General features: G+C 35.8%; 3 protein-coding genes and 1 non-coding gene across 9 annotated transcripts; 1 reads left to right on the top strand and 3 right to left on the bottom strand.

Moving 5' to 3' along the window:
- Positions 1 to 148,259: 148,259 nt before the first annotated feature.
- Positions 148,260 to 171,018, bottom strand: ALX1 (ALX homeobox 1). The gene is made up of 4 exons (XM_066257805.1): positions 170,771 to 171,018; positions 167,684 to 167,988; positions 164,658 to 164,786; positions 148,260 to 148,955 (listed from the first exon to the last, which is right to left on the bottom strand). Exons 1-4 carry the CDS (start codon positions 170,994 to 170,996, stop codon positions 148,635 to 148,637), a joined length of 981 nt encoding a protein of 326 aa, XP_066113902.1. The 5' UTR covers positions 170,997 to 171,018; the 3' UTR covers positions 148,260 to 148,634.
- Positions 167,912 to 427,852, bottom strand: LRRIQ1 (leucine rich repeats and IQ motif containing 1). 6 transcript variants are annotated; one of them, XM_066257791.1, is made up of 28 exons: positions 427,664 to 427,805; positions 420,125 to 420,266; positions 419,150 to 419,261; positions 414,835 to 414,926; positions 413,179 to 413,293; positions 411,813 to 412,036; positions 407,943 to 408,017; positions 404,734 to 406,371; positions 397,903 to 398,055; positions 396,416 to 396,566; positions 352,337 to 352,530; positions 351,653 to 351,780; positions 346,794 to 346,867; positions 344,340 to 344,433; positions 337,097 to 337,276; positions 334,235 to 334,675; positions 327,350 to 327,563; positions 319,846 to 319,965; positions 305,047 to 305,136; positions 304,274 to 304,395; positions 303,647 to 303,742; positions 303,303 to 303,385; positions 295,269 to 295,370; positions 236,665 to 236,797; positions 233,592 to 233,652; positions 222,517 to 222,637; positions 199,090 to 199,253; positions 167,912 to 167,988 (listed from the first exon to the last, which is right to left on the bottom strand). In XM_066257791.1, exons 2-27 carry the CDS (start codon positions 420,263 to 420,265, stop codon positions 199,111 to 199,113), a joined length of 5,097 nt encoding a protein of 1,698 aa, XP_066113888.1. In that variant the 5' UTR covers position 420,266; positions 427,664 to 427,805; the 3' UTR covers positions 167,912 to 167,988; positions 199,090 to 199,110. The 6 variants fall into 6 exon arrangements, with proteins under 6 accessions (XP_066113888.1, XP_066113891.1, XP_066113890.1 ...); XM_066257794.1 differs by lacking the exons at positions 167,912 to 167,988; positions 427,664 to 427,805 and adding an exon at positions 427,817 to 427,852 and having other exon boundaries at positions 198,799 to 199,253; XM_066257793.1 differs by lacking the exons at positions 167,912 to 167,988; positions 427,664 to 427,805 and adding an exon at positions 427,817 to 427,851 and having other exon boundaries at positions 198,799 to 199,253; positions 420,125 to 420,286.
- Positions 427,853 to 427,968: 116 nt separating this feature from the next.
- On the top strand, positions 427,969 to 462,347 carry TSPAN19 (tetraspanin 19). Its single transcript, XM_066254801.1, has 10 exons — positions 427,969 to 428,002; positions 430,021 to 430,066; positions 435,802 to 435,894; positions 435,982 to 436,054; positions 451,834 to 451,958; positions 453,420 to 453,494; positions 457,041 to 457,151; positions 459,450 to 459,593; positions 460,486 to 460,569; positions 462,063 to 462,347. Exons 3-10 carry the CDS (start codon positions 435,829 to 435,831, stop codon positions 462,129 to 462,131), a joined length of 747 nt encoding a protein of 248 aa, XP_066110898.1. The 5' UTR covers positions 427,969 to 428,002; positions 430,021 to 430,066; positions 435,802 to 435,828; the 3' UTR covers positions 462,132 to 462,347.
- Positions 461,634 to 461,709, bottom strand: TRNAT-CGU (transfer RNA threonine (anticodon CGU)). Its single transcript has one exon. It is a non-coding gene; the product is annotated as a tRNA-Thr (tRNA).
- Positions 462,348 to 563,522: the final 101,175 nt, after the last annotated feature.

The raw sequence follows: 563,522 nt of genomic DNA on the forward strand, positions 1-563,522 counted from the left end.
GACCACTCAGCAGGCATTTTAAGCTATAAACTTGTAATCTTATTAGAAATGTAGTTCTAAGTTAATCCACCCTTAAAATATTTTAGAAACTAGATTTTCTTTTTCCCCCAACTATGTTACTTTCAATATTATGGCCTTTTGCGCCACCTAGTGGAGAAACACATAGTCTGTAAAACTTTAAAATGGTAATTTTCCAAGTCCAAGACTCATTATTTAAATATATAACCTCATGAGCATCTGGATGAAATCTCATAATGGGAGAATTCAGACTTTTTATTTTCTTCTGCAGCCCGGGACGCCAGTAGGACACTGTGTGGCACCCTGGAGGAAACTCCTCAATGCACTTCTGCACGCAGCCATATGGTTGGAATCAGCGGGTTCGCCTAGTGCCAGTTTAAAACAATGGGCGTGTATGTGAATAACATGCAAGCAATCAGACTAGCTCTGGGTTTCATAGTCTCCCTTTGTATAGGGTGCATTTTACACCTCATGGAAAAGGTAAGTTGGACAAGAGCTAATATTTTTCTCCCCAGTTAAGACAGCGGGACTACAGCTAAAATGATGTCAGAGTTTCCATTTCAGCTCCTTATTTTCAATGCTTCAGCCCTCTGCCGTAAACATTAACTTGATGAAAAAAAAAATACATAGTTATATTGCATCTCAGGCCAGGAGAACATTCTTCTTCTTAAAGAAATGGTCTTAAAAGAAATTACATTGCATATCATAAAATTCTATATTTAGAGGAGGTGCAACAAACAGAAAGGAGGATAAATTAAAAAAAAAAAAAGATTTTTTTTTTTTTCAAATGTCTTGAAGAGAACAGCAGGAAGACTCAGAATATAGAGTTGGTCCAGCCCTCCTGGACCTGATTCCCTGACCATGAGAGCATATCTAGTTACTCAGATAATTGTAACACTACGTAAGGACTTGACTCTGTGAGAGTCAACTCAGAGCAGCATTCTACAGTTCCTCCTTCCTAATTGACACTAACAAGAAATTTCAAAACTATGTGTGAACAGGCAAGGGCCGCCCTCTGCCCGCCCGGCGTACTCCTCGTCTCACAGTCAGGGCCCAAAACACTGAGGTTTCCCTGGTGGTTAGACCTCTCTCCTCGTGCAGTACCTGTTACCATGATGTAAATAAATAAGCAAATAAACAAATAAGGCATGTCAGGCTTCCTTGCAGTCAGAAAGGTTCCAGATCTATGTTTTCAATTCATTTGGGGACATTTTTATTTTAAAGATGGAAAAATCTGAGCTATCAGATTGCCATAGTTCTCTTTTGCGTGATTTGAAACTTGCTGTATAAAAGGTGTGAGGGATGGACCTCAGATCTCTGACTCTGGAGGTAAAAAAGAAAAAGAAAAAAGAAAACTCATGAATTTAGTGTCAGGCTAAAAAAAAATGTGTTTTTGGCATGAAAACTGTTCTTTACCTTGTGAATTTTTTTTTTACTAGTTTTGAAAAGAAATAAAGCAGTTAGTTTTTTTTTTGTTGTTTTCTTTTTTTTTTTTTTTTTTTGATGAAAGGATTTATAGAGAGGGCTTGCTTGATGTTCTGAGTGGATTCATTTCAGCTTTCATTTAAACAGAGGGAATATTTGTCATATATTTAACTTGTTTTATAGTATTAGGGCCGTGCCGCAAGCTGACAAAAATGATTACATTCTAAGAATCATGTCTAACTTACTACTCAACCCCACCTCAACCTCAGGAATACCAACATACCCAACATAAATCTACATTTCCTGACTCGCGAAGAAGGATGTTAGTCCGAGAGTCATCTGTACTTTTTCCTCATGTCTCTGAATTTCTTTGCACCCTCCAATACGGCTTATAGATTCTTTAAATTTCTTAAAATTTATTTTGTATTTTCGTATCATTTACTTTTTTAAAATCTGCCTAAGAAATGAAGACTTTAACTCACTTTCCTTGGAATCATGAGACTGGGGGCTGTCCAGGAAGACTGATTCAGAAACTTCAGATGTAGGGCAGAGTCAGGACACAATATTTTTATCATCTCCCTGAACCTCAGACGTTATCAGTCTGCAAACGAAACTTAATCCTGAACATAAATTGCATTTCCTAAAAAAACATAATCTTGCCTTAAGATACCAACCTCCCTGATTACAGGGAATGTCTGTGTTTACACATTTGTACAGAGCATGCTGACTGTATTAGTGTCCTAGGAAACAAACTGTGTGCCTCTAGCTCCCAGACCTGCTGCAAGCACTGAGGAGAGAGAAAAAGAAATTTTGAAATCAGACCCCCGATCTCTAACTTCTCTCAAATTCCTGAAGCACATTAGCTTTACTACTGCATGATGTGCACGGTAGTATTTCTTCTAATGAAATCTGACTAAAAGTTTAAATGAGTTTAATGCATGAAATGTATAAATAAAATGTGGCCTTAATTAAATTTAGATTTGATACATAACTTAAATGGGTAGCACAAGAACAGCTTTGGTATCATGTGTCCAGACTATTTGGGGCTTTGCAAAAGTAGTTTGGATTTTATCAGTTAGTGCAGAGTGCTTTCTATCAGGAGCACAATATGTGTGCAGGGCTGAAATATGAAAAAGAACTGTGGATAAAACACAATGTAACCAAAAAGAGGTAAGAGTGAGAAAATAAGATATTAGAAGGAGATCACAGAACGGAATTCTAAAGTGTTGACTTACAAAGAGCAATTTACACAAGTAGAAGATTTGACTTGAAATATCTCTGGATGTCCCTTACTTTCATGACTTTGGAAAAATTGCTTAATTTGATGGAGACTCAGTTTTCCTCATTCATGGAAGTGGATCAGGAAACCTATGTGTCTACCTCCTGGTTTGTTGGAAGGATTAGAATAGGATAACAAACACAAAAGTTCTTTGTATAGAGTACATTGCTGTACAAATCCCAGACAGTATCATTATAACAGACTTTTTAAAAAAATTTATTTCAGAGAAAAAGAAGGGAGAGAGAGGAAAACATCAGTTTGTTGCTCCCCTTACTTATGCATTCGTTGGCTGATTCTTGTATGTGCCCTGACTAGGGATCAAACCTTGGCATATCAGGATGATGCTCTAACCAACTGACCTATCTGGCCAAGACCTCTAACAGACTTTATTAACTATAGAAATTTTCTATTCACATTTAAGAGGTACAACAGAAGTATTCTTTCCATGTGGTGTATGTGTGTGTGTGTGTGTGTAGTATATATATATGTGTGTGTGTGTGTGTGTATAAAAATACACACTATATATAATAGCTAGAGTTAAAGTCATTAGTAATGAATAAATTAATTAAAAAAAACTTGGGACAACCTCAACAACTATGCAGGAAGCTTCATAAAACATCTGAAATAACACATCCTCAGCTTCAAGCTCTCCTCTCCTACTTATATAATAAGTAATATAACTATACTATCAGGCAAGTGACCATACTTTTATAAACTGCTTTTTTTATCACTTGTAAAGTGGAGATGATAACACCTGTATAATGGTTTTGCTCTGACAAATAAATAATATGTGTAAAAGTTTTAATTTTTATACCTGGTACTTAATAAGTATACCAAAAAATTATTTTTTATGTTATAGACACTATGCAAATACCATAATATGTACTTCAAAGAGATCATACCCATAAATGAATGGAAATTATTTTACTTCAAAGGAAGGTCAAGGAGTTAGCTTTCATTAATAGCATAAAACTAGGAGAACAATACACAAGTCTCCTAAACTAAAAATAAAGAAATAAATTGATGAGAAGTTACTGAAAAATGAGGACTGAGAAGGACAGATGGACAGAAAGTTGCCTTACACCTCCTCAGCAGGAATGTTTGATGACTCTAGGCTAAACCACAGCCAAACTCTTTTTTTTTCTTTTTTTTAAATATTGCACAATGCCACTCAGTTTCAAGCATTTAATAGAATGAAACCAGGTGAGTTTGAGCCAATTTTGCCTTTCATTTTTCAAGTTTGTTTATTACTTTAGTTAAACCACAACATTCTGAGATCTCCCAAGAAAATCTGTTTCTGTGAAATTTTCAGCCTGATTTCCAAACCAGAGAAGAGGTTCAAATAAACTTGGGCCCATTTCAAAAAAGCATCTGAGATTCTGGATGTTTATTTGAAGCAATCTGGACTCCTGACCTTCGGAGGTTCCCCCACCACCAATAAAGAGAGTACAATGAATTTACTGTGCAAGGGACTGGTGCTTCAGCGTCTGAATGGATAAAAATCCCATTGGTCTCAAGGAAAGTTGTTTCCACAACATAAGCAGTGGAATCAAGCCTTAAGCAGATATATTGATACCCTCCTTTTAGGAAAGTGTACCAACCAATCAGTATCCTGCTTCAGAAAATCTGTAAATAGGTTATTTATTCAATATGTTTTATGAGTTTAAAAAATATTCCTAGGTTGATGCCATTAAGAAGAGACTCTTGTTGGAGTAGGCAAAGGGTTTAGTATTTCCCGGAGCACTATAGAAAAATTCAGAGCAAACTGCTCTCTCCCGTACAGAGCTGCCTTTAACATGAGTGTGGGGCTTTAGAAAGGATGCCAATCCTCTCCAAGTTCTTGAACCTTTTCAAAAACTGAATTCTACCACTTTTGAAACGATGAACACTGAGAAATTGGATTTGAAACCACAGCATTAAATGCTTAAAATCCGATCCTTCTGTCAGGACCTGGGATAAATTAAACTGATGTACATTATTTTTAAAGAAAGGAAAAAAATATGGGAAGTGGATTTTGAAGCCTGGAGGCATAGAACAAAACAAGTTATGCAGGTGATACAAACCATCTTAGTTCATTCCTATAATGGCTTTCTACTTCCATATGGTGGCCCACACTGGAAATAATTCTTAGGAAAACACATTTGTATGTGATAAATAAAACATTATTTTAGAGGTTTCTGTTTTTATTTTCAGAGTATCCTATTTTTTTATTCGGTATTCGGACTGCCTTTTTTTTTTTTACTTTGGTTTTGAGTTTATTATTTCAAGGAATAATAAGTAGAGAGTGTTAGAGAAAGTGTATGGATGATGAAGGTATAAGGTGAATAATTACCAAGTGTTTTCATCAAACAACTTCGGTGCAGCTGGGTAACATCTATTAGGATAAAATCAAAGCTTTAGGAATTTAAACACAAAATGAGTCAGGTTTCACTTTAGCATATTTTAAACTTGTTAGTTACTTTACTAATATTGGTAAATTGTTATTAATTTCTGACTCTCAAATAATGGCATTAGTCTAAAGATAAGTACACTGTTAAGAGCAAAAACCTTTACCTTTTTCTTTGGGATTATATCAATGGAATAATTATAAAATTATTAATTTTATAATAAGAGCAAAACTGATAAAAAGCTTCCCAATTTAGACATTTTTTAAAAAAGGCATTTTCTGATAATGATTCAGGCAGTAATGATAAAGCAAGTTTACACCTCAGAAGAGCCTGAGCTATAGATAATTATCATTCAAACATTTAAAAAATCGAACAGTTTACACCTACTGCATGTTATTTCTGCCAAAGAGTATGGCTTTTTTCTCTGATGCAGATGCATTGTGATACAAACTTGTTTTCAGGTCCTGGACATCTGCAAAGTGGGAAGTAGAGGAAAAATAGATGTCTATTTATTTTCAGTTTGGAAAAGATGCATATATACAGATACAGCAACATTATTACCGTAGGCCGTAATTTGTCAATGAAAGCGTAATTATTTAAATACACGTCAAGATTTAATGTGGGTTTTTAAAAATGTTTTCATTAATTTCACTTAAAAGCCTTACTGTATTGTTAAATAAATAATTAAATCACGAAACTGTACATTATAGACAAAATAAATAATAAGGCATTGCAGAATACAGACCTAAATGTCCCCTGCAGGCTACAGAATATTTAGGACTAGAGACAGACAAACTGAAGTGAAGAAATTAGAAGGTAACTTGGGAAAAATTGGGTGAAATAGAATTGATGAATTATATAGATATCTGAGACAGTAAAATCTTCAAAAGTTAACAGAGTACATTTTCTTATTCACACGGTCCTTTTTACATTTTCTCAGAGATACTCCTAGAACAAAGCCCAACTATCTGAGGTGGAACAAATGATTGCTAACTGACACTGAAAGCCAGCTCAGGCTGTGAGGTCGCCACACCTATGTAACCTCTTGCTTCAATTTGCATTGCAAACTGTTGCATTTCATTTTCTAACATCAAAAGCGAGCAGAAAACACACGCCTGAATTAATTAACGCAACATGCAACTCTTTTCTACCTCTGATCTTAAACAGTGCCTGTGAACTGAAGCAAAAGTAAGGTAGTTTTCTGGTAAATCTGTCCTCTGAATACAGTCACCAATTAGTCCTAATCATTCAAGATATCATATCCTCAGTTTTATGACTTGGAGCATACAATGTTTAAGTGTTTTACTTCAATGACTTCCTTTAGTTGGACCTGAGATGCAGAGGACAGCTAAGGAATGCTGCAAATCTGAGGACTGTAAACACTAGTGTAAGAACCGGTCGTTTTTAGCAGGGGATGTTTTCTTGGATTTTTTTGAGTCAACTGTACTTTCTATTCTCATATATCTTGAATCTTAGTTCAAAGGGCACACTCCTTTAAAAGAGGCTTACTTATCAATATATCTTTCTTTTTTCCCCATAAGTGACTGATAGAGTATTTTAAATAAATCTTTCTTAATTTATTTACTTTTTGCTAATCTATTTTTGTTATTTCATTTTACACTATATTATATATTAATATTATTTAATTTGATTTTTTTTTAAAGAGAGAACAGAGACAGAGAGAGAAACATCAATTTGTTGTTTCATTCATTTATGTCGTCATTGGTTGATTCTTGTATGTGCCCTGACCAGGGATTAAACCCACAACCTAGGCAGGGCAGGACGATCCTCTAACAACTGAGCTACTTGGCCAGGGACCATATTGAAATTTTTAATTAAATTTATTGTAGTGACATTCATTGGTTAATAAGATTATATAGGTTTCAAGTGTAATTTCTATGATTCATGGTCTGTCTTACACTGTGTTTTAAAAGAAACATGGTAAATTGAAAATAAATGGGCTCTCAAAATTTTTCCTACATATATGATATTAAAATAGAGTTTATATACTAGAGGAGACAAGAAATTTCTGAGTAACTTACTATATGAGAGGCTATGTTTCAATCTAGTGTATATCTAAAATCATGTGGTAACAATTTTATTATTTAAATAGTTTATGAGAAAAATGGCATACCAATGACATTTTTATACACTCTTCTCCACAAAAACAATTCTTAAAAATTTGTTTCTGTGGAATCATTTAAATAATCAAGTCTTTATATAAAATTATCTTTTGTCCATCGAATTTAATGTGAAAATAAGGCAAGTAAATTATCACAACAGAATACTTTGGTTTTACACAGATAGAAATTTACCTCGTGAATTCTCAAAGGGCTACTTCATAATATGGTAACACAATGGATGCTGCTGACGCTCAGCAGAGAAAAGAACTATTTTTGTACTAACTTTCACCCAAAAGGGACTCAAAGTACTTTTGAAAATAAGCACTAGCATTAAGTTGAAATGAAGCCACCCTGGACAGATTGCATGGTCTGTCAATCATTGTGGAGCCACTACACAGTTGATGGGGAAACAGCATTTTTGGCAACCATGGTAAAACCCTTTTTATACCAAAATACAGTGGTGTCTTTGATCTCATAGAGGGGAGGAAAGACTTGTTGGCTTTTTCCTCAAGATTCATCCAAAAATCTATGAGACCAAATCCATTACTCATACAAAACTAACTGTAGTTGACCACGACACAGAAAAGAGACCTGTTTAGAAACATTCAATAGGGAATTTTCCTCTCGTTCTAAAGTTTGCAAATTCTCACCAAAATTTATATTCATCAGGTGAACAAAATGCTACCTTCCAATTGAAACTCTGCTTTGTTCTTTAGATAACAGTGCTCATTTAACTGTTGTATGTATTTTTGTTTTCTGTGTGTGTCCATTTATGTATATTCCTAAAAAGTTAGAAATTTCTAAAAAGTTAAGAATGTACTTTGACAAGCCAGGTTTTAATTTGATAATTCTTTATTGAGGGTTACATAAAAGGACTAAGATTTTTCTAACTTACTGTGATTTTTTTTAAATATTACTTTAATTCTTCTTTTTATATTTTTTATTTCAATTTATTTATTTATTTATTTATTTTTTAGAGAGGAGAGAGTGTGTGTGAGAGAGAAAAAGAGAGACAGAGAGAGAGAAAGAGAGAGAAAGAGGGGAGGAGCAGAAAGCATCAACTCCCATATGTACCTTGACCAGGCAAGCCCAAGGTTCCAAACCAGTGACCTCAGTGTTCCAGGTCAATGCTTTATCCACTGCACCACCACAGGTCAGGCTAATTCTTCTTTTAATTACCAGTCTCTAATGAGAAAATAGTAATTACTCAATTATTTAAAAGAGAATCATAGACAAAATGGACACTGGAAAACTGTTATGTACAATTACAATACTTCATCAGTCTGGGCTTTGTTTAGCTTGACCTAAGATCTCAAACAGGAAATGACAGTGAAAAAATTCCTAGAGCACATACTATGTGCCTGGTACTCAGCTAGGAAGTTCACTTTTCATCTTATTGCATCATTACAACAATCCTGTGGGCATGGTGGCGGACTTTGAATCCTTCCTAATTATTCACTGTCCTTGCCAGTGTGATGATGCTATTTTTCTACCCCACACATAGAAAGATTGGGTATCTGATTTCCTCTGGGCTATACCAAGGTTAGTGAAAGTGATGGAAGAAGTATTCATGAGGACCCTGAGAGCCATATACCGTGGTTCTTGAATCTCCCTTTTTTCTCTCCCATGAGACAAACACATGCCAGAGGGGCAGCTTTTTTCTATCAGAAGAAAGAAAACAGGAAGCAGAGCTGTAGCTGACCTGAACAGGAGCTACAATCCAAGCAAAAAAAAATGAACCTTTGTTGTTGTGAATCATTCTGATTTGGGCAATATGTGTCATCATGGTATAATTTAAGAGAATGCAGGTAAGCAATGCCGGTACTTATTTTGCTGTGTAGTGATTAAAGGATCAGCAGAATGAAGGAAAGTTGCCCATACAGGTAGTAACATGGGTAGCAAACAAAACAGCTTCAAGATACCTGACTCCGTGTCCCATATTCTTTCTTCTTCATAGTATTATAGGTAAAAAATGCAGGCCAACTCTTTATCCAGGAGATCCTAGCTCAACTATCTAACCAAAAATAATCTGATATCCAATTGCATCGTACAAATCTTCCTGGATAGGTTCTTACAACTGCTAGACTACCAATTTGAAAAACTCCTTTGTTCACTTTTCTTTGCTTTTCTATTCTCTGTAACTTATCATCTGCTTACATTTCTTCCAAGAATATATATATTCTTCAATATTTCCAGTATTCAAATCTCAACTTTATAACTGGGTTATAAATCCCTACTTTGCTGCTATGTTGCCTTAAACATGTCATTTTATCTCTGTGAGCTTCCATTGTTGGTGTACTTAATTCAATAATAACTTTCACAGGCTTTCTGTGAAAATTAATAATCCATGAAAAATACAGATATAGCACATACCTAACAAATATTAAAATCCTGTTTTTAATATTCTGTCTTTTCTTCAGCTGAGGCAACATCTGTCTAGAGTCAATGGCAAAGGGTCATTGATAGCTGGATCATAAAATGCTCAAATGACATTCTTGAAACAAATTCAGTGAATAAAATAATTTGTTTGACCTTGATTTTCCTTAGTTTATACTGTTTAGCCTTCAGTTTCCTCCAAAAATACAATCTAGTTTTATTTTGCTTTATTTTTCTTATGAACTCTCTAAATTGTTTTATAACAGTGGTACATATGGTAATATTTTGTTTGCTTCTGTTAAATCAAAAATACCAGATATTCAATATTATATTCATTGGGCATTATTATGTCTTTATTCCAACACATCATATAGCAAGAAGTAGAAAATACTATAAAATTCTTAGCTATAGCCTTCTTTTGATCTAATTATCAACCAGAATTTGAGAGGTAATTTCTGTGTGTACTTCTCGCATTGTTAAAGTATAACATCAGGGCGACAGGTCTATCTTCCATTTAATGACAAATTGTTTATCTTTACATTAAATTTTGGCATTGGTCATTATGTCTTGGGTCACTTAACAAAACTAATTTTATGGAAATCATAAAAAGAAAAGGTAGTAGTCTTTTCAAGTTCAAAACAGAATTAAAATTAGAATTCCATCCATTAGTAGAACATTCTTGAATTTCAATTTTCTTTTCTGTTAGATGAGATTAACATATCTAAATTCATAATACACAATGTGATTTTGAGTTTCAAAGAGGAGAGTGTGAGAAAAACATTACTGTAAATTACAGAATGGTACTAAATATTAGAAATTTTTTCTATTGTACCTAAGATAATAAAAAACTCAGCATTTTCTTCCTAGGCTCTATGTCATTTTGGCAGTTCAGGAAACCTCAGTTTAATATTTTAAAAATATATGTGTAAACAATAATGAAAATCTACTTACACGTATTTATATATGCATAAATTATATGTATTTTAATTTGCAAGAAAGTGAATTTTTCTGCATTTAATTAAATCATGTTATTAATAGATTGGCAGAAAAATTACTTAAATATTTTTATTCACATGGACAGATAAAAAGAGCTATTTATGAATTAAGGATATCTTAAAATATAATTGAGTAAGGCAATAGTATATTACAACTTTTAGTTATAAATCTACAAAAAAAAGCAGCTTGGTTGACATTTACCTGGTAGTTCAATTTTACCTTTTCTTTCTCAGATGTACATATTATGTTCAATTTCCTTTTCTATCTGCTATCAAATTTAGTGTCCTGGTTATTTTAATTTCTGCAACTCATCAGTATGCATCAGGTATTATTAATGTTAGTTTTCTGATCAAATAAATGTGAAACAAGTTTAAAAACCAAAGGAGTTGATTTTGAAGTAATCTTAGAAGAAAACATGGTTTTCAAATTCTCCACAGCCTGCACAATAAATTAGGCTGAGGACAGAGAGACTTTTTACAGAGAAACTCAACGGTGTATGTAGAAAACATATTTTTGCCTGTGTGCTCACGTTCCACCTCTTTACATATTACCAGATATAATCTCTGCATTACCTTTTCACATACCTGTAATAATGCATAATCACATCTCTTTAATGTCTGATTTTAAGTATAAACTCACCAGCAAAAAAAAAAAAAAATGTACTTTTGTTAGTATTTGTTAGCGTCTACCAGGTTGGAATTCACCCTTTAATTACCACAGAACCTTGCCTTTGTGGTTGTTCAAAATGAAAGCAGAGGAGTTCACAATCTTGGCTCACCATGCTATCTGTCCATGGCCTTTGAAAGATGGCATATTTTCAAATATCCCAGACTGGTTCAAAATGCTGTCATATGTCACATTGGATTACCTTAGCCGGCTTGTGTTATGTTACATCAAGGATGTGACTAACATCAACCACATGTAATGCAGCAGAGCAGTGCTTTCCGCCAGAGAAATTTCTAAATGGTACGGTTTTTAGAAACCAGGATTTAGAAATTTCTGGTCATTAAGGAAGAAAAAGAGATCTTTAAATTATTTTGGAAGAGATTTCTACTTTTTTCACTCTAACTTTCAAAGGAGTTGGCAGTTACAGGCATGTTACAGTTTGCCATACTGAATATTCCAAATCAAAGTTAAGCAGCAAAGCGCTCTGAAATTTATAATATCAAGAGCACATACTACAGTACAAATAATCAGGTGAAAGTTAGAGGCAAGTCCTTTAGAAAACACTCATCAGCTGATTATTTGTAAATAAAGTAACTAATGAAGAGAAGCAGATGTTGTACCATTTAGCTGAAGTTCAGGCTCCATTAGTTTCATTTTGTAAAATAATTATATACGTAATTGTATATCTGTCAGGAAATAAAAGAGATACCAACAAAATAATCAGAATAATAATAGAAATATTTCTAACATACAGAATCTAAATTTATGTAAGTCAATTAGCAAAGGTGGAATAAAGGCTGTTGAGGCCTTGGGTGCAGAAGAAAATATTGGGCCCCTTAAAAAAAAACAGAGACAGGGAAAATAAAAATACATGTTAACCATATTTTTAAATTTTTAAATAAATAAAAATATTATGTATTATTAATGTTAAAATTGCACATATGAAACCAAACTTGGTGTCATTCGAAACAAAGTGTAAAGTTGGCGTTTTGTGGGACCCTTCAGAAGTCGAGGCCCAGGGTGCGCACCCAGTGTGCCCGCCGTTAAATCCACCTCTGTCAATTAGTAAAAATTGTACATTGGAAATACTGTTAATAATGTCATATCACTAATGTTACTTTATGGGGTTCAACAAAGTCCTAATATTCTATTAACCCTCAAAGATACTCAGACTCTCCATGGTGTCATTAAAGTTCATTGTCAATAATAGGACCAAAAACTCAAGTAAGAAAGATTCTGGCCTGACCTGTGGTGGCGCAGAGGATAAAGCGTCGACCTGGAAACGCTGAGGTCGCTGGTTCAAAACCCTGGACTTGCCTGGTCAAGGCACATATGGGAGCTGATGCTTCCAGCTCCTCCCCCCTTCTCTCTCTCTGTCTCTCCTCTCTCTCTCTCTCTCTCTCTCTCTCATCTCTAAAAAATGAATAAATAAAATTTTTAAAAAAAGAAATTAAAAAAGAAAAGAAAGATTCTGATCTGATCTGTGTTCACCTTAGTACAGGAGGTACAATCCAATCCTGCTTTTACTGAAAATGGAGAAAGCAAGAACACTGTCTCTCTCTTAAGCATCTCCATGGACATGAAGAATTAACTAGCTTTAAAAAGAGGATGTATCAATTTCAAATTAAAATTTATAAATATATCATACCTTTTTAAAAATTTTCTTATCTGTGGTATAAACCACTTTGAAACATTTAATCTTTCTGACTTCATTCCTTCATCTACCCTGGATTCTACTTGAATTAGTCTTACAACACCACATGCAAATATAATGTTTCTGTTCTTCTTATTTACTCTTATATCATGATAATTACTTCAATTAAAGGAAAATTGCCTAATCCATATATTTTGGACCCAAATTACTAGTCTCAGTAGGCTTGTATGGTTTTCTTATTACTCTATACTCTCTTCTGAGTTACTATCATGCCAGTCAGTGTTTCTGAATGGGGCAATTTTTTCATTCATGAGATATTTGCCATGTCTAGAGATACTTTTGGTTGTCATAACTAGATGGCTCCTACCAGTATCTGGTGGGTAGAGGCTAAGATTCTCTAAACACCTCATAACACACAGCACACACAGAGCAACAAAGAATCATTGGCCTAAAGTGTATATGACTTTGCATTAATATTTCACTACAAGGAGCTTCTTTGATACTCTGATCAATACACTCAAATGTCTATATAACCTCTCCACTTGCATGTCCCAAAGTCACTCAAACTCAGATTCAGTCCTCAATCCCCGTCTAAGTGATTGGCATCACTACCCAACACAAGCCTTAGACACCCAGTCCAAAGTCACCACTCACTTCATCCTGCCTTATCCACATGCACAATCCATCTAAGTTCTACTATTTCTACAGCTAATTAATCTTAAATGCATCAATTTTTCTCTACCGTACTGCCAAACAACCAGTGTGAGCTACCCACATTCCTCACCTAAACAACATACACAGCCTACAAACTGGACTCATGACAACCACTCATAGATTTTACCAGTCCATTCACAAAAATGGATCTAGAGTGACTTTCTAAAAACTTGGATCTTATCTTGTATTCCTCCTTTCTAACGTCTGTGTAATGCCAGCAGCCGAGGCCAGGCAGGTTCACACTGGATTCTGGCAGATGGTAGAAAAACTGCAGAGCCGGAAAGGGTTGGGCCATTCCGTTTAATAAAGTCTCACAATGCAGAAAAGCACACAGGCAGAGGAAACTGCCTCTCAGGCAAACAAACAGCAAAATGACCCCTCACAGTAGTGGGCAGGCAACCCACCATTCCTAATCCCCCTGAGCACAAGCACCCATAACCTTATCTCGGCCATATACTCATGGCACTGCTACTTGCTCATGCACTAATCAGGCGAAGGACTTGCAGCCGGTAAACCAGCGAGCAAACCTAACACAGCTGCCCCACAATATGCATGCTTAAAAACTCAGTATCCTGCCTCATATACTGAGAAAGGCTCTCCTGTTTGGGTCCCTGCTTGTCCCCTTCACCTTCTGCCCTGCCACACTACCCCTAGCGGTCTCAGCAGAGCAGCCTTCATTGTCTCTTCCTTCAAGATTCTTCTTTGTTTATCAGTGGTAGTCAACCTGGTCCCTACCGCCCACTAGTGGGCATTCCAGCTTTCATGGTGGGTGGTAGCGGAGCAACCAAAGTATAAATAAAAAGATAGATTTAACTATAGTAAGTTGTTCTATAAAGATTTATTCTGCCAAACTTAGCGAAACTCCGACATATAGTACTTGGTAAGTAATTATTATTATATGCTTTAACTTGCTATAACTCTGCTTTATAAATTTTATAAAGTAAAGTTACTTCCCTACTTTATAAATCACCATTATTGTGGAACTGGTGGGCGGTTAGAAAATTTTACTGCTAACAGAGATACAAAAGTGGGTGGTAGGTATATAAAGGTTGACTACCCCTGGTTTAAATAATCTCCTGCTTTGAATTTACTTCCTTAATTTCACAACACATATTATCTTTCAATAGATTCTCTTAATCTTTAAGGTATTCTGGATTAATATTTTTAATAATTCTCTAACTTAGAAAGTTAGAATTTATCACCATCCTTTTAATCCAATGTCATCTTCATTCTTCAGTTCAGCTTTTTAGAATGTATTCTATGTGTTTTTCTAAATGAAGCATGAATATACATATTTTCCATGGCACTACTTATATAAGTATGTCTTACTATTGCCTTATACATTAGTCCAGTCATAAAATTGTTAGCCACATTTTTTAATCTCATTTGTAATTATTTAGTACTACAGAGAGGTCTGAGAACAGATTTTTTTTTATAGATAACTTTTTTACTGTTTCTAGGAATTCTTTTAAGAATTATTAAATGTAATTACATGTAATTAAAAATATTTTTAATATATGTATAGAATGTCTTTTTTAATACTAAAAATGGCAACTATGATGTATGGTTATTAATTAAGCCCTTGGTATGAGTCAGAAGCCAAGCTTAGTGCTTTATATATAGTATTCAAACTTCACAATTACCATGTGTATTGATTACTATCGTTATCCCCATTTTACAAATGGAAAATCTAAAATTTAGAAAGATTAAACAATTTTCCCAAGGTTGTACAAATCAGGCTTAGTTAAATCCATCTAACTAGTTCTTGCTAACAAAATGGTGGTAAAAGTTGTTTGGAGACAAAACCAAAAAGAGTATGTGTCCTTCACACTCTTTACTTCAACTTAACAATGAGATATTTATATCCACGGTGGCCATGGGTGCTGTAATGCTGGTGGCTGAGGTGAGGCAGGTTCTCACTGAATTCGGGCAGACAGTAGAGAAACTATGGAGCTGAAAAGCATCAGGCCATACCCCTTTATTGGGGGCTCTCAAAGACAGGCGAGCAAGTAAACAACAAAAGGAAAAGAGCTAATAAACAAAGGAAAACCTGCTTTTCACAGTGAAGGGCAAGGGATCAGGAAAACTGCACGTCGTAGTGGCAGGAGAGCAATCTGGGAGAATCGCCCCAGGGAAAAGCACCAAGCACCCATAGCTTTATGTAGACTATAAGCACGTGGCACCACCACGCACCAATCAGGGAAAGTGCTTGCAGCCGGAAAACCAGTGAGCAAGCCTAACACAGCTGTTTTCCTCACTGGTGCTGTTATCAGAGTTAGCAAAGCCTCTACCAACCTGGGACCCTGAATGTATATACGTGGTGGGGCAAAAGTAGGTTTACAGTTATGAGTATGCAAAACAATTCACTCTTGTATTATTTATTAATTATTGCATTATTTTCCATACAAATGACTGTAATCCTATTTTCACCTCAATCTATATCTGCTCTGAATGAGTTTTCTCATGATATAGTATATATTTATCAACACAATGTCTCTAACTATAAAGATTACAAATGTAAAATACTTATATTATTAACAAGCATGTTCATAGCTAATTACCTTAAAGCCAAAATGTATTGAAGGATTTATTGGATCAAATATTTCTGTATACAGTAAGTCCTTCACCACATTTAAAAGTGTACTATGTTTTATTAAAAACTGAAAAGCTTAAATTCTCTGACATCAATTTCAATTTTAGTGATCTACCTAAAACAAATAAGGTTAATGTGGGTTAGCTGTGTTAGACTTACTCACTGGTTTACAGACTGCGAGCCCTTTGCCTGATTAGTGTGTGAGCCAGGGGTCCCCAAACTATGGCCCATGGGCCACATGCGGCCCCCAAGGCCATTTATTCGGTCCCCGCCGCACTTCCGGAAGGGGCACCTCTTTCATTGGTGGTCAGTGAGAGGAGCACATTGACCATCTCATTAGCCAAAAGCAGGCCCATAGTTCCCATTGAAATACTGGTCAGTTTGTTGATTTAAATTTACTTGTTTTTTATTTTAAATATTGTATTTGTTCCCGTTTTGTTTTTTTACTTTAAAATAAGATATACGCAGTGTGCATAGGGATTTGTTCATAGTTTTTTTTATAGTCCGGCCCTCCAATGGTCTGAGGGACAGTGAACTGGCCCCCTGTGTAAAAAGTTTGGGGACCCCTGGTGTGAGCACATGGCAGCACCACATGTGTATGGGCTACATAAGGCTACCGGTGCTCCCGCTCAGGGGGATCGCAGATGCGTGGATTGCCTGCCCACCGCTGTGAGGGGCTATTTTGCTATTTGTTTGCCTGACAGGCAGTTTCCCCTGCCTGTTGCATGTCCACCATTGTGAGACTTTATTAAACGGAATGGCCCTAACGCTTCCCGGACTGTCTGCCCGAATCCAACGGGAACCTGCCTGGCTTCAGCCACCGGGATTACAGTTAAACATATAAAAAATTATGTCCCCAAATATTTATGCTATAAGATTAGTTCATGTAAAAATTAAACTACATATCTAGAAAAAGTCATGCATTAGAAACATTGTTGCCCAATTTTGTGTAAATATTGGGCAATTTTATTTATTGTTTAAAATTATATTTAGTATAATACAAAGATAACAAATTACAGGGACAGTGTAAGTAGTGTGTACAAAACTGAAGGTTTGGTAAAATTATGCTAGAACTATTACTTTAGTGTGTGTGTGTGTGTGTGTATATATATATATATATATACACACACACACACACTATATCCAGGTATATATTTATATTTATATACAAACATATACTTTTGCAGGTTTTTTTTTATCTTCCTTCTGTCTACTAAAATATTTATAATTACGTTATTCTTTCAAAGCTTATGTGAAATAGTTACATAAAATCTATCACAGTATTTATTTTAAGGAGAGTATTGAGAATATATTTTTATTATATCATAAAATGTCCTCATTAGTAGGACTCATGGAAAAAAAATTTCTAATTCTGGGCATAACTGAAACTACTCCTAGGCAAGAATTTAATTTTCATTTTGGGCTATGATTCAAGTAATTGATGGGTTTCACTTTGGCAACTATGAAGCTAAGAGCCAAAATTTGGTCTTTCTTTTGGTATGTGTACAGTATTTCGTGGCATGTATTTTATGTTCTAACATCCACCTGGTACCTTCTCATTTTTAATCCTTATTTTACTCTCTCCAGTTTTCGTTGTTTATTTTCAAGTAATTTTATGTAACTCTATTGTTGCACCTCAGTAGTACCTGAAGCCCATTATTATATGCCAGAACTGTGATAAGCAGTTAAAATATAAATTACTGAATCTTCTTAATTACTTTAAGAAGTATATATGATTGTGGTAAGATCTACATTGTACAAATAAAAAAACTGAGACAGGAAGAAGTGAAGTCACTTGACCAAGTTCACACAGCTAATAAGACTGCAGATCCAGGCAGCATAGATTCAGGTTTAAAGCTCTCAAATCCTATGCTTGTGTCTTAAATACATCACTTTAAATCATTTTTGGAGCAAGCTAAAATAAACGTTGTCAGTGAAATATATTTTTAAGTGGAGAATTTATCTTAGTAACTAGAAAATAGCCATATTTAAAATGAGAATTTGCAGCAAAGAAACTACCAACAAAATGAAAAGGCAACCGACTGAATGGTAGAAAATATTTGCAAGTCATATACCTGATCAGAGGTTAATATCCAAACCATATAATTTATACAATTCAATAGCAAAAAAAAAAAAAAATCTGATTAAAAAATTTGCAGAGAATCTGAATAGACATTTTTACAAAAACATACAGATGGTCAACATCACTACTTGCCAGAGAAATGCAAATACAAACCACAATGAGATAACACCTCACACCTGTTAGAATGGCTATTATCAAAAAGACAAAAAAAAACAAACAAACAAGTGTTGGTGAGGATGTGGAGAATAGGGAGCCCTTGTGCATTGTCACTAGGCATATATTTTAATTGTACAATCCTTATGGAAAACAGTAGGGAAGTACCTCAAAAAAATTTTAAGAGAACTATTTATTATATAATTCATCAATTTTACTTCTGGGTATTTACCCAAAGAAGACAAAAATGGTAAATAAAATATATATATGCATTTCATGTTCAATGAGACTTTTTTTTACCAAGCCATTAGCCAAGACATGAAAACAACATAAGTGTTCATTGATGGATGAAAGAATTAAAAAAAACGTGGTTTTTATATTAAATGGAATATTATTCAGGCAGTTAAAAAGCAGAAATCCTGCCATTTGCAACAAAATGGATGGACCTTCAGGGAATTATGCTAAGCAAAATAAGTGACAGACAAATATTGAAAAACTCACTTCTATGTGAAATCTAAAAACAAGCAAACAAAAACAAGCTTAGGGATACAGAGAATAGATTGGTGGTTGTAGGGGAGAGGGAAATATGAGCAGAAGGGGTCAAAGGTACAAAATTTCAAGGTTAAGTAAGCCTCGGGGATGTAATACACAGCATGGTAACTATAGTTAGTCATACTGTACTGCACAGTTAAAAGTTGCTAAGAAAGTGTATATTCAAAGTTCTCATCACAAGAAAATAAATTTGTAATTATGTAGTGATGCATATTAGACCTAATGTGATGATCATTTCACATATATTCAACTATCACATCATTATGTCATACACCTGAAACTAATATGTTATGTATTAGCTACATCTCAATTTTTAAGGAAATAAAGAATGAACTTGAATGTCTCACACATACCTGAAAAGTCCACAGGATAAATTCAAAGCTGTGACTGGATCCGACTAACGTCACTAAGGATCTGTGTCTCTAGGGGTCTGCTCTTTACTCTGCTGTTTTCCTCTTCAGGTAGGGTGCCCCCACTCATAGAGTGGCAACGACGGTTTACAGAAGCTCCAAGCTTCCTGGTCCTCAGTGCCCGCCAGTGCGCAGCATCTCAGCAAGAAAGAGCAGCCTTTTGCTGAACAGTGCAGGGCAAGGCACTGGGAAAAGCTGTCATTGGTCAATGTGGGGTCATGTGCCAAGCGGCCCAATCATAATGAACAATTAGTGGCTGAATCAGTGTCTAAAACCCACCCTTTTCCTGAGGGGGAGAAGTGAGATTGGTCTGAACCACAAGGACTAGAAATGGGAAAGGAGTGGGTTTTAGGGAAGGAAAAGAATACTGAAAAAGTTAAAAACCACGGATATACATAGTTAACACCCCAACTTTATACATCCTACTCCCATTTATATTTCTGGAAAAAAAGAATATTTTTGGTTAATCTAAGTGCCAATGATATATTTATTTTCTGTTTAGATTTACTTTTTTCTTTAATACAAGCAGTAGAGAGATGAGAATACATCCAATTCTTAAGAACTTACCTTGTGAGAATCAAAACCAGTTTTATTTCCTCTTTAAATAGTGATTTGAATTACTTCTTTTCAAGCTGTATATGCATATAAATCACCTGGGTGATCATATTAAAGTGTAGATTCTGGCCTGGCCAGGTGGTGGCACAGTGGATAGAGCACCAGACTGGATGCTGAAGACCCAGGTTTGAAATCCTAAGGTTGCTGACTTGAGTGCGGGCTCAAGAGCTTGAATGTAGGGTCCCTGGCTTGGGTGTGGGATCATAGACATGACCTCATGGTCGCTGGCTTGAGCCCAAAAGTCTCTTGCTTGAAGCCCAAGGTTGCTGGCTTGAGCAAGGGGTCACTTGCTCTGCTGTAGCCCCACGGTCAAGGCACATACGAGAAACAATCAATGAACAACTAAGGAGCCGCAACAAAGAATTGATGCTTCTCATCTCTGTCCCTTCCTGTCTGTTTCCTCTCTGTTCCTCTCTCTGACTTTCTCTCTGTCTCTGTAAAAAAAAAAAAAAAAAAAAAGTGTAGATTCTGATACAATAGGTTTGCGTTTTGCAGCCTAAGATTTAGCATCTCTAGCAAGCTCCCAGGCAGTGTTGATGCTGGTTGATAACCACTTGAGAGGAACAAGGATAAACAAACAGGCTAGGCTTTGAGTAAAATTGTGGCAATTTTTAAATGATTATACCAGTATATACCTAAAAGAATTAATGGAGCTTTCAAAAGTTCTTAATTTTTGGTCCAAGATTACGTCAGCAAAGAGGAGAGTCTAGCATGTTAAAGAGGAGAACATGTTAAAAACTACACTGAGAAATAGATAGAAGGAAAAGTTATATTCCTGTGTGGTGTAAGAAAAATGTTCTCTGAGATGAAATAAAGCACATATTTATTTTGAGTTAGCACCATTTTTGCTGTCAGCAGATGTGCTCCAGTTAATTGTCTAAAATGAGATAGTAGCTCATTTTTATTTATTTACATCTTTATTTTTAGTGGAGAAGGCGAGGCTCTGACCCTAGACACAGACTGCCTAGATTCAAATGTCACCCTCATGGCTTAGTAGTTGTGGTTCTTAGGGTAAGCTACTACATTGCCTCCATTTCATCATCTGTAAATTAGAACTGATAGTAATATCGACCACAAATGTATTTTGTGAAGATTAAGTTAGCTAATGTATATAAAAATGCTTAAGACAGAGTCTGGCAAGTAAACAAAAGTGAAGTGGTTTCCAGAGGGGTTGTGGGGAGAGGGGAGTAGAGGGACAAACATACAGTGATGGACAATGATTGACTTTGGGTGACGGGTGCACAACTCAATGAACAGTTTAAATGCTATAGAGATGTTTGCCTGAAATCTAGGTCTTCTTGTTGACCAATGTCATCCCATTAATTTTAATTGCTAAAAATAAAAAATTAAAAATAAATAAATAAATAAGTAAAAAATAATTTTAAGATGCTTGATACTAGCTGATAATTAGGAAATCATTGAATGGTTGTAGGCTCAGATTTAAAGACACATAGCAACATTAACTGAATAGAGAGAATTAACTCTTATCTTTTGCCAATTATAAACTGTAGCTGAGGCTACCGCTTAAACACTAGACACCAACTAGTATTCACAGCAGGGAAAAATAGTTAGCAAAATCTCCAATTAGGGTTTTGTTTATACTTCCACTGGGAGGGATGATTTGTTAGTTTGAAAGAGACTTTTTGTGTTGATTACAGGTGTCAGCGCATCCAAGTTTTGGCTGTGCTTAAACACCTGCTGTGTGTGAGATGCAAGACACAAGAAAATGGAGCCTAATTGTTTTAATTCAAACATATTTTTATTTAGAACAGTGCTGATTGCTTTAACTCAGGCTAAGTAACTTATGTGAAACAAAACTTTAAAATTGCTGTTTTTAACATGAATAGTTGGACCTAGAACAGGCAACTTACTTTTTTTTCTTCCTTTGCTACTAAATAAATACATGATCTTCAGTAACTAAACACTGACAGATGTATTACCTTCCTTTTATGTAAATTGAGTATGAGATATGAGTTTAATTTTATCTTTGGAAGGGACTAAAATGTATAGGTGCTTGTGCGACTGTTAAGAACGCTTTTGAAGTCAAAGAATTCAGGAATGAATAAGACCCAGGTAGAGATACATAAAAAAACATTGCCAAGAATGTATTGATAAAAATTGATGCCACCCTGAATTGCCCCACACCTATTCTTCATTCTTGGATGTGAATGTGGGGAAGGGTTTGAGGGGAAGATGGATGAGTACCTATGGAAAGAAAGCTAGATTGTGATACTTTCAGGTGTCCTGATGGCTATGAAATCCTGCAAAAGTCATTATAGGGATATGAATATCCTTAAAGTGACCTTACAGCTCTATACACAGTTATGTCCTCTTTATAGTATCATAATACACTTAAGATATTGAGTGTATTAGGGGATTTTTGGGGGGTAGCTGGCTTTTCAGAATTTAACTTCAGATAACAAAATCACCAAAATATTTTGGACTTTATGACACTGATACAAGCTATTATTTACTGCTACTATTTTACTGAATGGCTACAAATGGGAAACATTAGATTAAGTGGAAGAAAAATTGAATAATGATCAAAAAAATTGTCTGTTTTATCAGCTTTAACTTTGGATTTTCAGCTCAGGCTATAATAAAATAAACAACCGAGGATTGTCTTCCCTGTTAAAGTTAATTTAAATCAGAACAGAGTATTTACCTTTTCTTCCAGTTGTGTGATTCAAGGTTGGTCTATTTTGGAAGACCAACTAAGGCAAACCTAATCCTTTTCTGAAGCTCGTTAAATGGAAGCAGGACCACACTGCAATTAGCCTTTTCTAAACTGAAGGGACTAATTAAGAATTTAAATGAGGTGAAAACTCTAAAACAAGACTCTCCTAGTGGCTTCTCTGTTTACATAGTTATACAGTAAATATAAAGCTGACACCATTCGTGTTAAATTTCACTAGTTAACTGATAAGCTAGAGCAGAGAGTACATTAGCATTCTGGGTAGTCTTGTCAGTCACTCAGAGAACTCATAAATAATGTTTGAGAATTTCCACTTTATTGGCAAATCCCCTTCTTTGTGAAGCAGTGTATGAATGGATAGATAAATAAATACATGGGTTAACTATTTTATTTAATCACTCCTACCAGTATTACTATCAGATCTTGAAGATTAACTATTATTTAAGCTTTTCAAGAGAATGAATATAGAGCACTGACACTTTGTACTGTTTCTTCAAAGATCTGGAACATATAACATTCCTTGTAATTGTGCTATTGACCACAATGTCACAATCTTGCACTATTTCAGCTGTCTCTGCAATGAAAACCAAATTGAAGATTAAAGTGAGTTGCATAATGGAGTAAAACTTTTCTATTAGTATGTTAAGCCTCATCTAAATTTTTAAGCTCTCACTTAACATTAAATATCTTTTCATCTGTTACAACTAACCATCAAATTTCTCAAACCCATGAGTTAGTTACAAAATGACTTTTTGGCATGTTTCAGGATTATAAAAAAAAAAAGTGCAAAGCACTGTCTGTCATTTATATTCAATATATTTATATACTGCTCACAAAAATTCAGGGATCAGGGAACGTACAGATGTTCCAGTACTTTCAGCCTTTTGTATAGTGCATTTTCACCAATAAATAAAAGTTGGTTTTGCATCTCATTTGCATAATTGAACAACTTTCTTTGACTTGTCATTTGCTTTTCTGATGTTCTTGTTTAATAAAAAAATAAAATGCTTTTTTAAATCACTTCATATTCATTTTTAAATATCCCCTAATTTTTGTGAGCAGTATATTTTGATGCTAAAAAACACCAATATCTTGTATGCTGACTCACTTCGAGAACAGCTCAGAAGCACATATAGACAACCAAGTTTTTTTCTGAAGAGGTAGCAGCATCTGGTTGAAGAAGTAGCATGCACCTTGAGTCTTGACATGTGAAATTTAGACCTGTTCTGCTAGCCAACTGGGTACATGGGCAAACGATTTTAACACATCATGTCCCTCCACAGTTTCAAGTGCAAATGAAGGTGTTAGATAATCTTTTGTTACTTCTACCTTGACTCTATGAGTCCATGATATTTGAATGACTTAGGCATACCAGAGAAGTCAGGTCATAGCCTTTACATCTGGAGGGCCACTTGACATCCCTTTACACTTACTCTCAAATTTTCTAAAAGGCTAGTCTGCACAAACTATTTCCATATTTACCCTTCTCACCCATCTTTTGTTCCTTTCAGCTAGAGCATAAAGTAGTGTCTATAACTCACATGCACTGTTAGACAAGAATGTGGTATATGCTTATATGTACTCTGGAAGTGGGGGCCAAAGAGTTACACTTGATTTTCAAAGGAAACCATTACCTGAAAAAGAATGAGTTCCTACCATAGTGTTTATCTCTAGTTCATCTATATAATATAGCATATATATATATATATATATATATATAATCTTACCTCTTTCTGGAGTTTCAAATATTCCTGTTTGAGAAATGTAAAGCCAGTAACCTTGGCTGCCATCACAGCCACCTGGCCCGTGCACGTTGCATTTGATCCAGACAGACTGTAGAGAAACAATTGAGCCAAAAACTGGTGGTCCATTTTCCTTTATTCTAGACTCGCACTAGGCAAGCAAGTAAACAACAAACACACTGGGCTCCAAAACTCACTCATTCAGTGCTCACAAAACTACTGACTCATCCGAGTTTTCCTAGAATCAAAGGTTTCCACCTCACCAGACTTATTTACCTCTATTCCCCTTCTCCTTCTCTACGAACTGGCTTCTCCTTCCCCCATTCTGCCATTATTGGCTACCTCCTTCATGTGGCCTCCCTGCCCTGTTCCTGCATGGGCTCCTCTTCCCTACAAGAACCACTCTCTTCCAAAATGCCTTCCTAGCTCCCCTTTTAAAACCTTTCCGCATGAAAGCCCTCTCCCAACACCTATTAGCATAACCACTCCCCTTCCCAAGCAAGAAGGCAATCAGCTGCCCCATGTGGGCAGCGGCCATCTTTAACAGGGTGAGCAAAATATATCTTATCTGCCCAACAAGAAAGATTTCTAACTCTACATTGGGATTTATATCTCCATAAAATAACTGAACTTTTGGAGTCAGAAAGAGTTGGATTGAAATTCTAGCTCTCTAACACAGATATGAAGCTTTGGGAAATTTATTTAAGCCATAGCATACTCGTTTTCAATATGCAGACTGCTCTTTGAAATACTGAATATTCATTCAAATGTTTTTGTACACCTACTCTATGTCAGTACTAGTTTCAAGAGCTTGAGTTTCTTGGGTTTTTTTTTAATTTGTTTATTTGTTTTTATAGCATGGTTAAGCAAAGACTATTTGATCAGGTGATATTTAAGCAGAGACTTAGAGGCAGAGAAAGGGTGGACTTTGAAAATATAAGAGAGAGAAGCATTCCATGCAGGAGAAACATCAGATGTGAAGGCCAGGAGGGTGAAACTGCTCAACAAGTCCCAGGAATAGCAAGGAATTCATCCTTGTCTTCTTTTGTTTTGTTTGCTTCAGTAGCTGGATGGGTGGAGTTGCTATTTTCTGAGGTAAGAGAGAGCAGAAGAAAATGTGGGTGAGAAAAGTAAAATCAAGACTGTTCTTGGCTCTGTTAGGTCCAAAAGAGTTATTGGGTATGCAGAGTTCAGAAAAAGTCTAGCCAGTACATTTTGCCAGTGTCTTCAACCTAAAGGATGTGCTTTAAGACAAGACAGGATGCAAGAACACTTATGGAATGAATGCAGGTAGAAAGAAAAAGTGGGTCAAAAACTGAGCCTTAGAGCCCTGGCCGGTTGTCTCAGTGGTAGAGCATCGGCCTGGCGTGCGGAAGTCTCGGGTTCGATTCCCGGCCAGGGCACACAGGAGAGGCGCCCGTCTGCCTCTCCACCTCTCCCCCTCTCCTTTCTCTCTGTCTCTCTCTTCCCCTCCCACAGCCAAGGCTCCATTGGAGCAAAGATGGCCCGGGCACTGGGGATGGCTCCTTGGCCTCTGCCCCAGGCACTAGAGTGGCTCTGGTCGCGGCAGAGCGATGCCCCGAAGGGGCAGAGCATCACCCCCTGGTGGGCAGAGCGTCGCCCCCTGGTGGGCGTGCCGGGTGGATCCTGGTCGGGTGCATGCAGGAGTCTGTCTGACTGTCTCTCCCCGTTTCCAGCTTCAGAAAAATACAAAAAATAATAATAATAATAAAAAAACTGAGCCTTAGAGTATTCTAACATTTAGAGATCAAGGATATGAGGTAAAACTGACCACAGAGACTAAAGAGTGCCCAGTAGGATACTGTAAAAATTTATGTGAGGTAATGAGTATATACATTTGTTGGTTTGTTTGTTTGTTTTTTAACAATGCCTGTATATCATAAACCACCAATAAATAAAACTTATTGCATTTATAGTAACCTCACTAGCTTCAGGCTTAGTCTAAAATTTTAATATCAAGTGCCCAATGGACATTAGTATCTGATATTCTGCTAGCAACTAACATTCAGCATTCCTAACAATGAGATTAATTACCTTCCCCATAAACCAAATGATCCAGTTGTGTGCTTTCCCTTGGTCTAGAGTTATCATTGGTCTCTAGACTAGGCAGAGTAAAATTAATTAAAAAATATTTTTTATGTTTACTCTGTGGTTTTGCTGAAGTGCAGAGTTTCATGAACTTGCTTTCTGAGACATGATTCTATAACAAAAATCTAAATTTCTTAATGATGGCATTTCCAGCCCTCAGTGATTTATACCAGACCTTTTTCAAACCATCTCATATTTCTATTTGTTTTTAAGAATAGCTTGGTCCAAGGCCCTGGCCAGTTGGCTTAGTGGTGGAGAGTTGGCCTGTGTGTGAATGTCCTGGGTTTGATGCCTGGTGAGGGCACACAGGAGAAGCACTCATCTGCTTCTCCACCCCTCCCTTATCACTTCTCTCTCTCTTTCTTCCCCTCCTATAACCATGGCTCAATTGGAGTGAGTTGGCTCTAAGTGCTGAGGATGGCTCCATCACTTCCACCTCAGGTGCTAAGAATAGCTCTACTGCTAAGCAACAAAGCAATGGCCCCTTACGGGTAGAGCATCACCCCCTGGTGGGTTTGCCGGTTGGATCCTGGTTGGGGTGTATGCGGGAGTCTGTCTCTACCTCCCCTCCTCTCACTGAACAACAACAAAAAAGAAGAATAGCTTGCTCTAGTCACCATCAGTAAGTCCCTTTAATCAAACCCATTCTGTATACTGTTGTCAAGTCACTTTTTAAAATTATTTTTCTTCTCATCTCTGTTTGGTCCAATAATGTTTAGACTCTGCATTGCTACACTAGTACAACTTCACCTTATTGGAAGTTTACCCATCCTTGAAGGGTCTCTCCAGTGAGATGTTCTTCCATCTTTATGGTCGCCAATCAAGAGGGCCCTTACTGTCCTCTCAGAGCGTTTGGCTTCCACCTTGCTCATAGCAGATCCAACTTGTATCTAGCACTTCTTTAAAAACTATTAGTGCATGACCTCATTTCTCTTCTAGATTTTAAATTGCTTGAGAGTTTGCAAACATTATTGACTGTTAAACTAATAAAACAAGGAAGCCATTAGACGAAGGTGGCTATGTATGCAAAATGAAACCTGAACTAGAGCCAATTCCTATACATGCACTTGTCTGGGAGAAAACAAAATTTGAGAACAACCAATCACAAACAGCTTACTAGAGTTTCCTCATAAAGGCAAGCACTTAAACTTTGGCCAATCAAATACTTTTCTTGTTTTGCTTCTGCAACTGCTTTTTGAAGGAGGTCATGGAGAGGATGCAATCTTAGGGTGACCTGCGAGCTGGACCCAGGCAATGGAAGGCACCTCACCCCTCCTCAGTCTTTGGAATGTACACCTCACCCACTTTTCCCACAGCTGGAACTTTTTTCAAGGACATATCCTTGAAAGAACAACCTGTTAGGACCATCGGGGTGGTATAAATGACTGAACCCCCTTAAGACCCATACATAAACTTTTCAAATTCTTGTGAGCAGGTGCGGAGATCTACTTGTCTTGTAGCCATCCCAAACAAGCCTCCTATGTATAAGTTCCCTTGCTTATTACAATTGCCACCTACCAATCTGGAGGGGTCTGCTCTTTTCTTCAGTCTTCCTTGCCCTCCAGCATAGGGTCCAGCATCAGATTGCACCTGGGATGCTCAGAGGGTAGGACCAGCACCGAGCTGCTAAAACCTTTCCCCAGCTTTGTCAGGAGCATGCCCTTAACCACTTTTGAGTTTGAAGCTACCTGATTTGAATTGTTTGCTCAAATAAACTTTTGAAAACTACAATGGACCTTAATTAATCCTTTAACACTTCCACCAAAACATCTCTCTAAAGCGTTTTTGTAAAAAATTTCTGCAGCATGTGTTGAATTGTATTCAACTCTAAATGACCAAGTGCTGATGTCGCACAATTTTAGATTACCTGCTCGGGGACCACAAAATGACCTTGATAGAATTAGGTGACTTATGCTAAATTCAATTTTTCTTCCAATCACACCTTAGTATATACAGATTTTGACACAGTAGAAGTGCCTGCCTTTATAATATTTTAAATCAATAATTCTGGCAGTCTTAAAAAAGAAAAAAATGTACTGTTAAATACGTCAATAAATATATACACTTATCCAATTATGTACTGAGAAAACCAGTAGCATCTACACTATAAATACTAACAAATATCTTTTTATCATTATTTTGCCTTCTATATTTTCTTTTTATAAAAGCTTTATTGAGATATAATTGATTCAGAAAAAATCTGCACATATTTAAAATATACTAGTTGATGCTTTTACATATGTTTATGTACATGAAACCATCACCAGAATCATCCCCTCCTGTTTCTTCCTTCAATTCCCTAGTACTTGCCCCACCTGACTCCACCCCAGCAACCACAAAGCTACTGTCCATCATTATAGAAGAGTTTGCATTTTCAGAGTGTGTTATAATATCAAATTAAAAATTAATCCATAAAGCATGTACTTGTTTTAGTCTGGTTTCTTTCACTTAGCAAAATTATTTTGAGATTCATTATATTATTGCATCTTCCATAGTTCACTCTATGTATTGATGTAAGTAGTATTCCACTATGGGGATATATCACAGTTTCTTTATCCATTCACCTGCTGATAGAAATTAGGGTTCTTTCCAGTTTGGAGCTATTAAAATAACATTGTATGTGAATGCTATGAACATTCACATACAAGTGTTTATATGAACCTATGCTTCAGTGACTGGGAGTGTGGAATGGCTTGATCATTCAGAAGTATTTGTTTAACTATTTAGGAAGTTGCTAACCCTGGCTGGATAGCTTGGTTGGTTGGAGCTTTGTCATGAAGCAGAGAAGTTATTGGTTCGATCCCAGGTCAGGGCACACACAAGAAAAACTCCATGTTCCTGTCTCTCTCTCCCTGCCTCTCAAAAAAAATAGGAAAGAAAAGAAATTGCCAGTCTATTTTCCAGAGCGGTTGTACTGTTTTCCATTTCCACTCACTGAGTAGGGACTTCCAGTTCTTCCACAGCCTGGTTTCAAATGACTTGACTTGACTAGTCTTTTTTATTTTAGCCATTCAAAACACTTTGAAATGCAATACAATGTTGTAAATCCCTTAATTTAAGTCAGTTGAACTTCCTTTAGATACAAAAGAAAGTGAAGTCAAAGAGAGCTTAGGGAAGACTTTTAAAGATTTATCATTTGAAAAATACTTGAGCCTGACCTGTGGTCGTGCAGTGGATAAAGCATCGACCTGGAACGCTGAGGTCGCTGGTTCAAAACCCTGGGCTTGCCTGGTCAAGGCACATATGGGAGTTGATGCTTCCTGCTCCTCCCTTTTCTATCTCTCTCTCTCTCTCTCTCCTCTCTAAAATGAATAAATAAATAAAGTTTAAAAAAAAAAGAAAAGAAAAATACTTGACATTACCCAGCTAGAAAAGAAGAAGAAAAGAAGAAGAAGAAGGAGGAGGAGGAGGAGGAGGAGGAGGAGGAGGAGGAAGAGGATGAGGAAGAGGAGGAGGAAGGGGAAGGAGGAAAAGGAGAAGGAGAAGAAGAAAAGGGAAAAGGTAAGGTGGAGGAGGAAGAAGAGGAAAGAGAAAGGGAAGGGGAAGAAGAAGAGGAAAGAGAAACAGAAGGGGAAGATAAAGAAGGAGAAGAAAAGATATAAAAGTATAAAACATCCTGGCATTTTTGGAGATAGAAAAAAATGTGTGTGGCTAGTGCATGAGTGGTGGGCACACAGTTGGAAAGAAGGGTAGAGGGCAGATTTTAAAAGAATTTTTCTGCCACATTCAGGAGTCAAGTATCTTGAGTCTGAGGACAGGCATCTCTGTAGCTGTGCTTTTGAAAGTAAAAAACAGACGAAGCTCTGAAAAATGGGCTAGATGGAGAAAAGACTGTGAGTAGAGACAATTAGGGAGCAAATCAAAAGAAAATGATGAAGTTCTAAATTTATCTTTTAGTTTTTAATAAGAAAAATTAAACATGATATATTTTTGAAAAATATAATTTAAAAATTCTCATTCTCTCTCTCCTCTCTCTCAGAAAGACACTGATTCCCTAAGGTCCAAATCTTTTATTACAAACTTATGATGAAATTCCCAGAGAAACAAAGCTTTTGAATGCTTAGCACCCTTCTTTTCTTAGGGATCTCAACTGCTATTTAGTTTTTAATAAGAAAAAACCCACAAAACTCAGAACTCCTAGCACAAGCCTTTAGAGAGTTTAGAGAGGCTTTTCATTAGATTACATATGTCTTACCATCCAGTGCCACATTCTCTTTGGTAACTCCATTAAGTAGGAATAATTATTCTTGCAGTATATTTGAGAGTTCCATAGGGTAAAAGCCACAGCATATGGTTTTGACTCTGATCACTCCCCTTAATAATAATAATAAAAAAGTTTAAGTTCAAGTGGTGTATGGTATAAATTTATAAGCAATATTATGTCTGGGTTATATAAAAATTTTATTATTTATGGCTAAAAATTGCAAAAAAGCCCTTTCTACAAATTTTATTTTTCAATAAGAAAGAGAAGTAATTTTACAGTATAATAAAATGTCTACATTATGTTTTTCCAAATCTATCTAAATATGTCTTGTAGTAGAACAAGCTGAAACATATTTCAACTCTTCATTTACATTCATTCCGAAGTATGTCATAAACATATCCTAAAAATTCTTCCCGTACTTTACATAGGATATATTGCCCTACAGCAATGATTGCTAAGTTGTTTTGGTATAGAAAAGAATAATTATTTGTGTCCTTCTACAGACAAAAAATTGTGTAAGTCTTCAAGGAACAATTGTTTGTATTTTACCTATTTATTTATATATTTATTCAACAACTATTTAGAGTTTCTACAATGTACAAGGCATAGTTGTTAGCCAGACAGACCCAGCCTCTAACTTCATAATGCTTATATTCTTATTATTAAATTTTAAATGCATTTTGTAATAGTAAGTTTCTTTAATACATCTCTACTCAGGGTTTTTCAAACTTGGCACCATTGGTAACAATCAAAAATGTTTCCACACATTAACAAAGGGCCCCTTGGGAACAAATTCAGTTACTTAGAGAGCATTTCCGCTCTATCTAAACAAGAAGAGAATGCTGCCCTCTTCGCTCTAAATAATGCTGTTTTAAATATACTACTCTAATTTTACCCCTAGTTTTGTGAGAAGTATATATATACATATAGACATATGACTATTTCCAAATGATGCCCAACATCACTAATCATCAGAGAAATGCAAATTAAAACCTAGTGAGCCTGACCTATGGTGGCACAGTGGATAAAGCATCAACATGAAATGATCATTTCACAGGTTCAAAACCCCAGGCTTGCCCAGTCAAGGCACATGCAAGAGGCAGCTATGGGTTGATGCTTTCTGCTCCTCTTCCCTTCTCTCTTTCTCTCCTGTCTCAAACATCAATAAATAAAATCTTTAAAAAAACTTTCATGTCTCTTAGTCTTGTTTTTATGTCCCACCTATGTATGGAATCATGCAGTTCTTAGTTTTTTCTGATTTACATGGACAAGAGTGTGGTGGTTGGAGGAGGGGGAGGAAAGGGAGGGAGAGGAGGAGGAGGAGGGGGAGGGGCACAAAGAAAACCAGATAGAAGGTGAGGGAAGACAATCTGACTTTGGGTGATGGGTATGCAACATAATTGAATGACAAGATAACCTGGAGATGTTTTCTTTGAACATATGTACCCTGATTTATTGATATCACCCCATTAAAATTAATAAAAATTTATATTAAAAAACTTTCAAAAAACCCACAGTGAGATACCACCTCGTATCTGTCAGAATGGCTATCATCAACAAAAAATAAGTGTTGGCAAAATGTAGTGAACCCTCCTGTACTGTTGATAAGATTGTAAATTGGAATAGCTGTGATAGAAAACAGTAAAGAGGGTCCTCAACAAATTAAAAATAAAGCTGCCTTATAATTCAGCAGTTCTACTTCTGGGCATTTATCTGAAGAATCCAAAATACTAATTGGAAAAGATATGTGCCTCCCTATGTTCATTACAGTGTTATTAACAATAACAAAGATATGGAAGCAACCTCATTGTTCATTGATAGATAAATGAATAAGAAGATGTGGTAATTATATATAATGCAATATTACTCAGACACACACACACACACAAATAAAATCTTGCCATCTGTGACAACATGGATGGACCTAGAGGGTATTATGCTAAGTGAAGTAAATCAGCCAGAGAAAGGCAAATACCACATGATTTCAAACAAACAAAGAAACAAAACAGAAACAGACTCATACATACAAAGAACAAATTAATGGTTGACAGAAGGTAAGGATGGGTAAAAAATATGAAAGAATTGGAAGGATGGATAAAAAATATGAAAGAATTGAAAAGTACAAATTGGCAGTTACAAAATAATCATGGGAATGTAAAGTACAGCATATGGAATATAATCAATGGCATTTTAATATCTATTTCTGGTGCCAGTAGGTACTAGACTTAATAGGGAGATGACTTCATAGCTTACATATATGTCTAACCACTATGCTGTACACCTGAAATAAATATAATACTGAATATCAACTATAATTGAATTTAGAAACAGAAAATAAGATAGTAACTAAAAATATATAGTCATAAAGTCACAAACTCTTTTTTAAATATAAACTTGACCTAAAACTAATAAATTTCAATAGAAAAGAAAACATAACAAATAAATACAAACAGGGAAATATTTTTAGAATCCCATTGCATACACAAAATGCAAACCCTTGTTCAGTCCATGTTGTCTCACTGCCTATAGCAGAATGATTAGATAAACTGCCTCAACTTACCACTCTCCTATAATCTATTCTTTATACAGTAAATGAAGAGATCTTTTTAAAAACATAAATGAAATTATATTATGACTCTCCTAAAATCTTCTAATGGATTTTCCATCACAGCTAAAGTAAAGTCAACCTTCTTGCACTAGCCTGTGAGATAGCATGTGATCTGGCCTGGCTTTCTCTCTGATCCATTCTCACACCCTGTCAGTCCCTCCCACTCACTCCTAGCCATGGGTACCTTTATCTCAGTTCCTTGAACACACCAAGCTTATTTCTTTAGGACTTCTGCATCCTTTGCCTGGAATTTTCTAGTCACATAACTGATGTCATGCTATCAATCAGACCTCAGCTAAAAGGTCACCTTCATACGGAAAGCTTATCATTTCCTAATATATATTTAAATGTACTTATTTGTGGTCGATTTCAAATCACTGAACACTCAGCTTCATGAGAACAGGTTCATGGTTCCCTTGTTTACTGCTATAGACTCAGGACCTAGTATAATGCTTCATCATGATTGGTACTCAGTAAATATTTATTGTAGGAAAGAGTGAATGAATGAAAGCCATGAATGCATAGGAATTTTTTTAAAACCAAATTCCTTCATGAGGGGAAAGGTACAAAGTATGTTTCTAATTCACTCGTGTCTCTTGAGGATTTTTGAAACACAACATGATACTTTACATATTTTTTATTTGTTTTTGATTGATTTGACCCACAAAATATTTAAAAAAATAAATACAAAAATCTTTTTGAGCCAATTATTTTTATTTTTCAATGACTGCAGCTTAACCAAAAGTTTTAGGAATCCATACCTATACCATTGGATCTATTTATAATGAATAGTATTTTTTAAATGACTGATCAAATACTGAATGCATGGATGCAGAAACTGGTCAAGTAAAATAAACAACCACTGAAAACCCATAAGTTAAGGTCTAGTTTTTCATTGGTAGAAAGCAACACCATAACTCTTATTACTTTAAAAGTGTCTTATTGCAAAAGCTATAACTCACTTCTTTTGTGATATCAACTGCAAAGAGCTTTATTTCAGCACAGGTGTACAATACTCCTTAATTCAGAAATACTATTTAATTTAATAGAAAAGAAAGTTTTAACCTGCAAAGTTATGAATGGGTGCTCTTTCTTCAGATTTCTCTTGTTTGATTATGTTAAGTTGGGGTTACTGTAAGGACTGAAAATGCAACACGGTAATCTCTCTGTTCTCCAGGGCCAGGACTGTTTAATTTAATGACAGAGTTTTGACATATTATTTCACTGCTTTGAACCAAGGAGGAAAAGTAGAGCCCTTAAAAAGAAAAAGAAAAAAGAAAACTAGATGGTAACTAATAGTAATAAAGTAAGAAAGACATTTTTTGGATTATTTTGTTCGTTAGACCTGTCTATCCTCACGTCATCACATTTTCAGGAAGAAGGATTGGCTGAAAGTTGGCTCCAACTAAATCCTTTTTAGTACTATTTCACTGAAGGACTGAAAAGTGACAATTCCTATCAAGCAGCTGGTTTTTTCTTCCCTTGCCAGACTCCAGGTCAATCATATTAAATTGAGAAAAACCACAACTCAATCGTGAGTCTTCCACTTAATTTTTCATACAAATTTAAGGTCAGACTGTAGCCTAACACCTAGTGAGGTACTTGCAGCACAGAAAAAGTTACATACTGTGAGGCTACTGTGAATATTCTTGCCATGTTACCTCACAAGAGAATACTTTAAAATGGTAGAGATGAAATTTAGTTCAATGGTGCATTTTGAAGGCTGTACTTATCTTATAAAAAGTTAGTTTTTATTATCTGTGGATTGTAAACTTTTGTCAGTAAGCAGAGTTAAAGAGTTTAAATTAATTTTTGTAAAAGCATACATTTGTTTTAGAAACATCAACAATTACAATTAAAGAATCTATTACAGATAAAGTACTTACCTATAGGTATACAATATTTATAGGTAAATAAGAAAATAACAGAACGAGAACTATATGTGTTCTTGGGTCTGGAATTTCCATTTAAAAGCAAACTACTATGTTGTTCTTTTTTATTTTTTCATTAGCTGAAGCATGTGATTATTACTTTTAGGTAACTGAATAAAAATGGTCCTTATATAATTTTTTTAAGGAATCGTTCAGTGCTTGCTAATGAATTTTTAATAGAATCTTAAATACTTTGATTTTTTAAAAAAACTTAATAACTCTTTTTTTAATTACCCATCTGGAGGTAAATGCAAATATTAAAGTTAAGCTCTTCTTAAGTCTTTTGGTTGACATCTTCTATGAATTGACTGTGTGATGCCTGATAGAGTCCTGAACTCTATGTTTTTCTGATGACTAGATTGGCCTTTTAGTAACATTTGCTCATCATCAATATTCTATGAATGAGGTGATGTTTCATTGGAAGAAACAGATGAAAAACTTGTGTCTCCAATTTTGTCACATCTGGGTGAAGCTCTCAATGCAATTGTTTTTACTTTGTTTTACTCTTACAAAGAAATGTTAAAACTGAAGGACTGACCCTGTGGTTAAAGTCATTGTCAGAAACAGTGAAGTCATAGGCTTCTGTTTTTAATAATCTTTCACAAAACACAGAGTATCATTAATCATAAATGACTGCAGATTTCCTAGATTCTGGCATTGCTATGGGGCCTAAGAATTTTTAAAGGTCTTATAAATATGAACAAACAACAACCTCATGATATTGCATAAAAATTTGGCTGTGATGAAAAGATAAAAAAATAGTTGAAAGCATTAAACTTAGAAACTGAAGATAGTTTTATTGCATTCCAATAAAATATAAGTCTAATTTTCAACTACTTTCAGTTTTTATGTTTCACTCACGTGTCAATCAATCAACAACTATTTATTAAGTGACAATGTGTTCAGCACCATTAAGCACTATAACAAAAACAGAGACTTATGAAAAATGTATTCATTTGTGAAACATTATATTCAGCATCTGAGTGCAATGCACTATTCTGAGTGCTTTGGAAATACTCTGTGCTTTGTGAAGATGAGAAAGAAATAATTCCTTTCTTCAAGAAACCTATATCCACTTAAGAAGGTACAATTTTTACGCATAAATTTTGGAAAACATACAGTATAAGTAACATATGCTAATGGTCAGACAAAAAACTCTCCTTTGACTCATTTTCAGGAAATATTTTTCTTTTTGAGATAGGAACTAATATTGGTCTTCAACTTGGGATACAGATAAGAAGAGAGAAATAGATAATGCTATAATCTGAATGTTTGTGTCTCCCCCAAATTTTTGTGTTAAAATACTAATCCACAGGTGATAGAGGCCTCTGGGAGCTGATTAGGTAAGGAGGACTACAGCTTTATGAATGAGATTAATGTTCTTATAAAAGATACTTCAGAGAGCTTGCTAGCCCTTTCCACTATGTTAGGACAAGGTGGAAAGTCATTGCTGTGAATGAAAAAGAGAACCCTCATCAATATGAGACTATGTTGGTGCCTTGATCTTGGACTTTCCATCCTCCAGAACTGTAAAAGATAAATTTCTGTTGCTTATAACTGTCCAGTTTATGGTATTTTGTGATAGCAGCCTGAAGAAATTAAGACAAAAGATTTTTAGTTAGAGAAATAACATGGGCAAGGTACACACATGAAGATGCATACATGTAAAAGATATATGTAAAAGTTGTATACATGTATGTTTCAAGAGAAAGTGAAAAGATCAGTATTAATAAGTGGAGTTTATATGAAAGAAATAAGGTTCACAAAAATATTCTAGCAATTTTATTTGGGTGGTTCTTTTAGCTAGATTCATTAAATACATTAAACGTATAAGAATAATGGCTAGATTTCATAAGTAAAAAATGGAAGAGTTAAGCATGTGTCCTTAAAGAACTTTGAATTGAGCATTGGGGAAATATATAAAGTACTTTGACTAATTTTGGAATTTAAAAACTATAGACATGTAGGACAGAAACTTAATAAAGTCAATATGAGCTAAATCTTGGACAGTGTCAAGGGTAACAATAAACAGAAGTAGACTGTGAAGTCATTCCACGTTCAAAAAGTAACTTGGACACACGGAGTTGAGATAAATGAAAGGTCCACTCATTGAAGAGAATATATTTACTTTAATTTGAATGTGTGTACATGCAAGGGAGAAGCTACAAACAGAGCTTCATAAAATGGTGTGCTGGCAAATATTTAACAACCAGCTCTCTAAAAAGTATATGCATACACACACACAACTATTTTGTTTAATATTTTGAAAGAGAGAAAGTCAGAGAGAGGGACAGACAGACAGACAGACAGGTAAGGAGATAAGAAGCGTCAGTTCTTTGTTGCAGCATCTTAGTTGTTCATCGATTGTGCTCTCATATGTTCCTTGACTGGGGAGCTACAGCACAGTGAGTGACCCCTTGCTCAAGCCAACAACCTGGGCTTCAAGTCAGCAACCTTTGGGCTCAAACTAACAACCGTGAGATCATGTCTATGATCCCATACTCAAGCCAGCAACCCCGTGTGCAATCTGGTGAGCCCGTGATCAAACTGGATGAGCATGTGCTCAAACCTGTGACCTCGAGGTTTCGAACCTGGGTCCTCTGTGTTCCAGTCCAACACTCTATTCACTGTGCCACCGCCTGGTCAGGCAAAACTATTAATTTAAATTTATTTGTAATAAATTTTATTAATGTAAAGAATGTGCAACTCACTATTTTATAAAGAATAATAAAATATAAAATATTTTTATTAATTTTCCATATAGCCAAATGGTTCTTACAGAGTGCTTTCATCAGTTTTGACAGCACTTTTGCATCCAAAATCAGACTACAGTTGTATTGACAGTCCAGTGTATTTCCAAGATGAATATTCATTGATATTTTTGTTTATATTAATTAGTAAGATACTAGTAAAACAATGTAGATGTATATTGAACTTTCATTCATTCATCAGTGACATGAGCAACTTCTTTGTTAAATCAGATAATAGTTTTTGAACACTGCGAGAATATTCCTCAATTTGTTATAGTATTCAGGAATTGAGGGCTACAGACATGACACATGTTAAAGTTTGAATTGTATTATAAACATTGTTTTATCACTTTCTTAAGTCTAACCAGGGGTTGACAAATTATAGTCTATAGGTCAAATATTTATTTTGTGCTATCTGTATTTTGTTTTGGAATCAAGATAGTATTAACATCAGAAAATGAACATGCAGATTTTTTAAAAATGTTTCTGGTCTCTAAAAAAAGCTTGTATTATATAAGAAAATATTTTCTGTTTTTTGGAATTTAATAAAATACTATTTGCTGCTGAAACAATTTTTAATGGTTAATGTTTTTTAATTTTTAATACTTTCAGAATTCTATTTCACATTTTAAAATTTTTAGTGAAAGGTTTATCATATTTGTTCATTTAAAATTTATAATTTATCATTTTTAAACATGCATTGTGTCTAGTTATTTATATTTTTATTCTGTATTTTAATTAATTACAATTTCTTTTTTTCATGAGCATTGACAAATGCCTATATTGTTAACTTTTAAAAAAACCAGGTTTTGGTTTATTATGTGTGTTTTTTTAGAATTCTTTTTATTATACAGGTATTATATACACAACAATTAATTTGCAAAAATTTGCTGGTATAGAGTTAAATTCCAAATCTCTATGGCACCCCCATACCCTGTGCTGCACACTCCTGTTTGGGATCAGCTTATCAGGAACGAGACACAGTTATTGTTTTATTGTTTTGTGAGCAATTAAATAGAATCTTTGGCATCAAGAACAGAGCCAGGGTCCTAATTCCTAATACTCTGCATGCATATGAATAAAACTTAAGGATGTGTATTAGATGATCTTTAAAAGTTATTAAAGTAGAAGCCTATGCCTTAAAATGTCATTAAGTGCATCTTTATTTACAGACCCAATTTAATTATACATAATAAAGTCTGTACACTCAATACACTGTTTCTCAAAATAACAACACCTCCTCTGGGACTGAGGGATGACAGGCAGCACAAATGCTTCGTGCCTACTGTTTTCAAGTTTACTTGAATCACCAAGATGTGGACTAAATGTGCAAATAAAGCTTCAGTACTTTAGAGGAACATGTCATTTCAAAGAATCTTTCATTTGAAGAGTTAATTTTCAAAGTTTATAAAGAGAAAAACATAAACTCATCAGTAGGCTTTGTTTCTACAAGTTTTGTAAACCCTGAAGGCCCTTTTGTTTTTTATTTTTTAATTGAATTTATTGGGGTGGCATTGGTTCACAAAATCATACAGGTTTCAAGTACACAACTCAACAAAGCATCATCTGTACACTGCATTATGTACTCATCACCCAGGGCAATGTCCCCACTTACTGCCCTTTAACCCGCTCAACCTAGTCCCCACCCCCTTCTCCCTCTGACTAAAACCACATTGTTGTCTGTGTCTATATATATATATATATATAAAATATATATATATAAAATATGTTATATATTTGTATATTAGAAATGTAATATATACACCATGTAATACAATATTTAAATGTAATATACTGATATATATATGTGCAATGTATGTGATTATATATATACGATATAATATATATTACGTAATACCTTCACCTTTTTTTTTTTTTTTAATAAATTTTTATTAATGGTAATGGGATGACATTAATAAATCCGGGTACATATATTCAAAGAAAACATGTCTAGGTTATTTTGTCATTAAATTATGTTGCATACCCCTCGCCCAAAGTCAGATTGTCTTCCGCCACCCTCTATCTAGTTCTCTGTGCCCCTCCCCCTCCCCCTAACTCTCTCCCTCCCTCCCTCCCATGTCCTCTCTCCCCCCACCCCTGGTAACCACCACACTCTTGTCCATGTCTCTTAGTCTCGTTTTTATGTTCCACCAATGTATGGAATCATGTAGTTCTTGTTTTTTTCTGATTTACTTATTTCACTCCTTATAATGTTATCAAGATCCCACCATTTTGCTGTAAATGATCTGATGTCATCATTTCTTATGGCTGAGTAGTATTCCATAGTGTATATGTGCCACATCTTCTTTATCCAGTCTTCTATTGAAGGGCTTTTTGGTTGTTTCCATGTCTTGGCCACTGTGAACAGTGCTGCAATGAACATGGGGCTACATGTGTCTTCACGTATCAATATTTCTGAGGTTTTGGGGTATATACCCAGTAGAGGGATTGCTGGGTCATAAGGTAGTTCTATTTGCAGTTTTTTTAAGGAACCACCATACTTTCCTCCATAATGGTTGTACTACTTTACAGTCCCACCAACAGTGAATGAGGGTTCCTTTTTCTCCACAGCCTCTCCAACATTTGCTATTACCCGTCTTGTTGATAATAGCTAATCTAACAGGGGTGAGGTGGTATCTCATTGTAGTTTTGATTTGCATTTCTCTAATAACTAATGAAGCTGAGCATCTTTTCATATATCTGTTGGCCATTTGTATCTCTTCCTGGGAGAAGTGTCTGTTCATATCCTCTTCCCATTTTTTTATTGGATTGTTTGTTTGTTTGTTGTTGAGTTTTATGAGTTCTTTGTAAATTTTGGATATTAGGCCCTTATCTGAGCTGTTGTTTGAAAATATCATTTCCCATTTAGTTGGCTGTCTGTTTATTTTGATATCAGTTTCTCTTGCTGAGCAAAAACTTTTAATTCTGATGTAGTCCCATTCATTTATCTTTGCCTTCACTTCTCTTGCCATTGGAGTCAAGTTCATAAAATGTTCTTTAAAACCCAGGTCCATGATTTTAGTACCTATGTCTTCTTCTATGTACTTTATTGTTTCAGGTCTTATATTTAGGTCTTTGATCCATTTTGAATTAATTTTAGTACACGGGGACAGGCTGTAGTCGAGTTTCATTCTTGTGCATGTGGCTTTCCAGTTTTCCCAACACCATTTGTTGAAGAGGCTTTCTTTTCTCCATTGTGTGTTGTTGGCCCCTTTATCAAAGATTATTTGACCATATATATGTGGTTTTATTTCTGGGCTTTCTATTCTGTTCCATTGGTCTGAGTGTCTATTTTTCTGCCAATACCATGCTGTTTTGATTATCGTGGCCCTATAATATAGTTTAAAGTCACGTATTGTAATGCCCCCAGCTTCATTCTTTTTCCTTAGGATTGTTTTGGCTATTCGGGGTTTTTTATAGTTCCATATAAATCTGATGATTTTTTGTTCCATTTCTTTAAAGAATCTCATAGGAATTTTGATGGGAATTGCATTAAATTTGTATATTGTTTTGGGTAATATGGCCATTTTGATTATATTTATTCTTCCTATCCACGAACAAGGAATATTTTTCCATCTCATTGTATCTTTTTCGATTTCCCTTAATAAGGCTTTGTAATTTTCATTATAAAGGTCCTTTACATTCTTTCTTATGTTTATTCCTAGGTATTTTATTTTTTTTGTTGCAATCGTGAAGGGGATTATTTTTTTGAGTTCGTTTTCTAATATTTCATTGTTGGCATATAGAAAGGCTATGGACTTTTGTATGTTAATTTTGTATCCTGCAACCTTACTGTATTGGTTTATTGTTTCTAATAATCTTTTTGTGGAGTCCTTCGGGTTTTCGATGTATAGGATCATATCATCAGCAAAAAGTGATAGCTTTACTTCTTCTTTTCCGATATGAATGCCTTTTATTTCTTTGTCTTGTCTGATTGCTCTGGCCAGAACTTCTAGCACCACGTTGAATAAGAGTGGAGAGAGTGGACAACCCTGTCTTGTTCCTGATTTAAGGTAGAAAGTCCTCAGTTTTATGCCATTTAATATGATGTTGGCTGATGGTTTATCATATATGGCCTTTATCATGTTGAGATATTTTCCTTCTATACCCATTTTGTTGAGAGTCTTAAACATAAAATTGTGTTGTATTTTATCAAAAGCCTTTTCTGCATCTATTGATAAGATCATGTGGTTTTTGTTCTTTGTTTTGTTGATATGGTATATTACGTTAACCGTTTTGCGTATGTTGAACCATCCTTGAGATTCTGGGATGAATCCCACTTGATCATGATGTATTATTTTTTTAATATGTTGTTGTATTTGGTTTGCCAGTATTTTGTTTAGTATTTTAGCATCTGTATTCATTAGAGATATTGGTCTGTAGTTTTCTTTCTTTGTGCCATCCTTCCAAGGTTTTGGTATGAGGGTTATGTTAGCCTCATAAAATGTGTTTGGAAGTATTGCTTCTTCTTCAATTTTTTGGAAGACTTTGAGTAGAATAGCAACCAAGTCTTCTTTGAATGTTTGATAGAATTCACTAGTATAACCATCTGGGCCTGGACTTTTATTTTTGGGGAGGTTTTTAATAGTTTTTTCTATTTCCTCCCTGCTGATTGGTCTGTTTAGGCTTTCTGCTTCTTCATGACTCAGTCTAGGAAGGTTGTATTGTTCTAGGAATTTATCCATTTCTTCTAGATTGTTGTATTTGGTGGCATATAATTTTTCATAGTATTCTACAATAATTCTTTGTATATCTATGATGTCTGTGGTGATCTCTCCTCTTTCATTTTGGATTTTATTTATTTGAGTCCTGTGCCTTTTTTCCTTGGTGAGTCTTGCCAAGGGTTTGTCAATTTTGTTGATCTTTTCAAAGAACCAGCTCCTTGTTTTATTTATTTATTCTATAGTTTTTCTGTTCTCTATTTCATTTATTTCTGCTCTGATTTTTATTATCTCCTTTCTTCGGCTGGTTTTGGGTTGTCTTTGTTCTTCTTTTTCTAGTTCCTTAAGGTGGGAAGTTAAGTGGTTTACTTGGGCTCTCTCTTGTTTGTTCATATAGGCCTGAAGTGATATGAACTTTCCTCTTATTACTGCTTTTGCTGCATCCCAGAGATTCTGATATGTCGTATTTTCATTTTCATTTGTCTGTATATATCTTTTGATCTCTGTGCTTATTTCTTCTTTGACCTATTCATTTTTTAGAAGTATGTTGTTTAGTTTCCACATTTTTGTGGGTTTTTCCCCCTCTTTTTTGCAGTTGAATTCTAGTTTCAAGGCTTTATGATCAGAAAATATGTTTGGTACAATTTCAATTTTTCTAAATTTGCTGATATTGTCTTTGTGGCCCAACATATGGTCAATTCTTGAGAATGTTCCATGTACACTAGAGAAAAATGTATACTCTGTCGCTTTGGGATGAAATGTCCTGTAGATGTCTATCATATCCAGGTGTTCTAGTATTTCGTTTAAGGCCACTATATCTTTATTGATTCTCTGTTTGGATGACCGATCTAGAGCCATCAGCGGTGTATTGAGGTCTCCAAGTATGATTGTATTTTTGTCAGTTTTTGTTTTAAGGTCAATAAGTAGCTGTCTTATATATTTTGGTGCTCCTTGGTTTGGTGCATATATATTAAGAATTGTTATGTCTTCTTGATTCAACTTCCCCTTAATCATTATGAAATGACCATTTTTGTCTCTGAGTACTTTTTCTGTCTTGTAGTCAGCATTATTAGATATGAGTATTGCTACACCTGCTTTTTTTTGGGTGTTGTTTGCTTGGAGTATTGTTTTCCAGCCTTTCACTTTGAATTTGTTTTTATCCTTGTTGCTTAGATGTGTTTCTTGTAGGCAGCATACAGTTGGATTTTCTTTTTTAATCCATTCTGCTACTCTGTGTCTTTTTATTGGTAAGTTTAATCCATTTACATTTAGTGTAATTATTGACACTTGTGGGTTCCCTACTGCCATTTTATAAATTGCTTTCTGTTAGTTTTGTATCTTGTTTGATTCTTCTCTTTTGTTTTTCTATCATTTGTTTTTGTTTGTTTGTGTTCCATACTTCTTTCCTCTGTTGCTACCTTTTTTTTTTTTTTTTTGTATTTTTCTGAAGCTGGAAACGGGGAGAGACAGTCAGACAGACTCCCACATGCGCCCGACCGGGATCCACCCAGCACGCCCACCAGGGGCGCCGCTCTGCCCACCAGGGGGCGATGCTCTGCTCCTCCATGGCGTCGCTCTGCCGTGACCAGAGCCACTCTAGCGCCTGGGGCAGAGGGCAAGGAGCCATCACCACCGCCCGGGCCATCTTTGCTCCAATGGAGCCTTGGCTGCGAGAGGGGAAGAGAGAGACAGAGAGGAAGGGGGGGTGGGGGTGGAGAAGCAAATGGGCGCTTCTCCTATGTGCCCTGGCCGGGATTCGAACCCAGGGCCCCCGCACGCCAGGCCGACGCTCTACCGCTGAGCCAACCGGCCAGGGCCTGCTACCTTTTTTAAGTCAAGTGTTTTTGTGGTGGTTTTTTCAAGGGTGGTTACCATTAAGTAATGAAAAGGGTACCTACCACATTCATTGTAGTACCCTATCTTATGAGTATTTCTGCACTTCATCGTCCTTTGCTACTGTTAATCTCCATCCTCTCCCCCCTTTTTTTCCTTTGTTGTCACAGTTTAAGTTTGGTTTTATTGTGTTCTTGGTGGAGCTGTTACTTGTGGTGTTGTTTTCTTTTGTTCTTTGAATCTGGTTGGAAAACCCCCTTTAGTATTTCCTGGAGTGGGGGCTTTCTGCTGATAAATTCTCTCATCTTTTCTGTATTTGTGAATGTTTTTATATCTCCTTCATACTTGAAGGATAGCTTTGATGGGTATAGTATTCTTGGCTGAAAGTTCCTCTCTTTCAGGGCTTTAAATATTGGGGTCCACTCTCTTCTAGCTTGTAGAGTTTCTGCTGAGAAATCTGATGATAATCTAATAGGCCTTCCTTTATATATTGTACTCTTCTTTTCCCTGGCTTCCTTGAGAATTTTTTCTTTGTCATTGGTTTGTGTCATCTTTATTATGATGTGCCTTGGAGTGGGTTTGTTGGGGTTAAGAAAACTCGGTGTTCTGTTTGCTTCTTGAATTTGAGGCTTTAGTTCTTTCCACAGGCTTGGGAAGTTCTCTTCTATTATTTGTTTGAGTATATTCTCCATTCCATTTTCTTTCTCTTCTCCCTCTGATATACCTATTATTCTTATGTTATTCTTTCTGATGGAGTCAGACAATTCCTGTAGGGCTTTCTCGTTTTTTATTATTTTTAAGTCTCTTTCTTCTTCTCTCTGTTGTGCCTCAAGTTGTTTGTCTTCTATTTCACTAATCCTATCTTCAATCTGGGCTGTTCTGTTAGCGAAGCTTGTTACCTCGTTTTTCAGCTCGTGAATTGAGTTTTTCATTTCTGTTTGATTTGTTTTTATAGTTTCAATTTTTTTGGTAATATATTCTTTGTGTTCATTGAGTTGTTTTCTGATCTCCCTATATTGCCTTTCTGTGTTTTCTTGTATATCTCTGAGTATTTTTAAGATTTCTATTTTAAATTCTCTGTCATTTAGCTCCAAGGCTTCCAATATGTTAAGTCTTTTCTCCATAGATTTTTCCACATCTATTTGTGTTACCTCTCTTTCTTTTGTATCCATAATATTCAATTTCCTCTTTCTTATTGGCATCTGAGGGTGGTCTTGTTGATAGCACTAATTAGAATTAATAAATAGTAAAAAGTAAAAAAAAAAAAAAGTAAAACACCCCACAAAAAAAAAACAGTAATAATTTATTATTTCCCCCTTTTTTCTTTCTTCTCTTTCCCTCCTCTCCCCTCCTCAGGGAAATATCATGATGACCTGTGAATTATATTATGCTAAATGGAACAAAAACTGCCTATAATGGAGGGCCTGATTTGGGGTGAAGAGTTCAAGGGGCAAAAAAAGGGAGTAGGGACCTACTAAATGCAAAAAAAAAAAAAAAAAAAAAGGAAGAAAATCTTAGACAAGCATAAGATGATTTGCTTGTAAGTGATGGTTGACTAAGAGATATAATGAGAGGGATAAGAGGGAACCAGAAAAAAGGAGGGAAAAAAAAGAATAATAAAGAAGAAAAAAATAAAAATAATAAGTAAAAATCTGTTGTATTAAGTGGAGCGAAGACTAAATACAATGGAGACCTTGGGTTGGGAGGAATGCTAGTGAGTTAAAAAGCAACGTAAAAAGTACCCAAAATGCCACAAAAATAAACAAACAAGAAAAAAACAAAAACAAAAGCGAAAAAGAAAAATAAAGCTAAAAAAAAAACCTTGAGTCCCAAATTAACTAATTTGTTCGTGATTGAGGATTAAATGGGAGGAAAGTAAAATGAGAAAACAAAAAACGAATAGAAAGGAAAAAATAAGAAAAAGAAAAACGAAGGAAGAATAAAAAGGAAGAGAAAAAAACAAAATAAAGCAAAACAAAAAAAAAACAAAAGAGGAGAGTGAGAGTTAAGGGTTTTGGAGTATAACCTTAAAGGAGGGTGAGGATGAAGAGGAGAAATAAAATGTAACACTCATGGGTAGTGTAGTTCAAGAAAAGGGAAGCATAAGATGGGCAGAGAATAGAAGGACTGAGGTGGAGGAAATAGAAATAATAATAATAAAGGCAATAAGATAGAAGAAACAAACAACAAAAAAAAAATTAGTGGAACAAGTTGTAAAGTCTGTGGATTTTTCTTGATTTTGAGAGGTTAACTTCTTCCTTTTTCTTTTCTCTCCCTCTTCCTGGTCAGTGACTCTGTACCCCAGGCTCTGCCCCTGTGTCACACTTAGGTAGGGATTTGCAGTTGATGGGATTCTATGGCAATGTCATATAATTGGCTTTAGTCTTGCTGGTAGTCAAGGCTTGTTGGCGTTTGCAGGGTCCAACGATGAGAGAGTTTGCTTTCCTGGAGTCTCTCTCCTAGTCCCCCCTTTCTGAATTAGCAGCCTGGTGATCCAGCTATAAGGCTGCAACTGCTTCTGCCTGGGGAGTAAGAGGCTCAAAGAGCTGGGAAATCCCCACTCTATCCCCACTCAGCACAAGGCTTTGGGAAAGGCTCTGGCAGTCAGAGCCTCCAGTGTAATCAGGCAGGGGTGGGAGTCAATTGTTGTCAAGGTGACTGTTTAGCGCCTAGCATTCAGTTGGACCACTCAACCCAGGCTTTCCACACTTTGTAGCCTGTTTTGACTGGGAAGAAGAGGCACTAGTCTCTGCTTGCGACTAGTGTAGTATAGATCTTATTATCTGCCAAGTCCTTCTTGTTAACGTTTATCCCTGAATATGGAGGCTCTATCAATCAGAAGTTGCCCCCGCCCCTTTAGCGAGAGGCACTAAAAAATATCACGCCTCTTGTCTTGGATCGCTGAACTGAGAGAGATCTTATCAATTAGAACTCGTGGGTGCGCAGATTTCATGGGTTAAGCTAATTTCAGTGATTGGGTCCGCAGCTGTGCTCCCGAAGGTATTTCAGGCTGCCTGAGCGCCCCTCCCCCAACGCTTGATTGTTAGCTTGAATGGCTGGGTGAGGTGCCCCGCCCACGGAGAGAATCTCCCAAGTAGGGAAGACCGCCCTGGCGCCTCTCCCACTCGCCCCGCTGCTGGCGGCTGGGGCGCACTGGGTGCAGGATAATGGGGCACCCTGGGTGTGCAGGCCAGTAGGGCGCTCTGGGCGTGTGGAATGCCCAGGGCACGCGCACGAATGGGGTGCTCCGGGCACCAGTGTCTGGGGACTCTCACTCGCAGTGCGCGGGCCGCTGGGAACGTTAGCGGTGCTCGCTCTGCAACCAGACCGGGCGTGTGCCAGCGGCTGCTCACTGCTCCCGAGTGTGGGCTGACTCACCACAGGCGCACTCCCTCCGCGGCTTGAATGAACGTCCCTGCGGTAGCTTCCTCTACACTCTCGTTTCTCAGATTCAAGTGATAACAGTCCTTTCGCTTTCAGTTTCTGTGGAACTCCGGAATGCTCCAAGGATAAATTTTTCTGTTTCTAGTTGATAAATTTGTTGTGATTTGGGGGAGATCTGTCAGATGCGCTGCTCACGGCGCCATTTCCGTGACGTCACCCCCCCTTCACCTTCTTTTGAACAAGGGGTTTTTAAGTATGTCCAATACTACCTATTAATTAGTTGCTGAGCAGATAGAATCTGCCTCCTACTGTATGTAGGATATGGTATCTGAAGCTGTTAGATAAATATATCTATTTTTAAGATAAACATTTAGTGGGACAAAAACATTCCCGTTACCTTCACACGGGAAGTTATTGTTGATTTGAATCACATCAATTTCACATTTCAACAGCCTAGTGTGTGATTTTTTTTTTTTATCCCAAGAAATGGATTTAAATGGTTCCAAAGTTTATAGCACCACTTTCAGAGACAGGAAGAATGAGATTCAAAACAATAAAACATAATCTTAATAAGTAAACAACCAGTACTGTCACCTTCGAATAATTTGTCCAGAGTTTTGGAGACACTTCAGGGCCAAAGAAATATGAAAGATTCCAAAGGGACAGGTCAAGATCTGAATATGAACAGAGTCCTTTTCAATGGGGACAAGCTCAGTGTGCCCCAGGCAAGAGGAATGTCTCCGTTGGTGCCAGTGAGATTGAGTTTGGAGATCTTTTTTTCCTTGCAAATTCTTCAATCCTTTGTCCCCACCCATTTTATTTCAGGTGCTTCTCCATTTTCTCCAGGTCCTGCTGGAATCCGCTGGACTCTGGTTTCCAGGACTCCTGTAGGATTTGTCTGGATGACCAAAGCATCTTTCATGTATTGTAGTTCTGCACAGCTGACACAGCGCAGTGATGCCTGCCTTTCAAACCCATGGGGAATCAGGCTGACGTGCAACAAGCAGCTCTGCATAGTTGCCACCAAGACCCAGCGGACAGGTTGTTCCCGTTTTGTTCGGACATAAGGTCTGTGAACTTTTTGTGCACTTGCTGTGTAGCCGGCAGCATGTTCTTCCTCACTGCCATCTAATTCCATCCTCTGAGATGAGGTCTGATTAAATACTCAGCCACCAGTTTACTAGGAAACTTTGCTTCTCAGACATCCGCAAAGTCCTGACCGAATGAAGGCTCGCCATTCTCCACGCTGACAGCTGGTCCCCAAAAGGCAGTAACGGGCAGTTCCTTGCCCTGACCTCCAGAGAAGCTCGTGAAAAGGTGTAGCAGCGCTCTGCCAAGTCTCTTCTTCTTCTTTTAAATTTATACTCATAATTACGTTTCATTCCTATCTTTATAATTTGTTTTTTCCTTGTTTCCTTAGTTTGTTACTTTTATTCTAGCTTTTTCAGTTAAATTTTTATTTTTTTAATTTTTTTTAATTTTTTTTAATTTTTTTCTGAAGGTGGAAACGGGGAGAGACAGTCAGACAGACTCCCGCATGCGCCCCACCGGGATCCACCTGGCACGCCCACCAGGGGCGATGCTCTGCCCCTCTGGGGCATCGCTCTGCCGCAACCAGAGCCACTCTAGCGCCTGGGGCAGAGGCCAAGGAGCCATCCCCAGCACCCGGGCCATCTTTGCTCCAATGGAGCCTCGGCTGCGGGAGGGGAAGAGAGAGACAGAGTGGAAGGAGGTGGGGGTGGAGAAGCAAATGGGCGCCTCTCCTATGTGCCCTGGCCGGAATCGAACCCGGGTCCCTCGCACGCCAGGCCGACGCTCTACCACTGAGCCAACCGGCCAGGGCCTCAGTTAAATTTTTAATCCAGTTGTTTTAAAATATTTTTCTTAGCAGTGTTTCTCAAATTCTGGTGTGTTGTGGCTTTTGTTTGTTTTTTACAGTGTTTCAGTTCTAAGCATTTCACCATTGCCCTTGTCTTTTTTAACCCAAAGTTAACTTAAGAATGTGTTTTGGACTTTCCAATACATGGAGTTTTCTTAAGCAGTACATTTTTGTTTGTTATGGTTAGAAAAAAAAAAAATCTGTAGAATGTTAATTCCTTGGAATCTATTTAATATTTATTTGTGACTTAGAATATAATAAATTTTTGTAAATGTCTCATATATTCTTTAAAGAAATGTATATTTGTTCTTTGTTGGGTATTGAGGTTTTTTGCATTGGTTTGAATTTATAAGTTATATAGATCTTTCATACATCTATTTAAGTTTTACAACTTCTGAGATGTATATGTAAATATTTCAAACTATAATTATTGACATACATATTTCTCCTTGCAGTTGTTAGTAATATATAAAGAAAATAGCAAGGGTATCTGTAGAGAGAATTATTTACTACTTATTATTAATATATGTAAAAACATGTAGTGAGATTTGGAAGCAACCTACAATTCCTTGTTAAAGAAGTAGTATCTAGCTTGGGAAATAATCTGTTCTTTTTTTTTTTTTTTGTCCTATGGTATAGTTTGCAGCTTTGACCTTCTCCTTTAGAATAGAGGTACTTATTTCTTAGATGCTGAAGATATTGTAGCTGACAGCTACTAACTCAAGACCTTCTCTGAGGAGGACTAAAAAGAACCACACACAAAGTTCAGCCTCCCAGTCAAATGACTGATCAATATGGATACTTTTCCCTAATCTCAGAGGGGCCATGCCAGCTCCTATACTCTGTGACATTTGTTACAGCTCCCTTTCAGTGCAATTCCTCCCTTTGCCCAGACCTGCCTCCCTCATTCCCTCACAGGGGCTGGTTCTGAGAGCACTCTCCAGCAGATTACCTGCACAAAAGTCTTCATTCCAGAGTCTTGTTTCCTGAGGCAATACAATGAACTTGTACTTGTGAGACTGAGTTTAGAAACAAATTTATACTTCCACAAGAAGCCTACACATTGCCACCAGTGATCCCTGAGAAGTTCCAGCACATAATGCGAGTACTCAATGCCAATACTGATGAGTAGCAGAAAATAGTCTTTGTCATCACAGCAATTGAGGGTGTGGGGTGAAGATATGCTCATATGATGTAGGGGAAAGCAGACATTGACCTCACCAAGAGGACAGGAGAGCTCACTAAGGATGAGGCGAAATGTGTGATCACCATTTTGAAAAATCCACACCAGTACAAGATCCTAGACTGACTCTTAAACAGACAGGGGATGTGAAGGATGGAAAATACAGCCAGACCCTGGCCAATAGTTTGGACAACAAACCCTGAGAGGAACCTGGACTGACTGAAAAAAATTTGGGCTTACAGAGGGTTGCATTACTTCTGGGGTCTTCATGTTTGAGGCCAGAACACCAAAACCACCAAGAAAAAATAAATCTATAGACCTTGTTTGTTAACAAATAGTTTATACACTTAAAAATATAAATAAATTCATTAAAAATGACTGGCAAGGTAGTCCCTGTAATGCACAGCTCAACATATCCTCTTAGGGTGGTGTCAGCTCCTAAAAACACCATCTTGACACAGAAAAGAAAGAGAAAGAGCAATGCAACAGAACTAAAGGAGACTATTAAAAATGAAAAGATTTAGAGTCTGTGTTGTAGAGAGCTCATAAGAGATTTAAAGCCTGCTGGAGAAGTTTGAAAGGAAAGCCAACTTTGAAATGAGAATTTGTTCCTAATAATGTTAGTAAGTTTTATTAACAAAACATAACAGTGATGGAAAAGGTGAAGAAAAGACATTTCAGAAGCATGAAAAATTAAGAATCAGTGAAGAGAGCTACATAGTAACAGGAGAGAATCTGTATGACAATAACACAGATTTTTTTCAATAATGTGCTACATAGTTTCAGCTTTGTGCAATAAGATTTGAAAATAGAATATTTTTAAATGCTTTGTATTAGACTTGGAAGCTAAAATCTTCTAAGTGTTACAGGTCACCATCTTCTATTGAATTCACAGATAACCACTAATGTATATTGTGTGACTGACCCACATCAAGAATTGATATAAAAAAAAGAATTATACGTTGTTAAGAACTTATATGTTGTTGGATAAAGAGATAGACTAATAGAAAACAAAATAAAAACATAAAAATCATGTGAGATAAGAAATGACATTCATTTAACAGGTTGCTTTTTTTGTTTTTTTGCTTTTGTAGTGATTTTAATTTATTGTGTTTACATAGATTCTAGTGTTGCCCCAAATGCATCCCCCCAAACCTGTATTCCCCTCAACATCTCCCTTGGCCCCCTCCCTATGACACCCTCTCCCCATCCCTTCAGGTTTATCCCATCCTATCATCCCCTTTCCCTCTGTCCTCTTTTCCTCTGGTCCCTTTGATCTCTCCTCTGTCTCGATTCCATTCTTCAGTTCACATTGTTCATTGGACTCCTCAAATGAGTGAGTCATATGATATTTTTCTTTTTCTGCCTGGCTTATTTCACTTAACATAATAGTTTCCAGATCCATCCATGTTGTTGCAAAAGGTAAGATTACATTCTTTTTCATGGCCCCATAGTATTCCATTGTATATATGTACCACTGCTTTTTAATCCACTCATCCACTCACGGACTTGGACTGTTTCCAGATCTTCGCTATTGTGAACAATACTGCCATAAACATGGGGGTGCATTTCTCCTTTTGAATCAGTGATATGGTGTTCTTGGGATATATTCCTAAAAGTGGGATGGCTGGGTCAAAAGGCAGTTCAATTTTTAATTTCTTGAGGAATCTCCATACTGTTTTCCACAGTGGCTGCACCATTCTGCATTCCCACCAGCAGTGCAGGAGGGTTCCCTTTTCTCCACATCCTTGCCAGCACTTATTCTGTGTTGTTTTGTTGATGAGCACCATTCTGACTAGTGTGAGGTGGTATCTTATTGTGGTTTTAACTTGCATTTCTCTAATGATTAGTGATGTTGAGCATTTTTCATACAGCTACCTAAAAAAAAAATGAAACTAGACCACCAACTTACACCATTCACAAAAATAAACTCAAAATGGATAAAAGACTAAATAGAAGCCATGAAACCATAAGCATCTTAGAAGAAAACATAGGCAGTAAGCTCTCCGATATTTCTCACAGCAATATATTTACTGATTTATCTCCACAGGCAAGTGAAATAAAAGACAGGATAAACAAATGGGACTATATCAAACTAAAAAGCTTTTGCACAGCTAAAGACAATAAGAGCAGAATAAAAAGACAAACTACACAACGGGAGAACATATTCAACAATATGTCTGATAAGGGGTTAATAACCAAAATTTATAATGAACTTGTAAAACTCAACACCAGGAAGATAAACAATCCAATCAAAAAATGGGTAAAATAAATGAATAGGCACTTCTCCAAAGAGGACATTCAACAGTTTTTGAGGTGAACTGAAGTGTCAAAACTTAAGAGCAACGGCTCATCATTTCAACTCAGTGAATACATTGAAAGGTGAGGAATGACAAGTTCCCAGGTTGCATTAGTTTGGTTTGGCTCTGAAACACAAATTCTGTACTCTTAAAGGAAAAATAATATTTCAACATTTTTGTTCCCATAAGAAAAAAATGAAGAATTGTAAATCTTTGAAGAGGAAGTTGAATTTCACCAAGCTTTCAGCCTCAGTTTCAAAGGGCAAAGATAAATCCATTTCTATTTAGATAACACTTGTGAATATTTCAATTTCCAGCAAATCATAATAAATTTATATTTTTCAATGTTTCTCTTAAGTTTTATTCCTTGAAAAGTTATTTAATGAAATAGTTATTTCTTAAGCAAGTTACTGAAATACAGTAGCCTTAGCACATAAATTTTACTGCTCAATCTTTTTCGAGCTGCCAAGTTCAGTTTTATAAATTATCCAAATTTTTTATTTTATTTTATTTTATTTTTTGTATTTTTCTGAAGCTGGAAACGGGGAGAGACAGTCAGACAGACTCCCACATGCGCCCGACTGGGATCCACCCGGCACGCCCACCAGGGGCGACGCTCTGCACACCAGGGGATGATGCTCTGCCCCTCCGGGGTGTCGCTCTGCCGCGACCAGAGCCACTCTAGAGCCTGGGGCAGAGGCCAAGGAGCCATCCCCAACGCCCGGGCCATCTTTGCTCCAATGGAGCCTTGGCTGCGGGAGGGGAAGAGAGAGACAGAGGGGAAGGAGGGGAGGGGGGTGGAGAAGCAAATGGGCGCTTCTCCTATGTGCCCTCGCCGGGAATCGAACCCAGGTCCCCCGCACACCAGGCCGACGCTCTACCGCTGAGCCAACCGGCCAGGGCCAAATTATCCAAATTTTTTAACATACACACTGGAAGATATTTCCTAAAAATTTCTGGTGTATATATATTATTATTAAATTTTATCAATAAATGTCTTGTTTCCTAATGAATCAAGATGATATAATTCTCTATGAAGAAGTACACAGGTACATAAAATAATTTCACATATTTATACACTAGACTAAGTTTAATTAGAGACATTTTAAAATTTAAAAATTTATTTTTAATAAAAGATACATAATAATTTTTCAACTGCAGTATACATGCTAATTTTATCTTTACATAAATTTTAAAGATTTAGACAGATTTAATTTATATTTTTCTTTTTAATTAAAAAGATACAGTTGAATGATTATCGCATACAACAGTTAAAAACTTATATCTTTAATTTCATGATAACTGTACTAATATTTTCCACTGAAATGTCATAGAAAAATGCAACATATGATCAATAAGTATGTCCTGAAAGGCACTGAAAGTCCAAAGAATCTTTCTCTACTTAAAGCCAAGTGTCTTGTTTGTGCTATCTGTGACGAAGATTGATAATTTTCAGATGATATTCATCTATCCTTCTTGCAGCATCTGTAGTTTCCACTCACTAAGATGATTAACAAGTATCAGAGTCTCCTTATGGAACAAGCCAAAGCTAGTATCTGCTTTCTGTCCAAGACAATGAGGTTAATGCAAAGAAAAAAAAAGTAAACAATAATCAAGGCAATGTTTTGGCTACTCAAACTTCAACATGTACTTGCTTTTTATGCTTAAATGTATGCTACAGTAGAAGCCAACCATTTTTTACCTATTATAGCACAGTCAAATTAGGTAAGAGAAAAGCTAGAACAAGAATTTTCATACACTCCATGTTCATTATATAACCAGAACCATGCTTAATGTTTTCCTCACCGGAAACCAGGGACATAAGCACAATTATACAAAGACCAGAGAACTTCAATAAGTTGCAGAATCCTACAACCTAGAAGGACAAGGAATCAGGGTTATAAATTTGGAAGCTATTCTTGCCCATTTCCTCCCAACTTCACCCCCTAACACACACACACATAGAAATCATTTGCTAATAATTTGTCCAGATAAACTCATATCTCTTAAATGTAAATATTTTTATTTAAATTTTTAAAAATTTATACATGGTTACAAAAAACAAAGAGTTAAAATAAAACTACCAGAAGGAAAACCTCACTAGAACAAAATTCACTGAAGAAAAGTTGTCACAAAGCATTTGTAATATAATTCAGCATTACAGCATGAACTACCACTAACAGTAAGAAATAATTTAATGTAGCAATTATTATTTTAGTGGAAGACCAAAGATACCGAAACTAAGAATGTTCGTATAGGCTACAGTAGGTGACAAGCATACAACAGGAGAAAGAAACAAGAGAAACTAAAAGACAGAAAATAAAAGTTAAATAGTAAAACAATTTCAGAAAAAAAGCCTTAAATTACAGACAAAAAGGACAGCAGATTATAAGGAAACCATATATACATCTATAGGAAGTAGACCATGTGATAAACATAAAAGACACAAAGAGATAATTCACTGTATATATAATTGAAATCCCTGAAGTAGAAAATAAAACTATAAAACAAAAAAATGTAATTAAAGAAAACATTCTGACATAGAAAAACCATGACCTTTTCATATATTGAAAAATTACATTGTGTGCTAAAAAAATTTATTCAGAACAATGAGACACCTCTTTGTAAAAGTATTGAACTTTTACAAAGTTGAAAAGCCCAGCCAAAACAGCCAAAACGGTATGTCACACAAATGAAAATGAAGATAAAGTTGGCATCAAACTTCAACACAACATCCCACATAAACCTTATTCACATTTCCTCAAACTCTTTTTCAGCTATAAAGACTAAATACAAATGTTTTCGAAACTAAAAATATTCAGAGTAGTTTTCAAATAAGCCCTTCTTCAAGAACTTACTAGAGGAATAATTCCATTCAAACTTTAGCAAAAAGATTGTCTGGGCACTGACTGTATTTTACTGCTGATCTAACAAAAAAAGAGGACATTAGTGTGACCTAAAGGAATTGAATGCTAGATAATTTAACAATATAGAAATTGTACAACACACAAAATTTGACTTTTATATTTATGTCAGTCCAAAGCCAATGTCAGAGTTAATAGAGAAATTACACTGAAAACATTTTTTATTAAAGTTAGTAAAAAGATAAGGATGCAACCAGTATAGCTATATATAATATTTTACATTTTTGGAGGTAGTCAATGAAAATAAATTAGGGAAAAGTAGAGGCAAATAAAATAAAATAAAAGGAGATCAAAGCTTTTATTATTTGCAAATGCAATTATTTAGCTGGATTACTTAAAATATTCAACTTAAAATAAGATTATTCAGTATGGTAGTAATTTTAAAATAGTATAGAGCAATACAGTCTTCATAAATGGCAAGAACTAATTAAAAGATATGATGCAAGAGAAGACTCTGTGTACCACACAAATAAGAGAGCTCAAATTAACATGCAATATAATTATAATGAAGATTCCAACTGGCTTTATTTTATTTTCTACTCTAGAAAAATTAGGTGTGTTTATTCTAAAGTTCAATAGGAAAACTAAACAAGCAATAATATCCAATATAACTTAAATAAAACAGTGGAAAGGGACTAGTCCTACCTGATACTAAAATAACAAAATAACAAAGTAACAACAACAATAATAAAGCTATGATCATTAAAACAGTGTGGTGTTAGAGCACGAACTCTAAGATAGGCCAAAAGAACAAAATTGCAGATCAAAAAGTGACCCAACTGCATTCAGTAATTACATTTATTGTATAAGGAAAGACTACATCTAGAATTATAGGCAAACATGAACTTTTTAATTTAGAGTGTTAGGACAACTAAGTAGTCATCTGAAGAAAAGATAAATTTTGATCAGTGCCACATACACACTATGTGGCAGGGAAAATTCCGAAGGAGTTTTAATCTTCAAAAGACAAAAATGAAACAAGAATATTGGAAGAAATTGTAGGTGAACTTATTCATGGTCTTGGAGTGGGAAAGTACTTTTAAATTATGGTCAATGCTCCACTTATTAGGGCTGTGCAACAATTACTCAAAAGTTAGGGGTGTAAAACAATCATTTATTATATTCATGGCCTTTATGGGTTCTTACAGAGCGCAAAGAATGTTTTATGATGTTTATAGCCATGGCAAAGACTTGAAATCTGGGATGATCCAAAGGCTTCTTTAATCTTCTGTCAGAGTTGATGTTATTGTCTAGGACTCAGTTCCTCAAAAGAGATCTCTTCATGTGATGATTTGGGCTTTCTCGAACATGTTGACCAGTTTCTGTAGAGATAGCATCCCAAAAAGTCTGGTTCATGTGGGAGCTATATATTTTTTAGGACCAAGCCTTGGAAGTCATATAGTTCTAGTGATTGAAGCAGTTAAAATACTTGTCAGATTTAAAAGGAAGAAATAGATTCTACTTCTCAGAAGCAAAAATGTCAAAATTACTGTCATGGATTGAACTGTGTTTCCCCAAAATTCACCAATTCTTCAATACTGTGGAATATGACTGTTTTTAGATATAGGTTTTTTAAGAAGGTAATTAGGTTTAAATGATATTGTTAAGGTGGGCCATAACCCAATATAAATGCTCTTGTAAAAGAGGAGATTAGACAAAGACATGTGAAGACAGAGCAAGAAGACAGCCATCCACAAGCCATAAAGAGATCCCTTAGTCAGCCCTCCCAACACCATCATCTAGTTCAGGGGTCCCCAAACTTTTTACACAGGGGGCCAGTTCACTGTCCCTCAGACTGTTGGAGGGCCGGACTATAAAAAAAAAAAACTATGAACAAATCCCTATTCACACTGCACATATCTTATTTTAAAGTAAAAAAACAAAATGGGAACAAATACAATATCTAAAATAAAGAACAAGTAAATTTAAGTCAATAAACTGACCAATATTTCAATGGGAACTATGGGCCTGCTCTTGGCTAATGAGATGGTCAATGTGCTCCTCTCACTGACCACCAATGAAAGAGGTGCCCCTTCCGGAAGTGCGGCGGGGGCCGGATAAATGGCCTTAGGGGGCCGCATGCAGCCCACGGGCCGTAGTTTGGGGACCCTTGATCTAGTTACTTTACCTCCATAATTGTGAGACAGTAAACCTCTGACGTTTATTCTACCTAGCATGTGGTAATTGGTTATGGTATCCCTACCAAATTATTTCAGTCATGTTTTAAGAATGTGTAGGATGGAAACTCATTTAAGAACATACAATCTTCCATAACTAAAATGTAGACACAATGACAAAAAAAAGCTAAACATTTTTGAGTACAAAAATAGAAAAAAAATTATTTTGCATGGTGAAAATAATTATTAGAAGCAAAATCAGGAGATTAATGGCAAGTAAGAAGAATGATTGGAACTTACATCACACACAAAGGGTACATGATTAATAAATAAATCTCTGAAAGAATATAGACAAAGAATATTCACATCAAAGGATGTGAATTCATTTTCCCCAGATAAATAAATACAAAAGATTTTTGATCATATTAAAAGTTACTCCACTTCAAATACATTAAGAGAAAATATTGATATGTATTAAACTATCATTTTCTAACTATAATGTTAGCAAAATTCAAAGTTTGAAAACTGTCATCCAAGCTACAATGAAACAGGCTGTGGAAGTGAAGAATATGATTTGCAGAAAGAGTAAATTGCTAAATTTAAAACAATTGTAAATTTATTCACTCTTTGACATGTGAATCTGGGAATTTTTTCTATAGCTTTGTTGGCACACCTATGAAATGACACCATACAATTTATTCATTGTGGCTTTTTTATTTTATAATAGCAAGAGTTTAAAATAAATATATCCATCCAAATTTAAGGAACTGATGACATAGAGACAGCATATTTACTAAATGGAACATTATGCAGCTGTAAAAGAAATAGTAATGAAGTTCCTTGCATATAGGGGTCCCCAAACTTTTTACACAGGGGGCCAGTTCACTGTCCCTCAGACCGTTGGGGGGCTGCCACATACAGTGCTCCTACTGACCACCAGTGAAAGAGGTGCCCCTTTCCGTAACTGCAGCGGGAGCTGTATAAATGGTTTCAGGGGGTCTCATGCGGCCCGCGGGCCGTAGTTCGGGGATGCTTACAAAATCCAAAATATATATAGTAAAAACAATAAGTGTATAAATAAATATATATGTATAGTATTATTTTGGAATAAAAAAGGGATAGATAAAATATATATGTGTATTTTAATTTTCTTGTGTTTAAAGAAACCACTGGAAGCATATATGAGAAACCAAAAAAGACCAGGCGGTGACACGATGGATAGAACATCAGACTAGGACACTAAGGACCCAGGTTCAAAACCTCGGGGTCAACTGCTTAAGCTAGGGCTCAACTGGTTTGAGCAAGGCTCATCAGTTTGAGCCCAAGGTCACAGGTTAGAGCAAGGGGTCATTCAGTCTGCTGTAGCTCCCCCCCGCCCCCTGTCAAGGCACATATGAGAAAGCAGTCAATGAACAACTAAGGAGCCACAACAAAAAACTGATGCTTCTCTTCTCTCTCCCTTCCTGTCTGACTGTCCCTATATCTGTCCCTCTCTCTGTCTCTCTCTGTCACAATAAAAAAAGTGGCTAATCATGAGAGTAGTGGACAAGGACAAGATAAAAGAGAAATATCTAAATGTAACATTTTTGATTAGTCTGATTTTTTAACCATGTGAATTATTTATAGAAAAATTTAAATTTTAAGATTGAAAAAGATTACAATAAAAAATTTTTAGTGCACAATGCTATAGAATTTAAGAATTTTGTAAGAAAAATGTACAAATAGGTATAAAACAGATGAATCTAAACAAATTTAACAATTCTTTATTCCCAGGTTTGTCAGAGAATTTTATATGCTTATCATTGTTAGTAGCCAAAAAGTAGTTTATATTTGACAGCACTTGCCAAATATGTTTAAATTTACTTTCTTTATTCCGTTATTTCTAAAAGCACCTAATAATATCTTAAGGAACAAAATTTGAGAAATTCTATCTACATATTAAAATGTTATGTTAATAAAATGTCTAACCAAGCAGCAACCTTGAAATGATAAATTTATTGTGGTCATTTGCTTAAATTGAAGGTTAAATATTGTGGTATTACTAAACATATCCTTAGTTGAACTTTATAATCTGTCCAACAAAAACAAGGGGTCATTTTAAAGTCCTGGTTTAGGAATAAGTTGTTTTCCACATTGTGTCTGGATTTTTCTCCTTGGCAACCTGTTATTACTTCCTAGAAATAAAGCACCATACTAAACCTTCTACAGCAGTTCTGTTCTTCTAAAGAATATGTAAGTAAGTGTCACAAAAGTACAGAGAAAATAGGGTCCACTTTTGGTTAAGTTGATCAGGGAAACATTATTGGAGAAAATGTACATCAGCCCATAAAGTAATATAATGAATAAAGGTTTCAAAAATGTCATTTCAAGCAAAACTGTAGGGATTCTGAGAAACAGGGTCTGACTTAGCTTAGAGGAACAGCCACAAAAATGATTTTGTTTGTTTGGTTTATTTTCTGAGATCTATTAAAAAATTCTGTTGGTTATTTTATTTCTTTCCTTAGTCATTGTCACACTGTCACATTTACTACAGCGTCATAGTAAGTTCTGATACTGGCTATGGCGAGTCCTCATTTCCTGGTCCTCCTAGAAGTCTCCCAGCTGCTCTTAGACATTTACCACATAAATATTATCAAGTTCCATATTTTTTTAAATAATTAATCTAGGTAACTTTTCACCAAAATTTTTCTGGGGTTTACATATTATTTTTTAAGGATTTGCTTTAGTAATAAATTAATGTAGTATGGCATGGTGAAAAGACGGACTTTCTAGCCTCTGCACTTTCTACCCTGGTGAAATTGGGTGAGGGGTTCCTTAAACTCTCTGAAACTCTGATTTTCATTTAAAAAAGATGTGTAGTAGTACTTACCCATAGGTTCTCTGAGGGTTATAAGTATATAAAAATTACATTTAACATAAATATAATATTTACTATAAATGTAGTATTTATATGCTAAGTGGAAATTTTGGTAATTTTTTTATGTATACAGTATGTTAAGAGCACTCTGGATGGATAATGCAAAAATGTACTAAAGGCCTTTTCATACTTCGGAAGCATATACCTGGGTAAAGAACCAAAGCATAAATCAGAACATACCTAAATTCTAATGCAGAAACTAAATGATTACACATATTTCATAATTTTAGAAGACACCACAGTTATTTCCCATCTAAGTAACATACAGAAGTAGTACTACGATCTCAGATCAGTGTTTATAATTAAGGTAGTGATGGATAAATCCTTATGCATTTATAAATAAATGTCCCTGGCATTTAAATCCACAAAGAATTGACTTTCCAACCTCAGACAGTAAATAACTACCCAAAAAAGTACATAGTTCTGTTGTCAGAAAGCCCTGATTCATTGTGCAGCCCGGTCAAACCCGTCAATTAGTCAATTTTTAGGACTGTGGCTCTGACTGTCATTTCATGGACATGTCCAAATTTAAAGTGAAATAAATTTTCATGGAATAAACTGACTTTTTTTTCCCCCAGAATGATTTGGATTTGATGTTTACATTGATTAAATTAATGATTTCCTGGGAAACAACCAACAAAATTAGTATTCTTGAATCCAGTCTGTTCCAAAGAGCTAGTTTTCGTCATAAAGGTTTTACTACATTTTGTTTTTTCAAAAGATTAAGTCAATTAGATGCTGACTAACTAGCAAAAAATGTGGATTGTAGGTTCTAACTTATACCTTCTCTAGTGGGAGAGCCTGCTGTGTTGTCCTAGGCACTCGGCAATGGGAGGTGTCAACTATTTATCTGTCACTTGAATGCTGGGATTAACAATCACTAAATTCTTCTAAGCACGGTTAGTTAGAGAGGGCCTATCATGAGTTCTTAATTCTCTAAGAAAACATTATAAAGTAGCTTTTAATTGGCCTCATGCAATGGTAAAAGATTAACCAGAGGGGAGTCTATTTAGAGAGAAAAGCATTATGTTAAACCTGGAAATGCTCTGAAACAATCTGTGTGAGAGAGATTCTTCCAAATGAAATATAAACTCTAAAGTTAATGGACATAATTTTAGGTAGTAGCAATCACCTTTGCTCACCCCTGTCCCTGTTCACCCATGTTTATGAAAGTTTTACTAATTATATGTTTTAAATACACAGAGCAAGAGCACCGTTTTTTTTTGTTTGTTTGTTTATTTGTTTGTTTTGCTTTGCTTTTGTCTGATCAGGACTCTGTTCAGTTATATAATTTGCCTCTAAGCCTTGCATTATATCATAGTTCTAAATAAACTAACATTTATTATTTTGTTTAACAAAGATTTAAGTTATAGCTCTATGTCAAACCCTAGAAATATAAAGATGTATAAAATAGCCCTGGCCAGATAGCTAGGTTGGTTAGAGCATCATCTTGAAGCACAGAGGTTGCTGGGTTCGATCTCTAGTCAGGGCACATACAGGAACAGCTCAATGTTCCTGACTCTCTTTCTATCTCTAAAATCAATAAAATGAAACCATTTTATAAAAATGGTGTATAACCTAATACAGTGGTACCTTGAGATATGAATAGACCAACATGCGATTTTTTTTTTAAGATATGAGCTGCGACTTGGTTTGTATTTTTGTTTGAGATCCGAGCAAAATTCCGAGATACGAGCCATGATTCAGTGATTTGGGACGCTGCCACTAGTTGGTGCGTTGGCGCAGGAGTCCAGTATCGGCGGTTTGATATACGAGTTGACTGACTCACGAGCTCAGTTACAGAATGAATTAAATTCGTATCTCAAGGTACCACTGTATTATCCCCCTTACAAACATAGGTTAAGTAGAGAAACATACAAACAATGTAAGTAGTTTATAGGGTAGATACTTTTTAAGTTCTTAGGATCTCTAGAGCAGTAGAGCAAAGGGTAAATTGAAGTGGGATGATGAAGTTGGGAGAACAATGAGGCATCTATAATTCAACAGTACAAGGTAGAGTTCAAGAAGTCCCAGAAGAAGGCAACAGCTGTGAATCAGGAGATAACACCTGAAAGTAATAATAATAGTGATAATAATGACAATAAGAGCGAAACTTATGCAGTACTCACTTGTTTCCAAGTAATATTCTAAGAACTCTCCACTTTCCACATAATAACATTTAATGTTCAGAACAACATCAAGGCCTCATTCAATTATTATTCCCATTTTACAGATGAGGAAACTAAGGCACTCAGCCATCAAGCATCTTCTCCAAGATCACCCCAATAATAAGTGAAGAACTTATCGAGCTGTAATTCAAACTCAAAGAAGGACTCCAGAATCTGCTTCTATAACTAGGAAACATAAAAAAGTAAAGAATAAGATGAATCCAGATTTCTCTCTTAGATGACTACATGAGTAGCTGGTAATATTAAAAATACTGTAAACATTAGATTGGGAAGAACATTGGGAATAGGGGAGAGAATTAATTTTATTACTTCTCTTTAGGTTGAATTTGAGACTCTTGTAAGAGATCTAAATAGAATAACTTACTGTTAAAAATAGAAATGTGGACCCAGGAGTTGAAAATTCAAGATAGGTGGCCCTGGCAGGGTAGCTCAGTTGATTAGTGTTGTCTGGATACCCCAAGGTTGCAGGTTTGATCCCCTGTCAGGGCACATACATATAAGAATAAATCAATAAATGCATAAATAAGTATAACAACAAATTTCTCTCTCCTCTCTCTCTCTCACTCTCTTAAATCAATAAATAAAAATTTACAAAGAGAATTAGAGATAGATCTTTGGAGGATCTTCTACTGAAGTCATTTACTCATCCAAGAAGGAGTACAGTCAGAAAAGACCCCACAATGAAGCTATGGAGTAGGATGTATAGGCAAAGAAAGATGAGCCTGAAAAAATTTCTGAACCTAAGTGGCCAAAGAAAGAAAAGAGACTTCAAATGTTCAGGGCTAGAGGTGGGGAGGTGAGATTCAAGGAAGTGTAAGTGTCCAGCATAGGTTAATTATAATAAGGAAAGAAAAGTGATGACTCCATGTGTTATTTAACAGTCCTTTTCCTTTTTAGGGAGAGAGAAAGAGAAAGGAAGGAGAGAGATAAGAAATATCAACTTGTAGTTACTTCACTTTAGTTGTTTAATGATTGCTTCTCATACATGCCTTGACCCTAGGGCTTATGCTGAGCTAATGACCCCTTACTCAAGCCAGCGACCTTAGGTTTAAGCCAGCAACCTTGGGATCATGTCGAGGATACAGTGCTCTTACCGGCAACCCCATACTTAAGCTGGCGACCTTGCGCTCAGTCAAGTCCACAAGTCTGCACTCAAATTGGCAACCTTGGGGTTTTAAACCAGAGGCCTCAGCATTCTGGTTCAAGGCTCTATTCACTGCACCACTACCAGTCAGGCTAACAAGTCTTAATAAGTGCAACTTTGGGGAAAACATAAGGAGAAAATTCAGATTTTAGTTGGTTAATAGCAATTCTAAATACCTGAATAAGTAACTGAATGCTTAAAATGGTACAAGTAACAGGCTCATTGTTTTACATGGTGATGGAAAGGTAAAAAAAAATAGACTGGATAGAGGGTGACGGAGGACGATCTCTCTTTGGGTGATGGGTATGCAACAGAACTAAATGACAAGATAACCTGGAAATGTTTTCTTTGAATATATGTACCCAGATTTATTGATGTCACCCCATTAAAATAAAAATTTATTTATAAAAAAAATAGACATAGCAAGTTAAATTATCTTTACTTCAAGTACAAAATTCTTCTCATGGATTTCTATGCTCATATTTGTTACTTCTATCAGGATTTTGTATCTGTTCTGAATCAAAATTTGTTATGTAAGCCAGCATCTATGTAGAATTAGAGAAAGCAGTTTAACAATCAGAAAAAATGATGCTATAAAAAAGAGGAGAAAAAAACAAGAACAAAAACATGCTAAACACATGAAAGGAAATACAAGGATAAGCTAGTAAGACAATCGTTCAAAAAGACTGAATTCATTCAAACCAAATCATTTGTTTCTATTTAGGCTCTCAGCCACAAGGAATCACTGAATGTTAGAAATGGGTTGGTACTGAAGAGATAAGAAAACCATTTTATTTTAGAGCTAAAATAATCTGCCAGAAGTCAGACAGCTAGTAGTGGTAGAATATAAACCAGAACATGTTTCCTGATTGCAATCTATGTTTTTAAGACTATCCTACAGTCTGTCCTTATAAACTTTGCTATCAAACTTGAACTTGCACAGGAAAACTTTGATATACTTAAATGAGTCAATTATATTAAGTATCCATACAAAGACTGATGACTAAATTGTTATGTTTGACTGTGTAGATGACTGAATACATTACTACACACTATTATTATTCTTGCATCTAGTAGGCAAAACATTCGTTAATTAATGAAAAGAATAGCTTTCAAAGAAGATGTGCATTTCCAAGAATTGTGCAAAAAGATAAATCATCATTACTTATTACCATTAATTTCTTGACATTCTGCCACAGTGATTATCTTCTGTAAGGAGCTGAAGAAAACCTGCATAAGAAAAATGGTCACAGGGATGGTGAGTTTTCCTCCTTGCCAATGTGAACAAGTCTATGTCCTAACTACACTGCATACAGTCCAAGTGTGATTTTAAAAGTCTCTTTAAAACAGTGCCTCAATCTTAGAAAAATAACATTTGCTTCCAAAGAAAGAAAACCAGGTAAAAGTATATAAAACTTAAAACCTTTAGATTTTTGGAAATGTGATATTGCTTTACATATAGATGGGTCAAACGTAGGCTTACAGTTGTGAGTGCACAAAACAGGGTGTGTTTTTGTATTATTTGTTATTTATTGTATTATTTTCCATACGAACAACAGTAAACCTACCTTTGCCACACCTTTTATATAATGCAGCCTATGGCTGATTATCACTTATTAGTCCACAGAAATTAGCAGGTATTTTTGTTCTGTGCATTTGTATGTATGTATGCTCTATTTCAGCTAAACAATTCCTTTTTAAAACAAGAATAAGCAGAAACTGTTATTGCTGCAACCAGAATCTGTATTTTAAGCTTCTTTATAATGAGTTATAAACTAAAACTGGAACATTTTTCATTCCTCAAACACAGGAAAATATTGAAATAATGAAAAAGCCAAGTTTTCATACTAGCAATTTTATCATTGAAACAGAAGTGTTTTAATTAGGTAAAGACAACAGAAATGTTTTAGCTGAGAATATATTCACTGTTGCTCCTATAAAATCTCTTAGACTGACAGTGAGTTTAGAGCATGTTGACACAAATCACACCAAGGATTAGGTTCAGCATTTAGTAAAATTAATTGTCAGGAGTGACAAGAAAGGGTTTGAAAAATAAGAAAACCTGCATTAAGATCAATTATAAAAATGCCAAAATAAGTAAAACTTACAAAGGTCAGGACTCAGGCTTATCATAAACAAGAATCTATATTGAAACTTAAGAGCTAGACTTTCTCAGTGAACACATAATTTCAAACTGTCAAATTAAAACTTTTTATTACAAAATAAGCTCTTCTAGAGAAAATAAACTATGAATTATGTCTTTTTTTATTGTTACTTTCACCTATTTCTATATAGTAAGTATTCAATGAGTGTTTGCTGACTAAATAATTAGGCAGGTCTCTCTTTGGCAAAACTTAGCCTAGAAATGTTTTCCCTTTAGAAAGTCTAATGAGATATTTCCCAGAGGCTTTGGTATTCCTGATAAACTTACTTAAATAATGATGGGGACCACAAGTTACTTGAGAAATAAAGGTCAGCCTCATTTATCATACCCAACTGAGTTTTGGGGAAATACTCCAGGATGTTTCTTTTTATCCACATTGTTTTTGCTGTTTTATCTTTCAAGATCAACCAAGAGAAATGAAAATGTCAGTGTGCAGAGGTATATATGTGTGTTATATGTAAATAACTAAGCAAATTCCATCAGACCTGGGTAACAACCTAGCAGTAGTGTTACCTAGAATAAGGTCCTACACTTTTTTCCAGATTTTTCTCTGGAGTCCTCAAAGTTTCTCTTATACTCTTTTTTTTTCAAACTGCCCACTTCCCCTTTCATAATTTCTATTCACTTTGCCTTACCAACCTCCCCCCCCCCCCCTCAGAGAATAACCAGTATTTTCCACTGGGAAATAGTATCAGCTAAAAATTCTCTGAGGTAATTTGAAACCAAAGTCAAATTTGGCTGAAGTGCAGAAGATCTAGTTTTCTTTAACCTAAAAATATGTAGTAGTTGGATTCCACAGAAGGATTTGGCAATGCAGTAATATGTTTCTAACCAGGGCCTAATCTCTCGCTATTACCAGTGGTTTATGGTCAAAGTATTACAGTCAGCACATTGTAAAAGACATTTGGAAGGGTGCTTACGGCCAAAATGGAATTGAAATTTTATTCCTGGTAACCTATCTGCACACATCCCAAAGGCATCCTAGATCTGGTTCTGAGATAAACACAAACAAAGGAGGAACCAGAGTAGAAAAGCAATCTATACTGGTGGTTTGTTTTCAAACTGGCTTTTTCCTTCACTTGAGCTGACAAACTAACATACAATCAAGATGAGTGCTGCCCAAAGAAGCCAGTAAAATTGAAGATATCTTACGTTGCAGTAAACTCAAAAATGTAACATTTGCAAACCACTTTTAAAGCCTATAATTTGTGCTAGAATGATTCAGAGTGATGGGCTTTTCAGACAGCTGAGTCTTAGTGTTAAACCAGGATTTAGTCTTTCCATCTAGTTTCTCAAGGCCTCCAAAGTCTAACCCGGTTGCTACACTGTGGCTAGGAGTGAGTACTCATTCATTTCTTTTTATAGAACATATGGCCCAGGAGCCTATTAGAAGCCAGGCATTGATTTAGACTATCGGAATGTAAAGATTAATAAATCATCGTTTTTGACCCTCATACATTTATTACCAGTTTAGGAGGGAAATGATAGGAAGACTCTTCGAGTGTGATAAGTGATGTGATACAAAGAAAACCAGGGAACTATGAGAAGTAAGGAACAAAAATCCATGCAATCACCGAAGGCTTCCTGGACAAAATGAGTATGGAAGAATAAGGCAGAATCTCACACAGAAAATATTCAATAATTAGTACCTATTATTACTATTATTATTAATCTTATCATTATTACCATTCTTATGTATAACAAATAAATATTTGTAGTTTCAATTGATAGTTCATTGCACATGAAAGGTAAATACTGGGTACACATTATTTTTTGGAAGTTAGTTAACAGAACATGCAGAGAAGCAGGTAAGTAAACCTTATCATGACAATTAGCAGTCTGTGCAGCTGCCAGTATTACAGTAAAGCACACTTTCACTATGTCAGGGTTCGGGAAACTTTTTTGGCTAAGAGAGCCATGAACGCCACATATTTTAAAATGTAATTCCATGAGAGCCATACAACGACCGTGTACCTTATGCATTATCCAATAAAAATTTGGTGTTGTCCCAGAGGACAGCTGTGATTGGCTCCAGCCACCCACAACCATGAACATGAGCGGTAGAAAATGAATAGATTGTAATACATGAGAATTGTTAACGTTATTATTATTTTTATTAGAGATTTGTCTGTGAGCCAGATGCAGCCATCAAAAGAGCCACATCTGGCTCGCAAGTCATAGGTTCCCAATCCCTGCACTATGTGATTCATACCAACTGTCCTAGAAAACTAACTAGATTATGATCATGTTGCAAAGAAACAATGTTCTTGGCTGTTTCAGTTTAGAGTTGTCCCTAGCATGTGGACCTCATGCTTCCTAAAATAGAATCCCCTGATACAAAATTGTGTCAATCACAGATGAGAAAGGAAGTTAGGATATAATTGAAAGTATTAGACCAGGGGTTAGCAATCTATGGCTCGTGCACCAAATCCGACCTGTGGCTTGTAAATAGTTTTATTGAAGCAGAGACTCCCATTGGCTAAGGCAGGGGTCAGGAACCTATGGCTCGCGAGCCAGATGTGGCTCTTTTGATGGCTGCATCTGGCTCACAGACAAATCTTTAATTAGAAAATTAATAACATTAAAAATATAAAACATTCTCATGTATTACAATCTATTCATCTCCTACCGCTCATGTTCATGGTTGCGGGTGGTTGGAGGCAATCACAGCTGTCCTCAGAAACATCAAACTTTTATTGGATAATGCGTAACGTACACGGGTCGTTGTATGGCTCTCATGGAATTACATTTTAAAATATGTGGCGTTCATGGCTCTCTCAGCCAAAAAAGTTCCCAACCCCTGGGCTAAGGGCTGCTTTTACATTACAAAGGCAGAGTTGAGTAGTTGGAACAAAAACTTTCTGACTCCCGAAGTCTTCACTATCTGACTTCCTACTCTTTTAGGTATCCAAGTATAAGGAGCTAATTTCAAATAATTATTAATTTGAGTCATTGTATATTCTCACTGTTTTGAGTTGTTTAGATATTATAATAATTCTTTACCTATTCTGATGAATTTTGTCAATTGATCATTCATGAACTTACCTCCCAGAAAGTATAATAAAATTTTAAAGCTTATTTTTTTAAATGTTATAACCTCTCTTTTGCCCTATTAAATTTAATTTTACCTTAAACATGATTTCTATTGACACGTGAGAGAAGAGTGCTTAGTAAAATACTTGTAACCAATTCTAGCTCATATGAACCCAGACCACTTAAGTATAATGAAACAAGAAAACAATTAACTGATTTGTAATTTACAGTCCTGGTCCAGAGTTCTTATAGTAGTAATAGATTTGAGTTGATGGTTACTAACTGCTTAAGTATCTTCACAGTACCTCGTCCAGATAGGAGGAAGTATAGAAGTTGAGGGCGTGGAATCTGTGTGTTAGAATTTTTTTGTGTGTGTGTGATAGAAACAGAAAAAGAGAGAGAGGGACAGATAGGAAAGGAGAGAGATGAGAAGCATCAATTCTTCTTTTCGGCTTCTTAGTCTCCTTAGTTGTTCATTGATTGCTTTCTCAAATGTGTTTTGATGGGGGGGGTACTGCAGCAGAGCGAATGACCCCTTGTTCAAGCCAGCAACCTTGGGCTTCAAGCCAAAGATCTTTGGGCTCAAGCCAGCGACCATGGGGTCATGTCTATGATCTTACACTCAAGCCAGGAACCCCATGCTCAAGCTGGTGAGACTGCACTCAAGCCAGATAAGCCCAGCTGGAGACCTTGGGGTTTTGAACCTGGGTCCTCGGAGTCCCAGTTTGATACTTTATCCACTGTGCCACTGCCTGGTCAGGCTCTGTGTGTAAGATTTAAAGATTCTCTTCTTCATCTCAATAAATCTCATACCCATCTGGCACCACACATAGTTATTACAGTATTATTGACTATATTCTCGGGCTATACTTTACATCCTCATGACTATTCTGTACCTATGAAGATTATTGGATTGATCACTTAGTAAGATATATAATGTCTAATCACTGGGGTGTATTTCTGAAACTAATATAACATTGTATGACAACTGCAATTGAAATATTTTAAAAAATGATTTTAAAAAAGATTCTTTTGATGGTGGGACACAACACAATGACAGTGGGATAGATAAAAGGCAGGGTTCTTTGTTACTTACAGATCCAAAGCGCAGTTGGGGCCACACACAGCGTTGCACCTGCACATGAACTGAGGACCAGCGATTTGTAGCAAGGCAGCGTATGCATGGCAACTACCATGGGATAAGTTTGTCCAGCTTCCTGTGGGATGGTTAATTTGAATAATTTCACCTGCTCCCAAAAGCACTGGCCCAGTACTTGGCCCTGGAACGATAAGGGTTGGTACATTCAGACCTGGAGTATGAGGGCCCAAAAAGTAAAGTGTTGGGAGTGTGTATCCAATCCCCTTCTTAAAAACAGGAACTAACCAGCCTCTAGTCAGGGCTTCAAAACTGGGTCAAGGTAACTTTTTTAATATATATCTATGTAACACTCTGGATTCAGACTGCTTGGATTCAAATCTGGCTACAATAGTTGCTAATGATTTGACCCAGAGTGATTCAAGCACTTTAAGACTTAGTTCTCATATCTGTTTTGTTTTTCCTTTTTGAGAGGGAGGCAGGAAGAGAGAAACAGAGAGACAGGAACATGGAGCTGCTCCCGTATAGATGTGCCCTGACCAGAGAATCAAACAGGCAACCTCACACTCTGACACAACACTCCAACCAACTGAGCTACCTGGCCAGGGCTTAATTAATTAATTAATTTGATTGAGACAGAATGAGGAAAGGAAAGAGAGGGGAGGGGGAAAGGAAACATCATTTGTTGTTCCACTCAGTTGTGCATTCGCTGGCTGCTTCCCGTGTGTGCCCTGATGAGGGATTGAACCTGCAACCTTGTCATTTCAGGATGATGCTCTTAAGCAACTGAGCTAACCAGCCAGGACCCCCAGATACTGGGGGTGTTTAGGTTATGACAGTCTCAGCATATGAGGTTTTAGTTTAAGATGCTCATTCCCATAAAAACTTAAAATATTGAGATATGAGTGTTTCGGCTTATGCAGTTAGTGTCATACTTACAAACTACATGGCCAAACTAGTTTGGTTGTGTGCAGCGGAAGAATACACAGTACAGTGTACATATAGTATATTTATGTCCTTTTCCTTTTTCTGTGGCTTAGTTGTGTTTTTATGTTCTAGATTATGATTTTACAACTGTGTTAGGATAGGTAAGTGACTCAGGCTAGAGTGTGTTTCGACTTACACCAAAATTCAGGTTACATCACTGTCGTAGGAACAGAACTGTATCCTAACTCGAGGAACCCCTGTATTTAGAACAAAAATAAAAAGAATACTTACCTTTCAGGGGCTGTTGCATAATAAAATTAAAGATCTATATCAAGTATTTGGCATAGCATGCTTTATTATTGGGACTAATCTATCTTGACACACAATGCTATGGATAGAAAACTATTACACAAAATGGGCTACAGTGGAGATTTTTTAATTATTATTTTTACTTATACCACTTTAAATATAGAAAACCAAACGTAGGCTATCTTTGATGTCTAAATTCATTTTTATTTTAACAGCTTTGTCTGTTGAAGATAGTCTAATGATCATATTCTGCTCATCACTAAATTGGTTGTACAATCAATCTAAACCAGTAGGTTATAATTTTGAGAAAATAACAAATAAAATTGTTTTATATTGATCTTTCAAAAAGAAAAGAACATCATATAATTTTAATTTTCTTCAATAGCCATAGTAGCCTAGAGCTTAACAATGGCCTCTGCTCTCTTTTTAAACTTAAAGACCTATTGATTTTTTCACTTCTTTTTTACTTTAAGAAAATAAAGACTCTAACGGAAAATAAGTTTCATCTAAAGATTCTGAACAAGACATTTAGCTAAAAACATGCATATATGATCAATTTTTGCTGTATTTTCTAAATAAATAATGTTTTAAGTACCATACTACCAGTATTTAGTCATATTAAAACATAATTTATCATTATTATAGAACATTATTTTCAGAGAAATAAAATTTAGAGTTATAAGTGTTATAGAAAATTTTAAAAATTATGGAATTATATGGAATTTTTGTATTTGTTTTTCCTTTGTGAACATAAATGACAAAATTATTAATTAAAGACTCAAATGATATTTTTATGTTGTTCTATCAATCTAAGATCATTGAGCCTATAATTTAATATCTATAGTAAAATATTGAAAGTATGCAGTATATTTATGTATAAAACACATAAATCATACAACACAAAAGCAAAGAGCCCAAAAATCACCCCACACTGAACACAGTAATAGTTATCACTGTTTATAAATCTAGATCACTCAGAGTCAACATAGAGATTTGAGGCATTCTATAATTCAGAGAGGGATGAGCTGACACTGATTCTATAGGACCAAGGAAACATAAATCTGCCCTTAGAAATGATTTGCCTAAAAAGTTAGGATCTAGACAACCATCCCATTTCCATATCTCTTTGAGACTAGATCCTGGGTTTTTGTCAAAATGAATCTGATTAAGTGTCTAAAAAATTTTATGAAAGCTTTTTACTTTCTCTTAAAATTTCTTCAGAGAATTAACATGGATAGGAAGGAGATTTGCAGAAGAATTTATTTTAAGCATCATACTAGTAGGGGGTTTGGGGGGAATGGTAAAGCCAGCTCCACCCTCAATATCTGGATAAACATTCCTTAGAGGCTAGCCAAAATCAACAATGTGTTTCTGGATTGCTAAAATCGTTTCATGACCCATCAATTGACCTTGCATCTGGGTTGGCTGCTAATATACCTATTTATTCATTCTCAGAAAAGAAAGGCTTTTGATTTTGACATAACCTTTATTTTGATTTGGAAAGTATGAACAAGTAGTGTAATGAAACTAGATTTTGTTTGCAATAGTTACTTTCATCAGGCAAGACATATTTTAGTACATTATATAAAATATATTGAGCTGACAATAATAATCCCAACAAATAAAAAGAATATCCATTTTCTGTAAGCAATAAGCAATCATCAGAAGAAGCCATCTTGCGGTTGCCATGAGACTCAGTTTTCATCCTCAAGTCATCATTTATACTTTTCCAGGTCAATTTTTGTACTGATGCAATTTGGTTCATTATTTATGCTCATGTTACAACACAAAGGTGTCATTTTAACCTTCACGGTACTCTAGAAGAACTATACCTATAACATATCAAAATGAAGGGCCAAAATCAGAAAATGATCTGGAAACTTGATTCCTTGAACAGAGTATAGAATAATGGAGAAAGTATAAAGCATTTATTTATATAATGTGCTCTGAATTTTGTATAACTCTAATAGGTTACTTTTGAGAATAACACTTTATTTTCTCATCAAAAAAGAAAAAAAATGGAGAGCAGGTGAGGGAAGAAAGGCAAGAAGGAAGGAAGGAAAGAAAGAAAGAAGGAAAAGAAGGAAAAAGGGAAGGAAGGAAGGAAGGAAGGAAGGAAGGAAGGAAGGAAGGAAGGAAGGAAGGAAGGAAGGAAGGAAAAAAGGAAGGAAGGAAGGAAAAAAGGAAGGAAGGAAGGAAAAAAGGAAGGAAGGAAGGAAAAAAGGAAGGAAGAGAAAGGAAATTTCAAATAGTATATGTCTTTTTCAGAACTCCAGAAATCCTCTATGTTGTCTGCCTGACTTTTCCTTATTTTTTTATGTTAGTTAAGCTTCAAAGAGCTTTAGATGGCCTCTTTTGATCAGTGAAGAAAATTGAATACTTTTACCCTATGCTATACAAAAAAATAAATAAATAAAGCTTCATAAATCATCTGCCAAGTGCTATATAAATTTCACTTTTGGCTCATTTTCCCATTGTGTACTTGTGAGAATTCATTCTAAATATGCACTTTCTGGCACACAGAAGGCTGAAATTTTTGTACCTGTTGGTTAAAAACAATTTGAAGTGATCATAGTTCTTGCAAAAAGCCACCTATTACAGCTTCTCTATTAGCAAAACCTTGCCACTCTACAATGTATCAGGGCCAACTCCTGAGAGTCCTTTTGAAGAAATGCATAAGAAACGGAATTGGTAATAACAGCACATTCAACATATCATATAGATGTTTGTTTTTAATGTTGTTAGTACACTGGGCACACTGTCAAAGTTAATAGATAAGTTATTTGAAGTTTGGAACTTTCAGCAGACAGTAAAAGAGGTTAATTGATTTATACCAACACAGATAAAGGGGCTTTTGTATAGCTGAAAATTGGTTAAAGCAAATTTGTCTAGCATGATTCTAACTAGGAAAGACGTTAAGATGAATGCTTCTTATTTCAACATTATATAGAATTTACTGTAAAAAAAAAAAGGAGCATTAGAATAAGAGTCAGGAGGAGATTTCCACTTTGTAATTGAATTAATCATGTGACTTTGAAAAGGTTATTTTAAATACTTTCAGCCTCAGTTTCTTCAACAGGAGAATGGGGTACTTTTATTCAATCTGTTTAGTTAATAAGTATCTAATGTAGCTAAATGAGATAATGACAAAGACCATACTTTGAAAATTATTCACAGACATGATCAGGTATTTTTTTAAAAAATGAACTCATTAAAATGAGCTCTTAGAGACCATATAGCTACTAATCTACTGCAAGCAAAAATAAGTCAAAGTATTTTGGACATAAGTGGGGCACAAAGGTCACTGAAATATTTCCATGGATGTCTAAGAAGGTAAGAGGAGACAGAGGTATATAAATCATCGCTACCTACACCGTCACTGTTTCTTCTCATGCTGACGTCAAGTTGGAAAGGTTGCCCATCTCCGAGTTAAGCTTCGCTCTCAGACATAAGACAGATGAAGCAGGTTATCAGCAACTGGTGTGGGGCGGCCAGCTTATAACTTTTTAGTTTACAACAGGATCCTTTCCAAATTCCACTATAAATCTAGACACTTGTAGTTTGTATAACTGTTTTTTTTTTTTTTTAAATATAACTTCTATTTACAAGCATATGTCTGGAGTGGGGAGGTGAGGATAAAAAACAATTTATATTGGGCCTCTTTGTATCCCATTTGTGGCAAAGAGCAGAATTGATGACCAAACCAAACCTATAAAAATCAGGAGTTTGGGCCAGAAGCTAAACAGCATCTTACAAATAATACTCACAAATCTTTCCTGAGGTGACCTGGGTTATAAAAAAAAATAAAAAACCCTTCTTCTTAAAAGACCATAAGAACTAAAGTGTTATCTTTTCTGCTGAGGTTAGAATTGTCCGTGACCTTAGAGCTGGCAGGGATGGAAAAACCATGTCGAGCTTTAATATGCTCCTCACAGGGCAGTTCTTTCAAAGGAATAAGTGCACATGTGATTCTGATGACCTCAGATGAGATAGAAAGGTGTTACATTAGAGGGGAAGACAAAGCCTTTACTGAAACCTTTTGCATGCAGAGTGCTAAAGATACTGCCTACACACTATATAAATTATACAGGGTTTTCCAAACTTATAGCTGCCGGTTTTAAGTAAGCTAACGCCAGCATGGCTATAGGATTTTGTTGTTTTGACCTCCAGTGGCAAAAATAACAAGGCATGAATTTTGAATTCAGGGTGACGGGAGTAGGAAGTATTTTCCAGCAACATTCTCCTCAAGGGATATGAAATAGTAAACAGCAACATATATATTTAAGCTGTGTCTGTAAATAAAAAGTTTTTCTGGGACAAAAGTAGATAATTAAGTGTTTGAAAAGCATAAAGTAGAGACATGTAACAGCATCATTAAATACAAAGAAAATTAGGCAGACTGGAATAACAATATGCTGAGATAGGCTGGTCTAGCCTAGATTCAAACAGTAGCGAAAGTCTGGAAGCATTTTGCCTTCCTTTGATTTAACTTTTATATATCAGCACATTTTTTAAATGACCCTTCTAAAGCCACTTCTTGAGACAAAAGGTAGAATCCTGGAACTCATATTTCAGCGTCAGAAAAATTAGCTTTCCCCAAAAGACTAAGCATTTAAAAGAATTTAAAAATAGTTTTGAAAAACAATATATATATATATATTTAAGTATATATTAGATATAAATTTATAATATATATTCAGAATGTTATATACACATATATGTATATGTGTGTATATGCACACATATATACACAAATTTTTGTCAAAAAATAAAAAGTCATCATTCACATTTCACAAGCAGTTGATTAATTGACAGAGTCATTTCAGTGAACTCAAGTAGTTGTTATGGACACATATCAAATGTTTAAATTTTCTCAACTTGTTATTATGTTGGAAATACTCATGTGGTGGTAAATATATAGCTATCTTAACCATTGTTGTAATAAAAACAATAATAAAAGAAAAAAATAATATTCAACTACACACATACCCTTTTGAAGAATATAGCTCTGTTACTAAAAAACAAAAACAAAAACAAAAATAAAACTCAGTTTAACTATCTTAATGCTTATGGAAAGTGGAGAATAGTTTCAAGAGATATTTTTCTAGGGATAACTCCAGAGAACAGCTTTCAAGTGTTTACACTGTTCTCATGAACTTAACTCACACTTTTTTTCCTATTAATTTAGTGGGTGGCAAAAACTACAAAGCATACACATTTTCACTGTATTTAAAACATCGTTTGTTTTAAATTATGAAAGAATAATGTACTCACTTTTACATTACACTACTACTGTTTTGTTTTTACCTTTTTTCTTTTTGTTTTTCCCAGTTTTAACCAGTGGGAGAAATGCAAGGCAGTGTAACGGGAAGACTCTTATAGTTCACTTCGCCCGATTTAGCCTTGCAATCGCTGTTCTGCTGATGACGTTGAGCTTCTTCTATTTTCCCCTCTCACATTGAACTCATATTTTCTCCCTTCCTTTGGGAACTTGTACCATTAAGTATGGAGTTTTACACTTTTATCTTCAGAATATTTCTCTCTACTGGTTTCCACCCATGTATTCTCATAAATATACATATGTTTATGTTTCCTTCGCTCAAATCATACAATAGACACACAAACTTACAAACTTTTCCTTGATCTTTTCTCCTTTAACCTACTATCCTGTTTCATTTTTTTTTTAATTGAGAGGAGGGGACATAGAGAGAGACACACTCTCGCATGTACCTGGACGGGAATCCGCCTTGCAACCCCTGTCTGGGGCTGATGCTCAATCAACCGAGATATCCTCAGTGCCTGGGGCCAACACTCAAAACAACCAAGCCACTGGCTGCTGGAGGAGAAGAGAAAGATGGAGAAGGGGGAGAGTGAGGAGGAGAGAAGTAGATGGTTGCTTCTCACGTGTGCCCTGACTGGGGATCGAACCCAGGATGTCTGTACACTGGGACACACTGTATCCACTGAGCCAACCGGCCAGGGCCTCTTTATTTTAATAATCTCATATTCTTTCAGGTCCTCAAAAACTCTATGGCATTCAAAAATGCTTTGGCATTCCATGGTAATGATAAGCATGTTTAGATCCAGTGACACAGAGTTCTACCTCCAGGTAAATACCCCAGAAATATTTTTTACACTTGGACAACAGGTAATATGCAAAAATTCTTAGAGCTGTCTTGTTAATAAAGCAAAATTCTGGAAACAAACCAAATATCTAATAAAAGTATAAAGAAATTTTTATATCTATTATATTGGAAAACTATACAATAATGAAAATTTACTTCAACCACAAGAATGAGTATGGATGACTCTCAAAACATGTTGAATAAAAATGTCATAAAATAATATACATAATAATTTTGGATTCAAATAAATTCATAACCTAACAAAACTTAATATATAAACTAGTATATATATATATATGTCAATAACATTAAGTAAAATAAGTAAATAACACAAAATTCATAATAGTAGTTATTTATTAAATATATAAAGAGCATATTATATATGTGGTGTGTGTATGACATTTTTAACAATTCTATAGTGTTATTTATATATATAAAAGAAAAAAATAACAGATACATAAAGTCTTTTGAAAGTATCAGTAATGTTATATTTCCAATAGAAAGTGAGGTGGTAAGTACAAGAAGTTTATATCTAAACTTTTATGGTATGATACATATTACAGTTTAAAAACTCTAGATCTCTCTTGTTTCTATTCCTTTATATAGTACTCAGCTAATAGCATTTTTTTTTAATATTCTTGTACCCCCACCTATGTTTACTGGCTAACTCCAATTCAAATTCCCAGTTTAAGGATAGGATCTCTTCTCTAGGGAGTTCTTCCACCTGACTGGTGGTGGCACAATGGATAAAGCCTCTATCCCTGACACTCTGGTTTGAAACCCCAAAATCACTGGCTTGAGCACAAAATCATCAACATGATCCCAAGGTTGCTGGCTTAAGCACAAAGTCACTGGGGTCACTGGCTCAGCTTGAGCCTCCCCCCTCCAACAAGGCGTGTATGAGCAACTCATCTCTCTCCTCCTCCCTTCTATCTTAAAAAAATAGGTCTTCTCCTTTGTTATATTAGCACGTATTATCTTGTGCTTAATCTCCTTTGGTATTTGCTCACTTGTTAAATGGCTGTTCACCAGGTTCTAAACTCCATGACAAAACATAGTACTTAGCACAGAAACTGAAACAAAATAAAGATCAGGCCTTGGCTGGTTTGCTCAGTGGATAGAATGTTGGTCCACTGTATGGATATCCTGGGTTTGATTCCTAGTCAGGGCACACTAGAGAAGCAATCATCTGCTTCTCCCTCACCGCTTCTCCCCTTCTCTCTTTCTTACCCTCCTGGGGCAGGTAGCTGGATTGGTTCAAGGGTTAGCATAGGCTTTAGGTCAGGGGTTGGGAACCTGTGGCTTGTGAGCCAAATGTGGCTATTTTGATGGCTGCATCTAGCTCGCAGACAAATCTTTAATAAAAAAAATAATAACGTTAAAAATATAAAACATTCTCATGTATCCATTCATTTCCTACCGCTCATGTTCATGGTTGCTGGTGGCTGGAGCCAATCACAGCTGTCTTCCAGGACAACACCAACTGTTTATTGGATAATGTGTAATGTACATGGGTTGTTGTGAGGTCAGGAAGTAAACTTCCCTCCTTTTAATCAAGTAGTCAGCTAGCTAATTGCAGAAACCCTTTTGATGAAGAAGATGGTTAAAAGAAATAAAGATGAGGAGTATCATACTTTTCACAGGAATGGACAGAGGAATTCGCCTTTGTGGAGAGAGCAGGTTCTGCAGTGTGTCTAATATGCAGTGATAAAATTGCATCGATGAAACAGTCAAATATAAAGCGGCACTTCAACACATGCCATACTACATTTGCATTGAAATATCCAGCAGGGGACAGCAGGAAGAAAGCATGTCGAGAGCTACTGTGCAGAGTGCAAGCTAGTCAGCAGCAACTCCGTGTTTGGACCCAACAAGGTGACTGGAATTTGGCTAGCTTTGCTGGTGCTTTAGCAATTGTGAGAAATGGAAAGCCATTCACAGATGGGGAGAATGCCAAAACATTCATGCTTGATGTTGCCAATGAACTCTTTGACGACTTTTCAGATAAAGACAAGATAATCAAATGAATAAAAGACATGCCTCTGTCGGCAAGAACTGTTCAGCAAGTGACCCTGCTCAACATCTTGATCTCCAGCAGCTAGCAGGCTTCACATCTAATCTCCTGTAGTCATTCAAAGCGCGCTTTGAAGAATTTTGTGAGCGCACTCATCTTTTTAAGTTCATCACCCATCCACACAAGTGTACAGTGGACAGCGCCAACCTGAGTTACATCTTTGGTGTCTCCATCAGGGATTTTGAGCTACAAGCTGCTGACCTGAAGGCCTCAGACATGTGGGTTCAAGTCACTGCATGAAGATTTGGAAAGACTTGCACGACAGCAAGCAGAGTTGGCGAGCAAACACAAGTGGGGAGAAATGAAAAACTTCAACCCATGGACCAGCTGATTATCAAAACTTGGAACGTGCTTCCCATCACATACTACACACTGCAGCATGTGAGTATTGCTATACTGACAATGTTTGACTCTACGTATGCATGTGAGCAGTCTTTCTCACATCTAAAGAACATTAAGACCAACCTACAATCACGTTTAATGGATGGAAGTCTCAACACCTGCATGAAGCTTAATCTCACCACATATCAATCAGACTACAAAGCCATCAGCAAAACCATGCAGCACCAGAAGTCGCATTAATGATAAGAAGTACTTTATTCCTCATTGGTTAGCAACAGCATAACAACATTTTTAAAATGAATTCAGAGACTTATTGTACTTTAAAAGTGTTGGTCTTATATAAAATGCACACATTACTTTTATTTAGTGTTAAACATATTGTATGACTCTCACAGAATTACATTTTAAAATATGTGGTGTTCATGGCTGTCTCAGCCAAAAAGGTTCCTGACCCCTGCTTTAGGTACTAAAAATAGCTTGGTTGATTTGAGTATCAGTCCCAGACGGGGGTTACCAGGTGAATCCCAGTCGTGGAGCATGCGGGAGTCTTTCTCCACTATCTCCCCTTCTCTCACTTAAAGCAAGCAAGCAAACAAACAAACAATAAATGATCAAGAAGTATTTTTTGAATTGAATTATTTTTTTTTGGTCAAACTTTTATGAGCAGTTTATGATCAACATAAAAGCTCCTCAGGTCAAATCAACTCTTCATTGTTCTAGAACATGACTGCTGTTTTCACAAATCTGTTATGTATGCTTTTCAGAGAGGTTACCAGTGACCTCATTTTTGTTAGTGTGAATTCTTAACCATTTGACCTTCTAATATTTGATACTCCTAGTGAAAACATTCAGTAGTTTGCTTAACCTTTACTGAATGTCTTGTATGTGTCAGAAAGGTGAAAACTCTTTCTTTAGATACTATAACATATTTTTCGCATAGTTGCAAATACTTTGACTACTCCAACTTTTCTTCTCTGAGTTCCATGTGCTCTCTTGTTTTTGCCAAGGGTTATTCCCAGCCCTTGACTCTTCCTATTCTATACACTGCTCTCACTGGTGATTTTCCTTAGTTACACTGGTTATCATCACTTATACTTTCACAATGTCCTTCTTACTGCCCCGTCTTGAATCACTTCTGTGCTAAGGCACCACACTTACCTTTCTTTAAAAAAAATCATGTTATTCCTGCTTTAAAATGTGTCATTTTCTCATATTGGTTATAGGATGCAACATAAATTCATTAGTCCAAACCATAAGGTTTTTCAAAATCTCTCATAAACTTCTGCAGCCTCATTTTCAGGTATTTCCCATTGTCTTCTATGCCCAAACCACCTCAAATTATGTGACTTTCCCCCCCCAAGTGAGAAGCAGGAGGAGGCAAACAGACTCCCGCATGCGCCCAATCAAGATACACCTGCATACCCACCAGGAGGCGATGCTCAGCCCCTCTGGGGCATTGCTCCACTGTAACCGGAGCCATTCTAGTGCCTGAGGGGAGGCCATGGAACCATACTCAGCTCCCGGGCCAACTTTACTCCAATGGAGCCTTGACTGTGGGAGCAGAAGAGAAAGATAGAAAGAAAAGGGTGGAGAAGCAAATGGGTGCTTTTCCTGTGTGCCCTGGCCAGGAATCGAACCCAGGACTTTCCCATGCCGGGCCAACGCTCTACTGCTGAGCCAACATGCCAGGGCATGACATTTTTTTGTAATATTCTATAATTACTTATATACATATCTCTGTTCACATCCCACCTTATGCTAAAAGTTTATTTTACTTTGCTTCTTTGTTTATATAATTACAAAATCAAAGATACTAACTTGGAGAAGAAGAGTTGTCAGAAAACCACTTACAAATCTGACAAATAATATATTGAACCCTTGGTCAGGTAAATTTGTTCTACATGCATAATTTTACATAGAATTTAAAGGAATCTGCTTTGCCTTATTTATTTCTCAAGAATAAAAATGTGTTGAATTATTTAAATATGCATTAAAGTAGATCCGAATCTACTTTAACTGGTATTTTTATGGAAAAGAGAAATTTAGACACAGAGACATGCACGCAAGGAGAACATCTCCTGAAGATGAAGACAAAGATAGGTGCGATATTTCTAGGCCAACAATTGCCAGCAGACCACCAGAAGCTAGAGGAGAGGGGCATGAGACAGCTACTTCCTCACAGTTCTCAGAAGAAACCAACCCAGTATCTTGATTTGTGACTTCTAATCTCCAGAACTGTGAGATGATAGATTTCTGTTAGTGAAACCAGTGTGTGGTACTTGGTTATAGCAACTTTACAAATTAACACTAACTCTTTGCGGAGAAGAAAAGCAGATATTGTGTAAAAGTGATGAACTCTTCTTCCTTCCACTGAAATAGAAAAATCTTGCTGTGTGCTTCCTTGTCTTTATAGAGAACCCAAGTGAAATGGTTTCAGAAAAATGTTGAATAAATTGATAATGTTATTAATTTTCTCATGCTTTAAAAACAGATGATACCGTCTCTATCCAGGTGTTAAGCAGTTGGGCATTCCACAAAATGATACAAACATTCCCTAAAGTCAAATTAGAGAACATTAGAAGTAGCAAAGTTCAGAAGATAATTACACGAGAAAAACAGTAACATGTGAGATTATGAAAAGCTAGCAGGTTAAAACCACACAGTTGTTATGAATCATCATTTCTCAACAACTCTTTAGTCTCTTTTTCAACCTTAACCATTCTACAAACATGCATTATGCATTACTCCAGGTTAGGCATTATACTAGAAACTAAAATACATGGAATAATAAAAATGGTCTCTGACCTTGAGTTTCATTATCTCAAACATTATATTATTTTTTATATTTATTTCCCCATGAGAGGCATAAGTGAATAATTTATTCCTTACTTCTCTACATACACGCTAAATGTAAATTTAAAGGAAACAAGCTAGCGGTATGTAGAGTCTAAGCTTGAGCATCAATATTATCAACTAATACCTTGATGAGTTTAAAATACAAAAAGGCCTGACTAGGTGGTGGTACAGTGGATAGGGCATTGGCCTGGGACAATGAGAACCCAGGTTTGAAACCCCAAGGTCTCCAGTTTAAGCATGGACTCATCTGGCTTGAGCACAGGGTCGCTGGCTTGAGCAGGGGTTCATAGACATGATCCCATGGTTGCTGGCTTGAGCCCAAAGGTTGTTGGCTTGAGCCCAAGGTCACTTGCTTGAGCAAAGGATCACTGGCTCCGCACTTATGAGAAAGCAATCAATAAACAACTAAAGTGCCACAACTACGAGTTGATCCTTCTCATCTCTCTCTTCCTTCGTGTCTGTCTCTGTCTCTCTCTCTCTCTCACTAAAAAAATAATAATAATAAATAATAATATAAAAAACAAAAAGGATAACATAAAATGTTACTATGGGCATTAGAAACCTGATAAAAATACATTTTTTAATAAAAGTGTTGCATGAAATAATCATTGTTACTTCTATAAGCTACTAAATTATGATTTTGTTGCAGTGTATTGAATGTCATAAGGTTTGTAAAATCCAATTGGATAGGAAAAAGAAAACCTTGGCTGATATCTAGTGAAGTATAAATCTGAGCTGTTCAGGTAGTCCCTACTTTCTAATGTATTCTTCATTTTCTCTTTCTATCTTTCTTTCTTTTTTTTTTTTTTTGAAAGAGAGGGAGAGAAGCATCAATTCATTGTTCCACTCAGTTGTGCCATTGATTGCTTCTCATATATGCCCTTTTGAACTGATTGAGCCCTGACTGGAGCTAGAACTGGCAACCTTGGAATTGAGCCCTAACCGGGCCTAGAGCCCTAATCGAACCTTGAATCCACAACCTTGTGTGTGTGTGTGTGTGTGTGTGTGTGTGTGTGTGTGTGTGTGTGTGTGTGTGACAGAGATATATATAGAGAGAGACAGAGAGAAGTACAGAAAGGAACAGACAGGCAGGAAGGGAGAGAGATGAGAAGCATCAATTCTGCCTTGTGGCTTATTAATCTACCTAGTTATTCATTGATTGCTTTCTCCTATGTGCCTTGACAGGGGTGGAGGGAGGGCTATAGCAGAATGAGTGACCCTTTGCTCAAGCCAGCGACTTTGGGCTTCAGGCCAGCAACCTTGTGCTCAAGCCAGCAATCTTGGGGTCATGTCTATGATCCCACACTCAAGTCAGCAACACTGCACTCAAGCTGGTGAGCCTGTGCTTAAGCCAGCAACCTTGGGGTTTCGAACATGCGTCCTCTGTGTCCCAGTTCAATGCTCTATCCACTGTGCCACCACTTGGTCAGGCGAACCTGCAACCCTTGAACAAGCTAGCAACCTCAGCACTCTGGAATAACACTCGATATCCACTGCACCACTGGCCAGGGCTCTAATGTATCTACAGCAGAAGTTCAATGGATGTATAGCCATGCCTAAAATGCTGAACACAATTTGAAAGGAATGTGCTCACCACTGAGCAACTGGCTCATGGAACTTTTTAGTCTACCTGAGAAGAAAAATGTGTTCTGTGAAACTAATGTTTGAAATATAGAGATTTTAAAGCTAATTTTACATTGTTATTGATATATATGCGTAATAAAACAAAGCACTTACATGTCCACAAACATTTTAAAAAGTGGTATTTACAAAAGGAATAAGAGAGCTTTTAAATAACAGTTATTTTAAAACATGGTATTCTTGTTAAGAATTTTTAGATATCTATTTGCTTTACATTAAATATAACTTTCTAAAGTTTTTTGTTTTACATTTTCTAAAAGTCACAGACAACAACCAGCTTCATACAAATCCTCTATAGCATACTGAATATGCTCATAACAGGAAAAAATTATGTTTTCCTTCATTATCAGACACACTCATCACCACAGAGGAAATGCTTTGAGTGGGTATGAGTGAATGTATGAGCCATAAAATCCAAAAACCTAATTTCTCAGAGTAATTATTAATTTTATTTTTGGAATCACAGAAAATATCCTTCAGACAATATTACATGTAAGTTTTATTGAAGAAAATATAACTATAATCAAGTTTCAGTTGTATTACATGTATCAACAATAAGTGGGTAAAGGGAAAAAAACAAGTAAAACTTATAGTTGAGTATTTTCAACAATTATGAAGTCTTTAAATTTATAAAATATGTACAGCAATGTTTATTCATTAAACTTTAACATTTTATGTATTATGAATTACTAGATTTTAATCTCAATTTTACAAGTGAGGAAATAAGATAAACCTCAAGGGAATGCAACAAGTAGCTCAAGGTCAGATACCTTGTGTCAGAGCTGAGGTCTTATTGTATCAAGTCCAGGACTCTTCATCCGTTTAACACAGTGACTGAAAATATCATCAAGTATGGAAAAAATATCAGTCCTTCCAGGAGAACAAATCACCTAAAGTAATTTGCAAGAACTGGAAAGAACATGATACATTATGTGTTATCCTCTAAATTCCCAGTAGGCATGATATTACTCTCAATAGATCTCAACAAATACACATTAATAAATAAAGAACAGATCTTTTTAGCCAACATTTCCTATAGAATGTAAATTAAGAATGGGAAAGCTAAATTTAGCAAGATCTTGTCATCCCCTTGAGTAACATTACCCCAAAGATAATGACTCTGAGTTTGCTCTTTTAACAAGTAGTTGTCTTACCTAAGAGACACATGGTCTAAATCAGTAACTCTTCATACACATGGCAGAGGAAACCCATGAGACCTTTCAACCTGCCATGTTATCCCACAGCTACTACACAGCCATTCCTACCTGGTTCATTACTGCAGGAACCTAAATTTCCCCTACACATAGGCAGTTAACACACCCCACAGCCAAGTATTTGAGAAAGAAACCAAGAGTTCACCCATCAGTGATGTTTAATCAGACATTCTGCCCCCTTCCTTTCCTAAAGCCATCATCAAAGCACCAGGGTAAAGAAAGCTAGTTGTGAACTTTCAGTCTAAATTATGATAGAGAGCTTAAAATGGTCATAATTGATTTTTCTGATAAATTCTGAAAAAACAAATATTTTAAAAAGATGCATAAGTTAGATACTAAGTTTGCAGATAGAAAAATTTATTATTAGGTAGAGAATAAGGAACTCAATGTGTTTTTTAGTTTAGAAGGAAGATTAGTCCACCTCTGCATAAAGAGTGCTACACAGTGCAGAGATTAATATGAGTAAGCGTGGATTTTATAATCCAGTTTTCCTTAAAATGCTCTATGGACTCTAATGCCAGTGGCTGTCATCACAGCCATGCAGATGCAGGTTCTTATTGGATTCAGGCAGATGGTAAAGGAACTGTGGAGCCAAAAAAAGGTGGGCCATTCTGTTTATTAAAGTCTCCTCCCGGCAGACAAGCAAACAGGCAGGGAAGACCATTTCCCTCTCACTCAGGGCTCCCAAGCCCCAACTCATTCTCCGGACTCTTCTGGACTCACAGGCTGCCACCAGCCTCAGCATCCTCTCCTTCTGCTCCCTCTCTCTCTCTCTCTCTTAGTAGAACAGGCTGGGGAAAAAAATCCCTTCTCCAGCAAACAATAGCAAAAAATCTCCCCTTCCAAGCAGGAAGGCAATCCACAATTTGCAATCTGCTGCCCTGAGGGCAAGTGTCATAGCCTTCCATAGACTATACACACAGGACATTGCCCCACGTCAATGCAAAGGACAAGCGAGCGAACTTAACTCGTTTGTTTCACACTTGAAACACATTGGTTTGCCCAACAGACTTATAAGGAGTAAATATGGAGGCTAAACCATAAGTAAGCAGAAAGTGAAACAAATTTTGAAGACATTTAGTAAAACAGAATTCAGCAACAAATAAAGTGGTTCACATAGAGATTTTAGATTTCTTTGTTGAATGATCTGGGAAAACAATTTTGCTCTAGTTTGAACAGTTATAACAATGCTGATGAACTTTTTCAATTTAGTCCATCATACATTTTATTGAATGTCAGAGAGGTATAAGTCCATCAACATATAGTTTGCTATTGAAAATTAAAAGTTAGATTAAAAATAGCATATTTTCCAAAGAAATTGAATTCTGATGTTTTTCTTTCTTTGTTATGGGGTAGGTTTCAGTCACAACTGCAAGAAAATAGTAGCAGACAGCAAGAAGAAATTTCTGATATTCTGAGACTTACATAGAGAAAGAGGTAAATAGATAAATTGGAGTAACTGTTTTTGAAAATGTATACATATTATATATTATACAGTATGTTATAACGTAATATGTAAAATAATTTTAAATTATTAAGCATGTAATACTTGAAAGTGATGTTTGCAAATTATTTTTGCTGTCAGATGAACATTGGCATTTTAAACAAAATTATAACAGAGTAGTTACTATTTGAATAATAATACACATTTTAGATAAAATAGCATGTTAGATTAATATAACATATGAAACTCTGTATTTTTTATTTTTGTAATGATTTTTACAGAAAATGACCATTTTATATTTCTGATTACAACTATTATTCTCCATGAGACCCCCCTGAAATGTTTCTACATGTAAGATGTGTTAAAACTCTATTAAAGAAGTCAGTCAATTATAGATAATCCATTGGCTAAATGAGGTTTCTACCAACAGCTTGAAATAAGATTTTAGATTGAATCTATTCATGAAAATGTGTTTGCTATTGATTGGTACTTAGAGATCTTGATCATTTCATTTTAATTTTAAAACTATAGTTAGTATCCCAAACCTCTACTTGAAACTACTTTGATTAATCTTTTTCCCATGGGAACCAAATTGTTACTTCCTTATAACCACTTTTTAATTTTCAGGGTTAACTTTAAAGTGTGAGTTGTCAAGTACTCATTCCTGCTGCCTCCTGTCAGGCTGTATGTAATCCCACACTGAGCCTTGTCAGAGGTCACTGAGCGCCCGACTAACGCCCTTCATTACAGGGGAAAGCAGAATGTCTCCAGCACACCAAAGTCAGGAGACACACAGCAGAACCAGGCAATACTTTTACAAAATCAAACTGTAAATCTATGAAATCTTAAAAGTTGCTTTCCATGTATTTCCAATTATTCAGAATACGAGTTACCATATTTGTACTCACTTGGCATTATTTTTCAGTACCTAGTCAATTTTGGAATTAAAAATTTCAAGCTATGAATAATAGTGGATGACTTACTGATATGAAAAAGTACTTATACCAGTAGACCTGTTTCTTTCTCACAGTTGTTTCCTTAAATTAATATTTGAGGTCTATAAATTTTTTTTCTTGATATTTAATGTATTGTTATAAGAAAGCAATCAGTGAACAACTAAGCTGCCACAATGAAGAAGTGACAGCTTCTCTCTCTTCCTGTCTGTCCTGGTCTATCTCTCTCTCTGTATTTTGCTAAAAACTATATACAGTCACATTTATTCAAATACCTAAAATTCTTCATATTGAAATTTACTTTAATATGAAATATAGAAAGTGTTTAAATTTCAAAAACGTTATCTGTGGAATCCTTTGATACATGAACATTTGGTTGTCTCAATAAGATATGATTGAGCAAAAATATTTGCCTACCATTGTGTAATAGACTTTTCAGAATCGTTCTTTAAGCAAACCCCCAAGTATTTGTTCTCTGGTCTTGGTGATGATGTTTCTGTTATTGTTATGGCTAAGCCTTGAACAATCTTGAAAGACTATTTTTTTAGTTAGAAAGATACTAATGTTTATTGTGAAACATGCTAAGAAATATTTTCTTGTCACTTCCATTGACAGATCTGAATAATCTTAACAGAAGCTAGGAGTAAATATGAGTTTATGAAACCATTTTGTTTTAAATAAACTAAAAGAAGTATTGCTCCTTCATTAGTTTCAGTTATTTTTAGAAAAGTATCAATATTCTTAATTACATTTATCAAATTACATAATATATAATATATATAATATGTAACTACATAAAATAATATAACATATAATTAAGCTACCATACTCTCTATTGAAAAGTAAGTTATCACTTTGAGAAAAACGTCTTTTCTTTAGAAAATGGCTTTATAAATGTTACCTGAAAATGTAATTTTTAAAAAAATTTTTTTTACAGGAACAGAGAGAGAGTCAGAGAGAGGGATAGATAGGGACAGACAGGAATGGAGAGAGATGAGAAGCATCAATCATCAGTTTTTTGTTGTAGCACCTTAGTTGTTCATTGAGGTATTTTCTATCTTCTTAGTAGATTAATAATATACTTTTATGGTTTAAGCAAATGAAAGATCAAGAAAATATGTACTATGAAGAGTGAGAAAATTGCACATATTTCACCAAGAACAACAAAAACTTGAAGGTCAGCAAGGCAGGCATCCAAGGTTTCTTGAGCATTTTACTGGCTGTTCTGTAAAAAAGGTATATATTCTTTCTGTCTTACACCAGCATGTAAAACTAGTACTAATGGGTAGAAGTTAGAGAAATGAATATTTTGATTCAGTTGGAAAGATCTGAGTAATCTAAAATGGAAAAAGTTAATATCAAAGAATAAAGAATTTATCTCTGGAATGGTTTAAGAAAACTGGGTGACAATAAAAAATCAACAGAAATTTCTGCAGTAGGAGAGGTTTGAGGTTATACAGCCAGTAGGACCTCTTTTAACCCTAGAATTCTTAGCTTTTATGTTAAGCTACAATATTAAATAATGCAAACAAATTATGAACTTTGAGATAAAAAAATAAATCTCTATAAACTGACTCTATGACTATTATTTGCTACAAGCTTTAACTAGAAATCTGAAGTATATAAGAATAAAGAAAAGCCTTTCATAAGATCTTTTAAAATAATAAATTGGCAATGAGTATATATATTTTGACTTTTAAAAATACTACTTGCTGGTTTATTTCTTTGCTACATTTTGTTTATCCAGGCCAGAGCAGGGAAAATAGACTATAAGACTAGAACATTTTTATAACCTGAAAGAAGGAGGGGCTTCAATAAATAATGAGGAAACATCAAAAGGATAAAAAAGCCAATATGAAAGGGGCTACCAGTGACCCAATTTGTGACCATTTGAGTATCAAAATAATTGATAGAAACGGATTATAAGGCATTTTTAAAAATTGGAAATGCTGAGACTATTTGTTACAAATACACTTCTTGTAAAAATTAGGGAATATTTTATTGCTTCATATTCATTTTGAAATGTCCCGGTGACATCACGGAAATGGCGCCATGAGCAGCGAGTCCAACAGCTCTCCCCTAAATCACAACAAATTTATCAACTAGAAACAGAAAAATTTATCCTCGGAGCATTCCGGAGTTCCACACAAACTGATAGCGAAAGGACTGTTATCACTTGAATCTGAGAGACGAGGGTGTGGAGGAATCTACCACAGGGACGTTCTTTCAAACCGCAAGGAAGTGCGCCTGTGGTGAGTCAGCCCATATACTTGGGAACCGCGAGCCCCCGCGAGCTGCCGCCGCGAGCGGCCGCGCGCACGCCCGGTCCGGTTGAGCACCGCTGACGTTCCCAGCGGCCCGCACACTGCGAGTGGGGGTCGCCGGCCACCGGTGCCCGGAGCGCCCCATTCGCGCGCGTGCCTTGGGCATTCCACGCGCCCAGGGCGCCCTGCTGGCCCGCACACCCAGGGGGCTCCATTATCCTGCGCCTGGTGCGGTCCAGCCGCCAGCGGCGGGGCGAGCGGGAGAGGCTTGGGAGATTCTCTCCATGGGCGGGGCACCTCACCCAGCCATTCAAGCTAACAATCAAGCGTTGGGGGAGGGGCGTGCGCAGGCAGCCTAAAATACCTTCGGAAGCACAGCTGCGACCCAATCACTGAAATTAGCTTAACCCATAAAATCTGCGCACCCTCGGTTCTAATTGATAAGATCTCTCTCAGTTCAGCGATCCAAGACAAGAGGCGTGATATTTTTTAGTGCCTCTCGCTAAAGGGGCGGGGGCAACTTCTGATTGATAGAGCCTCCATATTCAGGGATAAACGCTAACAAGAAGGACTTGGCAGATAATAAGGTCTATACTACACTAGTCGTAAGCAGAGACTAGTGCCTCTTCTTCCCTGCAAAAACAGGCTACAAAGTGTGGAAAGCCTGGGTTGAGAGGTCCAACTAAATGCTAGGCGCTGAACAGTCACCTTGACAACAATTGACTCCCACCCCCGCCTGATTACACTGGAGGCCCTGACTCTCAGAGCCTTTCCCAAAGCCTTGCACTGAGTGGGGATAGAGTGGGGATTTCCCAGCTCTTTGAGCCTCTTACTCCCCAGGCAGAAGCAGTTGCAGCCTTATAGCTGGATCACCAGGCTGCTAATTCAGAAAGGGGGGACTAGGAGAGAGAATCCAGGAAAGCAAACTCTCTCATCGTTGGACCCTGCAAACGCCAACAAGCCTTTACTTCCAGCAAGACTAAAGCCAATTATATGACATTGCCATAGAATCCCATCAACTGCAAATCCCTACCTAAGAGTGACACAGGGGCAGAGCCTGGGGTACAGAGTCACCAACTAGGAAGAGGGAGAGAAAAGAAAAAGGAAGAAGTTAAAGTCTCAAAATCTAGAAAAATCCACAGACTTTACAACTTGATCCACTAATTTTTTGTTGTTGTTGTTGTTGTTTGTTTCTTCTATCTTTTTGCCTTTATTTCCTCCACCTCGGTCCTTCTATTCTCTGCCCATCTTATGCTTCCCCTTTCTTGAACTACACTACCCATGAGTGTTGCATTTTATTTTTCTTCTTCATCCTCACCCTCCTTTAAGGTTATACTCCAAAACACTTAACTCTCACTCTCTCCTCTTTTGTTTTGTTTTTTTTTGTCTTGCTTTATTTTGTTTTTTTCTCTTCCTATTTTATTTCTTCCTTCGTTTTTCTCTTTTTCTTATTTTTTCCTTTCTATTTGTTTTTTCTTTTCTCATTTTACTTTCCTCCCATATAATCCTCAATCACGAACAAATTAGTTAATTTGGGACTCAAGGCTTTTTTTTTGGCTTTATTTCTCTTTTTTGCTTTTGTTTTTATTTTTTTTTCTTGTTTGTTTATTTTTGTGGCATTTTGGGTCCTCCCAAACCAAGGTCTCCATTGTATTTAGTCTTCGCTCCACTTAATACAACAGATTTTTACTTATTATTTTTATTTTTTCTTCTTTATTATTCTTTTTTGGTCCTTTTTTCTGGTTCCCTCTTATCCCTCTCATTATATCTCTTAGTTGACCATCACTTACAAGCAAATCATCTTATGCTTGTCTAAGATTTTCTTCCTTTTTTTTTTTTTGCATTTAGTAGGTCCCTACTCCCTTTTTTTTGCCCCTTGAACTCTTCACCCCAAATCAGGCCCTCCATTATAAGCACGATATTTCCCTGAGGAGGGGAGAGGAGGGAAAGAGAAGAGAGAAAAAAAGGGGGAAATAATAAATTATTACTCTTTTTTTTTTGTGGGGTGTTTTACCTTTTTTTTTTTCTTTTTTTTTTCTTTTTATTCTCTTTATTAATTCTAATTAGTGCTATCAATAAGACCACCCTCAGATGCCAATAAGAAAGAGGAAATCGAATATTATGGATACAAAAGAAAGAGAGGTAACACAAATAGATGTGGAAAAATCTATGGAGAAAAGACTTAACATATTGGAAGCCTTGGAGCTAAATGACAGAGAATTTAAAATAGAAATGTTAAAAATACTCAGAGAGATACAAGAAAACACAGAAAGGCAATATAGGGAGATCAGAAAACAACTCAATGAACACAAAGAATATATTACCAAGGAAATTGAAACTATAAAAACAAATCAAACAGAAATGAAAAACTCAATTCACGAGCTGAAAAACGAGGTAACAAGCTTAGCTAAGAACAGCCCAGATTGAAGATAGGATTAGTGAAATAGAAGACAAACAACTTGAGGCACAACAGAGAGAAGAAGAAAGAGACTCAAAAATAATAAAAAATGAGAAAGCCCTACAGGAATTGTCTGACTCCATCAGAAAGAATAACATAAGAATAATAGGTATATCAGAGGGAGAAGAGAAAGAAAATGGAATGGAGAATAAACTCAAACAAATAATAGACGAGAACTTCCCAAGCCTGTGGAAGGAACTAAAGCCTCAAATTCAAGAAGCAAACAGAACACCAAGTTTTCTTAACCCCAACAAACCCACTCCAAGGCACATCATAATAAAGATGACACAAACCAATGACAAAGAAAAAATTCTCAAGGCAGCCAGGGAAAAGAAGAGTACAACATATAAAGGAAGGCCTATTAGATTATCATCAGATTTCTCAGCAGAAACTCTACAAGCTAGAAGAGAGTGGACCCCAATATTTAAAGCCCTGAAAGAGAGGAACTTTCAGCCAAGAATACTATACCCATCAAAGCTATCCTTCAAGTATGAAGGAGATATAAAAACATTCACAAATACAGAAAAGATGAGAGAATTTATCAACAGAAAGCCCCCATTCCAGGAAATACTAAAGGGGGTTTTCCAACCAGATTCAAAGAACAAAAGAAAACAACACCACAAGTAACAGCTCCACCAAGAACACAATAAAACCAAACTTAAACTGTGATAACAAAGGAAAAAAAGGGGGGAGAGGATGGAGATTAACAGTAGCAAAGGATGATGAAGTGCAGAAATACTTATAAGATAGGGTACTACAATGAATATGGTAGGTACCCTTTTCATTACTTAATGGTAACCACCCTTAAAAAAATCACCACAAAAACACTTGACTTAAAAAAGGTAGCAACAGAGGAAAGAAGTATGGAACACAAACAAACAAAAACAAATGATAGAAAAACAAAAGAGAAGAATCAAACTAGATACAAAACTAACAGAAAGCAATTTATAAAATGGCAGTAGGGAACCCACAAGTGTCAATAAGTACACTAAATGTAAATGGATTAAACTTACCAATAAAAAGACACAGAGTAGCAGAATGGATTAAAAAAGAAAATCCAACTATATGCTGCCTACAAGAAACACATCTAAGCAACAAGGATAAAAACAAATTCAAAGTGAAAGGCTGGAAAACAATACTCCAAGCAAACAACACCCAAAAAAAAGCAGGCGTAGCAATACTCATATCTAATAATGCTGACTACAAGACAGAAAAAGTACTCAGAGACAAAAATGGTCATTTCATAATGATTAAGGGGAAGTTGAATCAAGAAGACATAACAATCCTTAATATATATGCACCAAACCAAGGAGCACCAAAATATATAAGACAGCTACTTATTGACCTTAAAACAAAAACTAACAAAAATACAATCATACTTGGAGACCTCAATACACCGCTGACGGCTCTAGATCGGTCATCCAAACAGAGAATCAATAAAGATATAGTGGCCTTAAACGAAATACTAGAACACCTACAGGACACTTCATCCCAAAGCGACAGAGTATACATTTTTCTCTAGTGTACATGGAACATTCTCAAGAATTGACCATATGTTGGGCCACAAAGACAATATCAGCAAATTTAGAAAAATTGAAATTGTACCAAGCATATTTTCTGATCATAAAGCCTTGAAAGTAGAATTCAACTGCAAAAAAGAGGGGGAAAAACCCACAAAAATGTGGAAACTAAACAACATACTTCTAAAAAATGAATGGGTCAAAGAAGAAATAAGCGCAGAAATCAAAAGATATATACAGACAAATGAAAATGAAAATATGACATATCAGAATCTCTGGGATGCAGCAAAAGCAGTAATAAGAGGAAAGTTCATATCACTTCAGGCCTATATGAACAAACAAGAGAGAGCCGAAGTAAACCACTTAACTTCACACCTTAAGGAACTAGAAAAAGAAGAACAAAGACAACCCAAAACCAGCCGAAGAAAGGAGATAATAAAAATCAGAGCAAGCGTGCAGAGGACCCGGGTTCGATTCCCGGCCAGGGCACACAGGAGAAGCGCCCATTTGCTTCTCCACCCCTCCGCCGCGCTTTCCTCTCTGTCTCTCTCCTCCCCTCCCGCAGCCAAGGCTCCATTGGAGCAAAGATGGCCCGGGCGCTGGGGATGGCTCTGTGGCCTCTGCCTCAGGCGCTAGAGTGGCTCTGGTCGCAACATGGCGACGCCCAGGATGGGCAGAGCATCGCCCCCTGGTGGGCGTGCCGGGTGGATCCTGGTCGGGCGCATGCGGGAGTCTGTCTGACTGTCTCTCCCTGTTTCCAGCTTCAGAAAAATGGAAAAGAAAAAAAAAAAAGAAAAAAAAAATCAGAGCAGAAATAAATGAAATAGAGAACAGAAAAACTATAGAAAAAATCAATAAAACAAGGAGCTGGTTCTTTGAAAAGATCAACAAAATTGACAAACCCTTGGCAAGACTCACCAAGGAAAAAAGACACAGGACTCAAATAAATAAAATCCAAAATGAAAGAGGAGAGATCACCACAGACATCATAGATATACAAAGAATTATTGTAGAATACTATGAAAAATTATATGCCACCAAATACAACAATCTAGAAGAAATGGATAAATTCCTAGAACAATACAACCTTCCTAGACTGAGTCATGAAGAAGCAGAAAGCCTAAACAGACCAATCAGCAGGGAGGAAATAGAAAAAACTATTAAAAATCTCCCCAAAAATAAAAGTCCAGGCCCAGACTGTTATACTAGTGAATTCTATCAAACATTCAAAGAAGAATTGGTTCCTATTCTACTCAAAGTCTTCCAAAAAATTGAAGAAGAAGCAATACTTCCAAACACATTTTATGAGGCCAACATAACCCTCATACCAAAACCTGGCAAGGATGGCACAAAGAAAGAAAACTACAGACCAATATCTCTAATGAATACAGATGCTAAAATACTAAACAAAATACTGGCAAACCGAATACAACAACATATTAAAAAAATAATACATCATGATCAAGTGGGATTCATCCCAGAATCTCAAGGATGGTTCAACATACGCAAAACGGTTAACATAATACACCATATCGACAAAACAAAGAACAAAAACCACATGATCTTATCAATAGATGCAGAAAAGGCTTTTGATAAAATACAACACAATTTTATGTTTAAGACTCTCAACAAAATGGGTATAGAAGGAAAATATCTCAACATGATAAAGGCCATATATGATAAACCATCAGCCAACATCCTATTAAACGGCATAAAACTGAGGACTTTCTACCTTAAATCAGGAACAAGACAGGGTTGTCCACTCTCTCCACTCTTATTTAACGTGGTGCTAGAAGTTCTGGCCAGAGCAATCAGACAAGACAAAGAAATAAAAGGCATCCATATCGGAAAAGAAGAAGTAAAGCTATCACTTTTTGCTGATGATATGATCCTATACATCGAAAACCCGAAGGACTCCACAAAAAGATTATTAGAAACAATAAACCAATACAGTAAGGTCACAGGATACAAAATTAACATACAAAAGTCCATAGCCTTTCTATATGCCAACAATGAAATGTTAGAAAACGAACTCAAAAAAATAATCCCCTTCACGATTGCAACAAAAAAAATAAAATACCTAGGAATAAACATAACAAAGAACGTAAAGGACCTATATAATGAAAATTACGAAGCATTGTTAAGGGAAATCGAAAAAGATACAATGAGATGGAAAAATATTCCTTGTTCTTGGATAGGAAGAATAAATATAATCAAAATGGCCATATTACCCAAAGCAATATACAAATTTAATGCAATTCCCATCAAAATCCCTATGAGATTTTTTAAAGAAATGGAACAAAAAATCATCAGATTTATATGGAACTATAAAAAACCCCAAATAGCCAAAACAATCCTAAGGAAAAAGAATGAAGCTGGGGGCATTACAATACCTGACTTTAAACTATATTATAGGGCCACAATAATCAAAACAGCATGGTATTGGCAAAAAAATAGACACTCAGACCAATGGAACAGAATAGAAAGCCCAGAAATAAAACCACATATATATGGTCAAATAATCTTTGATAAAGGAGCCAACAACTCACAATGGAGAAAAGAAAGCCTCTTCAACAAATGGTGTTGGGAAAACTGGAAAGCCACATGCAAAAGAATGAAACTCGACTACAGCCTGTCCCCGTGTACTAAAATTAATTCCAAATGGATCAAAGACCTAAATATAAGACCTGAAACAATAAAGTACATAGAAGAAGACATAGGTACTAAAATCATGGACCTGGGTTTTAAAGAACATTTTATGAACTTGACTCCAATGGCAAGAGAAGTGAAGGCAAAGATAAATGAATGGGACTACATCAGAATTAAAAGTTTTTGCTCAGCAAGAGAAACTGATATCAAAATAAACAGACAGCCAACTATATGGGAACTGATATTTTCAAACGACAGCTCAGATAAGGGCCTAATATCCAAAATTTACAAAGAACTCATAAAACTCAACAACAAACAAACAAACAATCCAATAAAAAAATGGGAAGAGGACATGAACAGACACTTCTCCCAGGAAGAGATACAAATGGCCAACAGATATATGAAAAGATGCTCAGCTTCATTAGTTATTAGAGAAATGCAAATCAAAACTACAATGAGATACCACCTCACCCCTGTTAGAGTAGCTATTATCAACAAGACGGGTAATAGCAAATGTTGGAGAGGCTGTGGAGAAAAAGGAACCCTCATTCACTGTTGGTGGGACTGTAAAGTAGTACAACCATTATGGAGGAAAGTATGGTGGTTCCTCAAAAAACTGCAAATAGAACTACCTTATGACCCAGCAATCCCTCTACTGGGTATATACCCCAAAACCTCAGAAACATTGATACGTGAAGACACATGTAGCCCCATGTTCACTGCAGCACTCTTCACAGTGGCCAAGACATGGAAACAACCAAAAAGCCCTTCAATAGAAGACTGGATAAAGAAGATGTGGCACATATACACTATGGAATACTACTCAGCCATAAGAAATGATGACATCAGATCATTTACAGCAAAATGGTGGGATCTTGATAACATTATAAGGAGTGAAATAAGTAAATCAGAAAAAAACAAGAACTACATGATTCCATACATTGGTGGAACATAAAAATGAGACTAAGAGACATGGACAAGAGTGTGGTGGTTACCAAGGGTGGGGGGGAAGGGAGGACATGGGAGGGAGGGAGGGAGGGAGAGAGTTAGGGGGAGGGGGAGGGGCACAGAGAACTAGATAGAGGGTGACGGAGGACAATCTGACTTTGGGCGAGGGGTTTGCAACATAATTTGATGACAAAATAACCTAGACATGTTTTCTTTGAATATATGTACCCTGATTTATTAATGTCATCCCATTACCATTAATAAAAATTTATTAAAAAAAAAAAAAAAAAGAAATGTCCCTTAATTTTTTTGAGCAGTTATAGATGAATTAATTGAAAATTTGTAGAAGAATGGAACATTAATGTAATATATGCAAAATATTTATTAATTATAAAGGGCAAAATATTAATTTTGCAGTGAAGTCTATCGTAATCAAGATAAATATTATTAGTATGGGACTAATTGAAATCATATACTACCTAATAGGATGCAAGGAGAAAAATACAGTGATACATCAGTGACACATAGTCGGAACCTAATCATTGTGGAACATCACACAAACACAATTTGAGAGACACTTCAATAAAGTAAACGGACTGTAATCTTCCAAAGTGTTATAATCATACAAGTTGAGGAACTGTTCCATATTGAAGAAGACTAAAGTGAAATAATAAAATGTAACACATGATTCTGAACTAGATTCTTGTGCTGCAATAGACATTGTGGAGACAACTAGTAAAATTTGAATGGGATCTGAAGATCAAATGATAATTGTGTTAATTTCTTGATTCTGATGTTAATGTTGTGGTTATGTAAGACAACATTGATAATTAATAGAGACTAAAGTGTTTGAGGGTGATAGGGTACCATGTACTTTCAAGTTTTAGGTAGGTTTGTGATTGTTATATTTATGTATGTATGTACATATATATATATATACGTATCACCAATTTATTAGAATTTATCTTCCTTTGACTCAATATATGTTAAGGACCAATATTGATTAAGGTTATCTAATAATAGCATAATCTTTCATAAATATTAAAAAAGAAACATGTATTGGCAAGAAACTTTTGGATAAAAAAGGGAACATGTGGGCCTTAGTGTGTTCCTGTGTTATAATACACACACAGTAACTAATTAGGTTGTTAATTTCAAGTATATCAATTCTGTGTATAAATTTTCCATCCTTTAAATGGAGCTAATAATACTAATGTAGCGAGACTCTATAGAGATTAAATGAGTCAGTGTATCTATTTCCTTAATTCACCAAATATTTACTGAGTTGTATTAGGATTTCTGGCCTAAATTATGATCTGGGATGACAAAGATAAATAAGATATTGAATCCCCAAGATTTTCCAAAGCTAGTGTATAAGACACATGTACAAATTATGATATATTAAGATAAATGAAATGAGAGATGTATGCTACAGTCTATCATGGAAGGATACAATAAACACTGAACAGATACCACTTCTCTTTGGAAGAAAGGTCAAAATAAATAAAATCATTGTTCAATTCCAATTTCAATATTAAATAGCTATTATTTTCTTTTATTTTAAGACACTACTATAGAAAAATATGCTTGAGAGATGATCACATGTGAGATGCATGTGTGTCAAATAATACAGTCTTCATTTAACAATAAATTTTGAGTTCATAGTATCTGTGTCTGTCTCATTCCATTGTGTTTAAAATAAAAGTCACATTTAATATTCACTGGGAACTTACTATGTACCAGACAATGCCCTAAGCCAGACATGCATAACATTTAATCTACACAACAAAGCACTGAGGTAGGTCCCATCACTGCATACACATTACAGGTTCTGTATTTTTCTACCTGAACATTCTCACATACTCATTTCACCTAATTTCTTTAAATACAGTCCTTATCTGTATGCTAAACTGACTTCCTTACTTATCTGTCCAATTTATATCTTTCCTTCTAAACTTAACATTCATGTGACTCTCTTCCTTCCTTGGATGAATAATGGGCTATTCAAACATAGCACACTGAGCTAGCTTTTATGCTTATTTAACAAAATTTTCTCAACAGCATGTCTCCTATCAGTTAATACTGACTCCATCCTTCTGCTTTATCAGACCAAATATATTTGAGTTGTCCAAGACCATATTGTCTTATTCCCCGTGAGCAATCCATTCACAAACCTCACTAGCTTTATTTTCAAAAATATATTCTCAGATTTGACGTCTTCTTTTTATCACCCCTACTGCCATCTAATAAAAAGCTCTTTTTTACTTCCTGGCTGAATTTTTACACTATCCTCCTAAGTGGCCTCATGTGTCTGTCTTCACCCATTTCAGTCTAATCTTCACACAGCAACCAGTGTGATCCTGTGAAGACGTAAGCCATATCAGGCCACAACTCTGCTCAAAACACTTTCATTGCTTCCCAGATCACTCATATAAAACAAAAGTCTCAGAAACGGCCTATGGGGCCCATATATTCTGTACCATCTTCTCTGTTGCTCAGAGCTTTTGCACTTTTTATTCCTTTTTAGAAATCTCTTTCCCCTATACCTGTAGAACCATCTTATTCTCCTCTTAAAGTTTTCTCTCAAATACTATAACTTTAGTGGGCTCTTCTCTGATGTTCCTGTTAAAAATTCATATCCACTTATCCCTGAGCTTCTGATTTGCCTTCCTTATTTCTCTTCAGAGCACTCCAATAACATTCTATGTACTTTTTAATTATTGTCTATTGGCAGCCTCCTCCCACTAGAATGAAGCTCCACACGGCGGGAATTTCTGTCTGTTATTCGCTGCTCATTCCTGCAGACCTAATACAGTGCCCAGCATATATTAGGCACTTCACAAATACTTCTCAAATGCTTGAACAAACCTGGAAAAATGTGCCTCATTTCCCAAGGGCCAGTAGCAAAACTGAAACCCAGCAGTCTGATTTCAGATTCTGTGCTCTTATCCCTTCCACTGTAATTTTGAGATTATCTTAAACTCATCAACATCTCAAACCTGAATACCATTCTTTTTACTACTCTCAGTAAACTGGGTCACTTCCCAGAACTCTTCTGATGTTGCAACCCTGACAATATGTATAAAAATGAACTGATGAACGCAGAATATTTTTATTGCAGAAGAATGGGTTTTAAATGGAGGTGCTTATAATATGTCAAATAGGGAGATACTCAACTCTATGTCAAGGCACAGCAAGACTTGATTTTATATGGGTCCAGAGTCAGTGCATATGTATCTGTGCCCTTGAAGTACAGCTAGCAAATCCAGTAAATGGCTTCCAAGCACCAAAAAGTATTATGTTTTATAGATTATCTATAACACACATTCACAAACACACATACACATTTCTCACCCCCTTCCACAATTGGCACTGATATTCTGTAATATTCTACTCCCTAGACACACCTGCATAGGTGAGTATAAAAGTCAATTTGACAGCATATTTTATGCACTGGCTTATTTCTTGGCCAAAGATTTGTTTTCTGTCATGGAGACCAGGCTCTGGAGCTGTTTTTAATGCAACATAATAGAACACATATAGAGAGATTTCAGCCAACTCAAAATGTGTATATTGAACACCTCCTCTGTTCAATGTGTAATGAAGCTAGAGAAAAGGATAAAATGTTGTTGTGTCCAGAAGGTGTTTCAGTCCGGATGAGGATATTATATTAATACATACATAAAATAATTATCAAATAAGTAAGAGGCAAATTGTAAACCTGACCGGAGAGAGTCAAGATAAAAAGATGAAACAATAAGCCAGCATAGTTAAGGAAGATTCCGTGAAGGAATGAAAAAGAACACTTAGTAAGCACCTGCTATGTGCCAGGTGCTTTGCATATATTGCCTCACTTAATCATCATAGTAACCATATGGGGTCTGAATTATGTGACTTTTATAGGTGAGGAAATTGAGTTGAGGTCAGTCCAGCAAGAATTTATTGCAACCTTATTGCAATCATTTTGTATCTTCAACCAGGGACACAATGCCAAACTTGAACTGAAATTCCAATCTTGGTTGAAGAGGTGGGTAACTAGATAGATGAACAAAATTTTAATTTAATGTTAAGTCATACTAATAGGACTAAGCTTACATTCTGTGGAAACAAGAAGCTTCTATCCAAAAACGTGGGCGACAACAAAGTTTCTTTGTAAGAGGTAATGCCGTTGTCGAATCTTGAATGATGACCTCTCTGTGATTTTTCCAGACAGAGAGACCTGCAAGAACAAAGTTATCGAGTCCTGATACTGTAGAGCATGTGTATTCATCAAAGTCATTCTAACTGTTATAACAAACAACCTCAAAATTTATATTAGTTCCAACTTGATGGAAGTTAATTTTTCTCATGCTTGTACTTATCAAAGTGAGTCCTGACATCAGTGAACCTCTTGTTAAAGTGATGATTCAGGAACCCGGGACTTTTCCATCTTAAATCTCTACCATTGCCAATATGTGGCTTTCAAGGTCTGCAAGCATTCTGGCATCAGGTTGAAAGAAAGGCAAGAGAACCAGTGGGAGGTTTCCAGTTCCGGAAGTGCTCGACCTTACTTTCATTTGTCTAGAACACAGTGGCATGGCCAGTCTTATCTGCAAGGGAGGATGGGAAATTAGTCTACCTTATTGCACAGGGAAGGAAGAAATTGTTTCCATGAATACATAGTAATATTTGCCATGGTGTATAAATTCTGTTATTGCTGTGGAATATGGGTTAGCAGAAAAGAAAAAGTTTATCATAGAGAACCTTTCATATCATCATGAACTTCAGCCCAAATTAACAAATATATATTGAGCATAGCCAGGTACTATACTAAGCAGTAGGAGGCAAAGAATAAATCCTAAGCTTTTTCTTCAAGGTGGTTATATTTTAGTAGGATACACTAAAAAAAAAATACATGATAAGAGAAGCTTTGATTTTTATTTGGTAGGTGATGGAGACATGGGGAGAAAGGGCATCAAAGTAAGGGGAAGGCAAAATGATTTTTTGCTTTTATGTGTATTATTTAGATGACAGCAAGCATGATGCTTTTATTTAGAGAGAGAGAGAAAGAGGAAGGGAAAAAGAGAGAGAAGCATCAACTCATTACTCCATTTATTTGTGCATTGATTGCTTCTCATACATGCTTTGACAGGGGGTCCAACTGGTGACCTTGGGCTCAAGATAGGGAACCTAGGCTCGAGCTGGTGACCTTGGGTTTCAAACCAGTAACCTAAGCATTTCATGTCCATACTCTATCCACTGTGCCAGCATTGGTCAGGCAAGCATGATGCATTTGACAGTGAAAGACTAAAGGAAAATGTTACTTAAAGTAGGTCAGTGTTAGTGGGATGGAAAGTAAAAATGAAAAGTAGAAGGTCACAATTTATTATATAAAGAGAGTAGAAGAAAATTCATAGATGAATGCTAAGTTTCTGACTTAGATAAATGAGAGGACAACTTTACCAACAACTAAGCTGTGAAATACAAAAGGAGAATTTGGCCTACGATACAGAATAATCGAGTAATTTTAATTTTGATGAATTGAGTTTGAAATGCCTGTGCAACATTTAGTTGAAGATGTTCATCTGAGTTTTTAATAAGGTACTGTGGTGGACTGTAAAATGTACTTCCTGCCCCACCAAAAATAGTCCACATCTTAATCCCAAGAACTTTACATGGTAAAAGAAACTTTACAAATGGAATTAAGTTAAGAATCTTGAAGTTAGCCTGACCAGATGGTAGTGCAGTGGATAGAGTGTCGGACTGGGATGTGGAGGACCCAGGTTCAAGACCCTGAGGTCGCCAGCTTAGGCGCAGGCTCATCTGGTTTGAGCAAAGCTCACCAGCTTGAGCCCAAGATTGCTGGCTCGAGCAAGGGGTCACTTGATCTGCTGAAGGCCCACAGTCAAGGCACATATGAGAAAGCAATCAATGAACAACTAAGGTGTCGCAACGAAAAACTGATGTTTCTCATCTCTCTGCATTCCTGTCTGTCTACTCCTATCTATCCCTCTCTCTGACTCTCTGTCTCTGTAAAAAAAAAAAAGAATCTTGAGGTTATCCTGGGTTATCCAGGTGGGCCTAATGTAATCACAAGAGTCTTTTTAAGAGGATTCAGAAGGATCAGACTCAGTGAGAAGAGAATAAAATCAGAGGTCAAAAGGAGAGAAAATGCTACTTTGCTGACTTTGAATGTGAAGGAGGGGCTATGATCCAACAAAGGGACATTTGAAAAGTAAAGATGATAAAAGGTCAGCAAACAGATTCTTGCAGAGAACCTACAAAAAGAACCAGCCCTTCTGACATCTCAATTATAGCCCCTTCAACTGAATTTAGATTTCTTATGCCCAGAACAATAAGAGAATAACTTTGTGTTGTTTTAAGCCATTAAATTTGTAGCTGTAATTGCAGCAATAGAAAAATAATACAGGTACAAATATTAAACTTCAGGGAATAAGCATATAGGTAAATGATAGTTAAAAACATGAAACTAGATGCATATCTAGACAGTGTGAGGAAATATAGTGGATAGCATCCTGGGAGCAATCAGAAGAAAGTAACTAAAAGGATTGACCGAGAATAGATGAGCAGGGCAGTATTGGGAGAACCAGGAATCTAGGGCATCACAGACTTATAAACAGAATTAGGAGGGAAAGAAGATATCAGCCATTTAAAGGCAGGACACATTATTATCTAAGTTGCTGGAAAGGGAAAGTATGGAGTGTTAGACTGGCCCTGGCTGGTGGCACAGTGGATAGAGCTTCGGCCAGCATATGAATGCCCTGGGTTTGATTCCCGGCCAGGGCACATAGGATAAGTGACTACCTGCTTCTCCCCCTGCTTCCTCTCCCCTTCCACAACCAGTGACCTAATTGGTTTGAGTATGGCCCTGGGCACTGAGGATAGCTTGTGGGCATGACAGCTTCAGATGCTAGAAATAGCTTGGTACTCAAGCATCAGCCCCAGATGGGGTTGCCAGGTAAATGTGGCAGTTTACCTCACTATATCTCTCCTCCTTTCACCTGAAAAAAAATGGGGTATTAACCTGGAAAAGTAATTGGAAGAGTGTATTGCCCAACATTCCACTTCTTTTGCTCATTTACAAGCTACACCATGGGTATTCCTATAGAAGGAATGAGGCACACTACATAGACAAACTAGAGTAACAGCACAGGTTATACAATTTCAACTATTATCTAGGTGACCATTACAGTGTCTCTCTGAGCACTCTGCCCAAGCCCAAGGTGCATAGTTCCTTGGACTTCTCTCCAACCAGATGAAAAGCTTCCCGGTGCAGGAGGGCCTCCACCAGACCCGCTCTCCCCTCATCAGGGTCTCTCATGATACTGTCCATGAGCAACATGTCCATCCATCAAGGGAGCCAGTGCCCCCCCTCTGGTCACAGTGCAAGAGTCAGTCCACACACATGGGCCTCAGGCCACCCCCCTCATCCCTGCCATCATGACAGCTCTAAAGACGCTGCCCCAAGGCAGAGCATATGGCAATGGTGGCCAGCATTTCCACCTTTGCTCCAGAGATTATGATGCCATTCACACCATGTCCCACAATTGCAGCAAACCTACCAGGCGCTTAGCAGATACTCTCTGCCTCTGGACTTTTACCTTCTGGAATCTGTGGACAGCAACTTCAGAAACACCTGCTCTCCCCAACTCAGAGCCACTTCACTGGCACGGCTCCATCTTAGGCTCTTGCAGCTGCCGGCTTTAGGCCTGAACCTGAACCTACAGTTGTTCCTCCAACAACTGCTCCTGCCAACTTTCAACTTCCAGGGCAAACCGTAATTCACAAACCCATGTGGTCTCCTTCTCCAGTTCCAGGATCTGCATCTCTTTCTCCTGTGGCCATTCCAACTACTTCTGTTGCTGCTGCTCGGTTTGCAGCCCTCGGGCAGCCCCTTGCTCAGAGCTCTTGGTTTCCTCTCACAGGGTTGTAAAAAACAGCCAGCCCAGGGTCCCTGAAAGGACAGCCATGGGGAACCATAACAACATCCAGTCCTCTAACCCAGTGGTCCCCAACCTTTTTTGGGCCACGGACCAGTTTAATGTCAGAAAATATTTTCACAGACCGGCCTTTAGGGTGGGATGGATAAATGTATCACGTGACCAAGACAAGCGTCAAGAGTGAGTCTTAGACAGATGTAACAGAGGGAATCTGGTCATTTTTTAAAAATAAAACATCGTCCAGACTTAAATATAAGTAAAACAAAAATAATGTAAGTTATTTATTCTTTCTCTGCAGACCGGTACCGGTCCGCAGCCCGGGGGTTGGGGATCACTGCTCTAACCCACCCCTCAAAGGTGGCTGTGCCTCCATACCAATCTGATACGAACACTACTGACTACATCAAATGTATGGCCAGGGTTACTTTCATCGTGGCCGTGCAGATTCACACTGGATTAGGGCAGATGATAAAGAAACAGTGGAGCCAAAAAATGGTGAGCCATTCCTTTATTAAAGTCTCGCACAGGGCTGATGAGCAAACAGGCAAGGAAAACACTTCCCTTTCATTCAGGGTTCGCAAAGCCCTGAGGAGGCACTCTCCAGTTCCACACACAGGAGAATCTTTTCCAGTTCCTCATAAAATCAAAGGCCCCACCAGTCTCAGTTGAGCTTGCAAAGCCCCTCAGCTCTGGTTCCCCAAATGCACACCTTCTCTCTCTCTGCACAAACTGCTTCTTCTTCAGCACTCTGTGTTGTCTCTGCCCTTCATGTAAAACTGGCTGGGGCCCACAAAGACCCCCTCCTCCAGCAAACATTGGCAAACAATGGCCCCTCTCAAGCAGGAATGCAATCTGCAATTTACAATCAACTCCCCTGCTCTGAGGGCAAGCACACATGTGGCTGCCCAGTGCCATTTTTTAACAATAAAAGTGAACGAACTAAAAAAATACAAGTTTCACAAACTCATTTGCCCAACAAAGAGGAAGAGAGAATATTGTATTGCAGTGTATATATTTTGAAACACTAATGATGTTAAGTTTTGATGTAAAGTTTTAATATTCAGTTGGATTCTGGACCCAATTTCACTATGGACAGTGAGGGAGGTGATTTCCCATAACTCCAACAATGCTCTGCTCCCTTCCCGACACCAACTTGTTTGATACAATTCAACCCAATTCTGAATTCTGACACTATCTGCTCTGAGATAGCATCAAATTACTCAGGTGAAGGGTTCAGTCTTACAAGACTACCTCAACTTCACTACACATGTCAAGCAAGTCCAATTTGTTACTTGTACTTGTACCAACTGGCTGTAATTCAGAAGTTCCCAAGACCTCCTTCTCAAGTTAGACTAGTTTGCTAGAATGCTCGCTGTTGGACAAATAAGTTTGTAGAATATGATTTTTATGTTTGCTCACTTATAGTTTGCATTGGGGGCTGGGCAGTGCCAGGTATATATGGGTCTGTGATATTGCAAATTACCTTCCTGCTTGGGAAGGGCCATTGTCTTGCTAATGTTTGCTGGAGGAGAGGTTTTCATGCCAGAAAGTTTTGAAAAGAAGAAAAGAAGGAGAAGAGGCATAGAGAGAAGCCACGTTTGCAGAGTGAGAACAGGGAGAATGCAGGGTGCTGTGGAAGAAGCCATGTTGGAAGGGAAAGAGAAGGGGGGCAGATGGGGAACCAGAGGTGAGGGGCTTTGCGAGCTTTGCTGAGACTGGTGAGGCTTTTGATTCTAGGTGGAACAGAAGATTCTCCTGGTTGTGGAACTGGAGGGAAGTGTTTTTCCTGTGTGTTTGCTCGTCAGGAGGTGCTTTAATAGAGTCAGGAGACTTTTAATAAAGGTTGGCCCACCATTTTTTAGCTCCACGGTTTCTTCACTGTGTGTCTGAACTAAATGGGAACTTACATGTGCATGGCCATGAAGGCTACAACTGCTGGCCATACACTCCTCACAGAACTCAGAGAAACATTTACCTCTACGAGATTATTAGTTTATTAACAGCCAGCTGGACAGGATGCATAGGGCAAGTCATGAGGAAAAGGCAGTTTCTATGTCCTCTCTAGGCCCACTACTCTCTCCAAATCCCCAGTGTCCAACAGCTGGGGAGCTCTCTGAACCCTATCTTTTGGAGGTCTTATGGAGGTTTTATTACATTTCCAGGATTGATTAAGTTATAGGCCATTGGTAATTGATCAACCTCTCCAGATACTCTCTTCTTTCCAGAAGTTGGGAGGATCAGTACAGATGCTTTCAGCCTTCTAATCACCAGATTGGTTTCCTCCAACCAGCCCCCATCCTTGGGTTACCTAAGGACTTTCCAAAAGTCACATCAACATAACAAAAATATCTTATTGTTTTTATCACAGAAAAGCCCATAGATTTTAAGAACTCTGTGCCAAGAACTAGGATGGAGACCAAATAGATATTTCTTATTATAAATCACAATATCATAGATATCAAGTTCAGACTAAATTTTTTTGTAATGCTGAGAAAAATAGAAGGCAGCAGGGAAAGAGGAAGACCAAATAAGAAAATGGATTGACTCCACAAAAAATAAAATCCATAGGCATGAGTTTACAAGAGCTGAGCACAGCCTGAAGATAGGACGTTGTGAACATCACTCATTTATAGAGTCACCAGGAGTTAAAACCAACTCAGAGGCAGGTAACATACCTCCTGCCTCATTCCCACAGCACTCTGTTGTTTTCAGTTGATATCTCAGCTTTTTCTTTGTAGTACAGTTCATTCCATGGATATATCAACTGACTCTTCTTATTAAAATAATACAGTGTGACACCTCACTTTGGGATTATTTTAGTCCAAATTTCTTGGAAGACAGTAAGGTTATGTTCTATTTAAAAGATGACAAACATCAGGGTGGGATGTTGTGGGAGAAAGTGGCAGGCCAGGATCAGTGTAATCGGAGTACTACGACAGCCAGTTCTCTACATCCATCACCGGCTCTCCTTCAGTGAACTGACGTTGCATCATTTCTTTCACATACTCAACTTTTTTTTTAATTGAATTTATTAGAGTGACATTGTTTCACAAAACCATACAGGTTTCAAGTGTACAACTCAGCAAAACATCACCTGCACAGTGCATGGTGTGCCCATCAACCCAAGCAAAGTCTCCTTCCATCCCTATTCCCCTCCTTTTGCCCGCCTTCACCTCCCCTTCGCCTCCTTCCCTCTGGCTAACACCACACTGTTGCCTTTTTTTTTTTTGCTTAATCCCTTCCCCTTATTTTATCAAGTCCCCCAATCTTCCTCTCCTCTGACAGCCTGTCCCATGTGTCCATGCCTCTGTTTCCATTTTGTTTGTCAATTATTTTTGTTCATTAGACTCTGCATTTAAGTGAGATCATATGGTATTTGTTTTTCTCTGACTGGCTTATTTTACTTAGCATAATAATCTCCAGGTACATTAATGATAACCAAAAGGTAAAATTTCCTTCAGTTTTATGGCCTAGTACTATTCCACCATGTAAATGTAGCACAGCTTTTTATCCACTCACCTACTGATGAGCACTTGGGCTTTCAGATCTTGACTATTGTAAATAATTCTGCAATGGACACAATGGTGCATATTGTTTTTCTAATTAGTGTTTCAGGTTTCCTCAGATATATTCCCAGAAGTAGTATAGCTGGGTCAAAAGGCAGTTCAATTTTTAATTTTTTGAGAAAACTCCATACTGTTTCCCACAGTGGCTGCATTCCAAGCAACCGTTCTCAAGGGTTCCCTTTCTAACATCCTCTGGTAGTACTCATTGTGTGTTGATTTTTCTTTTGTGTGTGTGTGTGTGTGTATTTTTCTGAAGTGAAAAGCAAGGAGCAGAGAGACAGACTCCCACATGTGCCTGACCGGGATCCACCGGGCATGCCCACCAGCGGGTGATGCTCTGCCCACCTAGGGCTTTGCTCCATTGCAACTGGAGCCATTTTAGCACCTGAGGTGGAGGCTACAGAGCCGTCCTCAGTGCCCAGAACAACTTTGCTCCAGTGGAACCTTGGCTGTGGGAGGGGAAGAGAGAGACAGGAAAAAAAGAGAGGGGGAAGGGTGGAGAAGCAGATGGGCGCTTCTCTGTGTGCCCTGACCAGGAATCAAACCCAGGACTTCCACACACCTGGCTGACGCTCTACCGCCAAGCCAACCGGCCAGGGCTCATTATGTGTTGATTTATTGATGAGAGCCATTCTGACAAGTATAAGGTGATATCTCATTTTTATTTTAATTTGTATTTCTCCGATGATTACTGACATTGAGCTTGACATTGACATTTTCATATGTCTACTGTATGCTAGATATTGAGCTCCTTAGTTTATATGTGCAAATAAGCAGACTTGGGAGCTTAACCAACTTGTCAAGGTCATAGTTAATAAATAGCAAAACTAGATTTTAATCCATATATCTTTATTTTTTTCCAAGTAAGAGGTGGGAAGATAGATAGACTTCCTCATGCACCGCAGCCGGGATTTACTCAGTAACCTCTATCTCGAGCCGATACCCTGTCCATCTGGGGCCATACCAGCAACCAAGCTATTTTTTGCACCTGAGGCAGAGGTTCTACAGAGCCATCCTCAGTGCCCAGGTCAATGTGCTTGAACCAATTAATCCATGGCTGCAGGAGGGGAAAGGAGAGAGGAAAGAGAGGGGAAGGGGTGGAGAAGCAGATGGTCACTTCTGTGTGCCCTGACCAGGAATGGAACCCCGGACATCTACACAGAGAGCCGACACTCTACCACTGAGTCAATTGGGCAGGACCTCATGTCTCTTTCAATAAAAATTTCAGTTCATCCTATTATTCCATTCTATATTGATCTATTGGCTAAATAAATAAAAACTAAATTGTATTTTACAGACACTAAGTTTTTTTTGTTTTGTTTTGTTTTGTTTGTATTTTTCTGAAGCTGGAAACGGGGAGAAACAGTCAGACAGATTCCCGCATGAGCCGGACCGGGATCCACCCGGCACGCCCACCAGGGGCGAAGCTCTGCCCACCAGGGGGTGATGCTCTGCCTCTTCGGAGCCTCGCTCTGCCACTACCAGAGCCACTCTAGTGCCTGGGGCAGCGACCAAGGAGCCATCCCCAGCGCCCGGGCTATCTCTGCTCCTATGGAGCCTTGGCTGCAGGAGGGGAAGAGAGAGACAGAGAGGAAGGAGGGGGGATGGAGAAGCAAATGGGCGCTTCTCCTATGTGCCCTGGCCGGGAATCGAACCCGGGCCCCCGCACACCAGTCCAACACTCTACCGCTGAGCCAACCTGCCAGGGTCCAGACACTAAGTTTTAATAACTCTCCTCAAAAGCTTTTTTTAAATCCTTATAATAAAAATTTATGTCATAATGTTTTTAATACTGGCTAGTTTTATTTATTTGGTTAAGTGTAATATGCTTCTCAACTGATGTCTGCTCAATGAAGATACAATATAATCTTCACTTCAATATCTTTAGCATTTGGTAACAATTTATAGAAAAATATTTTAAACTTTATATACTATTAAAAATACATAAACTAGTTCATACTTTGAAACATTCTTCATAAGTTAATAACACATGATTTTATGGGACTATAGATTATATAAACCCTATAATTATATAAAATGTGAAAAAATATAACCATAAATTCTGACTTTAATATTTTTCAAATAATGCATCTTTTTCTAATGAAGTGTTTCCTCTATAAATGTAAACTGTTCCTTTATTTCATGTTTTCCTCATTTTCAGAGATTTTCCTGCAATTTCACTTCAAGAATTGATGCAAGTGCAGCTGTGCTTTTTAAGGAGGTGTTTACACCACTTTTTGTGCAGAGTTTTTCCATTATATTCTACTCACATATTTCAAGAATTAAAATATAGAATAACAGTGGTGAATGCATTGACACCAGACAAGGATCCAGAAATGCAACATGCATAAGGAAAAGCTGATGTCAAACGAATCTAAACATAAATATGAGGGATACCTCTGTATGACCATTTGCTCAAATGAGTGTAAAGATACTTAAGATTTTACTTTCCAGTTAGATTTACTATCGAATATAAACTCTATATTGAAAATACATTATTTAGAAGGACTGAAATATGAAGACAGAAGACTTACTTCAATGATTGGAAAATCATTGTTCCCAATGAATTTGATATTTCTATATCACATGCCTTAGGAAGATCTTTTCAAAAAATAACATTTCATGTTCCCTTTCAAAAAATTTGGTTGACTCTCTTTGCTGCCCACAGATTACATTTAAATGGCTTTACTATACCATCTAAAGGCTCTCATAATCAGACATGAAGTTTTATCTTTTGCTCATGGTGGAACCATCATTATATTTATTTGCTATACCCTAACCTTTTACAATCAAGTTATGTATATACTATGTACCAGCAAAATGTAAAGCCTAACAACAACAAAAACATTTTTATTAAAATCTGTCAGAATTCCTTGTCATTGCCTTCAATGCTTACCTACCTATTGATCAGGCTTTAAACTCCAGCTTAAATACAACCTCTATTTGAATTCATTCTATTTAGTCTAGGTCTGGTTACTCCCACCCTCCGCTGTGCTGCAATCACACTGTCATCAAATCTCTAATGTAATGCATTCTGCATTGCACTGAAAGCGTGTGGCTATACATTTGTCTCCCTACTTGAACGGTGGGCTTTATGACAATAAAGGCCATGCTTATCTTTCATCCACTCCCTAGAGCTTAATATAGCACTAATTCTTAATTCCATATCTGAAACTTTTTTGGTGCAATATAAAAAATCTTCTGGGTTTTATAAAAAATATTATGCTATATATGATATGGAATTTATAAGACCACAGCAGATATAAGGCACTGTACCTTATAATCACCGTAATGTTTCTGCAGTGAAATGTAATGCAGTATTCATTAGTGCTGTTTACCAAATATCTCCAGTTTTGTTTTCTACCAGGTGCACAGTAGGTACTTGAGGTTGGGAAAACCCATGTCATCAGTTCTGCTTTTTGAATAAGTGATGTTTGCATTTCTAAGTTAAAGTATTAATATATTTATTTATATATTTAGCAAGAGAGAGACAGAGATAGACAGGACAGACTGAAAGAAAAGAAGAGAGATGAGAATATCAACTCATAGTTGCAGCACATCAGTTGTTCATTGATTGCTCTCATATGTGCCTTGATGGGGGGGGGCACAATTGAGCCAGTCACTCCTTGCTCAAGCCAGTGACCTTGAGTTCAAGCCAATGATCTTGGGATGATGTCTATGATTCCATGCTCAAGCCTGATGGGCCTGTGCTCAAGCTAGTGAGCCTGCATTCAAGCCAGCAACATTGGGGTCTCAAACATGGGTCCTCAGCATCCCAGGTTGATGCTCTATCCACTGTCCACTACCTGGTCAGGTGAAGTCTTAATTTTTAATACAAGATCCTCCACTGTTCTCTACTCCTCTGGCATAATAACCAGCAGTAGTGTTTGAGGTAGAAGATGATATCAGCCCAAGTTCTTGCCAAACCATTGTGGATATGTTATTTTAAGCCACTACATTTAAAGATTGTTTAATGCTACACAACATAACTTAATTCATCCTGACTGATAACAAACATAAGCATTCATACTAAGTGGGAAAAAATAATCATAAATGTCATGTTATTTCAGATCATGTTTTGTAATCACATGCAATATAATTATTTATTTGGTCACAATGGGATTTTCTACCAAATATGTTACAAACAAAATTTCAATTCTTATAATTTTGAAGTTATAAAAAAGGCACTGTGAGCCAGTATCTGTCAACCTTATAACAGGCAATATAGCAGAAAGCAATAGACACCAAAAGAAAAAAAAGAACCTCCTAGAATAAAGGGGTATAAACTTTTTTATTTTATTTACTGGTTTTATAAAACTTATAGGTGTAAATGGTAAGAAAAATTAAATAGTGTAGGCACCCTAATATTAATTTTTATTTTATTTTCTACTGATCTTCACTGAGAAGTAATGTAAAGAAAAAATAAATCAGATTCATATTTGATGTGCTAATATTCTTTACACGAGGAAAACTCCCTACAATCTAATCACAGGATTAGTAAATTGTCCACACCCAGGCAGCCTGGCCCCAGAAGCTGCCTTTTAACCAGTATGCTATGGGAACTGCACAGCAACTTTCCACCTAAGGAAATAAACAACACCTACTAATATATATGTATTTTTTATTCTGTTTATCCTGGGTTGTATATTTCACTGCTTCAGTCACTTTTTTCTTATTCTCCACTGAAATTTTCTTCACATTCTTTGACCTTGAGTGGTTGGTTGCAACACCTACCAAAGAATCAGAATCAGAGATAAATTACTTACATGTTATAACATTACATTAATATTGCCTTTTAAAATACCACTTCTATGTTCTTGATTCATATTTTGCTTGTCAGTCATTAAAAACAAAGTATATATTTTCAGAAAATGTGCCATAATGTTATTTTTATTTCAAAATATCCTTTAGATACACTCATTATTATTGAATGTATAATAAAATAATTCTAGCTACCATTTATTGAACACATACTATCTGCCAGATGTTATATTAAGCATTTCGTATTCATTACATCACTTAGTCTGTATAACATTTCAAGTTCTGCATTCTTAATTTTTTTATTTTATGTATTTATTTATTTATTTTAGAGAGGTAGGGGGAGAGACAGACATACAGAGAGAAAGAGAGAATGACAGAGAGAGAAGCAGCAAGCATCAACTCCCATATATGCCTTGGCCAGGCAAGCCTGGGTTCTCTAACTGGAGACCTCAGCATTCCAGGTAGACTCTTTATCCACTTCACCACCCCAGGTCAGGCTCTTAATTTTTTTTAAATGAGGAAATAGACTCAGCATACATTGTGTAGTGTACTGAGAAGCAGAAATAGAATTCCAAATGAGATTAGCCCAGCCTCAAAATCTGCTTTGTACTCTGTGGAAATAAGGAATTTGGGTGGGTATTAGAAATAAGCTAAAAACAATTATACATAAGGATAAAAAGGTTTTGCTTCATCTTCTTCTTCTTCTTTTTCTTTTTTAATCTCAAGACAAATACTATAATAGTTGATATAAAAAGAATGTGCATTCTACTCCAGTCTATATTTCAGAAATGAATAAATTAATAAATATTTTTCTCTTGGAAAGGAAAACTCTAACAAGCCAAGGCAATTTGTATGGTATAGTGGCACATAAATATGGACACTGTAATTTTGTTTATTTTATACAATTTAAATTTATAAAAAGCCATCCTAAGGAGGTATAATGATTTCTTCAGCTACAAATGAAGTACTTTTCATTTCAAAATGCAGCACATATCAATATTCTCTGTGCAAAAAAACATGGCCTCCCTAGTTCTTTGGGTGGGGAATATGTTTCAATGGTGTTCTCTGAGTTGACTAGCATCAACCAGCCCCAGGACTTAAGACATTTAAAGAGCTTTGATGAACTTTGGTTTAAAAAGTGCATTTTTTTTTTTAGAAAACTATACAGCACACAATTCAAATACCAATATAGTTTGGTAAGGATTATAATAATACCTATAACCAAGAAACCTATTTCTAATAAATTTTGTGGTTATTTATTACATGGTACTGTCTAGTTTTCCTTAAAAATAACTCCTCCTAAGCAACCAACTTCAGAAACACTCATGCCTAAGAGAACACCAGAAGCAGGATGCATAAATCCTCTAAAGGAGCAATAAAATACCTTTCCAAAAAAACCAAATCCAGATTCCATACCATAATTCAGGCAGCACAGCCCATCATAAACAAAAATTCATTATGCCTGCCGTGTGGAAAAATGTTAAGCAAGAAGAAATAAACAGAGAATGTTTTAACAAATCATATTAGTCAAATGAAAAAAAAAAGAAGAAAAAAAGAGGATAAAGCCACAGTTCTGAATGAGTCTGCCAATAAAGCTTAAAACCGAGCCAAAATTTAGAAGAAATCTAAACATAGCCAGACCAAGCCTGAGTCATTCTAAGATATAATATTCTGGGTGTTTTCTTTCAACTATTTCCTTTAGGTTTAAGGGGAAACCTTGACCAGATCTAGAGAGGTGATGTTAAACGCACACAAACTGCATCCAAACCTAAATTGAGGATGCAATCGAGTGAAATTCAGAGACATGAAACAGAGCATCATTCCCACATGAGAATTACAAATACATCAGGAGAAGATAAAAATGTTTGTAGTTCTAGAATGTTGCCTTTAAAAAAAAGAAACCTAAAAACTGTTTGTTTATGACCCAGTCCTCCATCAGTGTGCAAAGTCCTAAGTAGATGCAGTACGTACATTCCTCAGTTTAGCAGCATGTTGAACTGTGTTATGAACATGTAATAAAATGACTAGCCTGTGTAGCCAGATATAATCAAAATACTTTCTCACTTGACATTCACACAATGACAACTCGTTGCCTGAGAAAATCCAAGGAAAATGGAAAAGCCCCATCATGAAATAAAATCTGTCTTGTAGAACAAGGCAATCGCTTGGATCTTTTCCACTCTGTTACTTTAGACTGGCACTCTCTGCGTAATAAACAGGGCAGATAGAAGTTGGTGTCTCGCAGTATGGATGAGAAGAGCTTCTTCGTGTGCTGCTCAGAGTTCCTCACTGTGATTTTGGAAGAGGGAGAAGGAATAAAAATGAAGTCAGAAGGAGAGAGAAAAGAGGAGAAAGAAAAGGAAAATAGCTTATAAGAGCCAGAAGCATCTAACTGACTCAGCTATGCTGGTGGGATTGTGTAGTTATGCACAACTTTTTTTCTTATATGAGTGTGTCCAGGAACAACCAAGGTTGCAGAGTTAGGCTAAATGTGTCTGTGAATTATCCTGAGATCTTAACCACTATGTTTAACATTTTCTACTATTAGAAAAAAGAAAAGGTCTATTAAATTCCAATATGTCAAATAATAAAGATATTTTTAGAACACAAAGCCTTTGGAAGATGTAATGTATTGATATAGTGGAAAATCTTGAACTAAACTATATCAATGCACCAACCACAACCATTGAAACAGACCACACAATATTCATAAATGAGACATCTAAAAGAAACAAAATAGGTAAATCATCTGAAAATTATAGTTGATTAGATGATTTGTAAAAGTAGTGGGATTATTTTTAAAAATAATATTCCAAACACTGAATTTTCTTTTTTTGGACAAATTTCTGAACTAAATGTGTGTTTTGAGACAATCTGTGTTCCTTCCAATTGTTCATACCTTTGAGTTCTTCAGTGATCTTAAAGAGAGGAAGAGATGACAGAGAAAAATGAAAGAAGAATGTGTAGCACATCTTGCCCTGCACACCTGCCTTTTCATTCAGTAACCATACAATCATCTCTCTCTGACTATCTTTTCTCCTCACTCTTTCTTTTATACTATGTACCTCACCCATTTTATCTAAATCATCATTATCAAATCTTTGCCCCTGAAGAAAGAAAGAGGATGCAGGTAAATAGAGAGAGTATATAAAAGGAAGAAGCTCAATAAAGATCACAAGTCAGTGAGAGAAGGCAGTTCTCAGATTAAGAATTAGAATAATACACACGTGTAATTCATGCAGATAAAAGCTTACTATATCCATATGCTCATTGTGGTCTTTATTTATTTATTTATTCATTTTAGAGATGAGAGAGAGAGAGAGAGGAGTAGCAGGAAGCATCAACTCCCATATGTGCCTTAACCGGACAAGCGCAGGGTTTTGAACTGGCGACCTCAGCATTCCAGGTTGATGCTTTATCCACTGCGCCACCACAGGCCAGGCTGGTCTTAATTCTAAAATGGTGTGTGGGGGTGATTGGTCAATTTTTTAAGAAAGTAAAATTTTTTTAAATCTTTAAATCTTATTTTAATTAATGCATAATTTAATTATTTAAAAGTGTCCTTTTCTCATCCAAAACACTAATAAATAAAAATAAAAATCTGAGTTTCCTCTCCTTTGTTCCTAGAATAAAATAAGTGTGTGTGTGTGTGCATGTGTGTTCATGCATGTAAATCGTGAAGAAACAGTTGAGTCTATAGTGAACAATTACAATGAAAAAAATACACTCAGAAAAGTCGATATCTGGTTAATACATAAATAGTACAGGACATAGCTTGTGGACAAGTTTTTTCTTGCAATCAAAGTATTCTGACACACAGAAAGTTTTTAGGATTATTGAATTCTGGGAAAGAAAAAGAAAGAAAGAGAAAGAAAGAAAGAAGAAAGAAAGAAAGAAAGAAAGAAAGAAAGAAAGAAAGAAAGAAAGAAAGAAAGAGAAAGAAGAAAGAAAAGAAAGAAAAATAAAACTAGTTAGTAACCTTGTTTATTACCTTATTGTTATAAAATACTTATATATTTGCCTAAACATTATATATATATATATTAATAAAGCTAAACAAAATACATTCATCAGATAAAGCTAAGACTAAAATTTCCTTCTCAGAGCTTAAGAAAAATCCCAGCAAACACATACATGATTATTTATTTTCATGACATTTACTATTTTACATCCTTTAAATCCTATCAGAATAAAAATTATAGCAATGACTCCATTTCAGGCTAATAACTAAATATTCCAGTTTAAATAGACATTCTTTCTTCTATGTGCTTTTCAACAAAAGCTCTCCTTATACTGTATTCAAGGCTGATGGGTAGTTAATTTACTAAAACTGAAATGTCCATATTTATATTATCAATAAATCATTTATGCTTCCATAGGCATGGAAACAAATACATTGCTGTTTGATTATATATATTTAGAAATCACAACTTTTAATTCAGCCAGATTACACTAGATTTAAGTGAGCTTCTATAAAGGCAAATACATGAAACTACTGAGAAAAGAAAAGACATTTAGAATTAACAATTAAAAAAATTAAAATCATTTCTCAAATGAGCTACTTTACTAAATAATCTATATGGTTTTTAATTTTTAGGTATTCTGGAATAACATGTTTGGTTTTTAGGCTTTACTAATCATATACAAGGCTGTTTTTACATGTAATGTGTTATCAGATTACTGAAAGTAATGAAAAAATTACATTATTATAACTGTAAATAAATGTTTTATATAATAAAAATTTATACATTTTTTTTTTACTTTTTCACTTTAAGTTACACAGACATATTGCACAATCTGTAGTAAGAATAAAAACTTGATTGGTCAAATGAATCATATATTTATTCCGATTTGATATCTTACTCTGTGTTTTAGAAAACAAGAACATTATGATTTTTAAATTCACTAACAATAGGAAAAGCTCCTTGTAGTTTCATTTTAATTAAATACCCACATTAGGAATACTAAAACTCAAACTTGCATTATTTGTGTAAGCAGTAGCCTGGTTAGCACTCTAATTCTTAATAATGGTTATCTTTGGTAACATAAAATAAGTTAATTTTTAAAATTAGAAAATATAAATAAGCAAAAAGGATATTGTTAGTTATCAGGTGATTTGGATATGCATACTGAGAGACTGTAAAGATACAGGCATGGTTATTCATATATTTTAGTCTTCATGGATCACTTGACAGAGACACAAACATAAACATGCTACCCACAAATACATTCCTCCTTTTCTCTTCTTTCTTCTTATTCTATCCTCTGCCTGCAAATGTATACATGTGATATAGAAAGACTGAGGCATAAATATAGTTTTAGATATTTTTTATTTGTCAAAGTACTATAGTACTTAGATTTAGTTAATTTTAGAGGTTGTAAAGCCCAAACAAACAGATAAGGAGGATTTGTATCATTTCTTGATATCTATATCTGTAAGTATACTCTATACACATTCATATACACAGACATCCACAGAGCACATGTTACCAATTAAAAGTTGCATAAACTTTAAGTAAAAAACCTTCAAAGCATTTTGGCCTATGAAAAATGTACATTGCCTTTAATTCAATATAAAACACACAAAAATACTTTCCTAAGTAAGCACAAGAATTCTTCTGTATTTAATATTTTTTCCTGTAAATGTATAAAGTCATGAAAGAGAATAGGTAAAGATAAACTACTCTGGATTTTAGCTAAGTATGATATAAGAACTAAGGGTTAGTATGGTGCTTTTTTTTTTTTAAATCAGGTATCATATTTCTTGCTTCCACTTCTTTATAATCTCTTTTTTTCTTGGTTCGTGTTAACTCAAATTTAAAATTTGGAAAATTAGAGTAGGAGCGTTCACTAATTTATAGAATGTGTGCCTGGAGCCAACTAAATAATATGAAGTCTATGAAATACTAAAAGTATAAAATATACTCTCTAAAGAATGTATATTCTAGCAGAGGAAACATTAGCACGTTCAGCTCTTGTGCATGAAGTAATGGCAATGGGATCAAAGCATCATGAAAGCAGTCAGAAGAAAGTGATGAGTTACAACTGGGAGGTTGAAAAGCTGGACACTTCACAGATATCTGTCTTAGGAAACAGTAGCAGCAGATTTCAACGAAAATGTCATAACTTAAATTTTTTTTAAGAAGTCAGGGAACCATGACATGTCATAACAAACAAGACACAGAGTGATACTGTCTAGTCATATACACCAGTTTGATGTTTTGACTGACTTAATCAGTCAGGTCAGGAGGAAAAACGAAGGGTGTACTCATGATTGACGTGACTGGTACAGACAAAACAATCGCACTTGTTTGTGTCTGTAAAGAACCAGTGTGCATATGTGTATACACTTAATAAGCAAAGAAAAACACATAGGTGATAAAAGTCACTGGGTTAGTGTATTAGATAATTACATTGTTCTTTTAATCTGCAATAAGACTGAAGAGAAGAGAAAAGCAAAAGGAGAAACAAATGTAAGTGCTAAGGAAATACAGATAGGAATTACATGGAATTAGTAGTAGAGAGTTAAGGGGCAAAGGCATCTAGAAGATCAAGATTTGACAAAATGAAAGGAAGGAAGGAGCAAAGGAAGGCTGGGGAGTGAGGGAGAAATAAAACGTGTATCGTTCAACTGAGAAAAATAGAAACTGTTGAAGAAAGATGAAGGTGAAGCATCTGTAAGTCCTATGTGTTTGAAAGAGAAATGGATAGTCAAGCTTAAACCCACAGACAGCATCACACAAGCTAAAATGCTTTCTTTGATTGTGTGTATCCAGGAAATTTATTTATGTTTGAATAGTAAGCCTTTGTTAACACAGGTTCTGTGTTTTCAGCATCATAACATTCCTGTTGCAATTATTCACTGAAAATGCACATGTATACCTTGAATAAAAATGAACCAGGCAAAACTATCTATTGAAAGAATTTGAAGGCAGCTAGTTTGTCTTAAGTTTGTTTTCTTTTGACTTAGGATGATAAACAATGATAGATAACTGTCATTTTAAGAAGCCAATGAATAGCATTTGCCAAACCTATTTCAGTCCCATTGAGCTTCTATGTAACTCCTTTTGTTCAGCACAATACCCAAAGTATTTTACCCTTATCCATAACTGAGCTTTAGAAACTTTTCCATATTTTCCTAATGATTTTGATAAAAAAATATTGGATATGTCATTAAATTACATCATGTCATTATTTTCAAGACAAATTTTTTAGTTTGTGAGCTAATCTATTACATAACCAGGTAAAATGTCAAGCTTTAAACTTTTGAAGCACCCTTCAAAGGACAATATTTATGTCACTTTAGGTAGATTCAGTAGACACACACTAATTCATTAAGTAGCACAGTGACATGTTAAGGTTCATGTCAGCCCATAGAACTCCCAATTGAGCAGTTTCAATGTGAAATACTAACTGCTTTTTACTTTTTAATTATTTTTAAAATGTGAAAAACTCACTTCATTATGAAGAAAATATGAAATTACTATGAAGATATATTTTAGAGTTAAACATTATATAATACATATATATATGTACATATATATATGTATATATATATATATACTTAAACCTTTTTATAGAATTCCAAGTAATAAATACAGGAAAAAAATGAGAAAAATAGAATATCACCATTGGAACATCACAGAAATAGTTACTGCAGACAAGATCTACTAGTGAATACTATAATTAGCAGGGGAAACTTCAAGGGAAAACAGAATATTTGCATAGCTCCAATATATCTCCCCAAATATTTATTTATGTCTGTGGCGGTTTTAATGTATGTTCACAATTTCTTTGATTTTTATTCCCTCCAAACAGTGTAGAGTGTGGAATAGAAAAACATAGTAATTTTATGGTGGATAAAATAGGTAGTGTCAAATATTACCTTAACCAAGTGATCAAAGCTCACATCAGAAATGGTGAGCCATGTTGGCATCATGTACCCAGATATGACATAAAAAGAATGGCATTTCACCCCCTTAAAAATTCCTTCTAAAAACCCATTCTGTCTGTTTAGTTTACTGCTATATACCAAGCCCTTGGAACAGTTCCTAGCGTTAAGGAATAGATGTTTGCTGAATGAATTAATTAGTAAATTCTATAAATATTGCATTTCTACTACGTTTCAGATACAATAACTAGAACTTAGGAGGTCATTATCCCTGTGTTCGTGGAATGTTACAGTGCCTTAAAGAGATAGATAAAAGATCAGCTATAACAAAGTATGATAATTGTTATAACCAGGGAAATAGAAAGTGTAGGGAGACATTGAACAGAACCACCTAAGTCAATTGTTAGCAAAGAGTCAGCAAAGACCTCCTGATATAAGTGATTTTTAAGTTAGAACTCAAAGCGTTGAGAAGGATAATAAGACAAAGAAGAGAGAAAGGAAACATTTTTTCCCTAAGCAAAGGTGATATACACAAAAATCTAAATATCAAAAAGAACATAGATGCCCTGGTCAGTTGGCTCAGTGGTAGAGCCTCAGCCTGGCATGTGGATGTCCCAGGTAAATTCTCAGTCAAGGCATACAGGAGAAGCATCCATCTGGTTCTCTAGCTCTCTCCTTCTCACTTCTCTCTCTCTCTCTTTCCCCCTCCTGCAGCCATGTCTCAATTAAAACGAGTTGGCCCTGGGCACTGAGGATGGCTACATGGCCTCTATCTCAGGTGCTAAGAAGAGCTCAGCTGCTGAGCAACAGAGCAACAACCCAGATGGACAGAGCATTGCTCCCAGTGGGCTTGAATGGTGGATCCCAGGTTGGGAGCATCTGGGAGCCAGTCTCTGCCTCCCCTCCTCTCACTGGGAAGAAAAAAAGAACATAGACTGCAACCAGTATTTACATAACAATTGGCCTTGGACTGGAGCATCAGGTGAAAAAGACTAGAGATGTCAACAGATGCCTGCTCATAGAAGCCCTTGTCAACCATGTTACAGGATGTTGACTTTAACCTAAGATACTTGAAAACATGGGAAGTAGAGAAGTGATTTGGTCAGATGTGCATTTTACACTTCATTGTAGTAGGGAAATGGGCTATGTATTGTAATAGATAAGATTAGAGGCAGAGATGCAATATACCAGGTAGAAATAATGAATAGATTAAATTTTTATTCCAACATGAAGAAATTTTGTTTTTTATCTCATTTTATGTAGAATATTTAGTAACAACTTTTTTTCAAAACTAATATTAGTCACTAACTCCTGTTATTAACTCATGAAAGATAGGTTTAACATGGTCTTAGAACATCTCCCCTTCTCTCTCACTCTCCTTCTCTCATTTGTTTGTTTATTATTATTATTAAATAAGAGGCAGGAGGCAGACCCCCACATATACCTGGACCAGGATTCACTCCTGCAAGCCCCTATCTGGGGGATGCTCTGCCCATCCAGGGCCGCTGTGCCATTGCTTGGCAACAAAGCTATTTTAGAATCTGAGACAAGACCATGGAGCTATCCTAAGTGCCTGGGGCCAACTTGCTCAAACCAATCAAGCCATGACTGCAGGAGGGGAAAATCCAGAGAGAGAGAGAGAGAGAGAGAGAGAGAGGAAGAGAGAGAGAAAAAGAAAGACAAGGGGGAGGGCAAGGGGTTGAGAAGTAGATGACCGCTTCTCCTTTGTGCCCTGACCGTGAATCAAACCCAGGACTTCCACACACTGGGCCAATACAATACCACTGAGCAAACTGGCCAGGGCCTTTTCCATAAATTCTTAATCTGCACACATACCATCACACACCTCCACACATTCAACTACACACATGCACACATGTCACATTGAGATCTATTTTTAAATAGCTGCTCTTATAATAAAGGGATTGGGGTTGTTATATGAGATAATTCTTTTACATGATATTGACAAATATACATTTACTTAATAATAAAACCTTAGTTTCTTCATAGCTACATGAGCTTTTTAAAAAGCTACAGTTTATCTCTTCCAACTGAAGGTTCAATACCAAATACTTGTAAAGTGATAGAGCATCGTTTTTTTCTTCAGTCACCTCAAGGTCAATTTAACACAACTTACTTTATATAAAACTAACTTTTAAATTTGTATTATGATCATAGCTAAATTACAAACCTGTTGATGACATAATCTATATCAAGAATAAATTTCTGTACTCACCATGGTACTTAATGCACTGCTTGAAACAAAGAATATGTTCAGATTTGATCAACAGCTATATGATCCATACATAACATCTAATCTAAATTACTGGAACAAAATTTCATTGAGCACTTACTATGTGCCATCCATTGTGTCATGTTTTGCTGTCCAGTAAAAACTCACCAAAAAGAAAAGGAATACACACGTTGTGTAGCACTGCGTTGGTAAGTTCTATCATCTTACTTAATTAACATGATTCTACTGATTATTTCATTAGAAATTAGTATCCAGATGTCAATGCACAGGAGATGCTTTTGGGTGGCACATAGATTTAAAGCTAACACCATGAATATCACAAATAAAAGATGTTCTTTTTCTTCCATTTTTCTCTTTCTATACTCCTACTTTCATTAAATTCTCCATGATCTCCCCATCCTCCAGGGCTCTCCAGTCACTCTGCCTCTAAAGCTCTGTAATGAGGTGTCTGAGCCAGCGATAATCCCCAGAGGGTCTCCATATTCTGAAATCCCCTCTCTCCCTTCCCTCTCGACAATGAAAAGTTGAGACCAGTATTTTGGAAAAGCATTTCTGGAAGGCTGCCAGCTCTGCCCTGGACATTAGTGAGACTTGATTTTCATTCCATTCATGTGACCTTACTTCTTCTAAAAAAGAAAAATGTGGTAAATTTTTTTAGAAGTGGGGAAATTGGTAGCAAAAACAATAGAAAAAGAATTAAAGTTATTTAACAGGAGCTAACAGAGAAAATAAAAGAATTATATGTGTTTAGCAATTGTTCTTTACTTTGAGGAGCATATTATGTGTGGATATGATGAATTGCACATTGACACTTTCAGACTACTCCACAGGAAAGAGCTTTTGCCAAAATCAAACCCTTGCTAGTTTGCTTTCATTTTTGTTACGTCAAGTCCCCTATCACATGAATTATATTTATTCTTTCATCTCTCGCTCTTCATGGCATTGAAAAACAGAAATATCAGCACACAATAGCTTGATTCACATGACTATACCCTGGAAAATGCCCCAGAAAAAAAGTAGGCTTTGTTGTGGCTGCATCACAAAGAACAGGATATCGTGTGCATTTCATGATTAAATCACAACTTTGGTACTGTGTGCACAATAAGTGTACATTGCACTGCTCGCTTCGCATCCCAACTAGTAAGACCTTGTAGCTAGGCTGCTGAAAAAGGGACTACTTAACACACCTTGGGGGAAGATTTTTTTAGTCAATGCCAGTCAACCAGTCTTCTATGAGCCTTAAGAGCATCTTAAATGCTTATATTAGAAGTTCAAAAAAGTGATTCAAGACTTGGGGGCAGTAGGTTTCTCTGAAACTTGTACCCAAATAGCCATAGAAATCAACATGGCTGGCACTTCAAAACACATGTGAAAAGTGAAAGGTTAGCTGAAGGTCAAGGAGGGGGTGGTGACAAGTTACCTTATGTCCTCTCAAAATGCTTCATAGTCAAAAGTATCTGGTTTTCAAGTTTACCTAATTTTCTCTCTCTATCAATGGAATCAAAAGTCATAATACAGAGGCGATCTCTTCTTCCTCAAGGCAGGAAGCTTCCACACTATGCCACGCATGTATTCCTTGCAATTGATTAAGATTGCCTTAGATGTGGGAAGCTGTTTCTGATCCCCTTATCACAGTATAAAGTAAAACATGCTTGACTGGTTAATAAAAATGGAAGATGGAGTTACAAAGAGGAAAAGTTCACTTGAAAATCCAAACAAAGAACAAAGTCCTTTGGTCACACCCAAGAAAGTCAGACAAGCATATTTTAGATATAAAGGGTTAAAGATTCCCTGGCAAAATTTTTCTAATTTACCATTAATTACAAATATAACTCTGAAAAGGGACACTCCATATTAGCTGTTTGAATCCAAATGCATAAAACAAAACAAAACAAAAAATGTTTTCCAGGTTTAAGTTCCCCAGTCTAGGTATGCAGTTGCCTAAGGCATCTGTAAAAGCAATTTTTTCCGATGTACCGGGAATACTAAATGAGTTCACTGTACTTTATAAGTTATTAATATGTATGATTTTAACTTCCCCTTTCATAAATCACTATTCATTTTCTCTAGTGTTTCCATTTATAATTTATTTTTGACATTGCACAAGTGGTCATTTCTCTAAAGTTTTGCTAGAACAATTAGAGAAAAATCATAGAACATGAGACCTTCAGTGGATCTGAAGGTTCAGGTAACTGGACCCTCATTTTATAGCTGGAGAATCCAAGATACATAAATTAAGGTCAGAGCTATGTCAGGACTGGTTCCCAACAATGCCCTTTGCATGGGAGACCATGTATACTATAATAGCTACAGATGTTGGCTGTAGAGTCAAGTTGTTAGAGTTTGAATCCTGGATCCACCACTGACTAGCTGTGTTAGCTTTGGATAAATTACTAAATATTTAAATCTCAGTTTCCTCATCTATGAATTGGAGATAATACCATTAGCTGCCTCACAGAGTCGTTTTGATAATTGTTGATGAAGGGCTTAGCAGAATAATAATTTGCTATATTAACCTTTGTAATATAACAACTGTTATTCACTTTCTTACCCACATTTGGGCTGTGAGATCTGGAACCAACATTTTCTCCAGGGGATATTTGCTTGAAAGGAAAGGTTGTTTGAAATTAAACAACAACCATGACAAATTCTTAATTTCTATATTCCAAAGCCTCTTGGTAGAGTGTCTGATATTATTAAATGTCCCTTTACATTAATAAATCTATATCACCCATTCAGTATGATGTTGCCTAAAGAGTCATGAGATCTTTAATGAGATAGTACATGTATGGAAAATGATAGAAGAAATTAAAAACTGGTAATAAAATATAAAGCACATTAAACACATACATTTAATTATGGCTTTCAGAAACTTAATTTCTGAAGCTTGAACTATTTTGATTTTCAACAGGAAGAGTATATTTTGTTGACACTTGTTCTTAAGTAAGAAGACTCACCAGAGTCTATATCTAGAACTTGTTATAACACTCTGAATATATTTTTCTTAAAGCACACTCCTTCCTCTCTGTGGTTGAAAAGTTCATAAGAGGCCCCTTCGCTTCTCAAGCTCCACATAAATGGAGTCGTTTCAGGTCGTTGCTAAGCACTTAGAAAGAGTTTGCAATGTGGTTCGTTTTAGTGCTGGGAAATTCTTCTTGGTGTTACCCTGACCTCAAGTGGTCTATTTCCTAATGCTTTTAGCAGCAAAGAACATTATGTTACATTCAAACCTCTTTTTTATTTATGCAGTGTCTAAATTCCATGGAAAACACCATCAAGTTTAAATAGCCAGAGTTTTTTCTTCAAGTTAGACAGAATTGTTAGAGACCAAATTACTCTTTGGGGCTCATCCTACTACATATTTTGTTCTCTTCTTCCTCACCTTCTCTCTACAAAGCCAAATCCTGCATGTTCTTACTGTCCTGGACCTCACATTTGGTACTTCTGCTTACTTTGGTAGTTTCACATAATTTATTCCTTTATTTTTCCATGATGAAACCTAGGTGCCTATTACTTCAAGACCCTGGATAATGTAGATATATTTTCTCAGCCTCAGTTTCTTCTATGGTGATAAGAATACCTACATCAGTGATCTGTCCAACCTGGGGCACTGTAATAGCATAGTGCTTAAGAATGCAGGTTTCAGCCCCGGTGTGATAGCTCAGTTGATTAGAGTGTTGTCCTGATGCACAGAGATTGCTGGTTCAATCCCCGGTCAGGGCACCTACAGAAACAAATTGTCCATCATTCTCTCTCTCTCCCTTCCCCATCTCTAAAAATCAATAAATAAGTTTAGAAAAAAAAAGAAGAATGCAGGATTCAGGTCAGATGTAGATCGTGTTAAAGCCCATCTCGGCTACATACCATAGGTCTTGAATAAGTTGCTTGAGTTTTCATTATCTGAAAAAATAGATGTAAGTAGTAAGCTTGACCAAGGAGTTGTTGAAAAAATTACATGAAATACTGCAAAGTAGAAAACAGCATTGTGTGCAACATGTTCAATGCTCAAAAATACTAGCTATTGTCACTATCATGTAAACTAACCAGCATAATCCATGGTATTTGTGGTTTAATAAATAGAAATCACTATTCTTAAATATTAGAGCTATGGCATTTGACAAAAACAGGGACAAAGTCATACTCATTTCTGGGTTAATCTGTGATGTGCCAACTTTCAGATGCAACATGACATACATTAACCCTCTGGTGACACTCGACCCCATTCAAATGGTGGAAATAAGTATGATTTGGAAGGCATATCCGTGATCCAGGCCCCACGCTGCAGCTCACAGGTGGCCAGCCATGTACTCTGATCACACACCCGGCCTGACCTGACTGTTGCCTGTGGGGACTTCAGCTCTATCACATGTGCTTTCTATTAGTGAGAATTGTATTTTACCTTTGAAGTTCTTGTTTTAAAATCCAATAATACTAAATATTCAGCAATCCACAAATTATATGTAACTGGTCTAGGATTTTACATAGCTCTTTCTCTTTAAGAGCTTACCAATTTCTGTGTCAAATACAACCTTTATTTTATACACATTAAATCCTAAAGACATTTATTTTGGAAACTTTTTGACACTCTAGTTCAAAACAGATGAACATGACCCAATAAAGTGAGGTCTATAATATAAATGATATAATCATACCTCTGAGTCAGGCATTCCAAAGAACTGTATTTAACAATAAAAATCTGGTTGATGTACTCACTTACCCTGAGGAGAGCACCAACATTTATATTCTTATTCCCCAAGTTGGTGTTAACTAACAAAAATACTCTGGGATTAATCAGACTAGAAATCTCCCTTATACTATAGATCTTGTCCTGAAATTCAGTATGTACATTAACATGTTAAAAGTTCTTAAAATTCACAGAATAGAAATCTGTTCAAACTTGTTTTTCCTGGCTGAAACATTAATTTACAGTATTTTTTTATTTAAATAATGCTTTTTATCAGGAATAAATGGTGATGGAAGGAGACTTGACTTTGGGTGGTGAACACACAATACAATATACAGATGATGCATTATAAAATTGTACACTTGAAACCTATATAATTTTATTATTCAATATAACCTCAATAAAGTCAACAATAATAAAAAAGATAAATAGGAAACTTTTATTATCAACTTGAGAAATTAGTGATCCTTGACACATGTTGGGCAGAATATCAATTTAAATGACTAATATAGAAAAATAATATTTTCTCCACCCTTATCTTGGCTAAGTGAGCAATATTACTCCCATCACTTCCAGTTTCTGAAAGGAGAAAAAACCCAGTTTCTTGCTGTAGTCTAGCTAAGTTACATACTTAGCAGCCTTCCACTGAATTTTACATACCTTTTTCTTTGTGGTTTGAGGTGCTGAGTCTGGCCAGGAATTAACTGAGGATAATTTATATAGTTTCACAAAGTTCTAAACTAAGAACTTCAAAATTAAATACAAAAAGAAATTCTTACTAAATTCATCAAAATTAAATGCAAAATACATCTTAATAGTACAGCTAATAGTAATCTACAATGGCAAAGTGTTACAATTAAAGGTGTTGAGTTCATTCATTTAAAAATAGTTAAATTTTTTGTTGAGCACCAAGCATTTGATGTTTAGATGCTTGAAACATGTTGCTGGCAAAGATGCAATTTATGTCCTTAAGGATAGTGGCAGAGATAGATGCATTACATGAAAAACAGATAGGACGTAAGTTCTGTAATGTGGTGAACACAGGCTGCTATAGGAGCTGATCAAAAGGGCACTTGGCCCAACCTTAGGGGATGGGGTTTTCAGACAAGTCTTCCCTAGAACATAGGTTTGCCAGATAAAATAGAGGATGTTCCGTTACATTTGAATTTCTGATAAACAATGAATAATTCCTTAATATTTATTAGTATGTTCCATGCACTATTCATAACTGGGTATAAATATTTTACTTATATTCTCTATTTTTATTTGATAAACCTGGCAAATCTACTGGGATATGATGTTTAAGTTGCAAACTGAAGGAGAGAGTCAGATAGAGAAACAGAAAAGGCCAACAGAGACAAATGGATCCACATTTACAAAGATTCAGATTTAACCCTGTGCCCAGTCAGTGCGGATAGAGGGTACAAACAGGTCAGTGTAGCAGAATTAAAAATTTGGATGAAGGGAAAAGTTGTATACATATTTTTGAGTGTCTGCTTTTTTTAACGGTGATGGCGAGCCATGAGATGGCTTTATGTTTAGTGTTACCAGATTTGTGTGTTAGAAGTGTTCACCTGGATTAGGGCCAGACTGTATGCAAGAAACCCATTGAAAGAGTTCTGTTAGTAAACTTACTGATATATGATGGATCTTGAATTAATATGGCGGTAATGAGGATGAAGAGATATTGACTCCAAAATATATTTAGAAAGTAGTGTAACAGTTGAAGATTTTTTCTTAAAGTCTAATTGCTCTTCCACTTATGAGCTGTGTATGCTAATATACCATAAGGGTTAAGAAAAAATGTGTTTTAGTCGATTTATATTAGTAGAGTTTGCTCTGAGCATAAGCTTTCACTATTAATATGGGTCTAATAATAGCCTAGGATTATTGTAGTATTATGTGTAAAGTGCTTAGCACAGGACTTGGTGTCTGACTGGATATGAAAAAGAAGAGATAGGAGTAAAGAATGACAGTTTTCTGTGGGGGAAGTTAAAGTAACAGAGTATGAAAATCAGATATAAAGCCCAGAAATAGCCTCACACAAATATAGTCAACTGATATTTGACAAAGAAACAAAGGTGATTCAAGGGGAGAAAAAAATAGTCTTTCTAACAAATAGTGCTCAGACAAGTGGACATCAACATGCAAAAAAGTGAATCTAGACACAGATCTAACACTTACTATAAAAATTAACTCAAAATGGACCAAATATGACTCAAAATGGACCAAATACATAACGGGAGAAAAAGAACTTAAAACTCCCTGGAGAAAATCTAGGTGGCCTTGAGTTTGGCAATGGCATTTTAGATATAACACCAAAAGCATAATTCATGAATGAAAAAAAATGTTAAATTAGGAAACATTAAAATTAAAAATTCTTGTACTAGGAAAAAACTGAAAAGACAAGCCATAGAATGGGGGGGGGGGATCTTCATAAAATACCTATCTGATAGAGGACTTGTATCTGAAATATACAAGAACACTTTTTTTGTAAAATTTAATATTCTCTTTTTAATTTTTTTTATTGATTTAACTGAGAGATGAAGAAAGAGAGAGAGAGAGAGACAGACAAACAGGAACATCTGTTCCTGTATATGCCCTGACTGGGATTGAACCTGACCGGGGATCAAACTGGCAATCTCTGCATTTTGAGATGATGCTCTAACCAGCCTAGCTATCTAGTCGAGGCACAAAGAACTCTAAAAACTCAACAATAAGAAAACAAACTGAGCTTTAAAAATTGGAAGACAAACACCTCATCAAAGAAAATACAGATGGCAAATAAGTACATGAAAAGATGATTAAGATCATATGTCATCAGTGGATTGCAAATTAAAACAATGATATACTACTACACACCTATTACAATGGGCAAAATCTAGAATGCTGACAATTCCAAATTCTGTGACAATGTGGAACAATAGTAACTCTCACTCACTGCTGGTGGGAATACAAAGTGGCACAGTGATTTTGAAAGACAGTTTTGTAATTTCTTGCCAAACTAAGTATCCTCTTATCATACAATCCAGCAATTATGCTCCTTGGTATTTACTCAAATGAGTTGAATACTTATGTCCACACAAATATCTCCACATGAATGCTTATAGAAGCTTTATTCATAATTACTAAAACAAGCAGTTGAGATGCTCTTTAACAGGTAAATGTATCAACAAACTATGGTATATCCACTCATATAATAAAATATTATTCAAGTGAACTCTCAAACACAAAAAAGACATGGAAGGAACTCAGATGCGCATTGCTAAGTGAAAGAAACCAATGTGAAAAGGCTACAGACTGTATAATTCCTCATGTAACATTCAAAAAAAGTCAAAACTATGAATATAGTAAACTATGAATATAGTAACCCTTGGTGATTGCCAAGGGTTTAGGTAGAAGGAGGGATGAATAGGCAGAGCACAAAGGACTTTTAGAGCAGCAAAACTATTCTTTATACTACTGTAATTATGGATATATTTGCCAAGACTCATAGAATATACAACACAGGGAGTGATATAACTTTGGATCTTAGTTACTAATAATATATTTAAATTGGATCCTCAATTGTAACATATGTATCATACTAATGAAAGATTTATTTACTTTTTTTATTTAATGAGAGGAGGGGAAGCAGAGACAGACTCCTGCATGTATCATAACCAGAATCCACCTGGTAAGGCTAATAGGGGGCGATGCTCTGCCCATCTGGGGCATTGCTCCATTGCTCAGCAACAGAGCTCTTCTTATCACCTGAGGCAGAGGCCATGGAGCCATCCTCAGTGTCCGGGACCAACTTGCTCCAATTGAGCCATGGCTGCAAGAGAGGAAGAGAAATGAGAGGAGAAGGGTTGGAGAAGCAGATGGGCATTTCTCCTGTGTGCCCTGTTAGGGAATTGAATAGGGACTTCCACACACTGGATGAAGGCTCTATCACTTAGCAAGAGGCCTGGGCCAAAAGATGTTAATAATAGGAGAGGTTATAGCCTAAAACTGCTCTAAAAATTAAGTTTTATATATAATAAATGATATTTATGTATTTACATATTTTTAAAGTAAAAATAGGTTGGAATTTTTTTAGCGAGCGAAAGACAGAGACAGAGAGAAGGACAGACAGGAACAGACAGACAGGAAGGGAGAGAGATAAGAAGCATCAGCTCATAGTTGTGGCACTTTAGTTGTTCATTGATTGCTTTGGGGGGCGGGAGGCTCCAGCTGACCCAGTGATCCTCCCTTGCTCAACCCAGCAACCTTGCACTTAAGCCAGTGTCCTTCAGCTTCAAGCCAGCAACCTGTAGCTCAAGCCAACAAGCATGGGGTCATGTCTATAATACCATGCTCAAGCCAGCGACTCCAAGCTCAAGCTGCTGAGCCTGCACTCAAGCTGGATAAACCCATGCTTAAGTCAGCAACCTTGCGGTTTCAAACCTGGGTCCTCAGCATTCCAGGCCAATGCTCTATCCACTGCGCCACTGCCTGGTTAGGCGAAATGAGTTGGAATTTTAAGTTGAGTTTGAACTTCCTCTGTCTGTTGTGCCTGGAGCACACCAGCAATAATCTCTAATTCTGCTCCTAAGAAGGAAGATCTGGGATATGGTCAAGGGTATATTTATTGCTATAAAAAAATCTTCAAAAAAATATTGATAGAGATAAAGAAGAGGACAGAGTAGAACACCCATGCATAAAGAGTAGACTGAGGAGCAGAGGAAGAAGGAAGAGGAGGACTAGATTTGTGTGGTTCCATAGAAGCCAACATGAAAAACTCCTAGGACAGGAGGGAGTAGTCAGAAGTGCCAAATAACTCTGAGAATGTGTATGCATTTCCTCAGGTTACTATAACAATCTGGGTGGCTTAAAACAACTGGAATCTATTGAGTCTGAAATTAAGATGTTGTTAGACATTGCACTTCTGGAGGCTCGAGGGAGAATTTGCCCTATATCTCTCCTAGATTTTGTTTGTTGTCTGTCAGCAGTCCTTGGCATTCCTTGGCTTGCAGATGTACCACTACAGTCTTTGTCTTCGTTATCATGTAATAATCTCTTTCTGTCTGTCTCTGTCCAAATTTCTCTCCTCTTCTAAGAAAACAGTCATTGGAATTAGGATCTATCTTAACCCAGTATGGCCTTATTATCTTCACTTGATTCTATCTATTAAAACCTTATTTCCAAATAAGGTCACATTCATGACACTGAGGGTTAGAACTTTTAGAAAACACAATTCAACCCACACAGAACTGATCAAAAGAACTAAAAAGAGACCATTGGATTGAGGCTGGTTATCTTGAAAAAAGTAATTTCTATGGATTGACAGAACTCAATATCGAATTGTAAAGGTTTGAATAGTGAGTGGCAAGTACGAAAGTGAGGCTATTGAGTGCAGATATACTTTCATAAAGTTTTGGGGCAAATCTGGACGTGGTAAAAGGGCATGAAGATTTTTTCCCCACTGTTACTATTTTCTTAAATCAGCAGAAAATATAAATTTAAACATACAGGAGATGACATAAAAACTCTAACAAGATGGGAAGGGATGAAATATATTAGAATTAAAAAGAGAATCTCTCTTTCCCTAAATATAAACTGGAAGAAGAAGAAAACACAGATATGTCTTTTTAGATGTAGTGACAGGAAATTGATACAGATTTCTTTGGATGACTTTGTGTGTGTGTGTGTTGAAAAGATGTCGTGTGATGGGGCAGCACTCAGGTACAGGACTTGAAGAGTGGATAGCTTCAAAACGTTTATGGTGAAGAAGAGGAAGGTAGGAATAACTGTGCTCTGGCATGTGCGGGGTCCCTTCTGGAGACAAAGATCTACCTTTCCACTGGAGTTAATAGGCATTCATTTAGTGGAACTAATCGGCACACAGTCCTGATGTGTTTTAGGTGACATTGATTAGCCCAGGTGGAGGCAGGTGTGATAAAAGGAAAACAGCAGGCTTTTGAAGGAATTGACCAAAGAGTAGTTTTAAAAAATGGGCTGTGATGTTTAAGCTGGATAGCTAAAGGAAGTAGATATGGAAGAGAGTGTCAAGAGAAAGTGTGCTGAGGCAGAGGCCTAAAGGATTTGATGGGGTCATGGAACAGGCAGATTGAAGAACTAAGCTAAAATTTTTCAGTGGCGTAGGACAATATCAGGAAGTTGTTATTTTAGATTTCCAAGGTGGCACATTCTAAGTCATCTAAAGCTCTGGGTGTCGCCGGGAAGATAGATGTCTGCAATAAGGGAGAGGCACGAGTTACTGGAATTGATGCTGCAAGATATAAACAAGTTATAACCTGCTTATTAAAGTTTTTAAAGTATATATTTTCTTTCTTTCCTTTTTTTTTTTCTTTATTAAGTGAGAAGCAGGAGTCAGGGAAAGCAGAGATAGACTGCTGCATGTGCTTCAACCGGGATCTACCAGGCAAGCCCACAAGGAGGCAATGCTCTGCCCACTGGGGCCGCTGCTATCTTGTTTGCAACTGAGCTATTTCAGCCCCTGAGATGAGCCCATGGAGCCATCCTCAGTGCCTGGAGCCAAAGCTAAATTCCTCAAACCATTAGAGCCATGGCTCTGGGAGGGGAGGGGAGAGGGAGAGAGAGAGAAAGGGGGGAGGTGTGGAGAAGCAGATAGTCATTTCTCCTGTATGTCCTGACTGAGAATCGAACCTGGGACTTCCACATGCGAGGCCGATGCCCTACTGCTGAGCCAACAGGCCAGATGCCCTTTTAAACTATTTTCTACATCAGCCAGAACGTAAAATAGAGTTGAACAATATTATAGGGAAAACAGCTGTGTTAGGCTTGCTCACTTGTACTTTGTATGATTAGTGCATGATCACGTGGCAGGGCAAAGTGTGTACAGCCTATGTAAGTCTATGGGTTCAAGAACTTGGCACCCATTTCTGATTGCTTGCCCACCTCTCTGAGGGGCCATTTTGCTGTTTCTCACCGCCTGCTGTGAGAAGCAGTTCCCCCTGCCTGTGTGCTCACCTGCCATTGGGAGATTCCAATAAATGGAAATAGCCCAGTGCTTTCTGGCTCTGCAGCTCCTCTACCGTCTGCCTGAGTCCAGTGTGAACCTGACAGCCCTTAGCCACTGGCATTACAAGTATGAAGAATCTATTTGTTAGCCTGACTAGGTGGTGGTGCAGTGGATGGAGTATCAGCCTTGGATTCAAATGACCCCGGTTTGAAACCCCGAGGTCACCAGCTTGAGTGTGGGCTCATCCAGTTTGAGCCCACATGACCCCATGGTCACTGGCTTGAAGCTCAAGGTCGCTGGCTCAAGCAAGTGGTCACTCGCTCTGTTGTAGCCCCCTGGTCAAGACATGTATGAGAAAGCAATCAATGGACAACTAAGGTGCCACAACAAAAAATTGATACTTCTCATCTCTCTCCCTTCCTTTCTCTCTGTCCCTATCTCTCTGACTCTCTCTCTGTCTCTGTCACAAAAAATAAAAAAACTACATTATTTGTTTTAAACAAATACAGCATCCTGACTCTAAGCATAGTTATAAATTGGTGAATTTTATATATGGTATCCTCTCCTCCTCTAGTGTTTCTTATTACTGATAGCTGTTCTATCGTCCACCATAACAAACCCACACATCCTCCCACCCCCCGTAAGGACCCACCCCTTCTCTTTTCTCAACATTACCCCTATGCTCCTAAAACTTCTCTGGTTTTCTAATTAAAATCTATCTGTTTGAATACTTTAGTTTTTCAAGTCACCTTCTTAAAAATTGTTGAATAGCTGAATGAGTGATTTATGTTAATGAATTGAAAGGGAACAAAGCATAGAAAGCACATCCTACATCAAATATCTGGTCCAAATCCTGGTTCCACCGCTTATTAGCTCAGTGACATTAGAGCACATTAACCTCTCTGTGCTTCAGGGTTTCTTTTTCTTATTTTCTTTTTATTTACTTATTTTAGAGAGAGAGAGAGGGAGAACAAAACAGGAACACTGATCTGTTCCTGTATGTGCCCTGACCAGGGATCAAACTGGCAACCTCTGTGCTTACAGGCAACGCTCTAACCAACTGAGCTATCCAGCAGGGCTGGGTTTCTGGTTTTTTAACTAAAAAGGAAAATGAGAGGATCTACTTATCTGTCACATAGTAAGCACTGTTAAATAAATAAAATTAGTGTTAGTAAATTTATGTTCTTCTTTCATATATAAGTGTTGGGACTCCTAGGCACGATATTTTATGAGAGAGAACTCTAATGGAGAACAGTTTACACCAGTCAGCACAGTTGATGATCCTCTCTTTCCCCAAGTCACATTGATGTAGACATCTCTTACACCTGTGCAGTGCCATCTACTGGTAAAAATAATAGTATGCGGATTCAATATTTCCCTTAATAATAATATTTTTTAAGTTCTGAATTTGATAAAATGTGTTGAGATCTGAGATCTTTTTGAGATCTTTTGCTAGTCTTATATCCTTCCCTTTACCTACCTTTGTTTTTCAGAAGATAGATTTGTCAAGTAAAAAAAAAAAGTACAATATATGCACAAAAACTTTAGAAGAAAGAATGCCTTTCATTTAATTTTTTTGTTTGTTTGTTTGTTTGTTTTTAGGTGAGAGGAGGGGAGATAGTGAGGAAGACTCCTGCATGCACCATGACCTGGATCCACCCAGCAACCCCATCTTGCTCGAGTACCCAAGCTATTTTTTAGTGCCTGAGGCTGAACTGCTTCAACAGGAGCTATGCTTAGTACCAGGGGCCATGCTTGAACCAATTGAGCCACTGGCTGCAGGAAGGGAAGAAGAAGAGAAAGGGGAGGAGGTAGAGAAGCAGATGGTCACTTCTCTTGTGCGCCCTGACCAGAATTGAACCCAAGACATCCGTAAAGAGTGGATAGGACCCACGTTCTACCACGTTCTATCAGCCAGGGCCAGGAATGCGTTTCTACAAAGGGCTTGAGTGGACTAAATTATTTCCAGGGTAAAACAAAAACTTTTCATCTGTATCTAAGTGTCCAAATTACTGAGTGATTTACAAAGTTGGTCAGAAAGACAAATGAAATAGTGAGAAGTGTTGCAGGTCTATGGTAGAGGAGCAGCCACCATGTGGTTTATCAGCTGGGTTTACTCAAGATTATGTCACTCCCTTAAATAGCATCAGTTGAACATGCACTCTAGGGGGAAAGTAAGGAAGTTGTTTTCTTTTGCTGTTACCCCTGGGATTGGTAGTTGCTCTTTCCCTAAATGTCACCTAAGACTTTAGTCTTGAAGAATGGGTTTTAGCAAGAAATGGGCTCCAGGAAAGGGGAGAGTAGATAAAAGGAGAATAAGGGATAGATAAGGAGTGAGGGAGGGGAAGAAGCTATTGAAAAGAGATTATGAATGAGGAGATAGATTGAAGAAACCAATACTGTGGATTGGGGAGAGATGCAAAGTGCAATCAATCTTTTTCTCAGCTATTATAATTGTCCTCAAGTTGAGTTTTTCATCATTTTACAATAAGCTTTAATGCTGATCTCCAATTTTGTTTTATATGCTGCCATTAAACAAGTTTTATGGATCTCTTTAATGATTTCTGATCAACTTGACTTATTGATAATTGACTAATGACAGCTGAAGATAAACCCCTATGATTTTTTTTAAGTTTTCATAAAATTTTCTTTGTACAGAAAGGCTTAAATTGGAGATGATTTCTTATCTCACATTTGAAATTCTTTTCAGGTGATCAGTTGCAACATAGCTGTGACCACATCCCCCCCCCAAAAAAAAAGATGAAAAAGAAAGAAAGAAAAGAAAGAAAAACGAAGAAAAGAAATGCTTCTGGTAGAGGACTAGGATAAAGGCAATCTGCCTCTGAAGGGGTTTGTTTGTTAATTGCTTTGGTCCACTTTACAAGGTCAAATCCATTCTCCTAATGACGAATCTCATCTGTTCTGGCAGAGAAAGAAATGTTTTCTTTCACTTCTACGTGTGGCAAGAGCTCATTCATCTCAGTAAGTTCTGAAGAGAAATCTAGCTACATCAGAGAGAGGAGTATTCAAAGGGCAACTGATGGCCAGGAAGATATATGGAATTCACTTTCCTGAGACAGACATTCAAATGGTAACAAGTGATAGAAAACAGCTCTATATTTCAGCGTGATGTGTGTTCGCTCCTGATGATTAAACCCCCTGTGAGCCATCTGTGTTTAATGGGTTAGAACTACTTTGTAGCTGCAGTTTTTTCCTTCCACTGCTCTCTTATTTATTTGAGAGGAGACCGAACTCCACTCTTTAAAAGTTAAGCATGTAAGAAACCCTGCCAAGAGAATCAGAAAGAAAAGGCAAATTTATAGCCTAGTGTTGTTTTAAGCATTTAGTAGTATAAATAAGAAGTGTAGATAAATGTGTACAAGTAGACGCATAAGTGACCTTCTGTTTATCTCAGTTACATTATTTGCCTAAATTCCAGAGCAGAATTAACCCAATTAGTTTATATAATGGCTAATGCTGTCCCTCAGCTGAGCTATTAGGGATGTGCACAACTGATGCTAGACAGAGGATGGTGTTATTTTACTTATAAGTCAAGCCTTGGGGACTGTGGTTTGTGTCCCATGATTGTTGAAGATAAAAAATTAGAATCCAGTGTGGAAATCATTGTATTTCGGAGCAATGTACACTAGTGGTGTTATTAATGCAATTAAATTTAACTCTGGTTTCAAATGCCAATGGTGATAATGGCTTTTCATATGTCACACTGTCTTACCCAAGACATGTCACATTTTGCTAACATCTCATTATTTTTCTCTGACTTAGGAAAGTCAGCAGCCATAAGCACTCAATAAATATTTGCTGAATTGAATTGAACTCTGAGAACCGAGAGGTGAGGTGGCACTGATCATCAGTGACACGTCTGGGATCAGAATCTTGACTATGTTCTGCCAAATAGTTAGTGTTCTCGGCCAAAGCCTAAGGAAATATTATATGTAGCAGTTTAAATTGGAAAAAAAAAATTCACACAGCTACGAATGTTAATCTAAGACATATATAACTACAGGAGCTTAGCAAGTTCACTCTTGCCATTTATTTTCACTCTTAATACATTGAATAATTTCAAGGTTTTCCCTCTTCATAGCATCTAGCTATATAGCTCTCTTAAATTTTTTCTAAGGTAATTTCCCTAAAAAATTTTCCCCTGCCTTCTTTTCTCCTTTGAACCATAAAACATATCTACAAGGGGAGGCTTCTTAGGACTTTAAAAGCATCAATCAATTTCACAGCTGGGGATAGAAGGATCCCGATAAGAGAGAGCAAGTCTTCCATTAAACCTCTGCTTATAAAATTTAGGGAAAAAAAACTTGTATAAAGTGAGACAAACTTTGGCCTGGTTTAGGCAGACAAAGAGTTAAATTAAAGACACAAAAGCAACACCCAGCTGCTGCTGCCTTTTCTTTTCCCTTTCATGGAGTAGGGAGTATTTTTTCTGTAATGACCTCAGAATCTTCTGTCTTTTTCTTGGTCAGAGATCAAGGGGTATACCAGGGTGAAACTTTCCTCTTATTGAACTTTTCTATCAACTTTCTGCAGATGTGTATTTGAAGCTGCACTTACAGTTTTTCCATTTTTGTTACACATTTATATAAAGTTCATATTAAAGTATGTATGCTATCTTTTCATATTAAGCAAGTTTCAGAAAATGTCATTCATCCAACTAAACTTAATATTCTTTGAAGACAAAGACCATGTCTTGCATTTATTCAGAACCTCCATGGCCAGCATAGCACATTGTAATATTATGAGCTAAGCACATATTCATTGCATTATTTGAGAGCAGAAAAGTTGAAAAAATATTATGGAATAAAACCTTTTTTTTTTTTCCTGAACCTGAGAGCTTTGGTCCAGTTACTAAAAAAGGAAAAGAAATATTTACAATTAGAGAAAAGTTGTGATATGATATAAAGAAGGAGAGGATTGAATCAAATCTTGTTTGGGTTCTCTTTCAGAGACCAAGAGATAAAATGCTATAGTTTTATAAGTTCCTACACGTCTTTTAATGTCTGGCTCACATATCACCTTTTATCTTTGGTTTTACATGACTTATAAAGGGTTTAATTACTTGTTTTCTTACCTGTTTTTCAAAAGTATTTTGCTGGAGCAAATTCTGTGTCATGTTTTGATTATTTATTGTACTCTTTTATCATCCCAACCAGCACATTATCATCTCTCAGGTCTTGGTAAAAAGAGGGTTCTCAATAAATTTTTGATAAACTAAATAAAACTGGATTTAAAGATTAAAAATATAAAGAAAAAGCAAGAAAAAAATCTAACATTGCCTCAATAGAAGAAAAAATTAGAGTCTGTTAAAAAGGTATTTCATGCCCTGGTCAGGTGGTTCAGTGGATGAAGTGTTGACCTGGTGCACCAGAGGTCACGGGTTTGACACTCAGTCAGGGCTCATACAAGAAGCAATCAAAGAGTACACAACTAAATGGAACAACTAAGTAAAACAATTAGATGATGCTTCTCTCTCCCTCTCTCTCAAATGAATGGAAAATATTTATAATTTTAATGTATCTATAATAACTGACAAATGTAATATGAAAATTCTATTTATGTTTTATTGGTGACAAAATCACAGGTACTGGTAATGTTACTGAGATTTTCTGTCCATGTCCATATTTTTAAATGCTACAATTCATTCTATGGGTAAGTGAAAATAAATATTCAATTATTTTATCATCTCAGTTTCTGAACTCTTTGAACTCTATTCAGAGATACCCCTTCCCTATCTACTGTCCACTCAATTACAAACCCTACTCTAGTGATATGGGGAGATTTTGAGCATTTTAATCTCTTCGTGACTACCAGTTGGAGTGTGTAAGTAACCTGTAGGGGGCTCCTTTTGCCTTCTACTGAAACCCTGTCATGTTTTGACAATGCTGGCAATTGTTCTGGATTACAGTAGTACTCCCTTATCTGTGGGGACACATTCCAAGACCCCCAGTGCATGCATGAACTGCAGATAGTACCAAATCCTATGTGTATTGTGCTTTTTCTATACCTATATTGAAGTTTAATTTATAGATTAGGAACATTTACAATAGTTAATAATAAAATAGAAAAATTATAAAATTATATTGCAATAATTAAATGAATGTGATCTCTCTCTCTCTCTCCCTCTCCCTCTCTCTCTCTCTGATAACTGGTCTAATAACTAAGGTGGTTACTGACTAACAGGCAATATTGTACACAGTGTGAATACACTGGGCAAAAGGACAATTTACATTCCAGGCAGGACATAGTGGGATGGCATGAAATTTTGTCACACTACTCCAAATGGTATTTAAAACTCAGAATGGTATTTACATTGTTTATTTCTGGAATTTCCCATTTAAGATTTTTAGAGAAAGGTTAACTGTGGGTAACTAAAACCTCAGAAAGTGAAACCATGGATAAGGGTGACTACTGCATTAAAATCTTTAATGCATAAGTTAAAGTAACTAGATAAGAGGAAATGTTGCTAGTTTACATTATGTGAAAATGCGCGAAAAACTTCAGTATGTAATGTCTTTTATTCTAAAGTAAGACATGCTATAAAATAGTGTCATGATGAAATACTCAAGTGAAATAATTTATCTGCCCCATGGTCTTTAAAAAAATGTATGGCAATATATAATTCTAAGACTAAGAAGAAAAAAAAAGCTTCCTTTAATTTCCTACTATTTATTCAGCACACTGAAAAATTAGCTAGACCCTGTCTTAAAGCCTTGCTCACCATTCTTTGTAATATATTTGCAGGATAAATGATGGCAATATGTTTATTTTAAAAGGAGAGTTATTAAAATAAATAATATAGCCTGTTTTAGCATTAACTATACCCTGTAAGACTAATATTGCATTTAATCTTTGGGGGAGGTTTTGTGCCATAAATGTTAACTCTAGTGCTAAACATTTCACTTCTGATTTTTTCCTTTGGCTCATCAGTGACTTTTCTTTCTGATTTGTATAAAATATATATGATAAGACTTACAGGCTAAGAACAAAAGTACTATCTAATATATTGTTTTATTAAATAGATTCTTAATAAAAAGCCATATTTATATTCAATGCAAAATATAAATAGCTATAAGGAAATAATGTATACAAGAATTCTGAATGCCAAGCTTCTTTATTTTTATTAAATAAGAAGCAGGGAGGCAGAGACAGACTCCTGCATGCACACTGACTAGGATCACACCCAGCAAGTCCCTACCAGGAGATACTCTGTCAGTCTGGGGCACTGCTCCATTGTTTGGCAACTGAGCTATTTTAGCACCTTAACCAAGGCCCCAGAGCCATCATCAGCACCCTAGGCCAACTTGCTCAAATCACTTGAGCCATGGCTGTGGGAGGAGAACAGAGAGAGGGTGCAGAGAGAGAGAGAAGAGGGAAAGGTGGAGAAGCAGATGATTGCTTTTCCTTTGTTCCCTGATTGGGAATTGAACCCAGGACTTACACATGCCGGGCCAATGTTCTGTCAGTAAGCCAACCAGCCAGGGCCCTAAACTTTTTAAAGTAGAGATGGCTTAAAGTTAGCAATTATACTTTAAATGATGAACATACATCTTTATATTCTAGTCAGGGAAAAGAGAAGCCAGAACTAATAAAATTTTAAAAATAAGATCATTTCCATATTTTTGATAAAATATTTGGCAACAGAAGTGGTAATTTTTAAATAAAAGTTATATGTAACATAATCACTCATCGTTTATAATACTATTTGAGTTAAATGTCAAAAGACAAAAGTCAGGGTCAGTGGTAAGGTTAGAAAATTATTTTTAGGGTTTTTTTTAACAGCTTATGAAAATTCTATAGTGGATCTCCTCACTTCTTTAGCCAAGGCATTGTTTAGTTGCTTATAAACTAAAATCAGCATTATATATATATAAAAAGCTCTACAGCAAACACAAGGAACTGATGATGTATACTATAGAAGTCAAGTGTTTGAGAAAAGAAAGTAAAGATACTAAAAGGAAACAACAACATATCATCTGGTAGAACTTTTATTAAGTGCATTGGTCTTCCCCTTCCCACTACCTAAAAAAAGGTTAACAGTCAATTGAAACGATGAAACTAATGCACTCCCGTAATTTATACACATAATTTCACGAGTTTCCTCAAGGTTATATAGGTTAAGTAACTCTGTTATTCTTTTGAGATATGTTGTCAAGACTGAGGGCAAAGATTACAGTAGCTCTCTCTCTTTATTTATTTTGCTTCCATAAGAAGTCGCATAAAAATAAAATGATCTCTTCTAATATCCCTAGGAAATAAATGATATTAACTCAGAAATCCACGAACTGTTACCTGAAATTTCATTTTATGTTTATGTTAGAAACTTCAAACCTTATCTAATTCTCCAATTAAATGTATCTCTTATCATAAGTTCCAAACTTTAACCAAATTATTTGGGAAAAAGAAATCAAGAGTGCCTCTTCCACCCTCTGTGCCAGAACAATGCATGGAAGACGCAGATGAAGGTCGGGATGTGCACAAATGTCCAAGGGCGTCAGCTACTCAACGGAGCAAAACTCTCAGTTATCAATACTGTCGATGACGATCCCAAATTAAAAGTAAACGAAACACCCTTAGTGTTTCCTCTCTTAAGTACTGAAGTCCAACATTGTTGTGAATCAGTATATGAAACTTTGTTTAACCTAAGTTCATAAAGAGCAAGAGAAAATACAGGTAGTCCATTTTATTTACTTTGTAAAAATATTTATCTTAGGCTATTACATCAAAAGTTCCTTTGATTATATTTTAGCATATGTCATAACACTTTCATCTGATAAAAAAGTGAAAACGGAAAATGTTAACTCCAAAACTTCCATTCAACTCTTGCTGCCCTCATAAAATGTGAGGCATGGTTAAAGATGCTCTATTCATGTGTCTGTCCAGGAAGATTGTGAATTCATTAAGGACAAGAATCATGGTTCCATTATTTATTTAATTATCCCAAATAGTACTTTACACACAGTAGGCGGTTTTTATTTTATTTTATTTTAAATTTTTTATTTTTATTTTATTTATTCATTTTTAGAGAGGACAGAGAGAGACAGGGAGAGAGACAGGGAGGGAGAGAGGGGAGAGGAGCTGGAAGCATCACCTCCCATATGTGCCTTGACCAGGCAAGCCCAGGGTTTCGAACCGGCAACCTCAGCATTTCCAGGTCGACGCTTTATCCACTGCGCCACCACAGGTCAGGCAGTAGGCGGTTTTTAAAAGGCACTGATTGATTTAAATTTATACAAAGCATTATGGATGTAAAACCTCAGTTAAAAGATGTTTTTGAGAGTGCCTGAATTGTGGTGGTGCAGTGGATAAAGCGCTGATCTGGAACGCTGAGGTCGCTGGTTTGAAACCCTGGGCTTGCCTGGTCAAGGCACATATGGGAGTTGATGCTTCCTGCTCCTCCCCACCCTTACCCCTCTCTCCTCTCCTCTCCTCTCCTCTCCTCTCCTCTCCTCTCCTCTCCTCTCCTCTCCTCTCCTCTCCTCTCCTCGTCTTTTCTCCTCTCTAAAATGAATAAATAAAATCTTTTAAAAAAAGATGTTATATAAATTGAAAAAAAATCAGTTATAGAAGCTCCAGCTAATTGTTAGAATATAATGAGAAGAAAACTTAGAATAGGAAAACTAAGAAATAAATTGAAATTTAAACTGGTCTCTGTGAGTTTTGTCTCTCATTTAAAAACTCTAAGGTATAGTATTAGCCAAGGAACACTAAAATTTCAATAAAGTAAGCAAAAGAAAATGAACATACATACAACTAATTTGGGAAAATTTTTAAAAATCTTGCACTTTAGTTCTACATTTTAGTTTACAAATTCTTATTAAGCACATATATGAATATGTTAAAAGAAGTCATTCTTTTTAAAACATGAAAGATATTTAACAGCTGCCTAAACAATCTTTTAACAAAAGCTCCTGCATGTAAGCATAATTCTCAGGGCCAAAGTTGAACAAGTTTGTCTTGGGAACAAAACTAAAAAGAGAGAACACAAAAGTAATAAAGAACAGTTATTTTGAAGTCAAGGAATGTTTGTTTAGGACATCACTCATCTCCATCATCTGCTTGATTTAAAATTTTATTACAAAGATGTCTAACTGCTGTAAATATTTTCCCACTAGGAAGAGATGCTTACTGGATTCAAGTACTTTTTCTTAAATTTAATTTTTAAAATCATGTACTCTTGTCCTTTAGCCTTTAGAACTCCCAAGCATACCCCTACAGGCTGTAGGAACCACAGGGAAGATTCTAAGAGAGTACAAAGAGCAGATCTTGCTCTGATCCAAGCCAGGAAAGTCATCTTCATTTCAATTAATTTACTTTGCCTTTATGAACTTAAGAGTCTTTCAAGGAGGTTGACATTTCACTCATCTGAAAAAGCTTGGAATGTGACAGGGTAAAGGGAGGAGAAGTAAATCAACGGGGTTAGCAATTTTCCAGATGCAATGTATTTTTCTTCTTTTCCACCAGAAATTTTAGAGAGCCTTCTGACATTTTAATTCCCTATGCAAAACCACAGTAGCGATAAATGCTTACAGATTATATGTCAAAAAACAAATATGCACTCACACACACAAGTGCACTTATATATGAAGTAATCAGATTCACTGCTCCTTTTACAAAATAGATTCCTTTTAGTGCATTTATTAGATGTTTGTGAGCACAGTTGAATCGACACAATCGTAATTTAAAAGCAAGAGCAGGCTTTGTAACTCCCTTTTTTTTTTTTTTTTTTTTTTTTTTTGTGAGAGAGAGGGACAGACAGACAGGAAGGGAGATGAGAAACATCAATTCTTCGCTGCAGCACCTTACTTTTTTCATTGATTGCTTTCTCATGTGTGCCTTGACCAGGGGACTACAGCTGAGCCAGTGACCCCTTGCTAAAACCAGCAACCTTGGACTTCAAGTCAGTGGCCATGGTCTATGACCTTAGGCTTCAAGTCAGCGACCATAATCTATAATCCCACGCTCAAGCCAGCAACCCTGTGCTCAAGCTGGTGAGTCCATGTTCAAGCCAGATGAGCCCAGGCTCAAGCCAGCCATCTCAGGTTTTGAACCTGGGTCCTCTGCATCCCAGGCCTACACTCGATCCACTGTGTCCCTGCCTGGTCAGGCTCTTTTCTTTTTTTCTTTTTTCTTTTTCTTGTGGGTGATAACTAAGCCACTAAGTCCACGCTGGCTTTTTCACTAAAAAGATGGCATTTATAAAAAACTGTTCTCATGACTATATTTTAAATCACACCGGAATATTTCAGTTATCACCTTTAGCCACATGGTTTCAGGAAACTATGCCCAAATATTTCATGCAAATGCTGGTCATTTTAGAAGAGCTCTTGTTGCATGGAATGGAAGCTCACTAAAACAACTAGGGATAAAAAAAAAAAAAAAGGTTTTTGAGATCTGAAGATAAATTCTCAGCAACAGGGAATATGTCCATTGTGTCTTGGAGCCAGAGAGGGAGAAATGGCCTTTAACTCCCCGAAACAGCCTGCTTCAATATTTACCTGACAGCTTTGGTATCTTGACATTTTCCCCAGTGCATTTCTTCCTTTATCGGGTATTATTTTACAAGGGATTTCTTGTTATACAGGAGTAACATAAATCAATCTATAACAGAGGAATTTGTTTAATACATTTATTCTTTTAAGAAGTTGCATGATCATATTTCATCGACTCATACAATAGAAAAAAATTACTACTAAAACAGAGTTTGTGGAGACTGGTGGATGGTAAACCTATTTAGTCTTCAGAGGTTCATTCTTAGATTTTAATGTTAAATAATAACAACTATTCATTTAAGCTGGCCTTACTGTATACCTTGACCGTTAGCAATTCCACACACAGCAGCTTATTGTGGTATCCTTTAAATATGAGAAATAAGAATGCTTTACTTTTCCATTTAAAGAAAAAAAAGAGTACTGTATGTTACATGGCCCACGAAATATTGGCAGTGTGCTCCTTGGCTTTCATTCGAAGGACTGCGATACTGGAAGATCTCCTTTCAAACTCTGGCTTCGTTTCAAACGCATGTCCATTGGAAGCCCCCGTCAGAAGAGAGTCAGTGAAAAAATTGTTGAGAGGCACATGGCTGAACTGGTTCTGGTGGTTTGAAAACCCTGTGTAACTTGAATCTGTCCGAGGCGAGTGAGAATAAGGTGTCATACAGGAGGAAGTGTCACGTGCTACCATACATGAAGTGACCACAGAACCACCACTTGCATTTCCTGCCCACAAATTGTTCTGAATCTGGAATATACAAAACAACAAATATTACATTTATGCATTCTCACTTTTGTTCACTTGTTTTTGTCTCCCTGTATTTACTAAATTTTGTTAACTATTCATTGTTTGCTTTCCTCGGGTGGTCTGTAATTACGTACTGAGTATGTAAAAGTAGTTACTGAAAAATAATTATTTAAAAGGTTCTTCGTTTGCTTTACTGTAACAGATCACCAAAACCCGCATACTTAATCACATAAAATACTCTCAAAACATGTCAATCTCTTGGGTATTCTTTTTATAGTCATAATTTTAAAAATGAAATCTGGAAGGTTTAGTCATGATTCATGACCAATTCATGTGCTTAAAAAAGTGGTTTGAAAGATGGTTTTAAGTTTAAATATAGTTTTCATATTTCTAAACAAATGACACAATTTCGTTTTTTTAAAGTTCCATAGTCAGACTTAGTGTGGCCGTTTTTGTTGGAAATGATGTGCTGACATTAGGCTGTTTGCTCCATAGATACATTTGATCAAACTCATTTAGGAAACTGTTAACCCTTTCATTGTTTTTATTTCCTATCATCTTGAATATATAGCTCTGTAAATATGAGAAATATGTACATTTTAAAAAATTTTTATTGAATTTATTGGGGTAACATTGGTTAATTAAGTTATACAGGTTTTAAGTGCACAATTCTAGAATACATCATCTGCATACTGCATTGTGCATTCATCCCCCAAGTCAAGTCTGCCTCCATCACCACCCATCCCCCCATCCTCCTCCGCCTTCCCCACCCCCTTTTCATTTTGCAATCCTCACACTGTTACCTGTGTCTGTAAGGGGGTTTTTTTGTTTAATTCCTTCACTTTTTTCACTCCTTTCCCTATCCACTCTGACAGCTGTCAGAGAATATAAAGATATTTTATTCTATGATTTATATGTGATATGTGATGTTATTTTTTATTTTTATTTTTTTCATTTTTCTGAAGCTGGAAACAGGGAGAGACAGTCAGACAGACTCCCGCATGCGCCGGACCGGGATCCACCCGGCACGCCCACCAGGGGCGATGCTCTGCCCACCAGGGGGCGATGCTCTGCCCATCCTGGGCGTCGCCATATTGCGACCAGAGCCACTCTAGCGCCTGAGGCAGAGGCCACAGAGCCATGCCCAGCGCCCGGGCCATCTTTGCTCCAATGGAGCCTTGGCTGCGGGAGGGGAAGAGAGAGACAGAGAGGAAAGCGCGGCGGAGGGGTGGAGAAGCAAATGGGCGTTTCTCCTATGTGCCCTGGCGGGGAATCGATCCCCGGTCCTCCGCACGCTAGGCCGACGCTCTACCGCTGAGCCAACCGGCCAGGGCGATATGTGATGTTATAATAGAAGTATAATATGTAAAATAAATTTAGAATTCTAATACAAGACCATTACCTAATAATGGAAGCACCTGAGACAAATATTCAAGTATCAGCAAAAATATATGAGTGTAATGTAAGGACTACATAACAAACATCAAATATGAGATCGAAAACTGGCCTATCATTGGTGCCCCAAAACCTCACATTTTGTATCATTAAATTTTTACACAAAACCAGTTAGTGCAATGTTACTAACAAACACAAATTTGTCTAAAGTTACTAGCATGTAAAAAAAAAAAAGAAAAACCCTAAAAAGAATTTGTATAATATTGTATATGAATTTTAAATAGAAAGTACCTTAGACCCTATATTTAAACAAGAATAGAAACACAATGATTACATGCATTACTGAGAAGCACAGAGAAAAGTATAACTAACAGTAAGAGCTGAGGAAAAAGAAAAGGAATATATTGCATGGTACAAGACAGCGAGACATGCAACATTAGGAGGTGAAATTTAAAAATTGTATGCCTCCTGTAAGGTTATTACAATAGATCTGAAGTAGAACACAGCAGCAATATTCATTTTTTGTCATCTGACTTGTTACTAAAATCATGATAATTAGAATAGAATTATCAATTCTTTTCAACACTTACACAAATCACGTTTTCTTATATTTATTTTTACACAGATTCCAGTCTACTACATATGGCTTTTGGTGTGCCTTACAACACCCAAGCATAAATTATACTCTTTAGAACTACTTATTTCCAATCAAAAGCAAAAAGTGTGTTAGTGACTCTTCTAAATCACACTGGTAGTGTTGTTACTCTGTCACTCAAGAAAGAACCACTTACCCACTCTTTCAAAATGTAAGAGACAATCTGAACATAGAATTCATTTCTTAGGTAGAGCTTCAGTGATTGGTAAGTTGTTTATTTTAGCATTATTTTAATAATAGGTCTTTACACGAATATTTTGTAAGCTGCTTTCAGTATGTTAAATCTGTGAGATATATCCATAAAAAATATATATATAATGGTATGCATATTTTATTAATCCTTAAATCGTCATGGTCTATGATGTTTTAATTTTAAGTCATTCTACTACATGTATTCCATCTTAGCCAAAATATATAATGATGACTGCCAGTGATTGCTGAGCTATGGTTCGCAAGCCAACAGGAGGGGCTGTTGATGTCATTACTCTGTCAGACTAGCTCTTCTAACTTGATCTGGTGGTTTTCCTCTGACATTCAATCAAACATTGTGCTACATTGAAAACACCCCAGTCACATGTCTGACAAAAGGGCTTTCAGGAAATGAAAGTGAACTTGCTTGCTTATTTTTGAAAAAAATAAATGAAAGGCAAAGTAGTGGTGGAAAAAGATTATTTATAGTATATGTTTGTTAAAAGGATTCCTCAATTTATACACAGTGTTTAGAATTTATTATTAAAATCATCTACTCAAATACTAAATGCATAGAAAGGCAAACAGTTAAAAAAAATAAGAAGAAAATAAGGAAGGTAATTTATGCATATAAATTAAGAAGTATTTTCTCCCTAAAAGAATTAGTGTTAAGCTACTTATAAGTTGAAAAGGAATTCTCTAGTTTTCAAGAAATGGGAAAATGTTTTAATTTTGATCAAAACTTCTTATCTGGACCTGATTAGGCAAGTTAAAAGTATTACTTTTGGTGAAAGAATTTCTAACATACAGAAATGTTTTCTGAACAGAACAGGTTGGTAAAGCCAGCTACCACAACAACGCTTTCGTTAGACTTGGAAAGATACCCATGCATTCACACTGGTAGCAATATCGTCACATTTTAATTGATATGTTCTGTTTCCATTTTTCCCCCTCACATCCCCCATGTGTTGCTTTCATTTTCAAAATTCTGGCATATCTTCCTTCAACTTTAGAGATCTAGTTGTTGTTTTTTGTTTTCTTTGTATTGAAAGTTATATGTAAATCACAAAAGATAATATTCTTAGTGAATTGAGGCTTCTCTTCTTCTAAATTATTTATTTCCTCCAGACGTTTAAACATTCAGATGACAATCAAAATGAGGCTCATGACAGCTTATGAATATCAATTAATTACCATGTGTCAGGCATTATATTAAATATTTTATGAAGACTTCTAATCACTTTAATAGAATAAAAGATGTGAGCTTTTAATATGCTCATTTTTTAGAAGGAAAAACTATAGAACAAAAAACAAGAAACTCACCCAAGATTGCATCTGAACCCAGAAAATCCTAAGAAATGCTATAATGATATAAAATTTTTTCTTACAAGTTAAAATTGTTTACGGGGGATCCTTGTGTTACAACAGTCTCAATATGTGACGTTTCGAGTTTACAATACTTACTCCCACAAAAACTTAGAAAAATGTAGACGTGTTTTGGCTTACGCCATTAACTTTGTACTTACAGACTACATGGGTGAACTAGTTTGGTTACACACGGTGGAAGAATACGCACTACAGTGTATACCAGGGGTCCCCAAACTTTTTACACAGAGGGCCAGTTCACTGTCCCTCAGACAATTGGAGGGCCAGACTATAAAAAAAACTATGAACAAATCCCTATGCACACTGCACATATTTTATTTTAAAATAAAAAAACAAAACAGGAACAAATACAATATTTAAAATAAAGACCAAGTAAATTTAAATCAACAAACTGACCAGTATTTCAATGGGAACTATGGGCCTGCTTTTGGCCAAGGGGATGGTCAATGTCCAGTTCCACGTTTGTCACTGCTAGCTGTAACAAGTGATATGACGTGCTTCCGGAGCCATGACACATGCATCCTGTGTCACCGGAAGTAGTACTGTACGTGAGAGACACCGCACAGCGCCGCCACATACAGTACTCCAGGATCACAGAATGCGGATACATCCTGTGGTCCTGTCACTGACCACCAATGAAAAAGGTGCCCCTTCCGGAAGTGCAGCGGGGGCCCGGATAAATGGCCTCAGGGGGCTGCATGTGGCCCACCGGCTGTAGTTTAGGGACCCCTGTTATATAGTATTTCTATGTCCTTTTCCTTTTTCTGTGGCTTACTTGTGTTTTTATGTTCTAGATTATGATTTTATAACTGTTAGGATAGGTAAGTGACTTAGAGTAGGGTGTGCTTCGAATTACACTAAAGTTCGGGTTCTGTCACTATTGAAGGAATGGAACTGTGTCATAAGTCAAGGACTCCCTGTATTTACTTATTCATAATCCTAAATTTTGGGGATTCTGAGGCTCTACCCTCTGAAACCAAAATCTTTAATGATTGCTCAAACTGTTTCTTTATCCTTAGGCCTAACACAACACATAACATAAGCCCTCAGTACAAATTTAAGTGATTAAAAAATCTCTTAAGAATTTTAAATTTGAATTAATCCTATTTAGGAGGTAATCAAAATTTTATGGACAATGTATGCCAATGTATCTAAATTTTGTTTCATAATTGAACTGTAGAATCACAGAGCATATTTATTACCTTCACAAAAATCATGAAAATTACATATCTAGAACTTGCTGACTATATTTTTCTGGATGATTTTTTTCTCTATTAAATACTTATTCTGCCTGGCCTGTGGTGGCGCAATGGATAAAGCGTCGACCTGGAATGCTGAGGAAGCCCTGGGCTTGCCTGGTCAAGGCACATATGGGAGTTGATACTTCCTGCTCTCCCCCCCCACACACACACACACACTTCTCTCCATCTCTCTCCTAAAATGAATAGTCTTAAAAAAATTATTCTCCATCACAGATCCATCTTCTTGGAGAGTCTGGTTCATTAAGCATAGAGTATGGCTCAGGGGATCTATATTAAAAATAATGGCCACGATAACAACACACATAGGCAATTCTGAAATCATCAAGGATTAGAAAGCACTTTTAAAGCCCAGCTTGTTTGCACATGCAAAAGCCCCTCCTACATTTTCAATTACATTCATTTCCGCTTACAAGAAGCTCACTTGCTTAAAAACAGTCCATTCCCTTTTGGAGAGCTGTGTAAAAAAGTGAGCTGTTATCATCCTCTCACTATTGCATCTATTTCTGTTCCTTAAAATGGATACAGAATAAGCACTGTCTCACATCTGAAAATCTTCAAATATTGTAGCCAATTATTACATGATTGCAAATCTCTCTTCTTTAAGCATTCCTCATATGCATGGTTTCCAGACTGCTCATTCCAGTCACATTCCTCAGATATGCTGGAGGCTTTCAACAACTTTCACCCTTATCAACATCCGGCACTGACAACACAATATCATATTCTAGATGTCATCTGCACACCGTGGGGGAAACCTGGCAGGTATCATCATTGCTCCAGATTATCTACCTTTGTTAATATTTAAAGGCAACATTTGACTTAACAAAGTTGTTTGAACTTGTGGTTTACTAAATCTGTTCTCAAGGTATGCTAATTCTACAGTCCTTCCATGCAGAATCCCAATTATATCCTTCTTCTTTTTTTTTAATGAGAGGAGGAAAGATAGTGAAACAGACTCCCACATGCGTCCTGCTTGGATCCACCCAACAACCCCATCTGAGGCTGATTCTCAATCAGTCAAGCTATCCTCAACACCTGGGCCAACACTGGAACCAATCTACCTATCTCCAGCACACAGTGCCACACTCCAACCAATTGCTCAAACCAATCAAGCCACTGGTTGTAGGAGGGGAAGAGGAAGAGAATGGGGAGAGAGAGGAGGAGAGGGTGGGAAGGGAAAGAGGGAGGGGGAGAAAGGGGGAGAGAAAAGCAGATGGTTGCTTCTACTGTGTTCCTTAAATGGAAATTGAATCCAGGATGTCCAAACCCCCAGCTGATGCTCTATCCACTGCGCAAGCCGACCAGGGCCCAATTGTATTCTTACATAAGTGATCCTTCTAAAACTGTGTACTAGGTCTTCAAATCATATTGTCTAAAATTTTGCATATATACTTGTCAACAGAGAAGCCATACAAAAATCTCACTCTCTGACTCATTATAAGAAATATTATATATTGTTAAATTTTGGAATAAGAGAATGCATATTTTTTATATAGGATTGCTACTATTTTGGACTATTTCACAGACACCTACAATGGCAATGCCCAGCACCAAATAAATTTTGGGGTGTTTCTATTGACCTCTAACTGTATAATAGTCAAGGGCTTTACCACCAGAAACAATGTTATTAAATATCTTTCTTTCATGTGTACTGAAAAAAAAAAAGACGGCCTGCCTTTACACTTTTTCTTCTTTGTGTTTAAAAGGAGTGGCAAATCTAAAAACATTCCATGTCTTAATGTGCTTCACAACAGTTTTAAAAGTTCTAGGGGTGGTATGTTCAAAGCACTGTCCAAGGAACGTAGCCAACTGCCTCCCATTAGCATTAATGGAAGTGCCGTTGACTTCTAAACGCCACTTTGAACATTTATTTGCCCCTTAATGTTTTCCTAATCAAATAAAAAGTTAACACTTAATTATCCCATGACTTTGAATTTGGGAAGAAAGTCATTTTTTTTTTGTCTGATTCTTTCCAAGCTGAAATCAAATGTATTTAGCTTTCCTTCTCCTTCTAAGAAATTAAAAGCTATAGTAGAAAGGAGAGGGTTAATATACGATACATACGTGCATGATATAAAATACATACACACTAAGAGTTCTTCCTGTGGCTATGTATTTGTCATGAATTGTAGTACTAAGGTAAATCATAGACATGGATATCAGCTTCACCTAGAAACTTGATATAGATATAGTCTTTGTATAACCAAAACTACAAAGAAAATTTTAGCATGTTAGTGGATCAGGGAATGTGCAGATACTCCAGTACTTTCAGCCTTTTGTATCGTGCATTTTCACCAATGAGAAAAAAAAATGGTTTTGCATATCACTTGCATAATTAAACAACTTTCTTTGACTTGTTTGCTTTTCTGATGTTCTTGTTTAACAAAAAAAATCAAGTGTTTCCTCTTTTATTGCTACATATTCATTTTGAAATATTCTCTAATTTTTGTGAGCAATATACTTCAGATATATTTACTGATTTTACTGAAGTGAGTAGCTTTTCACACTTTCAAAAACCTTTTAAAAGAAACATAAGTTTGTTAGTCTTTGAGTTAGTTAAAATTAGCATGAAGTATAAAAAATAAAAGTTTCATGATAGCATTATATATTCTATATACTAATGTTAGTGCTTTATAGAAGACACTAACCTATTTTAATCCAGATTAAATTAAATTAAATGAAAATACGTGTATAACAACCACTCCTTAGTTCTAAAGCATCTCTAAAACCAACTAATAATATTTATCTATTAAAATAATTTTGTTTATGTACACGCACACACCAGATACACATGTCATGCTACTACACACACACTACCCTCGCATTACATATTCACATGCTTCCTTGTTAAAGGTTGATCTAAAAAGACAGAAATCAGGGTTTCACAAAGAGGTGTTTGTGATTAATCTATAGCAATAGCTTATTTGCATTGAAATCCAAAAGTTGACTTTGATTTTCCATCTTTGACAAAATGTTTACATTTATTGCCTACTATGCATGTTAATCAACACTTACTATATAGATTTATTACCACATTATCACTATATAATTTACCAGATTTTTTATATGGTCTTTTAAAAAATGTAAACACTTTTTACAAAAGCAGTTCAATTTTTTAAGAGACCATTATACTCTTTACTAGTCTACCCCTTCCTTTAAAATGTAGGGTGGTAAAATATTAATAAGAATCATATGCTTAGTAACTTGCAGATATTTTTAGCTGTTGACTAACTGTAGGGTCCCATTAACTTTTCTAGTAACTACATCAGCAGGTTGCTGGCAGGGAGAAAGAACTGTGTTTTTCTAAGTAGGGAATTTGCTCCCAATGAATAACACACACTGAGGCTTTGTCTGTCTGGGGGAAAAAAAAATCCACCTGGAATAATTCACAGTAAAAAGATCAATTGAGTGTGTTTAGGTGCTACCTGAAACAGAAATGAGGGTGTATTTCCATCAGTGCCTACTAATCAAGTGTTATTTGACCAAAGAAAATTAAAGATAATATATAAAAATTTTTCAAAATCATTTAATTGCAAACATCTAAAAGTATATCTTTTCAGATATAGTATTATTAAGCTAAAGTGTTTCTAAATTAATTCATTAGAAAAGGATCACATATTAAATATTGATTGCTACTTTTATTTTTAAAATAAAACTTTATCTTATAAATATATACAGAGATTTGAAGCAAGGAAGAATGCCTCTTTCATTAAAAAGTCACTGTCTGAGGAGCAAAATGCTTTCCAGAAAATGAAAGCATATATCTCTTCCTAGTACAAAAATAAAGACACTAAGTTTCATAAGAATTGTTAAAATCTGGAAAGTTTCAAAATGACATCATATAAACGTGCTTAAATTTTGTATTATTCAAATAATATTAGAAATACCAAGTTAAAGATATAATAAACATTAAGAACATTTTTCTTTTCCTTTAGTGTTGAATGTGTTTGTAAATTGTATAGTAACTATCATTAAAAACTTTTATAGGAAATCGTGCCCTATATTCCTTAAAATAAAACTTTTTAGATCAACTCACTTAAGAAGGGCATAAAATCATAGCACTTAGTATTTGCTATTTTATTTATTATATAACAATTATTATATAATATACAATATTTTAAATTATTTTTCACATTGCTTTCATGTATTTTTACAAGCATGAGAGCTATTGCCAACTTTTCAGTGCTTGATTCACTTTTAATAATGCATTTCCCCTATTAAAACTAAGTTCACAATAATAAGAAACAAAGATTAAAATACAAAATAAGTTTTCCCTGTGAAAACATATTACGAATTATACATCAAATATGTAAATATTTTTATTTGCACAGAATATTTTTAATCTTAGAAATGTCCATTTGGTGTCAAACATAAACTTTGAATTTATTCTTAAAATCTTGAGTAAAACTTCAAATTATAGTCATCTTGTATTTGTGTTAACCACAAAGTTGGAATTTTTTTTGTGTGATATTTAATTCAACTGTGTTTGTGTAAATTTTTCTATTTTAATGCTCCATAATTTAGAATGAAAAAGAAAACCTATAGAATTATGAGGCTTAATAAATATGGCACAGAAAAAGTTCTGGATTAAAGTTTTTCATAAGGTTCATTAACCTTATTGTTTTTCACTAACAATAATGTAATGAACTACAAGTTTTAACCCACAGGTCTCTTCTCATAGACTTCCCAGGCTTCATGGCTTAATTCCCCCTGATTCTTCTCTATTACCCTGTAAGGTAGTTTTCATATGTATAAGAAACATTGGAATTCTTCAATTATTTATTTTTACATTTTTTCTTATTATTTGTTTTAGGTAATATACTCAGTTTTTAGATTTACACTGTCTTCTTAGACTATAAAATACTAATACTGCATACTGTACACCTGAAACAAATACAAAATAATATTGAATCTAAAGTGTAATTGAAAAAAATTTAAAAATTAAAAAATATATAAAAAATACTTATGACCAATTCTTAAAGTCAATGTTTTAACCATGATCACATAGTAAAAGCAAATATATATATGTATATATATATTTACATATATATACACACTGACACACATATATATGTATATATGTATATGTATATATATTAACTAAGTTATAATAATGTGTAAAGTGATTAAATCACAGTAAATTGGAATATTGCAATTTTTGAAAAATAAGTCTATCTTCATAATCTAAAACATTCCCTTCTCTGGGAGGTTACTCTTTATCTCTTTAATGTGTATATATTTTCAACAGAATAAAAATCACTCACCATTTGTGTCTAGTTGCACTTTCAGCTAATTGGTATTGACAAAATCTTCTTCATGCCACACATAACTTACTTTTAATAGATATACATGCATATACAAAGTGTTATTTACAAATTTATGTAAAACTTGCATATATTTTATACATTAAATCAACAACTGTACAACTGTACATTTATAGAAACCATATTTACTTGAGTAATAATAGACTACCATATCATATTCCTTGTAGGATTTTAAATATTTTTGCTTTCGATAGAGGAGAAATTGTATAATACCAATATGATTTGTGGACTTAATGATGTTAACATTTTTGTCCCTCCATTCGTCCTAAGAGGAGTTTCACTGTATAATTACATGACCACCACATTGGTTGTTTCACAGATATGAGAATATTCATTACATAATACATCAGGCATAGCTATATCTTTTTCAAAGATTTTTGGGTTATATGTTTACTTTAAATATTTGGGAAAAAATAGAAATAACAGTGATAAGATTGTGAGATTTTCTCCAAAAGTAAAACCTGCTCCAGATGCCAAATTGCTACACCAGTTATTCAAGAAGACAAGTTTCTTATTTCTTATTTAAGTGAATGTAAATTCTACAATTAGTACAGCCCTGGCTGGGTAGCTCAGTTGGTTACAGTGTAGTCCCAATACACCACGGTTGTGGGTTCAATCAATAGGACACATACAAGAATCAATTAATGAATGCATAAATAAGTGGAACAACAAATCAGTGTTTCCCCCCTCTCTCTCTTTCCTCTCTCCCCCTTCCTTTCTCGACCTCTCTTTAAAATCAATTAATTGAAAAATATTTTTTAAAGATTAGTACAGAAACCAGAGATAAGAGGGATAGAGTGAACAATAAATATATTCACATTGCCATCTCATTGCTTTATTATTTCCTTTTAAGATCGCATTATTTACAATGTTTGAATTAGAATCTGTTATACTAGAAATGTTATATAACCTTAATTGGTGTTTTAAACTACCATAATGATTACAAATTGTCTATAATTTGAACCCAACTCCAAATGACATATATTTATAAAGTCATCAATTAAACATCAAGCAAGAAAGCTGTGCAGGCCCATCTATAATTTGGTAAACACAGATTTAGTTGTGGTTCTCACTATGTCCTACGTAAAACCTCATTAAAAGTTTTGATGGGATAAACTTCAACCCCTTTTTTGAAATTTTTGATGAAAATATTTTTTTCATGAGAAAATAATTTTGGTGGGTAAAGAATATACTCAACCTTTCCTAAAGTTTCCATACTTAATTACATTAATTTGAAGAAAAAAGAATAACTGAGTTTGGTCTTTCCCTAAATAGTAAATTTACTCTCAGATTGAATTCGTTTAAATCTACAAAATAAAAGAACATTCAAACCATTTAAGATACCTCTGTGTTGTAGAAAAAAAATAATAATGACTAATGCTATTATAGAATGGTTGCTGTTTATTGAGCACCATCATGTACTCAGCAACATCTAAGTAATCTGTATGCATTATTTTGTTTAATCCTCACTAACATCATATGAACTTTTATCCCAGTTTTATGAATGAGGAGAAGCATTCCTAGAAATTAATTCATTTGCAAAAGGTCTAAAACCTATTAAGTGGCACAGTCAGGATTTGAACCGCCTACTTCCTGACTGTGAGGATCAGTCATACATTAATACTTGGCCCTCCTCAAGTCTCAGGATTTAGCTCAGTGGGCTGTTTGGAATTAAATAAAAAGCTTTATGATAATAATGCTCATTATCATCTACACCACCACCACCACAACCAACATTAGCATTAACAGTACCTCCATTCTCCATATAAAGAACCTGAAGATTAAGGAAGTAGAGACACTTATAAGAAGTTACCGAATTAGTAAATGATCAAGTTAATGCATATGTAATCCAAACCAAATTGAAAGTCATAAAATTAGGGTTCCTTGTAAGAATAGAGCCTGGTTATAATCTTTCAGAAATATTTATAACTTAACAAAATATTGTATTCACCAAAATAATTATTTTTAAAAGGCTTGGGTTTTGTTAAATTAGAAATAAATTAGAATCTAAGGTTGAGAGATGCTGACCTGCTTTTTCAACTCAAGGAAAAAGGTCTTTTGGTTTGCTGGGTCTAAGATTACCTCAAAAAGTGTTTGCAAAATTGGTACAAATAATCACCCTACTTCTTAGTCTGTCCATAAAACAGGAGATTTTGTCTGGATCATTCGTGTAACCCACACACATAAAATAGTACCAAACATACTATATATGTTGGATAAAATACAAATAAATTTGGGAAAATATATAATTGAACTGGAAGTGTTCTGCAAAATATTTCTAGTTTATTCCTTTTAGCAGAGGAGAAAATGGAGAATCAAAAAGGAAAAGCTAATTGCCTAGGACCACAGAGAAAATTGATTAATTTTAGGTTTATATTGTACTCCTGATTTAATATGAAAGTGAATCAGTACCTTTTTTTTTTACATCTATTCAGTGTATAAACAGAAGTTGGCTAAAGTAGGTTTACATTTATAAATATGCAAGAGTTTTGTATTATAATTTATTAATTATTATATTATTAATTTGTATTACAACTGTAAGCCTACTTTTGTCCACTCCAGTCTAATTTACTTAATGTTGCGGTGATACAAAGATAAGAATGGAGTCAACTTTTTAAATAGTTTAAACAGGGTGCAGACATTGTACACAGCCCACCACAGTGACAGTGGAGAAAGTGGTGTGCTGGTTAAAGGATTGAGAAGAGGTTTCATGGAGGAAAAAAGGGGTTAGGTGAGGGGAAGGAAATTCAAAATAGAGGGGAGCAGATATAGCACAAGCATTGAGACAGCTTTTAAAAATATCTTGTATTGGAGAATATCAAGTAGTTTAATTTACCTATATCATAGTGTTGTTAAATGGCAACTGATATTGTGAGCTAAAATAAAAAGCTTTTAAAAATATACTGTTTTTCAGTACTGCTTAAAGGGTTTTTCTACTGACATCACACCACTCATTTCCTTATTATTTGCTTGCTAACAAGGATAAGTAAGCCAAAGAAAAAAAACATGAAAACAGTCTAAAAGTGTCTATATTTCTTAGTCTATTATTATTTTATAAAATTATAGATAAAAGTGTTTTTGCTTTCCAAAGTCATTTGATGTTTTACAGTCCATATTTATCTATCTCATTGTTTGATGATACATACAGAGACAATGTTACAGAACGTACCCTGGACTCCTGAACTCAGAAATCCTGAGCTTAAATTCAACGAGTTAATGGCTATAAGAAGAGAGCCTGGCTTAAGATAAACCCTCAACTGGTTGTTATTATTTTTACTATATTGGCTGCTGTTATTATAGTGAAATCAAGACCAGTGAAAATAAAGTATTTAGAACATTTTATAAAATATTAACTATTATTCATAAGTAAACATATTACATGTTATAGAGATACCTCTAAGATTATTTACCATGCTGAGCAGACTTGAAGGGATCATTTTCTAAACCATCTCTGCTTTTCATGTATCTCTGGGTATGCTAATGCTTTCCTGCTATCGGTAACTTCTTTTCTATCTATCCTACCTACAACATTATTTAGTTTCCAACTGTTTTTGTAACTAATGACTTTTTTCCTATAATTAGTAAAGTGGCCAAATTCAAAGTAATATTGCACTGAGCTGTTGGAGTCTATTTTGGTTTTTATTTTTCCCATCATGCATTTCTATTTTCAAGCCACATAATAATAAAACAAGTTCCCTTTAGGCTGAAGCTTGGAGACATAATCTTGTCATAATTATTTTTTCAAACAAACTAAAATAATAAACCACATACTTTTAAGTTTAAACAAAATTGCCCCTGGCTTTTTTCAATACTGACAGTGGGATGTACAACACATTTGACTTCAGAACTTTTGACAACCAATCATTAAATGATTTACCAGTATAGAAAAGCATTATAGATTTTATAAAATTGATTTTTTTTTATTGTTGACCAGTTGCACTGTCAAAATAACCAACGTATGACTTCTGTGCTTCCATACTTAAATTATAAGGTGGTATAACCAATGTACATAAATTACGGAGAAACCACAGGGAGAATTAGTGCAAAATTCCCATGATTTGTGAGGAGAAATTTTAAATTAGTTCTTTGCTGAAGTGAAAAGACTGTCAAGTGTATAATTTGTACCATTTCTTTTTCTTCTTGAGCTGAGAAGTTGCCTCATCCTGCTAATTGATCATAACTAAAGCTATGCAACATAGTAACACAATGGCAAGATAATCCTAGAAAAAAGACAACTACTCAGTATATTAAGTTATATTAAGCCATTATAAAGAAGTTAATTGGTGCCAGGCACTGTAGTGGCAAGGCTGAGCCATAGCAGCCCTTTGTGGACTGTCCTGTAAAGCACCAATTGTGTGATTACAGAGCAATTCCTTAACTCACCTGGGCTTGGTTTCCTAACTTCTAAAATGAGGAACTAGAACAGGGTGATTGCTAAGGTTCTTGTTTACATGTAATATTACATGAATAAGTTTGGTGAATTTATCTGGAAGCATGAGGTCTCAAGATAAGTTTTTTAAAGTAAAAAAAAAAGGCATCAGAACACAAGGATAGTACAAAAATAAAGGATTGAATTCAGACTAACAGGGTATAAATTTATAGTTGAAAGAAATGACTACCTTAAGGTTGGAGCTGTGATGATTTGGTCACTGGATTGTCATATATGCTAATATTTGTCATACAAGTGGTCTCTTACAATGCCTATGGCTTGTTCCTTATAATATGTGTCCCTAATCATTTACCAAATGCATTTCTGAAGAATTCAGTATTATTCATTTAGAAAGACAAAAATACATTTTATTTACATGCATTACAAAGTATGAAAAAAAAACCTCTCTAAATTAAAAGGAAAAATTAGAAAGAATATAAAATAACTTCTACTCTTTGAAATGAGAGCTCCTATTATAAAGGGAAGTGTTTTTTTAACACAATAAAAAATTTAAATTATACCCAGTACTAATTCTATATACATTTAAGAAACAATAGGCTAAATGTTTCCTTCAAACAATGAGCAACCTCAAAGCTGAAAAGACAACATAAGAAATTATTTTTAAGTGGACTGAAGGTTTCATATACCACTTTTGACACCAGGTTATGTATGAATGATTCATAAAACATTAGCCACAGAGATAACGTACCAAACAATATTTAATTATTTTAAAAAGTTAACAAGAGAAATAATTCTGAACAATTAAAATGAAGAGTAAATTAACAGACATATACTATTGAATGATGCTACTTTCGTTGTTTCAGTGTATAACAAGAAAAAGACTCTAAAATAATTTTAAATGAATGACTCTGAAATAAAATAATAACAAAATAAATATTTTAGTAAAATTAAAATCTAGCAAACATAAAAAGAAAAATCCTTTGGAGTTTAAATTTTTCATTCCTAACTACTATATTACATAAAAAGTCTATACTAGCCCTCTTGAGAATATACACACCATATCTATTTTTCTTGATCAGTACTCCATGCAGTTTACCATACCTGTGGATAGCTGTCAGTCCTTGGCAAAACTGATATATCATAGGTGGCAGCAAAGTGGCTTTTAGCTTGTTGTATTTGGCCATAACGTTCTCTTTTCCTCCACTTGGCCCTTCGATTTTGAAACCAAACCTAATTTTTTAAAGAAGTAGAATTTTAGTTAAAGAATACTTGATAATACAACTGTGATGTGGAAAGGTAAATCAGAAAGATACATCAGGTCAATAAAATTACCAATAAAAGCAATTTCTTTACCAGAAAAGGATCCATAAATTCTACTTTCTATTTTATCTCGATGTAAGTGGTATGTCCAGGAGACAATGTATATTCATATAAAGTGACAAGATATTTTCAAAATACTTATTTAATATGTCTGAACTTTTTGTTTTATTCATGAAAAATGAAAAGGAATTAGATTATATGATCTTGAAGACTTAGTATATTTCCAAAAATATTATAGATAGTCTTCCTCTCATAGACTGTTGCAAGTCTGAAAGATATTCATGAATTTTCAGTTTGGGGTTATGCACATAACATTAATCCAGCAAATCTGTAACTAAATGAATATCTGAATCTGTTAAAACTATGATCTTTAAAGTACGTCACAAAGTGAATATTCTTAGTTGCACCCTATACTTAGATACTCTTAGAAAACTTTAAACATAAAGATTATATCTAAATCATATGGCATCGTCAGATAGCATGATTAGTTGAAAACAAAATATTAAGATTACATATAATGCTGATCATGATAAAGACAAAAAGTAAAATGAAATAATCTGAAGTTAAATTATTGTTGTTTTCAAATATATAAATGTGCTTATTACATAAATTATACCACTTACAACATTTATCATCCCTTTTAGAAAATGCTCAGCAATCTTCAGAACAATTTCTCCAATTTAAGACTTACAGGTAATATAACTGCTAAAAGAAATAGAGCAGATATAACCAAGTGTGAAGAAAGCCTTGTTAGTGGGGCCTCCAAGGGTCACTACACTTTCATTCTAATTCCTCTAATTACATACTAATATTTATCAGAACAAATGTCTTCCACAGAGGGTTAATTATTCACTAATTCATACTTCTAGCTCTCCAGAATCTTCATTATAATATTTTATACTAAAGAGAGATATAGATAATTAACTTCAACAGGTACAAATTGATATTTTTGAGTAGACATTGCATAAGCAGCTTCCAGGAACCTCTTCAATCTTTACAGAACTAGGTTCAGAATATAAAATATTTAGGAAAGAAGCTGGAAATCAAATATAAATAGTAAAAAACCTTTCATTAAAAATACTCAGAAATTTTACCTTTTCAAGTTCAATTAAAAACACCCTTATGAAAACATTGTAATACTCAGTTTAATATGTAAGCACATACTACAAATTGGGATGGCATTTCGAAGAGTTTTCAGCAATTAAAACCAGGCAAAGAGAACTACCTGTTCAGTATGGTTTCTTAGAACACTGCTGGCAATGTGTATTATCCATTATGCCCAGGCTCAAAACAACATGAACAACCAAACCAAACCAAACATATATCTTTGCTGTCTCCACAGATAGGCATCAAGATCATATTAAGGGAGTTTTTTCTTTTTCACCAAGAAAAAGAGCTTAACAATCATCTTAAAATGGATGCCAATGACCACTATGACGTGAAAAGCAGGAAAGAGAACAACCTGAGTAAATTAGGTTCAGGTTGCCTCTCTGAGCATGATCTTAGACAAAAATTAATCGGGACTTGATGAAATGTCGAGGGGAAAACATGTATTGTGCACAGCTGATCACTCTGTACACAAACATATTTTTCTATAGTTACAAGTATAACTAATTTAATTAGTATATGAACACAAGACAAAAAATAGGTGTGGTTAACACTTGACAATTCTAAAAATTTTTTGTTAGCATCAACTTTCTATATATTTAACTTCCTGGACTAAGACAAAGTAACCATTTACTTCCATAACTAAAGAAAAAACCTGCAGCTTTGTTATTTCTGCACCACCAGATGTTGTGTTTAATGATGTAAAGACCTTAGGATGGCTTGCTCTTCAGAAGTACTATTACTCCACTAAGAACAAAGTTTTGCACTCATTAATTTTTCTATTCTAGAGGTTTATGGGAACTGCAAAATTCAATAATTTCCTATTTAGAGCAATAAAAACATGCCAAAGGAAAAGTCCATTCTCCTGAGTTACTGTTATTTACAATCTAATAAAATGTAGTGTAAGAATATCAACTCTAATAAAAATAAAATATACCTAAAAGGTAGAATTTTTTCCAGCATAAGTTTTCCAAGAGATTGAAAATTTATTAGATTAAACCCTTCAATTTGATAATTTGAATAAAAGTTATAAATATAATTGAGTATATATTTTTAAATTATTTTAAGATCATTATTCCTGTCATCTCTGCAAAATCCATATAAGTTGTCAAACTTTAAAATATTAAAATAGAATGACACCACTGGCAATTACTAAGGTTAGAAAATTGCAAATGTGTTATATGCTCTTTAATTGTACATAGTAAAAATATATTTAGTATATATAACAATTAGGAATTTGTAAAATTGTTTCATTTTGTTCTACTACCTTAACTTCAGTAACATTGTAGATTTATGGGCCATTATACAAATAACTTACCAATACCTAGTATATAACCTTTAAAAAAAACCTCCATACTGCATAAAATAGGGAAACAAAATAAAACATATGCGTTAGTAAGTAACTATGATTTGGGGTTTTGCCCTTTAGAATTAATTTTTGAAATCAGAGATATGTAAAGACATTCTGTTCTTTCTAAATAATCAGTGGTTTTTATGTCCATAGATTATCTCAGGAATTCTTCTGTTTCATATGAGTGGCTGAATTCTTTGCAAGTAAAAAGAAATTTTAGTAGAACTACATGCATCGTTCCACATCTTCAAATAGTTCCTTTTTGACAAAATGCAGCTATTAAATTATTCTAACACTAGCTTCCCACCCACACACCCTCAGCCACCAAAGATCTTCCTGTGGCTCCTACCTGGACCCTGGCCTCAGTGAGCTCTGTCCTCAGAGCAAGCTGTTCTCTGACATATACATCTGGGTAATGGGTTTTCTGAAAGACCTTCTCCAGCTCCTCCAGCTGCAAGCTGGTGAAGGTGGTTCGGTGTCTCCGCTTCTTACTGCTGGATACATTGCTGTCACATTTATCCCCAAGTTCATCCAGTTCTCCCTTCTCTGGCATCCCTTTCACGGGAGACATCCGGAGACTGTTACAGCTGTCCATAGCTCTATTTAGTTCGGTGTGAAGTGGCTGTCCTTCTACTTTAGTGATTCCATAGTTCACTGTACCCAAGGGGAAAACAACAGGTTTCAGCATTGCGAAGTGTTTTGATGAAAGAATTAAGTTGCAGTACTTTCGAACTGCAGGAAAGCAGTTGCTAATGATTCACTGGGCAAGTATTAATGCAATCATTGCTTTATGTACAATTATTGATCCACTGTGGGCAGGTTTAAAGCCATTCAAAAATGTGTACATGGAACTCTATAATTCCCCCAAATTCACAGTTCTAGAAGGCTAATGCAATGTTGATGCACATAACTTATAATCAAATTAAGGCAATCAAATTAAAAGATGCTCTAGATTAAAAAACCTAAATGAGCATAATTTCTGAAAACTGAACCAAACAATGTAAGTTATATATTTATCCACAGCAAACAAAATTAAGCTATTTACATGGCCTGAGAGATATTTCCATTTTAAATATCTGTAAATCAAAACCCAACTCTTCCCAAAAGTTATCTTCCTCCTCCATACAAAACCTATAGATTTCTGATATAGTATTGTTTCTACAATATTTTGATTATTTCAACTATATATTCATGTCCACATTTAAATTTTTTTCAAAAAGTGATCTAAATAAAAAAATGAATTTCATATCAATTTCTGAAAGTGTTTCCATAGCAAAGAAGACTTGAGTAGACTTCTTCCGCTTGAAAACTCATTGACATTTTTTTCTTTATATGCCAGTTTTATTTTTAACTCCAGAAATACGTTTAAAGCAAGAAAGATTTCTTTTTCTTTCTAGTAAAACACGGAAATTAAAACACCTATTAAAAATTACAAAGAATATCATCTGGCATTGTGTTTAAGGATGTTTTAATCTCAGTGATTTCCTCCAGATCTGATGGCACACTTGGGATATGCTATAAAACAAAAATATATCATGTGGTGCCCCCCACATGCAATCAATGCATATAATAAAATAAAAAGCATTTTATTTTTTAAAAAACAAAGTCAACCCAGACAGAACAATAATTTCCAGGGAACTGTCATACTTTTTTCGTTTTTGTCTGTATTTAAATGATCTCAGAATGTATTTTTACAACTGCTTTAATTAGTATAGAGATATATTGAACTTAAACATCTATATAACTGAAATGCCAAATAGCTTTTGTGCCACAGAAGATGTGATGTAAAACTAACCATAAAGAAGGGCCATGACTGATTAACAATACGGTTTTGTCTCCGTGGGCATAGTTAAATGGGGAACTGCGGTGATTAGGAATAGGGGGAGGGGAAGCGGTCGTGAAACTAAGGGCATCTCAGGAGACAGGAATTTTCCAAAATTTAGCGGACTGATGCCTACGTTCATTATACTTCTTTCATATTAAAATTATTCTGGTAGTGCGGTGTTCATTTAAAAGTTAATAAAGTATCAAAAATCACCAATTTTTTTTCTTATTTTTAATACCTGACAATTTAAAATATTATGATTGAATTCCATCCAGCAGTCAACACAAGTCATAATAGAATCATCTTTCTTAAATCCTGTCCATTCAAATAACTTTACCTATGTATCTAAGAATTCCAAAAATCTGAAGATACTGCAGTCTGAAAATACATCCAGAAAGCCAAACATCTAGTGTATTAAAAATAAAAATTAATTCGTTCTTTCTAAATAAATGACTGAAACGATTTAAATGATTTTTCTCTATCGTTTTCGCCTTTATTTTTGGTGTAACTTTTCAAGTCAAAAGTACCTTGTAACGTTGAATAAAATATGAGAGATTTTTAAAGCTTACTGTGTACAAACTATATAGAAAATGAGCTACTATGAGCCAGTGCCTTGCCAGATTTTCAACCTCCATTAAAATAGAGGGCAGAAGGCTTGTTGTAAATATTTCACACTTAATTCGTTTGTTATTTTAAAGCAACCCTCTCCTTACAGCTTAACTGTGGAATATATACAATGATAAGGAAAAGTCCTCTTGGAACTGTAAACTTGCTTTAGCTGTCGCGATCTGAAAAAAAAATAGGTTTGTATTGGGTTACAAGATAGAAAAGATGGTTTGTTTTGATAACATTTTGACTTTGAGATACTTGGCCATTCAAAGTTGAAGATTTCACCCAGAAGCATTCCGAAAGTCATCTGAGGTGACTTTTAATGTGGAGTCAGAAAAATAGACAATGCAGAATTCCCGAGTGAGTGATTATACTGGGGATTCTTTGCCCGAAGCTATTTAAAGGGACTCGTATTCAAAATTTATGTGTTGTATTGGAAATCCAAAAAAAGTAGAAATCACAAATTCACACAAGCTAGTCTAGCAACCCTCCAACTGCACAAAGAAACATATCGCTAAGTCTTGGAAAAAATTTTAAATTTTAAAATTAAAAAAGTGTTTCATGTACAGAAATTCAGAGCTTTCTTATCCGTGACGACAGCGACGTCCTCTAACGAGCTGTGATCGGTTTCGGCTCCCGCTGCCAGGGCAGCGCCGCGGGCTCGCAGAGGAAGCGCGCTGTCTTGACTCAATTACGCTTTATTTACCGCCCTATCAGTTTACGCCGGGATTCGGGCTGAAGGGACTCTTGGACCCGTAGGGGACGGGACTGGACAGCCAAGGAGAAGGGCGCGGAGGCACGCGGGTGCCGAGTCCTCCCTCTTCCCTCTAAGGTCGCCGGGAGCCCAACACCGCTTCCTAAAGCGGGCGCTGCCCCTCGCCTTCCTCCGCCCGCCGGCGCCTTCCTCCCTTCCTCTCGGGCCGCCTGCCCGACGGGTCCGCGCACTTGGGGTCCGCAGAGCCGCCGCCGCGCCGGGGGCCGGGGCCGGGGCCGGGGACTCACCGCCGCTGTCCTGACAGGGCGAGGTCCTCTCCAGGCGCACGTGATGCTCCGCGCGGGGCAGCGGCCCGAAGGCCTGCACGCATTTGCCCGCCGAGGCTTTGCTGTAAAAGGACTCATTGTCCAGCGTCTCCATAACGTGCTCCAACGCGCCTCCTGCGCCCATGTAAAAGTCACTGTTTTTACTCGGCGGGCTCTTGAGGGCAAACTTCTCGCTCAGAAACTCCATAATCCCAGTAGCTGTCGCGGAGCTCGCGGGGCGCGGAGGCTGGAGAGCGCTGGGGGAGGGAGGGATGGGCGGGAGGAGGGAGGGCCGAGAGGAGGGAAAGGGAAGCGAGCGCGGCGGCGCCGGGAGCTGCCCGGCTCCCAGCCCTTTAATACGTCCCGGCTGGAAAGGGGGCACCCGATGTTGCTTTTATATCTTGAAACTCAGCTGGGCTCCTCGGGCATCCTCCCAGTTCTAATGAATATGAAAATAGGCAGGCAGCTAACTCCACCCAGGGCCCCCCTCCGCCCCCACCCCACCCCCAGCTTCTCCCACTTCCCCCGCTTCCCCGGGCAGGGCGCGTCCGGGCCTAGGTTAGACAGACAGCTCCAGTTCAGACAAATGCCAGGAGGGACGAGGCCTCGACATCCAGAAACATTGTCGCAGCGACAGTGGACTGGCATTTTGGAAGACCTTGGTGAGAACGCAGAGCAGTTAACCCTCCACTCCCCGCTCTCTGCCCCCTGCGGGCCGCCCGCCCCGGCCCCCTCCCCACCCCCACGCTGGCCACTTACTACCAGAAAGATTTAGAGGCTTCTTAAGAACCTGAAGTATTGCTCTAAGGGGCTTTTATTTCATCCGTAAATCGTTTATGTGGAAGATCCACATTAATCCGAAGCCGGAGAAGCCAGATATATTGGCAGCTATTAACGGATGGCGTGCAAGAGGGGCCGCGTCTGCTTCTAGCCCAGAGGAGTTCAGCGACCCGCGGTCCTGGCGCTTGCGAGCCCACGGCCTGGCCTTTCTTGCCGGAATGCGGCGGCGTGTGGACTTGGGGGCGTTCGGTGGGAGAGGGAAGCCGGGCAAGAGGCATGGAAAACGTTGTACCAATACCATCCTATTTCTCCACCTTCCCAGCCTCCCCTTGGTACACGATTTTATCATTAGATCACGATTATTTTAAGAAATCTCGATAGGAAAAAGTGCCTCCAATCGGTCCTTAATATAGGCCAGTGGGGAACATGTTACACAAAGGGGTTTATGAACGAGGACGGCCTTCAGCGCTGTGTTTTAAAACACTATTATTTTTACTCGTAAACGCGGTGGAGTTACTTTGAAAAACGCGTGCAGGGAGCGAGGGGCGCGCGCGGAGCTGGGCGCAGGCGAGAGGTGGCGGCCGGGTGCGGGCAGGGCCCGGCCTCGGTTCCCGCCCGAAGGGGTGGTGAGGCGGCCGGGCGCTGGCCACTCCCTGAGGGCAGGGCAGTTCTGCGGGGTTTAAAGACCCTCGTGTGGCTCGGGGCTGATTTAGACTTCCGAGGACCCCGCGGCGCCGGAGGGGAATGCGTACAGGCCCTTGGGCACAAAAAGGCAGCCATTTGCAACAGGCTTCTCAAACTGGCAAATTTGGTGAAAAGCTTCTGCAAGTTGGGGATTTTGGCTTGCGCCTTCGCAAGGAAGCCTCGGCTCCGGGATTTCACGCGCAGGCTCCGCAGCGCCAGTCGCATTTCCCCAGGCCAGCCTGACAACCGTGTTGCCCGGACCCCGGGGGTGGCGAGGCTAAGCCCAACTCTGGCGAGCAGCCGGACACCCGGATGCATTCGGGAATGTCCATCCTCTTCGGGGTCTTGGCTGACCCAAGACTCGCTGGCAGGCCCTCTTCAAGGTCAGGACAGACCGCAGCCAGGGAGGAACCGTCATGGGACGCTGCGCTCCTCAGAGCTGTTCTTGGCACTGTCCCAGAAGCCGTGCCGGCCCGAAACACCCAGGTCGGTCTGCTAGGAGCGGATCCGGCGGCCCGAAGCAGCGGTCTGGCTTCTGCCGAGTCGCTTCTCCTGAGCAGGGCACAAGCTCAGTTCGTGGCGTCACGCTCAGAGTGGCCTCGAGCGCGCATCCAGGTTCTGGCGAGCTGACACTATTATACTTACGTAGCTTTTGCTGTGTTATTATTACCCTCTCCCGAAGCCTGCAACGGCACCAACAACAAACTGTTAAATCTCAAAGGGGGCGCGGTCAAAGAAAAGCTTTCCCGGACAGCGCTCCAGGAGAAAGCTAAATTGTATCAAAGCGCGGGGACTTCAAGCCTGGCATCCTGGGCTGGGGCACTACCCAAAAGTCGAGCAAAGGATGAGGCGCCCCGACCTTGATTAAGGACCAGCAGCAGTTCGCTTTCTGGTCATTTTCTAGCCGCTTCCTGGGCCACCCCTACGGGAAAGTTGAGTGTAGAGTTATCCATTTACTCCTGTGTGGATTGATGTTTTTTTTCCATTTTCTATCCCCCTCTCTCTACCTTACCATCAGATATTCTTAAAGCCTGCAACTTTTTTTTTTAATAAACATAAGAAGGATAAGAGAAATGACCGTTTAGTATTTTTTCCCTTAAAAATTCCCAGCAGCAAGATCGCCTTGCAGACTTGAGGACATATACAAACAACTCCTAGCTATAAACTTAGTTATGTCGTAGAGCTCTGTCAGCTTGTTTATAAATATGCGTCTTAAGAGCCCTAAATTCCCTGAAAAACATTCGGTGTCCTTTAAATGAAAGACATATGATACGAGCCCTAGAGTACTTGTATACCAATAAAGTTTCAGCTCCTAGAAGAAACTACAGGGAGGCCAAGGAGGACAGCTGCCTAGTAGGGCCTTCCCACCCCTTACCTCAGACCCAAGTTTGATGGTGGTGGTTGAAGGAATGGGTGCAAGGTGTCATTAACCCCACATAACATCCCTGGAACCTCCTGGAAATGAAAATCTATTACACAGAATCCTGTGCGTTTGGGGACATGTAACCACATGTGCATATAACAGAAGGAACAGCTAATGGCAAACTCCCATAAGGAATGCTTAATCTGCAGTTTTTGGCAAGAAGCTGGGTCTCTGGTTGCCAAGAGCTTCATTAAACTCTTCATTTGAGAGGTTGAGATGGAGTTTATGGTAGTGACTTAGTTCTAGCAAATGGAGCATTTATAATAAATTTTAAATGATGCTAATTAAAACAATGATAATTAAATTATTTCTGGAGGTCACAAGGAGGGAGCAGAAATCAGATGGGAGGAGTCTCACCTTTCCTTAGACATACCTGAGCTTCCTCTGCCTAATGCTTTGAGAATAACCTTCATGGAAAATGACCATAGCACTTTGATGAATGCTTTTAGCTACTTTATCCAGACCAATATAGCTCTTTCCGCCCAAGCAGGCTTTTAAAACCTGCTCCTAATCTTTATTCCTTACCTCAACCCTACCCAGTTCAAAACAGTCCTCATGGCCAGGGCTCCAGGGACCAGTGTTCTAAGGAGCCATCAGCTGGCACGTAAAACTCATTTTATCAAGTGAGGTTCTAATTGGGAATTTATCTGAGCAGATTCAGCCTATCACCCTCTACCACTCCTGTCTTAGTACCACCTTTATTTCACCTCTGAGAATACTGTTTTTCTAATCCCAGGATTCTGCTACCCATCTTTCATGTCAATCAAAAAATGTACTGGGAATAAAGCTGCTGCCTCCTTTTCTCCTTTGCTTTACCAATGGGCAACACTTGTAGGAGATAGTGGGTGAGAGTGGGAGTAGGGGAGGGATGGAGTCGGGGAGCCATCAATTTCTTTGAAAGCCTAACAAAATATTGGGCGCCAGAGGATTCTAGCACTTTCAGATCTCTGCATGCCATGTAGCTATTGATGCTTCTTCGCATCTCTTGATGGGAATAAGGCACAGTGAAGGGATGTGCAGAGTCAGGAAGAAAAAGGATAAGGATAAGGATTAACAAGACCTATTGCAGGTTCTAGTCTCGGCCTCTTTGAAACACTGTTTTCTCTTCATCCCCCGAGTCTGGCACCATCAGATGCTAACACAGTGGAAAGGTTCTTTTGTGAAGTGACTCTAATGCTCTGATTTGAAGTAACATCCAACATCCCTGCAACCAGTTTGTGGTTGTTGCTGTTAATAAGTGCCAACTCCCCAAACACAGATTTGGAGTGTTTTAATAAAGTTTTCTTTATTAAGTTCCCTTTAGAGTATAGAACTAGTTGAAATGTCCTCTTAAAGGACTATATATGGCTCCCCCCACATACACACACACAAAGGTAAGTTCAAACACGTCAAGTTCAGATAAAAAATTTCCTGTCTGTCAGCTTAACTTATTATATTTTGAAAAATTTTTTCTCAAGGTCTAAAAGCTTCTTTTAAATCCCTCCTCCCCCATGAGAACATATTTTGGGAAATGAAAAATATTTGGAATACATACATCAAAGCAGCAGTTGAAGCAATGTGTAGACTACCCTAGTTCCTTTCTTTCTCATTTATTGAGAGAAACGTCACACATATATAGTAATAGTGGGAATGTCAAGATAGGATTGCAAGAATTTTAATCTAAGCACTTTCTTTTTGCGGGTGAGTTTGAGGCATATTGTAAGTAAAGCTAGGAAGAATGCGTGCTGAATCAGATGAACTATGCCAAATGTAGAAAAGCAAGGATCTGGAGAAGGGAGGGGAGGCTGGGTGAAGGGAAAACTCTCATGAAAAAGCACTAAAATAATTGAATGTCATGTATGTTGGCCAGAAGCCAGGTGGCCTCATGTTTGTGTGTGCTCCGCTGCTGTTTTCTTTCCCTGGCTTCATCTTCAGCCTTCCCACAGCTCTAGAGACTGAACAGATACAGAAACATATTTCGCATCGAAGCAGCTCACGAGGTTTTCATCAAGATAAATATATATATATAAAGAAATATTTAAGCTTTTCTTCAAAATAGATGTCCCAATCTGTCATCGTCTACTCTAGAAAATATACCCACAGACGAATATATAACTTAGTCACATTTTTGAAGCTTCTGAATTTTAATTTTAAAAAATTACCCGAATTTCAACCAATCCTGTCGTCTTTCAAGTGTACTGTTAAAAAGCTCTCAAATATAAGAGATTGTATTTATCTGTGATTTCAGTAATAATATTAAGTATTTTAGCATTTCAAAATCTCATAGGATTTTTCTAAAGCTATGCTGGTTGTTGAATTTCAACTTATTTCAGTAACAATTTTTCACATAGTTGACTTTTTCTGAGAGAGAGAAATGGATTTGACTTCTGTTATCCTAAAGGATCCAATAGAAATGTAAAAATATAACACGATTATCCCCCCCCCCCGTGCAAATATTTTGAATGATTTAACATGTCATTAATTACATTTACTACAGACGTTTACATTTAGTATAGAGATGTAATTTACTACAAATATTAAAATTTATAATTCAATCATGATCATCTAATCACCTTTTATTTCCTGCTAATGGATATTGTCATTGCTCCAGAAAGTTCTGATTGTCATAAAATCAAAGACCGTTAAAGTTATATTTCTTTTATGACATATACCTTTAAAGTATACATAATTAAGCTAAACTGTATTAAATTCATAAACCCAGACTGTACCAGAAAATCATTCCTCTTACCTATTACACATTTTTCGCTATTTTGAGATCTGAATTGGTTCAAGTTCTATCCAATATATTTTAGATACATTTTCCTTCTGATTTACCAGATATGTCTTAAAGACAGCTTATTTTCAAGAAAGATGTTGTGCATACACATTCACGCATTGATTTTTCACCTTCCTTAAAGAGGATCTCAGTATAGAAAGAGTCAAAATGACATGACGTATGTTTCTCATTTGTCCTGGACGTCTGCGGTCGTTAAGCAAACCCACCAAGGTATGGCCAGTAGACATGATCAAGGAGGGTCCAGTAGAGATAATCAGAACACCCTCCGGGCCGACCTCCACCCATTGTGCCCCACCCTCGCCCACGGACCTCCCTTACCTCGGGGGAACAGGATAGGGTTTGGACTCCGAGGTGGTGCGCTTAGAATGCAATTCATTCTAAGTAGTTGACAACCGTTCTTAATCTAACTTAACCTCTTTGCCATGGTGCTTTATGAATTCAACAGAAAGACACAAACACTTTTATTATATCAAGTATTATTCGGGGGGAAAGAAGTGGCGGTGGAGAGTGCCAATTTTTTTACTAGAAAAATCATTAAAGAACTTTAGAGAAAGGTAAAGATTAATGTTCTCACTTCTCCTTTCCAACTTGTCCTGCCCACCCCCAGCACTATGGATTCCTGATGTGAATTGATAAGTGAGTTTTAACTTGCAACGTGTCGTAGGTAGGGTTTCGGAACTCAAAGCTCTCTGTGGCTCCGAGAAGGAAAGCCCAGCTCGCGGGACGCCCCTCCTCGGGCTGCAGACAGGACCCGGTGCTGCCAGCGGCGCCCCCGACGCGCGGCCTTGCACCCCAGAGCTGGCGCCCGTGCACAAAGGCAGCTGCCGTTGGATCTCAAGCCCGAGCTTTCTGCGGCGAACTCATGCAAAGGCCGTGAGCGGAGCTAACTTCCGGCGGCCGTCCGAGCGCAGCGTGGCCGCGGCCGGCACCTGGTGCGCACCGCGGACAGGGACCACCTCCCGGCGGGGCTGCGGGGGCCTTGCTGCGGGGCCTCGGGGGGCGCAGGCGGAGTCTCGCAATGACACCTGATTTGACCTGAAGGCGGGAAGCGAAGTGACCGACGACCTGGGGCGCCGCTGTGGTTAAGGGCGCCTCCGTGGGGGAGTCTCTATTCTGAGCAAAGATAGTGGAGCCTCGTTTCTCCTGTAAACTTAAAAGACCCTCGACGACTCCAGAAAGAAGTTAGTGGTTAACCCATTGGCTGCTAATATTTCGTCAGCACTGCTTTCCCTCCTTTAAAGTCTAACTCTTGGGAAAGCAACGCATTTTAAGCTTTCCATCCAAATATTGATATTGGCAGATAGATCATCCAGCCACCCCCCCGGTAAGGACAGTGCCCTGTTTGTATTACAGGTCGGCCATCAGAGTTAATCCGCATCACAGACTGCTGCAGATTTAGCGGACTTGTAACTCTTTTTGACAGTAGCGTGCGTGCGTGTGTGTGTGTGTGTGTGTGAGAGAGAGAGAGAGAGAGAGAGAGAGAGAGAGAGAGAGCACGAGCGCCTAGCGCACACCTCACTCTCCGACTTGTCCTTCAGAGTTCAGGAGCAGCTCTCCTCTGGGGACAGCCAGGTTTCGGTCTGACTGCAGGGTTTCCTAACGGGCACCTTAAGTGCCAGGAAGCCGGCCAGTCTCTTCTTAAGATTTTGTTTTACAGTGAAAATTTCTTATCTTTTACCGGATTTTTTATGTCCTTTCTGTTAAACAAAGCTGGCGGGAGCCACCTCTAGCAGGGTGGCGCCGGCCACGTTCGAAGACGTCTGCTGACAAGGGGTCCTCGGGACCTCAGCGGACTACGTCACTTTCAGCTCCCCACAGATGCCCCGAACGGACCTCAGTTACAAAGTCAGAACCATTCAACATTTTCTACCTTCATAGTTTGTTCTCTGAGATCATGAGACCTCATAAACCCACAATTTATTGAGTTCAAATATAACAAGCAATTAAAATATTTACTGCTATTTTATCAAATACTTCAGCAAGTAATTTTTTTCAAGTTACCAGAAAGAAAAAATTGACTTCAAATACTTCATTTATTTAATTTTTTGAGATTTCAATCACTTATGCAATATAAAAATTATAATAAACTCAGTTCTTAAGAGAACTTTCATTTTTAAAGGAACTAGTTTTAGGAAAAAAAATCTCTTTAATGCAGTTATTTATAGGGAATCGAAATATTTCCAATACAGTTAATTTCTAATTAGCGTTAATAACATTATTTTTCATTACATTGTATTTGATTCACATGCTGGGGAGAGGGGTTTGCTGTCATTCCTTTACTACATAAAGAATTGTCAATAATTGAATTGTATTAAATGAAATCTAGTAACTGAGTATTCTCTTTGGAGGAGAATGCCCTTTGATCTGGCACTCTTTCTAATGTTACTATAACTGGATACTGTCTTAGAGTTTAAAAAGAAATTTAAACCTTGGCAAAATGAACGAAGAAAAAAACTTTATTAATGTAATTTTTATTAAAATAGATCTATGGACAATGTCTCATTTGAGCTATATAAGCTTCTTTGGGCATCTCTAACTGCTGGATCACAGCAGTCAGTCTGTTACAATTTTAAAAGATTTTTGTGACTTGGGAGACTGGGGTCCTACTCCTAGCTCTGTTGTTAACACATCAGTCTGTATAACCTAAAACAAACAGTTTCCTATTAGGATCTCATCTTTTCAAAAAATATTCTCATTGTAAGCAATGTGTTGAAAAAGATTAGATTGAGGCAAACTGTATAGGATATAAAGGCTTTCATACAAATCTTTTTACTCTAGAAGTGAACATTGTGGAATGCTGTAAAAAAAATTTTTTAAATTTCTTCAAGTATTATCCATTAAAAGTGGACCTTAATTCTATTTGATATTTTCACCAAATACTTAAGTATGAAACTGTACTTACAACGTTTTACAAAGTATGCATTCTTAGGGGAGCTAAATAAAGCTTAAAATAGAAGAAAAAATTGAGAGGCAACTATTTCTGGAGAAGGTAGTATGATAGAATGAAACCAGTGGAGACAAACATTAAAAGGAAGCAGTCACACATCAAGAAAGATCAGATCCTCTACATACTGTATTGTAGCAGAAATCAAGGGAACGGAGGAGTGCTCTGGAAACAATGTTCACTGAGAGAAATTAATAACTTAGAAGTTTTCCAGTGTACCGTGGGTGAGTCAAAAAAGATTTGGAAACCATGTCATGCAAACAATGGTTTAAAAAATTAGTAATTATTTGCTAAGAAAAGATATGCAGGAGAGTGATTAAACTTAGCCTTAGTGGTGGAAATAGATGTATTGGCTTAAAGTAGAATACAGTTTTATTATTTTTTTAAATGTAAAAAGTAAGCTCTCTAACAATCAAAGTGGGCTGATTCACAAAGCTGCATGGTATCAGCCAAGAGATGTTATAGAATTAAATGTGGTGTGCAACTCTCTCCCAAATCAAAAGCTTGCAAATGATGTCCTTAATGCTTACAGTAACATTATATCTCTGAAGCTTCCTTTACACACAAAAAGATTTGCTGTACTATTAATTTCCAAACTAGGATTAATTTTCTCAACATAGAAAAAAATGACCTTTTATCATATTTCACCTCAATTATAATACCTGAAATTAAAGACTACATTTAGAAAGCAAGCATTTTCTGTCAAATAACCATAGCATCATTTTGATCTGCTCATATTTTTATTATCTAGATGACCCTTTTTATTACATATAAATGGCAAGTTTGGCTAACTGGTTACACACAAATGTTTTGAAAATGTACATTTGTGCACATCTTTTTCATCTAAAACATCAAAAGTGTAGTAATTACATTAGATTCAGGCTCACAAGGTTTGAGCTCATCTCTGCCTACCACCTGCTGGCTGTATGATGCTGAGAAAGTTCTGTGACCATTCTATAGTTTAGTATCATCTGTAAAACGGGGCTCCAAATACTACATATATCAAAGGATGGGGGTAAATATAAGGAGAGTTCATGTGTCTAAAGCATTGAGAGACAGTGCCTGGACATATGATAAGCACTATTTATTAACTGTTATTATGAATTTTAAAACTTAGAAAGGCAAAGGATTTTAATAAAGATTATGGACATAGTAAAAAGAAACTACCGTAATAGCACTATGAAACAAAAATTCACTTTAAAATTTAAAAAACAAACAATTTAAGAAAATGTAGAATTATAATTATTTAAGAATAAAAAGGGAGAAAAGATAACATATGAGGAACAATCTCCATGCAGATTCTATGTCTTGAGGTATATGTACTAGTTTAAGGTAAGTGTGCTCACCTCAAACCACTATTGTGAGGCTCTTATATATTACCCCTAACACTTTAAAATAATTTAAAATTTTTTTGACTATTTTTGTAACTTGGGACATTGGGGTCCAACTCCCAGCTCTGTTATTAATACATAAATCTTTATAACCTAAAACAAATACAGTTCTCTGTTAAACTCTCAACATCTCATTAGAATATTCTAATTTTAAGCAATGTATTGAAAAAGACTATATTGGAGTTATTAGAAATATAATTCTTATCAATTAAACTATGCAGTCTCTAAGAGGCTGCTATGGACTAACTATTGGAGTTCCCTCAAATTTATATGCTGGACTAGTCCCTGGTGTGATGTCCTTTGGAGGTGGGGTCTTCAGGAAGTAATCAGGGTGACATACCATCATGGGGGCAGGGCCCTCCTGGTGAGATGAATGCTCCCATAAATGGGAGAAGCAACATAATGCCTCTCTCTACCATGTGAGGACAAGGCAAGAAGATTGCCACCTGTAACCAGAAAGAGGGCCCTCACTAAAATCCTGACCATTGCTGGACCTTGATCTTGGAATTCAAGCCTCCAGAACTGTGAGAAATTGTCTTTAAGTCACCTTGTTTTGGTATTTTGTTAGAACAGCTTAAGCAGACAAAGAATGAGGCCTTCCAATTTTTCTATTCTGATATACTCAAGTACATAATATTAGATGTGTGCTTTTTACAGTCATTACTAGACTTAGAGGACTCAGCATTGTGCCCCTGAAGGCCTCATGGAACTTATTCCCAGTGAAGTTGAACAGCTTGTTCTGAAAATCAATGTCAGTATCAATAGTCTTTTGAAGAAAGCATTTACAAAGAAATCAGCCAATGTCTATACTTGGAAATAGTTTCCCTCAGATTTAAGAAGCATCAGCATGTATAAATCAATTTTCAACAGACTGCAAGGCTAATGGCTCTGTCATTTCAACTTTTCACACATCTAACATTATTTCAAATTTGAATTAAATCAATATTTTCCCCTAATCTTGTGGGGGTTTTTATTTTGACATTATCCCCATAATTATTGGTAATAATGTTATCTGAGAATCCTATCACCTTTTTATTTTTGAAACCATCATGTAGCAATTTTCAACCCAGAGAACACACATGTAATGTAAAATCTATAGGCTGGTTAGATAGATCTCAGTGTGTTTTATCCAATCCTACTTGCCAATCACATTTCCCACTAATTCCTGGTCTCTTCAGACATGCTTTCTTAGGTCTGTCCAATAATCAAGTCCCTGGATTGTTCTATTCTCCACTCCCTGGCCGTGTCACTGTTATCTGTCTCTAGGTACTGACCCAGGCTGTGGTCTTGGCCTAATATGCTTTTCTTAACACCACCTCATCTTTCAAGATCAGTGAAGTAGAATATGAAAACATCCTTTCCCTGTCCATTCCCATTTGAAATTAATCCTTTTCATGCCCCAAACAGTTTTTAAATCCCCTTTAGGAAACTAAAGTAAGAGTTTTTGTGGGGGTTTTTTTTTTGTATTTTTCCGAAGTTGGAAACGGGGAGGCAGTCAGACAGACTCCCGCATGCGCCTGACTGGGATCCACCTGGCACGCCCACCAGGGGGCAATGCTCTGCCCATCTGGGGTGTCACTCTGCCACAATCAGAGCCATTCTAGTGCCTGAGGCAGAGGCCACAGAGCCATCCTCAGCACCCGGGCCAACTTTGCTCTAATGGAGCCTTGGCTGCAGGAGGGGAAGAGAGAGACAGAGAGGAAGGAGGGGGGGAGGGGTGGAGAAGCAGATGGGCGCTTCTCCTGTGTGCCCTGGCCGGGAATCGAACCCGGGACTCCTGCACGCCAGGCCGACACTCTACCACTGAGCCAACTGCCAGGGCCAAGTAAGAGTTTCTTACAGTGTTGTTTACTAGGTCTAAGTTAATACTCACCTTTTAAAATGAGCTTACAGTTATTTAGGTAATAAATTCTTTGTTCTCAAAAAAGATAGAATAAACATAAAGAAATCAAATCAAGAAATGGATATCCTTTTGTCTCTCTGGAGAAAAACCAAGCCAATATTTTCCTTTGAAGGAGAAGGATGAGAAAGAAACAGAGATTGTGAGTCAGTCTAGTCAATTGCCTGGCATCCGCTTTGGGACCTGGTCTGTGGAATTTTATTTATTTTTTAACAGAGAAGCAGGGAGAGACAAACAGATGGGAACACTGAGCTGCTCCTGTATGTGCCCTTACTAGGGATCAAACCAACCTCCGCACCTTCGGACAACGGTCCAACCAACTGAGCTATTGGCTGGCGCTTGATTATTTATTTATTAATTGATTTTTAGAGAGCTAGAGAGAAGAAGGGAGAGAAAGGGGAGGGCAAAGAGACACATTCATTTGTTATTCCACTTAATTGTGCATTAATTAGTTGCTTTCACTGTGTGCTCTGACTGGGGATCAAAACCACAACCTTGTCATTTCTGGAGGACGCTCTAACATACTGAGCTAATATTTGTGGGTCTATTTTGGAGTATAAAGAAATGCCCACAGAGTTCTGGTGCTGAATTTTAGTCTGTTTTTTCTAGAAATATATCTTTTCCTTGTCCATGTGGAAAATTAAGTGAATATCTTATTAGAAATGTATGTTTTTTATAATTCCGAAGTATTCACAGTTTCAGTGAAGTATGCTCAATATGTATGTATTTGAAGCACTGAATTCCACTGCCATTTCAAGGCAACTCTAGAGAATCTATTTTAAAGATCTTTTAAAAACACTTTTCTATCCTCTCATGGAAGTGCTTCCTAAATAAGGTTTGCAGAATTGATTCAATTTTCGGTTTAATTTTGGAAAATTGTTTTGGAAAGGGTTCTTATTAAGTGCTTATGATACCCAAGGTACCGAGCCAAGGGCTTTACATATACTTTCTTGATCTCCTAGCATTCTATGGTTACAAGTTTAATTTAATGATAAGCAAACAGGCTCATAGAATTTGCTACTTGTCAATAAGGGCATGTCAGTGAAGGTTAGAACACAGAATAATTAGATTACAGAAAGCATGATTTTTTCACTTTCTTCCATATGCATCATATCAAAATATGTGCTGAGCAGAACGAAATTCTTTGCTGATTTCTTATTTCCTTCTATGTGTTATATTGACTTATTCTAAGCACTGGTTTAATTCTAAAGTTAATAGAAAGTACATGGTTAGACCAAACCTAAATAAGCCAGAGCAAGATGAAGAACAACAGAACCACCCTTACTATGTCTTTCTTCTTGTAATTTTCTGTTGATATGAACTTTGGATAGATTTCTTGAAGCCAATCATGTGGGAGAAAACCTCAAATCCACATCAAAGAGCAAAGCAGTAGAGTTAGTATCTATTTATTTGATTTAGAAAATGTATAAAAATTACTAATAGTTAAACATTTATAGATATCAATCAGAAATCATCTTATTTTTATACCTTTTTTATTTTTCTCTAAAACATGTTTTAAAGGATAGTGTAGCTAAAATTTTCTCTTATAAGATAATGTCTTTATAATTTCATTGAATAAAAAAAGCTTCGAATATATTGGGTTAAATAAAATATAGAAATTTAATCAATTACTTTTTATATTTGCAATGTGGTTACTAAAAAATTTAAAATTACATATATGGTTCACATTATATTTATATTGTACAATGCTGATCTAGACCAATTCTATGAGGATCTTAAACCAAGTTTAAAAGTTTCTGTTACAGCATTTGCAGGTAAAAATACTTTTCAAAAATTTCAAGGGCATATTAAAAAGATTTTTTTATATTTACGCACCTGGGTAACACTGGTAATGTATGCAGTCCTCCATAAGGAAAGCTTGGGTTTGAAGTGTGTTCTTGTCTTTGCTCCTGCAATTTAAAAGTGGTTATAACACCACCTCCAAAACCAGAGGTATGCTATAAAGATTACATTCAGTCATGGTAAAAAATAAGCCTTGAAATAAGAGGAAAACTTTACCTGTTGTAATGTTAATTGAATTGATTCACTTTTCTAAGAAGCTTCATAGAAAGGCTTTGTCTTTTTGCAGCCTCTTGGCTAGTTATTTTCCAAAAGTAAAAATGACAAGTACCAGAGAAGCCCTCTCTCTAACCTCCCGGTGTTAAAGCAAACATCACCAGCTGTGGTACTCTCTCATGCTACTTTATTCATTCTTCCTTACTGAACTCTAGAGAATCTTCATGATCCCCTTCCTACAGGTGGCCATTCCAGATCTACTACAGAGGGCTCTTACTCTAAAGTGTGAGCAGGGAAGTAAGTTATAAATAAAAAGCCACTTTAAAAGTTTTCAGTTTTTGATTTGTGTAAAATTCCAATTCCTAGGAATAATAGATGATTTATATGACACTTGGAGGAAAGGAAAAATTGTGGTCATGTAGTACCGTGTAAAAAGTGTGTTGATTACATATTTTTAGACTTTAGAAACACACGTGTTATCTTCAAATGAATTATGTTCATTTATGTAACTGTTACTAGTTTTGATGCTTTATATCTTAGATTAAAACTGGGTTAATAGGCCCTGGCCGGAAGGCTCAGTGGTAGAGCGTTGGCCTAGCATGCAGGAGTCCCGGGTTCGATTTCCGGCCAGGGAACACAGGAGAAGTGCCCATCTGCTTCTCCACCCCTCCCCCTCTCCTTCCTCTCTGTCTCTTTCTTCCCCTCCCGCAGCCAAGGCTCCATTGGAACAAAGTTGGCCCCGGCGCTGAGGATGGCGCTGTGGCCTCTGCCTCAGGTGCTAGAATGGCTCTGGTTGCAACAGAGCAAGGCCCCAGATGGGCAGAGCATCGCCCCCTTGTGGGCATGCCGGGTGGATCCCGGTTGGGCGCATGTGGGAGTCTGTGAGTGCCTCTCCGTTTCCAACTTCAGAAAAGTACCAAAAAACCCAAAAACAAACAAACAAAAAACTGGGTTTATAATAAAATAGGATGCCAAATATATGGATCCCATCAAAAGACCCCATACATGGTATAATTCAAATCATGCCATTTGACAAATTAACAACTATCTGTGTGTAAAGCCTGATATAACACAGACTATAAGATGGGTGCTAAGTCTATTTCTTACCACCAGCAGTATAAAAGATTTCAACCTAACTTTATAAGATTGCCTGTTATTAAAGCGAAATTTTAATATATATTATATATCTATAAATTTTATGAATGCAGAGGTAAACTCAACTATGCCATTTTAAATCTAGAACTAAACCATGATGGAGGTGCCCCTTCTTTTTTTATCTCATAATATTCACCATGTTTAGCAGAATAAAAATTCTCTTATGAGTAAAATCTTGTGCCCTGTTTTCTGTTGTTACTATCTATTTTTATTTTACCAATTATTTTCCGCATCAATTCATCCTACTTAAGTTATCTCACAGAATAGCAACCAGATCAGTGCCATTAAATAGAAATGAAAGATTAAATACATGTAATCTAAACTTTTCTAGCAGTCATATTAAAAAAATAAAACATAAGTAGATGAAATTATTTTATAATACATTTTATTTAAGCCAAAATACTATTTTTTTAAAACAATCAATATACAATTATTAGAAAATTTGGCATTCTTTTGCCAAACTAGGTTTGGAAATTTGCTGTTTTATACTTCATATCTCAGTTCAGACAAACTTTCTTAAAGTTTGTCTACATGTGGCTAGGGGCTAATGTTTTGGACAGCACTGTTCTAGATCACAGTTCTTTATCTGCTGGGAGGAAGCGTTCTCTGAATTTCACAATCATAGATGACAAAAAAAAATGCTTTTCCTAGGTAAGCAAAAATATGATGCTATGGTAGATTTCATTCTATACTGAAATGGACAGTAGAATTAGGTCTCCTATTAGTGATTAGTCAAAAATTAGTCAACCATTTTTTAATAGAATGCTTAGGGGTCTTCTTCCTTTATATTAAAGTATATTCTATATTCACTAGATAACTCACTTTCCCCCTGTACAGAAATAAATATCATAAGTCCAGATGATGAATATATTTTTTACCCTTCAAAGATAATGGAAACTGCATTTGGTAGAAAATATAATAATAAGAGGAGACCTTGTCCACTTATTTAATCTCTATTAAGTAAATGACAGATGATATTTCTTTTCAAAATGTTTTTTACTAAGAAACTTATTATAGATACTTTGATTATAGAATACTACCAGTTAAATATTACCAAAATATATCCTATATTTTTAATTTTACTGTTCTAACCTTTATATCAATGCTACTCATATTTAGAGAAAAATGAGAAAAAATATGAGTAAATTATAAAATCAGAGAAAATTATGGCTATGACCAACTCAAAAACTAAAAAACATAATCAAAAAATATAAGAACCAAAGCTTATTATGCTGATGATGTGAGGATTTGAAATTTGGCAAGCTCTTTTAAAACACTTATTTATTTTTCATTTGCAAATTTAATCTCAAAAATCTTTAATTCCTGTTTGTTCCTTCCATCATAATTTTTCTAATTAAAATGCATTCTCTCTTTTTTCTCAAAAAAGAAAAAATAACTCAAAAAAACCCCAAACAAAAACAGCTAATTTCTAAAAATCCTAGTGTATTCTCTTTTGCCTCTAAGACAGAGCAGTGTCTATAGCAGTAGTTTGGCTCCTGTTACATTACTTTGCCATTTTCTTTAATGTTAGTGCTGTCCTCCAAATAATGTATGGGCACAATAAGAAATTGTTTGGAATGTTTCTCAAGACACATACTAAGATCTCTTATAATAAACTATGTGTGATGACATCAGAGTAATGGCAGCATGAGAGATACTCTTGATTTCTCCCCTTGAAATTTCAGCAAATTGAACAACTATCATATAGTGAAAGAATTCCAGCTGGATTCGCAGGTGTGCCTAAGAGATACATGCACTGAATGGACTAAAGGAAGGATGGGTTGAAAAGGGGGCAGAAGATAAAATGCATTCACAGGTAGCTTTGGAGAAGAGACAAACTTGGAGTGACTGGGTTCTTTTCCTGCTGGACTATGGAAAGGAGGGAAGCACAGGCTGTCTGGGTTTTGTTTGAGGGGTACAGGGAGGGAATTTCAAAGTGATTGGGTCTCCTACTGATGGGAGGAGCAGTGAGATAAAAGGACAGAGGGGGAGATAAACCAAAGTGGTCAGAGCACAGGGTCATGGCCAGTGTTCCTGCAATCTCCCTGCAGCCCTCCCTCGGCAGAGACAGAGAAAGCTAAAGTGCGACCCCAAGCCTCCCAGATTCTGCCTCCATCACCTAACAGTACAGAGAGTGGCAGAGACAAACCCCACAGTTACCTTTCCAGAGCTGCTCTCTCCTCTGAAGAACAGAGGTACTCCACATCCAGTCCCCAGGTCTGTTGAAACATGGGAAGGAGTGTTTGGAAGCCTGAGATTGACATTGCTAAAGCCATAAAGCCAGAAAGCTGAAACCATAAAGTCCATACAACACGCCCCACCACCAACATGACTGCAGCCTACATCATTGTCACAGCAACATCTTGGTACAGGACAGCCCAAGAACTTCACAGAGCAACACCTACTGTAAAAAACATCTCAAAACCAAAATTTATCCTTTTTTCTTATTATTCTTTTATTTCTCTTTTGAATTTCATTTTTTAAAATATATTTTTATTCTGACTTTTTGGTGGATGTTGGGGTTTTTTTGTTAGTTTTCAATCATTTTTTCCTCTGGTTTTTCTTTACTTGACATAATATTTTTTTAATTTTCATAGTGTTTATTGTACTTTTTTCATTTTAATTTTTGTTTTTTATGTTAAGGTTCTTAACAATACCACTCTCAAGTGCCATCAAGGAAGAAGAAATCAAATACCATGACTACACAAAAAAGAGAGTTGTTCAGAAAGAAAATAAAAAATCTTCAGAAAAAAATCTCAATCACATGAAAACCTTGGAGTTAAATGATACAGAATTCAAAATTGAAGTTCTAAAAATACTTAATGGCATGTGAGAAAACACCAATAGGCAACTTAATGAGCTCAGAAAACAAATTAATGAACAAAACATATACCTCACCAAGGAGACTGAAACTTTAAAAACAGAGGTGAAGAACTCAATACATGAATTGAAGACTAAGGTAGCAAGTGTAGCTAATAGAACAAGCCAGATAGAGGAAATAATCAGTGACATTGAAGACAGGCAACTAGAGATATTACAAAGAGAAAAGGAGAGAAACTCATAAATTAAAAAAAAAAAAGCTGAAAGAGCTCTAAAAGAATTGTCTGACTCCACCATACAGAGCAATATAAGAATAATAAGAATAATGGGTATATCAAAATAAAAATAGAGGGAGAAGGAAATGAAGAGCCTATTCAAACAAATAATTGATGAGAATTTCTCTAGCCTATGGAAAGAATTAGAGTCTCAAATCCAAGAAGCAAACAGAACGCCGAGTTACTGCAACCCAAACAGACCTACTCCAAGGCACATTGTAATAAAATTATCAAAAATCAATGACAAAGAAAGAATCCTCATGGCAGCTAGGGAAAAGAAGAACATAACATGTAAAGGAAAGCCCATTATGTTATCATCAGAATTCTCATTAGAAACTCTACAAGCCAGAAGAGAGTGGATCCAAATATTCAAGGTATTGAAAGAGAAGAATTACCAACCAAGAATACTACATATACCCATCAAAGTTATCCTTCAAATATGAAGAAGAAATAAAAATTTTTACAGACATACAGAAGCTGGGGGGATTTATCACCAGAAAACACCCACTGCAGGAAATACTCAAGGGGGGGGGGTATTTGACCAGACACAAAGAACAGAATAAATCAAAAATAAAAAAGTTCCAACAAGGTCACAATAAAAACAAGGATAATCTGTGAGAACCATAACATAAAAAAGGGAGAGAATCTGCAGTAGCAAAGGAGGATGTAGTGCAGAAGCACTCATAAGACAAAGGACTCTTGTAGATATGAACATTTTTCTCTTAATAACCTAATGGTAACTGTTCACAAAAAAGCCACTACTGAACCACACAGCTTAAAAAAAAGAAGAAACCAAGGAAAGAAGTATGGAATACTACCAAACAAAACAACTGACAGAAACAAAAAAGAGAAGAACTAAACAAGACACAGCTACCAGGGAAAAAAATAAAATGTCTAGAGGAAATCCTCAAGTGTCAATAATTACTCTAAATGTTAATAGACTGAACTCACCCTTAAAGAGGCATAGAATAGCAGATAGGCTCAAAAAGCAAAACACAACCATACAGCAGTGTCTTCAAGATACACATCTAAGCTAAAAGGACAAAAGTAGATTCAAAGTGAAAGGTTAGAAAACAATTCTCTAAGCAAATAATATCCAAAGAAAAGCAGGTGTAGCCATATCCATATCTGATAATGCTGATTTCAAGACAACAAAGTATCCAGAGACAAAGATGGACATTTCATAATGATAAAGGGACATTGTATCAAGAAGACATAACACTTAATATATATTCATTGAACCAGGGAGCACCAAAATATAAAAGACATCTACCAACTGATCTAAAAATAGAAACAGACAAAAACACAATCATACTTGGAGACTTCAACACATCATTGATGGTTTTAGATAGATCATCCAAACAGAAAATCAATAAAAAAATATCAGTCTTGCCTGACCAGGCTATAGTGCAGTGGATAGAGCATCAGATTGGGATGCAGAGGACACAGGTTCAAAACCCCAAGGTTACCAGCTTGAGTGTGGGCTCATCCAGCTTGACCACAAGCTAACCAGCTTGAGTTCAGGGTTGCTAGCTTGAGTGTGGGATCATAGACATGACCCCATGTTCGCTGGCTTGAGCCCAAAGGTCACTGTCTTGAGTCCAAGGTCGCTGGCTTCAGCAAAGGGTCGCTTGCTCTCCTGTAGCCTGCTGGTCAAGGCACATATGAGAAAGTAATCAATGAATAACTAAGGTGCTACAACAAAGAATTGATGCTTCTCATCTCTCTTTTTCTTCCCTGTCCCTATCTGTCCCTCTCTCTGTCTCTATCTCACACAAAAAGGAAGAAAAGAAAGGAAATATTGGCCTTAAATAGACCAAATGGACATAATAGACATTGACAGGACATTTCATTCCAAAATGTCAGATTATACATTCTTCTTCACTGTGCATGGAACATTCTAAAGGACAGATCATATGTTGGGCCACAAAACAGACATCAGCAAATTCAGGAAGACTAAAATGATACCAAGCATATTTTCTGACCATAAGGCTTTGAAATTAGAATTCAACTGTAAAAAGGAAGTAAAGAAACCCATAGAAAAATAGAAGTTAAATAACATACTTCTAAAAAATGACTGGGATAAAGAAGAAATAAATAAAAGATCAAAAGATATATAAAATGATAACATGACATCAAAATTTCTGGGATGCAGCAAAAGCAGTAATAAGAGGAAAGTTTATATTATTACAGGCTTATATCAAGGAACAAGAGAAATCCCAAGTAAACAACCTAACATCACACCTTAAGGAACTAGAAAAAGAAGAACAAAGACAACCCATAGTCAGCAGAAGAAAGGAAAGAGCATAACTAAATGAAATAGAGAACAAAATATTTAGCATTACTAAATGAAATAGAGAACAAAAAAAAGTTTAGAAAAAATTAATACAACAAAGAGATAGTTCTTTGAAAAGATCAATAAAAGCAACAAAACACTAGCTAGACTCACTAAGAAAAAAAGAGGAAGGACTCATATAGAGAAAATCCATAATGAAAGAGGAGAAATTACCACAGACATTGTATATATACAAAGGACCATAGTAAAATATTATGAAAGAAGATATGGTACTAAATTCAACAACCTAGAGGAAATGGATAAATTTGTAGAACTACATAATCTTTCTAGACTGAGTCATGAAGAAACAGAAAACCTAAATAGACCTATAAGCAGGGAGGAAATGGAAATAACTATCAAAAAGCTCTTCAAAAACAAAAGTCTAGGACCAGATGGCTACACTAGTGAATTCCACTGAACATTCATAGATTTGGTAGCTATCCTTCTTAAAGCTTTCCAAAAAACAGAAGAAAAAGCAATATTCTCCAACACATCTTATGAGGCCAACATAACTCTCATACTAAAACCTGGCAAGGACAACACAAAAAAAGAAAACTACAGACAAATATCTCTAATGAATACAGATGCAAAATCCTAAACAAAACACTAGCAAATCAAATACAACAACACATTTAAAAAATAATGCATCACGATCAAGTGGGGCTCATTCCAGGAGCACAAAGATGGTTCAACATATGGAAATCTGTCGACGCAATACACCTATCATATGATGTGTATCTTTTGATGTGTATCATATGATCCTATCAATAGATGCAGAAAAGGCATTTGATAAGATTCAGCATTCATTTATGTTTAAAAATACTCAATAAAATTGGAATAGAAGGAAAATACCTCAACATAAAAAGGCCAAATATAACAAACCATTATCTAATATCCTACTAAATGGAAAAAAATGAAGACTTTTTCTCCAAAATCAGGAACAAGACAAGGCTGCCCCCTACTCCACTCTTATTCAAAATAGTTCTGAAAGTTTTAGTCAGAGCAATCAGGCAAGAGAAAGAAATAAAAGACATTCATATCTGGAAAGAATTAAAGGCATCACTTTTTGCAGATGACATAATCTTGTATATAGAAAATCTCAAAGACTCCACCAAAAACTATTAGAATAAACCAATAAAAAAAGTTCTAGGATACAAAATCAATATACAGAAGTCTATTGCTTTTCTATGTGACAAAAATGAAACATTGGAAAATGAACTAAAAAAACCCCCAATTCTTTTAACAATTGCAACAACAAAAAATACCTAGGAATAAATTTAGCAAAGGATATGAAGGACCTACCATCAGGGGTCCCCAAACTTTTTACACAGGGGGACAGTTCACTGTCCCTCAGACCATTGGAGGGCCGGACTATAAAAAAAAACAACAACTATGAACAAATCCCTATGCACACTGCACATATCTTATTTTAAAGTAAAAAAACAAAACGGGAACAAATACAATATTTAAAATAAAGAACAAGTAAATTTAAATCAACAAACTGACCAGTATTTCCATGGGAACTAGGCTCCTCTCACTGACCACCAATGAAAGAGGTGCCCCTTCCAGAAGTGCTGTGGGGGCTGGATAAATGGCCTCAGGGGGCCGCATGTGGCCCACGGGTCGTAGTTTGGGGACCCCTGACCTACCATATTTCCCCATGTATAAGACTTATCTTAATTTGAGGACCAAAATTTTGGAAAAAAGAAAAGTTTTACATAAAGTTATTGAACTCAATTTTTATTCATCATAAAATTCATACAACTTCTCATCACTGTCAAAACTCCCATCCATTACCTTGCTCATCTGTGTCTGATGACGAATCACTGTCTTCAACAATGTGCTCAAAAACAAGCACAAAAAAGTGGAAGATGCAAGTTAAAAATCTATAACCACTGTATAAGGTGCTCCCAGTTTTTAGACTCCAAATTTTTTGAAAAAAGAATGTGCATCTTATACATAGGAAAATATGATATATACTAAAAACTACAAAATGTATAGTATTAAAAGAAATTAAAAAGGACAAAATAAATTGGAAAAATATTCCATGTTCATGGATTGGAAGAATCAATATAGTTAAATGGCTATATTATCCAAATCAATATACAAATTTAATGCAATCCCTATCAAAATTCCAATGTCATTTTTTGAATAAGTAGAACAAAAAATTACCAGATTTGTATGGAACCATAAAAAATCCTGAATAGCCAAAGCAATCCTGAGGAAAAAGAATTAAGCTGGAGGTATCATACTACCTGACTTCAAATTATAATATAGACCAGTGGTTCTCAAACTTTTTGAAGTCAGAGTGCATTTAAAATCCTACAAATAATTGTAGGTGCACTACATACAAATTTCTGAAAAACATGTTATAATAATTATGTCAAATATTAAAAAATATATAAAGTTTAAGCATGCCTTTATGGTAATTAAAAATAAATATGACAAAATTAAATTTATTCTGACATTAAAAAACATTTTATGTTACATTTTTTGAGGTATGCTTTTTAGAATTCATATAAAAGTGGGGTTAAAAAATTTCAAAAAGACAAACGTTATCTTTTTATATGTATAGATACATTCTTACTAAGATTTAGTAAATTCGGCAGGTCCCAGTGCAAATATGTTAAGTTTTTTCATTCTTGTGTTTATGAGAAACATGAGCCTGATTTGTCCTAGCAATTTCTTTAATGTTTGGGCATATATTTGAAAGGCAAACTCTCATTTCCTCATCAGTTCTTTAATACATTGAAGAATTCCTCTCTTTTTGCTCTTAATTGTGTTGAATGTTGAAAATTCCCATTATACATATCATCTTAACTTTACACTAAATGCAGGATAGAAGAAACTTGCCTCCAGTTTTTCTGGGGAACATGGGGGGTAGTGTAAACAATCCAGCACCACAGCTTAACAGCCTTTTGCAACCTAATCAGGCAAGTGAGGTGGGCGGTTGGGCAGACTGTCAGCTTACAGCCAATTCCCCATACCTCTGTCCCCCAAAAATCTAAACTCCAAAAACCCTGTTGGTATTTTGGTCCCTAACAGGCACATATTTCTCTGGAATACCATAGGGCGCACCTGGAAATCTTCTGGCACACACTTTGAGAACCACTGATATAGATCCATGATAATCAAAACAACATGGCATTGGCAGAAAAACAGACACGCAGACCAATGGAACAGAATTGAGAGCCCAGAAATAAAACCACATATATATGGAGAAATCATCTTTGACAAAGGAGCCTAAAACACACAAGGGAAAAAAGAAAGCCTCTTTAATAAATGGTGCAGGGAAAATTAGGAAGCCACATGCAAAAAAAAAAAATGAAACTTGACTACAGCTTGTCCCAATGCACAAAATTTAATTCAAAATGTATCAAAGACCTAAATATAAGATCTGAAACAATAAATGACATAAAAGAAGACATAGGTACTAAGCTTATGAATCTTTGCTGTAGAGAACAATTTATGAATTTGACCCCAAAGGGAAGGGAACTAAAGGCAAAAATAAATGAATGGGACTATATCAAACTAAAAAGCTTCTGCACAGCAAAAGAAACTGACAACAAAACAAATAAGCAGCCAACTAAATGGAAGATGGTATTTGAAAACAAGAGCCCTGGCATGGGTTTAATATCCAAAATATATAAAGTAATCATCAAGCTCAGTAATAAACAAGCAAACAATTCAATTAAAAAATGGGGAGAGGACCTGAACAGACACTTCTCCCAAGAGGACATACAATGGCCAACAGATATATGAAAAGATGTGCATCTTCACTAGCTATTTGAGAAATGCAAATAAAAACTACAGTGATATATCACCTCACACCTGTTAGATTAGCTATTATCAACAAGACAGGTAATAACAAGTGTTGAAGATGCTGTAAGAAAAAGTAACCCTCATTCACTGCTGGTGGGAATGTAAATTAGTACAACCATTATGGAAGAAAGTATAGTGGTTCCTCAAAAAATTAAGAATAAAATTACCACATGACCCAACAATCCCTCTACAGGGTATCTACCCCCAAAACTAGAAAACATTGGTCCATAAAGACACATGCACCTCCATGTTCATCACAGTATTGTTCACAGTAGCCAAGACATGAAAACAATCAAAGTGTCTCTCAATAGAGGATTGGATAAAGAAGATGTGGTACATATATACAACAGAATACTACTCTGCCATTAAAAATGATAATATAGTGCCATTTATGACAACATGGATGAACCTCGAGAACATTATACTGAGTGAAATAAGTAAATCAAAAAAATCTAAGAACTGTATGATTTCACACATAGGTGGGATATAAAACTGAGACTCATGGACATTAGATAAAAGTGAAGTAGGAAAGGAGATATGGGGGAGAAAGTAGGAGGTGGAGTGGCAACAAGTGTATAAAGAGGGACAAATATAAGGTGACAGAAAATGATTTGACTTTGGGTGATGAGTATACAACATAATCAGCAGTTCAAATGCTATAGAAATGTTTGCCTGAAACCTATGTACTCTTTTTTTTTTTTTTTTTTTTTTTCATTTTTCTGAAGCTGGAAACAGGGAGAGACAGTCAGACAGACTCCCGCATGCGCCCGACCGGGATCCACCCGGCACGCCCACCATGGGGCGACGCTCTGCCCACCAGGGGGGCGATGCTCTGCCCATCCTGGGCGTCGCCATGTTGTGACCAGAGCCACTCTAGCGCCTGAGGCAGAGGCCACAGAGCCATCCTCAGCGCCCGGGCCATCTTTGCTCCAATGGAGTCTTGGCTGCAGGAGGGGAAGAGAGAGACAGAGAGGAAAGCGCGGCGGAGGGTTGGAGAAGCAAATGGGCGCTTCTCCTGTGTGCCCTGGCCGGGAATCGAACCCGGGTCCTCCGCACGCTAGGCCGATGCTCTACCGCTGAGCCAACCGGCCAGGGCAGAAACCTATGTACTCTTATTGATCAATGTCATCCTGTTAATTTTCTAAATAATAAATAAATAAATAAATAAATAAATAAATAAATAAATGATGTGCACAAAGGTCTTGTTGGCAGACTGGACTGTGGAGGTGGTACCTCCATAAATCAACATATTTAACTCTCAAATTAGGACACGTCACAAGAGTCCCCAAACTACAGCTCCTGACCCGCATGCGGCTCCCTGAGGCCATTTATCCGGCCCCCTACCACACTTCCAGAAGGGGTACCTCTTTCACTGGTGGTCAGTGAGAGGAGCACTGTATGTGGCGGCCCTCCAATGGTCTGAGGGACAGTGAACTGGCCCCCTGTGTAAAAAGTTTGGGGACCCCTGCTCGAATCTCCAAGCACCGTGCCTAGCTAACACCTTTATCAATCTTTTTGTGACCAGTGATTTATTTTATTATTCTTATTAGAAATAAGTGATGGTAACTGCTTTTGATAGTACTGGGGAAGAAGGACAGGGAGATTGACTTGAGAAGGGATTTGTGTTAGGACATAGGGTGCCAGAAAGGACAAATGTCATTGTAGGTTGTGTCTTTGAATAGTAGCATTGCCTAGATCCATTGCTGTTGAGCCATAATTTTGTAAACTAAGTGACAATTTATGTTCATTGCTTTATCTTTCTAAATATAAAATATTTGCCCTAATTTCTCTGAAAGAAAACAGAAGAAAGAATATCTCTTGGTTTAATTTCAGGTTTTTTTAAAATAATTAAAATTTAAAAATTTTTAATAAAATTTAAAATTTGATTAAAATTTACCTTTTCTATGTTCATAAACACAAATGAACTAGTATTAAAATAAGTTTGAACTCTGATTTTTAAATGATCATTTTAAAGCTGGACACAATATACAATACTACAAAGAATTTCCATGTTAATACCATAATTAGAAAACTATTATATTTATTTCACTACCTAAAATTTAAGAAATATAAGCATGCATCATTTTCCTCAAAATTAATGTTATGAGACAACTATACAAATCACAGCATAAGAAAAGTGTTGATTAAATTATTGTTAGGCATTAAAACAATTTAATCATAAACATTTCACTTCTCATAATAGCCTTTTCACTTAATTGATTTGTGTATACAAACCATAAAACCGTATTTATATCAGCTTTAATGTGCCTTTCTCTTGCAGTGTTCACAATAAGCTAAGATCAAATATTTTCTACATCACATTCTGTTGGTTTGTGGATATTTTTAGTATAGGATGGCAGAACTGCATGCTCAAAGAGCAGGTACATTACAGAACTTATGTTCGAAAGCTTCATTTCTAGACCACAACATCTGAATCTGAGTTTTCTTTATTGATGACAGCTCAAGGCTCATTAACATTTCTATTTCAATCAAATTAAATTTACAGGTTTGGAATGCAGCAGAGTCCCCAAAGTAAATGACAGACACAATACATGCGTGTCTATCTGCTTTGTCAGTATTAGATGAAATACTTCATTAAAAAGTATCATAGAACCAATAAAGAAAAAACATAAAGTCAACTGGATCCTATCACACAGCAACACACCAGAAAGTCACCTGAGAATTTAATTTTGTGAAAAAAGCTTCAGGTTTGGGAGAGTAAAATATTCTAAGAAGCATTAAAGGTAAATGCAGCACTTGCACATTTTATTTACTACAATATCACAGAATATTAACCATAAAATAGGAAGAGTTTAATAAAACTGGTCTTTCATTTTAACAAATATTAATATTTCAAAATTATAAGGTTAAGATATAAAAATATTTTTAAATGATAAGTTTAAGGTGCCTTAACAAAGTTAAAATAGAATATTTTTGAGTCAGTACAATATTAATGAACCAGTATTCATATCTACCTTTTATAACTGATAAGAGCAACATATATCTGAATAAAAAAATTATACATAAAATGTCCAATTTATTAAATTAACAAATACTAAAATTTATATTTCATTTTAATTTAAATGGGATGTATATTTTCTTAACAATTTTAGTCTATGATGACAAAGTAAAATAAAAAATGAGGGCTATTTTCATTGTCTACTCTGAAATACTTTACATATCAATTTATCTTTGAAATAGCTAACTATAGCCCTGTCTGGTTGGCTCAGCGGTAGAGTGTCGGCCTGGCATGCAGGAGTCCCAGGTTTGATTCCCGGCCAGGGCACACAGGAGAAGTGCCTATCTGCTTCTCCACCCCTCCCCCTCTCCTTCCTCTCTGTCTCTCTCTTCCCCTCCCGCAGCCAAGGCTCCATTGGAGCAAAGTTGGCCCGGGCGCTGGGGATGGCTCTATGGCCTCTGCCTCAGGCGCTAGAATGGCTCTGGTTGCAACAGAGCAATGCCCCAGATGGGCAGAGCATCGCCCCCTGGTGGGCATGCTGGGTGGATCCCAGTCGGGTGCATGCGGGAGTCTGTCTGACTGCCTCCCTGTTTCCAACTTCAGAAAAATACAAAAAAAAAAAAAGAAAAAAGAAATAGCTAATTATAATAATATAGTCAAATACAATTTATTAATATATTATTTATTAATATTATAAAGTGTCAATAAAATACCATTATATGCTTGTATGTGTATGATATTACAATTTATTATTCATAACCAAAACCATCTTTAATATGTGAATCACAAAATATTAAACAAAAGAAGAAATTGAATATACAAATTCCACTGCAATAATTCAAGAATTAATTTTTGGAGGTCATTCTACAAGAACAAGAACAACAGCAAAACTGTATTTTACAGATGGAAAATTAGATAACTCCACCATAAAGCATAATTATGAAATACAGTACTCTAAAATATTGTACCCTATTGGTAACATGACCAATACCCACAGGACTCTTGAAAAGAAACCGAGTACCGTATGCTGAAGCTTGAAGAATTAGTGTGAAGTGTTCGCCTTCTTTTTGCCACTTCCCCATCCACCACTGAGTTGTACAGGATTGTCACGGAATGATATACGTTCTTTCTTAGAAGGTCCTGTATTTGTTATCATTGGTGCAAGAATTCCTTTTACTGAAAAACCTAGACAGTGATATGAAATGTATACTTTCACTGAAATTGATCCAAATAACATATTTTGAAGCAATATATTTGTCAATAACATGCATTGTAGAACTATATGATTTTTGAGTTTTAAAAAAGTATGTTGTTACCTTTTTGTTTGCAAAATAATATAATCAAAGTTTTGTATAAATTATATTTAGGTTAAATAAAAGCACCTGAGTAAAAAAGTTAAATAACTATAGTAGTTTCCTTGTATCTACAATTCAAATATCTCTGGTATTTCAAGATTTATGAGATGTTTCTTAGTATTTAGTTACTTAAATTTGTTTATATTTTCATAGTTTAAATTTTTGTAATTGCTTATATCATCATTAATAATGACTGTTGTTAAGCTTAGTTTAAGAAAAAAATTAGTTTTAGAAATAGTTTGATTGAATTAATAACTTCAGGAAAAAGAATTCTTGGTGAAATGGAAAGCATATTAGGTCTAGATTCTAAAAATATTCATGGGTTCTAGTCTGGCTGCATACAACACAACTTTGTCATTCTGGACAGGTCATAACCTTTCTAAACCTTCATTTTATAAATGAGGGGAAAGAAATCTGTGCATTACAGGGTTTGGGGGAAAACTGCCTTTCTGATTATACTGCAGTGATGGTAAGATCTGTGAGCGTTTTGTAAACAGGTGCTATAAAATGGAACAAATCATTATTTATATTCAGCATATAAAAATTTCTCCAGGAAAAACACAAATTGTTAGTGGTAAATACACAGCAGATAAAAGAATAGGATAGTGGATTAGGAATGTTTTACTCGGCAAGACCCCAAGACACTGTATCAAGAGTACTGTTAAGAATGATGATCATCTGCTTTAAATCTCCTGAGGATGAAGCAAGCACACAGGGCTGTATCTGTAGGGCAAGGGTTTGAAAGAAGCCGTGAAGCATTCCAGAGCTCCCTCAGCACTGGCTTGAGGCAAAGGTTCAAACCACGTGACTCTCCGTTGTGACTCTTCAGTGTTTTAAATAAGTTTAAAGGGGGAAAAAATTTAATCCTTTTTTTGAAATGAATACTTCTGTAAATAAAATTTTAAATATTTAAAAATATATACATAAGTAGGTTAGAAAACATTAGACTGTTTTTGGAAATTGGTCTGTATCTTCAAATTTGGTGCAACATGCTGGTGAATACAGATTTTTAAGTCTATATTATATTTAAAAGCTCTTTTAAAAATAAAGTATTGCTTTTTGTTTCTTAACTTTAAAAACTGATTAGTAAAACAAATATGAAAGAGTTAAGGAGCCTCTATAAAGGGAGCATATTTTACTTCTAGTCTACAAAGAGGACATTACCGAAAGGGAGGAAAAAATTAAAAGGTATTGTATTAGGAAAGGGTATATGCTAGGCACAGAGAGGCTAATGGCTAAGGCTACAGGCACAAGTCTGTAATGGGAGTCACAAGCAGAACAGAGCTCAGGAGTTTAGACCTTCACAGCTGGCCCTCCTGGAGGCCGTCTCAGCAGCAAGAGGAACAACTAGGAGATGCCAAATGGAGCTGGCTTTCATGTGCCGGCCAGATTTAGCCTGCATTATGCTACTCCCTGTAAGTCAGCAGTAGTCCTTTGTAAAACTGTAAGAACTCTTTCAAGCAAAAGGAATATTACTGGTTCATAAATGCAAGACTTTCCTAATGATAAAGTACTAGTGTAAAGGATGTAAGAAAGCATGCTAAAAGCTCATCCACTCTGTTTACTAGTTAGTTACACATTGAAAATACATTCTTTTCAAATAACAGACTGGAATGTGTACCTTGGTCTTTAAAACAACAACAACAAAACAGTAACAGTAAACCCTCATCTTGCCCCAGCAGTAAAAATTCTTTGGTGAATAAACTATATCCTGGATATCAAATAGGTATTTACAAGAACACATTATTTAGGAAGAATGCTGGGGCTGGAGGGGTGGCCGGCAGGGAGATCTGACAAATGAAGAGCTATTGAGGCACATTTAGAAGTCAGATATATTTATTTGAAAGAAAAAACAGTAAAAAAGAATAAGTGGATTTCTATAAATTTTCTTTTCGATAGAAAAAGGTAAATCAAGTTTCATGCAAGCATCATTCAAGATAATAATGTAGAAATGAGTATGTATTTTAAAATATAACTCAATAACATAGTTCATTATTAGTTAATATTTTTCATGAAAGAATCTTAATAGTATAAATGTGTATTATTTACTGCCTTTATTCTTAATATAAGCTTTTTATCAAAGCTGGCAATAACATGTAAGAAGGATGGCACTTTCTGGACAAAGTATTGAAATATTTATAGATAATTATATATGCTTTTAAAATAATATTTCAAAATGAAATAAAGTGAGTTACATTAAAACAGATTTTATTTTCAAACAAAGTCCTGATTCTTAACAGTGACTCTACATTCTGAGGCTTTGGATTAACTATATATTTATAGTATTGTACCAGTTTTTATCCCTAACATGGTTCTGTTGTCTTCATTTTGAAGCTGTTAATGAATCTTCAAGTCTTTTGTAGTTATCCACAATGTAACCCTATATTTAAAAGGCAGTTGGGAGTGTTTCATTGTTTAGTGTAACTCTTTCAGCAAATAATCATTATTAAAAAATCATATTGTGTGATATTACAAAATAGCTTTACAGCAATTTTGAAAGATATTTTAGTGGCATGAAATGTTGTAGAAAAGTAGTGTTTAGAATTACATAAACACTTATGTGAATATATTGGTTTTTTAAAAAACAATATTTTAGATGTGATTAAAGCTTTTATTTTATTGTTTGGCTATGTGTAAGTAAACAATTTGAGCACTAATCAATATAGCTTATTCTCTCATTGCATTTAGTGAGATTCTTTTTGTTATCATATAAATTCTTGAACCACCAGATATATAGAAAATAAATTGAGAAGTAAAACAATGCATTTATGAAGAAACCACATATTGGCATTCATTGCAAAGCTATTACTCTGTCCTACGATTACTCTAGAAATGAAAAAGAGAATCAATTTAATACAGTCAATGTATAATCATTCTAAAATTACTTACCCACATAAAAATATAATAGAGAATCCTGCTTCAAAAAATTGACATTAGACTTAGACCTACTGATGTGTTCCTTGAATAAAAGACTTATGGCAAAAGGAACCATGACAATTTTTTCCTCTTTTCTGCAGCATTATTGTTTTAGATTTTATGTTTCTTTAACACCAGTCTGCTGCATATTTGTAAGTGATCATACAAATCAACCAATTGTCTCCTACATATATGTTGAAAGTACGTTCTGATAAATATGCTTTATCTTCCAATAAGTCACTTCTTTGCTACATAATCTGTGTTCTGCTAAAGATTTGTTCTGGTCCTTAAAATTTTTTTTTTGTTGTTGTTAAATCTTTGGTTCTTTAACAAATGTCAAGGTCTATACATGCTATGTTTTGAAAAGTAATTTAATATGTAAAACGCTTTGAATGGATCTCCTGGTATGTTTAAAAAAACTTTGTTAAACAGGTCAAAATAAAAATTTCATGTTGTATAGTAATACATCACTGGATTTTCATTGATACACTTAACACTATGTGTCTGGATATAGAAATTATTTCAAAGTCTTTCCCATATTGTATTGTTTAACAGCAGATACAGTATAAGCAAAGCATGGAGAAAAAAAAAATCAACATTTTAATGAAAATGACCAGAACAAATTTTTAGCAGCAAAGCGTTTACATCAGTTTAAGTGCTATAATTGAGTTACACTTGGCCATTTGAGGTTGAGGTAGGTATTACTGTGTTCAAATGCCTATTGCTTTTTAAGGCCATTGGTATATCCAACCTTTAATCACAATGATCATTTACAGTGACCTTTAGGCAGATAGTTTAAAGTCTAACACTGTGGGTAAAAACAAAACAAATAACAAACAGGCTATTTATACCACATTCAGACTTCCTTAATGTAACATGGTGAATTTTCTTGTTTTTAGAATTGTTTTCAAGCTTTTTCAGTCAATACTATTTTAATATAACTTATAAAAAGATTAATAAAATATCTGTAACTCAGTATCCCAATTGGACAATGACATTTACAGTTATTTTTCTTCCCCAATATTTAAGAGACGTATAAATAAAAAAATTAGGTTTGGCCCTGGCCGGTTGGCTCAGCGGTAGAGCATCCGCCTAGCGTGCGGAGGACCCGGGTTTGATTCCCGGCCAGGGCACACAGGAGAAGCGCACATTTGCTTCTCCACCCCTCCGCCACGGTTTCCTCTCTGTCTCTCTCTTCCCCTCCCGCAGCCAAGGCTCCATTGGAGCAAAGATGGCCCGGGCGCTGGGGATGGCTCTGTGGCCTCTGCCTCAGGCGCTAGAGTGGCTCTGGTCGCAACATGGCGACACCCAGGATGGGCAGAGCATCGCCCCCTGGTGGGCAGAGCGTCACCCCTGGTGGGCGTGCCGGGTGGATCCCGGTCGGGCGCATGCGGGAGTCTGTCTGACTGTCTCTCCCTGTTTCCAGCTTCAGAAAAATGCAAAAAAAAAAAAAAAAAAAAAAAAAAAAGGTTTAGAAAAAAAAATTAGGTTTGATACATTTGTTACTAAAATATCTGCAGTATGTTTGTTGCAAAAAAATCACAATGATTATTATTTCTTTTTAAATCAAAATGTGTGCCATATTAATTAGCTTTATCTAGACATTTATTTTTTAAAAGTTTTCCTATTTATGACAGAAAAAACATTATATATGGTGGAAAATCTTATTTTGGTTTTTGGTGTATAGATTTTTACTTTTGCATTTTGCCTATTTCATGATCTTTTATAATAGCTACCATTTCTATTTGATCTATGGTCTTTGAGGCCTCCTTATAATATGTTACTGTTTTCTCAGCTTTCCTTACCTTTAACACACTACTATGTTTATTTCTTCTCAAAGATACCTTGTGTCTGTGTACACATAAACAAGAATGATTAGAATGTGGTGTTAGAAATACTATGTTGTTTCTATAAATTCTCTGGTTTTTATATTAATGTAGTTCAACACTTTTTTTTTCCAGAAATACTTTTCTTTTGATTGATAGTTGTAAATTCTAAATAGGTTTTGTCTTTTTTTTTCTTCAGAACTAAATTTGCCTTTTGTCACATGGTCCATAAATTAACTAAAACTCTCCCTGGAGGTTACCTTAGTAGGTTAGAATGCCTTTCTGACACACCAAGTTTGTGGTTCAATCCCTGGTCAGGGCACACACAAAGTGATCAATGAATGCACAACTATATGGAACAACAAATGAATGCTTCTCTCTCTTTCTTCCTCTTTTTATCTCTCTGAAATTAATCAGTAAAAAATTAACTAAAACTCTCTTCATTTGATAACTATTCTATATAACTCTGGTTATTACAGTTTCCGGTTTCCCACCAAACTAGTAGACTCCCTGCTCCTTTCTCTCTAATATCGGTGAAAATTTTTTAAAAATCTTCCTTTTATTTATACATTCATTCAATGTGTATTTGTTTAGTGCCTACTATGTAGCAGGCACTGCTCTATTCTGCCTTGCAATACAGCTTCCCTGTCAATTTTCTTCTATGTGCCAAAAAACATTAGCAACTATCACATTGTAGTTGTTTTCAATTTGACGTTATTCTCCTAATTCCATCATATTTACAATCCTCATATGGAAATTGTGTAAAAACAAACACTTATATTCACATTCCCAGATAGTGAAGACTTGTGGATAAGTTTCCCAAAAACATTTTGTGGAAACTTTCATTATCCCTTTCCATGCTTATTAGTTCTTAGTAGGAAGACATTTGGCAACAATAAACATGAGTAGCCTGTAGCGTTATTATATTATTGTACTTCAGTTTTGTTCATTTGACAAATGCATTTAACATTTGACCACACCCATTTATTTTCACACTATGTTAGCTAGCATAAGAAATTGGTTTGAAAGCAACAATAACCAAAATAGAAAGTCACAGTAAGTTTATAGAGGAAAATGATCATGAAAGAAAGGCATAAGAACAAAAATATCACATTAAAAACATGATGCTTTAATCTACATACTGTCAATAGAGCATACATGAATCCTGTCCTCAAAAATGTTAAAATGTGTGTTTTTTCATAAATAATAAATGTAGCTGACATATATACAACTAGTTCTCTCACACAAATACAGTTAAAATGTGTCATTCTCTGGATAATGTCAAGTGCTGGTGAAACTATCTACTGTTTCAAATTTATAAATATTATTCTTTGGTTACTAATAACTGTTATATTTAACTCTATCTGAAATAATTTTTGACTGTTTAATTAAACTGTCTCAGATCTTGAAAATAGGCATTCTCAGCCTGTTAACAGTAATCAATAGGTTGAACTATTCTGTAGTAGACTTTAGATGCTTCCATGTAGATATGCTTTTGGTATAACAGTGATTATAACCAGTACATCAGTTCTGGTTACAGGAATACTTTGAGGGCTGAAGTATTAACATTAATGTCATTGTTTAATTAATTGTCAAACTTCAGGGACAAAATACCAAGATCTAACAAACCAGTATATTTAAAACTCCTGTCAAAAAGATTTAGACCAATAAAAATTTTAAACTTAAGATCTTTTTTATTATTATTTCTTAAAGTTTAAAAATTTACATAATTAGAGACCAACTCTTGCTAAATAAAAATTAAAAAATAAATTCTATTGAGAAGTAGCTCTAATTTTTTTATTGACAGGTTACTAAATGGAACTACATTAAACTAAAAGTTTTACACAGCAAAGGAAACCATCAACAAAATGAAAAGACAACCTATCGAATGTAAGAACATGTTCACCAATAATACATCTGATAAAAGGTTAATATACAAAATACATAAAGAACTTATATAACTCAACACAGAAAACAAACAATCCAATTAAGAAATGGGCAGCCCTGGCCATCTAGCTCAGCAGTAGAGCATCGGCCTGGTGTGTAGATGTCTCCAGTTTGATACCCAGCCAGGGAACACAGGAGAAGCACTCCATCGGCTTCTCCATCCTTCCCCCTCTACTTTCTCTCTATCCCTCTCTTCTCCTCCCGCTGCCAAGGCTCCATTGGAGCAAAGTTGGTCCGGGCACTAAGAATGGCTCCATGGCCTCCACCTCAGGTGCTAGAAAGGCTCCCACTGCAACAGAGCAATGTCCTGGATGGGCAAAACATCACCCCCTAGTGGACAGGCTGGGTGGATCCCAGTCGAGCACATGCAAGAGTCTGTCTCTCTGCCTTCCCGTTTCTCACTTCAGAAAAAAACACACAAGAAACCCTCAAAAAACAAAAAACACAACAACAAAAAAACATGGGCAAAAGACCGGAATGGACAATTTTCCAAAGAAGACATACAGATGGCCAATAGGCATATGAAAAAATGCTCAATGCCACTAATCATCAGAGAAATGCAAATTAAAATCACAATGAGATATCACCTCACACCTGTCAGAATGGTTATCATCAATAAATCAACAAACAAGTGTTAGCAAGGATGTGGAGAATGCACTGATGGTAAGAATGCAGATTGGTGCAGCCACTATGGTAAACAGTATGGAGTTTCCTCAAAAAAATTAAAAATGGAACAGCCTCATGACCCAGCAATTCCACTTCTGGGAACATATCCAAAGAAACCCAGAAGACTGATTTGAAAAATATATGTACCCATCATATTTACTGCAGTGTATTTACAACAGCCAAGATTAGGAAGCAGCTCAAGTGCCCATCAGTAGATGGGTGGATAAAAAAAGCTGTGGTACATTTACACAATAAAATATTAAGGCTGTAAAAAAAGAAAAGAAAATCTTACATATTCAGACAGCATGCATGAACCTAGACAGTATTATGCTAAGTGAAAAAAGCTTGGCAGAGAAAGACAGTTACCATATGATTTCACCTACATATGGAACCTAATGAACAAGATAAACAAACTAGAAACAGACTCATAGATACAGAAAACAGACTGACAGCTGTCAGATGGGAGCGGGGTGGAGGGGCTGAAGGGTTGGGTGAAAAAGGTGAAGGGATTAAGGAAAAACACAAACAAACAAAACAAATACCTTATACACAGACAACAGTATGGTGATTACAAGAGGGAAAAGAGGTGGGGAGGAGAAGAGGGCAAAGGGGATAAGTGGGGATGGAAGGAGACTTGACTTGGGGTGGCGCACCTGAAAACCATATAATTGTATTAACCATGTCACCCCAATAAATTTAATAAAAGTTTAAAAGAAAATAAAATCTACATAAAATGTAAAAATATTAAAAATTAAGAAAAACTTGAGGATAAAGCCAGATTTCATTATCTATAAAATAAAAATGTTTAGCCCTGGCCGGTTGGCTCAGCGGTAGAGTGTCGGCCTAGCGTGCGGAGGACCCGGGAATTGAACCAAGGCTCCATTGGAGCAAAGATGGCCCGGGCGCTGGGGATGGCTCTGTGGCCTCTGCCTCAGGCGCTAGAGTGGCTCTGGAAGCAACATGGAGATGCCCAGGATGGGCAGAGCATCGCCCCCTGGTGGGCAGAGCGTCGCCCCATGGTGGGCGTGCCGGGTGGATCCCGGTCGGGCGCATGCGGGAGTCTGTCTGACTGTCTCTCCCTGTTTCCAGCTTCAGAAAAATGAAAAAAATAAAAAAATAAAAATAAATAAAAATGTTTAAATTGGCCATAGTTACAAAATCTTATCCTTACTGTCTTTTTCTCTGAAGAAAGTATGTAACTTCTAAAGTGGGACTGAAATTTGAAACTTTTAAATGAAAAATCTGACAGTTACTTTTTACTTCTTTTTCAATAAAATTTTGCAGCAATTGGCATAGACAGCGGTATCAAAGAATCTTTTGTTAGAATATTTTGTGGGGAAAACACCTTCATTTTAAAGTATGCCAGTTAATCAAAATATGCTAGTTACTTAAAGATTAACATCAGTAAAATTTTTCTTTAACACAATTCTCTTATTCTTACTCTCAAATATATTAAAAGAGTATGATGTGCTATTGCCAGTATTTCCTCATCAGCCATTGCTCTTTGATTTTCTGTCAACATCAATTCATTTCTAATTTTCTCTAAAATTCACACCGAGAAGCAGGAGAAACCGAAGTGTCCACTATGTCACAAGCCCTGCCTCAACATGTCATATTCACCAATTCTTTTCATCTTCAACACCAGTCTGCAAGACACATATCATCCTCATTTTAAAGCTGGGGAAATTGAGCCAGGGTAGTTAAATTATATTCCCCAAAGTAAGTGATAAATAATAAAATAAAGTTGAAACTTGACTTCACATGACTAAGGTTTATCATAAAAAAAGACAATACCTTGTTTAGTATTTAAAATAAAACATAGCTTTTTATCACTTTTTTTCAAAAATATTGTTTTTTTATTTAGACAATTAATTTTAATGTGGTGACATTGATCAATTAGAGTACATAGATTAAGAGAAAACATCTCCAGATCATTTTGACATTTGATTATGTTGTATACCTGTTACCCGAAGTCAAAGTGTCCTTCGTCACCTTTTATTTGGTTTTCTCTATGCCCCTCCCCTCCCCCTGGAAACCACCGCACTCTTGTCCATGTCCATAAAACATAGCTTTAATATAATATTACCATAAATAAAATCAAGAGGTAGCAAATGTGAAATGCATATCTATATTTGCATTCCTTGGAATGGAAAGAACTGTTCATTTCCTGGAAATAAAGTCTATGAAACTAAAAATGAATAAAATATATCAATAATAGCTCCAATTTCTGCATGTGAGGAAACACAATGGAAAGATATTTCCATATCTGTATTCACATCCATATCTACATATATCTATGATATAGGTTATGATTTCATGACCCTCAGAATAATTTTTAAACTTTGAGAGTTATTTTATCAAAAGTTTTTTTCAGACTTCTTTATCCTTTAATTATTACGTCACTGTCTGTTTACCCCTTAATGTCTTCATAATCTAGGTGTTACCACAATTTCTGAAGCCATTCCAAAAATAGCCCCCTATTTGAGTGATTTTAGCTATATTACATGAACACATACTTTAATAAAATAACATTTGTGAGTAGTGTTTCCTTTTAAATTTGCAAAAATGGACACAAAATTCTAAACATTACATGCTTCTTCTTTAAGATAGTATATGATGAAAATATATCAGAAATATGAAATTATCTAGATTTTTAAAGGCCAGGGACAAATAAAACCAATATACTAGCTAATTAGTAAACATTTGAACACAAGTCAATTGATTCTTTTTTTATATATTGTAGTTTCAATCTATACAGAAAAATATGCACATAAGAATCAGATTAGACATAACTTTTAACCACTCTGCGACAGAATATAAAGTTAAATGTAAAAATGTTGAAACCACTGAGTGAGGAAATCATTGACATGTAAACGTAAGTTACAGAATATGAAGGACCAATAGGAAGTAGCAGAGCTGCCATATGGTCCAAATGCTAGAGATCTTGGAGCCTTGAAAGAAGGAAATTTCAAAAGAAACGCAAGTTAGTAGCAGAGTAGCAGAAGGGTTGGAGAGCCACAGGATGAGAAAATGGGAAGGTAAATCCACCAAGAAGCACCAGTGATTGGTCTTATATTTATAAATTAAAATAAAATCATGTATAACTATTATACTGTTTTTCAGTTTGAAAATCATGCTTGTAATGAATGTAAATTGTAAGTAACATGGCAAGAAATCAGAAGGTAGAGCTCTATGTGCGTGTGTTTATATGTGTATATCTATCTTTTATCTTCTTTTGGGCTGGTATTTATGTAATATTGTAAATTTATGATTCAAGTAAGAAGGTTGGTAGTATGAAAATGTCAAATAATTATAAAGACTATGCAGTAATTTCTCACCCAATCAAGTTTTTTTTACTGTAGGAGGAGAGGGAACTAGCTGGTGACCACAGATATAGGTCCTCCCACCTAAAAATTAACACTGAAGTTTATTAACAGATCTTTGCACTAAATTGAGTTTATTTAAATAAAGTTTATTATTAATATTCCAGAGAAAAATATGGAGAGGTGTTTTTTTTTTTGTTTTGTTTTGTTTTTTTTGTGTGTGTGACAGACAGGGTTGGGGGAACAGATAGGGATGGACAGGCAGGAAGGGGGAGAGATGAGAAGCATCAGTTCTACATTGCAGCTCCTTAGTTGTTCATTGATTGCTTTCTCATATGTACCTTGACCCTGGGGCTACAGCAGAGCAAGTGACCCCTTGCTCAAGCCAGTGACCTTGGGCTCAAGCCAGCAACCTTGGATCAAGCCAGCAACCTTTGGGCTCAAGCCAGCAACCATGAGGTCCAGTATATAATCCCATGCTCAATCCTGTGACCCTGCATCCAACCTGGTGAGCCTGTGCTCAAGCAGGAGACCTTGGGGTTTTGAACCTGGGTCCTCTGCATCTCAGTCCAATGCTCTATCCATTGCACCACCACCTGGTCAGGCTCAAGGCATTTAACACAACATATTGCTTATATTTTTTTAAATACCAAAATTATATATTTAAAAATTTTGACAATAACTTTCAGCTCTATAAAAATATTGCAACATTTACTGTACTAGCTATAACTATAAGAACAGAGGCTGACTTGTATTTTTTAAAAATATAGTTTTAATATTTAATTGAATTAGAAATTATCTCTATAATATAGAATAATGCTTACTATATAAAGTGTTTAATAAATGTTCATTGAATGAAACAACCACAAATAGCTTCAGAGTTATTCATTCAGAGTGGATTTAAAATATTATTAGCCTTACCTTTAAAAAGAGAACCCCTCGCCTGACCAGTTGGTGGCGCAGTGGATAGAGCATCGGACTGTGATGCGGAAGACCCAGGTTCGAAACCCCGAGGTCACCAGCTTGAGTACGGGGGGGGGCTCATTTGGCTTGAGTAAGGCTCACCAGCTTGAGCCCAAGGTCGCTGGCTTGAGCAAGGGGTCACTTGGTCTGCTGTAGCCCCATGATTAAGGCACATGACAAATCAATGAGAAACTAAGGTGCTGCAACGAAGAATTGATGCTTTTCATCTCTCTCCCTTCTGGTCTGTCTGTCCCTCTCTGTCTCTGTTACACACACACACACACACACACACACACACACACACACACAATGAAAACTCCTCTGTTTCCTTCCAGTCTTGACCCATCAGTGAGTTAGAGTTCCTTTGAAAAAAACATTGCTTTCTTCAAGAGAGTCTGCAAATCTGTTCTCTAAATAACATTCTGCATGAGAATAATCAGATAGAAAAATAAGGCCATATTGTACATAGTCCTATAAATTGAAAAACTAAAATTTTTCTTAAAGATGATAGTTGTTTAACATCTTATTCCTTTGTTTTTTCTTGTAATAGCATTTTGCATTTGTACAAAACTTGACAGACTTTATTTATTACTTTTAGGATAATGTATTTATTAAATTGCTTGTACCTATAGGTTTATACCTACTTCTCTGTTTTTAATTTTAAATTTATTAGCAACAACTTTTTTGTGTGTGAAAAGTAAATGTCTAGCTAAAACATTGGTTTTCAGCCTTTTTTAAAATCTCATGCACAAATAAACTAATTACTAAAATGCTGCAGCATACCAATTACAGATATTATACTTTTTGCCAATCTGACAAATAATAGGTATAATTTTGATTGATTTAGAATAATAATAATAATAACCTACCCATTTTGCTCCAAAGTGACTTTTTAAAATATCAGCTGCCTACACTTGTGTATAAGGATTTCTGGTATGATGTATTTACCAATCAGATACAACTTTACTATGCTACATGACCAATAAGATTCAACTCTGTTATATGACCTATATATTGATAATTATGGTTCAAGACAGGGCATTTACACTGGATGACTACTGTTGTGTTGGCTACTGTCTTTTTTTTTTTTTTTTGACATTCTAAGGGAAAAGAGGTCAGTGCCTTTGCCTAAATAGTCATGCATTATATGTTTTAAAAATTTCTATGGTACACAGTTGAAAATCACTGAGCTAAAGTAATCCAAAGGTAGTTTCCAAATGCTACTTTATGAAGTATTGACTGGGTTCACACTAGGAAATAACTTTAAAAAATAAATTGGGATATTAAAATATTTACTAAGTATTTATAGTAGAATATTCTTCTTTAACTGAATTTATTAGGTTGACATTGGTTAATACAATTGCATGGGTTTCAGGTGCACAATTCTACAACAAATCTGTATACTATATTGTGTATTTACCCCCCACAAGTTAATAATCTTAAGCCAAATTATTTCAGTAGGCATGTTGATCTTTAAAATCACTTCTAGCTTTTCAAAATTCAACTTAATTTTATAAGATAGCTCTCATTTCTCATAGTTGGTTTAATTTTCTGATCCTTACTTGGAAAACATTTAAAGGAAAGACTTTTTCCCCCATCTCAGTTGCCTGAACCTAGCTACAGTAATTAGAGACAATTTGAATAAGGCATAAAATCAGGGACTTTAGAAGTATTCTCGCATGGAGAAAATTTTCACTTGCAAACATAATTTTCATACTACAACACATCAGGAATAATAGTTTCTGTTGTTTTTTAATTGGGAAATTGGCATGTACAGTTTTATTCTAGTTGCAGAATATGGATATTCAAAGCTACAAAAACTCTTAGATTTCTTTTACCTTTATTTTTCTTATTTCCCTCCCTTTTCCATAGAAACACAAAATACATATTTATATATTTACCTATTTTCCACCGTGATATTTTCTAAGGGAACAAACCAATCCTAAAATATCCCATCCAAGTCCATAAAAATGTAACAGAAAGAAATGGGGTTTACATCTTTTTAAATTTATATCTGGCCTACTTGAAATTTCTTTCCTTTACGCCAGGCTGCCTTTAACCTATAAAATTTATAAAGGAGTTGTACGTGACTTAAAGAAAATTACAAAAAAAATGCTGGTGAGGGGCCTTGGCAGGACTAGAAAGTGATTTCCCAACCTCTTAGCACAGTATTGTAACCAACACTGCACTGCCTCTCACTGTGCTTAAAAATGCAATTGGCATATTAATGATCTCTTATCTCTGACCTTGAAAATTTCAATTTGTTGAGGGCTCTACTATACTTTGTAAAAGTAATTCCTTACTTAATTATTTAATAACATGGTTTTATAGGCTGGAAGTAGCCTATAAAAAAGAAGAAATAACGAGAAGAATGATTGGACAACATTTTCTTAACAATTTGAGGTCTTCTTATGATTTTCTTTAATTTTTCTCAATTGTGAAATGTGTTTTTTTTGGGGGGGGCATTATATTTTTCTTGCTCAAAAACATTTCCTAGCTTAACATGCCATAAGTAAAATAATACTAGGTCTTAATTTGATTCAAACTGTGAATCTCTTCTAAAGACAAGAATAGTAAGCCCAATTTACTATCAGAAAGAGGATGTTCATATATATACCTGTAATTCACACAAACACACACACACACACACATGCACACGATGTTCAGAGTAGTCATTTAGTGCATACATATATGTCAGTTATCAATTTATTGCCTTGTAGCAGCGACTACACTCCTCATTACATATTCTATAATAAAAGCCATCTTTTAAGCATTTCTCCTTTAAAGTGGGAAAAAAATGGCAAGTTTTCTCAGTAGAAGATGCTGAAAGGATGCTGCTAGAGAAAGAGGCCTTGCAATTTCTGGCATAGGTGGGGCTGTGGTTGGCCTTGTGAATGTGAGGACTCTCTGATACAGGATCCGAACATGACCCCTCTGCCACCACACAGGTTGGACTTAGTAATAACTTGTGTGCTACCTTCTCCACAGGGAAACCATAGCCTGCCCCTCCTTCTGCCCTACCAAAATCTAAGCAGCCTATGCTACGTTTCTGCTCATCATCTGTCCCCATCCTGCTTTGCAAAGAGTTGACTATTGTTTGCTCAGTAACTACAAACTTTTTTCGTCTGGTCAAACCAGGGAACTTCTCAGCTGTCTGAATCATACCTTCTCCAATGATGTGCGAACCCCTTCCAAGTCTGTCCTTCCTTGGGTGCTCTTACTCAGCACAAGGGTATCATTGAGAATGTTCTTATATATTTAAGTTGCTCCTTTAGTGTACATAATATTTAATCTTTCCCTGTATAACATGCTGTGTGATAGCTATCTCCTGATTGGACGCAGACTATCACAACATATATTTATACAGATTATAAACTCCATAAAGAGCTCAGCACTCTTTCCCCTGTGTAATGCACTGGGCCTTACGGATCATTCCACAGATATATATTTTTGAATGAACAAATGACAGAATTGCCTTCATGTAGGCTGGATCCATGGGAACTTGCATTTCATGACTGAGTTGTTTGAAAAACTCACCTAGAACTTGGAGAAAAACCCTAACCATTTGGATAGACTGTACTCTTTAATAACAATACCAGGATTTTTGATAGGTCTGGTGCTCTTAGAAGTTTGGCAGACACTGCTAAATATCTACCAGTCAATCTTCTACCCCTCTTCTTCTTCTACCCCACCATAGAGCTTGAAAATGTAAGATATTCCTTCCCTAGCTCTTATTCAACTAAAGGATGGCCATATTCACTCATTTATCCATTAATTAATTCATCAAATTTATACCGCTCAGAAAAATTAGGGGATATTTTATCGCCAAATATGAAGCTATAAAATATCCCCTAATTTTTGTGAGCAGTATACATTAAAGGGCATATCATATACGCAGTAGTTCTAGGTACCTGGAAAACTTCATCAAACTCCCTGTCCTCTTGGAACACACACACTAGAAGCGAGAAGTAGAATAAACAATAAACATAAAAAAAACTAGTTGTGGTCAACAGAATATGAAAGTCTGTTTAGCATTTGAATTCTATAATAAAGTGTTATAATATATTATAAAGTTTCTTTAATATTTGTAACCATTTATTAACCTAAATCTCATACATATACAATAGTTTGGTGAGAAAACAATGCAGTGTTAATGGAAATAGTTTCCCTTGTTCTGGAGAAGACACCATCCATTGAAAAATAAGATGACATAGGAGAAAAGAACAATGGATGATATACAGGTATTCATTTATTCTCTCAATATATGTGCCTTCTATGTGCTAAGCACATACAGTTCATCATAGTACTTTCATTTTATTTAAGGAAATCAAAATTTATAAAGGGTCTTTTTGCTCCATCTTTACCTTGAGATAGGTTGAAACAACACAGTTATGGTGCAAAAGCATTGGATGGGAAGCAGTTGCTGTCTTTACCATAAAAATGAAAAGATCCAGGCTTGGATTTCAGCTCTACAGCTTTCTGCCTCTTTAACAGTGGGTAATTTACATTTATAAAATTAAAATCTAAATCCCACCTATTTCAAAGTAAATCTCAGGAAACAGCTGGCAAGAAACACCCTTCTGAACTTTACTTTTCCTTTTCTATCCCCCCCCACTTTTAGAACTATTTTTTGAGCAGTTTCATGTTTACAGCAAAATTGAGAGGAAGGCAGAGATTACCCCCATACCCCCTCACCCACACATGCATAGCCTCCCTCATTATCAATATCTTCCACCAGAAAGTTACCCTTGTTACAGCTGATGAACCCACACTGACACATCATAATCACCCAAAGTCCATAGTTTAGATTACAGTTCATTCCTGGTTTTGTACATTCTATGGGTTTGAAAAAACATGCAATGAATAACATTTCTTTATCATTTATCTTTATCACAGAGTGTTTTTGCTGTCCTAAAAAACCGTCTGTGCTTGACACTATTCATCTCTCCTCCCTCCAGCCTCTGGCAATCACTGATATTTTTACTGTTTCCCTAGTTTTGCTTTTTAAGAATGTCATATAGCCTGACCTGTGGTGGCGCAGTGGGTAAAGCATCAACCTGGAATGCTGAGGTCGCTGGTTCGAAACCCCTGGCTTGCCTGGTCAAGGCACATGTGGGAGTTGATGCTTTCTGCTCCTCCCCCCTTCTCTCTCTCTGCCTCTCTCTCTCTCTCTCCCTGTGTACCTTCTCTCTAAAATGAATAAATAAAATCTAAAAAAAAAAAATTAAAAAAAAATTTAAAAAAAAAAGAATGTCATATAGTTGGAATTATACAGTTAGCAGCCTTTTACATTGGCTTTTTTTTTTTACCTAGCAATATGCATTTAAGTTTCCTTTATATTTCATGGTTTGGTAGCTCATTTATTTTTAGCACTAAATAATAATTGCATTATCTAGATATACCACAGATTACTTAAGCCATTCACCACCAAAGGGTGTCTTGGTTACTTCCAAATTTTGGCACTTACGAGTAAAGTTGCTATAACATTCATGTACAAGTTTTTTGTGTGGACATGCTTTCAATTCCTTTGGGTAAATACTAAGGAGATTGATTACCAGATCATAGTGTAAGAGTATGTTTAGTTTTGTAAGAAACCACCAGAGTCTCTTCCAAAGCAGCTGTAACGTTTTGCATTTCAATTAGCAATAAATGAGAGTTCCTACTGCTTCACATCTTTGCCAGCATTTGGAATGGTTAGTGTTCTGGATTTTGGTTATTTTAATAGGTGTGTAGTGGTATCTTGTTTCAATGTGAATTTCCCTTTGTAGTAAGCATTGAGGTTGAGTCTGTTGGTCCTTCAACATTGTTCTTATCCTTCAATATTGTGTTGGCCATCCTTGGTCTTGTGCCTCTCCATCTTTGTACTCTTGTAGTGGCCTGGATAGTGCTGTACGTATTGTAGGCAAGTAATTGCTTGCTATTATGATGCATGGTTTATATAATTATACACAAATATATGCCATAAATTATTTTTAAAGATTTTATTTATTCATTTTAAAAGGGAGAGAGAGTGAGAAAGAGAGAGAAGGGGAGGAGCAGGAAACATCAACTCCCATATGTGCCTTGACCAGGCAAGCCTAGGTTTCAAAATGGTGACCTCAGCATTTCCAGGTCAATGCTTTATCCACTGTGCCACCACAGGTCAGATCTATGTAATAAAATTTAGCTCTTAAGCTTACTCAGTGGAGTATTATAAATTATATTATGAATCTATACTCTAGCTATGGAAAGCTAGATATCCATACACAGATGTACATATATACATATATGAATATAAAACATGTTAATAATTCTAATTTGAAAATTCAAAATATGTTAATGAAGTTTGCATTTTATTTTGTTTTTGGTTTTGTTTTTTTATTATTTTTTAGAGAAAACAGAGTTGGGGGAAAGAGAAAGATAATGAGCAATTTGTTGTTCCACCCACTTATTCATTCATTGGTTGATTCTTGTATGTGTCCTGACCAGAGATTGAACCTGCAACCTTGGCATGTCAGGACAATACTCCAACCAACCACGCTACCAAGCCAGAGCCTGGGAGATGCTTTTAAATTTGGAGTAAGCCTTAATGGTCATCTATGAAATTTAATTTTGCTTTAGTTACCACCTTTCATCTCTAAATTTGTATTATTTAGTTTTGACAGCTAGGAACCTATTTTAACATTGTACTTTTGATAATCTTTTTTATAAGAGCTATGAAATTACTTTGTAAATATACTCCTGGAGGCACTTGCATAATGTTAGCACTGACTCAGAATAATATCTCTTTTCAAATGATCTTAAGCTTTCTAAAACACTAAAGTATTTTCAGAAATCTTTTTTAGGTCTGCATTATCACTGAGGAAGTCCAATTCCTCCACTTTACTTTCAAACTTACCTAAAACTGGGATTTTTTTTTTAAGCAAGATAGATGAGGGAGAGAGAGATGGACAGACAGGAAGGGAAAGAAATGAGAAGCATCAATTCTTTGTTGTGGCACCTTAGTTGTTCATTGACTGCCCTCTCATATGTGCCTTACCTGGGGGGCTACAGCTGAGACAGAGACCCCTTGCTCAAGCTAATGACCTTAAACTCAAGCCTGTGACCATGGTGTCATGTCTACGATCCCATGCTCAAGCCAGCAACCCCACACTTAAGCTAGCAACCTCATGCTCAAGTTGGTGAGTCTGTGTTCAAGCCGGATGAACCCACACTCAAGCCAGCAACCTCAGGGTTTTGAACCTGGATCCTCTATGTCCCAGGCCAATGCTCTATCCACTGCACCACCACCTGGTCAGGCAAGGCTTCCTTTTTAATGCAACTTTATTTTGGATTACTCCAGTACATGGGATCTCTGGTTCAGGCAAATTACTCTTCAATGTTCTACAAATATATTCAGGGTCGTGCAAACATAGGTTTACATTTGTATGGAAAATAACACAGGAATTAATAAATTACAGTACAAGAACAAATTCTATGCTCATGTACTCACAACTGTAAACCTCTGGGCCCTGCCCTGTATTCATATTTTACCCTCTTCCTTTGTTTAGATGGCTTTCTTCTACTTCTTTCCTCACTTATATCCCAAATGTCATTGTAGATACAAAAGAAAAGAGACTTCCTCATTCTCTTCATTTTTAAAATATATTTTATTCCATAATCAGAAAAATCAGTACCATATTAAAATGGCTTACATTTGATAAGAATTTAGACAAAGAAATTGACTTTGGCTGATGATGCACTGTTGCAGAGAAATCATGGATTCTCAATCCTTGGCTCACTGTGAATACAAAATATGCCCTGCCAAGTGCAGAGATGATTGGGAGGCAACTAGAAGCCTAAGCTAAGTATATAGTGAGCAGCAATTATTCAAAAAATGGCTATTAAATATATGAATAAGTGCATGAATCAATAAGAACTACATTAATTATATTCTACTCTTACCAACTAAGCTATATATTTTAGTCCATAGAAGAATAAAAGGCAACATGAAACTAGTTTTGGAATAAGAAAAGGTAGGTTCAAGCAGCTTCTGTGCCTTGTTAAGCTTTTCGTGCCAAAAGGAAATTAAATAAACTCTCTGAGTCCTATTTATATTAGCTGTCAAAGAAAAATAATCATTATAAATAAGAGATAATTAAAAGAAATTAGTAAAGCTATAAATTGCTATAGCAATAAAATTATTATCATTATAGTGTAACATTTATTTTAAGTATTATTTGAAAAAATTAATTTAGGAAACCAAAACCTTTTAAGAAAATGAAAATTTTTTTCTAAATATAGTCTAAATGAAGAAATCTCTTGGCGTATTTATTTTATAAGTGGAATTTTAAAAATGAGAACGTGCCCTCTTACATCTCTCTCTTAAACCATAAGATAGATTAGAGAGCTAAGTAGCAGAAGACTGCCTTGGTTTCTTGTAGGAGAGCAGTATGACCTAAAAGGAAAGGACAGAAAACTTAGGAAATTCACAAAGAAAAGACAATATGTATTGCTTCAGATGGCTGGCATGTGGAAAGTATGTTGTTGGTTCTGGTGTTATTTGACACGCAGAACAGGAAGACAGCTCTACCTTGGAGTTGTTTAAAATTCAACAGCAACATAAAACATACAACAATAACAAACAATATAAACAACAAGTACTATTCTTTAAGCACTTCCTACATGCTTTACATATATTTTTACTCATTTCCTCTTCACTAAAACTTTATGAAATAGACATGCTTATTCCCATTCTTCAGACAAGAAGCTCATTCTTAGAGGTTAGATAATTTACCTAAGGTTACACAACTTACATGTGATGGTGGTACTGGGATTTTAAACTTGAGTTTATCTGATTTGAAAGAATACATCTTACAAATATTCTCACAACATTAAAAGAGAAATATCTTGAAAGTTCAAAGGCTTGAAAGAGTTTTATAGCTACAGCCCATAAACTACTCTCTAGATTTGGCTTGCAAAGCTAAAAGAAATACTTTAGCTTTAATAAGGTGACAAGTTTTTGAGAGAGAGACAGGGAAGGTCGGGAGAAAAAGAGCTGTCAAAATACCAAAGCTGTAAGTGCTTGGCCCAGAGCCATGGAGGCCTAGGACCCAATGACTTTGAAGGTTTAAAGTTTTCTATAAAATATAGGCTACCCCAAGTTTTTAATCAAGCAACTACTAAGAGTAGGTTTCTTATAGCTGAGCCTATATGCCTAGTTTCTAGAGACTTCAATATCTTACCTCAATTTATTCTTCTTTTACAGCTATGTGTAGGTGCAATTATAAAGAACATTTTTATTAAGAACTTATTATGTGCCAAGTATTGTTCTACTAAGTGTTCTACATTTGTTCCTGAAGACAATTTTACAAGGAAGATACTACCATTATCATACTCATTTTAAGGATGAGAAAATTAAGTCATGATTCAAATCCAGGCAAATTAATGTCAGAACATACATTGTTTACCATTATATTATGCTAAAATTATAATAAACTAGTAAGTATAATAATTAGGTAAGTAGTATTCTGTTATCTAATAATAAAAACTATTTTTCTATGGTGAAATTGTCACTTAGTAAACAGATTTGGAGATCAGTAGTGTTTTCAATAATGTTAAGTATTGACAACTAATTGGAAATATAGTGAAAATAGCCTATTTCAATTTTTTGAAAAATCTGTTAAAAAATGAACTCTATATAATGATCTTCTATACTCTACAACCTATGATTCCATGTCACAGATGAAGCATGTATATTTAAGAATAGTTGCTGATTTATTGAGCTATTTATATTTTAACATTAAGAGGATACCTTATTAACAGAAAATTTTATATTCTGTAAAGACATAAGACATTTTTTTTGTTTTTGTTTAATTTGGTTTGTTTCTTTTCTACCCTGGTGATATCATATGAGTTTGCCATATATAATGCTTAAAATGGATATAGTGCCTGACCTGTGGTGGCGCAGTGGATAAAGCGTGACCTGGAAATGCTGAGATCGCCGGTTCGAAACCCTGGGCTTGCCTGGTCAAGGCACATATGGGAGTTGATGCTTCCAGCTCCTCCCCCCTTCTCTCTCTCTGTCTCTCCTCTCTCTCTCTGTCTCTCTGTCTCTCTCTCTCCCTCTCCTCTCTAAATAAATAAATAAATAAATAAAATTTTAAAAAAATTAGAAAAAAAATGGATATAGTATTATGATTCATTATTATTTGGGGCACAGATTGATTCCTTCTGAAATGTAATATATATTTAAAAATTGATGTATTTAACACATCATGTTAATAACATGAAAAATTTATATTAGCTGAATAAACCTAAAATATTTCTTTCTCAATTATATTGACAACACATTAGGATTCAGATTCTAGAGTCAGGTAAGGAAATTCAAGCACTCTAAGAACTTTAAAGCCTGATAAACATTTTTAAATTAGATATATTTAAAGTATTTCAACAGCACATTAAAATTTGTAAAAGTGAACTTGCATATATCAATACATTTAAATAACTGGACTCAAATTATCAAGTACCTGTATGAAAAGTCAAAGACTCATTTAGAAGTTTTCATTTATCTGAGGAGTATCAGCTATATAATTGACTATTTTACATTCAGTCATGTATTGACTTTATGCAAATATACATAATTATAATATCAATGAGTAATAAACCTTTGTCAATAATAACGATATTTATAATGAAGTGTGACAATGTCTTGACTTCTGAGGTTTGGTATACTTTGGGGAAATTAACCAAATATGATATCAAATAAAACATCTTTTAAATTAATAAACCATAATATTTTTAAAAACATTATAAAATCCTTAGGGTTTTTACTCATAAGTGAAAATTAAAAAAAATAGGCTCTATTACCAAAAAATACCACAACATATAGGTATTTTATAAGTGTTATATTTTTTCAGAGTTAACCACAGTACAATTCTTATTGACACCATGATAAAGGTAAAAAATGTGGGTGACAGATTTATGATTCAAAAGGCCATCATTAATAAATATAAACTGTCATCTGTTTAATGGAAATTATTTTTAAAACATGGTTTTGACAGTATAATATTATCTAAAATCTGCTATTTTTTAAAAGTTGCCTTTAAAATTTAACTTTACCTATAACATTTTAAAATCAATGACAGAAGTCCAAAATGCACTATGTTGATATATATAAATCCAACTTTTTACAATTAGCCTAAAAAATTCTTTTAGAACTAAATGATCAAAGAAATCAATAGAATCCATCAGGTGATGGGAGAGTAGATCACTGAGTCACAGAATATAATTAAAATAGCTGTGCAGTTAATTTTAGAAATAAATTTGTTTATATCAAAAGAAGACATTTAGGGAAAGAAGAACTCAGAGACACATTACTGGGCAGTTCTGGTTGCTGGCATTCTACCCCCTATACGTAAAAGAATGCTCGGCATTGGGTTCCGCCAATTCATTTGTGATTTCTAAATTAATTCTGAAGGCAACCACAACTTACTTGAAGATCCCGCTGAGTGTCTGTGTGCCTGATTTTTTTTTTCTCTCTTCACAGACAAAGCTCTTCCACTAGTCATGGAAAAAAGGTCTAAATCCGTGTCTTCTCTGCTTACAAGTCTTGCCTGGGAGCAAAGGGAGAGAATGTATACAATCATGAAACAAAATATGGCATTTTCTGAATGCAGCTCACATTACACCAAATAAACAAACAGGCTCTGTCAAACAACCTTCTTCAAAATGATACCACAATCCTTTATTGCTGCCCAGGCAGAACAAATGCACTATGTCAAAGCATTTTTTGCAAATAAGAGCCGATTTTAAAATTGAGGTTTGCTATTTGAGTCTGTACAACAAAAGAAAACATTTTAGTACAGTAATCTTGATGAAAATCAATCTTAAAGGCAACTGATGAAACTTTACACAGTTTAACATCACTTATTTACCAATAATATTATTTAATTCTTAATTGAATGTTAGAAATGTCATATTGCATTATGTTCTGCAATATTTATATTTAACACTTATTAGTTTTCTAAATAAAATTCCCTGAAATGTCTTTCATTCCACATTTGTATACTACAAAGTCACAAAAGATTTTTATTTTCTCATTACCACAATTATTAATATAAAATATTATACATTAAGCCTAATTTGGGGGTAATGGTAAATATATAGGAATTTCAAAATATATTAAAGACATAAGAATTAGATAATTTATTTTATCTAAAGTTACCATCTGAACTTTTGTTACTATTTTGGACTGAACCTAAGAGTTGAAAGAATCACTCCTTGCCTATAAAATATTGTTTTACAGCACGTCTAATATCATTAAGTAAAGATTTATCAGGACTCAGCCACAAAGTGGGGGAAAATGCAGTGATGGAAAGCAAAGCAGCTTCAAAGTAGCTGGGATTTAACCCAAACCACAAGATGTTTGAAATCCTATGAGAAAGCATTGTCTTTAGTGTTTGATGTGAGAAAAATTTATATAAAGCAAAATATAGCCATAAAATCATCACTGTGGTTAAGGAACTATTCCTATATGATGAGCTAGAAAAACTCACGAAACCAGCATCTAAAGATCATCCTCTTTCAAATTCAGATGTCTGGTTTTCTCCTTTATATCCATCCCCCTCTCCACTTCTTCCCGCCCTTACATGTATGAACTTCATTGTTAAGTAAGCAAGTCTTGTATTGCTGAAATCAGAATAGAAACCATTCTATGTCAGTCACTTTTTCACGTACCTGGCTAAGTAATACAATTGCATTGTCAAAAAAATCCTCAGTAGAAAACTTTAAAATGAAATAAATAATTGGCTTCTGATATACATTTGTGATTAGTATGAAAAGTGTTACACAATTTTTTTAAATTTTATTTCAGCTAGTACACAGTATTATGTGTCTGATGTTTCCATTAGAATAGGTTCATCAATATTAACACTTTAAAAAAGCAGTGAAGAATAAGAGGGAAATACCAAAGCAATACCATAATTCAGTGAGAACAGTTACAAAATAAGGAAAAACAGAAGGGGCGTGCCTATTGGCTAAAGAGGCTTTAAGTGTAAGCCTCAAGGTTTTAAAATCAGTATTTATTTGCTTCAATTTGATGACATAAATTTAGTATGCCTAAATAGAAAGTAGAAATCCATCCCCATAAGACAATATCTACATGTCAAGAAAATATTTGTGAATACATGCCTTCCAAAAATTTCATTATCATCTAAGCCATTTGCATTTAAAAGAGTGCTTCTTCAAAAACAGAAAACAATTAATGCCAGTTACTAAGTAAGTCATATTATAACGAATTCAAATTTAGAAGTGAGATTTAACAGGAATATATGATTTCATATAGTGCAGTCTAATAGCTTTATATGCAAACCTAGAAATTTTATCAAGGGTCCATTAGTGCAACTGACACAGCCACAGATGAATTAATATTCAGATTCTGTGTTTAAAAGCATTTGTTTTCAAATTGAACATCATTCTTTCCATAACTGTTAACAAATAGAGAAACTATAAATAAAATAATCTTTTCTTGTATATCATGCGAAGTAAATATACTTAGAAACAATATTACTGATCAATTTTAACACTTATTCAATAAAAGTGTATATTTAATTGTAAAACACTGTAATAAACATTTTGTATGGTTATAATTCAGTCAGTTTAATGTCAGAAAAAGTTTTCTATGTGCAATTCAATAGAAAATATTTATTAAATAGTAATTATGTAAAATTGTTTCATAACTTTATTTCCTGAACAGGTCATATTTTAGCTCCACTTACAAGATGTGTCATACTTTTTCTCCATATTTTCACAACAAAATGAAGGGTAAAAATTTTGGAACATAATTTTTAAGCATCTGAATTTTGATTAACCTCCAACCCAGGCAACTTAATTAAAAATAAAAACTCTCTCTCTCTCTCTTTTAAATCATCGTTTTATTTATTTCCAAAGAACTTTAATTTTTCAATTATAATTTACAGTCAATCTTATTTTGTATTAGTTTCAGGCGTACAGTATAGTGATTAGACAGTCATCTACTTTATAAAGTGATGCCTGACAATTCCAGTACCCACCTGGCACCGTACATATCACAATACTAATGACTATTTTCACTCGGCTGGACTCTACATCCTCAGGGCTGTTTGGTAACTACCAACTGACACACCCTAATCCCTTTCCCTCTCTCACCAGAGGTGTAGTTAACTTTTTTAAAAACGGGAATTCCTCCTTACCTGACCTATGGTGGCGCAGTGGATAAAGCATCAACCTGGAAATGCTGAGGTTGCCGGTTCAAAACCCTGGGCTTGCCTGGTCAAGGCACATATGGGAGTTGATGCTTCCTGCTCCTCCCCCCCATTCTCTCTCTCCTCTCCTCCTCTCTTTCTCTCCCCCTCTCTCTCTCCTTTCTAAAATGAATAAATAAATAAAAATTTAAAAAAAACACAAAACCCCCCCAGGAATTCCTCTTCCTTCAATTATTTTCATAAAAAATACTTTATTAAATATTTATTTCTTTAATTTTTTGTTTTTAGAAGTTAAAACATATTAAACAGCACAATAAAAATAAATACCTATTTATTGATTATTCAGATTTTTTTAAAAAAGAGATAAAATATTATAAAGTTCACTTAGAAGCTGTCTTGTAGTGTTTCCACATATAATTATTCAAAATGAGAGTATTTCTAGACATATGAATGACTTAAAACCATTTTTATCTTTGATTGTGAAAAGCTGTTATACATACCCTTCCATTCATCATGGTACAGGCTCCTGTTCTTATATAATAAGGCAGAGGCCTTGTTATAGAACATGTGAGGGCTTGTTTAGGCACTTTAGATGTTTTATAGAGCTATAATTTACATGCAATGAAATTCACAAACCTTAGACACAAATTTCAATCATTTAAAAAATTATATTTTGCAATCAGTTAAAACTTCCATAGAAGCTGCAAAAATTTGTATTGAGAATTCCCTATATTACCTCCACCCAGTTTGCCCCAAAGAAATATAATCAAGGTGTGATTATTAAAACCAAGAAATTGAAATACTTGCAACATCATTACTAAACCACACATCTTATTAAAACTTTACCAATTTTCACAGGTACAATCTTTTTGGTTTGTTTATACCTCTATGACACTTTATTGCATGCATAAATTTATATAATTACCACCACAATTAGGATACAAACAATTAGAGTCATACCCTTTCTCCAGCCTAACCAATGGCAACTATATGTTCTGCACAACTATAATTATGTGTTTTCGACAATGTTATTTATGTAAATGAAATCATACAGTATGTAACTTTTTGAGACTACTTTTTTACTCAGCATCATGCTCTTAACATCCTTCAAAGTCTTTGTATGTATCAAGAGCTCATTCTTGATTGTTGTTTTTTATTAATTTTTTGTTGTGTAGTCACTGTATATATATACCACTATGTTTATTCTTTCACTCATTGAAATTTGGGTTGTTTCCAACTTTTAGCTATTACAAATAATACTACTACAAACATTTATATATAGGTTTTTTTATTAAATAAAATTTTTCTAGAAAAAATAATATGTGATTTGCCACAGGTATTTATGTGGACATTTGTTTCATTTCCCTTGGGTAACATCTAGAAGTAGAATTAATGGATCATAGGGTAGAAGAATATACAATTTTATGTGAAACTATGTATTTTTAAAAATGGTTTTATTATTTTTCACTATGCCTGTAATATATGAGAATTCTAGTTGTTCTACATCTTTCTCCACATTTGTGTTTTTTGGCTTTTAAATGTTAACCATTCTGGTGTGATGTAGTAGTATCTCATTGCTATCTTAATTTAAATTAATGTGCTTATTAACCACTCAAATATCTTCCTCTGTGGTCTTAAATATTTTCAATTTTTAATAACTTGAGGTTTTTATATTATTGATTTTAAGAATTTTAAAAACTATATTATGGATACAAGTCCTTTCTAGATGTGTATTGTTAGCTGTGTATATGTGGAAGAGGAATTCTTTGCACATGGAGGGTTGGAGTGAGGAGAGGGAGAGGGAGAGAAAAAAGGAGGAAGAGAAAGAGAGAGAATGTGAATTTTTCTCCCAGGATGTGGTTTGACTTTTTATTTTCTTAATGAGTTTTTCTAAATGCAAATACTTTTAAAATTAATTAATTACATCATTGATTAATTTTATTTTATTATTTTATTTATTTTGTTTAATTTTTGTATTTTTCTGAAGTGAGAAACCTTGATTGATTTTAGAGAGAGTGAAAGGAAGGGAGAAGAAGAAAGAGTGAGAGAAACATCGAATGGTTGTCCCACTTACTTATGTGTTTATTGGCTGCTTCCTGTATGAGCCCTGATCAGGAATAAAACCCACAACCTTAGTGTATCCAGACAATGTGGCCAGTTAGGGTGCAAATATTTATACTTTTAAATTTGCTGAAGTGCATTCTTAGTTTACTGTTTGATTATGCTTCTTTTGTTCTATCTGAAATCTTTGCTAACCCCAAGATTGTGAAAATATCTTAATATGTTTTATTTGAGTAGTTTTAGAATTATAGTTTTTATATTTGGGCCCACAATTCACCTCAAATTCATTTTTAAGTGTAATGTGAAGTAGTAATAAGCATTCATTTTTTTTCTTGTAGATACGCAATTGTACAATACTATTTGTTTAAAAAAGATTCTTTTCCTCTTTTGGACTTACAGATGGCCAATAGGCATACCAAAAAATGTTCAACATCACTAATCATTAAAGAAATGCAAATTAAAACCACAATGAGATATCACTTCACACCAGTCAGAATGGCGCTCATCAACAAAACAACACAGAATAAGTGCTGGTGAGGATGTGGAGAAAAGGGAACCCTCCTGCACTGCTGGTGGGAATGTAGACTGGTGCAGCCTCTGTGAAAAACAGTATGGAGATTCCTCAAAAAATTAAAAATGGAATGCCCTTTGATCCAACTATCCTACTTTTAGGAATATATCTTATGAACACCAAATCACTGATTCAAAAGAAGAAATGCACTCCCATGTTTATGGCAGCATTGTTCACAACTGCGAACATCTGGAAACAGCACAGTGGACGAATGGAATAAAAAGCAGTGGTACATATACACAAAGGAATACTACACAGCCGTGAGAAGAAGGGAAACATACCTTTCGCAACAACATGGATGGACCTGGAAACTATCATGCTAAGTGAAATAAGCCAAGCAGAGAAAGAAAAGTACCGTAAGATCTCCCTCATTTGAGGAATCCAATGAACAATGTGAACTGAGCAACGGAACAGAGGCAAAGGCGAAATCAAAGGGACCAGAGGGAAAGTGGTCAGAGGGAAAGTAGAAGAGAAGATAGGATCAGAGAAGGAAAATAGATTAATGAAATTATACACACACACACACACACACACACACACAACACAGCATTATAGAGAACAGGACAGCAAATTCTGGAGGGAAGGGGGGAAGGCTTAGGGGGGAGGGGGAATGGGAAGGCCGAGAGGGAGTAAGGGGGTGGGGGAGAGACATATTCAGTGGGACATTGAATCTATGAAAACACAAATTAAAATCATAAATAAAACAAATAAATAAACAAAAATCCTCTTTTAATTGCTTTGGTAACTTTAAGGAAAATAAATTAATCTTATTAAGTGTGGTATTTTTCTAGACTTAATTCTTTTTTGTTGGTTGATTTTTCTATAATTATTCATATAATACCCATTCTTGATTACGGGGGCTATATAGTAGTTTTAAATTCAGTAATGTGAGTATCCTTACTACTGTTTAAAGATTACATTGACTAGTCTAGGTCCCTTGTATTTGTATATACATGTAAAAACTTGTCCATTTATCCTACAAAGCATTCTAGGAGTATCCTGAATTTATGAATCATTTGTGAACAACCAATATCTTATAATTTGAGTCTTTGTACGCATGAATATGGTGTATCTCTTTGTTTTTTTAAGGCAGTATTTGATATTTATTGTAGGGACCTTGTACATACATATATATATATATATATATATATATATATTTTTTTTTTTTTTTTTTTCTGAAGTGAGAAGTGAAAAAGCAGAGAGGCAGACTCCTGCATGCACCCAACAGAATCCACCAGTATGCTCACCAGGAGGCATTACTACATTGCAACCAGAGTCATTCTAGTGCCTGAGGCGGAGGCCATTGAGCCATCCTCAGCGCCTGGGCCAATGTTGCTCCAATGGAGCCTTGGCTGTGAGAGGGGAAGAGAGAGACAGAGAGGGAGGAGAGGGGGGAGGGTGAAGAAGCAGATGGGCGCTTCTCCTGTGTGCCCTGGCCAGGAATTGAAAGTGGGACTTCCACATGCCAGACTGACGCTCTACCACTGAGCCAACTGGCCAAGGCGGGACCTTGCACATCTTGCTTGATATTAACATTTATCCTTATATATTTTATATTTTTTACATAGTGGGAAATGGAATATTTTTACTAAAAAATTCTAGTTTATTTATATATTTATATAATTATATATGCAAAATATATTTATTATATGTGTAATATTATATATATATATATTAGATATGCAAAATAATAGAGATATTCCCTGCAAAAATGGCCTTGAAGTATAACAGGGTATGTAAAGTCCTCCCTTAATAAATACGGACAGTTCTTTCCAGAATGACTATACCCGCTTCTACTTTCACAGGCTGTATATGTGTCTCCACATTGTGGACAGCACTTTGCATTACTCAGTTTTCTCTCTCTTTTGTAATGAAATTTTCTTTTTTTTTCCATTTTATTGAATTTTGAGGGGTGACCTATTTTCTAATTTTTGCCATTATGTTGAATATATTCATGCAACTTCTTGGGTTTAATTTTTATACTTCTGGTTCTATAACTGGGCTCTGTTTATATACATTTATATAAATATATTTAGGCATCATCTCTGTGAACTGTCTCTGTATATTCTTTTTCTATTGTATTTATATTTCTTTTTCATTGGGTTACCTGACTTTATATTATTCATTAGAAGGAATTCTTTGTATTTAGATATTAACCTATTGTTAGTTTTTAGCACTGAAAATAGTTTGTCTTGTCTACAATCTATTAACCTTTCCTATAAAATCCTTCACGGGAAAGAATATTTAATTGAACACAGTGATTTTTACATATAACTTGTACTACTTTTATATATTTTTTTAAAAAAATTTTGGCTGCTAAGTTACAAAGATCTTTTTTACTTGATCAGTTTTATAGCTTAACTTTTCATATTTGAGTTTTCAACTCTTCTGAATTCCATCTGACTGTTATGAAGTGTGTAAATGATTGCTATATAGCCTTTATTCTTTTTCTTAATGTTAGTTTACTGAGTGCTGTTTACTACACAATCTGACCTTTCTCACCTTTATCACATATTACATTCCAATATGATCAAGGCCTATTCCTGAACTTACTGTTCATATCCATTGGTCTGTTTCTCCATCCCTGTGCCAGCACCAGATAGTTTACTTTTGCTTTGTATTAAGTGTTTATATCTTGTGACAGCAGGTGCTCTTCCTTTTCGGAGCTGACCTATATAATATCCACCTTTTATTCATCAATACACATTTTAGAATGAGATTTTTCAAGTTTCTAAAACAACAGCTGTAATTTAGTTTTGAATTGGTTTTAACTTATAGATTTATTTGGGTATAGCTGACACATTTTATATGCTATGTTATTGCATTCCTGAATGGTAAACTTACTGAGTATAGTGAGTATTATGATATCCCACTCAGAACACCATTTACAACTGAATCAGATTCCTCCAGTGGCTGAAAAAATTGAAGCCTGGTGGCTCTCTGGTGAATCCCTCTCTGGAAATTGTCCTTTGCTGAAGAGGGCTGGCTTGCCCAAGTCACACGCTCTCTTGATGTGATGCAGGAACATAAAATCTTGATCCATTTTCCTCAAGCTGGCAAAACTCAAAAGGGTCTTCCCACTACCAGATCTCACTATCTCTCCTGCAACTCTATGCAGTTCACCCTTTCTCTCTGCTCGAACCTGCTTCTTTTATCCTTTAAAACAGTTGTTCCTGAAAGTTTTTCCCAGGAAATATCCTGCACCCAAATATCAAAATCTCAAAATATGTTTCCTGGGGAACCTGAACTATAACTGTTTCTGTAGGAAATTCCTGGAGTTTGGAGTGATAAATTTAATCAGTAATATAATTGTCTAGATCAATAACATCCTTTTAATATATATTTGGAAATAAGTAAATATTTTGTTGCCATTTTTTCTTTAGAGTTAGTCATGCAATACATTTTGATATTATTTGGAAGACATAGATGTTATTAAAACCCAGAATTTAAATATTTGATAATATTTTATTTTCTCCTCATTCCTGAAAGTGAAGTGGATGATATTTAAAGGTATCCCTAATATTAATACAAATAACTATGTAATATGTTAATATAAAATATATAAAATATCAGATACAATGTTGGTTGTCAATCTATTATTCTTTTGTAGATAATCTTTTAATTCATTAATTCTCTCTTTTATGGTGTCCAGTCCAGTTTATTACAATAATATTTTTAATAGCAGAATTTATAACAGACTCATTTGCATCACCATTTATTTATTTTGTCCATCACCATTTATCACCCCTCACCCCTCTCCCTACCAGTACCCTCTACACTGTTGTCTGTGTCCATGAGGTTTTTGCCCAACACCTGTCAGCCTGTTTTTTATATATGTGGTTATATTTTTTATTTAGAAATTAAATTAATGGGTGACATCGATCCATAGTAATACATAGGTTACAGGTGAACATCTCCATAACATTTAAACTGTTAACTGCATTGTGTGCCTATTACCCAATGTCAACTCATTTCCTATCATCATGTATTTATCCCCTTTTATTGCTCTCCCCTGTTAACCACTTCAGTTTTATCTGTGTCCACAAGTCTCAGTTTTATATCCCACCTTTGAGGATCTTATAGTAGAAGAGGTTACATCTTAAATTTTTTTTTAAATTCTGTTATGGCCTGGTACCAGTTGTACAGTTATTTTTGTCCAGGTCCTCAACACAAGTAGAATACTTTCACTCCCCAACACTCTGCAAGAGTTCTATACTGGACCTTCAGTTCACCCAGTATCTTTTTGGCATAAGTCTTTTCTTGATTTTTTTTCCCTGTCTCTACTCAAACACACAAAAAATGTGTATATCAGTTCAACTACCATTTACCTTATTTTTGTATTTAGCTGTACTTCTTCAATATGGAAAAAAAGCACTTGTCATTGTTATGTATTTATCATATATTTGTATGTAGTGTGATATAGTGCTATACGAAAAAAGCAAATTAATGTCAGAGCATTAATCTCATAGAACCATTCTGATTAATCAATCTCTTTTCACTCATTTTTAGAAGTATAACAATTAATTGTAATATCACTTCCTTTATCTTGGAATCTCTTGGCACTTTTATATTTCCCAATATTGTTCCAAGGTGGCCACTCAACAATATCTGAGAAAGTGCTAATCAGTAATATGTATGGTGTTAATAGACACAGATAATACCGATTTTCCTATGGTAATACCATGCTATTCTGTAAGAGGGGCCTTATTAAAATGAAATACTTGCAGAGAGATTATATCAAATCTATATTCTATAAATATTTTCAAAAACAGTAATTTTATCTATTGTCCAAATTTTGCTATTTCAGGAAAACTCCTCAAATGAGTTGCTCATGAGAATGATGAGAAGGATGAATAACATAATACTAATAACATAATACTAATTTCTATTAGAAATTACATTATCTTCTTACACTAAATTCTGAAAGCAAGTTAAATTATAATCAGTTTTGTAGTGAATGTAGAATCTGAGCAAGGAGTATTCACTGATGTGAATAGAAGGTGTCACAAAGTTAGGGTCACCTGATACCTCCATTTTTACCTGCCAAGGAAGCCACGTACTCTGTCATTGCTCAGGGCACTCTTTTCTCTGGAAATTTCTGAAACACACTCAAAATTACTTGTTTTGTGGGGTTCATTTCTCTAGACTCTATACTGGCCATTCTCTTTTCATTTACATAGTCTTCCTTGCAATGGCACATAGTACAATTGACTTGAGCAATGAATATATTGTTATACTACCTAGAACCTACACTCAATTCAGCATGTTAGAATGTGGTTGTTCCTAAAGCTCTAGTCATTGACATTTTATTTCTAAGAGTGGGTGGGTTCACAATTACTTATTAATTTTTATCTGGTTTAATTTCCTGAGTGTGAGCATATTTTCTGTTTTGCTCAAGGATTCTAGTCTTTAAAAAATATTCAAAAAATAATTTTATTATGCAAATTCCTATATAGTTTAATTTTATTTTAAATACTTTAACATGCTAATATTTGAAAATCTGCCATGTAGAATTAATATTTTAGGTTGATATATTTTAAAGTAATATTATAATTGGAGATTTTTTATATTATCCCAAATAAATACAGTTAAACATTTTTATAGTTTACACTAACATATGGACATATTTTACAGGGACACTTATTGAGTCCTGGTGTCTACAACATTTTCTGTAACGATAAACACATTTCTTACCACAAGTTGAACTCTTCCACCATTGAGTACATCTGGATCTAACTCAGGCAAGAAATGATTGCTGTACAGTGACAAAAAAAAAAGAAATCATATTATTACATAAATTCAGAGAAAGAATATGAGCAAAATGCCCAATGAAAAATTTTGGAGTAATTTACAAAGTGGAGATAATAGTATTCTTAAATTAGATTACTTGCAAAGATATATACACATTTACATCTTTCCAGAGTCATTTTAAAATCCAACTAGAAATAAATTTTAAATTTCTAAATAACACTTTAATGCTACCTTTTTATGCCAAACATAAATACATACAATAAACAAAACTTTGAAAGAAACAAGAATGATAGATAATAAATTTAAAAAAATATTCTTTCTTTACATTTACTTACATATCTTACTTGTCTGATGAGTATAGCAAAGCTTCCATAGTTTCAGTGTGTTTAATACATTCTACTAATGCTCATAATTAACTTGTGTTTAAAACTAGAACATTAACATTTGGCTTTTCAAGAACATACATTCTTGAAAATAATATTTCTTGATTATTACTATGTATTCCTTTACATATTACATATATTTTCAAAAGAGAAAATTCATAAACAATTGCCTGTTATATTATATATTTATTAATAAATTATTTAGAAATAAGGGATATTGTTAAATGTGTAAGCTTATCTAAACTATATCCTGAAATATTAAAAAAACTTTTTCACATATATTAATGCTTTAAAATATCTGAATCAGGCCCTGGCCGGTTGGCTCAGTGGTAGAGCATCAGCCTGGCGTGCAGAAGTCCCGGGTTCGATTCCTGGCCAGGGCACACAGGAGAAGCACCCATCTGCTTCTCCACCCCTCCCCTTCTCCTTCCTCTCTGTATCTCTCTTCCCCTCCCGCAGCCGAGGATCCATTGGAGCAAAGATGGCCCGGGCACTGGGGATGGCTCCTTGGCCTCTGCCCCGGGCGCTAGAGTGGCTCTGGTTGCAACAGAGCAGCACCCGGGAGAGGCAGAGCATCGCCCCCTGGTGGGCAGAGCATTGCCCCTGGTGGGCGTGCCGGGTGGATCCCGGTAGGGCGCATGCGGGAGTCTGTTTGACTGTCTCTCCTCGTTTCCAGCTTCAGAAAAAATACAAAAAAAAAATCTGAACCAGACCTCATATCTGGTTAATATAGATGGTAAGGTATGGGATATACTACATTTGTTTACAGTTCTAAGGATTTCATTTTATGAATTAAACTAAATTGCTTAATACCAACATAAAATACATTTTGCTTGTACTAATTAGAATACTTAGTAAAATAAAAATTCTTAAATGTTGATTGCTTTATTCTTACTTTCTCTACTCACAATAAAATAGGACAAAACAATCCAGTTTAATTTTTTTTTATATATTATTGACAGGCAGGGAGGCAGAGAGAAAGACTCCCACATGCGCCCCAACTGGGAGCCACTCAGAAAGCCCCCTATGAAGTGATGCTCTGCCCATCTGGTGCCACTGCTCCATTGCTTGGCAACTGAGCTTCTTCAGCACCTGAGGCAAGGCCATAGTGCCATCCTCAGTACCCGGGGTTAACATGCTCGAACGAGCCATGGCTAGGGGGAAGGAGAGAAGTAGTGATGAAGCAGATGATTGCTTTTTTCTGTGTGCCCTGACCAGGAATCGATCCTAGGATTTCCACATGCCTGGCCGATGCTCTACTGCTGAGCCAACCAGTCAGGGCCTTTTAAATGTTGTTTTGATTTTACTTTCTTTCTTTACTTTCTATTCCATATTTAAAAAGAATTACATTAATAAAATTCACCATATATGAAGGTTTTAAAATTTTATATATACTATTAAAAAGTTTAAATTTTAACTTGCTGTAAAATTAAGTTTTAATTCTCATAATTTTAAGATTTTGTTTGTTTGTTACTCATTTAAACAGTTTTTACTTACAATGCTTGGAAACATTTTCAAAGTGTCATCCATATTTAGATTCTGTATTGGTTATATAGTTAATAAATATTTAACATAGCACATGTTAAACTTTTTAATGGATATCTGTAGCTAAAATGGAAGTCTTGAATTTTATATCATAAATATTATCTCTGGGCTTTTATTTCCTTAATACCTTGATTCAGTGGATATGCACATGTATGTCTTATATGAAATAGTTATTGGCTGAATTTTGTTCCCTCAAAATTGGTATGATGAAGTCTTAATACTCAATACCTTAGAATTTCACTTTATTTGGAAGTAGGGTCTTAAAAGAAGTAATTAAGATAAAATGAGGTCATATGGGTGGGCCCTAATCCAATATGACTGGTGTCCTTATAAGAAGCAGTGATTAGAACACAGAACAGATGAGGAATGATTATATGAGGACATAATGTGGCTATCTACAAGCCAATGAGAGAGATCTCCAAAGAAACCAAGCTTGCTGACTCCTTGACTTGGGATTTGTAATCTCCAGAACTGTGAGAAAAGAAATCTTGCTGTTAAACAACCCAGTCTGTCGTGTTTTGTTATGGCATCCATAGCAAACTAACACATACATTAATGTAACTAAAATTAATTGACCCTATTTGTTACTAAATTAAACATTTAATATCCTCAGCCTTGTGAGCTCACCTCTACCTTGTGAGGGAAATAAAATTATAACTTCACTATAACAAAAAAAAGCATTAAAATATTATTAAAAATTAGTTGCATGACTGGTAAAGAGGCTGAATCTGGGTTGAATTATCATTTGAATTGTCAAACATAAATGATAACGAAAATAACACAAAATAAAATACAACATGCAATACATATATTTATAAACAGTTAATACCATGCATTTTACTTTATAAAGTAGAATCATTTTTGTAGGTCATTTGTTATTAAGCATTATAGAAACAGCTCAAACATTTTAGAATAAAAAACATAAAGAATGACTAACTCTATTCTACGGAGCCTTTTATTAATCTGGCATCATGGTCTACTGCCCTTTGGCTATAAAGTCATGTTTGTTTTAGCCCAATTAACCTACGTTTTAACTTTTCAAGATGTGTTTACAATGCAAAAATCTAATTGAAAGGAAATGACCTCACCATTTCATATTTCTGGAGCCAGTTGTTTCATGAACTCCAACCTGTGTGTGAAGCCATTGGTATGTATATTCTTTACTCCTTTCTAATGTTTCATGCGCTGTAGTGTCCTGGGAGATAAATTCTTCTTTCTTACCTGGGAAAGAAATATGGAAATTTTCCTTGTTATTTAAAGAGATAAAATGTCCACAATTCAGCTCAGTGTAACAATTTTATCATAAGGGGAAAAAAGTACTAATTAATGGGAGCTAAATCATCTGTAAGAAAAATGTCAGGCACTTTCAGATAAAGTATATACTTTCCTGCTTAAATTTCAAACACACTTTATTTTTACTTTGAAAAATAAAGTAAGTGTTTAAATACAACCAACCTTTTATAAGGGCTTTTAAAAATTTTTATAATTAGAAAATTCAAAGAATTATTTTTGGTAGACAGTAGAATTCTAGCATAAAAAGAGTATTTATCTGTCTACTACGATGTCTTTTCAGGTTTAAAGTCCAATTGTTCTTATACTAGTTTTATTCATATGCAGAAATTATAAACATATTGAAGGTATTTAAAACAGAATTTTAATTTTATATTAAACTAAGATTGGTTTGTGTAAGTTAAGAGTTTAATTTATGAATACAATTTCTATCAGGACTCTATGTGTTTATGCCATAGTAGCTATTTCAAAGATGGAGGGGGAACCATAACAATAAGGATGTTTATGTGAAATATGAAGAGGGAAAATTATATAAGGTGAGAATGCAAAAAGAAAAGAAACCAAAAAACAACCCAATCCTTATATGCAAATGTAAAATTTAATACACACACACACACACACACACACACACGTTTGTATTTTTTTAAAAGTTTGCAGACATTGCTGCTATAACAATGCCATGCATTTCAGAGTTATAATCTTATTGTTTTACAACCCTCTTTCATGAACTTGATTTTTTATTCTGGTTCATTTTTGGTGACATCACAATGTTTGGGAGCTTATTAATCTGTAGGTTTGACTGATAGTATGCCGAATAAATGTACCTCTTAAAACCAATGGTAACCAAACTCACAGAATGATATAATTTAAAACCTAATATTTAAAATGTCAATTTATTAATTTGAACTATTCCCTCACTATAGATCAGGGGTCGGGAAACTTTTTGGCTGAGAGAGCCATGAATGCCACATATTTTAAAATGTAATTCCATGAGAGCCATACAATGACCCGTGTACATTATGCATTACTTAATAAAAATTTGGTGGTGTCCCGGAGGACAGCTGTGATTGGCTCCAGCCGCCCACAGCCATAAACATGAGCAGTAGAAAATGAATGGATTGTAATACATGAGAATGTTTTATATTTTTAATGTTATTATTTTTTTATTAAAGATTTGTCTGTGAGCCAGATGCAGCCATCAAAAGAGCCACATCTGGCTTACGAGCCATAGGTTCCCGACTCCTGCTATAGATTCTCGTAAATAAAAAGTCACCTTGTATTTGCAAACTGTTTGGAAAACAAATGAGGCCTGCCGTAAAGCCCATGACAAATGCTTAGTGCAGGAGCTCACACACACTCACACTTGTACACACAAGCTTAGCACCTGTCATTCCGAATATGTTGAAGATAATATATCTATTATTTTATTCCCTTAGAATTCACTGTTACAATTAGTGAAATGACTCTAGTTTTCAAGTAAAGGAGATAATGGAACAAGTTCTCAGAAAAGCTAAAAATCAGAACCTTTATTTCTCTCAATTCTATGTTAGTCTCATGGCATCTTAGGTTTCCAAACTGGCCACACCCTTTGCATACTGAGCTGAAGCCAACCTTTTCATATTTGGTATATCGGAGGAACAATTATTTCCCATACAAGGGCCGACCATTGAATCCATGAGCAGGCAGGCAGCATTTTGTTAAATGGCCTTATATACAGAAACTATAAAAGAGGCTCGGAGGAAAGATTTGGCATTGCCATACTCAGTTACTACACAGCATGAAGTCTCTCCTCCTGCAGAGTCCCAGCCTTCTATCTGCTTTCCCTGGTTGATCAGACTAGATGGTGGACCCATGAGTGCAGTGACAGAAAACAGTGAGGACTCAGTGACTTGATAAAGAACTAGGCTCACTGCTGGTACCTTATTCCTATTACATAGAGAATCGCTTTGTAACAAGTGTACTTTTAGTTAAAAATAAAAAAATTGTGTCTCTATGTTTTTTAAAAATTGTAGCACATACTAATATATTTACTTTTTCAAATATTAATTTGGAAAGTTTTTATCAACTCTACAATAACACTGTGAATCAAATCCTAAGTGGTTTGACATCAGAACTCAACTGAGGTTGTAGAGAACCATCCCCAAATAAAGATGAAAGATTTCACTGTGAGGGTCTAATTTATATGAACTATTTTAACCTTAAGGCATAGATTTGTAGATTTTCATGAGTTCAGTGTAAGAAACAGAACTAAAACAGTGATAAGTTGGCTGGGTGAACTCAAAGAAAGTGCAATTCAAATGTTGCAGGGAGTGATTCTATTCTGGCTAAACCATTTCAGGATCACTCCTGCCACCGAGAAGAAAACAGTAAGATTTACTCTTTCGGGCTTTCAAGAGAAGTCCTGCTTTTTGCATCTGGGGTAGAAAAAATGATAGTGACCTGGATTACTTAACAAATTCTTATCAGTATTTAGTCAGGCTGCCCAATAAATCTTTCCTTCAGTTTAGAAGTATCATTCTGCCTGCAGAAAGCAAAACCCATTACCTACTATAATTTCCTGCTTCTCTGGGTCCTGCTTCAATAATTTCTTGCACCATCAACCTCAGAAAAAGGTCTTCCTTTGATTCTTGCTGTTCCCTAATAACTACTATTTATATATGTTCCTTTACTTTAAAATACAAGTTTACATGGTTTTATTTAAACAAACTGTTAAACATTTTTTATTATAAAAATAATACAGCATCGCTATAGACAATTTAGAAAATAAAAGTCAAAAAAAAAAAAAAGAAAATCCATCAAAATCTCACTATCCCAAGACAACCACTGGAAACCATTTTAAGACATTTACTTGTAGTGTTTTTCATAGAATTGTTTTTTTTTTTTGAATGCATACATTCTACTTTTCAGTTAGTACTATAACAAATGTATTCCATATAATGTAAATCTCATCTTAAACATACTTTTAGTGGTTTTCCACTATCATGTACAAATGTGTTACATTATAAGTTTGTAATTATCCCACTTAATTAATTTATTTGTTCAGGTGGAATTAAAGATAACATGTCTAAAACTATAAATATTTTGAGGAACTCAATATAATCTATATGGTCAAATAGTTTTAACAGCTTTCATCAATTTACCACATACTATATGAGGTTTCTCATTTCACTGAACCCCTCATCAACAATGGGGTATTACACATTTTAAACCTGTTGATAATTTGACAAAAAATAGCTTATATGTCTTTATGCTGGTGAGATTTCACATTATTTCATATGATTATTAATTATAAGTCATATAGCATAAAATATTTTCTTCTCCCCAATTATCTGCTGGATCTTATTTACATATTTCTTTTCAATTGACTGTTTGTATTCCTTTATGCGTTGTCACTGGTGCAAATATTTACTCCTGCCCATTATTTGATTTGAGTTTCTACTCTACTTTCAATAGGGGAAATTTATTTTTTCTCTGGGAAAACACAGTTACTTATTTGCTAAATATCTTCTAAACTAAAGGTCATTTCCCCCTTATAATGTATAGGCTGTGTCTCTCAATTCAGTAAACTCATATAAAATGAGATATAAGACTCCAGGGACAAATTCTGTAATCTTCTAATACCTCATGTTTCACAATAAAATATATTGGTTAATAATTTTTTTAAAAGGGGGAAGTCTACTTTCTGTTTCTATATTTTTCTTTTTTGTTTTCTTTTTTAAAGATTTTATTTATTGGCCCTGGCCGGTTGGCTCAGCGGTAGAGCGTCGGCCTGGCATGCGGGGGACCAGGGTTCTATTCCCGGCCAGGGCACATAGGAGAAGCGCCCATTTGCTTCCCCCCTCCTTCCTCTCTGTTTCTCTCTTCCCCTCCCGCAGCCAAGGCTCCATTGGAGCAAAGATGGCCCCGGCGCTGGGGATGGCTCCTTGGCCTCTGCCCCAGGCGCTGGAGTGGCTCTGGTGGCGGCAAAGCGATGCCCCGGAGGGACAGAGCATCGCCCCCTGGTGGGCAGAGCGTTGCCCCTGGTGGGCGTGCCGGGTGGATCCCGGTGGGGCGCATGCAGGAGTCTGTCTGACTGTCTCTCCCCGTTTCCAGCTTCAGAAAAATACAAAAAAAAAAATATTTTACTTATTGATTTTATGGGGAAGAGGTAGCAAGAAGTACCAACTCATAGTTGCTTCACTTTGGTTGTTTGTTGATTGTTGTTGTATGTGCCTTGACCAGGCAAGCCCAGGGTTTTGAATCGGCGACCACAGCATTCATTCCAGGTTGAATGCTTTATTCATTGTGCCACCACAGTTCAGGCTCTGTCTCTATTTCTTTACTTTGTATTCCCTCCTTAATTTATTGCAATCTTATTTTGTGAAATTGAAATTGTCTTTACTAAGAATACCTTAAATTTTTTTTTTTTTTTTTTTTACAGAGACAGAGAGAGAGTCAGAGAGAGGGATAGACAGGGACAGACAGACAGGAATGGAGAGATGAGAAGCATCAATCACTAGTTTTTCATTGCGCATTGCAACACCTTAGTTGTTCATTGATTACTTTCTCATACGTGCCTTGACCGCGGGCCTTCAGAAGACCAAGTAACCCCTTGCTCGAGCCAGAGACCTTGGGCTCAAGCTGGTGAGCTTTAACTCAAACCAGATGAGCCCTCGCTCAAGCTGGTGACCTCAGGGCCTCAAACCTGGGTTCTCTGCATCCCAGTCCGATGCTCTATCCACTGCACCACCACCCAGTCAGGCCCTTAAATTTTTTTTAACACATTTATTCCTTATGTTCATTGACCTCTTTGCTGAATTTAATTAATCAGGTCATTATTTTGACCCACAACTCTCTTCTCTGTAGGACTTTGGAACAGCAGACTTTGAGGGGGTTTTTAGGCTCCTTTAAAGATTTCTTTAGATGATAGTACTCCTCATTCTACAAGTATCTAAGAGCCCACACCCTCTGCTTTATTCCTGGCACTGTGCTGGCTTCTGAGGATAGTCAATTAGATGGATATTGTATATTACCTCATGGGGCTGGCAGCCTCGAAGTCTAGGTATAACCAACCTCTATCTTATTTGTATATTCATATTCAGCTGAACTTCAAAAATCACAACGTTTTTTACTATTATTATCCCTCTAAGTTTATTTTTCTTCCTGAATCCCCAAGGCATCCAGACCAGATATTCTGGAGTCAGCCTTGAGTGCTCATTCCTTAAGTACCCACATCTAATCAGAAACTTGGTCTACTTCACTTAAGACACACTAATATCTTGCTCGTCCTTTCCATCCCAACTGCCCCCATTTTATTCAGGCTTCCTCTCTGAACGGTGATGAGCAGGCTTGTGTGTGATAAATGCAAACTACCCTTCTTACCTATCACAACAGAAGAGACATCCCTTTTCCTAAGGCCAATGCTCTCAACTGGGCTTTAAATCCTAAGCATACTATAAATTTAGAATTTCTTGCTATCAGTAATTTATTTTCTTTTATATTTCTAGTATCCCTCAAAATGTCTATCTTCCCCTCTAGCTACTTCTCTCTCTTTTTCCCTAATCAGATGAACTTGAAATAGACAAAGCCCAGTTGACTTATTGTCATTCATGCTCATTGAAATATGGCTTTCTCCCCACACCATTTCACCAAAACTGTTTACACCGGGATCACTAATATGATTAAACCTTTGGGACTGTTTGAAGTTCTTATCTTACTGACTCCTCTATAGTATTATATACTGTTTTCATCTCCTTCCTTCTTAAAGGCTTATTTACTTTGGATTTTGTTTCATTACTACCCTCCATGTTGTTCTCTGACCTTTTGTCTTAACCGCAGTCTCCTTCAAGGGCTCCTCTTCCATTGCCATCCCTTCCAATTTCAGGATCCTTTCCTGGGCTCCTATCCTGACTCCTTCCTAGTCTATGCTATACTCTTTGCTGCATGAGGATATTCACTCAACTTCTTCAATTACTTTCCCTATTGACTTCTGAAATGTATCTATCCATAACCTCTTCACTTAAATATCCCCAGATAATTTAAACCTAGCATGTATAAATATTATCCCACCTTTTTCAAGTTGCTACCATGCCATCTCGTCAGTGTGCAACTCAGAAAACAGAGTGTTGTACTGAAATAGAAGTCTTCCCCAGCTTACAACTGTAAATATTACCTCCGAAATTCTTTCATCAAATCTCTTGTATTCCCATTGCCACTATCTTAATTCAGGTTACCATCACCTCTTCTGAATTACTATAACAGCCTCTTTGTGTTTCTGGTCTTGCTTTCACTATATTATCTACATACTGCAAATGGTCTTTCTAAAGTATAAATCTAAATGTGCTACTTTGTAGATTAAGCTTCTGATTTTCCATTGCTTTTGAATAATGCTGAAAAATTATTGCATAGCACACAGTCCTTGCATATACCTTAAGACACATCTGTTATGATCCTTCCTCAATTACCCAGATTTATTATAATTACTCAAAATGATCTCTTTTGCCTACAGACCTTATGCTTGGATTTACCTACTTTACCAATGTTGTTCTTGCTTCAGGTCTTCAGGTCTCAGTTCAGAAATTACATTCTTTGGAGTAAGCCCTTGATATTTAACATTGCATTTCTTATTCAAATTATGGAAGAGATAGTCTTCAAAGGATCTAATAGAGATCCCATAATAACATCTATTAGATTATATTTTACTTTTCTGTTCAGTGTATCTGTTTTGCTTACTAGAATATAAACTATTCAAATGGTACATGGTACATTTGAAAGAAAGAGAGAAGCGAGAGGTGAAGGAGTGGAGAAGCAGATGAACGCTTCTTCTGTGTGCCTTGTCCAAGAATCAAACCTGAGACATCCATACACCGGGAGGACACTCTACCACTGAGAAATGTAGAGCCGGCATTTAGATTTTTAGCATGGATACCAACCTGTGCATTGTGAAAGATAACACATATATAGACATGATCAACTTAATTATTAAAATAGAATCTTTACTTCTATAAGTCTGAATTATTGATATATTGAAATAATAATTGACAACTAAAAGTATCAAGTAAAAATAAAAACAGAAAAATTACTGTCATATAAGGCTACTTTATAAAATGTTCACAATGTATGCAATCCTAAAGAAAAGCAGTTCAGTGTTAAAGAAGTTCACCAAAAGAAATAAAGACTTTTAAAAAAATTAATGAAATATTATTTTCTTCATAAAAAGCAAAATAAGTGTTTATTAAACCCATATGCTTCAAATAAATCAGTTTCTAAATTTTCAATATAGCATAATATCCTATTCAGAGGAAGATTAAGACGCAATTGTCACTTGGGGCACACAAAAAGAAGCTATTTATATTTTTATACATATGGCAACTTTCCCATGACTATTTTCTTTTCCTTTAATGGCTTTTCTCAGTAACATAATAATAAAATACTCTTAGTTTCATGGATGGAGATGAGTTCATTTCTTTACCAAAAGCTTTGGAGGACATGGTTTCGTGCTGAACAAAATACTTCATGTGATGGCAATATTTTTGGTAACTTTGATAAATGGCTGATTCTATATATTTTATACTGGAAATACTAAAAATGTAATTTACATTATAAAGTATAAGTGGTCTGTATGTGTTTATTAAAAGAGTTATTGCATCATACCTCACAAATAAAGCAGAAGGAAAATTGGAGTTTGGCATAAATGTTTCACTAATAGAATTTTAAATTCATTAACATTTGTATAAATACTTGTTGATAGGCTGTTTATGGCTTCTTCCTTAACCAATCCAATGTGTTGTTGGAATGTTGACAGCACTGGCACGAAACCAATAACTCTCTAAGAGCCATTTGTGTGTGACAAGCAACATCCCTATTCTTTTAAAATATATTATATATATATGTAATTGATCGCTAAGGAAAAATGACTTCATGAATAAAGAAGAGGATTGTTGGTACAAAAGTTTAAAAACAGAAATTTTGGGAATAGAGCCAAAGCTATATGTAAGAGTGAAAGGCTAACTGCAGCACTAATCACTCCTTTACATATTTCACTGTATTTTATGGCAGACAGAGAGAAAAAAAGAAAAGAAAGAAAAAAAAAGCACTAGAATGAAAAATACTTGCTTGTCCCTGACATTTGAATTTGAGTTTTAAAAATTCATATGTTTGGAGTGCTTGCATAGTACATAGAGTATTTGAATGTTCTTTATAAAAGCAAAGAAGAATTAAAGTGAGTTACTAAATTATACCTTTTAAAATATATGAATTGTGTAAACATAATACTCAAGATTATGGAATTGCTATATTTAAGCAAATTACTATGGAGTAACAGAAATAACCTTTTATAAACTGGATGTTAGTGTACTTATTATCCAATTATAATGTGTTCTGTATTCAACTTATATACAATTCTACCTAAAAGTGTATGTTTAGTCCTTTGTATTGTTCAGTTGATTTGTATCTTCTCACTCATATCTTTATAGCAGAGTACCAAATACTACTAAAGGGTGGTTGTTTGGTTTCTTCTGTGAGAGCTACATAACTCAAGAAAATCACAGGTGAGTAAATTAATATAGAGATTAATGTATAATATGTCTCCATGTGTGCTGTTACTAGGGCTGGGACTAAGATAAGTAAAATGAGACAAATGAAATACCTTAACACAAAATTTATGGTGTTGACAAAAACTCAATAATCAAATATATAATATTTCAATGTATATTTTAAAATAAAATGCAAATTACTGATGAAAAGTATTAAAGTTTTAAATGATGGGGTCAGACTGTGATGTACCAGGATCTATTGGAGCTTGAGGTAAAAGGAAAAATTAGTAATACTGATTCTTTTCTGCCATAGTTTTGGTAGAATTAGCCATTTTTAAGAAATATCAATATATATGTCAACAGAATATTGTTTTTAGAATTACTATCATCTAAAATTGCTTTCTACTGCTTCCTCTGAATTAGGCACAGTTCTTAATTTTCCATTAGAAAAGGCCCTGGAATTGTGACATATGAAAAATAATTATAGAATAAATAAATTCTGTCTTAAAAGAGAGACTTCATCTTAGTCATCTTTCTGTCTGTCTAGCAATTAACTTGCACATAATATGATAATTACATTTTACTTATTAGCTGTATGAAGTTGGCAAATTATTTACCTTCTCTTTGCTTTAGTTTCTTTCCCTTACAATGTATATAATAATAATAATAATAATAATATATAACAGACCACATATAATGCCTAATATATATTCATCATTTAATAACTGTAGCCATTTAGTATTTTTTAAAAATTTAAATGAACTCTCTTATGCATAGTCTTTATGCTATCTCAACTGCCAGATAATAAAATTTACCTACCCTGGAGGTAAGACTATCTGTAGAAGTCTCTAAATACCAACCAAGAACAAGGTTCCAGGGAGTTACTGGCAGGAGGGAAAGATTCCAAGATTAACCACAAAACTAGACAGAACAATATTCTGGGGGGAGTTCAGGAAGTTCTTATTACTGGAATTCTATATCCATAACAGGTATTTTTAAATGTATTTTATTTTATAATAGATAAGGATTTTATAGTCTTTAATAAAGTAAAAATATTTTCCAAAAGATAAAATTTGAAGTTATTTCAAATTTTTAGCAACTGCTCAGTAATAACCATGACAGAGGATTCATTGACATGATTCTCTGTTTTACTCTCTCAATTTAATTATTCTTAGAAAATATTTCTCTATCTAACTCACATTCTCTAAAGGACATTAATACAGCAGGTCATCCAAACTAGGACCCACCTGATAGAATAATGCCTGATGATGTAAGTAGGCTGGCTTTTAAAATAACACGGTCTTTGTGGCCACATAAAACCTACTGCCACCTGTTTTTTGTTTATTTGTTATTTTTGGTATAGTATTAGATCAGGTCACTGATATATCTATGTTACTATCTAAGAATTATAGTTTTGTATTTTACATTTAGGTCTGTGATCTATTTTGAGTTAATTTTTGTGAATAATTTAAGGTCTGTATCTAGATTTATTGTTGTTGTTTTTTTTATATGGATGTCTACTTGTTCTAGCACCGTTCGTGGAAAAGACTATCATTACTTAGTTGCATTGCCTTTGCTTCTTTGTTACAGATCAGTTGACAATATTTGTGTGGATCTTTTTTGGAGCTGTTCATTCTGTTCCATCAACCTATTGTCTTTTCTTTTGCCAATATCACACTGTCTTGGTTACTGTAGCTTTATAGTTTAAGTCTTTAGGTTGAGTAGTGTCAGTTCTTTGTAGTTTTTTTAAAAAAAAATCCAGAAACAATTAATATCTGCTAACTGGGTTATGGAACCATTTACATGTAGTGTAATTACTCATATATTTGAGTGTGTGTGTGTGTGTGTGTGTGTGTGTGTATCACCTTATTTTGTTGCTTTCTTTTTATCTGAATACATTATGTTCTTTCTTTTCACTTTATTTCCTTCACTTTGAATTCTTTTCTTTCTATTGTTTTTTCCTACTAGTGTGAAAATAATATGGATTGCACATATTCATTTTAGTTTTTGCCCTGCAAATCATAACATATATAATTAACATAATTCAAAATGAATTGATTTCCCCTCCTCCCAGGAAATATAATAATTATTAAACGTTAAACTCAATTTAGCTTTATTTTGACTTATAGATATATTAATATTTGTTTGTATTTTAATTTTGACATATTTAATTTTACAGGACATTATTATTGCTATTCATACTGTCAATTTACATTTATTTTACCAACACCTTCTTTCCTTCCTTCCTTCTTCTTTCCCTTCCTCCCTCCTTCCCTCCCTCCCTTCCTCCCTTCCTTCCTTCATGTTTATTTTATTAATTTTAGAGGAAGAGGAAGGAAGGGAGAAAGAGAGAGACAGACAGAAACATCGATCTGTTCTTGTATGTGTCCTAACTGGGGATTGAATCAGCAATTTCTGCACTTCAGGACAATGTTCTAACCAACTGAGCTATCCAGCCCAGGCCCAAGGTTGTTCTTACTTTTTAATTTTTTTTCATTCTTCTTCCAACTATGAAGTTTTCATCTGGGATTTTCTTGTGGAAAACACTGTCTATTTAAATAAATACCTTTAATAATCATCTGTGAATAGTAAACTCAGTTTTTGTTAATATAAAAATACATTTTTGGTTTATTTTTTATTCTGGAGAATTTGTTGAAAATATTCTACTGTCTTCTGCCTTCTATTGTTTTTAAGACATTAGCTGTCAATCTCCTTTGCTTCTAATTAAGATTTAAGATTTCCTTTTTTCTGTTATGTACAATTTTACTCTGATGAGTCTAGCTGTGAATTTCTTTTAAAATTTAAAATTTATACTGTTTATGAGTCACTCAATCTTTTGAATTTATGGATTAACATGTTTCATCCAGTTCAGGAAAATTTTTACTCATTGTCTTACTGGATATTACCTATGCCTCCTATCCTCTTGGAACTCCAATTACACAAAATTTAAACCTTCACTAATTTTCTCTACATATTTTTATGTCTTAAAATTTTCATCTCTTGACCCTGGCCAGTTGGCTCAGTGGTAGAGCATCCGCCCAGTGTGTGGATGTCTCAGGTTTGATTCCCAGCCAAGGCACACAGGAAAAGCGTTCACCTGCTTCTCCACTCCTCCACCTCTTGCTTCTCTCTTTCTCTCTTTCTCTCTTTCTTTGCCTCCTGCAACCATGGCTAAATTAGAACTAGTTGGCCCCAGGTGCTGAGAATGGCTCCATGGCCTCCACCTCAAGAGCTAAGAAGAGCTTGGTTGCTGAGCAATGGAGCAACTCCCCAGATGGGCAATGCACTGCCCCCTACTTGGCTTGCCAGAAGGATCCTGGCTGGGGCCATGTGGGAGTCTATCTCTGCCTCCCCTCCTCTTACTGAACAACAACAAAGAATTTCATCTCTTTGCTTCTCTGCACTAGATTCCAGACAACTTTTTATCACATATTTTCAAGTTCATAATTTCTTTAGCTTTGTCAGATATTTAAGTAAACTGATATTATAGATATTAATTTTAATTATTGAATTTCTAAAATTTACATTCCATTTTTCCAAATCTGTAATCCCTTACAGGTATTTTAAAGATAGCTTTTATTCCTTAAAATAAGCATCTGTATCTTAGAATCAATTACTTCTGTATTGTTTCTGATATCTACTGTTTCAATTGGTTTGATTCATGGTGTCTTATTTATTATAAATAAAATGTATTTTTCTAAAGATAATGTTTCAATTCAGCTACATATGTATAGTGGCTGCTATCAGATTAGGATAGCATACTACAATAAATTTATATTTAAGGTTTCTTTTCAAATAATACTCTGAATTTATGCTGTTCTCTGCAGAAGAATTGATCACTTATCTTTATTTTCTCAAATGAAAGTTTGTATCAATTGTTAGCCCAAGTTTTAATTTTTTTTCTGTCAAGATTTACTCATCTATACCAATACCAATAAAATAATTTAGCCCTTCTTTTCCCAAAGGTATTTCTGCACTTTAAGTTTATCAATATTTTCTTTTTTGGTGTCTTCTATCATTAGAAGCACCTCTCCTAAAGCCAAGAGATCATATACAACTGAAGGATTCTCAGGGTATGTAGAAGAAATAGTAACCTGACTTAGCTTTCAATTTATTTCATTATGTTGGTAACATAGATTATTAAAACAGTCCCTACCATTTTTAAATAATACAGATTTAATAAAGCTTGACTGTAAAGAGAGAACTTCTGTAAGCAGCAGAAAAATTGGTTATTACTACTTTAAGTCTTAGTTTCATCAATTGTAAAGTGGAAATATGTCTTGCCCAAGCTGTGAGACAAACTCATAAAATCATCTGAGTAGTATAAATAAAAAAAGTTATCGTTTTCTCATTCCTGGTGGATACAAACCTTAGAAATGGCAATTTTTATTCTTGAGCCCTGGTCTTAATGATTTCAAAGCTTTTATCTCTCTGTTATAAAAATGGTTTGATATGTTTCCTGAGATGAGGTTAGCTTGTTCTAATTCCAATTAATAACTGTCTTAAAATCACAGACACATTATCATAGTTCTAAAATATAAGGTAATATTCCTCAAAACTACTATATAATTTATAAGCAATGATTACATATCCATGATTCCTAATAGCATTCCACAAATGAACCAAAATATGGGATAAAATACATACAAGCTTAAAGAACAGTTCGTAAAGCAAGATGATTCATTATAGAGTTAAAACATATATATTATTGGTAATTCATTTCTTTCTTAAGTTGTGAAATTAATGTTTTTGTATGTCAAAAAATGTATGGGTTTGAGATTTGATCCCATTTTCAGGTAGAAAGTTCGCCTGATATTCTCTAAGACACCTAGGTCAGAGAAAAAGGGTTTTATTATTTATAGCACAGTAATCAGTATGAACATTAGCATATTTGTATTGGTTTTCTTTTCTCCTTCTCCTTCTCCTTCTTCTTCTTCTTTCTCCTCCTCCTCCTCCCCCATTTCCTCCTCTTTCTCCTTCTTATTTTTTCTCTTCTCCTTCTCCTTCTTTTCTTTTCCAAGTGAGAGGAGGGGGGCTAGAGAGACAGACTCCCACATGTGCCCTGACCAGGATCCACCCAGTAGTCCCTGTTGGGCTGATGCTCTGCCCATCTGGGGCCATGCTTACAACCAAGCTATTTTCAGTGTCTGAGGTGGAGGCTTCATGGAGTCATTCTTAGCACCCAGGCCAATGCAATCAAACCAGTTAATTAATGGCTGCAGGAGGGGATGAGAGAAAAAGAGAGAGAAGGGGGAGGGAGAAAGGTGGAGAAGCAGATGGTTGTTTCTCCTGTGTGCTCTGACTGGGAATCGAACCAGGATATCCACACTCCAGGCTAACGCTCTAACACTAAGTCAACTGGCCAGGTTCTGTATTGGTTTTCTTTACCTCTCAATTTCCACAGGGGTTCAGTGAAGAACTTCAGGTAGATACTGAGCTCACGATAGGTTTTGTCTCAAGCTTAAGGAGCTTAAATATTTTATAATGGATTGAAAATTAACCTGCCTTTTATACTGATGAGAAAATATTAACTTAATTATAATGGACAGCAAGCAAATTTTCCCTCTGCTGCAGAAGAGACACTTGCTCTAACTTCTTAGGCTGCTGATATATAAAAATTTTTAAAAGATATCTGGAACAGAAGGGTAGCTAGTGCCACCCTTCCAGGATACTGTATTCAGAAATGCAAGAAAATTGTCTCACAATACTACCCAGGTTGATTTTGAGTGTGAAACCAATGATCTACCTTTCCTTTCCTTCTATTAGTATTCAGACTAAAGTAACCCAGTAGATACAGTTAATCTAATCAAATAATTACGTCCCATTTAGTGTGGATGATTTTGAATGTGTAATTTGTAAAAATTTTCTCTTTACAAAATTGTTTTTCTAATTTGAAAAACATACCAATAAAAAAACTAAGCCAAACCATTTATGTTTATGTTTAAGAGAAAACAAAATAGAAAACGAAATTAAGTCAACAGTTCTTCCTTTAGTTCAAAACATGCTCTTTGATCATTCTATTGTAGCACAGATATACATATAACTAAAAATTATTTTAGTCTTTCAGTGAGCACAGATAAGAACTACGCTTTAATAGTCATAAATATATTTATTATCCAAATGTGTGAAGAAAGCTATTAGTCAGAAAGTATTTGCCATAGAAAAAGTAGAGTTAAATAATTCTGCTGTTTTTGAGCAATTCATATAAAAGTTTTGATGGCTACAATGTTTATTTGCTTATTCATTCTCATAATTTAACAACTAAATAGGTTTAGTAGAAATTTACAAATTCCTTTGAGACCAAATATAGAAAATTTCACTTTAAATTTATTTCTTATTTTCCAAAAGTTATTCACAAGAGAAAATAAAATTGTGTTATTTATTGCAGCTGGAAAATTAAGAACATTTTAAAATGTCACTCATTTTCATATTCATAAATATGACAGGAAGGGAAATTGTGTGGGAAAATATGGCTTCCTAATGAAGGGGAAACACTGTGGGTTTTGGAATCAGCCAGATGTAGGTTTGCATTCATACTACTCTTACATGAGCTGAAACTTTAGTTGCATTCTTAAAATATTTATATGGGGATAATTATATTTTCTTACAAGGAATCAATAATATATATAAAGTCTCTAAAGAGGTCTGACTGTTGAACAAATAGCATTTTTTTTTCTCCTTAGGCAACTACAAAATAGTAAGAATATTAGATATCTATTCCTCAGGTATAAATATTTACTAGAGCTCCTTATCATATTGTTTAATTACTAGCTAAGGATAGGGGATTTGTCTTAATGTATTTAGTATATACTCAGAGATAAATTTAGAAATGAAAATGAAATGTTTTTATAATAAACAGAAAATACACAATTAATCTTTTTTTTAATTAGAAAATTGAGATTCAGAAGTGTTATGGATTTACCCAGAATGAAACAGCTAGTGACAAATCAGCAACATTCTACATCTCAAACTTGTCCCCTTTTTACTATATTGCCACTACTAAGCAACTAATGAGTGCAGACTTGTTTGGGACAACAGCTGAGTACTTCCTTTTCATGTTCATAGGGGTTGAGAATGCCTGCTAATACACTCTCTTGAGTTATAGAAACAGAAGAAAAAATAATTTCTTAAGTCTCTAAAATAAATGCCAGTACTTTAGGTCCCATGAGTACTGAGTAAGTCTCAGGTTTATAACATTAGGTAACGATCTAAAATACAGTTGTTACCTGGCTCAGTAGCTCAGTTGGTTGAAGCATTGTCCTGATGCACCAAGGTTGCAGGTTCCACCCTTGGTCAGAACACATACAGGAATCAACCAATGAATGCATGAATGAGATGGAAAAATGAATCTCTCTCTCTAAAATCAATAAAAAAATAAAAAAAATAGTGTGCTATTTTTGGAATTTAATAGCTAATTGTATAGGTAATGAATACTAACATTAGACCAGGTTCACTAATTTTTTTATTCAATTATCTAAATTTAACCCACCTATTGAGTTTGTAATATTGACTATAAATTATCTTAATGATTTTATTAATCATATTTAATTTCTAGAACTGCTATTTTTTCCCAAAGCTCCCTAATTTTACTATTTTCTTATATTTTACAAGCTTAATTATATTTTTAAATACATATTTATGTACAGAAATACAAACTATATTACGTATTTCATCAAGTTAGAGGTGTTTATTTTTTATTCTGTAGCTACATTCATGATTTAACAAACTGATTTTTCTTTAGTTTTTTTAAGAGGTTTTATTTATTTATTCAATTTAGGGCATAGTGAGAGAGATGGGGGAAGAGAGAGAGAGAGAGAGAGGGAGAGAGGAGCAGGAGCAAGAAGCATCAACTCCCATATGTGCCTTAACCAGGCAAGCCCAGGGTTTTGAACCAGTGACCTCAATGTTCCAGGTCAACACTTTATCCACTGCACCACCACAGGTCAGGCTCAATGAACTGATTTTTTAGTTTTTTTTTCTCTGTTGGTTCTCACTCTAGTTGCTCTTTATATATATAAATATTAATGTGACTTTCTAGAGATATCAGTTTAAACTACTTGACTCAGAAAAATGTTTGACTGCTTTCACCAGGTACTTGAGGACACATTCCCACTTACCCTGGCGAGATCCTTCCTAAGCAACCACTTGCTACACTCCCTGCGTACTACACTGCACACAGAAATTAGGGGATATTTCAAAAGTGAACAGGAAGCAATAAAATATCCCCTCATTTTTGTGAGCAGTATATTTGTGTTTTCTTTCTTTTTCTAATGTTTATAATTTTTAGCATTTATTTTTAGTAAAAATTATGTTTAAGGTGGAGAGTCTGATTATTTGATATACATATATGTAGGGAAATGGTTCCTATAGACAAGTTAATTGATATATAATATCTTCACTTAGTTATTTTGTTTGTATGTGATGAGAGCACCTGAAATCTACTCTCAGAAAAATTTTAGTATTCAATACAGCATTAACGATAGTTATTGTGCTGTACATTAGAATTCTAGACTTATTCATCCTAATATTCATGTTTTTTGTCATTACTGACTTCTGAGAAATGCTGCCTTTGTTGCCAGGGAGGAATTAAGAGGCAAGCGTATAGAGAGAGGCCTTTTAGAGCAGTGATATTATTTTGTATGATACCATAATAAGGGGTAGACGTCCTTATACATTTCTCCAAGCCCATGGAAATAAGTGCATACCAAGAGTGAACCCTAATGTAAATGATGGACTTTGGGTGGTGATGTGTCAATGTAAATCAGGATGGTAACAGACACGCCATGCTGGGGAAGTGTGTTCACAGCACGGAGCCTGACATGTGAGAGGTATATGGGAACTCGGTACTTTCTGCTCAATTTTCCAGTGAGCCTAAATAAAACATTTCAAAAAATAAAGTCTATTTCAAATACCTTTTTAACTTTAGTATTTTAGGTGAGCTGTACATGACTGTTTAGTTCACTACATTATCTGAAACAGAAATCTCTTTAACAGTTACTGTGGAACAGAGCTCAACTTTCCAAGGCCAACAGATAAATTTCAGTGAGAGAGAACATGTCTGAGATGGCTGGCCAGAATACCTGGGGGTAGAGCTAAGAGTTCGGCAGCAGTAAGAGCTGCTATCTTCCACTGAGGACACACATGCCTGTGTGGTCCATGCACTTCAGTACATTGTCTCAGTAGGAGTCTGAGAGGTACAGAATAATTCTGCCATTTTAAATAGAAGAATGCCTCAAATCAGAGAGATTACACATAATATTGCAATGTCGGTGGTAGAACCAAGAATTTAAAATTAGCCTGAAGCTCCCACCAGAATAGTTCTTGAGTGTATTATTACAAATTTTTTTAATCTTCCCACCAAAGTCCGGGTCCCATTTTTATCTATCCTCACATATAGGAGTTGGGAGTCAGAAATTACTTTTATACTTTCTATCAAAAAATAATTTTTAATTTGGTCACTACAGATATTTTTCTACTGCTAATGTATCTGTGTGTGTGTGTGTGCGTGTGTGTGTATTTTTCCAAAGTTAGAAGTGGACAGGCAGTCACACAGACTCCCGCATGTGCCCAACCAGGATCCACCCGGCATTCCTAACAGGGAGCTATGCTCTGCCCATCTGGGGCGTTGCTCCATTGCTGCGGGAGCCATTCTAGCACTGAGGCAGAGGCCATGGAGCCGTCCTCAGCACACAGGGCAACTTTGCTCCAATTGAGCCTTGGCTGCAGGAGGGGAAGAGAGAGACAGAGAGAAATGAGGGGGGACAGAGGGAGAAGCAGATGGGTGCTTCTCCTGTGTGTCCTGGCCGGGAATCGAACCTGAGCGTTCCACACGCCAGGCCAACACTTTACCGCTGAGCCAACCAGCCAGAGCCTCAAGTATCTTTTTGAGGTGAGGCTGGATAGTAACATACTTTTATGCTTCTTCATAGCTTGATATCAAAACTCACATAATTTTGTCATTTTATTTTTCAAGATTTCTCTTAATTCTTCAATTACTTCCTACTTTATGTGTACTTGTTTACTATGGTTCCCTACCTTTACTTGCACTGTCTCTTTTCCCTTCTACATTTCTCTCAGTGCTCATATTATAGCAAGCACACACACATTTCTGACAATAGCGAAAGAAGCTTAGGTGCAGTCTATAGACGCACTTCATGGTGGGGTCATTCCATTCAAAGTTATGTCAGGGCTGTCAGGACAGTGCTGACATTCACTGTGTACCCTTACCATTGAATCTAGCTATTTTCATTTTCTTAGCTTCATTGGTGGGACCCAAGGTAGCCATTCTTGGATATGAACTACTTCACTAGCAGGTAGCATACTCTGGCTTTCCCTGGCTGAAGAAATGTTTTGCTTCTTTTAACTTGATCTTTCAGTCTCACAAAGTTTGTGTCTGTACTTGATTGGATTGGAGATTCTCTACCTTGTTCTGTCTCTATTTCTTAAAGTATCAGTTTAGAATGAGATTTGCAGAACTGGAGAGATAAAGTTGCCTTGCTGGGTCTTAGCTCTTCATCTATAAAGTCTGAGGATCACAATTCCTTTGCCTTATTCCCAGAGTTGAATCATTTATAAAAAAACTGATGTGAAAGGGGGTGATACTAAAATTTATGTTATAGTACTGACCAATCAAAAAGGACCCTGGATTTGAACTGGAGCAGAATTCTGCAGGGCCCCTACTGTGCAGGACATTAATCCTTTAGTTACTGAATGTCACAGAGTTGGGAGGAGATTTCCAGCAGTGTAAAGCAGCCAGTAGTGAGTAGGGTGGCTTTGGTGGGGACGGGCTCAGGAAGTAGCTATTTACTAATCAAAGAACAACTGAATCTAGTCATACTTGGATATGCCAGTCTTATATCAGCTCTATTTAAATGCTCTCCACACTTTAGATCACTATCCTATTTCATAGTATCTATGATCTTGATCTTACTGGAAAATGACTATATAAGATTTCCATACAATGTGTCAATTACCACTTGGCTGACAGCAACTTCTAAGCTTCCATCTATTAGGAGATGTTGTCTGAGTGCACAGAGGTTAACATGTGAAAAAAATGCATATTTTGGAAACAATGAAATACTAAATAATGTATTAACATTCTATAATATGAAGTGTAATTATCCAAAACAGTCAATCTAGGATCATTAAATTAGCCTACTCAAAATAAGATTTACATAATTTGTATAATTACTTTAATATAAATTTGAAACATTTTATGTGAATTGCTTCATTGTTTTTAGTGCCTGCCATTCTAAGAGCTGAGGCTCTACCTGTGAACCAACAGAATCCTGAACTTCTGCAACATACAAAATAAAGATATATTAGATCTAGGTGTTAAATAAGTACTTCTGAATGTAATGAACACTAAGGACAAGTCAGTCAGTTTTCAGTTCAGTGGGAGTCACTCAGAAGGGAATTATCCTTTGCTAACATACTCAGGCACCCTGTTCTTCCAGTGTGCTTTCTCAAGCCCTCGGAGGTTTTGCACATGCACCTATTGGCTGCTCTGGGGAATAGCAAGGAGAACAGACTTCCTAAACCAGTGCAGATGTACTCCTAGCTGCTTTACACACTGTACTGAATTTTGTGCAATATTTCATTCAAAGAAAGAGATTTTTCTGCTAAAATATAAAGTTGGGAAATCATTCATCTGGTGGAGAAAGCATAATCTCAGCATGAAAATGTTTAAATTAAATTTCCAATTCTACCGCCCATTTATAATTTGACTTCAAATACCCAAACCATGTCTAAACACATGACTGACAAACAAGTGATTCCAAATGATTCTGATCCTAGCTTTCAGTGAAACTGTGAAGAAGGCTATGTAAATTATTCTATTTGGGCTGCTGTGCATGGGACAGCCTTTATCCCACACGGTGATTATAAGAATTCTGGAACTATCCTGTACCCATATGTGTAAGGATATCTGTATTTTTCCCTCCTTTGGGAGGCATGTGAAGCAAGAAAACTATTATAATAATAATGATTATAATATGTGCTGGGAATTGTGACATGCTCTTCACATTATATTAATTCTTAAAAATCTCTGATTGATGCTCCCCCTTTTCTAAGGTGAGAAAAAGGAGGTTCAAAGAATTAGGCAGTAGTTTGCCCTGGTGACAGCGGTGAGCAGTGGTTTAAAGCCCGTAGGCTTCCTTGTCTAGTCCTTTCCCCCACTACACTACGCCCTGCTGCCTGTCTACATCAACCTCCTGCATCCTGGACAGGGTTAGCTTGGGCTGCGGTGGGACACGGGCAGAAAGCAGGCATTCTTTGAGGCAGGAAAAGGTATGCAGGTAAATAATTTTTACATACATAAACTTTAAAGATGTACTAAACCAATAAAACTGCTTGAAAATAAATGAACATTTGTTTCAAAAACTAATGAATCACAGGTTTCTCCTTATTTGAAAAAAGACAGTTTTATATATTTCACTACTTGCAAAATGCTACTATTGAAGTACTCAGACAGAAGTATAGACAAAAAATAATAGTTTTATACCATGGCAGGATAGACGGCATGTGTAACTCAGACTGAGGGGGCTGACAAATCTATGCAGGCAGACCTACCTTCCTGGCTAAGAACCAGGAGTTACGCTTGTTACATAGAACTCTCAAGGGTACCATGCAATCAGAGGTCACAATCGAGGCAACAGAAGCAATGTCACCATATCAGAGAATGGGCCAATTCAGATCTGGTCCCTGACAGTCACTGAGGTCAAGGCTTGCGGCAAATAATTGTATTAAACAGAAATATTCCCTGTACACTTTTAGAACTGTCATCTGAACAAACAAGCCCAGGTCATCTGTAGGTTAAATCTGAGTTCTTCTTTCTGGTATTAGAGCTTACTTTCTAGTCTTAATCCCTTACAGTTCTTAAATTTATAACTATAATTTTCTTATGAGCAGGTAAATGCTCAATATTTTTTTGTTTTCTGACTTAACAACAAATCTTTATTTAAATTTATGCATTTTCATTAAATTCTATTATATGTTGTCAAATATAATTTAAGATGTTTGACTATTGTGATAATACAATTTAAACTTTATATCTTTAATGTTTAAAGTAAATTGAGATTAAAAGAAGAAAAGTAACCTTGTATTCAAATTAAAATTATAAATTTTGTCAATTAATTACTATTTATGTAGCACTGAATGCACCTTATATAACAGAAATCAAATTCATAACAATAATTTTGGATACATGATACAAAATTTATAATTATTAATTAATATGAAACAATAGCCACATTTATTAGCTAAAACATGCATTTAAATATAATATGGTAAATAAAAAATAAATTAAATAGAGTAGCAATCAAGTTTATATATGATACATAACATACACTAATTAGTTCACATTTTCCTCACAGCAATTTGGAATTTGTGAATTATTACTGCCACCTTTTAAGAAACCTCAAACCACATTTAAACATTTATTTTTAATTTTAGTCCAAGTTTTTAATGTAATGGTAAATGTTTAAAACATCTTAGTTATGTTACTATTTTTGTATTGCTTAATTTAAGTAAAAATCCTTGAGATTACTCTTACTATAAATTTTACTTCTTAACATACTTTCCACAAATCATGTTTAAAAACTGTTCATTCTAGGGTTCTCTTTTTATTCACATACATTCTAAGAAGTAAGAAAATCAAGAATTTGATGCTTGGTTTTTAGTTTATATTAATCTATATTTCAGTCTTAAAAATTCTTATAGCTAATATTTAAATTATACGTACCCATACAACAAACACACACACACACAAGTCCATGACGGCTCCAAGTGAAACACACAATAAGCCAAGGTGTAAAATTGTAAGGCTAAAACTGGCAACAGTTCAACATTCAACTGAATAAGAATGACACTCTCTTTTTCCATGGCTGCAGAGTTAGTATATTATCAACAGAAAAGAGTTGTCCTATGAGTAAGATGACACATCACTTTCTAACATGGAATCAAAGATAGAACTTTTCTCACTGTAAGCAACCCTATAGCCTTTGTTGCTTACTTTGTGATAACTCTTTACAGTGTGTGAGATCAAATTTGAGAATTTATGTTGTTTGATAAATTATATGATCCTTGTGGAAGTGCAAATTTCGGCTTAGTTTAAACAGCTCAGACTGTCAATTTCAGAGACTTTTTTCAATATTTTTTTAAATCATATTTTTAAGTTTAGTGCTAATATATTTTCAATTCATAAGTTTATTAGTTATACAAGAAAGAAGTATCAAACTGTTAGTTTAAGAAAATACTTCTTGACTTCATTAACTAATTAATATTTCATAACATTATATTTCACACCCAAATTATGGAAAAGCCAAAAAAATTATCAAAACAAACTATAAATCAATTACATTTTCAGATCAGTAAAATGCACTTGTAAGAAGAGTCTTCTTTCCCTTAATCCAATTGCCAAAGGCATCTTAGCAGCTCAAATAGGTGGTTAGAAACATTCCTATCATACTTCCTAAAATGTATCGGTGTTTTTCTTGTTGTTGGAGGTATTATTTCATGATTTTAGCCTTTCTGTAGCTATATATATCAATAAAGACAAGATTACACTCACACACGTATAAATATTCATATATGAATATTCACGTATACATGTATATATGTAATTAAAGTTAATTTTTAAAATCATTGTTCTCAAGTTATTCTGGTGAATTATTAAAATAGTATTATTTGTGATTTATTTATTTAAGTATTTATTTTGTGATCTGAATTACCTTAAAGGAATAGAAATGAGGAATTTTACTGCAAGTTAATCTTTTGGAGACACCTGGTAATTATCCATTATAAGGGGTAATAAAACTCAATGATTTGGGCAGTTCTAAACATTACGAACAGATAGAAGAGAATACATTTCATTCTGATTCTTTCATATTTAAGATAAATTATTCCACTTTAAAAGGAAGAATGTTAGTCAAACTGTCATCTACTTCTTTAATTCTACAGCTTCTGACTTGTTTCTAAAATTATCTGAGTTTCTCACTCTAAGACCTGGGTCACAACCTTATTTAGGGACAGGAAATAGTTATCAGGTCACTGAGTGGTCAAATGAAAAAGGATTTGAAATGCTTCAGCACTTAGGACCCTATTCATTGAAATGATTGACTGCTATGTTTAAAGGTTGAACTTTCTTTACTGGTATACGTCAGCATCTGCCTATATGATTACAGCAATTTAAAAATATCTTCAGAGTATAAACAGACAATAATAGTCTAAATCAACAGCTTTCTACAAAAAGGACTGGCCTTTAGGATATGCACAGATATTTTAATTAACAACTTATCTGAGTCCAAGGCTAATATAACTCCTTTGACGGGTGGGTGCAATAAAACTATGGGTAAGAGTAAATGGAACTTAAAAGTTACTTCTCTATGCTTTTCTCTTCTAAAATAGACTTGAAACTTGCCATGATAATTTAACAGCCCACTTTACCATTATACCAGATTAATCACATAATTACTTCTGTATAATAATGATTAACCCAAGCCTATGTTAGATATTTTTCCTGTTTTTATATATATTCACCTGATATTCATCTCTGATGATGGATATAGTAAAAATAGGGAAGAATGAATGAATATTAGATTTGAGTCCTTTAGTACTAGATCAGTTTCTCTAGGGTCTATGATTATTATTGGAAATTAAAATGATTATTTTGCACAGTTCCCAAGACATATAATGCCAGAAATTTTATGCAAAGAGAAGTGGATGGCTTGGGAAATAAAACATTTTAACAATGCATAAAAAGTGATAGAAGAGAATTAAGCAAAAGTATGTTTAAATAACTCACTTTCCAAGGTTCGCAAGCCTAAGAATAGGATGTTATGAAAAATGCACCTAATAAAGGTATTCTATATTGACATAACTTTCCTATATGATCACTAAAACTTAAGAAATAGATGTTTTATTCCACAAATATTAAAGGAAGCAGTCCTATCACTGATAGACTGAAAGTTGGAAAATTAGGCACAGCTTTTATTTTTAAGTTTTATTTTATAATAAGAAACTGGGCCATTAAAACTATGTAACCAAAGCTGGAGTGCGTGCACTGTAAGGCCCCTGCAGTCTTTTACAGCTTTTCAGCGGCCTCGGTTGTGAACTGGGTTTGCACTCTGCCAGCAGAGCAGCTCTGACCCACGGAGAGCACGCCTTCAGATCAACACTGCCTCGGGCTTTTCTGCTTTCTCCAAGAAGTCTTACATTTCAGGCATCAAGTTGAATTTCTTCTGGAGATGATTAACCCAAACCCATGACAGATTTTTTCCAAGATATCCAACCCCTTATGTTTATTTTATCCTGGCTCTTTTTTGGATGTACTGGACACAAGTAACTTACTCATTTTACATGTTAAAGGGATGGTGAAGAGCCATTAATTCCCTTAAAAAATGAGAAAATATTTTAATGTGCCAGGCTCTATTGTGTGAGCTCATATTAACTATATGATTTAAAAATTTTAAGAAAGATGTTTCTCCTCTATTATAAAAAAATTTTAAAACATTTAATCACATCTCAAGATAGCGATCTTACACTTTTTGGGAAATGCATTCTCGGGGTGTATTAAAAATCACAATGTTAAAAGGATCAGTTACTGTTTCCATAAGCCCAGTTTGTAGGGGGTTTCAACGAACCTAAATCTTGGCACACACAATTTTAGTTAATAGTCAAATAAAAATGTATAAAACGGACTATTCTCCTTCTTATATACCAACCACTGCCATTGTTCCTACTTCTACAACATTTTCTTCTAATCATAGGCAAGGCGAGTTGTAGAAAAAACACTTAGGTGTTTTTATGTCCTTCCCAAAGTAAAATAGCTTAAACTCAGAGCTGATTAAGATGACTTTTTTGGAGATGATTATTAATGTTTTTTGAACACGAACACTTTTTTTTTCTCCTTTGCAAGAACAGTGTAAAATAAAAGGTTCTCAATTTTATAGATTATTTTTGGAATATATCATATATTCAAATTTCTTAGGACCTAACATTCCAAATGCAATAGGATTTTTATTTATGAACATTCAAGCTATTTTAAAAAGTATTTTAAATATTAAAATACTTAAGTATATAAATTAGCAATATATAGCAATAGAAAAACTTACTTAATATTTGAACATATACTCTTCAAAAATTAACAGAAATACACCAAAGAAAAAACATTAAGTTAAATTTAAAGTATACTTCAGATGCAAAGTCTGAATTTCAATATAGTGTCTGATAAAACAAGCAATTTAAGGAAAAATGTATATATTCCAATTTAATATTGTATGGCAAGAATAAGAACTCATTTCATTGAAAGGAAGGTTGTATATATGTACATGTACAAATCCACAAGAATGGAAATGAGCAAAACATGAGATTGAAAAGCTGCTTCAAGGTAGACAAGGTATGCACCACCACAAGCACAGTTCCATCTGGGCATCAGCTTGTCATTTATCAGTGGCCATTCTGAGAAACTTGGAACTTTAACATTTGGGTGATGATAAAATGTTGACACCATGGTAAATGGCTTAACTTCTTAAAATTAAGTCTAAATATTAGTTATAATAATATTCATTTAATATGTAAATACTATTTAATATAATTTTTTTTGTTCTAAAGAGGAAAATCTCATATACAATTTAGGGTCACTGGTACAAAGAACCATAGAATACATGTTAGAAAATTTGAAGGGATAATATTTCTGTGTAATATTTGATAAACACTGTAAAATTGTTAAAAGTTACACATTCTAGAATCACAAGAGTTATAGAAAATCAATTCACTGCTTCAACTCAGCAATTCTGGAATATAGATAGTGCGGTTTTTTTTCTACTTTTGAATAAAACTGCAAAATAAATTTTATCTTATAAAATATATCAATATCTGAATTAAAGTATTTTATTTCTAAGTGGGGGATAAAAACCAAGTTCATTTCTATAATTAGATTTGTTACTGGAATGTTTAAAGATATCAGTTTCTTTTTAATTCATGCTTCAATGGGCTACGTAGGTTCAAGACCTTATACAGAGGGAAGAAGAGAAATGACAAGGGATAGCATATTCACTGGGGGTGGGAGGTTAATGCCAGAAGTGTGACTGATTGGTTGATTGACATCACTTTTAGAAATCTGGACTAAAGCTGCCTATAAAATTCATCTAGCTAAAATTTAGAGTAGAAAGAATACTGACCAAAACCTGAATCTTGTCTTTTCACTGAGGTATATGAATTGACCTTTACCTGGAATATCCCTTTCCATGGAAAAATGAGTGGCTGCACCAAATAATAAATTTCTCTGACACACATAGACCATAGTTCAAAATACAATATTTCTAAATTTATCCAGCTATAATAATCAAATTCTAAGTTGCACTAATTTTTTGTACTAATATCAGTTGTTCCTGATAATGGAAACTAACATATATTGAGAGACTATGCATTATGTACTACTTCCAACATTTTACATGTACTGAGTCATTTACTCAGCTCTAAGACCTACATATTATTTTACCTCATTATACTAATTTTATTAATGAGGAAACAAGCACAGCAAGGTTAAGTGTATAACATAAGCATACCCCTAGCAAGGGTGGAGTTGGGATTTAATCCTAGATAGTCTTACTCTATAGCTCATTCTCTTAAGCATTAGATTGAGTATCTTTTTTGGATTGTTTTTTTTGTTTTTAGTTATAGTGATCTTGAAAAGTCTTGTAGAAGTAAGTGAAATCTTAGGAAAAACACATGGATTCCACAGTTCTATTAAACTACTATAAAATGTTAGTAAAATATAGAAATCATTTTGTTTTCTGAGAAATATAAAAATTTTTCTGACTTTAATATATTAGTCATCTTTATTCTTCCAAAGATGTTCTTTAAAAATCTGAAACCTTAAAGTGAAGGGACACTGTTTATAATGATGAATTTTTTCAAAATCCAACACCTCACAGCTGGTTGAGCTCAAGTAGGAAATGATTAAATGAATTCCCAAGTTTGCTAAATAGATCTAAGGGGTGGCTGAGACAGTGGGACCTAAAGCTTGAATGTGAACACTGAATGAGTTGTAAGTTTAAGTTGGGAATAGGCCAATATCTGACTTTGAGTAATAGCAATTGGCAGGAGGAGTGTTTCTGAGAATCCAAAGGTATTTTTTTCAGTCAGAACTGTTTATTAATTCAACAAATACTTATTGAGTGCCTACTATAGATGAATCTAATACTGTGGCTAGGTTTTGGGGATTGAAAGAAACAGAAATATCACTAACATTTGATCCTGGCTTTGGAAAGATTTCCAGGCAGGGGAAGAAATAGACAAGAACATATAGTGATAGGACAGTATTAAAGAGACAGACAAAAGTCTAGGGGAGGGTCAGTAATTTTAGGAATGATTTACAGATGAAATGATATCTATCTGTCTCATGAGGAAGAAGTAGAAGATTGAAATTAAAAGAGGGTAAAAATCACTAGAGACAAAAGAAAAGAGCACAAAACGATAAAAGTGTACACTTCATAACTCTACAAAAACATTGTCATTTGGGGAAAAGAACAAGCAGTCTATTATGGTTGAAAATACATTGATAAATGTATAAAGTTCAATATTGTTACAAAATACTTTGGGATGGGGAAGAAATGGCACAATGTGACACTGGAACAGTTGACTGGGAACAGAATGTGAAGAGTATTCTATGCTGAAGTCTTTTGGATGTTGTATTGGAGCAAACAGAATAACACTGCAAGATTTTAAAGGGTGTCCTGTGTGCATAGTTACAGTTTAGAAACACACTGCAGTACAAGTATAGATGATAGCATTTACAGAGTAAGAGATATGTGGATATTATAAAGGGAGCTATTATAATATTTCAAGGCAAGAGACATTGCAGTCAATGGCTCATATGGGAATATTCATGTGCTTGTATTCAGAGAATGAAAAAAACAGAATTAAAGATGATTCTGATTTTTCTAGGTTAAGTGAGTAAATAGCTAATGATACTATTAAGAGAAAAAGTAAATTAAAAAAAATAGATGTGCAAAGTGAAATAAATGTAATATACTTCATGTTAGACATGCTAGATTAAAAGTGCCTAGAAAAAAATAAAAGCAGGAAAGATGGAAATAGAGATTTAGCTGTCATTACTTATAAACATAAGTTAGACAAGGAAATTAAGTGTTCTATATCTTGATCTTTTTATCATGCCATAAGAATATAGTTTATTTGTACTTCCATGTTTTCTTTTGCCTATTTATATTGCTCAACTGGACTCAAAGGTAGTTTTTGTGTGTTTTTTTTTAAGACAGGGAATATGTCTTTGTATCCTGGCATCTAGCATAATGTCTGACAAAGTAAACATCTGCTCTATGAGTACATAAATATGTGCATTGTATAAATAATAAGGTCAGAGACAAAATTCTATATAATATTGATATTTAGGTAGCAGTAATAGGCAGAGACGACTAGAATAGAGTAATCAGATAAATAGGAGAACAGGAGAGTAAAAATGAACATGTACAAGGAGAAGATCAATTCTAGGGAGAAAAATTCCCAAAGAAAGAACAAGTAGAATGAAGGCAGAAAAGACTTTCTTGAGTTTAGCAATTAAGAGGTTAACAGTGATTATTGTAATGAATGTAGTTTGAATAGAATGATAGGAAAGTGAGCAGAGTGTACACTTCATAACTCTACATAAACATTGTACATGAGATTATAAATTTCATTTTATTAGTTTGTCTCTCATCAAGCTGAAGTTCTGAAGCAGGAGGTGTGTGTGTGTGTGTGTGTGTGTGTGTGTGTGTGTGTGTGTCTGTGTGTGTTTTGGTGCTTCTCGTCTCAAGTACAATAAAAGAAAAGCAAAATTCACAATGTTTTTTGAAGGAATAAAAAATGTACAGTGAACAGAAGGTGTGGAATAAAGACACTGATCAGACTGCCTGAGGAACTTGATAAAGACAAAAGAGAGATGGATGGGCGAGTAGCCTGAAAATGAGATAAAACCATATTTTCAATGGCAGAGATATAACTTGTTCATATGTTGAGTTTGAGAAGTTAGTGGACATGAAGTAGAATTAGAAATTTAAGAAACAAAAAACAGGGGATGCTCAATCATGCAAAATATCACTGGATAAGATTCTTTAATGAGCAGGTTTAAGACATCTCATTTAAGAAAAAATATGGTGGCAGAAGAGATGGATGTTACACTCAACTCCTCCTAGGACCAAACTGCAGTTATAACTAAATTTAAGAACAATCATCCTGAAGAAACAACTCAAGACTAAATGAAGAGAAATCTTATAACCAAGAATTCACAGAAGAAGCCACACTGAGATAGGTAGGAAGGGTGAAGATCTGAAAAGAGCTGACCCTGCTCCCATGAGGGGCTGAAGAGGTTCTGGAAGGATAGCTCAACTGTGGGGGGAGAGGAGTGGTTAACCCTGAGAAATGTGGGGCCTAATTCCCAAGCGGGGCTCCTCAGCCTAGAGAACCAGAGCTTGGAAAAGGTGACCATATAGCATTTAGCTATGAAAAGTGGTGAGCGGTCTGTCTGCCAGAAAAAGATGGAGGCCATAGAGATGTGGGCACCCTCTTAAAGGGCCAGTGCACAAAACCTCATTTCTAGCCACTCACACTGAGCACAGGTGGAGGGAGGGCTGAGTGGATTTTAGACATGTGAAGAGACCCTGAAGTTTGTGGCTCTGAGGAAAGACTGGTGGGAAACAGCCACCGGGACCTCTGTACTGAGTCATTTTCCATAGCTGCCATCTTTCTTGGGTAGAGAACTTCTCCCTCTGTGGTATCAGCCTGGGGAAAGCAATTGCTCCAAATTCAGGAATCTCTCTTGCCCCACCCTGTGGAGATTAGACCCTAGTAAGAAGTTAGTGGCCTTGGCCAGGGAGTAGAGGTTTAAAAAGACTCAGGGGGTGATAGTGATTTGGTTGACTGCCTTTGAGGCAAGAGCTATTCTCCCCATTTTTCTGAGAATCTGACTGGTGTTTTCCCCTCATGGGAGACTCACTAGCACCACTCTGCTGGTGGCCAGAAGAGCAACTCTCTGGACTCCGGAGACCCCACCTACCTGACTCTTAGTGGCTCCACCCTGCTGAGGTCAAGGGAAAAAGCCACCTTTGTGGCTTTGGGGTGGAGGCCAGACCCACTACCTTCCCTGAAGTCTGATGGGCACTTACCCCATAGGGGATATCAACTAGTCCCATCCTCCCAAATATACCAGAGGCTATTTCAGTGGCCAAAACTAAGAAGCAGCTAGCAGACAGAGGCAGTTGAAGGTAAATCTCAGGATACCTTGGGTCTTTTGCTGACCTGCACCTGGGCCCAGTGCTGGTAAAAGCCAGCCTTGATGTGCAGTTTGGTCCTTTACACATATACCTAAGCCAACCAGAGGAAGCCACAAACTGGATCACTTGTAGCTCCAAATAGGTTACTAAGGGCCAGTCATGGGCAGCATCTTACAGTGGCCTGCACCAGGTTCTCTCCCTAAAGACCCAGAACCAACTCAACCAGTGGCCAGCTTCAGACATATCAGAGCAGGATATAATTAGTTTAACAAGCAGCATATCCGAAGGGAGAGCCCACCAGGTACCAAACCCAGTTGAGGCAAATTCTGCTATCTGTGGTCAGCCCCTGCACAGCAGCTCACACACATTGGTTGAGGTCGAGCCCCATAGTTAGCTAGCCTGAAGGTCAATCCCATGCACAATGGGCCAATAGAAATCATGATTCAGTTATGTTAGGAGGACCCACATGACCCATACAAGAGATATTAATGGAGCACTCAGCTCAGGTGACAAGAAGTCTACACCACTGGACCCAACAGGCCACCCCATGAAGACTGGGAATCATAGCAGATCTATCTAATACATAGCAACAAACACAAAGAGGCAGCCAATATGGGGAGAAAAAAAAAACAACAGACCTTGGCCTGACTTGTAGTGGCGCAGTGGGATAAAGTGTCGACCTGGAACACTGAGGTTGCCGGTTCGAAACCTTGGGCTTGCCTGGTCAAGGCACATATGGGAGTTGACGCTTCCTGCTCCTCTCCCTTCTCTCTCTCTTTCTCTCTCTCTCACTCCTCTCTCTCTAAAAATCAATAAATAAAAATATTTAAAATGAAAACAAACAAACAAAAAACAGGCCTCAAATTATAGAACAGAAAAATGTCTCCAGAAAAAGAGCTAACTGAAATGCAGATATGCAATTTATCAGATATAGAGTTCAAAGGAATGATTATATGAATGCTCCACAAACAAAGTGAGAACTTCAACAAAGAGACAGCAACCATAAAAAAAAAAAGCATGGAAACCATAAAAAAGAACCAGTTAGTATTGAACAATATAATATCTGACATCAAGAATACTCTGGAAGGGTGAATGAAGAAGAGAATTAAACCAACAATTTGGAAGACAGGTAGAAAAACACCTATCAGAACAGCAAAAAGAAAAAAAAATTAAAAAGAATAAGGATAGTTTAAAGGACTTTGGGGCAGCATGAAATGTAACAACATCCACAACATAGAGGTACCAGAAAAAAAAAAAAAAGAGAGAGCAAGGTATGGGAAAACTATTTAAAAAAATAATGAGAGAAATTTTCCTAACCTGATGAGTGAAAAAGACATATAAGTCCAGGAAGCAAAGAGAGACCCAAACAAGATGGGCCAAAGAAGCCCACACCAAGACATATCATAATTAAAATGGCAAAAGGTTAAAAACAAAGAGAAAATCTTAAAAGTAGTAAAAAAGAAAGCAATTAGTTATCTACAAAGGAGCTCCCATAAAGCTGTCTGCTGATTTCTCAACAGAAACATTTTAGGCCAGAGGGATTGACATGAAAGTGATGCAAAGCAAGACTCTAAGAGCAAGACTACTTTACCCAGTAAGTCTATCATTTAAAATTAAAAGAGAAATAAAGAGCAGCCCAGACAAGAAAATGCTAAAGGAGTTTGTTACCACCAAACTAGTAATACAAGAAATAATAAAGGGCTTGCTCTAGGAAACAGGAGGAGAAGGAAGAGGTGAAGGAGGAAGAGGAGAAAAAAGAAGAACAGAGGGACATAGCTAAAAGAATAAAATGGCAATAAATAAATACATATCTATAAATAATTGTTTTAAATATAAATAGCTTTAATGCTCCAATTAAATGACATAGGGTAGTCAGTCTGGTGATGGAACAATGGATAGAGTGTGGACCCAGAATGCTGAGGTCCCAGGTTCAAAATCCCGAAGTCACTGGTTTGAGCGTGGGCATGCCAGCTTGAGCACAGGGCTGCTGGATCGAGTGAGAGATCATTGACATAATCCCAATGTCTCTCACTTGAGCCCAAAAGTTGCTGTCATGCACAAGGGGTCACTGGCTCAGCTTGAACCCCCCGGTCAAGGCACATATAAGAAGCAATCAATGAACAACTAAAATGAAGCAACTATGAGTTGATGCTTCCAATCTCTCTCCCTCCTGTCTCTCTCTCTCTCTCTCTCTCTCTCTCTCGCTATATATATATATATATATATATATATATATTTCTTAAAAACAACAACAAAAAGAACCATAGTATAGCTGAATAGATTAAGAAATCAAGACCCATATATATGCTATCTATAAGAGACCCACCTCAGAATGAAAGATACACATAGACTAAAAGTAAAGGGATGAAAAACATATTTCACACAAGTGAAAAAAACCCTCTGATTACAAAACTTCTATTTGACAAAACAGACTTTAAAACAAAGGCTATATTAAGAGGCAAAGAAAGACACTACATAATGATAAAGGGAGAAACTGAACAACAGGATATAACCCTTGTAAATATTTACACACCCAATGTGAGGGCACAAAAATATGTAAAGCAAATCTGGATGGACATAAAGGAAGAGATTGACAGCAATACAGTCATAGTAGGAAAATTTAACTCCCCATTGATATCTATGGACAGATCTCCCAAACAGAAAATCAACAAGGAAAGAGCAACCTTAATGACATTAGATCAGCTAGTTTTAAAATCTTCAGAGCATTTCACCCCAAAGGAGCAGAATATTCATTCTTATCAAGTGCACATGGAACATTTTTTAGGGTTAGACCACATGTTTAGACAAAAAAGAAGTCTCAATAAATTTAAGAAGATAGAAATCATATGAAGCACCTTTTCTGACCATAATTGTATAAAACTAAGACTCAATCACAAGAAAAAAAACAAAAACATACAAAAACATGGAGTCTAAATAACATATTATTAAACAATGAATATTAACAATAAGAACACAATAGATCAAAAGATACCTTGAGACAAATGAAAACAAGAACACAACAACCCAAAATCTATGAAACACAGCAAAAGCAGTCCTAAGAGGAAAATATATAGCATTACAGGCCTATCTCAAGAAGTAAGAAAAATCTCAAATGAATAATCTATCTTTACTCTTTTAGGAACTTAAGAAAAGAATAACAAACAAAGACCAAAGTGAATAGAGGAATGAAACAATAAATATCAGAGCAGAAATAAACAAGAGAGTCTAAAAAAAATAAAAGATCAATGAAATCAAGAGATGGTTCTTTGAAAAGATAAACAAGAATGACAAACATTTATCCAGACTAATTAAGAAAAAAGAGAGAGAACTCAAACAAAATCAGAGATGAAAGAAGAGAAATAACAATAGATACCAAAGAAATACAAAGAATTGTAAGAAAATATTATGAACAACTATATGCCAACAACCTGGACAATCTGTACAATATGCATAAATTCCTAGAAACATACAACCTTTCAAAACTGAATCAGGAAGAATCAGAGAATCTAAAATAATAAATTACAGATAGTGAAACTGAAACAGTAATCAAAAACTTCCAACAAACAATAGTCCTGGGCTGATGGCTTCACTGGTGAATTATACCAAACATTCAAAGAAGAATTAATACCTATCTTTCTACAACTATTCCAAAAAATTCAGGAGGAGGGAAGAATTCCAAGCACATTTTATGAGACCAGCATTATCCTAATTCCAAAACCAGATAAAGACACTACAACAAAAGAAACTTTTAGGCCAATATTGCTGAGAAATATGGATGCTAAAATCCTCAACAAAATATTAGCAAACTGAATCCAGAAATACATTACAAAGGTCATATATTATGATCAAGTGTGATTATTCAAGGGACACAAGGCTGATACAACATCTGCAAAACAATAAACGTGATATACCACAAAAACAAAATTAAAGATAAAAATCATATGATCATATCAATATATACAGAAAATTTGATAAAATTCAGCACTCATTTATGTTAAAAATGTTCAGCAAAGTAGAAATCAAGGGAACATAGTTCAATGTAACAAATCCCATATATGCAAACCCATAACCTTAAGATCAGGAACAAGAGAGAGATATCTGCTATAACCTTAAGATCAGGAACAAGAGAGAGATATCTGCTATCACTAATATTGTTCAATATATTACTGGAATTCCTACCCACAGTGATCAGATAAGAGGAAGAAAGAAAAGGCATTCAAATTTGAAAGGAAGATGTAAAGCCGTCCTTATTTGCAGATGGCCTGATGCTGTATACAGAAAACCTTAAAGAATTTACCAAAAAACTACTAGAATTGATGATGAATTTATTAAATTAGAAGGGCACAAAATAAATATACAGAAATCAGTTGTACTTTATACAGCGATAATAAATGATCAGAAAGGGAAACTAAGAAAACAATACCATTCACAATTGCTTACAAAAAGCAAAACACCTAGAAATAAGTTTAACCAAAGAAGTAAAAGACTTATACTCAGAAAAGTATAAAACACTGAAGAAAGAAGTCAGAGAAAACACAAATAAGGGGAACCATATACCGTGTTTATGGCTAGGAAGAATTAACCTTGTTAAAATGTCTATACTACCCAAAACAAGCCATAGATTCAATGCAATCCTATTAAGATACCAATGGTGTGTTTCACAGAACTAGAACAATTATTTCCAAAATTTATTCAGAGCCACAAAAGACCCCAAATAGCTACAGCTGTCTTAATAAAGAATAAAAAAGTTGGAGGAATCATGCTACTTGATATCAAACTATACTAAAAGGCCGTAATAATCAAAACAGATGGTACTGACATAAAAACAGACATATAGATCAGTGGAACAGAATAGGGATCTCAAAAATCAACCTACACCTATAATGGTCAACTAATACTTGACAAAGGAGGCAAGAACATATAATGGAGTAAAAACAGTCTATTGAACAAATAGTGTTGGGTAATTGGACAGATAAATGAACAACAAATGAACCTAGACCACCTTCTTATGCCATACACAAGAATAAAATTAAAATGTGTTAAAGACTTAAATACAGTGTGTCCATAAAATTATGGTGCACTTTTGACCAGTCACAGGAAAGCAATAAAAGATGATAGAAATGTGAAATCTGCACCAAATAAAAAGAAAACTCTCTCAGTTTCATACCTATTCAGTGCAGTTCTATGTGGGCTCACGCACAGATTTTTTAGGGCTCCTTAGGTAGCTATCCCGTATAGCCTCTACAGACTCGTCACTGACTGATGGCCTACCAGAACGGGGTTTCTCCACCAAACTGCCGGTTTCCTTCAACTGCTTATCCCACCGAGTAATGTTATTCCTATGTGGTGGCGCTTTGTTATAAACGTGCCAATATTCACGTTGCACTTTGGTTATGGATTCGAATTTAGCAAGCCACAGAACACACTGAACTTTCCTCTGTACCGTCCACATCTCAACTGGCATGGTATACTGTCCACTGTATACACGGTGTTACATCATCATCTGCGCATGCACACATGCTGCCACTCATCCTACAGAAACTGGGAGGGTTTTCCTTTTATTTGGTGCGGATTTCACATTTCTATCGTCTTTTGTTGATTTCCTGTGGCCGGTCAAAAGTGCACCATGACTTTACGGACACACTGTATTAGACTTGCAACCATAAAAATCCTAGAAGAAAACATAGGGAGTAAAATCTCAGATATTTCTTGTAGCAATAATTTTTCTGATCTATATCCTCACGCAAGGAAACAAAAGAAAAAATAAACAAATGGGACTATATCAAACTAAAAATGTTTTTTTTTCACAGCAAAGAAAACCATCAACAAAATGAAAAAATAATACACTAAATGAGAGAACGTATTTGCCAGTACATCTGATAAGACAGTGGTCCCCAACCTTTTTTGGGCCACGGACCGGTTTAATGTCAGAAAATATTTTCGCGGACCGGCCTTTTGGGTGGGACGAATAAATGTATCACATGACTGAGACAAGCATCAAGAGTGAGTCTTAGATGGTCATTTAAAAAAAATAAAACATCGTTCAGACTTAAATATAAATAAAACAAATAATGTAAGTTATTTATTCTTTCTCTGCAGACCAGTACCAAATGGCCCACAGACCGGTACTGGTCCATGGCCTGGGGATTGGGGACCACTGTGATAAGAGATTAATATTCAAAATTTATAAAGATTCATAAAATTCAATACCAAAAAAGCAAGCAATCTAATTAAAAATATGCAAAAAAAAAAAAAAACCAAACCCACAACAAAACCCTAAATAGACACTTTTCTAAAGAGGACATACAAATGGCCAATAGACATATAAAAAGATGCTCAACATCACTAATCATAAGAGAAATGCAAATTAAAACCACAATGAAATATCACCTCACACATGTCAGAGTAACTATCATCAATAAATCAACAAACAAGTGTTGGCAAGGGTGTGGAGAAAAGGGAACCCTATTGCACTGTTGGTAGGAATGCAGATTGGTACAGCCTCTGTGGAAAGTAGTATGGAGTTACTTCAAAAAATTAAAATGGAACAGCCTTTTGACCCAGAGATTCCACTTCTGGTAATATAGCCTAAGAATCCCAAAACACTAATTTGAAAGAATATATGCACTCCTATGTTCATTGTAGAATTATTTACAATAGCCAAGATTTGGATATGCCCCAATTGCCAATCAGTAGATGAGTGAATAAAAAAGTTGTAGTACACTTACACAATGGAATACTGCACAACTATAAAAAAAGAAAATCTTACCTTTTGCAACAGTGTGGATGGACCTGAAGAGCATTATGTTAAGTAAAATAAGCCAGTCAGAGAAAGACAAGTACCATATGATTTCACTCATATGAGGAATCTAATGACCAAAATGAACTAACTAGAAAAATAGTGACAGGCTCATATAAGCTGTCTATTATTAAGAAGCTGACAGCTTTTGGGGCTAGGTTGGTGAGGGGATGGAGACAATGAGCATAAAAGAAAAAACTGGGTCACAGACAACAGTGTGGTAATTGCCAGAAGGGGGGGGAGGAGGTGGAGAAGAGTGTAGGGGTTTAAATGTTAATGGATGGAGACTCAACTTGGGGGTAGGTGAACACACAATATAGTGAACAGAGATGTGTTTTAGAATTGGACACCTTTCTAATTATGCTAACCAGTATCACCCCAATAAAATGAATTTTTAAATCTCATTTAACAATTTAAAAAATTAAATTTCATCAAGGTTATATATGTATACCATTTTAAAAATGAAAAATGGCAATCCCAGATTTATCCCTCCCTATCCCCAATTATACTCTTAAAGGCAGTCACATTCAGCCATATTAGTCATTGCTTCTACAATTAGCCTGCATATATTTTTTGTATTTTTGAAAAATTTTATATTATCTATAACTTCACATGAAAGACAAAGGTTTAGTCCTTTTATATCACCTCTACAATATACACATATACCTCCTCTTCCCATTCCTAGACAAATTATAATTTTTGTTTAGATCATAATTTACCTATGTATGACTAGTACGTATCATCTACAGATGAGCCATGGAGGATACCAGAGAGAACAGTTAATAGCTTGTTCTATGATTTTCCTCCAGTTGCAAGGAAGAATAAGTATTTGATCCTCAAGTCAAGAAATTGTTAGAATTTAATCTATACTCAACCCAAGCTCAATGAGAATTCAGACGTACCAGACCAAGCACTTTTACCTCATTGTTGAGATTGTTCAAGAGCACTGAGTAACCAATATTGATGAAGTGCAACTGAACCAGAGGACTGGGATTTGCTGCAGCCCTAAGTGGCCTAGGTAACTAGTTGGGCAGATACCTGAGGAGACTACATGACTAAATAATTATAAAAGCTGCTGGGATCTCCAGAGCTGATGGCTTTTTTTTAACAGATTGTCCACAGTCACACCTCATCTCTCATGCCCACGTATTTCCTAAGCACAGAATGGCTAGGACACCAGATGCTGTGTCCTGGCATCACAATGTCCTCACTATACTAAGCATGCGTTGTGGACTCCTCTTCTTTGTTCTTCTTTAAAGTACAGTAAATTTAATGTATAAGGTTTATTGTGTTTCACAAATTTAATAGGTTGATTTGAACTCAAAACACACAGCTACTAATAGAAAATATGGCACAATAGCTACAGATTACATTTCTCTTCTTGTATAACTGTGTCTTCTCACATTTAGTTATCTCATTTTTACATTTAGTTTTCTATGTAAAATCATTAGTCACCAATCTGTGTTAGCAGGGTACATCTACATGTTCAAGCATTAATATTCTATATACATCTTAGTTCATTGCAAACTCTTCCTAAAGAGGGTAACTCCCATCAATTATAATCCTGCACATCAGACAATCAGTAAGATTTTCTTTCTTCAGAGAGATTACTCATGATGTTTTCTGTCATCATGGAGTGTATAATCTCTAATCCTGCATGAGCTGTCATCCTGGGATCTCCCATCACTGTAAAGATTCCTTTGTCTATTTTTCTTGCTAGATCTCATGTATTCCTTTTTCATAGTTTACTTTATTTTTGTGAAAGAGGTCCCCCAATACCTTCCAAAGAAAGGTTGCAATGGAAATAAATTAAGACTTGGCATGCTTTTATATTTTTATTTTATTATTTTTATTAATATACTTTTTTAGGTGAGTGAAAGGTAGATAGTGAGACAGACTCCCACATGTGCCCGACTGAGATCTACTCAGCAATCCCATCTAAGGCTAATGCTCGAGTACCGAGCTATTTTTAGTAACTGAGGGCTGGTGTGCTTGGACCAACCGAGCTATCCTCAGAGCTGGGGGCCATGCTTGAACCAATTGAGCCACTGGGTGTGGCAGGGGAAGAGGGAGAAAAGGGAGATAAAGAGGAAAAAGAAGCAGATGGTTGCTTCTCCCGTGTGCCCTGACAGGGAACAAACCCAGGATGTATATGTCAGGTCAGCGCTCTATCCACTGAGCCAATGGCCAGGGCAAGTTTTATTAATTTGCCTCTTTATGCTCTTGAACATTGAAAGTAACTTTTCCTAAGAATGTTGAATATACTGTCTTATTATCTTCTAGGTTCTAAGATTAATATTGGAAAATTCAATGACTTCTAGATAAATGATCCATTGGAAGTGATATGTTTTTCTTTCTGGAGCACTTTTAGGCTCTTTCCATTGTCTCTGGTTTTATGATATTTTTTTTCTAAGATATGCCACAAATATGGGTTAATTTTCATTCATTCTTCTAATATTTAATGGGTCCTCTTGATCTGGAAACTGGTATCCCTTAGTTTTGGCATTTTTTTAGAATGCTTTCTTTTGATAATTTCCTTCCATCTATTTGCTGTTGCTAAATTTTCTCTTTTTGGATTGCCTATTATTTATCAAGGGTTGGACCTCTTGGACTAAGTCTTTTCTCTTTGTTTTCTCTCATGTTTCCCATCAGTTTGTATTTTTGCTCAAATTTCTGGGAAATCTCCTTCATACAAATTCTAACTTGATCTTCTGCCAAGTTTTCATTTCTGTTATCATGCTTTTATTTTCAAAGAGATATTTTTTTGTTCTCTGATTTCTCTCTTATTTTATGAATGCAATCTTTTCTTATGTCTATGAGAATGGTCATGGTATTTTTGAAGATCTTTTTACTTGGTACCATCTGTTTCTTTCAAATTGATTATTACGTTTGTTAAGTTTTCTTTCTCTACCTTCCATTTTATAGGTTTCTTTTAGATGTTTAAGAATCCTCATTTATGTGCTTCATTTTAGACTGGTGATCTATAAAACTGATAGAAAACTGCACAAGTGGGTGCGACCTATCATCAAAGAAGTTCACCTTACTGTGACCTGAGTCCTATATAGAAAATAACTGATGTCATTATTTGGATGCTTCCTCATGAACTGATAAGAATCTCCAGAAAGACTCTTCTAATCCTCTTTCTGGAGGTTTAATGCATGGTGATATGAACTGAATATTTGTGCTTCCCTAAAACTACTATGTTGAAACCATAATTCCCAATGTGATGGTTTTTGGAGTAGAGGTCTTTGGGTAGTAACTATGCATAGATGAAGTCGCACAGATGGGTCCCTTGGATTAGTGGCCCCATAAAACAGAAAGAGTGATCTCTCTCTCTCTCTCTCTCTCTCTCTCTCTCTCTCCTTGTGCATGTACCAAGAAAAGGCCATATGTGTCCACAGCAAGATGGTAGCCATCTCTAAGCCAGTAGGAGAACTCTCACCAGGAAACAAATCAACTAAAACTTTGATTTTGGATTTTCCAGCCTCCAGAAGTGTAAGAAGTAATTTTCTTCTTTTAAAGCCACCTATTGTATTGTATTGTGTTATGGGCCCTCTGCTTAACTACTACAAGACGTGATTATCAGCATTCTGGGAGCTGAGTAGGGGAAGAACTTGAAGCCTCAGTATTTATTGTGTATACCTATACTTATTCTTCTTAATTTTAGCAAGCTGCTAAGATTCTCAAATAAATATGCTGTGTGTGAGTTCAAAGACTGTTTTATCCTATCTAAAGAATTAGGTTCAAATATTTTTCAAAGATAACCCAGACCTACATATTTCAATAACCTTGTCACTCCACTTTCAGAGATCTTAATACTGTCAATTCCCGAAACTTTCAGTTTGAGATACTTCCCATATTTCATTGCTAACTTAAGCATTTGCTTTATCATTATTATGCTAGTGTATCTCTGTACAAGATAAAATCTAAGTCTTCTCAGTCTGAACCATTGTTACTTTGTTATTTTATTTGGCCTTCTTTAGATAGAAGAGTAATATCAGTGATGATGAACTTTATAATGTTTTGTAATAATTCTCTGAGACCTTGATAGAATTATTGGCTATCCAAGATATATTGGTAGTGTCCTAGGTAACAACTACATGGGTGCCTAATACAGGTGGGGACAAAAGTTGCTTTCAAAGGCAAGGAACAACACAGACAACAAAAAGGTGCCAAAGTCTTCTTCTGGAACCACTAGCCTTCCCTGCTTTCTCTGCAAAACTTTAATTCAGGAATCCAGGAGTCCTCCTCCTTCTTCTTTGCAGCTCTACAGAGAAGCAGCCGGTGGAGAGCTGAGTGATAGAAGTGCCTTGCTTTCATTTTTAAAGGAGAAAATTTTGTTGGACACTCCATGATGGAACTTTATTTTAGGGCTTTGAAGATATGATTACACTGTGTATTAGTCAGCTTGGGCTGCCATAACAAGATACCACAGAGCAGGAATTAAACAACAGAATTTTTTTCCTCATACCTCTGAAGGCTGAAAGTCTGAGATCAAGGTGCTAAGTTTAGTCTCTTCTAAGGCCTCTTCTTGGCTTGCAGATGGCTACCTTGTCCACGTATCTTCATATGGCCTTTCCTCTGTGAAAAGGCATTTCTGGTGTCTCATTCTCCTTTTATAAAGATACCTGTTCTAGTGGATCAAGGACCCACTAACTTGATCTCATTTAACCTAAATTACCTCCTTAAAAGCTCCCCGCTCTCTTTTTAAATTTATTGTTATTTTTTTAAACACTTGCATTTTTTAGATATTTATTTATTTATTTATTTATTCATTTTTAGAGTTAAAAAAAGAGAAAAAGAGAAAGAAAGAAACAAGAAAAGGGAGAGGAGCAGAAAGCATCAACTCCCATATGTGCCTTAACCTGGCAAGCCCAGGGTTTTGAACCAGCTACCTCAGCATTCCAGGTCGACGCTTTATTCACTGCATCACCACAGGGCAGGCAAAAACCCTATCTCAAATACAGTCATATTTAGGTTTAGGGATGCAACCTGTTAATTTTGTGGGAGGAGAGCATGATCTATAACAATTGTATTCTGGCTTTCAGGTTTGCCATTAAGAAGTCACTTACTGTTATTGCTCCTTTGAAAATAATTTGCATTTTTTCCCTCTGGCTCTAATTAAAATTTTTCTCTTGTGTTTTCTCTATGATCTGTTACAGTGTAGTTTTCTTTGTATATATTTTCTTTGTGATTTATGAAGTTTCTTAAATCCATAGTTTAAAGGTTTTTCTTACTTTGGTAAATTCTCAAATATTCTTTTTTTATTATAGAGACAGAGAGAGAGAGAGTCAGAGAGAGGGATAGATAGGGACAGACAGACGGGATCAGAGAGAGATGAGAAGCATCAATCATCAGTTTTTCATTGCGACACCTTAGTTGTTCATTGATTGCTTTCTCATATGTGCCTTGACCATGGGCCTTCAGCAGGCTGAGTAATCCCTTGCTCAAGCCAGTGACCTTGGGTCCAAGCTGGTGAGCTTTGCTCAAACCAGATGAGCCCACACTCAAGCTGGCGACTTCAGAGTCTCCAACCTGGGTCCTCTGCATCCCAGTCTGACACTCTATCCACTGCACCACCGCCTGGTCAGGCTAATTCTTCAAGTATTACTTCTAAACCATTCTTTCATCTCTTTTTCTTGGTCTATAATTACATGTCTGTTAGATATTTTGTTGTAGTTTATATCTCTTTTCTACTCTTGTATATATATTATATTATCTTTCATTTCATGTTTCACTTTAGATATTTCTTTCAGAGCTATTTTTCAGTCCAGTAATTCTCTCTTCACTTCTATAGTTAAATGTATCCACTGAGTTCTTAACTTCAGTGGTGCTTTTAAGTTACAGACTTTTCATTTGAATATTTTTATAGGTTTAAAATCTTATTGAGGCTCCCTGTCAAGATGGCTGCATAGGTAAATATGGTACTCACATCTACCCACAACCACAACAAAATTACAACTAAACTACAGAATAACCGTCATTCAGAACTGCCCGGAATTTAGCTGAACAGAAGTTCTACATCTAAGAATATAAATAAGAAGCCACATCAAGACTGGTAGGAGGGGCAGAGACATAGCACAGGCTGGTCCCACACCCATGTGTGGGGGTTAAAACTCAGGAGGGATATCTAAGCTGCAGAGATTTTCCCTGAGGAGTGAGGTATCCCAGTCCCAAACCAGGACCCCTGGTCCAGGGCTCCCAGAGGCTGAGTGCCAGGAAGAGAAGTACCCATTATGTCAGGCTATAAAAACCAGCAGGGATTGTGAGTTAGTGAGGCAAAGGCTGCTGGAGTCCTAGCTATTCTTCTTAAAGCCCCCCCCCCAACTTGCTTGGAATTTCCCTAAACTCCCATGCCAGGGCAAGCAGCTCAAAAGGCATGAGGGATATATGCAGAGGAACTGAAGTATGGCATCAGAGCAAGATCTGGAGGGGTCGCTTCCTCCCAGACAGAAGTGCTGGCAGAGGTCATTGTTCTTTTTGTTAACCTCCCCTTCACAGAGTCAGCAAGTAGACACCATATCTGAGTCTCTCACAACCTGGGTGTTGGGAAAACAGCTGTGTTAGGCTTGCTCACTTGCACTTTGCATGATTAGTGCGTGAGAAGTGCATAGCCTATGTAAGGCTACAAATGCTTTCCGTTGGTGCAGATCGTTTGCCCACCATGGTGAGAAGCCGTTTGGCAGGTCGCTTGCCTGCCACCATGAGCAGCTGTTTTCCTGTTCACTCGCCTGCTGCCTGCCACAAGGAGTAGTTTTGCTCTTTGCTCACCCACTTCTGGGAGGAGTGGTTTCCTTCTGCCTTTGCGCTTGCCCACTGTTGGGAGATTCTAATAAATGAGAATGACCCTAAACTTTCTGGCTCCACAGTTCCTCTACTGCCTGCCCAAATCCAATGTGAACTTGCTTGGCCTCGGCCACCAGCATTATATCTAGAATGATTCAGATCAGACCCTTTCAGAGCCACCAACACCATGGACAGGTGGAATAGAGGAGTGGCTGTTCTTGAGCATGTGCTTCTCTATGGCCACCATGTTGAGGGCCACTGGCTGGGTGTTTCTTACAGCCTGGTGAGAAGAAACTGAAAGCTCCATGACAGAGTCCACCTGAGTTTGAGAACTCCAGTGTGAGCTTGAGAATGAGCACCAACAACGGCAGGAGCTGGAACAGTTGATGGAGAAGGAATTGCTGGTTTGAGAGATCCAGTTTGCCCTTAAAGTTGAACACTGGCACTGCTAGTTGTTAGAGAAAGAGCTGTGACTTCAAGAACTTCAGTTTCAGCTTCAGGCTGAGAGCCAGCAGCTGCAAGAGCTGAAGAGGTTGCTGAAAAAGGAGCTGTATCTGTGCTGGGAGAAGAACTCGGAGTCAGAGGTAGCAGGAGTTTACAATTCCTTTTCTGAGGAGGAATAGGTTTGGGCTGAAACTGCCATCAGCAGACTCAGAGCCTGGCCGGTGGTTGGTCTCCCAGAAGCCAAAAGTGCCTCAGGGGCAGGCACAACCCCCTCTGAAAGGAGTTGAGCACTCTGCGGTCCAGCCCTACACTCAGATAGTTGACAGAATTAGGGACAAAATTCAGGCAGAAACCCACCAAGTCCCTGGAAGCTTGGTTGTTACAGTTGTGAGACATAGGGGGTGGATGGCATCATGCTCTCTGGAACAAAGATGGAAAAATTAGCCACCATTACCACGCACTCCTCCTTGAGACAGCATCTTCAAAACTGCCATACCCTATTACAATGGTCCCCAACCCCTTGGCCGTGGACAGGTACCAGTCTGTGAGCCATTTGGGACCGGTCCGCAGAGGAAGAATAAGTAACTTACATTATTTCTGTTTTATTTATATTTAAGTCTGAACGATGTTTTATTTTTTAAAAAATGTTCAGATTCCCTCTGTTACATCCGTCTAAGACTCACTCTTGATGCTTATCTCGGTCACATGATACATTTATCCATCCCACCCTAAAGGCCGGTCCGTGAAAATATTTTCTGACATTAAACTGGTCCGTGGCCCAAAATAGGTTGGGGACCACTGCCCTATTAGAATGGGTGATGGCTGCCCTTTGTGTGGTCTAGCAGAATGCTGGGGACTTGCTGGAGTTTCTGAGTTAGTAGCAGTCATATACTGAGCTGCATCAGGTCCTCTGGGAACTAGGTATGAGGAATGTTGCTTTCAAACTGAGGTCCTGTGGGCCAGTTAAGGAAGTCTTTATGGCAGGGAGGAGGAACCACATTCTCTGTAGCACCATCAACCCTTTTGAGTCACTAGTGGCTCTGTTGAGCCCCTATGTGGGGCAGCCCATCAAGACTATTACACAGTGGCAGGTTTGGGGGAGGTGGAGGCAGCACAGAACCATAAGGCTGCTTCCCATGTTGCCCCACTGCCTTAAACTGACAAGAGAAACAAGCCCGTAAAAATTACCCAAACACAGATGTGGGTAGTCTTGATTGCAGCCAGGACAGATAAGGAGAAATTAGATGGCAGGTCTAATAGAATCCTGTTAGAGTTTTGGTGGCAGCTTAAACCAGAACAGAGGTTCCAGCCACTGAAAAAGTGGTAGAAGCGGGTGGCCCAACAGCTGACAAGAAAATGACTGATGTTCAGGTTGCATGTGTGCAGGATTAAATGATGGAGACAGCAGACAACTGAGGGAGAGGAGGATCCCCAAGAACTGTTATTCCAGTTTGAATAGGGTGAAGGCTGAGGGATCTGTTTAGTGCGGATGGGCAGGGGCTATGAAATTGACAATCCTCTGGTCCCCTTCTTATGTGCAACAGGTGTTGGCCTTAGAAAATAATAGGTATTTTTGAAGCTGCTAAAAGAACTGTCAAGGCAACATAGGCCTTGAATGTGTTTGACTTAGCCAGGCCCTGTGAGCTTGCTGAGGCATTTGGATGGGGCTTTTGACAACAGAGCACTTATGGAGAGGTGTTGAAATCCACGATCAAAGAACTGTATGGCTAAGTGCCTGTAATGGACCTTTACATTGGTGACTTGCACAGACAGCTGGGCTGTCTATAATGAACTGATCATTGAGTGGTGTAATGGACCTTGAAGAAGGGACTGCAACAAGAGGGGATCAGTGGCTCCCTTGCTCGATGGATACACCACTCATGGACAGTAATGAGAGACCCTGTGGGGGGCAGCATCTGTGGAGGTCCTTCTGCTTCAGGCAGCTGCTGGTATCCAGTTGCAGAGGTGCACCAAGGATGCTTTCTTCAACGGACATGGCCCTGGACTGCACAGCCCTCCCCACCTATAATGGGTGGCTTTGTTAGCACCGTTGGGTAGGGGGATAGAGGTGGGCCTCCAGTTAACTCCCTGGGCAGATTGCTCAGATATTGTGAAGAGCACCTTTATAATTACTGTATTGTCATTTTTGGTACAGTTTGTGCCGTTGCTGTAGTCTCTGTTTATGTAATATACCTCATTCCTGACACAGACCATCACAGAAGATATCTGTCACGTAGATTGTGAGACAAGCAACTCTAAAGGAGTGGAGTGTTGGGGAAACAGCTGTGTTAGGCTTGCTTGCTTGCTTGCACTTTGCATGATTAGTGCATGCGCACATGGCAGAGGCGTGTGTGTATAGCATATGTAAGGCTATGGGTGCTTGCTCTTGGTGTGTATTGCTTGCCCACCACTGTGAGGGGCTGTGAGGATTCATTTTCCTGTTCACTTGCCTGCCACCACGAGGGGTGATTCTGCTCTTTGCTCACCCGCCATTGGGAGAAGTGGTTTTCTTCCACCTGTGTGCCTGCCCGCCATTCTGAGACTCTACTAAACAGGAACAACCCTCTGCTTTCTGGCTCCACAGTTCCTCTACCATCTGACCAAATCCAATGTGAACCTGCCTGGCCTCAGCCACCGGCCTGGCACTGGGTGACAGTATTTCCCCAGCCATGGTGATTCCCTGAGACCCTTCTCCATCCAGCTCTCAGCCCCGCCCGAGCTGTTTCCAGTGGCTTCTCCATACAAACAACCTGTTTTGGCTTATGCTTCAGACTTTCCTAAAATCTCTCAAATAAGCAGCATCTGGAGCCAACATGTCCCTTACTTCTCATCAAGTGGCCCCAGGCCTGGCACTAGCAGCAGCTGGCCTTGGTTCACAGCGTGGCCTCTCCTGGGTACCTCCAAGTCCAGCACGAGTAGCAGCCATCTACAGATCGCTTTGTACCTCATGCTGCGTGGGCCTGGGCAGAACACAGGTGGTAGCTGACCTTGGTCTCCAGCTCCTGGGAGACCCAAGAGCCAGTGCACCCAGAGGACAGCTTCAGACCACATCGAAGCAATACCCAACCACCTCCACAAGCGACACACTCAAGGAGCAGTCTCAGCAAGCACAAGAGCCCCGCTGGAGCAGCCATTGATCTGTGAGGTAGGCCCTGCACAGCCGATCCTCCACCATAGTCACAGTCAATTTTTGCCTGGGGCTAAATTTCTCCCACTGACATGCCAACAGCAATCAAGGCTCAGGTGCAACAGAAGGCTACACGGAGTACACACAGGGGTACACCTGGAGTCCCAGCTCACGTGATGGGAAGGCTGTGCTACTGGACAGCTACTACATAAAGCGACTCTACTAAGCCCGTAGGCATAGCAGCTCCACTGAACACATAGAAATCAACACAAAGAAGCTGCCAAAATGAGGAGACAAAGAAGTATGTCCCAAATGAAAGAAAAGAACAAGAATCCAGAAAAAGAACTAAACAAAATGGAGACAAGCAACCTACTAGATGCAGAGTTCAAAACACTGGTAATACGATGCTCAATGAACTCAGGGGAAGAGCAGATGAACTTGGTGAGAACTTCACCAAAGAGAGAGAAAATATAAAAAAGAACCAGTTAGAAATGAATAATACAGTAACTGAGTTGAATATATTACAGTGAACCAACAGTGGAAGAGATGAAGCAGAGGACTGAGACAGAGATTTGGAAGATAGGAAAGCAGAAAATAGTGCCCCCCCCCAAAAAAAAACAATAAAAGAAATATAATTAAAAAATGAGAATAGTGTAATGAGCCTCTGGGACAAATTCAGGCATACCAACATTCACATCACGGGGGGGCCAGCAGGAGAAGAGAGAGCAAAGAATTGCAAATCTCTGTGAAAAAATAATGATGGAAAATGTCCCTAACCTGGTGAAGGAAATAGACAAGCAAGTCCAGGAAGCACAGAGTCTCAGACAAGATGAACTAAAGTGGCCCACACCAAGAGATATCATAATTAAAATGCCAAAAGTTAAAAACAGAGAGAATCTTAAAAGCAGTTTACAAGGGAGCTCCCCTAAGACTGTCAGCTGATTTCTCAACAGAAACTTGGCAGCCAGAAGAGAGTGGCAAGAAATATTCAAAATGATGAAAAGTAAGGACCTATAATGAAGAATATTCTACCCGGCAAAGCTATTATTTAGAACTGAAGGCTATATGTATCTATTTCCCAGACAAGAAAAAGCTAAAAGGAGTTATCACCACCAAATCAGTGTTACATGAAATATTAAAAGGTCCTCTTCAAGGAGAAGGAAAAAAAAAGACTAAAAATATCAATAAAATGGAAATAAATATACAACTATCAAGAATTGAATCTTAAAAATCAAATAAACAGAACCAAAACAGACTCATAGATACAGAGACCATTTTGAGGGCTGCCAGATGGGCGAGGGCTTGGGGGAATGGGTGAAAAAGGTGAAGGATTAAGAAGTACAAATTTGTAGTTACAGAATAGTCAGGGGATATAAAGTGCACCCTAGGGAATACAGTCAGCAGTACTGTAACAACCATGTATGGAGTCAGACGGGTATAGATTTATCAGGGTGATCATTATTAGTAAGTTATATAATGTCTAATCACTGGGTTATTCATCTGAACCTAATATGATATTGTATGTCAACTATAATTGAAAAATTTTTTAAATTAAAGTAAAAAAAATTAAAAAGAATGACTAAGAAAAAAAAAGAATATCTAGTTGAAATCCTAATTTTCTCTTTTATGTTCCCAAAGTTTAGTAGGTATATTTCCTTCCTTCCTTCCTTCCTTCCTTCCTTCCTTCCTTCCTTCCTTCCTTCCTTCCTTCCTTCCTTCTTTCCTCCCTTCCTTCCTTCCTTCCTTCCTCCCTCCCTCCCTCCCTTCCTCCCTTCCTTTATTTGGTATATTTCCTTTAAATTCTCTGTATCTAAAATCTTGTTGGCTCTATTTCTATTGTCTATTATTTTGTAGTGTTCAATGATGTTGTCTCATCTCCTTCTAAGCCTATTTTCTTATTGTGTGCCAAATATGATATAGAAAGGATCACAGAGGTCATGTGAAGCTTGTCACTTTTTCTGGATATGGTTTACATTTATTCCTGCCGAGACTAATAGAAAGTCTATTTCCATCTTGCCTAGATTGGTAACATTATTAAAAGCTTTCCTCAGCTTCTAAGCTCCCTGGATTTCCTAATTATTTATTTACTTGTTAATTCTTCAGTGATTTCAGTTAGATATAAAGAAATAAAATAAAATTTCAAATATTTGTTGTTCTCTGCGAGATGGTTGTTCTAAATTACATAGTTCTATTATCATATGGAGAAGTCATCTTTTATTTTTTAATGAAAAATACACTAATAATATCTCACTGGCTACATATGGTCCATTTAAAAACATCTAAAAGATTTAAAATTCCTTTCTATATTTTAGTTTAACCACATATACATCATTTACTTATATCTGCATTATATACACATATATATGCATATACATATATATACACACATAAACATATACATGAAGCATATAAATTATATATATGTCAATTGCATATTATATTTATATATAACATGTTAAAATCATACATATATATGATATATATGATATATATGCATATACACCTTGGAACAGAGTATATATAGTCTATTATGACAGAAATTGAGGGAAAATTAGAAAATAGAAGTTATAAATAGTGTGGATAAAGATGAGTTTGATAGCCTACTCTTTGACCCTACATTGTCATTCATGAATCCTCCTTATATATGAAGATTTTTTTAAAATAAGTTTTATGCTTTATTAGACAAAATCCCCTAATAATATTTATTTTCCTGTAGAAAATTTAAATGACTTTGAACCTTAAATTAACAAATGGTATGATAGTGCCTGGACCATATTTAGGAAGTTTTAATTATAAGCATATCATATAACTTTATATTCTTCCTTACTCAAATATTTATTGAATACCAACTATGGACCTGTCTTTATTCTACGTGCTGAGGTTAACAATGAGTAAGACTGTGATGGTTCTCCTTTCATGGTACTTATATTCTCTATTGGTGGAAACACAATATATAAGTAACAGTTTAAATTAATAAATAAGACAATAGCAAATAAATGCAATGAATGTAGCAGATGCCATACCAAAGTGTGCATAGAAGAAAGGGCTACTTTAGGATTTATTTCAAGGGACATCCCTCTCACAGGACTTGAAGTGCAAACTAAACAATGTGAGGGAGCTTGTGCAAAGTGTGGAGTGCAGAGTTTCTAGGCAGAAAGATGGATTTCAAAAGCTCCAAAGTTAGAGAGTGCTCCTCAGACATAAGGAACAGAAAGGGGGCCTGATATTTACAGTTGGGGGGCCATGATGCGGGGTTTAGTTTTTGTTCTACGTTCAACCAGAGGGTAAGTGAATATTCTTAACATAGTTATATAAAAGGCTGCCATATTAAATTTTCAAAAGAGAAGTTAAAATATGGCTCTTGATCTTCAATTATCTCTAAGTTGGGCTTCTAACATACATTTAAATTTTATTTATGTTTGTTACTGACTCCTCCGGTCCTTATTCCTCTATTAGTCAAGTCGAGAAATAAAAAGCAATTATATAAACATGGCTAACAGAGGGAGGGTAAAGGAGGAGAGGGGCATAAAGGAAACCAGATAACAGGTGATGGAGGACAATTTGACTTTGGCTGATGGGTATGCAACATAATCAAATGTCAAAATGACCTGGAGATGTTTTCTCTGAATCTATGTACTATAATTGATCAATGTCACCCTGTTAAATTTAATTGACTAAATAAAATAAAAAAGATGAATAATTTTACACAAAAACAACAACAAAAATTATTCAGACTACAAGATTTTAGTTGATATTTTTTTTCTTCTTTCCTTTTTTAAGTGAGTGGAGACAGAGAGACAGACTCCTACATGCAACTGGACCGGGATCTACCGGCAACTCCCATTTAGGGTTGATGCTCAAATCAACCCAGCTATCATTAGTGCCAGGGGCTGATGCTCAAAGCTTGAACCAACCGAGCTCTCCTCAGTGCCTGAGGCCTATGCTCAGGCCAACCAAGACCCTGGCTGTGAGACGCGAAGAGGGGGGCAGAGGGGAAGACAAGCAGATGGTTGCTTCTCACATGTGCCCTGACCAGAATTGAACCTGGGATGTCTGCACACCAGGCTAGTGCTCCATTCACTGAGCCAAACAGCCAGGGCCACTAGTTGGTCTTTAATTCCTAGTTAGTGCAGGCAGATTTTCACTTTTCTAAAAATAATGAAGTTTTGCCTTCCATCTCGAAAGGTTGTTGTGAGAATTTAAAAGCTATCATAAATAAAGCACTTGAAACAATTCCTTGTACAAATGGTAAATGATAGGGAAGAGTAAAGAAGGTATTAAATTATATCATATTATGTTAAATATATGGAAGATAAAAGCTTATTCAGGATACTGTAAGAACACAGTAAGTGGTGTTCCAAATTAGAATCAGAAAAGTATTCCTAAGGGGTTAATGCCTGAGATGACAAGAATTAGCCACATGAAGAAATTTTGTGTAATGCCTACGACAGTGACTCCAATTTGTCAAAGGAAGCAGCATGTTCAAAGACATCATTGAAAGCATGTTGCATCTCCATATATATATATTTGAAGCTATTTAAGGGTGGGATCCTTTGTGTGTTTATTTAATCATTACAAAACATTTATTAAGCATTGGTTATACATTGGGCATTATGCTAAGGGCTGTAGACACTAAGGAGATACAAGGAACTTAAAATATCATAGGAAAGGAAATTGAAAGTGTAGTGATAGTTGGAAACTAAGATACTGATGAACAGATCACATTTTATAAGTATTCATATCCATGTCTACTTTGTCTAATATTGTGACTTGCTCAGTATAAATGATTATGAACATATTTTTTTATTGAATGTATTGAGGTGACAGTGGGTAACAAAATTATACAGGTTTCAGGTGGACAGTTTCATAGCACACCATCTCTACATTGTATTGTGTGTTCCCCAACCCAAGTCTCTTTTCATCATCATTTACCTCCCCATACCTTCCTCCACCTTCCTCCACACCCTCTCCCAGGCAATCACCACAATTGTTGTCTGTCTTTTATTTTCTCAATCCCACCAGCCTCCTACTCAGCTACCGGCTCTTACACACACACATACACACACACACACACACACACACTCATCAGCATACTCTCTCTTCTTAAGAGCATGCCTTCAGGTATTTCCTGCTTCCTGCATATGCCCTGTGCCATTTATTCTACCAGCTTCTAATACCTACTCATGTTGGTGCAATTAGCAAATACTCCATACAGCTACAAAAATGTAAGACCTATTTTAAAACAATCCATGTACTATGATTCTTTGTTCTAAGCTGGTATTGAAAGAGAGAAAGGTGGATAAAAGAGGCACATATTATATAGTGAAAAGTACAAAAGAAGATGGTTCCATTAGAAATGCTTTGAAGTAAAATTATAGAAATGAAAGGTCTTTTAATGCCTTCAATGCTAAAATATTTAATACAAAAATAATTGAACATCTATGGTATATGTCAGTCTTAAGTTTTATAAGAGGAGAAATGGGAAGCATGTTGGTGATGACAGTACAAGACTAAAAATTTAGAAAACTTGACTTTAAAATCAAGTAAAATTGTCCCAGTGAATGAAACGGCTAAGACTAAACCTTCCTATCTAAGAAGATTGTTGGGCCAGATCTAATATTTTTGCTGGCTTGTCTAGCTTCTGTCCTTGTCCAAAGCCCAAAGTCTGAATTTGGCATTGGCTTTGGGAATTGAAATTTTAAAAATTTTAGCAGATTAGGACAGAAAAGTAATTTAATTTATGTATAAATAAAGAGAAACAAATGAAGCCAAAATATGGTGTTTACTTTTGGGCTGAGTGAGGAGATTTCAACTATCTGAAAATTAAAATAGGTGGTTGAAAATAGGGTCCTTTATTTACAGTCTAATAGGTATTTAATAATGTTAGGCAATGATAATAATTATAAAAATATTAGCTAAGGCCTTCCCAGGCAGTGGCACAGAGGACCCAGGTTAGAAACCCTGAGGTCACTGGCTTGAGCATGGGCTCATCTGGGTTGAGTGCTGGCTCACCAGCTAGAGCACAGGGTCACTGGCTTGAGTGTGGGATCCTAGACATGACCCCATGGTCTCTAGCATAAGCTGAAAGATTGCTGGCTTGAAGCCCAAGGTCTCTGCCTTATGTCCAAGGTTGCTGGCTTGAGCAAGGGGTCACTCACTCTGCTGTAGCCTCCCACATCAATGCACATATGACAAAGCAATCAATGAACAACTAAGGTGTTGCAATGAAAAAATTTGATGCTACTCATCTCTCTCTCTTGCTGTCTGTCTGTTCCTCTCTCTGTCTCTGTCTCTCTAACTTAGATAGCAGCTAATGTAGGGCACAAATCAGATCTTTATTACATTGGCACTAAACTGTTTTTTAATTTATATTAATGCAAGCTATCAGAAAGAAAGAACAAAATTGATTAGCTTCCTAGAGTTTTCCCTAATTTAATAATTAGTCTTTATTTCTTTCTTAAATATTTTTATTCTAAGTTTGTATGCATTTCAAGATTACCAAAGAACCTTAGCTTTTCAATTCTTCATTTTTTAAAATTTTTGCTTTGTTTTGATTTTCAAAAAAATTATCCCCATTTCCCTCTAGCCATTTCTTCTCTGTATGACCTTGGACAAGTCACTAATCAAACTCCTGAAAACAGTTTTCTCGTTTGTAAAATGTTGACAGTCACAACATATTTTTCAGAGTTTCTAAGAAGACTGAATCAGAGAGTTAAATAAAACTCTTAACAAAAAAAAAAAAAACCAAAACAATAAACACTACAACTGTACTTAGCAAAAGTATAATAAACACTACCAATTGCAAATAGAAAAAAATAAAAGCTATATTTTTAAAATGACTGTTATTAATGATTAAAAGTTTTAAGCACTTACTATGTATTTATACTGTGAGTTGAAAGCAGTTCACAAGTAGAATCTTATGCTCCCTAATAAGTAGGTACTGTTAGCATCCAATCACACAGGCAAAAATACAATACTAAATAGAGATTAAATAATGTCAATAAAAGGTGGAATCAAGTTCAAACTGTGTTAGACTTACTCTATAGTACACATTTACTTCAATTAAGCTATGTGTTCTGTTATACTGGTGATATCCATAGAAGAATTATCAGTGCTCTAAATTGAACATTTTAAGAGGAAACTTGGTGGAGATCTGCAAGGTAATAAACAAGAAAGTGATAAATTAAGAATGAAATTCTAAAGGCAAAATTAGATATTTAAAACCAAAGTAGGGATTACAGGTGACAAAGGATAAACTAAGAAGGTACCTGACACTAAATAAATATTAATATTGTAATTAGGCAAAGAAATCAAGTAAACCAATTTTGGATCTGGGGGTTCCTCAGTCTCTTAATCATATATTATAGGAAGAACTAATTGCTCTGTGACATTCGGCCCATATATGCAGTTTCCCTGGGAACAGTTATGGTCAAAGTTTCCTCAGCCCTGACTGGGTTAGAGGTCTAAATCTAAAAATTAGACAAGAATTGCCAACAACTTCTGTATATGACAAAACATAAGAATATTTTATAAAATATATCTTTTCAGAAGAGTATAATTATTTACCTTATATCAGCTCATATAATTTAATATTTCACATTAAATATTTCTCAAATTTAAACATATATTTTACCCTAAACCATTAGACTATGTCCACCATCTTTTCTATCATGCTAGTCTTATCCAGATAACATCAACAATAATAATCAAAATATTTTAGTATAATTTATAAGAGGAATCATGAAAATCCCTCATTGAAAACATCACAAAGTAAAAAAAAAAAATTTAATTATAGGTTTTGAAAAAATTAGAAAACCTGATTATAAAATAAATGAGCATTATAGAAAGAAGTAATCAAACACTATAACCTAATTTCAACAACACCATAGAAATTACAGTGCTGGTATACATTGTGCTGAGATACGTTTCCATGTTCAATCTAACCCTCCAGCAGAATTTAATTCTAATCTACCTCATTTATGGAAGATAAGGTGCCTAACTATTAATTTCATTCAAACTTTCAAATAAAATTTAAAAAATCTCTTTCAATGTTTTAAAATTAGATTGTGATGATGGTGCTATAACTGTAAATATATCAAAATTCATTGAATTGTACTCAAAATGGGTACATTTTATATTATGCAAATTTTATCTCAACAGTCCTGGTTTAAAAACACTTCCTATACAGGGAGGCTGGCTATAGTCAGGCTGCTAACTTGCTAGTTGACTAGTTACAAATAAAAGTGTTAGTCTAGGAGGTGGGTGAGGTCAAATCAGCAATTATGCATAACATGAGGCTCAACCTCATGGCCAGCAGTGATCAAGTTATCTGGGTCTCACTCTTTTCCCCTTAAAAGGAGGGCAGAAATAAACATAGTAATGAGGGAAAGTAAAATTCTGCAATGTACAACTGTTTTTGCCAAGGCCATTTCTTTTAAAAATGCCCTAAAATAACTGTTAGTCACAAGAATATTTGGTACATACTTAAAGACCATTCAGTGACTAGTGAAATAAATAAAATAAAAGTGTACTTGAGGTAGAAAAAAATTAATACATTTCACGTGGGAAAGAAAACAAAAATATACATCACATATAGAAATGTTTTATGTTCTATAGTCTTCTTTATCACTATTTGAACTACTGTTATTACATATATTTTATATTAGCACATGAATTAATAAATATACCATATACACATTTATACTATTTGTTTTGTGTGTGACAGAGAGAGGGATAGAGACAGACAGACAGGAAGGGAGAGAAATGAGAAGCATCAGTTCTTCATTGCAGCACCTTAGTTGTTCATTGACTGTTTTCTCATATATGTCTTGACCAGGGTGGGGGGCTAGAGCAGACTGAGTGACCCCTTGGGTCAAGCCAGTGACCTTGGGCTCAAGCTGGTGAGCCTTGCTCAAACCAGATGAGCCTACGGTCAAGCTGGTAACCTCGGGGTCTCGAACCTGGGTCCTCTGTGTCCCAGTCCGATGCTCTATCCACTGCACCACTGCCAGGTCAGGCTATACTATTCTTGATAGTTATTTATCTTCACATTTCATTGGAAAAGAGAAAATGTAATAGAACATGTTAGGATAGATTTCTCCTTTCTGATTCTGAAGTATGTGCTAATTTAAAGGGCAAAAATGCTACAATTTTCTTTCTCTTTAGGCATCTTTTTAAAGGAACAACACTCCTAGGTACTATATGTGAAGTTAGTATTGATTTTAGCAGAATTCTCACTCTTCCTTTTAAAATAAGCAGTGAAGTTAAGATTGCCATAAGAAAATAACCCTGTTTAAAACTGAAGCCTTATTTTATATTGAAAACACATTTTAATTCCATTAAAAGAGTAATTCATAAATATTTTTTGAAATAATAATGTTTTTAACACCTTCAATGGACACCAAGTTTTCAAAATATTATACTATGGAAAATTTTAAGTATTTTTTATAAAATTAAATGGTAAAAGAAACCTTCATATACCATCATTTATTCATCTAACAATTTCCATAATTTGCTAACACTTGCTTCACCTATATTTATCACTATAGACCTTAAAGAAAATTCTAAATTCCATGTCTTTCACCACTTCACACTTAATATGCTTCCCTATAAAAGTGTAAAAGTGATGGTTATCAATTTTTCTTTAGTTTGAGACATCACTGAACAGAAATGTAAATCAAAATGTGTATTTTTTTCAAATCATGCTATGATGATGCATAACTTTCAGATTTATTTAAAATGTATAATAAACAAATTATTAAAAATTCTAAAAAGTTCATTCAAATATATTTGACTCCATTTTTGTCTATTAAAAATTATAGTCCAAAACTATAGATAAAATTATAAACATTTTAATATTAAAGAGAAAGCAAAGGCAAACTTGTTTTTAAGTTACGTTGGCTGCCCTACTACATTCAATATTTCTATTTAATAAGTCCATACATCTTCTGAATGCTGAAACCAGAAATATCATCTGCCACTTAGATGTGAAAATACTTTACTCAAAATGCAAATTGGGCTAGCTTCAAATATGGTAAATTACTTAAAAGTCTGGAGTTTAATTTTGAATGTTTAATACAATGGATATATATTGGCAGTAAAGTAAATATAGTAGAATACCATTTCAACACTTGATCACTTTCATTGATATAGGCTAATATTATGTCTTTGTAAAATTTAAATAAAATTAGTAAAAGAAACGGTACATTATAAAGCTTTCACAGAAATACAAGGAACTTAAATTTATGCAAGCATAGACACAAATACTAAAATACTAATTAACCAATACATTAAATTAGTATTCTAGCTCTAAGAACCATATTTTGATTTTTATTTAGTTATATTTTATATCTAAGTTTTCATATATGTAATTAGTATACTATTGAGGATTTAAAATTTTTGTTTTAAATATAATTTTTCATTGCTACAACTTTTACCTTTCTATGTATCTTTGATTAAACCATACCTTCAATATAATCATCTCCTCTGGGTTGTACCTTCTTTGGTGATTGTATAACAGAAACTTTATTTTCATTTTTTTTGAATAATGCTAGGCGCACAGTAGCATCTAGACAAAATAGCAAGAAGAAACAATGTTCAGCCCCCTGGATCAGTCCTTCTCTGAAATGGCTACATGAAAAGGTACTAACCACTCATACTTCCTTGGTAGTTTGATTAAACACACAGCCACTACTTCATACAAAAAGCAGAAACGCTAATAATGCATAAAAAATTTACACTTAAATTTTTTAGTGATGGCATCATTCTTTTATTTGGGATTTGCTTCACTGTTCATTATTTTAGCTCCTTTCTTAAATCCCTGATATTTAGGCAGAGAGAAAGTAAAATTTCTATAAATGAATAATAAAAGGTAAAAGTTATGTACAGAAAACAACAAATAACCCTATTTTTTCTCCTCTAAACTCTGAGGAGCTGGGGTAGATGTGATGTAAGCAAGATAACTAATGGGATGAAGAACAGATAGAAAATAATTACATCTTCATTCAGTTTACAAAGAAATTAATAGTTTTATTTGCCCTGATATATTACACATAGCAAGAATGTATAAATCCTATATATTGTTATAGCTAAGGGAATTCTAAATCTATTAATTTTCCAAAATAAATAGGATGGATGTAAATGTAAGGCCCTATAATATTTTTTATGGATAATGAATGGTTGTATAGAATATGAAACTGGGATTTTGGTCAGTTCAATTAAGACCAAAAGGTTTTGCTTGTTGATGAACTATAAGAAAAATATAAGTAAGTAATAGAAAGTAGAATAAAGAGTAGAATATTATGCGTCAAAGTAGGTTAACTTAGTTGTACACCTGAAACTAATAAAATGTATTTCAATTATATCCAATAAAAACAATAAAGTATAGGTTACCATTAAACCACAATTAAGGTCAGTATACATTTTCTTAGTATCTCATATCACCTTGTAGAAAGAGTCTTTAAGAATCTTTGATTAATATCTAGTGTAATATAATTAAATATGCCAAATAAAAATAAGATTTTAAATATCACAAACCCTAAAATACATTTTAATTAAATGCTAAGGTAACATATTCTTTAGATTTGTGAATCAGAAAAGCAGAATAGTCTTTGCAGAATTATTCTCAAGCATGACCAAATTGAAGAATTTCATTAGTCCTCTAGTAATAATTTATTCTTACTAAGCATGATTTATATGTTTCTTAATATTAGGGAAAATATTGGTCAATATTGAGCACATCTCATAATTATATGTGACCTAAAGTATTATAAGAGTTGGTTGTTCCTATCTGTATTCAATATGAATTATCAACAAGAATAATAAAAATCCTTGTGTGTATATATGTATATATATATTTAATAGAATAAGTATTATATATCACCTAACTTATTTACAAAAAATTATACTGACATGTCAAAAGGAGCATTAGTTGTTCAGGGAAGACAGATTACCATCGGCTCATATTCTGCAATGATATCTTATTATAACCTGCTGATCTTTTCTTACATTCTCTTTATATTCTTGCCTTTCTATCTGCATATATATTTTCTGAGCAAGGACATTTGGATTCTATAGACCTAGGTTGGATTCAAGCTCCAACTTAAACTAGTTATATGACTCAGGACAAATTGCTCTCGCTCTCTGCCTCCTCCTCTGTCCAACAGAAAACACTGAGGTAATGTATATAAAACATGAAGTCCTGTGCCTACTGAGATAATGTATATAAAACATGAAGACCTATGCCTACATAAGTGTGGGTGTTCCATTCATGGAAGCTAGCAGACATACAATTACAAAATAAATAATAGCATTTACCATTTATTATATATTTTTAAAAATCATGAGTCCTTCATAGAATAAGGTGGGATTTATTAAAAATAGACTGATGAATCCATAATTGATTTCATTTTATTCAACACAGGGCATGGAATGAAACCTATTGATCTTTTATAAATACTTTGGCACTCCCTTGGGAAAATAATCTCTCTGTGACTTTATTTTATTTTATCTTTTTAATTATTTATTTTGGAGAGACAGAGAAAGGATAGAAGGGATGGAGGGAGAGAGGGGGAGAGAGAGAAAGAGAAGCATTCATTTGCTGTTCCACTTAGTTTGTTCATTGATTGCTTCCCATATGTGCCCTGACTGGTGATCAAACCCCAAAATTTGGTGTTTTGTGATGACACTCTAATTGACTGAGCTAACTGGCCAGAACCTTGATTTCTTAATATGTAGAACATGGGTAACAATAGCACTTTCTTCACACTATTATCAAGATTAAATAAGCTAATATATATAAAATATTTAACAGTTATCTAGCTTAATTTACTCAATAAAATTTCATTTATCAAGAGCACATAAAGAGTGCTACATTTTCAATATCCTTTTATTTTAAAATATGCTGATATACCACCTTAAATTGATTTAAAACAATTCAAATTTTGAAGGGATAATGATAGTAAGAAACAGTATTTCTCGATGCAGAAAAAAATATCACTTGATTTTGAGAGTCCCTGGAAATTTCACCATGCACAAGACACTATTCCTACCCTCAAAAACTACACAATCACATAAGAAAGTATGAAGATAAAGATATTGTAAGGAGCACAATCTGTGACATCTATTCTTGCATTGCAAAGTCAGGTACGTACATTTAAAATAACTCCTCTGAGATAATCAATAGCATGTTTAACCTGCTGCTTTTTTAAAGTCTTTATATCTGCTAGCATAACTTGCCCAGTGTCTGGGAAATAGGTTTTAATGCATCTTTATAAAATATTTAAAGAAATCTATAAGTAAACTGAATTTCTAGTATGCATGCGGCTCTGTACTTTACACTTTATCTCTATTATTTCATTTAAACAATGTAATTCTATTTAGGCATTAGAATATCCCAAAAATTGTTTCCTCCCTTGTGGAATCCCTTTTTAGTTTCTGTAACCCTAATCTTAGCTCACTGGTTTATCTTATTTTCACTACCTTCATACAGAAAAATTTGGTTATTACCCATTTTCTTATTTATTTACTTTTTTAGATTTTATTTATTCATTTTTATTACAGAGAGAGGGGAGAGAGAGAGAAGGGGGAAGGAGCTGGAAGCATCAACTCCCATATGTGCCTTGACCAGGCAAGCCCAGGATTTTGAACCGGCAACCTCAGCATTCCAGGTCGACGCTTTATCCACTGCGCCACCACAGGTCAGGCATTACCCATTTTCTATATGTGCCAACAACAGTGTTTTAAAATAAGTTTAATGTTAAGGCTAAATGACTAGCTATATTTCACCATCTCATAAGGAGTATTATTTACTAATTTAAATTTGGCTTTTCTTATATAAACATGCACTTAAATGCTATACTACACACATACAATCATATATACATGCAGTAAAATATATTTAGTGACTTTAATTTATTTCTATTTAGTGAACAGTTATTTAGAGAACATCTACCATATATCAGGCATGGTGTTAGGGTATGGAAATTCAGAGGGAACAAATAGAGTCTTGGTCTCAAAGACCTTACTATTCAAATGGGTTTTATTACTATTTTATTGTGAGTATAAGAAAGTAATATTTGATCAAAATTCTTATAAATCTCTTTTGGAACTCACTGAGGTAAACAAAACGGATCATCTTAACCAGGGGTGCCCAAACTTTTTACACAGGGTGCCAGTTCACTGTCCCTCAGACCATTGGAGGGCCGGACTATAAAAAAAACTATGAACAAATCCCTATGCACATTGCACATATCTTATTTTAAAGTAAAAAAACAAAACGGGAACAAATATAACATTTAAAATAAAGAACAAGTAAATTTAAATCAACAAACTGACCAGTATTTCGATGGGAACTATGCTCCTCTCACTGACCACCAATAAAAGAGGTGCCCCTTCCGGAAGTGCGGTGGGGGCAGGATAAATGGCCTCAGGGGGCCGCATGTGGACCGCGGGGCCATAGTTTGGGGACCCCTGAACCTTCCTTAGCTGCCTTATCATTTTGTAACCTGATCTCTTTGCTAAAGCGCATAAAATGCTTAATTCATATCAAAAAGTTTGCCTGGCTTATTTTCTAGTCAGCTTAACTCTTGGCTCTAACTAAATGCTATCAAGACAGTCTCAAGCTGTTTTCCTCTTTAAAGTAAAATCAGTGAATATTGGATGTTTAACATCTACTTCACACTGCTAGGGGTTACTAACAGCTGCAAGAGGATACTTATCACTAGCTGTGGCTCTATATTTACAACTAAATTAACCTTGTTTGCTTTAGTCTACTCTTTCTTTTCTCTAATTAAGAAATTCAAAATGCATAAATATAATAAATGTTGAAAAACAGCACGTCTTCAGCCTTATATTCTTAGCCTTTAAACTTTTTACCATCTGCTCTTCACCAAGATCCCTATGCGCAGAACTCAACCTTTCTGAGGAATGTTCCACGTCAACACCAGTCACTCACTCTTTTCCTACCTGGCTCATCTCCGTCTTGCTACCAAGTACGCTCACTACCTATAGGTTACTGACCCTCATGTTTTCAATAAAACAGCAACTCTCACCTTGCACATATGTTGGACTGCAGTACTCAACTATAAGGTTCCCTGGGTATCTGCTAATTTCCAATGCAGTGCACCACATTCTGAAATTACTTCTGAGAATGAGGCAACAGTAAAAACAAAAAAGACAAACCAAAATCCCACAAAAACAAGACCAGTCAGAACTCAAATGTGCTTATGTACATTGTGAGGGAACAACTTACTAGGAATAACAATCAAACCCCAAGCCCAAACTAAGTAAATAAACCATGGTAACTTCTTACAATTTTAGATATACTCCTGTGGCTTTTAATCAGTTTCTCTGTCCTTGCCCCTCTGCTCCTCCTTCTGCTTTTCCTGTTTAAAGCAGATGGGCTCGTTTACCCCAAAGCAGTCATCGGTAGTGAATCTCCCTGATGCCTGCACACTGTGTGTTTTTTCAGCCCCTTGCTTCTTCATTAATCAGCTTTCTCAGTGGTGCTACTTCTCTACCTGCAACTTTCTTTAAATAATTGACTCCATGCCTTTTGCCCTATATGCACTCTCATCATAAATCAAATATGTATTGTTGTCTCATCTATCCCTTGGCTAATAAATGTAAGTACAAGATACAAAAAGGAAATATTAAGTGTTCGCAACAGAGCACTTGATCTCAAGTTTTTCATGGCAGAAATTTAAATGAAAGCTTCCAAACTCCATGCACTTATGCTTCACCTCCTTGACGATTGTAGCTTTGGAAGACTTAGGATGTGACTGGTACCTTTTAATTAAAAGTTTCTTTTCTTGCCACCCTCCCTACCCCCCAGAGCTAGTCAGTCACCAGCAGTTTTATGGACAATACTGCCCTCTGGTGGTTTGAAATTTTTAACTTGGCCAGTTTTCCCTGTAAGATATATTGCCATTTATATTTAAAAATTACTAAATTTTTAAGTTCCAACAGAATTTAAATATTTAAAATATTTTAATTTATTAGTGAATAAAATTTTAAGTGATGGCTATTAATTATTTTAGGCATATGAAAATAAGTTGACAGCATATCAAAGACTGGTTAAACTGTAAAATTGGAAAAGTACTCGAACATGCTTTATTCTATAAAAAGAAAACCTGAGTTACAGAGTAAATAATTTCCTCATAGATACAAAATGATGCAAATGCTACCTAATCAACCTAGGAGAATGTAAAAGCATCATTATTGGAGAAGATCCAACTGGTACTCTTTTTTGTGGTTTTCATCTTTAATTTTACTTTGAATGTTTCAACTCTGTGTATCTGTTGTGAAGAGGGGAGTAGAGAAATAGGAGAATTTAAGGTTACTAAGTTGTACATCTTCGAATTCAATTTTTTTTAAAAAATGCATCAATATAATAGTATTTCAATAAAATAAAAGTAAAACAAAACTTAACAGAGAGATACAAAGCCTCACACAGTGATAAGAATATAATTAGGAAAAAAAAGAGAATATAATTAGGTTTACAGTTATGTAATTAGAGCAAAGGTCCTGATAAAAATTATACAGTTGTCATTTTGGATTTTTACCAAACAGGTCATATTTAATGGCCACTGTCGGATGTTAAATTTAAGATGTCACTGTTAACCTGGATGTTTAGCTGTGCCTTTTCGTTTGTTACCCGATCATGCCCCCTTGTGACCAATAAAATGAGGTTAATTTTTGCCTGATAATAATATGTCTAGTTTTTGGCCATTAAAGCAATAGTTTTTATGTATGAGCATATATTCCTTATTCAAACTTTTCCTAAAACATATTATTAACTATGCTCATTTATTCAAAATGCACTCAAACCTAAAAAACAAATGCTCAGTTTTAAGAGTTAGTAAAAAAGACCTATATATATTTCCAGAGACTAATTCAAACAGAATAAACTTTTCTTTAGTTTCACTATCAGAGAGTATGCAAACACTGTAAATATATTTTTAAAATAAAATAAATATTGAGCATAAATTAGTGATAATTACTTGTGAACTTTGGCTGAATCAGTTCTTAAGCCACTTTTGATATTTGAACTTCCCCCATGAGTTTCAGAAACTTTTATTATTATCAAAACAGGTATGTAAGAAATGTTTTGATATTATTGTTGAAGATGAGTAAATGTATACACATCAAAACAAAACAAGTTTATCAAATACCCTGATTTACTGTATTAGATTCTACTTCCTTCGGAATCAGAGTCTCACTATTGTTAAGGGTTTGAGTTAATATTTCTCTGGGCAACCCCCTCATAATATTCCGTCCACGGAGCCCTGGATGAACTTGTATTGGAATTTACAAAGCAAGAGTGTGGGAGGCACGAAGCAAGGGGCAAACAGAATGTCTATTTACATTTTCTTCAAAAATGCTTAATATTTCAATATTTTAAACCTGACAAACTTCTAAGACATGATAAAATTATCAGTTATCTCAAAAGATAAAAAAATAAAATTCAGACACCATTAATATAACACCAATAAAATAAAGTTGAACATTTATGAATATAAAAATGCATCCTTAGTACTTTATCAATGGCTAGTAAGTACCATGCCAACAAATACAAATTATTCCTTGGAAACTATCAATATTTTGGTCATTTTTATTTGTTTTTTAAAATTAAATATATACATCATATATACTTCTTATAATTCTACTATTGAACTAAATATCAAAAATAAATATAAAAAGTAATAAAGATAAAATTGACCTTTTGAATGCTTCTTTTTATGCTTAAGTCTATGAATTCATGAGTAAATATTTATAAAATTATTAGTTAATGCAGTTATATGCAATATGCAAATAATTTAAAATAGTTTTAATTATTGATATAAAGTCATAATAATCTGCTATCTCTTACCCTGACACTTATAAACTATTCCACGTATTAAATAATTATATTAAAATGATTAAAGCTATCCAAAAACAACAAATGATTTAAAGAATATCCTGGCAAGTGGAATAGAAGAAAAGATGCTTTTGAACATTTCCTAAGTTCTGCATAATCATGGAAGATATATATCATTGCTTTCCTTTTCCAAAGTGTCGAGTTGTGAAGTGTTCATAGCTAATATTTATGGAATTGATGAATTGATATAAAGAGTTTATTGACTAAACATGCTATTTTAAAAAACACAAAGGAATAAGAACTTGAAGCAGATTCTCTTCAAAATTAACCTTTGCCAAAATGAACCAGCTTAGTAATAAAATACAGAATAATTTTCAGTGCACAATAGATAGGAGAATCAATAGCAAAGTAAGTCAGAGACAGGGAAAGTGAAAATAACATTTAAAAGTATAACAAATCATTTAATGTCATAACACAATTTTCTCATTTTCTTTTTGGAATTATTACCTTAGATATACTTGTATCTGTGTATTTTATTTCCACTCTTATTAAAATACAATTTGGTAAAAAAAATATTTTAAAGGAAAATTTATTTTTCACATCAAGCACAGAGTTATTTTTCAAAAAGCACTGATTACCCACCTAATTTTTTCCTTAACTTCTTTGATTTCATTTTCTGCGCTCTCTTCAGCATTTGCTGAGCAGTCGAAATTTCCTTAAAGCCCCTATTAAAAGATTAAATTCAAGAAATGCAAAATAAATATCAAGACTATATATATGGATATACATGTAACCACACATATCTGAATTATATTAAAACAAATTTAGATTTCCATTTCAGAATCTGTAATTTAAAAGATACATGGTTCTTAAAAACTAATAAAGAAAGGTATTCTTAAAATCTTGAAAAATATCTGCCTTGGACATTTAAAAGTGTTTCAATTCTCAAAGTCTTTCAATATTTTAGTGTAACGTAGACCACATACCATTCTTCTGAAATTTTTTCCTCTTTTTCAGACTTTTGCAAACTCTTTCCACTGGTCTTTGATTCAGGTGTCCAGGACAAAGTTCTATTTTCTGATCTGGCAATAGAGAAAACCACACAACTGAATCAACACAAGTATATCAGCACTTTTTAAAACTACAAGCTATTTATGTTGTCTCAAACTTGAAAATAAAACCCATTTAAGTTACAGAAAAGCTTTATCTTTAAAAGCAATAAATGTCTGCCGTTAATTTAAAATGTTTACATTTCAATTACTTGAATCATATTTCAATACTTTTGTCGAAAGAAATGCAGCACTGGAATTTTTATTCTAATCCTTATCTCAACCTACATGGCAGTATTTAAAAGTCTACTTGTTTACAACAGTTAATTACTTTATTTTACTGACACTTAAGTTTTGTAGTTGCCTAAATGAATCTACCTTACATATTTTTATTACACTGAAAAGTGCATAAATCATTATATTTTAACATTAAATGTTCTTCTATCTTCTAAACAAGTAAAGTGGCTCCTATTTTCATTATTTTCTTCCTTTTGTAAAGAATGTAATATTCTTCATAAGTATGTCATTCAAGTGTTGATCCTCTAAAAGAGCAATTTGGCTTACCTGCCATTAAACTGTGTGTGTTCCGATGAAAACAAATTTTCTTTCTCTTTACATAGCCATGCTTGAGCCGGATGACTTTGTATAGTAAATGAAGTATCATCATGGCTTAAGGTTCCAGAGGACTAATCAGAAAAAAAATGTACGTAAATATAAAATAAATTTAAAAATCCTAGTATTGATATTGCAATACTTTACATGCATAGAACAAGTAGCCTCCTAAGGGAAATATATAAATATTGAAAAGTATAATAAAATGAAATTTATGGAATACAGATAAATATCCTTTGTTGTAGTGATGAGGAATATGGTTTTTGGTGTATTTTGCATATACAAAATGATTAATTGCAAAGATCTTTAAAAATCGCAGGAAACAAAAACTTCAAAGATTATCAAATAAATAACAGATATTGCAGTCCATTGACCTCTGACTGAGAATCTTCAGCTGTTGCCCTCTTAATGCATATTTTTATATTTTTAAAGTGCTTTCAACTAGTAATTTTAGTCTACTGCCAAATATGCAGCTGAACTGTATCATTTTTTTTGCTACTGTGAAATAAAGTGTTGAAAGAAATCCAAAATAAAGAAAAAAATTAGGAGCAAATGAAAGAAAAGCTACATGAATAATTACATCTGGGGATGAGGAGGAAGTCTGAGGCTTCTAAAAGTAACCGTGTTTTTCAAGTCAATAAATTGTATTATTAATCATTGCAAAATAGCACAACCTTAAGAAATGAGCAAAGATCGAGCACTTAGAGGTTTCCACGACATGTTACCTTTGGCCAGGGCAGCTGGTTTGGGAGAAGCTGTGTTTGTGAAGGGAAGCAGGAGGAGTCTAAAGCTAGCCATTCTTTCTCTAAGGCAGCCTGCACAAATAATAACATTAACATACATAACTTAGTTTGCATAACTTTTAAAAAGTCTTTAAATTGTCTTATATTACTACAACAGTTGAGAAATCATATCAGAATTTATATTTATGGAAAAATTTGCTACTTGTTATTTTGAGATGTTATGCATCTGTTTAATGCAATCATTCTAAAAAATGGGATAAGCATTTTTTATCCCCAGTGGAATAAAGTGAGAACTCAAGTACTCAATCGCTCTAAAAATAAGAGGTGCAGATTGTTCAGTGTATTTAACTGTTTGATAACTATGACCTTGTGACAATTCTAGATGTAACTGAGTAAAATAATCTATTAGCTCTCTATAATGTGAATTATAATATGGTTCATTAAAGCTCATAATTGAAAATGTATTGTATTTTAACACATTAGCATCAATTTTTCTATAACCACTGTTAAGATAGCTTTTTCTTAATATTTTTCCAGAATTTCAGAAAAAGAATTTTATGGCAATATAAGAACTTGGTTCTTAATATTGTATTCTCTAATTTAAGTGTTTAAATGAAAAAGGTAAATTTAAATTTTGAAAAGATCCCATTTTAATCCCTTTACTCTTTATCTTAGAACACCTTTATTTTATTGATATAATTTATAAATTTATTTTACCTTCCTACAATAGGACTATACTACTTATGTTAGTTTGTAAAATTTAGGACATAATTATCCAAATTTTATTTGCTTGGGTGATCTAAAATGACTTAGAATAAACTGTGGTCTATAAAGCTTTTTGAATCTTTATGAAAAAAAGATGATTAGAATACCAATGAATTTGTTTCTTAAAAAGTTCTAAAATGATCAAACATATTTATGATTTAAAAACTAACATGAGGCCCCGGCCAGGTGGCTCAGTTGGTTAGAGTGTCATCCCTTTATGCCAAGTTTACCATCTTTGATCCTCCATCAGGGCACATACAAGAATCGACCAATGAATACATAAATAAGCAGATAACAAGTTAATGCCTCTCTCCCTCCCTTCTTCTCTCTGTCTCTAAAATCAATAAATACAAATGAAAAGAAAAAATAAACACTAGTATGATTATTTTCCATTCATGCAATTACAATGTTTCTCGACTATTGCTTGAAAGACTATTGGGAAGGCAAGATTACGACATCCTGACTACAGGTTAGCAGTGCAATGATAGACTTTTACTTACATAGCATTCAGCCTTAGGAAACCTAATCAAATTCATATTGAACATCTATGTGAATGGGACACCTCTACTTTGTTAGACAGGTACACTGCCCAATTCCCTCTAGGCAGAGATTATTAGCATACATACCAGTTACATACCAGTTATATTTGGTTTAAGAGTGCTATTGGATGTAAAAGTGCAAACAGATTTCAGGGCTCCGGTTTTTTCATTTTTTCTTTTGTGTGACAAAGAAAGAAAAATCCAGATCTATTTCGAGAAAGACCAAGGCCTATAGCATATAAATTATAATCATATTAGTATTCTCAGTCTGGTGAAAACTGCTAGTGAAGAGAGGATGTGAAGATGTGGAGACTATATTATAAAAGGCAACGTGCCAGAGATTCTGAGAAGATGAAGGAGCAGAAAGCACCAGGACCTGTCTCCCAGCCTAGCCAACAATCGCCATGGCAGACTCTGTCTGAAGCCACTATTTTGGAAGTCAGGAGTCTGTTGAAGGCTTTTGACTTCCAGGGGAAGACCTGGATGGTAAATTGAGGTTAATTTTGGTCAATTTCAGCTCTTTCTCCAGTAGCAGCTATCCATCTTCCACTCCTCAACCCTGAGGCAGGCAGCTGGCCATGTTTCTTGAGCAGCTAGCATACAGCCTGTAGGAGTCAGGACAGACAGTGAGGACTCTGCCCTCCAAAGGCCGGAATCTGAACTGTAATCCCTGACTGTTGCTTCTGACCACAGAGGTACAAAGAACCTTTGTTGTTGCACCTGCTCTATTATTGTAAACCACTGCCCTACCAGCTAAGTGATTTCCAGGGTTTTTTTGTTTTTCTGTTTGTTTATTTTTCAGAGACAGAGAGAGAGAGTCAGAGAGAGGGACAGATAGGGACAGACAAACAGGAACGGTAAGATGAGAAGCATCAATCATTAATTTTGCTTTGCGCATTGCAACACCTTGTTGTTCACTGATTGCTTTCTCATATGTGCCTTGACCACGGGCCTTCAGCAGACTGAGGAACTCCCTGCTCTAGCCAGCGACCTTGGGTCCAAGCTGGTGAGCTTTTGTTCAAACCAAATGAGCCCGCGCTCAAGCTGGTGACCTCGGGGTCTTGAACCTGGGTCATCCGCATCCCAGTCCGACGCTCTATCCTCTGCACCACTGCCTAGTCAGGATTTCCGGGGTTTTTAAAGGGTTAGTGTCCTTTTCCCTGCTCCTTCATTTTTCTCCTTTTCCACTTTTGGGAGCCAGATATTCAAGACTAGGATATTCATTAAAATTTTTCTAGAAGCATAAAGCATTAATAGAAAATATTAAAGAAACGAAGTAATTGAATAATCATAACCAAATGTTACCAAGATTAATGATTTATATGAGTTCAAGCTTATTAATATCAAGTATATTTGGCAGTACCTAGTTTGTTGAGGAAAAAAACCTCAAAATGTCAGGAGAAATTGGCCGATATTAAAAATATACCAGTTCTAAAAATGTATATTAATATATCATGCTGCTTACCACTGTATATTTATTCAAATGCCATTTATTCTTTAAGAATACATTCTGGCCTGACCTGCGGTGGCACAGTGGGTAAAAGCATCGACCTAGAACACTGAGGTTGCCGGTTTGAAACCCCGGGCTTTCTTGGTCAAGGCACATATGGAGTTGATGCTTTCTGCTCCTCCCTCCTTTCTCTCTCTGTCTCCTCTCTCTAAAATGAATAAATAAAATCTAAAAATAAATAAATAAAAAATAACCTTCTGTTCAGATATTTTTTATTTTATTTAAGATTTCTTTTCTATTGATTTGAGAGAGAAAGGAAGAGGAGAGAGAGAGAAGCATCAGCTCGTTTCATTTAGTTGGTCCATTTAGTTGTGTAATCATTGATAGCTTCTTGTGTGCACCCTGACCTGGGGTTGAACATGCAACCTCTGGCATGCCAAGTTGATGCTTTATCCACTGAGATACCCAGCCAGGGCTGGTTCAGACATTTTTTAACTTATAACTGAAGATCTAGAAAGATTTCTGATTGCTAGAATACTATTATCAAACTTATTTATATACTAAAATGAACTTGAATTTAGATAAATCTGCAACTGTATGTTCACAACTGAGCATTTGATGACATATATGTATATTTGGCTTTTGATCAGAGAAGAAATCATTATTCTACAATTCAACTTTGCTAGAATATAAAGCTATCAGAAAGAGGAGCTATAAGTAATACACATTTATTTGTATATTAATATGCAAAAATTTCCATGCCATTCAGGGTAATCCTTTTATTTGACACATGACACTAGGATCAGGCTTGTCCTAAGTGATAGGTCAGTTAGCATAGAACAAGTCCTACAAATTCTAAAAGCTATCACTTGATTTTTTTCATATTCCATTCACAACCCCCTATCCTGCCCCAATGATTGACTCGTGCTATCCCCCCCAAAATTATTTCTAATACTTCTTGATAACTTTTGTAGTACCTCAGAATTCTTACAGTATGGAAACTTAGTTCATTCTGAATCCTAAATTTCACTTTTCTAAATCCTCTTCTTCATCATCACTGGTAAAGTAGAGTTGCTCATATTGTTGGAGATGACTGTTACGTATTCCATGGATGCCTCTTTTCACTACTTCAGATGTCACTTTTCTTTCTCATTTTCTTTTGCCTACACTTTAAGTTCTTTCTGTTTATTTTGCATCAATGTACTATAATATGTAATACTTGGCAAAGTTAATTTGAGATAGAGATCAAACATAAACTCCAGAGAGGAAAGTTGCCTGGCTTAAGGCATGTTGCTTCCTTCTAAAACATTATTCCTGAGCACTTACAGAATTTGACTTTGGTCTGAGACAAAAAAATAAATAAAATAAATAAATAAATAAATGAATAAATAAATAAATCCAAATTTGACTGTTGTGGTTTGGGTTTTCTGTATTATTTATTAGCTTTCCTCATCTTCTCTGAGTTAAGGGACTCATAAGAAGATTGCTTGTTTAAATTTAAAGACGACTTTATTGGTTCTTTATATGTTAGCTTCTAAAGAGCATATGTAAAAGAGAAAAATCAACTCTGTTAAATTAAGTCACAACTAAAAGTATCAACTAAAACTTACTTTACAACTTAAACAGCTCAAAATAAAAGTGCCAGCGTAGATCACTATGCCACAACAGACCTAACACTGTTATTTTTTTTCAGATATTTATTATGTTGTTTTATTTTTATATGTATATATTTTTTTATGACAAAGTGGCAGAAATTCCCCACAAGGGAAATTAAGACCTAGGCTCATTAAAACTTGAGCTAAAATAATACTTTTAAAAGGTGATATTTTGTGGACTCAGGGACCAAGAAAATGTCTTATGCATCACCATGTCAGAGGCTCATAAGGAGGGTGTGTAACTGATGCTTAATGCTGGGAGACAATTCTCCGTGGATAGCCCACATTTCTGCATAGTTTGTGACAGCTTTTTAGTTTTTTCCATACTATCTTTTTAAGTATCTTTGTATACAGCTAACAGACTGGGGAAAAAAGAGGCAGTATTTCACCTTATCTTAGAGGGCCTTTTCTTAGTGTTACCTAGTGTCATGGGTATGGGGCACACTGACTCCACTCATGGGGTCTGGACTCAGTTCACAGTCAAGGAAGGAGGTGAAGTTGCCTTCACCTCCTCTTGGGTGGGGACCTTTAGGCCAGTTCAAGTACCGCTGTTTCGCTGCTATAACCAAATGTAGAATAGAAATTGACCTGTTACATGTTTCACTTTTTATCCCATATGTGCCAGAGGAGATTATCTGAATTGGAAAAAAAGTGCAGGTAGAGAAGTGATAGTGTGATAAACTGTTGTGATTGATAGAACCACCAGTGGTCAGGATTTCGTGTGAGGACCTCTGTCCCCTGATGTCCAAAGCTTTCACTATATTGATGATATTCTATTGGTTGCATGTAAATTATATCTCAACTTAAAAAAAATCCTTAGTTTCAATGGTCCTGATTGTGGTGCGTATTTTCATACACATCTGCTTCAGGGGCTGGCTGATAGATCTGAACAAAATTCTGGGGCCTGCATTCTGAGACCTGTTTATCAAGTAGTTTCTTAGGGCTTGCCTATGTGGGAAAATGAACAGTGCTCAATCACTTTAGTAATCAAGGAAAAACACATATTTGTCTCTTCAACCCTTTGTCACAAAAAAAGGAGGCCCAACATTATATCAGAGCTTTTAAATAATGGAGATAATATGATACAAGTCTCTGTGACTGATGATTTGGCCAGTTGGAACCTCTGGCCTTCACCTTGAGGCATCCTTATGGTTTTAAATTTGAGGTCATTCTGACACAGATGCCAGGTATATTTCTATTGGAAATTAGCTATTACCTTCCTACTGGACTGTTTTAGAAACTAAATGACTGGCCCACGGAGGTCTAGTGACTGTCTGGCCTGATAGTCCCAGTTTGGAGTGGAACAACTCAGATTTAATCACTAATAAAGTATGAAGGTCCCCAAAGCAACGCTTGTCTGGCTCCAGTGTCATCTGGCTGTACATGAAAACGTGAAAGATACACATCTCAGGGGAACTGCACCTCCACTTCAGGACCTGATCTAAAGTTGCTGGCTTGGAGGGACATCAGTTCTCTCTGGTTCCCCTGAATGCTGGGGCCTAGATCAGAAATGATTTGGTGAAGCTGAACCTTGCGCTGTAGCTAATGGCCTCACAGTTTGATCGGCCATGTGGAAAACTACAGACTTGTTGACTAAAGACACTCTGTTTTGGGCCCTCACACCAGGGAACCAAATCACAACTGCTTGTGGATGTCCACAGTGAGATGACTAGATGAGATGACTAGAATCATATCACTAATTGGGCCTGATTCTCTTTCTGATGTGAGGCTACCAGTGCATGCCATACTCATGACTCCTGCAAAAAGTACCTATCTGTTTTATGGTGGAGGCTCTACTCCATGGATCTTTGCCTCTATCTGCTCTTGGAAAATTGGCTTCATACATTAAGCCATCAATACCTTACCATTGTTTATTGTATACCTTTTCAGGTTATCCATTAGCTGACTCTGGCCATACAACTGTGGCCCATGAAACTTGCCTACATACCATAACTTTTTAGTTTTCTGGACCATTGGAATCTGACAGTTATGTGTATTTTATCACAGAAGTTACTCAATGAGCTAATAGTATGACTCTAACATTCTCACTTCCTTTAGTCCACAAAAGTTAATAAAGTAGTTTGATCAGTTAACTGAGGATCAGAAAGGGATCAACCATTACAGTTACTTCTTAAGTAGTGATTAGAAAAGAATGCATGGGCATTAATACAGACCTATTTTGACAACTCAGGATTCTATCCTGTTCATTCCTGTGCAAGATGCACATTTATTTTTACCAACAGCAAGTTCAGACCAGCATGATTGATGCATTCTTATGATGAGGCCTGGCCAAAGGGGCCTTAGGCTAAGTTTTATGGTTACATTTTATAAAAATGCACTTGTTTCTCTTCTTTCTCTACCCTTCCAGATAAAAGGTCTAGGTGTGAGTAGAGAATAACTAGAAAATAAGGTGATATTATAGCTAAATGAAGAGTAACACTCTAATGCTGAGGAAATGGATGGAGAACGGCCTCTCCATCAAAGAATACTTCAGGTTCTGAGAGGTATAGGGAAGAGAGAGCCAGCAATGATTTTCTATTTTTCAGAACCTCCCTAAAGCCTTTAACATCCACAAGAAAAAAATGACTGTAGGGCTCTCCTAAACTGCTGCAAGCACCTTCAATTTAACTCATTGCTGGGTCTGCCCTCCCTTTCCGGGAGGCTGAGGAATGCAATTAGGTAGTCATTTCCCTTAAGTTCACTGGGAAGTCTATCATGACAACAGGGGACAGCCTGACAGCAGGAACAGAGTGAAAATCCTGCAATTCCCATGTAATAACCTCTATATGTTTTCTCACCCTCATTCTCAGTCATCCCAAGGACTGGACACATGTCACCTGGAAGGTGTCCTGCTCATAAATTTAATGTTTAAGGAAACAATGCTATAGCCTTGGAAAGTATTAAAGTCATGCGCAGTTCACTAGCCAGGGTTGTTTTAGATGGCAGAACTGCATTGAAAATTTCCCCCAAGAGCCAAGAAGTCTGCAATATCAAATACTTCCAGCTGTCCCTGGATTAAAGCCTCAAGTCTAGTGGAAAGGTACATACAGAAACTTAAAGGTAAAACTGCCTTGACTGTTAATAAAAACCTTAATTAAATGCATCAAGAGGATAACCTAATGGTTTTAGTCCTAGCTTCTGCGAGGTTACTCAGAGTGGCTACTGGAGTGCATAATTATAGGCAAATTTGCCATGTAGAAAAAAGGGTTAGATATGGCTGGGAAACAGTTTTCCACTGGTCTCTAACATTTATGTATGATTTATGGCACCATTTGTTCTGGACTACCTTTTCCTTTTTGTGTGTGTGTGTGACAGAGACAGAGAGAAACATTAAGAGGGAGAGATAGGGACAGACAGGAAGAGAGAAAGATGAGAAGCATCAATTTTTTTGTTGCTGCTCCTTAGTTGTTCATTGATTGTTTTGTCATATGTGCCTTGACAGGTGGGTGGGGGAAGCTACAGCTGACCAAGTGACCCCTTGCTCAAGCCAGTGACCTTGGGCTCCAGCTGGTGAGCCTTGCTCAAACCAGATGAGCCTATGCTCAAGCCGGCAACCTCAGGGTCTCAAAACTGGGTCCTCTATGTCCCAGTTCAACACTCTATCCACTGCGCCACCGCCTGGTCAGGCTGGACTACCTTTTCAAAGATGTTAATATAGCTAACAAACTTGAAAGATGGAGATAGTCTTTTAGTGTTTCCATCTGGCGTAGAAGTCAAAATTTGTTGTTTGATATAATAAAGATAATGACATCCTCTGGAGCATCAGATGGGCAAGTTAGCTAGCAGCCTTTTATAAAACACGGGGTTTCCTAGGCTCAGGATTTCCAGGGGAGAAATTCTTCAGATTCCTTCCTGTAGAACTTGGGGGCCAAGGGGAATGAATATGGATATGAACATGAAACTCCGACTGCCTCACATGATGACAAGTAATGAATGTCTCCTATCTTCCGCTAGCATACATGAATGTGTGGCAGCTTAATTTGTTTGATTCCATGCAGGATAAAAACCTCACAGTTCTTGGCACTTAAAACTATGCTTAATAAACCTAAAACCAATTGACTCCTCATTATTAGTATCTCCCTTGTTAACCACTTGTTAAATACAATCACATTTCAGAGAGGCAACAAACCAATACAAAGACTTCATGGCAGACTGAGACAAACTTTTGATCCTGACTTGTTTATTAAGACAATTTTATATTTTTTAGCAATTATAATTCACTGCAAATATCAAAATATGTTTCTGACATCCCTAAACTTCAGTCCATGTTATATCTGTTTATGTATATATTTATCACATGCCCAAATATGGTGTCTATCACATTGTAAGCATTCAGTATTTTTGTTGACTGAAAGGGAAAAAAATGTTTGAATAGATGTTATAAGACTACATTGTGATAAGTTTTAAAGAAAATAGAAATATGAACTTAAACCAAAGACAACTATTTTTATTATCTAAATAAGTGATAAAAAAATAGTCCTGGTTAGATAAGTCTTATACTTTTAAACAGGAAAGTTAAATAGAGAAAGAAAAAGTACAGAGACATTCTGATAATTTAATATTGTTATCTGAAGTTATAAGGTACTTTTTAAATAAAGTGGTAGCAATAGAAAAGGAGTAAAAAAAAATTGTTGAAGGGAGGCAAAACAACAATACCTTCCTAATTGGTATTTGGCTTTTAAATTCTTAGCTACCCTAAATTATAATTACTGCATTACAAATAAAGTCATCCATTTAAAACAAAAACTTGCCTGACTGGCGGTGGCGCAGTAGATAGAGCATTGGACTGGGATGCGGAGGACCCAGGTTCGAGACTCTGAGGTTGCCAGCTTGAGCGCAGGCTCATCTGGCTTGAGCAAAACAAAAAGCTCACCAGCTTGGACCCAAGGTCGCTGGCTCGAGCAAGGGGTTACTTGGTCTGCTGAAGGCCCACGGTCAAGAAACATATGAGAAAGCAATCAATGAACAACTAAGGTGTCAAAACGAAAAACTGATGATTGATGCTTCTCATCTCTCTCCATTCCTGTCTGTCTGTCCCTGTCTATCCCTCTCTCTGACTCTATCTCTGTCCCTGTATAAAAAAAATAAAATAGAACAAAAACTTAATTTCCTTACTCAACACCGTATAAATATGCCTATATGGTCAATTAATATTTGACTGGCCTGACCTGTGGTGGCACAGTGGATAAAGCGTCAACCTGGAAATGCTGAGGTCGCCAGTTCAAAAACCTGGGGTTGCCTGGTCAAGGCACATACGGGAGTTGATGCTTCTTGCTCCTCCCCCCTTCTCTCTCTCTGTCTTTCTCTCCTCTCCCTCTCTCTCTCCTTTCTAAAAAAATGAATAAATTAAAAATAAAATAAAATATTTGACAAAGGAGGGAATAACACACAAAGACAGTCAATTCAATAAATGGTGTTGTGGCCTGACCAGGCGGTGGTGCAGTGGATAGAGCATCGGACTGGGACATGGAGGACCCAGGTTTGAAACCCCTAGGTCACTGGCTTGAGCGCAGGCTCATCTGGCATGAGCAAGGCTCAACAGCTTGAGCCCAAGGTCGCTGGCTTGAGTAAGGGGTCACTCAGTCTGCTGTAGCCCCCTGGTCAAGGGACATATGAAAAAGCAATCTATGAACAACTAAGGTGCCACAACAAAGAATTGGTGCTTCTCATCCCTCTCCCTTCCTGTCTGTCTGTCCCTATCTGTCCCTCTCTCTGACTCTGTATCTGTCACAAAAAAAGAAAAAAATAAATAAATGATGTTGTGAAAACTGGACAGATACTTCAAAAAAAAAATAAGACTAGACCACCTTCTTACACCATATACAAGAAACACAAAATGGATCAAAGACTTAAATGTAAGACTGAATACCAAACACCCTAGAAGAAAACACTGGAAGTAGAATCTCAAACAAATCTCTTAGTAAAATTTTTTCTGATCTATCTATTCAGTCAAGGGAAACAAAAGAAAACAATAAACAAATGGGACTATATCAAACAAAAGTTTTGCTCAGCAGAGAAAACCATCAACAAAATAGAAAAACAACCCACTTAATGGGAAAATATACTCCCCAAGGATATATTAAATAAGGGGTTAATATACAAAGTTTATAAAGAACTACAACTCAATACCTACCATAAAAACAAATAATCCAATTAAAATGGGCTAAGAACTTGAATAGATACTTCTCCAAAGAGGACATACAGATAGCCAATAGACAAATGAAAAGATGTTGAACATCACTAATCATCAGAAAAATGCAAATTAAAACCACAATGAAATATTGCCTCACACTGGTCAGAACAACTATCATCAATATATCAACAAATAAATGTTGCAATTGTTGGCAAGGATATGGAGAAAAGGAAACTGTCATGTACTGTTGGACGTGCAGATTGGTAGTGCCACTGTGAAAAAGAAGCTGGAGGATTCTCAAAAAATTAAAAATGGAATTGCTTTATGACCAAGGGATTCCACTTCTGGGGATATATCCAAAGAAACCCAAAACACAATTTCAAAAAAATATATGTACCCCAATGTTCATGGCAGCATTATTTACTGTAGCTAAGCTATGGAAGCAACTCAAGTGCCATCAGTAGACATGTGGATAGAAAAACAGTGATACATACAAGGGGTCCTTGGGTTACGACACAATTCCGTTCCTACCACAGTGACATAACCCAAATTTTGTGTAAATAGAAACATATCCTAGCCTAAGTCACTTACTATTCTATGCTAACACAGTTGTAAAATCAAAATCTAGGGTAGTCAACCTTTTTATGCCTACCGCCCACTTTTGTATCTCTGTTAGTAGTAAAATTGTCTAACCACCCACCGGTTCCACAGTAATGGTGATTTATAAAGTAGGGAAAACCCTACCACAGGAAAACCCTCCCAGTTTCTGTAGGATGATGTGGCAGCATGTGCGCATGCACAGATGATGACATAACACAGTAGAGCAGCCCACGGCCATGCCAGTCGGGATGTGGACAGTACAGAGGAAAGTTCAGTGTGTTCTGTGGCTCGCTAAATTCTAATCCGTGACCAAAGTGCAATGTGAATATCGGCGCGTTTATAATGAAGCGCCACCACATAGGAATAACATTACTCGGTGGGATAAGCAGTTGAAGGAAATCGGCAGTTTGGTGGAAAAACCTCGTTCTGATAGGCCATCAGTCAGTGATGAGTCTGTAGAGGCTGTACGGGATAGCTACCTAAGGAGCTCTAAAAAATCTGTGCGTGAGCCCACATCAAACTGCACTAAATAGGTATGAAAATGGGCGAGTTTTCCTTTTATTTGGTGCAGATTTCACATTTCTATCGTCTTTTGTTGCTTTCCTGTGACCGGTCAAAAGTGCACCATAACTATGCCTGACCTGTGGTGGCGCAGTGGATAAAGCGTCGACCTGAAAATGCTGAGGTCGTCGGTTCGAAACCCTGGGCTTGCCTGGTCAAGGCACATATGGGAGTTGATGCTTCCTGCTCCTTCCCCCTTCTCTCGCTTTCTCTCTCTCCCCCTCTCCTCTCTAATAGGAATAAATTTAAAAATTTTTTTTTAAAAAGTGCACCATGACTTTACAGACACACTGTAGAAACAGAAAACACGTTTCAACCAAATGTATAAAGCGAACATAAACTTGATAAGAAAATCTGAAGAAAGTTTTATAAGAGAAAATTTACAGGCCCATTTTTTCTTGAATATAAATGTAAACATTGCAACAAAATTAGCAAATCAAATTAGAGATATATAAAAGAATATATTATAGCTAAGTTTGTTTATTCTGGAATACAGGGTTTAATGTTTGAAAAATCAATGTTATATGCATAAAAAGTATTTAATAAAATCCAAATCATATATAAAATCTTCATGATCATGATCTTCATATTAAATTTTTGGAAAGGTAAGAAGATGCTAAGGAAGGTAACTTCCTTATTCAAACAGAATTTCTACAAGAACCAATATTAATAAACTCTTTACTCTTTGGTGGTATATTGAAAGATTTCACCTTGAGATGAGGAGCTAGAAAAAAATGTCTGCTCATATTCAACATTTTACCAAAGGTAGTAGTCAGGAAAATAAGGCAAGAAAAATAAACATAAAGCATAAGAATTGAAATAAAAAAATAAAACTGCCATTCTGAGATGATGATTGTGTATTCAGAATATTCTAAAGGCTTAAGAAATAAACACCTAAAATTAATAAGTGATTTTAACAAATCATCAAATGCAAAAATACAAAATTAGAAAAAGAAATAAATATAATAGCAGAAAACATAAAGCACCAAGAAGAAGCCCTAAACAAAAATGTACAAGACCACTACAGAGCATTGTGGACAAAAATCTTAAGTGACTTAAATAAATGGTGAATATTCTGTGTTCATAAATTTTAAAACGTAATATTCTAAAAATATATAAGGTCTCCCAAGTTAATTTATAGATTAAATGAAATCTCAGACAAAATCCTAATTATTATTTTCAAATTGATAGGATGATGCTAAAAAATTTGTACAGAAACAGAAAGGATCAACAGAGCAGTAGTGGTTCTTTCTCTAAGAGAAAGAACAAAGTTGGAGGTCTTACAAGAATAAATATCAAAACTTATTATAAATTATACAGTAATTAAAGTAATGATGTAAAGATAAGCAATATAACAATGAAAAAAATTAAGAGAATCCACATACACAGTTACCTGAGTTTAAATAAAGCTTCAACTGCAATCTATTATGAAAAGTATGGTCTGGCTTTAAGTCAATGAGATAATCAAATGTGTGGATATAGGGTGGGGACATTTAGAACCCTTCCTCATATTACTCACAAAAATTACTTCCAGATGCAACATAGGCTTAAATTCTGAAAGTTTAAATCATAAACTTTTGAAAATATAATCTAGGTGTAGACAAAACTTTCTTGTATGTTACAACAATTAAAAACATTTGTTTTTTATTTAAAATTAGAAGCATTCTGTTAATCAAAATGAACCATAAAGAGAATAAAAAAGTAAGCCTTAAAATTTAGAGAGATTATTTGCAAGGGAAAATATAGGAGAATTCAGAACATATAAAGGACTTCTATAAATCAATAAGGAAAAAGGTGTACAACCTGACTGAAAAATACACAAACAATCAGGTCACAAAAGTGGATATCTAAACAGCTAGTAAGCATATGAAAAGGTATCTAACATTATTAGTTATGAGAAAAATTCAAATTAAAACAATAAAATATCAAAACTAACCTATTAGAATAGGAAAAAAGAGATGAAAATACAAAGTATGGGAGAGGTTAGAGCTGCTCTAAAACTCTCATATTCTGCTTATACAGCTGTAAATTAATACAATCATTTTGGAAAACTGTTGAGCACTATCTACTACACATAGGTAAATATTATGATCCAGAAATTCTATTCCGAAAGGAAATGTGAATATATATATCAAAACACTTAGACAAAAATGTTCATAGCATCTTTAGTCATAATAGGTAATACTAGAAATAATTCAACAGTAAATAATCTATCAATAGTCAAGCAGACTTTTAAAAAGTGGTATATTCAAATAATGGATAAAAAAGTAGCATATTCAAATGAGTAGCATTTATACCGCTGTACTCAACCACATAGATAAATCTTAGACATAATATCATGTGAAAGAAAAGTAAACACTATATGATTCACTCATTGAAAGTTCAAAAATAGGCAAAACTAATCTATGATAATGGAGGTATGGATAATACAGAGGTAAGAGGAAGTCTTCTGGGGATGCTCATATGTTCTATATCTTAATCTGAATGGATTTTGTATGTGTGTGTATGTGTGTGTGAGTGTTAACTAGAGAAGAGAGAACAGAATGAGCAAAACTAAGGAATTAAAAGGCAAGTGTTCTATAAGTAAATGTATGCTGAATTTGTTTAAAGCATCTGGAAGCACAGTCTGTATAGCTTACTACATTTTTATGGAATACATAAATAACAATTTAAGGAGGGTTTTCTCATTTTTTCTAGGCAACAAATAATTATTATTATTATTTTAAATTTTTAATTGAATTTATTGGGGTGACATTGGTTAATATTAGAATTATTAAAGGTTGTTGAACAGGGCATATATAAGATTATAGTTACATTTAATGAAGAATAACTGACCAATGTATATCTAGGTGAAAAGTACCCAGGAGCTATTATAAATATTCAATGATCATGTTTACACATTGTACAAGCTTATAGGGTAAAAAAATATGTTAGAGAATTGGAAAAATTCTTTTTCAAATGTTATTTGAAAAATCTGTAACTGTTCAGAGGATGAAACCTTAGAAACTGGTTTAGTTCCAAAACAGAATACTAAAAATATTGTAAGATCAATATTTATATGTTACAGTTTGCACTTACTTCATCAAATGTAAAATCTTCTAAATCTATTTCTTCATATTCTCCTTCAGATTCTTCATTCTTAATAGCCTCTAGAGCTGTTGTCAGTTTCTTCCGCAAAAGAAAGCCCTTCCAAACTGCCTAAACAAAAATTTAAAGCATGTTATACAAGGTTATAGATCAAACTCCAAACCAGATTCTCTGTATTATCCCATTAGGATGATAAAACATCTCAGACCTTAGTTTAATGGCTCAGTAATCTGTTTTTTGAACTTTATGTGACACTTAAAACTGCAAGATAAATTAAACTACTGCATGTGTCTAAAGTTTTGAATCTCAGGAGATTTTCCTTGTGGTCAGCAGAAAAGAATCTTTAAAACTCCCTCAACTGCACATGTAGGTCAATCAATCAATTATCTGATAATTCCTCCAGGACCCATTCTAAACTAAGAAGAAAGAGATACAAAAGAAAACCAATTTTACTAATTTTCAAATGATTACGTATAAAATAAACTAACACACATTTAGGACATTTTTACCATACATAAACGGCCATATTAGAGAAACAGTATGTTGGCCCAGAACAATGAATTAATTTCAATTTTGAATAAATTAAGCACAAAATAATAGAATTAAAAACATTCAGATTATTCGATAACCTTCAAGTAGGGCAAATCTTCCTAGCTATAAACCTAAGAACATTGCAGCTTTTTGTTAAAAATGAATATCTTTATATACTACTAGGGAGTAAGCACCAGTATATATTAAGAATAAAAGACAAGGTAGAAAAATTGAGATGTTATTGTTCCTTCCTATTTAAACTACCTTTTAATAGGTAAATACATGTGACCATTTACCTATGAAAGACTGTATATAAATATTAATAAACACATACACTATTAAATATATAGACTATATAAACATATACTTTAATTTATATGTATATGCGGTTTCTAATATTTAAAAATTAAAAGTATATATTATAAAATTAGCTACAAAAATATTAAGTAAAGAAGCTGAAAATAGAGTGGAAGTTATAGCAATATATGCCAGATTTCTCTGATTATACCTTGCTAAGATTTGATTTTGGAACTGTGCACATGCTTAAGATAACTGATAAACAAATAAATATGAAATAAATCCTAAAAATATAAAAATGTTTTATGAGGTGTGAATTAGCACACTGAAGTTATTTAAAGTCACTTCAAAATAGATTTATTTAACTATATCCCTAGTGATATACAGTGGTCCCTCGTCTATCACAGAGGTTAGGTTCCAGAACCCACCACGACAGGTGAAAATCCACAAAGTAGTGACCTTATATTATTTTATTATTTATATATATTTTAAGGCTTTATAAACCCTCTCCACATTTTTATAAATCTTTCCCACACTCTTATAAACACTTCTTATACTCTTAAACACTTTCTATACTCTTAAACCTATGTTATTTTAACAACATATAAAATTCTATATGGGGCCTGACCTGTGGTGGCGCAGTGGATAAAGCGTCGACCTGGAAATGCTGAGGTCACCGGTTTGAAACCCTGGGCTTGCCTGGTCAAGGCACATATGGGAGTTGATGCTTCCAGCTCCTCCCCCTTCTCTCTCTCTCTCTTTCTCCTCTCTCTCTCTCCCTCTGTCTCTCCCTCGCCTCTCTAAAATGAATAAATAAAAAATTAAAAAAACTAAAATTTATTAAAAAAAATAAAAATAAAAATAAAATTCTATATGGGTACTCATCACTGAATATACTACAACTTGAATGATGATGTTTTAGTTAATATTTTTTATATTGTTTTCAATGTTTTGGGCTATAAAATGCTTATTTTATTGCAAAAATAATTAAAATAAATAATATAGAAAAATCTATATACTGAAAAATCCCATGATATAGTGAAAAATTTGTGATACAAAATTAGATATATACAATTTAAAAATCCACAATACAGTGAGACCACAAAAAGTGAACTGTGATATGGCAAGGGATGACTATATATTCAAAAGATACATTTATTATAACAGACATAAATATATTTTCAGTAAAAATAATGTTAATCATATATTGATATTGCTATTCTGAAATATATATATATTGAGAAGTGGAATATACAAACAGACACTGGATACACCATAGACAACAGAAGTTACCCACAACCTCTGCAGCAGCCAGCCTAAGAAGCCAGCCTTAGGTTTCTACAACAACCTCTACAGCAATTAGCCAAGAATGGTCAAGATTTGGTCAATGACTGATATTGAAAAATAATTGCCAGTATTTAGGTTAGTAATGTACTGCAGTTACATTTAAAATAATAGATCTTATAGATATTTATATTGATATATTTATAAAAGGAATGATAAGATACCTGAGATTTTTTCAAATAATCTAGTGATGAAGAGGGAGAAATGAGTTGGTTATAGAAGACTTGGTTACAGTGTAGAAAAAGATTAAGTACAAACATAGGGAAAAGGAATAAAGGAAATTGTCTAATCTAGGCATTCAATGACAAATATTGATTCATAGTGGCTCACAATGGATTCAAGCCACTCATCAGGGATAGAACCTCTACAAAGCTCCAGAATATAATACATAACAGGCATTTTTCTGGTATGAGATATGCAGATATATTCCTTGAATCTGCATCAAGAATTCATGTCCCAGGCATCTCTATTTAGTTTATGGGAAATAATGGTAATATAAACACTTAATAAGTAATATTCAAATTCTTTTTATTATTTATTTCATTCAAAGCTTCAATATTTTTCTATGTGGTCCATCTATGATTGATTCATCTTCCTTTCATATATTCAAATCAATTCCCTGATTAGACAAGTCTATCTGTGTAAGACATATGCTACCTTTTCTTCTCCCAACTACTATCAATTCCTGCCCTAGAACATACTATACACTTGTTCCTTAATAAAGTCCTTCACACACCTCTATGTTCCTCCTATATTTTCTCTCTTTCATTTTTTTTAGCTAGAGAGATGGAGAGAGATGAAGAGAGGGACAGATAGGGACAGACAGACAAGGAGAGAGATGAGAAGCATCAGTTCTTCATTGCGGCACCTTAGTTGTTCATTGATTGCTTTCTCATATGTGCTTTGACTGGGTGGAAAGGACTCCAGCTGAGCCAGTGACCCCTAGCTCAAGCCAGAGACCTTACGTTCAATTCAGCGACCTTGAGTTTCAAGCCAGCAACCCTGCTCAAGCTGGCAACCCCAGGGTTTCAAACCTGGGACCTCTGCATCCCAGGACGACTCTCTATCCACTGCACCACTGCCTGGTCAGGCCCTCATATTTTCTTAATATTCTTATTCTTATTGTAGTTTAGTTGCATTATAACTTCTTAGTATTCAGTAACATAAAAACCTAAATGTTCTTTCTTTTCCACTGTCCTTCATAACCGAAATTCCATTCTCTTACACATTTACATTGAACATTATTTATTTCTCAACATGTACCTTACATCCTTTATATTAGGATAAGCTAAGTGCTGTAACAAAAATATCCAAAAATTTGGCCCTGGCCGGTTGGCTCAGCGGTAGAGCGTCGGCCTGGCGTGCGGGGGACCCGGGTTCGATTCCCGGCCAGGGCACATAGGAGAAGCGCCTATTTGCTTCTCCACCCCCGCCCCCCCTCCTTCCTCTCTGTCTCTCTCTTCCCCTCCCGCAGCCAAGGCTCCATTGGAGCAAAAGATGGCCCGGGCGCTGGGGATGGCTCCTTGGCCTCTGCCCCAGGCGCTAGAGTGGCTCTGGTCGCAGCAGAGCGACGCCCCGGAGGGTCAGAGCATCGCCCCCTGGTGGGTGTGCCGGGTGGATCCCGGTCGGGCGCATGCGGGAGTCTGACTGTCTCTCCCCGTTTCCAGCTTCAGAAAAATACAAAAAATAAAAAAAAATAAAAAAAAAGCTAAGTGTCTCACTAGAGTTTAAAAAAAAAAAAATATCCAAAAATTTTTAATAACTCAGAAAAACTACCTTATTTCTTGACCACGTAACAAACATTGAAAGAGTAAACAAAACAATAGGGCAGTGCTTTAATATAGAGTGAGTGATTGAGTTTCCCTGGCTTCGCAGACTGCAGTCTCAATAGACAGGTTCCTTGAATGCGTCATTGTCTTCATTTCAACCAAAGAGAGAGGGGAAAGAATATGGAGGAATGTCTGTGGGAGGTTTATGAACCAGACATGGAAGTGGTGCACATATCTTTCACCCACATTCTACTGACTAGAACTAAAGAAAAGGGCCATGTTATATTGCAAGGCAAGCTTGCTCTATGCTAAGAAGAAGAGGAGAATGTGAGTTTTGGTTACCCAAGAGTAGTCTTCACCACATCATTCATGATGAAATCTTCATTTTGCTCTAAAGCCCAGGATGTTTCAACTACATCATGCTTTGCCCTCAGGATGATTAGATAACCTAAAATTCATATTTCAAGGTGAATGTTTTTAAAAACTAGGTGATTCTACTCAAGAGAAGAGAAAATAAAGTTGATTAACCTTATTGATTTAAGTATCCTGATGTACAATAAGAGACTTGTTTTAAATTGCAAAGGCTAAATTACGGTTACTGTACTTTTGTTATAGATAGAAATAAGCTCAAAATGCTGAAAAGAACATTCAACAGAGGTATCAGCCACTGAACTAAACTGTTCCACAAGTAGTCAACTTCTCTTTATTGAATGAAATTAAGCAAAAGTTTAATATCCATTTATCACTGATGTTAAAAAATGTGTTGCTCACTGACTGATGACAGAGTTTGGACTGCATAACATATTCATTACTCATATAGCCAAATAATATTTTGAGATAATAACAGGTTTCTTTCTTTTCCTCATATTTTTCCTTAATCCATTTTCCTCTCCCCACTCCCACCACTATTCAGGCATCAGAAATAGCTGTGTCTATGATTTGCATTGCCTTTTAAAGTATACTCCGAACAAATGAAGTCAACTGAAATACTGAGTGTATTAATTAGAATCATAGCAAAGATATTACTCTTGAAAACTCACTTCAATAAATAGAAAAGTCAGAAACTTAATTTTAAGGCTATTCTTTAAGGCCATTCTTCCAGTCGCTTATGCAAATACCTTGGAGGCATCCCAGAATCCTCTTTCTCTCATATACCACACCTCCATGGACTGATAGTATCAGCTCTACCTTCAAAGTATATAAATAAACATACCCATAAGATAAATCAACATATATTCTAAAATGTGAATATATGTCTTACTACTTCTACTGAAACACTACAGTTCATGCCGCCATTCTCTCTTCCCTGGACTTCTGCAATAGCCTCTTAATTGATTTTGCTGCTCCTACTCCTGCCTTCCTTCTGTATAATCTCAACATAAAGAAATTTGATGATGTAGTCCACTGCTCAGATTCCTGTAATGGCTTCCCATGTTGTTCAGAATAAAAGCCAAAGTCTTTAAATGACTTATGATTTATAAGGCCTATTTTTCTCCCCTTCTTCAGTCTCTTGCCATATTGGCTTCTTGCTGCACTTTGAACACCTAAATTAATGCACTGGAACATGATACTCCTTCGCCTGGAATACGCTGTTCCCAGAAATGCAACGGCTTTCTCTCTTACTGCAATGTCACCTTTTCTAGTCTTCCATGTACATCTTATCTAAAATAATAAAATTTCCCTTGATACTCATAACTGACCTTTCCTGCTTCATTTTTCCAGTAATACTTATTACTACCTATCATACTTATTAAACTCATATCTTAACAAAATGTAAGCTAGTAAGATTTTTGTGCCAAAAAATATTTGCTGATTAAATGAATAAAGTGAAACACTAAATTTTTGTTTAGTTATGGTCATTCAATTCATGTGAAACACCATAAATTTCCACAGACCTTATTTTATGGATTTATTTCATTTCTGTCTGCCTTTCCCAACAGGATATAAACTCAATGAGGGCTAAAATGTTGTGTTTTTTTCATAGTTATGTTTCCTGAGCCTCGAAGAGTGCTTGATAAGTAGTAGATTCTAAAAACTATTTGATGAGTATTAATAAATAAAAGGATGAATGTGATCAGGTCAAACTTGATTTTGAAATCTAGATTTTGTGAGATTGAGTCAAGTTATTCACTATTTGTGGCGGGGTGCTGTCAAGCCAGTAGCCGACATCGTGGCCATTCACATGCTGGTTCACATTGGATTCGGACAGTCGGTAAAGAAACAACGGAGCCAAAAACTGGTGGGCCATCATCTTTAATCCTAGCTTGCACCTGGTGGGCAAGTAAAAACACACATTGGGCTCTAAAACCCACTCATTCAGTGCTCACAAAGCCACTGACTCATCCGAGTTTCCTAGAATCAAAGGTTTTTAGCTCACCAGACTTATTCACCTCTGTTCCCCATCTCCTTCCTTCTCCCTGCACAAACTCTGCATAAACTGATCTCTCACTCAGCACTCCACCACCTTGGCTGCTTCTCCTAGTCTCCTCCACGTGGCCTTTCTCTGCTCTCCTCTCTAATGCTAATCTCAGGAACCGAGAGAGCAAGCTCCCAGTCTGCCCCCATTTTATAGTGTAGAAATCAAAACCTTTAATCCAATATACAAATAAAGAAGTCTCTGATACAAAATCACTTACCTGAGGCATAATGGGATTCCTCATGAGAGTGCACCACCCTACATCAAAAAGGGTGGGAAAGGCTTAGTCTTAAAACTAAGCCTTAGCTATAAGAATCCTTCCTGCTTACAGCCTGTCCCCCTACATCCAATGCAAACTATAAGCGAGCAAATATATATATCATTATTTACAAACTTATTTGACCAATAGGTATCTCTGTTGGTTAGAGCTTCTTCCCAATAAACCAAGGTTACAGGTTCAATCCACAGTCAGAGCACATACAAGAATCAACCAATGAATGAAACAACAAATTAAAGTCTCTTTCTCTCTCTCTCAAATCAATCAATAAATAAAAAAAATAAAGTGTACTTGAAGGACTTTGACAATTATTTCAGTAGATTTTTAAAATGCTTCACTCTGGCCAGTTAGCTCAGTTGGTTAATGTCATCTTTGTACTCCAAGGTTTCAGATTCAAACTTTAGTCAAGGCACATACAAGAAGCAATCAATGAACGCATAAATAAGTGAAATAGCAAATCGATGTTTCTCTCTCTCCCTTCCTCTCTCTCTCAAATCAATTAATCAATAAAATTTAAAATGCTTCTAAAAATAGCTAAAGTTTAGGCCAAGTGAATTTTGTCTGGCTATTCAAATGTTAGCATATGGGACAGATGACACATATGAGCAGAAGCTTTAAATATGATTGTGAAGTTCAGGCTGGCTCTCAGTCATGAGAACAGTACTTCCAAATTACAAACAACTCCTTCAGCCTAGATACCAAGCAGAGGCACAGCCAACTTGCAGCCTACATGTCACATGAGTCAGAAATAAATCCAGTATTTGGAAAGCACTAAGATTTGAGTGTCTCCTGTTATACAGAATAAACCAGTGAAAGATAAATAATACATCTCGTCTATTTCACCAAAAGATTAAAACTAACCTGAATAACAATAGCAGCCTTTTCCCTCTGTTCTTGGATATTCACCATATTTTCTCTTTTTTCTTTCCTTAAAACAGTTTGATTTTTGATGCAGGAATTCTGCTGGGCTCTCAGGAGTCCTGCAGCAGCAGTAGGCAGTTTTGCAGAGAAATGCATCTGTCTACGCACAGCGAATCCACGCCAGTGTGCCTGGATTACCGTAGCTGCCGTGCTACTGTGAGGAGAAAAGAAAACATTCCTTACTTCCTAGAAATACACAGTTGTAGATAAGAGGTTCTTATAAGCTGTATTTGTAAACCTGGAATACATTAAATATTATTTCAAAATAAGGCATCATCTTTTGTTTATAGTCATAGAAGTAAAGATAGTATGGAAGCTTTCAAATCTGAAGGACAGAAATAGGGCAGTAATTTAGAGAGGGATGTGAGTACAAGGGATTTTTAACTGTTTTAAGAAGGGAGATATTGACTAGATTTTGCATGACACTGAGGAGGAGGATCCAGTAGAGAGAAGGTAAAGTGACGATATAGGAGAGAGGGAACAAATGCAGAAGCCAGTGCTGAGTTGGCAAGAGAGGAGGAGATCCTGTTCACAGTGGAGAGATTAAAGAGGAAGAAGGGCCTCCCCTTCCTGAAAGAGGAAGACACATCATGTCTTTACTAGCTTTACTTTCCTCCCTGCCAAAAACAAATACTTAAACCATACTCTTACAAAGCCCAGTAATTAATTCTAACATTTTCCAAGCCTACACATTTGTCAATTTCAGGCATTAGATCAACCCATGCCCTACTTTTTCCAGATCCCACTAGGCTGCCCAGAAACATTAGCACAATTTGAATAACAAGGTACATTGATTAAAAGTGGATTCTCCATGTGCTTAATTACTTAACTTTCCCTAAATGAATGTGCTTCCTTTCCTACACAGATTATTTCAGGAATGTTATCAGAATAGTTTAGTGCAAGTGCTAACTCTTGTTTTACTCTCTCTTGAAATCCCTCAGTTTAGTATGAAAGTCATATGACAGACAGGTGATTCCTGCATAATCTCCTTCTCCAGTACTCCCTTGAAACAGTTTTCAATAAATGTAATAATTGCCAAACCAAATGATATTTTCTTCTTCCTTGTAAAAAAAAAAGTTAAAGACAAAGTAAATTTAAGTTATAAACTCTGCCAGACATGACTAGATTTTTTTTTCTCATAATTGTTTATTTGTGGAAAATTAGAAAGAAATGATATAAATATCTTCTCCTGTTCTTTGGCATTATTATTATTAGTTGTTATCATCCATACCACCACCACCTCTACCACCGTCATTATCACCATCATTTCATCTAAAGCCTCTAAGAAGCCTTCTATTTATTCTGCTATGGATAGATAATTCAAGTTAATGGATATAACTGTTGGGCCTAAAATAAACTATTTATACTCCTAGTACTTGAAAAAAAATAATCCTTGATAAAGAGCAAACCACAGGCCCAAAATGGTGTCACTAGTCCTAAAAGCCCATGATACCAATCCCAGATTTAATATCTGATCTAACTGCACATTTAACTTTTCCAGAAATATAACCTAATCAACCCATCTGGATTTTCTGGTCAAGCACCCATAAAGTAAACTGTCACGTCTGCCCTCTCCAACCCCACATGAAGAAGAGACAATCTGCATAATAACAATCCTTCCTGTCCTTTTACCCCAAAGAAAAGATGTACAGGCTCACAAATAGTTCTTCTTTTCTTTTCTTAATAGCTCCTTCGTCCACCCTCCTTCTTATAAAAACCTTTCATTTTATACAACCCCTACCAATTGATTCCTGAATCACTTAATAAAGCCAAACAGATCTTCAAATTTACTGGGTTGAATTTATTTTTTAACATCATCATCTAACAAATCATTTCTTTCTCCCAGAGTGAACAGAAGTTTGTAAATTTTTCTTTAATTCAACCTGAACCATCAATTCATTTCTTCATCTTTTGAATAAAAATGAATTAGAATTTTAAAGCTCTATATATTATAGAAACTTTAAATGATAAAAGAATCTGAAAAAATAATTGCAATGTATGACTAGTGAACAATGAAGTTTTTTTTTTTTTTTTAATTTTTCTGAAGCTGGAAACGGGGAGAGACAAACAGACTCCCGCATGCGCCCGACCGGGATCCACCCGGCACGCCCACCAGGGGGCGATGCTCTGCCCCTTTGGGGCGTCGCTCTGTTGTGACCAGAGCCACTCTAGCGCCTGGGGCAGAGGCCAAGAAGCCATCCCCAGCGCCCGGGCCATCCTTGCTCCAATGGAGCCTCGCTGTGGGAGGGGAAGAGAGAGACAGAGAGGAAGGAGACGGGGAGGGGTGGAGAAGCAGATGGGTGCCTCTCCTGTGTGCCTTGGCCAGGAATCAAACCCGGGATCCCTGCACGCCAGGCCGACGCTCTACCACTGAGCCAACCGGCCAGGGCCAACAATGAAGACTTTTAAGATAACACATTTAACCTGAGACAGCATCTCATATTTTATATTTCTCACCAGATACGTACAATTTTACTGACTGTAATTATGAATTTCTTCCACAGCTGGCCAGTCATTGAGTGTGTGGATGCCTCAGCCCAATATTATCAAAATTTCTCAAGGGAGGAAAATTTAGATGAGGGATATTTTCTTCAGTGATACTAACACTAGGTAGGACAGCTTTCACTATATTGAAAGCAGTGAAGACAGGTAAAGAAGGTTACTTTTGAGCTGCCTGAACATGGTGCTCTCTATGTTGAGAAAAACAACTCCTATTATTACTACATCATCATCACCATCATCATCATCATCATCATCATCACCACCATCATTTTCCTTTTTAGCAAAAATCATCATAATAAAAATGTACTTTGCCTGACCAGGCGGTGGCACAGTGGATAGAGCATTGGACTGGGATGTGGAGGACCCAGGCTCAAGACCCTGAGGTCGCCAGCTTGAGCGCGGGCTCATCTGGTTTGAGCAAAAGCCCACCAGCTTGAATCCAAAATCACTGGCTCCAGCAAGGGGTTATCGATCTGTTGAAGGCCCGTGGTCAAGGCATATATGAGAAAGCAATCAATGAACAGCTAAGGTGTTGCAACGTGCAACGAAAAACTAATGATTGATGCTTCTCATCTCTCTCTGTTCCTGTCTGTCTGTCCCTGTCTATCCCTCTCTCTGACTCACTGTCTCTGTAAATAAATAAATAAATAAATAAATAAATAAATAAATAAATAAATAAAATAAAAAAAATGTACTTAGCATAAGTACATGTAAACAACTGACGGTGTGTCTTCCTGAGTCACTCAATGACAAGGTTCAGCAAGTAGGTATATATTTTCTTTTCCCTTTATTCTTTAGCTCTTTGGTCTCTCAGTGTTTTCTTCATCCTTCCTTATTTTTATCATTTGGCTATTTTATTTATCCTGGATTAAGAATTTCTAAACGTTGTCTATGTGTGTTTGGAGGTAATGGGGTTCCGGACATGTCTGGATGGCATAAAAAATTTAATAGTGCAAAAGCTTTTCTTTAATATGAACTTTTCTCCTTTCTTTCCTTTTGATTTAAACTGGCATCATCCAGCACCCTGACTCACCTGCCTCCTTCTCCCTTGTATTCCACTCCCTTAATCATTAAGCTCTCAGTACAGTGAGGTTCTGGTCCACACCAAATAACCTTAACAAACAAAAGCTCAGGTCTATTGACTAGAGACAGAGTTTCCATCAGACTAGAGATAATATCTAGGCCTCAGCTGTGTTTCAGCTTCAGGCCCAGAAAAGCCATGGCTGACATCAGGAACAGAAGGACTAATCAACTACACCCTAGTGCCAGCTAATCAGTAGAGTCCATGACCCCAACCATGACCCTAACTCCGTTAGCACATGATTAATAATTTTCCCCCTATATAACCCATTCCCAGAAGCCATAGGGGAGCCAAGTCTTTGAGCATTAGCTTACTTGTGTCTCTAGGCACAGTTCACTTCCTAAAAATAAACTTTTCTTTGCTGCAAACTCCTGTTCCTGTGTTACTGGGCTTTGATGTGCTCAGGCAAATGGACTCCTTTAGTCTGGTAACAAAAATAATTTTCCTCTCATCTTCTAAGTTCTGCTAGCTGGGTTAATAATCAAATTTAACTGGAGAAAATGTCCAAGTTGATTACAATGCCTATTTGGTGGAGACTTAAGATATGAAAGAGGCACTGGGCAGTTGAGGCTTCTATGCTATTCTGGAGCAAAGGAAAAAGGGAGGGGTTTGTGGTTTAGGACTTCAAAGGTCAGGATGGCAATTTACAAAGAAATGAAAAGCAAATGTTTGGCAAATAAATGTTTGCTGGGCCATCTTTAACAATGAGGCAAAGGGAGGACTTTGAACAAATGAGCCTTCTTAGCTCCTCTGTGACACATTAGATTATATCAAACTAGTTATCTGAGATGATATCTCCCTTCCTAGAGAAGGTTCTTTAACTAAATTCTTTTAAGGAGGTATATGGGGGAGGGCCAAAGGTTCTTTCTGAGTCTTTTGTTCCATAATAACCAACTTAAAATTAATACCCTAAAAGGAATAATTTGGGGTGGCAAAACTTTGGTCTCCTTCACATGCTACTCCAAAATTTGGTACATTGGCATGTTAAATATTTTAATTTGAATAATTTTAGGAAAGGCATGTTCAAGAAAGATTTTTTGACCTTCCCGAGATGCAGGTCATAAAATCCTCATGGGAGAGTTGCTCTCCCAATACTCAGAGAAAAGAAGCATTCTTATCCCAACATGTAGGACAAGAGGGATATGAATGAACAACCCTTGCTAAATTCCCATTTAGTATCCTTAGCTCTTACCCTTTATTATATCATATTATTCTAAAACTTTTGGTTCTTCATCAAACCTAATATAAAAATGCTACAGTTTAACTCTTTCTTTGGGTCTTCATCTTTTTTTATATGCAAGTTCCTGTGTAGTGTAAAGTTATATTAAATAAATTTGTACGCATTTCTTTCATTAATCTATCTTTTGTTACAGGGACCCCAACTAAAAACCTACAAGGGTAGAAGAAAAAACATTTTTCCTCTTTAGAGAAAAAGTAATCAATTAAGAGAAAATATAAATTAGAAAATGTTAAAGATCTCTTCAGTAAAATTTTAAAAAATATTAGGCAATACATGTTAATTTCACCATATCAAACTTTTTAATATAGCTCCCAGAAAAGAAATTACCATTTACAGTTCAGCCTAGTTATTATAGGAATAGCTGAATTTGGCCATTTTTAATTTTGTTGGTTTGACATTGAGGCCAAAAGTGAAAAGAACAGAAAAAGCTGACACGACAAAGTAAAAACCAATCTTTGCAAGTTCAAAAAAAAAGAAAAATTTTTTAAGCCAACCATTTTTCTCTTTAAAGTTTTTACTAGAGGGGGTTTATGTGATTAATCTGAAAGAATGCTGCCCAACCTTAAAGAGTTGTTATGCCAAAAATATTCTAGCACATGGGCCCTGGCTGGTTGGCCTGGTGGTAGAGTGTAGGCCTGGTGTGTGGATGTCCTGGGTTCAATTCTCAGTCAGGGTACACAGAGAAGCACTCATCTGCTTCTCCACCTCTCCCCCTTTTGCTTCTCTCTCTCTCTCTCTCTCTCTCTCTCTCTCTCTCTCCCTAGCATTCACGGCTGGTTTGAAGTGAGTTGGCCCAGGGCACTGAGGGTGGCTCCATGGCCTCAACCTCAGGCACTAAGAAGAGCTCAGATACTGAGCAACTGAGTGGCACCCCAGATGGGCAGAGGATCACCCTCTAGTGGGTTTTCCAGATGGATCCAGTCCAGATGCATGCAGGAGTATGCCTCTACCTCCCCTCCTCTCACTGAATAAAAAGAAGAAAGAAAGAAAGAAAGAAAGAAAGAAAGAAAGAAAGAAAGAAAGAAAGAAAGAAAGAAAGAAAGAAAGAGAGGGGGGGAAGAAAGATAGAAAGAAAAAGAAAGATGAAAGAAAGAAAGAAAGAAGAAAGAAAGAAAGAAAAAGAAAGAAAGAAAGAAAGAGACTACAGCATATGTATTAAAATACATAGATGCTTACCAAATGTTTACTGGATCAATAAGCAAATAATAGCACATGAAAAGGTATATTTTTAAATATTAAATCATCTGATTATTTAGAAGGTATTCTTTATATTACTTTTAGAATAATGTAGTATTTAATTTTTTTTAAATTACAATTTACATTCAATAATATTTTGTATTAATTTCAGGTATACAGCATAGTGGTTAGACAGTCGTAGTTTTGTACCAATTTCAGGTATACAGCATAGTGGTTAGACAGTCATAGTTTTTACAAAGTGTTCCCCTTGATATTTCCAACACCCACCTGGTACTGTAAATAGGGATTAGAGTATTATTGACTATATTTCCTGTGCTGTACTTTATATGCCCATCACCACTCTGTAACTATCAACTTGTTCTTCTCAATCCCCGCACCTTTATCACCCAGTGCCTCAACATTCCTTCCTTCTAGCAACTACCAGTCAGTTCTCTGTTTCTCTTTTGTTTGCTCCTTTATATTGTTCTTTAGATTCCACAAATAAGTAAAATTATGTGATATTTCAATAAAATAATGTAGCATGTTATTTCTCCTTAAAATTTTAATTAGAGATAAGGCAGAAAAATAATTTTACATTTACTCATTTTAAATGAACGAGTCAATTAAATCAAAACCTGCCATAATTCAATCAAATTAATCTTGATTTTAATTAATAATATGTTCATATCATAAGAACATAATTAAGAGGATTGATATAAAATATAATGATATAAGTCCTTTACTAATTTATTGGATAACACTAAGATTATCTATAAGAAAACACAAATATACAACTGTAAATAAAAAAATGATCTATAAGTCTTACATTTTTTCATAATGTTCGATATCTGGGTGATTCCATGGCTGGTGCTGTGTCATTACTGTTTCCATGAATGGGATTCTTTTGATGGGGAGATCAATTGTCTTGCTTTCATCTCTCTTCTGGACTACTTTTTCCCCCTGATTTCTTTCTTCTGTATCTTCACATAAGGAGTTGGATAATAGGGAATGACTAGAACCAGAGTCCAGCCATTTTTCAAAAATATCTGCTGATTCCAGTTTATGTCTGTTTGAGTGAAGAGTTCTACTTTGCAGTATGCTGTCACTGTCTATAGGAGCGACATGGTTTTCCTGGGCTTCTGATTCACCTCTTATGGTGATACTTACATCCCCACGTTCATGTGCATGTCGGTATTCATTACTAAGTGTCATTAATTTCTTAAAATAATGGCAGAGATTTTCTGCAGCATCAACGGTGAATATATTTCTGAACAAATAATAAAAACAATTAATAAGATTATATCAGCAAATATTAAAACTTGTAAACGTTCAGAAATTTTCCATGTGCCTGACATGAACATTAAACTTTTCTATAACATTCATTAAAACTTATTTCTGGTTGTTTAGATAAAAATTAATATAATTTCTAATAAAATTTGAAAGTATTTGTTTAGTTAATATAGATATGTTAATCCAGACAGAATGTCTAGAAGTTTTAGAATCATTTTTATTCAAGGTATTTTTGGTACAAATGAATGAGAAAATCCAGGCTTTTACTACCATAAACATAAGAAATCATGGCTGCCTAAATTTGGAGAAGTTATTTATGAAACAGAGTTAAAAGTATTTTCTATATTGACACTTGCCATGAAAAATATTTGTATTGGACTTTTAAACAAAGAACTTATACTATGGGAAAGTTTATATTCCCATTTTTCTCTGGAAAAAGAATCCATTCCAAAGAAAATTCAAATATTTTAAGACATAACTGGTTGCAAGTCTTTGGAACAATTGTTGGGTTTCTATATTATTGAGGTTATAGCTTGTATAATTAATCAAACTTTTGGTGTGCCGGATTTGGGCTCTCAGTAGCAAATGTAAAGAACTTGGTACTTAAACGAGCCTTATTCTTGGCTACATTTTATTTATCTTCCTTTATTTCTGTTTTATTACTTTTAATTTTACTTATTTCAAATATATATTTTCTGACTGTATTTAATATATAGCCACAAACTGCCTTAAACTTATTTTGAAACAATGTAGGATATAAATAAATATATATAAAAATTTTATTCATATGATACAAAATGAAAGTTACATTTCCTAAGATATAGGTAATTAGACACTCCCTATGTTCACAAAGTTATTATTAGATGTTAGCATTGCCTCTTCTGATCTATTTTTGATATTTGGTATTTCATTAATTTTGTCAGCTGACAATGCAGAAAGGTTCAATTCAAATCAGAATATCAAATGTTGCGGAGGACCCAGGTTCGATTCCCGGCCAGGGCACATAGGCGAAGCGCCCATTTGCTTCTCCACCCCTCCGCCGCGCTTTCCTCTCTGTCTTTCTCTTCCCCTCCCGCAGCCAAGGCTCCATTGGAGCAAAGATGGCCCCGGCGCTGGGGATGGCTCTGTGGCCTCTGCCTCAGGCGCTAGAGTGGCTCTGGTCGTAACATGGCGACGCCCAGGATGGGCAGAGCATCGCCCCCTGGTGGGCAGAGCTTCGCCCCTGGTGGGCGTGCCGGGTGGATCCCGGTCGGGCGCATGTGGGAGTCTGTCTGACTGTCTCTCCCTGTTTCCAGCTTCAGAAAAATGAAAAAAAAAAAAAAAAAAAAAAGAATATCAAATGTTTGTGTCAAGGTGTTAAACTTACCACCATTTATGATCATAATTATTCAAAAAAATTTGAAAAATCTAAATTTCAACATGAGAGATGACAAGGGTCACCTTTACATAAAAAAAAACAACAACTATACACTATCCTACATATACAAGAAGATATAACTTTAGATTTGTACAAAGGTAAATCTAAATAAACTAAGTATAAATATTTGTTAAAAGTAAACTATCAATCTATAAAAATTGGGATTTTTAAAGCTGTGAAGTTTGTTTTTAATATGAATAAACAATTTTAAACATATTTAAAAAGAAACCATATAGATGAGCATGAAACTATAAACAGCAATATTTTAAGAATATAATTTAATAATTAAGACATTTGAAACACATTATTGTTCCAATTATAATGGAGTATCACTGTAAGTGAAATATAAAACCTTTTTCATTTTTGTGTTTTCTGGAGCAATGCAAATTAGAAAAATGTTATAGAAAAATCAATGCAATTCATTCATAATAATGTATTCAAAATTTGAGATGAGAATGGGAAGTTTTCTCTCTTTGATGTTTGATTAGTCCTTTATTCTCAGCTTCTGTCTCCTGAATATGTACACATGTGGACTGCTCTCCTCCACTATGCTCCCATTATATCTTAATAATAAATATGAAATATATGTAAGATACCTTATATATAAACATTATCTGTATTATAAAACTTGCCTTGTTTCATTGCAACCATTTAACTCATTTTCTCTTATGTTAATCTGATATTGTGTTTTGTCTACAATAATTATTGAATACATTTATGATTCATTAATTGAATGACTGAATCTTGTCTGGAAATTACTCTCATGCTTTAGTTTATCTAAAATTTTAACTTTTAAATTAATTTCAAAATAGATATTGATGTATTTCAAACAATAAAAAGATGATACCAGATTTTTTAAAGAAAGAATATCCCTAAAATACATTGTTCTAACCCAGCTGTACTAATCAGAGTACCCTTTAATTTTATGTATAAAATTCATTGTATCTTTTAATTGTGACAAGGTGAAGATAACAGTCTTACCCTTTTCCAGTAATATATTTTTCAACTAGTAGATTGAATTCTCTAATCTGGGACTGACAAAGTACCAAGAAACGTCCCAGTTCTGGTTGATAGTATTCTTCAATGTGGCTTTCTGAATAAAAGCTCAGCATTTCACCATTGAGGATTCGTAGAGCAGGTAACATTTTAAGCAAAGAATGCCTATTAAAACAGAAAAACTTGAAAAAAACAGTTTATATCTAAAATAACCATATGCTTATTACTCAAACAATATATGCACAAAGTATATCTCAGAAAGTGTCACTGCTCTGTTTAGAAATTGATACTGTTAAATTTGTTCTAAAATGTTATGGTTTCATGTTACATACAAAATAAGTTTTAGAGTTCATTATATTGTATTTAACTATTTTCTCCTAAAGCACAAATGAGAAATTCAAGCAGTTGACAAAGGGCTAGGAATAAATAAAATTTTGCACTATAAGAATAATAATATCAGAAACTCTTTTAAAAAGAAGATAATGAAAATAATCTTACTAAAAGTTGCTATTTTTTAAAGAAACTGAAGTGAGTTTTGACTGTTTCTTTTAGTGAAATATACTGAGTAGGGCTAACACAAGAGGGATGAGGATTACCCTGTTGTTTATTATCTAAAAAATCCAACATTATGTTATTTGTTCCAAATTGCTAAGGATTACAATAAAAACATCTTCAAGTTATGAGCATAAGTCTGTATCAATTAAAAAAACAAACAAACTAATGCTGTGGAAAATCTGGTCAGACAGCAAGAACTGTCCAGCAAGGACAACTACTTAAAAGTACTACCAAAGCCTTTCACAAGGAGAGTATAGGCCTCTTTTCACAAGGCTATTACTGGTGATCACATGGGCAAAATGGATATCTTGAATAAAAAACACCTTAATTAAAAACTAACTATAGCCTGACCAGGCGGTGGCGCAGTGGATAGAGCGTCGGACTGGGGTGCGGAAGTACCCAGGTTCGAGACTCCGAGGTCACGCGCGGGCTCATCTGGCTTGAGCAAAGAGCTCACCAGCTTGGACCCAAGGTCGCTGGCTCCAGCAAGGGGTTACTCGGTCTGCTGAAGGCCCACGGTCAAGGCACATGTGAGAAAGCAATCAATGAACAACTAAGAAGTCGCAACGCACAACGAGAAACTGATGATTGATGCTTCTCATCTCTCTCTGTTCCTGTCTGTCTGTCCCTGTCTATCTCTGCCTCTGTTAAAAAAAAAAAAAAAAAAAAAAAAAAAAAAAAAAAAAAAAAACTAACTATAGATTCAAAACAATAATAATCAAAATACCAACAAGATATTTGGAAGATATTAATAAACAGATTCTAAAGTTTACATGAAGAAGCAAATGACTGCAAATAATTAACTTAATATTGAAGGAAAAGAACAAAATTAATAGACTAACACTACCTGACTTCAATATTTACTATCAAGCTATAGTAAACAAGAAAGCATGGTAGTATTGGGAAAAGAATAGATACAGAGATCAATGAAACAAAATAGAGGGCCCAGAAATAGCCGTATGTAGTATGAATACAGTTAACTAATCTTTGACAAAGATGAAAATGCATATGATGGAAAAAAGATAAATGATCCTGGAACAGCTGGACAACCACATGCAAAAGAGAGAGAGGGAGAGAGAGAGAATGTAAACACAGGTCTTAAACTCTTCACAAAAATTAACAAAAAATATCACAAACCTAAAAGTAAAATGTAAAATACCTAGAAGATAAAATAGGAAAAAGTCTAGATGACTTTAGATATCGTAATAACTTTTTAGATACAACCAAAGACACAGTTCATGAGAGAAATAATTAATAAGCCAAACTTCATTAAAATTCAATATTTCCTCTGAGAAAGACACTGTTAAAAGAATATGATAAGCCATCTTCTGTAGTTAGTTTGGCTATGTGACTAGTTACAGCTAATAGAATATGAGAGCACTGACCACTACCACTTTCTCTTTTCTTTTTTTCTCTTCCTTCTCTTTTCTTTCTTCTTTTCTTCTTTCTTTCTCTTTTGTTTTTTTTCTTTCTTTCTTTCTTTCATTCTTTCCTTCTCTCTCTCTTTCTCTCTTTCCCTCCTTCTTTCTTTCTTTCATTCATTCTTTCCTTCTCTCTCTCTCTTTCTCTTTCCCTCTTTCTTTCTTTCTTTCTTTCTTTCATTCATTCTTTCCTTCTCTCTTTCTCTTTCTCTCTCTTTCTTTCTTTCTCTCTCTCTCTTCCTCTTTCTTTCTTTCTTTCTTTCTTTCTTTCTTTCTTTCTTTCTTTCTTTCTCTTTCTTTCTTCTTTCTTTCTTTTGCCTGAGAGAGAAGCATCAACTCGTACTTGTGGCACTTTAGTTGTTCATTGATTGCTTCTCATGCATACATGGATGGAGGGGACCCCTTGCTCAAGCCAGTAACCTTGGGCTTAAGGAAGCAACCTTGGGCTCTAAGCCAGTGACCTTTGAGCTCAAGCCAGCAACCAGGAATCATGTCAATGATCCCACACTCAAGCCAGCAACCCCATGCTTAGACTAATGAGCTTGAACTCAATCCGGATAAATCTGCACTCAAGCTGGCGACCTTGAGATTTTGAATCTGGGACCTCAGCATCCCAGGCTGATGCTCTATCCACTGTGCCCCCACTGGTCAAGCACTGCCACTTTTGAGGGCAGTGTGATTAAATGTCAGCTGTGCTTTCCCTGTGGTCTTGTTCCCTCTCATCCACCACAATCTACTACTTAAAATAGTATTTTACATTGAAATTACATGACACAGAGTTTCAAAGTGGAAAAAGCATGAGTTTCTGAGTATCCTTAGATTAGTCTAGCTGAACTTCCATCAGATATAATGTAAACAAAAATAAACTCCTATCATAAGCCAAATAGATTTTTGTTTGTTGTATTGCATAACCTAATGAATACATCCTATGAGGAAGGAGCCATTATTATACCCATTTTATAGATTAAAAACCTCAGAGATAGCAAGATTAAGTAACTTGGGCAAGACAGACAGCGATGGGTGAACCAGAGACACACCTAAACAGTTTACTTAAAAAGTTTATACATGTATCTAATATGGTATATAGTCCCTCTCCATGACAACAGGATAAAGGAGATTTTCTATTCTAGCATACAGGACATTAGCAATCTGGTAGTAATTCATCATGTGACACAATACAGCACTGTGTTTAAATTCCAGGCTTCAGAACTCAGAACCCTTCCCTGACACTTATAAGTGCACATATCACAAGGTATCTAAGCTTCAGTAAACGATTCTGTAAAATGGGGATGATAATTACAGAACTCAACTCACAGTCGCTGAAAAGTAAAGTAATGTGCATAGGTGTTTAGCTCACTCTCTGACATACTGCTTACGTGTTAGTATTAATATTTGATTTCTCATACCTTTCCCAAATGGCCCGCTTCTTTACACCCGAGTAGACTGGCCTTCTAACAGAGCCTGACCTCACGTTTCACACTCCTTCCTTTCTCCGATGTTTCTTACTTCAGAAGTGCTTTTTCTTTTCTTTTAACTTAATTTTAAATCTTACCAGAGAGATCTAATTCCTAGTTAGCCCCTATAGGAAAGGCCGTTTTTTCTAGTTGCACTAAATTAAGGTGATATTTCCAAATTTCTAAAGCATATTTATGCTTATAATAATTATCAGTATTAGGTACTAAAATCGAAGAGTTAAGAGCACAGACTCTGGAACCACACTGCATGGGTTTCCAGCTCTTCAATTGTCACTTGTGTGAACTTAGGCAAGTTATTTAGCTTTTCTGTGACTCGTTTTCCTTAATTATAACATATTAGTTAATTATTTAATTAGGCATACTATAAGAATTAAATGAGAACTGCGCTGGCACAAAGTAGATGTGGTATAAATGTTTTTTGCTATTACTAGTTTTCTTGGTTATAATTTTTTGCTATTCCTAACACAATTATAAATATTTCTTGAAATCTTAGGTTACATTGACTTCTTTTATAATGTCCAGCATAGTAGGACACAGATTCCATATAAAATACTTGGAGATTGAGAACCCATATGTAGTCTGGTTACCCTAGAAATAGAAAATGGTAGCAGTTGTTTATAAAACATATGGGCATTATCCTATTCAATTATCATAACCACCCACTAAGACAGGTACTATCACTATCGTCATTTTACCCGTGAGACATAGAAAAGTTACTTGCTCAGAATCACAGACTATGAAGCAGATTAGAATGTACTTGTTTAAAAGCACAGTGATTTCCAAACTTAGTTGTGTGGAATCACATAAAAAGCTTATTAAAATACAGACTGGGCATCATCCCCTGGTTTCTGATTAAGTCGGTCTGGACAGTGTCCAAATTTTCCATTACTAATAGGTTTCCGGGTGATGATAAAGGAGCTGTAGCTGCTCTGGGGCTACCCCTCTGAGAATCACTGCACTGGGGTATGCTCTTTCCACTATGCTACATAGTTTAATTGTACATGGAAACATGTTTCTGAAGTAGAAGTTGACAAGTTTCATTCTAAAACTTGTGGATACATAACAGGTTTCCCTAAAAAAAAATGTAACATTAGAAATTTATGTAAAAACTGAGCTTTAAAGAAAAGACTTCTGGCAAAAGCAATAACTCAATAGTGATACACAAGTTATCAAAGAGTAGCAAATTATACAGCTGTTTGACTCAGTGTAAAAATGCTGTTTTCTTTAACCAAAAACCAATTAAGAAATACAGGAAACCAATGCAGGGGTGGGCAAAAGTAGGTTTACAGTTGCAAATATATGCAATAGACTTTATCCTGTATTATTAGTTTTTTAATTATTGTATTATCTACTCTTTTCCAATGGTAAACATACTTTTGTCCACCTTGTACATCTGAAAAGAGTATTAGATATTTGCAGTGACCTCAGACAAGGGAGGAACGAAGCATATTCCCTAGACACCCTTATCTTGTTCTACAGGTAAATTAGATCAGGTATAGAATTATAAATATAACCAGATCGATTCCTCTGAATGATATCTTATATACCTTATGAAGTCATCACGGGGATACCAGGTCAAGACAGAGTCAACTGCTTCTGCCCTAAAAATCACGTTATAATAATGCTTTTTAAAAATCTTTCATTCTGACTTGTTTATATTTTGTTCAAAAATATTGAATTTCTAACTTGATCAAATGGATAAGACTAGCTGACTTGTTCCAAATTCTGAGGATCCCGAAACAGATTCTTCCACCTGAATTTTAGTGAATGTTTGCCTTTCCCTACATTGCATGTTGCCAACTCACTTTGCTATATTAAGTTACAACCTGTCTATTGTTAGCCTTGTTCTGCCATGATGTACTTATGCCCTGACAGGATACAAATATCAAATGTCTAATAAGTCATGTTAAATCAGTTCACACATGCACGCTTCTAAACATTAAAAGAAACATGAGTTTAGGCCAGTACCAGAAAATTACAAAGTAGACTGGGATGCAGTTCACTGGGCCCTGAATAAATGAGTAAATATCTGAGATCTGTAAGAGAAAACTATGTAAAAATAAGGGAAGCGAACCAGTGGAAAGCAAAGGGCAGAAGAATCACAGGAACTCACATAGGACTGAAAATAATTCTGGTCAGCCAAAGATCAAAGAATACATATAAGAGGTGTCAGGGGAATAATCAGAAAATCAGTACCACAGTAGTGAGGCAAAATTAGCGCTACTCTACAATTTCCTTCAAAGTTTAAAAGTAAGCTTTGAAAGTAATTCCAAGTAATTTAGCTACTGCACATCAGAAACAAAATAGATGCCATTTAAAATTTAAAGATTAAGAAATCAACAATATAAAATTTAAACTGTCTAAAATATGTACTATTAAAATAGACCAGTCACAAAAGGAGCAGGAAAATATGACCCAATCAGAAAAAAAAATCAAACTAAAAATTAAAAAGAGAATGAATCTAGCAGACAAGAATGTTAAAACAGCATTATAAATATTCTCTGTATGTTTAAGATGATTCAGGAAAACATGAGAATGATTAGGAGAGAAAATGCAAATGTTATAAAAGATGTAAATGAAACTTCTAGAGATGAAAACAACAATATCTGAAACTTGAACTGAAAAAAGTCTGGATGAAATTAATTACATAGTAGATACATGAAAAGAAAATATCAGAAAACCTAAAGACATAGCAATAACTACTAAGAGTGAAATACAGACAGAAGAAAAGTATAATAAATGTAAGAACAGAGCAATTGTGACTTCTAGGATATATCAACTGGTGAAATATCTCAGAATATTGGTGAAATTGGAGTCCTAGTAAGACAAAAATTTCCATAATTTAAAGAATCTGTCACTCCATCAATTCCAAGAGTTTCAATTAATTCTAATTAGAGTAAATCTATATAAAATCACACCAAAGCACATCACTATCAAAATACTGAAAACCACTAAGAGATAATCTTAAAAGTATCCAGAGATAGAGCAACAAAGACAAGAATGTCAGCTGACTTGAGGTAAAAATTAATGAAAGCCATAAAGACAGTGGAGAGACATTTCTAACGCACTGGAAGAGGGGCTTAAGCAAAGGTGAAGGAGGTCATTTTCTGGGGTGATAAAAATGTTGAATATCTTGCTTGTGGTAGATTTTACACAATATTCATATTCAAAGACAAAGTTGATGATGTTTATTATATGTAAATTATCCTTTATGAAGTTGATGATAAAAAAAAGACACTAGTCAATTTGGAGGAAACGGTGTTAGCATAAGCATTTCAGATTTAGAAAAACTTTATTAAAGAGGAAAATTAATTTTAAAAATTACAAAATAGTTTTCTTCAGTTATACATAGGCACTGCAATGTTTCAAAGAGAAGCATGAAATCACACATTATAACGAACACCCACTTTCTCATCTAAGAAATGAAAACACAAATTATTAACAGAAAGAAAATAGTTTTAAAAAACAAACTATATAATTAAGATGATTTATAAAAATTGCCAACAAATGTTTTTCTATAAATTAAAAAAAAAAGTTAACATCATACTAAAATTGTCATAATCAGTAATATGGACCAGAATTATTATTTCAAATTTCTATTATTAGTTCAAACCAAAAGATATTTTTAAATTACTGTTACAAAACTATTTTATCTTGAATAACCTTTATTCTTAGTAACTTTTTCCCATGCAAATTGTACACACAAAACAATTTCATCAGTTTATGTTTGCTGCAACTATAATAAGTATGTACATAGTGTCAGTCATGCATCTTTACCTCCAGTTTAATTCTTGAAGAAGTGGATTTCCAGTGATAGTCAATTCACGGAGGGAATAGCATGCATCAAACCACTTTATGGCACTTGTAAGATCTACAAAAATAAACAATAATAATCATTATAAAAGATATTTCCGATAAAGATAGGTAATCATAGATCAATAAGTATTTATAGGGGCATGCAATCAGAGTTGAAAACTAAAATAAGTTGTCCTAGGAGAGAATGAAATTAAGGCTTACAGAAACAAAATTATCCATCAATACTTAAACTACCTGCAAGAATTAAACTTAACACCCTTTAAAAGGAAGAAAACAATGTTCAGATTCAGTAAATAAACCTTAATATGTATAATACTTATCAAACACTTAAAAATCACTAGACATAGAAAAAAATAGAAAAATATGACCTATCAATAAGAGAAAAACAGTTAATAGAAATACATCCAAAGTGGTCAAATATAAATCAATTTCAACAAAGATACTAAAGTAATTTGATGATGAAAAGGTTTGTTCAACAAATGTTGCTAGAACAACTAAATATCTGTATTAAAACCTGAATTCACCCCCACTTTATGCCATTCATAAAAATTAATCTGATGTAGGTTAAAGACCTAAAGTTAAAACTAAACATACAAAACTTCTATAAGAAAGCTAAAAAGAGTGGAAAATCACCTTAATCAGAAGATGTGAAAATATGATAAATAAAACAAAAATTATTAAAAATAAATTAAATTTCATCACAATTTAAAACTTTGCTCGCCTACAGAAAGCATTAATAAAATTAATAAATAAAAGAAAATTGGGAGAAATATTCACAAAATATATATCTAACAAAGAACTTCATCCAGAATGTATAAAAATTTGTACAAATCAATAAGAAAGCAGTAAACAAATTTCAAAAAAAGGTAAGACTATTTAGAATAAAGAATATGCATAAATCATTAATAAAGAAGCACAATATCATTTTTCATCAGGAAAATGCAAACTAAAATTATAATGAAATAACAATAAATACAAAATATCTTGTAGAATCAAGCAATTGGAACTCTCTTATATTGCATGTGGGGATGTAAAATGTTACAACTAATTTGGAAATTGTTTTTTCAGTTTCTTACCAAGTTAAACATACATCTAATTCTATTGTCCAGCAATTACACTCTAATATGTTTACCAAGGATATGGATAATATATATATCCACATATTTGTATAAAATTTTTTCACAGGAATTTTATAACCATAGTAGCTCTAAATCACAAACAATTAAAATATCAATCAACAAGAGAATAACAAATTATGATATATTCTATATTCATACAATGGATTACACTTCAACAACAACAAAAAAAAGAAAACAACAAAAAAGCAGACTTGTGTTATAAATTTTTATAAATGGCATGGTGGAATATCAGTTGAATGTCCAGTAAAGAAAACTGGAAGCAAAAGAGAATTTACTGTTTGATCCCATTAATATAAAAATGTGTAACAGTCAAAATTAACCTATGATGACAAATTGGGATTACAGTTGTCTTTATGAGGGACTAAAGGGGGGTGTGTGGCAATGGTCAAACTTGGGGGAATTAGTCAACCAATTCAATTCATGATTCTTTAATTTAATACACTTTTAATGGGCATCTAGTTAGGAGTAAACAAGTTAGACAAGTTTATTTACTCATCTTCACTAGGTTATTTATTCTACAATTAAAAGACATGAGTTTTAAATAACAATATAATTCTGACATGTGCCCAGGTCTAGAAGAAAGTTGTGAAAGTAATATGGTTTTAAAAGTGTAAAGAAAATTTTAATTGAGTTCTTTCACCATGCCTTGGTGAACAAGCAACTTCAATATGCCAGAAGGAAATTAAAAAACAGCAGATGCATAAATAGTCTGATCTTCCTTCTTTTTCTCTAAAGCAGAGGATGAAATACCTATGTGAAAGATGCCTCCCTTTACCAGGAAGAAAGAGAGATTCTTATCACAAGGACAGGAATGGAGGTGAAGAGAAATGTGTACAAACTTGTTAAATTAACCCTGATTTTCTTGTCACCTTTTCATTTAATTAAACTCCTGAACGCAAGCACCTTTGCCTTGTCACGTTTTCACAATTTACTACTCTTGTTCAATGCTCTATATAAGTGTTCAATTCTAACTGCTTCTTCTTCGGATCTTTATTTTTCTTATGAGCTTGCCTATGTACATCTGAATAAAGAAAACAACTAAAACTCACATTCTTTTTGTGTTTGTCTTGTGTCAGTTTAATTTTTAGTCCCAGCCTAAGAACTTAAGGAGGAAGAAAATTTTCCTTGTCTATACCTTATTGGATGTGTATGTATATGTATATGCATAGCATTATAAATAACAGTAACAAATTTTTCTAAAGCAACTATTCACCATATTCGGAATAGAAACTCAAAATTTTATTTTTTTAAAAATTATGTAATACTCTAAACATACCAGAAAGACAATTGTTACTGACATCCAGTTTTTCCAGAGAAATAAAGTGAAAAAGTGGTGTGATTTTTGTCAAGCTGAAAACAAAAAAATAGAATTCATAAAAATTTTAAATTGAAACATCCTTAACATTATTGAATGATGCAATTATACATTATATAACAAAATTAGATAATATGCAATTATACATAACTATATACACAATTGTATTTGTACACTAAAATAGCATATATTAACATGAGTTATTAAAATGCAATAATTATAAAAATTTAAATATTTATTCTATAATGGAAAATTTATATTCATTTCTAAGGAGAAATTATCATTAAATTGCCATTTTCAATTACAAACATCATGGCCTTGTACGTATATGTGGTAGTATTTAAATAAAAACAAGTGAATGTTTTATTGTTATTGTTTTGTTTTCTCTTTGTATAAGACCAATTTACAGAGAACTTATATTATTTACATAGTTTTTTCCTGGTTCAAAGACATAACTTAAACCATTAGAAGGTAACAGTCATAAAAATACTTATTATCACTTTTTGACAGGATAACAGATTAGTTATCAGGTTTGTTTTTAATATTAAAAATGTTTACTTTACTAGATTGAAAGCAGTAAAAGTATTGTAAGTATCTAAAGTTACAGGGTTATTTATAAATTGAAAATATGCATCAAAGGAATAAAATAGAAAATCTTTTCTATCAATAAAATAAACTTATTTAAAATCAATACTCATTAAATTAGCATGTTCAAATTCTAATAATAATAAACTTTTCTCCTACTTTTAAAAGTTTCTACCAGTTTTTAAGATAAAACTGTCATTAAGAGCTTGTATTCAAACATGGAATATCAGTGATATTCAAAATAGTCACATAACTGAAAAAAAATCCATGAAGAAAAAATTAATTTTAGTTTGATTTGCATTTCTAACTAAAAGTCTACACTTACGTTGAACACAATATCACATTACCCTAGATACTTGAAAATAAAAATTAAGACAAATCGTCTAAATCTTTTAATAAGACAAAAATTCCTTTATAAAAAATATATTCTCACAAATACAAAAATCTTCTGTACTAATATCCCTATAAATGTTGGAATTCCATAACTGTTCAAAATATGCTTCAACTGGAGGAGTACTTTTAGTACAAATATAGTATGCGGTAATTTCAAATTGTTTTTTTTTTCTCTAATACTGTTCCTCCAGTTGGCCTGGCAGATTTCTACATCTTCATATCTTAACAACTCTCAATGATGGGAAATAAAAAATACAATTATTCTAAGTTCAGAGGCTTACAGAGTAATAGTGTGAATAGAGGCCTCATGGATCTGACACAAAAATAGCTCTTTGTATTGATCTTGACTCCTCTCTTGTACTACTCTGTTCTGTATTAGCAGAGAGAAAGAAGACACTACTGATAAAAAAGGAAAAATAGACTAAATAGTAGGCTGGAGGAAGATCTCTTTGAATGTTGTCAATCCTAAATACAATATTATTATTTATCCTATTACTATACAACACTACTTCTTAAAAACTATTTCAAAGGGGGAAAATCCAATGTAAAAGAAAAAGTAAAAAAAAAGAATAGCAATTACATTTATACATGTTTCATTATTTGTACACACACTCCTTAATGGTAAAATTTACTAAAATGTCACATATACATAGAAAAATAAAGAAAAACAAAGTAAGAAAGAAAGAAAAGAGAAGCTTAAAACTTTGTCAATGTATACTTAGTGAATTTAAGCCCTAATATTAAGACATATCTTATTCAGGCATGTTCTACATTATTATTACAAGTAAGAAATTAAAGTTATTAAAGTTAAAATATAATTTTAATAAATGTATTTATTAATAAAAATGTTATTTGTTATCTAGCTTTAATATGTTTGTACTACTAAGTCTTTGCTGTTTTACTAAAAGGATTTGGTAAGATTAATCAGTAATACGTTTTTCTCTTTTTTTAGAGTATATCAGTTTCAACCAATAAGTTACATAGCAACATGTAGGTAAAATATAAGTTATATAAAGACATCAAGTAAGAGTAACTAATAAAGTTTTAGAATTAAAAACAAATATCCCCTTTGCAAATATCAATTCAAGGAAAGAACTATTTGATTTGACCAAATATTTTTATAACATTGAAATTTTATCTTTTCAGATAGTCATGCTCTTAGAACCATGTTCTTTTTCTTTTTTGCAAATTTTAATCAAGAAAAGTGGCTATTCATTCACCTTTATGACTATTCATTAGGATGGTAGAAACATAATAGTAGAATTTAAAAAAAAACTCTAGAACTTTTGCTTTTACTGACATTCTATGTATATTTTTCCTAAGAAAATTCAAACCAGAAAGACAAAGGACATTAGTGAAAACCTAATACCATTTGACCTTGTCACATTAGCCCTGGGCATAAAAAAGATATAAATTTCAAAGACGACAGAAAGCAAAAGAGTTGTACAATGAGCAGCCAATGGGTAATAGTTTCCACTTTCTGCTCCTACTTAGAGTCTCACTGGAAGTAAAAAGGCTTGCAAAGCCAGAGAGTCTTCCAGTTGGAACTCCGCTGAGTCAAACTTAAAACAGTCACATGTCCTAATGAAAATTTAAAACAGAAGTCAGGATGAAACGAGTATTTCAAACAATATACACTAAGTATCATTCTTTATATGCATTTCATTTGTTGAAAAAAAGAGCATATGGACATAATTTCTTCCTTGTGATGAAAATATTTATCAAAAATTAAAAGGAAAATATATACAATTTAAAAGACATGCTAGCCACAAATTTAAATATCTCATTTATAAAATTCTTTTCAGGCTTGTAAAATGTATTCACATATGTTTTCCTTTTGAGTTATCATTAAAATCCCATAAAATAGGTAAGGTAGGTATAATTATCATTTTTATATATAAACAAAGAGTGAGGTTCAGGTGGTGCGAAAAGAGTTGTTCAATATCAACTGACAGATAAATTATAGATTCAGAATTCAAATCTCAATCTGCTGATTCTGAGTTTTATCAAACGTGACATAGTTCTGACAAAGTCAATGTGCATGTAAAGGCTTCATGTAAGATGAGTAATTTTTACTGTTTATGTTGAACAGTCTTAAGGTTGAAAAGTACTTTTTACTATGATTTTAAAAAATAATTTTACTACTATATATGTCCAATCATATCAATCACATTTTCCTAATTCCGTCGGACTTTCTTCCTTCATCCTCTCAGAAACGGGAGACACTTGCATGGGCAAAGAGCTTTGAGAGGCCCACAAAAATGACATTCAAATATAAAGGAAAGCAGTACTAAAAAGTTCAAAACAGAACATATTATATAATACTCTCATCTCTTTTTTAATACAGTTAAAGATTAAGTCCTTTTATTCTTAAGGGTATTATAAGGGAAAGGACATATATTACTTAATTTTGTATCCCCCAAAATAGCAAAAAACACCTCAATATCCAAATGTATAAGGCTATGCAAACAATATTATAAAAAGTATTTGGTTTGAGTATACCAATTATTATCATCTCTAAAATAAATGTTAATATTCTATTATATATAACTCCTAGTACATGAGATTGTTAGGGCAAAAGTAGAATATTTCTATAATGATTTAAATTGTTAAATAAAATTAAAGGCATTGTTTTTTTTTTGAAATATTATGCTCATCATTTTATCTTGAGAACCATTTCTATGGTATATGCTAGATATGTCAATAATTGAGTGACTTATTGCATATATCCAAAGCATGCCTAAGTATTTCTAGTAAAATTATATCTCTTACCTGGGACATGTAAAAGACTCTATGGGTTTTTGGATGCCCGAATTACTTAAACATTTTTATCTGATAGAGCTGGCTCTGGAATAAATGTCCTTTTAAAGTCAAATCACCTTTCACATTTTCAATCTGATTAAAACAATTTAAGGGAATTTTTGAATACACATTCAGTTTTGATTTGTCAAATAGTGCAATAGTTTAATAGATATTAGATCATTGTGGACATACATGCTCAAAGGATGAACACTATTGTTGCAGAGACTGAAAGAAAACTTTATTTTAAGGGGAAAATAGATACATACATTAACATTGGATTGTCCTTGGTCACTTGTTTTGCAAGAACTATACAACTCAAAGAAGGAATTTATGCTAAAGGTGATTCTTTTCCACTATTCCATGTGCCTTTCATAAACAAATTAATCATATTAAAGTGAATAGGTCTCAATGAAATATTAAGCAGAGGGAAACACACATATTGTGCTCCTGTTTTGGTTTCAAAAGTTATTTTTGCAAGGATCCAGATGTTTGGTGGTTTCAAATGGGATATTCTATGACAAATACCCATCTCAACTTAATGTTAAGGTATTTTTTTAAGTGTTACTTTATATCCTAAGGGAAATCGAATTTAAATCAATCTTAACAGTTGCAAAAAGACATGCAAGTTGAGAGCAGATTAAAAATCATTCTTCTAGGACTTAATAAGTACCATTTGAGAAAATGAGACATCCTTCTGAATTAAATTAACTACCTCCTGTATTTTCCAAGGACTATATTTTTTACAAATATAAACAAACCTGCCCTGAGAGTATTCTCCAAGTACATTTTTAAAAAGAAAAAAAATGAGTAGGATAAGTGACAATTAAAAGTCTACTAAATAAAATTCAAGGATAAGTCAGTACACTTTTATTTTTTTAATTCTATAAAGTTAAATTTATAATTTACATAAAAATTTATTATGATTCACTTTCATTGAATTACTGGGAAAAAAAAACTAACATCTTTTCTACTTATTATGAAGATCGCACATTTAAGCAATCATTCATTCCACTTATTGTTTAAATAAAGTTCATTTTTACCTGTTTTGAGACATAGTCAGGTTTTGTAGTACAGGCAGCCAATATGAAGAAAATGCTTCAACGGTTGAAATGCTGTTGTCATCCAAGAACAATTCTCTTAGTAGAACATGATTCTCCAACGATGGAAGCTATATTTAGAGTTGGGTTTTAGCTTATGTTAAGCAAAATATTTTTGTCATTTAATCTATTTTAAAAATATAAAACCCTTTAAAACTACAACATATATGTTCTGGTAAACTGTATGTATATCTTAAATCAAAGTATAATGTTATGAGAATTTTAGTCTAAACAAAAATTTTAAAAATTAATCGCATAATTAGAATTTTATTTTTTTATAGAAGGTACTTCATGATAAATTTTAATTAGAACTCTGTGATAGAAAATTTGGTCCCACTTACATATTAAAATATAACTGAAAATTTTTGAATGATTATATTTTGATATTATAAAATTAGTGGATAAACTAATATTAAATATAATTAAAAATATTCTAATGATGGTAAACAATTTAAATAGAGGAAAGTGTGCAATAATTTAAAATAAGCTGAAAATTAGATACAGTTGATAAGTAAAAGAGAACAAAGAAAAAATAATCAAAATTGCTTTTAAAATGTGTGGTTGATATTTCCATTAAAATAAAAATGTTGCATTATTCACAGAAATCAATTAATTCAAAGAAATTACCTCACTTAGATAATTTCCCTGTAACTTCAGTATTTGGAGCAATCCACAGTTTTCAATACCCTCAACTTTAGTAAGATGATTATGTGAGCAATCCAGGTAAATAACGGCAGGAGAGTCATAAAGGCCTTTTGTACTAATTAGCTGATTGTGGTCCACAACGAGTTGTTGAAGATTTTTCAAAGATTCTAAACCACCTGGAAGAAAAAATTTCCAAGATCACTTTTCCCATAATTCTTCCAGAATCTAAAAAAGAGTTTCTGTTTATAAATAATTGCACATTTATACTTCCCAATATTTCTAATTACAAGATAAGACTTAGACCAAATTCCTAATGAAAATGTGTAACTGTAAAATGTGTTATTATTTAAACTTGTCTGGAGAAATACATATTTAAATAACATGTATCAATTGAAAATTGAACAAAATGCTAAAAGGCATACATTGGGCACTGAATGTTTTATTTTGAAATGACAATGAAAAACAGGTAGAAGATTTCCTTTTTAAAAAATAATTTTTAACTCGGTTTCAAGGGGTTAATTTTTTAATATTTATTTTTATTTAAGTATAATTGGCGTATAAGCTTATATTGGTTATATTAGTTTCAGGTATACAAAATAGTGATTCAACATTTTTAATTTGAATCCTCACTTAAGTTTAAATATACAATTTTAAAAGGATGCCATTTTAATTCCACTTTACTGAGATACTGCTTTAGATTCCCAAATGAAGTAGGCACAGCCATATTATAACCAACAAAGCAATGAAGAAAGGTAAATGTTCATTGATAGACAAAAGGATAAAGAATATTCCATTGTACACACATACAATGGGATATTACTCAGCTATAAAAAAGAATGAAACCTTACCATTTGTGACAAGAATGGACCTCAAGGGTCATGTGGTAAGTCAGACAAAGAAAGACAGATACCATAGGATTTCACTTATAAGTGGAATCAAAAACCCAAAATTAACAAACAGAAAAGGTACAAATAAACCAACAGATACAGAGAAAAAACTGACAGTCATCATCAGAGGAAGGTTGGGTGGATGGGTAAAAAAAATTGGAAAGAAGTAAGAAGTACAAATTGCTAGTTTTAAAAATGTATAGTTACAGGGATTAAAGTATAGCATAGGAAAAATGCTCAATAATCTTATAATAACTACATATGCTATCAGGTGGGTAAGAGACTTAACAAAGTGATTATTTCATAATTTATATAAATATCTAATCACTATGTTGTATACCCGAAACTAATATAATATTGTATGTCAATTGTAATTGGAAAATAAATTAAAAAAAATAAAACCAAAGAAATATTATCATATTCTTTAGGTATTTCAAGATGTCACAAATGGACTCCTTTTTTATTAGATAAACATAAAATCAATATAACACTATCCAAAATAACAAAAACAGGAGGCTTAGAATACAGCTCAGTGGTCATAAGGAAAAAACAGTTGTTTAAATAAGCCCATCAGAGGTTAGTATTGAAAAGAGATGCTGAGAAAGCCTTTAAAAGTTTCATCCAAGAACTATTTTGCCATAAAAAAACCCCACAAGGAAATACTGTCATTTATGACAACATATGAACCTTGAGGCCATATGCTAAGTGTAATAAGTCAGACAGAGAAACACAAATATTCTGTATGATCTCACTTATATATATAATCTAAAAACTAACAAACAAAATAAAACCAACAATCTCATAAAAAAGAGATCAGACTTGTGGCTACCAGAAGCAGAGTTTAGGGGATAGAAAATTTGGAGGAAGGTAATCAAAAGGTACAAACTAATAAGGCAAATAAGTACTAGAAATATACTGTACAGCATAATGACTGTAGCTAACACTGCTGTGTAACATACAAGGAAACAGTTAAGAGAGTAAACACATGAGTTCTCATCCCAAGGAGAATGTTTTTCTTCTCTTTTTTATTGCATCTATGAAGACTATGCAGGTTAGCTGACCCTACTGCAATCATCTCACAATATATTAAATCAAACCATCATGCCATACATCTCCACTGTATGCAGTGATGTGTGTCAACTATTTCTCGATAAAACTGGAAAAAATGTTTTATGAAAGATGTTGAATCTAGAAAATGCTTAGATCAAACAAAGAACAATATATGTTCTCTATAATGCCCAGTTAAAGGAAGTGATACTGAAAAGCTGAAAATATGATTTAAGGTCTAGAGTAGGGGTAGTCAACCTTTTTATACCTACCACCCACTTTTTTTTTTTTTTTTTGCTTTTCATTTTTCTGAAGCTGGAAACAGGGAGAGACAGTCAGACAGACTCCCACATGCGCCCGACCGGGATTCACCTGGCACGCCCACCAGGGGCGATGCTCTGCCCACCAGGGGGCGATGCTCTGCCCATCCTGGGTGTCGCCATGTTGCGACCAGAGCCACTCTAGCGCCTGGTGCAGAGGCCAAGGAGCCATCCCCAGCGCCCGGGCCATCCTTGCTCCAATGGAGCCTTGGCTGCGGGAGGGGAAGAGAAAGACAGAGAGGAAAGCGCGGCGGAGGGGTGGAGAAGCAAATGGGCGCTTCTCCTGTGTGCCCTGGCCGGGAATCAAACCCAGGTCCTCCGCACACTAGGCTGACGCTCTACTGCTGAGCCAACCGGCCAGGGCACCTACCACCCACTTTTGTATCTCTGTTAGTAGTAAAATTTTCTAACTGCCCATCAGTTCCACAGTAATGGTGATTTATAAAGTAGGGAAGTAACTTTACTTTATAAAATTTATAAAGCAGGCCTGACCTGTGGTGGCGCAGTGGATAAAGCGTCGACCTGGAAATGCTGAGGTCGCCGGTTCGAAACCCTGGGCTTGCCTGGTCAAGGCACATATGGGAGTTGATGCTTCCAGCTCCTCCCCCCTCTCTCTCCTCTCTCTCTCTCTCTCTCTGTCTCTCTCTCTCCCTCTCTCTCTCCTCTCTAAAATGAATAAATAAAATAAAATAAAAATAAAAATAAAAAAAGATTAAAATTTATAAAGCAGAGTTACAGCAAGTCAAAGCATATAATAATAATTACTTACCAAGTACTTTATGTCAGATTTTCATTGTTTGGCAGAATAAACCTTTATAAAACAACTTACTATAGTTAAATCTATCTTTTTATTTATACTTTGGGTGCTCCACTACCACCCACCATGAAAGCTGGAACGCCTACTAGTGGGTGGTAGGGACCAGGTTGACTACCACTGGTCTAGAGTAAGTACTGGTAAGCAGAATGTCTTCAGTGAGTATTATACATTTGGGAGTAGTCAAGGCTAAATCTTGGAGAATCCATTCTTATTATTTTGTCAGAGTCCACAAAATATTTTTAATTAAATGTTGAAATCGACATCAATTTTCCTACCAAAAAAATTATTTGATAATAAGTTTAAAGATAATCTTGAAAGAAACATAATCATACATAAAGCCTAATAATCTGGAATTTATGTAATCAATTCATCCTGAAAAAATTTAAAACATTTGAATATATTTTCCTTTTATTATATATTGAGATTAACAGGAAGAAAAGGCAAACAACTGCTTGTACCAAAAAATGGAGAAATAAAAGAAGCATTATCAATATCTCACAAGAATACTTAATTCTATATATATTTTTAAAATTCAGATAATGTAATAGTATTATAAGTGTATTATAAAACATTTCATAGAGATACATTTCAAGAAAAATTGTATTTTAAAATTGTAGCATCTCTAAGAGTTTGTGTCAAAGCATCTTAATGTTATGAATAATTACTTAAATATTTTATAATGAGAAATAAATTATACAATATCTAAGAGAAGCAGGAAAAGGCATAGATGACCTTAAGAAGAAGAGAGACTGAAATTTAAATTTACACAGTAATCTTACATTTTTTAAATTTTTATCTAAAATCAATGTACTGGTATTTTCCTATAATCTAAAATAGTAAGTATGACTTAGAAAAAATTGTTACTTGATGTCATTCAGGTAGTAAAATTTTCTGCCCTATCACATATTTGACTAAGTTAAAATAATAGAACATTTAAATATTACTAATCCCAAGGGATTATAAATAGAATATTATATATAAGAGTAAACATGTATAGGCCACAATGTAATATAAAATCTGCTGAAATAAAAAATCAAATACTTTGGAGTATAGTATGCCTTATGACCATATCTAATGAGCATCAGTTAATCCACAGAAGCAGATAAATGCTTTCTAAGATGAAGGAAATACTAATTAATAAAAATTTGTAGTTGTGTAACTTCAAATGTCTTTTATTTACATATTTAAATGTGTTAAACAAGCCACTTTTACAAGCTAAATATTTTAAAAGCCATGTGCATTACTCTTAAGTTTTTCAGAGCTAATCAGAAATAAATTTTTCTGTTGTCATTTAGAGTGGAGGATACATTTGTGAAACTTTTCCCAGAAAGAGAACCATGAATGAAAGGTTACACACTAAAAAAAGGTGAAAGATTTGGCATAAAAAACTGAAAAGAAATAGCAGATAAAGCAGAACTGGAAAAACAGAGGACAAGGCAAACTGAATTCTGTGATGATGACAGTCATTAGTAAAACTAAAAATAAAACTATATAATTTATAATTATCAAAGGCATTTTTATTTGCATTAAATTATACATGATCTACAGTATGAGTCAGCATGGACAAAATAGTATGAAGAGGCCACTGACGGTGGAGCCGATTTGCTAGAGGCATCAATAGAGTAATCCATTAGAAGCCACAGTGCAGTGGAAGTGGAGACCCTGAGAGTAGACTACTTTTTAAGTATTTGATCATGGAGAGAATTTTTCTCCAAAGTCCTTAAAAAGACCCACAACACCCTATCTCTGAATTCATACTACTAAGTTGTACTACTGTCCCCTTCTCTTGGTTCAATCTAACACATTGACCTCCTTGCTTTTCTTCAAACATGCCCCACATGTTTCTACCTTTGTGTTGGGTGTACACGTGAGAAGCAATATGTCTGGCTAGGGAGAATAAAGTAAAGCTATCAGCTAATTTCAGATATTAAGACAACACAATTTTCAGTCAGTACACAGAGAGGGTACGATTGGTGTACGCTACAAAGTGTTCGAGATTCCCATCTGGTGAAATTACCATGATTCAAGCTTCAGATACAGATGTATATCTGAGCATTTCTACTTCTTGGAATCCATTATATAGTAATACACACAAAACTATAAAATGGTATGTAAATGAACTTTGCCATAGTGAAAAACAAAGAAATGAAGGTAAGTTAAATGTTTATTAGAACATAAATAGTTATATAAATTATGGAGTATCTATAAAATGAATATATATGATTTTCAATATGAAGTATCCTGACATAGAAGAATGTCTATGATGTATTACCTACATAGACTTTTAACACCTGAGTATACCTGAATCTAAATCTACCTATCTATAATTGCATTGCATAGGACAAAGTCTTAACTAATTCATAAGCAACTGTGAACAGTGGTTACTCCTAAAAAATAAAAAAGAGAAGGTGTTGTAGAGAGACAAAATTTTAATGCTTAATTTGTATATTTCTTTATTTTTGAAATTTTAAAATGAGAATGCATTTCTTATATAATATTTTTTAAAAACAATATAATTGAAAAAGATTAGAATAAGTATTGAATGGAACTGTTATTTCGTATTTAATCCTGACCACAGCCAGCAACAACAAACAGTTGTAGAACTGTAGAAAAACTTAGGAATATCTGATTGTCACCTCTCAAAAGCATTTGTTATACAATTAAAATGGAGGAACTATGCATAGATAGGAGGGCATACTTCACAGATTTTAAGATGAAAGATTTAAAAAAAATTCAGTGAAATAGCAAAAAGAAAATTTGGTAGGCCTAAATACAGTGTGTCTGTAAAGTCATGGTGCACTTTTGACCGGCCACAGGAAAGCAACAAAAGACAATAGAAATGTGAAATCTGCACCAAATAAAAGGAAAACCCTCCCAGTTTCTGTAGGATGATGTGGCAGCATGTGCGCATGCGCAGATGATGATGTAACACCGTGTATACAGCGGAGCAGCTGTGGACGGTACAGAGAAAAGTTCAGTGTGTTCTGTGGCTCGCTAAATTCTAATCCGTGACCAAAGTACAACGTGAGTATTGGCGCATTTATAATGAAGCACCACCACATAGAAATAACATTACTCGGTGGGATAAGCAGTTGAAGGAAACTGGCAGTTTGGTGGAGAAACCCCGTTCTGGTAGGCCATCAGTCAGTGACGAGTCTGTAGAGGCTGTACGGGATAGCTACTTAAGGAGCCCTAAAAAATGTGTGCATGAGCCCACATCAAACTGCACTAAATAGGTATGAAACTGGGAGAGTTTTCCTTTTATTTGGTGCAGACTTCACATTTCTATCATCTTTTGTTGCTTTCCTGTGACCAGTCAAAAGTGCACCATGATTTTATGGACACACTGTATAACAGTGAGAGAGAATATGCATTAAAAAATACAGCAAATGATGATTGTAAAACCTAACTAGCTTAATGAGATAAAGCAAAGTCATATAAAATATATGTGGAACTGAGGTCTTCCAACAACCATGTGAGTGAGCCTGGAAGTAGCTCCTCCAGCCTCATGGAGCTGCGTGTGGGATGAAGGCAGTCCTGGGTAAAAGTTTGGCTGCAACCTCATGAGACCCTGGGCCAAAACACCCGGCTAAGCCAGTCCCAGATTCCTGAGCCACAAAAAATATGAGGTAATAAAAGCTTGTGGTTTTAAAATCTAAGTTTTAGGGTTATTGCTTCACAATAACATATAACTAATACAGTAAGTATTTTGGTCTGAGGAAAACATGAGAAAAAAAATATGTTGAAAATGCTTTGGACTATATGAGAATATTTTTTAAAATTTAATGTAACATGAATTCAAAAATATTAAAACAACAAATATAGGTAAACAAATGGATGAAAATGAACTATGACAAACTAATAAATAATTTAGAAGTAACATTTATAGAACAGAGAGCTAAAGACTATATTGCCCACAAAGCAGAGATAATCACACTGAGCATAAAATATAAAGGAGCAAAGCTAACAAGACATAGATTAAATTAATTAAAAAATAATAGACATGAAAGACAAAGTCAACAAAAATATGGATCATCTATTACTGAAAAATAAAATTAAGCCAGAAATGTTTTCAAATACATAAAAACCAAAGTGTTGCAGAAATGAAAGAATAACTTAATCTGTAGTTTGAAAAGGACATTACATTCCAAGACAAATTTGTGTGGATTTATTGACAATAAGATGATTTGTGGTTAAGTTATTGATCAAGAATAAAGAAAATGTTATTCAGGAATATAGACACAAATCAGCTTTGAGGGGACAAAAATCAGCTTAGCTTCTAGGTTTACCACAGCAACACACTGTATCCTACACGCAATGGACCAATGCCTGCAAAGTGCCAAGTAAAAGTGTGACCTAAAAATAGGATGCACAAATATATTGTCATTTAAGTGTGAAGAAAATGACCCATATATACTCTCATATGTGAAACAATTCAGGGAATATAACATCCATTAACCCATTTTGAAAAACAAGATATAAAACAAGCTAATGAACATGTAATCCAGACAGAAAAAATATAAAAGAAGCAGTTGTAAAAAGAAGTAATACTGACCTATTTGCATACAAATCTAATGTTGCTGAAATACATATAAAGTCATGAATCATGATGTAATAAAAATTGTGAGGGACAAATGATTGGAGAAAGTATAAATATTCTAATTTATTTTAGTTTTTTTTAAAGAGGAGTATTTTCTAAAACAGATAAAATCAAAAGCACAAATTTTTATAAATTAATGAACAATAAAAATTATAACTAAAAAGCTAGAAGGGAAAAATGGAAGTGGAAATAAGATAATTTTATCATTTCTAGTATAAGGAAGGCAAAAGATATGGACTAAAATATTGAAGTCAAAATATTTTCATATGATTTTCTGATCTACTATACTTTTGGGAGTTTTAAAATATGTCTCAGCTTACAGGAAATTGATTGAAAACAAATGTATCCAGACAGTAACTCACATATGGATAAATTTTGTTCACCGTTAGATTAATTTATAATATTTTAATATATTTCAACAATTGCTTACTTTATAAATCATTGTACTTTTCTTAAATTCAAGTTGATGCTCTATACCAGTAGTGGTGTAGTCTAATAATCACAGATATTATTAAAACTTTTTTCTAATTTTGAATTCAATTTTACTTACTTACCTAAACATTCTCTAACAAAACTTTATCCTAGTACATTTATTTACATAGAAAAAGTAGGCATGATTAGCTAGTTACAATATTCATCCAGGTGAGTTCTTATTTTGATCAACTTTTTGTTCCATTATAATATACCTTCTTCATATAGGAAGAATACAGTTATTCTTCAAAGAGTTTTGAATTTCTATTAAAGAGTTATGTTTTTTATAGTTTTATTTTCTAAACTGTTATGTCATATTTTTTCCAATTTCTTTAAATAATAGGCATAAAGTATATTATATGTTTTATTATTAGTAGTATTATTAAGTGACAGGCGGAGAGGCAAACAGACTCCTTCATGCACCCAGACTGGCATCAACCTGGAAAGTCCCATGCTCTGCCCACCTGGAGCCTTTGCTTAGTTGCTCAGCAACCTGCCTGCCGCAGGCCATGGTGCTCTCCTCAGTGCGGGGGGACAACTTGCTTGAATGAGCCATGGCTGAGCGAGGGGGAGAGGAGAGAGCGAGAGAGAGAAAGGGAGTGGTGAAAAATCAGATGGGTGCTTCTCCTGTGTGCCCTGACCAGAATCAAACCCAGGACTTCCACACTCAGAGCAAATGCTCTACTGCTGAGCCAATAAGTCAAGGCAAGTATATTATATGTTAAAATATATAAATCATTTATATTCTCCACATTTCTACTACAAATATAAATTTTTTTTTCAAAAATGGCTTTACTTGTAATATAAATCTCATCAGAGACTCATTCTACTAGTCCAGCACCATGTCTTGCATGGAAATAAAAAAAGGATATGGAATTTCTGCTTAAGAATCTTTCACATGATAAGTTCAAGTAGGATATTTTTTTTAAAAAGTATAACATGTAAAAATATTTAAAATTTATTAAGTGAATAAAGTAAATTTTAAAATAATATTAAAGTGATGATTTTCAAATATATAGAAAACAATTGAAAAATTCATCAATACTGGCTATATCTGGATAGTAGAATGATAGATTATTATTTTATTATTTTACATTATAAGTTTAGACAATAGCATGTAGTAATTCTTCAGGTTAAAAGTTACTTAGAAAAAAAATTAAAATCCCATATTCAGAAATTATAGGTCAGATATGACCTTATGACCTTTACCTCTGAAAATAATTTAACACAGTCATTATATTTTTAAAAATGTACCCAAAGAGTTATTTAGCAGGTAAACAATTCTTTACCTAAAATCTAAATAAATATCATAGGTAAAGAGAATAAAAAGAACAGTAAAGCCAGTTTTTTTCAATATTTTTTTAAGTTTTTTTTATTAATTTTTAGAGAGGAGAGAGAGAGAGAGAGAGAGAGAGAGAGAGAGAGAGAGAGAGAAGGGGGAGAGAGGAGCAGGAAGCATCAACTCCCATATGTGCCTTGACCAGGCAAGCCCAGGGTTTTGAACCGGCAACCTCAGCATTTCCAGGTCGACACTTTTATCCACTGTGCCACCACAGGTCAGGCCAGTAAAGCCAGTTTTTAGAGTGAGAAAATGTATTAAATCTGATGTATGGGAAGATCAATTTCTATAGCCTCACAGTTTGAAGAGCCAAAACTCATAATTTATGGTAACTGTAGTAGATAAGTATAACAGATAACTTCACAAAAATAAAGCCTGATCACCTATACCCAATCAGAGAAAAAGAAATTAAATTTTCTGTTTTAAATCTCAGTATTAAGCAAAAGAAGGAAAATCTACCTGTTTAATTAATAAACACAAGCTGATTCTCTCATAGGTTTGCAGCTCAAATTCACTTTAATTGTGATCAGAAAACTTTTCCCCCAAATGTAGCACAAATGACTATAGATTGGTTGTGTTTCCTGGCATCTGAAAAATTCTCTCTAAAAAACAAACTGTCATCCCATATGTAAGGATAATCACAAAGCTTAAATTTTAAGGAAATTAAACAGGTGACCAAAAAGATCACATAAAATATACAATAAAATAAGGTGCTATAAGTAAGAGTTAGGGGAAACAAGTAATTTTAGAAAAACTAGACCCATACTTAAATCAAACTAATTGAAATTAATTAAAAACATAATAACTAGGATTAATAGCAAGTCAGAATTTGTCAGCTGGAATACAGATATACAGAAATTATCTGGAGACAACAAAAAGACAAAAAGATAGATATAAAAAATATAAAAGCAGACATAAAAAGATCTAATATATATCTAGTGTTTCAGAAGGAGAGGGAAAAATGAGTAAGAAAAAACTTTGGAGAGATAATGGCTGACAAATAGCTTAAAAATTAAAGAGTACAAGCCACATATTCATTAATTTTATCAAACTGAAAATAAGATGCATGAAAAAGAAGTTCACGCCTAAACCTACACACAGCAGAGTAAAAGCATAGCAGCAATGACAAAGGAAAAATACCTGTAAACGGCATAGGAAATAACCTCAGAAGTTTCATAAGTGTAACTGACACCTGACTTCTAATAGCAACAGGGAAAGTTGAGAAGTAACAGAATAATATCTGCAATTACTGATAGAAAATAAACTTCAATATAGAAAAATACAGTAAGTTTAATGATTCAAATATAAATGCTAAATAAAATACATTTGCAAACAAAATCTGGTAGAATTTTCCACCAACCATTATTACAAGAAAATTTAAAGGATCTATATCAGGAAAAAAAGAAGTGATTTAAGATTTTAAGTGAAAGAAGAATAAAGGATAGAAATACAATAAATATGGGCAAATATAATCAAACTTTGGAAGTATAAAACAACCATAAGGTAGTCTATGAAGAGTTAAATAGAAATGTAGTTAAAATCCTGAACAAAAAAAACACGTATTAATTAGGAAAGTTGAGGTAGTTACATAAAGTAACTTGAGAGGAATTGAGCACATTTTATCATTTCCACAGTAGCCACTAAATAAATAAATATATAGCTATCAAAGGAAGTAAGAGAAAAAAGAGGAAATGAGGGGATAAAAACACACCCTTAAACTCAGAAGAAGACAAGTGGGGGAGGGAGAAATCAGGAGTGCAGCAAAGGCTTTCTGTTTACAGTGAAGACGAAGTAGGTAGGTAACGAGAAACAATTATTTATTCATAACTAGAAAAAAAGTGACAAAGTATAAACATATTTTCTAAAGGCATTAGAGAATTAAAACAATAAAGAAGAGGGTTAAGTTTCAGAAAAAGTGAAATGAGCACATTATTTAGTATATCCATTAATTCTAGGAAAGGATGGCTTGTAATACCAGGGAGTTAAAATGTGGGCTCCAGGGCTCTCCTTAGAGAAGGAGGCCTAATGAATCCCTACTTAACTTTTGGTTGGGATCTGCATGTGCTGCACATTAATCCACATATAGAACAACTCCCAAGGTCCAGAAGCCCACCTTTAAAGAGTCTCAATATCAATGTACATATGGATTTAGCTGCACAGATATTGCTAATGCTTGTAGCTCCAAACAATAAAAACCTCTGGGGAAAATAACAACATCATTACCTAAATTGGATTATACAGTTTTATTTTTTCTTAGTAATCTCTGACTACAAAATAATAAAAATTAAAGCACGTTAACACTGTGTGAAGAAAAATGAAAAAAATCAACAGAAAATAGAAACCATTCACAGAGAATCAGATAAGTAATCTAACATAAATTAACAAAACTTTGTCAAATACATAGAAGTTAAATATTAAAACTTATACATTAAATATTATAAAATGTTAGTTGAATGCAAAATAAAAAAGCAAAAATTTCTAAAACTGAAAAGCTGTAACTACAAACAAGTCTTTCATGGATAGATTGGACATATTAGACACAGATGAAGAGAAATTTAGTAAACTAACTGAGCCACAAGAAAACATCCAGAGTGATTCATAGAAATGTAATATATATATATATATATTATATATATTTATATATATATAAAATGTTATAAGAGTTGCCTGACCTGTGGTGGTGCAGTGGATAAAGCATCGACCTGGAAATGCTGAGGTCACCGGTTCAAAACCCTGGGCTTGCCTGGTCAAGGCACATATGGGAGTTGATGCTTCCTGCTCCACCCTCCCCCTTCTTTCTCTCTCTCTCTCTTTCTCACTCTCTCTCTTCTCTAAAAATTAATAAAAAAATTAAAGTTTAAAATGTTATAAGAGTATAATTCTAAGTTTAAAAGGATTATATACTATAAGGGGGATTTATATCTATCTGTCTATAGATCTACAGGTACATATGTACATGTATAGAGAAATGACACAGAATTTTTCAAAACTGAATAAATATGTCAACCCATAGATTTAAGGGGCACAATGAATTGAAACAGAATGAATTCTAAGGTGACCACAAGTAGGAATATTAGAGTAACTGATAAAAGCAATAGACCAAAAGAAAGATCTTAAAAAGAGAATAGAGTATCTTCCAAGGATCAACCATTAGGTTGTTACATATCAACTTAAGCAGGGAAAGTGAGTATAAAATAGAATATATCCACAATGCAAAATACATGTAAAATGATAAGTGTATATCTCAAATTACATACACAAATATGTAAGCATGTGTTTGTATTTATGTTAAAAGCATACTCAACTAAATAAGATCTGAAAGAATTCATTCTAGCAGACCTGCACCAGAAGAAATATGGTAGATGGAAGATGAAATAAAGAACAATGGAAAGGTTTTAAAAAGTGGATGAATCTAAATGATAATGACTTTATAAAATAATAATGTCTTAAAGCAGTCCACACACACACACACACTCACACACATGGTTAATGACAACAATAGCACATAACATTGGAAGGGAGTTAATGAAGTTGAAGTGTTCTACAAACTTGACATTGTCTTAGAAAAAGAGGAAAGTACAAAATAAATTTAGATTTGGTAAATTAACAAGGCATGATGTAATATCTAGAGTAAACTAAAGAAATAGTAAAATAATACTATATAACTGGCAAGAAGGAAAAACTGAATAATTTAACATTTCAAGCAAACCATAGAAAAGAGAAAAAAAACAAAAACAAACAGAATCAAATAATAAGATAGTAAATTTGAACTCAAGTATGTCGGCAATTGCATGTAATTATTGAACTATACTTAACTGATTATTAGTGAATAAACTGCTACAAATCAAGGTTAGAATTTTCCAGGCAGCCTTGACAAAATAATAACAAAAACAAAAAATGTTTACATCACATAAAAGTTGTAGAAATACTGTAAGTAAAAGAATAGAAAAAGATATATTATGAAAACATTAAACCAGTGATTCTCAAAGTTTGGTCCAGAGAAACCTCCCACATCTAGAGATGCTTTTAAAGATTCCATGGAGTCAAAACTATTTTCATACTATTTCTAAAGCATTATGTGCCTTTTTACTCTCAATTGTTCAAAAGCATAGAGTAGAGTTTTCAAAGGGTACTAGAGGTATGATATTGTAGCAAACTGAATGGAGAAGAAACTATGGAAATCTAGCTGTCTTGTGTTAAGCAAAACATTAAAGGGATTTGCAAATATGTGTAAGAATGATCCTCTTCTCACTATATCTTTTTATTTAAAAAATAAGTTATAATTTATAAAATTGTTATAAATGCAGTGGTGCAAAAGCTTTATTATATTAAGCTCTAATGAATGAATTAAAAACAAAATTTTTCTAATTTTCTTTCCATACAGTATATACTGATAAATATAACCAACATGAATAAAAGCTATTTGAGGGAGTTCCTCAATCATTTATAAGATTGTTAGAGTCCTGAGTCCAAAAAAAAAAAAAAAAAGAGTTAGTTTGGTTATATCAGATGCAGAAGACTAAAGCAGAAAGCTTTAATACAGATGAAAAGGGACTTTACAAATGATTAAATTGATCAATTCAACAGAAATATGTAACAGTTACACATTTGTATGCAACAAATAGCATGACCTCAAAATATTTATAAAGCAAAAAATATTAGCTATAACATTAAAGATACACCACCAACAATCATCCTAGGAGTCATAAATTTAATTTTCTCCATAACTATGCTAACATGGTCAGTATTCTATCTAATCCACAGGCAGGATAGTTTATATAAAAGTGAATAGGCTCTGATGTAGGCAATCCTGACTTTCAATAAATATGCTTATTCCAAAACTACCTATGTGAATATAAAGAAGTTAATTAACTTTTCTGAGTCTGTTTCTTAATTTGTAGAGTTTAGGTGATTTCATGTAATTGAGAGGATTAAAAATAGTAGTTGAAAGTAGAGCCTATATAACATTTTCACATGCTGGGTACTAAAAATGATATAGCACTGTTGTTTCCTAACTTATCCTCAATGAAATCAAGAAGTTTAAAAACTATAAATATGGTGACTGAATAAAACTTCAAAGAGAAATGTTTGAGCTAAACCTTGAAGAATAGGATATTAATACACACTCAAAAAAAGTCTATATGCAACTGATTAAACAGTCATTTGATCCAGTCAATCATTTGGGTCAGAAGGGAAAATCTAGAAGGGAGAGCAGTTACAATAAGTTGCACTCTTCCTCTTTTAATCTTACAAATTCTTTGCTGTCAAATGAAGGACAAGAACTGAGCAAAATCGACTTACAACACTCCTTATCTTGAAATATCATTACTCCTCAATATATCTAAAAAAATTATTTTCTCCCAGTCAAAATTTCTGATATTTCTCCTACTCCACAGCAAGACAAAACAATAGCCAAAAAATATTTAAGAACTTTTTCCAAAGGACTGAAATATAACTATAAAGAATTGCCTAAATATTCTTGAGTTTATTGCTTTAATATAGTCTTTATTAGCTCTTTACAAGTTTCCTACATCACACAAAATAAAACTGAAGCCATGTGTGATTATCCCTCAAAGAGCCCTCACCCATGACAAAATTAGCATTTATATATACTTGCTACGAATATCTATTTCAAAAAATTCATCCCACAGAAATGAACCAATGGTCTCAAAAACACTCCAGTCACAAGAGGAAAAAAAAAAAAAAAAAGGACTTGACTACAATAAACAGCCAAACTAAAAATGTTGTATTAGGCTGAATGTTTTCACCAAATCAGTATTTTGGTAAGCATCTATCTCCTTAGCTCCTAAATGACATGTTTGACAGTCACTTATAAAGATACTGAGTTGCATTTGAGATTTTTAATTTTATTGCAAAAGTCCTTCAGGATTATACATGTTACATGGAAACAAGAATGCTTAACCAGGAATCAGGAAACTTGGATTCTATCCACCTCTGCCAGGAGTTAAATGAAAATATGTGCATCTGTTTTTTCATCTGTAAACTAAGAAGCCTAGACAGGTAGATCTGTGAAATCCTTTTTAGTTTTGTACTAAGAATTATGTTATGTTTCAAAACAAAAGAGTATTGCTTTGGCTATTGAGAGTCTTTTGTTGTTCCATACAAATCTGACGATTTTTTTTCTACTTCTTTAAAAAATTACATTGGGATTTTTATGGGGATTGCATTAAATATGTATGTTGCTGTGGATAATGTGAACATTTAAACTATGATGATTCTTCCAATCCATGAACATGGAATATCTTTATATTTCATTATCTTTTTCAATCTCTTTTAATAATGCTTTGTAGATTCTAGTATATAGGTCCTTCATATCCTCTGTTTAGTTTATTCCTAGGTATTTTTTTTTTTTTGGTGTAAATGCAAAAGGAATTGTTTTTCTCATTTTTTCTTCTGAAATTTCATTGTTAGTATATAAAAATGAAGATGTTTGTACATTGATTTTGTATCCTGCAACATTACTGTATTTGTTATTGTTTATACAAGTTTTTGGTGGGGTCTTTAGGGTGTTCTATATAAAGAATCATGTCATCTGCAAAAGCTGATACTTACTCTTCTTTATTTTCAATTTAGATGCCTTCCATTTTTTTCTGTTGCCTGCCTGTTATGGCTATGACTTCCAGAACTATGTTGAGGAGAGAGGTAAGAGTGGGCACGCTGTCTTGTCCCTGATTTTAGACTAAATGCTCAGTTTTGCACCATTCAGTATGATATTAGCTGAGGGTTTGTCATATATAGCCTTTACTATGTTGAGGTACTTTCCTTCTATGCTCATTTTACTGAGTATATTAATCATAAATGAATGTTGTATCATATCAAATGCTTTTTCTGCATCTGATAAGACCATAATTTTTAAATTTGTTTTCTTAATGCGGTATGTTATATTGATCAATTTGTGCATGTTGAATCATCCTTGTGCTCCTGGAATGAAACCCACTTGACCATGATTTATCTGTAGTTTTCTTTTCTTGTGTGTATTACATTACCATGTTTTGGTATCAGGGTTATGTTGACTTCATAAGATATTAGGAAGTATTGCCTCTTCTTCAATTTTTTTGAAGAGTTTAAGAAGGATAATTATCAAATCTTCTTTGAACGTTTGGAATTCAGTAATGAAGTCATTGGTTCTGGACAAGTAATAACAAGTGTTAGAGAAGATGTAAGGGAAAAGAACACCCTCATTAACTGCTGGTGGGAATGTAAACTGGTATAATCACTATGGAAAACAGTATGGAGGTTTCTCAAAAAATTAAGAATAGAGTTACTATATGACCCAGCAATCCCTCTTATGGGTATCTACCTGAAAAATTTAAAAACATGTATTTGCAAAGATATATGCAACCCTATGTTCATTGCATCATTGTTCCCAGTGGCAAAGACATGAAAACAACCAAAGTGTCCTTTGAGAGATGAATGGATAAAGAAGATGTGGTACATATATACAATGGATATTACTCAGCCATAAGATAAGGTGAAATACTGCCATTTATGACAACATGGATGGACCTTGAGGATATTATGCTAATTAAAATAAATCAGTCAAAAAAAGCTAAGAAGGTCCTGGCCGGTTGGCTCAGCGGTAGAGTGTCGGCCTGGCGTGCAGGAGTCCTGGGTTTGATTCCTGGCCAGGGCACACAAGAGAAGCACCCATCTGCTTCTCCACCCCTCCCCCTCTCCTTCCTCTCTGTCTATCTCTTCCCCTCCCACAGCCAAGGCTCCATTGAAGCAAAGATGGCCCGGGCGCTGAGGATGGATCTGTGGCCTCTGCCTCAGGCCCTAGAATGGCTCTGGATGCAACAGAGCAATGCCCCAGAGGGGCAGAGCATTGCCCCCTGGTGGGCATGCCGGGTGGGCATATGCGGGAGTCTGTCTGATTGCCTCCCTGTTTCCAGCTTTGGAAAAATAGAAAAAAAAAAAAGCTAAGAATCTGACATCAGGGGAATGATGGAGTGAGAGATCTCCTTGATCTCCTCTTTGAAATTTCAATAATTTTAACAGGTATAACTCAGAGAAGGAACCCTAGTTGGGTGCATAGGCACATCTGAAAGACTGCATATTGAAGCAATTAAATATGGGCAGGAAGCAGCAAGGGAGTAAAAGATAAGGATGCAGCCCCCACATCTGAGCACTGGCCATGGGAATCTGAAGAGGGAAGAACCCTGTTGTATCTGGATTTCCTCCTGCTGAGAGGAGTGGGGATTTCTGTGGGGGGCACTCTCATGGAGGGGAAAACTAGAGCAGGGACTGAGTGTGGAAAAACATCAGGGGATGCAACTCTGGAACACTGCTGTTCTCCTACAGTCTACCCACAGCCTACACTTTGAACAGAGAAATGGAAATACAAAAAACCAGCCTCCCAGAATTTTCCACATTTTGACCTGGGTGTTGGGGTGCAGGATATATCTGTGGCTTACCCAGGAGCTAAACCCACTGAACCACTGTTTCCCATGATCAAAGGGGATCCTCTGTGTTTGGCCCTCAGTCCATTAGGGCACAGGGGAGAACTTGTGGAGGCCAACCCAAGATTGCCATTGCCAGGAGAAGAACAAAGAAGGTGACTATGTTCCCTCAGACCACCCACCACCCAATGTCAGCTAGTATCTTGGTGGGGAGTCAGGCCAGGAATTCCATGGGAATAAAACTTGTAATCCAGCACCATATACTGGAAAATAATAAAAAGTCCTCTTGAAAGTAAATTACTAAAAAGAGCCACTCACAAATGCCTAGACAAGAAGTACATTAAATACCATGAATAACCAAGAAAAAGATGCAGTTTAGAAAAAAAATGAAGTATCTTCAGAAAGCAGTCTTAAAGTCATGAAAACTAGAAAAACAAACAACAGAGAATTAAAATTGAAGTTCTGAAAATACTCAACAAGATGTAAGAAAACACTGATAGGCAAACTAATCCACTAGGAAAAGTTAATAAAAAAAATGCATACCTACCAAAGAGATTGATACTTCATAAAAGAACCAAACAGAAACTCTGGAGATGATTTAGTCAATAAATGAAATAAAAAATGAACTAATAAGCATAACTAATAGACTTGGCCAAATAAAGGAAAGAATAAGTAATATTGAAGATAGGAACTGAGAGATGATGCAGAGGAAAGAAGAAACTCAAGAATAAAAAAAAAAGAGAGCTCTACATGAATTATCTGATTTCATCAGAAAAAAATAAATATAATAATAATAGGTATACCAGAAAAAGAAGAAAGGGAGAAGGGAATGAAGAACTTCTTCAAAAATTAATAGATGAGAATTCCCAAACCTATGGACAGAGCTAGAACCTTGAATCCATGAAGCAAACAGAACACCTAGTTACTTCAATCCAAAGAGGTCTTATCCAAGACACATTATATTAAAACTTAAAAATTAATGACAAAGGAATAATCTTCAAGGCAGCCAGGGAAAAGAAGAAAACAACATATAATGAGAAAGTCCATCAGGTTTTCGTTGGACTTCTCAGCAGAAACTCTACAGCCAGAAGAGAATGGACCAAAACACTCAAAGTACTAAAAGAGAGGAATTACCAGCCAAGAATAATATGTCCATAAAAGTTACTCTTTAAATACAAAAGAGAAACAAGGACTTGTCCAGATATACAGAAGCTGAGAGAATTTATCACCAGAAAACCTCCACCACTGGTAGTACTCAAGGGAATTGTTCTGCCTGATACAAAGAACAAAATCACAAAACTGAGAGTAAGATTGCCAGCAAACTTTCAACATAAACTGCAATAATTTGTGATTTAAAAAAAGACACAGAAGTGGAGAGGGTAAGGATCTGAATTAGCAAAGGAGAATAGAGGACAGGAACATTCATAATACAAAAGGACTATTATATATATGAAACTTTCTTTTCCAATAATTGAATGCTAAGCACTCACAAAAATAAAAAACTGAAATACATAGCTTAGAAAAAGAAGCAGAGGAAAGAGCATGGAATATTACCAAACAAAAACAACTGTCAGAAACACAAAGGAAAAGAACTAATGGAGGCACACTGCTACCAGAAAACAAAATATAAAATGGTTATAGGAAATCCTCATGCATTAACAATTACCCTAGATATAAATGCACCAAACTCACAAATGAAGGGGCACAGAGTAGCAGATTGAAACAAAAAACTCAACCATGTGCTGCCTTCAGGAGACACAGCTAAGCAGCAACAGCAAAAGTAAATTCAAAGTGAAAGGTTGGAAAATGATCTCTAAGTAAATAATACCCTATGAAAAGCAAGTAAAACCCATACTTATATCATACAATAAAGATTTCAAAAAACCCCACCACAAAACAATGATAAGAAAAGACAAAGACAGACAATAATAATAAAGTAGATCCTACCTCAAGAAGTCATAACACTTCTCATTATATATGCACCAAATCAAGAAGCACCAAAATATATAAAACAACCACTAATAGAACTAAAAGGAGAAACAGACAAAAACATAATACTCCATTGACAGCTCTATATAGATCACAAAACAGAGGATGAATAAAGAAATATTGGCCTTAAATGCCACACTAGACCAAATGGATATATTTTATATTAACAGAACCTTTCATCCCAGAATATTAGATTATATATTCTTTTCCAGTTTGCACAGAACATTCTCAAGGATAGACCATATTTTTAGTCACAAAACTAGTTTTAGCAACTTCAAGAAGATTGAAATTATATCAAGCATATTCTCTGACCATAATCCTCTGAAATTAGAATTAAACTGAAAAAAAAGAAAAAAAAAAGTTAAACCCACAAAAACATGAAAATTAAACAACATACTAATAAAAAATGACTGAGCCAAAGGAAAAGTAATAGAAGAGATAAAAAAAAAAAACATATAGAGAGGCTGACCAGGTGGTGGCACAGAGGACAGAGCATCAGACTGGGACACAGAGGACCCAGCCTCAAAACTCCGAAGTCACTGGCTTGAGTACAAGCTCATCCGGCTTGAGTGCAGGTTCACCAGCTTAAGCATGGGGTCGCCAACTTAAGCATAGGATCATAGACATGACCGTATGGTCACTGGCTTGAACCCAAAGGTTGCTGGCTTGAGCCCAAGGTTGCTGTCTTGAGCAAGGGATCACTTACTTTGCTGTAGCCCCCCCCCGTCAAGGCACATATAAGAAAGCAGTCAATGAACAACTAAGGAGACTAAGGAGCCACAATAAAGAATTGATGCTTCTCATCTCTCTCCCTTCCTGACTGTCTGTTCTTATCTGTCCCTCTCTCTGTTTCTGTCATAAAAAAAGATAGAGAGACAAATGAGAATGACATGACATATCAAGATTTCAGAAATGCACTGAAAGCAGTATAAAAGGAAATTTTATAACATTACAGGCTTATCTCAAGAAATAAGAGAGATCCCGAAAGTAAACAACTGAACATTTTATCTTAAAGAACTAGAAAAAGAAGAAAAAAGGTAATCCAAAGTCAGTAGAAGAAACTAATAAAAATTAGAGAAAAACTGAGTAAAATAGAGAAAAGGATACTTTACAAAGAAATTAATACAATAAAGAGCAGGTTCTTTCAAAAGATTAATAAAATTGACAAATCCCTGGTTAGATTCACTATGGAAAAAAGAGAAATGACTCATATAAACAAAATCAGCAGTGAAAGAGAAGTCACTAAAAACATCATAGATATACAGAGGATCATACTAGAATACTATGAAAGACTATATGCCACCAAATTCAATAATCTAGAAAAAATGAATAAACTCCTAGAACTGCACAATTTTTCTGGACTGAATCACAAAATGGAAACCTTAAGCAAACCAATAAACAGTGAGGAAACTGAAACAACTATCAAAAACCTCAAAAACAAATTCCAGGACCAGATGGTTTCACTAGTGAATTCTACCAAACATTCAAAGAAGACTTGGTACCTATCCTTCCCCAATTTTTTCAAAAAAACTGAAGAAGAGGCAATAGTTGCTAATACATGCTATGAGTCCAACCTAACCCCGATACCAAAACCTGGCAAGGATAACACACAAAAAAGAAAAATACAGATGAGTATTTCTGATGAATATAAATGCAAAGTTCTAAAAAAAAAATGCTAACAAATCAAATACAACAACACACTTAAAAAATAACAAATCACAATCAAGTCAGGTTTATTCCAGAAGCACAAGGATGCTTTGACATACACAAATCAATCAAATACACCACATTAACAAAACAAAGGACAAAAAAAATATAAACCAACTGAAAAGATGGCAGCAGAGGAGGCAGACGCACAGATGCCCAACTCTCACCACCAAACTGGAATACAAATCAATTTAGGAAAAATCAGCATGAAAAACCAACTCTAAACTACAAGAACAGCTCTCAAAAACCAAGGAGCAAAGAAGAAGCCACAAAAAACCCGGTAGGGAGCGCCTGAATCTCCCCTGCTGACAGGAACGGAGCGGGGGGGGGGGTGAGGCTGAGAGCCCAGAGGAGACCTCACACAAGGGAAAAAGGCAGAAACTACTGCTCACAGCCACTTGCCTGGCAACCAGAGAGCGAGGTGTGTTGAAAAGACCAGCTTATCTCCCAAGTGGAAAGGACAGGGAGAGGGACAGGCTGTGAGGGGCTAGGAATGCAGGAGATGAACTAAAAAAGCTGACTCATCCATGCTGGAGGTGGCCATAGCTGAGTGAGGGACTGAACCTTTCACAAAACAGAGCTGAATTCTTCTGGATCAGAGATCTCCGGACATCTATCCAGCTCCAATCAGCACAACAAGACACAGCTGAAAACAAGAAGTGGGGAGGAGGGGCAGTAACTTTGGTCTCCATGGAGATCTGAGATACACCTCCCCCTACTGAAGCTGAGAAAACACCCTGCCCCCAGAGAGATTAATTGGCTAAAGAGGCTTTCAGAGTCTCAGGTTACACCCACCGCATTCCTGGATACAGTTTCAAGGAAGCCCCCTGCTGAGATCAGTAAAAAGACTATCACCTGTTAAGAAAACAAACAAATCAAGACTTCAAAGCTGCCCAAATCCGAAAGTGGATTACTGATAACAGCTGATACCAACCCAAGAAGACCTAGAAATAACTGAAAACTGGAGGCAGACAACACCAAGCCTAGACTCAACCAACTCTATAAATAAAAAAACCCAAAAACAGACAATGAGAAAACAAAGAAGTGCAATCCAAATGAAACCACAAGAGACACCTTCAAAACATGAACTAAGGCCTGACCTGTGGTGGTGCAGTGGATAAAGTGTTGACCTGGAAATGCTGAGGTTGCCGGTTCGAAATCCTGGGCTTGCCTGGTAAAGGCACATATGGGAGTTGATGCTTCTAGCTCCTCCCCTCTTCTCTCTCTCTGTCTCTCTCACCTCTCTCTCCCTCTCTGTCTCTCGCCCTCTCTCTCTCCTCTCTAAAAATGAATAAATAAAAACATTTTTAAAAAAAAGATGAACTAAGTGATATGGAAATAATCAAACTTCCAGATGCGGAGTTCAAAATAATGATTGTAAGGATGCTTAGGGATCTTAGAACAACAATGGATGGTCATTATGAATACCTAAATAAAGAAATAGCAAGTATAAAAAAGAATCAGTCGGAGATGACAAATACAATATCAGAAATAAAGACCACAATGGAAGGAATTAAAAACAAGATAGATAGAGCTGAGGATCGAATCAGCGAGTTGGAGGACAACTGGAATGAAGGCATGAAAGCAGAGAAGAAAAGAGAAAAGAGACTCAAAAAGTCAGAGGAAACCCTTATAGAGCTCTGTGACAACATGAAGAGAAATAACATCCACATCATAGGGGTTCCTGAAGAAGAAGAAAAAGAACAAGGGATAGAGACTTTGTTCAATCATATCATAACTGAAAACTTCCCTAAATTAATGCAAGAGAAACTCTCACAAGTCCAAGAAGCACAGAGGACTCTATTAAAGAGAAACCCAAAGAAACCTACACCAAGACACATCATAATTAAAATACCAAAGCTAAGCGATAAAGAGAAAATATTAAAAGCTGCAAGAGAAAAAAAAGTTATCACCTACAAAGGAGCCCCCATAAGGATGACATCTGACTTCTCAACAGAAACACTTGAGGCCAGAAGGGAATGGCAAGAAATATTCAAAGTAATGCAGAACAAGAACCTACAACCAAGACTACTTTATCCAGCAAGGCTATGGTTTAAAATTGAAGGAGAAATAAAAAGCTTCCCAGACAAAAAACAACTCAAGGAATTCATTACAACCAAACCAATGCTGCAGGAAATGTTAAGGGGCCTGTTGTAAACAGATCAAAGTGGGAAAAGAATATAGCAAAAAAGGAATACACCTTTAAAGAAGAAAATGGCAATAAACAACTTCATATCAATAATAACCTTAAACGTAAATGGATTAAATGATCCAATCAAAAGACATAGGGTAGCTGCGTGGATAAGAAAACAGGACCCATACATATGCTGTCTACAAGAGACACATCTTAGAACAAAAGATACATATAGATTGAAGGTAAAAGGATGGAAAAAAACATTTCATGCAAATGGAAATGAAAAAAAAAAGCTGTGGTAGCAATACTTATATCAGATAAATTGGACTTTAAAACAAAAGATATAGTAAGAGATAAAGAAGGCCACTACATAATGATAAAGGGAGTAATCCAACAGGAAGATATAACTATTATAAATATCTATGCACCTATTATAGGAGCACCCAAATATATAAAACAGACTTTGATGAATTTAAAGGGCGAGATCAACAGCAATACTATAATAGTAGGGGATTTCAATACCCCACTAACATCACTAGATAGATCCTCAAGAAAGAAAATTAACAAAGAAACAGCAGACTTATTGGAAACACTAGATCAACTCGATTTAATAGATATCTTCAGAACCTTTCACCCTAAAGCAGCAGAATATACATTCTTTTCAAGTGCTCATGGTACATTCTCTAAGATAGACCACATGTTAGGGCACAAAATTGTTCTCAACAAATTTAAGAAGACTGAAATCATATCAAGCACTTTCTCCGGTCACAATGGCATGAAACTAGAAATGAACCACAACAGAAAAGTTCAAAAATTCTCAAACACATGGAAACTAAATAGCAGGTTGTTAAATAATGAATGGATTAAGAATGAGATCAAAGAAGAAATAAAAAAATTCCTAGAAACGAATGACAATGAGCATACAACAACTAAAAATTTATGGGACACAGCAAAAGCAGTACCGAGAAGGAAGTTCATAGCACTACAGGCACACTTTCAGAAGCTAGAAAAAGCTCAAATAAACAACTTAACCCTGCATCTAAAAAGAACTAGAAAAAGAACAGCAAGTAAAGCCCAAATGTAGTAGAAGGAAGGAAATAATAAAGGTCAGAGCAGAAATAAATGACATAGAGGCTAAAGAAACAATACAGAGGATCAATGAAACTAGGAGCTGGTTCTTTGAAAAGGTAAACAAGATTGATGAACCTTTAAGTAGACTCACCAAGAAAAAGAGAGAGGACTCAAATAAATAAAATTAGAAATGAGAGAGGAGAAATAACAACTGACACAACAGAAATACAAAATATTGTAAGAATATACTATGAAGAACTGTATGCCAAAAAACTAGACAACCTAGATGAAATGGACAAATTCCTTGAAACATACAATCTTCCAAAAATCAATCTGGAAGAATCAGAAAACCTAAACAGACCGATTACAACAAATGAGATTGAAACAGTTATCAAAAAACTCCTAACAAAGAAAAGTCCGGGGCCCGATGGCTTCACAACGGAATTCTACCAAATATTCAAAGAAGAACTAACTCCTATCCTTCTCAAACTATTTCAAAAAATTCAAGAGGAAGGAAGACTTCTAAGCTCCTTTTATGAGGTGAGCATAATTCTGATTCCAAAACCAGGCAAAGACAACACAAAGAAAGAAAATTATAGGCCAATATCTCTGATGAATATAGATGCTAAAATCCTCAACAAAATATTAGCAAATCAGATCCAACAATATATGGAAAAAATCATACACCATGATCAAGTGGGATTTATTCTGGGGAAGCAAGGATGGTACAATATTCATAAATCAATCAATGTGATTCATCATATAAAAAAAAAGAAGGAGAAAAACCATATGATAATTTCAATAGATGCAGAAAAAGCATTTGATAAAATCCAGCACCCATTCATGATCAAAACTCTCAGCAAAGTGGGAATACAGGGAACATACCTCAACATGATAAAAGCCATCTATGAGAAACCCACAGCCAACATCATACTCAATGGGCAAAAATTAAAAGCAATACCCTTAAGATCAGGAACAAGGCAGGGGTGCCCCCTTTCACCACTCTTATTTAATATAGTCCTGGAAGTCCTAGCCACAGCAATCAGACAAGAAGAAGAAATAAAAGGCATTCAAGTTGGAAAAGAAGAAGTAAAACTATCATTATTTGCAGATGATATGATATTGTATATAGAAAACCCTAAAGTCTCAGTCAAAAAGCTACTGGACCTGATAAATGAATTCAGCAAAGTGGCAGGATATAAAATCAATATTCAGAAATCAGAGGCATTTTTATACACCAACAATGAACAGTTGAACAATTTCTCTCAGAAAGAGAAATTAAGGAAACGATCCCCTTCACAATTACAACCAAAAAAATAAAGTACCTAGGAGTAAACTTAACCAAGGAGACTAAAGACTTGTACTCGGAAAATTACAAAGCATTGATAAAAGAAATCAAGGAAGATACAAACAAGTGGAAGCATATACCGTGCTCATGGTTAGGAAGAATAAACATCATTAAAATGTCTATTTTAACCAAAGCAATCTATAAATTCAATGCAATACCAATTAAAATACCAATGACATACTTCAAAGATATAGACCACATATTCCAAAAATTTATATGGAACCAAAAGAGAACATGAATAGCCTCAGCAATCTTAAAAAAGAAGAATAAAGTGGGAGGTATCACACTTCCTGATATCAAGTTATACTACAAGGCCATTGTACTCAAAACAGCCTGGTACTGGCATAAGAACAGGCATATAGATCAATGGAACAGAACAGAGAACCCAGAAATAAACTCACAGCTCTACGGACAACTGATATTTGACAAAGGAGGTAAGGAAATACAATGGAGTAAAGACAGCCTCTTTAACAAATGGTGTTGGGAAAATTGGACAGCTACCTGCAAAAAAATGAAACTAGATCACCAGCTTACACCACGCACAAAAATAAACTCAAAATGGATAAAAGACTTAAATGTAGGCCGTGAAACCATAAGCATCTTAGAAGAAAACATAGGCAGTAAGCTCTCCGACATCTCTCGCAGCAATATATTTGCTGATTTATCTCCACAGGGAAGTGAAATAAAAGACAGGATAAAAAAAATGGGACTATATCAAACTAAAAAGCTTTTGCACAGCTAAAGACAATAAGAACAGAATAAAAAGACAAACTACACAATGGGAGAACATATTTGACAATACATCTGATAAGGGGTTAATAACCAAAATTTATAAAGAACTTGTAAATCTCAACACCAGGAAGACAAACAATCCAATCCAAAAATGGGCAAAAGAGATGAATAGACACTTCTCCAAAGAGGACATACAGATGGCCAATAGGCATATGAAAAAATACTCAACATCACTAACCATTAGAGAAATGCAAATTCAAACCACAATGAAATATCACCTCACACCAGCCAAAATGGCGCTCATCAACAAAACAACACAGAATAAGTGCTGGTGAGGATGTGGAGAAAAGGGAACCCTCCTGCACTGCTGGTGGGAATGCAGACTGGTGCAGCCACTGTGGAAAACAGTATGGAGATTTCTCAAAAAACTGAAAATCAAACTGCCTTTTGACCCAGGTATCCCACTTTTAGGAATATACCCCAAGGACACCATAGAACGGCTCCAAAAGGAGAAATGCACCCCCATGTTTGTGGCAGCGTTGTTCACAATAGCGAAGATCTGGAAACGGCCCAAGTGTCCGTCAGAGGATGAGTGGATTAAGAGCTTTGGTACATATATACTATGGAATACTACTCAGCCATAAGAAATGATGTCATTGGATCATTTACAATAACATGGATGGACCTTGATAACATTATACAGAGTGAAATAAGTAAATCAGAAAAAAACTAAGAACTATATGAATCCATACATAGAAGGGACATAAAAATGAGACTCAGAGACATGAACAAGAATGGGATGGCAACAGGGGTAGGGGTAGGGGGAGGGGGGATGGGGCAAAGAAGGAGAGAGTGGTTGGGGGAGGGGAGGGGCACAAGAAAACCAGATAGAAGGTGACAGAAGACAATTTAACTTTGGGGGAGGGGTACACAGCACAATCAAATGTCAAAATAATCTAGAGATGTTTTCTTTCAACATATGTACCCTGATTTATCAATGTCACTGCATTAAATTTAATAAATAAATTTAAAAAAACCTCATATAAACCGATTAATAGGTGCAGAACATCCAATTGTGATCAAAACGCTCAACAAAATGGGTACAGAAGAAAAGTATCTCAATATAATAAAGGTCATACATAGATGACCAACCCTCAGTCAATACTTGTACACAATGGTGGAAAGCTGAAAGTTTTTCCTCTAAAGTCAGGAACAGGACAAGGATGCCCACTCTCACCACTTTTATTCAACACAATTCTGGAAGTCCTAGCCAGAGCAACCAGGCAAGAGAAAAAACTAAAAGACATCCATACTGGGAAAAAGTAAAGGTATCACTTTTTGCAGATGACATGGTTCTGTACACAGAAAACCCCAAAGATTCCACCAAAATACTATTAGAAACAATAAACAAATACAGTAAAGTCTCAGGATACAAAATTAACATACAAAATTTTACTGCTTTATGATACCCTAACAATAAAACCTCAGAAAATAAAATTTTAAAAATTTATTATATTGAAACAACAACAACAAAACCTAGGGATAAACTTAACAATGGGTGTGAAGGACCTATATATTGAAAACTACAAAGCATTATTGAAAGAAATTGAAAAAGGCAGAATGAACTGAGAAAATATCCCATGTTCATGGATCGGAAGAATCAACATACTTAAAATGGCCATATTACCCAAAGCAATATACAAATTTAATGCAATCCCCATTAAAATTCCAATGTCATTTTTTAAACAAAAAGAACAAAAAAATCACAAGGTTTGTATGGAACCTTAAAAGACCCCAAATAGCAAAAGCAATTTTGAGAAAAAAATATGAAGCCAGAGGTATCACACTACTTGACTTCAAATTATATATCATAGCCATAATAATAAAGACAACATGGTATTGTCAGAAAAACAAACAGACCAATGAAACAGAATCCAGAGCCTAGAAAACCACACATATATGGACAAATAATCTTCAACAAAGGAGCCAAAAACACACAATGGAGAAAAAAAAAAGCCCCACTAATAAGTGGTGCTGGGAAAAATGCAAAGCCACATGCAAAAGAATTAAACTTGATTACAATTTGTCTCCTTGTAAAAAAATTAATTAAAAATGAATCAAAGATCTATATATGAGATCTGAAATAATAAAGTACATAGAACAAAACATAGGTACTAAACTTATAGGCCTTGGCCATAGAGAAAGTTTTATGAATTTGGCCTCAAACGTAAGGGAAAGTAAAGTAAAAAATAAATGAATGGGACTATATCAAACTAAAAAGCTTCTGCACGGCAAAAGAAACTGACAACAAAACAAAAAGGCAGCCAACTAAATGGGAGATGATATTCACAAACAATGGCCCTGACAAGGGGTTAATATCCAAAATATATAAAGGACTCATAAAGCTGAACAAATGAGCAATCCAATTAAAAAAATGGAGAGAGGACTTGAATAGACAACTCTCCCATGAAGAAATACAAACAGAAAACATATACAGTAATGCCTCGGTTTTTGCTGACTTCGGTTATCATCGGTTTCAGTTTTCGTCAAATTTTCCATGAAAAATTTGTCCCAGTTTTTGTTGGTTGCCTCAGATTTTGTTATCATGCCCACATGACCTCGCTGCTAATTTTGCAAAAACAAAAGGCGACCCACATGTTCTGCTCAGTGTGACATTGTTTCTTGTTGTGTGAGCATCACTCCGTGCATCTAGCCAAAGAATTCCATTGCTCTCCAGTGTTTTTAAAAGTACTTTTTTTTATTGATTATGAGTTTTAATACTACAATTACATGTAAGTGATTACTGCATATACAGTATTCGCTGTAATGAGTTTATTTTGCGTTTTTCAGTTTCAAAATGTACATAACGCACGTAAGATAAAATCACGTGCTCAAATCTCATCCTTGTTTAGTGTTTCCCTTGCTAATAAGTTAACCATTTCCTTTTAGCTCCATCATGGGACCAAGAGAGTTTCCAGAGCCAGCAGCCCTTCAAAGAAGAAGGCCAGGAACACAAGCGAGTTGAAGAAGAAAATCATAGAAAAATACGGGAGTGGCTTCAAGACTGCTGAATTTGGCCACATGTACGGAAAGTCGCCATCCACAATAAGTTCCATTGTGGTGAAAAAAGAAGCAATAAAGGAGTCTAATGTAGCGAAAGGTGTAAATGTGCTAATGAAACAGAGGTCGCAAACAATTGAAGATGTCAAACAGTTATTATTAATTTGGATCAATCAAAAACAATTAGATAGCAATTCTGTTTTGGGGGCCATCATATGTGAAAAGGCCAGACTATTGTTTGCCGATCTCATTAAGAAAATGCCTGGGACAAGTGCTAGTGCACTTAGTGATTTTAGGGCCAGCGGAGGATGGTTTGAAAAATTCAAGAGGTGCACTTGGCATACACAGTATTACTGAGCATGGTGAAGGTGTGAGTTTGGTAAATTCCGAAAAATTTGTGTCCGAATGCAAAGATTATGTAGAAGCTGAAGGATCCATCCCCCAACAAGTCTTCAACTGTGATGAAACTGATCTCTTTTGGAAGAAAATGCCAAAGAGGACGTTTATTACATCGGAGAAAAAGGCACTGTCAGGACCTTAGCCTATGAAAGATAGGCTAACTCTTTTGTTGTGTGGTAATGCTAGGTGATTGTAAAGTGAAGCCCTTACTGGTGTACCATTCAGAAACTCCTAGAGTGGTTAGCAGAAACAATGTGATTGAAAGTAAACTGTGTGTGATGTGGAGGGCAAAAAAGAAAGCATGGGTCATGAGGCCAGTTTTCATTGAGTGGATGAATGAAGTATTTGGCCCAAGTGTGAAAAAATACCTCCAGGATAATCAGTTGCCCTTTAAGTGCCTCCTGGTAATGGACAATACTCCTGCACATTCTCCGGGTTTGGAAGACACATTGTTGGAGGCGTTCAGTTTTATCACAGTGAAGTTCTTGCCCCTAATACCACACCACTCATCCAGCCCATGGACCAGAATGTCATTTCAAATTTTAAGAAACTGTACACAAAAGCCATGTTTCAAAGGTGCTTTCAGGTGACATCAGATACAGAATTGTCCTTAAGAGAGTTCTGGAAAAAAAACATTTCAACATCCTCAACTGCCTCATAAATAAGGCTTGGCAGGGAGTGATATCCAGGATGATGAACTCTGCCTGGAAGAAATTATGGCCAAGATGTGTGCCTGAGAGAGATTTTGAAGGGTTTGAGCCTTCCCCTGATGACCCTACACATGTGGTGCTGTCAGTTGTTGATCTGGGGAAGTCCATGGGTCTGGAGGTGAGTGGTGAGGACGTGAAAGAGCTGGTGGATGACCAGAGTGAAGAACTCCCCACTGAGGAGCTGCAAGACCTTCACCTAGAAGTGCAGCAGACAGCAGACAAAGAAGTTGCTTCAGAGGAGGAGGAAGAGACAGGGGAGAATGTGCCTTCTTCAGAGATTAAGGACATCTTCTCCATGTGGAGTAAAGTACAGGGGTTTGTGGAGAAAAATCACCCAGACAAAGCTGTTGCAGTCCATGTCTGCAACTTGTTTAATGATAATGTCTTGCCCATTTTAGGCAAATCTTAAAGAGGCAGCAGAAACAGACCTCTTTGGACAGCTTGCTTATGTGACATGGGTCCACTGACTCTGAAGCTGGTCCTAGTGCCAAAAGACCAAGAAAGGAAGTGACCCCAGATAGTGCCTTGATACCTAAGGGTCTTATGGAGGGGATTCCCCTTCCAAATAGTAATATCTGTAACTCTCTCACCCCTCCTCGCTGTCTTCCATATGCCAAGAAGAGTCTTCAGAAAGGTAAATGCCATGTTAAATGTTCATTTATTCTTTACATTAGTCCTTTATATTCATTTTATATTAATTTCTTATTGTCTTTAGTATTAAACATTACATTTATTCTCTATAAAATGTGTTTTTGGTATGTATTTTGGAGTATCTAGAATGAATTAATTGGAATTACATTGATTCATATGGAAATAATTGCCTCGGTTTCCATCAGTTTCAGATTTCGCCAATTGTTTTCAAGCGGATTATCGATGAAAACTGAGGTATCACTGTATATGAAAAGATGTTCCTCCTCACTAGCTATTAGAAAAATGCAAATCAAAACTACTAATAGATACCACCTCACATCTGTTATTTTGGCTGTTATCAACAAGACAGGTCATAACAAATATTGAAGAGGCTGAGGAAGAAAAGAAACCCTCATGCACTGCTGTGGGAATGTAAACTTGTATAGCCACTGTGGAAAATAGCATGGAGATTCCTCAAAAATTAAGAATAAAGTTACCATATGACCCAGAAATCCCTCTACTGAACATCTGATCCAAAAACATGTTTACAAAGACACATGTTCCCCTATGTTCATCGCAGCATTATTCACGGTGGCCAAGACATGAAAACAACCAGAGTCCCTCAATAAAAGATTGGATAAAGAAGATGTGGAATATATATACTGTGGAATACTACTCAGGCATAAGAAAAGATGAAATACTGGCATTTGTGATAACATGGATATACTTGAGAATATTAAGTGAAATAAGCCAATCAGAAAAAGCTAAGAACTGAGAACTGTATGAACTATATGAACTGAGAATTATTCATATGTGGTATATAAAACTGAGTCTCATAGACATAGACAGAAGTGAAGTGGTCATGGGGGAACGGGAGTAAAGGGAGCCAAACATATGGTGATGGAAAGTGGTCTGACTTTAGGTGATGGCCACATAACACAATGAATAATTCACGTGCCATGGAGATGTACACCTGAAACCTATGTGTTTCTAAGGACCAATGTCACCCCTTTAAATTTAATTTCTAAATTAAAAAAAAGAAAATTAAAAAGGCAAGAACCATATGATTTCACTTATATGTGGAATATAGAACTGTAACGCATAAATACAGACAATAATGAGGTGGTTACCAGAGGGAAGGGGGTTGGGGGACAGTAAAAGTAAAAAGGGTTAAATATTATATATGGTGATGGAAAAAGATTAACTTTGGGTGGTGGGCATACAATGCAATATAGAGGTTATGTATAATAGAAATGTACACTTAAAACCAATATAATATTATTAATCAATATCACACAAAAAATTTAACTGAAAAATTAAAAAAATAAAAAAACTTAAAAACTAGCACCATCTAGTGGATTCAAAAGAATTCATTAAGTGTATAATAAAAACATTTCTACAAGCAAAATATCCAGAGGTTTATTTTACTTTGCTATTTTTCTAATGTTCCAAAGACATTTGTTAGCAAGAACTAACCCAGGCACATTCCCCCTATGAGTCACAACATAGTAATGAAGCTATATGAAAATGTTTAATTACTTTCAGTATCTTTCATACTTACTATAAAGTAGTATCACTTTCCCAGAAAGCAGTATAATGTGAAAATAAGGCAGAAAAAATAAAAGCCAGGAAACAAAACAAAACAAAAAACCTTTTAATGTCTCTATCTCATAACAATAATTTATTCTTGGAATGTATTACCTGAAATTTAAAAATTAATAAATTAATTGCTGGCATTAAAGAAACATTTTTTCTAGATTAAAGTCTTCATAAAACAGCAGCTCACAGCTTCATGAGAAAAGAAAAATAATTATTTGCTCTTACACATTAAAATCATATTTTTCATGCCCTGGCCAGTTGGCTCAGCGGTAGAACGTCGGCCTGGTGTGCGGGGGACCCGGGTTTGATTCCCGGCCAGGGCACATAGGAGAAGCGCCCATTTGCTTCTCCACTCCCCCCCTCCTTCCTCTCTGTCTCTCTCTTCCCCTCCCGCAGCCAAGGCTCCATTGGAGCAAAGATGGCCTGGGCGCTGGGGATGGCTCCTTGGCCTCTGCCCCAGGCGCTAGAGTGGCTCTGGTCCCGGCAGAGCATCGCCCCCTGGTGGGCAGAGCATCGCCCGGGTGGATCCCAGTCGGGCGCATGTGGGAGTCTATCTGACTGTCTCTCCCCGTTTCCAGCTTCAGAAAAATACCAAAAAAAAAAAAAAAAAAATCATATTTTTCATGTTTACCAATATTTGATAAATGAAATACAGGAATTTACCCAGTGGTGGGATTCAAATAATTAAACAACCTGTTCTCTGCCCTAATGACTATTTTAATTACAAAAAACAATATACCATAAGGTAGTTTATTATTTTATGCATTTAATACTTAAATAAGAACAATAAAAGAGGTACACAAAACTAGATTATGAGTTTTAAAATATTAATGAAAAAAATATTAATCAATCCCTGACAAAAAAACAATAAAACTGTTATTTAAGATATTTCCATATTGCTTTTTGATTGGCAACCTCACTTGCAATTCTTTTCACCTATGGACGAAATGAACATCACTACGGGTGCTTAAGAATATGCTGTTGTACAGATGAACATTTAAAAAAAGTAAGAAATGTAAATTTGTAATTTCCACACTGGGCAGCTGCCCAGGCACCCACCTTAGAGAGAACCCTAATTACAAGTGCCATTTTATAATGGGTTCCCAAACTCAACAAAAAATTTAGCGATGGGTTCTACCAAAATGGTGCAAACTAGCTGAATCCCACCATTGAATTTACCTTTAATCTCTTTCCCTATACATAATATTTATCACTAGGATAATATTGGTAAAAATCAGAATATTAAATTATTTCATTTATTGTCGCATCTTCAGTGTATTCCAGTGCTGTGTTCTAGTGCCTAGAGTAGTGCTGGCACATAATAAGTGCTCAGTAAAGTTGCTCACTAATAAATTCATTAATTAGTAAGTCTTAAAATCATTACATTCTTTCAACATAAAGAATTGTACTATAATATAACAAAAAAGTAAAAATCTTAAATACTAAATGCATATTTATTAGAAAGGCTGGCCCTGGCCGGTTAGCTCAGCGGTAGAGTGTCGGCCTGGCGTGCAGAAGTTCCAGGTTTGATTCCCGGCCAGGGCACACAGGAGAAGCGCCCATTTGCTTCTCCACCCCTCCCCCTCCCCCTCCTCTCTGTCTCTCTCTTCCCCTCCTGCAGCCAAGGCTCAATTGGAGCAAAGATGGCCCGGGCGCCGGGGATGGCTCCTTGGCCTCTGCCCCAGGCGCTAGAGTGGCTCTGGTTGCGACAGAGCGACGCCCCAGAGGGGCAGAGCATCGCCCCCTGGTGGGCAGAGCGTCGCCCCCTGGTGGGCGTGCCGGGTGGATCCCGGTCGGGCACATGTGGGAGTCTGTCTGACTGTCTCTCCCCGTTTCCAGCTTCAGAAAAATTAAAAAAAAAAAAAAAAAAAAAAAAAAGAAAGGCTGTGGAAGGAGGCAATTAAAAAATTAGGTACTAGGGGTAGATTGAGTTTCAAATCCTGGCTCTATTATTTATTAGCTGTTTGATCTTAGACAATTACTTAACCTCTCTGTGGTTCAGTTATCTTACTTGGAAAAAAAAATTGAAAGTATCTAACTAATTGCAATTATATAAAAAGCAAGTGAACATGAATAAAACATATAAAATAATGTCAGGTGGTTAAAAAGTTATCCAATACCATAATTATTAGTTTAAGTTTTAGTTTTTCTATAAATATAATTTATAAAGCACTTTTGCCATACTGCACAATTTTTTTCAAAATTAATTTAATATAAAATGTTCTTTTAGAAAGAAATAAAATTTGACATAAAAATTAAAGAAATGAAAGAAACAAAGAAAACTAGATTATAAATGACACAATACTGATTTTTCATTTGCTTTGGATTGTCACTTAGAAACTAAATTAAAAATATTAACTCAAAATTCAAAAGGTTTTCTTCCCACAGATTGATTTTGTAAACTTTAGTAATCACTGTAGCAGCATCTATTCAAGAAATATTTTTCCACATTACTTGTATAAAACAAAATATTTTACCAGTTTTTCAAGAAATTTACTTATGGAAAATTTTAGGCAAAAGAAAGCATTAAATTATAATAATGATATAACAAACTTTAACAAACTGCAATCTACTCAAATTAGTTGAATTAGAAAAGATAGTCATTTAACTCAAAGAAAAATCATAAAACATTTTAAATTAATATAAAAGTATAATAAAATCTCACTTGATTAAAATAAATTCCTTTAAAATCATCAACCTAATGAACTTAATGAATTTAAAGCAATTATTTGGTGCATTCAAAATATGCTAGAATAACTCCAAACTAAGTAAAAATATTCTATAATCAAAAAGTTGTTACCAATATAGAGCCAATCATAGAAAATTATATAAAAATGTGCAAAGTATTCTTCAAATTATTACAGAATGTATATATCTTATATAATACAATGTAATACCTTTGACCAGAGAATAATTTGTCACTCAATATATATCTTAGAAATAACACTTAAATTTATATTTTAGTTATGATAATAATAATTAAATACCATCTTTTTCTATAGCCACAGTACACAATATGTTTAAACATTAAAGGCAATAACAAAAATACATTCACTTTGTAATTTTCATTTATAGAATTAAATTTTATTTTATTTTAAAAAATAAATTACACATTGCATTTCTATTTGTACAATTAAACATTTTAATTAGAATGGAAAACATTCAGCTATTCTCATTCACTTAAATGCAAAGAAGGTCAAATAAATTTGTGCGTTAATATTTTAAATAAAAAGAATATTTAGCATTAACATTACATATTAACTATTGCAATAACCATAGCTTAGTAAGAGTTAGAAACACATTAAACTTGAAACTATAAATGTAAAATATCTGGTATTGCTTCCAAATTTATTTCACCTACATAAGAAATATAGCATGGAATAGTAACTTATTAACCTATAAACACAAATCTATCTTTATGCCCCTTCATAAGAGTTCGCAGCATCAATTTATCATTGAAAGACAAAAATCTATGCTTTTCACTTAGCTTAACCAGAATCTCTGTAAGCAGTTTCTGAAGATGAAAAACAGACTCCAACTGGTTTTAAGAAAATCTACTTTCTCATGTATACTCTTCTCACACTCAATAAATACAGTGTTTTCATTGTACCCAACAGACAGCAAAGATGTCTTTTACCGTGTTTGCTCTGTACTACATAGAGATACCTCAGGTACATCAATTAATATGATGGCAGTTTTCACATAAATCTTGCAGATATCCTACCCCAGGAAATCCACTGGCTACAAAAAATCCCAAACAGCACTGCTGGCAATGAAAATGAAGTGAATGAGAGTTCAAGCATTTCTTCTTACAAACAGCCTTTTAATGTTTTTAAGCTTGCCTTACTGTGTGCCAAAACACTAACATATATTTCAATGCACTTGCCTTCATCCAACAACAACAACAAAATTATTTCTATACGTATATTATATGAAAATTTTAAAATAAAGTTTTTGTATCATCAGTATCAGTATCTTCACATAGCAGAAGTCTTGACTGGTCCTAAAGCAGGCAATCCAGACACACAGGCAGATAAACAGATTAAAGTATATTATACATTAGGCTATGTAGATATTTTCAAAGGGTGCTTAGAACTGTTTCCAAAACAAAAGCTTGCTTTGTAGGAACAATTTTTTTTCTCAAATTTAAAAAATGGAAGACGGTGCCTGACCAGGTGGTGATGCAGTGTTTAGAACACTGGACTGGGATGTGGAGGACCCAGGTTCGAAACCCAGAGGTCACCAGCTTGAGCACAGGCACATCTGGTTTGAGCAAGACTCACCAGATTGAGCCTAACGTCGCTGGCTTGAGCAAGGAGTAACTCGGTCTGCTGAAGCCCCCCAGTCAAGGTACAATCAATAAACTAGCCCCAGTTAAGCAATCAATAAACAACTAAGATGCCTCAATGAAGAACAGATGCTTCTCATCTCTCTCCCTTCCTGTCTGTCTGTCCCTATCTGTCCCCCTCTCTGTCTCTGTCACACACAAAAAAATTGGAGTTGGTTCTAACTGCCTAACTCTCCCCATACCTCCTCTAAAATTTCATAAAGAGCAAAAAGAAATAAAAATATCCACACTATCTTTCCAGTGTAAATTGAAAATAAAGAAATCTCAAGCTGAATTTTTTTCTAAGTGGGACAATAACTAAGTTTCCAAGACCAACACAATCTAGGCTAAATCCACACTTATACAGAAGAAATTCTAAGGTAACTGAATGGATAAGTAAGAAATGAGGGTGCCCTACTGGTGGAAGAACTCACGTATTATCAAAAAAGTCTCCCACCAGAAAGAAAGACCATTATCCCAAATACAATAACAGTACTGGGACCAATTATGTAAGGTGAGTTAAAAAATGCAAATGACCATGGTCTATATGAAAGAAAAACATATAAGCTTGGATCAAAAAATAAAACACAAATCTATGCTGTTTACAAGTACATTCCTAAAATAAAGTGATTCAGAAAGATGAAAGAAAATTGTTTCTTAAATGGCCAAAAATGAAAATACAAACAAAATGAAACTCTATCAGACAAGGTAAAATCTAGTCTCAAAAGTATTATTAAAGGCCCTGGCCGGTTGGCTCAGTGGTAGAGCCTCGGCCTGGCGTGCAGAAGTCCCGGGTTCGATTCCCGGCCAGGGCACACAGGAAAGGCGCCCATCTGCTTCTCCACCCCTCCCCCTCTCCTTCCTCTCTGTCTCTCTCTTCCCCTCCCGCAGCGAGGCTCCACTGGAGCAAAGATGGCCCGGGCACTGGGGATGGCTCCTTGGCCTCTGCCCCAGGCGCTAGAGTGGCTCTGGTCGGGACAGAGCGACGTCCGGGAGGGGCAGAGCATCGCCCCCTGGTGGGCAGAGCGTCGCCCCCTGGTGGGCGTGCCGGGTGGATCCTGGTCGGGCGCATGTGGGGGTCTGTCTGACTGTCTATCCCCGTTTCCAGCTTCGGGGGAAAAAAAAAAGTGCAAAAACAAAAAATAAATAAAAAGTATTATTAAAGAGACAAAAACAAGAACTTGTTATTTTCTACGCTAAAATTCACCATGAAGATAACACAATTAAAAATATCTATGAGGGGCCCAACACTAAACCTGACAAGCTCAGGGGAGGCAAGCTCAGAGACATAAAGTAAACATATAGGATGATCTGAAATTAAAACTTTCTCACTAAAAGCAGGTCATGGCGGTCATTCATGTCCTAGGATAATATTGTTCTCTAACAAAGGTCAATGTTTACCTTAACTGAGTCTGTCTGTTGTCTTTTTTGCAGCTACAATAACAGACCTACTGACATACCTTTAAAATGTATGAGTAACACGCCTTTGAAATGTAAGAGTAATCTATTCCAGACCACAGATCCTTTCATTGTAACTATTATCATGTTAATTGTTAATGTTAACTATTCTACACCTGCCCAGGTAAAAGAGGTATGTGTGGATTTGTTTACTTTTTATCCAATCCCAGAGATTTCCCCACTTTCATTTCTCCCACTTCCCAAATCTATCACCAATGGATTTCATGTAACACCTTACATCTTTCCCTTTGATTCTGATGTATAAAAGAAGTGGTAAAACAGCCATGTTCCTGGAGCATTTCCTCAATCTGTTGACATTTTGCTTCCTGGGAATTGTCATCAATTTGGCTCGCATAACCTCATAAAAATTCTTACAGGTTTGGACATTTCTTATGTTGACAGAAGGCATGAAGTTCTGACACAGACTACAGTGCAGATGGACTTTGAAAGCATGACGTTCAGTGAAAGAAGCCAGATACAAAAGATCAAGTATTGTATGATCTCCTCTATATGAAACATCCAAAAATAAGCAAATCTATGGAGGCTTTGAGAGGTGGAATGGGGAGCTACTGCTAATGGGTCCAGATTTTTCTTTTGGGGTGACAGAAAAATTCTGGAAGTAGATAATGGTGATGGTTGTACAACACTGTAAATGTACTTAATGCTACTGAGCTGTACACTTTAAAATGGTTAAAATGGTAAATGTTATGCTATGTGTATTTTCCCACAATTAAAAAGAAGTTAATACTTAAAAGAAAAAGGGAATATCTATAAAACAGTATGGAGCAGCATTCATTAAGTGGAAATCAAAGGATACCCAAAAAGAAATATGCTAATAAACAACGGACAGACCCTGGCCAGTTGGCTCAGTGGTAGAGTGCTGGCCCGGCATGTTGATGTTTGGGGTTCGATTCCTAGTCAGGGGACACAGGAGAAGTGACCATCTGCTTCTTCACCCCTCCCTTTCCCCTTTCTCTCTCTCTCTCTCTCTCTCTCTCTCTCTTTTCCCCTCCCAAAGCCATGGCTCAATTGGTTCAAGTGCATCAGCCCAGGTGTTGACGATGGCTCCATGAAGCTTCTGCCTCAGGGGCTAAAGATAGCTCAGTTAGGAGCATGGCCCCAGGTGGGCAGAGCATCAGCCCCAGACAGGGTTCACTGGGTGGATCCCGGTAGGGGTACATGTGGGAGTCTGTCTCTCTATCTCCCTTCTTCTCACTTGGAAAAGAAGAGAAAAAAAAATAAACAACAGACAAATTTAAACTAGCTCAGCTTCCTCAGTCCAAAGTACATCAAGTAGATACAAAATACTTAAAACAAGCGATCACTACAATAAATCTTAAACATGAAAATAAAAGTCTACATTGTCATTAAAATAAATAACTTCCTTTTTAAGTACACATGAAACATTCTTGAAAATTGTCCACATACTAGAAAATCACAGTAAGTTCCAAAAAGCATAAATGGCACAAAATCATTCTCTTATTATAATGTAAAAAAACCATAATAAATAACACAACAAAAACATACTTCTCCATATGAAAATTTAAAATCTTAGCTAAGTGACAAAATAAATCATAAAATTGTAGAATTGATGAAGATACCTATATATCAGAAGTTATGGACTAAAGCAGTACTCAGAAGAAAATTTATATACTTAACTATTTATGTCAATAACATTGAAAAAGATAAAAATTAAATAACTGAAAAATAAAAAGAGAACAACATACAGAAGAAAGCAGAAGCTGGTATCAACATGCATTAGTGACAGGAATAGAAAATGATACAATTCATAAAAAATGCATCTGGCATTATCTTTTTAAATCACAGATGTACTTTGCTTCAACAATATGTAGTGTGGGAAATTGACTTAAAGATGTATAGATGTATCTGATAGAGTGTGAAATGATGTAGATACCAGAGTAGTCATTATGACAATGTGGAAAATTTCAACAAGAGATCGGTGAAATAAACACTGGTCCATCTATATAATCGAATACTATAAAGCCACAGGAAAAAAAATGCTATCTATGAATTCCATATACCATGTATGGTATTATGTTAAAAAAGGCAAGATAAAGCATAGTACTTAAAATATTCTATATTTTATATTTTATATTTAAAATATTCTATATTTTAAGAAAGATAAGATTAGCATATATATCATATATTTCTTAGATATCTGTGTATGTATATTTATATATGCATTCAAAACACATGTTCTTATTACATATAAACATGTTATATATGCATGTATACAAAATCATACATATATAAAAATAGATGAGAGAACAGAGTGAAAAAGACAGGCATGAAAGCATAATCTCTTTGAGTATGCTTTTTCAAATGTAGTTTGACTTTGGAAACATCAGTTTAAGTCAAATAGGAAAAGTAAACTAATTATATTTTAAATTTATAACATAATCACAAAGATAAAAATCTTCAGATTTCACTTTGGAGAACAAAGTACAAGGACAAAAAGAAATGCAAAGTAATCTTAAAATTAATTTAATAGTTTTATATTTATAAATACTGGCATTGTTGTTTCAAAGCTATTTTTGAATATTATAAAAGATAGTAAATAGCTATTTAATGTTATCACCCGAGGATTACAGTGGAAGAGAAAGGGAATACTGTCAAGTTTAAAAAGTAAATTTGAATTGGAGATATCAACATTCTGCATCTATAATCAAATTCACAGGACAAGACAATTTGAGTATCAAAAAATATTATAAGGCAATTGACATATTCTGTATTATAATTAGAATATTAAGAAAGAGAGATGGGAGAAAATGAGAGGGAGAGAGAGAACAAGTGCAAAAACAAAGCAAAATAAATAAAACAAAAATTCATTTAGCACCACTGAAAGTAACAAAGGCCACTAACACTTTAATATAAACATTTGTCTGCTCAAAGATAGGCATTTATCCCTGTCTTTCCTCTACAAACTATTTTAAGATAACCAAATAATTCTTATTAAATAAAGGATTCCAGCTTTAAAAAATATGGGAGAAATGACTAAATTAGAAAACTCACTTTTTGCATCCCCCATTGCATTAATTGATTCAGGCGACATTAATCAATGGATAGAAGCAGTATGTAAAAGGTTGGTGAAGATCTTTATAATAGAGGGTTTAGGCTATTACTAGCTGTAACCGGTGTCAATTGTCGCATCATCTAAAGCAAACTAACACTATGTAATTCCTAACGTAAGGCAATATGATGCACAGAGCACCACCTATGAAAAAGTCCTGCTGAAGCGACTAAATTTGAATCTAGTCAGGCCAGTTAACTTCCATTCGCAGTAAATGCAGGGCTTCGGAAACAACTGCAGTGATGCTAAAAGGAAGTAAATGGACAAGTTCGGAATGTGGGGCAATTAATATAGGTTCTACAGTAAGTCAGTGGCATGGAGGGGAAGTGGGAGGATCGCTGCAGATTGAAAAGACTTCAAAGACCTATGCAAATATAATATGTGGTCACTGCTTGCATTATGATCCAAATCAACTCAGATAATTTTGGAAAAACAAAAACTGGATTATGGATTACCAGTTGATACAAGGTATCACTATGCATTGTGGTTAAGGAGGAATGTACCATAGTATTAAAGACCGTTACCTGAAACATAAAAGGATGAAATTATGTAATCTTGGGATTTTCTTTAAGAAAGCAAAAAATTAAAGAGTAACAATGAAGCAACTGCTGAATCTAGTTACATGGAATCTTTGTGTATTTATTTTTTTAAATGTCTGAATTCTCAATACTAAAGAAAATGAAAGAAAAAATATAATACAAGCAAAAAAAAAAAAAAAGCTAATACCAATGAGGCCTAAGTAAACCAGGCCTAAGCATTGAAAGTTGGCATACTTTTACTCCCACTCTACCCCCATAGCCCTCCCTGACATTGCATTCCAGATCACTTTGTTAATGACTGTGGGACAGAGGAGGTGGAAAGCATGGTACTTTTGAGGGCTCCGAAAATTTAAGCCATTAAGTATTGTACCAGAGTAAAGTCTTAATCTAGTTCCTGACTTTCTGATAGCCCTTGATTATTCATTCATCATTATTAAAGCCCCTATTAAGTCCCTTGAGAATTTCACAAGTAATAATAAAAAATAAAAAAGAGAAGTTTAAGGCAGGTAATAAAAAATATATAAGATTTTTATTTTAGAATTATCATACTGAACACAGTATGGTAGTAAGTTGAATTTCAGTTGATAGAAGAGAGAAGTTGGGTAGTAACAAATGAGAGCAAGAACAGCACGCTCACAAAACTTGACAGCAAAGTGTAAGAGAGATGAGGTGATGGCAGAAGTGAATGGCAATAGGGAGAGCTTGACATAAGGCAGGTGATAAATGATGGAGTGAGGCACCAGATGTGACTGACAGGTATATTTATAGAAATAGAAGGACTGGCCTTAAACAAGAAAAGACTTTTGTTGATGAATTAGACGAATTATAAAGCAAGGTAGAAACATAGAGATATATAGGTATACAGATATACAAATGGAGACATGGAGAAGATTAGAAAGATGAATTATTTCTGCTAGATGGTGTCAGTAGCCTTAGGTAAAGAAGAAAAGGTTAGTACAAATGATGTATGTGGGCAAGCAAAGCAGTGATGAAAGGGTTTACCAGGGAACAGGTATGACAGTTCCCACGAGAAAGCACTGGATCTATAAAAACCAAACTGGGGTGTTCTACTCCCAGAATTTCACCAGTAGAGCTCAAATAACTAGGAAAAGGAACAGGGGAGTGAATATATTAATATTAATAGCAGAAGCTACTAACAACTATCTATTCGTCAGTAGTAAGAGTGTATTCCCTTTATCTACATTAAAAAGCAATTTTATTTCCTTAGTTAGGAGAAGAGATTAAGTAAGTATAGCATGAATAAAATAAAATTATGAATGGTGGCCTATTCTTTAAAAGGAGTAAATTAAAAAATATATAATCATGAGAAATAAATGTCTACATATGCAAATTGCATTTTTCTCACCAATTCGAGTGATTCTATTATGTGAAAGTTCAAGATTCTGGATATTAGTGCAGCCATCCAAACCATGAAGAGAAGTCAGTTGATTTTTATTCAGAAGAACAACACAGAGATTTTCCAAATTTTCACAGTTGATAGACTCAATATTATTTTCCTAAAACAAAGAAAAAATATAACTCATTTTATTTTAATGGCTTACTTAAAAAAAATTTAAAGCTTGCCAAAAAGAGAAAGGATGAGGTATAATCTCCTAATGAATATCTAAATTTCTAACATTTAAGATAACCATGCAGAATGTTATATTATCTAGATAAAACATTGAGTAAACTAATAATAATTAAAATATTTTGTATTTATTAATAATCTTTAAAAGTATAGAAAATACAGAGGATCATAACAAAATATTTCAATCTAAATGAACAAAAGTTAATACTTGATCATAGTTCCCATATAAAACTATTATTTTAAAGACATCAAACACTTAAAAGTTGAAATCTCCCCATTACCCCTCCTCAGTTCCTTCCTCTCTCAAGAACATAAATATCATGAATTAAGTATACATTCATGTATATGTTTCTACTTTTACTACACATATACTTCTCAGCAACATATATATATTGGTCTGTGTTGAGATCATGTGTCAAGGATGTAAGAGTAGTTCTCTTTTTAAGACCTCTAAAAACAAGTGGAATTTTAAGAATCTTAAAAGTGTAGTCCACAGTACCTCTTTCAAAAATATTTATGAGTATAACCTCTGTCTAATCGAGCGAACTTCATAAGAAGCAGAGAAGGCCCACACAATGTTTTAAAAGAAAATCATATTGGTAAAAACAATACCAATTTGAACTGAAAAGAATATAATTCAAAATAAAAAGAAGCTTTTAGCTGCCCCACCCACTATCTCCTATAGGAAAGAAACTAGCCGACAAAAATTCTCAGCTGCAAAATAAGACACTTCTTGGGGACAAGAATATACGCCTTGAGAATGCAATCAAAAGCCCAGTGAGCAGAAGCAAGAGTCACAAAAAATTATTACCTTTGAGCAAAATGGAGTGCTTATTAAGGAACTGATAATCTCTCAAGGTACCAATTATAAGGAGAAGACATTTTAGACATTCCAGCTCCAACTGCAAATTTCCTAGGAGACTCAGTCAACACTATACAAAGCAGAAGGAAAGCCCAACAATCCTGACCTCAATTCATGGTCCCCAGAACCATGAGCAAATAAAATAACCATTGTTTTAATTTACTAAGTAATGTAGTCATTTGTTGTATAGCAAAAAGTGACAAGATCAGCTGCAAATAGACATAAGTTATTTCCAGGTCATACTGCCTAGTCATTTTCACTCTATGGTTCTCAGAAATTTCAGTTTTTGGTTTCTTTACAACGAGTTACATGCTATTTTAGTAAATGTTTTTTAAACAGTCATTTCTGACATGTAAAGATGAACCTATTACAAGGTAAATAATGAGGAGAACAGAGGCCATACCTGTACATCAATGTACTTCAGTTCTTTGCAGTTATTCAGGCTGTGCAAAGAAGTTAATCCACAGCGTCGAAGAGATAGAAACCGAAGATTTGTACACTCCGACAGTGTGGAAAGACTACAGCCTGGCAAATCTTGAAATGTTACTCTTGTGACCTAGAGAATTCAAGAAAATTGGAGTGTATAACATTATCTAACAATAATGATCCCTGAGTTCAGAGAACTCTGAGCAGATCAGCTCCACCTGGATCTTATTTAGATAAGATGATCTGTGCTTCAAGTCTGGATCTGATACAATAGTTGATGAGACTTTGGGGTCCTTGGGACCTGAATCACAGAATACAAGAAACACTCTTTTACAAGTCTTCTATATTTTAAAGGTATAAATCATTCCTTACTACTGAATAATGTAATATACCTAAGCAGATAGTATCTGTGGTAAAACAAATTATGAATAATAATTATTTTCTGTATTTTTCAAATATTTGAAGAGCATACATTCACAATATTGCATATTATTGAGATATTACTAAAGACTCATTAATTTATAAAGCTTTATTCTTAAGGAACTTTCTTTTTTAGTTCAAGTCCTTTTAACTAAAGAAAACTCAATACCAAAGAATATATTCAACTTTATGGTATGTATATTAAGGACTACATTTATTATTCTACAAAAATGTATCAGATAGAAATATTTTTGGATTATGGAAAAGCACTCCACTTATTTAACTCAAAAACTCTCACCTAAGTTAAAGAGGAATAACATAATAATGTGTTGGTTTTTCACTATAATTGAGTTTATATACTGAATCACTATATAAAACACCTTATAGTTAGAATATTTTCATATTGTCACATCAAAAATTCTAAGGCAAGGTTTTCTCTGTACTGAAAAACAATTTAAAAGTTATTAGCTTTATAAGAAGAGTCTAGTATTTATCGTACTCAAAATAGAAATTCAAAAATTGTTTGATTGAAATGGAAAGGATTATTGTTTCAGAAAAAGCTAGAAGAAGTTTAAATTTTTTAAGTTCAGTAACTCCTCTTCATATCAAAATTTCCTGTGCATGATATTAAACTAAAAGGTTTTAATTTACACGAGTGAATGGAAGACCATATGTTCATAAAGATATAAGGAAGTGATTAAGTCTAATTCTTGCTTAAGCAGAAAAAGCAACAACCAATATTTTAAAACTTTGGGGTGAATAGAAGTTTTTCATTTCATAATTATTTTAGTAATTTCTCAATTATTTATGATCTAAACATTTGTTTTTAGTGAAAATATTTTTCTTTTTTTATTTATTTTTTTAAATAATTTTATTTTTTTAATGGGGCGACATCAATAAATCAGGATACATATATTCAAAGATAACAAGTCCAGGTTATCTTGTCGTTCAATTATGTTGCATACCTATCACCCAAAGTCAGATTGTCCTCTGTCACCTTCTATCTAGTTTTCTTTGTGCCCCTCCCCCTCCCCCTTTCCATGAGGGTAAACTACATCCATTCCCAAACAAAAGTGAAAAAATGTCAGTGCCTACAGCATATATTGTAGGCAGAATGAAAGTGATCATAGCTGTGAGACCTATGATGAAAGTACGAAAGACCAAAACAAGTCAGATAAAGAAAGACAAATACCTTCACTTATGTGTGAAATAAAACAAACAAAACAAAAACAAACTCATAGTGACAGAGAAAAATTGGTGGTGCCCAGACAGGAAGAGGTTGGGGGATGAGTGAAAAGAGTGAAAGGGATTGGGAGTATAAATTGCTAGTTACTGAAATAGGCCCAGGGAGGTAGAGTACAGCCTCAAGGATATAGTCCCTAGGGTTGTAATACCTACATATGGTGTCAGATGGGTACTACATTAGTGGGCTGATCATTTATTTAAGGTATTTAAATATCTAATTACTATGTTATACACCTGAAATTAATATAATCTTGTATGTCAACTGTAGTTGAAAAATAAACCTATAACAACTTTTGAAACAATTTCATAATTTTTTAAAAAGAAAAATTTTCCATTTGTGACAAGATAACTGCTGTGCAATGTCCACTTAATTTGTCCACAAAGAAATACTATAAATTCTGTAATTGGAAATCTGGTTCTACACTAAAAAAATGAACACATTTGTTAGAATTGAGCACTTAAAAATGGAAAACGTTACAATTGCAGCTCTATAGTAACAAATGCTACTCTTCCTTATAATTTGTATTATTCTGCCTAACTGAATAACATGATATTCACAATTAAATATATAAATGTGAGTAACTTCTAGTTATTATGATGTGTAATTTGCTAGTTTAATTAAAGTACAGGAATGACAACTGCTGCAGTATTCTTGTTCATGGTAACTACTTTCAAATATGAGGCAGTTATAATATTCTCTCTTCTTTTTTATTAAAAATTTTAAGTTTCCTTATGATATAGCAATGTATTCACTACTCCACTCTAGATTTATCCAAACATATGAAATCAAAATATTGTTTAACATTAATTAATTATTGATACCTGCATGTCAAGTATCAATAATTAAATAAAATGGCTTAATGCTCCAAAAAGTAAAGTCAACATAGAATTAGTTCTCACAGGTGCTCATTACTATATGGTCCCCTTGGAAAAGAGCCAGGAAGCATAGCGAATATCCACTACGTGTTTCCTAAATAAGCGAATGAACAAACTGCACTAGCCCTGTGGCAAAACTAAGTATACATTTATAGCATTCATAGCTTCTTTCCCTTATAAAGGGTAGTATAAAAATATTTGAAAAATCAGTATTTTTCATGACTTTAAAATACACTGTTCCATCTATAGAATCTACAATTTATTTATTTTTATTTTAACAGAAGATCACAAATCAGTTTTCCACTTAATCATCTCTATTTCTCCAAATCCTTGACAGCTTGTGGTAGATAAAGTGTGACTGTATGTATGTGTGTGTGTGTGAGAGAGAGTTCAATTTTAATTTTTCTTGAGTTCAACCCAAGGAGTGCTACTTATGGCAAACTGAAGTTACAAAAGTAACAAAAGCAATGACTATGTTTTATCATTTCACAGAACATCTACATTTCTGTGCTACATTTCAAACCTATTATATCTAAAAAATAATATAGCTTAAAAAAAACAGCTGCAGAGGCTGAATGTGAGGTATGATTAGTGGATTACGTGAAAGAGAAAATCAAACTTCAAGAAAGTCATGTGGCCCTGGCTGGTTGGCTCGGTGGTAGAGCATCGGCCTGGCGTGCAGAGGTCCCGGGTTCTATTCCCGGCCAGGGCACACAGGAGAGGCGCCCATCTGCTTCTCCACCCCTCCCCCTCTCATTCCTCTCTGTCTCTTTCTTCTCCTCCCGCAGCCAAGGCTCCATTGGAGCAAAAGATGGCCCCGGGCGCTGGGGATGGCTCCTTGGCCTCTGCCCCAGGCGCTAGAGTGGCTCTGGTTGTGACAGAGCAACGCCCCAGATGGGCAGAGCATCGCCCCCTGGTGGGTGTGCCGGGTGGATCCCGGTTGGGCGCATGTGGGAGTCTGTCTGCCTCCCCGTTTCCAGCTTCAGAAAAAAAAAAAAAGTCATGTATCATCACAGCACTACTTTACTACAGTCTGTCTTGTATAAGGAAACTGAGACATTCTGGTCTCAAAGTTAATGAGCAGTTAAAACGTTATAATTTGTGCCATGTTATAAAGCCATATAAAAAAATCCTTAAGCTTAGTACCTTTTTTGGAAGTTGTTATTTAAAGCAAGTTACCACTAAGAGCAAATCACCAAAAATAAAGCAAAAAATAGTTTAAAAATAGTAGTTAAGACAGTAAAACTAGAAAAAAATTATTAGTTATACTTAATCACTGATCTTCTGTCACATTCTTTTGTGGTATTATTGCATAGAGTGGATGGTCCAGCTTTTTCAATTTAAGAACTTTGATGAAACAGGTTATTAAGTAACTCTCAAATATTCATTTGCCTTTTCCTTAGATCAGGGGTCCCCAAACTTTTTACACAGGGGGCCAGTTCACTTTCCCTCAGACTGTTGGAGGGCCGGTCTATAAAAAAAACTATGAACAAATCCCTATGCACACTGCACATATCTTATTTTAAAGTAAAAAAAAAAACGAGAACAAATACAATATTTAAAATAAAGAACAAGTAAATTTAAATCAACAAACTGACCAATATTTCAATGGGAACTATGCTCCTCTCACTGACCACCAATGAAAGAAGTGCTCCTTCTGGAAGTGTGGCGGGGGCCGGATAAATGGCCTCAGGGGCCCGCATGCGGCCCGTGGGCCGTAGTTTGGGGACCCTTGCCTTAGATACCTGAGATCTGCATCTGACAATGACTATTGTCTAGATTAGGAGCCCTAGACTCCTAGACTGTATTCTTCATATATAGAATTTTAAACTCAACAACACTATAAAATAGGTATTGCTCTTCCCAGTTAATAAAAGACAAAAGTATGAATCAGAAGATCAAGAACTTGCACGAGGTAACACAACCAAGGAAATAGAAATAAAATTAGAACCCTGATCTTATTTGATACAGGACTTATTAGTCTTAAATTACAATCAAATAATTTTACATGAATTTACTTTTTAATCAATTCTCTTAAAATTGTGAAGCTAGTAATAATATGAAGATAAGATGAATATTCAGCTAGATTTATTTACCAATCCAATTATCCATCCTCCCATTCATCCATCCCACAGTCAACTAATCAAAGCCACTATTTGCATGAATACATAAAGCAATATGGACAAGAAGCAGATACGATTTGTGTCCTAAAGGCTCAAAGTCAGAGATTAATATAAGCAAAATAAATTCTTTACTGGGTGAAAGTCTAGAATTGTAAACTTTTTTTTAAAGATCTTCTCCATAAGGACCTTCCAAAAATGGCAAAGGTGACCAAGATAAGAACAAAGAATAAGAACAAAGATGTAAAGCTAAGAGATTAGAAAATCAAAGCAATAAAGTGAGACACAGGTCACAGCAGTGGTGAATGGAGACATACTTTGCCATCCATCAGACTCATTGCAAGACGGTACTTTACAACACTCCAATATTTATATTGCACATTCATATATATTTTTCAAATCTGTACTGTATATTCTGAGGCTCAAAGAAAAATAAAATGTTTGAAATAATTGCTTTGAATGGTGGTTAGAGGATTACAGGATTCTTTGGAATACCGCTACTCCAGTTAGTGGATGGATCAGCACCAACAGCATCACCGAGCATCACTGTAAAACCGCAGACCATTAGGGTTGGTCACCAGCCCTAACCAATCAGAATCAACCCCCAGGTGATCTGTGTACACATGACAGTTTGGGAGGCTATACTCTAAGAATAAAAGAAAGAGTCAATTCTCACTTTATATAAACTGACAAGAGTTCCACAGAAGGAACTGAGTGGGCAAGAGAAGAAATTGCAAGGGGAAAGAGCTCTTCTCGTCAGACAGAACAGAAAGCCACAATGAAGGAGGGCACTGCTGTCTCCCTAACTTCTGTTTTACTGATGAAACAAGTATACTGCAGGCACGAAGCTGTCACTCAGCTTAGTACAAACAGATATTCATGAGGAAAATTAATTTAAATAAAATAATTAGTAGTTAATGTCATTACTTCAGGAAGCCTGCCACACATCTTTGGAAAACTAGATTCCCCAAAATTACATAGCCAAAGATAAAAAACAGAAGAGCTAATTTGAGATACGATATGTATCAGAGTTCTGATATGGAAAATACATTGCTTAGGCTAGGGGAAAGAGGATACTTCAAAGTAGTTCTTTTTTTTCACACTCTTCTTTTACATCCCAGAGATCTCTTTAAACCCCACACCTTATCTTCTCTCAGAATACCTTGAAGTCTTATTTATAGTAAGTATCATGATCTGTATTCATCAGTACATTTATTTATTTACTACCTTTTATTTCTACCACAGTAAACTTCATAAAGGCAAATACTGGGTTTTGCATCTGTCCTTTTGTTCCAACAATAAATATTGACCAATCATATTAGACAGATGAATATTTGCTGAGTGAATAATAAAACAATGCATATATAATAATATGAATGTTTCCTTGACTAGGCACCCATTTATATGAAGAAACTAAATAAATTTCATTAAATACATTTGAGATTCAGGCCCCTAGATAAATCTATGTTTTTAAATCATAAGTTCTTTTTGGTATCCCACTATTTGAAATAGTCTTCCCTGTTTTTCTACATATTTGTTTCTGTCTTAATTTTGAAATCATGGGCTCCATAAACATAGAAAATTAGTATCATTTGGTGACATTTGTTTTAAATTTTAGGCATACATCCACCATACTTACAAAGCACATGGCTAAATAATATGTTTTAATAGAAATTCTAGAATATTCTATTTTTAGAAGCGCTTCTTGTACAGCACTTGTCAAGTACAGGAAATCCACTTCATTCTAAAAAACATCACTAGGTGGCACTGTGGCCCAAGGCTAAAGCAAACTTCTAACTCAATATCAGGAATTTCCTACTTGAATTCAACCCAACTTGAATTCCCAGATGCTTCCACTCTTAGATACTTTATAATGACTATAGGGCCTGCCCTTAAACATAGGCTTCAAGACATAAAATCAAAGCTTTTAATAATGATTTACTGGGGCATAAGATGCGCTTAATAATTAAAATTGAGATTTTTTAAACACATCCCCTCTCAAATGAATGCAGTAAGTATTTCATTAGCAACTTCACGGGGACAGAATTCTTGAATATAAAATATCTTTTCAACTAAGATTATAAAAGTTACATTTCAAGAAGCATTTGAAATGAAATAAAACAATGTATTATAAAATTACAAAATACCTGTTGTAAAGTACTCCAAGGGCCACACTGAAGAATTTCTAGTGTATTCAAAGGGGGCATCATGTTGGCTGGACACTTCACAAGTCTCTTTCTCTTAACAATCTTCTTTTGTTGATTCTGCTTGAAAATTTCCAACCAGGGTTTAAATGATTTTAGCCAAGATAGCCTCTTTTGTTCAATAGACGATAGAAGTGTTGGCTTCTGTACAGAGCATGTCACAACATTCTCACTTTCAACTCTATTTCCATGACTTTCTTCCGGAATTTCTTTCATCTGAGACTTTAGACAGTTTGCCTCTTTAAAAACAGAGGAGTTTTTTGTATTGTAGCCACCCAAATCTTCACAAGGAGCATGTTTACCTAAAATATGATTTTGCTCGTTTCTTTTGTCTTCTACATTTATCACAGCATCGCTGACATTAAGAATTATGCCACTCTTCAAAGCATTGCACTTTGATTTCTCCTCAGTTTCTTTAGATTTTAAATCAATTTTTTTTCTTTGTAGTGTTACATTTCCCTCTATATATTCAGAAATTTCTAATTTTAGTGGTAGTACATGTTGTTGCACTGACATCACTGAAATATTATCGTCGTCATATAATGCTCCATTCTGTTCTAATATCTGTTCTTTTTCTACATTTTGCATCTTACTCTGTTGATTATCTTTGATGATTTTCTGTGCTTCATTGTTTTTCTTCTCATTAATTTCATGATTGTGTCCTAATACTATTATTTGGGTTTCTTGTTTTATATTTTCATTGATGGCAGCTTTCGTGGTTTTTTCCTTTTGTTTTTGGCAGGTTAATTCTTGCAGCTGAAACTGTTCTTTCACGCGTGCTTTTAGATCTGCATTTTCTAATTCTGTTATTTTGTCTATATTTTCATGTTTTCCTTCTCGCTTGACCAACTTTTCCCCAGACGGTTGTTTTGCTAGGTTTTCCTTTGTTTCTTCCATTTTAAATTCTGCCAAAATTGCTGGGTTTGCTATATTTTCTTTTAATTTCACATGTATTGATTCTTGCAGTACAAGCTGTTTGTTTATATTTTCTTTCTCATTCAATTTTTCAACCAGCAAAAGGGGAACATCTTCCCACTTCTTTGACTTTCCATCTCCCAGAGTTTTGTCTATTTCACCCTTATTCTTTGATGTATCTTCGACAGTTAAATGTGTGGCATTATGTTCTCCCTTTTTTGATGCTTTACTTATTATTAGTTGTTTTCTTCTATCTTCTTTGAATCTTAAATTTTCTTTGTTTAATAGTTGCTCTCTTTCTTGTCTCAGAATATTCTTTTTTTCTTCATATTCCTTTTCTCTCCTTTTCCTTTCTTCTTGCTTCTGCCTCTGTATGTCTTCTACTAGCCTTTTTTCTTCCTCTAATCTTTTTCGTTTATCTTCCTCCATCTGTCGTATTTTTGCTTCCTTTTCTTTCCACTCCAGTGCTTGTTTTTTCTTAATTTCTATTTGTTCTTTTATGATTGGGCCATATTTTCGGTAGTCCGTAAATGCTCTATACTTGGTTTGAATTTTTATAGCTGCATTATGCTGCATTTTTAATAAACGCACTCTTTCTTTTTCCTGTTGGTCTTTAAATCTTGTTCTTTCTTCTTCCATTTGTAAATGCAAGTTTCTAATAAACTCCTAAAATAAAGATCAATAGGATTCAGTATAAACTAAATGTACTATGTTATTAAAATGTAATCTGAAATAGAGATTTAAAACAAATACTAGAACTGAAATAATAAAGTTACTATAAAATTCTTTTCACAAAACTGAAGTCATTTATTTTAAAGGATATTATTTAAATATTTAGAAACTTCTATCAAGTTAGTAAATTGATACTGTAACATGGCTATAGTAAGCAACCTAGATTAAACAGAAGAATTACTTGAGTAGAGATAGCATATAAAATCAAATTACACAGAGAAAAAGCAAGGGAAGCCACAGGTCGAAATTTGTGTAGGTGAAAAGAACTGCAACTTTCTGAGATGGGGGTTCTGCTGGAGAAAACTCCCGAGCTAGCACAGGGACTGCAGAAGCAGGAAATTACTTTGTGAGACTTACCATCCCAGGAAGGTGAGGTAAAACATCACATGAGCAATATGAAAAATTACTCTAGTCACAAATTTTATTCTTTTGTCACTATTAAGAAAATTGGTGAGCATATATTGTTTTAAATGAGACAATTTGGGTTTAAGTAAGAAAATATCATTGTCACTACAATCCTAAAACAAAAGTAAATAGGTCAACAAAATTCAGCTGTTATTTGAGGAAAATTAACAGAAATTATGTGAGGCAATGAAAATATTTTAGTAAGTAGAAGAATCAATTTCTGAGGAGAGTTATTAAACTAAATTAAAATTTAAATAAAAATTTTAGAAAAGTACATGTATAAACAGAAATAATCTCATTAAAAATAAAACGTAAGTGCACAAATTTTAAAAAATATGACTCCAACAACAGAATGGCTTAACAGCTGATTATGTAAAAAAAAAAACTTCTAAATTAGGTGTTTTGCCAAAACAACATACAAAATAGTGACATGAAATGCAGTATATGACAGAGATATTTAGGTGTAAAGAGGATCAACACAGAAACTCACATGACTAGTAGAAGTTCCAGAATAAAGAACTGAGAAAAATGGAATGAAATAGAAGAATGTTTTCTAAACCAAGAAAAGGGCAGATTAAAGAGCTGAAGTAACATACACACATAATATACATTCATATAAATGGTAATAATAGCTCAGAACCCTAAGAAATATAAGGTCCCTGATGGCAGGAGTTCTTTTCTATTTGATACCCTGCTGTATCTTGAGCTCTTAGATATGCACTTGGCAGGCAATAGAAAGCCAGTAAATTATATGTGGATAAATGTAAAAGAAAAAATTCCAAAAAGAAAAAATTAAATAAATATGGAATAGAATCATATCTTTATGTTGTTAAAACAAAATGGTACCAAATCTGGATTGTAAACCCAAGGAAATAAATCATTCAGTTTTAAAAGCAAAATAAAAATATTCACTCACTAACCAGTTCATTTTCACTATCAGGAAATTCTATTTCAAGAAGAATTTTTAATATTTAATAAATGTTAAGCTTTAGTAAGTTAAATCCTACACCAGATAGACAATGTCACTTTAAAATGTATATTTCAAGCATAGTAATTTCAAATGAAGAATGATTATTACACTGAGTAAAAAGAACCAATACCTCATGTTGTTTAAATTTCTCTTCCCACATTTTCTCTTCTTTACAAAGTTCCTCATTCATCTTGGCCTGTTTTTGCTGAACATGTGGTAATATTAAAATATTTGAATGTCAAAAAATATTAATCCATGAGTCTCACAACATATATTTACAAATAATAGTTAAAAGAGCTCACCCAATGGTGCTCAGGTACTAGTACTGGGATAACAACTTTAATCTCAAACTAAAGTGTCATATAAATACCACATTTCCCCATGTATAAGACACATCCTTTTTCAAAAAATTTGGGGTCTAAAAACTAGGTGCATTTTATACAGTGGTTGTAGATTTTTTTTACTTGCATTTCCCACTTTTTTGTGCTTGTCTTTTTTTTTTCAAATTTGGGGCCCCAATATTAAGGTGTGTCTTATACATGGGAGCATCTTATACACATGGAAATATGGTAATACCTAGAGTTCCCATTTTGAACACATGAAGATGTTTGCAATGTGGAAAAGTTGTTTTATTTATTTGAGAATGTTTATACACAATAAAGAGCATCAGCTAGAAACAGTGCTGGACAATGCAAAAATTTCAGATAACAATGTTTATAAGATAGGCTTTGCATTACAATATTTTTCTCTGCACACTAACCCATTTAATTCACATAATAACTCAGTTCAGTGGCTAATGGTTTCTTTAAACACAATTTATTAGTATATATTTTGTTAAGGGTCTGGAAAAGTTAAAATCAGTAAAATATAATTCTTTTACTCTAAAACTCTGCCTTTAATATGGGAACATTCTCAAAAGTTCACACTTTATTCAAACTTAGCAGAACAAGTTTATTGCAACAGAGGACTATAAAGAATCACAGGAGGAATAGGTGTTATAATTGGAGGATTGTGAATGGTTCCACGCAGAAGATTGTATTTGAAGTGACTAGACTTTCAGGAGGGTAGACAGATATTTTAGGCATTTATTTAACGTTTCTGAACTAGAAAAACGACTATACCTCATTTTTAGAAAAGTCATAATGTCACATTAGACAGAGTTAAGACAGAAAGCCAAGGAGACACCGACACGATCAGTAAGATGTTAGTGAAGTCCACGTAAGGTTCAGGGGGGCCTCTGTGGATAGTGTGGCAGGAGCAAGAAGAGAACAAAGACAATGTAAACATGAAACTGCCACAGACTGCCAACTGACTGGATGTATAGGTAGTAAAAAATTTTCTTTGGACATTATCTTATATGAGCTATGGGAACTTTTGATGGAATTTAAGAAGGTAGGTAACTTTAAAAAATATTCTTCTGACAGCACTATGGTAGATGAATGAGTGTGTGAAAGACAAAAAGTAGGGAGATAAATTAGAGAATATAATAAATATCCAAAGCCAGACATTAGCACATACTGAACTATGGATTAGCAGTAGATATACAGATGAAAAGATGAATAATACAACTATTTTTTTTTAAAAGAAGAGAATAACAAGAGAGAAAATAGTCATAAATGGTCCTTGTTTTTTTAGAGTGGACCTTGATGGTAGTGTTGCTCATCAAAATAAGGAATACCAGAGGAGGAGCATGATTCAGAAAGAAAAACAATGCACTCAGTTTTAGATGCATTAAGTTCTGTATGTGAAGTATCTGTAGGAGCATTATGTAGTTCACTTTTTTGTTAAAAATACAGATTTGGTTCTAAACAGCCCAGGTTATGAGTGAGATTATCAAAAGAAAAACTATGTGGAATAAGAAAAGAAAGACAAGGATGAAAGCCTTGGTAGTATCATATTCAAGGAGGAAGAAAAAGAAACCTAAAATGAATATCAAATAGGAACTCCAAAACATGTAAGGAAATTAAGGCAGTGTGGGCCCACAGAAGTCATGAGAAAGAGAAATGTTCAACAAATTACTCTAGAGACCAAAAGAAGAATTGAAAAAGAGCCTGTGAGTATGGTAATTTATTAGAAGTCATTGGTTACTTTTGTCAAGAGCAATTTCACTCGTAGGGGGTTTACAATTTAATGAGAGACAAGAAAATGTAGGTAGCAAAAATATCACTCTTTTATTTTATTTTTTTTCATTTTTTTTTTTTCATTTTTCTGAAGCTGGAAACAGGGAGAGACAGTCAGACAGACTCCCGCATGCGCCCGACCGGGATCCACCCGGCACGCCCACCAGGGGCGACGCTCTGCCCACCAGGGGGCGATGCTCTGCCCATCCTGGGCGTCGCCATGTTGCGACCAGAGCCACTCTAGCGCCTGGGGCAGAGGCCACAGAGCCATCCCCAGCGCCCGGGCCATTTTTGCTCCAATGGAGCCTTGGCTGCGGGAGGGGAAGAGAGAGACAGAGAGGAAAGCGCGGCGGAGGGGTGGAGAAGCAAATGGGCGCTTCTCCTGTGTGCCCTGGCCGGGAATCGAACCCGGGTCCTCCGCACGCTAGGCCGACGCTCTACCGCTGAGCCAACCGGCCAGGGCAAAATATCACTCTTTTAAGAAACCTGACTATAATAGCTAAAGAGCTTGATAAAGTGAGACATGAAAAAAGGTAATCTCATGGCTTTTCCTGTGTGTGTTGTGTGTTGTGTATATGTGTGTGTGTTTGTTTTGAGAGAAGAGGAGAAAGAGGGGGTTTTTGTAGAGGTTGATGCTAACTAGATATGGGACTAGAATGAAGCAGTAGCTTGTAATTGATGCAAAAATGTTAAGTGATTATATGCTAATAATTAGGAGATAAAAGTTGGGTAGAATTCATGGAAGGAGATCTACAACAGCAGTTTTGAGGAATGAAGAGGACACCAACAAGAGGCACAGAAAAGAACTACTAAAAGAAGTAAATCACATGTTTAGAACCCATCATTATAAAATTATGCATTGGCTCCACCAGACTATTTTTAAGCCCCAAGACATAACAAAACTTTTTTAGGAATTCACTAATCCCCACATATGTCATTTCTAAATAATAACTTTATGATTGTAATGATCATATTAATCTGATTTATGAAAAGGAAATATAACTAAAGGAAAGCTAACGGTTTAGAGTTTGTTAAAAAAAACCATGGCCAAAGTGGTCCTACAATATTATAATTATTTTTAATTTGTTTATTTTCTATATAACAGGAAATGCACTGTAGTCAACATTGAGGGCTAGAAGACGCTGAACTGCCTAAATGACCATATGATAATATTTCTATATGACACATTCAAATCTAACAAATTCTAGGCAAAATGTAAGTCAACTTTGCTGATGTAACACACAAGACAGTCAAGCTTGATATCTAGACATTCTAAGAAACATGACAGCTCACAAGTAGGGTCCTAACAATACACCAGTTTCTCAATATGCCACTACCATGGCCTGAGGGTTAGACCTCCTGAGGCGGGGTTGGGGGAAAAGCTGAAATAATAACAACAAAAGTCTTATATACCAAAAAAATGTTTAGTCCTAGGAATTAAATCAGTTATGGAGATGAAACACAAATCAATATCTACATAGTTGAACCTCTTCAACCAAATATGTTTTACTTAATTGCTATATATCAGAACACATGGCAAGGGCATTGCATGATCAAGAAAATTATGATCCTTTTTTTCTATGATTAGAAGGGTATAAAAAAAGAAACAGTTTATGCTATAAATGTACACATTTCTAGGACTATCTTTGAAACTTCAAAGACTCTAGATTCTCACATGGTCTAAAGTAGTATCTGAAATTTCAATGAAAACTAATCAATGAAATTATATTAAATATTGTTAATCCACAGTCAATTGCTTCTATTATCAGGAGTAATTAAAAGCCATGCAACGAAGCTCAATCCATACTATAATCCAAAACAGCAATACTATTCAGAAATAGTACTGATTCCAAAAAAAGTATGAAAAACAAAAATAAAACCTTTTGAATATTCTCTAATTTCTTCTTTTCAACTTCAAATTGTTTCATCCAACGATGTCTTTTTTCTTCTTCTTCTTGAAATTGTTTTTCTTCCCTATCCCTCTGAGCTTTGAGAATTTCTTTCTTTTGGTCTTCTAATTCTTTCTGTTTATCTTGCCAAGCCTCAAAAGATTGCCTACATCTTTCTTCCACTTTACAGTATTCAAAATTTATTTCACCATCATCTGTAGTCGTAAAGAGAAATAATGTTATTTTTAAATTTAAACCTATAAAAAGTGATCCAATGTAAAGTATAAAAGTAGTTTTAAAAAGAAGAAATAGGCCCTGGCTGTGTGATTCAACAGATAAAGCATTGACACAGTGCACCAAAGGTCATGAGTCTGACCCTCGATCAAGGCAGTATGAGAAACAATCAATGAGTGCACAACTAAATGGAAAAAATAATTTAAACAAGTTGATGCTTCTCTCTCTTTCCCATCCTCTCTCTCTCTCCCATCCTCTCTCTCTCTCTCTTTCTCTCTCTCTTGCATGTGTTCTTTCCTCCTTCCCTTCTCTCTCAAATCAGTGGAAAAATATTTTTAATTTTTAAAAGAAGAAATAATTTCAACATATTACCAAAGAAAAAGTAATAAAATACAAAAATAAATACATTCTTTTTTACTGTCATTAAGTGAGAGGCAGGGAGGCAGACAGAAAGACTCCTGCGTACGCCCTAACAGGAATCCACCTAGCAAGCCCCCTACAGGCTCTGCTCATAGGGCAACTGAGCTATTTTAGTGCCTGAGGAGAGAACATGGAGCTATCCTCACATCCTCAGCCCCCAGGACCAACTTGCTTGAACCATTTGAGTCATGGCCAAAGGAGAAGAAGAGAGAAAGAGAGAGAAGGGTAAGGGGAAAGGTGGAGAAGCAGATGGTCACTTCTTCTGTGTGCCCTGACAGCGAATCGAACCAAGGACTTCCACATGCCAGGCCAATGCTCTTCTGCTGAGCCAACCAGTCAGGGCCAATACATTCTCGAATACACGTGGAAATACCATTGCAGGCAATAAAGAAAACACGTAACTTGCCTTAGAGTAGGCCACAAAATTTAATCTAAAAATTTAATGTGTTTGTGTGTACTCATGTGTAGTTAAGGTATCCTTAATAAATTCAAGGACGCTATTGCAGTCAGCTATATTATATATGTAGAAAAATTATAAGTATATTTAAGTCAAGAGTCATAAAGAAACTCTGAGTATAAGTAATTAAGAATAGTGAAAGCATAATTTCAAATATTGATTTCATTTTTCTAATCGTCAAGAGAAAAAAACTCTAAATTTTCTCAGATAACTATGATCACATAAAAACTGAGCAGGTTAGTCCACCTGGCAAAACGTGTCCTTCCACATATTCATGAGGTCCAGGCTCCAGGACAGAATCGGGAATGCCACAGTGGGTTGTACTTCTTAAAAATTCCTCTTTCTCTATTTCAGATAATATCTAAATGGTTAAAAGAGTACCAATGATTAAAGAAAACCAAAATAAAGTGTAAAGTTATCTCAAAATAATAAAAGTATTGGTATACATGTATCTACAACTTTATTTACTTCAAACCTCTCCCATATACCATTCTATAGCATATTAATAATTATTGTCTTTATGGTGAATATTAATAATTTTCCCATGCAAACCAATTGTACTTTAATTTATCATTTTTGGCACTCTAATCCACAGAAAACAATTAAACTGCTTGGTAATCATATAAAAATATTGCTACTGGCCCTGACCGGTTGGCTCAGCGGTAGAGCGTCGGCCTGGCGTGCGGGGGACCCGGGTTCGATTCCCGGCCAGGGCACATAGGAGAAGCGCCCATCTGCTTCTCCACCTCCCCCCCCTCCTTCCTCTCTGTCTCTCTCTTCCCCTCCTGCAGCCAAGGCTCCATTGGAGCAAAGATGGCCCGGGCCCTGGGGGTGGCTCCTTGGCCTCTGCCTCAGGCGCTAGAGTGGCTCTGGTCACAACATGGCGATGCCCAGGATGGGCAGAGCATCGCCCCCTGGTGGGCAGAGCGTCGCCCCTGGTGGGCGTGCCGGGTGGATCCCGGTCGGGCACATGCGGGAGTCTGTCTGACTGTCTCTCCCCGTTTCCAGCTTCAGAAAAAGCAAAAAATATATATATATATTGCTACTAATATTTGTTTTCCTCCTAATATATTTTGATCTTTCTTATCTGTAGTGATTGCTCACATATACAAATTGCTTATATAATCAATCTGTTTTAAAAATAGAACTATTATCTATTTTAACCTGAATTATACATAACATAATTTTTATTAATAAACTTTTCCATAATTAAATTTCTACCAGACTCTAGATGGAAATACCAGTATGATAATTTAAAATTAATATTTCAAGTTTTAGTGTTACCAAAACAGCAAGTAAGAGGCATACATATAAGTAATACATTATTTTAGACATCTTAGGGAACAGGAATAGAGTTAGGTAAAAATAAAGTTCAGTAAAATAAGAGCTAAAAATGAATCTAAGATGTTGAACCTGTAGAAGAGTTCTATAGGGGTTTTAACCAAAAATGCTTACTCTTATTTCTAGGGGTATGTAATTATATCTTTAAAAAAAACTAACATAAGATGTTCTAAGTTTAAAGCTTCTATAGTATGATATATTTATAGTACTCTGCTAGAACGTTACATTCTTAAACAAGGTAATAAACAGTGTATTGGTGTTTTTGTTTGTTTGTTTTTCTGTCAGAGTGTTGGGGGGGGGAAATCATACAATACAATTCTGTTTTATCTACATGCACATTAAATTCCCAAGTATCAATGCTTCAAATTGCTATTTCTAATATTTTTAAAAATTGACATTTGAATAGTTTTATTTTATATGCCAAAATATAAAACCAAGAATAATTTTCTTAAAAATAATTAAATTTAAAATTTTTAAGTCAATGAACATTAAATCAATAAACTGTTGGGACAGGGAAATTTCTGTTATATTGAGTATTTTAATCAAATGTTAAATTTATACCTTCCTTAATTGATGTGAGTTTTCTTTATTTTCAGTTGATAATTCTATCCTTAAATGCGTATGAGTATTAGGAATTGTTCCATAAGTACAGCCTAGAAAAAAATATTACAACTTTAAATATTATTATAGAGAACAACATATTAAAATTCCAAATCTTTTTATCATCCTTTAACATCAAATTCTATCATAGCACATTCTTGATAAGTAATTCAAAACAACAGAAAGACAGTGAAGAAAAGTACAAAAGAATTATAATTTTTATTCTAAAAAAGTAACAAATTTTTTGACTAATTCTTTATCACCTTTTATATTCTCAACTAAAGCATATTTTCTACATACACAGAATAATGTTTTGTTTGATATTGTATGACATCCTGATTAGAAACCAACAAAGGTCTAAATCTACCTGCTACAAACTAGCAATATAATCTTACACAAAATATTGAAACCACTTTAATAAAAGCAGTAGTTTAAGAGATTATAATTACTAACATGTGAATAAAGTAAACTTTCTTTCTCGGTTTTATGAGTGTTTGTTGAATCTTCTCAGGTCTTTCTATCATCTGTGCAGATGCACTTATGCTTCTTTTCCTTACTCATTTGATGTGTTATACCAGAGTAATGTTTCCTAATAGTAAACTATTTTTATAGAGAAACATTTTGCTGGTTAACTGACCATTCACAACTATTTTATCAGATACAGATTTTTTTCTTCAACAACCACTCACAATCTCACTGGCATGCTTTCCTGTGTGAGAGGCCATTGTAATGTGAAAAACAACTTTCTCCAGATTCCTTTGAAGCTAGGTTTCTAAGTGTGACTTAGGTTCTACCAATTGATATATTTGCTTAAGTCTTTATTTCTGTAAAAATATTATGTGTGAAGAAAGGCAGGCAGCTATACTTTAATGTTTTTTTGTTGTTGTTGTTTTGTTTTTGTTTGTTTGTTTTGGCCCAGACCATGATAAAAAGAAAAAGCTTTGGTTTTGAGATGGGATTATATAGCAAAAAAGTGTTTCTGAATTTCTTAATTATATCAGACAGCAGCTCCTGTAGCAGACATGTTCTACAATGTATGTGTGTGTATGTTTTGTACACATTGGCTGGTCAGTTTGCAGTCTGTTTCTCCAGTTCTATTATCAATCTGTTCTTCATTGTAGTAGCTAATCTCCAAAGATTTCTCTCCCACACTTCTTATGCACAGTTCCCTCCTGCACAAAACCTACACTAGTCCTGTAAAACCATCAGAATGTGGTAGAAATGATCTTGAATTATATCTGAGAATAGGTCATAAGAAGCCTCACAAGTTTCCACCTGTCTCGTGGTATTTTGTTCGCGGGATGCTCCTTCTCACTATGCAGGTGCAATGCAATCCATAGGAAAAGACCACATGTAGACGCCGTCAGTTGACAGCACCAACTAAACTCCCAGCCAACATTTAGCATCAACTGCCAGACATCTGATCTTGGAATTACAATCCATTAAAGACTTCAGATTTCTGAAGCCTTAATCAACATCTGACTCCAAGAGCATAAGATAGCCAAGCAAAAACTGCTTTGCTAACCCCAGTCATCCCACAGAGCTATAAAAGATAATAACATTGTTATTTTAAAACTCCAAGTTTGTTTTACAGCAATAAGTAACCAGAACATCTACTCTACCCATAAAAACAAACAAATAAATACCCCCTAAAACCTTTCTACTTAAAGTAGCTAAAATGGCTTCTGATGTCTATAAGTAAGAGCCCTAATCAATACATCTATATTCATAAATGATATTAGCCTCTGGCTTCTGTTGTGTGTGATTATGTTTATAGAGTTTTATTATTGAAATATATTTTTTAAATGAATTATTTATACTATGTGCAGAATTTTTGTGTCTTAAAAGACTGTAAGAATTCAATTGCAAAATTGTTCCTAATTTCTTTAACATCTATCTAAAGAGAGAGAGAGAGAGAGAGAAACACTGACTCTTGTAGTTTTACCTATTTATACACTCATTGGTTGACTCTTGTATGTGCTCTGACCCCTGAAAGGGGATAAATTCTAAAACGTTGGTGTAGTGGGACAATGCTCTAACCAACTGAGCTACCTGGCCAGGGCAAATTATTCATAGTTTCTAAAGACATCTGAAAAGAAATCCCTTTCTACCTTCTTGCCAGATTATTAATTTAATAATTTTTTTCAGTCAATTTTGATAATTTGAATTTTCTTAGAAAATTATTCTGATTATTAAGATTATTAAACCTATTTGGCTAGAGCTACATAAGGGATCTTTTCATAATTTTCTAAACCACTGCCATCATTGCAGTTATATAACCTTTTAAGTAATTAATTTTCTATAATTGTTACCCTTTGACTTTTTTCATAATTAAGCTATATTGCCAATATTTGTATATTTTTATTTTATTTATATTAGAGAGAGGAAGAGAGAGAGAAATAAAGAGACAAGAGCATCAATCTGTTCTGTATGTGCCCTGACCAGGGATCAAACTGGAACCATGTGCCTCAGGACAACGCTCTAACCATCCGAGCTATCTAACCAGGGCTAATTGCCCATAAATTTATATATTCACTGTGTAAATCTTAGTAAAAATAAATGAACATACCGTAAAATTTCCCATAACTCAACTATAAATAATCACTACTGAAATTTGAAGCATCTACATACAGCAATTCTTTACATATCTATTTATACATATGCTAAGAACAAAAATCTTGGAACCACCTTCTTATCTTTCATTCATACCAATCCATCAATAAATCCTTCTGGTTCCCTTAAAAACTGGGTTCTAGAATATGACTGTTTTCCTCATTTATAATCAAATGCTCTCATTACTAACCATAGTATTGCAATAGTCCACATGGCTTATAACAACCTTATAGATCTGACCCCTTGTGTTCTTAGGTACAGCCACAAAGGCTTACTGTTCTTCAAGCACATTAGGCCCACTCCGAGTGCCTTGGATTTTATTATTCTTTCTTTCTGGAACACCGGCTCTGTAGATATCCTTGTGGTTCATCTTCTCATTTGTTAAGATATCCATATAGCTTACCTTCTGTCATAGTTCCAAATACCACCTCCCCAGAAGGGCCTTCCTTGGTTGCTATCTAAAATAGCAACCACCAAACTCTATCCCCTTATTTTGATTTTTTTTTTCCTCTACAGCAGCTATCTCTATTGAAATATTACATATTTATTTCTTTATTGTCTGTCTATCCACACTGAAACATTAGAATAATATAGGAGAACTTTTGCCTATTTTGTCCTCTGCTGTATTCTCAATGGCTAGAACAGGTATTTTCAGGCAGTAGTATTTGTTTAATGAATATCTGTGACTATTCACATCATGATTTATGCTAATACTGTATTGGCATAAGTGGCATTAAATTTTATTAAAAGTTCAATAATGTATCATGAATATTTATATCATTAAAAATCTGTCTAAATTACCTTTTTTAAGTAAGTACAGTTCACTTTGTTGAACACACCAAGATCCTGTTGAACATCTAGATTGTTGCAATGCAATTTTTCATTAAAAACCAAGCCATGAATATTTCTAGTTAAATCTTTGATCATTCTATTATTCTTAGAATAATTCTCAGAAGTAAATTTGCTCAGTTGGAGAAAATAAAGATTGTTAGGCTTTTATATAAATTATATTTTTCTCCAAACAGATGTATAAGCTGATAACCTTTTAAGTGAGAGGAGGGGAGACAGAGAGACAGACTCCCGCATGCACCCTGACCAGGATTCATCCAGCAACCCTTGTCTACGGCCGATGCTTGAATCAATTGAACTATCCTCAGCACCCAAGGATGACAATGGAACCAATCAAGCCACTGGTTGCAAGAGGAGAAGAGAGAGAGGAAAAGACAGAGAGAAGAGGGTGAGGGAAGGGAAGAGAAGAAGATGGTTACTTCTCATCTGTGCCCAGATCAGGGATCAAATCCAGATGTTTACAGGCCAGGCTGACACTATCCTCTGAGCCAACCAGCCAGGGTCAAAACTGATACTTTTAAAATAGCCCCATGATTAGTTTTATTTTCTTTAATGTATACTAATAGAATGTCTGGTTTTAATTAGGACTGGTGAAACAAATGTTGGTGGCTGGTATTTACTGGAGACATAAGAAAGGTTATTAAGAAAAACAAATGAATGAACTAAATAGAACAATCCAATATGCTACAGATATTATTATAGATAAATACATATGTATAAAATAAGAGATAAGTACTTGAAGCAGTTAAATTTTCTAACTCATAAGTTAATTATACTTACACAGATTTTCCAAGCAGATAAAAACTGTACTTACTTAAAACATCATTATCTTCTAAGTCTTGAAGAATGAGCTTTTCAGCAGTTCTACTCGTATTCTGTATGATGTCAATACAGTGAAGAACTGACTCAGGTAATTCAATAAAGTCCTAAAAATTTCAGTAATAAAAGAAACTATAAAATTGTTCATTAAAACAATGTATCAAATATTCCCTCTTTAATTCCACATCCAAAATTTGAGAAAAAAATTTAAATGAGGAAAAAAATAAGCATATAAAGTGCAAACAAATACATTTGGTGAAAACTTGATTTTTATTTTCAGATGTTATGAATCATATCTGTGTTTCTGTTGAATTTTATAATCAAATGAAGACTTTCAGGATTTATTTTTTTACTTTAATTAGCTATAGATAAAAATACATAATGATGTAAAAGTATTATTTTTCCCAAAAGTTATATATAGGTTATTGAAATTCTAATTAAAACTTAAAGTATAATTATTTTTTGAAACCAGAAAAATTACTTTTTTTTGGAAAAAAACTTAGTGTAGATTTTTTTTTAAGTGAGAGGAGGGGAGTGAGACAGACTTCCATAAGTGCCGTGACTGGGATCCACCCGGCAAGCCCCACCTGGGGACAATACTCGAATCAACCAAGCTATCCTCAGTGCCTGAGGCCAACACTGGGACTTTAGTTTTCACATAAATTTTGCTTTCATCCATATGTAATCACATCAGAATGTTCATGATTAAGTAAAAAAAAAGCAGTATACAAATATAAATATATATACTATAATTCCAATTTTACCCCCAAATGAATATATAGACATGTAAAATTATAGGTGATGTCTATCTTCAGTATACTTTTTATATTTAAATATCAATATATATTGTTTAAAGGTGATCCTAAAGTTAAACATGAAATAACTATACAAAACACATTGAGAAAGTAATATATCTCCTGAAAAGATTACTCCAATTAAAAGGCTCAAAAGTCCAATACTTGACACTTACTGTATCACTATCATCACTCTCAGTTTCTGATTTTGAATCACTGTCAGCATCATCATTTTCCAAGGAAGAAATACTGATTTTATCCAATTCTGCTTCTATTTCTTCTCTAAGCTTTGCATCATCTTCATCATCATCCATCATCCTTCATAATAAAACACAGAACTATTTAAAGAAAATTTAAAAGGTGCCTGATCAGGCAGTGGTACAGGAGACAAAGTGTCAGACTGAGATGCAGAGGACCCAGGGATTCAAAATCCCCAGGTGACCAGCTTGAGCACAGGCTTATTCGGCTAGAATTTGGGCTCACCAGCTTCAAACATGGGGTTGCTGGCTTGAGTGTGGGATCATAGACATGACTCCATGGTTTCTGGCTTGAGGCCAAGGTCTCTGGCTTGAGCAAGGGGCCACTGGCTTGGCTGTAGCCCCTCCAGTCAAGGCACATATAAGAAAGCAATCAATAAACAACTAAGGTGCCACAGTGAAGTATTAGTGGTTCTTATCTCTCTCCTTCCCGTCTGTCTGTCCCTATCTATCCCTCTTTCTGTCTCTCTGTCTCTCTGGCAGAAAGAAGAAAGAAAAGAAAAGAAAGAAAAGAAAAGAAAAGAAAAGAAAAGAAAAGAAAAGAAAAGAAAAGAAAAGAAAAGAAAAGAAAAGAAAAGAAAAGAAAAGAAAGGAAAGGAGGGAGGAGGGAGGGAGGGAGGGAGGGAGGGAGGGAGGGAGGGAGGGAGGGAGGGAGGGAGGAAGGAAGGAAGGAAGGAAGGAAGGAAGGAAGGAAGGAAGGAAGGAAGGAAAATTAAAGATGCTAATATGCCAATAAAAGCTATATGTTTTTTAATGTGTCATAATAATCCAGCATTGTTCTATATAAATATGTTTTAGTTTAACAAACATTTATCACACCTTATTATGGTCATACCATATATTGAAGAACACTGATTTTTCTCTCCAATCATTCATTGTTTCTTTAATGTTTGATTATAAAATGGTCAACTCTAATAATAGATTTCCTCTAAGGGAAAAGTTATATTAATGAGCTGACTTAACTTCCTGAACAAAACAACTTCACAGTAAAACTCATCCTCTTAAAAATGAGTAATGGAAAGATGTCTATGATCATCTTAAATATTCAGAGATTAAAACACTCTTAAGAGAATAATCTAAGTCTATTATGGGGAAACATATGGCTAGTTTCTACTCATTTACTCTGAGTTAATTTTACCAGAGAGAGCCACATTTTCCAATAATAACATGTCAGAATGGTAATATATGGCATATAAAATCAATATTCACTTCATTTAAATATCTAATGCTTATAATAGATATGGGTTAATATAAAGATATATTATAGTATATCTTTACATCATCATCATAATCTTCATAACCACCATCATTAGCTTCCATGTATTGAGTGGCTGTGACAAGGCAGGTACTAGAAGACATTTGTCTTCTAGAATAATGTTCAGAGTAATTTAACAGGTTTAAGGTCATTTTAGCCATTGTATAATGAGAAAATCTAGGTTTGAAGAGGTCAGTTAACTGTCCATAGTCATTAAGCTAGTAAGTAACAGGGGCTGGATCCTAATTCAGACATCTTGAATGCAAATCCTATGCTCTTCACTACCAAATGGTCTCTAAGTTCAGTCAAGCTATTCATATGCCCAGCAATACTTCTGAATATGTCATCTAACCTTTAGTTGCAGATCATAATCCATAAGTTAATCAAAATATTAATTTAGTAGCTCTTGATTATCAATTTTTAATGATAGAATAGTATAGAAAAAGTTAAATAGGTCAGAAAAGAAACTTAATTGCACTATATATACTAAAGATTTCTTTTTAAGTTCTAAAGAATGTATGTATGTGTGCTAGAGTTACAGTGTAACCAATTCTTTATTTTATTGTGGGCCTTGGTGAAAATAATTTTGAAAATGATTGCACTAGTCAGCCATGATTTTATTTCCCAAACTATTCTAAACTTCCATTCTTTCCTCAAGTCCCTGGCTTTTCAACTTCTGTCTTCTTCATAGCTTTTCCTTCCTCCCTCCCTCCCTCCCTCCCTCCCTCTCCCTCCCCCCTTCCTTCCTTCCTTCCTTCCTTCCTTCCTTCCTTCCTTCCTTCCTTCCTTCCTTCCTTCCGTCCTTTCTTCCTTCCTTCCTTTTCTTCCTTCTCTCTCTCCATCTCTCTTTTTCTTTCTTTTTCTATTTTGCTCATTCATCTCAAAATTAACATTTTGTGGGTCTACCAGGTGCACTCACAGCAGAGTTAGGTGTTACAAATAATTGATTAAATGAAACAATAAATTGTTGAAAAAAGGCAAGTGGGGGGTAGTGTAAATAATTCAGCACCATAGCTTAACAGCCTTCTGTAACCTAATCAGGCAAGTGAGGTGGAGGGTTGGGGCAGACTGTCAGCTTACAGCCAATTCCCCACACCTCTGTCACCCAAAAATCTAAACTCCAAAAACCCAAAATCCCTGTTGGTTTTTTGGTCCCCAACAGGCACATATTTCTCTGGAATACCATAGGGCACACCTGGAAATCTTCTATGGTGCATCAGTGCACCCTGGCGCACACTTTGAGAACCACTGCCATAGAGTATGTAGTCTATTTAACAAAGAAATTGAAACACACTCATTTTTCTTTTTTTAAACACCCTCATTTTTAAATCTTTTTCCTGAAGTCACTTCTTACCCATGTTACTGAAGAGGAGCCCCTCTTCATAATAAAGTGTAATTGTCTACTTTGACTCTGACAACTGCTTTCCTACTAAACTGTCCTCCATCCACTGTTTCTATGTTTACTGCCTCATCATACATGTTTATTTCACTGAGCCCCCTCTCCTCTCATGAAAACAAGGAGTTGATGAAAACAGAACAACAACAAAAAACTCCTGTACTTGCTTTTCCTCTAGCTACAGATATTACATTTCTTTATTTTACACATAAATGATTTAATTTGACTTATCTACATGTTTTGCTTATATTCTTGGGCATTTAGCCCACAAAAATCAAAACTTCTGTTCACACAAAAACTTCTATATGAATGTTCACCACAGTTTTATCCCTAATTAGTCCCAAGATAGAAACAACCAAAATGCCCTTCAAAGGTGAACTCTACTATATGCATACCATGGAATAATACTTAGCACTAAAAAGAATGAACTATTGATACATGCCACAATAGAGATGAATCTCCATGAATATACTTGGAATATGCCGAGAAACCAAAGCATGAAATACTTTATGATTCCATTTCTATAACATTTTCAAATATCACAATGTTATAAATGAAGAACATATTAGTGATTGGCAGGAGTTGGGCGTGGACTGGTATGGAGAAAGGTGGTTACAGTGATAAAAGGGCAACATGAGAGATCCTTATAATGACAGAACTGTTCAGTATCTTGATTGTGGTAGTAGATAAGTGAAGATATTCAGATACTAAAAATTGTATATAACATATACACCCAAATAAGTACAAGTAAAATTGAGGAAATCTGAATAAGATAAGCAAATTGTATCAATATCAACATGCTGATCATATTATTATACTATAGTTTATAATATATTACCATTGGGAGACACTGGACAGTGTTATGAAAGATATTTCTGTATTATTTAGTTAGTTACTTTTTATTAAGTGAGAGGCAGGGAGGCAGAGAGACAGACTTCTGCATGCACCCCAACTGGGATCCACCTGGCAAGCCCCATACTGGGTGGAAATCTTCTATGGTGCACCACTGCTCAGCAATCGAGCTATTTTAGCACCAGAGGCAAGGCCATGGAGGCATCATCAGTGCCCGGGGCCAACATGCTCCAACCAAGCCATGGCTGCAGGTTGGGGGGGAGAGAGAGAAAGGGAAGGGGAAGTGTGGAGAAACGGATGGTTGCTTCTCCTGTGTTCCCTGACCCAGAATCAAACCTGGTACTTCCACACACCAGGTTGATGTTCCACTATTGAGCCAACTGGCCAAGGTGCTGTATTCTTTTTTATTACATCAATAAAAGTTAAAGATATCCTAACTACTTACTAAGAAAACAGTTAAATAAATTATAATCCATAGAATAAAATAAAATACAAGTCCTTAAAAAAAAATCACACACACTCATTGTACTTCTTTGAAAATGTAGCCAAGAATAAATAAATCATTGAAAAAAGGCAAGTGGTAGAAATAAACTAAAAAAAAAAAAAAGAAATAAACTCAAAGTAGTATCACTTTTATGTAAGTACACACACACTCTTTTTGTTTAGACAACTTTCTGGAAGACATTGAGGAATATTTAATTTTCATTTGATACCTTTATGTTGAAAATATTTTAATAATAAATATGTACTAATTTCATAATTTTAAAAGCTAGTTTTAAAACATTGAATTTTATCCACAACCTACCGTATCTAAAAGAAAACAAAACAAATCTACCAGTACAAAATGCCATCCTGTAATCAAACTAAAGTGCAATTCAAAGTTTAGGCAGATATTAGTTGTGTTTGTTTAAATGTGGCTACAAAGTAGAATACATAAGTACACAAAACTTTATGTAGAAAGAAAAGTAGGAGCATAAGGTAAAGGTAAGAGTCATTTTCCTTTATGAGTTCATCCACTGCCTCTTTAGATCAGCCCTGTCCAATTACATATTCAAGCACATATGTAATTTTAAATTTTCTAGTAGCAACATTTCTAAAAAGAGAAACAAGTGAATTTTAATAATATATATATTTTTCAAATTTTATTTAGAAAATTTAATTTAACAGGGCAATGTTGATCAATAAGACTACATAGTTTTCAGGTAAACATTTTCTATAGCATTTGAACTGTTGATTATGTTGTATACCCATCACTTAAAGTTAAATCACTTTCTGTCACCATACATTTGCCCCTCTTGACTCCCTTCTCTCCATTCTCTCCCCCACATCCTCCTCCTCCTGGTAACCACTTCATTTTTAAAAAATTTTTCTTAAGTAAGGAGTGGGGAGGCAGAGAGACAGGCTTCCGCATGTTCCCTTACTGGGATTGACCTGGAAAGCCCCCTACCGGGTAATACTCTGCCCATCTGGGTCCATGCTCAGTAACCAATCCATTCCTGCACCTAAGGCAAGGCCATGGAGCCATCCTCAGTGCCTAGGGCCAACTTGCTCCAATCAAGCTATGGCTGTGGGAAGTGAAAAGAGAAATAGAGAAGTGACCGGGGGAAAAGTAGAGAAGTAGATGGTTACTTCTCTTATGTGCCCTGACCAGGAATCAAACCCAGGACATCTACATACCAACCTGACACTCTACCACTAAGCCAACCAGCCAGGGCCACCACTTCACTTTTATCTATGTCCATGAGTCTCAGTTTTATATCCCACCTATGTGTAAAATTATATAGTTAACTTTTTCTGATCTACTTATTTTACTCAGTATAATGTTCTCAAGGTCCATCCATGTTGTTGTAAACATCACTATGTCATCATTTCTTAGGGCTGAGTAGTATCCATTGTATATATGTACCACACTTTCTTTATCCAATCCTCTGTGAAAGGACATTTTGGTTGTTTCTATGTCTTGGCCACTGTGAATAATGCCATGATGAACATGAGGGTGCAAGAGTCTTTACGTTCCAATGTTTTCAAGTTTTGGGGTAGATACCCAGTAGAGGGATTCCTGGGTCATATGGCAGTTGTATCCTTAATTTTTTGAGGAACCACCATACTTTCTTCCATAATGGTTGAACTAGTTTACATTCCCACCAGCAGTGAATGAGAGTTCCTTTTTCTCCACATCCTCTCCAATACTTGTTATTAACTGTCTTGTTGATGATAGCTAATCTAACCTAATCTAACAGGTGTGAGGTAGTATCCCATTGTAGTTTTTATTTGCATTCCTCTAATACCTAGTGAAGATGAATATCTTTTCATGTATCTGTTGGCCATTTGTAAGTCTTCTTGGGAGAAGTGTCTGTTCAGGTTCTCATTATTTGATTTTATTATTTTATGGCAGAGACAGAGAGAGTCAGAGAGAGGAACAGACAGACAGGAAGGGAGAGAGACGAGAAACATCAACTCTTCGTTGCGGTTCCTTAGTTGTTCATTGATTGATTTCTCATATGTGCCTTGACCGAGGGGCTACAGCAGACCGAGTGACACCTTGCTCGAGCCAGCAACCTTGGGCTCAAGCCGGTGAGTCTTGCTTGAACCAGATGAGGCCCCGCTCAAGCTGGTGACCTCGGGGTCTCAAACCTGGGTCCTCCACAACCCAGTCTGACGCTCTATCCACTACGCCACCACCTGGTCAAGCCAGGTCCTTATTTTTTAACTGGATTGTTTGCTTGTTTGTTGCTGAGCTTTGTGGATTCTTTATATATAATTTTCTACTGATGACATGTTGAAATATTTTGTATAAAATAAACTTATTTTTAAATATTTTCTATAAAATACAAAATATATTTTGTATAAAATATTTTGTATAAAGTAAGTTTATTTTATACAAAATATTTCGACATGTCATCATAGAAAATTATTAAGATCAATGTAAAAAAGTTTACATTCTTGTTTGCACACTAAATATTCAAAATCTGATGTTTATTTTACACCTACAGCCAGTAGTGGCATTCAGCCAGTTCACACAGGTTTGAGAGAAGCGATATGTAATTTTTTGTTGAGTTTGGCGAACCAGTTGTTAAAATGGTACTAGTAATCAAGGTTCTCTCTAAGATGGATACCTGGGCAACTGCCCAGTGTGGAAATCACAAATTTACATTCCTTACTTTTTTTAAAGTTCATTTGAGCAACAGCATATTCTAAGCGCCCATAGTAATGTTCATTCCGTCCATAAGTGGAAAAAAAATTGCAAGTGAGGATGCCAATCAAGAAGCAAATGAAAAAATAAAAAAAATAACAGTTTTATTGCTTTTTATCAGGTATTATTTAATATTTTCATTAATATTTTAAAACATAACAGAATCTAGTTTTGTGTACCTCTTATTGTTCTTGTTTAAGTATTAAATGCATGAAATAATAAATTATTTTTCAGTATATCTTTTTTTATACTTAAAATGGTCATTAGGGAAGAATCCATTGTTAAATTATTTGAATGCCATTTCTGCCTACAGCATGTTTCAGTTCCGACTGGCTGCATTTCAAGCCTTCAATAGTTTCCTTTAGTTGCGGGTGCAGGAGAGGTCAGGGCAGCCCTAGGTTGATTCCACTGGTACACGGACTAAACATTTCAAACTGACAATAACTCACTTAGAATTGGCTGAAGCTGGCAAAAATGGGAAATCTTAAGTAATTACACCTTTCAACCATAGTTCAACTATAATAAAAGGGGAGCAAAATCTACTTTTTAAAATAACCAGAATCATATATATATAATTTCATATATATGTATATAATTTCACATATATATGTATATATGTATATAAAAGAAGAAGGAAGAAAAAATAGGGAAGCAGGGAGGGAGAAGGAAATCCTCACTTAGGGACGGTTAGAGTGTATTTTCAAGTTTTGAGTGAGCTACCAAAAACCTCCCAAATTGAAGGAAGCCTCGAGCTTCACAGACCCGCGAAGCCAGCTCTGCCCTCGGCCCTTTCTCCCCGCCTCTCCTCTGGAGCCCGGTCTTGCGGGGAGACCTCTGGCTCCGTCTGTGCTCCCACTGCGCTGCTTCTCCTCCTTCACCACAAACACCGACCACCAGGGGTCTAGGCTCACCCACCAGCAGCTAAATCCCTCGTCTTGGTTGGAAGACAGCGCCCAGAGGCTCCAAACAAAGTGTAACCACGGCAACAGCCAATCCCAAGGAAGATGGTCTGGCTTCCCGTACAAGTGCTCCAGTAGGACAAACTATCTCCCTTCGAATTGGAACGAACGCTGTATTTCGGGAGCTGGATAAGGAGCCTAGGTAGATTTTATATTTCAATACTTTTGGAAAGTAATTAATAAGTGACAGTTTGTTACAATTACTAGAGTAGAGATAGCCTGACCTTTAAAATGTTTCTGATCTATCTGTATTTATTACTTCCATTTAGTGAATGCTATATTGCCTATCTATAAAATTGTTCATTCCACAAAACTTTAATCCTGAATAGTGATTTGTGGGATCTGGAAATATGAGAGAGAAGCCAATAAATTGTTTTCCTTCATGACAGCAATTTATTTAAAAAAAAATCAACATTCACTCAATGCCTATCAAAAAACTTGTTAATGAATGGGTGAAAAATTAAAAAAATTATTTTCTGTAAGATATATTTTACTGTAAAATATTGACGGTGATACACTGTTTTAATATGAAATTTGAAGTTTAAGTATGTATCATGCAATTTGTTACTTAAAATTGATCAAAGTTTCTTCTTTGTGTGTGGAGCAAATATATAGCGTACAAATGTGAAATTTCATTTTAGTTACAAACAAATATTTCTGGTTATAATTTTTTTATGTTTTTAAACAAAGAATTAAATTCCAAGAGGAAGTGGCTCTGCATGATTATTCTAAAAGATACCTGACATACAGTAAGCTAAAAGCAAACATTTCATTGAGTTTCTGAAAGGAAGTAGATTCTATTGCCTGGTAACAATAAACTTGTATTGGATCAACATAAGAATTAGTAATGCAAAGTGAGAAACCATTAGACTTTTGATATTTAAAAAACAAGTTAGTTCCTCGTTTAAGAAAGATTATTTTGAAAAATAAACTATTCCTGCTTTTATATCTAATTAAATTTAGAATATCTTCATTATGAAAAATCATGCTAAAATGTCTTTTATTTTAGCTTAGTTTTATTGCTGGTTTATAGACTATTCACACACTTCAATTAAAATGGTCAGGCTACCATATTATGTTGAAATTCACATGTAAAAATTTTAAGCTTAATTTATTTTAAGTATGAAATTATTCAGGCTTTTCATAAAAATATATAAAAAGCATTACTAATCAAATACTTTCTAAGACTAATTTTAAACGGCTAATTTATTAAACAGCTAATTTGAAGATGATGTCTAGATTGCTTTCCTTCTTAAAGCTTACCTTGTCAAACAAATTGAGGGCAAAAAAAATATTGAAAGTTCTTCTGAAGTTAAATTAATCCATGGTGTTAGTACATCTCTTACATTCTCGTGTTATTTTAGTGATCACTAATTAATATTACTAATAAAGAACAAAACACAACAATTATCTCAAATAGTTATAGATTATGAATCAATTTCACTTTAAATTATTATTTAATGATGCAGAGTTTGGCAGAAATCTATTTAATTGCAGTCTTCTTAGAAGTTATAGCCTAAAGTTGTGTTTGTTAGTATGCCTATAACCTTTTTTTTTTAATTAAATTGCCCAAAACCTTTTAACCTGAGGTGTTTTCCTGTTATAAAAGCAAGGGGTTCTTTTTATTAAAATTTGCTCTTATTTAAAAATTATCCACATGTCTACTTAGTTTATATCCTAAACCTATTTCCCCAAAGAGTATAAAATGTTTACTGAGGGAATGAAAAGATGAAAGAAAACCGTTTGTTCTTCAGATATCTGACTAGAATAAGCGTTGTTTGAAAATGTTTATTGATAGTGAACTTTAGATTAATAGTATTCTCCAACAGATGACTTAGTCAACAGATGAAATAATTTAAATATTCTGGAAGATCATTGTAGTACTCAAATAGCTAAAAAGTAAATATTTGCTTTTTTGTTTCATTTTCTTAAAAGTGATTATTGAGAATCTATGTACTCTAATTGATCAATGTCACCCCATTAAAATTAATTGTCTAAATAACATATTTTTTAAAAGAATGATTATTGACCATAATATTTTTAATATGCAACTCCAAGTGTTAGATTCTTAGACCTCTGCTTCTCTTTTTCTACTATAAGGCTATCTATTCCAAAGCTTCAGGTTTCCTCTCTAACCCTCTTGATCCTCTCTCCCTGCAGGTGTCATGATCGACCACTGACATCAGAGTCCATCACTTTGCCACAGGTGCCATCTCATTTTTCATCCTCATGCCCACTTGCCTTGTATAACCTTAGTATTTCTATACTAACATGTGGTATAGCCAGGCACTGGATTAAGTGCTTTATAAACATAATCTCATTTAATTTTCACAACACCTGTTTAAGGTATGTGCAATTATATTGTGCATTTACAGATGATGACTTAGATGGTTTCAATCTCTGGGTTGAATCTCAGCTCTGCCACATATTAACTGGGTGTTCAAAAGCAATTATTTTACCTTTCTGAGTCTCTTTCCTCATTGGTAATTCTGAGAGTACTAGCATACTAGTGCTGAATTTACAAAATATTGAGGGTCCAGGGAATCAATATAAATGACATTCTAGGATATAAGATAATGCTCATAGTTTACATATTTAAGCTCTACAAACTTTAGTTCAAGTTTCGCCTTTGCCTCTTTAAGACAGTCCAGGGCTGGAGATTCTACTTCTGTTATAGTACTCATATTCTGGAATTGTTCCACAGCCATCTTGCAATTTAGAACACATTCATTCCTTATGAATGAGCGTGTTAGCTTTGAAAATTACTGTCTTAGGTTTCTTTTCTATTTGACTTATGCACTGATGAAAGAATTACGGCTCCCTCGTACCTTCAGAAAATAAAAGCGGATTTTTAGCAAAGTATACATAATTCTTCACAGACCTTACTTCTCCAGCCTTATCTTTCATCTCCTGCCACTCTGACTCATACCCCCATGCACTTCACTGTAAAGCTGTGAATATAGTTTTTTATCTGTCTTGAAAACTTACTACCTCTACCCATTTTTAAAATCTGTCTTAAATATTTTTTAAGGATCATCTCAAATTCATTTCCTCTTTGAAGTATTCCAGTTCTCTTTATTTCTGGTCCCCCAACCCCAACACATAATTCAGTATTTTCCAGGGGTTTTCATATTTAACCCCTTGGCTGTTTTTGTTATTCAGTCATTTTTGTATTTCCATTTCTTAGTACTTACAAGGAAGTTAAAAATAATGAAAGCAATTAGTTAATTAGTGAAAAATTACACTATCAATAGGTTAATTATTATAAATTATCCTTCCCTATAGCATTTATACTAATAAAAATACCTCTGCTATTGGACTAATAATGAACTAATCAGGAAATGAATAAAAGAAATATGACACCAGGACTTTATTTGATTAAGTAGAAAACAAATTATTTGTCTACAGCAGAGGAAAATATAGATCGTCCACGCTACCAATATTTACATAGGAACTGCTCTGACTTGCTGTGAGTTTTTGTGTTTGCACATCTACCTTTTCATTGACATTGTTTCCAGTATGTGGTGCTTGTGGCTGAAAAGACCAGCACATGACCATCTCCTCTTTACTTTGTGTGCAAACATGGCTGTGGGCTTCCTTGACTCGTTGCTTAAACATCCTGTTATCTGTGCACTTGAACTCCTTGCTATGGTCTGAATGTTTATGGACCCCCAAATTCACTTTGGAATCCTTACACCCAATGTGATGGTGTTAGAAGATGGGGCCTTTAGGGGGTGATTCATGAGATGGATCCTCATGAATGAGGTTGGTGCTCTTATAAAAGAGATCCCACATTGCACTGTAGCCCCTGTTGGGCAAATGAGTTTGTAAAATTTGTATTTTTTGAGTTTTCTGACTTTTATTGTTAAAAAATGGCACAAGGCAGCCGTGTGTGTGTGTGTGTGTGTGTGTGTGTGTATGTGTGTGTGTGTTTGTGTGTGTGCGTGCTTGCTCAAGCACTTGCTCTCAGAGCAGGGCAGTTGATTGCAAATTGCGATTGCATTCCTGCTTGAGAAGGGCCACTGTTTCGCTGTTTGCTGGAGGAGTGGTCTTGGTTGGCCCAGGTTGTTTGCAAGCTCCGCTGAGACAGGGAGCCCTTTGACCTTTGATTCAAGGAAAAACCAGAGAAGATTCTCCTGGTTGTGGAACCAGAGAATGTGTCAGGGCTTTGGGAGCCTTGAAATGAGAGGGAAGTGTTTTCTCTGTGTGTTTGCTCATTGGCCAGTGTGGGAGTTTAATAAGCAGAATGGCCCACCACTTTTTGGCTCCACTTTTTCTTTACTCTCTGTTCAAATTCAGTGATAACCTTCATGGCCACATCAGTGGCAAACACTGGCCATACAGCCCCTTTCAACATTTGGGGATACCAGAAGTTTAAAACTTAGAAGAGGGGTCTCACCCAACTGTACTGGTACCCTGATCTTAACTTCCGGCCACCAGAACTATGAAAAATAAATTTCTATTGTTCAGCTGCCCTGTCAGTGGTTATACGTTATAGCAGATCAAATGGATTAAATCACTGCTCTTTTGAAGTTACTATAAACAACTTCCTTAATGAATGGGGTGACTTTGAGGGTACTAAACCTTCATTCTTTTTTACCTCTGTATCATATAAACACCATTTTAGAAATTTCTTCTTCTATTTGTTTCTATGAGATCATGCTTTGATTATCTTCTCATTTTCTAAAAGTCTGCTTTAAAAAAAGTTCAAATTCCTAGTTACATTGTTCTCTTTCCTCAGACTTCTGCTAATTTTTATCTCTAATCAATTCCTCTTCTCTTTCCTTTATTCCCATGGCGTTGCCTCTCTGTGGATGACCCCCATGTCTGCTTAGCTTATGCTATCCATTGACCTGCACTCCATTTCCAGTGCTTAACCACAAAGACCAGTTCAAACTCAATTTATAAATATTAAATTTATGAGACTTACAAATTTTTTGATTATTTTTCTAATTGTCCTATTTCCAGTGATTATCATTATTCTTTTTTCTCCCATCCTATAGGAATCCTTCTGATCATCTCTGATTCTTTTTCACAGTAAAGCAAATGCACATACAGTTCCAAGCCCTCATTTTCTCTAATTTCTTTCATAGTACCTTTTATTTAGCTCTCTCACCCCAAGTCACTTTTTTCTTTCATCTTGGGCACAGAGTTGCCTCCACTCCCAGCTGTGCAAGGCCAAATGACTAATAAGTCTGTGCCAGTGGAATATGAGTAGAAGAGAAATGTGTAGTTTTCACCACACCTGTCCAAGAGATGCTCACCTGAGTTTATTCATCTTCTTTTCTTTTCTACTGGCTATAATATCTTGAGCAAATTTGGGAGCAAGACCTAGGTTCCTAAGATGATTTCCTAGAAAAGACTCAGTTACTCACCTTGCACTGGGAAAAGATAAACTTTTTTATTTTTATATTTGATTCCTTTGATACCATATTTTAGCTTTGACTCTAATGTGCTAATTATTACCAAATCAACACACCAGAGTTACCACAGAGCTATCTAATTTTAATTTCCTTTCTCTTTCTTATTCACAAATGGAGATCAGGATTTTGGACTGAACCTCTTGTTTAGACAGTAGGAGAGAATCCCAATCTTCTCATATGCTGAAATAAATAGAATTGAAGACAAATAAATATAGCATCTTGGGGAGGAAAAGGCACTGGAAGAATCTAGGAGAAATAAGAGAAGAGGTCAGAAATTGGAGAAACCATATGACAATAGGAGAGTTCAAAGCAGAGAATGGAAGATGAAGTCTAGTGGGACTTCAACTGGAAAGAAGAATCTTGGTAGTTTTCAGGAAGAATGTGGCTTTGGGTCAAAGTAGGGAGGGAACTGTATGTACTCTAACTTAGAAATCTCTTGAGACATAAAAACGAGACTCAGAGACATGGACTAGAGTGTGGTCGTTAGAGGGGGTAAGGGAGGCAGATGAGGGGCACAAGGAAAACCAGATAGAAGGTGACAGGAGACAATTTGACTTTGGGTGATGGGTATGCAACATAAATGTCAAAATAACCTGGAGATGTTTTCTCTGAACATATGTACCCTGATTTATCAATGTCACCCTATTAAAATAAAAAAATCTCTTATTTTTTTACTTCCAATGCATCCTTTATTTTATTTATTTATTTTTAATATTTGTTTTATTGATTTTAGAGAGAGGAAGGGAGAGAATGAGAGAGAGACAGGAACATCGATCTATTCCTGTATGTGCCCTGACCAGGGATTGAACCAGCAACCTCTCTGCTTCAGGAGAATGCTCTAATCAGTTGAGCTATCTGGTCAGGGTACATTATTAATTTTAAAAAATAGATTGGATTCTTCCTAAGTAGGCAAAAAATAGCTTGGAATTAGTTTTATTAAATATCCCATTACATCAAATAACCACTGCGTGTATTAAAATGTTGTAAACTACAATATTTTTATGGTGCTAGCTAGAATTAAAACAATGAAGATAGAAAACCAGAAACATACCTAGAAAAATTTAAAACATTGATATGTATTAATAGTAATTCCACAAAAACCAATGGGGGTGTTAGTTTTTTCAATGGAAGTTTTAGGAAGATTGGCTCTCTGGAAAAATTTTTTTTTATTAAGTGAGAGAAGGGGAGGCAAAGACACAGACTCCCGCATACACCTCAACTGGGAGCCACCCAGCAAGCTCCATACAGGCGATGCTCTGCCCATCTATGCCGCTGCTCTGTTGTTCATCCACTGTGCTATTTTAGTTCTTGAGGCAAGGCCATGGAGCCATTCTCAGTGCCTGTGGCCAATTTGCTCAACCATTCAAGCCAATCCGCAGGAGATAATAAAGAAAGAGAGAGAAGAGCCCTGGCCAGTTGGCTCAGTGGTCGGCCTGGTGTGCAAGAGTCCTGGGTTCAATTCCCTGCCAGGGCACACAGGAGAAGCGCCCATCTGCTTCTTCACCCCTCCCCCTCTCCTTCCTGTCTGTCTCTCTCTTCCCCTCCCGCAGCCAAGGCTCCATTGGAACAAAGTTGACCTAGGCGCTGAGGATGGCTCCATGGCCTCTGCCTCAGGTGCTAGAATGGCTCTGGTTGCGACAGAGCAATGCCCCGGATGGGCAGAGCATCGCCCCCTGGTGGGCATGCCGGGTGGATTCTGGTCGGGCTCAGGCAAGAGTTTGTCTGACTGCCTCCCTGTTTCCAACTTCAGAAAAATATAAATAAATAAATAAATAAATAAATAAATAAGAGAGAGAGAAGAGGGAGGGCATGGGGTGGAGAAGCAGATGGCCACTTTTCCTGTGTGCCCTGATCTGAAATAGAACCCGGGATATCCACATGCTGGCTCAACACTCCACTGCTGAACCAACCAGCCAGGGCCATGGAAAATAATTTTTAATTTAAACACCTGAAGTTAGTTCCTTTCCTTATATTGTATACCTTAAATTAGAGACTAGTTAAATAATTTCACCTATTTATTCATTCAACAAATATCTGTTGAGTACCTACTATGGGCTTGTATGGTATTCAGAACCTATTCTTTTCACATAAAGATGTCAGAGACTGTAGGAAGAAAGACATGTCAAAGAGAAAGTAGGCAAAAGTTGATTGAGGTGAGACTTCAAGGAGGAGTTGACTTTATTGTATGAAACAGTAGGAGCATGAAGAGGTAGGGGGGAAAAAGCTTTTCAGCAAGGATACAATTGTGTGAAGACTGAAAACTATGTAAAATATTTTACTTTCTGAAAACTGCAAAAAGTTGAGTAAGGAAGCTATTGACATTTTGTACAAAAGCCATCTTGGTCTTAACTTCCTAGCCAAAAGAATTCAGATGGAGAAAGACAAGTCCAGTGACGGATGTTGTACTGACCACTGGTATGAAAAATAAAATGTACAAATAAAGACATTAGTAGGCAGAATTATTTAAATTTGTTACTGTGGTTAGTGTTTACAATAAAAATTGTGCTTATCTTTTCAGAATCATCAGTATCTGAGGAGAGAAATAATGTTAAGGAAAAGCAAATCAATAATTTTAAAATACTTTCTCAATCTCTTGAATGGAGCTTTCTTGGTAAGAATTTTCAAAATTATTTAGTCTAAAAAATGTAATGCATTTTTATTGACAATTACCAAAAATCACATTGACTCTTTTTTATAGGTTCTTGGACTTTTACTCATGGGATTTGGTGCATGGCTTTTATTCGACAGAAATAATATTTTCACTGTTCTAGGTATGCATCTATTTTCCTTTTTCTTTCTGAATGAAATTGCATATATGATTTATTCAGCAGGTGGCAGTATTTCTCTAAAATTCAGTTTTCCTCTGAAGATCTTTGGCAGTTGGTTTTAGAAACATCTTATGAAATCATAGGACATAAATTCAAGACCATGAAAGAAAGAGAATTTGGGGAGAGAAAGCTAGAAATGTTGGACAAGAAGAATGAGAGAAATGGAAGACTGTGATTATTCTGCTAACTCTGGACCTTTACAGATATGTAGACTTGAAAAGATAATGGAGATCTACATAGATTCACTGCCCAAGTTAAATATTCTTTTTTAGAACTCAGTTACTATCTATTCTTATCATCACGTGATTAGAAACAAAATATTCCCTGTGCAAATGACCTAAGTATCCATCAGCATAAAGAAGATATGAGATACATATATACATACATATATATGAATAATATTCTTATAATATATATATGAATATAGCTACATATTATTCAACCATGAGAAAGAAGGAAATCCTGCAATTTGTGACACCATGGATGGACCTTGATGATAAGTGATATAACATGGATAGAGAAGAAAAAATAGTTTATATCACTTGTATGTGATATAATCTAAAGAACCTAACTTTGTAAAAACAGAGTAGAATGGTGGTTATCAGAGGCTAGAGGATGGGGAAATTGGAGATGTGTTGTTTAGGGGTACAAACCTATAATTAGTAGATAAGTAATTTCTAGAAATTTTATGCACAACATAGTAATTATGGTAAACAACACTGTTTATAAACTTCAAGGTTACTAAGTTACTAACTCTTAACTATTCTCAACACCAAAAAATGGTGAATATATGGTAGGCTAACAGCATTAGCTAATGCTACTATAGTAACCATGTTGTCGTATATAAATGTACTAACACTCTCTACCTTTTGAACTTACACAATGTTTTATGCCAATTTTATCTCAGTACAACTATTTCCCATAGGATTTTGAATTTGAGGGTGAGACTCTAGGATTAGTCTCACCCTCGGGAGCCAAGATTATTGAACACAGAACCTGTCAGCAACCATATATTACCTAATGAATTGAGGCACAGCAGCAGCTGGTCTGGAGGACAAAGTGAGAAGACTCAGATTCCAGAGAGAGACAGATAAGAGAGATATCATCCACCACTCATTTTCACAAGGCCCAAATGCATCTCCATACTTTCCCTGGTTATTTTCCAGATATTTTTTGCATGTCTGCAGTATTTATTAAATAAAATTTTTATTTTATTTTATTTTTTTTATTTTTTATTTTTTGTATTTTTCTGAAGCTGGAAACGGGGAGGCAGTCAGACAGACTCCCACATGTGCCCGACCGGGATCCACCCGGCACACCCACCAGGGGGCGATGCTCTGCCCATCTGGGGCGTCGCTCTGTCATGACCAGAGCCACTCTAGTGCCTGGGGCAGAGGCCAAGGAGCCATCCCCAGTGCCCGGGCCATCTCCTGCTCCAATGGAGCCTTGGCTGTGGGAGGGGAAGAGAGAGACAGAGAGGAAGGAGAGGGGGAGGGGCAGAGAAGCAGATGGACGCCTCTCCTGTGTGCCCTGGTCGGGAATCGAACCTGGGACTTCTGCACGCCAGGCCTACACTCTACCACTGAGCCAACCGGCCAGGGCCTATTAAATAAAATTTAATATATATATAGTTTAAAATTTTCTACACTTATATAAATATATATTTAAAATATATTTTCTAAATATGAATAAAATAACTGAATAGATTTGACTTTATTAAAAAAAACTGTAGATCTTTACATTGTCCTTATTTTGCCATATCATGTCATGCTGTGGTCACTGTGGACTGAAGTTTAATAGCCTAAGGATTATTTTCATATAAATATTCTTGACTGGAAGAAAGAACCACATATCGAGTACTCACTGTCTGTATGTGGCTACCTTATTGGACTTAGCAGATATAGAACTTTTCCTTTTTTTCAGTAAGTTCTACTGAATAGTAGTACCATTAATCATTAAATACATGGCAAAAGCATGTGCTATCAAGTCAATTTATTTCTTAGTGGATATCAAGTAAGAAAAAATGTTTATAGGAAAAATAAAGCTAAATAAAAAGATTTAATAAAAAGTGCTACAAAGTATTAAATAGTTTAGCTAAACTTCAGCTATTTCTAAGTGCTTAGTATCTTAATTCTTTTCTCTTTGTATACTTTACTTATGGAAAGTATTTATGATATCTGAGGGCATTAGGGGTTTGCTCAGAGTAAATGGCATGTAAACATTTCTGTCCTTCTCTTCCCCACAATAATGACAATAGTAACTTACACTTATAGAGTGTTGACTATGCCTTGCACTAGTCTGAGCACTTCCCATCCAAATCTAATATAATAATGTATTAATTTGTGTGTAGCAAATCATTTTCTTTTCCTGTTCCACTTTGGACTTGACAGATAACACTGGGGAACAAAACTTTTGTTGCATCCACAAAAACACTTGTTCTTACCTAATTCAAGTGTGCTGATCTCAAATCTGACTTTAGTTTATCTCTGTAAGCTACAGTTTTTATTGCAATTCAAGATTTTAGATTTTCATCTTATTGTAAAATTTTCAACATTTAGTTTAACATAATGAAGTAGAATATCTTCTTGGGCATCATCTTTGTGAAAATATAATAATTTATATAATGCAGTAAATACACTAATACACTAAAATATATGATTACATCATAATTTGTCTACAATTTCAAAATAGAACATATTAAAACACTTATTTTAATCATAAAATTTATGCAAAACTTATTTAAATTCTACAGGCAAAAATTTGCGTTTGTAGCTCTTGAGTTTGCATACTTGTTGAGGACAATCTCGTTTGATGCTCCAGAAGTTGTCTGCTCATCACTAACAGCTCCAAGATTTTTCGGAAACTTATCAAGGTGACTGTTCAGGAAGTGAATCTTAACACTCATGTTACATCCAATGTTGCAGAAAACCAACAGCATACTTTGCCAAGGAGGTTCTTTGTAACTGCCACAAAAGACTGCCATGCTGCTTTCTCCTCCTTATTCATCTTCCTAGCAAATTCTTCGTCACATATGAGGGTTCAAATTTGAGATCCATTGAATACACTCGCTTTTATCTTCTCAAAAGACAAAGCAGGAAAAGCAGAAATAATATGTTCAAAGCATTCACTTTCTCTATTCAAAGGCTGAACAAACTGCTTCATTAAGCCAAGTTTGATGTGAAGTGGGGGGAAAATGATCCTGTCTCGATTAACTACAGGTTCATTGACAATATTTTGCATCCCTACTTCCAGAGCCTCATGTTTCAGCCACTCTTTCTGTGTCCAGTTTTTCTCCCAAGCTTGGCTGTCCCACAAATACAGAAAGCAAGAATACTTCATGAGACACATACAGGTGGATAGCTGACAGTGATGAGCAAAATCTTGAGGAAATATACAGAAAGGCTATCTATTTATCTGGAAGGTAAGTTATTTAAAAAAGAAAGAGAGGGGATCTACCTTCCAGAACCAAAGTGGATTACAAACTAATTTTAAGAACTATCATCTGGAAAAACCACCTTTGGACTAAACTAAGAGGACTCTTCAACCAAGGAACACTGAAGAAGCCACACCAAGACTGGTAGGAAAAGCAGAAATGCGGAGAGGGCTGCCCAGCTCCCCGGAGCGAATGGCAGCCAGGAGAGACTCGTGTGGCGGGAAGTGAGTTTAGCAGAGAGGGGAGGGTCCTGAGCCCCAGGAACAAAGCCCCAGCCTGCAGCCCCAGAGCCCAGAAGAGGTGTAAGGACAGTATTTAGCTGGAAACAAGTCAGGATATTGTCTGTGAGAAAGAATCTGATTTCTCAGACCCAGGATTCTTCTTAAAGGGACCGCGCAGAACACCTCTCTCACAACCACTCACCCGGGGCTCCGGGGAATGGGGAGAGAAGAGAATACCAGAGTTGCAGGAAGAGAGTGTAATCTAGGAGGCACAGGGAGAAACATTTTGGGAGACAGCCACCCTAACCCCTGGGTTGAGTCACTCCCCAAATCTGAAGTGAATATTTCCCCAGAAAACAGCAATACCAGCAAAGGGAAGCAGGAGAGCAGTCAAACAAGCTCCCCCATGGCACTCAGAGCAGAGTTGCTTAGGAGGAGGGAGCTTTCGGGGCTACAGTAGTGAGTCTTAGGGTCTGAGCTGCAGTGCCTGCACCCACGCAGCTGAGGGCTCGCCGGAGGGCAGGTGGCAGCGGGAGACAGAAACGCGGTTCTGTTGGCAGGGGCGGAAGCCGGCTAGCCAGCACTGGGCTCAGGTGTGAGCTCAGTCTTGCCTGGCTGGGGAGGAGGGGGCGTGCAAAAACGGTCAAGTCCAGCTGCTGGCAGACTATAATTCAGCCTGCAGGAGAAGGGCGGGAACCCCGGAAAGGGTGAAGACCAGCCCCTGAACAAGGGCACAGGAGCACAGCTCTGCCCGTGCAAACAAGGCTTGTGGTCTGACTTGGGAGCCAGCTCCTCCCGCGGGGGTGGAGCCAAAAGCCCAGAACAGGCGGAATTCCGCTACTGAACTGAGCGTGGGCACGCAGTCCTGCCCGGCAGGTAGAGCCAAGGCTCCTCCTGCAAGGGTGAGGCGGAAGCCCAGAAATAGGCGGAGACCCGCAGCTGAGCAAAGGTGTTCACCAGTGCCCTCAGGAAAGGGGCGGGGCAAAGGCCAAGGCCACCAAGTCTTGTGCACCTGAGCACGTGATCACAGCCACTCCCGTTAAGAGAAAATGCGGAGGCAGAGAAATGCAACACAAATGAACCAAGAGAAATCCCCAGAAAAGGAACTAAATGAATCAGATATAACCAAATTACCAGACGCAGATTATAAAATAACGATTGTTAGGATGCTCAAAAATATTAGAACAACAATAGATGGTCATTACAAAAACCTATATAAAGAAATAGCAAGTATAAAAAAGGACATTGAAATAATAAAAAAGAATCAGTCAGAAATGACAAATACAATATCTGAAATAAAGAACACAATGGAAGGATTAAAAGCAGGGTGGATGAAGTGGAGAATCGAATCAGGGAGTTAGAGGACACAATAAATAAAGGCACGGAAGCAGAGCAAAAAAAGAAAAGAGACTCAAAAAGTCTGAGAAAACTCTAAGAGAGCTCTGTGACAACATGAAGGGAAATAACATTCGCATCATAGGGGTTCCTGAAGAAAAAGAGAAAGAACAAGGGATAGAGACTTTGTTCAAACATATCATAGCTGCAAACTTCCCTCAATTAAGGCAGGAAAACATCTCACATGTTCAGGAAGCACAGAGAACTCCATTAAGGAGAAACCCAAAGAAATCAACACCAAGACACATCATAATTAAAATACCAAAGCTAAGTGATAAAGAGAAAATATTAAAAGCTGCTAGACAAAAAAAGACTATCACCTACAAAGGAGCCCCCATAAGAATGACTTCTGACTTCTCAACAGAAACACTGAGGCCAGAAGGGAATGGCAAGAAATATCCAAAGTAATGCAGAACAAGAACCTACAACTAAGACTACTTTATCCAGCAAGGCTATCATTTAAAATTGAAGGAGAAATAAAAAGCTTTACAGACAAAAAAAAAACTCAAGGAATTCACTGCAACCAAACCAAGGATGCAAGAAATGCTAAGGGACCTGTTGTAAACAGATCAAAGGAGAAAAAGAATATAGCAAAAGAGGAATACAGTTTTAAGGAATAAAATGGCAATAAACAATTACATATCAATAATAACCTTAAATGTAAATGGATTAAATGATCCGATCAAAAGATAAGAAAACAGGACCTATACATATGTTGTCCACAAGAGACACACCTTAAATCAAAAGATGTACACAGATTGAAGATAAAAGGATGGAAAAAATATTTCACGCAAATGGAAATGAAAAAAAAGCTGGGGTAGCAATACTTATATTAGACAAAATGGACTTTAAAACAAAGACCATAGTGAGAGAAAAAGAAAGTCACTACATAATGATAAAGGGAGCAATCCAAAAGGAAGATATAACCGTTATAAATATTTACGCACCTAATATAGGAGCACCTAAATATATAAAGCAGACTTTGATGGACTTAAAGGGCAAGATCAACAGCAATACTATAATAGTAGGGGATTTCAATACCCCATTAACATCATTAGATAAATTCTCAAGAAAGAAAATTAACAAAGAAAAGCAGACTTAAAGGACATATTAGATCAACTCGATTTAATAGATATCTTCAGAACCTTTCACCCTAAAACAGCAGAATATACATTCTTTTCAAGCGCTCATGGCACATTCTCTAGAATAGACCACATGTTAGGGCACAAAAGCGGTCTCAACAAATTTAAGAAGATTGAAATCATATCGAGCACTTTCTCTGATTACAATGGCATTAAACTAGAAATCAACCACAAAGAAAAACTGAAAAACATTCAAACACTTGGAAACTAAATAGCATGTTATTAAATAATAAATGGGTTAACAATGAGATCAAAGAAGAAATTAAAAAATTTCTAGAAACAAATGATAATGAGCATACATCAACTCAAAATTTATGGGACACAACAAAAGCAGTCATGAGAGAGAAGTTTATAGCATTACAGGCATACCTCAAGAAGCTAGAAAAAGCTCAAATAAACAACTTGACCCTGCATCTAAAAGAACTAGAAAAAGAACAGTAAGTAAAAGCTTGAACTGGTAGAAGGAAGGAAATAATAAAGATCAAAGCAGAAATAAATGACATAGAGGCTAAAGAAACAATACAGAGGATCAATGAAACTAGGAGCTGGTTTTTTGAAAAGGTAAACAAGATCGATAAACCTTTAACTAGACTCACCAAGAAAAAAAGAGAGAGGACTCAAATAAATAAAATTAGAAACGAGAGTGGAGAAATAACAACTGATGCAACAGAAATACAAAATATTGGAAGAAAATACTATGAAGAACTGTACGCCAAAAAACTAGACAACCTAGATGCAATGGACAAATTCCTTGAAACATATAATCTTCCAAAAATCAATCTGGAAGAATCAGAAAACCTAAACAGATCAATTACAACAAATGAGATTGAAACAGCTATCAAAAAACTCCCCCAAAAGAAAAGTCCTGGACTTGATGGCTTCACAAGTGAATTCTACCAAATATTCAAAAAAGAACTAACTCCTATCCTTCTCAAGCTATTTCAAAAAATTCAAGAGAAAGGAAGACTTCCAAGCTCCTTTTATGAGGTGAGCATAATTCTTATTCCAAAACCAGGCAAAGACAACACAAAGAAAGAAACATATAGGCCAATATCCCTGATGAATTTAGATGCAAAAATCCTCAACAAAATATTAGCAAACCAGATCCAGCAATATATGAAAAAAATTATACACCATGATCAAGTGGGATTTATTCTTGGGAGGCAAGGCTGGTACAATATTTGCAAATCAATCAATGTGATTCATCACATAAACAAAAGGAAGGAGAAAAACCCACATGATAATTTCAATAGATTCAGAAAAAGCATTTGAGAAAATCCAGCACCCATTCTTGATCAAAACTCTCAGCAAAGTGCGAATACAGGAAACATACCTCAACATGATAAAGGCCATCTGTGACAAACCCACAGCCAATATTATACTCAATGGGCAAAAATTAAAAGCAATCCCCTTAAGATCAGGAACAAGGCAGGGGTGCCCACTTTCACCACTCTTATTCAACATAGTTCTGGAAGTCCTAGCCACAGCAATCAGACAAGAAGAAGAAATAAAAGGCATCCAAACTGGAAAAGAAGAAGTAAAACTATCATTATTTGCAGATGATATGATAATGTATATAGAAAACCCTAAAGTCTCTGTCAAAAAACTACTAGACCTGATAAATGAATTCGGCAAGGTGGCAGGATATAAAATCAATACTCAAAAATCAGAGGCATTTTTAAAAATTTTATTTATTAAATTTAATGCAGTGACATTGATAAATCAGGGTACATATGTTGAGAGAAAACATCTCTAGATTATTTTGACATTTGATTGTGCTGTATGCCCCTCCTCAAAAGTCAAATTGTCTTCTGTCACCTTCTATATGGTTTTCTTTGTGCCCCTCTCCCCTCCCCCAATGCCTCTCTCCTTCTTCGCCCCCTCCCCCTTCCCCCCACCCCCACCTCTGTTGCCATCATATTCTTGTTCATGTCTCTGAGTCTCATTTTTATGTCCCTTCTATGTATGGATTCATATAGTTCTTAGTTTTTTTCTGATTTACTTATTTAACTCCGTATAATGTTATCAAGGTCCATCCATGTTATTGTAAATGATCCGATGTCATCATTTCTTATGGCTGAGTAGTATTCCATAGTATATATGTACCAAAGCTTTTTAATCCACTCGTCCTCTGACGGACACTTGGGCTGTTTCCAGATCTTCGCTATTGTGAACAATGCTGCCACAAACATGGGGGTGCATTTTCCCTTTTGGAGCCGTTCTATGGTGTTCTTGGGATATACTCCTAAAAGTGGGATAGCTGGGTCAAAAGGCAGTTCGATTTTCAGTTTTTTGAGGAATCTCCATACTGTTTTCCACAGTGGCTGCACCAGTCTGCATTCCCACCAGCAGTGCAGGAGGGTTCCCTTTTCTCCACATCCTCGCCAGCACTTTTCTGTGTTGTTTTGTTGATGAGCGCATTTCTGGCTGGTGTGAGGTGATATCTCATTGTGGTTTTAATTTGCATTTCTCTAATGGTTAGTGATATTGAGCATTTTTTCATATGCCTATTGACCATCTGTATGTCCTCTTTGGAGAAGTGTCTATTCACCTCTTTTGCCCATTTTTGGATTGGATTGTTTATCTTCCTGGTGTTGAGATTTACAAGTTCTTTATAAATTTTGGTTATTAACCCCTTATCACACGTATTGTCAAATATGTTCTCCCATTGTGTAGTTTGCCTTTTTATTCTGTTCTTGTCTTTAGCTGTGCAAAAACTTTTTAGTTTGATATAGTCCCATTTGTTTATCCTGTCTTTTATTTTCCTTGCCAGTGGAGATAAATCAGCAAATATATTGCTCCGAGACATGTTGGAGAGCTTACTGCCTATGTTTTCTTCTAAGATGCTTATGGTTTCACGGCCTACATTTAAGTCTTTTATCCATTTTGAGTTTATTTTTGTGAGTGATGTAAGCTGGTGATCTAGTTTCATTTTTTTGCAGGTAGCTGTCCAATTTTCCCAACACCATTTCTTAAAGAGGCTGTCTTTACTCCATTGTATTTCCTTACCTCCTTTGTCAAATATCAGTTGTCCATAGAACTGTAGGTTTATTTCTGGGTTCTCTGTTCTGTTCCATTGATCTATGTGCCTGTTATTATGCCAGTACCAGGCTGTTTTGAGTACAATGACTTTGTAGTATAACTTGATATCAGGAAGTGTGATACCTCCCACTTTATTCTTCCTTTTCAAGATTGCTGAGGCTATTCGTGTTCTCTTTTGGTTTCATATAAATTTTTGGAATATGTGTTTTTTTTGTTTTTTTTTTTGTATTTTTCTAAAGCTGGAAACGGGGAGGCAGTCAGACAGACTCCCGCATGAGCCCCACCAGGATCCACCCGGCACGCCCTCCAGGGGGTGATGCTCTGCCCATCCGGGGTGTTGCTCTGTCACAACCAGAGCCACTCTAGCGCCTGGGGCAGAGGCCAAGGAGCCATCCCCAGCGCCCGGGCTATCTTTTGCTCTAATGGAGCCTTGGCTGTGGGAAGGGAAGAGAGAGACAGAGAGGAAGGAGAGGGGGAGGGGTGGAGAAGCAGATGGGCGCCTCTCCTGTGTGCCCTGGCCGGGGATCGAACCCAGGACTTCCGCACGCCAGGCCGACGCTCTACCACTGAGCCAACCGGCTAGGGCCGGAATATGTGTTCTATATCTTTGAAGTATGTCATTGGTATTTTAATTGGTATTGCATTGAATTTATAGATTGCTTTGGGTAATATAGACATTTTAATGATGTTTATTCTTCCTAACCATGAGCACGGTATATGTTTCCACTTGTTTGTATCTTCCTTGATTTCTATTATCAATGCTTTGTAATTTTCCAAGTACAAGTCTTTAGTCTCCTTGGTTAAGTTTACTCCTAGGTACTTTATTTTTTTTGGTTGTAATTGTGAAGGGGATTGTTTCCTTAATTTCTCTTTCTGACTGTTCATTGTTGGCGTATAAAAGTGCCTCTGACCATCGGCCCCATCTACGACACTGTGGACGAGCCTAGAGTATTTCTTCCAAGAAGCAGGTAAACTGATCTCATTTGCACAAGGGCCACTTAACTATGTCTTGCCTGAATAGTCAGGTTTTTTATTCTTCCCTTGAAGATCTCTGTTGTGGGTGTTGATAGTCCTATTTTCTGCTGCTTTGTTTAATATATAGTGTTTCCTTTATTCCTCCTACCTCAATGCCCCACTCATATTTCAGGCTGGGACCTACTCCTAATTTAGAGCTCTCTTTCTCCCTTTTGCCAACTTCTATTATGAATCTACCTTTGCCACCCAGCTTAGTGTATCCCAAGGTTCTCTTTACCATGCCACAGTCACAGAGCTCCAGGGAAAAGCAACTTGGTCTCATCCCTCCAGGCAGAGGAGAACAGAAGCTCCATATCCACGCATGCTGCAGATGGCTTTTCCAGTCTACCTGAATCATTACCAGGTTGAAGCAGCTGTCATTGGGACTTGGACATGAGCCGCAAAGTATAAAATTATGACAACAATTCCAGTGCCATGCGGACTTTTCCTGGATGTGGACTTTTTCTGGACTCCTGCTCCTTGTAACAGCTCCTAACAGAATGAACTGGGGTTGGGTTGCATTTTTCAGGGATTTGGCATGGTGTTGGGGCCAACTTGGACTTGGTGAACATGTTAAGGACACTATTCTTTTATGGATTCCTGCTGTATTGGCCAAGAGTTTGCTTAAAGGCTATAACCCCTGTAAAAAAATAAAATAGAAGACTAGATAAAGAATATGTGGCACATAAAAAATTTTTTTTTTCATAAGTAGGAAGTCACACTTCAAACTATGTTTCCTGATCTCAAGGAATTTGAGGAACAAAGACTAATATTTTTTCCCATTGAATTTTGAAGAAACCCATAAGATTTCCATAATATCTTGCTCCAAGTCAAATAAGATTTTTACAATAAAATGACTTATTATATGTTAAAATATTACATATTTATTAGTCACAAAAAAAAGAAAGAGAGGGGAAGGATATTCTAGGCTTGGAAGAAACTGTGAATACAGTTTTTAGTGAGCATTTAATCTGTGTCCAACTGTTCTAGGCACTGGGCATAACAGTCTCAGTGTACATGGGAACGTACCTAAGTAAGTGGGTAGTTAGAGTCAATGTTGTGAAATGTTAAAAGAGGTGTAGAGACATGTTTCTAAGGAAGCATAGAGAGGGGACAGATTTTGTGGCTAGAATGTGATGAGTTTGACTGACGTCCGCTGGCTGAACATTAGTTAGATGTCAGGTGCCACCTTAAAGCATCTCTAAAATAGGCTGAGATATATTTGCAAGGCAGGAATTCTCCAGGAGGCAGTTGTTGTCCCAGCATTGCTTTGACATTCAGCACCTACAGCTCACTTCTGTGCAAACAAATCCCTGTGACTACTGCGCTGTCGTGAAGACTGTGTGCTCCCTAGTTCTCTGAGCATCTCAAACTTGGGAATGCTTGCCGGGGGCACTCCTTCTATGGTTTCATTTCTGTGTTTTGCTATTTATATATTTAACAATGACCCTCTTGCTCCTGCGCATTCTGCTTTTGTCTCCTGGCCCTCACACACTGTTTTCTCTTGAGTTGCCTCCTGCTCTCTTTGCTTGAACAAGTCATCCTACCCATTATTCAGGCCTCAGCTTGTAGGAGCTTTTCCCAGGGTTTTCTCTGACCTACCAGACTCTAGAATAACTTAGACCCCTCTGTACTTTTTTTTTCATGGACTTATTACGATAACATTATATAATATATATAATTATTTATTTGATATTTATTTATTTTGTATTTTTCGAAAGTGAGAAGCAGTGTATGGTGGGGGTAGCAGCAGACAGACTCCCGCATGTGCCCAACGGGGATCAACCTGGCATGCCCACCAGGGGGTGATGCTCTGTCCATCTGGGGTGTCGCTCTGTTGCAACTGGAGCCATTTTAGTGCCTAGGGCGGAGGCTATGGAGCCGTCCTTAGCGCCTGGGCCAACTTTGCTCCAATGGAGCCTGGATGCAGGAGGGGAAGAGAGAGATAGAGAGGAAGGACTGGGGGGGAAGGGTCGAGAAGCAGATGGATGCTTCTCCTGTGTGCCCTGACCAAGAATCGAACCCAAGATTTCCACATGCTGGGCCGATAAATATATATATATATATATATATATATATATATATTGACTCAACTGAAGGATTGACAACGGCAGTAACTATGCTTGTGTTTCTGTTGCTTTTTGCTGCATTTCTGGTGCCTACCACAGAGGATGGTATCTCAGTAGGTACCCAGTAAAATAATTTTTGAGTGAATCAATTTAAAAAAAAAATACTTCGTGAAATCTCTCTGTTGTCCTAACAGGAAATTTACCATTTTAAGATCCACAGAAATGATCCAGTTATGCTCCTCATACTTCAGAAAGTCAAGGACAATTTTTATGTCATTCTTACTAAGTCATTCAATCTGGGTTGGCTAAACTGCTGAGGAGTTAATGACTGCTTGGCATCAGAAGAAGACCATTCATATTCTACAACAATTTCCTCATGCATCTTATCAAAATACACTTGATCACTATGTTCACTTTCTTTGTCCTTAGAAGAAATTAAACCATTGAAAACTGGAACTGGGAGTGTCTCAGAGTGTGTGATAGGTCGTATTGATGAAGGAATATTAGGATATGTGATCATATGCCATTTTTTCTTGCCGATGCCCTTTGTATGGATCAGACAGAAGTAACAGTCACTGCTGTGGTCCTTAGGTTCACGCCAAACTATGGGAATAACAAAAGGCATTCCTTTGCATTTTCCTTTTTCCAGTCACGTAGCATTTCCTCACAATTATGACACACAATATGAGGAGCCCAATTCTTGTCTTGATCGCCAAGGGGAACTTGAAAAAAGGCAATAGATGCACGTGTCACAAATGATGAAATATTGAGCCTTTGAAGTTGAAGTGTGTAGCAGCCACATATATAACAGAAGGTGTCAGGACTATTCTTACATTTACGCCTACTCAAAGAAGCCATGATTCAATCTTAAAACAAAATAAGAGGGTGCTTTTATCAGATAATAATTTTTACATTTAAAAATAACTACAATTATGTAAAAGTGATGTTTGTAAAACATTAATTGCCTTGTGGGTATGTTCAATCCAAGAGTCGTTGCTCTTTAACTCCAATTTAAAAACCAATACATGCCATTAACTAACAAAAAGAGATTAAAATTGCATAAAAACTAGAGCATGCACCAAAAAAAAACGGATTTCATATTTGGAATCAACAATGCAGAAATATATAGAAACAGTTCTAAAAACTCTTGCAACAGAAAATGAAAAAAAAAATTGTTCCCCAGTGAATTCTCATTAACCCTAATGTTCTTGCTTGTGAGAACTCCCCACAAATGCAGTAGAAATTTATTTTTTAAGATTTTTTTTTCAAAAAAAATGGATATTAATGTAACAAACCAGAAGGAGACTACTGAGTCATTATGGAACCCAGGTTCTTTCTATACTGTGCTCTGCTATTCCCTAAGTGTCTTTGATTGCTAAGCCGTCACGGGCTCAACCAAGTTTACTTTCTAGGCTGTGAGCTGTGGAAAAGCGAAGTGGAAGGCAAGTGGTTTTCTGTTTTAATGAAGGAAGGCACACATTACTTGTATGTTTAAAACACTTAGTGAAATCTCAGTTAAGGTTTCAGGACATGGAACTGAAAATAAGTAGTTTGAGAAAAGAAACACTGGGATCTTCCCTCTTTTTATCCCATCTTTCAATTAATCTACCTCTTTTTAAAGTATTCTGCCCTCACCTCTCCATTTGTAATAATATCATGCCACCTAAATTTCCCATCTATCCTTTGCCACTATAATAGCCCTAGGAGCCTGTGCTCTGATCTCCTTTCTTAGCCATCCTCCAAATTGGCTGGCTGAGTAATCAATTTAAATGGCAAATTTAACCATGAAACATTAAAAGCTTCTCTCTGGTTCCCCACTGCCATTATATATCCAAAGGACAAGTGTACAGCATCTTCTACATATAAGGCACTATCCTGTGAGCTGAGGATACAACAGTATTCAAGAAAGACAAAGGTCCCGTCCTCATGGAGTTTAATTCCAGTGAGGAGGACTAGAAAAAACATTCAAAATGCCTATAATTTAACCCCTGCAAACCTTTTCAGTCTCAGCAGCCTCAAACTGGGAGCACCAGCAAAGCAGAGCTTCCTACACACAATGCACTGTTCTGAATCTCCAAATACGTCTACTATTCCACTGTGGGTATTTCTAATCATCACTTAAAGCTCAAGCTCAGATGTTAACTTCTGTAGGAATCTTGACTATCAACAACCCTCCAAACTCCACCCCCTAACTGGACTAGGTGCTTTTGTACCCAAAGGTGTGCTGGTAAATATTTAATAGGTTTTGGAATAGAGAGTTTTGATTTATGGGTTTTTTTTTTTTTTTTTTTTTGCATTTTTCTGAAGCTGGAAACAGGGAGAGACAGTCAGACAGACTCCCGCATGCGCCCGACCGGGATCCACCCGGCACGCCCACCAGGGGGCGACGCTCTGCCCACCAGGGGGCGATGCTCTGCCCCTCCGGGGCGTCGCTCTGCCGAGACCAGAGCCACTCTAGCGCCTGAGGCAGAGGCCACAGAGCCATCCCCAGCGCCCGGGCCATCTTTGCTCCAATGGAGCCTTGGCTGCGGGAGGGGAAGAAAGAGGCAGAGAGGAAGGCGCGGCGGAGGGGTGGAGAAGCAAATGGGCGCTTCTCCTGTGTGCCCTGGCCGGGAATCAAACCCAGGTCCTCCGCACGCTAGGCCGACGCTCTACCGCTGAGCCAACCGGCCAGGGCGGTATTTTTTATTTCTATGATTCAACTAACTCCCACCATGGCCAATTTTAAGGTGTCAATGTGAATTAAGTTGGCTTTTATATTTTGAGAAAAATTAACAATTGCCTTTTATGAGCCAGAGCAAGCTCGCTCCAGTACACTGGTGCCTCTCTCATAGAACCTATGGCATGTTTAATATATTTATTTTTCTTGCTTTTAAACAAATATCTGCTGAGCACTTAGTGCTGTACAGTCTATGCCATACCATTAAGCATTTAACAATTAGTATGTTGAATATATAAATATTCTCCTAGCACAGAGATCTGAATCTAGATGCAGAGAGAATAAAATATAGCTTTAATAGGGCCGTATTAACAAGAAACTCAGGGTAACTTAGCCAACATATTTTAGGTACTTAAACATTATTTGATGAATAAATAAATACAGAAATGGTGTACCTTAGTTGTAGAAGAGTTTTCTTCAGAAAAAAATTGTCCTATTTTATAGAATACAATGAAAGTAAGTTAAAGGTAAAGAGAACTTTAGAAACCAAAGAAATTCTTCATCATGTCATTAAAGGAAGAAACGTTGTTTCTATAAGGAAGAGAATCTAGAATAAAGTTTTAAAAAGAGAGAAAGAATCTTAGTGGTTTGGCAACAGCTGCTTAGGGAAAAGTTGGATTGCTGCATTTGTTACTAAATAAAAAGCAAATATTACTTAACAATAACTTATTTTTATCATTTCCACAGATGAAGATAATCACTTAACAGTTTATATTTTTGGAATTTTGACTGGAACTGGATCAGCTATTGTTCTTTTTTGTCTCTTGGGTTATTTAGGAATTCACAATGAAATCAGATGTCTCCTAATTTTGGTATGTATTTCACTTCAATAGCCTGAATGTGGCCCTGACCTGTTGTCTCAGTGAATAGAACTTCATCCTGGCATACTGACATCCCAGGTTTGATCCCCACTCAGGACACACATAAGAAGTGACCATCTGCTTCTTGCCCCCTTCCTCTCCCCCCCTTCCCTTCCCAGAGCCAGTGACTCCATTGGTCTGAGCCTCAGGCACTGAGGATAGCTCAGTTGATTCAAGCATCAGCCCTAGATGGGGGTTGCCAGGTAAATCCTGGTTGGAACGCATGCAGGAGTCTGTCTCTGTCTCCCCTCCTCTCACTTAAAAAAGATAGCCTGAATGTGTATCTCCACTTTTGAGTATCCAAGTCACACAAATGAGCTGAATAATTTATGTTACCATAACACTTCAGTCCAGTGTGCCCTTGAGCATAAGGCAAGCACATAACGAAGCACCCCCTTCCAAGAAACTGTTCCAGGTTGGATTTTCTTGAGGAGTTTTCCATGGATCAAATCTGTTCTTCAGCACGAGCACATTTATATATTAATTTTTAGCCCAAAGTTAATAAGGATCTGTCTTCTAAGGTGAGCTACATAGTAACCAAATTTAAGACTATGAAGAGTAATATCAAAATAAAGTATATTAAAGTCAATGAGCATTTATTTTAGTAGTAATGGAAACATGCTTAGCAAGCAAGAGCAAACCTGTCCTGTGGTCAGTGCATTTTCTCCTTGTGGGCCTGCATGTAGGAAACTAATTCTAAGCTGAGATTACAATTTATTACTTAACAAAAAGGAATGTAACTGCTGAGAGAGGCCAACCCTAGCCTCTGGCTAGTACTGTCTCTTTCTCAATGCATGTAACATGAAAAATAACTTATAATCAGGACTATAGACCTAACATGAACCATTTCCCCATACATGTGATAGGCATGAATCACAATTCACACACTTAGATAGGATAGTTTTTAATATTTCTTTTAAATCTAATTAATTTTCATTTATAGGCATTCTCCTGCCAAGAAGATAGAAAATTTAACTGGAGTCATTGTGTTTTACTGGGAAGAATAGAGAGATAGTTATTTTTATTTAGCAGTGAAAGTCTAGGTAGACACCCTGGATACTGGTTTTCAGTCTATAGTGGTCAAGGGAATTAACTAATTGAATTTCCTTCTGTGACAGTTTTAGATCTGAAAGAAGGTGGAATCAGCAACAACTTTATCAGGCCACATTATCTGTGAGGGGTCTCAGGAAATACTATCACTTCTTTCCATCTTACTCTTATCTAAATGTTCATTGGTATTTTTTTCCTTCGCTATTTGTTTTAAAATTTTTACCCATGTATATGAGAACAGGACATTTCAACATGTATATTTTAAGACTGAATATTTCACATGATGTATACTTTCCCATCATTGAAGCATCTAAAAAATGTATGAGAAGCCTTGTTTTTATCTCTCTGTTTGTTTTGGTTTAGTACGCAGTACTGTTGACGTTGGCCTTTGGTGTTCAGGCTGTACTTTCATCACTCATCTTCGCAAAGAAGGAGGAGGTATAGAAAGATCATCCTTTCACTTGAAATCTAGAGAAAGTTGGATAACTTAGATTATTGATACCTATCAGCCTATATATTATAAGCTAAATGTAAATATTTTTGAGGAAAAAAAGTATCAGTGAAATTTCTACAATTCTATACAGGAAGAAGCCAGATATCAGACTGGAGGGGTGAGCTCAAGAACTTGTCTTTTACTCTGTTTGCAGAAGACTGAGTATGTTGCAAATTACAAAGAGTGGGATGGGAGAGGGGACGATGCTGAGTGTGGGAAATCCAAAATTGACCCCCCAGCCCACCTAGGCTACCACTGCTGACCCAGTCACTTTACTGTATTCTATTCTTATAAAGAAATACCTTTCAACTTGTACTAATTTGAATATAGCAATTTTATTAAGATGGACTGAATCATTCATGTTTTTTGCACAGTTACGGTCTATAATTATAGTTAAATTAATTAGGTAAGTTCCAAATAAAAAAATCTTTTCCTAACCAAATCTACTTACAGCCTACAGTTACATTTAATTCTTTAAGAAATGTCAGTGTTTCACCCTGGCTGGATAGCTCCATTGGTAAAAGCATCAGCCACAAGCGCAGAGGTTGCCTGTTCAGTCCCCGGTCAGGACACATATAGGAACAGACTGATATTTCTGTCTGTCTATTTGTCTGTCTGTCTCTCTCCCTCTTCCTCTCTGCCTAAAATCAATAAATTAAATTTTTTAAAAATGTTTATCTTAAAGAAAAAGAAAAGAAATATCAGTGTTTCGGTGCAGGCAGGCTCTTTGTGTCATGAGAGAGTGCCTCATAGTGGAGAGAGCATGGACATGAAGTCATACAGATTCCATATGACTAGAGACCAGCAAGATACTTAATAGCCTTAAGCCTTTCTCTTCATCTGTATGGTATGGTTAGTGTCTGCTTACCTTATAGAGTTATTATTAACTGAGAATCTTCAAAGTTCCTGTCATAGAGGGGCTATTTAAGATTAGTTCCAACCTTCCCTTTATTAATTTAAAATGAGTCCTGAATTAATTCCTCTGCTTTGTAAATTTCAAATTCTATTTGTAAACACCTAATTAATGTCCAAATTCCAACAAAATCTTCCTATCAGTGATGGGATTCAAATAATTTAACAACTGGTTCTCTGCCCTAATGACCGGATATACCAAAAGGTAGTTTATTATTTCATGCATTAAATACTTAAATAAGAACAATAAAAGAGGTGCACAAAACTAGATTATGCTATAAGAAAGTTTTAAAATGTTAATAAAGATATTAAAAAATACCTGACAAAAACCAAGAAAACTTGTTATTTAAGGTATTTCCATATTGCTTATTTTATTTTATTTTATTTTTTGGTAGAGACAGAGAGTCAGAGAGAGGGACAGATAAGGACAGACAGACAGAAAGAGAGAGAGATGAAAAGCCCACGCTCAAGCTGGCAACCTCGGGATCTCAAACCTGGGTCCTCTTTATCCCAGTCCAATGCTCTACCCACTGTGTCACAACCTAGTCAGGCTCCATATTGCTTCTTGATTGGCATCCTCACTTCCAATTTTTTTCACCTACGGACAGAATGAACATTACTATGGGCGCTTAGAATATGCTGTTGCACAGATGAGCTTTAAAAAAGAGAAAAGAATGTAAATTTGTGATTTCTACATTGGGTGGCTGCCCAGGCATCCACCTTAGAGAGAACCCAGATTACAAGTGCCATTTTACAACCAGTTCGCTAAATTCAACAAAAAATTAGGTATCGGTTCTGCCGAACCGGTGCAAACCAGCTGAATCCCACCACTGCTTCTTACATAAGACCACTGCCCCCCAACTTTATTTGCTCTGTTGTACGTAGCAGCTACCCTGGATCTAACCACCCAGGGGTTATTGTTAATGTCCTGGCATTTTTAGCTAAAACTTGTTCCCCTTACAACCAAATTGTGTGTGTGTGTGTGTGTGTGTGTCTGTGTGTGTGTGTGTGTGTGTAGCAGGTAAGTTTTGTAAAGCTGCTTTGGTGACAAAACACCAGGTCTCTACCCATCAACGTTTTTTTTTTTTAATTTCATTGCTGATTTGAGAGAGAGGATGGAGGAGAGAGAGAGAGAAAAAAACATTGATTTGTTGTTTCACTTATTTATGCATTCATTGGTTGATTCTTATGTGTTCCTTGACCAGGATTGAACCTACAACCTTGGTTTACCGGTCGCTGCTCCAACCAATTGAGTACCCAGCCAGGGCCCAACCCATTAGCTTGTAACTGTTGGAACTAGTGATAAAACCTGAACATAATAATACTGAAGGACGCTTAACACGTAAATATAGTTTATCAGCATCACACACCCATATTTACTAAGTATTATTCACATACTCCTCTCTTTCTACTTTAAAAATAATAAGAATCATATAATAATAACTATCATATACCAGAGACTGTCATTAGCACTTCTTAGGCATTATATTACTGGTCCTCACAACAATTCCTAGAGATGCATTGTTAGTCTGACTTTCTAGCATGAAACTGAGGCTTTGAGAGGAGAAATACTTGCTGAAATATATCATGGCTACATGACAGAGCCTGGGCTCAAACCCTTGTTAGTTCATCCCAGAGATAACAGCTTTCTTTACATTGATTTGTCCTTCTACATTCAAAGTCGATTAAGGTGTCCGGAGCCTCTATAACTCTTATACCCTTTACAGTGCTTAATTTGGTGTTGGAGATGCACTAGGGCTTCAGTAGCTGCTTGTCAAATTGAATATGTGTGAGGGAATTTTGTTTGTGTAGTGGTTACACAGATTATTTATGGAACTTACTTTACTCTTCTATACTAAGATGTTTTTCAGAAGCACTTTGTATTTCCCAAATAATGCTTAGAAGGAAAATGAGGACATAAGTCTGTCTTTTCCCCACAGCAATATAAAATGGAGAAACATCATTTTCTATTTTAAATCAAAATTAAGTTAGAGAATAAGTTAGATAACTTTAGAATAAGTTAGATAATTTATCGCTCTAAATAACACTCCATATTATTCTAAGCTTCTTAAATATATTAAAGCATAAACATATAAGTAAATGTATAAGGGTTTAATTTGTACAAATGTTTTAATTATTATAGTATCCCCACCACTTATTTAGTTTTTGTTATTGAAAGACAGCATAATAGAATAAAATGTCATTAGCCTGGGATTTAAATAAACTAGTGTTAGAAGTCTCAGCTCCTCTTCCTTATTTATGTACACAAAGCAAATTATTAAATTCTCTGAGTATCTGTCTCCTGGCTCATAAAATGGGTATATTATATGTTCTTTCTAATGTTTGGCATTTTTGAGGACCAAATTAGGAATTATTTATGAAAGTCATATGAAATTTTTAATGCTTAAGTTAGACGAAATGCATCAACACTCACTAAGACTGCTAAAAATAGTTAAAAGGAAGAAAAAAACAGCATTTAGACATAAGCAGAAAACAACAAACTGACTCTGAATACTCTTTTATGAGGAGTCATAGGAAAGTTTCTGTCAAAATTTTACTTTTAATGCAATTCTCAATAGGTTCACCAAGTATGGCGTGATGAAATTGATCTAGTCATGTCTCAGTATGGATCTCAAGATGTGCCTGAAGACAAACCTAAATGGACGATTCTGAGTGCTTTACAGAAAACAGTAAGACAAAATTAGAATAAAACTAAAAATTAGATGTCCAAGGTGAACACTGTAAGGTAGGGGCAATACAGAGAAGACTTGGAGACAGGGACAAAGGAATGAGACGTTCTTCTACGAGTATCTTTCAAACAAGGTGTAATAGCATTGTCTCCGCTTACAGATCTTAGTTTTAACTTCCTTTTGTAACTTTAGTTCCTCTTCTAGTTTAATTGATGTGCATTTTTCCCTGATTTCCCTATAAAAGTGTTGATGGGCTTTTGCCAATTTTGGTCATCTGCCCTCCTGCACCCATGGGAGGTAAGTCTGAGCACAGTCCCTATGGGCAGCCAAGTATGTGATGGTTCTAATTTGGTCCCGAATATTAGGATTGCCACACAGTAGCTTTGTGACTCTGGACTAGTAATTTTCTTAACTTCATGTTAGTAAAATGGGCAGAATAACGCTTACCTCTGGTTGGCAGGAATAAATGGAGTAATATTATATGGAATACTTAGAAAGTCTTGGACCTAGGACATAATAAGCAACTAATACTTAATAGCTAATATTGTTAGAATTGTTATTTAATAGTTCACATCTTTCTGGGCAGGGAAGGGAATTGGTAGGTCAGCCAAATAATTTGCAGGAGTAGGTCAGCACCTGGAACATAATCAGTGCTTGGTAAAGAAAATAGCAAACATTTATGTAGCACCAGGCCCTTTTCTAAGTGCTTTGCTTATATTTACTCATGTAATCCTCTCAACCAATGAAGTCAAACTATCATTTTCATTTTATAGATAAAGGAAAGATAAATTTAGTACTTGAGCCAGTGTCACCCAGCTAATTAGTGGCAGAGCCAAGATTCAGTCCCAGACAATCTAGCACTGGATTTTGTATTCTTAACTGCTACACTAGACACCTCACATAGAAATATTTACTTTTAGTACATTTACTAACAAAAATGCATTTTAGGAAAACTGAAATGTAATTATCAATGTTTTTATTCTGCATATGGTATCTCTGATGTATTTAACCATATGTATGGATTTCATTTTCAGATTGTATTCCAACTGATAGAATACCGAAATAGTTCTACATAGGACATTACTTCAACTAATGAGAATCCAGCTTACAGTTCTTAACCATGAAATAATTGATATTGTATATGTAGGTTTGATTGGTTGAACTAACTTTTAATATCCAAACTCTAAAGCATTATTTTAGTCAACCATTTTAAGATAGTGCCAAGATTGTTGGTGCATATTGTGACATAGACAAGACTGATTTTATAACTTTTAATAATAAGTTTAGAAAACAGGTCCTGGCTGGTTGGCTCAGTGGTAGAGTGTCAGCCAGGCGTGTGGAAGTCCCGGGTTCAATTCCTGGCCACTTTTCCCCCTCTCCTTTCTCTTTATCTCTGTCTTCTCCTCCTGCAGCCAAGGCTCCATGGGAGCAGGGTTGGCCCAGGCACTGAGGATGGCTCCATGGTCTCTGCCTCAGGTGCTAGAATGGCTCTGGTTGCAGCAAAGCAATGCCCCAGATGGGCTGAGCATCGCCCCCTGGTGGGAATGCCGGGTGGATCCCAGTCAGGCACATGTGGGAGTCTGTCTGCCACCCCCCACTTCTCACTTCGGAAACACACACACACACACACACAATGAAATGTTCACTTCAACTTTCCTATTTCCTATGTGTCAAATATATAAACTGATTTTTTCACATCCTCCTAATTCACCTTAATAAGATTGGAAATGAGACATTTTTAACATGTTTGATCATCTCTATGACTGATTTCTTTATCATCCTTTTTTATCTTTTGTTGTAATTTTTCAAACAATACAAATTGAAAGTTAACAACTCACATTAATTCTAAAGAAAGTAAATATAACCCTGAAACTCTTTTTGTATATTAAACACATATGGCAGCATATTTAAGATAAATATAAAGATAATTGCCATAGTTGGGAGGAAGATATGACTAAGGTTATTCTCTATTTTATGTTTTGGCCCTAAACATGGTTTGTAGCTTTAGTTAATCAAGTGTCTCTTTCATCCTGGGATCTTATAAATAAATTCAGATATAATAATTTCAGCCAAACATAGCACACGTATGTAAGTAGAGATCTTTACCTCTTGTTAACATCAACAATAGCAGAAACAAAGTAATAGATTAAATAAACAACATACTTGTGTAATTCATTACATTACAATGTAGAATAAATTAATAAAATTCATCATAAAACACTTTAATGCGCATGAGAATTGTATAATTAACTGCACTTTGAATATTTTATGGTAAAATTCATAGAATCTTTTTCCTAGTTACAGTGTTGTGGCCTGCACAATTACACAGATTGGACAAAGAATAAGAATAAAGAAAATTCAGAACAGGTACCATGTTCTTGCACGAATTCTACGTTAAAAAAGTGGTTCTGTGATGAGCCAATGAATGCAACTTACCTTGAGGTAATGATAAGTCAAAGCTGCTGCTGCCTTTTTTTTTTTCAAATCAATCAAGTATTCTGAACAATTTTTTATATAAAAAGAGTGATATTTATACAGATTACATTCTTATACAACTTCATTAAATTAAATTCATATTTAGGTGAATTCTGTATTATCTTAGGTGTATAATAAGTAAATAAACTTTCTGAAATTATGTGATCTAAGTAAGTGCTCCTAGAATTTAAGATATTTATCAACCTTTTCCCCAAACCTCCTCCCCAAATCCTTGCAGAGAGAGGAGGCACTACTGGCAACTCTCTGGTGTAAATGATTGGTAGTAGAGCTGCCATTCCAGTTTTAAAGAGGTAGAAGTACTGGCAAAAAATCAAGGGAGGGGGACCCCAGCAATGAGAAAAATGATATTTAGGTAAATTGAACAGAAGCAAGAGTACAGGTTGACCTGGAGCAACTACTATTTACAGGTACGGAATATTGTTGAACTAAGAATTTCCACCCCAAGAACTTCTAAAACTTTGTTCATATGCTAATTTTATGATGTATATTTTAATTACATAATTTATTCATAGAGAATTGTTTTTCTAAAAGCTTCTCCTACCTGGGTACTAATCATTTTAGAGGCCAGTGTATACCCTGCTGAATTACAAATCCAATCAAAAGAATAAATTTCTAATTTCAATTGCATACAACATCTCAGCAACTTTATAAGTAGCAACCAAAGTGTCCTACTTTATATGAAGCTCCCTGGACTAAAAACTTCAGTGTCCAGTTAGCCATTGACTTGCTTTTTAGACTGGTATATTTCTAACTTCTTTGTCTCTTCTTGGTAATAGAATTATGTATAAAACCATATCCATCTTGAAGTCAATCCAAGTGACATTTTTTTTTTCCTTAGGGTTGTGAAAATAAAATCAACACATGGTATCAAGCTAATGTTTTAACATTAATTGAAATTAACTTCGGACTTTTGGTTTTAGAGGTAAGCTTTTGTTCTTATTTTTAAAGATAAAAGGTATTAAGTATAAATGACACAAAATAAACGTTGGAACAACTAGCTGAAGACGTAATCAGACAAGTTAATCCATTGGGAGCCTGGGCCTTGAAACTATTAGCACCAAGAGAGGTATAGGTCCAGCTGGAGGTCATATCAGCCTAGTTGGTGTAGCCTATTAATAAGTAGTCATACTGGGAGATATCAAATAATTTCACTGCTTTGTGATATTAAAAAAAAAACCCTTCCTATCTCAGCAATGAAAACAATATTGGCAAGTTGGCAAACTTCTAAAATCCAGGCAGATGTTTGACATTAGTAAATCTACTTATTCACTCTCAGGCTCATTCATTTACTCCTTCATTTAGTAAATTTGGAGGGTGGAGAACATCTAGTGTGGTTCAGGTACTATACTAAATGTTAGAGATACAATTGGAAGCAAAGTGACCCACAGGGTGCTGACTGCAGAGCTGAGATTTAGAAGGAGGACTTCATTTTATAGTCTCAGTGACCGTTGATAAAAGCAAATGAGGCCTATGGATTCAAGAAAACTGTGAGTGGATAGATTATTACAGTGCAGACTATAACATTGGCATGAATACATATGATACATAGTTTGGCCAAAATAGGATACTGAGTTTAATTTTATATTGATCCACAAAGGCACTGACCTAAGGTTCCATAAATCTTCAACTGGTGACAGTTTTAGTCTCAGAATGATGACAAACCAAGACATTCGGGGTTTTTTTGTTTCTGTTTTTGTTTTTTGTATTTTTCTGAAGTTGGAAACGGGGAGGCAGCCAGACAGACTCTGGCATATGCCCGACTGGGATCCACCCAGCACACCCACCAGGGGGCGATGCTCTGCCCATCCGGGGCATCACTCTGCCGCAATCAGAGCCATTCCAGTGCCTGAGGCAGAGGCCACAGAGCCATCCTCAGCGCCCAGGCAAACTTTGCTCCAATGGAGCCTTGGCTGCGAGGGGGGGAGAGAGAGACAGAGAGGAAGGAGAGGGGAAGGGGTGGAGAAGCAGATGGGCGTCTCTCCTGTGTGCCCTGGCCAGGAATCGAACCCAGGACTCCCGCACACGAGGCTGACGCTCTGCCACTGAGCTAACCGGCCAGGGCCCAAGACATTCTTATAAGCATTAATACTATAGTAATTTTGAAATGCTATATGTTCATACTGAGGAGTTTAAGACAAGACTGAGGGGCGTAGTACCTGTGCTCCATTTTACTATGTACTTTTTACACACCACTTGACTTGATCCTATGCCAAAAAGAGGCAGTTTTGTATGATTGATGATATGGTTAGAATTATGTTAAAAACAAACAAACAGATCAGCAGTTAGCCCAATGATAACCCATGTAATGAAAAGTGAACAGTCAAGTCCTTAGTCTCCTCTACATAGTAAGTGCTAACATTACAAATTATTCTTATAAATTACGTTTTGATTCCTTATTGTTTTCTTTTCTTCCAGGTTTTGCAAGTCTCATTAACTGTATCTTTCTTCAGACATATCAAGAATAAAATATGTGCAGAAATGTGATCTTTGGATTTTAATTTTTTCAGAAGAAATCAAGGAATTCTCAAAATAATCACATTGTGATTTTTTATTCCAACAGAAGTTCTAAATTACATTAATGACATACTGCAGTCATCGGTTATATGCAACATAAAATTATTAAAGTTATATTACATCACTCCATGAAATTTTTATTAATTTTCTTTTTCAAAATATCAAAAATTTCAAAATATTCTTCAATTTAGAACTTTACCTTGACTTACTTTCTGAATTTAAAAGATATCACTGCATATATTGAATTCAAAATGTGGTGAAGAACCACCATATGTTTTGAGTTTCTTATGTTAAAAATATCTATATGATGTTTAGAAAATATTAATCAATCAAGCAATTATAACATGTATCATATTTGCAAATTAAAAAAAGATACTGATTTATAGGAGATTTAGAAAAAACATTGAAAATCATGATACCTTTATACTGAATTAGTCATTTATTTCTTTATTTTCATAATGCTTACAAGTGAATAAAAAATTAAACACTTTATAGATTTGGATATTCTTGGGTGGCAGTATTAAAATAGCAATGAATTTCTAACTGTGGCAGAAAAAAATACCTATTCTAAATGATCACTGAATTACCAAACTTGCTCCTCATTTTCTTCTCTTTTTCCTTAAATTTTGTTCAATGTGTGCATGCACAATTCTTTGAAAAGTAAGAAAATGACCTAACTGTTCTATTTTCTTAACAATATTGTGAAAACAGAAAAAGTTCTTTGAAAAATTAAAAAGTGTGATGTATTATTGTCTCATTGTTGTCCTTTACAGTAAAAAGCTATTTTGACCTTGAGAAAATGAAGAAAGAATAGAATAACTGAAGATTTTGCATTGCTCCCACTCCTGTAGAAGGCTGATTCTCATTTACTAATTCAATCTTATTTCTTCATCTGTCTGTTCAGTACATTGTAGATTTTAGAGACCTGTAGAGTTTTCTTAAATCAGCAAAAAAATAAAAAAAGATAAAATAACCATTTTCTATCATCTTTATGATTGTAGGGAATATTGCCTTAAACAATGTTACTTTACACCTTGAATAAAATAAAGACTTGTTAGCTAATCTAAAATAGAATAGATCAGGATTATCTTTTCCTAACTTTTTATTTTTAATTTTTGATACAAAATAATAAGTTCTGAGAATCAGTCTGGAGCAGAAGAAAACCATTCAATTTAGTTACAATTTAGGGCAACAATTAAATCCGACTTCCCCTTCAAATTTGTTATATCACTTACAAAAACATATTAAACTTGCTTGAGGCACTCCTCATCTTAATTATATTTTCAAAATTCAGGGAGATTTGTGAAGGTACTATGTAAGTGGAATACTTTCAAATTCTTCTCAATACAATATGTGTATTCAGTCAACAAACATTTATGGAGCGCCTACTCTGTGCCAAGATTATTGCTCACTACTGGGATATAAAATATGAAGGTAAAGAGACACATGTATAGTTAGTTCTTCTATTGGGTTGGCTTCAGGGGCATGCAACCTGTCTTTAGAAAAGCTCCATACTTGTTTTAATACTTGGCAGTTGACATCTTGAAATGTTAATCCTTTTGGAATAAGAGATGTCACATTTACATTTTGCACTGGACTCTATAAATTAGGTTACTGGCCATGTCCCTACAGTTAGTCAGTCACACAACCTAATGTGAAAAATAATTTTTATGTATATGATATTTTTTATAGACATTCATAAAGAGCATGTCTGTTTGCCTTAGAAGATCTGAGAGTATTTCAAAAAAGGAAGCTATGCATTTAATAATTACTGAGTGACTTCTATGTGTTGAGCACTTTTCCAGGTGCTAGAGAAACAATAGTGAAAAAATCAAAGCTGAAGAAAAATTGTCCTCATAGTGGTTACATTCAAGATAGGGGAACCAAACCACAAAACTAATGTATCAGATGATGGGAAGAGCTATAGAAAAAAAAAAGTTAGGATGTAGGATAAAAAGTGTTGTGGTATTATAAGTATTGTAGTTTTAAATAAGATGTGGAAAGAAGGCCTCACAGAGAAAATACTTTTGAGTAAAGATGAGAGAATAAGAGTGCAGAAACAGCAAGTAGGAATGAAGATAGGAATGGAGATGAAAGTGATCAGCTGACTTCAAGGAAGGGCGAGGAAGTCGCTGTGCCTAGAATGAAGTGGGGTTGGGGAGGCTGAGATGGAAGCTTCAGAGGGGGTAAAGGTCTGGTAGGTATTTGTCAGCCACTCTCAACGTTTTAGTATTTACTGAGTGAAATGAGAACCAATTGGCAGGTTTTGTATGAGTGACATGATTAGGCTTGTAGGAGGAATCTTGCTGCCGTGTTGAAAATTGACTTGAAAGGTACAAGTATAGAGGCAGGGAGAACGGAATGGTTTTTATTTAATAATCTAGTTAAGAATGATAGTAGGTTTGGCCAGAGAGTAGAAGTGACTTTGATGAAAAGTGATCAGATTCTATATGTTTTGTGGTGAAGTCATCAGAATTTGCCCATAGTTTGAGTGTAGAGATATAAAAGAAAAAAGAAGTCAAAGATGACTTGACGGTAGAGCGTCGGCCTAGCGTGCGGAGGACCCGGGTTCGATTCCCGGCCAGGGCACACAGGAGAAGCGCCCATTTGCTTCTCCACCCCTCCACCGCGCCTTCCTCTCTGTCTCTCTCTTCCCTTCCTGCAGCGAGGCTCCATTGGAGCAAAGATGGCCCGGGCGCTGGGGATGGCTCCTTGGCCTCTGCCCCAGGTGCTAGAGTGGCTCTGGTCGCAACATGGCGACACCCAGGATGGGCAGAGCATCGCCCCCTGGTGGGCAGAGCGTCACCCCATGGTGGGCGTGCGGGGTGGATCCCGGTCGGGCGCATGCGGGAGTCTGTCTGACTGTCTCTCCCTGTTTCCAGCTTCAGAAAAATGCAAAAAAAAAAAAGATGACTTGAGTACCTGTAAGGTTGGAGTCACCACTTACAGATATGGGACAGACTGGGAGAGAAGCAAGGTATTTTAAGTGAACACTTCAAATATCTTACCAAAGTGCAGTTATGTGTCTGTGTCTCCCGCTGGTCTGCAGGAAGCTCAGTGGTAGAGCTATTTTGAGTCATCTTTGCAACTCCAAAGTTTTGCTCAGTACTTGGCAATGTAGGTGACCAAAAAAGGTTAATGAACTTTAAGAAACCAGATTACTTACTATACCATCAGATAAAATGCAGTTGCCTTCTTAGTTTATCTGACCTGATGCACCAATGGTTTTGTTTTCATTAGTCAATCTTAAATATAATCTCTCCAAACTTGTTTGGTAATTAGTAGCTTCTAGGTCAATTAGTAACCACCACCCACATCTTCTTTCTCCAGGAAACTGATTGAGGGATTTTGGTAAAATAAAAACTTCTTAAAAAAAATATCTCATTGAAACAAAGTTTTTCATGTTTGTTTGTTTTGTTTTGTAAGGATTGTAGTTTATTTTTTCTAAACAATTTGAGGATTAGTTACATACCTGGCCCTTTATTCCAACATCCTTCAATGTATTTACTAAAACTAGACATATTCTCTTTTTTTAACTAATTTTAATTTGTTGTGTTTACATAGTTACAAGTGTTCCCCCAAATATATCTCCCTCTCTCCCCCCCGTGTTCCCCTTGATACCCCCTTTGTCCCCTCCCCCACCTCCTTGCCCCCTTCTCTCCATGATTTACTATCCTACCCTCTATCTCTCTGTGTTATGTGTATATACTTTCACTAATGTCTTTCCTTTCTTTGATCCTCTCCTCTCATCCCTTTTCCCTCAGACCGCTTTCCCTCTGGACTCTTTAACAGCTTCTCTGCCTCATGTCCTTTCCTCAGTTCACATTGTTCATTGGATTCCTCATATGAGTGAGGTCATATGATATTTTTCTTTCTCTGCCTAGCTTATTTAGCTTAGCATGATAGACTCCAGGTCCATCCATGTTGTCGCATAGGGTAAGATTTCCTTCTTTTTCACAACTGTGTAGTATTCCATTGTGTATATGTACCACAGCTTTTTTTAATCCACTTGTCCACTGATGGACACTTGGGCTGTTTCCAGATCTTGGTATTGTAAACAATGTTGCAATAAACATGGGAATGCATTTCTTCTTTTGAATCAGTGATTTGTTATTCTTAGGATATATTCCTAGAAGTGTGATAGCTGGGTCAAAAGACAGCTCCATCTTTAATTTTTTGAAGAATCTCCATACTGTTTTCCACAGTGGCTGCACCAGTCTGCATTCCCAACAGCAGTGCAGGCAGGTTCCCTTTTCTCTTCACCCTTGCTGGCACATGTTATGTGTTGTTTTGTTGATGAGCGCCATTCTGACAGGTGTGAGGTGGTATCTCATTGTGGTTTTAATTTGCATTTCTCTAATGATTAGTGATGTTGAACATCTTTTCATATGTCCATTGGCCATCTATATGCCCTCTTTGGAGAAGTGTCTATTCAGTTCTTTTGCCCAATTTTTGATTGGATTGTTTACTTTCCTGGTGTTGAGTTTTACAAGTTCTTTGTAGATATTGGTTATTAACCCCTTATCAGACATGTTGGCGGATATGTTCTCCCATTGTGTGGGTTGTCTTTTTATTCTGTTCATATTGTTGTTAACTGTGCAAAAGCTTTTTAGTTTGATATAATCCCATTTGTTCATCCTGTCCTTTTTTTCACTTGCCCATGGAGTTAAATTAGCAAATATATTTCTGCGAGAGATGTCAAAGAGCTTACTGCCTATGTTTTCTTCTAAAATGTTTATGGTTTCACATTTAAGTCTTTTATCCATTTTGAGTTTGTTTTTGTGAATGGTGTAAGTTGGTGGTCTAGTTTCATTTTTTTGCATGTATTTATCCAATTTTTCCAGCACCTTTTTAAAAGAAACTGTTTTTATTCCATTGTATGCTCTTACCTCCTTTGTCAAATATCAATTGGCCATTCTGGGTTCTTTGTTCTGTTCCATTGATCTATATACCTGTTCTTATGCCAGTACCAAGCTGTTTTGAGTACAATGGCCTTGTAGTGTAATTTGATTTCAGGAAGTGTGATACCCCCCACTTTATTTTCCTCTTTCACAGTTGCTGAAGCTATTCGTGTTCTTTTTTGGTTCCACATAAATTTTTGGAATATTTGTTTTATATCTTTGAAGTATGACACCAGTATTTTAATAGAAATTGCATTGAATTTATAGATTGCTTTGGTAGTATAGACATTTTAATGATGTTTATTCTTTCCATTCATGAACACGGTATATGCTTCCACCTGTTTGTAACTTCCTTGATTTCTTTTATCAATGTTTTATAATTTTCCAAGTACAGGTCTTTAACTTCCTTGCTTAAATTTACTCCTAGGTACTTCATTTTTTTATTACAATAGTGTAAGGGAGTATTTCCTTAATTTTCCTTTCAGACAGTTTATTGTTGGTGTATATAAATGTCACTGATTTCTGAATATTAATTTTATATCCTGCCACCTTGCTGAATTCATTTATCAGGTCCAGTAGTTTTTTGACTGAGGGTTTAGGTTTTCTATGTACAGTACCAGGTCATCAGCAAATAATGAAAGTTATACATCTTCTTTTCCAATTTGGATGCCTTTTATTTCTTTTTCCTGTCTGATTTCTATAGCTAGGACTTTCAAAAGTATGATGAATAACAGTGGAGAATAGGGGCAACCCTGCCTTGTTCCTGTTCTTAAGGGGATTGCTTTTAACTTTTGCCCATTGAGTATGATGTTGGCTATGGGTTTGTCATATATGGCCTTTATCATGTTGAGGTATGTTTCCTGTATCCCCACTTTGCTGAGAGTTTTGATCATAAATGGGTCCTGGATTTTATCAAATGCTTTTTCTGCATCTATTGATATTATCATGTGCTTTTCTCCTTCCTTTTGTTTATGTAATGAATCACATTGATTGATTTGTGAATAATAAATCCCACTTGATCATGATGTATGATTTTTTTCATGTATTGTTGGATCAAATTTGCTAATATTTTGTTGAGAATTTTAGCATCTAAATTGATCAGGAATATTGGCCTATAATTTTCTTTCTTTGCAGTGTCGTTGCCTGGTTTTGGAATGAGGATTATGTTCGCCTCATAAAAGAAGTTTGGAAGTTTTCCCTACTATTGAATTTTTTGAAATAATTTGAACAGGATAGGAGTTAGTTCTTCTTTGAATATTTGGTAGAATTTGCCTGTGAAGCCATCGGGCCCAGGACTTTTGTTTGTTGGGAGTTTTTTGACAACTGTTTCAATCTCATTTGTTGTAATCGGTCTGTTTAGGTTTTCTGATTCTTCCAGATTTTTGAATGATTATATGTTTCAAGGAATTTATCTATTTCATCTAGGTTATCCAATTTTTTGGCATACAGTTTTTCATAGTACTTTCCTACAATCCATTGAATTTCTGCTGTGTCAGCAGTTACTTCTCTGCTCTCATTTCTAATTTTATTTATTTGAGACCTCTCCCTTTTTCTTGGTGAGCCTGTTTAAAAGTTCATCAATTTTGTTTACGTTTTCAAAGAACCAGCTCTTGGTTTCATTGATCCTCTGTATTGTTTTTTTGTTTGTTTGCTTCTATGTCTTTTATTTCCGCTCTGATCTTTATTATTTTCTTCCGTCTACTTCCTCTGGGCTTTACTTGCTGTTCTTTTTCTCTTTCTTTCAGGTGCAGTTTTAAGTTGTTAATTTGAGCTTTTTCTTGCTTCTTAAGGTATGCCTGTAATACTATGAACTTCCCTCTCAGGACTGCTTTTGCTGTGCCCCATAAATTTTGAGTTGTTGTATGTTCATTTTCATTTGCTTCAATTAAGTTTTATATTTCTTCCTTGATCTCATTGTTAACCCATTCATTATTTATTAGCATGCTATTTAGTCTCCAAATGTTTGAATGTTTTTTCAGTTTTTCTATTATAATTGATTTCTAGTTTCATGCCATTGTGATCACAGAAGATCCTTGATAAAATTTCAATCTTCTTAAATTTATTAAGACTTGTTTTGTGTCCTAACATGTGGTCTGTTCTAGAGAATGTACTGTGAGCACTTGAAAAAAATATATATTCTGCCTCTTAGGGGTGAAAGGTTTTTTTGTTTGTTTGTTTGTTTTCATTTTTCCGAAGCTGGAAATGGGGAGGTAGTCAGACAGACTCCTGCATGCGCCCGACCGGGATCCACCTGGCATGCCCACCAGGGGGCGATGCTTTGCCCCTCTGTGGCGTCACTCTGCTGTGTCTAGAGCCATTCTAGCTCCTGAGGCAGAGGCCACAGAGCCATCCCCAGTGCCCGGGCCATCTTTGCTCCAATGGAGCCTCAGCTGCAGGAGGGGAAGAGAGAGACAGAGAGGAAGGAGAGGGGGAGGGGTGGAGAAGCAGATGGGCGCCTCTCCTGTGTGCCCTGGCTGGGAATCGAACCCAGGACTTCTGCATGCCAGGCTGATGCTCTACCACTGAGCCAACCAGCCAGGGCCAGGGGTGAAAGGTTTTGAAGATACCTATTAAATCCAGTTGATCTAGTGTGTCATTTAAAGGTGCTATTTCTTTGTTAATTTTCTGTCTGGAGGTTCTATCCATTGATATTAGTGGGGTATTAAAATCCCCTGCTATTATAGTATTGCTGTTTATCTCGCCTTTTTTGTCTATCAAAGTCTGTTTTATATATTTAGGTGCTCCTATATTAGGCACATATATATTTATAATAGTTATATCTTCCTGTTGTAATGCTCCTTTTATCACTATGTAGTGACCTTCTTTATCCCTTACAATAGCTTTTGTTTTAAAGTATATTTTATCAGATATTAGTATTGCTACCCCAGCTTTTTTATTTTTCCATTCGTGTGAAGTATTTTTTTCCAACCCTTTATTCTCAGTCTATGTGTATCTTTTGTTCTGAGGTGGGTCTCTTGTAGACAGCATATATATAGGTCCTGTTTTCTTATCCATGCAGCTACCCTATGTATTTTGATTGGAGCATTTAATCTATTTCCATTTAAAGTTATTATTGGCATGTAGTTGTTTATTGCCATTTTATTCTTTAAATCTATAATCCTCTTTTTCTCAATTTCTTTTTTCCTTTGCTCTTTTTACACCAAGCCCCTTAACATTTCCTGCAGTACTGGTTTGGTTCTAATGAATTCCTTGAGTTGTTTTTGTGGGTTTTTTGTTTGTTTTGTCTAGGAAGCTTTTAATTTCCCTATCAATTTTAAATGATTATCTTTCTGGATAAAGAAGTCTTGGTTGTAGATTCTTGTTTTGCATTACTTTGAATATTTCTTGTCATTCCCTTCTAGGCTCAAGTGTTTCTGTTGAAAAGACAAATTTCATCCTTATGGGGGCTCCTCTATAGATAACTGAGATGTTTTCTTTTGCTGCTTTTAGTATTTTTTCTTTATCTCTTAATTTTGATATTTTAATTATAATGTGTCTTGATGTAGGTCTCATTGGGTTTCTCTTTACCAGGACTCTCTGTGATTCTTAAACTTGTGTGACTTTTTCCTTCATCAATTTAAGAAAGTTTTCAGCTATGATTTCTTCAAACAGGTTCTCAATTCCTTGTTCTTTCTCTTCTTCATCAGGAACCCCTATGATGCCGATGTTATTTCTCTTTGTATTGTCAAAGAGTTCTCTTATAGTTTCCTCAGACTTTTTGAGCCTCTTTTGTTTTGCTGCTCTGTTCCTGTGTTTTTATTTATCTTGTCCTCTAAGTTGCTGATTCAATCTTCTGCTTCATTCAGCCTGCTGTTGATTCCTTCTAGTGTAGTTTTTATTTTTGATATTGTAATTGTTATTTCTGATTGATTCTTTTTTTTATGACTTCAATGTCTTTTTTAATTTATTTTTTATTTTTATTTATTCATTTTAGAGGAGAGAGAGAGATAGAAGGGGGGAGGAGCAGGAAGCTTCAACTCCCATATGTGCCTTGACCGGGCAACCCAGGGTTTTGAACCGGTGACCTCAGCATTCCAGGTCAACGCTTTATCCACTGCGCCACCACAGGTCAGGCTTCAATGTCTTTTTGATGCTTGCAATTTCTTTATTTAGGTGCTCATTACATCCATCCATTGTAGCTCTAAGATCCTTAAACATCCTAACAAACATTATTTTACACTCTGTATTCAGTAATTTGGTTACTTTCATCTCATCCAGTTCTTTTTCTGAGGATTTCTCTTGTTGATTTATTTGGATTACATTTCTCTGTCTTCTTATTTTTTCTGTGTGCAGTTTGCAAGCTTGTTGGGGTTGTGCAGCTGAGGTTGGTATATGGAATGCAGCCCCTCCTCCAGGGCTTTATCCCTCAGCCTCTGCTGGTTGCTTGGATTTTAATTCTCTTTGACAAGTTGAGCCATTTAAAAGTCTTAATTTCCCTGCTGTTTGTTTGTTAAGTCCAGCAGGGAACTTTTGTATTTAGGACTGAGGTAGTGGGCATATCTTGCTCTTTAGCCCCAGTTGAAACTCTGCCCAGGCCTTTTTTTCTTTTTTCTTTTTTTCTGTATGGTAAGTCTACAGGAATGCAGTGGGTGTGACCTCTCAGAACCAGAAGGTGTGGTCTTCCCAGTTACTCTCCAGGGGCAGGACATGTTCTCTGTATCAGAAGGGGGAAGTGTAGCTCAGATCTTCTTAAAAATCTGAGTCACTGCCCCTCCCCTTCTTCCTTTCTGAATGGTCTTTCATGCTGATTGGAGCTGGAGAACTTTTTGGAGGTGGGTTAATTGGCCTTACATTAGGCTTATGCTAGATGAAGGGAGTGACCCTCCCCCTGCCTATGGCTGCCTTAGTATTGGAGAATGACTAAGCAAAGATATTCTTCTCCTCATCACCATTTATGTCCCTGTGTCTTCATCCCGCCACCCTCCTCATGCAAGACCAGTCCTTTTAGCTCTCCTCATCTCCAAAGCCCAAGGTAAATGGCTGTGAGTGATGTTTTCAGTGCTGGCCCTTTAAGGCTATAGCTTCTTTGCAAGCCTTTTCCCAGAGACAGAAATCCTGCTCTTCTCCCCACTTAATGATATCGGTCTGTCTCCTCCAGTCTCTGGGTCTCTAGGCTGGGGCTCCGGTCGTGGGACTGAGGACCCCTGCCTCTCAGGGTCTCTATCTCCACAATGAGAATCCTTCTGGACCCTCAGCTGCCTCTTACTCCTGGGAGCAGGGGAGCCCCCACTGCTTTCCCACGCTTCCTGCCAGTCTCAGTGTGATTTCTTTTGTGATTCCTTATTTTTGAGTTCTGTTCTTTTAGTCCAAAGTTGCTTTTTCATGATGATTGTTCTTAAATAATTTGTAATCCATTTTGGTTCTGGGAAGTGGCAGTTTGTATGTCTGCCTACTCTGCTGCCATCTTGGAATCTCTCGAAACAAGATTTTAAAAGAAGAAATACTACAATAGAAATACTGCCAGAGAACTCCAAGTACTATTTAATGTTTGTCATTTTGTTGAATATTTGTATACTTTTATTTTCTCTTTGATCTTAGAGAGCTAGTTCTTCAGAAACATAAGAATTCCTTGCTAAAAGAAAAAACAATAATCTAATATTTTCACTGCCATGATATAGGGTTGCAAAATAGAAGAAATTTTTAAAAACCCTTCATTTTATACTACCTTGATGTTTCATTGTTGGGTCTTTTTTATTTTTTAGTCCTCTTTATATTTGAATTCACCCATTAGATGAAAAAGGAAAATAGTATATTTCTGGTAAATCTATAAATATTTATTAAACAGCAATGGATTTTCATACTAAAAATGATAAAACCAGGGAGAGCAAGAGCTACTCCTTGATAAATTAAATTATGCAGATTAAGCCTTTGTCAGTATTCTGAATATTTGGGAGAAAGTTAAAGGGAATATTTTTGTGCAAGTGAATTTGTAATGTGAAAACAAAGAGTATAATTATTGTTGAAATTATTAAAGCTTATTACTAATTGCATTTATGTACAGTAGACATTGTTCTTAATGCCAGAATAGAGTGATGGAAAGAAACATGCAGGATTACTGATTTCCCTAATTTATAGTTCATTGCTATTGCATATTTTATTTCAGGAGAACAATGTAAAAGGTACTAGACAATAGAATATAACCTTAAGAATTCCTACAGTTTTTTAAAGAAAATACAAAAGTATATTTATTGTGTGTGTAAATTTATGTCTATAAATGACATTTAAATTATCATATATAAAGGAATTAGAAAGAAAACACGAAGAAAATCAGTCATTTTATAGTTAATTTTCTAGAATAAAACAATAAAGTGTGGGTAAGTCAAATTTTATAACATATTCTCATGTAAGTTATTTACTATTTATTTATTTATATTTTATTTTATTCAGGAGGAAATGTTAACTTTTTCATTTTTAAATGTATTTTATTACAAAGTATTAGGGAACTTTTAAATAACAAAATCAGATTTAACAGTAAAATCAGAAATTTTCACATTGTATAAAGTATATCACTACCTAATGTTTCTAAATACTAGTAAATGAAAAATGGCTAGAATATCATGGACCACAAATTTAAACCAATTGAGATTATATGAATTTATCTGTGTCAAAAAAATGCAAAGTGTTTTTGAAAGGCCTAGAATAATTCTGCAATAAAACTAGGCAAACATTATCAACAACCTTAAAATAAATTATAAACAAAGGAGTTACAACATTGGGAAGGTTATTTTTTAAGTTTATATGATTTAAAGATACTGAATTTCAGTGTTTACTTTTGTGTCTATTGGTGTTTGACTTTCTGGTATAAAAGTTTTCTTTTAAATCCAATCTGTTTGGACTATTATTAGGCACCTGAAACTGTGCATTTAATTAGTGATTTTTTTCATTTTAATTTTTATATTGCCTTAGCCAGTTGGCTCAGCGGTAGAGTGTCAGCCCCATGCAGTGGCTCCAGTTGGGCAAGGCACCCTACCAAGGGGCCTGCAAGGTGGATCCTGGTTGGGGTACATGAAGGAGTCTGCCTTTCTGCCTCCCTGCCTATCACTTAATTAAAAAAAAAAAAAGGAAAGGAGAGGAAAGTACCCAAATCTCCAACACTGTGGAGATAGTATGCCAATCTTGAAGACCAACCCAGAGTGCCAGTGAAAAGAAAGTGCCTTTTAAAGCAACTATCCCTTTTAGTCCCATGTTACAAAGCTTAGACTTTATTCTATCATGCATTACATAACCCCCAATTGGTGTTTTAAGGTTTGTTTGGAAGCAATGAAATGATGAAATTGCCTATGTAAGCACTGTTTCATACTACAACAGCAATGAGTAATACTAAGGGGAATAATTGAGCACTGAACTAAACTCCAGTTTTATTCACACTCTGTATGAATCTTTTTGCCTCATAACAGAGGTATGTCTGTTTTCCCTCCCTTATATTTCTAATGCTTTGTACACACAGAGGAGGTACTGAGTAAATATCTGTTAAAAATTAGGGAATTAGCCTGACCAGGCAGTGGCGCAGTGGATAGAGCTTCAGACTGGAATGTGGAGGGACCCAGGTTTAAGATCCCAAGGTCGCCAGCTTGAGTATGGTCTAATCTGGTTTGAGCAAGGCTCACTAGCTTGAGCCCAAGATCGCTGGCTTGAGCAAGGGGTCACTCGGTCTTCTGTAGCCCCCCAGTCAAGGCACATATGAGAAATCAATCAATGAACAACTGAGGAGCCACAACAAAGAATTGATGCTTCTCATCTCTCTCCCTTCCTGTCTGCCTGTCCCTATCTGTCCCTCTCTCTGACTCTCTCTGTCTCTGCCACACACAAAAAAAATTAGGAAATTATAACTCATCATATATTTATCATATTGTTTCACTTTTTGGAAGTTCAGAGTTTAAATGTACTGCCCACCTCTTACAATTGTATGACAGTGAATGTGCATGCACACAGACTTCCTTCTAAGTGGCTTAACGGCACGCAAGGGTTTGGTAGAAAGATTGGGTGTAGATATGAATTCAGTTCTTAAGGAATAATCGTGGGAGATTCACTGAAGCTATTAAAGTTTTGAGGTTCTCGTACGTTAAATCAAATAAAATACAAGATAACACCATGCAATTCATGCTTTTGCAATGATATATAAAGGAACTTAAATATCACAAGGTTCATTATTTGTTGGTTCTCTTATTAATTGAACTATTTGTATCAAGTTTATGTATTTCTTCTCCTTTTTACAAAAATAAATGTGAAATAATAAAAGTGTAGATATTTTCCTGTTTGAGATTTGTTCTTTTCATCATAGTGCTCTTCACAATATCGTTCTCTTCATAATAAACTATGAAATGCATTGACACTTACATGGAAGATGACAGGCACAGAGGCTTGTCTACATGATATGCATCTAACATGGACCCTTATGTTGCACAGCAGTTTTCTTTTTCTGATTGAAGGTAAATAGCCAGAGTTTCTTAGCAGAATGAGTAAATTGAATTTGTTTACATATGTTCTATAGAATCTTCTCCATCATAGCTTCATTATTTTTCCCCAAATTAAAAAAAAAAAGATTGGCCCTGGCCGGTTGGCTCAGCGGTAGAGCGTCGGCCTGGCGTGAGGGGGACCCGGGTTCGATTTCCGGCCAGGGCACATAGGAGAAGCGCCCATTTGCTTCTCCACCCCCCCCTCCTTCCTCTCTGTCTCTCTCTTCTCCTCCCGCAGCCAAGGCTCCATTGGAGCAAAGATGGCCCGGGCACTGGGGATGGCTCCTTGGCCTCTGCCCCAGGCGCTAGAGTGGCTATGGTCGCGGCAGAGCGACGCCCCGGAGGGGCAGAGCATCGCCCCCTGGTGGGCAGAGCGTCACCCCTGGTGGGCGTGCCGGGTGGATCCCGGTCGGGCGCATGAAGGAGTCTGTCTGTCTGTCTGTCTCTCCCCGTTTCCAGCTTCAGGAAAAAAAAATACAAAAAAAAAAAAAAGATTATATTTGAATAAGCTTATGGTTTTGCATTCTGCATGATTACATGTTATTTTTATAGATGTGATCTTATAATTCTATTAAATTTAAGTTTTTCTATGAACTTCAGAAAAGGAATCTCTCTGAAAATGTATTTTTTCAGCTTTCTTTAAATGAGCATGGTAATATTTAATAAAATTCACAATCTATTTTTAACTGTGAGAGTACCAGCAGAAGGTGTCTGTGATTCTAGAATCATTCCTTTTGTATCAAGCAGAAAAATAAGGTTTAGAGTTATTTACAAAATATAAATTATAAAATGATGGAGACAAATGAATAGAATGATTATATCTGTTCTGCCTATACATAATTTAAATTCAGCTTTACAATAACCTCTGGAAAACTTAAATCTTTATGTTACCATAGCCTCTCACTTCAGTTTTCTCTGCTTCTTACTTTTATCCCCTTAATAATTTGTAGTATGATTACAACACGTTTGAAAACTCCAGTTATCTGGACCAATATTTTTGTCTGTTTCATTTGCTTAAATCCTTCTACACACTGTTGCAAACCAACAAAGTCACATGAGCACTATTACATGCTTTCCTGTTGCTATGGGCAACACTACAGATGGCAAAAACTGGCTAGTGTACTTCACATGTTACATACACAAACACATGATGGCTTAAAACAGCTTAAACTATTCAAGGGAACTTTGCTGCTAAGTGTTAGGAATGTATATGATTACACGACCTTTAAATACTGTGTTGAATCCAGTTACATAAAATGATTTTTTTGTTATTATAATATCAGTCAATTGCCTTTATGATAGGCTTTTATCTCAAAAATATTAAGAAATAGATTAAATACAATGTCATGTGTAAAACTATATGATTAAATTTACATTACATTTGAATTTCTAATTTCTGTATTTCTTCATAGTCGTTTGTGCATGTTGTCTTTCTCTTGATTTTTTTCAAGTAAATGGGTTTCAAATTTGGGGACTCCCACATATCATTTAAAAATACTATTTAAAATCCAGAAATAGATATATAAACATATAAATATAATTAAGTGGATGAATTTATGATACACATATATAAAAACACAAAATAATGTAGAATATATATTATATTTATTTATGTGAAAGAGAGAGAGAGAGAGAAAAGAGAAAGAGAAAAAGAGGGAGAGACAGACAGGAAGGGGGAGAGATGAGATGCATCAACTTATAGTTGCAGCACCTTAGTTGTTCATTAATTGCTTTCTCATGTGTGCCTTGACCAGGGGGCTCCAGCTGAGCCAGTGACCCTTTGCTCAAGACAGCAACCTTGGGTTCAAGCCAATAACCTTTGGGCTCAAACCAGCAACCATGGGGTCATGTCTATGATCCCACACTCAAGCCAGTGACCCCGCAAGCAAGCTGATGAGCCCGCACTCAAACCAGATGAGCCTACACTCAAGCTGGTGACTTCGGGGTCTCAAACCTGGGTCCTCAGCATCCTAGGTCGATGCTCTAACCATTGTTCCATGATCTGGTTAGGCTAAAATACTTTTTTTGAGTTTAAAAACATTCTTTTATGGACCAATAATTTTCAGTGCTTGGCTTTGTTTATACTTTCTTCTTTCTGAAAAACTGTCGATCCTTTTGGTGAGTAAAGTTGAACAGATTATCCTTGAAAAATCTGAATGTGATTTTCATGCAACAGAAGTTGAGTCTTAAGTTGTCTCTATAGACCAGGGGTAGTCAACCTTTTTATACCTACCGCCCACTTTTGTATCTCTGTTAGTAGTAAAATTTTCTAACCGCCCACCAGTTCCACAGTAATGGTGATTTATAAAGTAGGGAATTAACTTTACTTTATAAAATTTATACAGCAGAGTTACAGCAATTTAAAGCATATAATAATAATACTTACCAAGTACTTTATGTCAAATTTTCGCTACGTTTTGTAGAATAAATCTTTATAAAACAACTTACTATAGTTAAATCTATCTTTTTATTTATACTTTGGTTGCTCTGCTACCACCTACTATGAAAGCTGGAATGCCCACTATTGGGCGGTAGGGACCAGGTTGACTACCACTGCTATAGACAAAGAGAATTGAAAAGCTGAAGCAGTTATTCTAATTAAAGTAAGAGCGATAGAGTACAGTACCTAATCTAACTCACTGAAGGGTTACTTGGTTTTCATAGTGCTATTGCAGATATGAATTAATAGTGCTATTAAAAATACAATTATCTGAAATGTCTTAATACTTGGGCACACAATAATAATTTTGGCTTTTGAGTGACATTTATCTATATCCCAGTTTCCTCTGTGTTCTTCTTTTATTTCTGTCTTTCTTTTTTTTTTTTTTTTTTTGGTGAAATTGAAAGAAGACAGATTTAACTCAAAAATCGGGATTTGAATTTCTTCTACCCCACTGATTATAACATGATATTGAACCTAACTTAACCTCTCTGAGTCTCAGTTTACATGTATGTAAAACAAGAAAAACAGTAATATGTGGCTTTAAAATATTTACATGTAAATATATTTTTAAATCATACATTTTCACATAAATATATGTTATTGTTAGGTACCAGCTTACTTTTTATGAATTTACCAGAAGTCATGCCCATTCAGAAAAAATGCAATCAGATCAAAATGAAAAAAAAACACCCAGAAATAAATCAGAAATTAATCACAACAATATTAGCTGAGTTTTGAAATAAAAATATTACCTAATAGCATACATAATTTGAAATATTATTTAAATGTGCACATTTATTTGTTTCTATTTATAATCAAAAGATCTATCTCAAAATATAACAAAAAGGACATTTAAAATAAGGGTAAAATAAAATTTTCAATTATATTTATGAGGAATAATAATGTCATTCAAAATTCTCTTAGAGAAATGCTTTTATTTTACCTTGCTTACTCATATATCATTTCCTATTAGTCATTTATTAAAATTAAGAAAATTGAACTATTTAATGCCATTCTTTTTACTAATCAGTATATGTTTATTTTAGCTAGTTAAATTATAAGTACTGGGAAATAATAAATACTTAAATATTCAATTTAGTTATGTGGGAGTCTGTCTCACCATGTGCATCTCACTTAAGGAATATATATATAATTTGATTGTTAATCAATCCTCAGTAATGATGTTTTTATCTTCTCTCTTCTGTTTTCTGTCAGTACCAGATTTTGTTCCTCAATGTCTTTTCAAAAGACATTGAGTCTTTTGTAACAAGTGTTGTAACTATTCAACTGCACATTTATCTCAATGGGTATATTTTCAATGTCTGCTGTGTTACAGAACTATTTTCTGCAATCAGGAACATAAAGAAATATAGGGCATAGTCTGAGATGCAAAAATTATAAAATATGCTTAGGAAAATAAAGCTAAACCACAGAGGCAAGTAGTGCTATATCCATAGGATAAGTCAGGCTTTCTTTCTTTTTTTTCAGACTTGGAATATGATGTTGAAAGTACAGACATGGTCTATACCCTTGTGAAAGGCAAATGTATTAAATTAATAAGTGCAATGATTTGATTGGTTCAAGCATCAACTCTGGGCACTGAAGATAGCTCAGTTGGTCCCAGTATGTTAGCCTCAGGTGTTAAAAATAGCTTGGTTGATCCAAGCATTGACCCAAGACAGGGGTCACCAGATGGATTCAGCTCAGGGCACATGCAGGAGTTTATCTCACTATCTCCCCTCTTCTCACTTAAAAAAAATTAATAACTGCAAGAATACAGTAGTGATTAAAATGATCATAAACCGTGCTGAGAAAAAACTATCATATGTAGCAAGCAATAAAGGAATGTTGCCTAGTCTGGAGAGTTGAAAAGTGTACTCTGAAGAAGTTACATTTAAGTGGGTAAATGCAGGAGGAATAGGTTGTGAGTGAAGCGCAGAGAGTAACACAGGAAGAAGGATAGAGGAATATGCTGATTAAGATATTAAGGGGATTTGAAAAATGACTGTGAGCACAGATGGGGGTTGAAAAGCAGTGAGAGATCATGATAAAGAGTAGTAGCTCCTGCCTGACCAGGCGTTGGTGCAGTGGATAGAGCGTCGGACTGGGATGAGGAAGACCCAGGTTCGAGACCCCAGAGTCACCAGCTTGAGCACGGGGCTCATCAGGTTTGAGCAAGGCTCATCAGCTTGAGCCCAAGGTCACTGGCTTGAAGACGGGGTCACTCGGTCTGCTGTGGCCCCTCCGGTCAAGGCACATATGAAAAATCAATTAATGAACAACTAAGGAGCCGCAATGAAAAATTGATGTTTCTCATCTTTCTCCCTTCCTGTCTGTCTGTCCCTATCTGACCCTCTCTCTGACTCTCTCTGTCTCTACCACAAAAAATAAAATAAAATAAACTCTCTTAAAAAAAAACAGTAGTAGCTCTCATAAAACAGGGGTCCCCAAACTTTTTACACAGGGGGCCAGTTCACTGTCCCTCAGACCGTTGGAGGGCTGGATATAAAAAAAATTATGAACAAATCCCTATGCACACTGCAAATATCTTATTTTAAAGTAAAAAAACAAAACGAGAACAAATACAATATTTAAAATAAAGAACAAGTAAATTTAAATCAACAAACTGACCAGTATTTCAATGGGAACTATGCTCCTCTCACTGACCACCAATGAAAGAGGTGCCCCTTCCGGAAGTGCGGTGGGGGCCAGATAAATGGCCTCAGGGGGCCGCATGCAGCCAGTGGGTGGTAGTTTGGGGACCCCTGCCATAAAATATTGTAGGCTTGATAAAAAATTTTGGATTCTATTTTAGTGAAATAAAAGTCTATTGACAGAATTTTAAACAAGGGAGTAAGTACTATGATCAAATTTGCTTTTTAAGAGAGAATGAATTACAGGGGCTATTCACAGACTTTGTAGTAGAGGATTAAGTCATGGTCTAGGATAGTGGCAGTGTTAGTAGAGATAAGTAAGGGAATTGAATTGTATTTAGAAAATAAAATTAAGTACTTTATTTTTTAGCAAGTTTTTGTGAGGCTTGCTATGTGGATTCAGGGCCGTAGCTATATATATTTATTTAAATATTTATTTATTTTTTATTCATTCATTTATTCATACATTCATTAAGTCATTCAATCATACAGTCACTCATTCAATCACTCATACATTAATTTCAGAATGATGGATTTGTTTCTAATGTGAGTATCTGCGTCAGTTCCTACATGTGGTGGCATCTGGGGTCTGCTGTGTGGCTCCAACCTTCCAGTCTGGGTATGGTGACAGAGATGGCTTCTGTCAGGACGATCTGTGGTTCCCTATCAATTCTGTATTTGGAATATGTATGTCTGGCATCCTGGGTGGGTTTGGAAGCGGCTTCGTGTCCTGTGTCTCTATGTGGGCTACGGATCTTGGTTCTGATGTAGGAAACCTGGTATAAGGGGTCTGATGTCTGTCTTTGCTGTCTTCTGTCTAGCCTTTTGGCTTCATGTGCTGCATCCTGTCTGGGTAACAGCTTTGGGTTGGAGGCTCCTGACCTCCAGTTTCTGTTTGCATTGCTTTCCAGGGCTTCGGGTGTGTGTCGGGGGGTCCTGACTTTGTCACAGCTGCCTGTTGTGTGCCATGCCTTCTTCATTCAGTGACATGACCCACAGGTGCCATAGTAAAATAATCTAGTTTCTTAGGGTGAGAGCTGTTTTCCCACTCTGATGCACACTGCCACAGAATGTGCACTCGGGAAGAAGGCCAGAGCAGAGGCTGCTGGAGAAAACCAATTTTTTTTTCTGTTTTGCTGCCTTCTAGTGGGAATCTTGGGGATGGCATCTTTGAAGAGAAAATACGTTCAAATATACTGATACTGCTTTGGAAGAGGAGACTTTGTAGCTCCCCAAAGCAGCTTCCATCATAACAGGCCTTAGATATTTCCGGTTGCTGATTTGTGTTCTATTTCTGGCAGGGAGATTCTAGAGGTTTCACAGAGGCTTGCTTCTTCCCCACAGAAGGAAGGGATGAGACATTTGACAGAGGGTGGACATGGGGAGCATGTGCATGTTGCCAGGTCTTGCCATGCGATTGATTCATTTGAGCTGACTTATTCTCAACTGCATGAGTAGGTCGGTGAGATGGGAAACATCTTCTACTTTGTGGATGGAAAACTTGATTACAGTTAGAAATAATCAGAGTCACAGTTTTGCACCTGACACATTGATTTGAAGGTGATTTTAAAGGACCCAAAACTGACATACAACCTATGATTGTTACTCATTTTATTATCACACATTGTTTGAAATGCCTGGTTTGCAAAGACAGTTTTGTCACAATCAAGTTCATTTTAGGCATGAACACTCCCAGCACCTGTCTATTCACTTACTCGGCCCCTCTGCTGTGTGCTATGTATGGTTTTGATATTGCCTCGTGAAATATTACTTGCTGTCTCTGTTTCATTCTTCCTGACTTATGTTGCTTCGAACATGTTCATTTGAATTCTGTCAGGTTATTATAATTCACAAGGTATTGAGGAAAGAAATTGCTTGCTTGCATCAGCAGAGATCGGATGATCTGGCAACGTGAAATTCATGGCTGGGATCCTGCTAAGTTCTCAGGGTGTTGTACATGGGGGAGATCATGGACATCTGCCAGGTAAGGTAAGTGTTGTTTATTCACTATGTATGTGTCTTCTGGCTATTGGTGCTGAGTGTGGACAAGTTGTAAGGGTTTGCCAGTTAGATTTTCATCCTGTGACTTCATTTTGTTATTACAGAGTATTTGTGAGGCTTGGTGCTTGGATTTGTTTGTTTGGTTGTTTATTTGTTCTTTCGTTCATTCATTCATTCATTCATTTGTTCATTCATTCTTTTATTTATTTAGAGTTGCAGGGTAGGTCACTTTGCTCTGTGAGGATCTGCTTTTGGTCCTGCCTTTGGCATCTAGGGTCTGCAATCTATCTCAAACTCCCAATTGTGGAAATTGCCTTTTTGGGTATAGAGGTGGGTTTTGGTCCTATGCATTGTCAGAATATGTGTGTCTGGTGTCCTGGGTTTCTGTGGGTGGTCCTGGGGTGGCTACAGATTCCAATGGTGATGTATGAAATCTGGCAGGAAGGGTCTGATGTCTGAAATTTGTTGTCTGGACTTTTGGGTTTATGTTTTGGAACATGTCTGGCTACCGGCTTTGGGTTTGAGCTCTACTGGCCTTCAGTTCTGATGTGCCATGTTGTCCATGGTTCAGGATGAGTGTCTGAGGTCCTGACATTGCCTCTGCTGTCTGTTGCGTGTGAAGTTGTCTTTATTTAGTCAGATGACCCACAGCTGTTGTCACAGGATCTTCTGGTTAATCAGGGTGTGATCCCTTTTCAAACCCTGTTGTGTGCTGCCATGCGTTGTGTATCTTGAAAGGAACAACAAAGTTGAGGCCATTTGGGGGAAATTTTTATTTTTGCCTCCCTCTCGTGGGCATGTAGAGAATAGCACCTCTAAAGAGAAACTATCTTGCTATCTCCTGATACTGTTTTGCAAGAATACTTTGAAACTGTCATTGTAGGTTGCATCAGCAGTGCCTGTGAATATGTCTGATGTTCATTGTTTCTTCTATTTGTCATATAGTCTTCTGTTTGTTATGTGATTCTTCCTTCATCATGAGGCAACAAAGGGCTTCTTCTCCTTTGAGGATGGCCACACCTCTGTGTCCCCATCCTTTCCACAGGTAGGCATGCATGTTTGCTTTCTTTCCATTAAGCTGTTCAGGTTCCCACAGACCAGCAAAGAGGGGAGAGGTGGGAGGTGGAAGCTCTGTCTCCAAGGGCACTTCTGAAATCGAACTTTCCAGTGAGCCAGCTTGCAGTTCTGCCTAGATTCTCTCCCAATGCTGTGGTCTTGCCTCTCCTCTCTAAATGCTTCCCTCAGTCTCCCTTTCTTAACCTATCCTAAGCATTGTCTTTCAATGACTCACTCTTGTGTTGTGACAGTCTTCCTTCAAAAACTCTAGCTACCACACATCCATTCTAGACAGTGGTAGGACACAGATGTCTGTTACATTGTTGATGATGGAGATCAGAATACTTCGTATCATTTGTTTACTGTGAATTGTACTGCTATTGATATATGGATAAGTTTCCTTCAGGATGTGCTGGTTTTGTGTTTTTCAGTGTCTTAATCAGATTCAGTGTTTTCTGTGTCTGCGAAGGGGGTGTTCCATGGATATGTTGACCTGGATCATGCTTCCCACTGCTTCTTCTCTATTTTTAAGTCTCTCAGGAGAAGAGAGTAGGGAAGTTCGTTGATGGAATGGAGTCATTTGTCTTTCCCTTGGCTTTTGCCAGCAGTTGATGCTATAACAGTGTTGGAAATGTGACTGCAACTCTTCTCTGGTGTTCCATGGGCCCTATTCCAGCTGGATGGCTGTGTTGGATGCATGCAAGTGGTGGATCATGACGGCCTTTATCTTTCATTGGAGTTGCTATTGTGTATCCACAATTGACTGCTATGTGTATTGTGTTAAATGTCTTTTGAGTGTGAACTTTGGGTGTGCAATGGATAAAGTGTTCAAAAAAGTCCAGGCTTGTCCTGCTCAGTCAAGGCACATACAAAAGTGAGTATTAATCATCACTACTTCCCCGTTCCTCTGTCTCTCTATTCACTCTAATGTAAACCAATTAACATTTTGAACAAAAAGTCTTCTTTAATTCTATCCTGTGTCATTCTCTTGTGTTTTATTGACCCTAATGACCTTTATTTCATTCAGGTTAGATAGTTGGAGTGGAAGGAAAGACAACTTTAGGGTCAGAGGACAGGTTGACACTGCTCTGGGGTCCAGTGTCCAGCAGCAGGCATTTGAAGTCTGCCACAGGCTCTGGTTTGGGACTGGGTGCCAGCTCTGGTGTGTACCGGAAAACATCTGGGGTTCGATTTGACTTCAAATTGTAGTCTGTGCTCTGGGCTGGAGTCTGATGTCCCACATCAGGCTTCTGGGGTCGGGGTCTGGCTTCAGACCATCGTCCCGGCTCCGAGTCTATCCCCCGGTTGTTGGCATCAAGGGAATTGGTTCCGGGCATTGTCAGGGCTCCCCGTGCACTGCCTCGTGTCTGGCCTCAGGGGCTCGGCCTCTGGGCACGCTGCCTGATGTCAGCACGAGACCCATGGACCAGGGGTCCTGATGCCATCATTCCCAGGGCTCTGGGTCCTCTGCCCGACGTGCCGTGCGGCATCTGGTACTTGGGCTGGGGATCCTCTTCGGTCTGCTGATTGGGCTCTGGTCCCGGGTCTGGCGTGAGGCATCAAGGGTCTGGTCTTAGGGTCCCTCTTTCATCTGTGGTCCGAGCTCTGGCTCCTCTGCCTGATGTGCGTCATCAGGCATGCAGCATCGGGGTTTGTCGTCTGGGGTCCAGCATCAGGGTGCAGCCTCTAGCTCCGCGGCCTGATGTCCGGTATCAGATGTGCTGGCTTGGACATGACTTCGGTCCCTCAGCTATGCTCTGAATCTGCCGCCTGGTGTTCGGTCTCGAGCTGTGGCTTCTGCCTGTTCTTCAGTGTCTGGATTCATGGCCTGGTGTGCGGCATCAGGTGTGCAGTTCGAGGACTATCACCCGGGCTCTGACTTCATTGTCTGATGTCCAGCATCAGGGGTCCAGCCTCCGGATCCATTGCCTGGTGCCCGGTATCAGAAGCGCAGCCAAGTCTGGGTTCCCGTGGTGGTCTAGCCTCTAGGTCCGGTGCCTTACATCTAGCATTGGATGTCTGAAGTCCTCCTTCCATCCAGAGTCCGCGGGAAGATTCTGCGTCTGCTGTCTGACATGAGGCTTTCAGGAGTATGTAGTAGGTTTGAAGTGACGGATGGAAGGGAACTGTAAGGGACCAACTTTAGGGTTAGTCTATTAATGTATGTATGCTACATATTTAGTGTTTATGTATTTATCTATGCTTGGTCTTTCAGTCACTCTTCTAGGTAGGAAGTTATTTCCTGTAAAGGAGTTTGGGTGAAACGTAGGGGTAGGATGTTTGGAATTAGCAGCTGGGCCAGGGGAATGGCACTGGCCCATCTTATGGTTTCTTCTTGGGTGATAGGTATTGGTCAAGCCTAGGATAGTAACATCAGGTAGTTAGGGTTGAGAGGTTGAGTTGGAGGCCTAGGTTTCGATGTTAGGGAAAAACTTGGAGTTACATTCAGAGGGTTAGTACTATAGTCTGGTCTAGGGCTAGGCTAGAGCTAGGTTTTGGATTTAGGGTTTTGAGCTGGGGCTGGGGTTAACATGTGGGTTAGAGTGAGAGTTAAGGTAAAGACTCAGGGTTAAGAATCAGGGTTAAGACTCAAGGTTAGGGTTTTTATTAGGGTCGTTATTTAATGAACCTTTATTCTCATTAACTATGGCACACTTATTACCCCCTTTCATTACCATCTGTTATCACATCACTCGCATACATCCAGCCTTTCTGCCCTCTAGGCCCAATATCATCTCTTACTTCAATGTCATTTTGTATGTCCCACCAAACCTCCTTGCCATCTTCAAACACAATGAATTCCACCTTGACTTTAAGTAACCACACAAGAGCACACAGCATATATACGACCTGTCAAGGCATTTAGTGTAATCCTATATGTTAAATTCTATGTCTTTATTTTGTTCACCAAATCTGCTACTTCATCAAGGTTTCTAATCATTTTGCTCCATTTTCTAACAATTTATCACTCTCTTTGTTATCATTTCTCTACTTAGAATTTTCTGAAATCTTTCTGCTATGTTTAAAATAAAAACGTCATTTCTTACATTGGCCAACAAGAACCTGTATGATCTGATCACTTCCTAATGTCCTGGTTCCATTTTCACCCCCCTCTGCCCTTCGTTCATGACCTTGTTCTTAATACTCTAACCTCATTGGTTGTATTTCTAGCCCTCCAATATAAAATTTTACTATTTCAGAACCTCCTGTTTTCCCATTTAGCTAGACACCTTTCAGTTATATTTTAATATGACTACTTTCCTTTTATCTCTGAGGTCTCAACTTAAATGCTGCCTCATCAGACCCTGTCAATGCAACAGCTTTCTGACTCCAAACCTCACTATCCCTGATTATACTCTATCATGTTACTCTAATTTCTCCATAGGATTAATATTTTAAAAATATATATTAACTTTGTTTTTAATATCTTTCCTTTCTCTTTTCAGTGCAAGAGCCTTTTTTGCCTCATTTATTACTATATATTCAGTGCTTTGATGAAGACCTTGAGCAATGTTTTAGTAAGCCATGGACAGACACACAAACCACAAGTTAAGCTCCTAGAGGATAGCAATTTTATGTTTTTACAATGACAAATATTGGTTAGAAGAAAAAAATCTTCAAAGAAATGCAAATGGAAAATAAACATATAAAATCTAAACTCTTAATCAAGTAAATATAAATTAAAACATTGAATTACCAATATTATATATCAAATTGGAAAAATTAAAACAAAAATATACCGTATTTATTCAAAGTTGTGTAGAAAGGCCTCAGAATATTAGTCCAAATGTATTCTACTTCTAGGAATTATTCTGAGTACTCAAATATTTGTGTCCAAATATTTATCATAACATCATTTAGTATAATAAGTAATTGGAAATGATCTACGTGTCAATAGCAGAAAATTGGTTAATATATTTCTAAGATGGAATGAGTTATTTCAAATGAAAATAGAAGTATATACACCATGATGTTTTCTCTTGTCCATAAGTAAAGGAAAGATTTTTCTTTATTCTGTTAAATATATTCTTTCAATGAGAGTTTATATTTAGTTCAAATAAAAATCCTGGCTTTTCAAACTGAGTAATCCTTTACTAAGTTCCTGGTAGCTTTCAGTTCTGTTTCAGGAGGCACAGAAAAAGATATAGATCCTCATAACAAAGAATCTAGGATAAAGAAGTTAAAAAAATTTTTTTGACATCATGAAACATTTAAATTATAAAAACCAAATCAGTCTCCAAAAATATAATTTCTTTCTCATGAAATTTTGATAAAGTACCAATGGTATATTCAGTATATGCTATCATAGGATAAAGATGAAGAGAGCAGAACTTAATTAAGAGCTATTGTCCTCACAGCTAATAACCAGCAATTCCACTGATTACCAGTCCCCAGTATCCTATGCAGCTGTGTTTTCCTTCCTCCATGTTTTCTAATTGTGAGATTCAAGTTTCCCAAGAGGTTTCTGCAGACATAGCCAAGTATTTACATCTAAAAATGGAGTGACATTTATGGCAGAGATACCCTTGAAGCCTTGGTGTGCAAGTATGTGGAAGGAACGCTTTTCTTCCCAAGTAAAATTTCTGGGATTGCACATATGACACTTTTTAAACTACAGATCTGAGGATTTTATTATTTTGTATTCAAAATATGTTTAACTGCTCACTTAGAACTGGTGAACTAAGGCCTGTGGACCTAGTCCATCTGGTTTACCATTGCTTTTGGAAATAAGGTTTTATTATAATATTGCTGCACCCATTCCTCTATGGGTTTTCTACAGTTAGCTATGGTTAAATTTAATTGTTTCAATAGAGGCTATATGGTCCGCAGAGTCTAAAATATAAATATTTACCATCTGGCCCTGTAAAAATAAGTTCATAGACCCTTACATAGCCTAAAGCACTCTTCATATATATTTCAAATTGGTTTAGCAAAAGTATTGCTTAAAATATTTCCATGGTGTATTGTTGTTAATAATCACTTGACACCATAATAAAACCTAATAACTTTTATTAGCAAAATTACTTTTTTTGTAAGTAGAAAACAGTGAATTAAGTCTTCATTATCTCCTAACTACAGTTTCTTCTATTTGTATTAATATTCTAGTGTTCTATTGAATATGATAATCCACATTAGACACATTCTCAGTAAATCTCTTATTGACACAGTCTTAAATTACAACCAAAGTCATGTTATATCTGGAAATTAGTTATAACTATTTTATATGGGTGTCATATGAATCTAGAGATCTATGAGCAGCCTGGCCTGTGGTGGTGCAGGGGATAGAGCAGGGGTAGTCAACCTTTTTGTATCTCTGTCAACCACCCACTTTTGTATCTCTGTTAGTAGTACAATTTTCTAACTGCCCACCAATTCCACAGTAATGGTGATTTATAAAGTAGGGAAGTAACTTTACTTTATAAAATTTATAAAGCAGAATTACAACAAGTTAAAGCATATAATAATAATTACTTACCAAGTACTTTATGTCGGATTTTTGCTAAGTTTGGCAGAATAAATATTTTTATTTTATTTTTGATTTTTTTCATTTTTCAGAAGCTGGAAACGGGTAGAGACAGTCAGACAGACTCCCGCATGCGCCCGACCGGGATCCACCCGGCATGCCCACCATGGGGCGACGCTCTACCCACCAGGGGGTGATAATCGGCCCATCCTGGGCGTCGCCATGTTGCGACCAGAGCCACTCTAGCGCCTGAGGCAGAGGCCACAGAGCCATCCCCAGCGCCCGGGCCATCTTTGCTCCAATGGAGCCTTGGCTGCGGGAGGGGAAGAGAGAGACAGAGAGGAAAGCGCGGTGGAGGGGTGGAGAAGCAAATGGGCACTTCTCCTGTGTGCCCTGGCCGGGAATCGAACCTGGGTCCTCCGCACGCTAGGCCGACACTCTACCGCTGAGCCAACCGGCCAGGGCGGCAGAATAAATCTTTATGAAACAATTTACTATAGTTAAATCTATCTTTTTATTTATACTTTGGTTGCTCCACTACCACCCACCATGAAAGCTGGAATGCCCACTTGTGGGCAGTAGGGACCAGGTTGACTACCACTGGGATAGAGCATCAACCTGGAGAGCTGAGGTTGCTGGTCCAAAACCCTGGGCTTGCCTGGTTAAAGCACATATGACAAACAAGCAATGAACAAATAAAGTGAAGCAACTATGAGTGAAGAGTTCTTGCTCTCCCCTTCCTCTCTGTAAAATTAATAAATAAAATCTTTAAAAAAAATGCCCTGGCCAGATAGCTCGGGTGGTTGGAGCGTTGTTCCGAAGCACAGAGGTTGCCCATTTGATCCCTGGTCAGGGCACATACAGATGCTCCTGTCTTTCTCCTGCTCTCTACCTTCCTTTCTCCAAAATCAATAAAATAAACCTTAAAAAACACTAAACTGCTAATAACACAACAATAAGAACCCTATAGGCTATGCTCAATAAAATAAATAGTAGTATTTGGTGCCTTAAATTTTTCCATAGAATATATGTGAAATGTAGACATTAATTCAAATTGTGAGTAGGTAATTTAATCATTGTACTTAGTTAAGAAGAGTTCATTATATTTGAACATTTTAAATCAGATCATGACTTTTTCTTACACTAGTTGTCTCTAAATGGAACCTAGAAAATCATTTTAAATATCATGAACTTAAATCTGAATAAGAGAGGGAAATTTTAGGCAGTGCTTATACAGAACTGAACCATTTCCCTCTCAAGAGAGAAGCTTAATTCCATTCAGATAATCAGTACTTTTTAGTAACTACCTCCCCTCCAACACACACACACACACACACACACACACACACACACACACGAGTTCAGCAAGATACATACTATAAGTTTTTGAGGCAGTCTATAATAATAAAAATCATTTTTGTCACTACAATTCAGAGCTTAAGGATGGTTTTTATTCTTTTTATTATTATTATTATTATTATTATTATTATTATTATTAAGTGAGAGAAGGGGAGGCAGAGATAAACTCCTATTAGCACCCCGACTGGGATCTACCTGGCAAGCCCCCAACTGAGAGATGCTCTACACATCAGGGTGTTGAGCAACTGAACTATTTTAATCTTTGAGGCAAGGCCATGGAGCCATCCTCAGCACCCATGGCCAACTTGCTCCAAAGAAGCCATGGTTGTGGGAAAAGAAGAGAGAGAGAAGCGAGAGGGGGAGGGGTGGAGAAACAGGTAGTTTCTTCTCCTGTGTGCCCTGACCGGGAATCCAACCAGGAACATCCCCACGATGGGCTAACATTCTCAACCACTGAGTGAACTGGCCAGGGCCGATGGTTTATATTCTTAAGAAACCTCAGGCCAATTCATAGAGAGCTATATTAACTTGAAGAATGCAAGATGAAAGGCAGAGCAGGTGGGAATGAATCAATCCAACCTCCACTCAATACATGAATTGTTTCACACACCTACTTAATAAGTAGTTTGCTGTTACTTGTAGTAACAGCAAACATATTCATTTTTTTACTTATTATATGTGGCAACTTGTTAACACTGGTTTCTCATTTAAACTGCTTTCTAACTGATGAACTCTTTTTAAGCCAATTGTTTTACTAAGTTCTTAGACTTAAATGTCTCAAGTAGAATATAAACACTCTGTAAATATTGTCACCTTAACTTTTCACAATTTAATAAAATTATTACTTACTTATTATTGATAAGAATACCAAGGTACTATATAGAGGACAAAATTAGTTACCTTTTTCTTTTTTTTCTCTCATAAATTTTTCCATCCAGAATATATATGATATATATATATCTCATATATATAAAATATATGATATATATATACATATATATATGTATATATATATATATAAAATCTCTTACTCTTTTTTTCTTTCTAAACCATGGTCATTTTTTAAGGCTCAGAGTTCAAATCACTGCAGGCTTGAAAAGTAATGTTATACTACATTAATTCTTCCTTTCTTAGAACTCCTAGAAACCTATAGTTTGTACTAAACAGCTCAGCACCTGAAAACAATCTTGTATTTCCTAGTTGACTCGTGTGTATTAGTCTGGTTTCTCCAAGAACATAACAAATGTTTTACTTACTATTGTTTTACTTCATTTGATTATTTTAAAGCATTTTTCAATTTAATGGAAGAATTGACTGAATTTTAGGAAGATTTATTACAAATGATTTTAACTAGCAATTGGAAAACTGCCCATGGTTCAGTCTCTCATTGTTAAAATACATTTATACATCTATACTTTCCATTTTGTTCTCAGTCAGATATTTGATTTTCCTCTTGATTGTCAGGGATAAGTTACAAGAGCACACTGTTTTTCTTCTCAGTGTCAAGGAGAGAGTGAGTATTTGTTTCCTATTGCCAAAGAAAACTGATGGTGTGCAAAGTGAAAAAGAAACACTTTCCTTGTACTAGAAAATGAAATTGACATTAATAATTAATCACAGTATTGTATTTGTGATAACTCCTGGCCACAGAAGATATTTTAAATATATTTTTGCAGTTATAATTTCATCTTGCTTCACATCACTAAAACCCAGAGAAAAGCAAGATATCACCTCACACTATGATTGAAAAAACAAAAGATAAACAAGTGTTGGTGAAGATAGGAAGAAACTGGAACACTTTCACACTGCTGGTGGGAATGAAAAACGGCATAGTCACAATGGAACAGTATAGAGTTTCCTCAAAATAATTAAAATTTTAATTTCCATATAATATAGCCATCTCACTTCTGAGTATTTATCCAAAGCAATTGGTATCAGGATCACAAAATGATTTCTGCAGTCACTTCATTTCAGTATTATTCACAATAGTTAAACTATAGAAGCAACCTAAGTGCCCATTTCTTTAATGGGTAAAGAAAACATGGTGTATGCATGTAATAGGATATTATTTAACTTTAAAAAAGAATAAAATTCTATAATTTGTGACAACATGAATGAGCCTGAAGACATTATTCTAAGGAATATATCAGTCGCAGAAGGACAATACTGCATGATTTGACTTAGATAAGGTATATAAAATAATCAAACTCAAAGAAATAGAAATTAGAATAGTGATTACCAGGGTTTGGGTGGAGGAAAAAAATAGAGAGTTGTTTTTAATGGGTTTGAAGTTACAGTTATACAAGATGAGTAAATTCTAGATATTTGCATATAAACAGTGTCTATAGTTACCAATACAATGGTGTGCCTGTTATAACTTAAGAGGGTAAGTCTCATGCTAAGTGTTCCTAACCTTTTAGAGATGATGGATATATTTATTTCTTTGGTTTTAGTGATGGTATAAGAGGTGCATGCATATGTCCAAGCTCATCAAAATATATACATTAAATATATGCAATTTTTGTATGTTTGGAATACCTCAATAAAGCTTGAAAAAGGGTGCAGATGAATTTGTTGTTTAGGATTACAGGTATTTATGTTTTTGAATAGAAAAGCAGTAGCACTGGCAGTACTTGAATAATTTATTTCAAACATTAGTGAACAACAGGAATAAGGGGACTGTTAAAGGCACAGTTTTTACTTATGAAAACTAACAATGTTAAATTCTGCTAAAATAAGTCCCTTTAGACTCAACAGAAAAGCTTGTAAGTACAGTTGACCCGGTTTCTAAAAATTTGGCTTCAAATAGAAAACACTTTGATAATGTGCAATTCTATTTATATTTTAGACTCATAATACTATTTTTATAATTGTAATTGCCATTTAATGTGTTTAGAAACTTCCTGCACATTACCCATCTTGTTTTTGGCATACCAACTAAAATTTAGTTAAATAAAAGGATTATTTTTTGTATAAATTATTGTAGCTATCTAATAGATAGGAACTATATTTAAATTCCAATAGTACCCAGCACTCAATGCATTGTGAATATTAGAGGAAATTCCTATCTAGTAATGGGAAGAATTTCATTGTATTATTCCTAACATGTTTTCTTCTCGCCTCTGTTTGATAGTATCCATATTTAATCTCTGTATTTTTCTATGAAAGAAAGAATTTTTATAACATAACATAAGCTTTTAAAATATAAATTGAAAGGATTACATAGATATTACTAAGAGCAAGCATTCTAATAGACAGATACACTAATGAAAAATCTCTGGATTATAGTCCATTTTCATTTTTTAAATAGCAGACTCGTCTATTTCAATATCCTAATGACAGGTTTATTTTTCATATAGCCCATATAGAATTGGATTACTTTAAAAAGCCAAAACATTTTGAAGAAAGATAGTGAGTCAGAGCCTACTCATATATAAGAATATTTGATAATATAAATTTCCTTTTCATTATTTTTACTTAAAATTTTTTCTATTTTCTTCTGCATCCTGACTTTTTTTTATAGAAGACTATGAGCATACACTAAAATATTCTTGAAATATAAAAATTAGATTATATTAATGGGTTTTTCATGGTTTGGAAATAAATAATTCACATTACTAAAGTCTACATCTTATAATTAGAAATTTAATAACAAAGAAGAAATTGTCAAATGAGCCCTATTATGACACAAAATGTATGTATTGAATTTATAAAACAACTGGAAGTCCATTGGAAAGTTACACTCCTTTCAGGCAAATCTCTTTAGTTATACACTATTTAAACTGATAAGAAGCCACACTATTGAATTTGCAAGTAAAAAGCAAGGATGCAGTTCAGACTTGTTTACACATGATCAGATTCTCTTCTTATAAAGATGAATACATTCTAGTGGAAGAATATTGCAATTTTTCAATATCAATCTGGTGGAAATTGTAGCACTTTAACTGTACCTATGAAACTCTGTAGCTTGTCATCCAGAAATATATTAGTTTCTACAGTCATATAGTGTCTGGATTAATGTTATTCATGTCTTATTGCCATTTACCAAAAAAGTAAAAAGCTTTAGGAGTGTGACTAATCAATTATTGGGTACTTACTATGTGCAAAGTATCATAATATGTACTGTAAAATATAAAATAAAATGAATTTATAGGATCTTTATTCTTTAACTGTAGATACTGAGGTAAAAAAAGAAATCTGTACTCATTTATACCCCCAAATCACTCTAATCTAAGAAGACAGCAATAAGAGAGAAAAGAACTGTACGAAAGCCAACACAGTATATCATATCTAAATAATTATTAGTGTATGAGTGTTTTCACATGTGTCTTCTCTCTTGCCCTTATTAAAGGATGATAGACTTGCTAGGTCTCAATGTCCCCAAATAAACACATTCATTACTATTTCTGTTATGATACTGTCATTGACAGAGTGAAATTTTACTTTGCCTTTTTCTCCACCTCCAAGTCACACATAGGATACCCAATTAAACAAATTAACCACGATTATCTTTCATCTAGGGAGAGAAAATTGACTGTGTTATAGTCCAGTACATTTCAAGTATGGCATTAGGCACTTTATCTATTTTATCTCATTTAATTTGTAAAAACATCCCAGTGAGATACACAATATTACAGATGACAAAATTGAATCAGGGAAGGAGAATGGCTTAGTAGATTTGTTACACAGATCTTGTTAATAATAGTTAGAACCATCATCATGCATGTTATTTCCTTATCATATTAGCTGGTCCGGAGGTCAGCTGTGGATTTCCTTTGTCTGGTTTTCTACTTTTCTGGGCCTGGAGCTATAATACAACTGAGGCTTAGATGTTATCTTTAGGGGTTAATGCTTAAGCGCTATTCTCCAGCTTTCTTGTTTGTTCCTTCTCTAAGGGGGTTTGAAATCACATGACTAGCTATATGCCAGGGGAAGGTTCAAATTCCATGACCAGTGATATGAAATCAGGTGGTCTAAACCTTAAGACCATCCAAGGGAGGAAAGGTCACCCTGGGGGTGAGGTCCTTGCTTTCTCAGTTTTGCTTGTTGCTAGGTACCTGAGGCTTTCTGCCTTTATGACCTTCTATGCCTGGCCTATAGTGCTCACTCTGCTCATGTCTGTCTAACTGCCTACCACATTATCATGCTTTGTTTAGTCACCACAACTGATTCTGTTACTCTAAAACACTAGCCACAAAGGACAATAGGATTGCAATTATTGCTGTGGGTCAGGTAGGCATAGCCATTAGAATGAAGGAGGAATTGCTTAAGACTAGAGAATGGTTAGCTGTTCTAGTTAGACTCTTCTGGGAGCAATATATTTATTTATGTACAGAAATTCTCATGTAAGAAGACTCATAATCTAATACAAGACAAACACATTTGAATAATGGCCAGTCACAAGTTAAAGAATGCATATCTTACTTCCTCAATAGTTAGCCCTTATCTCCTTTCCTTAAAGGGAGGAGAAAGGGAATCAGATAGTTTCTCTCTTTTACTTTCCTTATTTTACATTGACAAAATTTCTGTGCTGGTGAAGATGGGGAGTTAATAATTCATGCCCAAGTCTATCCCTTAAAACTCTGGTTCACAGTTCTGTGGGTCTAATTTTTGGGCAAGATACACTAAGGATGGATTATCTCTTACCATGTGTAGAAATCATCAGGGATTGTTCAAATATCAAAATACAGCTGAAGCAGTGAGGAGCCACTGAGCCACTTCAGCCACAGGGTTATAGTACCAAAAGCTCCAGAATTAATATTAATATTTTAGGAGGCTTGGAGAACATTTTATTAATTTGGGTTAAGGTGTGCAGAGAAATTGTGAGAATAGTCTCTGTACTGTGTGATTGGCATTGTATTGTAAATGCAAAGGGGAGGAAAACATGGATCCCCAGACGTTCCACCACGCCTGTGGGGAAAGGGGTGAATGGCTAGCCAGGTGCAGGAAGAGAAAAGCCAAAATAAACCTTTTCTTATAGCAATGAGCCATTTGCAGACATTTGTCCCCACAGAAACTACCTCTCCTATGTAAATGCGTGTGGTTAACACGTGTGACTCCAGAGAAATAGCAGGTAAACACTAGATAATATAGGAAAGCCTTTTAAAGAAACATCTTTCTACCAATGTGTTGATTTGTAAATTTTGTTTTCTCCAAAAGGATGTACGGCTTGCAAATTGAACATGGTCTTATCACGTTAAAGGACATATGACTATAACCAATAGTGGTAAGGGGTTCCTAATTACAATTTTTGCTTCTGTACTTCCCACTTACAAAACTATAAAAACTAAGTAGAATAAAGGGTCAGCGCGCTCTCCCTCAGATTCCTGTTGGAGTTCCCGCCGCTTGGCCAAGCTAGACAATAAAGCTTTGGTGTGTAATCGACGGATCTTGTTCGTGTCTTCAATGTTTCCGGTCCCTCCGTATTAGGATTAACAGCAGCCATGTGTCTTGGACTTTCAGTTCTTTTCCATGTCGTGGCTGCTGAGTCTGAAATGATTAGGGAAGCTTTTTCACCTTCATAACATCTAGACTTGGATGGCAGAGCAACTGGCAGTTAACCAGTATATTAAGTTCCTTTTGTATATTGTCTTCACATGACTATTTTGAAATTTCTCACCAACCAGTTAGTTCTCAACTAACTCACACTTGGAAAGCTGATGACTATTCTTTTGAGATCCTCCTTCCCACCCTTATAACCCTTTAGGACAGAGCAAGCTCTCTCTTCCAGGAGCATACCCACACCTTTCCCTTCCACCTCCTCCTTCTCCTCTTCCTCCCCTAATTGTGTATTCCTTGCCCATCTTTTTCTCATAATCTCTAAGGGACCCCACTAGATGAGACTTGCAACCAGGGGAGCAGTAGGCAGTGGCAGCTTGTCCCAGGCTAATCCCCTGAACCTGTCTCCAGGCCTACTTTTCTCTAATTTTATTTCTGTGTGGCCAATAAATTCTGCCTTTACTTGCTGCATTTTGCCTCTTAGTTGGATTCTTTCTCTCAAGCAAGACAAGAATCAAGATCTTGTCGCTCCCCTTGTAACAAAAATGGAAAAAGTGTTCATGAGATGGGGAAGCAGCCTGGTCTAGGTGATTGGAGGTAGACATCCTTGAATTCATACCCAAAAGGTGGTGTGAGCTTTGGGCAAATTTCTAATGTAAATCTTCTCATCTGCAGTGAAAGGATAATCTAAATCACGGAAATACTTTAAGGATTAAATAAAATGACCAGAGGAAAGGACTCAGCATATAATAAAGTAGTTTAACTGTTCACCAAAATTAGGGGATCAGGGAACATGCAGGCACTCCAGTACTTTCAGTCTTTCCTATAGTGCATTTTCATCAATAAAATTAAAGTTGGTATTGCATCTCATTTGCAAAATCAGACAACTTTCTTTGACTTGTCATTTGCTTTTGTGATGTTCTTGTTAATAAAAAAAAAGCAAATGCTTCTTTTCTTTATTGCTTCATATTCATTTTGAAATACCCCCCTAATTTTTGTGAGTGGTATATTTTCCTTCTTTTATCCTTTCAGGCAAAATAAACAATCATTTAGTGTGGTCTTGCTCTACCTAAGTGAGGGATTCAAAGACACTTTAATGTGTCTGGAGAAAGATGTGTTCTAGGAGTCACTTACCATAATAATTGATATTGTTAAGTAGATTAGCCAGACCACCTGCAGAACCTTTTTCTGAGGGGATACAGAGTAGTTTGGAGGAATGAGCAGCTACCCTATGTAAGCATAATTCTTTTCTACATCCGTATTAAAGCTAGTGTGTATAGCAGGTTATTAGCAAGAGATGTATTTCATCTTCTTCCCTTTTACAAATATGTTTGAATACATATAATAGTAAAGTGACCAACATTTTTATAGTAAAAAGGAGGACAAAAATAAATTGAAGAAAACAATATTGTAAATAAAAGAAACATTTTATTTATTGCAACAATAATATACTATAATATGATAAATGCATAATAAAAACATTTGTAATATTTTATATTGTAACTATGCTTACATGCCCATTAATTTTTAATAATAACTGTAAGAAAATAGTACTCATTTAGATACAAATCGTCATTTCAAATACAAATACGTCACATCACATGCAATGGATCGACTCTGCATTGATCGAATACAAACCTTTACAGATTAGTCTTCTAATATAAAAAGAAGGATTTGTAGGAGGACACTTTTTGAGGGAGGACAAAACTTACAAAAGAAGGACTGTTCTCCTTAAAAGAGGACGATTGGTCACCTTAATAATAGCACTTAGTCTAAGTTATGGGACCTTGTCTTACATTATTATTTTTTTAAGCCATATTTTCCTTTCTTTAAAAAGTATTCTCGCTAAATGATTTTAGGATCTTAAAATTTATTTCCGTAGATTATAATAAAAACTTGTTGGGCAAATGAGTTTGTAAAATTTATATTTTTTGAGTTTGCTCACTTTTATTGTTAGAAAATGGCGCTGGGCGGCCATGTGTGTGCTTGTTCTCAGAGCAGGGCAGTTGATTGCAAATTGCGGATTGCATTCCTGCTTGGGAGGGGCCATTGTCTTGCTAATGTTTGCTGGAGGAGAAGTTTTCTGCCAGAAAGTTTTGAAAGGAGAGAGAAGAAGGAGAGAGAAGCCATGTTTGCAGAGTGAGAGCAGAGAGAATGCAGAGTGCTAAAAGGGAAGCCATGTTGGTAGAGAAGAAGGTGTGCAGATGGGGAACCACAGGTGAGGGGTTTTTGTGAGCTCCACTGAGACTGGTGGGGCCTTTGATTCTAGTTGGAACTGAAGACAATTCTCCTGGTTGTGGAACCGAATAATATGCCAATATGCCAGGGCTTTGTGAGCTCTGACTGAAGAAGAAGGTGTTTTCCCCATGTGTGTTGTTTGTCGGCCAGTGCAAGACTTTAATAAAGGAATGGCCCACAATTTTTGGCTCCACTGTTTCTTTACCATATCCCTGAATGCAATGTGAACCTGCATGTGAATGGCCATGATGGCCGTGACTGCTAGCCATACAAGAATGAAATCTTCTGTTATAGTTAGATCCATTTGGCTGTAAGGGACAGATACATTACCTTAACTAATGGAAAATTATTTCAATAATCAATAAGAAAAGCAGGGAGCTGAGGAAATGTGAGAACACTCATAGTGAGTGGGTCATGGAAAGACTGACACTAGACCAATGGTGGGATTCAGCCAGTTCACACCATTTTGTTAGAACCGATACCTAATTTTTTGTTGAATTCAGTGAATTGGTTGTTAAAATGACACTTGTAATCAAGGTTCTCTCTAAGGTGGGTGCCTGGGCAGCCACCCAATGTGGAAATCACAAATTTACATTCCTTACTCTTTTTTAATGTTCATCTGCACAACAGAGTATTCTAAGTGCCTATAGTAATGTTCATTCCATCCCTGAATGGTGAAACCAATAGGAAGCTAGGATAAAAGCAATTAAGAAACATATGGAAATATCTTAAATAACAGTTTTATTGTTTTTTGTCAGGTATTACCATATTTAATATTTTTTCATTAATATTTTAAAACTCTTATGACATAATCTAGTTTGTTCACCTCTTTTATTGTTCTTATTTAAGTATTGAATGCATGAAATAATAAACTACCTTTCAGCATGCTGGGGGGGTTTTATACTTAAAATGGTCATTAGGGCAGAGAAATGTTTGTTAAATTAATTGAATCCCATCACTGAACTAGACCCAAAGCTGAGACCTCTGACCAAGCCATATTTTTTTATTCTCCCTTTAACTTAGCAATTTTCTGGTACTGTTTCTCTTACCCTTCTACTATTAATGCTTTACCCTCAGCTAGTATCTATACCAGCGGTTCTCAACCTGTGGGTCGTGACCCCGGCGGGGGTCGAACGACCAAAACACAGGGGTCACCTAAAGCCATATGACCCCTGTGTTTTGGTCGTTCGACCCCCGCCAGGGTCACGACCCACAGGTTGAGAACTGCTGATCTATACATTCTACTGACTACCAGGCCTATTTCCTTATAATCGCAGATTACTTCTCTCTTCTACCTTTTAGTCTACCTCTAGGCAGCCTTTCCATTTGGCTGACTGTTTTACTCTCACTTTTAAATTTTAAAGAGCACTAATATGACTGATGTCTCATTGTTACTTTAGAGCTCATCCTGCACAGCCAGAGCATAGGCCACAGTAGAGTCCTGGGAATGGCTACACTTGGACCATGAGCTGTAGGTTGGAGAGGTGGGCTGAGGCAATTACTATTAAAAGAATTTGTAGTTATAACTGGCATCACAATTGGCATATTTAATGCAATCTGAGGTCTTTAGGGGTAATCTTATTTATTAACTAGTATATAATTAGATTTTTATTTGTTAAGATTCTTCTAGCTACTACATACACCAGGAAAGCTTTCCTTACCCTCCCATTCCAAGACTAGATTTTTACTAGGTGCTGTCACATTACCTGTCAGGTAGCCTTATAATTACCTGGGTGTCTCCTTCTTTGGACTATATATTAATTGAGGACAGAGATGATTATATTTACTCCACTATTTGTTTATGTTATATTTGTTCCCATTATATGTGTGCCATATGGAAAGTTTATATATGTGTGTGTATGTATAAACTTTGAATGAGTATGGAAAATAAAATATATTTGATTTGTCACTGTCCATAAAGTAACCACCGAGGAGACATCATGATCAATGCAATGTAATGCTATGTTTTAAAAAACTTCAACTTACTACCTGACACAAAAAGTAAGAAACAAAATTAAACATCATCACTAAGGTATCCTTTATAATCTTTATTGAATGAGTCTAATATAAATGGTTGTTTTTAAATGATTATTTAAAAGTAATTGGCTTTATGTAACTCTCTTCTGTATTCTTTCGTATATTCATAACATTTATTCCATTATTTAAAATTGTAGAATATTTTATAATTGGCTCTTCACCAAATTTTGACAAAAAAATGTTTCCTCAAGTTGGCATATTTTTTCCCAGTTCAAAAATGTTTCAGTGACATGTTAGGCTAATTTTATTATTCCAGTCCCAAGATTGTCTTTACACTGACTAAGTTTTATTGGGGTGTCAAGAATAAGAAAAGATGTCAAACATTTTGCATCTTTCTGTCATTGGGTCATTCATTTATTCAATCATTCGCAAGTTTAGTTCATACATTTTTTATATATTTAAATGAGCTAATTATTGAGAGAAAAGCTAGAGAAAGTAACACTCTGCCTGGTATCATAGCAAATGTGGAGGCAAAACATGACAGTTTTTCTTTAAAATACTCAAGCATTCTTGATATTAATACCCAGGATGCACTGGAACTATTTGTGAAAAACAGAAGTTTCTCCTGCTGCCAAAGGCAGATATTTGTTGCTTTAGTCTACTCAGGTATTCTCATTTGTGGGAGCTCTCTGCTATGTCTCAAATCTCCAACATGATTATAATATTAATGAAAAGAAACTGTGCTATTCAGAGTGCTAAAAATAAAGAAATGATACATACCAGAAAATATGAATAATACTTTTATTTCTGTCTAAATTATTGCCCTGGCTGGTTGGCTCAGTGATAGAGTGTTGGCCCGGTATGTGGAAGTCCTGGATTCAACTCCCGGCCAGGACACACAAGAGAAGCAACCATCTGCTTCTCCACCCTTCCCCCTCTCCTTTCTTTCTACCTGTCTCTTCCCTTCCTGCAGCCAAGGCTCCATTGGAGCAAAGTTGGCTTGGTCGCTAAGGATAGCTCCATGGCCTCATCTCAGGCACTAGAATGGCTCCAGTTGCAATGGAGCAAGGGCCCCAAATGGGAAGAGCATTGCCCACTGGTGGGCATGCCAGGTGGATCCCGATGGGGCACATTTGGGAGTCTGTATCTCTGCCTCCCCGCTTCCAATTTCAGGAAAGTACAAAAAAATAAATTAAAATTATTAGAATCTATTTCCCTGTTGGAGCTATTAGAAAATAATATCTTACTAACATTACACTAAGTGTTGTCATCCTGATAGTCATGTCATAAATACACAGATACTGCTTTCCTTAAGTGGGAGGGTTTTAATTCCTCTACTGATACATAGCCAGGCATTGACATCACTGGGCTGGACTTTCTTAGGGACAGGGGGAAGTAGCTAGCACATAGAAGTGCCAGACTTTGACTACCTTTGCATGTGTCATTTTCTTACCTTTACTCTTCTTCTCATAATATCCTTCCATCATAGTATTAATAATTATTGAATCGCCATATAGATTAAAAAGGTACTTGTTTGAAGAATGAAAATTTAGTACCTTACAATCTGTTTCTTAGGTTTGATAACGGCATGTTAAGAATGAGTGTACTGCCTCTTTATAACCAGTGTAATCCTAATCTTGGCTCTGAGGTCAGTTTTCCCTTGCATCACAATTCCATTGGATGCAGAATTTCAGAAGGATATTACATGGAAAATACCAAGTTTCCTAAAAATGATAGTAATCAATAAAAAGGTTACTGGTAATAACATAATAACACAATTTTTATGTACTTAATTGTGTGCTGGCAGATACTGTTCTCAGTGTTTTTTATGAGAAATAACTCACGTTTAGATGAGGAAAATAAGGCACAGAACAGATAAGTAACTTGCTTAAATAGGGGAGAGAAGAGGATGAGTGAAGTGAGGAACTTAACCCCAATGAAAAGTGTAACTAATTCAAAATTTCAATAATCAAGGTTAATATTTCATGCAATCGGTTGAAGATAAAAATCAAATTCATAATAAGCAAAGTATCAAAATTTAAAATAAAGACAAGCTGCTGTTTATTTGCTTCATAATCAGCCTATTTGTGCAAATGGAAGAGTTGTTTCCAATCACCTCACTTTTCCTGAGCACAAGCAGTTGTTGTGACCCATTGTCCCATGTGCTTATGAGGGTTCACAGAAGTGTATGAATAGACTTGGCAGTTCAGAGATCTCTCTTTATCTACTGTCTATCTACACACACACACACACACACACACATAAATATATCTATATGTATATATATATAACTATATAGAAAATGTTGTATTAACTTTCTCTACTTGGTTCAAAATATGGGAGGTAAGTATATATACAAAGACACATTTATTTTTATCTCATACTCCAGTGTGGCTTTGCAGGGTACTGTGCCTAAGGCTACACAGTCATAATTGTCAGAGCCAGGATTTAAATCCAGGTGCTCTGGCATCAGCGTGTTCATTTTAGAAGTCCAATGCACTATCCATTGTGCTACAGAGCCAGCATGTTCATTTTAACATACAGATTCTTTCTATTGGTGAGCAATGCACACAGTTTGCATAAAAACACAGATTTTATTCCTCCTTCTGTTTTTAATCTTCAAGTTAAAAAACTAAGTGAGCATCTGATGTTCATAGAACTTTTGATTATTTAAAACTTCTTGGCACTTGAATATTCTTTCTGGTATGTGTAAGTTTATGTAAGTTTTCTACTCTCCTCAGACCAGTATACTCCTCAAATTTAATTATACTAAGTAAACATTTATTCAAATAAAAATACATACTTTTTAAATATTAAAATTGTAACAATCATCTGGATATTTTTAATGTTTCATTCATGAAACAAGTAGTGTTCAACCTCAAATAATGTAGTAAGAATACTAGTATATCTATAGCAGAAACACATCTCAGTGAAATATATGAAAAGTACGGCTTGGTACTTATTTTAAGAAATTTCTTGAACAAAATAAATACTGGATAATACTATATATTAACAATGTGTGGATATCACGTGGTATCAATTTACATTGATATGACCATTTATAAATATAAAAATGTGAGTTAGAGGAATACCACCTTACCTCCCATTTCTTCATTAAGTAGGTGTTAGTAGAACAAGTATCCTTGACTTAATATGGTCTTAGGGGTCATGTACTTTGTGAACCAGCACATTTTATTTATAGCAAGAAGCAGTGGTGTGTTTTATGATGTAACTGAAGAATGAAGGGAACAAATTACACTAGGAACAGAGATGTGTGAGGCACTTTAAGAGGTCTTGTGAATGGTGAGAGTAGTAAAGGAGGTTTAAGAGGTGCAAAAGAGTGAGTTTATGAGAATAAGATATGATCATCCTTGATCAGGTTCCAATACCATCAGATAAAGCACAAAAACAAATATTATTTTATAATGATCCCAGGAATCTCATCTCATGGTGAAACAGAGTTCTTAGTACCAAAAGGGTTCAGGGTTTTTTTCATGTATAATTTATTTATAAAACATCCTGGAAACATTTGATAGACACTGTTGAGTACTAAATTATAAAATAAATAAGAAACAAACCTTTACCTCAAAAGGTTTACTATCTAGTACAAAGAGGCAGAGTGCATTTTCTAAAGGTGGTTATAGGGTAACTCTGTATAAATTTATAAAATTACTTTTCTTTGCTTTAAGATCAAAGTTCTCATTTTTAATATTTCAAGCACTTCATACTAAAATATTTTTTGCTAAGTAGTGAAGAATTCTAGGTTGAATTACATACTTGGTAAAGCATAGAGAGGCCAATGAAGTATGCATTTATGAAAGATCATAATCAAGGGACCTTTGTATTATGGGAATTCTTTTACAACAAATCTTAAATACACCTGGATCAGGGTCCAGGTCCTTCTGCCTTGTACAATGCAATGTCTCATTGTATTATTTAAGCATGATTTGGTCTCTATTCAGAACAAACTAAAAAAGACTGTTTGCTTAAAATCTATGCTGGACATGTCAGAAATAGTCATATTTTGTCAGGCACACGGTTTATGACAGATCGAGGGCACAAACAGAAAGCTTGGCAAGTGTCCTATAAATTATAGCTGTGCTGAAGCTTCTAGCAATGGCTCAACTCAGGCCAACCTTCCAAACATTCTTGCAAAAATAAAAATGATAGTTACCTAACACAGGAAGGCAAAAAGCAATTCCCAAAAAAAACTAACAGCCAAGAATCAGTACTAGACTTAGATTTTTTTATGAATCAGTTTTATTTTATTTTCCAACAAACCTGAAACTGTCACTATTAATAAAAAAACAAAAAAACATGCTTCATTATGTAATGCTTTTCTTTAAAGTTTAACAAACCTCAATTCTAAAGTCCTGGCACAATTTTATTCAATAAAATCTTACCCCAAAGAGATGTGACACTAATGTCACTCTTTGTTGCATATTATGTATTGATTTAGTAATCTTTAGATTCTAAATGGAAGTGCTCTTCATTATCTATGTTCTATTTGTAAGAGGGAAGGAAGAAAAAGGCTGTCATTACTGGGAAGAAAAATCTATATCTCTTCACTCAACAATTAAGAATCATTATTCTGTATCAGGTGTTTAGGCCAAACAAGAAACACTTCTAAGATGTTTGATTCCCATGGCAATAGAATCCCAGTATAAATTTAATATTCAAACCAGAAAAAAATCTGTAATAAATTAATGAAAGAATTCAGGTTTTATTTTAGACAATCTGACACAAGAACTTTTGTTTAACCATTAGATTAAACTTGCATCTTTTAATAAATGATTACATAAACTTGTTACTATATCATTTAACAGTTCTTTATAATTTATTTGCACATAGTATAAAGGAAACCCACAAAAAAAACCCACAGAAATTTCCCAGATCATTTTTATTTGCTATATTTTAACTAGGTCCTGGTTAGTTAGCTCCATTGGTTAGCATTGTCCTGAAAACCAACGTTGCCGGTTTGATCTCTAGTCAGGGCACATATGAGAATACACAACCAAGTAGAACAACAAATGAATGCTTCTCTCTCTCTTCCTCCCCCCTTTCTTTTTTTCTCCCTTCTTTTCCCTGCTCTCTAAAATTAATCAATAAAAAAAAATCACTAACATTTTTTTCACCTTTGTGTAATTATTTATATAGACTTGTTATACATTCTAATTGACTTTCACAATTTTTATATTCTTCCTAGGAAATAGATGCCAGTACATGATTCCCTTCAGGCTACTACAAAAGATAAATTTATCTTCTCCACTCTTAGTGTGGTAAATTTTTTCTATGGATAAACTTGAAAATTTTGTAACCACCTACTTCTAAATATCCTTAGTAAAAATATCATGTTTTAATCAAAATAAACAGTCTTTATAAGTATTTAGTGTGTCATTGTATGAACAAAGATAAAATAATAATAGTTCTAATATTTCAGTCCTGATAACCCAAAATTCTCCATTCTCCAATTCTTATTTTCAGAAATATAACTTCCTTATGTGTTGTATTTTAATAAGGGAAATAAGTTCCCTTATTAAATGCTATTCTTATCAGAGGAAGAATTTCAGTAGATACAACAGTTTTCTCATCAATAGTTTTGAAAAAATCAAATTGTCTTGATTCTGAAACATTTTATATCAGTGCAATAGTATGAACTTTGCTCTGATCTGCTTGGAAATGAAGAACCTTTCAAAAAGAAATACTTTCATAAAGTATCACTTTTTTATCTAACTACATAAAGACAGTGATATAAAAAATATATTTTTAATTGATTTCCAGAGAGACAGAGGAAGGGGGCAAGAGATACACCCACATCAACGAATCTTTTGGCTCCATTTAGTTGCAGGGATCTAACCAGCAAAGCTGGCACAGCAGGACAACATTCCAACTAATCAAAGGCTTTCTTTTAAATTAATTTTAATGGGATGACATTGATAAATCAGGGTACATATGTTCAGAGAAAACATCTCTAGGTTATTTTGACATTTGATTATGCTGCATTCCTATCACCCAAAGTCCAATTGTCTTCCATCGCCTTCAGACTGGTATTCTTTGTGCCCCTCCCCTCCCCTAACACCCTCCCTCTTCTCCCCCCCCATAACCCCCACACTCTTCTCCATCTCTCTGAGTCTCATTTTTATGTCCCACCTATGTATGGAATCATATAGTTCTTAGATTTTTCTGATTTCCTTATTTCATTCGGTATAATGTTATCAAGGTCCACCCATGTTGTTGTAAGTGATCTGATGTCATCATTTCTCATGGCTGAGTAGTATTCCATAGTAAGCAGCAGAATATACATTTTTTCAAGTGCTCATGGTACATTCTCTAGGATAGATCATGTGTTAGAGCACAAAAGCAGTCTCAACAAATTTAAGAAGGTTGAAATCATAGCGAGCAGTTTCTCTGATCACAATGGCATGAAACTAAAAATCAACCACAACAGAAAAATTGAAAAATACTCAAACACTTGGAAACTAAATAGCATGTTATTAAATAACAAATAGGTTAACAATGAGATCAAAGAAGAAATTTAAAAATTTCTAGAAACAAACGATAATGAGTATACATCAACTCAAAGCTTATGGGACACAGCAAAATCAGTCCTGAGAGGGAAGTTCATAACATTACAGGCATACCTCAAGAAACTAGAAACAGCTCAAATAAACAACTTGACCCTGCATCTAAAAGAACTAGAAAAAGAACAGCAAGTAAAGCCCAGAGCTAGTAGAAGGAAGGAAATAATAAAGATCAGAGCAAAAATAAATGACATAGAGGCTAAAGAAACAATACAGAGGATCAATGAAACCAGGAGCTGGTTCTTTGAAAAGGTAAACAAGATAGATGAAACTTTAACCAGACTCACCAAGAAAAAGAGAGGACTCAAATAAATAAAATTAGAAAGGAGAGAGGAGAAATAACTGACACAACAGAAATACAAAATTGTAAGAAAATACTATGAAGAACTGTACACCAAAAACTAGACAACCTAGATGAAATGGACAAATTCCTTGAATCATATAATCTTCCAAAAATTAATCTGGAAGAATCAGAAAACCTAAACAGACTGATTACAACAAATGAGATTGAAACAGTTATAAAAAAACTCCCAGAAAAGAAAAGTCCTGGGCCTGATGGCTTCACAAGTGAATTCTACCAAATATTCAAAGAACTAATTCCTATCCTTCTCAAGCTATTTCAAAAAATTCAAGAGGAAGGAAGACTTCCAAGCTCCTTTTATGAGGCGAGTATAATTCTGATTACAAAACCAGGCAAAGACAACACAAAGAAAGAAAATTATAGGCCAATATCCCTGATGAATATAGATGCAAAAATCCTCAACAAAATATTAGCAAACTGGATCCAGCAATATATGAAAAAAATCATACACCATGATCAAGTGGGATTTATTCTTGGGAGGCAAGGCTGGTACAATAATTGCAAATCAATCAATGTGATTCATCACATAAACAAAAGGAAGGAGAAAAACCACATGATAATTTCAATAGATGCAGAAAAAGCATTTGATAAAATCCAGCACCCATTCATGATCAAAACTCTCAGCAAAGTGGGAATACAGGGAACATACCTCAACATGATAAAGGCCATCTATGACAAACCCACAGCCAACATCATACTCAATGGGCAAAAATTAAAAGCAATCCCCTTAAGATCAGGAACAAGGCAGGAGTGCCCCCTTTCATCACTCTTATTCAACATAGTTCTGGAAGTCCTAGCCACAGCAATCAGACAAGAAAAAGAAATAAAAGGCATCCAAATTGGAAAAGAAGAAGTAAAACTATCATTATTTGCAGATGATATGATATTGTATATAGAAAACCCTAAAGTCTCAGTCAAAAAACTACTAGACCTGATAAATGAATTCGGCAAGGTGGCAGGATATAAAATTAATACTCAGAAGTCAGAGGCATTTTTATTCACTAACAATGAACTGTCAGAAAGAGAAATTGCAACCAAAAAAATAAAGTACCCAGGAATAAATTTAACCAGGGAGATTATAGACTTGTACTTGGAAAATTATAAAACATTGATAAAATAAATCAGGGAAGATACAAACAAGTGGAGCCATATACCGTGCTTGTGGTTAGGAAGAATAAACATCATTAAAATGTCTATATTACCCAAAGCAATTTATAAATTCAATGCAATACCGATTAAAATACCAATGACTTACTTCAAAGATATGGAACACATATTCCAAAACTTTATATGGAACCAAAAGAGAACACGAATAGCCTCAGCAATCTTGAAAAGGAAGAATAAAGTGGGAAGTATCACACTTCTGGATATCAAGTTATACTACAAGGCCATTGTACTCAAAACAGCCTGGTACTGGCATAAGAACAGGCGTATAGATCAATGGAACAGAACTGAGAACCCAGAAATAAACCCACACTTTTATGGACAACTGATATTTGATAAAGGAGGTAAGAGCATACATTGGAGTAAAGACAGCCTCTTCAACAAATGGTGTTGGGAAAATTGAACAGCTACCTGCAAAAAAATGAAACTAGACCACCAACTTACACCATTCACAACAATAAACTTAAAATGGATAAAAGACTTAAATGTAAGCTGTAAAACCATAAGCATCTTAGGAGAAAACATAAGCAATAAGCTCTCTGACATCTCTCGCAGCAATATATTTGCCCATTTATCTCCATGGGCAAGTGAAATAAAAGACTGGATAAACAAATGGGACTATATCAAACTAAAAAGCTTCTGCACAGCTAAAGACAATAAGAACAGAATAAAAAGACAAACTACACAATGCAAGAATATATTTGACAATATGTCTGATAAGGGATTAATAACCAAAATTTATAAAGAACTTGTAAAACTCAGTACCAGGAAGACAAACAATCCAATCAAAAAATGAGCGAAAGAAATGAATAGACACTTCTCCAAAGAGGACATACAGATGGCCAACAGGCATATAAAAAAATGCTCAAGATCACTAATTATTAGAGAAATGCAAATTAAAACCACAATGAGATATCACCTCACACCAGCCAGAATGGCAGTCATCAACAAAACAACACAGAATAAGTGCTGGCAAGGATGTGGAGAAAAGGGAACCCTCCTGCACTGCTGGTGGGAATGCAGACTGGTGCAGCCACTGTGGAAAACAGTATGGAGATTCCTCAAGAGATTAAAAATCGAACTGCCTTTTGACCCAGCTATACCACTTTTAGGAATATACCCCAAGAACACCATAGCAATGTTTGAAAAGAAGAAATGCATCCCCATGTTTATGGCAGCATTGTTCACAATAACGAAGATCTGGAAACAGCCCAAGTGTCCGTCAGTGGACGAGTGAATTAAAAAGCTTTGGTACATAATCAAAGGCTTTTACTTTTGTTAGCATTTATTTTATGCTGATTACTTCTTGGCCTTTTGGCTAAGATCAACTGTAATTTATGCTGAATTTACTCCAGGCCATAAGTTTTTGTTTCTTCAGTTTCTTCTTGGATATCTTTTTCAATTGTGCTGCCCCCTCACCTGGTTTAAAAACAATCTGCTCTTTTTCAAGGATACTCTCAATGTGGCACGGAGAGCAGAAATATGGGGTAATCTATCTGTGAGTTCAATAAGTTCTGTGCCACATCTTAGGGACTTTGTTCACCTGTCTGTGCTCAAGGACAAAAGAATCTACATCTAAATTCTCCTTTTAATTTTTTGTGTCAGAGATGAGAGAGAAACAGAGAGAGGAACAGATAAGGACAGACAAACAGAAAGGGAGAGAGATGAGAAGCATTAATTCCTCATTGCAGTACCTTAGTTGTTCGTTGATTGCTTTCTTGTATGTGCCTTGACCAGGGGGCTACAGCAGAGCAAGTGACCCCTTGCTCAAACCAGGGACATTGGGCTCAAGCAAGCGAACTTGGAGTCATGTCTATGATCACATGCTCAAAACAGAGACCCCACACACAAGCTGGTGAGCCCACGTTCAAGCTGGTGACCTTGGGGTTTCAAACCTGGGTCCTCTGCATCCTAGTCCTACACTCTAACCACTGCACCACCGACTGGTCAGGCTATATCTAAACTCTTAAGTTGAGCATTAACTCTTTGCAATTTTAAGCATGTACTGCAAAAATTTAGCACCTTTTTGGGCCACCAATTCTGTGTATAACCCCAATGTATGGCCTGGACACACCTACCAATTTCACCATTGTAATAATGGAAGGGCACATACTGTTTCTATAAAGTGACATCCTTCAGGTACTTGGTGACTTTTTGAATATGCATACCCATGATGGCCTTGCTGTTTCATGAGGGTTCTTAGAGTGAACACAAAGATCTGAGCCATTTGATTTACATGATTTTGTGGGGATTCCTGGGTCAAGTAAATAGCAAACTATTCTCAGAGGTCACTTCTGGCTGCTTTCAGGAAGAGAAAAAAGATTTTTTTTTAATTAAAAAAATTTATAAATAAAGAATGGATCTTGTAATTCTTGCCATGATGAGAGAATTGCCTTTGTCATTGACGACTAGGAAACTGGACAAAACATATGAACTCTTCAGACACTGGATAAAAATGCAGCTCTTATTCTCGAGATAAGAAATACAAATGAGGCCTTGGCCGGTTGGCTCAGTAGTAGTGTTGACCAGGCATATGGATGACCTGGGTTCAATTCTTGGTCCAGACATATTGTAGAAACAACCATCTACTTCTCCACCCTTCCCCTTCCTCTTCTCTCTCTCTTCCCGCAGTCCTCCCGCAGCCATGGCTCAATTGGTTTGAGTGCATCAGGCCCTGGGAGCTGAGTATGGCTCCATGGAGCCTCTACCTCAGATGTTAAAAATAGCTCAGTTGTAAACATGGCCCCAGATGGGCACAGTATCAGCCCCAGACAAGGGTTTCCAGGTGGATCCTTGCTGGCGCATGTGGGAGTCTGTCTCTCTATCTTCCCTCTTCTCACTTAAAAAAGGAATGAAAAAACAAAAAGAAAAAAAATACAAATGAGATGACTAACATGATCACCCTATCTTTCTACCTAGAAACACGTTCTAGACCAGGGGTAATCAACCTTTTTATACCTACCACCCACTTTTTTATCTCTGTTAGTAGTAAAATTTTCTAACTGCCCACCAGTTCCACAGTGATGGTGATTTATAAAGTAGGAAAGTAACTTTACTTTATAAAATTTATAAAGCAGAATTATAGCAAGTTAAAATATATAATAATAATTAATTGCCAAGTACTTTATGTCAGCTTTTCACTCAGTTTGGCAGAATAAATCTTTATAAAACAACTTACTATAGTTAAATCTATCTTTTTATTTAGCAACTTTGGTTGCTCTGCTACCGCCCACCATGAAAGCTGTAATGCCCACTAGTGGGTAATAGGGACCAGGTTGACTACCACTGTTCTAGACCATGATGAAAGCAGAGGGAATCTAAGCACTGATTTGGAAAATAGAGAATCAAGTTTGGGGATGCTAAGGCTACTAGTATGCTGAAGTAATAAATAAATAAATAAATACAGAATGAGCTTCAGAAAATTGAAAATTGAACATGGTTTGCCTTGGGTCTCTGAGTGAACACTAAGTTGTACAGGTCCAAAGTTAAGTTCAACAAAGCTAAGCAAAGAAGTATTATGGAGTTATAAACTAAACAATTCCTAAAGCTTTCATAGGATGAGAGATACTCAAATCCCACCTGGCCAAAATGGAGGAACTTCACTGAGTAGCCAAGCATTCATTAGAGTCCTGAAAAGCCATAATTTAATAAAATGACTGAGGTGGTGCTAAGAGTTTCGGTTACTGTCTATGTGTCTTAACAAAGGTTAAAATCCTCAAAAAAGCAAGCTAATTCACAGTAGCTTAAATTACTGTAAACAAACAAATAAACTAAATGCCCAAAATCTTTAAAGAAAAATAACTAGATTCAGGCATTAGATAATTTAATATTTATAGTATCTCACATCCTATAGAACCATAATAGACATTCCAGAAAACAGGAAAACAGATTAATAACTAGGAGAACAATTAACCAATAGAAACAAACTCAGAAGTAACAAAGATGGTAAAAGTAACAGATAGGAGTAAAGAAAATATTGTAGCAAATATACTTCAAAACTTAAAGAAAATAAGATGTAATATAATTAAGATAAAATAAGATAAAAATATAATATAGTGAGAAACAGAATATATTAAAAAGAACCAAATGAAACTTCTAAAGATAAAATATTCAATATCTAGAAAAAAATTTACTGGATGCTTTTAATATCAGAGTAGACACTGTAGAAAAATAAAAGACTATCCAAATTTAAATATAGAGAAAAATATATACTGTATTTTTTGCTCCATAAGATACTTTTCCCCCCCAAAAGTGAAGGAGAAAATACCCGTGCATCTTATGGAGCAAATGTTCATTTTTTTAGCTGCTGTGGGGTGCTGTGCCTGTAAACACATGTAGAATGAGCACCAGCAGGAGCATAATCATACCCGCCATGGCAGCGTACGGGACCCCAGTGTCTGCTGAGTAATCTCCTGGTTCTGGTTTCCACAGTTGCATGAGTGCAGGAGGGAAGGCAAGTGACTGCATTCATCTGGCATCACTGAGGCAGATGTGAGAGGCACGCTGCAGCTATGGAGGGCTGTGCTGCAGCTGCTGGAGCTCTGTGTGAAGTGCTGACATCACTTGCTGCCCTATTAGTGCTTGACCAGTTTAGAGCACATATTTGCAAAACCACACACACACAAAAAAAACTTTAAAGAAGTGAAGACTCAACTAGCTGTAATTCCTGGGGGGGTCTTACCAGCCAGTTGCAACCTCTTGACATTTTCATCAACAAACCGTTTAAACTCTTTATGCAAGAAGAATGGAACAAATGGATGGCTGCTGGTAATCATGATTTGACACCAACTGGACGAATGAAGAGACCCACTATCACTCTAGTTTGTGAATGGGAAAAACATCATGGCAGTCAGTGAAGAATGAAACCGTGGTACAGTCATTCAAAAAATGTGGCACTAGCAATGCCTTAGATGGCACTGAAAATGGTATCATATATTAAAATAGCAAAAAAAGTGATACCAGTGATTGTGAGCAACTGTGCTTCTTAAATTCTGTCATTAGCAATGATGAGTTCCTGGGGTTCTTGGACAACTAGAAGAGTATTTGCACAGTAAAGTCTCTTCTCATTTGTGAATAACAGTGCTAACGGTTGTTAATACTGCTGTTGATTTTACATTGTTGAAATATTATTGTAGTATATTTTATTAAATATTTTAACATCCTATTTGGTTCAGAATATTTTTTTTCTTATTTTCCTCCTTAAAACCTTAAGTGTATCTTATGGTCAGGTGTGTCTTATGTAGCAAAAAATATGGCAAAAAATTAACAGTATGGAGTTACCCCAAAAAATTAAAAATGAAATACCATATGATCCAGTGATTCTAATTCTGAAGATTTGTCTGGAAAACCTCAAAACATTAATTCAAAAAGATATATGTGCCTTTATGTTCATTGCAGCATTATTTACAATAGCCAAGATATGAAAGCAACCCAAGTGCCCATCAATAAGCAAGTAGGAAACAAGGTGTGGTACATACAATGAAATATTATTGTTAGTCAAATAAGTCTGCAAATATGATGTATATGTTTGCTTGCTTATAGTTTGCATTGGGTATGGAAGAAAGGCTGTAAGCTGGCAAGGTCCTTATAAACTAAGGCTTAGTTTTAAGACTAAGCCTTTTCTGCCCTTTTAATAATAAGATCTTTTCAATATACTTCTAATACTAAGATCTTTTCAGAACCTAAGCTTTTCCCCACACCCTTGACTGTTGCATGATGTGGGGTGGTGCACTCTTATGAGGAATCCCATTTATGCCTCAGATGAGTTGCTTTGCATTAGAGACTTCCTTATTTGTATATTGCCTTAAGGGCTTTAACATCTACACTATAAAATAAAGCAGACTGGGGGCTCTCTCGCTCAGATCCTGTCATCAGCATTGCAGAGGAGAGGCAGCTAAGATAGCAGAGTGCTGAATGATTCAAAGCTAGCTTGTGCAGAGTTTGTGCAGAGAGAAGGAGATGGGGAATAGAGGTGAATAAGTCTGGTGAGCTAGAAACCTTTGATTCTAGGAAACTAGAATAAAGTCAGTAGCTTTGTGAGCATTGAATGAGTGGGTTTTGGAGCCCAGTGTGTGTTTTTACTTGCCCGCTGGGTGCAAGGTAGGATTAAAGATGATGGCCCACCAGTTCGTGGCTCTGTTGTTTCATTATCGACTGCCCGAATCCAAGGAGAACCTGCATGGGCCAGGCTAGTGTGATGGTGGCCGCGGCAACTGGCTTCACATTTGGTGTAGTCTGTGGCAGGATTTCGTACAGTTCAGTATGATACCTCCACCATGTTTGAGTGGTGGAGTAGAGGACTGGCTGCTGTTATGGTTCCCCATGGCTGTCCTGTTGGGGGCCGTAAGCTGGCTGACTTTTACAGCTATGCATGAGAAAATATAGAGCTCTGTGGAAGAGGCTTCCTGGGACCTGCAAACCAGGCAATGGAAGGAGCTAGAGCAAGGGTCCCCAAACTTTTTAAACAGGGGGCCAGTTCACTGTTCCTCAGACCATTGGAGGGCCGGACTATAAAAAACCCTATGAACAAATTCCTATGCACACTGCATATATCTTATTTTAAAGTAAAAAAAAAAAAAAAAAAAAAAAAAAACGGGAACAAATACAATATTTAAAATAAAGAACAAGTAAATTTAAATCAACAAACTGACCAGTATTTCAATGGGAACTATGGGCCTGCTTTTGGCTAATGAGATGGTCAATGTCTGGTTCCATATTTGTCACTGTTAGCCATAACAAATTATATGACGTGCTTCCAGAGCCATGAGGTGTGCTTCCCGCATCACCGGAAGTAGTACTGTACGTGAGTGACGCAGCACTTTGCTTTTCACTGACCACCAATGAAAGAGGTGACCCTTCTGGAAGTGCAGTGGGGGATGGATAAATGGCCTCAGGGTGCCGCATGCGGCCCGTGGGCCATAGTTTGGGGACCCCTGAGCTAGAGCAAACATGGGAGAAAAAGATGCCGATCCTAGAACTGAAGCAAGCACCGGAAGAGGTCAACCAGGTTCATGAGATTCGTTTGGAAATGGAGCAGATGCTGGAGAAGGAATCACAGGTTCATGAGTTGGAGATTGCCCTGGACGTTGTGAAGAGCCAGCAGCAGCGAAAGACCGGGGCTGAGGCTGAGGCCAGGATTGAGGCCGGGCCCAGGGTGCAAGGCCGGCAGCGGGAGCTGATGTTTTCAGTTCCTCTTTGGAGGATGAGGAAAATTGGGCTAGAATGGCAATCTGCAGTCTCCAGAAGGTGAGAGCCCAGCAGCAAGAATACTTACTCTGTTCTTGGTAGGTCTGCGATTTTGGGACATAGGGGTGGATGCCATCATGCTCTCTGGAGCTGAGATGGAAATGCTGACTGCCATTGCCATGTGCTCCTCCTTGGGACAGTGTAAAACCTGCCAGAATGGCAGGAATGAGGGGGGTGGCTGATGCCCCATGTGCATAGACTGATTCCTGGACTATGACCACAGTGGGCACTGGCTCCTTTGTCAGATGGACTTAAGGATATTGGATAATGTGAAATACCCTGATGGGGGTGGGAGCAGCTTTGCTGGAAGCACTCCCCTGCCTGGGGAAGTTTTTCCCATGGCTAGAAAGAAGGCCGAGGACATTTTGCACTTTTGGCAAAGTGCTCAGAGACTGTAAAATGTACCTTTGTAATTGTTGAAATTGTATGATTTCTCATTTTGTTGTAATTTGTGTGCCTAATTTCCTTGCACAGGGATGCCGATGGTGTAGATTGTGGGTATAAAGTGAGCATAGGGGTGCATTGCTGGGCAGATAAAATATATTATGCTCACTTTGTTAAAGATGGCGCTGCCCACGTGGAAGCCCATCTCCCAGGTGATGATATTAGTTGCCCTTATGCTTGGAATGGGCGTAATTATATTAATGTGTGTTGGAGGCAGGCTGTGGGCAGGCAGGATCCTTGTAGCCTGGGGCTAGGTTTTAGAACTAAACCTTTTCCACCCTTTTTGATGTGGGGTGGACTTTGTATCAGAGACTTCCCTATTTTGTATATTGGATTAAATGTTTGGATTTTCTGCACTATAAAGTGTGGCAGACTGGGAGCTTGCTCTCTCGGTTCCTGAGATTAGCATTAAAGAGGAGAGCAGAGAAAGGCCACATGGAGGAGGCCAGGAGAAGCAGCCAAGATGGCGGAGTGCTGAAGGAAAAGTCAGTTTGTGCAAAGTTTGTGCAGGGAGAAGGAAGGAGATGGGGAAAAGAGATAAATAAGTCTGGTGAGCTAGAAACCCTTGATTCTAGGAAACTCGGATAAGTCAGTAGCTTTGTGAGCACTGAATGAGTGGATTTTGGAGCCCAGTGTGTGTTTTTACTTGCCCGCCGGGTGCAAGCTAGGATTAAAGATGATGGCCCACCAGTTCGTGGCTCAGTTGTTTCATTACTGTCTGTCTGAATCCAATACGAACCTGCATGGGCCAGGCTGGTGTCATGGTGGCCACGGCAACTGGCTTTACAGTAATATGCTCCATGAAATAAGTCAGTCAAAGAAAGATAAATGCCATATGATTTTACTTATATTTGGAATCTAAAGAACAAGATAAATGAACAAACAAAATTCAAGCAGACTCATAGACAGAGAGGAACTGGTGGTTCCCAGAGAAGAGGAGTCTTGGGAAACTGGATGAAAAAGGTGAAGAAATTAATAAATATGGATTGGTAGTTACAAAATATTCGCGAGGCTGTAAAATACAGCATAAGGAATAGAGTCTACAATATTGTGATAACTACGTATGTTGCCAGGTAGGAGCTGGAAATATTGGGGGTGGGAAACACTTTCTAAAGTATATGATTATGTAACCACTATGCTGTACACCTGAAACTAATACAAAATAATATTAAAAGTTATCTGTAATTGAAAAACTAAAATTAAATTAACAGAACCAAAGTGACATAGAATAATATCAAGCATTTAAAATACACATGTTTGGAATTACAGAAGGAGAAAACAATGAAAGTTTTACATTCAGAGGAACAAAGGTCAGAATTCTATTGCCTTCTTTTCAGAAACAATACAGACTGGAAGAAAATAAAATATATTTATGATATTGAAGGAAAACAACCTGAAAGTTTCAGAAAAACAAAAGGTGAGATAATTCATCGCTAGAACACTTTAACTACAAAATATGCTAAAGAAAGTCTTCTTGTGTAAGGAATCACCCATTTAACCTTGAGCCCTCTATACCTTGGATTGGGAAATTTTAAAAGCCCTGAGTGTCTCTTGGATGCAAACACCAAGAGAGTGGACCTTTGTGCAGACACAAAGGAATGCTTGTGAACAAGCTTTAAAAATTAGCCTAGAGGTTCTAGATTGCCCCTTCCTTTGTGCTTATTAATTAGCAAAAGAAAAAGAATGTTCTGACCAAATTAGCCCTTTCTCCATGTCAGCAAAATGGCCATTAATCATTCTTCCCCTTGTCACCTGATCTCCCTCCCTTGTAATCCTGTTACCTCTGTTCTGCTTCGGATAATAAAAGCTAAGGGAGAAGGAGATTCTGGAGAGCTTCTTCGCCTTCCTTGGCAGACCTCCCTTACCCCCTCTTGACGTAAGTTTGTGTCTTAAGTAGGTTTTCTTCCATGTGACACTGGTAGTTACCTGTGGGCTTGAGTATTGTAAGGCCAGTAGCCACGGCCCACCATCACAGACGCCTGGCCTGCACAGGTTCGAATTTGATTTAGATAGACAGTAATGAAACAGTGGAGCCAAGAACTGGTGGGCCATTATTTTTAACCCTAGCTCGCATTCGACGGGCGAGAAATACACACAGTGGGAAAACACTTCCCTTTCCATTCAGGGTTCCCAAAGCCACTGACTTATCCGAGTATTCCTAAAATCAAAGGTTTCTACTTCACCAGCCTTATTCACCTCTGTTCCCTATCTCCTTCTTTCTGCACAAACTGGCTTCTCCTTGAGCACTCCGTCATCTTGACTGCTTCTCCTCTGCAATGCTAATAGCAGTGTAAAGCCAGTTGCCGCGGCCACCATCACAGCCGCCTGGCCCATACAGGTTCACATTGTATTCGGACAGTCGATAATGAAACAACAGAGCCACAAACTGGTGGGCCATTAGCTTTAATCCTAGCTCGCACCTAGTGGGCAAGTAAAAACACACACTAGGCTCCAAAACCCACTCATTCAGTGCTCACAAAGCTACTGACTTTATCTGAGATTCCTAGAATCAAAGGTTTCTAGCTCACCAGACTTAATCACCTCTGTTCTCCATCTCCTCCCTTCTCTCTGCACAAACTCTGCACAAACTGACTTCTCACTCAGCACTCCACCATCTTGGCTGCTTCTCCTGGCCTCCTCCACATGGCCTCTCTCTGCTCTTCTCTCTACTCTCTCCACTAATGCTAATCTCAAGAACCGAGAGAGCTAGCTCCCGGTCTGCCCCCATTTTATAATAAAGAAATCAAAACCTTTATCCAATATACAAATAAGGAAGTCTCTGATAAAAAGTCACTTATCTGAGTCATAATGAGATTCCTCATGAGAGTGCACACTCCTACATCAAAAAGGGTGGGAAAGTCTTAGTCCTAAAATCAAGCCCCAGACTACAAGGATCCTGCCTGCCCACAGCCCACCTCCAACACACATTAATATAATTATGCCCATTCCAAGCATAGGGCAACTAATATCATCACCTGGGAGATGGGATTCCACATGGGCAGCACCATCTTTAACAAAGTGAGCATAATATATTTTATCTGCCAACAAGCAGGAACTGAGAGAGAAAGAGAGAGAGAGAGAGAGAGAGAGAGAGAGAGCCCAGTCTGCCCCATTTTATAGTGTAGAAATCAAAACCTTTAAGCCAATATACAAATAAGGAAGTCTCTGATACAAAGTCACTTATCTGAGGCATAAATGGAATTCCTCATAAGAGTGCACCACCCCACATCATGCAACAGTCAAAGGTGGGAGGAAAAGCTTAGTTTTGAAAAGATCTTAGTATTAAAAGGGCGAGAAAGGTTTAGTCTTAAACTAAGCCTTACGCTATAATGACTTTGCTGGCTTACAGCCTGTCTCCCACACCCAATACAAACTATAAGCCAGCAAACATATATATCATATTTACAAACCTATTTGACCAACAAGTACTACATTCTTGCTGAAGGAAAATAATTCCACATATTAAATCCGATATTCATAAAGAGTGCCAAAAATGATATATGTATAGGTAGGTAAAAAAGTAAGACTGTTGTTTTTTGTTTTAGAATTTATTTAAAAATAATAAACACTTGTTATTTTGACTATTTACCACACAAGTTTATCATTAAATGGAAATTGGAGAGAATGTTTAGTCTGTAATATGCAAGCTTCAGATACAGAAGCATTAAGCAAAATCTATCTTCATGGACACCGTTAGGAATATTTCAATTGGAAGAAAGATAAAAAAAATTAACACACAGGAATTAATATGAAATTTTTGAAAATCAAAATTCAAGACTTTCCACAACATGACCTCAAACTAACTTTCTAGAGTTATTTGTCACTATTTCCCAATATGTAATAAAGAATTGAAGAAAAATAGAATGTCTTATGTACTTAGCTCATTTTGATTGGTTAGCTATAAGCTTGCCTACTATCATCTCTCTCATCAAGCTAAAAGGAAGAGAGTAGCTATACTGCATGCTTATTATGCACCTTTATAAAACTAATTGAAAATTAATAATCTTCACCACAACCCAAAGGAACAGGTACTAATATTTCCGCTTCATGCATCATGAAATAAAACGCATCAAAATCAGATAAATACTAAGGACAAAGACATAAGAATAACCCCTGATTCTATAACAACAATATATATATATACTTATCTCACTAAATATTGTATATAATTAATTGGTAAAAATATATATCAACTGAACAGTTTATATCAGTAAGTTGTTAAATCATTAAGTAAAAAAAGAGAAAGGAATAAGGGAAAGAAGGAAGGAAGGAAGGAAGGAAGGAAGGAAGGAAGGAAGGAAGGAAGGAAGGAAGGAAGGAAGGAAGGGAGGGAGGGAGGAAAGAGAAGGAGAAGGGAAGAAAGGGGAAGGAAGAGAAGGAAGGAAGAAATAAAAGGAAGGAAGGTAAGGAGGAAGGGAGAAAGAGAAATGGAGGGAGGAAGGAGAAAAGAAAAATGGTAGAAGTGAAGGAAGATGCTAATAAGTATTTGAAGTAAAAATTCTAATCATTTTGATTTAGAATAGTTTAAATAGGACACTCCAGGGAGTATAAAAGGATAAATCAAAATAATTTTTGGCTCAATACAGACAACTATCATTCTAAAACAAAACACTACTAAATATTATTTCTTAAAGTAGCAAAATTGCAATTGATTTGGAGTTGTTAGAGTTAGAGATAACCTGAATAAATTATGTCTTAAATTGCTGTTGACAACTCAAAAAGCAATTTTATGAATGCCTGAACAAGGAACTATACTTTTTTCAAGTAGATCAAGTTTTCCAACATATGTTGCCTATGTATATAATTAACAAAATTTATATCCTGAGTTACAAACAATAATTATTTTAAATCAGACAGCATTTATTTTCTGTATTAAATTCAATAAACACATTAATTAATGTCTCAGTTACTCTAAAAATGTCAGGAATGCTTTTGTACTATGTAGCCCCAAAGAATATTGAGCAGTCTTTCTCAGTAAAAGTGATGTTTGATATAAAAAAGCCACAGCCTCAATCTGGCTCTTTAAACATATGATTTGGAGTAAGTGTCAATAAGTTGTTAAAATATTCACAACTATCATTTTTGTATACTTATATATCTATATTTGTGTGTGGGGGGATTGTACCTATATATGTGTTAATTATATGTTATTATAATGGGTATATAATGGCCAAATTAAAAGTTATGTAATTTATTAACATATGTCAAAAAGTAGAATGAGCAGATGTTGCTAACTTCCATTTGGTAACTTCAAGTCACAGATGTGCACTGTAACCACTGCCAATGCTTTTTAAAAATGGTTTTATAAATGTTGAAGAACATGGAATTAATATCTGAAAGATATGTGCATCTTATGAAAATACTCATTGTGAGGATCCTCATATAGAAAACAAGGATGTGAGCTCTGGTTCTCATGAGAAACTGCAAGCAGCACCAGCCATTCTGTGCTGAGCAGCCGGCCCTGATGCCAGTTCCCTCGCATATTTGGGCTAGCTTAGCCTTGGTTCCCAGGTGCTTCTAGGTCAGGTTCCTGGAAGATTGCCTTTTAGGGAAAGGGCTAGCTAACACAGCAAGTTGACATCACAACACTGACGCAATACTTGATGTAATGTTGGTACCCAGCCACTATTGTCTTTGGTGGTAACCTAGAAACTGCAAAATGAAGAAAGAATAAAGACTTGAAGCATGCATCACTTGCCCTCAGCTTCTCGGACTTTTTTCACCTTGAGGATCTCACCACTAAAATCATCCCGTGTGGAGCAGGTGTGCTCTGACATTTATTTAAATATATTTCTGAAAGATATTTTCAAATATGCAATTTTAAGATATTGAAATATGTTTAAAGTATATTTACTAAGGATCTCTTCTCAATATACATTCAAAAGTGGTTCATAATTCTAGTAATTAGAATTGAAAATAATGATGATCTTCAATAATAGGAAGTAATTATTGTGGCAATAATCTATAGAAAATAACTTTAAGCAGCTAATAACAAAGGCAAAATTATAGGCATTGAATAATTAAGTGAACAATTTCCCTACAAATAATGCTTATTTCATGGCAATTTGGTTAATGAATATTGTCAGTTGCAAATCAACTGAAAAAACAAGCAAGTATATTAGCTAAAATAAATAGAAAAAGTAATTAAGAAAAATATTATGAAGAATCATCGATACCAATAAGTATTTGTAGAAACTTACCTCAAGCAGATAAATAGGTAAAAGACATAAATGCAATGTTGAATTATGAATCATAATGCTAATTGATATAGTTTGCATCATGTCACAAATATAATCTAATGTGTTCCAGAGAAATTTTTCAAAGTAAGAGGGCAAAAGACCCCTAAATTGCTAATAAGGTACCTCACAGATTACTTTTTCTTTCTGTATCATTCTGTGGAACAACATGTGGCCCAGAGGGGACTGGAAAGCTTAACATTTGGGTCATAGTGTTCCTTCTGATGTTTCATTGTGGTCCCAGACAGTAAAGTTTGATGGCTTCCAGGAAAACAAATAAAAACTAATTCAGACTCTTCTCTAAGTATCGCTATAACCCAAAGTTTTATTCTTACTTACGGCACAGGGATCTTGGGAATTCTTACTAGAAAAGTAAAATTTCTAAGTCAACAGAACAATTCAAAAGCAAAGCTGTTCAACCCATCAAAGAGATTAGTATTGCAGAGGGAGCCAAAGAACCTGCTTATCTGGAATCATGCCAAGGTGTAGGAAAAAGCCAGATGGAGCAAATATGGCCACTCCTGATGATGCGAGAGGTAATTGCACCCAATGTAACAATTTTATTACACACATCTCAGCTTAAAATCTGGAGAAGGTTGCACTGAGTACCAACTCATGACCTTCAACTGCATATATTTGACTGACATGTTTATGTTTTCTTAGGTCTATTCACTGTTAGCCTCATGGATTTTTAACAGTTGATTCATCAACAATCACAATTTGGGATACTTCAAAACCAAAATGTAAAATTCTATACTTCTGGAAGTTTGGAAACGCACTGGGTGATAACAGTGGGGTTTCCTAGTAGCCACTTCCTTTAGACAGAGGGGAATGGCCTCCAATCTACCACAGTGTTCATCACTCCTAAACGATCACATGATTGTCACGACAGGACTTTTTATTAATACAAAACATCACGGTAGGATTGAGGCAGTGTAGTGCTGGAGATGGCTGGTACTGGTTCAAAATAATATGCACATCTCTTTCTAATTGCAAGTTCTGCGGCATCATGCTGGTAGCTTGAATTTGGTCATAGTGAGACTATTTACACAACAGGAACCTGCAAATGTTATCAGCTAAGTTCTTTAACCAACCTGAAAGGCCAGTGTTGCACATTTACCAGGGCACCACTGGATTGAAGTGAAATGGAGAGCAGCTGCAAGTCACACTTCCACTTCAGTTACATGCTACCTGCCGTACAGAATAAAATCGCAGTCTATGCGCACACACACACACACCATACTGAATCTTTCATGACTGACCTCTACATTTACCTCTAAACATAATAGCAAATAGTCTATTCAGCCATACTGAACTATTTGCCATTTCTAAAATGGGATTCTTTTTCTTTTTTGTGTCTGTAAATATTGTTCCTTTTTTCTGGACATTTCTGTCTTGTCCATCTGACTAATGCCTGCCTGTCTATCTGCTAAGTTTTCTCTTTAACTGCCCTCAAGGCATATTTCTATGCTCCATCTGTGTGCTGCTGAACAAGAAACACATGCCTCTAATAGTTACCAGTGTTTGGCAATTGCCTGTTTGATTGCCTTTTTCCCTTCTGAATTTCATACTACTTGTTTTGTAGTATCCTTCCAAAATGATATATTACCTATTAACAAATAGGTGTTTGTAATGCTGCTGGCCAGGGCCAGGCAGGTCCAACTGGATTTGGGCAAATGGTAGAGAAACTGCAGAGCCAGAAAGTGTTGGGCCATTAGTTCCAGTTTAATAGAATCTCATAACTGTGGACAAACAAACAGGCAGGGAAAACCGCTTCACAATCAAACAAACAGCAAAATGGCCCCTCATACAGTGGCAGGCAGGCAATCCACCATCTGCCATCCACCCTGAGGGCAACCACCCATAGCCTTACATAGACCATACACTGCTATGTGCTCACGCATTGATCAGGCAAAGTGCTTGCAGCCGGTAAACCAGCAAGCAAGCCTAACAGCTGTTTTACCCACATTCCACCTCCTTAGGGTTGCTCGCCTCATAATCTATGTAACAGGTATCTTCCACAATAGTCCCTGTGCAAGGAGTGAGGTACATTACATAAACAAACATACTACAACAACAGCACAAGTTATACAATAATTACAAAGGTGCCCTTCTCAATGTCTTCCCGAGCACTCTGCCTAGAGAATTAACTAGAGTCCCATCTCTAGCTCCCTATCGTAGGTAGGAGGGCCTATATAGTCCAGGGCTATGTCTACTGAAGACAGTGCTTGGTGCATCCCTGCAACTGGCTGAAAGCAGCTTCCCGGTGCAGAAGGACCCCTACAGGTACTGCCGGCCCCCTAAAAGGTCCCTTATACTGTCCACAAATGGCATGTCCATCCATCAAGGAAGACATTGCCCTTCTCTGACCATAGCACAAAAGTCCATTATGCCATTCAATGATCATTCCATGACCGACAGCCAGCTGTCTGTGAAGATCACCAAGGCAAAGGTCCATTAAGGCAACTAGCCATACAGATCTTTATTAACAGACCTCAGCACCTTTCCACAAGCACTCTGTCCATTGCCACAAGCCCCATCCAAACCCCTCAGCAAGCTTACAGGGCTTCGTGCAGTGAAACACTTCAAGGCCTGTGCTGCCTTGACAGTTCTCTTAGATGCAAAAAAAAAAAAAAAAAAGGAAAGAAAGAAAAAAGTGCCTATTATCATCTAATTTATTATCTAATGCCAACATCTGCTGCACATTAGAAGGGGACAGTGGATTGCCAATTTCACATGACCCCTCCAGCCTCTGCCCATCCCTGTTAGATGGGTCTTTCAGCCTTCCTTCTATGATAGAGGGAATGATCCAAACTGGGACAACAGGTCTTGGGCATCTTCCTCTCCCTCAAGTGTCTCCAACAAGTAATCCTGCAACCCAAACACCAGCCATTATTTTGGCAACTTCTGGGGCAGCCCACTTCCCCCAATTTTTCAGAAGCTGGAAACTCTGTTCTAGCTCAAGCAGCCATTAAAGCTCTAACAGGACTTTATTAGACCTGCATTGAATTTCTCTCTATCTGCCCTGGCCACAATAAAATCTACCTACATTTGTGTTTGGGTAACCTTTGCAGGTCCATTTCGCTTGCTAGTTGGGGGGGGGGGGGGCTGCATAGGCAACAGCCTGCACAGCCTTATGGTTCTATGTAGTCTTCAGCTCCCCAAATCTGCCACAATCTGTGTAACTGCGTTGATGGGCTGCCCCACATAGGGGCTCAAGATAGCCACTATTGACCTGTTGGGAAAACAGCTATGTTAGGCTTGCTTGCTGGTTTACCAGAAGCAAGCACTTAGCACAATGGGTGTGTGAGCACATGGCCACACCATGTGTGCATAGCCTATGTAAGCCTATGGGTGCTTGCCCTCAGGGCAGTGGATGGCAGATTGCTGATTACCTGCCTGCCACTGTGAAGGTCATTTTTCTGTTCATTTGCCTGAGAAGCAGTTTTTCTCCTGCTTGTTTGCTCATCTGCTGTTATAAGACTCTATTAAATGGGAATGGCTCAATAGTTATAACTCTGCAGTTTCTCTACCATCTTCCTAAAACCAATGTGGATCTCCTTAGCCTCAGTCACTGGCATTACATCTGGTATAGTGGGTAGGATTAAGATCCGATCTCTATGGAGCTGCCAACACTCTTGAAGGGTGGGAGAGAGGAGAGAGGAGTGGTCATTGTTCTCCAGTGTATAGTTCCCCATGACTGTCCTTTATGGGGCCATGGGCTTGGTGGTTTTATAGCCCCGGAGAAAGAGTTGCAGATTCGAGAACTGCAGGTCAGGCTATAGGCTGAGAACCAGCGACAGTGTGAACTAGAGCAGGTGCTGGAGAAGGAGGCTGACCAGGTTCCAAAGCTGCAGTGTGAGATGCAGGCTGAGCACCAGCGGCACCTGAAACTGGAACAATCTCTGGAGAAGAAATTACGGGTTCTCAAGTTGCAATTTGCCCTGAAGTTCAACATTGGCAGTGACAGTTGTTAGAGAAACAACTGCAGTTTAAGAGCTCAAGATTCAGCTTCAGGCCAAGAGCTGGCAACCACAGGAGCCGAAACAGTTGACAAAAAAGGAACAACATTCGTGCCAGTGGAGTGGCTCTGAATTGGCAGGAGCAGGCATTTCCAACTCCTCGTCTTTTGAGAAGTAGGTTTGGGCTGAAATTGCTGTCTGTAGACTCAGAGCCCAGCCAGTGGTCATCCAGAAGGTAAAAACTCAGCAGCCAAAGGTGCCTCAGGTTCAGCACAACCCCCTCCACAGGTAGTGGAGCACTCTGTGACCTGGCCCTATACCCAGGCAGAGCTGATGGAGTTGGGGACACAATTTAGGCAGAAACCCACTGAGCCCCTGGCCACCTGCTTGTTGTGGTTGTGGACCTAGGGGGTGGATGGCATCATGCTCTCTGGAACAGAGAAGAAGAAATTGACCACCATTACCATGCACTCCTCCTTGAGGCAGCATCTTCAGAACTGCCATGACAACCCAGGAAACCATACCCTATTAGAATGAGTGATGGCTGCCATTCATACAGCCTGGCAGAATTCTTGGGGCTTGCCAGGGGCAGTGAGCTGGTGGCAATAATATACAGAGTTTCCCCAGGTCCTTCAGGAACTAGGTACGAAAAATGCTGCTTTCATCGTGACATCACATGAGCCAGATGAGGAAGTGTTTATGGCAGGGATAAGGGATCTTATTCTCTGTAGCACCATGTCAGCCCCTTTTGGGTCACTAGTAGCTATCTTGGGCTCCTATGTGGGAAGCCCATCAACACAGTTACACAAATGGTTACAGATTTGGGGGAGCTGGAGACAATACAGAATTATAAAGCTGTGAAATCTGCTGCCAGAGGCGGATTAAAGTTGGTTGAGGTCCTGGGTACAGAAAAAATATTGGGCCCCTTAAAAAAAAAGGAAAAGAAAAATACATGTTAACCGTATTTTTAAATAAATAAATATTATATAGTATTAATCAAGGGTCCCCAAACTACGGCCCACGGGCTACATGTGGCCCTCTGAGGCCATTTATCCGGCCCTCTAGGCACTTTCAGAAGGGGCACCTCTTTCATTGGTGGTCAGTGAGAGGAGCACATTGACCATCTCATTAGCCAAAGGCAGGCCCATAGTTCCCATTGAAATACTGGTCAGTTTGATTTAAATTTACTTGTTCTTTATTTTAAATATTGTATTTGTTCCCATTTTGTTTTTTTACTTTAAAATAAGATATGTGCAGTGTGCATAGAAATTTGTTCATAGTTTTTTTTTTATAGTCCGGCCCTCCAACGGTCTGAGGGACAGTGAACTGACCCCCTGTGTAAAAAGTTTGGGGACCCCTGCTATTAATGTTAAAATTGTACGTATGAAACCAAACTTGGTGCCATTAGAAAAAAGTGTAAAGTTAGGGTTTTTCAGGGCCCTTCAGAAGTTGGGGCCCAGAGCATGCACCCAGAGTACCCACCATTAAATCTACCTCTGTCTGCTGCCCCCTGACAAACAAGAGAAACAGGTTTATAAAGGCTACCCGATCACAGATGTGGGTAGATTTGATTGTGGCCAGGACAGATAAGGGAGAAATTAGATGGCAGGTCTAATAAAGTCCTTTAGAGCTTTGGTGGCAGCTTAAACCACAAGGAGTTTCAACCACTGGAAAAGCAGGAAAAGCAGGTAACCCCAGCAGCTGCCAAGAAAATGGCTGGTGTTCATTTTGCACTGTTGCAGGATTACTTGATGAAGACAGCTGAGGGAAAGGAAGATCCCTCATGACCTGTTATCCCAGTTTGAATAGAAGGAAGGCTGAGAGACCAATCCAACAGGGACAGGCGGGAGGCTGGAGAGCCCATGTGAAATTGGCAATCCACTGGTCCCCTCCTAATGTGCAGCAGCTGTTGGCATTAGAAGATAATAGGTGCTTTTCTGCAGCAGCAGCAGCAGCAGAAGCAACAACTAAGAGAACTGTCAAGGCTGCCTGTTGGGCAGATAAAATGTATTATGCTCACTTTGTTAAAGATAACACGAGGAGGCCATCACCCAGGTGATATTAATGTGTGTTGGGGTGGGCTAAAGGCAGGCAGATTCCTTGTAGCCTGGGGCTTGGTTTTGGGATTAAGCCTTTCCTACCCTTTTTGCTGTGGGGCGGTACAATCAAATCATGCCTCAGAGAAGTGACTTTGTATTAGAGACTACCCTATTTTGTATATTGGATTAAAGGTTGTGAAGCTACACTATAAAATGGGGGCAGAACGGGACTTGGTTCTTGGTTCCTGAGGTTAGCATGAGAGAGCAGAGAGAGTAGAGCCAGCAGCGGAAGGAGGCCACGTGGAGAAGGCCAGGAAAGGCAGCCAAGATGGTGGAGTGCTGAGTGAGATGCCAGTTTGTACAGAGTTTGTATCTGGGATAGGGAAGGAGATGGGGAACTGAGGAGAATAAGGCTGGTGAGCTAGAAACCTTTGATTCTAGGAAACTCGGATAAATCAGTAGCTTTGTGAGCACTGAATGTGAGTGGCTTTTGGAGCCCAGTGTGTGTTTTTACTTGCCCGCCAGGGGCAAGCTAGGATTAAAGACTATGGCCTACCAGTTTTTGGCTCCATTGTTTCTTTACCGACTGTCCGAATCCAATGCGAACCTGCATGGGCCTGGCTGCTCTGATGCTGGCTCTGGCCGTGGCTTCTGGCTTTACAAAGCCCATACCTTGAATGTGTTTGATTCCACCACGTTCTGTGAGCTTGGACTTCTGAGGGGTTTGGATGGGGCTTGTGGCAACAGAGCACTTTGGAAAGGTGCTGAGGTCTGCTAATAAAGAGCTGTGTGGCTAGTTGCCTGTAATGGACCTTTACCTTGGTGATTTGCACAGGCAGCTGGGCTGTCTATCATGGACTGATTATTGAGCTGTATAATGGACCCTTGGACTGTGACCAGTCAGGTGCACTGGCTCCCTTGCTGGATGGACACACTGCTTCTGGACAGTACTATAAGAGACCTTGTAGGGGGACTGTGGCACCGGTGGGTGCCCTCTTGCACTGGGAAACTGCTCCCATTTAGTTGCAGAGGTGCACCAGGAACACTTACGATTTCAGTAGACATAGCCCTGGACTATACAGGCCCTCCCATCTACTGTGGGGTAGAGGGGCAGTGGTGGCCCTCCAGCTAACTTTCTGGACAGAGTGCTCAGGGAGACATTGTGAAGGGCTCCTTTGTAATTGTTGTGATTATTGTGCTGTTGCTGTAGTATTTAAAGTACTTCACTCCTCACAGAAAAACCATCACAAAAGATATCTGTCATGTAGATTGTGAAGTAAGCAACCCTAAAGGGGTGGAATGTTGGGGAAATGGCTGTTAGGCTTGCTCGTTGGTTTACTGGCTGCAAACACTTAGCACAATTAGAGTATGATCACATGGCCACACCACCTGTGCATAGCCTATGTAAGGCTATGGGTGCTTGCCCCCAGGGTAGTGGATGGCGGATTGCCAATTGCCTGCCCACCACTGTGAGGGACCATTGTGTTGTTCATTTGCTTGAGAAGTGGATTTTCCCCGGCCTGCTTGCTCATTTGCAGTTGTGAGACCCTATTAAACAGGAAAGGCCCAACACTTTCTGGCTACACAGTTTTTCTCCCATCTGCCTGAATCCAATGTGGACTTTCCTGGCCCCAGTCACTGGCATTACATGAACCCAAAAGGGCTGACAGGGAGCTATAGAGAATGAATGAGTCCCTCATCCCTGCCATAACCACTTCCTCATCTGGCCCATGGGACCTCAGGTTGAAAGCGGTATTCTTCATACCTAGTTCCTGAATGACCTGGGGCTGCTCTGTATACTATTGCAACCAACTCACTGCCGCCAACAAGTCCTCAACATTCTGCCAGATGGTATGAATGGCAGCCATCACCCATTCTAATAAGGTATGGTTTCCCAGGTTGTCATGGCAGTTCTGAAGACTCTGCCTCAAGGAGGAGTGCATGGTAATGGTGACCGATTTCTCCATCTCTGTTCCAGAGAGAATGATGCCACCTGCCCCTAAGTCCCACCACCACAGCAAACAGGCTGCCAGGAGCTCGATGGGTTTCTGTCTGAATTGGCTCCCAACTCCATCAGCTCTGCCTGATGATATAGGGCCAGACCACAGAGTGCTCCACTACCTGTGGTGCAGGTTGTGCCTGCCCCTGAGGGACTCTTGGATGCTGGATTTTTACCTTCTGGGTGACCACCTACTGGGCTCTGAGTCTGCCAACGGCAGTTTTATCCCAAACCTTTGTTTCTCCAACAACTGTCACTGTCAATGTTCAGCTTCTAGAGAAAACTGCAGCTCGCAAAAGAGGTTGGCCTCCTTCTCCAGCATCTGCTGCAGCTCCTGCTGCTGTCAGCGCTCAGTCAGCAGCTCATCCTGGAGGACTTGAGCTCAGGTGGTCTCTTGCATGGAGCTTTCAGTTTCTGATCACAGGTTTGTAAAAAACACCCAGCCCATGGCCCCTAAAAGGACAGCCACAGGGAACAGCCACTGCTCTATCCCACCTTTCAAGGGTGTCATGGGCTCCATATCGATTTGATCCGAATCCTGCTCACAGTGTCAGCTGTAATGCCAGTGGTCATGGCCAGGCAGGTCCATACTGGATTAGGGCAGACAGTAGAGAAACTGTGGAGTCAGAAAATATTGAGCCATTTCCATTTAATAGATTCTTGCAAGGACAGACGAGCAAGCAGGCAGGGAAAACCGCTTCTTCAGCAAACAAAAAGCGAAATGGCCCCTCACACAGTGGCAGGCAGGCAATCTGCCATCTGCCTTCTACCTCGAGGGCAAGCACCGATAGCCTTACATAGACTATACACATGTGAAGTTGCCACATGCTCACGCACTAATTAGGCAAAGTGCTTACAGCCAGTAAACCAGCAAGCAAGCCTAACACAGCTGTTTTCCCCACAGTGTTCAATAAAAGTTTCTTAATTTTATTTATTATTTTTTAAATAAATTTTTATTAATGTAATGGGATGACATTAATAAATCAGGGTACATATATTCAAAGAAAACATGTCTAGGTTATTTTGTCATTAAATTATGTTGCATACCCCTCGCCCAAAGTCAGATTGTCCTCCGCCACCCTCTATCTAGTTCTCTGTGCCCCTCTCCCTCTCCCTAACTCTCTCCCTCCCTCCCTCCCATGCCCTCCCTCCTCCCACCCCTGGTAACCACCACACTCTTGTCCATGTCTCTTAGTCTCGTTTTTATGTTCCACCAATGTATGGAATCATGTAGTTCTTGTTTTTTTCTGATTTACTTATTTCACTCCTTATAATGTTATCAAGATCCCACCATTTTGCTATAAATGATCTGATGTCATCATTTCTTATGGCTGAGTAGTATTCCATAGTGTATATGTGCCACATCTTCTTTATCCAGTCTTCTATTGAAGGGCTTTTTGGTTGTTTCCATGTCTTGGCCACTGTGAACAGTGCTGCAATGAACATGGGGCTACATGTGTCTTCACGTATCAATGTTTCTGAGTTTTGGGGTACATACCCAGTAGAAGGATTGCTGGGTCATAAGGTAGTTCTATCTTCAGTTTTTTGAGGAATCACCATACTTTCCTCCATAATGGTTGTACTACTTTACAGTCCCACCAACAGTGAATGAGGGTTCCTTTTTCTCCACAGCCTCTCCAACATTTGCTATTACCTGTCTTGTTGATAATAGCTAATCTAACAGGGGTGAGGTGGTATCTCATTGTAGTTTTGATTTGCATTTCTCTAATAACTAATGAAGCTGAGCATCTTTTCATATATCTGTTGGCCATTTGTATCTCTTCCTGGGAGAAGTGTCTGTTCATGTCCTCTTCCCATTTTTTTATTGGATTGTTGGTTTGTTTGTTGTTGAGTTTTATGAGTTCTTTGTAAATTTTGGATATTAGGCCCTTATCTGAGCTGTTGTTTGAAAATATCATTTCCCATTTAGTTGGCTGTCTGTTTATTTTGATATCAGTTTCTCTTGCTGAGCAAAAACTTTTTATTCTGATGTAGTCCCATTCATTTATCTTTGCCTTCACTTCTCTTGCCATTGGAGTCAAGTTCATAAAATGTTCTTTAAGACCCAGGTCCATGATTTTAGTACCTATGTCTTCTTCTATGTACTTTATTGTTTCAGGTCTTATATTTAGGTCTTTGATCCATTTTGAATTAATTTTAGTACACGGGGACAGGCTGTAGTCGAGTTTCATTCTTTTGCATGTGGCTTTCCAGTTTTCCCAACACCATTTGTTGAAAAGGCTTTCTTTTCTCCATTGTGTGTTGTTGGCCCCTTTATCAAAGATTATTTGACCATATATATGTGGTTTTATTTCTGGGCTTTCTATTCTGTTCCATTGGTCTGAGTGTCTATTTTTCTGCCAATACCATGCTGTTTTGATTATCGTGGCCCTATAATATAGTTTAAAGTCAGGTATTGTAATGCCCCCAGCTTCATTCTTTTTCCTTAGGATTGTTTTGGCTATTCAGGGTTTTTTATAGTTCCATATAAATCTGATGATTTTTTGTTCCATTTATTTAAAAAATCTCATAGGAATTTTGATGGGAATTGCATTAAATTTGTATATTGCTTTGGGTAATATGGCCATTTTGATTATATTTATTCTTCCTATCCAAGAACAAGGAATATTTTTCCATCTCATTGTATCTTTTTCGATTTCCCTTAACAATGCTTCGTAATTTTCATTATATAGGTCCTTTACATTCTTTGTTATGTTTATTCCTAGGTATTTTATTTTTTTTGTTGCAATCGTGAAGGGGATTATTTTTTTGAGTTGGTTTTCTAATATTTCATTGTTGGCATATAGAAAGGCTATGGACTTTTGTATGTTAATTTTATATCCTGCGACCTTACTGTATTGGTTTATTGTTTCTAATAATCTTTTTGTGGAGTCCTTCGGGTTTTCGATGTATAGGATCATATCATCAGCAAAAAGTGATACCTTTACTTCTTCTTTTCCGATATGGATGCCTTTTATTTCTTTGTCTTGTCTGATTGCTCTGGCCAGAACTTCTAGCACCACGTTAAATAAGAGTGGAGAGAGTGGACAACCCTGTCTTGTTCCTGATTTAAGGTAGAAAGTCCTCAGTTTTATGCCGTTTAATAGGATGTTGGCTGATGGTTTATCATATATGGCCTTTATCATGTTGAGATATTTTCCTTCTATACCCATTTTGTTGAGAGTCTTAAACATAAAATTGTGTTGTATTTTATCAAAAGCCTTTTCTGCATCTATTGATAAGATCATGTGGTTTTTGTTCTTTGTTTTGTTGATATGGTGTATTACGTTAACCGTTTTGCGTATGTTGAACCATCCTTGAGATTCTGGGATGAATCCCACTTGATCATGATGTATTATTTTTTTAATATGTTGTTGTATTCGGTTTGCCAGTATTTTGTTTAGTATTTTAGCATCTGTATTCATTAGAGATATTGGTCTGTAGTTTTCTTTCTTTGTGCCATCCTTGCCAGGTTTTGGTATGAGGGTTATGTTGGCCTCATAAAATGTGTTTGGAAGTATTGCTTCTTCTTCAATTTTTTGGAAGACTTTCAGTAGAATAGGAACCAAGTCTTCTTTGAATGTTTGGTAGAATTCACTAGTATAACCGTCTGGGCCTGGACTTTTATTTTTGAGGAGGTTTTTAATAGTTTTTTCTATTTCCTCCCTGCTGATTGGTCTGTTTAGGCTTTCTGCTTCTTCATGACTCAGTCTAGGAAGGTTGTACTGTTCTAGGAATTTATCCATTTCTTCTAGATTGTTGTATTTGGAGGCATATAATTTTTCATAGTATTCTACAATAATTCTTTGTATATCTATGATGTCTGTGGTGATCTCTCCTCTTTCATTTTGGATTTTATTTATTTGAGTCCTGTGCCTTTTTTCCTTGGTGAGTCTTGCCAAGGGTTTGTCAATTTTGTTGATCTTTTCAAAGAACCAGCTCCTTGTTTTATGGATTTTTTTCTATAGTTTTTCTGTTCTCTATTTCATTTATTTCTGCTCTGATTTTTATTATCTCCTTTCTTCGGCTGGTTTTGGGTTGTCTTTGTTCTTCTTTTTCTAGTTCCTTAAGGTGTGAAGTTAAGTGGTTTACTTCGGCTCTCTCTTGTTTGTTCATATAGGCCTGAAGTGATATAAACTTTCCTCTTATTACTGCTTTTGCTGCATCCCAGAGATTCTGATATGTCGTATTTTCATTTTCATTTGTCTGTATATATCTTTTGATCTCTGCGCTTATTTCTTCTTTGACCCATTCATTTTTTAGAAGTATGTTGTTTAGTTTCCACATTTTTGTGGGTTTTTCCCCCTCTTTTTTGCAGTTGAATTCTAGTTTCAAGGCTTTATGATCAGAAAATATGCTTGGTACAATTTCAATTTTTTTAAATTTGCTGATATTGTCTTTGTGGCCCAACATATGGTCAATTCTTGAGAATGTTCCATGTACACTAGAGAAAAATGTGTACTCTGTCGCTTTGGGATGAAGTGTCCTGTAGATGTCTATCACATCCAGGTGTTCTAGTATTTCGTTTAAGGCCACTATATCTTTATTGATTCTCTGTTTGGATGACCGATCTAGAGCTGTCAGCGGTGTATTGAGGTCTCCAAGTATGATTGTATTTTTGTCAGTTTTTGTTTTAAGGTCAATAAGTAGCTGTCTTATATATTTTGGTGCTCCTTGGTTTGGTGCATATATATTAAGGATTGTTATGTCTTCTTGATTCAACTTTCCCTTAATCATTATGAAATTACCATTTTTGTCTCTGAGTACTTTTTCTGTCTTGTAGTCAGCATTATTAGATATGAGTATTGCTACACCTGCTTTTTTGGGGGTGTTGTTTGCTTGGAGTATTGTTTTCCAGCCTTTCACTTTGAATTTGTTTTTATCCTTGTTGCTTAGATGTGTTTCTTGTAGGCAGCATATAGTTGGATTTTCTTTTTTAATCCATTCTGCTACTCTGTGTCTTTTTATTGGTAAGTTTAATCCATTTACATTTAGTGTAATTATTGACACTTGTGGGTTCCCTACTGCCATTTTATAAATTGCTTTCTGTTAGTTTTGTATCTTGTTTGATTCTTCTCTTTTGTTTTTCTATCATTTGTTTTTGTTTGTTTGTGTTCCATACTTCTTTCCTCTGTTGCTACCTTTTTTAAGTCAAGTGTTTTTGTGGTGGTTTTTTCAAGGGTGGTTACCATTAAGTAATGAAAAAGGTACCTACCATATTCATTGTAGTACCCTATCTTATGAGTATTTCTGCACTTCATCGTCCTTTGCTACTGTTAATCTCCATCCTCTCCCCCCTTTTTTTCCTTTGTTGTCACAGTTTAAGTTTGGTTTTATTGTGTTCTTGGTGGAGCTGTTACTTGTGGTGTTGTTTTCTTTTGTTCTTTGAATCTGAAAGTTTCTTAATTTTAATAAATATTTAGCATCCAGGAGTATAAGTTCTTTGTATTTGGAGACAGTCCATGCCTGCTTTGTATGGTCATGAGTACTTTCTGTCTCTTGATGGAAAAGGGCTTCCCAAACCTGACACATCAGAGACGTTTGCTGAGAAGAAAAGTACATAAGTCAAATGGCATTGCCACCAAGAGCACAAGGCTCTGGGTAACTGAATAAATCAAGATGCTAGTCCAAGGCTACTAACAACAATGCAGTCATCTTTCCACTAGGTCCCAGCTGTTGCCCTTGTTGTTTAATTTTATGACTTCAAACTTTTCTTTTCTGTTGCTAAAATTCTAGCACAGGTATTATTTTTCTTATTCTTAAAGGCACAGAGTTTCAGTAAATATCCTAGCATCTAGTTTTATTATTTAAATAAATACCTTAAATATCTACTTACAATGTGAGTCCATTACTACCTATCCTGAAGTTTTTCAGAGATATCCCCTATCATCATCTTATCACTGAGATTTATTGGTATCTTTCATGTATAAACTGCCCTTTTCATTTTATAGCAGTTGCAGATGTTTAATCTGGCATCTTCTCCAGCTTCAATTAACATGCATAATGCCACAGTTTCTTGATTGGCTTCAAAACATTTTCCTGTCTACAAACAGGAAGATAGTTTAAGGTTTCTGGTGGCACATTTCAAGTGATGCTGCTTAATTCATCTACAGTTTTCAATATCATGATTATTTCCCATTGATCTGTATAAAGAATCTCTCTGATGTTGCAAGCTGAGAAGCGATCCTTAAAACAAGGAAATTAAAATCATGATGGTGCAGTATAGTACGAGACATTCTATTTCACTATGAGTATTAAAATGAGTATGTTAAAGAAAAGCTTAGATGGCATGAAAAGTTAGATAACTCCTCCTAGGTCATAAAGTTGTTTACTGTGATAGTTGTTGCTTCCTTATTCAGGTTTTTTTTTTATCTGCTCTTAAGTAGAAAAATACTTTTCTTGGCAGTACTTATGTATGATTTTTCATGATCTATAAGAAACTTGTCACTTAAAGAGGAATGTTTTTGGAGTAATTTCCATATGATGCCCTTATGCTAAATTAATACAAACTGCTCCAAATAAATTTAATATAATAAATGTCTTTTATGTAAAATCTTTTTCAACTCCCCAAATAATAGTGTTTTTAATGCTTGTAGTTACAATAAAATATTCAACCTATCTTCATTAAAATATTTTTCCTAATTTTGTTTCTATATGGCTGCTTTTATTGTTGCTTTTAAAAAAATAATTTATATGGTATCAATTGACCAAATACATACAACAAAGCCAAGGTTTTCTTATTCTCTATTGAATTTGGCTCTGCCTTCACTATCCTTGTCTCCCCAACTTCTGAGGCAATCAGTCAATGACTACTTAAAAATTTTAGTTGTAGTTGATGAATTCTGAAAATGAGGTATCTTTTAAAGGACCTTGCTCACAAAAATTATTATAAGAAACACACATGTGATTTTTCTAAAAAGTCTTCCATTTTCTGGAGCTATATTTACTTTGTTTTCTTGTTATAATTTGCTATTTTTACATAAATTAAAACAATCTGGTATTTGGAAAACCAAATATACTGGCTTTTATGTTTATACTATTCTATTTAAAGCTATTTAAAAAAAATTTTAGAAGTATCTGTTCCTCAGAGTAGCCAGGATATATACAGAAGGTGTAATGAGGCAAACGTTTTGTAAAGAGATAGCTATAAGTGAGTAAGACATAAGGAGACAAATCACTTGGTTGTCACATTGATCTGAATTCTGGGAGGACATAGATCATAAATTTGAAGGAGAAAGGCAATGTATTTATGCAAATGAATAGTGCTTAAGTCCCTAAAATGCTTCTTGAAATAAATGGGCACAAAAGAGATTTCTTTACCCTAAAACAGGGGTCCCCAAACTTTTTACACAGGGGGCCAGTTTACTGTCCCTCAGACCGTTGGAGGGCCGGACTATAACAAAAACTATGAACAAATCCCTATGCACACTGCACATATCTTATTTTAAAGTAAAAAAAAAAAAGGGAACAAATACAATATTTAAAATAAAGAACAAGTAAATTTAAATCAACTAACTGACCAGTATTTCAATGGGAACTATGGGCCTGCTTTTGGCTAATGATGGTCAATGTGCTCCTCTCACTGACCACCAATGAAAGAGGTGCCCCTTTCGGAAGTGTGGCAGGGGCCGGATAAATGGCCTCAGGGGGCCGCATGCGGCCCGCGGGCCGTAGTTTGGGGATCCCTGTCCTAAAACATTCTCACTTTCATTCTTGACAGACTTCTGAATTCCTGAGAATTCTAGACTATGGTCTGAAATCAGTGTCTCTTTAAGGGGCAATGCAATGGAGTTTTCACTAAATGTAAAATCAGAGAATTCTGGTTTTAAAATAACCCTCGCCTCTTACCAGTTTATCGGTCTTAAGCAAATCATTCAAAGTAAGCCAGTCATCCTGAGCATTAAATTAATTGCATCATCTATAAAATAGAGTTTGTTGAAGAAAATCTTCACAGATCTCAAAAAGCACATGACGTATAATAGTGCCATGTAGCCTCAAACAAAAATCCATTCCATTTTCTCCATAGAACAGTTTCTCTTTTAGGAGCTAGTGGAAAATATTCCAGTAAAGCATCTAGTAATTTCTGAACATTCTAATGATGGATATTACATAATGTTGTTGTATGTTAAGGCACTAAAGACATAGTTTAGGTTTCACTAAATTTGTAATCAATGTATTTCCAGAAGGAATTAGCAAGATTACACATAAATACACAAAATTTTAAATTTCATCTTTGCTACTTAATTTAAGATTTTTATCTTAGCTAAATAACCTTAGTCATCTCCTTTATCTTTTCTGAGCTTCATCTTTTCTTCTATAAAGTAAAGAGAATAATCTCAACTCTGATTATACCATAGGGTTATGAAAAAGTAAATTAAATATGTAAAAATTTACTATTATATAACCTAGAAATTACCTGTATATATGAGTAGAAGCCAAGAGTTTCACATAAACAGTGAATTGCTTTAGTGTCAATGTTTGAAAGAAAGACTGATAAGTAGGTGAGTTTCATTCATACATCCAAACAGCAATGAAATATTTCAAATACTGATGTAAATACATAAAACATGTCCCCTAATTTCAAGGTATGCACATTCTGGAAAGGATTGCAGACTCAGTTAATCATGGCCCACAGATATATTATTTTTGTTAATACTTTATTTCATGTTTGAATTAGAAGACCTTTTGCTATACACTTCCTAGTTAAACACAGGCTCAATTTCTCCCCTTCTTGTTATATTAACACACTCTAATCAAACATGGTACCTGTACTTGTTTCACAAAAGCCATGCAACACAGCTACTCCCTTCCCTTATCCAAATGAACACTGCAGCATATATGCCTTTTTAAAAATATTTTTTTTATTTATTATAGAGAGGAAAGTGAGAAGAGAGAGATAGAGTGAAGAGGGGTGGAGCAGGAAGCATCAACTCCCATTTCTACCTTGACCAGGCAAGTCCAGGGTTTCAAACCAGCAACCTCAGTGTTCCAGGTCAATGATTTATCCACTGCACCAGCACAAGTCAGGCTATATGCCTTAGTGATGTTGCCATTTGACTCAAAGGCTACTTTCAAGAACATTTGCTGCCATTCAATCTTTTGGAATAACACTCATATCATCCATTATGTTTATATATTTGTCTCAAAAGCTCCCTCCCCATTTTTTCTATATTCTATGCATATCTCTAAATATTTACTGGATTTTCTGTATTTCACCATATTTTTGCCAAAATACAGCCCTGCCGTACAAGATACTCTTCTCTTACATCCTTCTGAGGCCTCTACTCCTCTCAAACTCAACAAACTAATTGAGATCTTTATACCAAACTATTCCAGTCATCACTAACTGCTCCTTTTTCTGAATTCCTATAGCATTCCTAATGCCTATACCACAAACTTGGGACTGTAACCACATATAAAAACACTTTTTTAGCTATTTCGTATCTTTCTAAAACCTCATTGTTTTTTGTTTTGTTTTGTTTTGTTTTGTTTGTATTTTTCTGAAGCTGGAAACGGGGAGAGACAGACAGACTCCCGGGATCCACCCGACACGCCCACCAGGGGCGACGCTCTGCCCACCAGGGGGTGATGCTCTGCCCCTCCGGGGTGTCACTCTGCCGCGACCAGAGCCACTCTAGCGCCTGGGGCAGAGGCCAAGGAGCCATCCCCAGCGCCTGGGCCACCTTTGCTCCAATGGAGCCTCGGCTGCGGGAGGGGAAGAGAGAGACAGAGAGGAAGGAGGGGGGGTGAAGAAGCAAATGGGCGCTTCTCCTATGTGCCCTGGCTGGGAATCGAACCCGGGTCCCCGCACACCAGGCCGAGGCTCTACCGCTGAGCCAACCGGCCAGGGCCTGTTATTTTTTTTAAGAGCAGAAATTAGGTCTTACATTCTCTTGTTTCCAGACTTTCTCCTAGTGAAATCATAGAGAATTCAATAGACAAATGAGCACTGGCTGGTTGGCTTTGCGGTAGAGCATTGGCCTGGTGTGTGGATATCCCAGGTTCCATTCTCGGTCAGGGCACACCAGACACTTCACCCCTCCCTCCCTCCTTTCTCTCTCTTCTCCTCCAGCAGCGATGGCTCAATTAGTTTGAGTGTATGGGTCCCAGGCACTGAAGATGGTTCCATGGAGCCTCAGCCTCAGGTGTTAAAAATAGTTCAATTTAAGCATGACTCCAAATGGGAAGAGCATCAGCCCCAGACAACAGTTGCCAGATAGATCCCAGTCAAGGCACATGTGGGAGTCTGTCTATCTCTTCTTCTCTCACTTGGAAAAGAAGAAGAAGAAAAAAAAAGATAAATAGACAAATGAGCAGTGACAGATAACAAACTGTGTCCAAAATTCATGGTGTGACTCTATGAAGAAATGGAGAGAGTAATCAGCAAAAAGCCAAGAGAAATGCAGCTGGTAAAATTTAAGGCAAGCAGATGGACAGCTGGTATTCATGAAACCTCACAGTAAACTTTCAGTCTAGTCATGATAACATGACAATGATAAAAAAGAATAATGAGAGTTGACTGCAAAGGGCCAGTTATTAGAATGATTATTTAGTCAATGAGAAGTGTTTCCTTGCTTTATTATATTTTTTAAAGAAATAAAGTGTACTTGATAAAATAACCAAAATCTCAGTTGCAAAAACTACAAGACAGATTTGATATTTGGTCATATAGTAATGTCCATAAAAATCTCCCATCAGCCACACTCTCAAAATTTAACCTGGTTCTTGCACATATTTCAGGGTGAGACCAAAGACAGCATTAACAGACTCCCTTACTCATGTTAGAGGAGTTTCATTCAACCCCATCGTATTTCTTTAGCAAGAGCAAGTTTACCATTTATTAATCAAGAAATTAATCCAAGAAGTACACAAGGTTATAAAATTAAAACTGTGATAAGCTATATAAAAAAGCCGATGATGTTATTAAGTTTCTAAACTGGGCATTTACTCACTTGTGCATGCCAGAGAAATTACCCTGAAAAAAATAATTTGAATTGAAATATGAAGAAGTAAAAAGTTAAGTGGTGGGAAAGATAAAATAGGAAGGAAGCATTCAGGCAGAGGAAGAGTATATAAGCCTCATTCAAAGGCAAGTAAGGCTAAGAACTGAGGGCAAAGGAAGAAAGGAGAAAAAAAAATGAAGTTGTAAGAGTAAACAAGGTAAGGTCCTGAAAGCCTTGTCAAATATTTTGGCCTTACAAATAATAGAAACTTTGAAGAAAGAGATGCACATCTAAATTTACATTTCATAGAATATTGTGGCTTCAGTGTGAAGAAGGAATTTAATTGTACAATATTGGATATGGGCAGAATAGTTGGGGACTATTGCACTGGGAAAGAGACAAGACTGTATGGATTAGGCATTGACAGTAGAGATGGAAAGAAAGATTCACTTGAGAAATATTTGGGATCTAAAATCTGTTCATGGTGCTGAACTCTCGGAGGAAAGGTGAGGACAATCAATGCTGACACTGGAAACGCTAGAAGAGATAACATGAGCAGGGGCAACAATGAGTTCAAAAATGTTTACTGGTAGGTGCCTTCAAGACATCCAAATAGGAATATTAGAAACCTAGTTGGGAATACATTTGTAGAGTCCAAAAGTTTGAAGACTATAAACTTGTGAGTAGTTTGCATATGTTTGGTAGTAGAATGGTTGAACAACACCTAGACCTATTTTAATTTGCTGAACAGTTTGCTGTATGATGAGACTTTCTCCCAACAATACATGCCTGCTTGAGTGCATTCAAGAGAGAGCAAGCAGTCGGACTTATTTATAGCTGGAATTTTGTTGGAAGCATATAACAAAATATAAAGAGAAGGTATGGAATTGGTAGTCTTATTAAGAGTGTATTGAAATTTGGATTGTAGGCCCTGGCTGGTTGGCTCAGCGGTAGAGCGTCGGCCTAGCGTGCGGAGGACCCGGGTTCGATTCCCGGCCAGGGCACATAGGAGAAGCGCCCATTTGCTTCTCCACCCCTCCACCGCGCTTTCCTCTCTGTCTCTCTCTTCCCCTCCCGCAGCCGAGGCTCCATTGGAGCAAAGATGGCCCGGGCGCTGGGGATGGCTCTGTGGCCTCTGCCTCAGGCGCTAGAGTGGCTCTGGTCGCAATATGGCGATGCCCAGGATGGGCAGAGCATCGCCCCCTGGGGGGCAGAGCACCGCCCCTGGTGGGCGTGCCGGGTGGATCCCGGTCGGGCGCATGCGGGAGTCTGTCTGACTGTCTCTCCCTGTTTCCAGCTTCAGAAAAATGAAAAAAAAAAAAGAAAAGAAATTTGGATTGTAGACTCTAATGGAATTGGAGACATCTGAAGGCAGGGAAGTAAGAAAAGTGGTCAGCGGACTTGAGACACCGATGAAGTTCAAAAACAGTTGGAATGGGAGAAGTTTGAGATCAGAGTGGGGTGTGCTTTAATTCTGATTGAAGATGAAATAGTTACAGGTGGCATGGCAGTATGGTGCTCATTGGAATAAATGTGGTGGTAGAGTGAAAAGAAACCCTTCGGCAGTGAGGTCAAGGAGCTGAGAAGCTAGCCACATGTTGAAGATTTCATGACCACAAAGCGATGAAGAGGAAGAGTAAAGGGTTATGAAAATAAAATCACAAAGGTTATTTCTTTGTTTAAAAATATCAAAGAAACAAGAGCATATGCTGTTCTACAAATTTTAAAGAAATTTTACAATAAACATTTTGGAGTTTCTCAGGTTTGAATTTCGGTGTCAAATATTTGTACATCAGAACCTAAAGCTTTTCTATATTTTGTATGCCAGCTGATGTTACATTCATGTGTCTCATTATTACAAAAAAATAAAATATAGCACAGAAAAATATCTATTTGGACAGTTTTAATAATTATAAATCAGTAAAGACAGTCAAAAGATATTTTCTAGTCGGCACTTGGACAGAGAAAGAAAATGGAAATAAAATGTTGAATAATTTAATGATGTACATTCTTCAGAGCATATCAACTTTTACTGCTGTTGCTATTTCCAGATTCTATTTTCCAGCCAGCAATTTTTTTTTATGAGCTGAGATATTCACTTGAAACCTTACTCATTCTCAGAGATTCAGCTCGAATATAGAGAGTAGAGCTTTTTCTTTCACCTGAGACTCACTTGAAAGAACTAGAGCTGCTGTCAACTGCTTTCAAAAATTATGAAAATTCTTAAGAATAATATAACAGATTTTTAGGGCACTGGTAATGTATACGTTTCCTATGAAAACTTCAATGCTGAATTTTTAGGTTCCAGATTAAAATACTGGTTAGATGCATCATATGATCCAGGTAAGAGTCCCTAATAAAGACTGTGTCATCATAAAATTAACTATTAATAGCATTTGAAATAATGTAACTAGAAAATAAGAGGGAAGTACAATTTTTGCCCTCAAAACTCTAATTTGAAAAGTTCCATTGAATAATTTTCAATTTGTTGTTGGTGCTATTTCAATGAATTTATTTGTCAAATTCTGCCATTTTTACCTAATACTATGTACACATTTTTACTTTGCCCTTGGCTTTAAAATATAATCCTTATTCCATTCCAGATTGTTTGCCTTCTCAGCTTTGTCTCTGTTAGTTCCTGGCTATATCATTGTCCCCATGCAGTCTTTACCCCATGATATTCTACAAAGTGTCTCCTTCATTCTGCATATGTTTTTCTTCCCCAGGTGAAGTAAATTACAATGATTGATCTCATCCCATCATTGATTTCTAAGCTGCAGCAGAGTAATGTTCCCCCAAAGATACCTTTGTGGTTATCCCAGGAACCTAAAAATGTGCTATGTAACAAAGCAAAGGGGAAATAAGGTTTCAAAAGGAATTGCATTACTTATAAGCTGACCTTAAAATTGAGAGTTTATTCTGGGTTGTCTCAATGTAATTGCAAGAGTCCTTAAAAGTGAAAGAGGAGACAGAAGTGGCATCAGAGGCAGAGATATTTAGTGATGCTACGCTGCTTGCTTTGAGGATAGAAAAAGAGGGTTTGAGCCAAGAAATGCAAGTAGCCTCTAGAAGCTAAAAAAAAAGGCAAGAAACAGATTCTCTACCAGACAGCCTGCAAGGAACACAGCCCTGCCAACACCTTGATGTTAGCCCTGCAAGACTCACTTAGACTTCTGACCTAAAGGACTGTAATACAAATTTATGCTGTGTTAAGCAACTATGTTCGTGAAAATTTGTTACGGCATAATAGAAAACTAACACACAAGCCTTCACTCATTTTTATATCAGCAATTTTCTGCTCTGAATTTTTATCTTCATCAGCAACTTCTACTGATTCTCATTCCACATCAATGATTAGCATTGTTAGCAAATCCTCTCCAGTTAGTTTACTGTACAGTAGTTAGGGTTTTTCATTACTCGATGGAAATCCTATCATTTTAAAGAAATAAAAATAATTAATAAAGGAAAGATTGGAAAAACCCAGGATTAGAGATGATGGAGGCTTGCAGTGACGCTGCGGAGGGGGATCACTCTCCCCAATGTCTGTCACATCACTCACCAGGCTCTCTCACCTGTGGGGCTGCTTCCCCCGTTCCTGAATTCTCCTCTCACCAGATCCAGAGCCACACCCATCAGAATGTACCATGTGTGCCCCTAAATCTGTACCCAGGATACATCCTAATACCCCTTATTGTTATTGCTTATAAAAAAGCTCATGAAGTATCACTTCTTCCTAGGTATTCCACAACTAATTGGAAGAGAAATGGCAATCATCTAACTTATCTAAATAAATAATAATTTCCAAATGCATTAACTTCTAATAATTTCTAATAATAATATGCTGAATTATTTGTCAGAAAACCTTCCTAATTAGTATTTAAGTGCTAAAAATATGGAGCAAACAAGTCTGAAGAAGAAATATGAATTGTAAGATACATAAAAACCATAAAATTTCAAATTTATATCACTTGTCCTAATATAACTTCTTATAATTGTCAAGTACTAAGCTATTTTTCTTAAGATTATATCAAGGTTATCAGTAGACTATTAATGTTTGTATAATTTAAGATGCTTACAATTTGAGAAAATAGCTTGTTATAAAAAAAACCATAAAGTATATATCCTTCTAGAATGTTACTGAATTTTCTCTTTTTCGTTCTTTTTTTAAATTCACTTAGAGAAGAAGAGGCAGACAGACAGATTCCCACATACACCCCAACTGTAATTCACCAGTTGAGTCCACTAGGGGCGATGCTCTGGCCATCTAGGGTGTTGCTGCGTTTCTCAGTAACCAAGCTCTTCTTAGTACTTGAGGCAGAAGTCATGGAGCCATCCTCAGTGCCTGGAGCCAACTCACTTCAATTGAGCCATGGCTGTAGGAGGGGGAGAGAGAGAGAGAGACAGAAAGAGAGAGACAATAGAGAGGGGCAGGGGTGGAGAAGCAGATGGACACTTCTCCTGTGTGCCCTGACTCGGAACCAAACTGGGGCCATCCACACCAGGCCGAAGCTCTACCACTGAGCCAACCACCAGGCCTATTCCTTTCTAAGAAAGTATATAGAAAACTTACCTTGTGTGCCCCAAAATGTTAATTTCTATATTAACAAACAGACAATTAATTTGTTATTTATAAAACTGATGCATATTTGTCTATATCTATAGTTTTTGTACTAGGCTGTAGCATCTACAAGTAGTACCCCTGTATTATGTAACAAGAATAAAGGTGTGGTAGATGCATCCTTTTTAACTTAGCAATGATAATGATTCTAGTTATCAATTTTTTCATCTTTGAACTCACAAGCCCTAAAGTCTCTGGCAGAATGTTTTAACTAGAAAACAGGATATAATAAATATATTATCTTGAAGAACTACCATGAAAACCTCAACACCCTGATTGTGTACCTCAGGGAATAATTTTGAATAATTTGGAAAATTGCTATATTGATGATCTGTTAGAAACAGATAGTCTTGGAATGTCCTTTCTGTAGAAAAGAAATGCCATGCCATAATTTACAGAAAACAAAAAGCAATGGAGAAACTAATACCAAAATATTAATTAATTAAATCCTGTCACCAAAAATGAAATGTATTTCTTAGATTTATACTGAATCAAAAAGATTTTTAAAAAGTCTTCCCAGAGAAACACAATACCACTATATTTTAAGAAACATTTTCTTCTAAGCTGGTAGCCTTTGAAAGAATCTAGCATTTAGGCAAGTCAGCATGAAATAAACTGAGATCAAATAAAAAAAACAACAAAGCTTAGAAAAAATATTCTGACTCTCCTTTTCCTACTCTTTCTTCTGGAAAGTTCAAACAAGAAAATTCTCAACTTTATTCTACTTTTAGAAAACCGCTACTCACTAATAATAGATGTTAAAAAATATCGAAAGATAAAGTAAAAATTGTACTGTTCTACTAATAACCATGACACTATGAACAAACCTAAATGAGGAAAATAGAGAGAGTGAGTAGTGTGGTTGAATAAAGAGGGTTGCTGCAGAGGTTGGTGATTAGAGTAAAAATGCACAAAAGTCAGGCCTTTTAACCTATTGTATAAATAAATAGATAGGTGATAAATGATAGATAGATAGATAATAGATAGATGATAGAGAGTTAGATAGATAATGTATAGATAGATAGATGATAGATAGATATCCAGTTATGCCTTAGAACAGGGGTAGTCAACCTTTTTATACCTACCGCCCACTTTTGTATCTCTGTTAGTAGTAAAATTTTCTAACCTCCCACCAGTTCCTCAGAAATGGTGATTTATAAAGTAGAGAAGTAACTTTACTTTATAAAATTTATAAAGCAGAGTTACAGCAAGTTAAAGCATATAATAATAATTACTTACCAAGTACTTTATGTTGGATTTTCACTAAGTTTGGCAGAATAAATCTTTATAAAACAACTTACTATAGTTAAATCTATCTTTTTACTTATACTTTGGTTGCTCTGCTACTGCCCACCATGAAAGCTGGAACACCCATTAGTGGGCAGTAGGGACCAGGTTGACTACCATTGAAAATTACCTCTATAGCGTCTAGAAAGAATTTTTTAAATCAGACTGAAGATTAATTTTATCAATTTATTTTTTTCTGATTCAGTTGAGATAATTGTTTTCCTTCAATTAATGTCTTAAATTGATAAATTTTCTAATGTGGAATAATTCTTGCATTCTTAGATTAAATTCTACTTGATCATTAGAAAATATTTTAAATAATTTTTTTACTTTTGCATGTGTTATAACTTAAATCAGCGATTCTCAAACTTTTTGAAATCAGGGTTCATTTAAAATCTTACAAATAATTGTAGGCACACTATATACAAATTTCTGAAAAATATGTTATAATAATTAAGACAAATATTTAAGAAAAAATAAAGTCCAAGCATACTTTATGGTAATTAAATGAAATAAATATGAAAAAATTAAATTTATTCTGACATTAAAAAACATTTTTATGTTACATTTTTTTGTTATGCTTTTTAGAATTCATAAAAAAGAGGGGTTAAAAATTAAAAATGACAAAAAATTATCTTTTTATATGTATAGATACATTCTTAGTAAGATTTAGTAAATTCGGCAGGTCCTGGCACAAATGTATTAAGTTTTGTCATTCTTGTGTTTATGAGAAACATGAGCCTGATATGTCCTAGCAATTTCTTCAATGTTTGGACATACATTTGAAAGACAAACTCTCATTTCCTTGTCAATACATTGAAAAATTCCTCTCTTTTTACTCTTAATTGTGTTGAGGGTAGAAAATCCTAATTCACATAAATAGAAGTTGAAAATTCTAGTAAAATGTTCAAAGCTTTTTTAGATATTGCCACATATTTTCTTTTATAAAATTGCAAAAGTCTTCAAGAGATAATTTCTTATGTTTAATCATCAATCCAAAACCCCCACCATATATATCATCTTAACTTTGTACCAAACAAAGGATAGAAAAAACTTGCCTTCAGTCTTTCCAGGGAACATGAGCACCACAGCTTAACAGCCTTTGCAACCTAATCAGGCAAGTGAGGTGGGGAGTTGGGCAGACTGTCAGCTGACAGCCAATTCCCCGCACCCCTGTGCCCCCCAAATCTAAACTCCATGGATTTTTGGTCCCCAACAGTCACATATTTCTCTGGAATACCATAGGGCACACATGGAAATCTTCTAGGGCACACCGGTGTGCCCCGATGCACACTTTGAGAACCACTGACTTAAATGACTGTATCATTCTCTTTATTTCTTACTTCATTTTTCAGTTTGAAATTAAAGTTACATTCACTTCATAAAACTAAGTGGAAAACTTCTATTTTTTATTCTATAATAATATATAGAAACGTAATATGTTTCTTAAATATTTTCACAAACTCATCAATAAAGTCATATGGTCTGTGACTTCTTATTGAGGGTGAAGGATGGGCTCTAATCACCACTTGGGTTTCTTTAGTAGATAATAAATAATGGTGTACTCAAGTTTTCCATTTTGTTCTGTTCCAATTTTGCCATTTTATGTATTTCTCCAAATTTTAAAAATTTCTGGTAAATACTTAAAATTTATTAACATATAATTATTCATGATATTCCTCTGCTATCTTGCAAATCACCATTATATATGTAATCAGATATTTCTTTCTCATTCTGGATTTTATCTATATTTAAAGTTCTTCTTTCTCTTCTTGATCTGTTACCTGATGGTTGTGTGTTCATTAATCTTTTCAGTGAACGATGTTTTTGGTTAAACTTCTTTTATTTGATTGTTCTCTGTTTCATTGATCTCTTCCTTACCTTCTACTTATTTGTCTGGATTTGTTTTCTTTTCATTCTGTCAGTGTTTTACTATTTCTTGAAGTGAATGCTTGTCTCAGGTTTTTCTTTTTAATCTCTTTTAGTCTGTGATGAGTGTACTTAGAGCTGTAAGTCTTTAAGCAAAAATTTTCTGTGTTACAGGTTTTGACATGCTGTTTCTAATGTTATGCAGTCATAGGTATTTTAAAATTTGTCTTATGTGACCCTCATTCACACAAGAATATTTAGTAGTACTTATTTATTTATTTATTTTTCCTTTTTGCATTTTTCTGAAGCTGGAAGTGGTGAGGCAGTCAGACAGACTCCCGCATGCGCCCAACCTGGATCCACTTGGCATGCCCACCAGGGGGTGATGCTCTGCCCATCTGGGGCATCGCTCTGCTGCAACCAGAGCCATTCTAGTGCCTGAGGCAGAGGCCACAGAGCATCCTTAGCACCCGGGCCAACTTTGCTCCAATGGAGCCTTGGCTGCGGGAGGGGAAGAGAGAGACAGAGAGGAAGGAGAGGGGGAAGGGTGGAGAAGCAGATGGGAGCTTCTCCTGTATGCCCTGGCCAGGAATCGAACCTGGGACTCCCACATGCCAGGCTGTCGCTCTTCCCCTGAGCCAACCGTCCTGGGCCATATTTTTATTTTTTATTATTTCATTTAAGTGAGAGGAGGGGAGATAGAAAGACACAGTCCTGTGTGTTCCCTGACTGTGATCCACCTGGCTATTTTTAGTGCCTGAGACAGAGGCAGTGCTGATGCACTCGAATCAATCGATCCATGGCTGCATGAGGGGAAGAGAGAGAGAGAGAGAGAGAGAGAGAGGTGAAGGAAAAGGAGGAGAAGCAAATGGTTGCTTTTTCTGTGTGCCCTGACCAGAAATCAAAACCAGAAATTCCACACACTGGATTGACACACTACCACTGAGCCAACTGGCAAGGACATTTCGTAGTATTTTTTAGTTTCTAGATGTATTAAATTTCAAGCTATTCTCTTGTTATTGATTTTATTTTATTGTATTATAATCAAAGAAGATCATATTTTAGATGTTGAATCTTTGAATTTATGGAGTTTCTTCTGATGCTTAGAACAAAATAGATTTCTGTAACAGACTGAGAAGAATGGATGTTTTATATTTATTCTAGTTCTTGGGTTTTAGATTCATTGTTTATTTTAATATATATATATATAGATATAGATATAGATAGATAGATTTGTTTTGAAGAGTTTAAAGTCACCTTGAATTTATTTTTCTGATATTAGAATTGCTATTCCAGTTTACTTTTGGTTAAGATTTTCTTGGGGTATCTTTTTTTTCTCTATCATTATATTAAAACTTCTGTTGTTCTTTTCTTTGAAGTGAGTCTCAGACTTTTGATTGATGTATAAAGAATTTTCTCTTGATTATTGTTATATCAGTACTGCTTTCTGTCATGTTATTTTATATTTTCTATCTGTCATCACTTTTAGTTCTTTTATCTTCTTTTAGGCCTGGATTTACTATATAGTCTTCTGATTTAAAAGGTAAACATGGGCCCTGGCCAGTTGGTTCAGTGGTAGAGCATCAGCCCAGCGTATGGATGTCCCAGACTCAATTTTCAGCCAGGGCACACAGGAGAAGCACCCATCTGCTTCTCCACCCTTACCCTTCTCTCTATTTCTCTCTTCCCCTCCCACAGCCAAGGCTCCATTGGAGCAAAGTTGGCCTTGGTGTTGAGGATGGCTCCATGGCCTCCACGTCAGGCACTAGAATGGCTCGGGTTGCAATGGAACAACAGCCCAGATGGGCAGAGCATCGCCTCCTAGTGGGCATGCTGGGTGGATCCTAGTCAGGCTCATGTGAGAGTCTGTCTCTCTGCCTTCCCCACTTCTCAATTCAGAAAAATAGAAAAACATTTTTTAATAAAAATAAAAAATAAAAGGTAAACATATTCATTTTACTTATCTAGTCTTTAATCTTTTCTACTACGACTCAGGCTTATATATTTTTTCTATAAATTCCTGTAGCTTAATAATATCCTTATCTTCCTCCAGAACAAAGAGATGCCTTAGGATTTATAATTTTCCTTAGTCTCCCTGCATTCTCCAACACTCTGCCTTCTCATCATATTTTATCTTCTATAAATCTAGTCCTGAAAAATTTTATAGAGAAAATTATGTAGAGAGAGAGATAAATAGACATACAGATCAATATATTGATAAATAAGATGTATTTAGTTCTTGTATTTGTGGACAAAAGTAAACATTTTATCCTTAACTCAATGTCACTTTCAATGTCATAGGCAATAACCCTAAATTTATTTTCAGGTATTTGTTAGAGTACTTTCTTAAAAAATGATGTGAATAAATCTTTGGATTATATATTCTTTGATGATTTTCACTTAAGAATAACTGTAATTCATTTTCACATTTAAATAATATATTAGCTGGATAGCTATTATTGGTTCCAAGTTTTTTTTCTTCAAAGCTTTAAAAATATAACTTCGTCATTAACTTGCATTGTTACATGCCGATGAAATATCCAAGGTTATTTTTATTATTTTTTATTTGTAGATGATCTGCTCTTCTTTAGAAGTTTCTGGGTTTTTTTTTTCTTTCTGTCTTTTTTTGGGGAAGGGATGGAAATCTCTAGGCCATCTCAATCATTGCAATCTCAAATATTTAATTTATCTTCTTCTTTTCTGAGACCTCCTGGTCATTGCTTACACCAAAAGTATCTATTGATATTTTTCTCCCAGGACTCCCATAAATGTTGAAAATTCTTCTTTTATTCTTGAAATCTAATTTTTAAAAAGATTTTTTATTTAAAAATATTTTCCATTTTCTTATCACATCTGATACCATCTAAGAAATGTGATAATTACTTACCTTCCAGAAAATTACATTTTTGATGTCATTTATTTTGTTGTGCAAAAGATTATCAGTCTCTATTCCACCTTTTATGCTGTTCAATGCATGGGAGTGTTTATATAAGACACAGGGCGAGGCAGGACCAGTATTATTGCAGAAGTGGTTGGACACCTCTGTGGATTGGGTTTGACCAAAAATCACTCTGTCCTGACACTGCAGGGTCTGCTCTTTCCAGGAGCATTCTTCCTGATGATGATCTCCCAGCACTCAAATGTAGATATAGAAAAGGTGGAAGGAAGAGAACATCTAAGAACTGGTGGGTAGGATATTTCTTTTTTATATTTTTGTCACTCCAACAAAGCTTGATTTCTACTTGATCTCTGCCTTTAGTCTTAGGCTAGTGCTAATTGGCACTGATGGTTTCTGCCTTTCAGTTCCAATGGGCAGGAAAGGATCTTCTCAGAGCAGGCAAATGACCACCCAATATAACCTTTATTCTCAGCAGACCTTCCATCCATGGCCATCAATTTCTCCTCACACCACAGCCCAAACAGTTTCTGTCTCTAAGGAGTTTCAGGTTGTCTATGTCAAGTACAATAAATACCTAATGATTCTTCTCTTTGCTCCTTCAGCCTCTCTAGGGATAGATGTGGAAAAAGAGGTGACAAACTGCTTTTTATTATCTCCTTAGCAGCTAGAGCTAAAATTAACTTCTCCGAACCTTTCTGTCCTCCTTAATACATTTTTTTTTTATCAATTCTCCTTAAAGGGCATAAAAGAGGTTTACAGTCTGCTAATTCTGTTGCTATTTCTTTAAAATTTTCAGATAAATAGGACCATAGCATGGGCTGAAGCTCAGGTATGTGTTTAAGAACAAAGTAACATTACAATTATCGCTTAGTAATTACTTAGTATTTTTAAAAGTTAGTGAATATCCTGAAGTAAGAATACCAAAGATCAAAAATTGGATGACGCTCAGACATAGAGTAATTTTTTGGTATAGATTTTGAATATATAACATACAATTAAAAATAAACATTCAGACATTACTGTTTTCATGAGACTGAGTCGAAGTTGTTTTAAATGCCTTTATTCTAATTGAGCAAATCCTCTATATTAATCTGTGTCATATTTATTTATTGCCTATCATGAACCAAGCACTGCAACATGCTTTCATTTATCGCTTAGGAAACTGCTTCCATATACATTGTCCTGTATGATTCTTTAGCCACACAACAGGTAAAATAACTTACTCTAGAATCCAGTCTCCTGCTTGCAGAATTTCAATACTTTTCTAGACTACAGCAGAGTTAACTGCAATTATAATTAGTAATACAAGCCAACCCTTTTCCTCTTTACTTCCAATGCTCTCATTCTGATTCCCAGCTGCCCAGGTTCCCATGCTAGTTCAAATTTCATAGAAATGACATGTTCACAGACTTTGACACTCACCATCTCATGAAACCTCACTTCTGTCCCATTCTTCCGGTGTTTTAGCATGTGATTGCCAGCTCATTGATTTGAGGGGTTTTGTTTTTGTTCTTAATTCTATTAAATCAAAGTATATTTTAAATACATGGGGGATTTAGTTATGAAAGAAAATCTGTGGTTAATTATTTTGTAATACCTTCTCACTTACCTGTTTAGTAAGTTGAGTTTCTCATGTGTCAGATTTTCTTTATATAAGGGGATCTTGTAACTGATAATGTATTAATTTGCCTCTCTCTCAAAGGGTATTTCCATAATGATCAGAAACTTCCAATGCCTTAATTCAAGGGAATGAATAATGTGTTAATTTCCAGCCCTGTGGCAAGGCTAGTGGGAGAAGTATTTTTGAACCATGGGGTGTATGAGTAGCAAGAATTGGGCTTGACATGAGCTTAGTCACCGTATGTAGGCAGCTGTGCCCTCACTGCCCACTCAACAATTTCTCTGAGTAGCCAACCAAAAGCTATAGGTATGTAAAAGCTCACGACTCCACTTCAGAAAATAAAAAGCTCCACACTTTTAGAACCATTTAGAGCCATGTACATTTATATATGCATTAATTATGTGCATGTTAATTATGTACAAAGCATATTAGTATAAAATTAAATTTTATCCAAGGTAAATTACAAAATCATGTTAGCATATTTTGCTTTATTTTATGCACTCCTATCACCTGAAAAGAATTAGATCAATTGACCCTGCCTGGTTGGCTCAGAGGTTGGCTCAGTGGATAGCACGTAAGACCACTATGCAGATGTCCTGCGTTCGACCCCACTCAGAGCATACCGGAGAAGCAACCATCTGCTTCTCCTCTTCCCTCTCCCCCTTCTCTCTTCCCCTCTCACAGCCAGTGGCCCAGCTGGTTCGAGCATCGGCCTCAGGTGCTGAGGATAGTTGGGCTGATTTAAGCATTGGCCTAAGACGGAGGTTGCCAAGTGGATCCTGGTTGAGGCGCATGTGAGAGTTTGTTTCTCTATCTCCTCTGCGCTCACTTAAAAAAAAGAAAAAAATAGATCGCTAAAGTCATGATTTTGAGTTTTTATTGAGTTTTTCAATGAAGTTCTTACCATGGCCTAAATATCTCTTTGTGATCTGTGTCTCAGCTCATACCCCACCTTTCTTTTTTTTGCTCACTCTGTTCTGGCCACACTGGATCCTTGCTGCTCCATGATCACAACAATCATGCTCCTGCATTATTGTCGTCTCATATACTCTTGTCCCAAATTTCTTCCAGGACCAAGTCTTCTTTAATGACCCCGTGTACATGACACCTACACCATCTGCTTCCTATCTCCACGTCCTATGCATTTTATACCCCTTATCACCTTCTGGCATATAATAACATTTATTTATGTATTCTTTGTCTTTCCCTACCGAAATGTGAATTCTCTGAGAGCAAATATTTGGCCTTGTTGTGAAACCATTGTGCCTAGGAAAAGAATTGGGGATTCAACAATTATTTGTTAATAAATAAACCAAAAAAGAGAATTTAATCATGTTTATTGTAGCATTATTCACAAAAAAGCAAAGGTATGAAAACAACTCAAATTCCCATCTATGGATAGATGAGTAAAAAGATATGGTATATATACATAAAGAAATATTATTCAGCTATGAGAAAGGAGGATACTGCCATTTGTGACAAGATAGATGGACCTTGAACAGATTATACAAATACTAAGCAAAGGAGGTCAGATGAAGACAAGTACTATATGCTATCACTTGTATGTGAAACCTGAAAAAGTCAAACCAATCAACCAACCAAACAAAAAACAGAACAACAATAGAACAGTGGTTACCAGGAGCTAAGGGGTGAAAGGATAAGGTTGATGGTATTTAAGAATACAACCTTATAACAAATACTACATGAGCCAGAGAGATCTAATGTACAGTATATTGGCTATAAATAATCATATTGTAAGATGGAATGTGGTAAATATTGTTGAAATGGCAACCATATTATAATACATAATTATATCAAAATAACAGGCTGTACACAAATTTACACAATGTTATATGTCACATTTATCCAATTAAAAATAAGAACTTCAGAGATCCCAGGCACTGCAAAGGTTTGGGGAAGACTTTTATGAAACACAAAGTGAAAATAAATTCTAACATGTAAAATAAAAAATAAAAAACTAAAACAAAAGAGAATTTAAGGACCATCCATGTTACAATAGAATCATATAATTCTGAAGGAATGCCATATCAATGAAAGTGGCGTAATGTTTCTGAAATGCCTTAAGATGCATAATGGTTTTCATAAATAAAGACAATTTTTACTGGATTCTATACTTTGTATAATTCATAAGTATTGCTTTTAACAGTTAACACTTATGGAGGACTGAGTATTTAGTTATCTAAATCTTGTTTAATTGGACATATTTGGAGATAAAATATGCTGATAAAATCAATGAAAACCTAAGTACCTTTGTGCAAGTTTTAAGATATTTATTTCTATGCTATCAACTGATAGATCAGTAATCATGTTTTGTGATTGAGATTTCCAGTTATCAGAGTTCACATTTGAACAATATCATAAAACTGAATAAGTAGATGTGGCTTAAATTCCACCATACAACTCAGGTACAAAAAACATGACGTCACTATATTTGGCAGCCAAATCAACTGTACCTCTATGCTTTTCTTTGTCACTGTGGCTAGAAATTCAACTACAGTCATTATTGGGCCATATCTACTCCTTTGAACCTAAGGTTCTAGGAAAATTCCTGGGCCCTGTGCAGTCCAGAAAATGAATGGTCTCAGTCTTTTGTTCTCACCGATGGCTGAAGGCATGTTTATATATATTTCAAGTTGACATTTTCTCTTGGAAGAGGTAACATGCCACATGCAATAGAAAGTTGAGTGCTGCCAGACTGACCTTCTATTTCCAACGTATCCTCTTTTGCCTTCCTCAAACATAAAAAAAAACAAACTCTAAACACTAAAGACCCAGCTTACCAGGCTTTATGGCAGATTGGATTAGACATGTAATACAGACTGGGCAATGAGCTAAAAAGTAGAAGCTCATTGGTATTGCATTTGCCATGGTTCTTCCTCTATTCTGCTTCCTGGAACAATGACATAAAGCTGGAGGTACATACAGATGCCCAACCAAAAACAAAAGAATAAAAATCTTGCTAAGATGACAGAATAGAGACCAGCAAGAGCCTGTCGTTGACATTGCTAAACAGCTGAGACAATGCCAAGAACAAAGCACCTATGGACTTAAGTTTATGTCTGAAAAATAAACACCTATTTCCTGACCTGTGGTGGCAAAGTCGATAAAGCATAGACCTGAAATGCTGAAGTCGCTGGTTCGAAAACCTGAGCTTGTCTGGTCAAGGCACATATGAAAAGCAACTATGAGTACTTCCTGCTCCTCATCTCTCTCTCTCCTTTCTCTAAAAATCAATAAATAAAATCTTTTTTAAAAATCACAGGTAATAATAAATAGGCATCTATTTGTTTAATATAGTTTAAAATCCTCTTGGTTGCAGCTGAACACATCTCTAATTGCAATTCCAGCCTTGGTTAAGCGGATCTTTGTCTAGCAGGGTAAGCCTGCTGCCTGGGGTCCCACTCTCCAGGGATATCATGTTGTCATTTTCCATAGCGAATGCTGCCTCTTTGGTCTACTATGATAAAGTGGTACAGTTGTCTGCTATTCTAGGTAAGGCTTTGAAAGCCTGCCTCCTCCCAGGACTGGTGAATTTCACCTTCGCCAAGAGTGAGCAGTTCCAGCCTTTCCCCTCCAAGTACTATGTTTATTCTCTTCCTCTTTGGAAAGATCAAGCATACTCACTGCAAATGAACCTTTAGACTTAAATTGGAACCTCCTTTTAAGGTTTAAAATATAGTAACCATAGAATCTGAAGTTTAATTTAGACTAGTTTTTGTGTCTGAGAAAGTTCAGTTCAATGGATGAGGCAGGACAGCAAGGGATCCAGGGACAGTGATAAACATGGTCTACTATATCCCAGACATTTGGTGAGGCCCTGGAGATACTAAACAAAGGAATCAAATAAAAGAATAAATAGCTGACCCTAGACAGGTAAGAAAGAGCCAAATGATAAAATATCTTGAATAGCAAGATTAAAAGTTTGTGTTTTATTCTGATGTTGAAAGATGAACAACCAAGGAAAACCCCGGTGACATAAATTTCAGAAAAAATCAGTCTAAATTCGATTTAACAAATGTAGATTAAGACTCTCCCATGGGCCTGGTGGTGTGCCAGGCCGTGGAGATGGGGTGATGAATGTCTGTGAGGGGACTCTGGGAGACAGTGCCCAGAAAGAGACCAGAACTAACTAAATCGCTTTATTAAGTTCCTTGACAGTAGAATGTGAAGAAATGAATGGCAGCAACCTATCAGTTCCCTTACAGCTCCCTGTCAATGTAATCTAAGAAAAAAGAAACTTAACCTTTCTGAATAAGGAATGCAAGCCACTGATCTTTAACAATTTTAAACTAATATTTCTGATAGTATTAAAATCTTATAAATATCTTTCAAAATTAAAGTAACTAATACAGTAGTTGAAATCCAACCCAGCTCACCCTAATTCTTTTAAGTAATCCTTATAAGTACTTAAAGCTGTTGTTGTTTTTTATTGTGATTCACCACAATTATAATATTTATCAAAGAAATGGCAGAGATAGATTACACCAGGTCAAAGAGTCCAAAGAAGTTTTTTGTTTTTGGGTTTTTTTTGTTTTTTGTTTTTTACAGAAACAGAATGAGAGTCAGAGAGAGGAATAGATTGGGACAGACAGACAGTAACAGAGAGAGATGAGAAGCATCAATCATTAGTTTTTTGTTGCGACACCTTAGTTGTTCATTGATTGCTTTCTCATATGTGCCTTAATGGTGGGCCTTCAGCAGACCGAGTAACCCCTGGCTCAAGCCAGCGACCTTGGGTCCAAGCAGGTGAGTTTTGCTCAAACCAGATGAGCCTGCGCTCAAGCTGGCGACCTTGGGGTCTCGAACCTGGGTCCTCCACATCCCAGTTCTATGCTCTATCCACTGTGCCACTGCCTGGTCAGGCAAGAAGATTTTATTTAAGACTTGCAATAAGGCAAAGAGATTGAATTCACTCCACTGAAACAAAAGCTGGAGAATTTTTAAGTGATGAGATGACTAGTGAAAAAGTACTGGAGGACTTTATAGGAGAGATTAGTCAATGTGATTAGGCCATTTGTGTTTGCTAATTGGCACTAAATTAAAATTAGGTACTTACCCTACCATAAACTGGTAGATAAGGGTGCTATCTTCCAGAATTTTGACATTTCAAAGGAACAGCTCTTAGGCCTTTGAGAAGGACATTCCTGGGTTGTATTGTAAAACTGGCAAGATCTGGGAGAAGGCTTACTTTTCCAGGGGGCAGAGAAAAAATATACAAGAGCAGTTTTCAAAAGTAAGTGCTCTGAGACAAAGGAGGTTAGGGACCTATAGTAAGGAAGATGCATGTGACCAGGCGGTGGCGCAGTGGATAGAGCGTCGGACTGGGATGCGGAGATGCATGTGTAAAGTTTAATTGAGCTGAGGGGAATGTTAAGGCAGCTTGGTCATAACTACTGATTGTTTAAGTCAATGTTTCTTAAGATAATATTTAACCTCATATTTAATACCAAAATGTCTTACATTTAACCTTGTATAATTAGACAATGATTATCTGATTGTGTGAGCCTAAGGAAATAACTGCCTATGACTCTCAGGTGGACCACATATGTCAGCAGATGCCTTCTAATCATTAACTCTGCTTGTCTTTTTTCCATGTGTCCAACAAACCATGTGTCAGTACATGGACATTAAGTGTCAAGAAAAGCTGTCATTACAGGCAAGCGGTCTTCTTCTACCTTAATATTTTGACACTCGGTGTTATGGCTGTTATGCATAAAATTATCAGATCTAAAAATGTAAGTAGACAGATCTAAACCATAATAAGTTTAATTTGGGAAAATAAACCTTATAATAATATCTGTTCTAGGACTCTCTCATTGGTGCCATTAAAAAGTCCTACATCAAAAGTCAATATATTCTAAGTAGTACTTTATCTTTAGTTTTGCTCTTAAAATAAATGACACTGAAAACGTGTGTGCAATACATTTTTTACAAATCAAACCAAAATAAAGACAGTGACTTTTTTATATTTTGACAGTCGTTAGTTGATTCTGAAAGCATTTAACCATAAGATGGATATAAACATAAACATAAAGAAAGGCTATTTCTTTTCAAAACTGAAGGAAGAAATTGAAAAGAAAAACATCTAAGATAAAGTTATCCAAATTCATTCTTAGTTAGGGAATGTGAAAATTGGTGGTCTCTTCTCCTGCCCATGCTATATATACAATTCAAACCTTTCCAAGTCTCCACTGAAAAGAATGTATGGTCCTTTTGTGCAGAATTTATTCTAACATGGTTTAGGAAGCAGAATTATAAAATTACTTCTTTACCTTTGACTTGCTTTTTGTTTGTTTATTTGTTTGTTTATTTCACATTACATGACCTTGCTTAGAACAACATTTAGTTTTTGAGGCTTTATCTTAATTCTTTTCTTATATGCCTTTTCTTTATCTCTATATATCCAGCTGTGTGTATCAGTGTGTATTTTAATCATTATTATCTTAGATTCTGGATCTTTCTCTCAGCCAGCCATCAGAATTCCTATATTCCTATAGTTTTTAAGCTTCCTACCAACATCGAATGGGATAAGAAACAGCTACCGCAATAGGAAAGAACAGCATGTAGAATATGTAAATTAGTGTTTTTTGTTTCCAGAGAGATCAAGTTGCTGGTAAAATGTGAGGTCTTGAGGCAAAAAAAAAAAAAAAAAAAAAAAAAAAAATATATATATATATATATATATTTTTTTTTTATACACACACACATACATACTTAAATTAAAAAAATTAATGGGTATTTTATAGCTTCATATTCATTTATCCCCTAATTTTGTGTAAATATATATATATACACACACATAGAGTCAGTTTTTAAGTACAGTACTGGCTTACAGGTTTGGTTTGTTTTTCTTTTGTTTTTATTAATTTTGAACAGCAAGTTAAACTTGTCTTTAACATCTTTAACATAGCTTTCTCTGCCACATTCAAATGACATTAAAAATATTTTACATATAGTAGTATTTTTAACTGTTTTATGTCACTCCTAAGAGAAATGCAAAATTTTCACTTATGCCAAAATATTTCAATCATTTTCGTGTGTTAATATCTCTTTCTGGCTTATAGGAAAAATTCTTAATGTTTACCAAAAATAACAAAGATAAAAAATTTATCCCCCCCCAAATAAATTACTTGATTTTTGAGTTACATGGAATGTCTTTGTCTTGTTTTTATTATTATGAGAAATACACACTGAAAAATGAAGATATAAGCTCCATGGTTTACAATGCACTAACATTATTTTGCATTCAACAGTCCATCAAATTTGATTAAAACAAAAAAGATATTTCTTATAAAGATACCTGACAGGCCTGCTAGTAAATGACTGCTAACCCTGGAAGAAACATAAGGTCATAATATTTATAAAATTTATAATGTTTCAATTCATGCTAATTTCTATATATTGAACTTAATCTCAGACTGCTAATAAATGATCATTGCCAAAATATATATTAATATGATACTTAATCACATGCATAAAGTCTGTACACGAATGTTTAACCAACTTTATTATTGCCAAAACTTGGAACCAACCAAGTTGTCTTTCAGTAAGTGACTGGATAAACCAGGCGTGGCCAACAGTTTTTGCCCCCGGGCCAGATTAGAAAGAAAACTTTTTTCACGGGCCAGACAAAATATTAAAATTTTAAAAATGTTAAATACAAAAAAAATTTGTTTAAGTAAACAAAATTTTATTATGTAATTTGTTTATGAATAAATGTAAGTAAGTTAGTACAACAAATTAACAAAAAAACTAATGTGATGTGTTGAGGTGCTTTGCATTGCCTACTATTTTTTTAATATCTGGAACTATACTTGTAGTAGCTATTCTTAACACAGCCTCCAAATGTAAATCATTCAATCTTGATCTTGTTATAAACTTTTATTTAGAATCATTAAAGAAAAAGTTTGTTCACAAATATAAGTTGAGCTGAAGATTACTAAATATTCCTTGGCAAGTTTTTTTTTTTAATTTCCATATTTTCCATTATTCGATTGCTTATAAAAATTGCACAGACAAGTACAAAGGTTGTAAATCTTTATAATGGAATTTTTTTAAAAAAATAAAGAAATATGCCCTGGCCGGTTGGCTCAGCGGTAGAGCGTCGGCCTAGCGTGTAGAGGACCCGGGTTCGATTCCCGGCCAGGGCACACAGGAGAAGCGCCCGTTTGCTTCTCCACCCCTCCTCCGCGCTTTCCTCTCTGTCTCTCTCTTCCCCTCCCGCAGCCGGGGCTCCATTGGAGCAGGGATGGCCCGGGCGCTGGGGATGGCTCTGTGGCCTCTGCCTCAGGCGCTAGAGTGGCTCTGGAAGCAACATGGAGATGCCCAGGATGGGCAGAGCATCACCCCCTGGTGGGCAGAGCGTCGCCCCATGGTGGGCGTGCCAGGTGGATCCCGGTCGGGCGCATGCGGGAGTCTGTCTGACTGTCTCTCCCTGTTTCCAGCTTCAGAAAAATGGAAAAAAAAAAATAATAAAGAAATATCACGAATCCATTTGACCAATTATTGGAAGTTAACCCTAGATTAATCACACATGGAATTCTTTTCCATGTGTATCACTATCTACTTAAATATCTCGATTTCCAATAATCAAAGACGCTTCCGCTTCTGAGTAGCTGAGATTTTAACTTTCATTGTTGTACAATGGTTAGATATCGTAGTTTATGTATAACGATTTAAAAGTACCACTTATTTCATTTCCACAGTGCGTCATGCAGAGAATATTAAAAATTTAATCACGGGCTGCATAAACTTATTATGTGGGCCGGATCCGGCCCATGGGCCATATGTTGGCCACGCCTGGGATAAACTGTGGTATAGCCAGACAATGGAATATCATTCAGCACTAAAACGAAATGAGCAATCAGGCTATGAAAAGACATGTAGAAATCTTAAATGCACATTACTAAGTAAAATAAACCAATGTGAAAAAAATAACATAGTTATAATTCTTAGTATATAACATTCTGGAAAAGGTAAAAATGTGGAAACAGTAAAAAGATCAAGGGCTGCCAAGTGTTAGAAG

This window comes from Saccopteryx bilineata, chromosome 2, assembly GCF_036850765.1.
Source record: "Saccopteryx bilineata isolate mSacBil1 chromosome 2, mSacBil1_pri_phased_curated, whole genome shotgun sequence".
In the NCBI taxonomy this organism is placed as follows: Eukaryota; Metazoa; Chordata; class Mammalia; order Chiroptera; family Emballonuridae; genus Saccopteryx; species Saccopteryx bilineata.

Bases quoted from the DNA above. Each gene is read 5' to 3' on its own strand.
- TSPAN19 (XM_066254801.1), top strand. From the start codon at position 435,829: ATGTTAAGGAAAAGCAAATCAATAATTTTAAAATACTTTCTCAATCTC. The intron at 435,895-435,981 runs GTAAGAATTTTC...TCTTTTTTATAG, and splicing joins TCTTGAATGGAGCTTTCTTG to GTTCTTGGACTTTTACTCAT. The intron at 460,570-462,062 runs GTAAGCTTTTGT...CTTTTCTTCCAG, and splicing joins TCGGACTTTTGGTTTTAGAG to GTTTTGCAAGTCTCATTAAC.
- LRRIQ1 (XM_066257791.1), bottom strand. From the start codon at position 420,265: ATGATGGATGATGATGAAGATGATGCAAAGCTTAGAGAAGAAATAGAA. The intron at 413,294-414,834 runs GTATAAATTTAA...TTAACCATTTAG, and splicing joins ACTCACATCAATTAAGGAAG to ATATTATCTGAAATAGAGAA. The intron at 337,277-344,339 runs GTAAAGATGCAT...CTGTTTTAATAG, and splicing joins CTTCAAGAATTAAACTGGAG to GCATTCTTTGCTTAAAATGT.
- ALX1 (XM_066257805.1), bottom strand. From the start codon at position 170,996: ATGGAGTTTCTGAGCGAGAAGTTTGCCCTCAAGAGCCCGCCGAGTAAA. The intron at 164,787-167,683 runs GTAGGAGCCACA...TTAAAAAATTAG, and splicing joins TCACTGAGGCCAGGGTCCAG to GTTTGGTTTCAAAATCGAAG. The intron at 148,956-164,657 runs GTATGGTAAACT...TGTATATTCCAG, and splicing joins GGACTGACAGCTATCCACAG to ATTCAGAACAATTTGTGGGC.